Source organism: Notamacropus eugenii, chromosome 2 (genome assembly GCF_028372415.1).
Source record: "Notamacropus eugenii isolate mMacEug1 chromosome 2, mMacEug1.pri_v2, whole genome shotgun sequence".
Lineage (NCBI taxonomy): Eukaryota > Metazoa > Chordata > Mammalia > Diprotodontia > Macropodidae > Notamacropus > Notamacropus eugenii.
This window is the reverse complement of record NC_092873.1, coordinates 337118277-337675776: the sequence shown is the minus strand read 5'-3', so window position 1 is coordinate 337675776 and position 557500 is coordinate 337118277. Positions and strand designations below refer to the sequence as shown.

Sequence of the window (557500 nt, the reverse complement as noted above, 5' to 3'; positions counted from 1 at the left end):
CATCCTCTTCCTCCCTCCCCCTTTATTCTTTATTACAAGGAATGGCTTGCTGGTTGGCAGAAGAAAGGTGGATATATTTGGAAAAACAGTAAGTGAATGAATGAATGAACAAATAAATAGAATCATAATTCTAGCCCTAGGGTACCTCAGATGTCATCTAATCCAAACCCCTCATTTTATAGGCGAGGAAACTGAGGCTCAGAGGTCAAATCAACAAATATTTTTAAGTGCTTACTATGTACCAGGTATTGTACTTAGTGCTGAGAATCCAAAAAAGGGCAAAAAGTGGTTCTTCTAAATGGAGTTAAGTGGTTTGCCCACAGTCACACAAGTAGCAAAAGAGGATTTGAACCCAAATCTTCTGACTTCAGAATCAGTGCCCTTTCTTCTGTGCTGCACTAAAGATATTAATTGGTTTTTTTCTTAAATAAATTTTGCCATTTAGGGGGAATTGCTTACTATATTATAATTAACTAAAGTGAAAGATGTTGAGAAATAAAAAAAGGTATAAGGAACCGTTAACTTCCACACTAAGATGCTTCACTTCATATTTAAGTGTAGTAAGCAGCCCAGTGATTCAACTCACCTGTGCATGTCAGGAGCCGTCACCAGCTGATAGTGATGGGGGCAAATCAGGCCTTTGTCAAGATTCGACATGTGCCCAACTCAGATTTGACCTTGTTTGCACCATATTCGCTGCCATTGGAGTGAACTCACTTTGTTAGTCTGGCTTTGTTGACTTGGATTTTAACTTGGTTTTCACTGGAAAAAGTGAATGCATTTATCTGGGAGTAAGTTGTGCTTGAAAATATTCTGTTGTTTTTCAGAGGGTCAGGAAGCCATACCCAGAAGTTTGTAAAGCTATGTTTTACAGGGTTGTTGTGGAAAAAAATGTTTTGTCAATCTTCACTTTCTTTTAAATAATATAATTCATCTTTATGTAGCCCTTGAGCATTGACATAGCACTTTTTCCCTAGTACTCCCTATGAGTTAAGTAGTGCAAGCATTCTTACACCCATTTTACAAGTGAGCAAATTGAGGCCCTGAGAAGGGACGTGACTAATTTGCTCAGAATGATAGAAATAGTGTTTGAATCCAGATTTAAACCATGTGATCTGACTCCCCACTCAATGTTTTCTGACATGCCATCTCCTGGGTGAGCTACTGTTTTTTGTTATTGTTATAACTAAGCAGCATTCTGACTCCTAGACCAATCCTCTGTCTAATCTAGTTGCTTTCTACCATGCCATCCTCACCTTTAATTAGGAAGTACTACCCCTCTTTGACTCTGCTAAGAAATTAAACCTAAGCAGGGAAACAGTAGAAGCAGTCCAAAAACCACTGAAGAGCAGTGTCCAATGACATGGCACAGCTGTGCATGGCTGAGGAACCCTGGAATATGACCACAGTGGACTTATATCAATCCAGAATTGAGGGGAGTGGGAACCAGAGGAGATGCTTTTCTAAAGCTCGAACTGGAATTAGTATCCACAAGCAAAAAAGAAACTAAGAAAAGTATATACAGGTACACAGTATAAAAGGGACTCCTGACTCCCTCAGTCTTTGCGGTCACACTCATACTGATGACAGAAATGTCACCTCTGCTTATCAAGAACAGTAGTGTATGATGCTTCATGAGCAGACAGCAAGCTGACATGTATGGAAGGAGAGCTGAAAGTTGAATTTGGCTAATATAGGGCAGCTCTACAAATTCGTCGTCCACAAACAAAGCCTGGGCAATGGGGAGCAACTTCTTTTTGTGTCTTTGTGTTAATGCCTTTTTTAAAAAAAGATTTAAAGATGTGATTTGCTATAGAATATCATATCTATGAGATCCTGCTTTTAACCCTTCTGTTTTCATCAAGGATATCCTCAATTCATATGTAGATCACCCTCATAAAAATTTTGTAAAGAAAATGGTTAGTAGTTAACTGATGTACTCTTGAACACCTTTTCCCCCCAGGAATGATATCATCTGTGATTTTTTTCTAATTATTTCCAGATTTTCTAGTGATATATGTAGCTGTGGATCCCAGAACACCACAATCTGCAGAATCAAAATTGCAAGTCCCCCAGTAGGCAATAGATAAATATATAAAAACGGATTATAGCGTTTTGTCAATGAGACAATGAATATAAAAGATTTCACCTAGGAGAGACGGACTGGCCCTGCCCCAGACAGTCTTCATGCTGCATGCATATAAAAAGACATAGATTAGAGGAAGACTGAGAAACATGGCTGCAGGTACAGGTCTAGAGCATGGCAATGGGACAGGTCCTCAGACAGCACAGTTAATTCTAGACTCTGTAAGTCTCAGGCTCTCAGCCTTTTTATCAGTTATGCTGACCAAGAGCCAGAGCTTATGGGTGGGACCAGATCAAGTGGTAAGGGCAAGAAAGCAATCAACAAACATTTATTAAGCACTTGCTGTATGCTAGATACTATGCTAGGTGCTGGAGATGCAGATTTGCAAATGAAACTGTTCCTATCCTCAAGGAACTTCTGTTAAATGCATCTGCCTTGCAGTGTTCTAAGAATCAAATGAAAAATCTTTATGAAATTAATAAAGTGCTCATTGCAGCATCTGGCACATAGTGCGTGCTATATACGTATTTATTCCCTTTGCCATATTCTGTTAAGTGAAATAACATGTACATATATGTACAAATATGGCATGCAAAATAAATACAAGATAATTTGGAGAAGAAAGTACATTAGCAGCTGGGGGATGGATCAGGTAAGGCATCATGTAGAAAGTGGTGTTTGAGTTGAGTTTTGACAGTAACAAGGGATTCTAAGGCAAGGAAGTACAAAGTTGGATTCCAGGAACAGAATATGTTCATCCTTCATTGCCAAAGAAGACCATGCCATCAGAGAGAAATAATGACATGACTTGCACTTGGGGATTGATAGGATGAAAATTGTGCTCTGGTGTCTGTGGGATGTAGTGAGACCCACTGGAAGGTTTTTTTGAGGTGAGAGGCAATGAAGGCCATGTGAGTGGGGTGGGGGATGGGACATACGCGAGAGATGTGAAAATATAAATGCCAAGATTTGGTGCTGATTAGATGTGTAGGGTGAGGGAGGGTCAAAGATAACACTGAGGTTATGAACTTAGGTAACTGAAGAGAAAAGAGTGCCCTTAACAGAAAGAAGGAAGGTGAGAAGAAAGGCGGATTTGAAGGAAAAGGTCAATAAAAGCAGTACTTTTCCAAAGGATGAGCGGTGACCCGAGGCCATGGCAATCCACCTGGGGCTGTGGTCGCTCTCCTGCCTCTGGTGCAGTGAGACCTTTCCCCTGCCCCTTCTTGAGGCTTTTCTCCAGCCCAGCCTTTCCCATGAGGTCTGCATTGTAAACAGAAATTAAACAAGCTGAAACTTGGGTCAAGAGCTGAGGGAAAACAGAAACAGGACAGAATTAAAAACCTCTCTGACAGGCAAGAGTGAACAAGCTCCAGTGCATTTTGCCTTCCTCCAGCTTGTTTACCAATAGGCCTATGGCTCTTTGTCTGGTTTCTGTACTTTGTTGAGTTTGCAGTGTGTTTCTTGTCCTCTCTCTGCCAGGAAAGAAAGTCTCGCTTAAGAACATGGCAAAGTGGGTACGATTTTCCTTTTATTCCAGTGGGCAACCGAAGGAAGTCAGGAATTCCATCTGTAAGGCAGGTTCCTAGAGGGAATTGGTTCTCATAAAGACGGCTCAGGCAAGGAGGGCAGAAACCCATGGAATATGATAACTTCAGCTCCCTGGTCCCCTTTGGGGGCAAGCCCATTCAGGAGAACCACAGGGATTCAGGTTCCAACCTCATCCAAGAAAAATTGTTTCAGGAAACTGAACAAGTCGGGTGCCAGTAACTTAATCAGCAGGAAAACAAACATGACTGCATTAGGCTACTGAAGCCTGGGGAGCTGGGAGGCAGCTATAGATGTCTGTGGCCCTTTTTACCCCCTTTGCCTGCAGCAAGCACATGCAAATCAGGTTTTGTGGGAAAGTCAAGGAGGCTGGGCCACCACAGGTCACGAGAGGGAGTAAGGAGCCACTGAGGATTTTCTCATGAGGCCAAGTGGTGGGATTAGAGAATGTGCAGCCTATAATGGAGCCTTTGAGGTAGGGGGGAATGAAGCCAAACTTCTTACTTCTCACTGTAAGGTAACTCAGTGTTCATTCAGTTCTGTAGGCATTTTTAAGTGTTTACTGTGTGCAAGGCACTGTGCAAATCCCTCCCCCCCCCCCCGAAGCACCCCCACTTTAGGGACAGGAACCAGGAGCAAGCTCAGCCAAAGCAGTTCAGATAGATAGCTCTTACTGTTGCATCTTTACTTATTTGCTTCCTTATCGTATGTGGGACATACATGTGCTTAACGAACAGGACCCAACACTGTGATACCTCAACCATATACATTGTAACCACTCAGCGCCAAGACACTAGGATGCCTCTACCTTGTGCCTTCTACCGTCTCCCAATCTCCTCACCAAAATCACCCTTCTCATTACATGATCTTCTCATGCTGACTTCTCTCACCATAACCCTCAACTCTCTTTAACACATGATGCCCTATCAGCACCAAGGCCAGTCTTTAAGACCCACCATCCATCACCCTATACCAGTAATCTGCCCAGTTATAGAGCAGTGAGATCATGGGATCATTGATTCAGATCTGAAAGAGCCTAGAGAGGCAATAAAATCTACCACCAACCCATTCTACAGGTGAAGAAACTGAGGCACAGAGAGTTTAAGTGACCTGTGTAGCAAGAGTCACACAGCTAGTAAAACTCCAAGGAGGTGGAGTCTGGTCTTCCTGACTCCAAGTCCAGTGCCTTTATCCCATATGTCACATTGCCCCTTGGCACTTCCACTCATATAGAACTCCAATTACTGCCCTCCCCACTTTCCTACACAGAGAGGAAGCTCTCTATAGCTAAGAAGGGCAGCCCCTGTATATCTGTTGCTTCTTCACTCCAGTAATCCCCCGAACTCCAGTCTTCTTAATTTTGTTTATATTTTCCATGTGGGTAGTTCATTTTTACAAAGATTACAAAGAAACTAGTCACACACTCCATTTTCTTCAATAGAAAAGTTATCAAAGTACTTCAGTATTTCAGTTACCCACTTTTAATACTTTGAATATCCAAAGGTATTTAGGTTGGTTTTCAGTAATGATAATAAGTATCATAAATTGCCATGACTGAGAAAAACAATTTCATTGCCAGGTGGCTAACTTTCTGGCCATGATTCTCCATGATTAGCTAAGCTGGTCCTTAGAAAACATACGAGTACAGGACCATTCTCAAAGCCTTCGCAATATGATAGAACCTACCAGATCTCATGCCCCAGTGGCATGACCCTTAACAACATGGGTCATTTCTACTGCGCAATGAAACATCAGAGTAGTACTTTGTGCAGTAGGACTCTGATGTCCCTCTTATAATGAACATCAAGAAATAAAACAGGAAGCTGTATTTTTTGCAAAAGTATTCACTGCAAAAATGAAGGCGATCTAGGGCAGAACCCAGGTCAAGGAGGGACTCTCTACGGATAATGAGGTCTTCCTCAAAATGTTCCCATTTATAGATGATACTATATTGATTGTGTTGGGGCATTGTATAGCCTTTTGGAAACAATTTGTGATCACTTATAGGAGTTTGGCCTTGCAATGCATACAATAAAGACCAAGTAGATGAAGAATGTCTGTTGCCCAGATTTCAAATAATTTGGATGGACACCCTATGAAGCTTGTCTAACAATGTATATCTGGGACAGAGAGTACAGATGGGCAGTGAACTTGGCCTAGAATCAAAAGAAAGGAAGAGAGTAAACTGGATTCCTCTTGGAAAACTGCATAGCTCTTTTGCAGACCTCAGTGTCCCAGTAAAAGCAAGAACCCATCTTTTCAACACTAGTGCTTTACTATATAGCTGTATGTTAGAGACCAGTGGAATACTACTGCCTTCCAAGAAATAAAAATTAGTATCACACAGAGGACAATGTTAAGACACATGGTGAATATGAGCAGCCTGCATGAGAGAACTAATGAGGAACTCGAAAGAATGGGACTAAAGAATTAGATAACAGAATGGGAAGATGGACTGGTCAGAGAGAGAGAAAAAGGGACAACAGGAGCAGAGTGGCCCCTGGCACCCTCATGATGTCAGGCATAAGCAAGGAATGCCTCAGGCACATTGGGTGGACCCTCTGTTTGGAACTTTTGGAGGAACATGGACAAGCTTCTCACAGGATGACCAGCTTGGATGCTTTGAAATCTGCATCATTGGAAGGAACTCCCAAAGCAATGAGATTGCAGAGCCATCTGAATATCTGTACTACAGGCATACCTTGTTTTATTTTACTTTGCTTTATTGTGCCTTTTTTACAAATTGAAAGTCTGTGGCAATCCTGCATCCAGCAAATCTCTCAGTGCCATTTTTCTAAGATGTAATCATATTGTGTTTCTGTGTCACGTTTTGATAATTCTTGCAATATTTCAAAGTTTTTCAGTATTAGGATGCCTGTTATAGTGATCTATGGTCAGTGATTTTTTTGTTGTTACTGTTGTCATTATTTTGAGGTGTTACACCCATATAAGATGGTGAATTTGATCAATAAATGCTATGTGTATTCTGTCTGCTCCACAGACCAGTATTCCCCATCTCCCTCTTCTTGAACTTCTCTATTCCCTGACATACAACAATACTGAAATTAGGCCAATCAACAACCCCACAAGGGCCTTTAAGTGTGCGAGTGAAAGGAAGAGTCAATGGGCAAACTTCATTATGGTCTTACTTGAAGAACTTGCCCCAACCACCACAGCCTCCAGCCCAGCTCAGTTGTCCCTTCTCTGAACCATACAATTGGTAGCTTGTTAGTCTATCATCCTCTCCTGTGCCTCCAGAGGTCCTGCTCTCGGAAGCTACTGCCTCCTTTTCCACCTTCCTCCCTGTCTGTATCTGTGTCTATTTGGAGAGTGCCTCTGCTCCCTCAACTGTGCCTGCAGCTGTATCTAACTAACTCTTCAAGTGCTGGATGCAGAGTCTCTTTCTGGGCAAATGGCTAGATGCCGTAGCAGATGGATATTGCAAAGCCCCTCTGCAGGAGTCTCTCCCATAGGCTGTTCCTGGCCTGGACTAAATAGAACTGATGAACTCTTGAGCTGCTTAGCCAACTACCAAAGGGAATAGCTTTTCTTCTTTAGGCATGCTTGCTTCTTTGCTAGATACCATGGCTGATGGGGGAGAAAATGAGACAAAATCCCTTCTCCCTACTGAAGAGGTAAGAAGTTAGGTCCTTATCTGAATTCTGACTTTCTCTTCCACTGTCTCCAACTCTCAAACTTAATGGGCTAGCAAGGCTTAGTGATTTAAAACCCTCAAGGACAACTTTCAGCTTCACTAATGATATTGTCCCTTTCAATTCAATCGTAGAGATGTTCATATTCTTTAAGGGATCAGTGGGTGTATAATACCTTGTTAGCACATTAACACCAAATCATATGATGACATTATCATGAGCTAGGGTGGAGGTAACCAAATCTTCCCTCCTTACAGCTGGAAATGTTGTCGATTTCTCCTTAGCTGCAAAGTGGATAAATGCTCATTCCACTGTTCCTTTTTTCTTTTCTTTTTTTCTCTGATTAATAATAATTATGCTACCCCTAAGAAATACTGTATTAAGAGACCATCAGTTTTTCTTATTATAACTTGGTTATAAAAATTTGCTGCAGGCTTAAACTTGCACTCAGGGGGATATTTCAATAGAAAGGAGTCCCCCTGCCCCCTTCCTGAAGCATACAATCTGTAGGAACATTTACCAACATAAAGCAGGGGTTTTCATTGGTGCATGCTTTTGAGAGAATCTGCTGTTGGTGGAAACTCACAAACATTTTGAGAAAAACACTAGAAATAAACAGGAAAAAGATGGAGATGTAACAAAAAGGTTTTTGCAAACGTTCCCAGCTTTTGTGCCTGGTGAATCACCTGGAATGGCTGAACAGAGGTGTTCAGGACCCCAGGTGGTCATCTCATCCAGTCACCTGCCTTATAACTACTACCAAACATCTGGGGAATGAGTCCTCTTTCCAGCTCTTTTCTACTTGTGAAAAAAAATGATCCCAGTAAGATCTCCTTAAGGGGAGAGAAAGCATTCAGAGCTCCCAGCCCAGAGCAATGTGAGGGATTGGAAAAGAGATGGAAGGTATTTGCCCTCTGGGCAATGACAGTCTAATTGGAGAGACAGGAGGTGGGGGAGACTAGAGAATTATGAATCAGCAGCACACAAGCAAGTACAAATTAGTGGAGTTCCCAGTAAGGAAATAAATGCTGAGTGATCAGAGAGTATAAGGATTGTCTGGCTCTCTACTTCATCATTTTTTTTTTTCAAAAACATACATACTTTTTGTACATTCTAGTTTCAGGGGTTTTTTAATCTTTTAAATTATTTTTTGTTTTTGAATCAGATTTATTTCCAGACGTATCCTTCGCTTACTCATTGAGCCATCCAGCCCATATAAGAAAGATTAAAAAGAAAGGAAGAAAAAAAAAAACAGTTCAAGAGAACCAAGCCAGGGAGGCAAGTGGGTGAGGCTTCCTGGCCTGATTCCTACTCCTTCATCACACATTTGCTGTTCAGGATGTCAAGGACATGAAGGTTGTAGAGGAGCCCAGCGGTTCATTCTTATTCTCTCTCTCTGTCTCTCTCTTCCTCTCTCTCTCTGTCTCTCTCTTCCTCTCTCTCTCTCTCTCTCTTCCTCTCTCTCTCTCTCTCTCTCTCTCTCTCTCTCTCTTTCTGTCTCTCTCTCTCTCTCTCTCTCTCTCTCACACACACACATGCACACACACATACACACACCTCAGCAAAAGAAATCTGAAGAGAAACAGAACTAAAGAATCATAAAAAGAAAGCCAGAACTCAGTAGAGGATGGGAGGAAAATTCACAAAAGGAAAACCTTCACAAACTGTGGTAAATGTACCAAAAACTTCTAGCCCTGAAGAAGGAGCTACACTGATGGAAAATAAGTAAACAAAAGAATATACTGAATGTGATGAAAAAAATACTGTGTATCAAGAGAAATCCAAGAGGTAATCCAAGATACCCTTCCCATCTCTCCCCAAAACCCTGTATCTGCTGCAGCTACAAGCAGAACCTTAGCGGGAAAGCATAGTTTGGCCACAGGAACTACAAAAATGGCTGGAAGAAATTAAACAAGATTAAAAATTAAGTAAGAATTGACAGTGCTCTGGAAGGAAATTGGAGAGAGAATAAGTAACTTAGAATGAAATATGGAAAAAATTTACCCAAGAAATAAATTCTCTGAAAAACAAAAAAGAATGATCAGATTTCAAGGATGCCACTAGATAATAAGAACTATTAGTACAAAATGAAAAGATTTTTGAAAAAAAAGGAAAATATAAAGTATCTACTATTAAAAAAACAATTGACCTAAAAAACAGGTTATAGAGCAATAATCTAAGAATCTTTGGACTCCTTGAAAATAGTATCCAAACAGAAAAAAACCTAAATTCCATGTTTCTTGGAATCATTTTTTAAAAATACATTAGAACCAGAGGACAAAGTAAAAATAGAAAGAATTCACTGATCACCTTCTGAAAGAAACCTCCAAACTAAAACATCTAGGAATGTCATAGCCAAACTCCAGAGTTTCCAAGTCAAAGAAAAAATACTGCAAGCAGACATACAGAAAGATTTCAAGTATCAAAGGACCACAGTCAGAATCACACAATACTTAGCAGCAACTTATGTAAAGGAAAGAAAATTTCAATATATGATTCCAAAAGGTGAAAGATAAAAGACTTCCAACCAAAAATAACTTCCTCTACCAAGCATAATCCTTTAGGGGGAAAAATGAAACTTTTAACAAAAGACTTGCAATCATTTCTGATAAAAAAGCTAAAGCTGAGTAGAAACTTAAAAATACAAACATGGAGGCAAGAGAAACCTAGGAAGGTAAATACATGTAATCAATTGGAATGTACTGAAAGATGATGAAGTTCTTAATTATTTTATGGAAAGATGTGTCCCTCCAGAATCCAACTATCAAGGGTCATAGAGGAAATGAGCAGTAAATATTATTGGTGGAAAACTGAATTGGTCCAGTTATTCTGGAAGGCAGTTTGCAATTATGCTAAAAAAAAAAAAATGACTAAAATGTTTGGACATTTGAGCCAAAGATCTCACAAGGAACTGATGTGGCTTTGTTCTGTTTTGTTGGTTTTAAAAGAAAAAGAAAGGACAGGGAAAAGGAGTATGCTAGGGAGGAGATGAGAAAGAGGGAAGAATTTATTTCTCATAATTCAGGTATGTGAGAAGAATATGCAAACTTAAGGAATCACTGAAAGAGCAATTAGACAAAGGAGACTTGAATGCACATGAGTTTGATGTAAGGAAACTTTCAGCTCTTCAAGAATACAATTAGGACTGGAAAGAGGGAGAATTGGGACTTAAGAGGGGGAGGGAAGGTTGAAGAAAAGAATATTCACATGTAGAACAAAGAATCATAAGGAAGCCTAGCAGAGACCTACACCTAAAAAGAACTTCAAGAGGATTCTGCAAAGTAAGAAAAGAGCATCCAGTAACCTAGAGCTACAAATTAGACCTTTACTATATGTATATCCTACGAGGATGTGAAGACCTCTCCTGTTGGAATGGGAAGATGAGAATGATTTGTTCCAATGCTATGAAGGCAACTGAAGCAGACACAGTGGAGTGCTTAGCGTTTAGTCAGATATCGAAGATGCCAACATCATCCATTATATCCCAGGCCATCCTGATTTTTGTCTTGCCATTGGACTTCCATGACTCTGGAAGAGAGAGTGAGACCAATGACTTTGTGTAGCTCTGCCTCACTTAAATATGATTCAATCACAAGACAAGATATCACCCTGTGATGTCATTGGTCCTCTTTGAAAACAAAGGACAAAAAACAACAATCCTACATGTGTGACGCTTCCATTGTACTCTGAATTTGAACCCAGTATTCTGTGGTATCCATGTGTAGTTTTGGGAGAATGTGCTTTAGACTTTTATACTGATTGTTCTTACTATAGAACATTTGTCAATAAATATCATTTTTAAAAGCTCATTTAGTCTACCTGATAATGTGTAACATACCATGTAGGGGTTTATGACTGACAAAACTAGAATCCCCAGTCCCTTAGGGTGACCCCTAGAAATCTGAGGGGAAAAGTAGTTAGTCACTCTCTACCTAACTGAACCTGTTAGTCTAATTCTAACTGTAAGAGTGAGCCCAGAGGGTGGTGCTACAAATGTGATCCAATCACCTCTCCATAATACTGAAGATAAACCAGGGTGGGCATATCTTGGCAAAGGGATGATAGACTAGAAAGGCATTCACAGACATGGCCAGTGATTTATTTTGCTTAACTATGCTTATTATTATAATGGAGGGCTTTGGGGAAGGGTGGAGGGAGGAGGAGATGTGTAGGGAAGATTGGGGCAGCCATGATAGTTACATAAAAAAGGGAGGAAGAAAAAATAGGACCAATTAAAAAGTTATTAAATATACAGAAGAGAACAAAAGAAGGTTCAGCAGAGGATCAGATAAGCAATGAAGAAAATACATGTTGAATTTAGTATATACTTTTTAAAAAGCTGAGTAAAATTTCACTGTCATACAGAATCTTCTTTTACTATTCTTTATATAAAGAAATTTTCATGTCTGTTGACATTTGTCAGGTTCATAATAATATTTTTAAAACCTAACACATCATCCATGTCTGACAGTATATTCCACACCCATCTATCACCTACCTTTGCAAAGACTAGAGGGAGGTATATTTTTTTCAACTCTTCTCCTGAGCCAAGTACTTTTTTAGTTTTCCTGTTCTTTTCATTTACATCATTATAATCATTGTGTATATTATTTTCCTTGTTATAAATACCTCATTAACTGACACTGCATCAGTTCATCTAAATCCCCATGCTTCTCTGACATCTTCAAAGTAGTTGTTCCTTATATTTCATTACATTCATGTGCTAAAATTTGTTAGCTATTCCTTTATGGGTATTTACTTGTTTCCATTCTTTTACTGCCGTATGAAGTACTGTCGTGAATATTTTGATGTGCTTGAGACCATTCTGGTTTTGACCTCCTTGTATTATGTACGCCATCATCTTTCCACTCAAACCTTCTTTCCTCCCAAACTTCTCTCTCATTTCACCATCTTCCCAATCCCTGAGGCTTAAAAACCTAGGCATTACCCGTACTTCCTCATTCTTTCTCATTCCCCCCTACCCAATCTGTTGTCATGATCTGTCAATATTACCGTTGTAATATCTCCAGAATATGTCCCCTTCTGTCCTCTAACACTGCCATGATCTCATCACCTTATGCCTCAACTATTGCAAGAGCCTATCAATTGTTCTCACTACCAGAAGTTCCTCTCACTCCTTCTCATTCCCCACCCCACCCCCTCTCTGCTCCAGTCCATCCTTCCCTCACCTGTGAAAGTGACCACGTGTCACCTACCTGCTCCAGTGGCTCCTGGAACCTTCAGGATAAAATATAAAATCACCTGTTTGAGTTTTCATAGCCTGTCCTCTGCTTCCCATCCACGTTCTCTGTGATCCAGTAACATTGGCTAGTTGCTTGAACAAAATGCTCCATCTCCCAAATCAGCGGTTTTTCACTGGCTGTCCTAAATGCCTACAGTGCTCTCCCTCCTCGTCTCTGCCTCCTAAGCACACACACACACACACACACACACCCGCTATATTATATATAGTATATGCAGTATTATATATATAGACATACACATATGTACTATAATATAGACATGCGCACACAAAACTTTTTGTACATAGTTGTTTGCCTCTTGTCTCACCCACTAGATTTTGAGCTCCTTGAGAGCAAAGATTATCCTTGCTTTCTTTGTATTCCCAGTGCTTAGCACAATGCCTAGCACACAGTAGGTGCTTAATAAATTTATATCATCTAACTGCCTGACAGTGAGATCTTTGACTCCAAGTCTAAATGTTTTAGTCACTTTTTAGCATAATTACAAATTGTCTTCCAGAATGATTGAACCAGTTCACTCTTCCACCAACAGTATGTTATTGTATCTATCTTTCCATAGCCCCTCCAATATAGACTTTTTATTTTTTGTAATCTTAGCCAGTTTACATATTGTAAGGTGAAACCACAGAGTTGTTTTGATTTTTGTTTCTCTATTATTAGTAATTTGGAGTCATCTTTGATATGGTTGTTAATAGTTTGCTGTTCTTCTGAGAACTATTTGTTCATAATCTTCGACCACTTACCATTGGGGAATGATTCTTGGTCTTATCTGTTTGTTCTAATTGCCTCTGTATCTTGGATATTCGACCCTAATCGGAAATATTCAGTGCAAAGATTTCCTGCCCCCTCAATCAATAGCTCCCCTTATCCTCACTACACTGTTTTGCTAGTGCAAAATATCTTTCAGTTTCTTGTAATCAAACTGCTTTATCTTTTGTGATCAATTTTATCCCTTTGCCTAGTCAAAAGTAATAGTATTTCTGGCTTGGAAGGAGCCACAGAGATCATACCTGCTCATTCCTGGACAATAATCTTGTCTACAGTGTAATTGATAAAGGGTGACCCAACATCTTGTTAAAGACATCAAATGAGAGAGAACCCTCTGTTTTCCAAAGCAACTCATGCCAACAAGTGGTTTCTTATAACAAGCCTAAATTTACCTCTTTACAGCTTCCATCCTTTGTTCCTTGTTCTGCTTTCTGAATCTAAAAAAACCAAATCAAATCCCTCTTCCATGTTACAGTCCTTCAGATACTTGAAGATACTATCACATTCCCCCAGGTTTTCTGTCCTCTATTCTCAGTATCCTTACCTCTTTCAGCTGCTCCTGATGTGCTGTGATCTTGAGAGTCTTTGCCGTCCTGTTCACCCTCATCTTGACACTCCCCAGCTTATTCTTCAGCCCTTCCTAAATGGTGATATTAGAAGTGTGCACAGTACTCCATATATAGTCTGGTTGAGGCAGAGTACAACAGGACTATCCCTCCTTACTGCTTGATCCTTTTTGGATTCAGCCTAAGTTTACATTACTGCCTGGCTAGGAGGCACAGTAGATAACGGAATGGTGGGCCTTGGAGTCAGGAAGACTCATCTTCGTGAATTCAGCTCTGACCTCAGAAACTTACTATAGCTGGGTTACCTTGAGCAAATCATTTAACCCTGTTTGTCTCAGTTTCCTCATCTGTAAAATGAGCTGGAGACCACTCCAGTACGTCTGCCAAGAAAACTCCAAATGGGATCTGGGAGAGTAGGACACAACTGAATGACTGAACACAGCAGCAACAAAAAAGTTTACACCAGACTTCTTTATTGCTATAACACACTGTTGACTCATATGGAGCTTGCACCCCAGACTATTAAGGGACAAATTACTATCTGTCTAACTGTGATGTTCCCATCTTTTAGTTGTGCCATTTTTTAACCCAAGTATAAACATTTATCCCTCTTAAATTTCATCATATTAAATTCACCCCAACACTTGGACTTTTCAAGACCCCATTCTGAATTGTATTATTGTTTAAGTCCATATCTTTCCATCTGTTTCATAAGAACAAGATACTTATTTTAATTTGTTGCTAAAATCTCACTAAATTATTTCTAAAATAATACCTTCACCTACTAGTTTAGTAACCTAGTCAAAAAAGAAAATGAGATTAGTCTACAATGATCCATTCTTAGTGAAGCCAATCAGTTTCCCTTTCTACATGTTCACCAACCATCTCTCTAATGATCCATTTTAGAATATTCCCAGGAATCAAAGGCAAGCATATATTCCTTTGGTTGGAAGATTTTTCTCTCCCCTCTTGGAAATTAGGACATTTGCCCCTCCTCGGTCTTGGGCCACCTCTCCCATCTTCCACAGTTTTCATGAATTATTAACAATAGCTCTGCAATCACATCTACCTGCTTTTTCAGTACCAAAGGATGTAGTTCTGGGCCAGGTGACTTGAATTCCTCAAAAAGCAGCAAGATGCTCTCTTAATTTCTAAAATGTTTATATAATTCAAGTTTATATTATTTTCAGTTCTGAATTCTTGCCCTCTGTTATCCATTGAGAAAGCAAGAAAAACAAAACAAAATAAATTCCTGCTTTAACCATGTCAAAAAGAAAAGAAAAAATAAACTTCATTCTATACTTTGAGTACATCAGCTCTCTATCTGGAGGTAGATAATATGTTTCATTGTGAGTCTAGTTGGTTATTTTGTTAATGAAAGTTCCTAAGTCTTTCAGAATTGTTTTACAATATTGTTGCTATTGTAGGAGTTGTTCTCGTGGTTCTTGCTTCACTTTACGTCAGTTCATATAGTCTTCCAAGGTTTCTCTTGGACCTCCCCCTTCATCATTTCTTGCAATACAAAAGTGTTCCATCACATTCATAAACCATAATTTGTTCAAACGTTGTTCAACTGATGGACATGGTGCTCTCTTACTATGCTTGGCCATCAGCTCCCTGTTAGCAATTTCTGTCCTGCTATTTCTAGTGCAGAGATTATTCTCTCTGAGAAGAAACAAACTGAGAATTGGATGGCTCTGCTTTCTCTTGCTGTCAGTTATTTCTTCCACCGTCTTTCTTCTAAGAGAGCCTAATGCTGTCTTGTTTTTGTCCTTAGCTTCCCTCACCAGGCTCTGCTCATTCTGAACCTTACTGCTTTTGACACTCTTATTATAGGACCATGCCACATTACTATAGTCATTTTCATATATGACCTTACTTTCATGTTCTGTATGTTTCTTTTAAAAAATTGGAACTGGTTAATGAATTCTCCAAGCATCCTCATTAGTCACTTCAGAAAAAAGCCCATTTTTCCCTCCTTTTTGGGACCAGTATTCTCCACATCTTCAGAATTTCATTCTTAAGCATTTCCTTCCTGATCTTACCTGTAGAATTTAAGTCCTTGGAATATAAGTCCATCCCTCTTCTGAACCCTTTGATATCTACCCTCTTTTACAGGAAGTCTTTTCTAATCCCTCCTAATTTGTGTGCCTTTCTTCTCTTAATTATTTCCTATTTATCCTATATATAGCTTGTTTTGTATACATATTTGCATGTTGGCTCCCCCATTAGATTGTAAGCTCCTTGAGGGTGGGGACTATCTTTTGCCTTTTTTTTTTTTTTTTTTTTGTATTCCAGAACTTAGTATAGTGCTGGCACATAGTAGACACAATAAATGCATATCGCTTGATTGATTATTCACTTTACCCAGAACTACAGTGCACATGAGACTTTACTTTGCCTCCCCATCCCAAACTCTAGGAGGATGTGGTCTTTCCACCCCAATCTTTCCACCATTAATTGCTCTTCTTTGGCTCTAACTATTCTGCCAGTTCTGAATCCACTTAATTTTACAACTGTCTAGCCCACATCTCTCCATCTTCACTACAGGAATCACAATGAGGTGCTTAGCCAAATGTTTGGATAAAGTCTAGGTAACTTATATCTTCTGTAATCCCCTAATATGTCAGTTTAGTAACCCTGTCAGAATTAATCTGATAGGACCTTTTTTTTGTTAAAGCCATGCTTTTCCATATGTTTATGAACTATGTCTTCAACTACATATCCTAGAATTTTGCTGAGATTAGACATCAAACCCACTTTTCTGTTGTTTGCAGACTATATTCTCTTCTCTTTTTTGAAAATTAAGACATTTGCCTTTCTCCAGCTCTGCAGTACTTTTTCCAGTCTCCATCAAGACAGGGTCTTAGGATCACATCTATTCGTTCTTTCAGGATCCTAGGATGCTAGTCAGGTGGGCCCTGCAGGTGCTGCTTCCTTACTGCTTCTTTACAAAATATGTGATGCCTGAACACTTAGTGTGTGACAGCTGAAAGCCCCAAATGTAGCAATGTTCATGTCCAGATGGACCCAAAGAAGGGAAGTAAGATGCCAAATAGAGTCACAAAGCTGATTAAATCCAGAGCTGGAAGCTGATGCTGTGAAAGACACATTAGCACTAGATTCAAGTCCTAGCCCTTCACCTTAGTTAAATTATTTCTGAGGACTAATTGAGGATTTGCTGCAAAAAAAAAAAAAAAAATTGAATTTCCTTCTCTTTTCAGGACCTGTGGGAAATTGCCCAAAGATACCGTATATTTGTGAAGTCCTCAGCCCCTGTGTGAGATAGTATAACCTAATCTGTTTAACTGATTTTATTTCATTCATACCTGACTCATCTTAGTAGCTTTAAGAGCTTGTAGCATCAGGAATATCTGGATAGATCAGTTGGTGGATCTCTGTTTTACCTGGTTGTTATTTTTAACCTAGTTCTTTGAATGGTCATGTGGAGGCTTGCTTAAAGAATTGTCTCATTAAGAAAGATGGAGGGTAGTCTGAGCTAACGATTGAATTGGTATTCTGCTGGTCTATGAGCTATGTGACCTTGGACCAATCACTTAACTCCTCGATAACTTCTTCCAGTTGTCAAATGGGAAGAACCTTTTCTTCCTTGCCTTATAAGGATGGTGTTATAGAGTCATGGGAGAGTGCATCTAAACCAGTCCTCTGTTTGGCATTTGAAGGCTTTCACAGTCTGACTCCAAGCTCTCCTACCAGTCTGATTTCACCTCACTCCTCCTCACACCCTCAACATTCCAGCCTAATTAGTCTACTTGAGCTTCCCATGCACAACATTCCATCTCCTGGCTTAGTCCGGGCTATCCCCTAAGCCCAGAGCACACCTCCCCCCTTCATCTCTGCCCTTTGGAATCCTGGGCTTCTTGCGAGGCCCAACTGAGTAGCCACCTCCTACAAGAGGCCTTCCTTACCCCACCCTCCAGGTGGAGGACAACTTTCAGAAATCATTTTGTATTTATTTCTTGTATATCTTATGTTTCCTTATTTATGGGCTTTTCCTCTCTGTCTCTGCCCCCCCTCCATCCTCCCACATTAACAAATGCTGGTCAGATTTCCTCATTTTATACTTGTAACTGAGGCCCACAGAAATTAAATTAAATTAAATGCCCAAGATTGCATAGCTAGTTAATGGAGGAACTGGGATGTGGTGAACTGGAAAGGGTGCTGGAGGCAGAGGGCTTTGATCTCAGTCTGCTGGTTCTGCTCATGTGCCTGTCTCTGTGGCCTTGGGTAAGTCATTTCACCATCCTAGGCCTCAGTAGTCTTATCTGTAAGATGAGGGCATTGGGCTACATGCCTCTGTGGTTCCTTGCAGCTCTAAGTCTGTTATCCCATGACTAGAATCCAGGTTTCCAGGTTCCCAGTTTGGTGTCTTCACTACAACTAGCTATAGTGTCACACAAAATCCCTGGCACTTTAATTAGTTGTCAAAAGAGTTATTATCCTAATATGCAAATAAACCATTCCTCTGTCTTTTGACCCCTCATTGTGAATGTGGGTGAAGTGCTGAATAGGTCAGCAGGTAAGCCCAGTGCCACCAATTTGGAGAAGTTATCAAATAACCTAGGATTTTTTTTTTTTTGCTCAGATTGAAGTCATGTCAGGGAAGATGGTGTGTGCCTTTTTTCTTCTGTTTGTAAGTTCTGGTGTTGCAGAGAACGTTCCTCAGTTCCTGTTGGTGGTGGTGGTGATATTTTGTTGTTGTTCTGTGCATTCTGTCTGAGCTTCAACCATTACAGAGCTTTGGAGAATATTCTTAAGGTTGTTATCAGCCAAATATCTATCAGTCAGTAAACATTTATTTGGCACCTATTATGTGCCAGGCAATGTGCCAAATACTAGTAATGATAAAAGAAGCAAAGACAATCCCTGCCTTTAAGAGGTTCTCCATCTACGTACAAGCTATATAAAGGAAAAAGAGTAAAGGAAGTAAATAAGAGAGGGAAGCTGCTAGAATTTAGAAGGAATTGGAAAGGGCTTCCTATTAGAAGATGGGATTTTGGTTGGGACTTCAAGGAAGCCAAAGATGCCAGGGGCAGACATGAGAAAGGAGAATATTCCAAACATGGGGGACAGCTAGAGAAAATTCCCAGAGCACAGAGATGGAGTGTCTTGTTTATGGGACAGCAAAAAGGCCAGAGTCTTTAGATGGGAGAGTACTTATGTGGAGAGTGAGGTGTAAGAAGACTGGAAAGGTGGGAGGGTGTTAGGTTAAAAAGGGCTTTGAAGGCCAAACAAAGGATCTTTTACTTGATCTAAAGGTAGGTGATAGGAAACCATTGGAGTTTATTGAGTGTGTATGTGGTGGTGGGGTTGGGAGTAACATGGTTAGACTTGTGTTTTAGGTTGGGGAGAAACTTGGGGCAAGCTGATCCACCAGCAGGCTATTACAATAGTCCATGTGTGAGATGAGGAGGGCCTGCACTAGAGTGGTGGCAGTGTCCGAGGGAGCGTATTTGAGAGATGGTACAGAGATGAAGTCAACATTGACAGACCTTGGGAACATATTGGATATGAGGTGGGAGGAGGAGGCAGTAAGAACTAGTGAAGAGTCAAAGATAACACTTAGGCTGCAAGTCTGAGGGACAGGGAGAATGGTGATAACCCTCTTCAGTAACAGGGACAGCAAGAGGAAGAGACAGTTTTAGGGAGAAAGATAATTAGTTCAGTTTTGAATATGTTGAGTTTAAGATGTCAACTAGACATCTGATTCAAGATTCTGAAAGGCAGTTAGAGATATGAGATTGGAAATCAGCAGAGAGGATAGAACAGGATGTGTAGATTTGAGAATTATTAGTGTAGAGATGGCCACTAAATCTATGGGAACTGATGAGATCACCAAGTGAAGTAGTATGGAGAGAGAAGAGAAGGAGGCTCAAGGCAGCACCCTGACAGGTACCTACCATTAGAGGGCATGACCTGGAGGAGGATCCTGCAAAGGAAACAGAGAAAAAATGCTCAAATGGTTAGGAGGGAGAGCTAGGGGAGAGAGTGGTGTCCCAAAAACCTAAATAGAAAAGAGTATCCAGGTCTCCTGATCAATAGTGTCAGAAGCTGCAGAGAGAGGTCAAGGAGAATGAGGGTTCAGAAAAGACCATTGGATTTGGCAACTAAGAGATAACTTTGGAGAGATCAGTTTCAGTGGAATGATAAGGTTGAAAGCCAGATTGTAAGGGAGTGAGAGGAGAAAGTGAAGGCACCTATGTATAGCTTTTTTGAGAAGTTTATTTACCCAAAAGAAAAAAAGATTATTTACAAAGAGCAGAAGAGATGTAGGGCAGTACTTAAAGGGCTAGTTTAATAGAGCTTCCTGGCTAACAGTAGCCCTGTCTAGAGACCACTGGGTTCTCCATGGCTGTTGTTCTGTCCACACTCCTGATAAGTCAGCGTTGTATTTGAGGAAAAAAAGCTGACCCCCCATGCAGTAAGAGAAGAAGCTCCTGGTGTTTAGAGCAGCCCCTTCTGACAGCTCCTGCTATTAGTTTTAAGTCTTATTAGGAGTAGACCTCTCCCAGCCAGTCTTCGTCTCCCCTCATCTCCCTTTCTCATGTCAAAATTCCTGTTGTTGATCTTGCCCGAATTCTTAACACTTCTCAGTTCAGTTGTTTTCAGTCTGGAAATTCTTCAGCTGGAAAGAACATTGAGAAGTTATGTCATTCTTTCCACTGTGTCTAGGCCAAATGGAAACCAGCCCAACACCGGGAGAGGGCGCTTCATTCATGGGACAATAAAACATAGGGTCAGACTCAGAACTGGACCAGGCTTTAGACGTCATCTAGCCTAGCCCCCCATTTTACAAATGAGATATGAGGGTATTAAGCAGCTATTACTGTACTGAGAGAGCTTCTAGAGCACAGTAGATAGAGTACTAGACTTGTAGACAGGACCTGAATTCAAATCCTGCTTAGATATGTTCTAGCTGAGTGGCCCCAAGCAAGTCATTTAACCTCTCCTAACCTCAGTTTCCTAAGCTATAAAATGGTGATAATAAAAGTACCTACTTCACAGAATTGTTGTGATGATCAAATGAGGTCACATGTAAAGTGCTTTATAAATTGTAAAGCACTATGCAAATACTAGCTATCATTATTGTTAGTAGTAATCAGGATTCAAACCCAACTCCAAATCCTTTATACCATGCTGCCTCCTGAGGGGCTGGAATGTTGTTGAAGGCCAGTTCCTTGTTTCCCACTTTGGACTCCAGAGGACCCTTCTTTTCTCCTCTAATGGAGCGTAAGCCCCTTGAGGGCAAGGACTCTCATTTCAGCCTCATCCTCAACACCTAGCACAGTGCTTGGCACAGAGTAGGTGTTTAATAAATGCTTAATTGATTGAGGAGTGATTGAACATTGTCTAAGACGTTAGCAAGAGCTTTGGCTTCCAAGACACTCATCCACTGCCTCTCCCATAGACAGTGTATCATTTTTATGCTTATGTAATTCTTAACTTTCAACAAGGTCTTCCAATTTAATAGCACCTTCCTAGGCTCATAGATTTGGAGCAGAAAAGGGAACCCCACAGATCATCCATTCTAACCTCTCATTTTATGAAAGAAGACACTAAAGACATGAAGTGACTCAGCCATTTCCACCGCATCATATCATTCCAACCATAGCTAAAAACCATATCCTCTTGTCTTGCCCTTAGAGAAGGAAAATATACCTACTCACCTAAAGAATTGCTCCTCAGACATTTAAAGACTTTCAGACTTCATTTCTTAAGACTAAATCCTGATTCCTTTAATCTTCAAAGGGAGCAATGAAATTGAAGTTGGTGCCTCATGATGTCAGATAGAATTACCATCATCGTCATCATCATCATTTTGTTAATAATAATGGTTAGTATTTATACAACACTTTAAGATTTGCAAAGTGCTTTACCAATATTACCTTATTTGATCTTTCCAGCAACCCAGGGAGATAGAAACAGGTGCTGCTAATATCTCCATTTTACAGATGAGGAAACTGAGGCAAACAGAAGTTAAGTGACTTGCCCAGAGTCACACAGCACCTGAGACTAGATTTGAATTCAGGTTTTCCTGATTTTAGGCCTAGCATTCTAACCACTGCACCACATCTGGAAGAACTTGAGAGACTGGTTATCCAAAAGTTTTCAGGTATCTAGATATGCAGGCCATGTAACTAATATGTTCAGACATTTTCCTGAATTTTTGCCTGCCACAGAACCTCTCATTCCCCATAAATCTGAGACATTAGAGAAGGAAATTTGTTTTATAATTCTGAGACGTTAAAAAAAATTCTACCTTCTAGCTTTCTTAGTGCCAAACGGTAAGCAAGAAAGTTATGTGTAACTTTCCATAATGAGCACAGGAAGCAACAGATGAATACAGAAAGAAAGAAATGGAACAAAAATCTGTTGTTTTCCGATTTTCCTTACAGAGGCCAAAGTACTTAGCAGGTTCTTGGAACCCCAGGACTGGAAATAAGGATATTTTATGATGGCTACAGGAAATATATCTCCTGTCTTGCCCAACAATGCTTGTTTGCACATGATCAGTCAATCAATAGACGTTTATTGAGCACCTCCTATGTGCCAGATACTGTAAAAAGCGTTGCTGATACAAAAAGAAGCAAAACCTAATTCTGCCCTCAAGGAGCTTACAACCCAGCAGGGGAGACAACATGCAAGCAAATAGATACAAAGTGAGCTATGTAAATAGAACATATAATAGAAATATTTAAATATGAAATAATAAACAATAAATATGGAAATAATTAGCAGAGGGATAAATAGGAAATAATTAACAGAAGGAAGGCACTGGGATTAAGATGGGTTGGAGAAGGCTTCATGTAGAAGGTGGGATTTTAGTTGGAACTTAAAGGAAATCAGAGAGGTCAGTAATCAGAACATTCCAGTCATGGAGGACAATAGGAGAGAATGTCCAGTGCTGAGAGATGGAGTGCCTTGTTTGTGAAACAGCTAGGAGACCAGTGTCACAGGATTGAAAAGTATATGTTAGGGAGTAAGGTGTCAAGAAGACCAGGAAGGTAGCAAGCAGGGAGCTAGATTGTGAAGAATCTTGAATACCAAATGGAGCAGAAGTCACTAGAGTTTATTGAGTAGGAAGGTGACATGATCAGACTGCTTTAGGAAAATCACAGACTTCATGCCTCATTCCTTCAGTGCATAGGGCAGCCTAGTGATAGAGTCCTGATCTCTATATGGGCTCAGTGCCCAACTAAAATCACAGAACCATTTTCTACCAAAAGTTTCCCACTAGTTGAATTGTGGGCAAGGGAATCCATCAAACGCGGTTTCTGAAAATGAGATCCTGTGGGTTGGAAAATATGTAAAGAAACTCAAGTCTAGTAATTCAGGGATTTCCTCTGCCCATGCCATACCGATTAAGTAGCTGACTCATGTGAAGTGCAATAAGGTGGCGCTGATGAACAGAGAAGGCTTTTGTCCTGTAGGCACCGAACAGAAAACAGACACTGTGTTGGCAGCTCTTAGCGATCTCCATCCTGAAGCTGCTCCTTCCCCTTAGATCTTTTAGAACAACGTACATAGTCATCAGTTTGTGTCTTTGTTTTGGGGGCTTTTTTGAGTGTAAGGAGCCAACCATAGGAACCAGCATTTCCTTTAGTTCAGAGTTAAGTCTCTGCTGTCATGGGCACATTACTACAGTCAGGCATAATCGTAAAGAAGGTAAAATCTTGTTCTCTCCCTTTTTCCTCTCCCTTCAGGTTTTTGAAAGCTCCTTCCCTCAGGCATATAGAATCTCCTGTGCTCCTTCTAAATTGTTCTGTGAAGTTTGGCTTCAGTCAAAGGGCTGCCCTTGAGGACCTAGAGGGCCACATATGGCCTTAAGGCTGCAGATTCCCCAACCCTGGACCAGGGGGTCACAAAGAATCTCACATGACTGAACAACAACAACAAATCTTGGCCAAATCATATAATATCTTAAACCTTCAATCTCCTAATCTTTAAAATGAATATTCTGGAAATTCTCTTCCAGCTCTTTATGATTCTGTGATCCCTTTCTGGGTACACTAAATATCAATTCCTTTCACTAAATGTAGCACTTAGAGCTCAGAACGCAGTATTCCCAATGTGATCTGACTAGGGTAGTCAGTGCAACTCTGAGCTTCCTAGTCCTATATGCCATGCCTCTCTTACTGTAAACTGTGGGAGCATTAGCTTTTTTTTAAGGCTGTCTCAGCTAGCAAGATGCATAAGTAGGAAGGGCCAGGAGCAAGCATTTGTTAAATATTGACTGTGTGCCAGGCACTGTGTTAAGTGCTTTACAAATATTTTCTCATTTGATCCTCCCAATAACCCTACAAGGTAGGTACTTTTATGATTCCCATTTTACAGCTGTGAAAACCAAAATAGACAGAGGTGAGATGACTTGCTCAGGGTCACATAGCTAGTGTCTGAGGTCGAACTTGAACTCAGGACTTCCAGACTCCAGGCCCAGTATTCTGTACACTATGGCGCCACCTATCTGCTTCTCCAGGTTCTCACACAGGCAGGTCCCAGTATGTGTGCCCCATTGTTTTCTGTGGACATCATCTTGGTGGGAGGTGGAAGGGGTTATGGGAGCTATAGGTGTTACGGGATTAAAAAGGGCTAAAAATCACTTCCCTGATACTAATGTTCTATGGGTGATGATAGATCTCAAGAATGTCATGTGGAAGCAACAGGATCATAGGGTTCTTTCCTGAGCTCTCCGGGGGGAGACTGAATGGTAATAGCAAGGTTTTGTTCCAAAATGCATATGGACTTCTCTCCTCTTTATTTTTATTGAGAAGGTATACCAACTCTCTGCATGTGTGTGTGCATGTACAGATAGAGAAAGACCTATAAAAGAGCCTCAGCTTCTAACAAACCATTATCCTTGTTTATCTTATCAAGATAATACTAAACCAGGCTTACTTTGAACAAGGGATTTATTCTTTGTAGCTCAGGCATCTGTTGCAAGTCACCAAGACCATGCATAAATATACCCTGTAAGACAGAAAGCAGTGTGAAATGAGACATTGTCTCTGGAAAACACCGTTATTCTCATAAGCAATCTTGTGTGCCTCCTTCTGTCTAATAAATGGTCTTGCTACGGGGTTAGAGGCCTCTGGGCCTGGGCAGGAACTTGGGACAGTATGCTTTATTTCTTTTTTTTTTTCCTAGTGGCCTTCAGTTATTATTTGAGTACCTGTTCCATGCCAGACAGACAGTTTGCAAAGGAAAGTAAGACAGATCCCCTCTCCGTATAGAATGTGTAATCTAGTTGGGAAATCAAATCAGGCATTTACATGGATGTTTAAGTAACAATTCAAGAGTTGTCTAACAGTTCAAGAAAACCACAGAGATGTAAATAAGGATGTATGTAATAAACTGATAGAGTTATATAGATAATAATAATGTCTATAAAAATGGACATTTATATTGCACTTTAATATATGCAAAGCATCTTCTCACTGAAACCTCTAGGACTTGAGGGGAAGGAGAGATTATTTCATTTCAGAGGGCTCAGGGAAGGTTTAACAGAGGAGATGAGGTCCTAAGATATTGGAGCCTTGAAGGATTGTAGAGAACATCTAGTCTGGTCCCCCCATCTTAGAGCTTATCATCTAGAATGCCATGTTCTAGAGGTATTTGACTGCTAGGCTCAGGAGTGACCTTGTAGATAAACCCTAAAGGTTTTTTAGGTGAGGGAGTGATACATTACAAATTACTATACAGGGGCAGCCAAGGTAGCACAGTGAGGAGAAGACCAGTCCTGGAGTCAGGAGGACCTGAGTTCAACTCCGGCCTCAGGCACGTGAAATATTTGCTATGTGACCTCAGGCAAGTTACCTAACCCCAACTGCCTTGCCTTTCCCCCTCCAAAAAAAAAATTACTATGCAAATGAAAATGAGATGTGTGCAGTAGAGGAAGTCAAAAATAGAGGATTTAGTTAGATTGAAGCAGCATTTAGTAAGTGCTTACTGTGTACTTGGCATTGGACTAGGAATGGGAGAAGCAGAGTAACAAAAAAAAGAGAATGTCTCTAGCCCTCAAGGAGCTTATTCTGGACTTCTGATAAATGAGAGATGAGAGGTGGGGGAACTAGCTATATTCACTCTAAGCTCTGACCACTGAGTAGGGATCTCCCTTGCTTGTGAGCCAGGACGCCTTTTGTGGACTTCTATCCCCAAACTAAAAATAGAAACAAATGACCCATCTTTCTTGTGACCATGTAGCACCTTGTGGATCAGGGAAGCCAGATACTGAAGAAGGAAGGAGCTATTTCATGCTGGATTATAGGAACAATGACCTCAGCTCAGAACATAGAACCTAATCTCAATTGACTCTGTGAAGAGCTACCCACATTGAACATGGGACTAGCCAGAGAGTCTTCCACTGTAGAATGGGTCAGAGTTGTCGTGTTTATCCGTCGTTCTTGAAGAGGACCAGGACATTAGGGAGATGATGACATGACTTGCAGTTGACTTTGATTTGAGTGAGGGAGGGATGGAATGGGACAGAGTAAAAAATGCAGTCTGGGCGAGATGGACTAGGAGGGATTGTTTCAGCTTATCCCAGTCCTGGGCTCTGGATCTCCTCGTGGTTTTCCCAGAATTTTATAGTAATAAAATTGTTATTATTTAAAATGATTTAGCAGAAAAGGAATTTGTAATTCTAGACAGCTCTAGGAAAGTGTAAGTTGCCATGCCAGAGTCTTTAAGCCCATCTTCCCTCAGCTCACATGAACACAGCCCTTTCATGTTCACAGGGCACTTCACATACATGATCTCATTTGAATCTCGCAGTAGGCCTGTGAGGGAGCTGTTATTAGTAAAGTACATGTTACAGATGAGGAATCTCAGATAGAGAGAAGTGATTGACCTATACATGCACAGACCTATACATGAGAGTCAAAGGTGGGATTCCAACTCTGGTCTTCCTAACTCCAAGCCATATTCACTGTACCACACTGCTTCTGAGTATAGAGAAGCACTGAGAAATAACACGGCCATAGATTATCAGTGATGGCCTTCCTTTAGCATGTAAACTCCTTGAACGCAGGGGCTGTCTATCTTTTTGGCTTGTATTTGCATCCCTGGAGCTTAGCACAGTGTCTGGTATACAGTAGGCACTTAGCAAGTGCTTCTTGCCTTTATTTGACTTGATGGATCAGAGTTTAAAACCTAGAAATGTTGACTTCTGTTCCCTTGCTTGTTTTCACAAGTTCAAGTCATGCTTCCTAGGAGATTTTAGCACATCAGTGTGTATATCCCCTATTCTGTATTCACACTAACATTCTGGTTGGGCTTCCTGCCTCAGGTGTCTTCCCATCCCAGTCATTCCTCCACTCAGCTACCAAAGTGATTTTCCTAAAGCACAGATATGACCGTGTCATCCCTCACCTGCAACCACACACACACACACACACACACACACACACACACACACACACACACATACACACACACACATACTCTCTCTCTCTCTCTCTCTCTCTCTCTCTCTCCTCTCTGTTGACTCCCTATCACCTCCCATCTACATTAAATCCTGTTAGGCATTTCAAGCTCTTCACAGCCTGGTCCCTTTCTATCTTTCCAGTCTTTTGTATACATTGCTTCCCTTCAACATATTCTACAACCCAGTGACAATAACCTTCCTGCTGGTTTTCTTCAAAACTGGAAATGCCTTTCCCTAGCTCCATCCTTTTTTACTGACTGTGTCCTATGCCTGGAATGTTTTCCCTCTCTCATCTCCCATCTCCTGGCTCCCCTGGCTTTTTTTAAAGCTCAGCTCAAATCCTATCTTGTGGAGGTAATCCCCCCTCCCCCCATCTCTCCCCATCCCTAGTGCCTTCCCTCTGAGATAACCTTCCATTCACTCTGTATATTGTTGCATGAACAGAGTTATTTCTATGGTCTCCCTGTTAAGACTATGAGAACCTTGAAGTCAGAGCCTATGTTTTTGCCCTTTTTTGTAGCCCACTTCTTAGCACAGAGCCTGCCTGTAGTAGCCCTTAATAAAAGCTAATTGACTGACATCTCAGGAAGAAATAAAGTCACTTGGAGTTTTCTTTGCTGAGCCTTTCAATTAGGTGTTATAACCCCAGATAGCTTCCCAGAGATAAGTATGTGCTGATGGACAAGGAGGTGGGATATCCCTGGGGGACCACCCAAGAAATGGGTGGTTTATTGATGCTTTAATAAAATATTTTAATAACCTTTACAGGGCTTTTAAAAGCCTTCCAGCTTAAAACCCACCCAGCATCAATACAGCTGTATTGTTTAAGAGCACTTTCCAGACAGCTCTGCCAATCTGAACATTCGGTTTTGATTAAAGATGAAAGTAAGAGGGGGGGAAAGAGGAATTCCCAGCACCCAAGACAGGTTGGGCTTTGACAGGCTGTCCGGCCACTTGGAAGTCTTTCTGGCTGAAAGGAAGGAATGTTCTCCTGCCCGCAGCACTCTGTGCAGGTTCTAAATCTTGTTTTCCCTCTGCTCCCACTCTGTCTACCCTCCACCTCTCTCTCACCATCTGTCTTTGATTGTCCCTCTGCCTCTGTATCTCTGTCTCTCTTTCTGTCTCTCTCTCTCTCTTTCTCTCAGTCTGACCAAAAGAATTAGAGAATGGCACAGTTGCAAAGAGGAGGTGTTAAGCAGAGTGGGTCACTACCATATGATTTCATTCTCTTGATCTTAGAAAAGATTCGTGCTGGCTTGAGTTCTAAAATCATTCTGCCCAACCATAGCCATGTTTTCCCACAGCTTTTACAACGTTTGTCATTTTTCTTTTGTTATCTGTGCCAGTCTGAACCACAAAATCGCTTTAATTTACATTTCTCTAATTAGTAATGACTGCACAGGTTTTTCATAATTGTTGATAGCTTAGATTTCTTCCTTTGAAAATTACCTGTTCCTATCTTTTAAACATTGATCTACTGGGTAATGGCTGTAGTATCCTCACAATCTAGGAGAATGTGAGGATGTTGAGTGGACTCCCCTGTAGCAAATTGATAAGGATGAGAGTCCCACAGGATGGGTAAGCCTAAATGGGTCACAAGCTCTATTGCTGGAGAGAATACCCTTGTGGATGAGATCATAGATCCACTAGAGTATTAAGGGTATAAAATGAGGAGGTTAGACTAGATTGTACCTAGCTCTAATCCTCTCCCAAGTATAAGGGCCAAAGCCCAGGCAGGACACCATGTTTACTTTTGATTTCTATGACTGGCAGGCCCCCATGCATAAGATTAGGGATTTATCTTCCCATTTACGTTAATTGTCTATTATGGTGCAGATGAAGTTTTGAGTTGAGCCTACCTGGGACTCTTAGAGCCATTTTGCCTCCAAGCTGATACCCTTAATCTTATCTAACTCTGTGGGAAATATATGTCATTGGTTATGAGGTGACCAGTAGAGTGTAGCTCTGTCTCTCCTGCTTGAAAAATAACTCAAATTCACAAATTCTAGCCCATTTTTCATTAGGTTATTTATCATATGGTTGGTGCCTGCTAAGGTGCTGCCTAGTACTGGTCCTGTACAGGATTCTCCATCTCATAATTGTACAACTTATGCATAGCAAATTCTTGTTCAGTGTTTACTGTGTGTAGGAGACCAAGCCACTTTCTTGTTTGTTCCATAGTGGAACAATGAGCTTAGAATGAGGACTGTGTTCTAGCACTGACCCTGAATTTTCTGGAACCTTAGAAAAGGCACTGACCTTCTCTGGGCCTTAATTTCCTCAGGTGTAAACAAGGAACAGAAATATTGTCCTCATTCCCATTGACTTGATGAGTAAATAAGAATGATCATGAGGCAAAAGCACTTAGAACTCAAGAGGTCCAGAGAAAAAGCAGTTGTTTTCCTCCAAACAGCTGGGGCCTCTTGTGGCGTTTGCCTGGGAAAGAGTTAATCCTCAGCTCACTAGCTCTATGGACTTTCTCCCTATTCTGTTCACTCAGGAATGTTTACATTAACAACATTGTTTTCTGAGACAGATCTGTTAACTCCAACCTGTTAGTGTGCCAGCAGTGGAGTCACCTTTCCCAGTTCCCCTGATCCTCCTCCTCCCATAATTTCCCTTTTTCAGGAGTCCCAGGGAAAGCTAGCACAATGATCCTTTTGTCATGGTGATGGCAAAGGCATCCATGTTCATTCACCCTGTTTGGAAATTTTCAGTGCCAGTCTTTTATTGGAAAAACTAGATAGCAAATTTTTTCTGGATATCCATATGGAAATATATGAGAAAGGTCATGCAGTGAATCCATTGCCAGTGATATAGTCCAAGAAAACCAATGACAAATAAAATAAAATAAAGATCCCCTACATACCAAAGTATTCAAAACAGAACTTTTTGTAGGAGCAAAGAGCTGTACACAGAGTGAATGACTGAACCCATTGTGGTACATTAATATAATGGAACATTATTACGTACACTGGCAGATAATGATGCCATTGAAACCAGAATTCAGTCTGTCTCTGAAGTACAGCAAACACAAGGAAGTTAGAGAACCATGGGCAGCCTTGTAAGAACAGAGTAAAGGAGGCTGAGCCAGGGAAGCAGTAGTCACAGTGCCTTCAGTAATACCAATGCTGATAAATACTGAAAGACACCAGAAGTCAGAGTATACATAATCCCTGGCTTTTAGTTCCTAAGCAAAGAAGGGATGATGAAACATCCTCCCTCATCTCTGTAGATAGGTAACGGACCCCTTTGTTGTTCATTCGTTTCAGTCATGTCTGACTCTTCATGACCCCATTTGGGGTTTTCTTGGCAAAGATACTGGAGTTGTTTGCCATTTCCTTCCATGGCTTATTTTTACAGATGAGGAAACAGAAGCAAACAGAGTTAAGTGACTTGTCCAAGGTCACACAGCTAGTAAATATCTGAGATGAGATTTGAACTCAGGTCTTCCTTACTCCAGGTCCAACAACTTTATCTACTGTGCCACCTAACTGCCCCTTAGTAGACACTAGTTGTAGATTATTGTATATGTTGTCAGAAGCAGAGACTACATTGATTTATTTTGCTATAATAAGACATAGGGTTTTCTTTGTTATAAGAGAAGATTCTATGAGGGAAATTTTTATTATCAAATGTGATTATATATGTACAGAGTGTTTGTGATCTGTAAGGTGCTTTATAAATGCTTCCCATTTTTTATTTTTATTTTTAGGAAGTAATAGCCAGTGGTATCAAAAACAAAAAGAACTATCAAAACTCTTCCATTTTAAAGAAATTAGACAGCAAGAGTGAGTGGCTATGTGGTATAGCGAGACCTCAAGAGGCAGTGTGGGAGAAATGTAGGAGATGCTGGGTGGACAAAGAGTGGAGGTATCAAAAGTCTGACAGGGGAAATAAAAAGAGGTTAAAATTCAGCTTCACCTTCTTCACATTTGTACCTTCCAGTAGTAATGTGCCCAAAATGATAGAGAATTGACTGAACCAAAAGTAATCTTGGGCCCCAGGGCTTATTTCAGATCCTTCTATGCCCTCATAAAGGAGCCAGAGGGTGGGTAGGCATGGGAGGCCTTCTCTCACAGTGTTCAGAGGCTTTTAGGTGCCCTTTCAGGGGGTCATCCTCCTGGTAACAACCTGGGGATTGGGTGGGCCTGCTCTGTAGGGGCTGCTAGCTTATAAAACATAGCAGGGTCAAGGTTTCTAGTCTGAAAAGTTACATTGTACATACCAATTAATATGGTTTTCTTCTCCCTCCCTCTTTCCTCTCTCCTCTCTCTCCCTCTCTTCCTATTCTTTTTTTTTCCTGTTTAAATTTGGATCTAGAAAAATTGTTGGCTGCCTGGCCCACGAATAGTTTGGCCGTTATTCCATTCCATTTAACTATAATGAGACTTGGTTTTTCCCTTAGTTCCTTTAATTCAGGGATCTTGGGCCCATTCAATTCCCTCTTGATGCCTGCAAAAGCTGACTTTCAGATTCAGTTACAGACCATGTTTTAACAGATCCATATTTTCTAACTCAGGGAAGATTTTTAATTTCACACGTCCTCCTCTGAGGTATCCCCCATTTACCTCATCAAGGTACAAGGATGACCCCCGGATTCTTGAAGGCAGTGCCAGTGGAACAGAAGTTCTAGCAGGTTCTACTAAGCTGGAGAAGTTCCAGGTGTGACTGGTAGTCTTGTCCAAGAAGCAGCAGAGCTAAGTATAGATAGGCTCTGTCCACTGCACTGGAAGTGGACCCTGGAAAGCTGGCCAGAACTTTTTTTTTCAGCCTCAGCAATTCAAGAAGACTATTCACTAAAGCAGGAAGAGGCTGTATGAGGGTGAGAGAAGGGTGGTGTAGGATTCAGATAGTATGCACAAAAATAAAATCACATGTCTATAAAGCACTGGAGATGAATGAAAAACAATGCTGGACAGTTAGCTCAAGCTGTTCTACTTATGCTGCCTTACTATCACCTATGTGGGGTAATATGAGTCTTTGAATTTGAATCATGCTATCTCTAAACATGAAAGTCCCTTCAAGTCGTAATTGTATGTGTTGACTTGCCTCTCTCCCAGTTCAACTCACTCTCCAGACTTCTCTGACTCCTTATCAGCTGCAGTCTTGCCCCTCCTACCCCACCCAGATGCCTCCATCCTCTGGGACATGCTTTTCTGACTGCTCAGCCCAGACCATCAATCATGAGGGGCCCAACCATACTCACTTCACTTCCAGGTCAGTCTACCCTGTGTGAGTAGCCTTTGCCCACTCCCAGCTTTCCAGCTCCTCATTATGGGAGGTCTTCCCCTTGTAAGCTGCTTGAAGATAGGTACCACACATAGGAAGCATTTCATAAATGTTGTCATTCTATCTATATCTCTCCATTTATCTATCTCATTAGAGCCTACCTTCCACCAAATAAGAATAGTTAGCATTTACGCAGTATTTGAAAAATTGCAAATTGCTTTACATATTTGTTATATTTGATCCTCACAACAACCCTATGTGATAGATTATCTTATCGTGCTCATTTTATTGATAAAAAAATTGAAGCAGAGAGAAGTGACTTGCCCAGAATCACAAGACTAGTATTTGAGGCAGAATTCAAACTTAGGTCTTCCTAACTCCTGATTTCCATCACCAGGCTACCTCCCTGCCTTTCTTCAGTTTCATATCTACTTGCCTTTTTCTCCAGTAATCCTATACCCCACAACATCCCCCAAGCCTCTATTTCATTTCTTAAGAATTTGTACATATCCTAGGCACTGTGGAATACCCTTACCTAGACACTGTGAAGAATGTGGTAAACACCATGTTCCCGGGATGGATTGTAAACGTGACTTTCTTTGGTGGCAGAGGAATGGATCACATGATCTTTTAAAGTCCCTTTCAGCCTTCTGATACACTAACCTAAATCTTCTTTGCCTCCTTGTTAGCCCACCGATTATGGGATATGTACTGGTTACCAGCTTCTTTGTAGTTACCCTCCTAGGCTGAAACATGTGGGGTAATGATTACTTCTTTCTTAGTTCAATCAGAGCCAAGTACTTATGAAGTTAGGATCTCAAATTTCATTCTCAGATGCAGGCCACTCATCCTAGAAACAAGAAAAGTCTACCCCCCTGACCGGCTGCATCCCTATACCTGCCTGACCAGCTTACAAATTTATGTTGGTCATGGGGGAGGCTTGATAAGAGACCTTGAAGAGCTCAGTGGGAATCTCAAAGGCGATCACTCTGCCCAAGGAGGGTATTAGCTTTAATTTTAACTGCAAAGAACAACACAGCATCACCTTATTTGATGCCTTTGGACTGTTTGAACTGGTTGTTCTGATCCTTATCATTTAAATATCCAGAGATGGAGGAAAACTATCTTCTGCAGGAAAGAAGGAATGACTTAGGCTCCACTGTCTGTCAATGTTTTTCAGAAGTTTTAGGTTAAACATCAGTACCAATTTTTAAAAGAACCCTTTTCTGCCTGGTACCTCTTTGATTGCTTCACTAGCATTTCTTGAATTAGAAATTACTTGAGCTAAAATCAAAAGAGAGGGGAGAGGAAGGCATGCAATGAGACAACCATATGGCTCTGGGTTTTATTCTGGGTTAATATGAACCTTAGGAAGACTGAGGTCAAACTCTTTAAGTAAACAGACACATTTAATTTACAAGTCTGTATTAAGCACACATATCCTGAAAGCCAAAGAAAAAAGGCAGAAATGCCATCCCTGACACTTAGGTGCTTTCCAATATCATCCTGTATTCCAAGAAAAGCTCCTGATATGTATACAGTCCCATTTTCACTTCCTTCCTCTTTCTGATGTCCTAATGATTTGGCCAACAGAGGTAAACTCCATCATCAGTGAGGGAAGACTATACACCCCAGGAGAGAACACCTGTAATTTACAGCGTGAGGAATACTCTACTAAGGTAGCAATTAAATTGTGGGATGATGGTATTTTCAGTGAAATGATGCCCACTAAACATCCATTATGACTTCCTGAAATGGTAAAAACAAAACCCCAGAGACATAGCCTGAAGCTCTTCATGAGGTTGGGGTTGGCAAGGAAATGACAGCCCTTTGATCTGGTGGGCCTCAGAAATTTCTCCAGTGGTCTAAAATAGTTATTTAGCTTGTGGAGGGCAGGAATCTCTTCCCTCCTGAGCTGTCTTTGTCTATTTGCCTGAGTCAGTCAATAATCATTTATTAATCACCTACTATATGCCAGGCACTGTGATGAGCACTGGGGATACAAAGATAGACAAAAAAGAGTCCCTACTTATAAGGAACTCACAATTTGATGGGAGGAGACAACATGGAAACATCTATGAACAAACACATGGACGGGTTATAAATTGGAAATAATCAACAGAGGGAAGGCACTAAAATTAAGGGGCAATGAGAAGCTTCTTGTGGAAGGTAGGATTTTAGCTGGTCCTTGAAAGAAACCAGGAGAGCAAGGAGGTAGAAATGAGAAGGGAAAAAATTGCAGACCTGGGGGATAACCGGTGAAAATGTCCTGAGTTGGCAGGTGGAGCATCTTGTGAGACCAACTGTAAGGAAGCCAGTAGCACTGAATACATGGGGGAGAGGGAAGGGAGGGACCATGGGAGTAAGGGTGAATAAAGTAGAAGAAGACTGGAAAATAGGAAGGGGCCACATAACAAAGGGTTTTGACAACCAAAAAAAGTAATTTATATTTGATCCTGTAGGTGAAAGGAAACCACAGCAGTCTATATGTGAGGGCATGAGAACCTGTACCAGGGTAGAGGGAATGTCAGAGGAGATTGCCAGGGGGCGGGGCTTATACAAGAGACACTATAAAGTTTAAATTGACATGACATGGCAAGAGATTAGAGAGAGAGAGAGAGAGAGAGAGAGAGAGAGAGAGAGAGTGTCAAGGATAAAATCTAGGTTGTCAGCTTGGGTAACTGGGAGAATATTGGTGCCCCTTGGCAGTAATAGGGTAGTTGGGAAGGGGAGAGGCTTTGGGAGGAAACATGAGTTAAGTTTTGGACATGTTGACTCTAAAATGTCTATAGAACATACAGTTTCCAGATGTCCAGTAGACAGTAATTGCAAACCACAGGCCAGGAAAGAGATTAGAGCTGACTAAGTAAGTTTGAGAATCATCACCATAGAATTGATGGTTGAATCCATGGGAGTTGATAAGGGATTGTGCATCACTAGAGGAATTCCAAAGAGGTATCTTCTAGGTTTCCCCATTGCTCAGTAAGAAAAGTCTTCTGCCCTGGCTTGTTAACATTCAGATGCTCATTTATTGTGATGACTTAGCTCACAATACTCTATCTGCTTAGCTGGATTCTGTAGAACCTCCGGGCAGTAATCTGTGAACTTGCCCCATTGACTCTACCAGAAGTCAGTGCCCCTATGTGTTTGGTATACTTCTAGAGTTGTGAGCCTACAGACACGAGGCAGAGTGGGGGGAGGGAATATAGCAAAGGGAGTAAGAACCCAGATTCATCAGCAGTAGAGGGATCTTGAAGAGCTTATGTAGGGAAATTGTTTTTTTGACTGGTCTCAAGTTGTTAAACAGGTACTGAGAAATAACCATTCATCTCTCTGGAAAATGAGAATGGACACTGTTTCATGTGCATATTTAGTCTTGTGAGCTTGACTTTGAAACTTCCTTCTAAAAAACCTGGATGGCATCATTCCTGAGTCTTGAAGGACTCCTCTGTGCCTACACAGCTGTTGGTGTCAGAAGAAAATGTATGAATCACTTGTGTTGTATTCTATAGGACCTGGGTGGGACATCCCACTCAACAGACTCAGCAGATCTTGGAATTGCCAAGCCACTAAATAAACTGGGCAAGGATTAGGCCACTCCTGCTTCCTCCTTCAAGGAAAATGCAACCATTTTGTTACATAGGCTCCTATGGTTATAACACATCATCCCCTGGGAGAGCCCATCCTACCTCAGAAATGCCACAGGCCTTCACAGAACAGATTAGCTCTACCTGTAACTGTAATGGCTCCCACTGAAATTTTCCTATGTTTTACTCAGGGGATTAAACTTTTTCTGTTGTCATGGCCCTTTGTGGCAGCCTGGTAAAACCTATGGACTCTTTCTCAGAAGAACATAGTATTTTGAATGCATAAAATAAGTCAATTATATCAAAAATAGCTATTAAAATATTAGGAAAAACAGGTTCATAAACCCCAGGTTAAAGACTGCTGATATAATACAAGTGAGATCTCGTTCTTACTTGTTGCTGTATTCGTAAGGATTCATAGAATGTTAAGGCTAGAAGGAACCTGTAACCTCACTCCCTTGTATTTCTTCTGTTCAATAAACTGATCCCTAGAGGTGAACTGACCAAGGTCATACTTGTATAGCTGTAGATGGAGTTTTTAACTTCCATATCCCAAATAACAGTAACGATAGCTCACATTTCAGTACAGTTTTACTCTTTATAAAGTTTTGAGCCTGCAGGAACTCAGACTTGCTCATTTACCCATCTTGATTATTCAGTCAACTAAGCAACCAACTTACAAGCATTTATTAAGCTCCTACTGTGTTCTAGGCACTGTCCTAGCCACTGGGCGTACAAAGATAAATGAAACAATCTCTACTCATTGAAAGCTTACATCCTATTTAGGAAGATTATTAGTCAGCCTAAACAACATAGATCCAAGGTGATTTTGAAACAAGAGTAGCTGAGGTATCAGGAAAGGCTTCATTATAGAAGGTGGTGTTTAAGCTGATTTTTTGACAGAAACAGGAGAGACAAAGAAATTAAAATAAGGAAGGAGTGCATTTCAGGCATGGAGGTCAGCCAGTGTGAAGTCACGGAGATGGGGTGTCATGTGTGACGAACAGCAAGGAAGCTGATCCGAATGAACCACAGCGTGTAGGAGGGAAGAGTAATGTATAACAACGTTGGAAAGGGAGGTTGGGGCCAAGTTGTAAAGGGCTTTAAAAGCCAAACAGAGGCTGAAAAGCAGCCTTAGGCCTAAAGAAAATCAGACAGTAAGCCTAAAGGAAACCATGTAATTGGCAATACTCCAAGATGCCCTGAGGTTTTTCCAACATTAGGTCCTCATGAGAATGTGTTTCTAAGAAAAGTTTAAAGTGAGTCTTTGCAGCCAGATAAATTCCCATCTTTTTGAATTTAAGTAGTACTCTAAAGTTCTTCAGCCACCCCAGATCCTCTCAAAAGGCTACTAAAGACTTGACCATTTGATAATGAAAATCCATTCCTCAATATTCAGTACTAGAAGAAGACAGATCGTAGCCCACCATGAATGTATAGGGGAAGTATCCAATTTTATATTAGTCAATTCCTCGAATACCTCATGCTGTCAGAAGACTTCGTCCAAAAGGGGGTCCAGGTGTCTCTAGTGACTCAGTGGAAGCAGCAGCTGGAATACAGAATACACACACACACACACACACACACACACACACACACACACATTTAAAATTATTATCTCAAGCTAAGAAACTTGTCTTTGTGTTATTCAGATTGGGGGAGACTGAACTTTTACCCTGTGCATGAGCGTGACTCATAAATCAGTTATATAAATAACAGGCCAGATAAGAAGATAGCTTAAACCCATTTGAATAAACAGCTCCCTCTGCAATAGGAGCTCTTTGTGTGATAGGGGGTGAAGATACGAGCATGCCATAACAATTACAGTCAATCAGCTACAAACAATGGCACATTGGGGCCTCTTGACCAATGTTGACTTTGAAAAAAAAATTATGCTGAGAGGCAAGAAGCTCTCTATGACCTCATCTGGGGAGAGGTTCAAAACCAACTCCATGTCCCTGTCTTGCCTTCATATTCATTCTCTCTGTGTCCTTTTGTTGACTCTCTGAGACAGAGAGAGAGAGAGAAAATTTCTTTCCCTCTGGACTGGCTGTGCCAGTTCTCTGGGATGCTGTGTTCCCAGAGTTTGGACCGAGGAAGTTGCCAGAAGGAGGGGGAAACATAGAATGTTTTATATCTAAGGACCCTTAGAGATCACATAATCTAACTCCCTCCTTGTGGAAAGGTTGCTTGGCACCCACAATTCTCAGATTCCCCTTTGCTGAAGATCTTTCAGAAGAGAATAGATACCCAGGTGGGATTTAGAAAAGAAACCAGGAGCAACAAGGGCTAGAGGAGAGCAAAGGTTAATTTCAGGGGGTCCATGAACTTGGATGGGAAAAAAAAATCACATCATTATCTGTACTTAAATTTTGTTTCCTTCATATTCCTACACATTATATTTTGCATTTTTAAATATACTATTCTGAGAAGGGATCCGTAGACTTCACCAGATTATCAGTAGGGTCCATGACACAGAAAAAGGTTAAGAATCCTTGCGTTGGAGGATTACTGAAGACCTATTTCTTAACTCCTAGGATGATATGAAATCATTTAAAGGATGATGATTTCAGTCTGAGATATGAGAAGTGTACAGCTGAATTGTTCTCTTGCCCTTCTGTACCTCACTTGCTCACTCAATATTCTCCATTTCCCTCTTAGCAGTGCAAGGTGTAGTCACTAGAATTCATAAAGCATTTGTTAAATGCCTATGACAGATCTTGCCAGGTGAGCTTGTACATACATGAACGTATGCATATCTCCTCCAGGACTTGTACAGAGCACTTGAAGAGGGAGACATTTGCTGTTTTCAGCCACAAAAGCATCACATTGGGGACTGAAACGGGTGGCATGGACCTGTAGTGAAAGGATGACTGTATCCCTCAGAGTGCCTGGCTTCTACTCAGACAGTAATTTCACTGGGTCTGAGCCATTAAGGTGCACATGCCCTCCTCTCCATTCCAGTGCATCTCGCCTTTTCCATGGGGATTAGAGGAGAAAGGGGTTTGTAAGTGATGCTTCTAGAATGTTAAAAACAGGCTGCATTAACTTCTAAACCCTAAAGCCTTTAGCGATCCTAACACTTAGATACAGACACTCCTTGAATCCATCCAGCAGGCCTATACTCATGTATATGAATGATGGCCCATGCCAAACCTGGGGAGAGGGAGGGCCTTTGCTTGGGACCTTGGAGAAGAATTCCCTCTGGTCCTGTCTTGACCTGTATGTTTCCAGCACTACCACATTCCGTTTTCTCTGACCAGCCCAGAAAACTTTTTCCCATAGAAACAATGTTATATAGATGGCAGTTATATCCCCAGGCTAATCCACAAATGCCTGTTTTACTCACAGTGTAGTGAAAGTGTTTTATATGAATATTATGTACTTAAATGATGTATGGGTTAAATAGAACCAGGAAGCCTGGTGGAGAAAAAGGAGTACCCAACGTGAAGTCAGAAGGTTTGGGCTTAATGCAACTTGTTATGTGATCTTAAAGAGTATTTCCTCCCTCTGGGCCTCAATTTATTTATCTGTAAAGTAGGGGTAAAAGTATTTGTGCTATTAACTCTTCAATTATTGTGAGACAGGATTCGAACCCAAGTCTGCCCGTTTTGGGGTCCACTCTTCTAACTTCTAAGCTAACTGCCTACACAAAAGTAACTTTGCAGGAAAATCAGTTTTATTGTTGATCAAAATATTTCCCAGGCATGGTATTTCATGGTCTCTTCTGTGTTACCCATTAAAGAAATTTCATAGAATTTTAGACTTAGTATTTTTTATAATTAGATTCCATGGTTCAGCCTCTTCTCTTACCTGATGATCTAGCAGACTTCCTAACTTCAACTGATCTTTTTTTTTTTTCTAAGACCCTTGACAGAGCAGAACTCCTTCAAAGGTAGGGGGACATAAACATTAGCAGTCTTAGCTGGCAAAGCCAAGCCATGCCATTAGCTCTTTCTAATGGCCCAAGCCTCTGGGCCTTCTCCATCCAGATATTGTGGCACATTGGGCATATGCCCAACCTACACAGACTTGGGGTTTCTTGGATAGATAGATAGATAGATAGATAGATAGATAGATAGATAGATAGATAGATAGATAGATAGACAGACAGACAGACAGACAGACAGACAGACAGATGATATATATACATATATATGTGTTTTATATATATATACATATATATACTTTTTAAGGTTTGCAAGGTACTATTATCTCCATTTTACAGATGAAAAAACTGAGGCTGAAAGAGGTTCAATGACACAGCTAGTGTCTTGAGGTGGGATTTGAAATCAGAGAATAGGTTAACAGATTGTTTCACAATTTTTTGTAAATATATAAAATTATTTGTAATGACTTCAGCTCTTTCAGAACATCAGTCAAAATGTGCTAGGTACTGTGGTAAGTGCTTGGGGATAAAAAGAAAGGCAAAAACACTGTGCCCTGCTATCAAAGAGCCTATGTTCGAATAGGAGAGACATTAAACAATTTTGTACATACACAATGTGTACAGTGTAAATGGAAGGTAATCTCAGAGGGAAAGTAATATAGCAAAGGGCAGGTACAGGGGGGATCAGAAAAGACCTCTTGCACAAGGTGAGATTTGAACGTAGTCTTGAACGAAGCCAGTGAAGCCAGGAGAAGAAGGTGAGGAGGAGAGTATTCCAGGCATGGGGAAATGTAGAATCATGTTTTCATTGCACAGAAATGGACTTGAGACCTAGGTTAGAATCTTCCCTCAAACCCTTAACACCTATGAGACCCTGAGTTGTCACTTATCCTCTCTAAAACTCTGTTTCCCCATCTACAAAATGACTGTTTGTCTCTGGTTACAACAATGATCTAGGAGTGAAATAGCCCTAGACGATTTGTCTCTCTTTGCTATTTTAAGGGCTTGTAAAATTATTAATAATGACAACTATGGAAGTCTCTTTCACCTTCAGCATGGAGCCCTCCCAGTCAGAATAGAATCCTGACCATCCTGACAAAGGTCTCATATCCTGACCTATTTTTTGTTCTGTGTATCTCAGCTAGTCACTGGCACCCTCCATTGCCCTCCTTGTATACCAGAGGTGTCAAACTCATCTGAACTAGATCAAAATGTAACTAGGAAGTAGTTAACAAAATAAATAAAAATAGAATAATGTTTATTTTTGGTTTTCTAAGTCAATATGTGGCCCGCAGGGATCTGTTTCTATTTGAGTTTGGTATCACTGCAGTATACAACCAATAAACAGACATGAATCACAAAACAGTTATGATCAGTCATAAATTTTTTAATAGGAAGCAAAAAAGCAAGAAGTAAAAACATCCTAAAAATACCCCCCCAAAAAATCCTATAGTAGCAATCTCAGGTGCAGGCACTATGATAGGAATTATGAACCTTTACTGTCTTTATGTTGGTCCCCAAGAATGGCTGTCACCACTTCCATCAGAATTCTTTGTTCTTTGGAATAAAGGGTTGGTTGCTGGGTTGAGCTACTACATTTAGTCTCTAGTCTCAAAAATCATATCGAAAAATGACTGCCAGAGTTTTCTTCCTCCAGTCATCATCATGCTGCTGCCACTCCCAAACACCTGTCCTCTCATCTGCTTTCTCTTCTCTCTTCTATAGTCCCAAACTCTCCCAACAGAGCTGAATCAATCCCAGAGCAGAAATGAATACTACCTCTCCAGAACTACATTCCTAGAATTCCTTTTTTAAGTTTCATATACAATATTCATATTTTGTAACACAACCCAGGTCTCAGTGTTACATACTTCTGTTAAAGTTATGGAACTTAAACTTAAGACTTTGAAATTCTGTTTCTGTCTATCTATTTATCTAGCTAGCTAGCTATAGGGATGGATAGATAGATATCAGCTAAGATAAGAATGCAAGTTGGACAGAGTGCCTTTTCCTTTATGGCCTTATTCACAAAGACTCACTTCTTCTATACCTTAAAGGTCTGTGATTCCTTCACAGTGGGTACAGACTGAAATTCTCTGCATTTAAGTAGATGTGTGTTTCTTGAATTGTTGTGATGAAAAAAAAAAATTGATCATCTGGAGGCCAGCTTTCAGAGCAGAGGATTTAGAAAAGGAAGGGAGTTTAGAAACCATGTGAGGCCTCCCTTCAAGGAAGAGGAAACTGAAGTTCTAAAGACAGATCCTACAGGATTTCTTTTCCTAATTCTCAACTCAGATTTTTTTTGAGCTCTGCAGTAGGCCAGCATATGGGTGCCTGAGCTCTGTTTCAGTGTTTTCCAAGGAAAGGGGAAAGGGAGGTCTGGTAAGTGTCTCTGAATGATTCCAGGAAAACTATTTCCTCTCCCAAAAGATAGCTCCCTGTTAATAAGTAATTTCTACAATCAGTGAACCAAATTTACTGCATGCCCTTACTGTAGCCTTCTTATGAACACATCCTTGAATTCCTTCCAGTGAACACAGTTGGAGAATAATTAGGTCCTGTCTCTTTAGATATGACTGTGATCCTTCTTGGCCATTTGGGATCAGTGTCAGTAATGCCTGTGCCCTCTCTCCTCTGTCACCACTCAGAAAACTGTAGTCTCATTTCTTCCCCATCTTTCACACACTTCTCTCCCTCTTCTCCATTTGCATCTTTGGGAGGTCTGTCCACACACCCAAAGCCTGCCTTAGTCCACCTCTTCAGCCAATCTACTGTTTGCAAACAGGAGGGGAGGGGCCAAGGCCAGAGATTACAATGTATGATTGACTCCCTCCCACCAGGACAGCTGCAACGCCCTGGGAATGCCACCCAGGGCATTCTGTTGGAGCCAATTAAGACCCAGTTATAATGGCCAGGGAATTCTTTTCCTGTGCTGCCATTCACTTAATGGTCAAGAGAGAAAAGGACCACCAGAGATGTAACAGAAGCTTGACATTCATTTTAAAAGCAGGGAACCCTATTTTCCTCAAAAAGAAAAAGTAATTAAATCACATTAATATTTATAACTAGTGAGGGTCTCTTTTTGTATTAGGACCTGGCCTGGCTTTTCCCCAGCAGCATACTGTTAATAGATAATCAATCTACCTATATAGAATAATGATAATGAGCTGTGCTTTATATATAAAAGAGAGCAGTAGGGAAGCCCATCTATAGGACATGGCTTTGAGAGTTATTTTTCTATTAGTAAGGGTTTATTGAATTGAGCCATCTGCACCCGTACCAGTCCTCTGGCACCAGCGTTTGTCCCATGTTCACTCTGATTAGCAACATGACCGAGCTAATTGGTTTGTGTGGGAGCACCCATAATTTGGCCCTCTTTGTGCTGGAGGTTACTTGGATAGAAAGTGGGGCTCTTAGAAAGAGCTGGGTACGAATATCGCCTCTCTATCTTTTGCTACCTGTTTGACCCTAGGCATATTTATTCAGCCTCTCTGATCCTCAGTAATCATCATGAGATTGTAATTGCATTGACCTCATAGAAATATGTATGTAAATCCTCTGAGAATGTCAATAATTCAGCATAATTCATCTCCCCTGTATGAGGATCATTGGACAAGGATCTCGTACCTACATAAACAGCTAAGTTAAACAGATGCTGTGTTTCTTAGCACCTAAAAGAATCTTTAAATAAGACCTTAAAATTTAAATTTGTCATTTTGATCAAAAACTAACACAGAATTTTGGCAGAATTATCACATTATACTTGTTATATGTCCCTGTCTGAATTTTGCTGAATTTTTAAAATATGATTGCAGTCAGTGTATATGATCTTGTTCCACTGACTTCTCTTTGCATCACTTACTATGTCTTTAAGTTTTTCATATTTGTATGGTTTGGAGTTCTTTTATTTTGTTTTTGTTTTTGTTTTCATAGAATAATGGTATTCCATTAATGAGTACAGTTTTAGGACATTCAGTCACTTGAATATATACATTTTTTTCCCATTCTTTTTCCTTTTGTAAATAAAGTAGGGCTTCTTCCTGGTTGCCCAACCAAGTCTCCCCGTCCTTAAAAAAAAAACCCTTACTTGGTCTGGCCATTGCTATTAGCTATTATCCTCTATCTCTCCTCCCCTTCTCTGATAAACTCCTTGACAAAACAGTCTATACCATATGCCTCCACTTTCTCTCTCTTCCTACTCCCATCTAACCCCGGTGCAATCTCCAACCTCACCATTCCACTGAAACTACTCTCTCCAAACTTACCAGTGTCCTCTTAATTGCCAGCCACAGTGGCCTTTTCTCAATCTTCATCCTTTTTAACCCTCCCTGCAGCCACTGACACTGTCAGCCACCCTCTCCTGGTTCAGCTCAGCTCTCTAGGTATTTGTGTAAGCCCTGCCCAATTTTCTCAGTCTCCTTTGCTGGTTCTTCACCCGAAGGCTCTGTCCCAGACTTTTTCTTCTTCTTCTTTGTTATGTCCTTGGTGATTTCATCATCGCCAAGCCCTCCCTCACTCAAAAACAAAGTCAAGTGCAAGTCATGTCGTTGTTTCTCTGATGGCATGGTCTTCTTCGGCAGTGAAGGACGAACACACTCATCATCACCATATAGGTGATTGCTAGATCTATTTATCCAGCCCTAATCTGCCTGCTGCATTCCAGTCTCATGCCACCAACTGACTTTTGGACATCTCAAACAGGATGTCTCATGAGCATCTCGAACTGAGCATATGTTCAGAATAGAACTCATTCCCACCCATCCACCGTCACCCTTCCCCTCTTCCTGACATTCCTATTACTGTCAAGATTATTACCATTTTTCCCAGGCTTCTTGGACACTTTGGTGTTATCCTTGACTCCTTACTCAGATCTACCCCATAGATGTAATCTGTTGCCAAGTCTTCTCATTTTTAATTTCACAGCCATGTCCCTGTAAGTCCCCTTACTCACATGCCACATTGGTGCAGACCCCACATCGCCTCACACCTGATTATTGCAGTAGCTTCCTGGTGGCTCTCTCTGCCTCCAGTTTCTTCCTCATCCCAGTCTGCCTCATCCTTCACTCAGTTGGCAATGTAGTTTTCCTAAGGCCAGTCATGTCATCCCCTTACTGAATAAGCCCCAGTGACTTCTTTGGGGTATTTAAAGTCCTTCAACAGGTTTTGAACAACCTGTTCCTGTCCATTCATCTGATACTTCACTCCCGTCCTGTACTCCACAGTCCAGAGTGTAATTAGCTCAAACTGGCTGGCTAATTGTTAAATTTTCCATGTGAGCATTTACACCTTGGAAATTGGTAAATGCTTCAAATCAGACCTTGATTTGTTTTATTGATTGTCTAGATTTAGCAAAGTGAGATGCAAAATGTTAATAATACAGTTAAATTTAAAAGCGTATCCCACTCCAGGGCTGGTTATTAAATATTTCCCAGCGCACCCCTGTCTATGATCCAGCTACACCAGTCCACTTGCTGTTCCTCTAACTCTCCCTCTCCCCCCCACACTCTATCCTTCATGCATGCAGTGCTCCTCCACACCTCTGTCTCTTGCCTTCTCTGGCCTTCAAGGCTCACTTTTCAAATCCCACCTCCTGCAAGAGGTGTTTGCTGGTACCTCCCATTCCTACCCCTACTGAGATTACCTTCTGTTTATCCCGTATATATTTTGTGTATATGTATGTGTATATAATACGTATTATACATAAACTCTGCCCACTATACGTGTCTGCATATATAACATATTTATGTTGTCTATGTTCATTAGACTGAATTCCTTAAACTCAAAGACTTTTTGCCTTTTTTGTATCCCCAGCATTTAGCACAGTGCCTGGAACTATTAGGCACATAGTAAGTGCCTAATAAATACTTGTTGACTGACCAGAGATACTTTTGTATAGATAAGTCCCTTTAAAAATAATATTTTAAAGATGTAGCTTCACAGAATTCAATTCTGTAAAACAAGCATTTATTAAACACGTTCTAAGTATAGACGATTTGCTAGGAACTAGGGATTCAATGGCAAAAATAAAACAGTAACAACAGTAAATAGCTAGCATTTTTACAGGCTTTAAGGTTTACAAAGCACCTTACAAATATTCCTTCGTTTGATCCTCACCCTTGCCCTGGAGAGGGGAGAGGTCGGTACTATGATTATCCTCCATTTTACCAATGAGTAAAGTCTAGAGAATAAATTCAAGGAAATTTGAGGTGGAAAAGGTAATCACAGTAGGCTTGGTGGAGAATGTGGCATTCCAACTGATCCTTAAAAGAAAGTAAGGATTCTTTGGCAGAGCTGAGGACATAGTGCACTCCAGGCATAGAGGTGATGGCCTGAGTGAGTATGTTTAGACTGGAGAAGGCTTTGAGTTCAGGGAACAGCTGATTGGCCCATTTGGCTAGGACATACAGCAAACTTAAAAGAGCAATGGGGACTAAGGCTGGAGGGGAAGCTGCAAGTCTACAAGTATTAAATGCCCATCTTGTGCCAAGCACTATGCTGGGCTCTGGGAATACAAGTACAAAGAATAAACAATCTCTACTGGAAATGATTTGAAGGGCCCTTAGAGCTCAACTGGTCCAACCAAATCACTTTACCTCTGAGGAAATTGATGCCCCAGGAGATTAAATGGCTTGTCCATGGTTGCACAGGTCAGGGCCAAGATGTGAACCCAGGTTCTCTAATTACAGTAATAGTGTTCTCCCCAGTGTACCACACTGCCTCTGCTAGGCTGGAGGGACCTTAAATGTCAGCCTGAGGCATTTGTAGTTTATCCTTGAAGTAACAGGGAGCCATTGAAGGGAATGGCTTGGTCTTAGGTGGAAGCTTTCCAAGATTCTGAGAGAGTGTCATGGTTTGAAGTTGAGTGGCCAAGGTTTGGCAAGACTCTTATCTTGGACACATTCAGCAAACAGGAAAAATCCATCTGGGGAGAGGAGGAGGAGAAGGGGGAGGACCACTGGGGCAAAGAGTGGCATTAGGCACCTTCCCTTCCCCCTTCCAGAGAAGCCAGTGGTTTTTTAAGGCTTTACTCCAGACTTCCCCTTGCCATTTTAAGTCTTGCAACCTTTTGCAGGAGGTTCAGAAAAATACCTGGGAACTCACTGCGTTAGCCCCAGTCTACAGTGATGGTGTTGGGGAGGAGGAGGGAGAGGAAACCACCACCTCTTTCCTCTCTTTGCCAGTCTGTCAGCCTGTTCCCTTCACCTCAACTCTGTGAAGAGACACCTGCCTTGTAAACTCCAGCCCCCATGGGACAGGTTTCATTTGCATGCTAATCACCCTGCCTGTTTATTTTGGAAGGCCTCACTGCTTGTCAGACAAGCCCTTCTATACAATGAGGCACAACCTTCTGTTCCCAGCTGCTGTCAGGAAGAAGCCCATCAGATCCACCGGCAATAACCCAGTATTTCTCACCAGGGCTTTTCACCCTGGCTGTGATTCCTCTCATTCTGAAGGAAAGGGAAGATGGAGGGCCGGCTTTGAATTCTCTCCATATGCCCTGAGGACTAGTAGAAGTTATAGTTTTCTCTAACAGGGAGGGTGGGAAAAACAAAATCCCTATTCTGTACCTTTTGCATTGGTCACAAGCCAGTCAGAAAGAAATGTGACAGATTTCAGTCCTGTGCTATTGAGCTCTCATCTCATTCATGAGCCAAGCATTCAGCTTTCAGATCCCGCCCCAAAGAGCAGCCTGCTAGTGGAAAAGAAAGAAGTCTTTCAGCCCCTTTTACTTGGCCCGGAACAGCTACGCTATACAGCCGCTTTGGATTTTCCACTCTGGGTGCTCCTTTTATTGTGTTTCAGTGATGAGTTCATTTTTGATTTTCCAGATGTGCTTTCCTTGGACAACTTGAGTTTCAGGAAAGGCATTTTGGGGTTTGGGGCAGCTGCCATTAACATCTGGATTGTCCAGGATTCTGTTGTTGTATATGCACGCTGGCATCTGCTCACAGGTATATGCACACCTGTATTGTGAGTGCCCTACTTTATATGACGGATGGGTCAAGGCTAGAAACCAGGTTTATTTCCCCAACCTTGCCACTGACTAATGGACCCTCTGTGTAACCTCTGGCAAGTTCTTTGGGCCTCAGTACTCATATTATAAAATGGGAAATTCAAATCTACTCCTTCTAACACAGAGCAATCAATCCACAAGCATGAAATAAATGTGTATTATGTGCCAGGCACTGGGCACACAAAGACAAAAGCAAGAACATTCTCGACCCTCTGGGAGCTTATAGTCTAACCAGAGGAAACAATGCATGAATGAGTGATTAAGCACCTACTGTGTGCCATGCACTGTTTTAAGAATTGGGGAGATAAATAAAAGAGATGATGAGAGTCCTTGCCCTCAAGGAGCTTACATTTTTAATAGGATACATAACTATGCAAAAAGACATGTGCATATATGTGTATATGTTATAATATATTGATATATAACATATATGTGTGTATGTGTGTATTTGTGTAGGAGTGTGTGTATGATACAAGATAATTTTGAGAGGAACACACTGACAATTAAGGCCATCAGCAAGGGTATTCTGTAGAAGATGGAGCTTAAATTGAGCCTTGAAGAAAGTGAAGGATTCTCAGAGACAAGTGAGGAAGGGGTGCATTCCAAGCATGGGGCACACCAGTACAAAGACCTGGAGGTAGGAGGTATAAGGAACAAAAAGACAGTTTGGTTGAACTAAAGTGTACATGTACAGGTGTGATCAGTCAGTCATGGCAGTGGGCAAAGTGCTGGGCTTGGAGTAAGGAGATACCCACTGACCAGCCCAGGGTCCTGTGGCTAGCACATAACCCCTGTAATGTGAGAGGAGTGGATTCAGCAGCATCCCTTCCAGCTCTATGATCGTTGGGCCCATTTTTCAAGCACTTACCACGTGCCATGCTCTCAGTTAAGCCCTGGGATACAAAACCAAGAGTGAAACAGTCCCTGATTTAAGGAGCTTATCTTTAAATACACATGCAATAAAGATGGAGAGGGAGCTTAGGAGCTGTGAAGAGCCTTAAGTGCCAAACACAGGAGTTTCCATTTGATCTTGGAGATAATAGGGCCCCAAAGGCATTCATTGAGTAGGAGAGTGATAGGATCATATTTGTACTTTAGGAATGTCAATTTGGCAGCTGGGCCAAGGATGATCAATTGGATAATCCAGGCAAGAAGGGATGAGGGACTAAATCAAGGTAGTAGTTGTAGGAGAGGGGAGAAAGGAGAACTAAGAAAGAGCATGTCAACAAGCAAAAACCAGTCCCCAGGGAGCAGAAAGTGTCTAGGAGAAGAAGTCAGTCAGCACCGTCAAGTGCTGCGAAGGGTCCAGGAAGGATGAAGATTGCAGAAAGGGCATCAGATTTGGGGATTAAGAGGTGGCTGGTAACTTTGTTAAAAGCAGTTGAGGTTGAGTAACGAGGCCAGAAGTGAGACTGTAGAAGTTGGAGAGTGAGAGGAGACGAAGCTGAAAGCAAGCAAGCTTTTTCAAGTACTTTGGCAGAGAATGGTAGGGGGAATTATAGGATGAGGGTTTGCGTGAGTGATAGGGTCTAATGAAGGGTTTTTTTTTTAAGGATAAGGGAGACTAGGAGGCCTCTGTAGGCAGCAGGGAAAGAACCAGTAGACAAAGATTAAAGATGAGAGAGAAAGGGGATGACGGGCAGCGACAATCTGGTGGAGATGAGAGACCATGGGGTGAAGGGTCCATATAGAAGGTTTGGCCTTGGTGAGTCCCCTCTGGAGTAAAAGAAGCAAATGGAAAAACACCAAAGGGTTGTGAGATAAAGAGATGGGGCAAGAGGGAGCTCACAGGTGAATGGCCTCAGTTTTCTCAGTAGAGTATCTATTTGAAGCTACGAAAGTAGGTCTGAAGAGATGACCTGGGTTGTTTTAGGAAAGAAAAGTTTCGGAAGAGTCAGTGTTGGGGAATAGGGACAACAAAGGAGCTATTTGTCAGAGTATTTTAAACCCTTTCAAAGGAAGTGCTAAATTTATTGCTGATCATAATGTTTGGATGGGATGATGTTATTTTGTTGCCTTTTATCTGGAGAATTGAATATTTCTGCATCACCTTTTCACCCCTCTTGTCATTTTCCTCTTCTTTTCCCAGATGGAAATATAGTGGTTTCAAAAGTTCCATTTTAAAGATGCATAAACTGAGGCATTAATGGGCTAATACTGGGACCAAGATTAACCCAGAAGTGAAGAAAGCTTCTTCACTCTGTCAGGGATCTAAGGTTTCATGGTGAGGCCTCCAGGGTCCTAGATCACAATCTCTTTTTCTGTGACTTAGGAAATGGTCTTGGAAGTTTGCTGGGCTAGAAAAAAAACTCTGTCACTTTCCACTAATGAAAGCCTCTCCAAGTTCTGCTAGGCTGGCCCTCAGACAACAGGCATATGTAGTCTCTCACTAGGCTCATACTACCCAGGAGATGGTGCTCAGGGAAGAAATATAGATTATTATAGGTATTATGTTTCCTGGGTTGGAATCGCATTCTGCTGGTGGTGTTGTAGGGGCTGGGAAACCTAGAACACAGCAGACTCCAAAGAATTTTAAATGGATGTCACCCAATGGGGAAGGGAAGAAGCATTGAAGTGCTTATTATGTGCTGGGCACATTTGTGCTAAGTACTTTTACAAATATTTCATTTGAGCCTCACAGCAACCCTTCAGGGTAGATGCTGTTATTATCCCCATGTTACAGATGAGGAAACCAAAGCATATAGGAGAAGTTAAGTGACTTGTCCAGGGTCACCCAGCTAGTGTCTAAGGCCAGATTTGAATTCAAGTCTTCCTAACTCCAAGGCCAGCACTCTATCCACTTTGCCACTTAGCTTCTTTTACCAGGCAGTGGAGAAGTACGTGGTGGGTGTAAACAAGCTGCAGAATAGAACTGTAGTAAAAGATGTCAAAAAGGAAAGTATTTGATAAGAGCAGAGTAAGACCTCATTGCATGGCAAAGGGGAGCAATGACCAGCAGACAGCCCAAAGCTCCAATAGTATCTTCACAATGTCAGGAAAAGCAGGGAAGGCCACTTGTATGTTGGGTAAGTTCCCTTGTGGTGGATTTATTGATGGACTTAGACAAGAATGAGGCAGGATGGACAAACATGGATAGGGTGCAGCCTGCATCCACTGGAGAGAATTTCCAAATCAGCAAGCTAAGAAATGCATTTGAGTGTTGGAGTCCTAGCACATGCCTCTTCAAGAAACCCAGACTTCTCCAGAAGTACCACAAGTACCATGCCATGTCTGTTAAATAAACCAATAAACAAATGCACAGACATACAATATGGAAGACCACAGAATGTGAGTGTCTCATTGTCCATATCAATTATAACCCCAAAATGTTGGTCTTCTTTTCTTGCTAGGACTAGGAGGGAAGGATGTCTTTAAATAGTGTTTTCATTCTTTCTTACCTGAGTTTTTTCCCTTCTCTTCTCATCACTTCCCATTGATCCCCACCCCTGAGCAGTCTCATATCCCTTTATGCCTCTGGGAAGAAGCTAGACTTCTTCCTTGCTCCTGCATGAAGCTCTAAGGTGGCTGCTGGGTAGCACCATAGTGCACAGAGCCCTGGGGTTGGAGTCAGAAAGACCTGAGTTCAAATCAGGTTTCAGATACTTACTAGCTGGGTGACTCTGGGCAAATCACTTAAACTCTGTCAGCCTCAGTTTCCTCAACTGTAACAGGAGGATAATAACAACCCCCACCCTTCCCAGGATTGTTTTGAGGATCAAAAGAGAAAATAACTGCAAAGGGCTGAGCACACAGTGCATGACACATGTAAGGGCTACATAAATGTTAGCTACTGTGGTAGGTGTTATCATGTTTAAGCAAAAATGTAGCAGAAGTAGTAGATTTGGTGTCAGGAGGCCTGGGTTCAGCGCCTAGATCTGCCACTACCTGTGCAACCTTGAGCAAATGTTTTCATCTTTGTGGCTCACGATCTTCTCATCTATAAAATAGGGAGGGAGTGGAAGTAGACCAAGGATACTAAACATTTCTGTCTCCTGGACCCTCTAACAGTCTGGTGAAGCCCGTGGATCCCTTCTTGTAAGAATAAAGTTTGTTTACGTGGGCAATCATATAAAGCATTTCCATGTTAGTCATTTTGTACAAGAAGACTCAAAAGAAAAAGAATGAAAGAAAATGAAAAATAGCATGCGTCAGTCTATTCAAATAATATCAGTTCTTTTTCTGGAGGCAGATAGTGTGCTTCATCATGAGTCCTTTGGGATTGTCTTGGATTACCATATTGCTGAGAATAGCTAAGCCATTCACAGTTCATCCATTAACATTGCTGTTACTGTGCAGAGTGTTCTCCTGGTTCTGTTCACTTCCCTTTGCATCAGTTCATGTAAGTCTTTCCAGGTTTTTCTGAAATCATCATGTTCATCGTTTCCTGTAGCACAATAGTATTCCATTAGAATCATATACCACAGTTTGTTTAGCCATTCCCCAGTCGATATCCACTTCAGAATAATGTTTTTTAAATATGCAGGATTGCCAAAAATTCAACTATATTGAAATACAGGTATCTGAATTTTTGTAAATAGAAATTTACACATCCCCAGGTTAAGAACCTCTGCACTAGAAAAGTCCTTGGCAGCTCTAAATCTTACTGTCCTGTGGATGCAGCAAATGTGGACTTGGCTAGGTCCTCAGGGTCCAGCTTGGTGTTACTTACTTAAGGGGTCTTAAGCAATAGTGCAGAGGGTTCTCTGGAATCCATTTCTACCAGAGGCTCAGAAATACCTAAAAATAGCCTTGCCCTTACCGTGATTGGCCATTTTCCCTGGCAAATATCATTCCTGCAATGCCAGCCCTTGGCCAGATTTGGCTTTGGCACCCTCCCATGTTAGTCATCATTTGACTATTTCCCTTAATGCCCCTTCCCGCTACCTGAAGATATCTTTCCTAAGGCTCTTAATGCACAGATACCTTCTACTTATAACTCCCTACCCAGAAATGCCTGCAGCGATCACTGCTCCACTAGTTCCCATCAAAATTATTCCCTTCTGACCTGAGCCTTGCTTGCTGCCCCAGACACTCACCTGATTTGCATGGCAGTATTCGTGGCTAATAACTTGTCATCATAGACACTTAAAGCTAGAAGGGCCACTTATCCACAGCAAAGGCTGAATCAATGTTGTTGAATTGAAAACTGAATAAAAGATCCTTGAATTCCAGATGAGGAAACGAGATCAATGAGATGACTTGCCCAGTCAGTCAGCAACCAATTATTAAGCACCTCCTATATGTCTGGCACCATGTGAGGGGCTGGCATTCCAAGGACCATGACTTTGTTTGGTTGTTCATTTATTCAGTTATGTCTGACTCTTCGCGTCCTTGTGGACCACACCACACTGATGCTGTCTGTGGCGTTTTCTTGGTAAAGATACTGGAGTGGTTTGCCATTTCCTTCTTCAGTAGATTAAGGCAAACAGAGGTTAAGTCATTTGCCCAGGATCACAGGGCTAGTAAATTTCTGAGAACAGATTTGAACTCAGGTCTTCCTGATTCCAGGCCCAGCACTCCATCCACTGAGCCCCTGAGCTGCCTCATGATCTTTGTTTAGGAAATCTTAAATTTCCAAGGACTATTAATTCAGAGCCAGGAGGCATCATAGAGACCATGCAATCCAATCCCTTTATTTTACAGATGAGGAAATTGCAGCCCAGAGAAATCCAGTACCTTGCCCAAGGTCAGCCAGATAGTGCTGGGCAGAGAGGTGGGATGTGAGCTTGGGTCCTTGCACTCCAGATACATTGCTCTTTCCACTGGACTATTTCATGAATATGAATGGACCATTCAGGCTCACTCAGCCTGACCTGTCCACCATCATACATCTCTTAGCGTTACCATTTTTGTTCACAAAAGGTCTTTGGTAATTTGCCATCGCCTATTTATAGCCACAGGAAATCTTTTCCTTGCATTTAAGTCACCTACAATGTTGATTCTCCTGAGCTGACCAGGTTCTAGGCCCTGTACCTTCATTCAAGATGTCCCTAAAATCTCAATGAAGTACTATTAAAGAAAGCTATTAAAACAAACTCACACTGCATGAAGACTTTTGGGACACCCTGGATGAGGCCAACCCCCCACATAAGAGTGAGGAAAGAGGGAAGGTCAGGACCCAAATCTTTGATCCTTCTTTCTATCAAGATCTCCTGAGAAATATCCTTTGCAATTTGTTTCCAGTGAAGGGGGAGGGGATAGCAGTGGGGCCGATGCACATTCCTTATGACCTGACCTCCTGGGGATGCACCTGCTCTCCTCCAGGGAGGGTATTTGACCTTAAGGGAGTACATACAAGGTTTATCTCCTCTTTCAGTCTCAGTTGGCCTGAGGTGTGAGGGCTGAGAGGGAGAGGAGAGACAAAATCCTTTGCGTGCTAAACCAGCTCCATTGAACAGGTAGGGCGGGTGTCAGGCCCCTGCGGTTAGCACCAATCCTCTTCCCACCTGCAAGCTGATCAAACACCTCAACAGACAGCCCGAGTGGGAAGCCAGTGATGTCATCGAGAGGCTGAACAATCAGGCCTTTCATGGCAAGGCGATAACAATCAAAACAGTATGTAAGGGCCTGCCACGCAAGAATACACATGCACATTGTACATTGGAATTGAAAGCCGAGTGCAAAGGGACTTGTTAGTAATAACTTAGCTCTATTTTCAAAATCTGCTCGCCAGAGAATAGACCCTTCAGAACAGACTTTGGACTTAGAGGAAGCTTTCTGTTCTTGACCTTGAAAAAGCACAGAGGTGCCCATATCACCCTCCCCACTCCTTCTCTCCTCTCCTCTCCCCTCCCCTCCTCTGCCCTCCCCTCCTCTGTCCTCCCCTCCTCTGCCCTTCCCTTCCCTCCTCCCGTCCCCTCCCCTCCCCTCCTCTCCTCTCTTTTCCTCTTCTCTTCTTTCTCTCTCCCTCTCTCTCAGTCTCTGTCTGTCTCTCTCCCTCTCCTCCCCTCCCCTTTGTCCCCCCTCTCTCCCCCTCATTGATGCTGGGCCAAGAGATCTCGGAACCAACTCTTTGGCTGGAAAGGGGACACTGGTAATAATATAAATGAAATCCAACATCATTTTTAACAACCTGCCCTTATATTTTGACACTCTGGAGCCTCACGAAGCCTCATCGAAGGAACTGCAATTAAATGGTTTCTCCTATTGGTTGGGTCAGTGGATGGCTTTTTCCCAAGACCTTTTTCCCAGTCTCCTTCCTGGTTTTTTTTTGCCTAGCAGGGTCTGACAGCATCCATACTTATCAGCCTTAGGGTGCCATGAAAAGCCTGCCCTTTGGAATCCCTATCTCTCTTGCAGGTTCAGTTTAAGCACCTTTTCTCAGAGATCTTTCCCAATACCAACCCCACCCCCCAGTTACTAATGCCTCCCCTCATTATACAGTATTTATTTTGTATATCATATCATCATTTATGTGTATGTGTACATATTTCCCAACCCCAGAATGTAAACTCTTTGAGGACAGGAATTGTTTTAGGTTTGTCTGTTCCCCCAGTGCCCAGCACTTAATAAATGCTTGTTTAATTGAATTAAATTGAACTGCCTTGAACACATTTGATATTGGGGGCTGGAGACATCAGCGTTTTCTTTTCAAGGTGGTATGGCCCTGCTTGGGGGACAGGGACACCCATTGAACTTGAAGACTGTGGAAGGCCTCTTCCTACCAGAAGATTCCTCTGGACCTGACAGAGCAGTAACAAGAGAAAAGCTGGTTTCTGCTGGCATTTGTTGCTGGAAGAGGCGCAGGCTCCTTTTAGAGCCTTCACAAATGCCCAGGCCTCCCAAAAGCATTTCTCCTTGTTTGAGCAGCAAGGGTTCTCTCTTAAGTGAAGGATTTCGATCTAGAAATCCAAGAAATGAATTCTTTGGAAACCTCTTTGTACTACGCTCGGTCAGCACTCACCCCTGCCTCCCAAGGATGTGAACAAATGATAATCATTGAAATAAAATCCTAGACTTGGGGAAGAGCTCCTATGGGATTTAGCCTCTTTGGTTTTCTTAAAACAGCAGTCCACACATCTGGCTGTGAATCAGTGATAACTCTGTCTTTGATGTGCCCTGCCATCCACAGGGTGGGGCTGTCCAAGAGGCCATTAGGGTAGACAAAAGGCAATCAATTAACAAAGACTACACTACCCAGGATGTAGGGTCAGGGACATAATGAGCTCCATGGTAAGCAAACCAAATGAATCAAAGCAGGGTTACATATAAAATAAATAGCATTACAGAGGAAACAAGTTACATTGAAATATAGTTATTTTCGGGAGAAAGTTCACAGACCTCCCCTCCCACCAAGATTAAGAACCCCTTGACTAGCTAATCTCTTGGGTCCCATCCAATTCCAAATCCTTGGAAAATGATGAGGCAGTGACCCTAGAAATGAGACAAGCAGACCTCTTTCTTTTTATTTATTTTTTCCGATTACATGTAAAGATAGTTTTCAACATTCATTCCTGTATGATTTTGAGCTCCTAACTTTTGTCCCTCCTTTTGTCCCCTCCTTCCTCCCCAAGACAACAAGCAGTCCAATAGAGTCCATACCTGTTTAATCATATCAGTCATATTTCCACATTAGTCATGTTGTGAAAGAAGAATCAAAACAGAAAGTAGAAACCATAGGCAAGAAAAAAACAAAAAAAAAGGAAAATAGTGTGCTTTGATCTTGCAGACCGCTTCAAGTACAAAGAGAAAGAAATTCAGGCCCATGAATGTAGTTTTTTCCCTTTTGCAAGACCCTGTATTTTTGGGTTCATAGGATCTCCGAGAAGGAACAGACAAAATCATTTTACAGCAGGAAAAATCAGCACAGTCTAAAGTGGGTCTTAGTATAGAACAGGGGAAGGGAACCTTCTGCCTTGAGGCTACATGTGGCCTTCTAGGTCCTTGGGTGCAGCCTTTTGGCTGAGTTCCAGTGTTACAGAACAAATCTTTCCATTAAGGGGATTTGTTCTGTCAAGTTTGGATTCAGTCAAAGGGCCGCACTTGAGGACCTAGAGGGCCAGGTTTCCCATTCCTGGTATAGAACAAATGATAGGGAAAAGCCTGAACTCTGTCTGCCACTAAACTGCTGGAACCCAGATCTTCTTTACTTCAAAGTCAGTCCACTCTCTGTGACACCATAGTGCCTGTCAGTGTTGAGAAGCAAAACCATAGAGCCAGACCCCACAGTTCAGACCTGCTCACTCTGAGTCTGCCAGTTCCATACCTGGAACTGATTTGGGTAGCTGGTTCCCATGAATGGGAACCATTTTTCCTATCCTCTCTCCTTGGCACATCACAGCTTACTGACTCTGGCTTCTCTGTCTGTCAGCGCTTCGTTGCCAGTGGAGGCTCTCAGAGTCAATATTTGTGAGTAAACCTATGGCCTTCCCTCGGTCTCCCCCCTGAGTTCCAGTCACTGCTGCTGCCTGGTACTAAACAACCTGAATTATTCCTTTGTGTCCTTCTCCCAGACAGGGAGCAAATTGTCTATTGCTGTCCCTTGTCCCTTTAAGGAAAGAGAGCAACACCTCCCCACCTTCCCCTCCCTCCCTGCACCTCTGTCTCTTAGCTCCAGGGTCCTTGAACAAGGCTAGGCAGGAAATGAGCTGCCCAGGGGTACCTGAGGTCTGAAGGACCTTAGAGGGAAAGGGGTGATGGGGGACTGTACTGGAAAGGAACCGAGGTAGAAGGGTTCGTGCATAGGAGCTTCCAGAGTTAGCCAATCTGAAGTGCAAATTGGGGCTTTAAAAACTATCCACTTGATTTTCCATGTTCCGTTTCCATTTTCTGCATTGGTCATCCCTTACAGGCTTCTTTCTTCTGCCACCTAGAATGCCATGCTCTGCCCTCCCAAGCCCCCACCTCCCCAGGAAATCAGTGTTATATTATGTTCCTGGGAAATAGAAATTAATTTTTAATTGCTTACATAATTAGGAAGGTTAGTCTAATGGTATTGCCTTCCCTCCAATAAAAAAAGGAGGGGAAAGGCATACAGAACAAATAAGGAGTATGTCTGGGGTGATATGATTTGGGAGAGCATCTGTCTGTCCACATTCTTCACCTTCCCTCTCCCCCTGGCCCTTTTTGATGAGGGAACATAATTGGGCCTGGGTGGAAAGTAGCCAAAAGGAAGGGCCCAGGGTTTATCTAGCACACCCTTTGGTCAGGGGTGGAGGGGTCCTCTGGAGTACTTTCTTTCAGTTACTCCTGAGGGAATAAAAGGAAGGTGTATTTCCTCTGGGCCAAATCTAATGGCTCCACAGAGGTGAGAACTTGTTCCCAGACACCTAGCTCACCTCCCCTAGGATGCCCGTGCCCCCTGACACATTCTACTTGCCCAGAAGCTTCCAAAACAGCCAAAACCATTCTGCCTCCTGCCCTCCTGCACCCACCATTCTCTCTCCCCTCCTCCCATTTGTCCCCTTCTTTCCCTTCCCTGCTTCTCTCTCTCCTTCCTCCCCAGCTCTTTCTGTCCTGCTGGCCCCTTCCTGGCATTTCTCACAGGATCTCCTTGTTATTGCAAGCCAGGCCAGGGGGTGAAGGGTCATGGTGGGGCCTGGCTTGTCACTGGGGCCAGTGCTGGGGAGTGGGGTGGAGGAGAGGAGGGGGAGGTGGTGGTTTTTCTTAAAGAACCCCTTCATTCACGCTTGCCTCTGCCTCCCATTAATTTGTAGTGCTCCAGACTAGTAATAGTGTCTTTGTGCTGCTGCTTGGAGAGGAAAAAACAACACAGAGACAGCAGCTTCACTGTGTCCTAAAAGGGATGTTTTTTTCCCTTGCTTTTCAATACTGTTTTGGATTTTCATCCCTGTCCTTGTTGGGAAAAGCCTCCACTCCCTCCCACTGCCTCCCTTGGTGAAATAGCCAAGAAGGAGATAGCTCCCTGGCCCTGCTTGCTCTGGGATCCTGGCAAGTAGTACACACAGCTGAATTAAGAGCTGCCAGCAAGGGGAAGCAGCTGGAATGTAGGGAGGGCATTTGGAAGCCTAGGGTGGGCTGTGTACAGGCAAGCTAAGGCTAAAGCCCCAGTACCACCTGTTCATCCCTTCATTTGGCATTCTCCAGCCACCCTCCCTGGCAATCAGTTCCCCAACCTTTTTAAGCCCTGCTCAAGGCTTGTTACCCTGGCAGAGTTCTGACCACTCCTAGACTCTGCATCCCCTGTAACAACTCAAAATATTTTTTTTCTGTATCCATAATTGTAATAATAGCATAGTATTTATTTAGCACTATGAGGTTTATAACGTTCTTTTCACATGCTTATCTCATTTGATCCTCACAACAACTCTGGGAAATATGTAGTGCTATTCCATTTTATAGATGAGGAGACTGAGGCAGGCAGTAAGTGACTTGCCCAGGGTCACATAGCTAGTAAGTGAACTCAGATCTTCCTGACTATGGCCTGATGCTCTATCCACTGCTACCACTGTGCCACCCTAATGCCATATGGGTATGTTTTCCTTGTCTCTTCTGAAGTATATAGTGAGTAGGGGGAGAAGGAGAGGCAGAGGGGAAAAGATGATGAGGTAACTCTCTGTACCCTCATCAGTAACTCTGAATCATGCCCCAAATAAATCTGATGAAATGCACAGGACTTTAGGATATGGAAATGACATGGCCCTGCCAGCAAGTTACTCAGCCTCTAGTTAATATACAACAGATCCATATTTAGCAGGACAATGAAACATTCATTGGGCATAGCTAGGTGCTAGGACCTTATGTGAGGCCTTGGGAGTAAAGGTGAGATGGAAGGGGGAAGTGGTGGCAAAAAAGAAAAAGAGAGAACAGAGGAGAGGAATAGGAGAAACATGTGACTTTAGCCCCTGGGAAACTTAGTCTCATTGGGGACATAGGTAGAAAGCTCAGGAGCATTACACATGGCAGATGAAGCAGGGCAGAAGGGGTACAGCTTCAGCCCAGCCCCAGCACAAGGAAGGCAGGGCCCTTCACCTGGCACAGCAGCATTCAAAGGGAGTGCCACCTAGCTAGGCTTGAAAACGCACTGGCCTGGCTCAGGACAGGACAGAGTTACGTATAGAGTTTTGCCAGAGATAACAAGACCAGGGATGGAAGAATGGGGTTTCTATGCTGCTAGCTGGCCTGGTGACTCCTGGGCAGGCTGGGCAAAAGATACTCATAGAATCTGTCTTGTAGCTGTTTGTAGTCAGTTCAGGAGTCTCAGAGATAGATTCTTGAAATAAAAGGTTCCACCTCTGACAGGCTGTGTGACCTAGGGCAACCTCTCTGAGCCACAATTCCCTGTCAGTAAAGAATATTACCACTTTCCTGTGGCATAGTGGAGGGAGAATATGCAGAGCTCCTAGCTGAGAGGTTCTCCCTAATTATAAGGTTTTAGATATTTATTCCTTCTCTTTCATCTTCATCCTCATATCTTTCATCCCTACTTTTCTCCTGGTTCCTTCCACTTATGAAAGAAAAAGAAAGAAAGAGAAGGAAGGAGGGAGGAAAAGAAGGAAGGAAGGAGGCAAGGAAGGAAGGAGAAAAGAAACGAGGAGGAAGGAGGGAAGAAGGAAAGGAGAGAGGGAAGGAAGAAGGAAGGAAGGTCCCTTGACCTTGCCTCTCTCTTTAAGCTATTACAGTACATCTTTTTTTTTTTCTCTCACTGCTTTTATTTCCTGAACTCCATCCACAGTCTCACGAAATCTGGCTACCTTCCTCACCATTTACTAAAACTTCTCTCCCCAAAGTATCTCCAGTTACCTCTTAATTGCCAAATCCAATGCCTTTATTTTTTTATTTCCCAGTTCTTACCCTCCTGGGCGTTTCTCTGACACTGAACCACACCCTCCTCGTTGATAATCTCACTTCCCCTGGTTCACCTACCACCATTATCTGATCATTCCTTTTCCATCTCCACCTCCTGCATGATAAGTGTGGGTGTCCCCTAGGATATTTCCTTAACTCTTTTCTTTCTTTTTCTCTTTCCCTTGGCTATCTTCTCTACTTTTTTATCATATCTATGCAGCTGATTCTCAAATCTCTGTATGCAGCTCCATATTCTCCCTGAGGTCTACTGAACATCCTCACCCAGCTTTCCCTTTGGGCCTCCAAATTAAACATGTCCCAAACTGAACTCACTGGCATTTTCCCCCTAAACTCTGCCCCTCCCCACCACCTCAACTTCCATCTATTTATTGCTGATGCCATCTTCTTCCTAAGTCACCAAGGTTCAAAACTTCAGCGTCCTCTCTGACTCTGCCTTCTGGCTCGGCCCACTCCCACATCCCGTCAGTTGTCAACTCCATCCATTCTGCCTCTACAATTTTACTAATCCATCCCATTCTCTTCAGTCACCTGTTTTCCTCATCCACCTTCTCCCCATCCACTGACAATGGACTCATTCCCCATGTTATAGTATTCCAACCCCTTATTATTCTATCCATCCTAGCGATGCTGAACAACCCCCTTCCCCCCCGCCCCAGTCAACCACACTTATTTATAGTCTTGTCTCTTACATTTGTAAATTCCTTGAAGGTAGAGATTGGTTTTGCTTTTTATTTCCAGTGCTTAACATGGTGTTTGACACATGGTAAATTAATAAATGCTTGTTGATTGATTAGTTACTGCATTTATCAAATGGGTCAAATAAAATTTATTTTATACAAAATTATGAATAAATTTTCTTTTTTCTGCAATAACAACATGCGGATTTTTATGGCACACCAGGTAAAACCTATAGCACACTCATGTGCCGTGGCACATCTTTTGAGACTTGAACATGACCTAAAAAGACATCTAATCCTATCCACACCTGAGTAGGAATCTCTTTTACTACATGTCTGGCAGTCATTCATTCTCTAATTAAGAGCCTCCAACTGTAGAAAAAAGGAAGGGGAAGAAGCAATCCTTTCCATATTTAAGCAGCTTTTTTTCTAACAGTCAAAATTAATTCTTCTCCCTGTAATGTCGCCCATTGTTGCTAAGGACTGCCCTCTGGAACCAAGTAAAGTAGGTCTGAACCTTTCTTTACATGATAGAAGCATCAAATGTTTGAAGATGGCTATCAGGTCCTCTCAAAGTGTTCTTTGGACTGGTACAGTAAGAAGGAGGCACACAGAGAGAAAAGGATACTTGATTGGGAGTGAGAAGACCCAGGTTTGAGGCCTGGTTCTGCCAATTATGGCCTTGAGCATGAAGAGTTATTAATCTCTGAGGCTCCCTTAGTTCCTTCAAGTGGTCCTGGGCCATTTTTGTTCCCTGAAGGTACTCCAGAGTGTCCGTAGGCTTTCTAAAATATGACCCTTAGAATGAAACATAATATGCTTAGCACAGTGCCTGGCATACAGTCGGCACCTAATAAATGTTTATTGGTTGGTTGGTTGGTCTGACCAGGGCCTACTATAATGGAATGATCCCCTTCCTCATTCTGTACACTGAGCTTTTCTTAAAGTAGCTATTTTGTATATGAGAAAACAGTGCCAACCCTCCCTTACCTTTGTGACCACCACCAACATAGACAATATATAGCTTCACCTCTAACCAGGTAAGTTACACCTGAGAGGCACCATGTGGATTTTTTCCAGCAGTGTTTGTCTTCATAATCTATTCGAGGTGGTTCTTCCTGAGGATCATGGTCCCTAACCACAAGCATTATGTGTTTTCTTGACGTTTTAGGAATCTAGCTGTTGGAATTGGGATCCAGAATTTCCCTGAGGGCCTGGCTGTCAGCCTCCCGCTTCGTGGTGCTGGATTCTCAACGTGGAGAGCCTTCTGGTAATGTGCACTCCCAAAGGACAGGCACTATATCTGCCATGGAACTGGATCAAATCAGCAACCACTGATTTGGATCAGTATTCAGAATGTGAATAATCTAAGACCACCTTCTCATGTGGAATCGTGAACTTTCTTCTTCCTGTCTTCTGTTCTATACCTCCCACCCTGCCCCCATGTTCTACATCTCCTGCTGCTTGAGAGTAGGAAACAATAAACTTATCACTTTGCATGGGGAAGGTCCCCACTGTAGGGTTTCAAAGGGATATGCATTTCCCTTTAAAATGTGTCCCCTTTTCCCTCAGTAAACTGGATGAAGTGGCAGACTGGAGTAGAGTTGAATGCTGGATCCCCAACTGGAAGTTTAGGTCCCCCCACCTTACCTGTAAAGCATGTAAGGCATTTTAGGAATGTTTCCCTTACAGCTGGAGATTTAGTAGGTAGGTGCCCATAGGTAGCACATTATCCTTTCCCTATTAATTCTGTTTTGCTTCCAGAGCTTGTCTGTTACAGGTCTAGGGATGTGTGTATGTGTATGTGTGTTTCAATATATAATTCATTTGGTTTATAGCTTCCCCTGATTATAGAAACTTGCACTTGCCCAAGGGTGTGAGTTCAATGTTCCCCCAACCCTACGTGCATTTGGTACTTTAAAATGGAGTCAACTCCAACTCTAGCCCTAACCCTAACCCTAACCCTACCCTACTCTACTCCCTGCTCCTCCTCCTCCCCTCCTCCCTTAGCTTGCTGAAGCTAGAAAGTATCTCTTCTTCTTCTCCAGAGATCAGAACCTCTCCCCTAATCTCTACCTGTGCTAGCATTAATAACCAGACAAGGATATAGAAGCTATCAAAAAAAATTTTTAAGTAAAGGGAGTGTGTTGGGGAGTAAGGATAGCATGAAATGGCTGTGAGCAATGAGGGGAATGATTTATTAGGAAGAAGAAAGCTCATGCTACCAGCAGGTAACATGGATCTCAGCTGTCCTCCTGAGTTTATCCATTTCCCAAAGGGAGAAGAAATCTTCCACCAGCTTAATAGAGAGACAAACTCTGAGATAACCTGTCTTTGACAGACAAGTGAAGGGGAACTCAAAATTCCCTCTGGCTGCCCTATAGTCTGATCACATACACTCCTGGGAGGAGTAGGAAGATTCATTCTCCTGTCTATTCTTAGAACTCACCAGGACACAGAGAAGGGACAAGGGAAGTGAGCCAACAGAGGTTGGCTGTCCACATCCCTGTGCCTGCACTTTCTCCCTCATGGTCAGATTACCAGGAAGGCTGCTCTTTCCATCTTCCAACTGCTCTCTCCCCAAAGCCTCTAAGACAGTCCCAGAAAGCTACCTTTCAAAACCCATCACCAACTAGTAGATTCTGGGATAACATCTGCTTGACTCTTTAATCTCCATAGCAATTCCATCCAGGTGAGAAACCCATAAAAGTAGGGCTATACATGGATGATCAGAGTGAATGCCATATTCTAAGGACTAGATAGAATATTGAGAAATTTCCTGGCTTATCTCCTTGCTTCCACTTGCACCCAAATGGATTTATATCCTATATATGGAGTCTACTAGAAAGAAAAAAAAAAAAGGGTGCCATTCTGGTAACCTTCCTGTCAGGAATTTCTTATGTCTAAATTTACAACAACGTAGGCCTACATTATAAGATTTATATTGAAAGGGACCTTAGGGACCATCTAGTCCAACAACTTCATTTTACATATAAGGAAGCTGAGGACCAAAGATGGGTTGTTACTTGTCCAAGATCACACAGGTAGTGAGCAACATTTTCAAGGCCTATATTTGTATCACTAACACAATATTCACAGCGCTGACAGTGGCCATTAACATGCCAACAAAATTCTGAATCGTTTTTTTATTTTTATTTTTTTTTATTTTTATTTTTTTTTATTTATTTAACTTTTCAACATTCATTTCCACAAAATTTTGGGTTCCAAATTTTCTCCCCATTTGTCCCCTCCCCACACCCCAAAACGCCAAGCATTCTAATTGCCCCTATCACCAATCTGCCCTCTCTTCTAACATCCCTCTCTTCCTTTATCCCTATCTTCTCTTTTGTCCTGTAGGGCAAGATAGCTTTCTATACCCCATTACCTGTATTTCTATTTCCTAGTTGCAAGAACAATACTCAACAATTGTTCCTAAAACTTTGAGTTCCAACTTCTCCCCATCCCTCCCTCCCCCCATTCCCTTTGGGAAGGCAGGCAATTCAATATAGGCCATATCTGTGTAGTTTTGCAAATGATTTCCATAATAGTCATGTTATGTAAGACTAACTATAATGCCCTCCATCCTATCCTGCCCCCCATTGCTTCTGTTCTCTCTTTTGATCCTGTCCCTCCCCAAGAGTGTTGACTTCAAATTGCTCCCTCTTCCCACTGCCCTCCCTTCCATCATCCCCCCCACCCTGCTTATTCCCTTCTCCCCCACTTTCCTGTATTGTAAGATAGGTTTTCATACCACAATGAGTGTACATTTTATTCCTTCCTTTAGTGGAATGTGATGAGAGTAAGCTTCATGTTTTTTCTCTCACCTCCTCTCTTTTTCCCTCCACTGAAAAGTCTTTTGCTTCTTTTATGAGAGATAATTTGCCCCATTCCATTTCTTCCTTTCTCCTCCCAATATATTTCTCTCTCACCCCTTAATTTCTTTTTTTTAAGATATGATCCCATACTATTCAATTCACCCTGTGCTGTGTGTGTGTGTGTGTGTGTGTGTGTGTGTGTGTGTGTGTGTGTGTAATCCCACCAATTACCCAGATACTGAAAAAAGTTTCAAGAGTTACAAATATTGTTTTTCCATGTAGGAATGCAAACTGTTCAACTTTAGAAAGTCCCTTATGATTTCTCTTTCTTGTTTACTTTTTCATGCTTCTCTTGATTCTTGTGTCTGAAGGTCAAATTTTCTTTTCAGCTCTGGTCTTTTCATCAAGAATACTTGAAAGTCCTCTGTTTCATTGAAAGACCATTTTTTCCCCTGAAGTATTATACTCAATTTTGCTGGGTAGGTGATTCTTGGTTTTAGTCCTAGTTCCTTTGACCTCTGGAATATCATATTCCACATCCTTCAATCCCTTAATGTAGAAGCTGCTAGATCTTGTGTTATCCTGATTGTATTTCCACAATACTTGAATTGTTTCTTTCTAGCCACTTGCAATATTTTCTCCTTGACCAGGGAACTCTGGAATTTGGCCACAATGTTCCTAGGAGTTTCTCTTTTTGGATCTCTTTCAGGAGGTGATCGGTGGATTCCTTCAATATTTATTTTGCCCCCTGATTCTAGAATATCAGGGCAGTTTTCCTTGATAATTTCATGAAAGATGATGTCTAGGCTCTTTTTTTGATCATGGCTTTCAGGTAGTTCCATACTTTTTAAATTGTCTCTCTTGGATCTATTTGTTTGTTTTTCTTCAGCATTTTTTTGGGTCTCCTTTAACAAGGTGTTGACCCGCTTTTCGTGCTTTTCTTGCATCTCTCTCATTTCTCTTCCCAGTTTTTCCTCCACCTCTCTTACTTGATTTTCAAAATCCTTTTTGAGCTCTTCCATGGCCTGAGCCCATTGAATATTTATTTTGGATGTTTGGGATACAGAAGCCTGGACTTTTATGTCTTTCCCTGATGGTAAGCATTGTTCTTCCTCATCCAAAAGGATGGGAGGAGATATCTGTTCACCAAGAAATTAACCATCTATGGTCTTATTTTTTTTCCATTTTTTGGGCATTTTCCCAACCAGTTACTTGACTTTTGGGTCCTTTGTCAAGAGTAGGGTATACTCTGGGGACCTGTAAGATATCAGTTCCTCCAAGGTGGCACAATGAAGCATGTACTGGTCTTGGTGCAGGGAAGGATATTTGTGCCCAAAATCTTAACAGAGTTTCCTCTCCACAGGCACCTGACCTCCAGTTCCACCAAGCTAGCACTGGGGGGGTGGGATTCAGTCAAGCTGTGGGGGCAGGGCCACCATGCAGTGCGAGACAAAGACCAGCTCTCTCAGTGCCCCCAGGGGTTTTTACGATCCAGCAATGGTCTCGGGCTGCTGTAGGGGCTGCTGTAAGATCTGCTGCTGCCTGCCAGATGTGGCCTCTGCAGGCTGCTGCCTGAGGCCAGAGCTATGGGAAGGCCCTTCTCGCTTCCTGGCCAGCTGAAAAAACCCTGTCACTGACCTTTGGCACCTGTGGTTTGAGGGATCTGTGAACCCACTGCTGCTGCTGCTGCAACTGGAGATTCCACCCCTGAGAGCTGTTCACGAGCTGCGTCACACAGCCAAGGCTGGGCTGGGCTTCTCGCTCAGCTCCCAGTGCAACCAACGCTTCCCAGGGCCTTTCAGGTCACCCTGGGCTGGAAATCTCCTCCACTCTGTTGTTCTCCACTTCTGCTGCTCCAAAATTTGTTGAGAGTCCCTCTCTACAGGTATTTTATGGGCTGTGGGGGGAGAGCCTGCATTTTTTTGTCTTTCTACTCTGCCATCTTGGCTCTGCCCCCCACAATTCTGAATCGTGAAATACAAGACTCTCCACATAGAATATGGAACCAAAACATTTATTCAGACACCAGAAAGCCAAATCCCTCATAGTAGCATATTTGTATACAGTAACAATGCAGAGGGCAACACCAGCCCCCAGCCTTCCCCTTGCTAGGGCCCTTCCCACAAACCAGCTGCCTTAAACCAATCACAAACCAGCTCTCCCACTCATACTAGCCATCTGCCTTTCCTAGCTCTGACTGGTTTCTGACTAACTTCCTCTCAGTTCTGCCTCAGCTCTGCTTCCAGCTGCTCTATCCCTTCCGCAAGCTCCTCCCACCACAGACTCATGTGACTCAGGCAGATCTATCAATGGATGGGAATGATCTTCCCATTAAGAAGCAAAGTTACATTAATAATAAGCAAAAATGCCTTATCTGTACAATACTCCAGGGAAACAATACAAATTAATCTCTCATCTTCTAAATGAGAAGCACATTTTGCTTTGAAGACCGCTTCAAAGTCATGAAAGTGTTCTAGGCTTCAAAGTCAGGAAGACCTGGATGCGAATTCTGTCTCAGATACTTACCAATTGTATGAGCCTGGACAAGTCACTAAACTGCATGCTTCAGGCAACACCCAAGACCTTATCTATTAATTCACAGACTGGTGAAAGTCCTTCCCTCTGTGGGAGCTTCTCGTGCTGATGAAGTCACAAACTCAAAGATGATTCTTGTCTGTCTAGAGTAAGTCAGGTTCGTGATTATCCCAATAATCAGAGGTCTCATACCTGAAACTTGCAAAAAAACATTCACATTGTTCTCACTGAGCTTTATAAATCTAATGCTCATTGCCTACTCTCAACCTCACTCTTTGGAGAAGAGGGGGGTTGTTCCTGTTTTATGGATGGGAATAATCTGTAAAAGAGATAAAAATAAAGTGATTTGTACCTAGATGAATTTTCTTAAATTTGAGCTCTCTCTCTCTCGCTCTCTCTCTCTCTCCCTCTCTCTCTCTCTCTCTCTCTCTTTCTCTCTCCTTCCCCCTCTATCTCCTTTTTAAGTTCTTCTAAAACATCTTTTTGTGCTTGAGATTCATTGAAAAAGGAGTAGTTTTCTTAGCTCCATTATCTTTCTCTGAATCAGAACCCAGATCTTCAATAAACTCTACACTATATTTCCAGGATCAAATAGAAAATCCTTTGATGGGCATCTAAAGCCCTTCTCACCTGGCCATTTCCTGTCTTTCCAATCTTCTCCCATTTGCCTACCCTCTACACATCCTACAAACCAGCTACATGGAAACTTGCTGTGACTTGAACATGACAGTCAACAAGCTTTTATTAAGCACCTACCGTGTGCCAGGTACTGTGCTAAACACTCATCTTCCAACTTTGTACTTTTTCACTGGCTTAACTGGCATTCTAGGACCCAGAATATTTTCTTTCTTCACCTCCAACTCCTAGATTCCTTCAAAAGTCAGCTCAAATCTTACCTTCTGCGGCACTTAACACAGTACCTAGAATATGGTAGACATTTAATAAATGCTTTTTTTTTTAGAATTTCTTTTAAATTTAAGAGACAAAATAAAAAAAATTCTGTGTACACTACAGAACAGAAGATTCAATGTAGAGCAATAAATTTCCATTTCAAGAAAACCTATATAAATAAATATTCCACATTGTTTTCCAAGCTGTCTGGCTTTTCTTTGGTCCTTGTAGGTTTTCTTTTGTTCTCTGCTGTGCACTTTTTATTTTATTTTTTTCTTCCTTCCTCCTCAAGGAAGGTTACATTTAAGTATGTACACATACACACATAGACACATATATAGACACATATGCATATACATGGATATCTAAAAACATACATACATATATATGTAATACTGTACTATACTTATTTCTACTTGTCATCTGCTTCTCTGAAAGGTGGATAGCATCTTCTTTTCGTAAATTCAAGTCTTTCCATGTTTTTCTAAATCAACCAGCCCATCATTTCCCACTCCATAGCAATATTCTGATCCAATCTCATTCTATTTGAGAGATTATCTATGAAAGTTTTTCTCCCAATTTTCTATATTCCTTCTGTTCTTGGCTGCATAGGTTTTATTTATACTAGAAAATTTTAATTTGAAATAATCAAAATTATCCATTTTATACTTCAATAATATTCCCACCTTGTATTGTGTTTTAAGGTCTGATACTACTGAATCTACTTCTTTTACATATTTTTTTCCCTTGGTTTCTTTGAAGTTCCTGACATTTTGCTCTTTTAAACGAATTTTATTATTATTTTTTTCTAACTCAATAAGATTTTTTTTTTACTAATTTGATTGGAATGGCATTACTTAAATAGATTATGTAAAATTGTCATTTTTAAAAAATATATTGGCTTTACCTTCCCATGAATAATAAATATGATTTCAGTTATTTAGCTCTAACTGTATTTGTATCAGAAGTGTGTCTGTTTTGATAGGTATAATGTAAAAACATTATAGTTATTTTAATAGTCTAAAACAGTATTGAATAATATGACTGACACAGTGTAGCTTCTCTGTTTTTCTCTTTTGATTAAATCTTTTATAGCTTTAACTTTGAAATTATGATGACTATCCCTACTTTTTTCATATAATAATTTCTGTTCCTGACCTTTATTTTATATTTGTGTGTATCTCTCATTTTTACAGCACTTCCTGAGAGCACTGTATTGTCCAAGTCAGTTTTTTAATTTGCTATCAGTTTCCATTTATGGATAAATTTATCCTATTCACATCCAAAGCTGTAGTTACTTATGTATTTTCCTCCTTCCTACTTTTCCTTACTGTCCTCGCCCTGTTCCTATCTCTCCTCACGCCTCTGCTTCACTTCTACCTGCTACCTTGCCCTCCTGTTCCTTAACCTCCCCATCCCTCCCTTATCCTCTCCCCCTCCCCTTATTCTCTTACTTCTTTCTCAATTTAGAAGACTTATATACATACATACATACACACATTTACACACACATATACATATATACATATATATGTTGTTCCCCCTTTAACCTATTCCTGGTGAGAGTAAGGTTTGAGCACTGCCCCCCCCCCCCCAGCCTCTTCTGTATCAACGTTTCCTTTTTTGCCTCATTTGGATGAGATGATTACTCCTTTTTCTCTCTCCCTACACAGTCTTTTTTAAGAATCGCCTCATCATACTCAGCTCAGTTCAAGCCTTTCTTTCAAACTACTCAAATATAAATGAGTCATTAAAAAACTGATAATATTTTCATATAGAAGAAGTAAACAGTTTAATCTTCTTTAATCTTCTTGAGTCCCTTATAATTGGTCCTTAATATTTACTTTATATTTCTGGATGTTATATTCAAATTTTCCCTTAAGTTCTGCCATTTATATCATAAATACCTGAAAGTCTTTCAGTTAATAAATGTCCTTTATTTTCATTCAGGATTATACTTAACTTTTCTGGATAGGTTCCTTTGGTTGTCACCCCAGCTCTTTTGCTCTTTGAAATATAATATTCCAAGATTCCTGGTCCTTCAACGTAGTAGGTCTTGTGTAATCCTTATTGTAGCTCCATGATATCTAAATTAATTTTTTTCTTGTTGTTTCCAATATTTTCTCCTTAACCTGGTAGCTTTGAAACTTGCCTATGATATTCCCATAAGTTTTCCTCCTGGGATCTCTTTCAGATGGTAATCAGTGGATTTTTTCTATTTCTGCTTTGCCTTCTTATTCTAGAACTTCAGGGCAATTTTCTCTGATAATTTATTGCAGTATTGTATCGATTCCTTTTTTTATCATAATTTTCAGGCAGACCGCCTATTCTTATATTACTTCTCCTCGATCTGTTCCCCAGATCAGTTGTTTTTCTGATGAGATGTTTCTCATTCTCTTTTATTTTTTCATTCTTTTGATTTTGTCTTATTATTTCTTTGTGTCTTAGAACGTCATTCGCTTCCTTTTGCCCAATTCTGGTTTTCAAGGAGTTATTTTCTTCCTTAAGTTTTTGGTTCTCTGTTTCAGTTTGGTTAACTTTCTTTTCATAATTTTCTTGATTTTCTTGAATTGCTCTTTTTTTCCCTAATTTTTCCTCTTTCTCTCTTATTTGATTTTTAGAGTTCTTTTTAAGTTCTTCTAAAACATCTTTTTGTGCTTGAGACTTATTAAAAAAGGAGTAGTTTTCTTAGCTCCATCATCTTCCTCTGACTCAGAACTCGGATCTTCTCTATCCTCATAGTAGCTTTCTATGTTTGGATTCTTTCTCCTTTGCTTGCTCATTTTTATTTTTTTTATCTTGTTTTTAGAAGCTATTAGTGTGGCCAAGGTATGGGGAAATGATGCCCCTAGCCTCTGTCTTTCTTACTGTTATTTTCTGAGGTCTGTCCTGGGACTCAACCTTGAGCTCTCCTCTCCACTCGTAAGCCGTGGCTATGGCCCTCAGTCACATTGTCCTGCAAGTAATCATGGTCCAGTTGCTGTAAACTAACTACAGCTGTCATGTCTTCCCTGACACTGAAACCAGGAACTCTGTTGTCCTGCAGGTGTCCACAGACAGGAGGGTCCCTACCCCTCTGCTACTGTGCTCACCAGGGTGTGGTAGGTCTTATTCTCTGTAGGAGCAGCAGCCCAGCCTGGGTTGCATCTCGTCAGTATAGCTGTAATTGGCTTCCCTTGACTGGTGGAAGGTCGTTCAGTCTTCTTAACCATCAGAGAGAGCGCGCGCGCACTCTCTCTCTCTCTCTCTCTCTCTCTCTCTCTCTCTCTCTGTCTCTCTCTCTTCCTTTCTCTTCCTCTCTCTGTCTCTCCATGAGGTGAAAGTTTGCTGAGACCTTCTTCCACGGCTTGTTGTTTGTTGATTCCACTGAGTTGGCCTGGAGGTGTTTGCTCTTCTCTCTGGCCAAACTTTTGCAGTTAAGGTCAGGTCTTTCCTGGCGGCTTCTTGGGTTGTCTTAGGAGAACAACTGCTTTACCCTGACTTATTTCTGCTGCTCTCCTTTCCCTTTGAGGCAGTGTTCTATCTTTTTGTGCGGAAAAAATTTGGAAAGTAGAAAGTTTTCTGACCTGCTCTGCCATCTTCCTCTAATAAATGCTTATTGGCTAACTATAAGAGGTCTTTCCCAGTCCCCCACTCCCACCGCAGGTCTCTTCCCTCTGAGATTACCTTCCATTCATGTATATGACTGGCATCTTGAGTGCTTAATAAATACTTGTTGACTTGACTGGTGATATAGCTTACTAAGACCAGAGCCCAGGTCTCATGACCTTCCAGCTAAAGGCTTTTTTTTTTTTATGAGACCAAATTTGCCTTAGTTCTTTCCCCTCTTAAGGCTATCTTGACCTTTTAGGATACTCTTTTCTCCCAGGAACACCCGCAGGAGTGGGAAACTTGCAGCCTTGAGGCCACTTGTGGCTCTCTAGGTCCTCAAGTGTGGCCCTTTGACCGAATCCAAGCATCACAGAACAAATCCCCTTGATAAAAAGCCACATGTGGCCTCGAGGCTGCAGGTTCCCCATCCCTGATCAGTGGGCTTTAGGGGATAGTGATTTTAGGTAAAAAGGAAACAGCACCTGCATACGTAGTGTTTTTCCCAATACAATATAACCTCCCAAGGTCAAAGCTGTTTTCATTTCTTTCCTCATACCTAGCACAGTTCCTGGCACACAGTAGGCACTTAACTTGTTGAACTGAGTTGAAATGGGAGCACTGGAAATCATCCCTGAATATCAAAGCCATTATGAAAGGAGGAAGCGGCAGACTGTGGTCAACTTTCAGACCTTGAATTTTGGTGTTTTTCCCTCCCTCTAGTCTGGGCTCAAAGTCAAACCTACTTTTTCCTTAAGTGTAAAAGCCAAGGGTATGAACTCTCTGTAAACCATGGAACAGCGGGGTTGCTGGTCTGTGTTTCAGGAGTATGGAGGAGAAATTAGAGGTCAAAATCAGGGCAGGGAGAACTCTCTGGGAGTGTTCCCTCTACTAAAAATCAGCCGCATCTCAGTGCTTACTTTCTCTTATAGCCAGATAACCAAAATCTGCCACAGACCTGGGGAAAGGAAAAGATTATAGCCTCAACCTACTGCCTCCTTTACCCTCAGAAAAGCTTGAGAACTTGACCTGGGTCAGAGCAGCTCTCTCCCCTTTTACAGATGGGATGACTGAGGTCTAGAGAGGTAGTATGACTTGCCAGAGGCTGCACACAGCCAGGAAGCAGAAAACTAGGTCTTCTGACTCCTCTCTTGGGATTCTATCTGCAAATGGTGTCACCTTATCTCTGAGGCCCACGCTGTGGCATACATTACCAATGCCCTGGCAGTAACACCCTCCTAGATGTGTCCTGCACAGCACAAGGCAGAGGACATGTTATGACACCATTGGGTGATTCACAGGAATCTCTGCTCAACTTGAGATTGTCCCTTGTCCACACATAAAAAAGGAATTTGTGATCAGGGGAATTAGGGCACCCACTCAGATGCCATCCACCTTGTAGCAATGAAGAGTTCTCAGAAGGTCCTTGTAGGTTTTAACAAATTGGAAAGCCTTTATCTGCTGTCCGCAGACCAGCTCGCTGAGGGCAGAGAGACTCACCACTTTTAAATTGACCACCAGGGGATGAATTCTTTTGCCAGGATGAAAGACAACAATAATACCAGCTGGCATTTACATGGTGCTTTGAGGTTTGCCAAGCATTTTGTAAATATGATCTTATTTTAGCTTTATAGCAACTCTAGGATCTGGGTACTATCATTATCCTCATTTCATAGATGAGAGGCAGGCAGGGGTGAAGTGACTTGCCCAAAGTCACACAGTTGCAAAGTGTCTAAGGCCAGATTTGAACTTGGGTCTTCCTGACTCCAGGTCCAGGGTTCTGTGCGCTATGGTTCCTCTTACTGCGCGTGAGAAAGGCAGTGTTGGGTAGCAGAAAGAAGGTTGGCAGGGGACCAGGAAGACTTCCATGCCAGTCCACATATACTGGCTGTTTGAACATGGGAAGTCAGCATCCCAGGCAATTCTCTCATTCTGCTATCTGGCTCTGTGGAAGAAATTTCCACTGCAGAAGTTCTTCCACACTGATGAAATCACAGATCTATACCAAAAAGAACCAAAAGGGACTCGAGAAAACAAAGAGAAAAAATCGCTAACCAAGGGGAAACTGTAGAATGAAGAAAGAGCAGGGTGGGGACAAAAGGCAGAAATGGGAATTGTCTAACCTGTGTGACCTGGGAAAATTCACTTAACCTCTCTGGGCTTCCCTTTCCATATCTGTAAAAAAAAATCTGAAATCCCCTTCCAGCTCTAAATGTATGCCCCTATAAACTGGATACTCCCAATCAGGCTTTTATGAGGCCATTCTGAAATTAGAGTATGAGAGAAAGAAGGAACTTTCTTGGGTTGAAATGGAAAAAGTACTTAACAGACTGCCTTGCTGAGAAGCGAAATTTATTTTTTAGATTTTTAAAAAAAGTAACAGTTTTTTTTTCTGGTTGTTGTTAGCAACCATCAACACATGCAAATATTCAAATATGTCAAGAATTTTAAAAATGAATTCAAACATTAATTAAGCATTTATGATGTTTGAGGCTCTCTGCTCCACAATAGGGATCCAGATACAAAATCAAAAATATTTTGCTTAGATTTTATTATAAACAACTGTACCTGAACCTGTAAGCTTCCATTATTTACTTATTTAATGTTTATTTGTAGTTTTCAATATTCACTTTTATAAGATTTTGAGTTCTAAATTTTCCCCCTCTTTCCCCTCTTCCCTCCCCAAGACAGTATGCAATTGGATATAGGCTATACATGTACAGTCATATTAAATATATTTCCACATTAGTCATGTTGTGAAAGAAGAATCAGAACAAAAGGTAAAAATCATGAGAAAGAGAAAACAGCAGACAACAAAAAAAGTGAAAATATAGTCTGCTTCGATCTGCATTCAGACTCCATGGTGTTTTTCTGGATGTAGATAGCATTTTCCATCATGAGTCTTTTGGAATTGTCTTGGATCATTGCGTTCCTGAGAAGAGCCAAGTCTGACAAAGTCAGTTGCTGTTACAGTGTTCAGTGTTCTGATTCTGCTGACCAATATCCTTTTTAAAGAAAAGATTGTACTAAGTTAATATTTTTAATGATGTACTTATCAAAATGCCCCATCTGCCCCTTTCACCTCTCCAAACACTTTTGATGCCTATGGATTTTTGTGGCTTTTGCTGCAGTCATTATTTATGTAATTATATATAGCTTTCTGATTCTGTTGACTTTGAAAGGCCCCTGTTTCCTTATAATCTTTGTATTTGTCCAAGAATAATAATTTAACCCCAAGCATTTTAAAATTTTGTTTTTTATAACAAAGCAGCCATAGGGAATGAAGCAACTTGTCATAATGAAGTATTTTTAGGTTTCTTTGAGGAAGATGTAAAATAAAGCTGTCTTTGTAGAGGCTTTTTCCCCCTTTCCTTGAGAGTCCAAATCCTTGACTTGCTGTATTCAGAGTGTCCCTCCCAACTGAAGGCACTCTTAGGGACCTTCCTTGATGCACTGATCCTACACAGCCCTTCTGTGTTGGCCAATGGCAATGCAAAAATCTAGACACAAGTGGGGCTCTGAAGGGCCCCAATCTAGCCTGAGTAGCCTGGATCTTGTCTCTCTCTCCTCACAGGTTCGGCCAGTTGAGTGGCATGGTAGAGCCAGTGGCCGGGATCTTTGGGGCTTTCTCTGTGGTCCTAGCTGAGCCTATCCTTCCTTACGCTTTGGCCTTTGCAGCTGGTGCCATGGTCTATGTAGTCATTGATGACATCATTCCTGAAGCCCAGACCAGGTTTGGAAACTACCTTGTCCTCCATCCATTTCTTCTGGAACTTCCTATTTGTTTTCGTCTTCTGTATCTTCTTTACCCTGTCACACTCCTACACCAGCTTCAATCATGTGTGTGTTCTTGGGGGCCACTTGAGATGTAAAAGAAAGAGGAAAAGACACAGGCCTAGGGCTTAAGAAAAATCAAGCTATGAACCTAATGAGAGGCAGAGGGTGGGATGAAAAGAAATAGAATATACTCTCTCTTCTACTTAGTTACTTTCTGTTGGCAAATCATGGGGGAACTGGGCCTGGGGACACAGTAAGAGAAGTCAGAGCAGAAAGGGGGGTGAGATTAGCTTGAAGAAGCACGTTTAGAAATGAGAAAAAGGCCAGTGCTAATTTGAGGGGAGGTGGGATGACTACAAAAAGAGCAAACAAGTGCACACTACCTCATGCCTTTGGGAAGGAATCACTCCGTTGGAATGGTGGGAGATGGGGGAAAGGAAAAATTGCTTTTCAAATTCAAAACTTTCTGAAAATTGATCCTTTCCCTTCCCAGTGGTAATGGGAAACTAGCATCCTGGACCTCCATCCTGGGATTTGTGGTGATGATGTCACTGGATGTTGGCTTGGGCTAATGCCGAGGAATCTTCAGCCTTAAACGTGACTGAATGAAGAAGGAGGTGGCAGTTGACTTCAGTGGAACCAGGAACATAATTCTCCACAAGTGGATTTTTATTTTTACTTTTTTTAATTTGGGTTTTAAATCTTGTTCTCCCTCCCTTCTCTGATTCATCTTAGCATCCCATATAGCTAGTCATTAATCTGATTGCCTCTTAATTACAACATGATTCTTGTTATTTTTATTTTGAGGGGATGTTGATGTTGGAATTCTGGATTTTCATTCAGCTCTTCTTCCCTTAGTGGGGTTGGCAATGAGTGACCTCTCAGAAAGGCTACCATCAGTGGACTGCTCTTACATAAGATTCCTCTTTGCCTAAGGGTCTGCTCACATTTGTTGGACATGATCTCATCCCCATCCCCTTGGACTTGTACCTCTAGCAAGGATGAGACTCCCAAAGGTAACCCTCAGAAATGGGATACCCTGTGAACCAAGCAGTGAGCTCCTGGGCACCCCCCCACCAAGGACTCAAAAGAGGGAGGCCAGGTAGCCTTTCATCCCTTCCTTCTACATCTTCACCATCTTTGATCCTGGGGCCTTAAAGAGCTTTTATGCCACCCTCCAATGCTGAATTCAACCAGGAGCAGAACTGGAATATCACTTAGACAACTTGGCCTACTTCCTAAGGCCAAAACAAGAAGTTTTCTACTTTGGTACATACCCTTCCCCACCTTTTCTAAGGGCGGTGGGATTAGTGAAAGGGATAAACCCAAGGGAAAAGACACTGGGTATTCTGTCTTTTTAAAAAGCAAGAGGAGCTATAGAAGTTAAAGAAAATCAAACTGTGATCCTTTGGGGTCTACAGTGGAAGGGGCAGTACATTGCCTGATTTTCAACTTCTGCAGTTCCTGTTATTCTAAACAAAGAGAGTTGTGGTCTCAGCAGCTTATTTACCCATGCTGTTTGCCAGTTCCCTGTTCCACTACCACCTAACCCCCAACTTTTGAAGCTGACATAGACTGTTTCCATAATGAGGCCAAGGAGACATTAGAGACACAAATTCCTTATTTGACCAATGTCAGGGGCCTAGTACAGCCAGCTATGGCAGACCTTTTGGAATTTTGTTCTGTACTCCCTCCCTAATTCCTGCCATGCACACATATTAGATCAGCCCCAGGAGGTAATTTTGTAACCTGACCCCAAAGCCACTACACTGAATAAGCCAGCTTTGATGAGGATTGTTGCAGAAGGAAGAATTTTGGGGTTTTTTGTTTTGTTTTCAAGTTTCCAAAAACACATTAGACAGACTGTGCTCTTGAAATATCTCCGACCTGCAGAATGACTTGTTATAACAGGTCAGAAACCAGTCTTGTCCCTCACAGGTAAAGGTTTTCAGACAAAGAGTGATGGGACTTGCTGATTCACCCACAGCCAGAGGGTGGTAAAGGGAAGAAGGTTTGAGACATGACCTAGACTACTCTCTCTAGGACCTGTGGTTGTCCTTAGCCAAAGGAATGGGTTCCATAGATGACTTTGGATAGTCTCAGCTGAGAATCAGATCATCAGTTGGGTGCCCAGGCATCATATTGGCAGCTCCCACTTTGTAAGTTTACATGTGTGATGTTGACAGTTTCTGAATGTTCTCTCCACACCCCCACCACCTCCAACCTCACACCATGCCCCCTGACCAACCCCCAAGCCCAAGAGACTGCCCTGCTTTGTAAAAATGCAAGACTCCGAGGCTGACCCTCAACCTGGGCCCATTTCTGTGTTCCTAAACCAAAGGCCTCTTGGAGAGGGGAAGGGGATGTTGGGCCAAGATTCGTTTGTTTGGTGGATGGTGTTTTGTCTTTGTTTTGTTTTTTACTTTGTGTATAGCTCTTCAAAATGCAAAATGCTGTTTCCAATGGATATGACCTTGTACTTTCCAATGGATATGACCTTGTACTGTGATTGATTTCAATAAAGGGGGTATTAAGAGTTGAAACAGATGGTCTCTGCCACATTTTCAGGCCTTCTTCGTATGAATTTTCTTTTATCTTTTAACTCAGAGAATGTGGGACAAGCTAGTTAGAAGGAGCTCAAGTCTACTTGGGAAGACAGAAAAGGCACATAAATGAAACATGAGAACATATATATAATAACATAACATTTTGATAAGGCTCTGCCATTTATTACCTGTGTGGCCTTGGACAAGTCATTTCCCTTTTCTGGGCCTAAGTGTCCTTGTCTGTAAAATGAACCAAATGACCTCTAAGGTCCCTTGCAGCAGTAAACTATAAGGAAAAAAGTTATGAAGCCACATATGGACTAATTAAGCATGTAAGGGATATATAGGCAGAGCAACCAGAATTGGGTGAGGTCCATCAGAGAAAACTCCACAAAGGAAGCAAATTTCAAGCCAGATCCTGGAAGACACCTTTGTTTGGAGGACTTCAGGCAGACAGGATTATGTTATAGTCAGAATTCCTTTCAGATAGATGTTGAATCTAATGGCCAGCAAAGGCCCTCCCCACTTTAAAATTCTCTGAGACATGAGGAGTGTAGTGCTGGGCAAAAAAGGGTGAGGCAAAGGGTGTTTTAAGGTCTCAATCCCTGATGTCTTCAAGAGTAAGCACCCAGAGGGTGAGAATCATGACATGCTGGACAAAACACTGTGTCTAGTAGGCCCCATGGAAAATGATTATTGGTGGTGGGTGATGACACCAAGAACCCTGCTCACAAAATCATAGGACCAAGTCTTCATGTTGCCATCCTCCTCTACCCCCATGCCCACTTCCAGGTCACACACAGCTGTTTCTAGGACCTTCCCTTGACACTGTTATTGGATCCAGTTTAATTTTATTCTCTGAATAGTCCCAGTTTCCTCCAGTACTCTACAAACTCAGAGAAAAGAGCTAAACATGGTCCTCTTCATTTCTAACCCTTCCTCCTTAGTTCTTCCACCCTCAAGGCCTGAGACAGCTGAGGTCTGATGGCTTGACTGAAAAACCAACACCTCTAAGACAGTCACGGAAGCCAAGTTTCTTATCTCCGTGCCTCTCCCTGCACCTCTTCACCTTGAGGGAGCAGAGATTGTGAGTGAGGGTGATGGATGACCCTGTTCTGCTACCGAGCAGCAGGAGACTCCTGGGTACAAAGCCAAACCTGAAGTCTGGATATAGCCCAATGGAGCAGAATGGGCTCATGTCAAAGGACATAAAGCAAATCCCCATTCTGCTGCTTCTAACCTTTGGGCAAAGCAATGAACCTCCTTGAGTGTTTCCTCATATGTAAAATTAAGAAACTGGACCAGACAACCTCTCTAAAATTTCTTCCAACTTAAAAATCTATGAACCCAGGGGGCAGGAGGGGTAGAGGAAGCAGACACTTCTACACTAAATGATCTTGGCTGATGATCAATGTTCTCCATATGGTGGTTCACAAATGTTTATTGGATTTATTTTATTTTTTTTGCTGTGCTTATTATTTATTGACTTTTTAAGAGCTTTTGATTCCATGGAGCAAAATATAGTTTAAATTTTTAAATTTTTTTCTCAATTACATGTAAACAAAAATTTTTAACATTCACTTTTTTAAAATCTTGAGCTCCAAATTATTTCTCTCCTTCCCTTCCCTCTCCTCCCCCCTCCTTGAGAAAGGCAAGCAGTTTGCCATAGATGATACTTATGCAGTCATGCAAAGCATTTGTTGGATTTAAACTACCAGTCAGGCAGCTACTGAGTCCTTTCAGAAAATAGGAAGAGAATAAGCATTTATTAAGATCCTACTATGTGTCAGGCACTATACTAAGCACTTTACAAATATTACCTTATTCAATCCTCACAACAACCCCTTGAGGGTAGGTGTTATTGTTATTCCCATTTTACAGCTAAGGAAACTGAGGCAGACAGAAGTTAAGTGACTTGTCCTAGGTCACACAGCTAATAAGTGGCTCAGGCTGGATTTGAACTCAGGTCTTTGTCGTTCCAGGCCCAGCATTCTATCCACTGGGACACCTAGCTGCCTCATGGGGGAAGGGGAGGAGCTTTACATTTCTTTCCGGAAAGCCAAAGGAATTCCAAATTGCATAGAACATAGAACAAGAAAAGCCTGAGTCTGGGTTCAAGCTCCTGCTATGCTATAAATTCAAACAAGTAGCTTAATTTCTCTGAACCACAAATTTCTCTTCTTGGAAAACAAATTCTTCTTGGGATCAACGGATAATCTTGACAAGATGGGCAGCAAAGCTGAGAGGGTCCTAGGGTTTTGTTTGGGGTTGGTGTCGTTTTTCAGTATAAGCTCACCCAGGAGGTGTTCAGTAAGCCTTTACTCATTGGACTGAATTGACCTAAACTCAGTTTAATAAGACCCTTGTCTTATTACTTATTGTGATGCCTTGTTCCAACAGACATAGGCAGTAAATGAATGGTCTGCCGACAATTGTGACCTCACCCCCTACTTGACTGGGATAACTGAGGTCAACAGGCAGGACTCCTTAGCCTTCCTTTGCGTCTACAATGCTTTCTGTCTTTTCACCTTTTTTCTCTTCTCTCCTGTCTGAGAGAGAGGAAGCATCATTTCTGTTTCCGCAACTTCTTTACATCCTGTGTCTAAAGGGTGTCTCTCTCGCTAGTCTTTTTCCCTCTTCTTCTCCCTGCCTTAATCCATTTGCCACACCACTGGCAGACCAATGTTAGAAAAAAAAAAAAACCATCATGTCAGTGCTCAAAAACATTCAGTGGCTCCCCACTGCCTACAAAATAAAGGCCAAACAACCTTAGCCTAGCATTAGAGGTCACCTTTGGCTCCTACTCACTGTCCCACCTTTACTTCTCTCTGCCCACCCCCAAACCCTGTACTTTAGGCAAAACTGATCTACTTGCCAACTTTTGAACATACCTGTCACTTGGCTGCTGCTCTTCCTGCATGTGGTTCCCTTCAGCCAGAATCCCCTTGCCCAGATTTTCTGCCTATGAAAAAACTTGACCAATTATTGTTCAGAAACCAACTTAAATTCAGTTCTCAGTGCATGCCACCCAGAAGTGATTTCATACTCTGAACTTAGAGCCCTGATTTTCCTGTACTTCTGATATGGTACCTGTTACATAATTACCTGGCATTGTAATCATTTCTTTAAGTGTTTTAACTCACCTAGTAGATTTTTCTTTCTTCTTTATCTTCCTGGACCTGCTTTGCACCTAGCTGGTACCTTGCACTCCTAGCTATTTAATAAATTGTTTAAAGAACCTTGGAATGTGAGAATGAGATTTTTGGCTTTGTCTCAACAGTTTGGGAACACTTTGGCTAAGAGTCCTAAATCTCTAGTCCACAGGATTTGCCCTCACATTTTCTAGAAGGCTACTCTGTTGATCTAAATTCCTGTATTTGAAAAAGTGATCCAGAGAATTGATAATGTAAAGGTAACTTCAAGTTACATGTTTACATAATGGAGGCCTAGGCAGGAAAAGGTACAGCCTCTCCTGAGCTCCACTATGCATGTGTGTATGTATATGTGTGTATATGTGTGTGTGTGTTTGTTCTGTGAAGATATATATGTATATATGTGTGTACATATATATACACATATATGCACACATACATACATACACACATATATATACATATATATCTTCATAGAACAAATCCCCTTAATAAAAGGATTTGTTCTGTAAAACTTAGTCAAAAGGCTGCACTTGAAGACCTCAAGGCTGCAGGTTCCCCATCCCTGGTTTCTAGTTCACCTGTCTCCCCATTATAGAAAAGAAAGCTTGAGGGGCAGAGGGGTAAGTGACTTGCCAAGTTCACACAGGGAATCAGTGGCAGAGCTGGGATTTGAACCTAGACCCTTTGACTCTAAATTCAGCAATCAACTGTACCACAATCCCTTCTTATCTGAGTCCTGAGCTATAGAAACGTACATACATATATAAATACACATATTTTATGCACACATACATGCATATATTATATACATACAAAGTAGTCATGTCCAACTCTTCATGACCCTCTTGGCAGAGATTCTGGAATGGTTTGCCATTTTCTTCTCTAACTCATTTTACAATGGAGGAAACTGAAGCAAACAAGTGACTTACTCAGGTTCATACAACTAGGGATTGTCTAAGGCCACTTTTGAACTCAGGTCTTCCTGAGTCCTGGTCCAGTGCTCCAGTGCTGTTTCCACTAAGTCCTTCTCTCTGTCTCTGTTCCTTCATGTCTCCCCTCCCCCCTTACACACACACACCTGTACATATACACACATACATACATACATGCACACAGGGACATACCTCCTTTGGCCCCTACCCCACAGCAACTCTCCTAACCCAAAGGCAGGAGCTCTGGGCTAAAGGGGCATCCTGTACCCTAAGCCAGGACCCTCCAGGTGGTACATATTAGTTTTTTAATCCCCTTGGGTTTGACCTCCTCCCATATGGCTGTTTTATGGTGTGGTACAAGAATATTGCTGGAATAAACATCTTTGCCTCCCCTCAAAAGATATCTATATGTACACACATATATTATGTAAAATATGTTGTATATGCATATGAATGGCATCTATATAACACTCTAAAGTTTGCAGCATTCTCTATACACATCATCTCAGTTTATCCTCACAACAGCTTTGTGAGGTAGGCAATATAGCTATTTCTTCTTCCTTTTATAGAGGGATTAAGATTTGCCCCTAATTAAGTATGGTGTCAGGATTTCCTCCGAGATCTTTCTGATTCTCAAATCTAACACTGTATCCTTTCTACCAAGAGGAGTGTGTGTGTGTCTGTGTGTGTGTGAGAGAGAGAGAGAGAAACAGACAAACAGATTCATGGTACTTAATGTGTGTTTCAACAAGTCTTTATATATGTGCCTGTTTTTGTCCTGAAATAATGTCTGGGGAGAAGGGGAGAGTATCTGAAAATAGTTCATAAAGCTTCTTTTCATTTTGTACCGAGCAGCTAGCAGGCAGTAACTCTGCTCACCCCCACCTTCCTCATTTCCAACAGTATCCTACCCCACTTCTGTGACTGAAAGCCCTGGCAAAGAGCCAAGCTGATAGTTATTTGGGAAAGCAATGACTGCCAATTAAGAGTCACAGTCTTTCAGACTGACTACAATCTAAACATGTTCCATTGACAAGGGGGTGGGGGAGAAGGTACAGAACTGCCTGTTTATTTAGGGGGCAGAGGGAGGCAGGTGGCAAGGAAAGTCATTCTGTCTGTCATTATAGGATCAAACAGGAGGAAGGTGTCTTGGGTCAGGAGATGAGTGAAATACTGGCAGAATTGATGGGTGTGAAATGAATCGTTCAAGCCAAGCCAAGCACTTGTCAAAAATCCAGTCCTCATCCCTATCCTAATTTTCATCTAAGCAGCATAGAACATATCTCATTAGATAGAGATTCTTAACCTGAGGTCCGTGAATAGATTCCAGGAATTTGGATATGAAAAAAAACACTTCAATTTCACTAACCCTTTGCTTTCCTCTATAATCCTATGTATTTTATTTTTAAAATCATTTATCTGAAACCATTCTTAGGCTCCACCAGACTGTTAAAGGAGTGCAAAAAAAAAAAAGTTAAGAACCCCTAAGTTGGAAGGCACCTTTAGAGATCTCCAACCCACTTCACAGATCAGGAAACTGAAACCCAGAACCAAGGTCACACAACTAGCAAATGGCAGAATTGGGATGATAGATCATATAGAAGTAATTTGGTCTCCAGAGATAGCAATGGAGATGAATTCAGGTTCTCGCTTCAGCTACAAAAAGCTGTGTCTTTGACCAGTGGCTTAACCTCTTCTCAGTCATACTTTCATTGACCTCAGAAGTTAGGATTCACTGCCCTTTCCGGTCACACAGTGCTGTGTGAATACACAATGAAAGGCTTTAAAAAATAATCTATATGGCACCAAAAGCTCCCTTGGAGATTGATGCACCTTTCATGACAGGATCGTAAGCTGGACCATAGTTCATTGGACAATACAGTTAGAGCTGCTAATTAGAAGCCATCAATTCCACTACTCTTATTTTACAGATGTGGAAACTGAGGCATAGAGAGGTTAAATGACAGCCACTAGTGTCTGAGGCAGGATATGAATCCAGGTCTTCCAGGCTACAAGTACACTACTCCATCCACTACATTTTTAGTAAATAAATTATTATCTATGCATATAGGGCCCAGGGTCCTTCTGCTCTGATAGGTGCCTGGACATCTCTTCACCATCATAGATAGCTCTCCCACTTTTCCAGCTTCCCTGTATATGCTATCTTCTCCCATTAGAATGTAACCAAGAGTCTTGAGGACGATGACAGTCTGTCATGTTTGCCTTTTTTTTTAATGAACAAGCATTTACCATCTTTCCCAACCTTGAAAAAGGAAAACAAAACCCTTTAACAAATATATGTTAGGCAAAACAAATTCCTACACTGGCCGTGTCCCCAAATGTGTCCCATTCAAAGTCCTGAAAGCCTCCCATCTCCACGAGGAGGAGGGTGGTTGCTGTCTTCATCATGAATCCTCCGGGATCAAGGGTAGTCATCACATGGATCAGTCGGAGTTGGCTTGCTTGCTTGCATGACCAGCACTTAGCAGCACGCCTGGCATATAGTCGTAAGTCCTTTATCTATCCCTCTATGTAGAAGTTGGCGTGCAAGTTTCCGCCTAACGTCCTTTGATTATAAATCTAATACTTCCCAGAGTCTCACCGCTCCTCACCATATTTTTCTTGAAAGGATAGGGCAACCCACAGTCAGTGGGGAGAAGGGCCCGACAACCTCAGGTAGTGAGCTAGCAAGGGTAGCCAGAGGATGGCACGATCGATCGTTTTCTACTTCTTTAAAACTGGTCAAAAGAAATCCCTGTTGGACTGGCGGCCGGGGCAAAGGGGAAGGCAGGGGGGAGCCAGGAGCCTACCAGCCTGCTTGGTTTTGCTGGGCGTTCTCTCTCCCGGGGGCACCACTTTAGGGAGGTCCTCAGCCTTGGTTCCCTCTTCCCCACTGGGCTCTTCAGAATTCACTCCTTCTACCTCTTCCTCGCCTGCCCGTAGCGTTGCCCCCTGGCCCCACCGCTTTCCTCTCCATCCCCTTTGAGCTCGCTTTCAGGGTTGTCTGGTCTTGTTCATCAGAATGTAAACTTAAGGGCAAAGTCTATCTAGTTGGCTTGTATTTGTACCCCCAGTGCTTAGCACAGTCCTTGGCACATAACAGATGCTTAATAAATGCTTTTTCGTTTTCTCTCTCGCCATCTAGCTATCTGTAACGCTGCCCTCCACTTATTCCAGACCCGCGGGAGGCTCGCGGGCACCCAGGGACGATGGGGCCGGTGGGGGGGGGCAAGGGCACAACCCCGCCTGTCTCCATGGTGCCCTCGCCCAGACGGGCGGCGTGCCCAAGCTCCCGTCGGATCCCGGGCGGCCGCGCTGAGCTCCCAGCGGGGAGCCGGGAGTCCGAGTAGTCCAAGCTCCCGGCCCCGGGGCTGGAGGAGGCACGAGCTGCTGGGTGGGGACTAGGGCGAGGCGGTGCCCCCACCTCCGCCCCCCGGCAGGGATTGCGTGCGGCTCGGCTCGGCTGCCAGCGTTTACCTGCCAAGAGAAGGAGAGGGCGGGCAGCGAAGGTGCAGCCGACTCAGGTTGCGGTCGGCGGGCGGTGGGTGGAGACCCGCTGTCCTCGCCCGGGCTTTGCACGCAAAGGAACAATCCTCCTATTCTAGCACCCAGGGCAATAAAGCCAGGGAGGGAGATCTGGGGCCCCAGCCGTGGGAGCGCGCGTGCGCACCGGAACGCCGCTCAGCCCAGCCCTGCCACCTGAGTCACTGGAGCCCGCGGAGGGAACTCTCCCCCACCCTGCCCTGCCCTGCCCTGCCCTGCCCTTTCCATCCCATCCCAGCCCGCGGAGGAAATGAAACTCTGAAACAGAAGGGCGACTATTCTCCCCCCTGTTTATGCGTGCTTTGTTGTACCTGGCATCCGTGTGGCAACTTGGATGGCCCCAAACTCGCCTTCTCTAGGCAGGTGGGTGGCTCACTCTTCTTACTGGAGTCTCCTGAGGGCTCTCCCGCCTAGCAGTCCTCCTCCCTTGCCTTGGTCTGTCAGTCAGTCAGATGTCAAGAAGCATGTAGTAAGTGCCAGGCACCGTGCTAAGCGCTGGGGTTAAAAAGAAAGGCAAAATCCAGAACCCCAGCATCTTCACTCCAAGAGCTCGGTCTAACGGGAGAGACAGTATGCAAACAGCTATGTACAAACATAATGCATACAAGGGCAAATTGGAGATAAGGGAAAGCTTTAAGGGGGATTTGGAAAGGCTTCTCTTAGAAATGGGATTTTACCTGGGACTTGAAGGAACCCAAGAAGCACAGATAAGGATGGGGAGCGTTCCAGGCATGGGGAACAGCCCCTGAAAATGGCCAGAGTAGGGAGATGTGATCTACATGGAAACTAATACTCTAAACCCATTTCACCAGCACCTCTGTTACAGAACTCTCACCTGGGAATGGGAGGATTCAGAACTTTCTGAGCATCTGTTTCTTCAATAAGCAAATATTTAAGGGTCTGCTGCACAAAGGGTTATAATTTAGAGCTGGAGGGGACCAATGGGTCCAGCTGATTTAATTCAGTGAGTATTTAATAGCTGTTGTGGGCCAGGAACAGGGGTACAAAGACAGAAGACCTTCTCTCTCAGAGATTCTTACATTCTCTTGGGGAGACATAAAAACAGGTATACTAATGTGCACTTACATGATAATCTGAGGAGGAAGAGAACTTGTAACTACTGGGAGGCTAACTGCTGGGGCTCTAAGGAAACTAGGGATTCTAAAGGCGAAAGGTAAGGGGAGAACAAAGAGGACATAGAAAAAGGGATCAGTTGGAATGCCTAGTTCAGAGAACAGCAGGCAGTCCAGATCGTCTGGAATGGAGTGTTCCAGTGGGAGTGGTTAATAGAGTCTTAGATTAATAGATGAGTCTCCCAACTGTAAAGGGAATAAGGTGAAATTAATCTACATTCTTTTAGGGTTGGAGTGGTAAGTTTAAAAGCTGGGATGTGAGACTTCTGACTCTACTCTGCAATGAATATTGGGGAAAAAGACACAAAATATAGCTAATCAATCAATCGATGAATAAGTATTCATCGTAGGAACCTGCTATATGCCAAGCACTGTACAAAAAACAAAATGATACAGTCCTCAAGGAACCTACATCTTAAGCTTGGTCCGCACCCTTAATAATAATAATAATAATAAATACTTGTATAGTGATTTATATGCAGTCCAGATTAGTAGAGGGTCAAGAGTGGGTAGTGTAGGCTGCAAATATCAATAACTATAATCTATAACATTACATGAGAGCATCAGATAGATGCAAAAGACAAAATGCTACGTGGAATCTTGGGGAAAGGTTTAATCATAAAGACCCCAACAGGCTTTATAGAGTCATAGAATGTTAGGTCTTTGGAGGTCATCTGGTATAAACCCATACTTCTGTAGATAAAAAAAACTGAGGTACATAAAGGGGAAGTGAGGTATTTGCCAAATGTCACATGATTAATAAGTGACAGTGCAAGTACTTGGATTTAGGTCCTTCAATGGGTAAAATTTACAGATTTTATTTTTTGTAATTACCCAAAGTGTATATCAACCTTATTCTCGCCCAGAAATGACCAGAATAGGAGTTTTGACTATACTTGATCACACAATTTCAAATTCTGCTCTTCTTCTCCCTTTTGCTCCACCCACTAAAAATTGGTCTTTAACAGAGCAATGCAGAGCCTACTTCCAAGTTCCATTTGGCCACCCCTCCCCACCCCCCACCCCCACACAAGTACTATCCTGAAAGTGCTTCATCCCTATAAAGGATGGGAGTTGTGGTTGGGACTGCTTTATTTTTGTCTTTGTTCTTAGAAATTACTTCTGACTTCTTGGTTGATCTCTTGGGGCACCTTCTGTGTTAGAGTTTTTGGAAGCTTTATTGCTCCTCCTACAGCCCACCATTCTGTTTATCCTCAGTGATGATACACTATGTCCAAAGACTGGGAAACAGGTGAAAATGGCCTGTTGAACCTGAAGAGAAACTGGATTGCTTGGTCTTGGTATATGTAGAGAAAGACACTTCCTCTAGAGGAACACCAAGTCCTTTTCCCTTGGTCCCCCAGCTAAAGATCCCAAGGAATCAGAGGTGAATTCCTGTGAAATCTTGTCTGACGTAATTCCTAGTGCCAGGTACTTTATAAGCTGTGATATTAACAATTTAAATAGGTTTCTCCTTGGCCCCTCTCCATTTCACAGGGAGGGAGTGTGCATCTATCCTGTTTGAACTTGGTGAGGCCTGAGTTTCAGAGCTGGTTCTGGAGCATGGAGCCAAGCTAACATCTCTCATCTCAGGATGTGAAAGTTAAAGGCCTCCAGAAGATTCACTAGGTAATCAGGAAAGAGCAAAATATCTGGACCTGAACTGACAATCCAATCTGGCCAAGGAGTTGTATGGCATGTGTGACAGAACTGATATCTGCCCAGGTGCCCTCCAGGGGTGTAACTAAAAGCAGCTCAGGGCCAGGGATTGTTAAAATTTCAGTGAGAGCATTTATAAAACCTTCAAAATTGGCAAATGCTACAAATCAAGGCTTGATATATAGTTTTGTTGATTGTGTAGACTTAAGAAGGTGACAGAGAAAATATTAGTAATGCAAATTTAATTTGTGTGGCAGGCTTTTAACTTTTGTTAAATCTTTACCACCCACCCCTGGATCCCTCCCTCTCCTATGGGGATCATTTTTTCCTACAAGGAAACAAAGCTCTCTTGGGACCTGATTGGCCTCTGCCTTCCTTGATGCAAATTCTCGGTCACCTAGGGGCATTAAAAAGTCCCATTTACTTGTACCCCTCCAACTTGGTGGACTCTGAAGACCAATCAGATCATCATACCTTGCCCTGTTGAACAGACATATTTTCCTGTAAAGACAAGGGGGTGGCCCATCTATAGAAGCTAAGACCCAGAATAAGGAGATGTATTATCTGTTAAGAGTAAATACTCTACCAGGTGTGGGGAACCTGTGGTTTTGAGGCCACGTGTGGTCCTCTAGGTCCTCAAGTTCGACATTTTGATTGAATCCGCAGTTTGGATTCACAGTTAACTTGGACCCTGTCAAAAGGCTACACCCGAGGACCTAGAAGACCACCTGTGGCAGAGAAGCTGCAGGTTCCCCACCCCTGGGCTAAGTAAATCTGCTTTTGTTAACTGTTTGATGACTTAGAAGTGCCTCATTTTGTCCCAACATCAAACCTGAGCAGGATACCTATATCATACCTTCATCTAACACCATGTTACAGTTAGGGAGACCTAATTAACAACCTAGTTAGTTAATAGCCTAGTTAGAGAGGAAGCTGAGAATTAACATGTTGATCTAGCTTCTTGGGGAAAAGTGAAGACAGGTGGGAAAGTGGAATGAGTAAAGGACCTTCCCGCATTCAATGGTCTGAACCCTTTATTGTATCTCTCACCTAAATCAGGATCAGAAACTCATAGATTTGAAAATACTAATAACTAACGTTTGTGGAGTTATTTATAAACATCTCATTTAGGCTTCACAACAACCCTGTGAGATAGCTACTATAGGTGTATATCACTCTCACTGTTTTGTTACTCAGACTTGTCTAACTCTGCCCCGTGGACCATACCTGTTCAATGCTGTCCATGGTGGTGGGGAGGAGGTTGGCAAAGAGACTGGAGTGGTTCGTCATTTCCTTATTCAGTGGAATAAGGCAAACAGAGGTTAAGTGACTGTTCCAGGGTCACATAGCTTTTAAGTGTCTAAGGTCAAATTTGAACTGAGGGCTTTGTGACTCCAAGCCCAGCACTCTATAAGCTGCCTCTCATTTTATAGATATGGAAATTGAGACTTAGAATCTCTTCCTCAAGACACAAAGATAGTGTCAGATGTAGGACTGACTCCCAGTCTTTGTTACTCCCAAGTCCACCCAGCTATCTACACTACTATGTTACTGCCCAGGCAGGAAGAGATCTTAAAAATCATCTCAGCCAACGCCCTCATTTTACAAATGAATGAGCTGAGGCCCACCCAAAAGTCATACAAGTCATTAGTGACAAAAGCAGCATTGTATCACCAACGACCAAGTCCACTAGGGAGGAACAACTAACATGCTCAAGGATTGTGCTTAAATTTGTCCTTCCAAAAGTATTTGGAGGCATTGTAGCATAGTCAGGAGTGTGCTAGAGCCAGCTGGTATTAATGATCAGAGAATGATCTCTGTCAAATTACTTTATAATCTTATAGGCAAAGGAAACATCTTTTTGGAGGAGAGCCTGATGCTGAATTTTGCTCTGCCCAATCAAGTGTTCAACTCTATATGTTTCAAACTCCACCTCTGACAAGTAGCATTTCTGTGTAATAGAAATTTTCAAGCCCCAAATGATAATGTACTTGTTTTAATCAATATTTGAAAATATAGAATTCTAGTATCAGAAAAAAAAAGTGAAGGCAGCCTCTTTGAATAGAGAGTGACCTGCCTAATCAAGTGTGATATTTAAAAAGTTCAAGAGACATAGTTTCTGAGTAATTGATCATTTTATTAATAATGCTAGTATTTTATTAATAAAAGAGTTGGTGACACTCTCAAATGCCAAAGACCCACCATGGTGGTGGTGAGCTCACAGTTGATATATCGTTGGAAGAGTGAGTGTTCCTAAGGGTGGCAATAATCTCTGATTGGTTAACAATCAATGAGAAAGAATGAATATTATAATGAGAGGTGGCCCTATTGTAATGAGGGGCTGGAGAGATGTAACTTTGATTATATAATTTGCTTTGAAATTGACCTGCCTTGGGCAATCTAATTAAAGAACCTATCTTCACCCAAACCTGTGTGGAACACAATGGGTTTTTCCATCTTAGATTAAATTCCTTGTAAGGTTTGGTGGGATCTGACCAAGACTGAGGAGAAAGTCAATTCAGTCTCATTATAAGCAATGTCTGAGCTTTGAAATGAGGACTTTAGAGAAAGGGGAGAACTCTGGATCTTTGGTTATTAATAATAATATCTCTCACAAGAAATGTGTGTGAGTCCCACTCAACTGAGTCCAGGACCTCACATCTTCTTTGTTGTTCTGAGGCCCTCCCCACATTCCCCAATGAGCAGTAAGGGAAACATAGACAAAATGATGACCCAGATTCTCTCCCGTTTATTGAAATGGATCAGGTGCTGAAGATCTAACTGAGCTAATATTGTTTTCAGTCACTTCCCTCTTTTCCTTAGGCAATTTCCTAATTTTCCAGTTTATGAGGCCATACTGATTTAGGATGTATATGGTAGAAGAGAGGGGAATAAAAGTATCCTCTGGCTTAATGTTGACTGTTAGCAAAGGAGTTATGTTGACCGGATGTTGACAGGGTGACATTTTCTCTGTTCTTAAATTTAAACCACCTACAGATAAGGGCTTGATTTATTGTCATTATTTTCAATTGTCTAGACTTAAGAAAGTGTTAATAATGCAGATTTAACTTAAAAACCTATCCTGATTATTTTTCCCCCAAGAGCTTCTTGGTAAACATTTACCAACACACCTCTGCTAATAGTTTGCCATTTCCCTACCTAGAATTGGGGTTTTCAGAGTGTGTAATGGAAGTCTAATAAAGCTTATGGACCAATTCTCAGAAGAATGTTGGCTTTTGGCTTTTTTTATTATTTTCATAATTGAAGAAAATGCTAAATTTCAGTTACAGGTTAATGAAAATCATAATTCTATTTTATTTTTCCCATCCAAGTTCACAGGTCCCCTTGAAAGCTGCCCACAGATCCCAGGTGGAAAGCCTCTGGCCTGTGGGATCAGAGAATCATAAATTTATTACTGGAAGGAACCTTAGAGGTTATCTGTCTTGTCTGTTCACATTGATAACCATGCGGTCTCCCTCTCTGGAATGTAAGCTTTTTGTTTTTACTTTTTCTTTGTATCCCCAGCAACTTAGTGCAGTGCCTGGCACATCATGAATTGATTGATTGTTAATTGTTCATTGATTTGGGGGGGGGGCGGTTGGCTTATTTTTACAAGCAAAGTAGCTGAGGCACAGAGAGAGATTAAAGGACTTGCTTATAGTCACACAGACATTATAAAAGTAGCAGAACTCCGGTCCCCAGGGAAGTATATTTTGCCATCAGTCCTCTAGAGTTCATTGATCACTGCATGGATCAGAGTTCTGACATTTTTCAATGTCACTTCACAGTTAAAAAGACATTTTTCCATCTATTATTTCATAACACCCTCGTGATGATGTTGTGAGGTAAATGGGGCCAATATTACCAAATGAGATAAAGCATTTTACAAATCTTACAACACTATATACATGTTCATTTTTATTTTATCCCCATTTTATAGATGAGAAAACTAGGTTTTCTCACCAAGGTTAAGTGATTTGCCCCAAGGTCACATAGTCGATCTGCTATCTGTGTTTAATTCCCAATGAAAGATGGATTAATTCCAGTTCTTTCTGGTTATCTGTTTCTGTGGGTATGAGCATCCACTGCCCAACAAGGAGAAAAACTGAGTAAGAAAATTCATTTCTATTCATGTCAACAAAACCTATTAGCTTCAGGAAACTGTGTGAGGGATGGGTATACAAAATCATCATTCCCCTGCCCCCTTATTTTCTCCTGGAGGAATATAATGTAGATAATTGAGTAAAAAATAATTTAGGGAGAAGAATTAACAACTGGGGAGGTTGTTTAGGAAGTACGTCATGTAAGAGAGCAGAGCTCCCTGTGGGAGTGGGGAGGGAGGGGTTGCATAGCTGGAATTCATAATAATAATTCACATTTATATAGCAAGGGAAATCCCAGAAGTCCTTTGCCCTAGGCCTGGAACTTTTGCAAAGGACAAATAACAGTATGATGGGAAGAGGTGAGATTCCTGAAATGAGCTCATGGTACTTAACGCCATGTATAGCATGTCAGATGACAATTCTGATAAAATGGAAGATTCCTATCAACCTTGGTGGGAGGTGGCTCCAGCCTTAGCTTTGTGGTTTGGAAGAGTGTAACAAGGCCGACGGCTTCCTCAGAGACCACACCCTCCTTCACCCAAGGTTGCCTTCATTGTTCACACAGTCCTGTGTTCTGCTCCAATTCATTCATCCTTAATTCGAGTAGAGCTGGATGCCAGTTTTCTGGCCTCTAATCATTCACCTCATGGAAGGGGCATGTGCCTTCCTTTCCACTGTAGCATTATCTCTCTATTCTGCCTATCTCCAAAATGCTAGTCATCATCTTGTTTCATTTGGACTTTCTTGGCACTTATTAACGAAGACAGAGACATAGATTTTTAGGCATTGTAAAAAGCTTAGAAGAAAACTGTGAACCTGCCAAAAAGAAAGATCGAGACGACTTCCACATTTGAAGCTGACTGTGACATAGCTGACGTCTCAAATTGGTTACTCTTGACCCAAACAGCAGCAAGTAATCTAATGACACAAAGAAAAGATTAGCTTGGCTAAGTTTATGGATCTGTTGACTTCTATAAAGTATAATATCCCAACATCAAGCCTGAATGAACAGAATACCTGTATCAGACCTTTCCCTAACAGCATATTACAGTTAAGGGAACCTAGTTAGAGAGGAATCCAAGAACTAACATACTGATCCAGCTTCTCCCGGAGAGCTAAAGATGGGCAGGGAAGCAGACTGAGGAAGAGACCATCGCCCATTCAACAGGACAGAGATAGAGAATCAGAAAGATCTAGGTTCAGGTGTCACCTTTGACACCCAGCAAGAATGGTAATAATAATACTGTAATAAGAGTATGGGGCAACTAGATGGTACAGTAGATACAGTGCCAGGCCTAGAGTCAGAAAAAACTGAGTTCAAATCTGGCCTGAGACACTTCTTAGCTGTGTGACTCTGGGAAGGTCACTGAACCCTGTTTGTCTCTGTTTCCTCATCTGTAAAATGAGCTGCAGAAGGAAATGGCAAACCACCAGTTTGAAATGATCTTTGCCAAGAAAACCCCAAATGAGGTCACGAAGTGTCATATGCAGCTGAAGTGACTGAACAATAAAAGTGATACCTTTTTAATGGTCTTGCATTTTGAATGCAAAGCTTTTTCCATGAGGTATGTATAACAGTTAAAAGTGATCATAGGTGGTTTAATTTTGCCAGTTCAAACTTACCTTTCTTAAAATCTGACAGACTTTCTCAGAAATTTACTTCCAGCTCATTTGTTTGTTTGGTCATTTCAACTGTGTCTGACTCTTTGTAACCCCAGTTGAGGTTTTCTTGGCAAAGATACTGGAGTGGTTTGCCTTTTATTTCCTTCAATTCATTTTACAGATGAAGAAACTGAGGCAACCATGATTAAATGATTTGTGCAGGGTAACAAAGCTAGTATTTGAGGCCAGATTTGAACTCAGGAAGAGGAGTCTTCCCGACTAGAGGCCAGCACTGTATCCACTGTACCACATAGCTGCCCTGTCCCAAAAAACCTAGAAAAAAGAGAATATCAAGGAGGGGAAATGATCAACAATATCAAAGGCTGCATAGAGGTCAAGGAGAATGAGAATTGAGAAAAGACCATTTAATTTGCCAAGTAAGAAGTCATTAGTAATTTTTGTGATGTAGAAGCAGGTTTGTAATAGATTAAGAAGAGAGTGAGGGGAAAGTGGAAGCACCAGAGCTGGAAACCGAGCTGAACTCTCTCAAAATTCCCCTCCAAAAAACTTTAAAATAATGCCTTGAATCAAATTTTGGAGTGGCAGAGCCAATAAAAGGTCAGGGTGAGACATTTTTCAAGCCTAAGAAAACCTAGGAGGTCTGCAGAGGTCTATAACCCAGGGGTGGAGACCTGTCCAGTGCACACAGAAGCAACCGCAGCATCAGCAGCTTCAGAAACTCTAAGACCAGAGATAGTAAAGGTGTCAGACAACTTGTCAGAAAGAGACTACAGTGGACCCTTTACTGGCACTGGGTACAGCCAGTGCTGACCAGCAGCCCTATTGTCCATATGTACTTCTGAGTCACAGTTCCACAGCAGAGAACACTAGTGCTACCAGATGAAGGGGACCAGGGGTCTCTTCTGTAGATCAGTAGAGCAGTGACCACATCTCTCCTAGAATCATACCACCTTGGAAGCACCAAACTTAGAACTAACTTTGAAAACAGCAACACAAAAAAATCTGAAGTTTTGGACAGTGCCTCCCCACTCCAGGTGAGCAGAGTTCAACTTTAATATGAAGCTCAAATTCAAGAAATAGACTGGGAAAATGAACAAACAACAACAACCACAAAAACGACAATAAAAAGCTCCTATGGTGGCAGGGAAGACCAAGACATAAACTCAGAAGATAACAATGTGAAAACAGTTACAAGTAAAGCCTCAAAGAAAAATGCTAATTGGATTCAAACCCAACAAGAATTCTTGGAAGAGATGAAGACATAGATGAGTGGTAAAGGAAAAGCTGAGAAAAGAAATGAGAGTAACACAAGAAAAAATGTGAAAAAAGAATTAATGGCTTGGTAAAAAGAGGCAAAAAATATATAAAGAAGAAAATAGCATCTTAAAAAACAGAATTGGCCTAATGGTAAAAAAGGCACAAAAATCCACTGAAGAAAAAACTCTTTAAAACACAGAATTGGCCAAATGGAAAAAGAGGTATAAAATCTCAGCAAAGAAAATAATTACCTAAAAATTAGGATTGAGATATAGAAATCTATTTTGTCCTACAAGAAAAAAGGGAAGGGAGTAGTGTGATATAAGAGAGGTCAGACTGGGGGAAGAATGCATGACGTTTTGGGATGGGGAGAGGGGAGAGATGAGGAGAAAATTTGGAACTCCTAATTTTGTGGAAATGAATGGTGAAAACCAAAAATAAATAAACATTGAAAAGGGGAAAAAAAGAAAAAAATTAGGATTGTGCAAGTGGAAGCCAATGAATACATAAGATACTAAGAGACAATTTTTAAAAAGTCAAAAGAGTAAAAAAATAGAAGAGAATATGAACATCAAAAGAAGAACTGATTGGAATAGAGGAAAGATGATTTAAGAACTATTAGACTGTCTGAAAGTCATGTTCAAAGAAAGAACTCAGACATCATATTTCAAGAAATTATCAAGGAAAATTGTCCCAATGTCTTAAATTCAGAGGGTTAAGTAGAAATTGAAAAAATCCACCAATCACCTCCAGAAAGAGATCCCAAAATGAAAACTTCCTGGAATATTGTAGTCAAATTCCAAAGTTTCCAGGTAAAGAGAAAATACTTTAGTCATGAAGAAAGAAACACTTCAAATATTGTGGAGCCACAATTAGGATCACACAAGATTTAGAGGCTTCCACAATAAAAGAACAGAAAGTATGGAATATGATATTTGGGAAAGCAAAGGATCTAGAATTACAACCAAGAATAACTTACGTAACAAAACTGAATATAAGCCTTTAAGGGAAAAGACAGATATTTAATGAAATGGTAAAAACTCAGAGCCAAATAGAAAATTTGACCCACACTACACTACACTACCTATACTAGACTCAAGAGAAGCATAAAAAGGTAATCATGAAAGAGCAATCCATAAGGGATTCAAAAAAATTAAACTGTTTATATTCCTATATGGGGAGATGATACACATAGCTCCTAAGAACTTTATCATTATTAGGGCAATTAAAAGGCTTTTACATAGACAGAGGACATGACTCTGAGTCAATTATGTTGGAATGCTCTCCAGAGTAAATGAAGAGGTAAGAAAGGGTGATGCACTCAGAGAAGGGGAAATGGAGAAGCATAATGTGGAAAATTTTTTCACATAAAGAGGCACACAAGGAAGTGTAGAAGGGGAAATAGGGGTGTGGCAGACAATGCTTGAACCTCACTCTCATTGGAATTGGTTCACTTAGCTGTGTAACTTACCCAATAGGGAAACAGGAGAGGAAGGGAATAAGTGAAATGGAGGTGGGAGTTAGAGTTGTGGGGAGGGTGATAAAAAGGAGGGCAGATTAAGGGAGGAAGTAGTTAGAAGCAAAATAGACTTCTGAGGAGTGACAGGATAAAAGAGAAGGAAAAAAACAGAAGGAAATGGCGTGGAGGGAAATACATAGTAATCATAATTCTGAGTGTGAATGGGATGAACTCACTCATAAAACAGAATCAGAGAGCCAAATAGATTAGGAATCAAAATCCAATCATATGTTATTTTCAAGAGATGCACTTAAAACAGAAAGACCCACTTAAATACAGAAAACAGAAAGACACACACAGATTCTGCTGGATCAGAATCTAATAGGCTTCAGTAGAAGTAAAAAAGTCAGGGGTAGCAATCATGATCTCAGACAAAGCAAAAACAAAAATAGACTGAATTAAAGGGTATAATCATAACTAAAAAAGGAAGTAATCAAAATTACATTTTGCTAAAAGGTCCCATAGATCAAGGCTTCTTAAATTTTTGCCACTCCAGACCCCTTTGACACTTTTTAACTATGGGTTGCAACCTCATATGGAGTTTAAGAAGCACTGCAGGCCTAGACAATGAATTAATATCAAATATTAAATGAATTTGTAGCAAGTTTCTCTGATAAGTGCCTCATTTCTCATATACATACTGAGTATGGGACTGAGTCAAATTTATAAAAATAAAATCCATTCCCCAATTGATAAATGGTCCAAGGATGTATAAACAAGCAATTTTCAGAAGAAGAAATCAAAATTATCTATCATTTTATGAAAAAAATGTTCTAAATCACAATTGACTAGAGAAATGCATATTAAAACAAATCTGTAGTACCACCTCACACGTATCAGAAATGACAAATGGTGGAGGGAATGAGGGAAAAATAGGTACACTAATGAATTATTGACAGAGTATTGAACTGGTCCAACCATTCTGGAGAACAACTTAGAACTGAGGAGGGTTGGGGCGGGGGCGGGGGGGGGGGGGGCTGGATTCTAAGACATCCCCTCCTCAAAGACCAGAGTCCAGGGGCAGTTTATCTGGAATGAATTCAAGGACTCAAGTATTCTCAAAGTCAAGGTGGTGAAGATTTATTGGTATGTGGGAAAGAGTTCTTAGGGAACCTGCAATTTGAAAAGGGTACACGTAAAGTTTATATAGGATATTCTATAGAAAAACACCTGCCAAATATGCTAACTAGGTGATTTGGGGCAGAATTAGGGAGTGGTTAGTTCTTAAAGAAATATGCAATTTTAGTATTTACTGTTTAGGTATTTTACCCAGAATTCACCAGGAAATAGCCCAAGGTGGGGCTACATGGAAGTGTGGTTTTAGGCCTGAAATTTCACCAAATCAGCTAACAGGGCTGACTGAGAAATACCCAGGGTGCCCCCATCATTGTCTTGTTAGACAAGATAAATGCAAGGGAGTACACATATGTCTAAGTCTAGGATACATATGATTGGTAAATGAGTAATAAATATCTTTATGACCCAGTACACAGCCAGTTCAGCCAGTACACAGCTGATTCAAACTAATAAATTCTTTAGGTGCAGCTGGCTACTGTATCAGGAAAAGAGATAAAAGTTTTGCTGGGGCAGGCTGTCCTTGGGCTGGGGGGAAATTTCCAAGGACAGGCTAGGGAGAAATGTGATTTTTAGAGAGAAATGTGATTTTAGAATTGGGGTCCAAGGACCACAGCAGAACTATGCCCAAAGGGCTATAAAACTGCATACTCTTTGACCCACCATTACCACTACTAGATCTGTACCCCAAAAAGTTCAAAGAAAAAGGAAAAAAGTCCCATATGTACAAAAATATTTATAGCAGTTCTTTTTGTGGTAGCAAAGAATTGGAAATTGAGGCAATGCTCATCAACTGAGGAATGACTGAATAAATTGTGGCATATGATTGTGATATAAAAAATGACATTGGGGTGGTTTCAGAAAAACATGGCAAGACCTACCTGATCAGCTGTGAAAGACTTAGCTACTATACAGTGATCCAAGACAATTCCAAAGAAGTCATGATGAAAAAATGCTGTCCACCTCCAAAGAGAGAACTGATGAACTCAGTGCAAATCGAAATAGAATTTTCTTACTTTTTCTTGCTTTTAAAAAATGTAGCTAATATGGGAATGTCTTTACATGATTTCACATGCATAATATATAGACATATATTTACATATATATACATATGTATGTATATATATGTATATATATACATATATATGTTACTTACCTTCTCAATGGATGGGGGATGGGATGGGAAAGAAATTGGAATTCAGATTTGAAAAAGAAGATAATCTTAAAAATAAATAATAAATTTTTTAAGAGAAAGAAAACTAGAGGGGAAAAAATGGAGGTGTCTATTAGAGACAGCCTTTTCAAGAAATTTAGCCACAAAGGGCAGAAAAGATATGGGACAGCAGGGATAGAAGGATCTAGTGAGAGTTTTTTGAGGATGGGGAGACATAGGTATGTTTGGAGGAAGGAAGGAGCCAGTAGACAAATCAAGATTGAAAATAAGTGAAAGAGTAGGGGAGACAGAGGGGACAATCTATTGGAGGAGATGGGATGGGGTGGGATCACGAGCAGGTGGAGCGGTTAGCCTTGGTAAGGAGTAAAGCTACCTCATCCTGTGAGACAGGGGTGAAGGAAGATACAGTGAAATATGAATGATTTGAGATGGTGAAGAGGGGAGCTCACAGTAAATGGCATCAATTTTTTCTATAATATGAGCTAAGATTCTCAGCTTATAAGGGGAACCATGGGAGGTTTGAGGAGGGATAAAAAGATTTGGAAGAACTGCTGAGGAGAGTATGAGATGAGTTGATGAGGGTGGTACAATAGGATTGCCTAGCAGTAGTGAGAGCCCAACTGAGGTTGTGTAACATAAATTTATAGTGGACCCAGTCAGAGCAGTTGCATGATTTTCTCCACTTTTATTTTGCAGCATAGGTAGGTACAAAGGTGGTGAGAAGTGGGAGTGATCTAAGCCTGAGGTGTAATCATTGAAATGATAAGGGAGCTAGGGATTCAAGAAAGGAGGACAATGTAGAGTCAAATTGTTTCTCCAAGGGATCAAGATAGGGAAAAGAGAAGTGAGTAGTTAATGCAAGGCAGATAGCCTGGGAGAGAATTGAGGGGTCAAGGAATTAGAGGTCAAGGTGTAAATGAAGTGTAGAGCTTGAGAGGACGACCATCCTTCCAAACACTCAAGTTATGACTTCGGGGTCATCCTTGATTCTTTATTCTGAACCATGACTCATTTTGCACTCAGTTGTTAAATCAGATCATTTCTACATTGTTAGTCATAAGAACAAACCCCAAAACCTGAGTTTTAAAAAGAAATGTATTTGGTCATTTGGTAAAGGGAAGAGCCAGAAAAAGGTGTGGTTCCTTTCTGAGTCTCTGAGAAGTTCACATTATATAGGGTTCAGAGAAGAGTACCAGCACATGAACTGCATACAGCAGTTAAGCAATTTTGTAGAGAGGGCAGCTCCCAGCCTAGGTACTTTGAGATGTATATCAGTAAGCATAAACATTCAAATTTGGGGACCCCCAAAACAGAGCTGAACTCAGGAAGACCTGAGTTCAAATTTGACTTCAGACACTTACTGGCTCTGTGACCCTGGGCAAGTCACTTCACCCTATTTGCCTCAGTTTTCTCATCTGTAAAATGATCCAGAGAAGGAAATGGCAAACCACTCCAGGAACTTTGCCAAGAAAATCCCAAATGGGGCCACAAATTGTCCTGAAACAACTGAATAACACAACTGGACAACAACAATGAAAACACGAGTCTTGGGAGATAAATACATATATCATATTATATAAATATATAATTTTATATAAATTTTATATAAGCTTATATATAAATATATAAATAAATAAGACCTGGGTGGGAATTTAAACCTTCCCTGCAACTTTGGGCTTCCCAGCTTCCACAGAGTCTTTGAGGTCGGCTTCACCGTGGGGCCAGGGTTTGCTTTTGTTTTCTGTTTCCTTCCTTCCTTCCTTCCTTCCTTCCTTCCTTCCTTCCTTCCTTCCTTCCTTCCTTCCTTCCTTCCTTCCTTCTTTCTTTCCTTCCTTCCTTCTTTCCTTCCTTCCTTCCTTCCTTCCTTCCTTCCTTCCTTCCTTCCTTCCTTCCTTCCTTCCTTCCTTCCTTCCTTCCTTTCTTCCTTCCTTCCTTCCTCTCTCTCTCTCTCTCTTTCTTTCTTTCTTTCTTTCTTTCTTTCCTTCTTCTTTCTTTCTTTCTTTCTTTCTCTCTTTCTCTCTTTGTCTTTGTATCCCTAGAAACTAACACCATGCCCCATCTGTAGACATAGGGACTGGATTTAGGGTTTCACAGATGGGTAATCTCTCTTTTCAAGCAGGTTGGCACTTTCTTTGTGTTTTAGAGAGTTATCTAGACCTGTGGAGTCAAACTCAAAAAGAAAAGGGTCACTAAACCATACATAAGGATCCCTGCTGGTGCATATTGACTAAGAATTATCATTATTAATTAATATTAATTATTAGCAATTAATTAATATTAACATTATCTATGTTTTATTGTATGTTTATTTATCTTATTAAATATTTCCCAATGACAGTTTAATTTTGTTTGGTTGTGTTTGATACCTCTGACCTAGAGCACTGAGTGATGCTTGTTGATTAACTGATAGACTGATGCAGAACCATAGAGCACTTCAAATATGGAGTAACTTTTCTCAGAGCGCCTCAGGTGCTACAATTAATTATAGAGAGGGCCAATCAGCATAGGTATGCTGTATTGGCTGAGACCTATTGTCTTTTCCACTGGACTGCAGTGGGCCCCTAGACCTACTTCTAGCTTCTCTTGATGTTGCTTGTCCTTTGTTTCTAAAGAGGACCATAGTGTCAGGGAGGTGATGCTATGACTTGCAAGTGAATTGGCTTTAAGTGAGGCAGGAATTGTGCAAAGTCACCAGCCTCACTTTTTCCTCCAGAGTCATCTGGTTCCAATGGACAGATATAGATCAGGACAACTGGAGATGACTCCATGGCTATCCTATGACTACTTGGTCAGCAGAGATGACCCTTCCCTTACCCATCCTATGGCCATCAGTTACTCCTGACTTCAGGAGAGTCAAGATACAGGTCTATCAACCAATGAAATTTTACTCTGCCTCATCTGTACATCTGCGTATCAAGTGTAAGACCACTGGATTTGAAGTCAAAAAGCCTGTGTCTGACTCTCACTTCTGTTTTTTGCTAATTGTATGACCTCAGGCAAATCATTTTGCCTAAGACTCAGTGGTCTCACCTGTAAAATGGGGATTATGATGCTTATCCAGCCCAACACACCAGGATATTGTATGGATCAAGTGAGATAAAATACCTATTAGACACATTACATATTACATAAGTTGTCCCCAAAATTTTAGTCTTTAATGGCTTGAAACTGCACAAAGACTTTTGGGACACATGTGTAACTGTAAGCTGTTATTATTTTGCCTACTGGGACCTACCCTCCTCCACCAGCTCTGCCTCCCACCCCAAAGAATGGTCTAGAGGGAAAGTGATTATATGTGTATATGAACCCAAGCCATTACCAGTGTGACCCAAAGTTCCAGATAGGTAGGGATTAACACTATCTACTTAATATTTCTTTGTTTGGAAATTCTAGGGAATTTATATTAGTTGGAGTTTGTTAATATGATTTTTAAAAAGAAAATTTATTTAAAAGAAATTCTAAGAAATTTCATTTCACAGTTTATATTACAAACTCTTCTCTTGTTTTGGAGATGTAAAGCGTGGGCCCTAATTGCTAGCTATGTACACACACATACACACACACATATGCACACACCACATCTACTTGAAAATAGTTTCATCAGGAGTGGTTAATGGTTTTTTTTAATGCTCTTCTCTGGTCTTGTTTTAAGAAAGTAAGCATCAGTGTTTATAAGATGTCTTCTTTGACCCTGATTGGTTTCTCCTTCCAGAGAAACTGGTCCCCCCCATTTTCCCCTTTCAGCCCCTTCCCTCCAGTTGTGCTGACTGACACATTGCGTGTCAGAAAGAGCTGTTCACTGGAAGCCTAAGGCACTGCCTTCGAGCGTGGATGATAGCTAACATGGTGTTCATTCAGGGCCCTGACAGGCGCTGATGGATTTAGCTTCCTAGTCAAGCAGCTTTGGGAAGATACAATGGGGAGCATTGTTCAAGAGGGCAGGCCTAGGCCTGTTAACCCACTCATTTACCTGATGGTGGGAGACAGGTGTATCACACACACTCTGCATGCCAGAGCCAAACTGCAGCCTGGTGGTTAAGATCTCGCCTTTGTTCCCCTGGGCTAGGCCAACAGACACAGATGTGGGGGAGGGGGAGGAAGGTATCCAGAACATCATTCTCTCCTGGGAAATCTGCCCTAAACCTTTTTCTTGGTTTGCTCCTCTGAGGATTATACTTCAAAACCGAGTTTTGATATGGGGGTGGGGAGGGAGGGGGAAGGAAGAGAGCACAAGTTCTGGCTCTGTGTATTGTTTTATTAGTAATGAGGAGAGAACTGGGAGTCCTGGGCAGAAGGGGGGAGGAGGAGCCCAGTGTGAAATCTCTGATTCCCCACCATTGATTACTGTCACTTTTCTGGCTGTATACTTGCTGGCATATTTCATTCTCTCTGACATTTGAATAGTAGCAACTCTGTCTCCTGCCCAGGTTGATTCACCCTTCTTTATGGTAGTATGTTGAAAGGGAGATTCTTCCTTTAGGCTTTTCACCCAAATTAACGAGGCAAAACTCAGGACAAAGAATTAAGAGGAGTTTATAATAAGTACACCAAGGTAGCAACATGTTGACAGGCTGATCATTGAAGACAAGCCTCAGCTTCAAGGTGGGGCCAGCTTTTACTGGGAACTTTAAAGACAATTTGGATAGGTCCACCTCAGCAAAAGAGGTTGTGCCCTTGCATCTCAGTTCCTCCCCAAGGTAGCAAGGACGTGACAATTTGCAGGTAGGGGTACATATGTCATAGATGGGGTGCATGACAAAGAGCAGTTAGGGCAAAAAGTGGCAGACTCGGTGTTGTTTTCCCCAATAGCCTTCCCTAACGTTGATTGACAAGAGGGTCTAGGAACAATGGGTCACTGAGTCAATATAACTTTCTTTCTTTTTAAAAAATTTATTTTATTTTCAACTCACAGAACAAAACAAGCATTTCTGTAACATAGTACAATAAAAATTGTAATTGCACATGAATCTGCAAATCTACCATGGACAACTTGCTATTCTCTCCAATAACTAAACATTGGAGATAGCATCAAATTTGAGTCATTCAGATGACTTGGGCATTCTGTTTGGTTGTAATTGGTTGGTTGTTGTCCTTCCTTCTCGGACAGGACCAAAATGACATCACCATGATAAAATGAAGTTTCAGTGTGTCCAACTATGGCTGCTCAGAGCAATACAAGCTCGGAATGCTCTACCACAGGTTGGGCACAGATAGTCCGTGTGAATTCTGTGATCTTAAGCAAGACACTGAGCCTCAGTTTCCTCATTCTATATATATAACTTTTCCCTTACTCCACTCCTTCTGAAGGAGAGCGGAGCTATGGGAAGACCAAGTTAGAGAACTTGGATTGCCTCAGACGCTGTGGACCTTCCAGGTTCTTGTAACCCTGAGAGAAGAAATTTCTGCAAAGAAGCAGAGATAGTCAAGTGGGACAGAGAGAGAGAGGGTTGAGAAAACTATGGAACTCCGTTTTGGATAAACTAAGTGGGGAGCAGACTAATGGTTAGTGACCATCATTTTCCTGAAATATATGAGCAGAAGAGGATGGAGATTTGAGAGTAGAACGAGAGCCAAGAAGGGAACCAGACATGAGCTAGGCATTGACAGCCTGAGACTGGAACTGAGGAATTGAGAGCAGAGTAGGTAAAACATCAAATATGTGGTTGATGGGGTGTCCAAGTACAATCCACAGAACTTTTCTTCCCCCTCAATTCCTGGAGAAAGGAAGTCACCCTTTGTTTATCTGTCCAACTAGTTACTTCCTGAGTTGGGAAGACCTGAGTTCAAATGTGACCTCAGATATTTACTGGCAGTGTGACCAGTGAAGTCATATACCCTCAATCTGTGTCAGTTTGCTCAGCTACAAAAGAGGGATAATTATAGCACCTCCATGCCAGGGTTGTTGTGAGCATCAGATGAGATAATCTTTGTAAATCAATCAGCTCAGGGCCTGGCATATAGTAGGCACTTCTTTATTTCCCTCTTCTCTCCCTTCCTTCCTCCCTCTCTCCCTTCTTCCTTTATTCCCTTATTTCCTTCCTTCTTCCCTCCTTTTTTCCTCCCTTTCTTTCCCCCTTCCTTTCCTCCCACTACCAACAGTTAGGAGAAGTGGGGAAGGAAGCAAAATTATTTGTCTCCCTTCCCCTTCCCCCTTGGTTAAAGCTAATGCAGCTCACATGTGAAAGTTTTATTATGTCATTCATTCATTCATTTGCTTACTTATTTATTTTTTCTGTGTTACTGGTAGCTTCTTTTAAACTATGTAGCCATTTACCATGAGCTTGTCTGCCTCAGTGGAGTAGGATTGCCTCATAGCATTTTTGTCTTCCAGCTCAAGCAACATCTTTAACATGAAGGCTTTCCTGTTCACCTCAACTACCTCTCTACCTCCCTAATGACCATGTATTTGACTATTTTGCATTTCTTTGTACAAATTCTTTTTATGTTTGTTATTTTCCCCATTAGAAGGTAAGTTCTGGATGAGTAGGGATTATTTCATCCATTGTATCCCAGAGCCTAGCATAGTACCTGGCACAGTTTTTGTTTTTCAGTAGTTTCAGTCTTGTCCAACTCTTCATGATCCCATTTGGGATTTTCTTGGCAAAGATACTGGAGTAGGTTTGCCATTCCCTTCTCTGGCTCATTTTACAGATGCAGAAACTGAGGCAAACAGAAATAAGTGACTTGCCCAGAGTCACATAGCTAATAAGTGCCTGAGGCCAGATTTGAACTCAGCACCCTGGCATCCTATCCACTGTGCCACCTAGCTGCCTCCCAAAAATGATTAGGCAGGTTACTGTTGTTTGTCCTTTTTTCTCAAAAATGATTAGGCAGAGGTAAATAGTAGATAGTTAATAAATGTTTATTGAGCCAAACTCAACAGGGAAGAATAGATTTTCTCCCCTCAGTACAAGCTGGGGTGGTAGCAACCAAGTCAAAGAAAGAGAGACAGACAGGAAGACAGACAGAGAGACAGACAGGGAGAGAGACACACAGAGACAGACACACAGAGAGAGAGAGGAGAGAGAGAGAGAGAGAGAGAGAGAGAGAGAGAGAGAGAGAGAGAGAGAGAGAGAGAGAGAGAGAGAGAGAGAAAGAGAGATATTTTGCTATTTTAATAACATTTCATAGTGGATATATATTCAAATCATATCCTAAATTTCTTTTTGAATTCAGAGATCTATCAAGGAAATGAGTAGAGGACTGAAGTGAGGGGAGGGACCTAGCTAAGTTTGCTCCCCCATCTACTAGTTTTGCCTTTTGTCAAAGGAAGGACCCCTGAAACACAGGCTACAGGGTCTCTTTCTTGGAAAGACCACTCAGCCTCCACTCCACCCCAGGACAGCTAGATATACCAGAGGGATAACAAAACTGGCTTCCTATAATTCCAGTTGCATTTAATCAAGACCTTCTCTAAATGGATCCTAACACATGCCAACTATTGGATCCTAAAAGATATCAACTAATCTCATGAACAAGATTTGGGCTAAACAATCTAGTCACTTGAAAATTTGAATTTTGATAAATGATAGGAAGTGGAGCAGGGTAAGTGAAGGGAAAATGTAAAGTCATGATATGAAAGGAAAGACTCCTAAATGAGATAATGGAGGTAAAAGCCTTTGCAAACTTTAGAGCCTATAAAAATGTTAGTGACTATTATTATTGTCATCTAATTCAATTCCTTACCTCCAACCAGTACTTCACACTGAGATCTTCTGAAACAAGACTTTTTCCTCTTCTTTAATAAATGAAATGAATAAATACAAGTGGAATTGGGAGGAGAAAGGGAAATTAAAAGCCTCTTTAGTCATCTGTTCTAGCTGGAATGTGACCAAGCCATAACGATTGCTTCCTCCAGAGTAATAACTTCTAAAAGAAAGCTTCTACCAGAAATTTAAATGAAAAGAGATTATACATTTCTGTGCCTGGCTCTTCATCCTTTCCCATCTTCTTCTGGCTTCCTTACTTTAAAAATGCTTTTTGTGTATTATATAGATATTTCTGTTTCCTTCACTACCCCCCCCCCCCCCCCCCCATTGAATCTTCTTTTGTAACAAAGACAGTTAGGCAAAAGTGAAGGACAGCATAGTTGATGTTGCAAATCTCACTTCTAGAACCCCACCTATCTAGGAAAGAAGGAGGTATAGCTGATGACCTGTTCTTTAGGATTTAGATTTGTGTTTGCAATTAAACTGGGTCTGACTGCCTCTTCAAGGGGTTTCCCTTTATCTGACCCCATTTGGGGTTTTCTTGGCAAAGATACTGAAGTGGATTTGCCATTACAATAGTGTAACTACTGATTTATATTGTTCTACTAGTTCTTCTCTCTTTACCCTGCATCAGTTCATATAAATCTTCCCATGCATTAATGCATTGTTGGTGGAGTTGTGAACTGATTCAACCATTCTGGAGAACAATTTGGAGCTGTACCCAAAGGCAAGCAAATTTTGATCCAAGAATACCAGTACTAGGTCTGAATTTTTTTTAAAGGGGGAAAGGACCTATTTGAACAAAAATGTTTATAGCAGCTCTTTTTGTGGTGGCAAAGAATTAGAGACTGAGGGGATGCCCATCAATTGAGGAAGGCTGAACAAATTGTGGTATATGAATTTAATGGAACACTATTGTGCTCTAAGAAATGACTAACAGGCAGATTTCAGAAAAACCTGAAAAGACTTACATGAGATGCAAAGTGAAGTGAGCAGAACCTGAAGAACATTGTACACAGTAATAGCAATATTGAATGATGATCAACCATGAATGACTTAGCTATTCTCACCAATACATTAAGCCAATACAATTCCAAAGAATTCATGATGAAAAAGTTAGCCACATCCAGAAAAAGAACTGATGGAGTCTGAATACATGCTGAAGCATACTATTTTTCATTTTCTTATTTTTTCATAGTTTTTTTCTTTTGTTCTGTTTCTTCTTTCACAACAAGACTAATAGAAAAATGTATTTTATGTGATTGCACATACATAACCTATATCAAATTGCTAACCATCTTAGGGAGGAGGGAAGGGAGGGATGGAGGGAGAAAATTTGGAAATCAAAATTTTTTAAATGAGTGTTAAAATTGTCTTTACATGTAATTGGGAAAAAATAAAATATCATTTAAAAAAAATTTTTCCATGCTTCTCAAAAATTTTTAATAGTCTTGGTTTTTTTTGTTTTTTTTTTGCTAGGCAATAGTATTCCATTACATTCACATGCCACAGCTTGTTCAATCATTCACCCAAACTATAGGCACTCATTTTGTTTCTATTATTTTGCTACCACTAAAAGTGTTGTCATGAAAACACTGGTATATACTAACCTCATGGTCCCTTTTTTGTTCTTCTCCTCTTCCATCTAGCAGTAGAGCTGGAGTTGTTTAAGATGCTCAAGAATTGAGCCATAGAGTAGAAAATTAGAGGCAAGAGGCTCCTATACTTCATCAAGAGAAGTTTTTAGACCTAAAGACAGATTCTGGACAATTGGAAAGGAAGTTAGGTAGTTCCATCCCAATAGGTCTCTAAGATTTGGATAGACAGCCAACTAGTACCCTGGGATTTCAAGTTAGAAGGGCTCTTAGAGATCATCTAGTCCAAACCATACCATTTTATAATCAATCAATGATTTATTAAGTGCCTACTATGTGCCAGGCACTGTGCTAAGTGTTAGAAAGCAAAAAGGAAAAAACAAAACACTGAAGCCCAAAGAGAATAAATGACTTGTCCAAGGAGGGTCACAAATTTGGGATTTGAAGGCATCTCCTCTGATTTCAAGGTTGATGCCCTTTCCACAATACCAGCCAGGTTACCTGTTACTGGTCTTCCTGATTGTAGTAAGTTGTCCTGATCTATGTCTCACCCCTGGGCCCATATGACTCTGGAGGAGAAAATGAGGATGACCCTCCCTTTCTTAAATCCAATTCACTTGTTTGTCATGGCATCAACTCCCTGATGTCATGATGTTTGAGAATGAAGGACAACAGTCTCCCTTGTTTTCCATCTCTTGGTTATGAAAGGTACCTCTATTTTCTCTAATTTTCTTAAAATATTTTCTTTGATATGTGGGGCTCTCATACATTTTGAAATATAGCATTGCATTCTGGACCGTCTCCAGTCAGTGTGATGAGTATCTGGTCACCATATCGAGATGGCTCAGGAGGAGAAAGTCAAGTGCAAGTCATGTCATCATATCTCTGATGTCATGGTCTTCTTCAAAAAGAAAAGGATGAACACACACAAGATGATCTAAATGATCTCTCAAGTCTCAGTCCACCTCTAAAGTTCTCTGATTCTGCATGAACAAGAGTAATTTAGATTGGCTTGCAGATGGCTCAGGGTCTGATCTCTGATGAAGAGTTGACTTGACAGGTCTGTAGTACATCTGAAGATCCGATCCTGGGAAGCCTGAAGTCCCTTCTAATCCAACTCATTTTCTTGCTCGTCTATTTCTTCTGTCTCTATCACCTATGGAGATGAAAATTATTCTTGACTTTCTTTCCTTGAAAGCTATAAGACTCTCTGTTCTCCGGATGGAAACAGCCCCTATTCCACAGCTTAAACTCTGTCGGTTAAAGCTGAACCTGGAGATAGGACTGAGCATTGTTTGGTTGGTGTGGAGTGGTCATGGAGAGTTGGCACTGTGATGGTAGGGCTCCCAGTAAAACTGGCACCCTCATAAACATCTGTTGAAAGAGAGGGAACACACACCTTCAGTGGAAAAAGAAATACTCAAGACAAGAAAGGAAGAAATTAAGGGCTATCTCTTTAAGTTGGTAACAAGAACAATACCACCTCTCCCTGCCCACATTTCAAAGAAAACTGGAAGCTTAAGGGATCAGAGAGAGAGGAGTCCTCTCTCACAATCCAAATCCACTTCTCCCCCTCCCCTCTTTTCTTTTCTCCATCTCTCCCTGTCTCTTTCTCTCCCTCCCTCCCTCCCCCTCTCCCTTTTCTTCTCCCTCCCTTCCTTTCTCTTTCCTCTCTCTTTTTCCTTTCCCTGCCACTCTCAGCTCTGCAGGAACAAGTGCTGTTTTATTGCCAGTCATTCGAGAGCTTTACAAAGGAGACCTTTGTAAAGCTCTCTTCCAGATGTTGAGTGTTTAGAGAAAATGCAGAGCAGAAGGAACCTGCCTCTCCCATGCTCTATTATCAGAACAAAGAAGCCGAAGTGAGTGGGCAGGACTTTGCTAGTTCCACTCTAGGGTGTTGGGGTTCCCTGAAGGTTGCTTTGGAAAATCTTGGGTGTACACCAGTGGTGTCAAACTGAAATAGAAACTCTACAAACTACATATTGAGTTTGGAAATGACAAATTAACATTATCTATATTATATTGTATTTTTATTTAGTTTTGTTAAACATTTTCCAATTATATTTTAATCTATTTGGGATTACATTTGGGAATTTTGCTGACAATGCTGACCAGCAATGAATTCATCGCCTCTGGTATACCCTCAGTGAGATCAAAGGAAAAGGGAAAGGACCTACATATTTGAAAAATATAACAGCTCTTATTGTAGTAGTAAAAAACTGGAAACAAAAGACATTTTTACTGATAAGGATGTCCATTAACCAAGGAATGGTTGAGCAAATTATGGTGCATGGATGTAATGGAATATCACGGAGTTATTGTAAGAAATTACAAAATGGGTGGTGTCAGAGAAACCTGAGAAGACTTGTGAGAACTGATTCTGAATAATTAAGCAGAACTCAGAGAATGATTTCTGCAAGAACTTATATCACAAAGACAAACAACTTTAAAAGAACTTTAAAAGAACAATGCAATGATCCACCAGGTTTTCAGAGTACCTACCGCTGATGAAACATGCCACACATTTCCTAACAGAAAGGTGACGGATACAAGATGCCTAATGAAACACACATTTTTGGGTATGGCCAAAGGAGGAGTGTTTTACTTGATCATGTACATTTAGTACTACAAGTTTATTGGTTTGTTTATTTGTTTTCCGTGGGGTTGGGGGGGGAGAGAAAAATATTCATTGAAAACGTTTTTTTCTAAAAGGAAAGTGTTAGGTATACCATTTTTTCATCTACAAGTGTTTATTGGCAGTGCATCATGTGCCTAGCCCTGCATTTGATGTCACCTAGGTATGAGTTCAGATTCTAGCTGTGGAGTCTTGAGGAAATCAGACTCTCTTCAAGCTTCACTTTCCCCATCTATAAAACTGAGATAATAGTGTTTGCACCAATCAAGCCCTACTTGTGGCATGGAAATAAATTTGGCAGTAAGGCCTTAAACTCTAAGTTCTCTTTTTGTAGAGGTGGTTGGGATTAAGTGACTTGTCCAAGGTCACACAGCTAGTGTCTGATACCAGATTGGAACTCAGATCCTGCTGACTCCAGGGCCAGTGTTTTATGCAATGTGCACCTAGCTGCCCCTCTGGCTTAATTTCTTAAGCTTCAAGTGCTACATCTAGCACTTACTAGCTATATGATAGTGGGAAAATTGCTAGGTCAGTGGTCTCCAAAATCAGAGCTGTGGCCTTAGCCTGAGAGAGTCATGGTCTGACCTCAAGGGATCTCTGTGATCAACCAATCAGAAGTTCTGAATCACATCCAGACATCCACCCCCTCCTCCCATAGTCAATTGTGGGGGGTTGTCTACAACTCAACTGTGCCTACCTCTATCCCTCAATATCCTCCCATGTGAGTTTCCACCCACCCTCCACTTTTGTAGCAGAGATTCCCTCTGGAGACTTCGAATTACCTAACTGCTACTTGGGCATCCACAACAGCAAATGTGGAGGTGTCACCTGGAAAATTCCTTCCCTTCCCCCCCCACCTTCTCAGCATATCCACCCACTGTCCGTCAGACCCCTTCATTGCTGTAGCAGGCTTCTCCTAGAGACTGGGCTCTAACTCCAAAGTAGTCGATGTTCTGAAGTTACAGGTCTAACCGTGTTTACCCAGTAAACTCCAGGGGCTATTTGTGAATCTAAGATCAAATGTCATTTCATCTTTAACTCATCTTTTAAAGAGTTTTTTGTTTTACAATATACATAATTATTGGTATGGTAGTACATGTGCATTATATATAAATATACGTGTATTGGGAGTATGTGTTCAAAAGTTTGTTTTGTTTTGTTTTATTGATAGGGGTATGTAATCAAAAACATGTGAATGCTACCACCCTTTACAACCCTCTAAGAATATAATAGATAAATTGTTGGTTTGCATTAGTGGAGGGATTTTCCACACTGGGAATTTCAAAAAAAAAATGAAATGTCAGCTCCAGACCTTGACTCCCCATCCACCCCAACCCCCCTCCCCCAAAGGCTATTAAAAGTTGATGATACCCAGGTAGACTACGCAGATGTTAGTGGTACCAGAAGAGTCCTTGACTCCAAATATCTCCCTTGATAGCAATTCACTAGTGCCAGTTCCTTCCTTTGTGTTAACACTCCTGGGAAGAACACCAGATTTGGAGTAAACCAGCCTAGTTTCTAATCCCTGCTCTGATGCTTGTTAACCTTGGGAAAGTTACTACCCTCTCCGAGTTTCAGTTTCTTCATCTGTAAAATGAAAGGGTTAATCTTTCTTCTTAAAAAGGAGATCTCCAAAGGCCCTTCCACTTTTAACTCAATCCTAAAATCCTAGGTGAGTGAAGGGAGAGATTAGAGAGAGCTAGAATAGACAGAAAAAACTTTTGCTCATTGGTCCTGATGAGAAGGAGGATTTCATTCAGCAGTTCTGTGAATATACCTCTGGGCAAAGGAGAAGAACTTTTCAACATTGAGGATTTAGAGTGAGTGGGCCTCTCCCACTTCTTTGTAGCTAACTAGGTAGGGCATGGGGCAAGGCTTAGGCCCCAAAGCCACCCAACTGGTCTTTTCTCTTTATCTATGAGCCATCAGGGAGCCAAGACCTCTGCCTCCTGTGATTGATTGCTCTGTACCCAAGAGGAGTCTGCAGAGGAAGTTCAATAATTAATTTGCCCTAATTAAACTTGAGATTTCTGTCTCCAGCAGCAGATAAGCAAAGAGAGAGAGCTAACACAGGAGGGGAGATTTTGACAAACGGTTATATATTGCATACCAAGCTGATTTATGGTCATGATATGAAGTCTATTCATAGCTGATTGTGGCAATCACATTCAGGTATCTGGAAGATCTAGGAAGGAAGGCGTCCACTGGCATGAGAAGGGAAATTCCAGGGAGTCAGAATTTTTCCACAAAGCCTACTGGAAGACTAGTGGGAGTAACAGGCCAGTAGAAGAGGCATAGTAGAGGAGGTAGGTTTCCTACTGTTATGTCCTACCTAGGCATGGGAGGAAGGCAGCAGCTGGAATCTCTACAGTTTGATTGGCCAACATAAGAAGAAGGCTTGTCTGTTGGCTTTTAGAGATGCCAGTTTTGTAGTTTACAAAGAGAATTTTTAAAATAGTGAGAAGTAATGAACTGTGTTCCAGTTCCACAAAGAATGGCCAAAAGGAATTCCATTTATATATTTGCATAATGCTTTAAGGTTTGTATGGACTTTGGAAAGTGGGAAGTCTTCACATGCTTGGGGGAGACGTGGTACCTGAAACAAGATCTGTTGAGTGCTTAAAGCTTGGTCAGATGTTGAAGATGCCAAGGCCATCCACTGCATCCAGGGCCATCGGCAATCATCCTGACTTTTGTCTTGCCAGTAGACTTTGATGACTCTGGAAGAGACAATGAAGCTGAAGACCCTGCAACTCTGCCTCACTTAAATCCAGTTCACTACTGAGTAAGCACATTACCTCTTTAAAAACAAAGGAAAATAACAACAGCAAACATTTATAAAACCCTTAACAAATATTGTCTCATTTTATCCTCACAACAACTCTGGGAGACAGGTGCTATTATTACCTCCATTTTATAGTAAAGGAAACTGAGTCAGGGGTAAGTGACTTACTCAGGGTCACACAGCTGGTAAGCAACTTTACCTAATAATTCTGGAATTTGGCTAAAATATCCCTTGGTGTTTTCATTTTGGGATCTCTTTCAGGAGATAATTGGGGGATTCTTTTGATGACTCTTTTACTATTTGGTTCTAGGACCTCAGGACAGTTTTCCTTGATAATTTCTTGGACGATGATGTTGAGGTTCTTTGTTTGAACATGGCTTTCGGGTAGACCTTAAATGATCTCTCATGGATCTATTTTCCAGGTCAGTTGTTCTCCCAATGAGGTATTTTATATTTTCTTCTGTCTTTTCATTCTTTTGATTTTGTCTGACTGAATCTTGATGTCTTATTAGCTTCCACTTGCTCTATTCTAATTTTTAATAAATTGTTTTCTGCAGTTAGCTTTTGTACCTCCTTTTCCATTTGGTCAATTCTACTTTTTAAGGAGTTCTTTTCTTCAGTCAGTTTTTGTGGCTCCTTTTCCATTTGGCTAGTTCTACTTTTTAAGTAGTTTTTTTCTTCAGTGGACTTTTTTCCCATTTGGTCAATTGTATTTTTTAAGGAATTGTTTTCTGCTGTCAATTTTTGTCCTTTCTTTTCCAAGTTGTTGACTCTCTCCTTAATATCTCTCATTTCCTTATCCAATTTTTCTTCTACCTCTCTTATTTGACTTTTAAAACTCCTTCTTGAGCTCTTCCAAGAAGACTTTTTGAGCTTGAGATTAGTTCATATTCTCCTTTGGGATTTTGGGTGTAGGCATATTGGGAATACTGCCCTCTTCTGAATTTGTATATTGATCTTCCCTGCCCTCATAGAAACAAGCTATGGTCAGTGTCTGCTTCTGCTTTTTGCTCATGGTGTTTGCCTAATTTCTGACTTTTAGAGTTGGGCTCTCCTGCTGAAGTGCAGGGGGCACTGCTGTGTGCTGAGGCCTCAGGTGCTGGCAGCTAGAGGCTGTAGGAGTCAGGCAGCTTTCCTGGTGCTGAGCTGGGATCCTGGTGGTGGTGGCTGGCATGTACTAAGGCCATGTGGAGTTTTTCTGTGTTCCCCCGAGGCTGTGCTGAAGTTCACAGGGTGGGAAGGGTCTGGCCAATGGAGGACATCTGCTTACCTGGGGCTGCACTGAAGCATGGGGAGGTTTGGTGGTTCTCCAGTTTGGAGTCAGCCCAAGGCACTTGGGCATCCTGGTGTTGGAGTTTGCCTGCTCCACCACCCTGGGGCTCAGGATCTTCCACTGGTTTGCTGAGGTGGGGCTTGCCAGGATGTCTTCAAGTCTTAGACTGTGCTCCCCTTCCACTAGAGCAAGAGAGACTTTTCCCACTGATCATCCAAGCCCCCTGGGCTAATAGAATGTTCCTCTCCATTTTTCCACTTGCTTCGCTGTTCCAGAATTTTTCCTGGGATGACGTTTTCTAGGTTTTGAGAGGTCAGTAAGGGAGAGTCAGTGTGACTTACGACTTACTCTGCCATCTTGGCTCCGGGAAGCCTGCTAATTAAGCAATTGAGGTAGAATTTGAATTCTGCTTTCCTTGATTCCAGGTCTGATACTTTGTCCCCTGGGCCAGCTGGGAGATATAAACTCTGAACGGCGAAAAAGAGGAATTTAAGTTAGATTTGAGGAAGAACTTACTTCAAGAACAGGAAAGAAATTCATCAGTCCTAGACCCTGGAGCTGGTAGGGATCTTAGAGATTTTTTAATCTAGCCTCATTTTGTAGATTATAGAAAGAAGGAAGGAAGGAAACGAGCATGTATGAAGCACCTACTATGTGCCAGGCACTAAGCTTAGTGCTCTATAAATATCATCTCATTTGGTCCTCACAACAACCATGGAGGGTAAGTGCTGTTATTATCCCCATTCTCCAGTTGAGCAGACTGAGGCAGACAGAGATTAAGTAACTTGTCCAAGGTCACATAGCTAAAATCTACCAGATTGGAATTTGGGCCTTGTTGATTCTAGGCTAGGCTCTCTATCCACTAACTGCCTCTTTTTGTTGCTACTCAGTTGTTTTTTGGTCATGTCTGATTCTTTGTGACCCCATGTAGGGTTTTCTTGGCAAGGATACTAGGATGGTTTGCCATTTCCTTCTCCAGCTCATTTTTCAGATAAGGAAGCTAAGGCAAACAGGGCTAAGTGATTTTCCCAGAGTCACACAGCTAGTAAGTGTCTGGGGCTGGAGATGAGTCTTCCTGACTTTAAGTCTGACCCTCTATCTGTTGTGCCACTTAGCTGTCCTATCTGTCTCAAATAAGTGATATTTGTCTATAATGGCTTAAGACTGCACTAAGATTTTTGGGACACCCAAGGTACTTTCCATGTATTATTTCATCTGATCCTTACAACAACCCAGTGAAATTGCCACAGTTATATCATTATCTCCAGGTAGGCAAATTGATTTTTGGCCTCCTCCTCCATCAAAGATAGCCTGGAATATAGTCACAAGGTATTAAGTATGTATTAAACTAACTGATGTAATTAAAGGGACCAACTCTGCAAACTAAGCACATAAAGTAGCCATGCCCTCAGGGGGCTTTAAACTGTTTAATCCCAGAGAGCTGAAGACATTGCAGAGTACAACTGCCTAAATAGTAGAGGAAGAAAGGATAGGATTTCTCAGTCTTGGTCCAATCCCCTACCTCTCCTCCTATTAGCCAAGTAACTTTGAAGTGGATCTACTCAACCAGTAGGGAGGAGAGGTAAGGCTTGGGACGGGGTCTCTGAAGAAAGTTGCTGCTTTCTTCTTTGAGTGACTGCCTTTCTGTATTCAATGGAGAACCCCTGGCAGCAAAGAAGAGAGCCTGCTATAGACAGAAGCAGACCCTGAGAACCTAACTGAGCACCTTGACCAGCAGAGACATTAACACCCAAAGGCAGCTTCATAAAGAGTTGTGAGTTGCCTTTGCTGCATGTGTATCTGACACATGTGCAATGGTGTGTTGGCAAATGTTGAATGGCACTCTAAACAAAACACAGACAGCTATTGTGATGAAGAGAAGAACTCTTGAAGTCATTGAACATTTAACAAATGCCTTAACACTGTAAAAAATATGCCATAAGGATATAATGACACAACTTCTCTGAACCTTGTCACCATTTGGAAGTACACCTGTGTAACAGTAAGGACCCCAGCATACACAGGAGGGCCCGCTGTACATGTTCTTAGATCTGCTTTCTAAAAGGAAAGAAACTTTTGAGGGGTCAACAATTGACTTTAATCAAACACATGTATCATTCACTTTTCAAGGGAAAAAATCAACACCCTGAACTTCAGAGAAAATACAAACAGAAATTACAAAAAGAAAAACCAACAGATAGGGCTTCCAACTGTCTGACCATAGACAATATATATATATATAGATATATTATATATATCTATATATATAGATATATCTATATATAGATCTATATCTATAGATCGATCTATCTATCTATCTATCTATCTATCTATCTATCTATCTATCTATCTATCTCATTACCAAAGAGAGAAGCATCAACATCTGGGTTTTCAAAGCTAGAGGGCTTCTTAAAATGTCTATCCAGAGTCTCATCTGGCACACGAACCTTCTTCCAAACAATAAACTCCAAAGCAAAACTTCACCTCAGAGTATATATACTCTTTTCAGGGCTAGAGGGCAGGATGCTCATGACCTTGTGCATCATTAGAAATTAACAAAAGGTGTCTGAGGCCTTTTAATGAGAGGAGAAGATCTATAATTCTTCCCCCTCCTCCACATTAGCCTTACATCAACATTGTCATTTGGCAAGTAAGTTTTTAGGGTATGGCATTTTGTGGGGTCTTAGGTACCCATCAAGTCTGAGAGGAACAGATTCCACCTGAATAGGACTTTTTATGCTCCTAGATGACCAAGAAGAATGCATCTGAGAAGCTGAGGTCAATCAGGTCCTAGGCAGCACATCTCTATTACCAAAGATTTCTCTCATCACTTTCTTAAGTCTAGCCAATCAACAAAACCATAAATTAAGCAGTGATTTGTAGTGTCTGCCAATTCTGAGGTATAGATGCTCACAGTGAAAATTTAGCTTTCTCAATTAGAGCTGGCTCCTGGTACATCCAGGCACATATGTCTTACTAATGTTGTACTCTAGGTCTGAGTCCATTCATCTCAAGGATAATGTGTATAACTGTAGGAGAGTCTTCTCTAAGCTTATAGGGGGCATGTTTTGTAGGCAGGCCAGCAACAAGTATTTATTCTGTGCTTACTATGGGTTTGGCAAGGTTCTAAGACCTGGGGATATAGATACAAAGTACAAAGAAAGATAGTCCCTACCCTCAAGGAACTTACATTCTAATTGGGGGAAGACCACACATAAAAGGGAGCTAGAAATGAATGAGAATGATGGTGTACTTGGACCCCAGTCCTAACACCAGCCTAGACATTCCAGCCATGTGGGTGGTGAAGCCTTCAGAGTCAGACTATTTTTGGTTTACAATGACTGTTTCTATTATGCTGTTTTATTAAATACCTTGTGTAAGAACTAATTTTGTCTACTGTCTGATTGTAAATGGGAAGCACCCAATAGGGACTTATGGAACTATAGTTTTAGTAATGGGTACCCATAGAGCAGCCCCTCAGAACCTGTGGGGTAGACAGCCTCTGGAGATTACACTCATGAATTCAAAAACAAGTCTTAGAAAAATGTAACGTATGGTGCAAGCATAAGCTAATTTACCTTTTTGTATGCTCACTAGAACTGTACTAGGCTTATATTTCTCAAAGCTTATAAGCAGTACAAACAGTATCTTGTAAGGACAATCACCACCCTGATGTTTTAGACTTTCCAGGAGACTTCTTCTTAACCATGCTAGACAAGGTCTGCTCAGCCTGAGGCCATATGTCTCCCTCCATGTGGTCATCTGGCTATTCTCCAAAGTCTCCAAAATCTGTCAACCAACCAACCATTGAGTCAATACAGGCTTGCTCAAGTCTCAAGTTCAGGGAGCACAGGAGCTAACCCTAGTTCGATCCTTAGAATAGACTGATGGTAAAAGGCTCAGGTGGACTTTTTATACTTTTAGCTATAGGCATTCCTAAGTAGTTTAAAGCATCATTTGATTGGTGGGTTGTTTCAAAATTACTGATAAAGTTGTTTATAATATTTCTTAGTTGTGGTCTCTCTTAATGTTGTTGCTGATTGTCCATCATTCTTGAAGAGGACTATGATGTCAGGGAAGTGATGCCATGATGTGCGAGTAAATTGGGTTGTAGTGAGGGAGGGCTGTGCAAAGTCACCAGCCTCACTTTTTCCTCCACAGCTATCTGGGTCCAGTGGCCAGATGTGGATCAAGACAACTGGAGATGGCCCTGGATGCTTGGCCTTTTTAAACTAAGGCCTTTAACAGGTCTCAGTTTGATTGAGGCAACACTTATTCAGTGACTGAATGGCCTCTTTTACCTGGTGTAAATAAACAAACAAACAAACAAATCAATCAGTCTGGCAGGAAAAAGACCCTCAAGGTTTCTGGCCAAAACAGGAACAACTGCTATTTAGTTCACTCTGAGTCGATTAGGGCCCAAATAATGACCAAAGAGGGTTTGGCCTGGAACCTATTGTTGGCCAATCAATGATTTAACCAGAGTGATTTGGGTTTAAGGTATGCCCCTTAAGAAAAAAAATCTAGTCCACAAATCCCGAGATATCTTTTGAGGTTTCAGTGATCAAAATTTATATTCCTTTGGTCAGAGCACCTGCAGGTAAAGGCATGATACTCTCCCTATGTGGACAGAGGGAAGAGAAGAGAAGGGAAGGAAAGAAGGAAGGAAGGAAGGAAGGAAGGAAGGAAGGAAGGAAGGAAGGAAGGAAGGAAGGGAGGAAGGAAGGAAGGAAGGAAGGAAGGATGGAAGGAAGGAAAGAAGGAAGGAAGGAAGGAAGGAAGGAAGGAAGAGGAGGAAGGAAGGAAGGAAGGAAGGAAGGAAGGAAGGATGGAAGGAAGGAAGGAAGGAAGGATGGAAGGAAAGGGAGGATGGAAGGAAGGAAGGAAGGAAAGAAGGAAGGAAGGAAGGAAGGAAAGAAGGAAGGAAGGAAGGAAGGAAGGATGGAAGGAAGGAAGGAGGAAAGGAAGGAAGGAAGGAAGGATGGAAGGAAGGAAGGAAGGAAGGAAGGAAAGAAGGAAGGAAGGAAGGAAGGAAGGAAGGAAAGGAAGGAAGGGAGGGAGGGAGGGAGGAAAGAAGGAAGGAAGGAAGGAAGGAGGAAAGGAAGGAAGGAGGAAGATAGGAAGGAAGAGAAAGAAAGGAGCTGTATTGCCCAACTGGCCAGTTCCAGTTGGGTCCCCAGTGGGCAGATCTTGTTTCTACCCACAGAAGTTGTTGTCTGTCCTTCATTTTCAAAGAGGACCAAGAGATCATGGTCAGAGATGTGATGCCATGACACAAGGCAGGGCTGTGCAAAGTCACCAGCCTTATTCTCTTCTCCAGAGCCATCTAATCCAGCAACAAGATATAGCTGAAGATGACTGGGGATGGCCCTGAAGTCTACTTAATAGTGGCTCCACACAAGTCTATCCGTTGGTTAAGAATACACACATTTTGTTTACTACATGATATCACACAGGTGCTTATCTTAATATTGAAAAACAGTTTTTAGAAAACACACTCAAACCAGTTCAACCACAGAACAATGACTTAAAACAAAATGGAATTACTCATGTTAAGTTGAGAAACATATCCCCACTTATAAGCTTAACATATCTTATTAAGTTACTCAAACTTATTCTCCCTACAGAGTAGCTCAGAGGTGCTACCCAGTGGCACTATGCCCATTTTATCAATGAAGAAACTGAGATTTTTAAATTACTCCAACAGGGTCACATAACTAAGTGTCACATAAACTATGTGTCTGAGTCAAAATTTGAACTCAATTTCCCTGACTCAAAGTCTAGTTCTCTATTTAGTATGACACTGACTTTCAGATGAAATCAGATGTGATTTAGATACAGTCTTGTCTCTGGAGAATTCTGCAGAAGTTCTAATTCTCATATACATGATGTACCCACATAATTTATAGATGTATGTATTTATATGTATATATGTCTATGTGTATAAAACATTACTGAGAGGCAGATTTGTATAGTGGAATGAACACTAACCTAGAAGTCAAGAAATCTGGGTTTGAGTCATAACTTGGCCGTCTACTAGCTGTGTGGTCTTGTGCAAATCACATCTCTATTCCCAACCTCTGTTTCCCCTAAATGATTTCTAAGACCTCTCTCAGCATTTAGCATTCTCCTGGCTAGTACTAAAATACCTCACCAACAATCTGCTGAATTTGATTGCTTGTGATCACAACTTTGAACCCTTTATGGAATGGCTGACTCAGCCAGGACTTCACAATTCCACAAAATGTTGAAATGTCCTGAACCTAGCAGTCAGTCAGCATCCACACGGAAGAGAGACCCTTTGCATCTCTACCAGATTTTCAGTTGGCTGGTTAAATCTTCACTACACAGGTGGACAGCTATCACGTCAAGCCTCCTCTTGATTGCATGCCTTCTTGAAAGTTCTTTAAACCACTGGAAAGACTTCCTTAAACTTGGTGATGGAAATCAGGGCAAGCCTTGCTTTGCCCATTTTGATTCTGATTAGATTGAAGCCCAAAGAAGTGACTTGCCCAAGGTGACTCAGTAAGTCAACAATAAAGCCAGAAAGAGAACTCAGATTTCCGCACTTGATGAGGCAGGCAGAAACTCTACAGGAAGTAAGCAGGTACCCACATGTTCCTGGTGCCTAAAATCATGAGTTACTTTGGTAAATATTTCAGTAGACAAATTGTATAAGTTCAGATTGATTTTTATTAATGTGCTATACCTCCTCCTACTCCTGGGCTACTATTTTGTGGTGTTATAAGCCCAACAGTTGTGTAGAAGAGGTGCTATTATGCAGAGGTGAACAGGGGTAGTTATAGGGCTTCAATTTTCAAGTGGGTGACACCACTTTCTCTGGGGATAGTATGGATTAAATTATTATCTCTGTATTATATTATTGTCTCAGATCTGTTTATCCAGCCCTAACCTCTCTGCTAACCTCTGGTCTTATATCTCTTCATAAGGTGAGTGGTTTTTTCAGTCACCTCCGACTATTTGTGACCCTATTTGAGGTTTTCTTGGCAAGGATACTGGAGTGGTTGCCATTTCGTTCTCCAGCTTATTTTTTTTTTTGCAGATGAAGAAACTGAGGCAAATAGAGTTAAGTGATTTTCTCAGGGTCATGCAGCTAGTAAGTGGTTGAGGTGAATTTAAACTCTTAAATGAGAGTCTCCCTGACTCTAGGCCTGGCACTCTATCCACTGCTACATCTAGCTGCCCCCTTGCATCTCCAATACATCCAAAACTGAACTCATTATTCTTTTCCCCAAACTCTTCCTTCTTCCTAACTTCTCTGTATTGTGCAGGGCAGCACCAGTCTTCTAGTCCCCATGTGGCAACCTAGGTGTCATCCTCAATACCTCATCATCTCTTACCCCATCCAATCTGTTACCAAGGATTCTTTGGCCCATCTTTCAGCTGACAATAATTTTCCTAAAGCATAGATGTGATCATTCCACCCTTTTTACTCTATAAACTCGAGTGGCTTCATGATTAAAAATAAAATCTTCTATTTGGCATTCAAAGCCCCTTCATAACCTAGTCAGGTCCCCTCCCCAACATTTCTAGTCTTCTTACACCTTGCATCCCACCATCTACCCTTGAATCTGTGACATTTAAAAAGGTTCTAGAGAAATAGCTTCTGGGTAATTTAATCATTTTATTAATAAGACTAGCAGGTTATTAGCAAAAGGATGGTCATTTGGCGGTCTCTTCTAGACAAAGACAATTGCAGCATCAGGCTCACAGTACATATACTCTTTCCAAAGAGTAAATATTTCATTGAAGGGCTGCAAGTGACATCATGTCATCCTTAGACAGAAACTATCTGAGGATCCCCCCACCCCCTTCCAGCCTTGAGCTGTCTAGACAAAAGGATCTATCTCCATCCAAGTTTGAGCAGAGCCCAATGGGCTTCCCCACCTTAGATTAAATTCCTTGTCAGGTTGGGTAGCCTCTGACCAGCATCTGAGGAGAGTTGAGGCAATCTCATTATCAGCAATGTCCTTCAGAGAAACTGAAATTTCAGTACTTCAGAAGAAGAGGAGAGATCTGAATTTCCCCAAGATATTGGTTATGAATAATCATTTCTCTAAGATCTAGTGACACTGGCTTCCTTTCTGGTTCTCAAACATGGCTCTGAGCATTTTCATTGGCTATTCCCCATGCCTGAAGGACCTCCCTCCTCATTACTCCCTCTTGGCTTCCTTCAAGTACCAGTTAAAATCTCACCTTTCCCAATCCCTCTTAATTCTAGTACCTTTCCCTCCATGAATTATTTCCTATTTATCCTGTACATAGTTGTTCGCAAGTTGTCTCCCCCTGTGAGCTCCTAGCAAGGGCTGGTTTTGGCCTGTCTTTTCATCCCTGGCACTCTACACTGCGTGGCCTATAGCAGCCACCTAATAATGCTGCTCCTTTTCCCTAAGGTCTTGCTTCTCCGTTCTTTTTTTGTTTCACTAATCAATTAAGTCTAGACAATCAATAAAACAATAACCCAAGCCCTGATTCATAGCAAAATTCAAATTCTGAGGTATAAATGATCATACTGAAAATTTAACCATCAGTTCCCTGGCAGATTTGGCTCCAGCACACCCCTGGCCAGACAGCAGAAATATTTCTCTGTCCTTGAACCAAAAGGAGTTGACTTTTACTTCCCCCTTTTAATTATGTATGTGTGTGTGTGTGTGTGTGTGTGTGTGCATATACATATATACATACATATATATATATATATATATATATATATATATATATATATATAATCATATCTAACTCTATGATCCTGAATAAATCACTTAATTTCCGTGGGCCTCTGTTACCTCATCTGTAAATGAGGTTGTCCAAAGGTCCCTCCTAGCCCTATATCTATTGATCTCATATGATAGTGGAGCTGTAGATGCGCCTCGCCTCTTTCTATCATACCTAACAACTTTCTCTGTCTCTGTCTCTCTCTGTCTCTTTCTCCGTCTCTGTCTCTCTCCCTCTCCCCCTCCGTCTCTCTGTATTTATTTACCTATTTATTTATGGTCAGATATATTTGAACCCAGGCTTAGTTAGGGTCTATTAAGTTTGCTTCTTCCTGCCTAGGAAGCCAGCTAGTGAGTAACCATATCGTGCTAGCAGCAGCTGTCTCAGCCCAACCAAGGGAATCTCTTTGGGAGCTACATAAGGGAATGCTTGTTCTGCTTCTTCTCAATAAGTCCTTGTGCAGGAGGCAGAGTGGAGGGAGGGAGGAAGGGAGGAAGAGAGGCAGACACTAAATCATTAGACTCCTTGAAAAAAAAGATCTCTCTCCTCCCCCTGTCCCCTCCCAAATTCCCACTCTCTTTCCCATCATCATAAACTTTAGGTGTCTCGTTTTTTGAAGACAATGTTATGATTGTTCTGTGTTCCAGTAGTGTCCTCTCAAGCGAAATCTAGAGACCCCCTGAAGCTCACGTGTTCATGTTGAATGTACGAAAAAACATAGTGGTACCAAATATCTTTTTGTGTGGTGGTAATAAGTATTCCACCACATCCCCTCTTAGCTCACTTTATGATGCTTTGGACAGACACAGAAGGGTCTATCACTCCAGGGACCTGGAGGTCATAAAGTTCAGGCATATTACTTATAGAAAATTTTGTTTTTGTTCACCCTTCCTTTTTTGAAAAGGACCAGTGACATCATGGGATGATGTCTTGACTTGTGGGAGAATTGGATTTAAGTGAGTCAGAGTTGCACAAAGCTGTCAGTTTCATTCTCTCTTCCAAAGTCATAGAAAGCCAGAAGCAAGGCAGAAGTCAAGAAAACTGGCATAAATAGCTATCAGTGACTCAGAATGGAGTGGACAACTTTGGTGTCTTCAATGTCTGACCAAGCTCTAAGCACCCTACAGCTCCTCCTTCAGCCACCTGATGGCCATTGGAACAAATTGTTCTCATCTGCCCATTCTGCTGGGGGGATGTCTTCACATGCTTAGGGTACACATCCCCCTAACTCACCAATGAGTTTGAGCTCTGTTGGTTACCTTTAACCCAGTTTAGTCCATCTACTGAGATGGTTTTACCAAAGGATGTTCTTGGTGCCACAGGTGAGAGCATTTTAGAGGTAGCTAGAGGGAATAGCTGCTGCAAAGCTTAAGATGTGAGTTCCAATCTAGCCTGAGACACTTCCTAGCTGTGTGACTTTGAGCAAGTCCTTCAACCTCTGCTTCAATTTCTTCATCTGTGAAATAGGGATAATAATAGTACCTACCTCCCAGGGTTTTTGTGAGAATAAAAATGAGATAATATTTGTAAAGTGCTTTGCAAACTTTTAAGGACTATATAAACACTGGCTAGTATTATTATCTTCATAAAGCAGTTCAGAGACCAAATTCCGCTTATCTTTATCCACTTTTCAAATATGTCACTCTTCATGACAGCACTCTGTGTGTAGTCAGGAGAGCCAACCCCAAAACACTGCATAACCCAGTATACTGGGGAAAGATACCAAGGTATTTTCCTCTAAAGATTAATTACACAGATACCTTAATAAAACACAAAACTAAAATAGGCACTAATATGCCTCTTTTTTTTTTCATTCTCAGCTTCTTCCTATGTTAACCCCTTTGATCAGAGCAAAAGATGTTAATTGAGTGTCAGTGGAGCTTAGGAAAAGCTTCAAGATCAAAGTTGCCACTTGATCTGGTGAAAGGAAAGAGGGAATGAAGATGCCATGTACCCTGGAAAAAGAAATATGAAATTAAGCACAGTTCATGAATTTGTTCTTTCTTCTTTTTATCACTGTCAGAGGACCATAGATTTAGAACTGAGAGGGACCATCAAACCATAGACTTGGAACTGGGATGAACTGTGGAACCATTGATTCAGAGCTGGAAGGGACCATCAGACCATAGGTTTAGAGCTGGGAGAGACAATCAGACCATAGATTTAGAGCTGGGAGGGACCATCAGACCATAGATTTAGAGGTAGGAGGCCCATGGGACCTTAGATTTGGATATAGTAGGCACTGTAGAGGTGGTGATTTTATAGCTGAGAAATGTGAGACCTAGAGAGATAAATTGATTTGCCTAATGTTGGGTAAGTGACAAAGACAGGATTGGAATCCAAGTTCTCTGATTCCAAATTCAGTACTCTTTCCATTATATCACAGAGAGCTCTCAGGGCTCATCTACTTTATCATCCTCATTCTACAAATGAAGAGACTGAAGTTAGAAAGTGAGGTGACCTGTCCAAGGTCCCATAAGGAATAAGTTGCAGGGCTACCATTTGAAAACCAGATAACTTTACTCCAAATCTAACTCTTTTACTAAATAGCCTTTGATCTTTAGTCTGTAGTATCTATATGTGCCTCCCTGTTCTTTTTACTACTTTAGCATATTGGTTTGATATTGAAAAGTTCCAAAGACCTAACAATTTTTCTATAAGCAAAGACTTAAAAGATGGCACTCTCCTCCCTTCCCCACTCTTGTTGGGCCTATATTAGTCCCAGGCTAACATCTGCTCTTTTCAATGTGGCACATTTGGCTTTGGTGAGGTGGGAAAAGGTTTCCTGGAAAGATCAGTGCACCATTCATATCTGTCATTATGATTGAATTTACAATTTCCTTCTCTCAGAATTGACTCTCATTCCCTTGATGCACATTTTTATATTATTAGAAAAATAGCAGTTGTCAAAAATTGTCAGTAGTTTTGTAAGAGTTCTTTGATATAGCTGCTTTCCTAGGCTGGTCATACTAAAGAGGAGAAGTTGTTTGGACAAGCAGAAGAATTTGAGGTTTAACCAAATTCATTGGGATATCTTATATATCTTAGAGGGTTTCTAGCTGGAAATAGACAATAGTCTTCATCTCTCTCTTTCTCTCTCTCTCATCTCTCTCAATAAATATCTAGATCTAGATGTATATAGATATATGCACATGTACACATATATACATGTATTCATATACATAGAATATATCAGAATTTCATGGTTAAATAACAAAATGGAGGTTACATAGATGTTTTTTTTGTTCTGAACCTAATGGCTTATTTGTTTAAATACCATTATCAGTTTTTAGTATAGCACTAAAGTATTTTTTGTTTTTGTTTAAGGAACCATTAACTTCAGAAACAAAATAGAAAACAAAGCTTATCACTTTACCAGGCTCAGAATATACCATTTGATCATGCTGCCCATTATTAATAAAGGTGGAAAATAGTATTGACACAATTCAATCTATTAATTTTCTGATTATTGCTGGAGATCGGCTTGTGACTCGATTCAACAGTCAATTCAATTCAATTCAATTCAATTCAATTCAATTCAATTCAATTCAAGTAAGTATACTCTGTATATAGGAATTTGCCTATAAGTAAGAGAGAACAATAACATATACGTATGGATGCAGTTCAATTAACTTGTGTATGACCATAAATAAACATGTGAATGTATTTATATACTTAAGTAGAGATTTAATCACAGGCTCACATGACTTCAGGATTAGAAGGGGCTTGAGAGATCATCAGGTCCTAGCCACCCATTTTATAGATGAAGAAACTGAGGCCAAGAGAGGTTAATGACTTGCTCACTGTCACATAGACAATGAGTAGCATCCGCCAGGATTTTAACTCAAATCCTTGTAATGTTAATTATGTTAATGAGAGTTAAAGATCTTTCCTACCCATTAATGGGCCTGTCCATTAAGGGAAGCTTGATTAGGGGAGATTTGTTTTGTAGGAAGGCCCACACCTTTTGTTAATTTCTAAAGAGACACTGATTCTCAAGGGTTGTGATGCCCTCTGGCTCTGAAAAGACTATATATACTCTGAGATGGGGTTTTGTTTTGGGGCTTACTCATTAGAAGTGTTTGGCCAGATGAGACTCTGGATAGCCACGAAGGAGCCTCCCAGCTTTGAAAACCCACCTCTCGATGTTTCTCTCTATGGTAACTATGTATGTATGTAATGATCAGACAGTCTGTTGATTTGTGATGTATGTATTGCTTATGGTCAGACAATTGGAAGCCCTGTCTATTGGTCTTTATTTCTCTGTATTTTCTCTGAAGTTCAGGGTGCTGACTTTTCCCCTGAACTAAGTGAGTGATATATGTGCTTAATGCAAGTAGATTGTTGACCCCTCAAAAGTTGCTTTCCTTTTAGAAAAGCTGATCTAAGAACCTGTACAGCAGGCCTTCCTGTGTATTCTGGAGTCCTTGCTGTTACCTTTATCTGAGCATAGTTCTCATGTTCTTCCATCCCTCTGTACCAGAATCCCAATATAAAATGTAGTGTGCAAGGTTTTAAAAATTCTCGCATGTTTCTCATTTGCTTAAAAAAATACTCTATTAAAAATTTCTTCAACCCTGAGGATAGTTCACATGATTAATGAATATTAGTGATGCAGGAGGCATAAAGAGGCTCAAAATAGAAAATATTATATGAGTAAATGCTGTGGGTTATGATATTTTTGGGTTATACAAACTTACTCCAGCTCTTACTATACTTCATGCATTGTTTATTATTTGAGCCCTTTGATTTCTTTTCTTTCTGCCTCTTACTTGCCCATCAGCTGTTTCAATGAAGATGGGTCAAAGTTGCCCCTGCTTTGAACTCCTAGAGCACTTAATGACTGTACCTATTGGGGATTGACTATTATTCTATGCACATATTCTCTCTCACTAATTAGTTTATAAGCCACCTGAAGAAAGGGTCATAGAATCATAGGTTTAGAGACAGAAGATGTCTTTGAGGTAATTTAATCCAATGCTCTTAAACATTTATTGATCATAAGGAGTATGTGATCAACCAATAGCAAGGTGGGAAAATGGCTCACATCCCATCCTTCCTGTCATATCCTTACAACTACAGTCCCCTAATATTCCACTCCCATGATCTCCCTTGGATAGCGAAAGGCAGTTATAATCTAACAGACTGCAGATGCAAAGGTAAACATTCCCTGTTTTCCTTTGTCTACCCTAGCATTCCCATAATAAGACTCCCCAGATCAATTTATGGTGGCAGTAGTGGATGGAGCAACACCTCCTAGGACAGAGGCCTACATGTAAGAGTCTTCCTTCCCCCATTTTGCTTTTGGTGGGACTGAGTAAGTCACATAGTAAAACCACTGAAACTTTTAGAAAAGCGGAGTAACATGAACAGGTATGGATGGGCTCATGATTTGGAGCAATCTGTGTCTCACATCTCTTTACATTTTCTTCCCCCTCAAACCTACTCCTCCTATGAACTTCCCAGTGACTGTCAAGGACACTCCTCCTCTCCAGGGTTCTCCACTTCGGTCATCCTCAACACCTCACTCTACTCATCGCACACACCCAATTATTTGACAGATTTTATCATTTCTCTTTGCATAATGACTCTCTCTGTCTCATCCTCTATCCTCTCACAGCCATCACTTTATTTCAAGTCCTCATTACCTCTGACCTGGACTATGGCAATAACCAGCTTATGATAATTTTGCTCCTAACTAGCCTCTCTGTCTTACCTCTCCCTCTCTAATCCATCCTTCACTCTATGGCCAAACTGATTTTCCTTAAGTGCAGGTCTGACGGTATCACTCTCCTTTCTATTCAGGAAACTCCAGTGACTTTAGGATTAAATTTCCTTCTTACATTAAATTAAATCATCCTTTTTAATGCCCATTTTTATACAAATTTTATGATGTATATAATTGTTAATACACGATTATAATTTATAGACAAATGAACATGAATCTAATACTTGCATTGCAATTGCTGTTCTGAAGATGAAAGATTTAAGCAGATACTGTCCCAGAGTGCAGCAGCTGGGGAGAGGATGTGTTGAAAACTTGGCATTCTGGGACTGTACCTCTGGAGCCTTCAGAGAAAAAGAAGTTCAAAGGGTAGATGAACCCAACTTTTGGTTCTTCAAGCCTGTTGCTTGAAGATATGTGGGAAGAGGGAAGTAGTACACTTGATCGCTGAAACTCATTCCTCTCTCTGGGAGGAGAAGCAGAACAGAAAGTTACTCCATATGGAGGGCACAGCCTTACGAGAGGAACATTGACATTGTGCTGCTAATTACTCACCAGTTTCAGCAAACAGGAGAGCCTATAAGCAGAAGAATAATAAGAGTATGGATTGTATGCATGCATATATTTATATGTGTAGGTATGTATGCATGCATGCATTTACCCCAGACCTAGTAAAGATAAATTCTTTTTAAAAAGAACTTAACATTTAACATTTTAAAAAAATATTTTATTTTTTCCAAATTACATGTAAAATCAATTTTTAACATTCACTTGTTACCATTTTGAGTTCCAAACTGTCTCCAACCCTCCCTTCCCTCCCCTTTCATTGAGGAGACAAGCAATTTGATAAAGGTTATACATGTGCGGTCATGCAAAGCATATTTCCATGTCAGTCATGTGATAGAAAACACAGACAAAAATCCCCAAGAAAAATAAAATTAAAAAACCTGTATGCTTCAATCTGCGTTGAGATTCCATCTGTTCTTTCTCTAGAGGTGGATGGCATTTTTCATCACAGGCCCTTCAAAATTATCTTTGATGAACTGGAAATTGAGGCGATGCCCATCAACTGAGAAACGGCTGAACAAGTTGTGTGATTTATTAATGTAATGGAATATATTGTTCTATAAGAAATGATGAACAAGCAGATTTCAGAAAAAAACCTGTAAAGGCTTATATGAACTAATGCTGAGTGAAGTGAGCAAAACCGGGAGAACGTTGTACACAGTAACGACAACATTGTGCAACGATCAGTTATGATTGAACTAGCTCTTCTCAGCAATGCAGTGATCCAGTTCCAAAAGACTCATGCTGAAAAATGCTATCCACATTCAGAGAAAGAACTGTGGAGTCTGAATTCAGAAAGAAGCATACTATTTTCCCTTTTTTTGTTTTTTATTTCTCAGGATTTTTCCCTTTTATTCTGATTCTTCTTTCGCAACATGACTAATGTGGATATATGTAATATGATTGAACATGTATAATCTATATCAGATTACTTGCTATCTTGGGGAGGAGGGAAAGGAAGAGAGTGAGGAAGAAAAATTTGAAACTCAAAATCTTACATAAATGAATGTTGAAAACCATCTTTTCATATAATTGGAAAAATAAAATACTATTAAGTGCAAAAAAAGGAATAATCTTTGATGTAAAGATAAGTTCTCAGGGAGAAAGTAAGCCAAGTTAGGCAAAGAGGTGGCATGGTGGTTAGAGTACTGAACTTGAAGTCAGGAAGACTGGAGTTCAAATCCAGCCTTGGACATTTACTAGCTGTGTGACCCTGGACAAATCATTTAACCTCTGTTTGCCCTAGTTTCTTACTATGAAATGGGGATAATAGCACAACTACTTCCCAGGGTTATTATGAAGATAAAATGAAATAGTATTTACAAAGCACTATATTTAAAATATAGCACCTGGCATATAGTGAGCATAGTACATAAATGTTCATTCCCTTCTCTCTCCCTACCCCAGATGAATTATTTTTGGATGAAGAGTTTTCTCATATATTTATGGCACCAGGGGGACACACTGAAGTCTATATGGGAAAATGATTTTTTCTGTGTTCCTCACACATTGGAGCCTTCTCTTGTTGAAGTGTTACTTATGGTGGCCCCAGTGCAATAGTAAACAAGGACACCTCTCCCCCTCATTAAAGTGAACATTAATATTAATAATATTAATTGATATTAATAATTATTAATAATAACATTAATATAATATATAAAAATATAATATCTAAAATATATGATACATAATAATAAGATATATTAATAATAATATTAATTAATATTAATAGCTAGAAATCCACCAGAAGGGTCTGGGTTCAGTCTCATCCGTTACAGCTGAAATGAAATGAAGTAGCCTAATCCTTTTATGGGATTATAGAGAAGGAGGGTACTTAGGGATCCTCTAGTAGTCCAATCCTTTCATTTTACAGATAAGAAAACTCCAGTCTAGAGAGGCTAAGTGTTTTAATACTGCACAGGTATTAAATGACAGTGGTAGGATTTGAACTCAGGTCATGATTAGTCCAAATAATGAATACTATAAAATGGTAACATGTATTTGAATTCAGACTATTAGATGTAATATAAAATATGGTAATTGTTTCTAGCCCCATTGAAATATGCGGTGCTATTTTGAATAATTCAGCTACTTCGTAGAATTCATTATTCCCCCTAATCAGGACCTAGACCTACATGTATTGGAGCTACATGATCAAAAAAGTTTAGAGATTACTACTAATCTAATCAAACTCCCTCAATTTTACAGTCAAAGAAACTGAGACCCAAAGAGTTTACATGATTTGCCCAAAGTGGCAGGGTTGGTCTTTGAGCCCCACCCTCCGGCTCATGTCTAATGCCAACTTTTATGCCTAGTCTTGCACAGGGTCCAATGTGCAGTAAGTGTCAAATATTTGTTGATGCTAGTGAAGTTATTTTCCCAACCTTGATGCCTCCTAATTGGTCTCTTTAAGAGATAAGCTTGAGAGCAGGCAACCCTGCTCCCCTTACCCCCCAGGATCTATACATAAATATTTGTTGAATGACTAGAATCCATATTCTCTCCCTATACACTAGAGTTGTTTGTATTATTTGAAAATGAAAATGGAGAAGTATTTCTTCCCCTCTTTTTATAGAGGAAGTCATGTAGTGGAAAGAGCACTGGATTTAGTCATGAGGTCTGGGTTTGAATCTCAGCTCTGCTTCCTACCCATATAACCACAAACCTTAGCTCTGTAGAACTCAAGTTCCTCAACTGTAAAAATGGAGAGAGATTATATGTTCACTAAGGTCCATTCTAGCTCAGCATCCTCTGACACTGTGATTTATTACCTACTGGATCCTGACATGCAGGGCTGCTGAAAGGTGATCAGTACATTTTACTTTATAAGCACTTAGCATGTCTTCTCCACTCAGAAGACCAAGATTAGCACAAAAATCTACCTGTCTTTCACAGCTAGTTTTCATCATGAAGAAGTAATTGGCTGTCCCCAAGAGCATTTGCTGGACTTATTAATGTAAAAATTGTGTCTGATACTTAAACTCTGCCTCTGGTGAGTTTTAAGCTGCTGTGGATTCAGAGGCTACAGGGTTCTTGTTAGTATTATGTAATGGTAATTTAAGGTTAATAGTGGTGGGGAAAGAGTTAAAGATCTTTCCCGCCCATTAAGAGGTCTCAATACCTTTTGTTAATTTCTATTGAGGCACTGGGTCAGAGGATCATATCCTCTGGCTCTGAAAAGTGAATAAATACTCTGAGGTGAGGTTTTACTTTGGGACTTACTCTTTGGAAGTGTTTGTTTGGCTAGATGAATCCCTGGATAGCTGATAAGGGAACCCTCCTACCCCTCTTTGAAAACTTAGATGTCAGTGCTTCTCTCTGGTAACTATGTATGTAGGTATGGTCAGACAGTTGGATCTGTCTGTTGATCTGTAATGTATGTATTGCTTATGATCAGACAGTTGGAAGCCCTGTCAGTTGATCTTTGTTTCTCTGTTTGTATTTTCTCTGAAGTTCAAGGCGCTTACTTTTTCCCCTGAACTGAGTGAATGATATATGTGCTTGATTAAAGTAGATTGTTGGCCCCTCAAAAGTTGCTTTTCTTTTAGAAAAACCTGAACAATAGACTCTCCTGTGTATGTCTGGGTCCTTGCTCTTACATTTATCGAGGCATCCCACCGATGGCTAGGGTTTCTTTTAGTCTCTGTCCTTGTGTCTAGCAATGATTACCTTCAGAGATCATGCAATAGACAGCCCTTTGACACAACCTGACCCTAATACACTTTTTCACATTTAATCCATATATTATTCCCTTGTCCTCACAATCTAATGAGAGGGACATAATGCAAATAACTATACATCAATTATATTCAGGATATATTCAGGATAAATGGAGGTAATCTCAGAGGGATGGCACTTGTATTAAGGGGAACTGGGAAAGATTTCTTACAGGGGGTGGGATTTTAGTGGAGACTTTAAGGAAGACAGGAAACCTGGAGGCAGAGACAAGGAGGGGGTGGGGCAGCAAGAGAAAATACAGAGTCAGATGAAGTATCTTGTGAGGGTTTGCAAAGAGACTCGTGTCCCTGTTGTCACACAGTGTCACAGAGTGTGGAGGACAGTAAAATGTAAGAAGACCGGAAAGGTGGTACGGCGCCTAGTTGTTAAGGATTTGAAAAGCAAAACAAAAGATTTTGTATTTGATGCTGGGATTAATAGAGGGTCACTAGAGGGTATGTGTGCCGTGAAACCTGGGTCCCCCACCGCTGCACTACAGATTATTGAATAGGGGGATGACATGGTCTGTCCTGTTCTCTAGGAAGGATAACTGAAAGCTGAGAAGATGGATTGAATTGGGAAGAGACTTGAGACAGGGAGAACAACCAGCCACGAGTTGATGGGAGCCATCAGGGAGATGGCTTTGTCAGAGGAGATAAGGAGACATACATATACTAGAGATTTTACAAAGGCAAAATTGACAAGACTTGGCAACATCTTAGATACGAATTAGAGTAAGGAAGAAAGGATGATGCCTAGGTTGGGAGCCTAGGTGATTGGAAAGATGGTGGTGCCTTTGACAATAATGGGGAGATTTAGAACAGAGGAAAATTTGAAGGAAAAGCATAATGAGCTTAGTTGTGGACATGTCGAGTTTATGATATCTAAGGGATTTCCAGTTCAAGATGCCTAGAAGGCACTTGGAGATTCCAGTCAGGAGTGTAGCAGAGAGTTTATAAGTCTTCTGTGTTTTAAGCACTTCTTTTGTGGTGAAAAAAATAAATAGCTGTCTTATACCTCACTATTATGTACATGATTTCTAGCCTTAATCACTGAATAGGTGTTGCCTCAGACAAACTGAGACATGGGGAAGACCTTAATTTAAAAAGGCCAAGATCCTTCACTGGATCTAGGGAAATCTCCAGTCGTGCTGATCTATATTTTCCACTGGACCCCAGATGGCTCTGGAGAAGAGAATGAAGCTGGTGACTTTGCACACCTCTGTCTCACTTCAATCCAATTCACCTGCAAGTCAAAACATCACCTTCTTGATATCATTGGTTCTGTTTGAGAAGGAAGGACAAAACAGTAACAAACAACAATTTTGTACATTGAGTACCTAGAAATCAGTGTGATTGGACCAGTGGTTTTAGTGAATACCTCTGCCACTGACTCACCCTATGACCCTAGACATTCTGGCTCAAAATCCTTTGGTACTATGATTAGTTACTAGATTCAGAGAACCAACACTCTGGGGAGGCAAGAGGAAAGTGGTGAGCGATCAAGTAATTTCCCCTCTTTAGGTATTAATTTCCTCATCTATAAAATTAGGAGGTGGTTGGAAGATATTTAAAGATCCTTTCAACCTTTAAACAGCCTATGTTGATTTATTCTGTTTTATCTAGGGGATCATAGTCAGTTGGTCAGTCAGTAAACATTTTTTAAGGGCCTATTATGTGCCAGGCACTGTGTCAAGTGCTAGGGATACAAAGAAAGGTAAAAGACAGTCCCTGCCCTGGAGGAGTTTACAGTCTAATGAGGGAGACAATATGAAAATAAATGTGTACAAAGATCTCTATATAGGATAAAAAAGGAAATAACTCAGTAGAAGTAAGAGGGATTGGAAATGGCTTCCAGTTTGGAAGGGACTCAAGGAAGCCAGGGGGTAGAGAGGAGGAGGGAAAGCATTTCTATCCTAAGCACTCAATAAATGCTTTTCCTTTCATTCATTCATTCACTCAATCATTTCCTATGTTTTCATTCACCTTCACACATCCACCGAAATGCAATAATTTTGATGTGGAAGGAATACAAAGACTTAGAAAGCTGAAAGTCTTCTCCTGCAGGTGACATGTAAGACTGGAAAATGCTTCAGATAGGATTAAAAAAAATTAAATGTCACCTAAACCAGGGATTCTTAATCTTATTGCTTGATTGATTGATCCATTATAGACTCCTTTGGCTGTAGGGTGAAGCCTTTGGACCTCTTCTCAGAATAATGTTTTTAAATAATCGAGGGAAATGCTAAAGTTCAATTAGGAGTTAGTGAAAGTAAATCTGTATATTTTTCCCATCCAAGCTCACAGAATCACTGAAATGTATCCATGCATTACTTGAGGGGCCATATCTCAGATTAAGAAGTCTTGGCTCAGACCTACCCTTTCATTTGGCAGAGAAGGAAACTGGGACCCAGAGAAGTTACTTGCCCAGGGTGACAAAAATTGCACATGGAAGAGCCAGGATTCCAGCCTTGGTCATTGAAGTTGGAAAAGACATTAGGCTTTAGTGGAGAGAGGATCTGTCTTGCAGACAGAAAGACTTGGATTTAAATCCCACCTCTGAGTTAGTATTGCACGTGTAGAATCATACAGGGAGAAAAAGAACATAAGTATCTTTATGAATGGACCCTTCACTAGAGCAGTGGATAGAGCATGCATAGAGTCACTAGAAGGACCTAAAAGATCTGAGTTCAAATCCACCCTCAGACACCTACTAGCTGTGTGACCCTGGGAAAGTTACCTAATCCTGTTTGCCTCAGTTTCCTCATCTATAAAGTGAACCGGAGAAGGAAAAGGTAAATTACTCCAATATTTTTGCCAAGAAAACCCCAAATGTAGTCATGAGGTACTACTGGAAATGACTGAACAACAACAACCTCTTTATAAAGTCTTTTCCTCACTTGAGAGAAGAAACCAAATAGCTCACATTGTAAACTTCCCACAGCTATTTATTTACCCCACTAACCACTCAGAATTGTTGTAAAAAAGTTGGTATAGAGAAGTGCTCCAACTTCCTTCATTTCCATCACTAGGGAGAAAATAGTTTCACTCCTCCCATGATTAGGTATTGCTTGGTATTAACTGCACAGAATAGCTTAGGCAACTCTATGAGTTCTATTTGACCCCACCCACTTTAATTGGCATAGAGGTTGTTATAAGTACTTACACAGATATTAATTTTTGAAAGCTAATAATGTACTTTTGCTTGGTGGTCTGCTCCATGAACCTTGCCATGGAAACTGGTGTGCCCAATGGACTAGTTGGCAGTCCCTTTGCATGGCACTTATCTTAACTGCCAGTGTCAAGCTGACCTTTATATCCAAGAAGGGTAGGGGTATGGAGGGAAGCCTTAGACTTGGGTAGGTGATGCTAAAGTGCCTTTGGTTCCCTGATCTTAGATGTCATGGCACAACTCTTCTTTAGGGGTTGTACCCAAAGTGAGAAAGGTTATCATACTCTGCCCACCAAATAATGCAGGTGGAGTCATAGCATCATTCCCAGTGCCCCAATTTGGGTAAACAGTTGCATTTGCCCAGGTGGTCACTGTGGCTGGTTTCATCTCCCACTTAAATTTCAGCAGTTGATCTGTCCAATCCTGTATGGTAGTGTGGTGAGAGAAGCTCCTAACTAAGGCCTAATGGCACTCAGGTAGGCCTCCACCCAGAAAGCAAAATCTAATTGCACCTGACGGCCACTAGTCCTATGGTGTAGGAGACCATGGGATGGAAGCATAGATTCAGTCCTCCAAAACTGTCTCTTTCAGGAACTTCACTCTCTCTCTTGTTGACCCCTATCAGGAAACCTTCTTGAAGAAAATTCATCTTTCTGGGGCCAAGTATTTGCCACCCTTTATCTTAGATAACTAAAAAGGAACAAAGGGAAGTCCCCATCTTGATCTCTAACAAGTCTGGCTTTCCAAAACTGTGAAATCCCAAAGCTGGTAGAATCTCTAAGGCAGACAGAAGCTCTGAATTAGTCTCGTTGTATCATACCCTGCCCCCTTGTTCCAATGACTCCTCAGATTGTGTATTAAACCTCCTATAGCCTCCTAAATTCTTTGGAGGTGAAAGTGCACTCACTCCTTAACATCCTCCCCCTGCCTACACACATATCCCTGGGAAGGAAATCACTAAGAGATGGCAGTAAAATAAGCCCGATGTTCTTTTACCCCTGGGACAGATACCACGTTCTCATCTTCACTCCTGCTTCTGATCTCTTCTTTTATATCCCTGATCTCAATTTAATTCAACTTCTTTTCCAGTGAAGCTTCTAGGTCAGAGACAGTACTTTCTGCTTTCAGTTATATCCCCATCTCTATTAATATTGTGAGTTTCATTTGTGCTATTGCTAAATTCACGAGTTGCTCCTCTTTCTTCAGGGCATAATCCTTAAAAATCCAAGATTATATTCATAATTATTTCTAGTGGCTGAACACGCACGGACCAATTTCTTTCATTTTCCTTATAATGGTAATCCAATTTTTCTAGAATTGTTAACAAGAGCCAAGGATCCGTTGCCCTGGCATATCTTTACTCTCTGTGTCAACCTTCTTAATCACCCATTAGCCTAATCTTACCCTTACCCCATCTTCTACAAGCACACACACATTCCCTATGATGCAGTGACACTTTCCTCCTTGCTCTTCCTTGAACAAGACAGTCCATCTCTAGACTCTGGCTGTTCCCAAAACCTAAAATAATCTCCCTCTTCATGTCTGCTTCTTGGCTCCTCTAGTTTCCTTCAAGTCCCAGCTAAAATCCCATCTTCTATGAGGTCTTTCCTGGTCTCCCTTAATGCTGTTGCCTTCCCTTATCTTTCATTAATCCAGTACGTAGTTCTTTTCATGTTGTCTCTCCTATTGGACTGTGAGATTCTTGGGGGCAAGGACTGCATTTTGCCTTTTTTTGCACCCCCAGCTTAGCATAGTAACTGATATAGAGCAGGCACTTAATAAATGCTTGTTGACTGACTGGTCAGTGGTAGCCCTCTTTCTGTCCCACTGGGAGTATTGGCCATATGTGGTCAGAAATAAGGTGACCACAGGATCCCAGGCTCCTGTATTTGGCTCTTCAATCACTGGACTATGTTCTTTCTGTGTATCTTCTTCCTCCTGCTTTAACCACCAGGTCAACCATGAGGTCATTGGGATCCAATCCTGCTGGCTTTGCTAAATGTTCTAGGCCAGGCTTGACTCAGGCTCGTGTCCAGTGGTTTAGGCTTGCAGTTGAAATGAAACGAGACACTCAGAAATGCTCTAACATTTAATAAAAAAGATATTTACTTAGAAATACACGAAAAGGTATTTCAGTAAGGATAGAGCATTGATTCAGGTGGACTTGGCTCCCTTTGCCTTTGCATTTTCCACAGTGAAGCAACCACTGAGTGACATGATGGTGGGATGTCAGTCAGGTGTGAGGAGCCTGACTACTCTTGGTTTTTTAAAAAATTGTCTTTATTTTTTAAAAAAAATGTATTTATCTGTTTTTAGTTTTCAACATTCACTTTTATGAGATTTTGAGTTATACATTTTCCCTCCTAATCAAAATAGCATGCAATCTGGTATAGGCTATACATGTATGATCACACTGAACATATTTCCACATTACTCGTGTTGTGAAAGAAGAATCAGAACAAAAGGGAAAAACCATGAGAAAGAAAAGAAAAAGAAAAAATAGTAAGCTTCCATCAGCATTCAGGCTCCATAGTTCCTTCTCTGGATGTGGACAGCATTTTCCATCATGAGTCTTTTGGAGTTGTCTTGGATCATTGCATTGCTGAGAAGAGCTGCTGACTACTCTTGTATTGGTTTTTTTATGCCTTTGATGATTGAGAAATTTTTGTTGTTGTTCAGTTGTATCTGCCTCTTTGTGATCCCATTTGAGATTTTCTTAGCAAAGTTACTGAAGTAGTTTGCTATTTCTTCTCAACTCCTTTGACAGATGAGGAAACTGAGGCAAATAGTGTTAAGTCCAGGGTCATATAGCTATTAAGTGTCTGACATCAGATTTGATTAAGGGTCTTCCTGAATCCAGGTGGGTGCTCTATCCACTACACCAGCTACCTGCCCCTTTCAGTGGCTCTGTCAGTGGTTTCAACTTTAGTCCCCTGGATTAATTAAGCTTCAAGGATGGCTTTATTGCCTTTTTAGGGAAAAATAGCAACAAGTTCCAGCCTCACTCACATGTCAAGGACTTTCCAGTCTTAAAAGATCTTGTTCTTACCACATTCCCTCTTAGACCACAAACCTTGCTATTTGTGAGAAAATATCACAACCTACTTCTTGAGTACCTTCAAACCTAAGACAAGAATCAATAGGAATGAATGAATAAAGCATTTATTAAGCATTTACCACGTACAAAGAGCTGTTCTAAACATCACGGATACAAATAGAAAAATTAGACTGGAAGGGTTGGTCATCTGGCAGCTGCTGTCACAAATAGAAAAGTAAGACAGTCCTTGTTCTCAAGAAACTCTCCTTCCTGTGCTTAGCAGAGTGCTTAGCACACAGGAGGTGCTTAATAAATGCTTATTTATTGACTGACATTCTCATGGGGGAGACAACACACATGCAAGGTTTTAACTGGAAGTCAGATGGAGAGGTCCCGTGGTTCTTAGGGTGCAGGGGTGAAGCTGCTTGTAATGTTTCTTAGTGGCATTTTCACTGATAAAATCATCAGTTTCTGATGTGGAATCATTTTACAGTACCAGGGACTTTAGTGTACCTGCAGGAGAATGTGCCAGGCTTCATCTCCAAAGGGATTGCTTCCAGAGAAGATGGTTGAGGGGGCTGGGCTGGAACTCTTGGAGGGTCCTGGACTATCTCCATTGGGTTCTGAGAAGAAGCGATAGGCAATGTTTCTTTGGTGTGCCCCTATGCTTTAGCAAGGCTGACTTATCTGCCCTTTGAGTGGCAATTGTTTAACATTTGGTGGAGGTGACTGGCCCCTTCTCCACAAGAGTTAATCTCCAGATGATGGTTATAAGGGCTTGATTGGAAATAGGACTGGTCATCTGGTGGCTGGTGCCACTTCCAGGGCTATCAGGAGGGTAGGCCTTTTCTCCAAAATTATTTTTCCTCTTAATGATGACTGTGGGAGTTGGACTGGAAGCAGATTTTATGGTTTGACAGGGGACACCACCATTCCCAAGGTTCTTCAGAGTAATGGGTCAAGTTGCAGGCTAAGAAGTGAAGGTTTAAACTAAAAATAAGTAAATTAATTAATTATAAAAAAAAACCACATTATAATTCCATTACACAAGAAGTCTGTTTGAAGTATGGACACTCCAAATAAAATTTCACCAAGGCTTAAAAAAAAGTGGAGATTTGGTGTGATTGTTTACTACTACAGCCTACCTCACACTTACATAGGCTACATATGAGGGGGTCCTTTCCAAAACCCTGCTACACCCTTTAATGGGGGAACATTATGAGGTATAAACCAGCTGTTCAATAAAGATTTCTAACCTCTACCTGGGATCAAAGTTGAGTGAGTCCAGGCCCTACAGATTTTGACTTTCCAACTCAAACCTGACAAAAGTTTAATATTGTACAAAAATGTCCCTCCTTCCCTGTTATACAATAATATCTTTTGATAATTAAAGGAAATACCCAAATGCTTTAGAAGTTGATGTCATTATGCATCCCTGAATCTATACCAATGTGAATATAGAGATAGAAGAACATTCTTACAAACATCCTAGGAATAGAAGCTATCCCCATTGTAACTCATGAGATGAGCACATCAGTTTGGGTGTGGAATAAATCCTTCCCATGCCACAGGTTACACCTTTGTTTGTTTTCCTCTCTAAGTAACACTTAAGGATTTTGATAGTGTCCAAAAACAGGTCCCAGAAACTGAGAAAGCTACCTGGAAACTGACAGAGTATTTTTTATCCCCCAAGCATAAATGGCACAGGGTTGTTCCAAAGACTATTTCTATACCCTTTACCACATGCACCAAGACATGATACCCATGAGCCACCAAAGAACATTGAGAGAGTTTTGGTTTGCTCCAACATTGGGGCAACCAGATGGCAGTGGATAAAGCACCAGGCCTGGAGTCAGGAAGTCAGGAAGACCTGAGATCAAAGCCAGCCTCAGATACTAGATGTGTGACCCTGGAGAAGTGACAACTTCTATTTGCCTTAGTTTTTTCACATGTAAAATGAAGATAATAATAGAACTTAAAATTCCTTCCAAAATGGTTGGGAAGCTCAAATGAGTTAACAATGAGAAAGTGTTTAGCAAAGTGCTTGGCACTTTGACATTTTCATTCACCAAATTGACACAGATCAAAACTTAATCAGCTCCTGAGTCTGTGGGTGTGGGCCTTACACGGGGACGGGGAGGAATTTAGTTTTGTGCCATACTTCTAAACATCCCACAGATTAGAAAGAGTATATCCTCATAAGCAAAGAAAAGTTGATTTTAATAGGAGAGCAATGTTGTACTTATGCCCCCTCAGAATATTCCCAAATCCTCCATTTGGCCACCACGATTCACTGACTTTCCAGCTTTAGAATATTCTTATAAGTCTACCAATTTTGTAACTTCCTTTCCCAGTTAATTTTTTCTGTATTTTCAAAAGATTACAAATTGTTTGTACTCTACTTGGCTGAAGATTTTGACCATGTTTTGCTGGACTATATTTATTTGTTACAGGGTAGATGCAGTTTTGAAGAAGAGAATGGTTATGGGTAGTAATAGTGATAAAGATAGAAGAAAGTAACTTCACTGAATCATTAAAAATACACAAAAGAGAGTACAGGGAAATATAGAAGGGGGGAATAAACAGGATACTGTTGTGTTAAATCTAATACACAGTTAAACAATTGTCATAAAAGAGATTCACAATTGTATATGCAATTCTTGTTTTCTATTCTTTGCATATTGAAATGTTCATGTTTGTAAGTCCACAATAAAAAATATTTTGAAAATTTTTGAAATAAAATAAAATTGGTCATGGAATATCTTTAGTGTGCCTGTGATTAGGCTTTTTTGTGTGTGTAAGAAATAAAAATCCTTTGATTAGGCTAAATTACAGTGCCCTGAGTTAATTCTTCCATTGTTTTATCATCAGTCCTCTGTTTTCAAGATTACCCATTGCATTGATCTGAGTTTTGATGTTTTTTGGTATTATTTTCCTTCACATTATCAAGGTCTTTATTCTGTGTTTTTTTCCTCATAGTTCTGTTTACAATTCATATGAGTGTAATACTTGGCTTAAAGGGGCAATTATATGAGAGTCTTTCCTGATTGATGGACATTGATTATTTAATAACTCCTGTCTGGTTGAGGGTTGGGTGTTGGGGTTGGTGAGAACTGGAAAGAAGAGAAATCGGTGCTCTTCTGTCTTGTAGCTTTGAAAGAGATGTTCCATCCTAACCTCTCCTCATCTCCCTGAAGAGAGAGAAAGACTCTGGAGAGAGGACAGGATATAGAGGAACTGGCAGTTCCCATCATGTCCCTACCTCTAGCTTGCTATGGTAGAGACTTTGGGAAATTTCTCCTTGGATGAGATCTGAAATATGAGATTCTTTCTTCTGGTTGAGTTGAGTTATCTCACTGTCAGTGGAAGAGCTCATTCATTCTCTGTTGTCTGGCATGTATTCTCCCACGTATACCTTTCTGATTACTGTTTTGCTGTTGACTTGGATAAATGGGTTTATTTGCCATTTGCTTTATGTGTTCATTGTGTAACTAGCATGTGGTGGAGGAGAGTCAAGCCTTAAATATATAGCTCTGAGGTACTCCTTTCCAATTAAGGGATAGTGATCAAGAGTGTAACTTGGACCTAAAAATTATCTCCTCTAGACTAATAATATTTAAGGGAGCAGAGAGAGATAATTCTATCTAGGTACTATCTCTGTGAAGAAAGCAAAATGATCAACCTCTTGCTCCAATTTTTTACTTCCCCTCCTGTTAGGAATTTAAGTTTCCTTTAGCTATGGGGGAATGGTGAAGTCATGCTAGAGATATCTATTCTTGTCTTCCTGAAAGCCACATCTGGACAGCCCCATATGGACACATATAAGCTACATGGGCAAAAAACAAACCAGTGCCCATGCAACCCCCGTATATAATTCCTCCCAAATTTCTCTGAATTCTGTGCATTAGTCATTTCTTATTTCATAATAATGTTGCATTATATTCATAAGCCATAATTTTAAAAACTGTTTCCTAATTGATGGGAACTTTTGTTTCCAATTTTTTACTATTATAAGAACCATGATGAACATGTTTGTGTGTGTGTGTGTAATATATATAGTGTGTGTATGTGTGTATATATGTGTATATACATATATATACATATACATATATACATAATATATATTATATATACATATGCACACATACACACATACACATATACATACATAATATATATTATATATACACACATATATGTGTACATATACATATGTATGTATATATATGAACTTTTCCCCTCTTTAAGTAACATTTTCTTACTTTTCTGCTTCTAGGCTGGGGCCATAGTTACTTTATAAAGCATTGCTCTCCCCCTCTCCCTCTCTCTCTCTCCTTTTTCTTTACCCCTCCACCCACTCTTACCTTTAGAGTCTCTTATGAAGTGGGAGATAGAAATTTTGTCCTCTGTGAGGAGACAAAGTCTGGGTAGAGTCAGAGTCAATAACCATCTGTTAACACCTGCTATGCACCAGGCACTGGGAATACAAGTAAAGGCATAAAGCATTCTTTCCCCCAAGAAATTCATAATTGAATGGGGAATACAACACAAAAAAGAGCCTGAAAAGAGAGGAACAAGGGTACCCTGCACAGGGGGCCTGATGGAACCGTGCAGCCACGGTGGGAAATAATCTAAGGAGGTGTGAGTTACCAGTTGACTTCACCTTGCAAAGTTTCTGGAGATCGGGAAGTCCAGGAGTTTAGGTAGAAAATGGGTAGAAAACGGTGAAGAGAATTATCTGGGTGCCTCCCTTAAATGTCGGAGGCTCGGGAAGGAGCAGTCTTGGAAACGATGCCTTTGTCTGTAGCCAGTTCACTTCTCTACCCAGGCTAGGAAGTTAGGGATGTTGATGTTGAAGCACTTGTTCAATGCCTACCACTGGGCAATGGTGTGACTGAGCCAGAGGACAAAGATCTTGGATTATCCCCAAATAAAGAGAGAGTTCTCTGAGGGAGCTGCTGTCTTCAAGGACAAAGTAAGTGGGGGAAACAAATGGGTTGTTGGTTTTTGAGTTTTACAAAATAAAATAGAATCCAAGAGGGGGAAACATAATGATGAGGATGTGGAACCATCCAAGCTGAGAGAATAATAGTGAACTTAATTTTGACTCTTGAAGTAAGTTAGTTTGCTCTCTCCCGCCAAACTCTTGTTCTCCCCAAATGGCAGTCATGGGTTTAGCAGAACAAAAAGTGAAACAGATTGGAGAAGTTATACACATTATGTGAGATAATAGAATATACAAGCCTAAATGAACTCTTCTGCCTATGTGGGAGGAAAAATCTCAACTCTGCCAAGGATAGATCCATCTCACTGAAGAAGTACACTCTTAGAATTCTTGGGAGAAACAGCCCTGTGCTGTTTACATGGAAGGAGATGTGACTCCTGATTGACTGAGGGGATGTTGAATGTGACTTGAACTGATTGCAGAGAGAGTTTGAGACAGAACTGGTGAACTAAGTGGTTGAGACAGAGATGATGAATAAATAATGAACAGTTATATATATAACTATATATTATATTATATACAGTATATATTATATTTTATTGTATAATGTATTATATTATAATTATATATATCGTTATATATGTATAACGATATAAATTATGATTATATATTATAGCTAGTTATAATGAATAGTTAATTGGATCCCTTTGCGCCAGGGACATCTGCAGGAATGGTGCCTCATGTCCTTTGATTTCCTTGGCTTGGAAATCTAGAGACTGCTAAGGATTGATCTCTCCTGGGTGAGTTTTTTCTCATTCTCTTATTAAAATCTGATCTTGCTCCCATGTGAAAAGCTCATTTACTCATATATTCTTTGATGTGTTCTAACCTGTAGAGCTTCTATAAGTCTTGTCTGAGGTGTAGTTCAGGTAAATGGGTTTACATGATGTTCACTATTCATGGTGGTCTTTTGAATAACTAGAGATTGGTAAGAAGGGGCTAAGTGGACAGGTATAAGCTAAGGGCTACTATAACACCTTTAGAGTGAGATAGGAAGCCCCTCTCCTCTGAACCGCTTAGCCCCCCCAAAACTCCACATGCAGCCCCAACCAGAAAAAAATGTGATGGAAATGTTTAACAAAATAAGTAAAAATGCAATTGATAATGTTAATTGCAGTTTTCTAAGTCAATATATGCCTACAGTCTGATTCTATCTGTTTGAGACCACTGCCTTAGACTAAAAATATAGAGGACATGTATATACATTTGAATGTGGTCTCTTGATGAAGGTGAAAGAGGAGAGAATAAAAGTTGGCTTGAGGCTTAACATTAAAAACAACAACGATAAAATCTCAGCAACTGGTGCCATCACTTCCTGGCAAGTAGAAGGAGAAGAAATGGAAGAAGTGTCAGATTTTATATTCTTGGGCTCAAAGACCACTACAGATGGCGACTGCAGCCATGACATTAAAAGATACTTGCTCCTTGGAAGGAAAGCTATGGCAAATCTAAACAGCATACTAAAAAACAGTGATATCACCTTGCTAGAAAAGGTCTGTATGGTCAAAGCTATGGTTTTTCTAGTATCAATGCATGGCTGTGAGAATTAGATTATCATGAGCACCACAGAATCAATGCTTTTGAGTTATGGTTCTGGAGAAGGCCTTTGAATAGCAAGGAGGTCAAATCAGTCAATACTTAAAGAAATTAATTCAGGTTATTCACTGGAAGGTCAAACATTGAAGCAGAAGCTTAAATACTTTGACCACATAGTGAAAAGATAGAACTCAATGAAAAAGACCTTAATGTTGGGAAAGATTGAAGGCAAAAGGGAAAGGGGATGGCAGAGGATGAGATGGATAGAGAGGGTCATAGAAACAATGAACATGAACTTGGATAGACTTTAAGAGAGAGATAGTGGAGGGTAAAGGCATCTAATGTGCTATGATCCGTGGTGTCAAGCAGAGTTGGATTCAACTGTACAGCAGAAACAATGTAGGAATTTTATTTTCTTGAATATGCTTGTTGGTTATGAAAGTTGTCTTTTCCCTTTTTCTTTTTTGATTGTTCAATTGTAGGATGAGGAGGAAGGGAGAAAAAAAATAAATGCTTAATTGAAAAATTAATTAAATTTAAAATAATCAGACTCCTAGACTTGAGATTTTTGAGAGTTAGCAGATAAATATAATTCTGGTGGTGTCAGCATGGCCCTCTTATTCTCCACAAAGAAGGAAAGGTAGTTTTCTTGAAGATGGGGAGATCAGATCTATTTATTTCCCTTATGAGCTATGTCACTTGTGTTTAAGCTGTATCGTTATATGTGAGCCACACTTATGCATTCTATATTCCTAAGTACTCTAGAGAAGGTAAAACTCCTTGATAGCAGGAACTGTTTCCCCTTTGTCTTTGTATCTTCAGTGCCTACCACATATATGGACAAAGATAAAGTCTGAACTTGGGCTTTAATTGGTAAGGAAACTCCCTTTACCAACAAAGGCTGGCACCTTTTCTATAACTTACTGTCTTATAAAATTGATTGGAACATTAAAAGGTTAAGTAACTAGCCTGGGGTCACACAAGTGTTAGAAGCCAGTTCTTTCTGGCTTTAACGCTGGCACTCTCTATCCACTATGAGAGGCTGCCTGGTCCATTGTAGGTACTTAATGAATGCTTGTAGACCACATCTTTCTTAAGTTATTTCATTTTTCTTTTAATTCTTTGACTTTAGAGTAGACTTTAGCTCCCTGGTTTTGCCATTGTTTGTAAGGTTTGTTGCTTGTTGAATTTTGTAGTTTTGACTGGTTGATTATTGGATTTATAATTTGGACAGCCAATTTTTGTTTCCTTTTAAAGTATATTTGTATGCCCTTTCTCATTTTTTTATGCCCAAATTTTCACTTTGATTTTTGTTTTAATCTTATTTCTATTTTTAGGATTTTTTTGGCTGTTTTATTTGATTCTTCAGCCTTTCTGTGTAGTTGCCTCTGTTGTCCTGGCTCTGTTACACCCCTATGTTGCAACTGTATGTGGATGACTGTTATTTAATGATCTAGCTATTAGGGAGCACTAGCTTTTATTTCCTGGACTGTCTTTGTGTAAATGGAATTGTTGCTATTGCTGCTAATTTGCATATTACTCTACTGTTTCTTGTTGTCAGTTGCTTATAGTAAACACTATTTTGTTTACTTTGTTTACTAAAAGAATTTCATGACTGCTCATGTTTCCTTCAGTGGTTGATAGAATATTGTCATTATAGATCAATGTTTTGCATGTGAAATGTATCATGACTTAATGAATATTAATTTCCATAGGGGATACAGATATTTGGAGTAGAAATTGTGGATTCAGATTTGGATGAGGATTTTTATAAAAAAAAAGGCATTGAAGGATATTGTAAAAGAATTGGACGACTACAGCCTTGTGAATTCTAGTTTGAAGTTAGGAGAATCCCCTAAGGATATGAATGTATCTGTGAATTACCACACCCAAGTGACTATTCAAAACTCCCAGACAAAGTATAGATAGGGGCAATATCCTGGAAATTGACTTGCAACTCTCCCTCAGAAGTGGATGAGTGTTGTAAAAGAATTACAACATTAATGAGTTAAGATGATGACACAACAAGCTATCTAGGTACAGACTTGACTATAAATTTGAGTTCTCACCAACAACTCATTTGCGAGTGATATGTATCACTATGCCAGAAATGAAAGTTCTACTTGTGCCTAGATAGAAAATTAGTTCCCCTAAGTTAGAGAGAGGAGGGCCACTAGTGGAGAGAACCTAGGCTACACCCACTGCAGTAGAGAGGAATAGACCCGTGGGAAGAGACAAATCTAGGTCTTCTTTGGTGGGAAGAAATAGCTTGTATATATGTGACAAGTGAGGGCACAGAGAAGCCTTACCCATGACTAGCTCCCAGACTTGATCTCTAATAACAGATAGTAATAATAGACCCAAGATAGGACTTTCTCCTAAATGAAACTTTGCCCTGCTGAAGAAGACTGTAGAGGTTGGCATCTGACAGGGACAAGATGCTTTGTTTGATGGAAAGAATTTAGTTTTTGTCATCCTTGGTTCTTGAAGAGGACCAGGATCATGAAGGTGATATCTTGATTTGAGTGTGAATTGGATTTGAGTGTATTTGAATTGGGGATGCTTAAAAGATCTCCATTCATTGCTATCCCAATTCTTGAACTGAGTTGTTAGGCACCTTTTGAAATTCATAGGAAGAGGACTGGTCCCTAAAAAAAAATCAGACATGACTAGAATGACCCAAATAGTCAAAGGACTACAAGATTGGCTTGAGTTGGGAGTATCCCTATAGCTATAACAAAGAAACAATGTTACCCTGTTGTGAGTTGATTGTGTTTGTCCTTCATTGTCAAAGAAGACCATGCCATCAGAGAAATGATGACATGACTTGCACTTGACTTTGTTTTGAGTGAGGTTGCCAGCCTCACTTCTCCAGAGCCATCTCAATCCAGTGACCAGATATGCATCAGGATGTCTGGAGATGACCCAGGATGTACTGGGAGACCTTGGGCCCTTTAGGCAGACCACTTGAAAGCACTTGAACAAATGATAATGATCTGACAAGATGACCAGTCTCTCAAGTACAACACCCTCTCTATGCCCAGGAAATCTTCCCATCTATAGACTATGGAAATTAAGCAGAGGGATGGCCCTGCAAGTAGAGTCAACTGAAAAGACTCTCAAAATCAGAAGCAGAACAGACAAATGGAGAAAATCCTACCATTTGGAAAGCTAATAGGACAAGAGGACAAAGACCATATTACTCTGCCATATAAATACCACTATTAAGAGAAAACTAGAAAGGCAGATTTACTTTCAGTTAGGGAAGGTAGAAGATGGAGATGATAGTCATACCCAGGTATGACCAGTATGTGAGAAAAGCTTTTGTTGTACAAAAACTGAAGGTTACATGACCAGCTTCAGGAAAAGAAAGGGGAAGGGGGTTATCCTAGTCTCTGTAAGGATGAAGCATGACTTCATCAGAAACTCCTCAGTCTTCCCCCCCTGAACTCAAAAGACCTCATACAGAGTTGGTGGTAAGAATCAAGGATGCACTGCTGTCCTGGATATTAGGGCACAAGTAACCATCATATTTCGCTTATTTTAGGACATTTGAGAAAAATGTCTTATACCCTCTGTAAGTATTTGATTGTGAAGGAATGAGTGACCAAAAGTTGTCATACTTGGATATGTCAAGATGACCTTGAAATCTCTCCCAAAAGTTGCTGGCATCAATGGGGAAGTAGATACCTTGACTCTGGCATAGTAAGATTTTCTATCTATAAATCTAATATTGCCTCTGCTTGAAACTAATTCCAATCTGTTCAAGATATTAGCAAAATAGTATATACAAAATGCAGGGGCCCAATGACTGCATGCTTTGATCATCCATGCAGCATGAATATCACAAGAGCACTGGCTTTTCAACGTTCAAAATGAGTCCTGAAAAATTTAACTTTTGTGATTTTCTGATTCCAGACAAATGGAAGAAATGGTTGATGGAGAAAGTGAGCAAATGGGATATGGGATGTGTACAAGGAATAACCCATGGGATTCATCTCCAAAACATGCCAAATATGATCTAGGAAAATTTTTTTCTCTGTAACAGTGACCTCAGAGATCATCTCAAAGACAAACTGATTTTGACCATGAATCCACCTCCAGTGGTTGTAGAATGGAAAGATATACACGCATGTGGACTGGACTTTGAACAAAAGAACTGAAGTGGCCCAGGACACCATGCCAGGGGCTCAAAATGCTCTGGATTATTGTTAGGTAGCCAGTTGTTCCCCATATTGGACTTATGTAGTGTCTTCTACCAAATTCCTGGGTCAGCAGAACTCAAAGAAGAGAATATTTTTATCTGCTTAGCTGGATTTTAACTGTTTGAGCACAGACTTCAAGGCATCTTAAAAGCATTTTCAGTTTTCCAACAATTGATGGGCAAAATAGTTGGAAATGTGAACTACCTGCAAGTGTTGCTATACCTTGACATCTTTTTCTTTGGAAGACCTTAGAAGAGTATGAGGAGAGACTAATTAAAGTGCTGGATTAGTTAGAGGAAAATTATATGAAGCTTTCAATTGACAAATGCTAGTTTTGGAGAACCTGTGTCAAGTACCAGTATGTGAGTCACATAATGTTACAAGATATGACCATGTTCCATGAACTATTAAGATATAAGAACTTTATTAGAATTTGGCATTTATTGTTGGAAATTTGCTATTAGCTATGCTGTTATTATTAAACTGACCTCACTTGTGCATAAATTAAAGACACTCGAAAAGAAACATAAAATTGTCTTAAAACCCACAAAGCTCTTTGGAGACTGAGGATATGTGAATAAACTTTCAAAGATTTAGTCAATTGCCCTACACATGCAACAGTGTTAGGTCTATGTAGAACAAAATAAGCCTTTCATCTTAAACACAGATGCCAGATTGGAGGGTTGGGAACAGTCCTGTACCAAGAGAGTGATGGTCACCATAAATCAGTCACATTTGTCAGCAGAGGCTTGAATGACAGGGAAATAAATCATTCCATTATACAAGGTCAAATTCTTGCCTTTGAGGTAGGCTGTCATTGAGTTCAAAAGCTGTGTATGGAATGAAAATAATCCACTGATTCATATGTTTATCAATGTCAAGTAAGATACTGTTTTCCCCAGATGAGTTAGCACATATGGAGCCCTTTGCAAACCTTAAATCACTATATACATGGTGTTGTGGTGGTTGTTGCTGTTAGCATCACTAGCCCACTACAAATTTGGCATTCACTTCTAGGCAGGAAGACGGTTGTTCATTTTTGTTTTTGAAGAGGACCAATGATGCCTTACTTGCATGTAAATTGGATTTAAGTGAGTCAGAATTGCACAAAGTGATCCACTTCACCCTCTCTTTCAGAGTCATCTAAGAACAGTGGTAAGACAGAAGTCAGGATGATCAGCGATGGCCTGAGAAGCAGGGAATGGCCATGGCATCTTCAACGTCTGACCAAACTCTAAGCACTCCCCAGCACCTGCTTCAGCTGCCTTCATGGCTGTTGGAACAAATTGTTCTCATCTGCCCATTCTTCTGGAGGGAAGTCTTCACATGCTTTGGATAGACATCCCCCTAACTCACCAATGGGTTGAAGGTCTGTTGGTTACTTTCAACCTGGTTTAGCCCCTCTGCTGAGAAGGTTTACTGGGATGTGGCTGCTGTGCATGTTATAGCCTCTTGGAGTCACAGGTGAGAGCTGGGTGAGAGGTGGACACTAAAGGTAGATAAACAGCTCTAAAAAGGGCTCAGCAAGCCCTCATACCAAAGGTGCTAGTCCTCCCTGAAGACCTTATATACCCCAGTAAGACTAGCATGGATGCATATGTCTTTGTCACACAAGGCCACATGACCCAAAAAGCTGTGGTGATATGCGCCCCGCAAGGAACTGGGTTACAAAGCAAATGGCAGCAATGCTAAAAGTTGGGGACTTCTGTCAGACAGCATGCCTTCCTTGCCTTATTTGTCTGTAGATGACTTGTGATAAGAGTAGAAAGCAGATAAAAGGCAGGGAGAAGTGCTACAAGTCAAGAGTGGGACAATAATGCTGAAGTACTCATGTTCTAGTCTCTTGAGTGTACCTTGTGATTGACAATGACAGAGGTAGAAGCTGTACAATGGAGTGTTGACTAGTGACTGTTACTGTTCCATGTGTGGTACCAGGAATTAGGTATGTCCTTGTGCATTGTACTCCATGGCCATGAAAGCTCTACATGATGATTTTGGATGTATGGATCAAGAGAAGCCTCTGGAATTTGTAAGAAACAGATTTTATTAACCCAAGATGACTCTAAATGCCACCAAGAAGTATGACACCTGTATTTGTTGTATGCAACTCATGTTTCATATTTTGAGGATATTGTTCAGTTGTTCAGTCATGACTCTTCATGACTCTATGGACTACAGCACAGCAGGCTCTTCTGACCTCCACTATGTCCCAAAGTCTGTCCAAACTCATGTTCATTGCTTCTATGACACTATCTATCCAGTTCATCCTCTGCCATTCCCTTCTCTTTTTGCCTTCAATCTTTCCCAGAATCGGTCTATTCCAATGAGTCCTGCCTCATCATTGTTTGGCCAAAGTATTTAAGCTTCAGCTTTAGTGTCTGTCCTTCCAATGAATAATCTGAGTTATTTATTTAAGTATTGATTGATTTGATATTTTTGTTGCCCAATGACCTCTCAAAAGTCTTCTCCAGTGACACAAGTCAAAATGATGATTCCGGGCTGCTCCTTATAGTCCAACTCTGACAACCATTCATTACCAGTGAAAAAGCCACGGCTTTGACTATACAGACTTTTGCAGCAAGGTGATGTATCTGCTTTTTAGTATGCTTTCCAGACTGACCATAGCTTTCCTTCCAAGGCTGCAGTCACTGTCTGCAGTGATCTTTGGAGATAGGTACTAGTAAATTTTTAGGACTTGCTTTCACTAACTTCCTTTCTCTGGAAGGAGAAAGTAGCACTGTAAGTCATTTATTGGTGATGACTGACAACTTTACAAGGTATGCACAGGCATACGTATCAGGAACAAGAAAGATTCTATGGTTCCTAAAGTACTGTGGTAGAAGTATTTCTTAGTGTGAGGTCTTCCTGCTAGGAAATATTAGGACCAAAGGTTCTTAACTCTGTATCATAGACTCCTTTGGTAAAAGTCTATTGAAGCCTATGGACTCTTTCTCAGAATTATGTTTTTAAATAATTGAAGGAAATACTAAATTTCAGCTAGAGGTTAGTAGAAATAAAGATACAATTTTTTTCCCATACAAACACATGGACCCCCTTAAATTTATTGAGGGACTTCCCAACAATTCTATGGACCCTAAGTTTAGAATTCTTAATTCAGATCAAGGCTGAAAATTTGAGATCACACTGTTGAAGGAGATATTACCTTTGGCTGAGATTATGGAGATGAGAATTAAACCATTTTCAAGGCAACTCATAGACTGTGAGTTTCTACCACACATTGCTGAACATGAAGACACAGAGACCAGAACAGAAAATCTCAGCAGAGTCAACATGTGGGCTTCCTAGTCCATCAGGCATGATGCTACCTGTTTTATGCCTTACTTAGTGATGTTTGGGTTAGTGCCACACCTACCCATTCACTTGTGTTTCTGAGTCTCTGAGGATGGAGTACTGACGTTATCACAAGCTTGATCAAAGTCGTCTTGCTAATGCATGGTGCAGTCTGGACTTGAACCCATTTCTTTTGACTCTAGATCCACAGAATCCCACAACCGGAAGAGAACTCATCGGCCATCTTGTCAGGTCCATGCTGGAAAAAGAATTCTCATTACTACATTTCTAACAAATTGTGTATCTAGTTTTTGTTTTATTCATTTTATCCTTTCCATTATAACTACTTCTAATTCTGTTGAATGTGCATTCAAATAATTATATATATACATACGCATACACATTACACATGTATGTATGTATAATATATAATGTATAAATGCCACATACATACATATATGACAGCTACATGCACATATCATATATAGTATATATTATACATATATATGTATATGTATATATTATACACATATCTAATTATAAGGCAACTTGGTGACTTAATGGATAAAGTGCTGGACTTGAGAGTGAGGAAGACCTGAACTTGAATCCTGTCTCAGAAGCTTCTCTTCGTTTCCTCATCTGTAGAATGAGAATAATAATAGCATCTACCTTCTAGGGTTGCTGGGTGGCACAGTGGATAGAGCACTGAACTTGGAATCAGGAAGATTCATCTTCTTGAGTTCAAATCTGGCCTCAGACACTTGTTGGTTGGGTGACCTTGGACAAGTCACTTAACCTCAGTTTATCTTAATCCACTGGAGAAGGAAATAGCAAACCACTCTAGTGTCTTTGCCAAGAAAACTCCATGGACAATATGGTTGATGGAGTCATGAAGAGTTGGACATGACTGAACCAACTGATGAAGCTAGTTGGGGCAGTAGATAGACAGTTGAACCTGGAGTCAAGAAGACCTGAGGTCAAATCTGGCTTCAAAGATTCTGGGCAAATCACTTAAACTTTTTCTGCCTTAGTTTCTTCAACTGTAAAATGGCAATAATAATAGTACCTCCTAGGGTTGTTGTGAAGAAGAAATGAGATATTTTAAAAGTACTTAGCAAAGTGCCTGACACATAGTAGGTGTTTAAAAGTAAGTGCTAGTTCCCTTTCCCTCCCCCTACCTCACACTCAGGAATTAAAAATTAGTACCATACAGAGGACAATGGAAAGGCATATGATGGGTGAAAGTGGGCAATAACATAAAGATGGAGAGTAAATCTGGAGAGGGGGATAAAAAAGTCATCAAGGAAATATTTTAGGAAGAAAAAAGGGACTGATCACATGGTAAGGGTGAAGGATGACAGGTGAGCATCCAGAATGTTGCCCTTGGCTTTTCAAAGTCAGAAGAAATTAAGGAATGCCTCTAGCATGTTTGGTGAACCTTTGGATGGATACTTCTAGGAGGATATGGGCAGGCCTTACACTGGACAGGTAGTCATAGAAGGGTTGCATCTACTTCGTTGAAGGGAACTTCCAGATTGATGACATCACAGATCCACGTGAGTGATCAGTATGTACACGGTATCTAAAACTTTGATTTCTTCATTTGGCTTTTTTTTTGTCTAGGCATTTTCATATTTATTTACATGTAGTATTTTTACTTGCTATTTTTTTTGTGGTAATAGAATATTTATTCCTTCCCCCCGACCATAATCTGCCTAGTCATTCCCTAAAAGTTGGGCATTTAGGTTGTTTCTAGTTTTTCTTTTTGTATATATCATAGTTATAAATATATTTGTATAAGTCAGGTCAAGTCAGCAAGGATTTCTTAAGCACTCATAAGGGGCCCAGCACAGTGATAAATAAGGGGATACAAAGAAAGGCAACCCCCCCCCCAAAAAAACCCCCAGACCTCACCCTCAGGGAGTTTGTATTCTAATAGGGGAGATTTGCATGTAAATAACTCCATCCATACAAGATATATGTATATACTTACATGCATACATACATGCATATATATATACATATGTGTATATATATATATGATTAAAGGAGAGAAAGAGGAAAGGTACTAGCATTGAGGGGATCAGGAAAGGCTTCATTTAAGAAGGCAGGATTTTTAGCCCAGAACAAGTAGTTCTTTCTCTTCCTTGGCATGAAATAATGAAGAGGGAAATAAGCAGAACCAAGAGCAATATTGTTTGAAGAACAACTATGAGCAGCAGTTATTCGGAGTATTATAAGTACTCAGATCAACTCCAAAGGATCTATGAAGGAAGATGCTATCCACCTCCAGAGAAAGAACTAATAAATTGAAGTATGCATAGCATGGTTTTACATCTGTATTTATATCTATCTGTGTTAAATGGCAGCCTTCTCTAGTGTGGGTTGGGGAGGGAGGGAGTGAGGGGCACAGTTTGGAACTTAAAATGTAATAAAAATTAAATTGAATTTTAACATTATTTCCTTGGGATATATTTCTTGGAAGCTTTTTTTTTAATGCACTGGTTTTTCTTAGTGATGATGAAAATAAATTTTATTCAATAACTATGTATTAAATGTCTATTATGTATAAGATATTTCATTCAGAGGTGACGAGATAATAGGCTTCTTACCCTCACAGCCCAACAGGGGAAATGAGACATGTATGTAAATCGTTGTAATACAGATTTTAATATACAGACATTCAGGAAAGTTACAAAGAGCTGTGAGATATCCAGAGCTAGAGAGATTTCTGACCTTGATAGGAGTGTTAGGGAGGCTTCATGGGAGAAATACCATGAAACATGAAGAAATTGTAGGATTCTCACCAGAAGCATCTGGGTGTTGGGGGTGACAAATATACAGGAGTATGAGAATTAGGGAAATGTCTAGTTGCTCCTTCTGATAATAAAAAAGATTATGGTGTGAAACAGGGTTGAACAGGTGGAACACAGTCAGACTTTGGAAGCGCCTTGACCTCCGGGCTACCAGGGAACAGTAATTTAAACACTTAGGAATTCCATCTCGCATGGTTCAGATGTCTAAAACTTGGTTCTGTGGAATAGTCAGAAGACCTGGTTCTCATTTCTACCTCTGTCGCCACCTATGTGACCTTAGGCAAGTCACTGAGGACTCTGAGCCTCAGTTTCCTCCACATCAGGGAGTTAGATAGATATGACACAGATGAAATGACTTCAGGATAAATCTGCAATTGGCTATGATCCTTGGGAAAGAAACATCGGTCGAGGGGGTGGGGAGAGAAGCTGATTAGGGAAAAATATGGAGTAAGGCTTTCGGTCTGATAGCCAAGGCAGAACAGTGGGTCTGGTCTTGCAAATAAGATGCAGAGATAAGATGCTGCCCTATTTGATCCCAGAGAGGGCTAGGGTAGGGGAGACAAAACTACAACTCCCAGAAAACCATGCAAGCACCTTCCCTCCTCCCCACTCTCCAGCCTACTCGTCTCCGCCTATTTCCCGAAGCCTGCCTGCCAAGTGGTATGTAAGTTTAGTATGGCTCAGCGTACGGCACAGTGAGCAGGCTGCTGTCCGGACTGTTCAGCCCCGGATTGCCACTCAGGACTGTGAGTCTGTACGCTGAACAGCTGCTGCCTGGAGCTTTATCTGGGACCAAAGAGAGGAAGGTCCGCGGCTGTACTCAGCTTGCCCTCTGTCTTGGGCATTCTTGGCCATGGAAAACAATGGGAATGGGAATGCCGAAGGAATTCGGTTCCCAGCGCTCCCGTCTCCGCTACTGGTGAAGCCCTCAGCTTCTGTCTCCAGGCGGGTGATCAGTGGCGCCCGGTGGACATCGTCCGCGCCGCACCATCCGTCCCCGGAGCAGTGCCCTCTGAGCCCTGCCGGACGCACGAAAGAGACTCGCGCTGCCCGTGGGACCTTCTGCTTCTCAGAAAGAATGGCATGGCTCCATCACCCCCCTCCCCCGGGGGTGGAGGTGTGGAGAGGGTCTGGGACAGGGGTCCTCTCCCTCCCAGGCTCCCATCCTTCTAGGGTGTGGGGGGGATCCATAAAGTTTGGACCTGAGATGGAATGGGGGGCTTTCCCTTTCCCCACGTTGCACCCCACTCCGTTCCCTAGGGCGACTCTCCACTGTGGATTATTGGTACAATTCGACCGGACTAGGAATACCCGCCACCCTGGCTCCACCGGATTTACTCTTTGCTGATTCTTGACCCCCTTCGGCCTGTCGGACCCCTAACCTACGGGTAAGTTTTCTATGGAATTGGAGAGGATGTTTTGTTTTGTTTTTAAACTCCTGAGGTTGTCGAATAACTTTAAGCGACGTTTTGGAGTCTGGTTAGAATGAACTCCGTCTCGCTCTAGTATCTTCCTAGAAGTCATTCAGACTACCCCTGCCTTCGTGCAGAACCAATCTCTCCTCCCCTTCTCCCCAAGGGGTTGGTCTGAAATGCAGTCCAGGTGACAAATAAAGTAGTTTGGGAAACGAGTCCTGCAGGGGCTCTTTCCCCTACCTCTTCCACCCCCCTCCGTTTTCTATCTTCTCTCCACTGCCCTTTGCACAAGGAGGTGGCCTTTAGGCAGTGCTTGACCATGGGACAGCCAGCCGTCCTTAGCTTAGTGCTTCCTAGGAAGGAAGAAGCCTTCCCCTCTGCGGCAGTCACCTTCCTTACCCCCAGTCCCCTCCCCAGGACGCAGCCCCGAGGCGTCCCTATTGCGCCCCGGTCTCCCTTTTTTGTTGTTTCCCTGATTGCCACCTTCTCGGGTCCGTTACTTCGCCAGAGGTGCTGTATTCGTGGGCAAACAGCGCCAACCCACCGCTGAGACTCCCAGCTCTTGGCGCACTGGGTGGACGTTCTATGTGGTCTCAGTTCCCTCCTCTCCCATCCCTGGCTCCCCAGCTATACTTGAGTTTTACTATGGGTTTTGGGGTGTTGTTGCTAATGTGTCGGGGCGGGGGGTGAGGGGAAGTGGGGAGTAAGACGGCGTGCTGAGAGAGCCTCTAGATCCTGAGAAAGGGAGAGAACTTATTTGGTGCGTTTTGGGATGTATCTGGAGCTTCAAGTTGTGCCTCTTATCTTTTATTTAAATTTTTTTTCAATGATCAAGCATTTCTTTTTCTTCCTCTCCCCCCTCCCCCAATACCTTACCTTTTCAAAGTACTTATGTGGAAAGGAGTCAGGTGCTTTTTCAGACTCTATGGAGTTCTCTGTTTTCCTTTTACTGAAGTGACTACACTGAAAGTCAGGAAACTCAATAAAGAAAATAAATGCATTTATTAAGTGGATTGGAATGGCGTGGGACCTGTCGGAGCATTCCAGAATTTCCAGTATAGTACCTCTTTATTCTGGGCCCTTCCCTCTCCCCCTCCCCCACCTTTGGGGGGCAAAGGAAGGATTGTCAGAGAAATGGCCTCCTGATTTACAGGAATGGAGGTTAGGTGAAGAAGATCAAGTTCTTTTAAAGTCTAGGATCCAAGCTGTGTCTAAAGGTCTAAGATTTTCAGGGACAAATACCATGTGTATCTGTAATTTCCTTGTTTCCAACATTTGTCACTAAAAAAGAAAATGGATATGCTATTTTTTTTTTTTTGAAGTACAGATGGGCCAATCTTTCTGAACATCCCTGAGTTACCATGTTATCAAGATATCTAGGCACAGGCTTCTCTGGGGAAGGATTTCTACATTCACATAGATATTCCATGCCTGGGGTTAACGTTACCTTTTCTAGGTAATAAGTTTACATTGTTACAAATAATTTTTGGAGAGAATATCTTATCCCAAAGGGGTCACCTTAATGATGGGAATTTTAGGGTTCCTAGATTGAGGGGCTGATTGTATATATATATATATATATATATATATATATATATATATATATATATATATATGATATGGTACATCAATATCATATTATGTATATACCCTCAATGTCCTGGAAATCCTAAGGAAACTTCTTTTCGAAGTCTGGGCAAATCACTTTGCAAAATAGACTAGTTGATCTATCCAGTGGTGATGTTTGGTCATCCTGTGAATCATTTTGGCACACCAGCTTGCTCGTTTGAATTTGGGCTTCGGGGCTGGATTTTAAAATTTGTCAGATGGTAGATTGCAATTGACTTGGTCATACTGTCATGCGTTTTGCTAAGAGAAATGAGGAGTGTTTTCTGAGTTAGCTTCCCCACATTCTAAACTGCTTGCCCTTTCCTTCCGCCACTCTCCCTCCCCATATAAACAAAGCCTAATGGGGTCTTGAAAATGAATTACTGTGCAGATTTGATGTAAGGTGAAATAAATACATCAGTATTTTCTTTGGGAAGTTTTGAATTTCAGTTGAAATCAAATTATTACTGCACCAATCTGTTCTGATAAATCCACTGTGGAGCTGATGGATTACATCTGAAGTACGTGCATGGATGATGGTTGAGCAATGAAACCTGCCTTCCTCATCCACTTGTATGTGTAGCACAGAACAGGTGACTCATGAAAGAATGAGGAGCAGGTGGACGAGCAGTGCTAACTCTGCAAAACCCCAAAATACCTCATTTCCTTGTCATGTGATTTCTTGACTTTTTGTAGATTTAAAGGAACATATCTTTTCCCTAACTTGGGTTTGGGAACTCCCCCCCCCTCCCACTGCCACATTTCCCCCTCCCTGGTAGAGTACCTAAGGGTGGAGGGTTGGAGTATATTTCTAGGGTGATCTGGGGTGAAGACAGCAAGTTCCGATGGGATTCAGCGAGTTCTGAGTGACTAAGGAAGGACAGGGCTTGAGAGTGTCTTTGCATAAGACTACTCTTGTGTGAATTTGGGGGAAAACCATGAATGAGGCCCTTCTCTTGCCCCCTACAACAAAAAGACCACATTCGTCTAGACCTTCAACCAATAACACACAAGAAAATTAGGGCTGTCTGCTCTTTGAGTACAACTGTGTCTCTCAGGAGTCCAGTGTGGTTGCTTGCGTGCTGTTTGTTTGGGATAAGGAAGTTTGGAGGTTACTTAAATTTCAACAAAAGATGCTTTTGTGGCTCATTGTTGCTCTTTAGCCACTGGGCTATAGTCTCCCAGACATAATTCCTCTCCCCCCACCCCAACATCCTGTTAACTTATGACAATCCAGTTTCCCCTCCACCTCCTACTCTGACTTTGCACAGCAGCAGTACTTGCAAAATGAAGGATTACTTCTCTGTCTTGCTTGCGTTTCCCCCCTCTGGCTGAGATGTTTTCTATAACCAGCCAAGCACAGATGAAAGCATAACAGGAAGTGGGGGGGGGGGGACAGAAAGAGGGGGGAGGCTAAAGATGTTGTGACTAACAGCTTTGGTCCTTAAACACAGTCAATATTTTGTCTTTTCCTCTTTCCACCTGCTTTTCTACAGTATACTGTTTTTTGGGGGAACTTTCCATGCTCCAGAGACTGCAGTGGCTCTCAAGTAAATACCTGAGTCAAATTTAAAACTCCTGTTTAAGGGAGCTTTCAGCTCCAGCACACTAGCCTAATAACTATACCTCACATAGTTACTGACTGCTACCGAGCATTCCAATTTGCCTACCACATCCTTGCCTTCTTTAAAAACACTGCAGTTCATCTCTTCCAGGAAGCCTTCCTAGGCTCTTCCTAGCCCCTTAAGCATTTTTCACAAGCCATCTTTAATGTCTACTGATTGTTACCTTTTTTTAAGCTGGAAGGGACCATGAAACTATCTAAACCCATTCCCCCCTTTATTTTACAGATGGGGAAACTGAGATGTCCCAAAGGCAGGAAATGACTTGCCCAAGGCCACTGAGCTAATTAGTGGGGATCATTCTGCACCATTGCTTTTCCTTCCTTTTAGACTGCTCAGTCACTTGAGGACTGGAATCCCTTGTCTTAATTTTTGTATATATTCAACTTAACATTTATTGAACACCTACTATGTGCAAGGCACTGCTCTAGATGATAGGAAAAAATTTCCAGATCCTCTCAACTACAAGTTCTTCCCTCCCAAAAGATATTTCCTTCTCCAGTTAAGGCAAAGCAGAGGTTAAGTGACTTGCCCAGGGTCACACAGCTAGTTAGATTTGAATCCTTTTGGCTATTTATCTCACAATGGAGATGAAGCCTGGTCTACCATGCTGCACGCAGTGAATATTGAATCTGAGATACTGATTGCTTTGATGTCTCTGTGACACTAAATTAGATGCTTTATTTCTAAAGACAGTGCCTAAGCAAGAGGAAAGAAATGACTAGAACTCATCTTCAATGTGAGCAATTATGTTTTTCTTTACTGAATGCCCTAACCACTGATATAATGTTCAAAGTAAGGATAGTTCTAGCTTACTTTCTGTAATAGACTGATCCCAAAAAGTTGTAGGTAAAATCAATTTTGGCAAATCAAATTTTATTTTAAATAGATAGTAGGGGGTTGTTATTTAGAAGCAGGCTGAGCCTCTCTTTTAAATGGAAGAATCTTTTTGGAATGTGAATAAACATCCCTTTATTTATCTGTAGGTCCAGATTTCACCACTGTAGGGTTTTATTAAAGTAGAGGCACACTTGTATTTGCTTCTACCACAGAAGTGGTTGTATGTTAGTGAAGAAGAAGAAGAAGTAATTGCCCTGTTGGGTGATTCAGGAATAAATCAGCCTGTGAACCTTCCTTTCAGTTTATGTAAGACCCAGTGACCCATGGTGACTTTTAAGAGGCTTTTCATTAGGTCTAATTCTACTCATTCTTTCCAAACCCTTCCCAGACCCCCTTTCCCTGAAATGTGAGAGTGGGAAGTTTATTTCATGCTTCATCCCACCAATACAAGCAGGATGGCCTTTCTTCCTCCAGGAAGCAAGTGTGACAGAGACCTGTGGTAGATGGCATGTAGCAAAGCCAAGTTTCCCTTGCCAAGTTATACTGTGGGAGATGCCAGTGCATTGTTTTGGATGGCCAGTTGCAGATTATCCTTGACTAATCCACTGGACTGATCTCAGTTATGTCTCTAGTCTCCTGGAGCCCATCTTCTCCTTAATTCTTTGGAATTTCAATTTGCTGAGGCTTGAGGTGTCTGTTCTTGAGTTACAAATAAGTGAGTTAACTAAGGAAATAAAACAAATGAATTTTTTGGGTCAGGTCTTCTGCTGAGCCTGAGATAGAGAAAGGATGTGGGGCTCTAAAACTTGGATCTTCCTCTGTGTGTGTGTATATGTGTGTTTGTGTATTTGAAGTGGAGATGGTAAGTGATAGCTTTTGTCTTTCATTTCTATGACTGCATTTTTCTTCTGTATGCTCTTTCAAAGGGTCTTAAAGTGCTGGAAGAAATTAGATTAGACAATTATGTTACACCATATAACTCAAAATAGATGTGTCACCTAAATATTAAAGATTAAACCATAAAAAAATTAGAATCAGATTAGATAGGCACTTTTCACAGGTATGGATAAGAGATGAATTATTAACCAAAAAAGAGATAGAAGCCATTGCAAAAAATTAAACTGCATGAAATTGAAAAGCTTTTGTATGAACAAAACAATACAACGAGGATAAGAAAAGAATCTGTCAATTGGGGAACGAAATCTTTTCGCTAAAAGTCTTTGGTAAGGATCTTGTTTCTAAGATGTAGGGAACCAACACAAATATATAACACCAAAAGCCATTTCCTAGTCGATAAGTTGTTACAGTATATGAACAGTTAACAAAAGAACTGTGAATTATTAACAATAATAAGAAAGACTGATCCCAAAAAATACTAAGGGAAATTTCATTCAATCAAAATTCATTTATTAAGGGACTGCTACACGTCAGTGTCTGTGCTAGGCACTGGGGCTACAAAGACAAAATATTAAATAACCCCTTCTCTCAAGGGGCTTATATTCGTTGACAGGGAGATGATGACATGTATAATTACAGAATGAATACAAGACAAACACGAAATTGCTAAATGCAAGGTAGTTAGGGAGGGCAGTAGTTGTTGAAAGGACCAGAAAAGGCTCCATATAGAAAACGGTGCTTGAGTTGTGTTTTGAAGGAAGTGAGGGATTTTTTTGAAGTGGAGGTGAGGAGGGAGTTCTTTCTTGGCACTGGGGATAAAGATAGGAGATGGAGCAAGTGCCCTGTTTGGAAAATAAAGAGAAGACCAGCAAGTCAAAATAGCTGCGAGGTTTTACTTCACAACCAAAAGTTGGCAAAGATGACAAAATCTAACACTAGTCCATTTTGGAAGTCTTGTAGAAAGACAGACATGCCATTGTGGATGGAGCTATGATTTGGTCCAACCGTTCCAGAAATTTATTTGGAATTACACTAATAAAATGGCTAAAATGTCCATCTATTGCTCATAAATCACCAGGTATTTATTACATAGTTACTATGTGCCAGGAATTTTTCAAAGGGCTAGATTAAAAAAAAACAACCAAAATGGTTCCTACCCTCAAGGACCTTACATTCTAAGGAAGATGTGTATGTGAGTAGATATATTTATTGATACATATAGACTGGATGTAAGGTGACCTTAGAGGCGAAGGCACTAGCTGCTGGGAAGACTGAGAAAAGCATCCTTTTAGAGGTGGCCATCTTGAAGGAAGCCATATATATTCCAAGAGAAGAAGGAAGAGCATTCCAGGCATTGGAGAGAGTCAGTACTAAAGCACTAACACTGCAGATGCAGTATTCTGTGTAAAGAATCGCAAGAAGGTCAGGGGACCTTCTCTAGTTGCCCTGATTTATATCTGACCACTGGACCCAGATGGCTCTGGAGGAGAAAGAAAGTGAGGGTGGTGACTTTGCTCCCTCACTTAAATCTAATTCACTTGAAAGTCATGGCATCCTTCCTTCCAGAATGAAGGACAAACTGCAAGGAATCAATGTGGCTGAATTATAGAATATATAGAAAGGAGTAATATTTAAGATCATTTAAAATATGGGAACCTGTAAAGAGGTTGTAAAGAGGTTTAATTGCTAGAGGAGTTTATATTTGATCCTTGAGGAAATAGGGAGCAACCAGAGTTTAATGAGCATGGGGTTGACATGGTTAGACCTCTGCTTTAGGAAAATCACCTTGGTAGCTGTGAGGAGGGTGGTATAGGGAGGTATTTGAATGAAGGTCTTCAGTTAGGTTATTGCAATAGTCTAATGGCAGGGAAATGGGTGCCTGAACTTAGGGTGGTGGCAATGTGAGTAGGGAGAAAGAGACATATTTGACTCCAGAGCTAACTCAAGCCAGTTTACTGACTCAGGCTCAATGTTAGAATGCGATGAGACACCATAAAATGAAATTTTAAAATGACTTCACTATTTATAAAAGGATAAAAAGGTTTAAAAGAGTAGTTGAGAGCAAACACTTACTCCTCTCTGCTGTTGTATTCTTCAAAGCAACTGGCCATAGTCGCTGAGAAAGGTTCTGGCTTTTGACATATGACTTCTCTTAGGCTGAACTTGAGGCAACAAGGAGGTCCAACCAAGAATGATCCCAAGAATGCCTCCCCATCCCCTTTAAAGGAGACTGGTCCAGTTTACATAAAACAACTGCCACTTCTATCACGGAGAGGTGGAGAAGGAAATGAAAAGATATGACAATTGAATATTTATGTGGGGTGGGTGAGAATAAGGAGGGCTTGGTAACACAAAGTTGCACACTTAGATGAATGTGGAGGGGCCTGCAATGTGCCGGGCATTGAGCTAAGCTCTGCTTTACAAATCTTTTCTCAACGTAGCTATATGATCCCGAACACTTCTCTTAACCACTGTATGCCTCAGTTTTCTCTACAATGAAGCACTAGTATCTATCTCCTAAGGGTACCATGAGGATAAATGAGATTAAAACATCACTTTGCCAAGTATAAAGCAATACACAAATGTTAGCTATGAAATACCTAGCAGAAGTTTATGACAAGGTAAACCGTTCCACATATACCAGAATATTCAAAGTAGCATTTTGAAAATTACTTAATTACTTTAATAGCAAAGAATTGGAAACAAAGTAGGTACTCATTTCTTGAGGAAATGACTAAGTTGCCCTACATGGATGTAATGGAATATTATAATGCTGTGAAATTACGAATATATTTAATAGAGAAAAATCTGGAAAGACAGGGTCCCAGGCTCACAGGTCTGGAGCTAGAAAGAACCTCACAGACCATATAGTTCAACCCCTTCACTGAGATGAGACTGAGAAGAAAACACAGGTCCATCAAATTAAATGTCTTGTTCATCATCACACAGTGTATCTAATGAACTGATGCAAAGTGAAATAAGCAGAACCAGGAAAACAATATTCACAGTGATCACAGCCAAGTAAATGGAAACAACAGGGACAAAACTGTAGAAAGGGAATGCTGTGAAATGAGAATGACCAAGCTTGACCTTGAAAGAGGCACACGGGAAAGCCCTTCCCCTCATCCTTTGGAGGTGGGATGGGGATGACTGTGCTGGTGGAATATTCCACGTAAGGTGAGACTTTTCTGATATGCTGATTAGTTTTGTTGAACTATCTATCTATCTGTCTGTCTGTCTATCTATCTACCTACCTATTCCTTGTTTATTATGTTATCATATATTATCTTATTAATTAATTACATATCATATTATTATATATTATTATATTTTTCCTTTATTATAAGAGATGGCTTTGGGAGGGGAAGTGATGGAACATATTGGGAAATAAAGGTGATATAAAGATAAAAAATCATTAGTAAAGATTTATTTTAAGGAAGGATCTCAAACTGCTTTCCCCACAAAGGTCTGAGAGAAGAATTATCCCTATTGGGTCTGGCTTTTCAGCATGGAATCAAAGATGGTTGAGACCTCAGAGATAAAAAAAAGTGGGGGGGATATTTTCCTTTTTTAATTTCTGAGAAACCAAGGGGGTTTGACTTAAAAAGTAGACTTGGAGCAAGATGAGAAGGAGCAGATATGGATGTGGGTGGCATTTGATTCCTAAACTGCTATTTCAACTTTAACTCAAATTTAAAGTGTTATGACTATGTATGGGTAAAAGTTAACATTAATTTTAATTGAAATGTAAGTTTACTATTAATATATACTTTTCAAAGTGTGCATGCAATAAAATTTAAATACCCTCCTCCATTTAGATGATGATTCTTATTTAGTTGAGACACAGGAGAGTGAATTTGACTTGCCCAAAGGCACGTACCTGTATGACAGAGCTGATCTCCTGATTACTGAACTAGTGTTCTTTGTAGAAATCTCCTTTAAATTTTTGGGTATCCAAATATTGTCATATTTAAAGAGCTCTACAGAGTTGGCTATTTAAGGGATTATACTATTATTGTTGAAAGGGACCTCAGCGACTGTTTTCAACCATCTCATCTTAAAGATGAAGAAACCAAAGCTAAGTGATTTGTCTAAGGTCACACGCAGTGGATAGAGTGCTCACCCTGGAGTCAGGAAGACCTAAATTCAAATTAGGCCTCAGACACTAGCTGTGTGACCCTGGGCAAGTCACTTAACCCTGTTTGTCTCAGGTTCCTCATCTGAAAAAGTGAGTTGGAGAAGGAAATGGCAGACTGCTCTGGTGTCTTTGCCAAGAAAACCCCTAATGGAGTCACGAAAAATTGGATATGACTCATCTACGAAACAACATTGAAAGCAGCTACGGTCACATAGGTAGTAATGTGTCAGATGGGATCTCTGTGGTCCATGTTTTCAAGCCTACCAATTTATTTGTGATGCAAAGTAATGTTTTTATGTATAAGATTTGCTTCATCTGTGCAAGTAGGGAATACATCTGCTTTCTTTGCTCCCTTAAGTTCATCCTGTTTAAAGTGATTGTTAATGAATGCTCTTTGCGGTTACTGAAGGTGAAAAGTCAGACTGAAGGACTTCTGGCACTTTAAAAAGATTCCTTTGGAAGAGAGCTTAATTCATCAGGGCTGTGCTTTCAGGATAAATGCCTTGGCAGGAACCTGTGGCCCTAAATACCATGTATCAATATAAACCTGATTGAAAGCTTCTTGGTTTATGATCTGACATTCTCTGAAGCACTATTCCTTTTGGATGGAAAGTTTTTAAAGTGGGATTAGGCTTTTGTAGTAATTCCCATTATTAGCCCCAGGGGACAGATTGAGTTTATCCCTGGCAGCCTTTGTAGCTTCATGAACTTTTTTAATTTCCTCTGCCTTCCCCCAGTTTCTCTTCTCTTCCACCAATCCACCTCTCTGGGGCCCCTGTGGGGGCCTGGGAGCTAACTAGGAGTTTTGAGCAAAGTTTGTATATTTTAAACTTCTTTCCTGCCTTTGGGAGTGGCTGGCTCATCAAGGATTCTGGACAGATAAGCAGCAACATATTCTTGCATTTTTTCTTTATTACAGTCTCCCCCCCAGAATTAACATTGCCAATTAGCTAAATCCTCTGAGCCCTGGGACATGACAAAGGTGATGGGGACCCACTATTACATTTGATTTCTTTTCCCCTCCCCTCATTTTCACTGTTTCCTACTGTACCTACATCTCATGCTAAGAAACAGCCAGAGTTGAGGGGCTACTTTCTCGAAGTATACAATAATTGTCAAGTTAGCATGGGAAAATCCAGTGTTTGGATTTTTAATTAAGTTTCCAAACAAAAGTGAAATTGAGGTTAACCAGAAGACTTAAGGTCTTTTCTTTTCTTTCTCCAGATTTTGACAACTGGGCATGTGGGCCTTTTCCGGAATTTATTTCTTTCCCCTTTCCTTTGCAACTGTATTTCCACTGCTCTGTGTTTTTTTGGCCTTTTGGGTTTTGGGGTGTGTTTCCTTTCCTTGGGATTGGATTTAGTTCATCCATCGTTTCCAGAACTGGTCTCCTTGCACTTGCTCAAACATCTGCTTAGCATGCATCCTTCATATGTGGTTTTCCCAAGGGCTGTTTTGGTGAGGGGAAAAACTGTCATTTTGGGTGACTTGACTACCATTCTGGGACTTCGAGGTTTATGAATTTGGCAATAGTGAATGTGACTCCTGGGCCTGTAGAACAGGACCTTGCAGACTGTGTATTGGGACCCATCTCCACTCTCTTAAATCCTTGCAAGAGGTTAGAGACAATTCTATTCAGTAACTAAAGTGTCATAGTAGAGATTATTTAGAGTAGGATTATTAATGTTTTTTTTTGCATTAGGGATCCTTTTGGCAGGTTGGTGAACACTAACACCACTGCAGCTTGTTGCCTACAGAATTATAGGAAATGCTAAATTTCAGTTAGTGACTAGTGAAAATATTTTTCCATCCAAATTCATAGACCCTGGACCAGCCTCACTGGATCCCAAGAGAAGAACTCTTGTTTTAGGTGCAAAATTGACCCTGGGATGTATCATTTTGTGGTCAGGATTAGGGAATCTGGGATTCTAGTCCTTGGGTTTCTAAATGTAGCCTTTCTGTGGGTCTTCTACAGTAAGTCCAACATATTTGCACTGAATATTATTCTTTTCTGACATTCTCAAGCAACCAATAAACCTTTATTAAGGGCATACTATGTGCCAGACACTGTGATAAATAAGATAGTAAATCAAGAGCTGGAAGTGTCTTCAAAGGACATCTAATTTTAAGCTCTTCATTTTGCAGATGATGAGACTGAGGTGGTCTCATAAGTTCTGGTATTAGAACAAACACCCCCCCCCCCCCATTCCAAATCTAGTACCCTTCCCACTGCTGCATGGAAGTCAGTCTAATTTTTGGAATGTCATTCTCCCATATGAGATGTCCAAAGTTAAGGAAAATAATTCAATGTTATTATGGGTTAAATAAGTCAGTCATGGAGTAGAGCTCATTGGGGCAGTACAATTTGATCAAACCAGGGATTCTTAACTTTTTTTTTTTGATCTTATGGATCTCATTGGGCAATCTGTTGAAGTCTTTGGACCTCTTTTTAGAATAATGTTTTTAAAACTAGCAAAGTAAAACTACAGGATTACAATATTGAAATAGTCAGCAAAATATAAAAAACACACATACACAAATTCATGGACCCTAGTTCAGGAATGCCTGAATTAGACAATCCATTTATTGAATACTATATGCAAGGATGGGGCAGCTAAGTGTTGCTTCAGAAGAAGGCTGGACCTGAAGTGAAGAAGACTCATCTTCCTGAGTGCAAATGTGGCCTCAGACTCTTACTAGGTGTGTGACCCTGGGCAAGTCATTCAGCCTTGTTTGCCTTAGTTCCTCATCTGTAAAATTAGCTGGAGAAGAAAATGGCAAATCACCCTAGCTTCTTTGCCAAGAAAACCGCAAATGGGATGATGAAGAGTCAGATACAAATGAAATGACTGAACTTGTGCAAGGATAGTAGTTATCTTAAGGATACCTACTGAAAATATGCTGAGCCTAAAAAGGAACACAAAAAAGAAATGACATCTGCCCTCATGAAGGGCATTCTACAGGGAAATCCAACATATGCTTAGGTAATTATATGGTAATATTAAGTAAAGGTGGGAGAGATTTGCAAAGGCTTTGTGGAGAATGTGGTACCTGACTGAGTCGTGTAGGGAGAAAAAGACTCTGGGAAAAAGAGATGAACATTAGAACAGACAATAGTCCAATTTGACAGGAACCTCAAGTGGAAGCAACAAGAGGAAAAAGTTGGAAAGTTATTTTGGAATAATATTGTTGGGTTTGTATTTTATCATCAAAGCAATAGGGAGCTACAGAAAGCTTTTGATCAGTGGAGTGGGTGGTCAGATCTATGTCTTGGGGAGATTTTTTCTCCCTGTGGCTTTTGTGGTTGATGGATTAGGGAAGAATGACACTGAAAGAAAGGAGACTTAATCTTAAGGCTATGGCATTAATTTAGGCTTCAGGTGATGGGGCCTTGGAATTTGAGTGGAAAGGGAGAAGACGTGAGAACTGTTATGGTTGATATGTAATTGTAATATGTAATGCTTGATAAGTAACTGAATATGGGGAGTGAGGAAGAGTAGCGTCTTAGATAATTCTCAGGTTCCAAACCTGGGCATCTGAGAGGATGGTAATGGCTTTTATAGAAACTGGAAAGTTTGGAGGATGGGAAGCCTTAGAGGGAAAGATGATGAGTTTCATTTCGGGATGTCCCTTGCCCTATGAATGTAAAGGCTGAACCAATTCACCCTCCTGCTGATGGTACAGCAGTGTTTGTCTTCCCACAGTCCCATCAACAATTGCTATTTTCTTCTTTTCTCTTCTCAGCCTGGAACCCCATGGTTGTTTTAATTGGCATATTTTTATTATTAGTGATGTGGAACATTTTTTCATGTAGACATGGATAGCTTTCATTTCTTCGTTAAACAATTGGTTTTTTTGAAGGAGGGGAACCTCAACAACTCTGAACAGCACTCTAGTGAAATTTATTATGAACTCTCTTTCATGCATAAAGATGTTTTCAATCTCTTCAATTGAAAGGATAGGAAATAGGGGCCTCTCTGTGTCCTTAGAGAGGGATAGGAGTTGAAGAGTGTGTCCCATTCAAATGGACTTGATTGGATAATGGGCTTTTCATTTGCTTCTTTCATGGAATAAAAAATCACTTATTCATTTTAGAAGGACAAGATTAAGATTGTTTAAAGTTTTATTAAAGCACAGCTGGCCAAGTTAGAAGACGTTGCTTCTTTAAGAAGTGATTTCCAAAGATTAAAGTCTCTTTCTCTCTCCCTCTCTCCCTTCCTCCCTCCCTCTCCCTCTCTTCTCTCTCTCTCTCTCTCTCATATACACACATACACATACATACATATACACACACACTCTCTCTCCCTCACATATGTGCATACTTTTGTACCTAATTGTATGCACATATATCATATATACACACAGAGATCATTCAATAGGGGAAAATATATCTAGAATAGCTTATAATTTGTTGGGTCTAGACTTTTCCACAGTGTCTGGATTGAAGCGTCCTGTTATAAAGTTTAACTACTGAAGGGGAATGTAAATTTAAGGGTTACCTAACGGTCACATAGATTAGGTTGGTTTTAACAGCTGGACAACTTTTTCCTGGGCAAAGAAGTATATAATTTTTGGAATAGAGGAAAGAGCGTGGGTGCTTCAAGCCACTGGAAAGGAATAGTTTAAAAATAGAAGTAGCTAGATTGGTTCCTTCTCTTCCCCCTCAGCCCTGGCCTGAATTTTTATAGTCCCATATGGCTTGACACCGTCAGACTGCATCTTGTTCCCTGTGTATGGCTTTAAGGATGAAAAATTGGAACAAAATCTCCATCTTCTGGAAGTATGGTCCAATTCTGAATATTTCTTTCTCTAAACAAGACGCGTAGAGAGAGCCTGGGTGGTACTAGAAGGTAAAGGTCAAGGGACAGTTGGGTGGCACAGTGCATAGAGAAAGGTCCTGGAGTCAGGAGGACCTAAATTCAAATCCTGGTCTCAGACACTTAATAGCTGTGTGACCCTGGGCAAGGCACTTAACCCTGATTGCCTCCAAACCAAAAAAAAAAAAAAAGAAAGAAAGAAAGAAAGAAAGAAAGAAAGAAAAAAAGAGAAAGGCCCTGAGTTTGAATTTAATCTGTTGCTTACTACATGTATGACCTTGGACAAGTCACTTCAGCTCTGTAGTTTCCTCATTTACAAAAATAAGAGGATTGCACTAGATTGTCTGGAAGTTCCCATCTAACTCTAGATTCTGTGACTTAGTGTTTGGATTCCTCACACTGGGATACTCTGTTGAGTTTGTGAGCTGAAAAAACAAAAATGAATTAAGAAACAGAAGTGGGAACAGAAAAGAGTACGCTTGTGGCTTTTTATTCTGAAGCCTGAACTTGAAAGTGGGGGGTTCATACTTTGTATTTGTATCATCAGGGCTTAGCAGATGCCTATCACATAGAAAAGGTTTCATACTGCTTGTTGGTGGATTGATTGAGTGATGGTATCTCAGGCATCATTTAACCCTGAATGGTTAGCTCACTTCCTCAAAGACTCAGCTGCTATTTCAGCTCCTCTGTGAAAATTTTTTTGACTATCTCAAATGATACTTTTTGTCTCTGAATTCTTGTAGCACTAACAATGTGCCACCATACCGTAGTGGCCAATATGGGACTTGGAGTCAGGAAGGTTTGAGTTTGAATTCTGCCTCAGGTACTTAGTGGTTGTGTGACTTTGGATAAGTCATATAACCTCTCATCTTTTTTGTAAAATAAAGGAATTGGAACTAGTGACCTATAAAGCTTCTTCTAAATCTATGATCCTACTTTATATAACACTGCTTTGTCTCCTAGTTGTATTTGAGCAGCTGTTTTCCCAACTCAATTTAAGTTCGTTATGGGCAGGAACTGAGTAATCTTTTGTAGCTGTAGTACCTTGTGTGGTACTAAGCAAGAAAAAGATTATAGGTAGCTTAGCAGAGATTCTCACTCCCTAGAAAAGCAGCAGAAAGAAAGAAAGGAAAAAGAAACCGCCCATTTATTAAGTACGTATTATGTGCCAAGCACTGTACTAATTGTTGGGGATAGAAATAGAAAAAGCAAGACAGCCTGTTCTCTAGGTCTTAATACTCTCACTGATATAGGCAACGCACATAATAGAATTTGGGTTTGGGGCAGATTGAAATGCTCCAGTGGTCCTTAAGGTATCTCAGTAGATTAAATACCTGGTAGCCTTGAGGGTATAGTGGCAGGACAGACATGGTTAGTCTAATGCTCCTCTTTGCTGTTTAGTTGTTTGTGACTCTTTGTGACCCCAGTTGGGGGTTTCTTGGCAAAAATGTTGCAGTGGTGTGCCATTTCCTTCTCTAGCTTATTTTACAGATGAGGAAACCGAGGCAAACAGGGTTAAGTAACTTGCTGAGGGTCATACAGCTAGTAAGTGTCTGAGGCAGGGTTCAAACTCAGGAGAATGAGTCTTTCTGACTCCAGGCTTGGCACCCTTCACTGTGCCACCCAGCTGCCCCATGCTTCTCTACCTCTCTGGAAAAACACTTCATTATTGGTAACTCATACCTTATTCAAGTGGTGTGAGCAGAGGTCTCTATTTTCCTGACTTAACTTGAGGTTTCCCTGCCCAACCATGTTCTAACCCAGTGTGGGCAGTGTTTCTGGAAGAGAACAAGGGGTAATCACAAACTGCTGAAGTCCAGGTCCCATTCAGCTTCATCTTTGAGGGAGACCACACAGAGATGGTTGGTGAGTAGTATAGCTTTCCAGAACAAGTGGTATCCTATTGAGGAGGCAGTGTAACATAGTGGATTTGAAAGCTAGATTTGAAGTCAGAAGACCCAAGTTCAAATTTTTTCTTAGCTACTTAACTTGACTCTGGCCTTGGAGTCAGGAAGATCTGAGTTCAAATCTGGTCTTAGCCGGTTACTAACAGTGTGATTCTAGACAAGAGCCTTAACCACTATTTGCCTCAGTTTCCTCATCTGTAAAATGGGGTCTATGGCAATATCTACCTTGAAGGATTGTTTTGAGGATCAAATAATATAGATATTGTAAAGGACTTAGCACAGTGCCTGGCATATAGTAAGCACTATACAAATGTTCTTATACTATGATTACCTAACCTCTCTGGGCCTCTATCTTCTAATCTAGAGAGGTTAGACTAGAGGACACGAACAATCCTATTCTTCTATGATCGTTATTTCTCATTATTCTACTGTGAAATTATCCTTGTTATTTCAGGCTGCCTGCTTTGATCCTTCCAGGAGTGCACTTGCATAGGGAGAAAGACCCATTTTATCTTAAGAGTCATTGCAGGCCTTGCTCCTATTTTAACTCTCTTAATGTTCTCTGCATATTACTTAACTTATTATTATTATTTTGGGGGGGAAGGAGGCAATTGGGGTTAAGTGACTTGCCTGGGGTCATACAGCTAGTAAGTGTCTGAAGCTGGGTTTGAACTCAGGTCCTCTGACTCTAGGTCTGGTGCTCTGTCCATTACACTACCTACCTGCCTCTGGACTGAATTTTCTTTTTAAAGTATCTTATGATGACTTATTAGTAAAATTGGAGCTCATGGTAGGGACTTCTCCTGTGATGCTACTTCCAATATCATACCCAAGCAGATCAACCCTGAGAACAATCTTTCTTGCTGCTAGGTCAATGATGATTATTTGGAGAGGGTCTAGCCAGCTGTCTCCAATGTGGAAATGTTGCTCAAGCCAAGTCTGAAGAAGCAGGGACCTTTCAAAGACAATATTTGCCATTTCCTTGGTTGGAGATGGGATTCTTTCTATCTGCTTCTGGGTTAACATGGAGGATTTATGAGGCAACCCCAGGAACTTGAAAACAAATAGGAGTGTGTGGTCTCAATGGCAGTAGAATTTTGTTCTGTCGTCTTGGGGATGGAATGGTGTTTCTGATTTACTTGCTGTTAAATTGCTTTTGAGGCATAACGATGCTTAGTTACAGCTTCATTTCTGGGGGGTGGGGGCGGAGAGGTCCTGCCTTCCCTCTTCCATTCCACTTTTTTTTTAAAATGAAAAAAAAATCTAGGGGAAAAGAGGTCCTTTCTTCCCTCCCCCATCCCATCCCACCTCCCTTTTAAAAAGAAAAAAAAAGTTCCTTCCTCTTTTCAGCTTCTGTGTCTTTAAGAATTCACTTCTTTGTAACCTCAGGACAGAGACCCTTCTGTGAGAATGCATTGGAGGGCTCTCCTTGGTGACACCCCACCCCCCATATTAAAAGTCCATTGGAACAAGCTGCCCATTCTCCTCTGAAGAGGGTCCCTCTGTCTCAGGCCAAGCGACTCTTAGGGGAGCATTTATCCTTGGACACTCAGTGTGCAAAGAGTGCTGGGGTGTCAGATAAACTCACTCAGATGGTGGAGGGCGGGGAGAGGACAAAACCCCCTTTCTTTTCACCCCTGCAGGGAGACAAATAAAGACTTTGTGTTAGAAAGCAGGGGTCTAAGCAAACAGAGGGAGAGGTGCCTGTGTGTCCGTATGAATGTGTGTGTGTGTGTGTGTGTGTGTGTGTGTGTGTATGTAGGGAGGCATTAGGGCTTATTTCTTATCATTTTATATTGAAGGAAATTGTAGTAGAGAATCTCTTGCTCTCCATTTAGCCCACACATAGTAACTGATCTGAAATGACCCAGTCTCTTTTTCAAACAAAGCAATCTTTCCGTAGATTTGTTTCAACAGAAGAAAGAATACCTGTTTTTTTTTCCTCTTTTACTTTCTAAAAGTTAGGGGAAAAGTGATCAACTTGTTTAGATTGTTCTGGCTTGTTTTCTATTTGCTATATACCATATATACTATATACCTAGTCTTAGGGATTCAGAGAGGAGACAGACTTCTCTAAGATCTGAGAGTGGAGTAGCTATTTCTTAATCCCTATAGAGAAGAGGTGGCATGTATATATAGATAGAGGACTGGTCATGGCATTAGAAAGATGTTCAGATCCTCCTCTGACCAGTGTGTAAGAATGGGTCAAGCACAGTAGCTCAGTGCTCCAGACAAGTCTCTAAGATGATTTCTGATCAGTAGAGGGAGTTTCCTTCATTGGGAGGTCCTGACACCATTGGACCAAAAAAGTAGGATAGGATTTTAATTGTCTTTTTTAAAAAAACTGGGTCTCCCTCAGGCCGGACTTTCAAGGGCTCCTTACAGGTCATATGCCCCTGCTGATTGTGAGTGAAGATTGGGCCTGTTCCATTTAATACCTGGGCTGGTTCACTCTTTCTTAGGCAACCTGGTTCTCCATGCCACTGGGTCTCCATCCAGAGGATCACCGTATGTGAGTCAAATAATACAGACCCTCCATTGGCATCCAGAGGATATGCTGGAGCCAGCTTAAACCTGCCTGTGCTGCTTGTTAAATTTTCATGCTGAGCATTTACGCTCCTGAAATCGGCAAAGGCTGCAATTCAGGGCACCATTGATTGTCTAATCTAAAAAAGTCATGGAGAAATTGTTAATGATGCATAGTAAACATAAAATTATGTTGTACATACAATTTTTTGGGGGGCAATTGTTAAACATTTACCTGCACATTTTTGCAACTCAGCTTCTAGCTCAAGAACTCTACCAACCTCCCAGAGAGCTGGGATTACAAACAAGCACCACACCATGCCTTGCTAATTTGGTTTTACAACTCAGAAAATATCCTATGTGAGGGAAGATAATAATGTTAAAGTACTTCCTCTATATTGTCAGCTCTGAGCCATGTGAAAACTCTGTGAGGTATGCACACAGGTATTATTTTCACCCCCCCCTTTTTACAGTTTAGAAATCTTTGCTTCAGAGTTACAAAGTGACTTTCCCATGGTCACACAGCAAATGGTGTTGGAGACAGTATTTGAAACTAGGTCTTCCAGACTCCAAGTTTAACACTCTATCCGGTACAAGAGGCTGCCTCCTGATGATATTCAGCTTTGGAAGGTAAGAGATGTCCTCTTGATTGCCCCATTCCCTCTGTACAGGAAATGAAGATAGAGGAGTGCCTTGTAGAAACTGATGTTGTTGTCCCCTTACCATACAAAAAACTGGGTTTGAGTTTGATCCTCTTTTCCCCTCCCTTCTTCTTCTCTTTTCCCCCTCCATTCTTTAACCATGGGAAGACAAGTCTGAATGGAGGAGCTAGTATGGAAGCACTTCTCAATTAATTTTTATAGCTGAGTTCCTCGACCTTGTAAATATTTCGCAACTACTAAAAGGAACTGGAGTCAGGGCCTGGGATTCCACACTTGGGGAGGTTTTTGGTCTTCTTTTGAGCTTCCATTTATTTTCCTGGAGAGATGAACTTCTGGATGCACTCAGTTTTTTCTCTCAGAAATGGGAGTGAGTTTCATATCTTCTTAAGTGGATATTAGTAATATGTTATCCTGGGATGAATGGGAAGTAGCTCCAGAGAGGAGCAAAGGAGGACTGCACAATGTAAAACTGGTATTCGATCTGAGTTTAAAGTAAAAATAAAAGATTAGCATATTTTGTTATTAATTCATATTCATTTCCCAATGTATCCCTTACCATCTACCCTGAGATACATCTTTTATGACAAATATTGGAAAAAAAAGGTGCAAAACCCAGCTAGCCAACCAATACATTAGTTTCAAATCCAACAGCATATAGAGGGTTCCACACTGTATCCCCCACTTCAGCAAAAAATCACATTCATCTATGACTTTGTGCAGCTGTTTCCCAAATGATGAGCATCTACTTTGTTTCCAGTTCTTTGCATCAGCAAAAAGTACTGCTGTGATATTTTAATGTATATGATAAGATCTCTGGGTCAGATGGTTTGTGTAGTTTTTTGGGTTGTGTTCACTTTCATAGAATAATTCCAAATTGCTTTCCAGAATTGCTGGATCAATACACAACTCAACTGATAGTGTGTTGTTGTGTCTGTCAGTACAAACTCTCTGAAACTGACTTTTCATCTTTTCTCATTTTTGTCGTTTCTCTGATTTTGGTGAAATCTCATTTCTTTTTGTTTGTATTTTTCTTATTTGTAGGAATCTGGAAAATGTTCTTTTATTGCTATTGGGAGCACTAATTTCTTCTTTTGAAAATTGTTAATATACTTTTACTGATTTGTTGGGAATTTCTGTTATTCTTATATGTATATATATATACATACATGCAATATATAATATGCAATATGTACATGTAATCAATTTCTATATACATTAGAGATCTTGACCTTTATTAGAAAAACTTGTTGCAAAGATTTCACCCTATTTATTTTGTCTAATGCTTTCTAGATTGTGTAAACAATAGTTTGTGTAAAAGCTTCTCTATCTTATGTGATCAGAATTGTCTATGGTGATCATTCCTTGCTGTCGATTAGTCAAGAAGACTTTCTCCCTAGCCATAGCATGGAAGGTGTCTCCTTTCATTCTACTTTACTTATTCTCTAATTTATATCATCTTTTATGGATTTGTTTATTTGGAACTTATATGGTGTAGCATATTGATCTGTAACAAAATTTTTCCAGACTGTTTTCTAGTTTCCCTACAATTTTTGTCCTTCGTTTTCTTTACTTAGTGAGAACTCCCTGGTAGTTGGTGTACTTGGGTAGATTGAACACCATGCTACTATGTTTGAATACTTCTGAATCTTGTGTACTTGATCTATTGAGTAATTGCCTTGTAGTATAATTTAAGATCCAATACTACCAGACTCCTTCCTTCCCATATTTTTTCATTATTTCTCTTCAGATTTTTGATTTTTTAAAAATTTTCTTATTATTTTACCTAGGGCTATAAAGGAAGCCTTTGGCATTTGATAGGTATGGTGCTGGATCTAGAAATTGTGTGATACCCTCTAGTTCTTACAGGTGTTGGCACTTTTCTGATTTCTTGAAATGTATCCAAGTTTTTGGTTTCATTATGGTTTTCAGGATGTCTAGTGAGTCTAAACTGTCAGTCATTGACATGTTTTCCAGGTCAGTTGTTTCTGATGGTAGATACCCACACTACATGTTCTAACTTTTCATTCTATTGGCTTTTTTTCTAATATTTCTGGTTTTCTCATGGAATCAGTGAGTTCTATTTGTTCCCTTCTATTTTTCAGATGCTCTACTACTTTAATATGGTTTTTCATTTTCTATCTTAAGCTATTTATTCATCTAATTTAAAAAATCTTTTGATTCATTTGTACTATCCACATTTGTTCTTATGGACAATCCTTTTCTTTTTTTGAGACTGTATTTGTATTTGCTGTGAAGTTGCTTTCTTTTTTTAGGATACCTCTTGGGTTTTTAAAAATTATAGTATTCTTTTTTAGTGTTTTCAGAATTTCTTCTGTTTGTTCATATTTTTAGCCTTTTTCCCAGATTAGTGTTTTTCTCAGGATCAGGCTGTTTTTCCTCCTATATGCCTGGATAAGATGGGCAAGCCCTATTTGGACTTTTCTGTACTCTAGATGCTGTTAAATTGCAGCTGTGAATGAAGTAGCTGGGACTAAGCTCCTCCACTGCCACAATCCTTGGTTTCTGACTCAATTTCCTGTTAGCCAAATGTGAGTACTGGGTTTGGTCCCATCTCTTGTCTCTTTTTCCTTACATAATCTCCATTTGAGAATTGTTTCTTCTCACTGTTGTGGCTCTGATAGGTCCCAATCAAATGTGTCATATGTTATTCTGGTCTCAGGATTCTTGCAAAATCTCCTGTTATATTCACTTGTTCTTTGAGCTGTCCTATCTATTCACCATGGCTCCAAGTACTTGGAGGCATTCATTTCCTAGTCATTGTCTCCTTGCCAAGTAACCTCCTTGCTAAGTAATGTGCTATGTATGGACTGTCTTCCTGCTGCTGTTCTAATAGGCCAGTGCTTGTTCAACTCCATTTTGGGAAGCTCCTGTTAATTTTTACCTCCTCTGGCATGTTCCTTTTTTCCAAAGAAATTCTTCTGTAGACTTGGACTTCATTGAGGAGCTTAAGTTCTCCTTGTTCTTTCTCTTTTGTCTTCTGGTTCATTATCTCATCTAATGCACTTTTAGATTTTTGGTGGTGTATTCATGGCAGTTGGGTCCCTTTAGGATCTTTCACAAAAGCTTTCTTTTTTTTTTTTTAATGCTTGGTCTTTGATAATTAGGTTGCTTGTCCATTTTGAGTTTATTGTTGCATGTGATGGAAGATGCTGGTCTAAATTTAATTTCTTCCAGCCTGTTTTCTAGTTTTCTTAGCAGTTCTTGTCAAATAGGGAATTCTTGCCTATGTGATTTGTGTCCTCAGATTTATCAAATGCACATTACCTCAGAAGTAGGGGAATCCAAGTCCTCTGAATGTAGAACATGTACTCCTTTTTTTAAATTTCAGTTTTTAACATTCACTTTTATAAGATTTTGAGTTAAAATTTGTTTTTCCCTCCTTCCCTTCTCTTCCTCTCTCCCCAGGACAGTAAACAATCTGATATAGGCTATACAAGTACTATCATATTAAACATATTTCCACCTTAGTCACATTGTGAAAGAAGAATCAAAACAAAAAGGAAAAACCATGAGAAAGAAAAGAAAGAGAAAATAGTATGCTTCAATCTGCATTCGGACTCCATAGTTCATTCTCTGGATGTGGATATCATTTTCCATCATGAGTCTTGATATTGTCTTAGATCACTATATTGCTGAGATAAGCTCAGTCTGTCAAAGTTGGTCATCACACAATATTGCTGTTCCTGTGTATGATGTTCTTCTGGTTCTGCTTACTTCATTCAACATCAGTTCATGTAAGTCTTTCCAGGTTTTTCTGAAATCCACAGGTAAAGAAAGCATGGAGTCTGTGAAATTGTTTTAAAAATATTTTGATTCCTATTTAAAAATAATCATTTTTTTGTAATCCTATGTATGCTATTTTATGCATTTAAAAATATTATTCTGAGAAGGAGTTCACTGGCTTTTTTAGATTACCAGAAGGATCAAGTTGATAGAAATGAAATTGTAGAGACAAGAGGGAAGGTTGTTGTTGGTGAGATCATGTTACATGAGAACCACTTGGAAGACTTAGGGGGAACCATGATCTGTTTCTTCGAGTATTTAAAAGACCACCACTTGGACAACAGATTAATTTACTCTGCTTGGCTAGAGAGGGTCAAATTTAGGAAAATAAGTGGAAATTTGGCTTGGTATAAGAAAAAAATATTCCAGTTGAGAATCTTTGATTGTGAAGTATAAACATCTAGTAAGCATCATAGCCAGTCCAAAGGTCTTTCTCCTAATGCCATAAGCCCTCTCAAATTATATTCATTTGATTATTATATTCATATATTCAAATTATATCCATTATAATTCATTACTATGGTTGGGGGAGAAAATAGAAATACCAGGAGGATATTTTATATTCTGATAAATGTCTTGACAGGTTTGTACAATGTACTTGAAAGTCTGTTACCTTTTTACAAGTGGAGAAACATACTGATTTCTCTTGTTTAGTACGTGTTGTGGTCTGATAGCACCCAAATAATCTCAGTTGGACAAAACCTCCAAGGTTGTTCAGCCCAGCTGCACTTGAACAAGACTCCCATCCAAAACACATCCAAATGATGGTTGTTATCCAATCTTTGCTTAATTAAAGCCCCCAGGGGTGAGGAATCTTCAGCTTCTCAAGGTACCATCCCATTCCACTTTTGTACAGTTTTAATTGTTAGGAAGTTTCCTAGTTCCACCCTATGGGGACAAGCAGAATGAATCTATTTCCTTTCCCATTTGCTGTCCTTTTTTCAGTTGTGTTCAACTCCTTGTGATAACTTTTGGAGTTTTCTTGGCAAAGATACTGGAATGGTTTGCCATTTCCTTCTCCAGCTCATCTGATAGATGAAGAAACTGAGGCAAACAGGGTTAAAACAGTGACTTGCCCAGGGTCACCCAGCTAGGAAGTGTCTGAGGTAAGATTTGAGCTCAGGAAGATGAGTCTTCCTGACTTCAGGTGCTGTACTCTATCCACTGCATCACCTAGCTGCCCCTTTTCCATTTGACAGCTTTTCAAATACACGAGGACAGCTGTCATGTCCCAATGAGGGCTTCTCTTCTCCACTCTATTTATGATAGTTCAATCCCAGAGCCATCTTTCTATGGGCCAAATAGATTTCATTGGGGGTGGGAACCAACCAGTGGCTTAATCTCCTTTTTGCTGATTTCATAACTATTTGACTTCCCTTTACTTCATCCCTCCTTTCCTCCATCCCTTCTTTCCTTCCTTCCTAAAATCAAGGGCCATTGAACTACATGACCTCTGAATTCCCTTCTACATCTATGATTCTGTGATCTGGCTTCATTTCCTGCCTTAGACAGGATTACTAGTTTTGTGATCCTGGGCAAGTCACTTTAAGTAATTATCATCAGTTTCCTCATGTAAAAAATGACCTCATAAAATAATACCTGTAATATTCCATTTCACAGGGTTATTGTGAAAATCAGAGGAGAGGATGAACAGATGAAATGCCTTGTGCAAAGCACTTTGCAAACTTGAAACTTAATATAAATATCAGTTTGATGAAGATGATGATGATGACGATGATGATGGAGGAAGGAGATGGAAGAGGGTGGTTGAATGATTTAAATTGGAAACTATTCCTTTCGTTTCTTTCTACTGTCAGGGACTAAATCCTTGTTTGACAACATTTAGAACAGGGGCCCACTGAAAACAAGTAAGGCTTTTCTTTTCTCCTGTAGTAAGACTTCTGTTTTGTTGGCTTTTAGAGGTGGGACGGTCCTTAGGAGCAAGCACTCAGCCTGAGGGAGACTTTTAAGGAGAGGGGTACAGCTGGGCGGGTGGCAGAAAGGTGGTTTGTGTTGGGGTGGGGGGGGAGGGAGTTGTCATTTTATTAGGCCTATGAAAACAATACCTAGTTTGTCTCTAGGGTATGTATAATGGCGCCTGAGGAGATAAGCCGAGGTGGGGTCAGAAATGAAAGAAAATAGGCACAGGCCTGATGAAAATGTGGTGACCCCAGAGAGTCAGAGAAAAGCACCTTTGTTTGGGGGAGGTCAGAGAGAAGGCGAAAGGGATGACTCTGCTAATGAGAAAGCTGAGGGATTTTTGCCCAATGACCTGGGCTTTGGGGCAGGAAGAGGGGGCTTGAGGAAATACAATCGATTCATTATCCAAGGGATATGTTATCCAAATTCTTTGTAACCACTTTCTCCCCACTTTTAGCCTTGCTTTCATGCTCATTAGCATCTTCCTGTGAATTGGCCTTGGAGAATAAGTGCCTCATATTTTGTGGCTTGAGTGTTAAAATGAATGGGCTGTAAAATGGGAGTTGGAGTGGAAGTGACTGATATATGTCTTCTCTCTTATTCTGATGACTGTGGATAATCCAGATGAGCAGGCTGCATGGTAGGCCCCTAACCCCCCAACTACCACAGCACAGCCCAGTGATGGATGCCATTTAAAGATGTCTGATGATTTATACTCTTAGTGGTTATATCAATACCAGCAGGCTTGAGGGTGGGTCTGGTATTGCAATACCTAAAATTGCAAGATATAAGACCTGAGGACCCCTTTCACCTCAGGAAAGGGAGGGTTACTTTTTGCAGGCCTTTTGACTTCCTAGCTTTTTTCCACTTTCCTACTTGAGAATGCAAGAAACTCTTTTCCAGTCCCAGTTCAGATTCTGAAGGAACTGTGTTCAAGAATCTTATTTTTTAATGTCATTAGAAAAGGAATATTTTACGTGTTTCGGAATCTTGTTTTTTTTTTTTTTAATATTGCTAGAAAAGGAATATTTCACATGCAGACTCTTTGAATCCTTCATATAAAAAGTATTCCCCTCTCTCCCAAACTTCACATCTAATTACCTTTCTCCCAATAACCTGCATCTAATTATTTCATTTAAATTTTTTTCTAACATGTTTATTTTAGTAATTAATTTTACAAGCTTTATTATTGTTCCCTCCCACTTCCTCTTAATTGAATAATTAAAAAAAATAAACCCTTGTAACAAGTATTCATAGTAAGCAAAACAGATCCCACTCTGGCCATGTCAAAAGATGTATATCTCATTCTGTATTTTAAGCACATTACCTCTCTGGCACCCATTTTAAAAAGCAATTTAATAGAAGTTTTAACCATTTTTCTATTCAAGGGATTTTGTGTCCAAGTGACCCAAAAATCTCACTCATGGGATCAGGAAGCTGCTGTATCTTTTGTAAAGTTCTGTTTAATTTGTTCCTGTCCCCATATATCTTGTTCTGAAGAATAGGCTTCATCATCTAAGGCCATGCTTGTGAATAGAGGGCCTAGACACATACAATGGTATTTAATTATGACAGCCATGCCACCCAGGGGGAGAAGTCTGGTTTTTAGGTATGTTTGTGCTTAGCTCTGCCTAACCACTGGAGACTGATGTCATAAAAACAGTCTCCCACATTGACCAATAAAGCATCTCTTGGGCGCACCCCTGTGGCACTACTAGAATCCTGGGTTGAATAGACTTGATCTGAGTGTGGACATTTCTGTCTAAAGGATGGGGAGTAGACCTTTGATTTCATCAGGACAGGGAGTTCCCAGGTGAAGAAATCCTGCAGGTTGACACCTTCTCTGGCACTTATGGAGTTGCCTAGAACAGCAAGAGGTTAAATGATTTGACAAAACTAACAAACTTGTTCATGTCAGAGTCAAATCTTGAACTCGGGTCTTGTTGGCTCTAACACTGACTCTGCTTTTTGTAACTCTGAAGTAAACATCCCCTTCCTTCCTTCCTTCCTTCCTTCCTTCCTTCCTTCCTTCCTTCCTTCCTTCCTTCCTTCCTTCCTTCCTTCCTTCCTTCCTTCCTTCCTGCCTTCCTGCCTGCCTTCCTGCCTGCCTTCCTGCCTGCCTTCCTGCCTGCCTTCCTGCCTGCCTTCTTTCCTTCCTTTCCTCCTTTTTTCCTTTTCTGAGCATAAGTAGTTTTCAAGTATGTTCTGACCCAGGCCAAGATGGAGAGTTATCTATGTGTGTAGGTTGTTTGTTAAATGGCCTTTTATTTAGCTGAGTTGTTAGCAGCAGTCATCTTTGGTTGGAGGGCAATACCAGGGTGTCAGTCCCTACCATAACTCTTGAATCATTGGAAAGAATGTAAAAACCAGATTTATCTCCCTGGATGACATGGCTGTCATAATTAAATACCATTATATGTCTCTAGCCCCTCTAGTGACAGGCATGCCCTTAGATCCTTCAGAACAAGATATACAGGGACAGAAATAAATTAAACATAACTTTCCAGAATGTTTATTTCCCGTCAGCCTCCATGCCCAATGCAGAAGGTATGGAGATAGGGGTGGATCTCTCCTATTTCCTGAGATCTGCAGGGCAGGTCACTCATTCCATCCTCAGCCCTCCTATGCTTTTTTAGACCTTTGGCTCAACATTCTTACTTTGCATTTTCAGCTGTGCACTGTTGATTCTGGTGACTAGCCAGTCAGCCTCTCCTGCTGGCTCTCGCCCGCAGACTGATGTGATGTGATTTTTTTTGGTCCTCCCCTCATTTTTCATCTCTTATTATGACTCTGGAGGTTTGTTTCCTACATCAAGCTTGTGAAGACAGCTCACTTAGCTAAGTCAAACACCAAGGGGACCTGTTTGTTTCCCCTGAGGAAATTGCCCATCTCTCTCTTTTAACTGTATAGGAGCCAGATCCACCTCAGGAAGCTTCTCAGCTGTCTGTAAAGGGAATCCCAGAACAGTTGAGGGATCCTGAATGGGGTTTACACTGGGGTGGGACTGGGAACTTAGACTGAATGATGCTCAGATGTGGTTTTTTGTTTGTTTGTTTTTGGTGGGAGGGAGGATGGATTGATAGAAAGAAAGAGAAAAGCAGAGGTACAAGGCTGGTCTTATCCTTTCAACAGGACATGGTTATTCTTGCTTCACTGACTACTCATATACTTTCTCCCAACATCTTCCTTTTCTGCCTAGCCAAATCCTACCGTCTTTCCTATTGCTGGCTCAGTTCTGCTTCTTCCATAAAACTTTGCCTGAACATTACTCTCCTCACTGCTCTTCTCCTTTTAACTCCATAAGCGCTTTATACAATTATTTAGTCCCTTTTAATAGGCTGCTCTGCATCCTTCTTGAACTGTTTTTCTCTGAATTTTTCTTGTCTTTCCAAAGCTTTTTCAGGGGAGTGACAATATCTTCTGCTACTTTTGTTATGCTAGACACATAGCAGATGGTCAAAACACATGTGGTGCATTCAAAGATGTGTCCTGGGAAAGGTCCTATTCTCTGGTACAGGAATACGAAGAGCAGTATGTTGGGGAAGGAGGAGAGTATGATTTTGTTTTTGTTTTGTAAGTAAGAGTTGGTCATCTAGGTATAGTGGGTCAGCATTATGGCTGTAATCCATGCTATCATGGACACCGTGGCAGGTGGATTGCTTGAGCTCTGGAGTTCTGAGGTGTTTTAGGTTAAGCAGATTGAGTGTGTACACTAAGTCTAGCACCAGTATAGTGACCCCTCCCTCCCCAGGTGGCATGGGGCACCAGGCTATCTAAACCTGGAGGCAAACAGCCCTGTAAATCAGTCAGCATTGTGATTAGTTCGAGTGGCCATTGTACTTTTGTGTAGGGTGAGATAGGAAGACCCAGTCTTGTAAAAAAAGCAATCACAAAACGTACAAAACTGGGCTTGGTGGTCTACACCTGCTACAAGGGAGAGAGTTCTGACCTGCAATAGGGCTCAAGCCAATTGAGTGTCCTCACCAAGTCTGGCATCAATATGATTACGATGAACCCTTGAGGGAAGGGAACCAGGTTGCCTAAGGAGGGGATAAATTAGTTCAGGTTGGAAACAAAGTAGAACAAATCTTCTGCGTTGAACGGGAGTGAGATCAGTTTGTTCATGAGTCTGAGTGGATGCTGTACTTCTAAATCCCCCCACCCAGTTCCCCTTTTTGGCAATGGTGAGCTGTATGCTCTGGAAGAGCTCTGGGATTCAGCCCTCTCTAGTGTGAAGGTACATGACTTAATACTATTTGACCGAGAAGAAGTTAAAGGGAAACTGAGTTGAGCAGGGTGGATGCTGGTTCAGCTCCTGAATTGTCCTGTGATTCTTCTCCACCCTCTTCTGGGCTCATTTATTATTCACCTGGTCATATCACTTTACATCAACCAACTTCCTCATTTGGGACTTAATTAAGCCATAATGGTAGGTGGGGAATGGTTGTTTCCTGACAATTAGAGAGGGAATGGAGGTTTGGAAAGTCTTGTCACCCTTATTACTAACCTTTTATTAGGAAATGCCTGACTCTTTGGTCTTTCCTTTCTCCCTAACCAAGAACAGCCACATGGTTCTACTGAGGTGACAGCTGTGTTCATTATCCTGGGCAGTCTCTATTGGGCCATTCCTATTACCTTCCTCTGACCAGCTTTCAAGTTTATATCACATAAAGCAGTTAAATGTGCTCTTTCTAAACAGAGTCTTAGAATTTTAGTGCTGAAAGGGACCTCAAGAGATCACTTAGTCCAAACCTCCCTCATTTTCCAGGTTACCTTCCCGAGATCTCTCTCCAGCTGAAAGTGGCCTGTCTCTTCTCAAACTTTCCTAGAGCACTTTGGATATCTTCTTTGACTGATAAACCCTCTGACAAATTTTATACTTATCTGTATTCATATTTTTTTCTTCCCTCCCCCCCCCAGGGGTTCCCCCTTTACTTCTTAAAAGGTAAGGTATACCTTTTTTGGTCTTAGTATCTCCAGTCCTTTTTACACAGCAGATAGTTAATTGTTGAATAAAGAAAGAGAAGCTAAGAGATAAAGTCACTGGCCTGTCATACAGCTTTAAGTGATAGTTGGGGGCAGCTAAGTGACTCAATGGGTAGAGAACAGGATCTGGAGTCAGTAAGACTTGAGTTCAAATGTGGCTTCAGACACTTATTAACTGTGTGACCTTGGATAAGTCACTTAATTTGTTTGGCTGAGCTTCCTCATCTTTAAAAGGAACCGGAGAAGGAAATGGCGAACCACTCTAGTATCTTTGCCAAGAAAACCCCAAATGGGAGTCACAAAAAGTCAGACACAACTGAAATGACTGAACAACAACAAAGCAATTGCTGAGACGAACCCAATTTTTCTTATTTCAGATTCAGTGTTCTATCTACCACTGATGCGGTTTGGGGTGCTGGGAACCCCAAGATGTCAGGGTACAGGACAAAAATCTGCCTGGGAAGAATTCAAGCACTCAAACCTTCTTTCAGTCAAAGTAGCAAGGTTTATTGTAACACCAATAAGAGAAGACCAATAGAACCAGTTCACAATTCCTAGTGAATCTGCAGGTTGATGAGGATGGGACTGACCCATATATATATATATATAAAGAAGAAGCCAGTGAAAAGATCTTGATAGGATTAAGGAGTGGTAAATAGTGGGGGGTGGGGGGGACAAGAGCTATAATAAAAGGAAGGTTAAGTAAGCTAATTAGGTGATCTAGATGGGTTGGATCTACCAAATTACCTTAGCTGGAGGTCAGTGATCTGGGCTTCTGAAATGGGAAAATTCAGGGTCTGGATCCCATCACCACTATCTAGTTTTGTGAAGAAGGAAAGGTCTTATATCTACTAATCAACACATTTTAAAAGTGCTTATGTGAAAGATACTCTAAGACAAGGGTTCTTAATGCCTTGGTTCCCTTTGTCAGTCTGGTGAAATCTGTAGATCCCTTCACAGAAAAAGAATGTTTTCAGATGCATAAAATAAATACACAGGATTAAAAAGGAAAGAAATTTTATTGAAATTTTTTATTTAGAAAAAAAAACAAACAGATTCATAGATCTCAGATTAATTCTAGAAATATATGATAATAAATTCTTCTTGATTCTGTTCTGAATAGTGTGGGTCAGTGCTAAAAAGGTAAAATTCTTGGATTACACTTAGGAGGAGAAACTTAATTCTTTGAGATTCTGGACTTGGCTCGTTGGAAGTTTGAGGCACTGTCACGTGCTTTAGACGAGGAACTGGTTCCTTTCTTTGTCTCTACCTCTTTTCCAATGTTGTGCATATGAGTGACCCACTTGCAACCTTTCCTCTTTAGAATTGTTCGAAGATCACTTGCTATAACTTTGTGTCTGCCCTTCCTGTTGGCAGTATGTCTCCTCAGTGACATAACTAGCTCAAGGCAAGTGAAGCTTTGCCTCAGGATGCAGACACAGTTGGGAGTGAGAAGATGCTTCCTCTCCATGATAAGAATGAGTCGCATTCCCAGTGCCTTGCTCTTGGTTCTTCAGCACTCCATGGACTGCTTTTCTCAGGATTCCCTTGCCATTGTCCTTCTATTCTGGGACTTGTCTTTCCTCTGAATCTGGGGAAGGAGGAAGATTAACTTTTTCAAGGGTAGGTTGCCTCCACTTTCATGGTCAGGCTGTCCTTTGCATCAACACTACACCTTTCCTCAACGATGTTTTTGTCCCAAGTGAAAGAATTCTTAGTTTTGACTGTCCCAATGACTATCTTGCCACCTTCCCATTCAGGAAGTTTGTTATTATGCCAAAGCAAGAACTGGATAGAACAGAGTAGTAGCCTGCACTGGGATTTCTTCCAGTGGTGGAAAGAATGACTCCTTTTCTCAGGCTTAAGAGGTCGGAGTGCTAAGAATACACCCCTTAAAACAGAAAAGCTGCTTTGTCTTTATCTTTGCCTCCCTGGCTACCTTAAGTGCCATGGGATTCAAGAACCTTTTTGACTTAAGAGTTCATGAGTGGAGTTGGACAAAATAAGTATGGATGTGTATGGGGGCAGGGGAGGAGTGCTGATGCTTGAATGCCTGCCCACACTTTCATTCTCGGATTGCTTTTAGGAATAAATATGTCATAAAATGGAAGTTGAGGTTGTGAGGGAGAGCTTGACAGAAGGGTGGAGTGGGGCTCAGAAGGGATATAAATAATATCCTCTGTAGGAAGATGTTTTGGACTCTCTTATTTAGAAGCTGCAACCCCTTGCTTATGTGAGTTTTACAAATTCCTGGTGAATCTGTGAGGAGGAGGAATGTGTGGCACATGGTCCTTGCCTTGTTTGTTCTAAAACTAGGTGTTTCCAGATGAGGAACAGGAAGTGGATTTTAATTGGTCTATGGGAAATAGCATTCATTTGGGTTTCTAAGATTTTTTCCTTTTATCCACTCTTATTACCTCTATTTTCTACATTCCACTCCCCATTCCCCTACCTTGAACCCTCTAGACATTTCAAATACACTTTCAACGTTAAGTACAGAATTTCATTGTTACTCCTCTGTCCCGAAGGCATTATTAAATGAAGCCCAGGTGGGTAAGCAGTCTTTGGTTTTTTCCTCCACTCTATACCTTTTCCTAATCTCCAAACCCTGAGACAGTACATAAACACTCCCTCCTTTAAAAAAAAATTGGGATATTTGCCTATTTCCATTTTTGTAACAGTTTTCTCATTTTCCATGATGCCTTCGAGATTTACTTATCACACCTGAAAGATCTTTTGGTGTTATCTAAAGTTAGGACTAGGTCATCTCTGAGATCCTTTCCAGTTTGAAAATCCCCAATTCTGGAACATGGCTGTTAAAGTAAATCATCATAATATTTTAAATCATTTTGTTTGAAGGTAGATGATGATTTACACCATTGGCACTTCAAATGGAGCTTCATACCTTAAATTGTTTTTTTGAAAGGGTAAGCACTAGGTGGTAAAGGAAAATTGGAAGAAAATACTTTTCTGACCCCTCACTTTCAGTTTATGGGCACCATCTTTCCCAACTCCTCATTTCAGAAGGTTGCCTCTGCTTCCCTCCTCATTCTTACCTGAGCACCTTTGAATTGTCTATCTAAAAAATAGCACTAGGGGAGTGAACTTTGCATTAGATACTTGATTTTTTATGCCACTTCAGTTCATTTTTTAATGGATGGTTTATGTGAATGGTTTATTAATGATTAAGTAGTTTTGCTGGAGTGGTTAGATTCTAACATGCTGTCTCCTCTGCTTCTGAAGAACTTACAATAGATATTTATAGTATTTGTATCCCCAACACTTAGCACAATGTTTGGCACATAGTAGGCACTTAATACATTTTTATTGACTATTGCGTTTTTAATAAAAACTCTAAAATTATCTCACAGTTGTTAGCTCAGTCTCCAACCTAGGAAAAAAATAACTTTAATTACAATAGACTGAGGTTCAAACCTCTGCCCTTTTTAAGTCTGTGCACTATAAGCTATTCACTGGTCTTCCTCCCTAAAGCCCTTCTGTATAAAATTAAGAAGAATAGAGCTCAAATAGCAGTTATGCTTGGTCATAGTTTTATATCAATAATAAGGAATTAAGAACAATTTAAGGAAATAGAGAAGTTGGAAGTAGTTTTTTTCAACCATATATATATGTATATATGTATGTATGTATACGTCATCTCAGGAGTATGCACAGGTAGAGGAAGGGGAGAGACCTCTAGCTGGATTACCACTCTACCATTTGTCTCCATCTAAAGTCCCCCATTGAAATATCTCTGTCTTCCACCACCTTCAGACTACAGCTTGACACAGCATTGCCACATTTCGAGCAACATTTGAAACTCAAAATCAATCTTGTCCAGGCTCCTTGCCTTAGCACCTTCCCCCAGTCATGGTGTTCAGTCTCTCGATCACTATTCAAGGGGTTCTATGTGGACCAAGAACTCCATCTTCCTTCAGGCACTTCTTTGTGTCCCCAAAGCACTTAAAAGTATGCAGAGATGGGACTGGACACACTCCCTTGATTACATTGGTTTCAAAGACCTGTTAACTTTGCTTTTATATGTAAATTATTGGTCTTGATTTATCTCCAATTTTATTTAAGCCTGCTATCCTCTTCATGAATGATTGTTGATAAAAAATTAGAAATACAAATAACTGGAGTAGAGGTTTCTGCTTTTGGCTCCACATATATTATCAATCAGCTTTTCCCTGGAGTGGAATGGGGGAGAAGTGAGAAGAAAGCTCATCGGACCTTCTGAGGTACCAGACTAGACCCTCCTAATGAGAAGGTGGCAAACTATTAAGAATCAGGAAATGGGACAATTACTTTCCCCCAGAACTTGAAGGTATTTCATTGCAAAGACAATTGCTGACTGTGACCTGTAATGGTGACTTTTTTTTTGTCTTTGAGTTTTGTGTTAAGAGAACATAAGTGACAGTATGGCATGTGACTTTCCAAGAGGCCTTTCCCAATTCTTCGGTTTTTTAACTCCCCCCACTCACTTGTGCATTTTAGGGTATATATCCTTTATTTACTTATCTGTGGACTTACATCCATAGTAGAATACAAGTGTACTGATGGCAGTATTCCTTTTATTTTTGTACTGATGTTCGATACCTAGCATACGGCTGGCAGCCTGATTGGCACTTCCTAAGTACTTATTGATGGCTATCTCCCCACCCTCCAGGTTTTCTCCAGACAAGTAAATCTCCTATATCTGTTTTTCTCCCCTTTTCTGGAGTGAGATCTTATGGGAAACACAGCTTTTAGCTTCCTGCCACTTCTTTGCTGTAACATCAGTTGAAAAAAATAGGGTCATAATCAAGACCCAGAGATAATTAGAATTTCTGGAGGGTGCCCGGCTCTATGCTCTTTTTACTCTTCTACACCCCTGGGCGCTGGGGATGGAGATAGAGGAGAGTGCTACTCACTCTAGGTCTAGGAAAGTCTAGAGGGGCAGAAGGGGATGGTGGACAGAAAGCTGCTTCCTTGAGCCAGGGGCACCCGGGGTTCAAGTTTGCTGGAACCAGCTGTTATGGGATGCTCTGAGTCCATTGTGAAATTTTCGGTGTCATCATTTACACTCCAGGAAGTGGTAAACTTGATAAATCAAGGCTTGATTTATTGTTTTGTTGATTGTCTAGGTTTAAGAAAGTGTGAGAGAAAATGTTAGTAATATAGGGAAAGCTAGGTGGCACAGCAGATGGAGTACACCACCCTCCCCTTCACCCCCTCCACCTCTGTCAGGAGGACCTGAGTTCAAATCCAATCTCAGATACTTACTAGCTGTGTGACTGACATTGGATAATTGCCACCCCCCCCCCCCAAAGTAACATAGGTTAAACTTTAAAAGTATGTATATTATTTTTCTTTCCAGAAGACTGATTTGTTAAACTTTAACCAGCACATTCCTGGTTTAAGTCGTATCTCTGAGACCTAGTGCAAGTCACTCTTGGTGCTCCGTTAACATCATCATCATCAATAATGATAATAATGATAACTAATATTTATGTGGCGCCACTCTGTGTCAGGCACTGTGTTACATGATTTACAGATGTCTCATTTGATCCTAAAACAACCCCGGTAGGTAGATTCTATTGTTATCCCCATTTTATAGATGAGAAAAGTGAGGCAAATAGAGGTTAAATGATTTGACCAAGGTCATATAGTTATTAAGTATCTAAGACTGAATTTGAACTCAGGCCTTCCTAGCTCTCTCCACTGGACCAAGAAAAGAAGATGCTGACTCGCATTACAAGGAGACATACATTATAAGAGGAAGTTTACTCTATATCGCTAAAACCACAGGTCGGGTTCCCATTCCAAAGGGGAGGCTTCTCCAAGGGATCACTGGATAATAATTCCTGGAATCTCAATGTGCCTTCTTTCAGTAAATAGTTGTTGGGCATTTGTGGTGCAAAGAACTGTGCTGGAAAGAATGGAGACTCTTAACTCTCACCTTTCCTTGTGATTTCCTTAATCTGTGTTCTACTTTTTAATTGTGGTTAGGATCTCCTGCCACCCTAGTGGGTCTAGAGGATCTTGACTAAATAAAAAAAAGTAGGATAAGAAAATTAGGGTTGTTTAGGGGCAAAGTAAGTGTTTTAGTCTTGGTAGGTCACTCTGGATCCTCCAAAGGTAAAGCTCCATCTCCATTGTTATGTATGACCCATGTCTCTTCTGCTGTTTACTAGCATAGATAATTGAGATGTCAGATTGCACAAGTATTGGACCACCCGTTGATGTAGAAAACAGCGTGTCTTGGGCTAAAGATACAAAAATTAAAACAAGATTCTTATTATCAAAGAGCTTAAAATATAATCAGGTGACACAGCATGTATACATGATAAGTATTAATCAGGATACAATGACACATAGTGGCAAAGGAAAGCTGTAGATAATGTTATAAGAAAGTTGGAGGAGGGAGAGATTGTTTCTTCTAAAGGGTTCAGGGAAAGCTTCATGGAGGATGTCAATGGAACCTGGGTTGAGCTTTGGAGGAAAAGAATTTTTTTCAGGCTGTGATAAGAGAGTATGTTTCATGTATGGGAATGGACTAGAATTAAGGAGGAAACGAATTTTTTTCAGGCTGAGATAAAGGAGTATGTTTCATGTAGGAGAATGGACTGTAATTAAGGAGAAGTGAGAGAAAATAGGATGAGATTGGGCAATAGTCAGTTTGGATGGATTGTAGACTACGTGAAAGGGAATAACATGAGAAGCAAGTGTGGAAAGGTAGATTGGAACTAGATGATGAATGGCCCTTACATGCCATATTAAAGAATGGGGGTAGCTAGGTGGTGAAGTGGAAAGAGTGCCGCCTGAAGGCAGGGAACTCATTTGTCTGAGTTCAAATCTATCTTCAGATACTTACTAGGTGTGTGACCCTGGGCAAATCACTTACTCATGTTTGCCTCCGTTCCTCATCTGTAAAATGAGCCAGAGAAGGAAAGATAAACTGCTGTAATATCTTTGCCAAGAGAACCCCCGTGTGGGTCATGAAGAGTCTGACATGACTGAACAACAACAAAATTTTATCATCCAGGTAGTAGGAAGCCAATAAAGGTTGTTGATCTTGGGTGTAACATGATCAAATCCATACCTTAGGGATAATTGAATTGACTATATTATTAATAATATTGACTTATCCCTGCTCCTTCCTCAATTTATTTTAAAGATCACTCTATTCAGGAAAATAAGAAGATGGGGAAATTAAGCTATTTTTGGTTGCCATGGGAATTAGCTTCTCCTTTTCCCCCTCCATAGACTATGTATGGGGGTGTTACAGCACATACCCATTCCTTTGGATCTGTTATTTAGTAGGATTTGTGACTTGGAATCACAGGTCAGCACTCCAGAGAAGCAGCTCCAAAGGATCGCTATTTCTTAACCTACTCCACGGTTGTCTCATTCTTCAGTTCCCTTGCCCCACTCCTCTAGTGTTTACAAGACTATTTCATAAGGATACTGTACCTTGAAGGGAGAGTGCATTGCCCTAGGCATCAATTTTTGTTGTTCTTTGCTCATTTCATTCATGTCTGACTCTGTGACTCCATCTGGGGTTTTCTTGACAAAAATACTGCAGTAGTTTTCCATTTCCTTCTCCAGCTCATTTTTACAGATGAGGAAACTGAGGCAAACAAGGTGAACTGAATTGCCTAGGTTTACACAGCTAGTAAGTGTCTGAAGCCAGATTTGAACTTAGGTCTTCTTGCCTCCAGGTCCCTTGCTCTATCCTTTGAGCTACCTAGTTGGCCACTAGGCATTAAAACCTATCCTGAATTTTTCAAAGTCTTCAGGGCACTGAACCCCTGCTGAGGGTTCAGGATCTCCTGATTTTTCCATTCCCCTGCCCACCAGTTTGTACTTGTGGAGAGCAAAGTCTGTATCTTTCTCTGCCATACACCTAGTAGGTGCTTAATGAATGCTGTTGAATTGCTTTAAAGCATGTGTTTAGATGAGCACAGGATCATCAGCATTTGCTTTCAAAAGGACTGTCTGTTATTATTGTGAGGCTAAGGACGCCATAGGCATATATACCAGGAGCAATCTTTCTTACTTATACATAGAATGTTAGCTGGAAGACTGCTATGGTCCAAATCATTCATTTTATTGGGGAGGAAACTGAAGCCTAAAGAGGGAAAATTGAGCAAGGTTTTCCAATCCAGTAAGTGTAGTAGCAAGAGCTAGAACACAGGTCTTACTCCACATAGTCACACTCATTAACCAATCAACAAGTATTTATTAAATACCTACTATGTGCCAAGCATAAGAGTATATCTCTTAGTAGGGGCAGCTATATGGTACAGTGGATAGAATGCTGGGCCCAGAGTTAGGAAGACTTGAGTTCAGATCTGGCCTCAGACACTTACTGGCATAACCCTGTTTGCCTTAATCTCGTGGAAATGATGAACCGCTCCTGTATTTTTGCTTAGAATACCCCATGAACAGAGGTCTACAGAGTCACAAAGAATTGGACAGGCTTGAACGACTAAACAGCAAATGTTCCAGGCATTGTACTGATTTTTGAGGATACAGAAACAATGCCTATTGTCAAGGAGTAACAAGCCAGTTCATTCAATAAATGCTTGAGCCCCTGCAGTGTTATAGACCCTGTGAAATTAAAAAGAGGAATAAAATGATCTAATCTCTATTGGTACATCAACAGCTAGAAATGAGCTGGCAAGTCAGTGAACCTCTGTTTTCTCATCTGGGCACAATGAAAACCTCTACTTCTCAGGGTTGTTGTGAGGATAGAATGAGACAATTTTGTGAAACACTTTGTAAACCTTAAAGTGCTACAGAAATGATGCTGTCAGCTTCACCATCACCATCACCATCACCATCACCATCACCATCACCATCACCATCACCATTATATCCATTACTTGATCTTATAGCACTTTATACTATTATATAATACCAATTAAAATATAATATACATATTCATCTATGTACATTGTCCCATCACATACTAATAGATTGTAATTTCCTTGAGGACAGGCATTATGTTTCTTTGTTTCTCCCCTCCTGTCCACTATGGTACAATGCACACAAGTGCTTAATATAAAAGTTGTTCCAAAAGTCTTAGTTCAGTTTTAAGCTTTAATAATTTCAGAATTATAAATACTACAAAACTACAAAAATATTTGAGAAATTATGTACATTTCAAAATATTCATATATTTCTCATGACAAGTCAGTTTAACTACCATTTCTTTCTACGTATCATTCTAGTTGATTTTTGAAATTTGTCAAAACTTTAACCAGCTGCAGCCCAGTAACTGAAAGGATTGCATTTGTAATTCTAGCCTTAAGATTAAATGTAACTGGGAAATATTTAACAAAATAAAAAAACAATAAACTGTAGATAATGTGAATTTGTGGTTTTCTAGGTCAATATGTAGCCCACAGAAGTCTTTATATAGACTCTAGTGACTCCCCCTTTCCTATCTGAGTTATTTAGATCACTGATCTAAATAATGAGGTTTTGATATGCACACAAGTTTTGATGTGAACCTGAAAGGAAAAGTCTAATGGAGCTATGTTACCTATTCTAGGTGGCCAAGTTAGGAATATCAATCCATTGGTCTGAGAAAATGTCATCTAGAAATGCCCCCCCCCCCCCCCATAATGATAGGGTGCTTAGTCTTGTTAAAAATTAAAGTTTTTATTAGTCAAATTTTACAAAAACAAATAAATGTAAAATGAATTTAAATGGCTAGATTTTAGAAGGATTTTTTGCTGTTTGTAGAATTTCTGTTTCTGAAGTTATTAGAGCTTAAAACATCACTAAGACTTCAGGGACATCCTATACTTCTGAATGAATACCCTAGCTTCAAGGGATCTATTCAGGGGAGTCTTCATGGAGGTTGTGGCATTTTAAATGGGCCTTGAAGGATGGATACAAGTAGAAAGCAGAGGAAAAGGATTATTTTATTTTCATGGGAATAAGAAGAAGCTTCAGAATCATTGTGCTCTACATGAATTGTTGACATAGTATGTTTTTTTAAACTTCCAGTATCTATAGGAAGAATGATTATGACAAAACGATGTATAAAAAATGGGTGATAAAGCCTGAGAATAAGCCTGCATGCCATTGAAAGGAGAGCCTTGTCTGGAGTTGTTGCTACATGTGGATAAATACCTTCCTAAAAAAACTTCCCACTAGACTTGAGTTCAGGGAATGATTTAGGGTATTTACAGGACCGGATAGTTCTCTTGTAGGGAGGGTCACAGATCTCATGTTGGAAGGGATCTCAGAAGAGGACATCGTGGCCCAAAAAGGGGGGCCTCATTCTTGCCCCTTGCCAGATTGCTGGTCACAGGATTGTAAACTCATAGATCCAGAGTCAGAAGGACCTTTAAAAGCAATCAGATCAGAACACCTAATTTCACAGATGAGAAAACCAAACCATAGAAAGGTCAGGTGCCTCGTCCAGGTTTCCTTTTGCTTAGTCATTTTTCAGTAGTGTCCGACTCTTGGTGACTCCCTTTTGGAGTTTTCTTGGCAAAGGTACTGGAATGGTTTGCCATTACCTTTTGCAATTTATTTTACAAATGGAGAAACTGAGGCAAGCAGGATTAAGTTTGCCCAGGTTTACAGACCAAGTAAGTGCTTGGTGGCAGGATTTGAACTCAGGTCTTCCTGACTTTAAGTCAAGTCTGTTCATTACATTACTTAGTTACCTGCTTCTGATCTCTCCTAGAGCTCCTTACTACTTGTGTAAATTTGGGAAGCTCTGTTTAACCTCTCTGGGCCTCAATTTCTATCTGTAAAATAAGGTTGAATGAGTAGATGAGGTCCCTTGAAACTTTTTATCCTATAAAGAGACATAGTACCAAGTATAGGCTACAACAGTTGCTCTATGAGAAAATGAAATACTCCACATTTCCACAACCTTGTTCCTGTTATTGGGGAGCTTTGTAGTCCAGTTGGAGTGTGAGGCCTGTACCCTTACCAGGTCACATTGAAGAAATGCAAATGAGAGTATATGGGTTCAGCTGTGGAAATAATGTGCTAGACTGCGGGGGTAAGGAACCTGAGGTCTCGAGGCCATATGTAGCCCTCTAGAGCCTCAAGTGTGGCCTTTTGTCAGAACCCAAATTTCATTCAATCAAAGGGCTGCACTTGAGGACCTACTGGGTCACATGTGGCCTCAAGGTCTCAGGTTCCCCAACCCTGTGCTAGAAGGATAAAGGGCTTAGAGATCTCATCTTTTACCTTTCCCCCAAATCCATCCCTCTTCAGTTCTTTCTCATTTCTGTGAGAAATCCTCACTATCTTTCTAATTTCCCAGATTCTCAACCTCCTCCTTATCCCTGACATCTCACTCAACTGCATTTTTAAAGTTACTAGAGATCTCCTAATTGCCATCTCAAGATTCCATCCTGCTCAGCCTCCCCAAAGCATTTGACACTGTTTATAACTGGCTCCTGAATACTTACTCTATCCTCTCTGAATACTTTCTGTGTCCTCTCTGGGTTGCTGAAAGAATTACGTGTGTCACCTTTAAACCTCGAATATCTTCACAATTCATGGAAACAGCATTTTTATAACCTGTTTAAAAATCTTTCATATGAAAAATTTCAGTAGATTTTAAACCCTTTTGATAAAAATATAAAAAATGCATCACTTCCCAATTAGTTTGCAAAAACAAATGAAATTGATTAGTTGAATTTCAACAAAACTCACTGTTATATAGAGTTGAAAAACCAATCATATGATTTAGTATAAGGACAAGCCAATGATGCACTTTTTGTCTGTGTGAGGCATATTTCAGCTACAATAAATGTAAAATTAAATGTTGAAACACTTAAATCAAAATGAAATCTTCTAATCTCTTCATCACAAAGTATTAAACCAAGATTTTAAAAAATAATGAAGCATATATATTCAATCACATTAAGGTCTTAAAACATTAGTACTGATGATAACATTTTAGGGAGAGCCAAAAGGCTTTTCAGACTATTAAATAAAATGCTTAAAAACATTTCATTTGAACTCATCCCTTAAAGTTTTTTTGCATATATTTTTTAAAAAAATATTTTATTTCATTAAATATTTCCCAGTTGCATTAATACTTTTTAAGCATTCATTTTTTAAAATGTTGAGTTCCAAGTTTTCTCCCTTCTTCCTGCCCCTCCTTCACATCTTGAGACAGAAATGTGCTATTGATTATCATGCAAAACATCTTTCCATATTAGTCATGTTCATAAGAAAATATATAAAAAAACCCTAATAAAAATAAGGTGAAAAAACTAACATTCACTTTTTTTGGATGAATGTCACGTTGTTGGTTCACATGGAGTTTACAAACTGCTAAAACTTTATTTCCTCCCCGAAGGAGTGGTTTTCTAGCCACATCTTCTGTCTCTCAGTAGCTAGCTATGAGACCTTCCCCGGTTTAAATCTGACTTTTTGTGTCTTTGAAATATGTTAGTTGATCCCAAAGATCCCTTAGAATTCTGACCTTCCATACTTGATCATGTTTTTCAATAGTAACATTATACTTTCCAACATTTTATATTCTAAAGTCTTCAAGCTCTGGCCCTCTATGGTCTATTTTCTGACATTCTGTATTCTTTCATCAATGAGAGCTAGCAACTGATGTTTAAATAATATACTCGGGTTGTTTCGCTTGATGTATGTTTTAGAATGTAGACTTAGAATATACACTAATAATTATTTGTACAGTAATACCTGTACGTGATTTAAAATAAGTAAATGTACATATGGTGCTCTATTTTTTTTTCTGAGAGGGATACACAATTAAAAAAGTTTTAGAGACCATTACTCTAGCAAACTACATCTGCATTCTTTATAATTCCTGGTGGACACGTCTGCTTTCTCAACTTAATTAGTTGGGATACATCTCCCTCTTGTGTTCAGCTAGCATTACTGTAAGGTTTTAGTTAAAAAAATTCATTGAGTTAGGTTTCCTTCCATGTCAAGTAATACCCCTGTGTAACTCAAAGGACATGGGTTGGTATTTCTGCCTAGCGTGAAGAATGACCTGAGCTCTTGTTCCATTAGAATACTGTTTCTCCTTAACCTGCTTTTTACAGTCTCAGAATATGAAAATTGATAGGAACATCAGTGTTCTTATACTTCAACCCATACATGACAAGCCTCCGGGAGTCCCACCTCTGCTTGGAGACCTCTCGGGAATTCTGTTACCCCCTAGAGATCTGAGGAGTGATTTAGGTTCATCTTCCTAGGAGAGAACACAAAATATCCTAGAGTTCCCCTTTTCCCTACAGTCTCATCTTTTTACCCCTGTGCCAGAGAACTTTTTTCCTCCTTATACAGGGGAAATAAATAGCAGAGAAGGCAGCATTTGATAACCTCTGAAAAGGAGAGCAGGCACATTCATAAGATGCCAGGACACTGGGCAATTTCCAGGGCCCAGAGCTGTTCTCTTTTCACTCCAACGAATTGTTGACAACTTTGGAGAGCAATTTCAGTTGATTTATGAAATGGGAAGCCAGATGACAAAGGGGTGAGGGATGAGCAAGAGGAAAAGTGGAGGCAATAAGTGTAGACAGATTTTTTTCTGGGCAATTAGAAGAGAGATAGAGGAGTAGGGGAGGAGACAGTAGTTACGAAAGAGAGAGAGAATGACTTGAGTGGACAGTCTGTTGGAGAAGATGGGAAGGAATGGGAACAGAGTCACGTGGTAGAAGAGTTGGTCTTGACCAGATGAATAACCTCTTCATCTTAGGTAAGAGGAAAGGAAGAGAGCCTGGAGCATGATTCCAAAGGATTTTGAGAAAAAAGGAGGAGAGAAGAGAGACCTCAAGTTCAGTGACCTCAATTTTCTTGCAAAGTAAGAGGTGAAGTCCTTTGCAGAGAGGGTGGGGAAAAGGGGAACTGTGGGAGGCTTGAGGACACAAGTGCAGAAGCGGTGGTTTAGATGAACTTTTATTCAGCAGCATATGATTAGGAATAGAGGAGACAGAAGATGGGATTTGGCAAGGGATGAGCAGTGATAGAGGGATATTTTAATCAATTAATGAGCATTTATTAAATTCCTGGAATTAGGATGGATTCGAGAAGACTTTCTGTAGAGCGTGGGATTTTAGGTGAGACTTAAAGGAAGCCAGGGAGATCAGTAGTTGGAGTAGATGAAGGAGGGCTTGCTTTCCAGGCATGGGGAACAGCCAGAGAGAATACCCAAAGTTGAGAGATGGAATGTCTTATTCAAGAATCAGAAACAGTAGAAGAAAGTTCAGGGTTGTAGGGTCAAGATTGTGTGTAGGGTCAAGGAGGGAAGTTAGATCAGGAGAAAAATAACCTGAGAAAGTAATGAGGGGTGGAGAGATTGGAGGGTAAAGAATATGCTAGAAGAGGGGAGACATGAAGAGATGTCAATGACAGGACGCTGTGGTCAGATAAAGGAATACCAGAGTTTTTTGATTCAGGAAGTTGAACACTTGTGGCTAATAATGAGATACAGGGTATTAACATTCCAATGTGTCACTGATTGGGGTGAAAGGAAAAGTCATGGGATTTGAGGAGCCTGAGGGATCTGGAAGGTTAGAGTATTTGAGGGATTATCCACTAAAATGTTAAAGGCTACTAATAAAAGAGTAGGAATTAAGGAAGAGAGGAAGACAGTGAGCCAGGTCCTGAACTCCTTGGGAAAGGAGGGAGAGTGACTTGGGAACCTTTAGAAAGTAGTGTGATATGTATAGAGTGAAAATTTAAAAAAGCAAACTTCAAAGGAGAAGAGAGTGCTGAGTGATTGATCAGTCTAAGGGAGAGTCTGAAAGTGGCAGTGGGGATCAAGATGTATTCTGACTCTTTCTCCAGGACCAGTGTGTTGGGTACGAGAAAAGGGGCAAGCCAGTGTTAGAAGGGATGGCCAAGGATGTAGTGTCATCTGGGGAAAGTCAAGACGGCATGAGTGCATATGGACAGAAGGGATAGGGGGAAAAGTCCAAGATGAAAAGAAGTTCCTTCATTAGGGAACAGGAATTCCAGAGGTAACAGTAGAAAGGATGAACTGAGTTTGAATGGGATACGGGTGAGGAAAGGTTGAGAACACTGGAGATGAGAGAATGAGAGGTGACAGGGATAATTTACTTAGATGTAAGGGATGATTAAACAGTACAAGGATATGGAAAAAATCAGGTAGTGGGGTTTGCCTGCCACAGTGGTAGAAGTTGGTGGCAGATGAAATGGAAAACAAAGTGCAAGTAAAAATAAGCCCCAAGGTCCTGTTCAGGTCCTAACTGTATTAAACGAGTTTATGTATATATTACAGTGTATATAAGGCAAGGAATCACTTTTGGTGGAATTAGCAGAGAGAACATAGAAGAGCCACCCTATGGCCCACTGCTTGAATCAGCTAGCTGAGCTGGTGGGAGCTTGCAGGGTAACTAGTGTGTTGGAGGACCTTGTTGCTCCAGGAATAAGAGTTCAAATCCTATGAATACCAAGATTCCTACTCTTATGCTTGGGTCCTTTTTCATCACTTCTTCTATTTGGGTTTTTTTTTTTTTATGATAGCAATTTAACAGTCTTCTCTACCTTCTGGCTCCCTTCAACATTCAGCTCAAATCTGACCTTCTGTAAGAATCCTGTCTCAGAAACCTGTTCTAGGCTCTCCCCATCCCTGCTACTGCTAGTGCCCTCCCTCTGGAATGACTTCTATTTACGCTATCCGTATTTTAGGTATGTTTCATGTGCATAGTTATTTGCATGTTGTCCTCCCCTTAGAAATGTGCATGGTCTGGGATTGTGTTTTATCCTTCATTGTATGCCCAGCCTTTTATCATAGTACCTGGCACATAATAAACGTTTAATAAATGTTTGATTCATTTATAGGGTAGACCAGTCCCTCACAATGGGCCTGTGGCCTAGGAAAAGTGTAGGGTTGCCACAGTGCACGCTCTTCTGTTTGTCACGTGACCCGTGGCAACCAACCATTGTCAGTCTGTCTCTAGTCTAACTTATCTGTGGCCTGAAGACATTTAACGTTGTGCAGGTCTGAGGAAGATCATCCAAGTTGCTAGCACTCAGAAATTCTGCATAAAAACTAAAATTTCTCAACAGTATCAGTTGGGTGCCACAATTTTTGTTAAGCATTGGCTATTTCCAATGATTTTTGAATTGTTTATCTGTTGTCTCAGAATGGCCTCTATTCCCTTTCCATAAGAACTCCTTCCCTTACCTGCTGTCCCAGGCCCCACAGTGATTTTCCGGGGATTTTCACTCTGTGACTTTCATCTCAAGAGACGTGTTCGCTGGGCTGTGACGTTCCATGTGTGTCAGGCTATGGGTTCAGCTTTCCACCTCCCACAAGACGAAGCACAGCGACTTGTACGCAGTAAACATTTAATAAACGTTGAATTGAATTGAAATGAAATGCTCAGGTAATTTTGTTTTATGTTTTAACTGTTTGTACTCAAGAGCCAAATAGCCTAGCTTGTGATGTGTACTTTTAAACCAAACTTAGCCCTAGAGTAAGTTAATGACTTCTGCTGCTTTCCTTTCTTCTGAGGTGAATACTTCAGAATTTCAATGGATTGGTGATCTCACTGATGTGGGTAATCAAACCATCCACGCCTGCTTATCTCAGCCACATCTTTCTATACTTCATGGATTAGGAGGGGGAGGGGAGATGGCAAATCTACTTATGGTGGTGGGGGCTGTTTATTTTCTAGATAAGAGTACATCAGAGGAGAAAACCTCTCCTTTTCCTCTCCCAGCCCTCCTTCCTACCCTCCTTTCTCCCTTCCTTGCCTCTCCCTTTCTTTCTTCCCCCCTTCCTTTTCCTTCCTTCCTTCCTTCCTTCCTTCCTTCCTTCCTTCCTTCCTTCCTTCCTTCCTTCCTTCCTTCCTTCCTCCCTCCCTCCCTCCCTCCCTCCCTCCCTCCCTTCCTTCCTTCCTTCCTTCCTTCCTTCCTTCCTTCCTTCCTTCCTTCCTTCCTTCCTTCCTTCCTTCCTTCCTTCCTTCCTTCCTTCCTTCCTTCCTCTATGTAGGCCCATGAGTTCCAGGAGCTCTCTATACCAACGAAGTTACAGGTTCATTCCTGGCTCTTATTCCCTATGCAAGTATTAAGGGGAAAAAAGGTATTTCACTTTACCTTTCTGAAATCTTTCTTTTATTGAATCAGTCAGTAAGCATTTATTAAGTTCCTGTTCCATACCAGGCATCGTGCTAGGTGCTGGAGATATAAATACAAAGTGAGATGATCTCTTCCTGCATTGAGATTGCATTCTTCCTGAGGAGGTGCTAGGGAACCCGGGATGTTAACAGATAGGGAAATACAGAATGACAAGGTGAGCAGGGGTAAGGTATCAGCTGGGAAATAGCACCAGAAATGAGTCCTGAAAGGGGCTAGGGCAGGGTTTTTAACCATTTTTCTTTTATCATGGACCTCGTTGACACAAGTTGGGTAAAGCTCATGGACCCCTTCCGGGAGTCATGTTTTTAAAAGTATGAAAAAAGAATAAAATAAAAAATTCAAAATATAAAAGAGAATCATGATGTCATGACTTGCAAGTGAATTGGATTTAAGCGAGGCAGGGCTGTGCAAAATCATCAACCTCACTGTCTCCTCCAGAAGCATTGGAGTCCAGTGGCAAGACATAAGTCAAGATGGATGGTGATGACCCAGATGCAGTGGGGAGACCTTGGTCTTTTTAAGGTCTCTTTTCCATGTCTCAGTTTGTCTGAGGCAACACCCATTCAGTAATTAGAGGCTAGGTGAAAATTGAGGCAAAAGATGGTCTAGTTTGTTTTCACAAAAGAATCAATCCAGGAGGGGAAGACCTTCAGCCTTGAAATGGAGACTTGAGTTGGATTGTAAATGCCAAACAGAAGAGTTTGTCTTTTATCTTAGAGTCTAGAGTCTAGATGCTGAAGCTTCTTTAGCTGGGGCGGGACATAGTCAAACCAGCATTTTTATTTTAGGGCTATCAAATTGGCAGCTTTGTGATTGACTTGTAAAATTAAGAACCTATTGCAATAGTTCAGGAAAGAGTTAATGAAGGCCTGAGTTAGGGGTATAAGTAGGGAGAAGGAAAGAGAGAGAGATGGAAGGGATGTCAAGGAGGTGAAGTATAAGACTTGACAAGCAATTAAATATGGAGGATGGAGAAGAGAATTTAAGATGTCTTGTAGTCTTACACACCCTGAGAGTGGTATGAATGGATTGTGTGGATTTGGAACTGCCTGAATAATTAGAGCCAACTGTGCTGTAAGAAATGGTGAGCTCAATGAGCTTAGAAAAATATGGATAGAATTGCACAAAATAATGCAGAGTGAAATGAGCCAAATTAAGAGAAAGTTGTATATAGTAACAGCACCTATTGTTTTAAGAACAACTTTGAACGTATAAGTCATTTTGACTATTATTAATACCCAGATTAACTACAAAAGATACATGAAGGAAAATGCTGTCTGCATCCAGAGAAAGAACTGATAAATAGGAGTATGTATAGAATGATTTTACATATATGTACATATTTATGCCTAATGGTAACCATCTCTAGAGCGTGGTTGGGGGGATGGAAGAAGAAAAGGGGGAGAAAAGAAAAAGAAATATACATAATAGCTTTATTATATATTTAAAAGGGATAGTGAGTTGTATATAATAGATTGGCAGTTTCATGTGCAGTCTTTTTTTATTATACTTTTATTTATTATATTATTTATTTAATTATATTATGGAAATACTTCTTTATTCCATAAGTTAAAAATAAAATAAATAATTTTTTTAAAAGAGAGAAAAACCCAATAATTTATAGGTTGATTTCAATTGGGAGGAGGTCTTTAGTGGCATACTTCAGAGATTTGTGCTTGGCATGGTGGTACTCCTCATTTTTTTAAGTGACTTAAAGATTTAGGTGGAATGTTTGTCAAGTATACATATTGGAGAGCTGTGACAAGCTGTGAAAAAGATTTAGGGATGCTGGTAAATTGCAAACTCCCATAAGAATCAACAGAGTAGTGTGACAGTCATGCTCCCCCGCCCCAGCCTCCATCTAATCCTGGTAATTTGATTTTGGGCTTCATTAATAGAAGTATATTGTGCAGGATGGGGAAGGTGATATAATTCCACTGTACTCTACCCTGCTCTGACCAAATCTAGAATTAGGTGTCCATTTCTAATTCTTGGGAGTATGTCCAGAGGAGGACAACCATCATGATGAAAGGATAGAACCATATAATATGGATCATTTTAAAGGATTAAGCATATTTAGCCTGGAGAAGAGGGAAGGGAAGGGGAACCAAACAATCATTTATTAAGTACTAATTATTTGCCAGACCATGTGCAAAGTACTTTGCAAATATTATCTCATTTGATCTGCACAACAATTCTTGGAGGTGGGTCTTTGATTCCCAATTTACAGTTGAGAAAACTGAGTCACACAGGTTAAATGAGTTGCCTAGAGTCACACTGGTAAATATCTGAGGATGGATTTGAACTCAGGTCATCCTGACTCCAGGCTCAGTGTTCTCTTTATTCATTGTGCCTCCCAGCTGCCAGATTTATGGGGACACATGCTACCTTGCTAGAAGAATTTTAAAAGGTTGTTATAGAAAATGTATTGGATTTTTATTCAACAAGCATTTATCGAGCAATTACTAGCCCCTGAAAATTGTAATACTTGTCAGTGTACTAATATAAATTCTATATATTAACTACTAGAACAATTTAAGGAGAAATTTTCTGAGAAACTGTACATAAGGATCCTTGTAGACTTCATATTGATCATATATTAACATTATCTATAGTCTGTTGTATTTTCACTTTGTTAAATGTTTTCCAGTTACATTTTAATATGATTTCTATAGCCCTTGGAGCTTTGCAGGAGTCAAGGCTGCATATTCGATACTTCTGATCTATTGATGCCATTGATGTGGTCTCTGTTGGGGAGGAGAAAGTGAGTTCACAGTCCTCCATCACTCAAATCAAAGTCAACTGCAAGTCTTATCATCATCTTGATGCCATGGTCAAACACATTACTGTTGCTGCAGTTACTGTGCTAATCTCTGCTGCCATCTACTGGACGTTAACTCTTCAGGGCCTTCCATCTACTGGGTTCTATTTTCAGCATTTAAGGCAGGAGTTCTTCCCCATTTTTGTAGTGTCATAGTCTCCTTTGGAAATCTAGTGAAGCCTTTCTCAGAATAATGGTTTCAAATGAGTAAAATAAAAAAAAAATTAGGATTACACAATCAACCATTTGTACTGAAATATAGTGTAACAAGTGGATCTAATAAGTATTTCAAAACGGTGATGGGCATAAAGGATATTTTGAGGTAATTTGCAGCAACTATAACGTGGTACATCCAGGGAAGAAGGGAATAAGCATTTATATAGTGCCCACTATGTACATGCCAGACGCCATGTTAAATACTTTACAAATAATATCTTCTTTGATTCTTGCAACAATTCCTGAAGGTAGGGGCCATCATTCTGTTGTTCAGTCATGTCCCCACATGGGGTTTTCCCGGCAAAGATACTGGGATGGTTTGCCATTTCCTTCCAGCGAATTAAGGCAAACAGAGATTAAGTGACTTGCTTAGGGTCACACAGTCAGCGAGTGTCTGAGACTGGATTTGAACTCAGGTCTTCCTGACTCCAGGCACAGTGTTCTATCCACTGAGCTGCTTAGCTCCCTCCAAGGGTCATTTTATAGTGGCTCAAGGTCACAGAGCCTAGAAGGGTCTGAGGTTATATTTGTACTCAGTCTTCTTGACTTCAGGCCTAGTATTATATACTGCACAACTGTCTTTATCCCATAACAGTGATAGGGGCTTCCTGGACCTGTGATTTCATTAATAGAAGGACTCCCAAGTGAGAAACTCTGTATACCAACGCAGGTCAACACCTTCTCTGTAACTTATAGTCTTAGAGAGATGAATAGGGATTGGTTAATATGACAGAAAAGGAAAATGATAAATGTTGGGGAGGATGTGGGAAAATTGCGACATCAATGTACTCTTGATGGAGTTCTGAACTGATCCAACTATTCTGGAGAACAATTTGAAACTATTCCCAAAGGACTATAAAACTGTGACCACCTTGTGATCCAACAATACCACTACTAGGTTTATGTCCCAAAGAGATTTAGAAAAGAGGGAAAGGGCTTATTGATACAAAATTATTTATAGCAGCTTTTTTTGTGGTATCAAAGAATTGGAAATTGAGGGAATGCCCATCAATGGAGGAATACCTGAACAAGTTGTGGTATATACTTATAATGGAATATTATCGTGCTATACGAAATGATGAGCAGGATAATTTCAGAAAAATCTGGAAAGACACTAATGCAAAGTGAAGGGAGAACATTGTATACTGTACAAGCAACATTGTACAATGATCAACTATGAATGACTTAGCTATTCTCAGCAATACAATGATCTAAAACAATTCCAAATTTTCATGATGAAAAATGCTATCCGCCTCTAGAGAAAGAATTGATGGAGTCTGAATGCAGGCTGAAGCATACTATCCTTCACCTTCTTTAATTTTTATGTTTTATCATCTGTATTTTCTTTCACAACATGACTGATAGGGAAATATATTTTGCATGAATATACATATATAATCGATATAAAATTGCTTACCATCTCAGGGAGGGAGAAGGGGAGGGAGGGAGAGAATTTGGAACTCAAAATTTTAAAAAAAAGAATGTCAGAAATTATTTTTACATGCAATTACATGTAGCAAAAAATTATTTAAAAAAAGAGATGTCTAGGGTGATGAGTAGTTAAGAGACCTGTCCAGGGTTACTGCTAGAATGTGTCAAAGGTAGAACTCAAACCCACATTTGGATTTCAAAGTCAAGTCTATCAATGCTAAATATCTTATATTTCTCCAGTTATTTGGAGGTTCTTTCGTCAATGTCTTACCTTTAAGCGCTTAAAACAGCACCTGGCACATAGGAAGCACTTAATAAATGTTTGTTGATTGATTGGGTTCTCATAGTTGCTCATGTTACAGGCCCTTTTCTCCTAGCTTACACAATCTGTTGAGCTCTTCCTTTATTTAATCCTCATTGACCTGGCATTTCATTACCCAGAAGAGATTAGTGTTACTTGATAACTTAGAGTTTTCACCACGTACTCTCTTGCAGATAATTTATATAAATGTGGAAGAAGGCCAGTTCCAGCATGCCTTACTGGGGCATGCTATCTAGTGGCCCTGAAGTTAATAACACTTCAGGTCTGACAGGCTGTGGTCATTTAGATTTGCCTCTTCTCCCTGCTTCCTCTCCAGAAAAGTAGTTTTCAAATTTTATGGGTATTGGACCTTTTAAGTGGGATGAGAAATTTGGGCTACCTACTCCACATATGTGTATTGACAATTCAGCCCCCTGCCCCCATTTCATACAGTTAATAGGAGGGGAAGTTTTTGCTTTTGGTAAGATATCAAATGAGATGATATTTGCATTAGTATATGAAGCTATAATATCATGGGGAGACTGGCTCTCTGAAGCTTTTCTTTGAGTCCTCAAAATGTAACTTTTTGGATGCTAACATTGGGTTCTTATTTAATATACTGGATAGCTAGGTGACACAGTGAATTGAATGCCTTGCTTGGAGTCAGGAAGACTCGTTGTCCTGAGTTCAAGTTGGCCTCAGACACTTAATAGCTGTGTGATCCTGGGCAAGTCACTTAATTCTGCTCAGTTTTCTCATCTGTGAGAAAGGAAATGGCAAACCACTTCAATATCTTTGCCAAGAAAATCCCAAGTGGGGTCACAAAGAGCTGGACATGACTGAAATGATTGAACAGTGACACAAATTTAATAAACTTCTAGGCTCTAGGGTATCAAGGTATAGGAGGCAGAAAGAGCACAGAATTTGTAGTTAGATGACCTGAGTTTGAGTCTTAGTACCAGTGGGTGTCTTTGGACAATTCACTCCATCTCTCCAGACCTCAGTTCCCCATGCATAAAGTGAAGAAGTCAGACTCCATGGTTGTTAAGTTTTATTCCAAGCTCTAAATCTATGAGCCATGATTTTTATCAGTGTAGGACTTTTTCCACCAACAAATAGCTATTGCTATGTGGCCTTAGTAGTCTTTGTGAGTTCCCATGGCCCACCTTGTCACCTGCTGCTCAGCCTTTTGGTACTGAGCTCCCTTAAATATAGCTGTGCTGGTCTTCCTACAATGGAGTATGGGTGGTCTGTCAATGAGCCTATACTAAAAGTCTTGGTGGGTAGCGACCTACCAGAGTTTGCATTAACATTCAAGAACCCAGGGTCATCTCCCTACTATGTGGTCTTGGAAAAAAACAAACAAATATTGGTTTTCTTGGCCTAGCAGCTTCTTTTTAACTCCTTTCCTTCCTTTCTCCTTCCTTTCTTTCTTCCTTCCTTCCTTCCTTCCTTCCTTCCTTCCTTCCTTCCTTCCTTCCTTCCTTCCTTCCTTTTCTTTCTGGTACTATCACTCTCTTCTGGACACCATCCTCTCATTCTCCCACATTTACCTACAAAATTCTGGTCTAACTAAATGGTATCTTTCTGTGTGTGACAATTAAGGTAGGAGACCAGTGAGATATCCCTGAGCAAGACCCCATCTTTCCCTATAAAATACTTGGCCCTCCTCCCCATTCTTGATCCACCCTGTTCTGTGGAACAATCTATGTGAATGTACACACACAAAACTGGAGGGGTGGTGAGGTCCTGGCATATACTAAATGCTAGATCTGGAGAGAATCTTTTGCTGAGTCATCAGTTCTGTTTTTCTTTCCGTGTTCATCTCCCTGGGGCCTAGATTTCCTCTTACCCCCCTACCCTCAAGTCTGAGCCACAGATCCCTCTTACCATCCCAGGGATCTAGCTGTATCATTGTCTTTTCTGCAATTGTGATCTGGATACAGTATCCCTGTCCCCATCTTTATGAGTATCTCAATTTAAGTTTCTTCCTTTGTGTGAGTTAAAGCATGTCAAATAAGATCAATTATCAAGCCTACTACTGACCTTGTAACAGAGATGGTGAAGAACTCAGGATGCAGAATGAGGCGTATTTTTGGGACATGGCCAATGTGGAGACTTTGCTTTGTTTGTGCGTATTCATTGCAAGGGTTTTTTTTCCCCTCACTCTTTAATGGAGGAGGAGGAAGATTGGTGGGAGGGTTAAAAAACTAAATGTTTGCTAACTGAAAATATTGAAAAGTTTAATAAAACATATGGGATAAGAGTCTATTGCTTTTAGCATTCACTGGTTGACTTCCTTCTTCAGCGGAAATCTCTTAAGTTCACAAAAGGCAGCTGTAACAGATTGAGGTATCTGAGGACAACCTTAATGTTTATTTTATTATCATATTATTAATAATTCATGCGGGGAATGTTAGCACAGACATTGTCATGTTATAGATAGATTGGGGAGACTGGCTTGTAGGTCATATAGAGGACATATTTTCCTAGATCACACCTGGAGAATCACTATTTTAAATTGAGTAGTCATCCCCATTGCTGGGCTCAAGTGAGTGGGGGACCGTGCCCATTCCATTTTGCACCACAGGACACTTCTGCTCTGGCCCTACTACCCAGTCTGTATTGGATTCACTCCTGGGCAAGGCTGGATGTTAAGGAGAAGAAATAGACTCCCATTTCTTATACATTATTCCCTACCCCACCCCATCCCAAGACCCTCAGGGATGATTTACTTAAAGGTTAGTATTTGGCTCATGTTTAAGGTTTCTGAAAAAAGGAAGGAGTAGAAAGGTACTCTCTATACAATTTGAAGCAGGTATAGGATAGCTATTTATTTCCTATACCCAAAAGAAATGCTAATCTCACAGAATGCATTGATAAGACTGAAGCAAACAATAGCTTATTATTACAGTTGCAGTCTGCCCAGAAACATTGAAAGTAGAAGCAGTTTTGGGGGCTGCTGGAAGCCAGTCCACATTTCAGCTCATTTCTCAGCTTTTGCCTTCATGGTAATTGTGTTCTTATAAGCTGGTCCTGAGACTAAGTTCGTCTTCCTACCACTGGTCCTTTTATTCAAGAAACAACGGAGGAATTGTCTAGGATTCCTTCTCCTCACATCACCTCCTCCTGTAGACTCAGTATTCCCAAATCTCTCCAAGTCACAAAGGGCCCTTTCAGGCCTGGTCATATCTCTTTTAACATTGAAATTTATTCAACCAAGATTAGGAAACAATAGATCCAAAAGTGGCCTCCCAAATCTAAGAATCTCCACTGACTTTTGTACCTAGTTAGCCATATATCCTTTCTAGAATTATTTCACATTCCCCTACATCCTGTGCTCTAGGTCACATCCAAAGTGGCATATTTACTGCTGAACTCAGCATTTCATCTCTTGCCTCCAAGATTTTGCACAAGATGTCCTGTATCCCTGAATTATACTTTTAAAATTGAATTGGTCATAGAGCAAATCCTCAGGGTGATGCTAGTTTATTTAGGGGAAGTTTTCTAGATCTGGGAATGAGGTCTGAAGCTCAGAATGTAGATTTTTTTCTTCTATATAATGTGTGTGTGTGTGTGTGTGTGTGTATGTGTGTGTGTGTGTAAGAGAGAGAGAGAGAGAGAGAGAGAGAGAGAGAGAGAGAGAGAGAGAGAGAGAGAGAGAGAGAGAGAGAGAGAGAGAGAGAGAGAAAGAAGAAAAGAGAAGAGAAGAGAAGAGGGGAGAGGAGGGGAGGAGAGGAGAGGTCAGAATCAAAGATGAGGTCATAGGATCACAGATAGCAACAACTAGCATTTGTATAAAGGTTTGCAAAGTATGCCATATATATTATCTTTTATCCTTATAGCAACCCTTGGTGGTAGGTGCTATTATTATCCCTATTTTACAAATGAGGAAACTGAGGCAGACAGCAGTGACTTGTCCAGAGTCACACAGCTTAGTGTGGATTTGAACTCTCATTTCCCTGACTCTGGGTCCAGGGCTCTAATAATCACTGCACCCCTCTAGTTACTTAAAGCTAGAAGGATTAGAGGTCTCCCATAAGGATCTACCTCATAGATTTTTTTTTTAAATTAAAAATTTTTTTTTGTTAATTTATTTGTTTTTAGTAATCCCTTCCATATGTTTTAAATTTTCTCCCCCTCCTGCCTCCTTCCCCTATCGCATGTAATTTTATATGGGTTCTACACGTACATTCTTATTAAACACATTTTCACATTAGTCATGTTGCATAGAAGAATTAAAATGAATGAGACAAACCATGAGAAAACCAAACCAAACCAAAACATAATAAAAGAGAAAATAGTCTGCTTCATTCTGTGTTCTGATTCTACAGTTCTTTCTCCAGATGTGGATGGCATTTTGCATCAAGAGCCCTTTGGAAATGTTTTAGGTTCTTGCATTACTGAGAAGGGCTAAGTCTATCAGAAACAGTTGTTGCACACCATGACTGTTACTGTGTATAATGTTCTCCTGGTTCTGCTCATTTCACTCAGTATCAGTTCATACAAGTCTTTCCAGGTTTTTCTGAAGTCTGCCTGTTTACCTCATAGATCTTGTAGGGAAATAATCTCAATGGCTAAGTCAATTTCCCTCTGCTGTTTTGTAGCAAGAAATTATACTCACAGAATTTTAGAAATGGAAGGGAGCATAGAGATATTTATTCATAGGAATACAGAGTTTGGGGTCATTCACACATCCTGGCTATGTGACCTTGGACAAGTCATTCTGAATGCTCTAGGCAACTTTTCAATATTATAAATCGCAAAGAAATGCATTGAGAGAGGGAGTTCCTTTATTTTCTTTCCTAGGAGGTCCCTATACTCATGATATCACAGGTCCTGTTCCTGATAATGATAATGATGATGATGATAAATAATTTTTCAGTGAGTCTGCATCCCAGTAGAAGAAAAACTTACATCTCAGTACTTTTGTTTAGTTATTAAAAGCAATTATTTTATTTATTCACTTGTACTCTAGTCCTGTGACATAGATTCTTACACGAGAACCATTTTTGTTTGAATTGCAAAGAATGTAAGATGAGAATATTACTACTACTACTACTTATTTCTACTACTATTACTATTACTACTTCTACTACTACTATTACTATTACTACTTCTACTACTACTACTACTGCTACTACTACTACTACTACTACTACTACTACTACTACTACTACTACTACTACTACTACTACTACCACTACTACTACTAAAAACATGAATCCTGGAAGCCCTAAAAACTAATGTAGGCTTTTGTTGTTCATTTATGTCTGACTCTTCATAACCCCATTTGGGTTTTCTTGGCAAAGATACTATGGTTTGCCATTTCCTTCTCCAGCTCATTTTACAGATGAGGAAACTGAGGTAAAGAGGTTTAAGTGACTTGTCCAGGATCACCCAGCTAGTAAGTGTTTGAGGTCGGATTTGAAGTCAGGTTTTCTTGACTCCAGGTCTAGTGTTCTATCCACTGTGCCACCTTAGACTGCATTAAAGGAGGCAGAATGACTTTAAATCTGTGGTCTTATAATCCCTAGGACTAGGGAGGTGATATTTGGATTCTACTTTTGTTTTAGTCAGACCACATCTGAAATACCATATTCATTTTAGTGTTGCTAAACTGGAAAGCAACCATATGAGGGTAGCCAAGGTGAGAACTGTCCAAATGCAGAATTAAGAGGAGACTATAGCTCTTTATACAAAGACTAGATGACCCCTCCTCCCTGCCCCCTTGTTGGGTGGCGCTGTGACTAGAGTGCTAGACTTGGAATCAGGAAGACCTGAGTTCAAACCCTGCCCCAGACATTTACTACCTGTGTGACCCTGGGCAAGTCATTTAACTTCTGCTTCTGTTTCCTCCTCTGTAAAATGGGAATAAATAGTGCCATCTACCTTTCAGGGTTGCTGTGAAGACAAAGGAGATAATATTTGTAAAGGACTATATAAATGCTAGTTATTATTAGTTATTGCTATGTAGCAGATACAATTCTCATTCAGGTCTGAGTTTGACTAGAAGCCCCCCACCCCCTTCCATCTCTATCATTCTGTGTAAAGGAGGGAGGAGAAAATGGTTTCCAAGGGTCTGTATAAACCACGGAGAAGGCATGGGACCTGCCTTATGCTGGGGCCTCTACATGGCTCTTCTTTTGCAGATTCTACCTCTGATGTTTCTGTCAGAGACCTCCTTTCTTTCCATCTCACCCAACAATGGCCTTTTTTATTCCTCAGTGTCCTCAACAGACCGTATTCCTTATTGGTTGTATGGACCAAGGTCCCCAGGGCCTGTGATTTCCTTAGAAATCTTAGGTTCTTACTATCAGACCAAAGTTTCTCGTGGGGCTTTCCACAGGTTAACATATCTCATGGTCCTCTGCCCAAGGCTTGCCTTCTGGATACAGCTGGGTGCATTTGTTCTCTCTCCCAGAATGATTTCCTCTCTTTAGAAACTCCCGCTCTCCTTGGAGCCTTCTCTGATCAGACCAGTGTGAAGATCCTTCACACATTCCTTCCTTCCCTCAGGGCTGGCTGTGTTGAGCTGTCCACAGGGTTACGTGTGGGTATGTGTATGGTCATATACATTCTAATTTGTTTTTGTTCTCTATTACCTGTTAGACTGAAACTCCTTCGTTACAAAAAAAGAGTGCATTTCTTTTTCCTTAGAATTTCCTTTCAGGGGCTAGACAAGATCCCGTATACAGAGCTGCTCAATCTATAGCGTGAATTAACTGACCCATACATGTATGTAACCTAGCAATGGTAATATCCGGTATTTTATATGCTGCTTTAGGATTTGCATAGTGTTTTGCATGTAATAATAATATTATAAATATATTATATATAAATAAATTGTAAATATAATAAAATGATAATAATAGCTAGTTTTTCTCTAGTGAATATCATGTGCCAGGCACTTGTGCTGAGCATTTTATAAATATTATCTCATTTTGTCCTCAAAGCAAACCTGGGAGGTGGCTCTTATTATTGCCCTTGTTTTGCAGTTGAGGAAACTGAGGCAAACAGCTTAAATGACTTGCCCAGGATCATACAGCTAGTAGGTGTCCAAGGCTAGATTTGAACTCAGGTCTTTCTGACTATGCCCACTGCTCTATTCCCTGCAACACATATGTTCATAGCTCATTTTATCCTCACAACAACTCTATGAGGTAGGTGCTATTATTATTCCTATTTTACAAGTGAGGAAACTGAGGCCCTCTGAGAATAATTGAGTTGTCCGTGGTCACAGAGCTCCTAAGGCTTTTCCTTTCTCCGGGACCACCACTACACCATGCTGACTGCTGTGTCTAGATGTGTGTAGAATTTCAGGCTCCTACAGAGCTGTGACCTCCCGCCTCCTGGGTCAGGGTACAATCAGTAAAGGGATTTTACACACAAATAATGTGGTGTCAAGGTACTTTGTGTGCCCTGACTGAGGTTTAAAAATTGTATGCCCATGTGTGACTGTTTCCTGGAGCCTCTGAATCGTTTCTCTAATGCATGAGATTTGGGTATTTATTCTGTGGTATGTTGTGGGCTTTCTGGACAAAGAATAGATGTGGTTATAAGGAGAAACACTGAACAGTCCTTTGCTGCCTCCTCTCTCTTTGTGTTGCCTTTGCTTTATGAGTAAGAGGCATTTAACTGGGCTCTGACCCTTTTTTGGGGTTTGGTGGGATTCTCCTAAGGGGACCATCACAAATACTCTTCAGTTCCCAGATAGCTCTGGTACAAACCACTTTAGTCTCTGCTGTGGTTGGCTCTGTGTCCTCTGAGGCTCTGACTGCCCTCACTCCTGGTTGGATTGGATTTACTCTTCCAAAGTATGTGTCGCGTAGTCCTGGGGAGTGGAGCCTCTTTTAGAGGTTAGTAACCAAGCCGCAGATGTCTGCGGGCAGGAAACTGTTGTTGGTGGTGGAGTCTCTGTAAGACTTTCTCTTGGGCGGCTGGATTCTAGTCTGGACCTTGGTTGTATAGGGGTGCATTAGTCAATGTCATGACTCTAGGGAGGTAGCCATGGCATTAGGTGTATTTGGCATTTGGAGGGAGGACATGGTGGTCCACATTCTGCTCCTTGACAGCTGAGCACTGAACATATAGCTCAACCCTGGCTATGTGTTCTTGGGGAAGATTTCATTTTTCTGAACCTTGGTTTCCTCATCTGTTAAAAGGGCTTTATCAATTTTAAACTACTAAAGAGATGTGAATTGTTTGCTTTGCTTTGGGGACTGTATTTCTTTCTTTGCAGGAGCCGTCCTCTCTAACCAGGGACAGCGGTGAAAGTTGTGAGGTTAGCGGAAAACCCTTTCTTCTAGCCATAAGCCACAATATGGGACTCTCAGTCAGTCCTTCCACGAGGCGATTCCGTAATGCCATATTTATAATGGCCACTTGATGGCACTGTCGCTCCATAGGATTGACGGCGCCTGGTCGGGAGGGGAGTCGGGGTGCGGGGTGTGTTTCTTTCCAGCTGCTTGGGTAGTCCGGCAGTAGTCACTCCTCTAACTGCAGGCGCCGGCTGCTGCTGTGCCGGCATCCGCCCGTTCCTGTGCTCTGCATGGGGGGCACAGTCCCTGGCGTGCCAGGTTTTGCCCTGGGAGTACAATGCTGCTCAGTGCCCCCAAGTCCAATGATGCGATCTCTCCATTAGCCCACCTTTAGTACAAGCAACTTACGGTTTTAAGAATTATTTTCTCTCCATGACTTGCCATTCAAAATACAGATTCCTTCCTCAATTTCCTTCCCTTCCCTTCCCTTCCCTTCCCTTCCCTTCCCTTCCCTTCCCTTCCCTTCCCTTCTTTTCCTTTCCTTTTTTCCTTCTTTCTTTCTTTCCTTCTTTCTTTCTTTCTTTCTTTCTTTCTTTCTTTCTTTCTTTCTTTCTTTCTTTCTTTCTTTCTTTCTTTCTCCCTCCCTTCCTTCCTTCCTTCCTTCCTTCCTTCCTTCCTTCCTTCCTTCCTTCCTTCCTTCCTTCCTTCCTGTCTCTATTTCTCCCTCTTCTCCTTTCTCCTTCTCTCTTTCCCATTCTCTGTCTCTCTCCTCTTTTTCTTTCTCTTTCTTTGTCTCTCAGTCTCTCTCTGTCTCTATCTCCTATTCTCTCCCTCCCTCACACCCTCTGTCTCTGTTCCTCCCCCCTTTTCCCTTCTTCTCTCATTCACTGTTTTCTTTTTTCTCCTTCCTTCCTTCCTCCCTTCCTTCCTTCCTTCCTCCTTTCCTTCCTTTTTCATTGTCCCTCTGTCTCTGTCTCCTCCCTCCCCTTCCCTACTTCTTTCCTTCTTTTCCCTTCCTTTTTTGGTCAGTTTCTTCATTTTTCCTCTCTTAACCAGCAGCTTCTAGGACCAGTTTAGTGTGGGCAAACAACTCTATTTCATTAACCCATTTCTGTATTTGGAATGAGGGGTCTGGGGGACATGGGAGAGCGAACAGGCTTTTAGCTCATACCTTCCTTCTCTTTTGAGGCCTGTGATGTTACTTCTTGTGAAGTAGATTTGACCAGTGCCTTGAGATGGAGACCCCTTTGGAATATGATGGGAAGCAGTTGTTGAGTGAATCTGATTATAAAGTTTACCAAGCTTGAAGCAGTGGGATAAAGAACATTTAAAGGGAAGGTTTTTAATAATCTTTGGTGAAAGATTAAACAATTCCCATTCCCTGATGAGACTTTCAGAGATGGAAGTGATCTGAACTGGGTCTTGGGCAGAGCAATCAGGGTAAGCTTTAAAAAAAAAAGAGATTTGGAAAGAGGCAGATTTGATGCTCCAAATCTGAGGGTAGCGGTGAGGCTGGGTTGAATACTAGATTGGGTATCTCTGATCATTTTGGGAGACTATGGTAACTACTGAGTTGCGTTTGCTGATTAGTTCCATTTTCCATGGAAAAAAAATCAAGGCAGGCTCTTCAGTCCTTCAGGAGGCAAACGGCAGTAAGTCTGTCCAAACCCCAGCGTTGTAGCTTTAGGGCCACACAAGCATGTCAGCCTCACAATTTCCAACCGGCAAAGCTTCATGGAGGCTCCCAGCTTTCTCTAACTGGTTCAGATTCTTTCTGAATTCGAGGGAGTGTCTCAGGTTCATTCAAGCTGAGCACTGTTTTCCTGGAGGAGCCCAGAACAGAATGCCAAAGGTCAATTTTGTAGGTTAGGCAGATTCTCCAGAGTCTAGTATTACAGGCTGGGAATAGGGGGAAAACTCAGATTGTTATTTGCTCCATCCTGAAGTCCCATAGAGCAACAGTCTTGTTCTCCTTAACAGCAGCTCTTGCTGAAGGGTGTAGACAGCTATGTGATAGCATAGGAAGCATATGGAGTTAGAAGACCAAATTCTGTGCCTCAGTTTCCTTACTCATAAAATAAAATAGGGATAATTCTTGCCCTACCCACCTGGCAGGATTATTAGGAAGAAAGCACTTTGTAAATGCAAAGGCTTATACATGTGAGGGTGTTATTATCTCTAAAGGGACTGAATTTCCTTTAATAAGGACCTGGGGGTGAACTTGGTGAATCTTGGGTTCAAGCCTGGGGCAGAGTCTGAGCAGGGAGTGTACAGAGTGAGTGAGTTTGACCCGAAGGGCAATCGTTTCCATGCTTTGTTTAAGACCATTCGCTGTCCTGTGTAGCTCTGATACTGAGCTGTGTCCAGTGTGTTGGGGGTTGGGGGAGGTTAGAGCTCCATGTGGCTTTGAAAGGAAAAGGAGGCTTCTGGAGGGCATCATCTCTAAAATGAGAGACTAATAAGATGGAAATAACAGAAGTCTGGTACTTTAAGTAGAATTGAAATTGTTGAATGAAATTATTGAGCAAATGATCTTTGGAGTAAAAAAATTATATCAGAATATAAGAGCTGATGTTTATATGACAATTTACAAACTGCTGTAACTGATGTATATTTGGGAAATAGCCTCAAATATCCTGAAGAAAGATAGAATTGGTTAATATAAATCCCACTCCCCACCTTATTCCCTACTCCTAGTGAGTCTTGTTAATTGTCCTTGGCAAATCATGTGGGTACTGATGAGTAACTCGCTCTGTTTATATAGACAACAGAACTTGATAAGTCACTTCTTGGGCCCAGGAACTAATTAGCCTAGCCCAGGCTAAAGGATAAGCTGTTTAGATTCTAAGAGGTTGAGAATCATGAAGCAATGCTCAATCAATAAACATTTATTAAGCACTAACTGTGTGCCAGACAAGAAAAGGCAAAAAAAAAAAAAACCCAACAAAAAAAAACCCCAAACCCAAAACATAGTCCTTGTTATTAGGGAGTTCTCATTCCATGATAGGGACAAAGTGCAAAAAATTGTACACGTGATATATACAGGGTAAATGGAGGGTGATTTTAGAGAGGAGGCACTAGCCGGTATGGGGCAGTGAGGAAAGGCCTCCTGCTGAAGGTAGTCAACTGAGTCTCAGTGGAGGCCAGAGAGGCCAGTAGGCAAAGGAGGGAATGCATTCCAAAATGCCCAGTCAGGAGATGAAGTTTCTTGTGTGAGGAATAGCATGGAAGTTTGTGTCACTGGATCACAGGTTACATGGGAGTGAGTTAGGTATAAAAAAGTCTGGAAAGGTAGGAAGGGGGCAGGTTGTGAAGAACTTGAAATGGCAAACCAAGTATTTTCTATTTCACAAGATTATTAGAAGCCAATAGAGTTTATTGAAGGGTGTGTGTGTGTGTGTGTGTGTGTGTGTGTGTGTGTGTGTGTGTGTGTGTGTGATAGACCTGTGCTTTACGCAACCTTGCCAGTTGTGTGGACTGGAGTGCAAGAGACTTGAAGCAGAGAGACCAACTGGAAGGCTTTTGAAATAGTCCTGACTTGGGGGCCTGTACCAGGGCGGGTAGAGAGAAGAAGATGTATATAAGGGATATTGTGAAAATGAAAATAACAAGGTTTGACCAGAGATTTGCTTTGTGGGAGGTAGGAATGAAGATGAGTGAGGAGTTGAGGATGCCACCAAGGCAGGGGTGGGGAACCTGGGGCCTTGAGGACACATGTGATCCTCTAGGTCCTCAAGTGTGACCCTTTTACTGAATGGGACAGATGGGATCTGTTCTGTGAAGTTTGGATTCAGTCAAAGGGCCACATGTGAGGACCTAGAGAGCCACATATAGTCTTGAGTCCTCAGGCTTTCCATCCCTGCACCAAAGTGACCAGGAGGGTAGTGGTCTACTTGGCAGTAAAAATAAATTTGAGAAGGGAGAACTGGAGGAGAAAGACAATGCGTTATCTTTAGGACTTGCTGAGTTTGAGATCCCTATAGGAATCCAGTTTGAGATGTTCAAAAGGCAATTGGTGATGTGATACTTGAGCTCAGAAGAGAGACTGGAATTGGATATATAGATCTGGGAATCATATGTACAGAGATGATGATTAGGTTCATCAGTGCTAAGGAGATCACCTAGGGGTATAGTATAATGGGAGAAGAAAAGGAGGGTCAGTAGAGGACATGGGGGGACATCCATGGTTGGGGTGTGGGAAGATGAAGGTCAAGTGAAGGAGACTGAGGAATAATCAGATAGAGGAGTAATCAGGAGAGAGAGAGAGATCAATGTCATGAAAACTAGAGAGGAGAGGATCTAGGAGAAGAGGGTGATGGACAGGTTGCAGACAGGATAAAGCAGTACTGCTGCCACTCTTAAAAATGGTGGAAGAACACTCCCAGTGCCTTGTTATGTTTTCTTAAGTACTTAATGAGGGATTTAAAATGGGGGAAAATGACTTATGAGCCAAGCTAAGGCTTATTCACCAAAGGAACGCTCATCTATATTGGTAATGGGAATTTGGCCACATAGGCCTGAGGGCTTTGCCCATGCCAAGGCTGAGTCCAGTAGGAGACTCATTGGAGCTTTCTTGGTTTGCATTCTGCTCCTCATTCCCTTCATGCCCTTGAGGAGAACTCTTGGTTTGTTATTTAAATGACTTCAGCTGGGTACTGGCAACAACTTTACCCCAAATAAACAGGTTATTCCCACCATTGAGTCACCACTAATGCATACCCTAGAGTATGATGATAATAATAGTAGCTAACATCTGGAAGGTGCTTTAAGATTTACAAAGTGCTTCGCATGTATTATGCACTTCCTAATGAAATGTTTTTGTGACCTACAAGGAATTTGCCTTATTTTTCTGCCTGGTCAATGTTTTTTGTTCATGTGTCAGTCTGATGTGGACATTATCTATGTCAGGATTCAGTAACAAATATTTTCTTTTTCAGATAGTAATCTCCTAGGTGACAGGTGATACATCTGTATAACTACCCAGGACCTAATATATCAAATAAGTTTACATGGCTCCATACTTATGTAGATTATAACTACAGGCTCAGTGATCAAAAAGGCTCCTTTCTGAGTTTTGCAGAAATGTTCAGTCTCCCTTAGCCTTATTGACTTAAAATTGGGTCTAGCCTTAGCATAGTGATTTAACATTTATATGTATATATATATATTAATATATAAATAGCATATATACATTTTATACATACATAAATATATATTTATATATAAACATTTATATAAACAATATTTATCTAGTTTCTTTCTTTTGGCAACCTTCAGTTCTTCCTAAGGTAATGTTGATAGCAGATGAAGTGTACCTAGGACGATTGTGGGTGTCCCACAAGAGCATGTGGGAGTGTGTTGATAGAAATTGACATAATAAAAGGTTATATCTGACAGTGAAGGTGAATATAGTCATTCCTCTCTAGGGAGCAAGGAAACCGACGGACAGCCCACATCCTTTACTGCTATACTTGTCGGGGTGAAGCCTCCTTGTGGTGAATTTATGGGAGGAAAAGGGGAAGAGTTGTGTAGTATGGGCAGATATAGATGGGTCATGACTTGCCTCATTGGAGGAAATGAGCACATCAGTGAGATCACATGTAAAACTAATTATAATAATGTTAATAACTAGAATTTATATAGTGCCTTAAGCTTTACATTTCAACTCATTCTGATGCTCAGAACAATCTTGTGGAGTAGGTGCTCTTATTTTTCAGGTGAGCCTGTAGAGGAGAGCAGATATTGAAACTTGTTCCATTGGAAAGCAATTTGGAATTAGGCAAGGAGAGGGACTGTAATGTCTATTACCCTTTGACCCAGAGATTCCACTCTTAGAAACAGCCGTACCTTTCGAGACACAGATTCCAGCTATGAAAACACAGTGGTCTGGGACCATTTAGTGTAGTGACTAACAGCTAACATCTATATGGTGCTTTTAGATTTACAAAGTGCTTTACATGCATTAATTACCTCATTTGATTGGCATACCTCCTCTGCTGCTGAGGACATCATTCTAATACAAAAATACATATTCATTGATGTTCACATTGATGATGCCGAATCACTAGTTTAAAATGATGTCCAGCATTTAGTCATATCTTTATTTACAAAAGAGAATATGTTCAAATAATATGTTATTCTCTAAGGCTTGACACCTGAATCATCTTGGACTTTTTTTCTCTTTTGAATCCCATATGCATCCCTAAGTCTAGTTTACCCTAATTCTTTTGATTCTCATCTCCCACAGCCTCTAAAAAATTACCACATGATCAGAAGGAGTAGACCTATTGTGACTTTTTTTAAAGTTCCTTTAGAAAAATCCCTCCCCTGCTTTCTGAAGCATGGCATCATCAAAGAGGAGGTCTGACTGAGGTAATACTAATATAGATAAGTTCCCTTTAAGGTAGAATTGGTTAATTAGTCAACAAGTCTAAATGACTGACTTTCAGATCCTTCCAGGTTTTGATGGGAGGGAACAGAACAGGAAGGTATTGGGTGTCTGAAGTAGAATGATTTCTGCCACTGGGTTGGGAGCTGGTGCAGGAAGAGGAAACGGAATGAAAGGCAAACTTTAAAGACTCCACAACTTTGCCTAGGGTGGACCCTGTTTACTTTCAACTGGGCAGGACAGATAAAAGCTGCACACTTAGTTATTTGGATGTGTGTTATACAGATGAAATCACAGTCACCTGTGCTTCATGTGATTTATGAAGGTTATTAGGCTTTTTGTTTTGTTTTGTTTCTTTTTGAACATGCTTGATGAAATAATGAAATTCATTTCCAGAGGATTCATTAATTGAAATATCACTATATTCCATTTAATAAAGCAGGGAAGTATAAAATACACTTACAAATAGAAATATATTTAAAAATAGAGATAAATGGAAAGTGGAAAGTGGGAAAGTATTGCTCAAAGAAATAAGTTTTAGTTACACAGAAAATTTGCCATATCCCAAGTGGCATTGTCTGAGGATGCCTTCTATGAAGTAGTTGCACAGTAACTCCTTGTTGAACCAATGAATCCATGTTAGATATTAGGGGTTGCCATATATAATGTATTTCATTGATGGTGACCCATTCATGTTCCCAGAGACCCAAAGTAAGTTTTAAAATCCAGACTTGACTCAGGGATAATAGTAGATTCTGTTGATGATGGGGGAAGAGCTGTAAGTCTTGGAATATTTTAGTCTCTGTAGAATTGAAAACGATTATCACCTAGAGGAAAATGGAAAACCTCTTGATGTGTCTGAATAAGCTACAGCATATAATAATCAGAGAATTACACAGGAGAACCTGATTAAAGGTATCTAAGAAATGTATGAGCAAGAGCAAGGGGTAACTGACAGGCAGTCCATGACCTCCAAAGGTATCCTTGTAGTATCCGAAAAAGCCTTTAGTATGGTGGTTGGAGTTTCCTGTGGCGAAATCACAGGAAGAAAGGGATAAGAGTTGTATAGGATGGGCGGCTCTGTTACATCTGGTAAGGAATACAACATCTTTTAAATCACAGATACATCTGAGTATATATTGAAAATAGTAACTCTGAACAGCAATTGGAATTTTGCAAAGAGAGTGACAAAAATGTCCATGCCTTTTGACCCAGAGATTCTGTTGCTAGGCATAATACCTCAAAGAGGTTGTTGTCAGTCCTTCATTCTGGAAGATGGCCAATGACATCATGAAATGTCTTCATTTGTGTATGAACTGGGTTTAAGGGAGGCAGAACTTGTTAAAGTCGTGGCCTCATTTTCTTGTCCAAGTCATCAGAATCCAGTGGCAGGACAAAAGTTACAATGACTGGCTATGGCCCAGGCTGCAATGGGTGACCTTGGCCTTTCTAAATTAAGGACCAAGGAAAGACCAAGGAGGTTAATGACGAAAAAGAAAGGCTCTATATAGACCAAAATATTTAGGACAACACTCCTTGTGGTTGGAAAGGAAACAAAACACATTGCCTGGGGATTGGCTAAACAAGTCATGATTCTTGAATGTAATGTAATATTAGTTGCTTTAAGAAATAGTAATGAATATAGAGGAACATGGAAATATATGAGACCTGAGAGAATGAAGTAAGCAGAACCAGGATAATAGTAGATGCAATGTAATGGGAATAGAAAGAACACCATTAAGAGAATAATAGAAAATAAATGCTGTGTAATTATAATGACTATGTTTGGTCCTGAAGAAGAGATAAGAAAAAAAGTTCCCTGGTGTCTTTGCAGAGGTGAGGGACCAGGGGTGTGAAACACTGCATATAATGTCAGACTTTTTCCATATGTTGGTTAGTTTTACTGAACTTTTCCCCCTTCCTCTTGTTTTCTTTATTATAAGGAATGGCTCCCTGGGAAGGGTCAGAGGAAGGGGTGAAAATGGGGAGTGCAGGTGATGTAAAACCAAAAAAGATCAATAAAAATTTATTTAAAAAAATGGTATCATGTCTATGTTGGCATGTACTGTTAGGATAGGGTTGAGGAATTAACCTGTCTTAGATCAAAAGAATCTGTCTCTTTGGGCTTGGCTGTAAAAATGTGGATGCTAGGAAAATTGGAAACACACTTGGTACACAAGGAAACTAATAGGCATTGTAAACCTCCTTAATCCAGACACCAGGAGATCAAAGTGTAATAATTTGGAACAAGCTGTGCTGAAATTGATTTGAACATTTTTTTAGTACTTCAACGATATGTGATTTTGTTGAACTGTTACTCCCTCTCCTCTAATACAGATAGCCACTCCTTGGTGCCTTGGTAGATGGTGTCTTGTGGCTAAGGTGCAACTAACCTGGGAATCTCTTTAATATAGTGAGGATGGTCCTAGTCCTGTGTGTTTCATATGCTAAGATGCCTATCTGAGCCCATTTTTAAAGTCATATTGATTCTTTTTTGCATCATATTAATTTTCTCTTGTGATTTCTAATAGTAATAATAATAGTCAAGTGAAGAAGCTTTAAGTGCCTACTGTGTGCCAAGCATTTTGCTAGGTGCTTTTTTTTGTGTGTTTGTCCTTTGTTGCCAAAGAAGACCATGCCATCAGAGAAATGATGACATGACTTTCGCTTGACTTTGTTTTGAGTGAGGGAGGGCTGTGCGAGGTCACCAGCCTCGCTTCTCCTCCAGAGCCATCTGAATCCAGTGACCTGATATTCATCAGGATGACTGGGAGATGACCCAGGATGCGCTGGGAGATCTTTTGGACCCTCCTGGCTTCAGAGTGATTATCAATAGAAACTGTTGCTGTTTCCCTTCCAGCCTGATGTCTTCATTTTTCTTTGCCTCATTAAAGGGGCTACCCCCTGGCTACTTCTTAAACAGGACTATTCAATGAATGGGCATTACCTCACCCTAAGTGAGAACCTGAATAGATCTTGGCCCCACTGCTAGGGCCTAGGAACAGGCAAAAACAGCCCCTGCTCCCAAGGAACTCATGGTCTAATAAGGAAGACAGCATATGTATGTATGTGGATGTGTGTGTGTGTGTGTGTGTGTGTGTGTGTACTGACAAACTATATAAAAGAAATTGCAGATGACAACAGAAGGATGTCACTAGCATTAATAGCATGGTGATCATAACTAGCATTTATATAATGTTTTATGGTTTGCAAAACGTTTTATGTAGATAAGCTAATTTGAGATAGAGGCTAGCTACATTCTCATTTTACAGACGAGGAAACGGAGGCTGTAATGTTAAACAAAGTGCCTTGCCCAAGGTCACACAGTAAGTTGAGTGTCTAAGCCAGAATATGGACTCACGTCTAACTGACTCCAAGTTCAGCACTCTATCCACTGTATCGTTTAGCTTGCTTCACCTTCTGCACATTGATCCTTTCCTTAAAACATAGAAAACCAGTCAAGCAAATTCATTGGTCTGAGAGTGTAGGTAGCATTCCACAACTCTCTTCTGTATTCTCTGAGAGGAGGGAAATATGTGTCTCTTCATCTGTTCTCCTGGATCAGAATTGGTCTTTGCAATTAATTTATTATACTCTAAGCCTTTCCAGCTTAGCGAGACTTGCCAAGGATTGTGTACTGTGGGTACAGCCTTCAAGAACCTAGGGTCATCTGCATGCCTGCTCGAGGCATCAGGTGAAGACCAGGGGGATTGCTCTTCCCTAATTTCTGAAGGGCAACAATAAACAGAATTTTAAGGGGAAGGGTTAACCTACTTCAAGGAAAGAAGCATTTTAACCATTTTAAAAAACCACCTTTGTGTAGGACCTATCTTGAAGTTAAACTCATGAACACATGATCCATTGATCTTATCCCATGGTGTAGTGGATTGACTTCAACAGGAGTCAGCACCCTAAAGCCCTAGGTTTCTCTTTTTCCACCACTTATTAAAACTTGTTGCTCAGGACAACTCATTTAATTTTTGTGAGAATTGTTTTCCTTGAATGTGAAATGGGGAAAAGTATAGTTAGCAGTTTTCAAATAAACATGGTTCTTGTAATCAAAGTGCTTTCAAGACTGTTAAGCATTTTGTAAAAGTGAGCTAGACAATAATTATGAATCCATTTATCAAAATATGTTATTTTAGATAAATAGCTAAATAACAGCTGTTATTTGGGTCCACTTTTTGTTTTGTCTGTGGGCTTTGGTTTCCTCACCTTCAAAATGAGTCAGGCTAGACCACCACTAAGGTCCCTTTCAGCTCTTTGATCCTGTGAGCTTATATTTTTGAAAGTAGTACAATGATATATTCAAAAATAATCAATAGTCAGTCAATAAATGTTTGTCAAGAACCTGCTATGTGACAGATGCTGTGCTTCCTAAACTCCAGGGATACAAAGAAGGTGAAATAGAGTCCCTGATCTCAAGGAGCTCACTGTCTATTGGAGGAGACAACATGCCAACAACTATGCATACTTACCCCTTCCTCGTCATGACTTTTTCCATCAGTATATTTAAGGTTGGTGTAAGAAATTAAATGGGGATTTTTGGGGAGTTTTCTGGAAGCTGCAGAGGACATGTGAAGGCCAGTAGACTACATAGAGTCTATGACCAAATACTTAACCGAAATTTTACAATAAGGTACTGTAAATACTCCATAAAAGAAAAATTTCAGACTTCTCTGGTACAGAAGAGAGGACCAAAAAATTTTATGTGGATTTTCCAGCTTGCGGGAGGTGCTGCACCCCCATTATGTGGAAGGGATAATTGTACAAACAAACCATATCCAGGGTAGACTAGAGCATTAAGGGGTATCAAGAAGAACTTTCTCTAGGAGATGGGATTTTGTCTGGGACTTGAAGGAAGCCAAGAAAGTCAGGAGATAGAGATGGAGAGGGAGAGAATTTTGGACATGGGAGTGGCCTATAATTATGACCACTCTTCCCTTATCTACGCACTCAATGTTATTACAAATTAGTGTATTAATTAATGCCAGGTGACTTAATAGAGGTGAGTCTCTTTAGCTGGTTTTCACAGCACTGTTTGGGCCATCATATCTCCCTCTTTCTCCGCTTGGCTCCAGAAAAGATAATCACCCCATTTATCTAGTATTTTCATAAGTGATTTCACTTGATAACAGAGTAGTCCAAGATGAGAAAACTGCCTCTACTAGTGCAGATTGACACTTATTTTGTTGATTTTTATTTGTGGAGAGTTACCTCAAATGCTGAAAGACTTGTAACCAGTTCTTATAATTGAGATGATATAGATCTCATTCTATGTCATGGAAAACAGGCTCAAGAGAAGTCAAATAACTTGGACTCACATCTAATAAGTATCAGAGGCAGGATTTGAACCCATGTCTTCCAGGTTGTAAGCTGATGATAGAGCCCCTTGCTTGGAGTCAGGAAGAGAATTCTGTTACTGTTTGGTTGGGTTGTACTTTTTTTGATCCCATTTGGGGTTTTCTTGGTAAAGATATTGGAATGTCTTGCCGTCCTTCTCTAGCTTATATTTCAGATGACCAGAGAGCAAATCTGGCCTTAGACACTTACTAGCTCTGTGATCCTGGGCAAGTCACTTAACCCTGTTTGCCTCAGTTTCTTTATCCGCAAAATGAGCTGAAGAAGGAAATGGCAAACCACTCCGGTATCTTTGCCAAGAAGGGTCATGAAGAGTCAGACTCAATTGGAAGACTCAGACATAACTGAAATAACCGAACAGCTTCCAGATTGCAAGTTCCATTCCTTATCCATTACATTACAGTTGCCTCCACCCAAAAGAAATACTTAGATTGCTGGAGATTCTTAACCCCTAGGGTCCTGGAAGCAACTGCAATCAGCCCTAGGTGATTTGTCGCTGAGATTATGGTTTTGTGATGACTTTCAGTTCCCTAAGAAGCAGGACCTCCACTGTCCTAGACACTTCATTGCTCTAATGATGTGTCTCAGAAGAGACCAGTGCAAACATGATTTTTTTCATGTGGCAGTAGATCTGGGATGGAATTGCACATATGTGCAAAGTATGCTAAGTTTGTCTTGTTATGCAGAGCTGCATATGACATTTTTTTTGAAAGAGAGCACATTTGTGAAATGTATAGTGTTAGTTTCTTAAAGCATAATCAATTTCTTCTCAATATATGTAATTTCCTATTATGCAGAAAAATATTAAAATTATCTCTTAGCTTGGAGACCAGTTCTCTATTATATCATGGTGCTTTGTCGTTTATTCACATTTGGATAATTTGTTAAATGCCCATAGCGTGCCAAGTACCCACATTGCTACATAAGGTTTAGTCTTGGCCTGGGAGAAGCTCAGTTTAAAAGAGAAATGAGAGATTAGGGAAAATGGTAACAACAAATCATGTGGGAGTCCAGTGACTGGCTGTATTGTAGCTCCTGCAAGACTTGCTTTTTTTTTTCAGCTTGTTTTGTATTTTTAAGCTATCAGGGATGTGCATGGCATGTTGGAGGAGTGTGTGAGGATGGAGGTGATGTCATGTCCTCAGTCCCCTACCTGTTTTTTTCTCAGAGGCCAAACCCTTTTCATCTGTTTTAAAGAACTCTTCACAGATAACAAAACATAAAGAGAGGTAGCTAAATGTTTCTAAAGTCGTGCAATGTTAGAGCTGAAAAGGACCTTAGAGGTCATCTAATCTAACTTCTTCATGATACAGGTGAGGAAACTGAGGCCCAAAGAAGGAAAATGACTTCCCTAGACTCATAGAGCTGGATCTAAAACCCAGTTCTCCAGAACCCAACACTGGTGCTTTTATATGGCATCATGATGACCTAGCCAATCTTTGGCAGAACTGTAAAGAGACCTTGAAAAATGATCTCATATTTCCATGGCTATGTCTTAGCTGAAATAAATGGGATCATCTATTGAACTGGATTAATTTGATCATTATGAGATTCACTATATAACTTGTCCTTTTAGAGGTAACAGGGACCCACTGCAGTTTATTAAGCTGGGGATGAAGGGCAGAGTGACGCAATTATTGTGCCTTAGAAAAATCACTTTTGCAGTGTATTAAAGCTTGGATTAAAGTGGGAAAATGTTTAAGTTAGGAAGACCAATTAAAAGGTTATTGTAATACCCACGTGAAAGGTGATAAGGAATTAAATATGGTGGCTGTTGTTTGAGTAAAGAGCATGATATGTATACACAAGATACTGTCAAGATAGAAATGAGATATAGTAATTGGCTGGATATACAGGGGTACTACTGAGAAACTGAAGATAACACTGAGGTTGCAAATCTGGATAACTAGAAGGATGGGGGTCCCCTGAATAATAATAGGAAAATTTGGAGGGGAGAGAGTTGAATTTAGTAGGATCATAGATTTAAAATTGGAAGTGACCTTGGGTTTTTGGGGAAAGGCAATTAGTTCTGTTTTGGATGTGTTAAGTTTGAGATGCTTATGGGACCTCTATTCAGAAATGTTCAACAGACAGTTTGGTGATATGGCTCTGTCCTTCAAGAGAGGTATGAGGCTCAATATATAGATTAAGAAATCATAAATATAGAGATAACAACTAAATCCATGGAAGTTGATGCGATCACCAAATGAGAACATAGAGAGAGAAAAAGGGACAAAGCCATAATGGGGGTCAACTAGTTGAAGATTCAGCAAGGAGACAGAGGAGGAATCAGATGGAAGAACCAAAAGAGAACCCAGAGAGAGGAGATGGTGATCAACGGTGTCAAAGGCTGTGTGTGTAGAGGGCAAGAAAGATGAGGACTGAGGGAAGGTCTTTTGTTGTTATTCAGTCATTTCAATCATGTCTGACTCTTCATGACCCCATTTGGGGTTTTCTTGGCAAAGATACTGGAGTTGTTAGCCATTTCCTTCTCCAGCTCATTTTACAGATGAGGAAACTGAGGCAAACAGAGGTGGCAAATAAGACCTCCCTGGTAAATTTAGAGAGGACAGTTTCAATATGAATAATGAAATTGGGAAGCCATATTGCACAGTGTTAGAAAAGAGTAAGAGGAGAGAAAGTTGGCAGCACCTAGTAGAGATGACTTTTTCAAAGAGTTTAGCTGAGAAAGGGAGGAGAGCTATAGAATGATGGTTGGAAGAAAGGGTTTTTTTTTAAAGGATGGGACATAGGGAGTTTATAGGGTAGTAGCAGGAATGTGCCAGTAAGACAGGAAGAGATTGAAGATTAAAGAGAATGGGGATGATTCTGTGGGAGGAATCTGTTGTGTGTCTCATAGCAATTATGTACATAGTTGATGCACAAGAATATCTGTTTTAATTTCAATAGAATTTAGCACCCTGGTTTTCTGTAGGAATGACTTAGAGAAGAATGAAATTGTGGAGAGGGAGGGGGAGACAACAGTCTGCCCTTTTGTGATACTCAACCTTTTCCCCTTAACCACTCCCAATGCTTGAGTGACATGAAAAACATAATAAAATTCCCATTAAGACTGATGAGGAAAACATCCCTTCTTCCACTGCTCTCCCTCTTCCCTTGTCCCTCTACTTTCCCAGAATCTGCCTGGATAAATTGCAAGAGGCTTTTAAAGCACTCCCTCTCTCAAGGTAGGGGGAAGGACAAGCCCTGGTGTCCCAGGGCATTCTGAGCTTGCTCTGTGAACAATCCTGGTGAGCAGGTTTTCCTGGGCAAAGCTGGGTACACTCTATCGGACAGCCAATCACATTGGAAACCTTATACCTTATGTCTAGCAACAAGTCAAGAACAGGCCTGACAGGTTCAGCGCTCTAGTCTGCTTCCAAGGCTTCCTTCTTACTTTTTCTTGTTAGAATCTCTAAGCCCTAACCTTACCTCATACTTCCCTCCAAAAAATAAAAATAAGAAATCCCACTCCAAGATAATCTCCATGTACTACCATTCTTCACTGACAGCAGTAGAATGTAACCATTCTGGTTGTTACTCTGTTTTCTCTTGGAGGACGGAAAAGATACTGGAGGACTTTTTAAAAATTAATTTTTATTTTCATTCTGAAAAAAATTAAATGGACATTTACATGTATGTTGAAGAGTAGAAAGAGGACTGTACCTAAAGATACTCGTTAAGTAAAATTTGATTTTTTAAATAAGAACATAATAAGATCAGAGCATCATTTTAGAAGTTGTCCTGCTTGTTTGCTTTTCTTTCTGGCCTGCTTTTCATTTTCTCTACATTAAAAAATGATTTTTATTTTCTCTACATTAAAAAATGATTCCTTTCCTCTCCTCTCTTGCCTGTTAGAAGACTTACAGAGTTCCATGGTGTTTCTCGTAGAATCTACCAATTTAGCTGGAATAAGGTAGTGTTTTGTTGTGTAAAATGGGAATATTAATGACATTTAAAACTCATCAGGTTTATGAGATGCAAAACATTTTGGAAACTTGAAAGCAAGGATTCTCAACCTTTTCGGTGTTGTGGACCCCTTCAGCAGTCTGGGGAATCCTATGGATCTCTCTTCAGAATGTTTTTAAATGTTTAAAATAAAATGCATAGGATTACAATGGAAACCAATTACATTGAAATGAGGTTATCAAAATTTTCTTAAAAAAAAATTAGTTCATAGATCCCAGGCAAAGTTCTCCTACTTTAAAGCACCGTGTGAACATGAGTTATTACTGCTCTCACCACTTTAGACTTTTTGTCTTGTTCAGTAAAATAGTCCTAGACAGAAATCATTCTTGGATAAGTAATTTTTTAACACTTAATGGTTATCTGATTATTGTGTAGGTAGACAAATGACTATTTTTTTTGTAACTGGACAGATGTATTAAGTTTTTTTTTTTTCTGTACGCTCACTTAAGACAACTCCACTACCATGTAATTTTGGTTTTTCTCTGTTAGGTCTCTATATTTTAAAAACTTTTCGTTCCATGTAATTTTGAGATTGAGTATTCAGTATCATGACATCTATTAAAATGATTGTTAAATTTTTATGGCCCAGTGTTATGTGGGCAATAATTTTGTGATACTGCAGCTGGGTAGGTAGAACTGTGGACCTGGAATGAGGAAGACTAGAGTTCAGGTGTGCCCTGTGTGACCCTGGGCAAGTCCCTTAACTTCTGTTTGCCTCAGTTTTCTCATTTTTAAATAGCACTTATGTCTCAGGGCAGTTGTGAAGCAAATGAGACAGTATTTGTGAAGTGCAGCACAGTGACTGACTCATATTACTATACAAATATTTGCTACTACTAATTAGTAGGACTTTGTTGAATTATTAAGGATATTTTGAGGTCTGGAGATTGGTCATGTATTATTTCATAAAGGACAGCAAGCTTCTGTTGTATAATTCTAGTCACCTGATCATGTCCCTCTTGGTATTCAGTAGGAACTAAATTTTAGCAACTCACAGTGATTTGTTTCAGTTTCTGAAAATTCCTTGTACAATCTGTTGTTTACTAATTCAGTCACATCTGATTCTTCGTGACCCCATGGACCATAGTGTCCATGAGATTTTCTTGGCAGAGATATTGGAGTAATTCACCATTTCCTTCTCAGTGAATTAAGGCAAACAGAGGTTCAATGACTTGCCCAGGGTCACATAGATAGTGACTGCACAATCTCTATTGATGTTAAATCTAGATTCCCCCAGGATGTCCTGGGAGATTTGGCTGTGGTTTGAATGTCTTTCACACAGACTCCCAGGCTGTTGACCTTTCTCCCTGATTCACGGTGGATTTCATGAATACAAATTCTTGGTCTCTTCTATGACTTAACTGATCTTTTGGGGAGGGAGACAGGCAAGAAATTTACTTAATTGATGAGTGAATATAAAAACAGGCAGCTTGTCTTATTTTTTCTTGGCAATTGGGACTAAATGACTCATCCCGGGTCGCACAGCTAGTAAATATCCAGGGCCAGATTGAAATCAGGTCCTCTTGACTTCAGAGCTGGTGCTCTATCCACTGTGCCACCTAGCTACCCTGTAGTTTGTTCTATTGAACTGGGAATTATAAAAAATTGATTCAATCTTTCTATAATTTTTAGTGGCAGTTGTCATTATCAGTATCATAACTACTGATGTCTTGTGTGTGATAGAGACATTTCTGATGAAGAAGATGGAGAATTGGCCTGAAGGCCAAATTTAAGCTCTCTGCTTCTGAGGCATGCTTGTCTATGTGACCCTGGGCAAGTCACAACCTCTTAGCACTCTAGGTAACTCTCTAAGATAATAAATTGGAGAAAATCTGACCCTCTGAATTGGGAAAGGGCATTTCCCTATCTGGAAGTGCCTTCTACCAGTGAAGTCACATGTGTAGTCCTTATCCCTACCTCTGTTATCTTGCTGGTAAGAGACTTGGAGTGAGGGAGATTTGGCTAGAGGAAGAAGGTCCCAAAGCATTTTCTCTACTAATCAAGGGTGAGGAGAAGGGACCTAGTAGCAATTTTGTAGCCTGAGGTACAGTCGAACCCTGTTGTGAGTCTTGGGTCAAGGACTCATGGTAACTAACATCTGTGTTAGCTTTCATTCTGCATCAATTTCTACATAGTGATGTGATTTGACTCTGTGGCATAATAAGGCACTTTATGCAGGGTTTTACTGTATTTTAAAAATTTGAAGTTGGTTTTAATAGTGCCTTTTCATACAGCACCGTTGGTCTGTCTGGAAGGAATAGGGAGGTGTGAGTGTATGTGTGTGTGTGTGTGTGTGTGTGTGTGTGTGTGTGTGTGTGTGTGTGTGTGTGTGTGTCTGCATGCACATGGTGCATGTGTATGTGTCCCCAAATTCCTCCCAGGGAAGGAGGCGATGGCTACTTTAGCCTTGGGTGTTTTTAAAATGTGTGTACACCGTTCTTATCAGAATGAAGATGGTGGGGAGCATTATGGGGAAGGGATGTCTGCATTGTTCTTTTTCTGGAGCAGCCCTGCCTGCCCTTCTCCTCTGTCACCCAGACCTACATTAAGAGAGTCTGTCCCAGTGAGACAGTCATGCTTCTCTAGTCTGGGGGTGGGCTGGGTAGGATTTTGTACTCCAAACAATGGATGCTCAGGCAGTATGGGTTATTTGTGACCTTGATCTTCTTCTGGCTTTGAATCGACTGGAACTGGTCCTCCCTTCTCAAGGATGTTTTTATTGTATACCTCCATCAGCAGGAAAGCCTTCAAACTTGTTCTTGAAATTTATAAACAGGAATTGACCATCTTCTTCTCCCATGTGATATTACTCGATCTCCTTTCTTTGTCTCAGGCTGTTGCCTTTCCTGGAATGTACTCCCTGTTCTCAACCTTTTATTTATTTCAAAAGTGTTTAAGTGTCCCTCCCTACAGATTTAGAGCAGAAAGGACTCTTAAAGGCCATTAACTCTAACCTCTCTATTTTACAATTGGGGAAACTGAGGCAAGCAGCAGTTAAATGACTTGGCTTGGGTCACATAACTAATAAGTGTCTGAGACTGAATTTGAACTCAAGTCTTCCTGACTCTAGAATTGCTATTCAGTCATTTCAGTTGTGTCCGACTCTTTGTGACTTCATTTGGAATTTTCTTGGCAAAGGTACTGGAGTGGTTTTCCATTTCCTTCTCCAGCTCATTTTACAGATGAGGAGACTAAGGCAAACAGGCAGAGTCACACAACTGGTGAGCGCCTGAGGCCAGATTTGAACTTAAAAGATGAATCTTCTTGCCTCTAGGCCTAGCACTCTATCTACTGCACTACCTCGCTGCTTTAGATTTTTTAAAAGGTATTGTTGTACATATTGTCTTTCTAGTAGACTGTAAACTCCTTACTAAGGGAGACAGATTCCTATTTGTCTTTGAAACTCCAGTGCCTAGCATAAAGTAGTCCTCATTAAGTGATTGTTGATGGACTGACTGATAGATAGCCTGATGTTTCTGATTAATGCTGAACTTGATATTCCTCATATACAGGTACTGTCTGATAGCAAGCCAGTACTTTAGGATAAGTGGTTATGGAATATTAATTCATTAAATCCCCAAGGATACCATTTAGTGCAATACCACTTTATTAGCAGATTTCAGAAACTGACATGTTGATTATGTCTTTCATAAACTCTCTTCACCAAGTTATGTAACTGCCCAATCCAAGAGTGGAGAACCTGTGGCCTTGAAACCACATGTGGCTCTCTAGGTCTTCCAGTGTGGTCGTTTGGCCACATGTGGCTTCAAGGTTGCAGGTTCCCCACTCCTGGCCTAATCTCTATTATATTTACCTTTATTCACTTTTTAAAGTATGTTTTTAAAAGGAGTTTTCTCCTTTGTTATATCATTTCCAAATGTGGACTATTTTTGCCCAATCTGTGGTTGAGCCTTCTAGGCTTGTATTGGTTTGATTAGCTACAGTCAGACATACTGTATCTTGACCTTAACATAGTGGTGCCATTTTGATCTCCTTGGAGAATGAAGAAAAACAAACAACTAATCATTTCCAAACATTAGCTTTGGATATTATTTGAAATTTGGTGTCTTTTTGCTACCTTATGTTTATGATAATATCCCTTTAAAAAAGGAGCCTGATGGAGTGCAGTTGTAGAATCATAAACTTTAGAAATGGAAAGGACCTAAGAGACGGTCCTAGGACCCCAAGACCCAGAGGTGAGATGACTTGCCCAAGGTAATACAGCTATTAAGTAGCAGTATTTGGGCATGAAACCAAGTCCTTGACTCATGCAATAAACATTTGTTAAGCACTTACTGTGTGCCACACACTCTGCTTGGTGCTAGGGATACGATGACAAAAATGAAAGCACTTGCCCTCAAGGAGATTAAATTCTATCAGTTTGGATAGAATATGTAAAATGCAGTGTTTTGTATTACATGCAAATGATACAAGGTAATTTTAAAAATTAGTTTATTTATTTTTAGTTTTCAACATTCACTTCCAGAAGTTTTAAATTTTCTCTTTCTCCCTTTTCCCTCCCTCACCAAGATGGCATGCAATCTGATATGGGCTCTACACATACATTCCTATTAAACACATTTTCACATTAGTCCTGTTGCATAGAAGAACTACAAGGAATGGAAGAAACCATGAGAAAGAGAAACAAAACAAAGCAAAAAAGATAATAGTCTGTTTCTCTTTACATTCAGACTCTGGATGTGTATGGCATTTTCTATCATGAGTCCTTTGGAATTGTTTTAGATCCTTGCATTGCTGAGAAGGGCTAAGTCTATCAAAATCAGTCATTGAACACTGTGGCTGTTAATGTACAATGTTCTCCTGGTTCTGCTCCTTTCACTCAGCATCAGTTCATATAAGTCTTTCCAGGTTTTTCTTAAGTTCCCCTGTTCATCACTCCTTATAGCACAATAGTATTCCATTACATTCATATACCTCACCTTGTTCAGCCATTCACCAGTTGATAGGTATCCTCTCAATTTTTAGTTCTTGGCCACCATAAAAAGAGCTGCTATAAATATTTTTGTACATTGGTTCCTTTCCCCATTTTTTGATCTCTTTGGGATACAGCCCTAGAAGGAGTATTGCTGGGTCAAAGGATGTATGCACATTTTTATGGTCTACAAAGTGATTTTTGGAGGGAAGACTCCAGCAGCTAGGGGAATGCAAAATGTAGAAGATGATTCTTGAGATGAACTTGAAAGGAAACTCCAAAGTCAGTGCTCTTTCCAGTATGTCACACTCAATGTTGACTTGTTGAATTTAAAGAACTAGAATTTTGGAGATGGAAATTAATTGTGAGCAATTAGAGTATTTATTTTTCCATATGACTTTACCATTGGTTATGCAAAAGGCAGTCACAAGCAGGTGCTTAATAAGTGCTTGTAGGGATGAGTTGAATTGAATTTATGTATAAATTAAATTCGCACTAAGCAGATCCTATGGGTGATGCCAAAGTGCTTACTTAATTGAGGAGTTTCCCAAAGCCCATTTCCCCATTTAGTTCAGAACAAAGACAGATAGCAGGTTACAGAGTGTTCTTCATTCCCTCTCCCCATCCTTTTGAAAGAATCATTGGTCTGGCCTCAGATCCTTCTCATTAGATCAGTCTTGTCACTTTAGATCTACCTCCTTTGTCATGGAAAAAAATTTTTTTTCCCCCCATTGCTTGGGTGACTTAAAGCAGCCGTTGGGCAACATTATGGCAGGTTTTGTTCTTACCTCATGCCTTCCCAGATAATCCTGGCTGGCATGGTTCACATACATGTCTATGTGGGTTGAACAGGAGAGGATTTGAAATTGGCAGAGGAGCCCAGAGTGGGAGGGTGGGCAGGGAAGATAATGTATTCGAGGATAATCAAATTGGAGAAGCAACAAATGTATTTTGGGGATAGTTATTTTTCAAGTATCAAAGCTAATGTAGAAGTTTTCTTGGAAATTTCAGTCCTTTGCAAGATAACAGAAGTAAAAAATAAAATAAAATTGATCTTACCTTGTCCTTTTTGGGACTGGTAGACTTTCATTCCAACAGAACTAATCATTTATAACAACAGGGAATAGTGTAGTGGAAAAAGTACAAGATTTGGAGTTAGAAGACAATGGTTCAAAACCCTAGTTCTATTACCTATTACTTGGACAATCATGGACAATTTTTTAAATCTTTCTGCACTTCAGTTTTTTTGTCATTAAAATGAAGGGCTTGGAAGGGGTTGGATTTCTAAGGTTCCTTCCAGTTCTCATCCAATGATCCTCTGATTCTTTTTGAGAGTAAATGGGCATTTATTTTTTAAATGAAAATTTCCTACTTGTTATTATAAACTTGACAGATATCAATAAACACGAATATCTTCCTATACAAAGAACAAAAAGTGAGAGGGTGCATATGAAACTATAAGTCTCCACCATGTGTAGATTTTTTGGTGTATTTCGTATTTAACCCGATAGCTTCCATATTGTTCTTTTTGTCTGTGTCTCCTTTAGAACTTATTTCTGGCTCTCTTCTGTTTATTTTTAACGATTCATTGACAATCTTTCTTCCTTTCTTTGACTTTTTAAGTCTCTTTGTCACAACTCTTCTACTCCCCCATGACTCGCCCTCCAAAACGCCTTCCCTTGTGGTGAACCGCATCTGCACGTTGGCTGCATCTGAATGTTCTGCACCAACAGGTCGTTGTTGTTCAGTTGTTTGTGGGTGCTCAGCTGTGCGCTCTTTGTGACCCTGTGAACCATAGCTGTTCATGGAGTTTTCTTGGCAAAGATACTGGGAGTGGTTTATTTCTTTTCTCTGTTAGATTAAGACAAACAGAGGTTAAGTGACTTGCCTGGGATCATATAACTGGTAAGTGTCTGAGACTGGATTTGAACTCAGTTCTTCCTGACTCCAGGTCCAGAGCTCTATCAACTGAGCTATCTAGCTGCCTCCTAGACAGAGATTAAGTGACTTACCCAAGATCACACAGTTAGTTATATTGGAGACTGGATTTGAACTCAGGTCTTCCTGACTCTAGGCCCAGTGCTCCATCCAGTGAGCCAAGGAGTTGCCTTCTCCTAGTCCATAACCTCTCTTCACAGAGGTGGAAAGCAGGATTCTTCATCAGCTTTCTGGATCATTCCTGTAGATTCATCATTGTAGATGAAAGTTCCCAAGTCTTTCCCAGTTATATATTTTCCCTTGTAATTTTGTGATCATTGTATGAATGTTCCAGTTCTGCTCGCTCCCATATCTGCTCATGTATGTCATCCCAAGTTTCTCTGAGTCACTCCCATTTTGTCATCTCTTATGGGCAATAATATCCCATTACGTTCTTGTACCCTACTTTGTTTAGCCATTCCCAGTTGTTGGGCACCTTCTTAGTTTTCAATTCTTTGCCACACATGCCCTTTACCCCGAATGCTGATTATTCTTGGTATATGGATCTTTTCTTTGATCACTTTTGAGTAAAAGTCTAGTAGCATTGTTTCTGGATAAAAGGGCATGTGTAGTCTAGAGACTTTTTTTGTTAGAGTTCTGAATTGCTTTGCAGAATGGCGGCACCATCACTGCATTAGTGTGCCTCTTGTCCTGTATTCCTTCCATCATTTGTAATTTTTTTCTATCATCTTTGCTATTCCTTTGGATATGGGGTAGGGGAAACCCAGAGTACTTTTAATTTGCGTTTTTCTTGCTAATAGAAATTTGGAGTGTTTTTTCATATGGCTGTTGATGAGTTGTCAAATCTTTTGAGAACTGTCTGTTCATATTTTTTGACTGCTTTTCTATTGGGCAATGATTGTTTTTCTTATATAATTTGCATTATTTTCTATATATCCAAAATACTTGACCTTTTATTCAGAAAACTTATTGAAAGCTTTTTCCCAATGACCTTTATCAGAAAAATGTCCTCATTTACTATTTTTCTTCTAACACTAAATGCAGTGATTTTGTTTTTTGCAAAACAATTCCATTTTCTGTAATCAAAATTGTCCATTTTCTGTAATCAAAATTGTCCATTTAACTTCTTTGGTCATCTCTTTCCCTTGTTTGGCTAAGAATTCTTATATCCTTTCAAGGTCCATTAATATTTTTATGATATGACCCTTTTGTATCCAGGTCATGTATCAGTTTGGTGCTTAATGTGGTATATGGTACGAAATGTTGGTCTGAACCTAATTTCTGCCATACTACTTTCCATGTTTGCTAGCAGTTTTTGTAAAATACATTACATTCGGTAGTTGGAGTTCTGAGTCTCTCAAAAACTATGCTGTTGTGCTTAATTGCTCCTGGGTCTTGTTTACCTAATTTTTCCACTGATCAATTTTTCTATTTTTTAAACCAGTAGCAAATAGTTTTGGTGATTACTGCTTTGAAGTATATTTTGAGATCTCGTACCTCTACTAGGGCATTGCTTTCCTTTGAGATTCTTGATCTTTTATTTTTTTTCCTCTAGATGAGTTTTGTTAACATTTTCCCTAGTTCCATTAAATAACTCTTTTGAGTTTTGGTAGGTTTGGCACCCAATCTGCAAATTAATCTAAGTAGCATTGTCATTTTTATTATGTTAGTATACATACTCAGAGCAATCAATATCTCTTTAGTTTTTTAGGTCTGCCTTTATTTCTGCAAAGTGTTTTATAGAGTGTCTTAGTAGCTAGCTACCAGGTGTTTTATATATTCTGCTGTTATTTTGAATAGATTTTATTTTTCTATTTTTTCTTGCTGATGATTTTCATGTGCATGCTACTTTACTGTAGTTATTGTTCCATTTAATTTTTACTTGACTGTCTAGGGTTTCTAAGTACATCCTTATATCACCTGTGAAAAGAAATAATTTTGTTTCATAACGGTATATATACATTCTATCAATATTTTTGTTGTCTTGTAATAAGTATTGTATCTAGAATCATATTAAATGATAGTAGTGATTATGGATGGCCTTTCTTTATCCCTGATCTTATTGGAAAGGCCTATGATATTTCTACATTACAGATGATACTTATTTTATTTTTTTAAAATTAATTTATTTAACTTTTAACATTCATTTTCACAAAATTTTGGGTTCCAAATTTTCTCCCCATTTGTCCCCTCCCCCCACCCCAGAACACCGAGCATTGTAATTGCCCCTATCACCAATCTGCCCTCTCTTCCATCATCCCTCCCTTCCGTTGTCCCCATCTTCTCTTTTGTCCTGTAGGGCCAGGTAACTTTCTATACCCCACTGCCTGTATTTCTTATTTCCTAGTTGTATGCAAGAACAGTACTTGACAGTTGATCCTAAAACTTTGAGTTCCAACTTCTCTTCATCCCTCCCTCCTCACCCATTCCCTTTGGAAGGCAAGCAATTCAATATAGGCCATATCTGTGTAGTTTTGCAAATGACTTCCATAATAGTCGTGTAAGACTAACTGTATTTCCCTCCATCCTATCCTGCCCCCCATTGCTTCTATTCTCTCTTTGGATCCTGTCCCTCCCCAAGTGTTGACTTCAAATTGCTCCCTCCTCCCATTGCCTTCCCTTCCAGATGATACTTATTTTAGACAAATGTATGTCATATTAAGGAAAGTTCAATTTATTTCTGTGCTTTTCAGTAGGTTTAACAGAAATCCATATATTTTGTTAAAAGTTCTATCTGCTTCTATTAATACAATGGATACATTTGGGCAGCTAGGTGGCACAGTAGACAGAGTGCTGGGTCTGAAGTCAGGAAGACTTATATTGCTGAGTTCAAATCTGGCCTCACAGTTATGTGACCCTGAGCAAGTCACTTAACCCTGTTTGCCTCAGTTTCCTCATTTGTAAAATGAACTGGAGAAAGAAATGGCAAATCACTTCTATATCTCTTCCAAGAAAACCCCAAATGGGATCACAAAGAGTCAGCTATGACTTAAAAATAACTAAACAACATTAAAAACAAAATTGATGTAATTATGTGATTTTTATTGTTTTTTTTTTTTGTGTTTAAAATAGTTTCATTTTTTCCCCCAATGTTGATTCAATTCTACATTCCTGGTATACGTCCAACCTGGATATAGTGTATAAACTTTTACAGTGGTTGTGTTATAGCCTAGTTGGTAATATTTTGTTTAATATTTTTGCATTGATATTCTTTAGAAATATTTCATTTGTACGTTTTTTCTCTCCTTTGTCTATGCCCTATTTAGGTCATATTTGTTTCATAAAAGGAGTTTGGTAGGATCTTTTCTTTTTAGGGAGATGTTACTTATCATATTAAAGAATAGTCCATTTATTTCTGTTTTTAACCTTGTCAGAGTATATAATCTTTTAAATATGTTGTTGTAATCTCTATGTTAATATTTAAAAATATTTTTACAATGATATTCATTAGAGATAGAGGTCTATAGTTTTATTTCTCTGCTTTATCTCTCCACATAGAAGGAGAGAGGTAGGATTCCTTTCCTTCCTATTTTTTGCAAATAATTCAAGTAATATTGAGATTAATTGTTCTTTAAATGTTTGATAGAATTCATTTGTAAATCCATCTGGCCCTAGGTTTTTTCTTCCCTTTAGGAGTTTCTTTATGCCTTGTTCAATATTTTTTCCTAAGTTCATGTTATTAAAATTTACTGTTTCTTGGTTGTCAGTCTGGGCATTTAGTATTTTAAAAAATATCCATTCATTTAAAAAAAAGTTTTGTTAATCTGTTTTGTTTTTACATTACAAAGTGTTACAAATTACCCCCACTTTGTGAAAACTCTCTTGCAAGACAGTACAATAATTGGATATTAAAGAGGTGCACTAATGTCCCCAGCTGCCATCTTCTTGATCTAACAATTGAAACTATTTGATTAACTTTTCCTTCAGGCGATTAGATGTTAATCCATGTGGTACATAGGTAGATAGATAGATAGATAGACAGACAGATAGATAGATAGTGTTGATGTTTTTTCATGACTTATGGCACCTTTAAGTCGTATATAGCTTCCCACCTATTTCTTCTGACTATTTCAATTTTTTACCACTGCCTTATCTGAGATTGATTGTTTAACATGCTTTTGGGATTTACTTGAAACATAATAAATTCTGCTTCAGCCCCTTCATTTGAACTTGATCTGAATCTTTATGCTTCAAATGTGTTTCTTATAGATAAGACATGCTGTATTCTGCTTTCCAATACATTTACCAATTATTCCGCTGTCATGTATTGATGAATTTATTGTATTCATGCTTATTATTATGATTTTTAAAAACTCTTCCTTACAAAGAAGGATGGAGTGGAGAAAGAGAAGGAATCTGATTAACACTAGTAATCTATAATTGAGGTGGGTTATTTCTACCCCTTTGCTTTTCCTCTCTTCAACAAGTCCAGCCCTTGATCTCTGATTCATATATTTTCTTTCCTCCTTTTAATTAACCCAATTTGACTAAACTACTCCAAAGTTGAAGTTTGCTTTGCTTGTGTGTATTTTCTCTCCACCTTTACTTTCTCTTTAACCCTCCCCCCTTTACTTTTTCTTCACCAATTTCACTATTGTGTCTAATGTCTTTCTGCGCCAAAATTTGTGTGTATTTAGTTCTCCTTTATCTTGTTCAGATAAGTTAAGAGTGAGATGCCTGCTCTCCGCAACCATTTTCTCTGTTTGCATATTCTTCTCCCACACCGCATATGTAGAAAATAATAATAAAATTCCTCATTTCTTCTCTAGTGTATTCCTTTCTACTCGCTTCCTTTACTCTCTTAAAACCAATAAAACTGAATGAAATCATGCCAGCATCCTGTGTTTTATTTAACTCTCTTTTTGATCCTAAACAATGTTAGATCTGAAGGTACACTTGTCTTTTCTCCCCCTGTTAGAATGTAAGCACTTCACCGTTGTTTAGTTCCTTTATATCCCTCAAATATATTTACTTTTATGGATTTCTCTTGACTCTTGTGTTTGCCTTTCTTCTACTCTGCTTTGGTCCTTTTTATTAAGGATGCTTGAAAAGTTCTCTGTTCTATTAAAAGTCCATTTCCGGCCTGTAGGACTATACTTGGTTTTTTAGGGATATTGATTGTTGCCAGTAAGCCTTTACATCTGGCCTTTTGGAATATTGCATTTAAAAATTTTCTCTTCTTTCCAGTAGTTGATAACATCCTCTCTGATACTATGATTCCTTCGTACTTTAAGTCTTTTCTAATTGCTTGAAGTGTTTTTTTTCTTTTACTCAGAAACTCTCTTTGTTTATCATGTTTCTGGAAGTCTTCAGTTTGGAGTTTCTTTTCGGAAGTGATTGGTAAATTTTTTTTTTTTTTTTGCATTTTTTCTTTGCCCTTTAGTTCTAGTAGGCTCAGGTAGCTTTTTTTGAAAAAATGATTTCTTGATATATGATGTCTAAGTTTTTGTTTGTTTGTTATTTTCAACGAGTCCAGTGGTTCATAAATGATCTAGGCTCAATTTGTTTTCTGGTTTAATTGTTTTCAAAAGATAATACCTTAGGTACTTTTCTGTTTTTTTTTTAAAAGCTTTTTACTTTATTATAATTTTTTTATTGTCTTGTGGAGTCATTGAGTTCTGTTTGCTCAATTTTTGAGGGAGGCTGTTTATAGGATAATGTTTTCTACTTTCTGTTTAAGCTATTTGTTCACTTTTAAGATTCCTAGTTTCATTTTAAAAATCCCTTGCTTCATTTTTCCCGTCTACTCTTATAGTCTCTGTGGCCAACTCATTTTTTCTCGTCTCTTAGTTGTTCTGAGGTTGATCACTTCTGTTAAGTTTACCTGTTGGGTTTCTCTTAACTCGTATCATTGTTTCATTTTATTTGGGCTCTTGTTTTCGCATATTTTCCACTTCAGTTCTTAGATTGGCATTTTCTGCTCTGGTCACCCTTTCCAGAATTCTTGGATGTTTGGGCAAGCCTTGCTTGACCCTGTCTCCTCTGTAGTCTGAATGTTACTATCACTGCCAATCTGGATGGGATTGGCTCCACCCTATGCTTCATTTACTGGCTTCTCTCATTCTTCTGGTGGTCCACTGTGAGTTCTGGTCTTCTCCAGTCTTTTTAATGTACTCTCTCCTCTCCCCCCTCTCCGCAGAAGGGGAAGCTCCTTGGCCAGTCTTTTATTTTCTTGAATGATCCTCAATTGTGAATTTGTTCTCCTTGTGGTCATGACAGGCCCTGTCAGGATGTTAGAGGTCAATCTAGTCCCAGGTTTCCTTCTTAGCCCCCTTTTAAATATAAGTAAACTGAATTAATATTTGCTATGAAATTTGAGAATTGAATACCCAAATTACAAAATAGATGTTGGTTCTTGGGTGCTGGATTGACTCTTTCTCCTACTGTGGCTGCCAGTGCTCTGAGGAATGCATATCTGTGTCCTGGCTCCCTGGACAATGATCTTTTAGGATCCTCTCTTTCCTTGAGTCTCTTCTTATGGGACATTGCTTGGAATTTGACTTCAAGTCCACTTGTGATCCTTCTTTACCAAATTTTGGCTGGCTTCAGGTTCATTTGCTGGAGCCTCATTTTAAGAAATGCTGAGCTGTACTTTCACTAGTTGTTTTCACACTCTGCCTCAGCTCTAGCTATATGCCATCAGCCTTTGGTGTTTCTACTTTTCAGAAGGAGACATTTTCTTGCTCCCTTGACTCCAAAGAAAATCCTAGGCTAAATCTTAGGATAATTTTGAAAAAGAATTAAGTGGGGTTAAACACCTGGGGAAGTGATGACCACTTTTAGGAGTTAGAATACCTCTTATAATTTGACCTGCTTATATACAACTCATGCTTTCTGACTTCCAAATACAATTAAATTGACTTTGTATTTATTATTGAGTTTTGGAATTAAATGTGCAAAGGATACTAGATTCATTTACAAACCTCTGTAGAAAAATTGGGCTTCCCAAAATGGTGTATGTGCATGTGCGTGTGCGTGTGTGTGTGCATGTATGTGTGTGTGTGTGTGTGTGTGTGTGTGTGTGTGTGTGTACAGAGTATAGTCTCTCACTCTCTGAATAACAAGTGCATATGTATGACTAAGCCTCTCTGGGTGTGTGTATGTGTGTGTGTGTGTGTGTGTGTGTATGTATACGTAAATGTGCAGAATTATAAATAAAAACCACAAATGAATGTCTTACCCTGAAACATGAAGTTTACTCTTTCTATTTTGCATGGCAAATGAGGCATGTGGAGTTGCTAAGAATACCAAAGCCTGGGAGGAGGAGTAGCTACTGGAAAGGGCTGGCAGCGAGTGCCCTAAATTTCTTGACTCCAGGTTGCCTTGTGGTCAGGGCAGGGGCCAGGCTTTCAGGACTGCAGGATTCTATTCCCGGGTTTGATGAATCTTAACGCTGGGCTTCTGCTTCATCTGCTAGGATCATGGCATAATTTGAGATTAGAGGAACTACAGACATTGTACATACAACAGTGCTTCCCACATGCGGTCATTGTGGCATATTGCTTGTTTAAAAGTGTGCTACAGGACCCCAGAGGGAAGTTAGGCAAAGGTGGCATGGGGTAAAGAACAGATAGAAAATTTGGAGCATAGTTTGCTCCTCTACCAAGCCAGTTTTGAGTACTGTGTGCAGATCCCTTCTAGGAGATGCTTAAGGGAATGCAAAAGAAGTCCTGATCTTAAGATTATGGTAGAGACCACATACAAAATTAATATGAATAAACACTAGAATTGGGGATAAAATATATACCAATAATAGCTCATTTATACAGTGCTGTAAGATTTATAAAATATCTTCCTTATCACAACCCAGCGAGATAGGACACATGTTTTATCATCCCCATTTTCTAGATGAGGAGTCTGAAGATCAAAGGAATGAAATGAACTGCTTAGAGTCACAGCTAGGAAGTATTCAAATCTGACTTTGAACATAGGGGTTTTGACTCTTAAGATCAGTGCTTTCCCTCCATTCTACGTAAGTGTTAAAAGGATGGTGAATTTAGAAATAGTCTTGGTGGAGCTGAAGTTGTTTGGGGAAATTGCCTTTGAAGAGAGGAATTTTAAGTTTAGTTTTCAAGGAGTTAATACATCTGGCTTGGTGGACAAGAAAAAATAAAACTAGGTTGAACTCCTAAGTAGGGGATAGCAAGAATAAAGGTATGAAAATTTTTGTAAGGATCAGTCAGTGTTGTTTAGTTGTTTCAGTTGTGGCTTATTCTTTGTGACCCCATTTGGGGTTTTCTTGGCAAAGGAAAGTGGAGTGGTTTACCATTTTCTTCTCTAGCTTGTTTTATCAGATGAGGAAGCTGAGGCAAACAGGGTTAGTGACTTGACCATGGTCACACAGCTAATAAATGTTTGATATGAACTCAGTCTTCCTGACTCCAAGCCCTGCACTCTATCTGCTGTCACCATCAGTCAATAGGTCAGCAAATAGATTCTTAATTTGGATGGGTAAGGCTGTATTATAGAGTATTTAAAAGGAGAGGAAGCCAGATGATAGAGGATTTTGGATGCTAGGCAGAAGGGTATTATTTTGTTATAATAAATAATAAAATATTTCTATGGGTAACCTAAGAGGGAGAATTTGCTAGTTAAAATGGTGCTTAGGGTGGTCTCTTTTTTTTTTTTTAAACCAACCAAAACTTTTATTTATACATTAATGTTGAGGGCTGGACTAGAGCTTAAGAAAAAAAAGAAAAAGGAAAACAATTTATAATAGAGTCCCGTACGGAAGAGAGAAGAGGAAGAAGACAGATTATGAGGAAGGGAAAAAGATAGATGCGCACACACACACACACACACACACACACACACACACACACACAAGATGAAGGAAGGTGGGTTGGGCAGCCAGGGTCAGGGCTCTTGACTAGTCACCTGCTTCATGTAGGTTTCCAGCAGGTACTTTTTAAAGGCTGTGAGGTTTGTCCAAAGTTCAACAGCATGCGTGTTCAATAGGCTGTCAATGTTGGGTTCTCCCAGCAGGCTCTGGATAGATAGCAGGATGGTCCTGACATCATACAGAGCTGACCACTTGTCTTTGAGGATGTCCAAACAGATATTGCCTTGGGTGTCCACATTAGGATGGTAACAAGGTGTGACAAATTTCACCGTGGGAGCATTGTATGGGTAGCTGCTGGGGAATAACAGGGAGAGCTTGTACCTTAGGTCTTCATACACTGTCCCAGCTGCCCCATGGATGGTCCCAATCCACTTGAAGAGACTGTCTGACTCTGGGAAGGCAGAAATTCCTTTGTCTCCAGACATCATTAGGGTCATCAATTCCTGCTGTAACCTCTTGCCCATGGACCCACGGGCTGTGCTTGTCCCAGGCTTGGCCCCCTTATGGGTGGCGGCAGCCGTGCTGTTGGCAGCTGGGTCATGATTTTGAGAGGTCATGGGGGACCAGAGATGAAGAAAGAGAAAACTCCGGGGCGGCAACTGCCTAGGTTGGCCTTTTCTCTCAGCAGCATACATAACAGAGGGAACTAGTGAAAAGCTGGAGGCAGCTTGGACTTTTATTGTGTAATTCAGTTGTGAGATGTTGGGAAGAACTAGGAAAATGACATTCAGAATGAATATATTAATGAGGATCTGAGATTAATTGCTGAGGAAAACTGATAGGACTTGGTAATGGTATGGATCAGGGTTAAAACAGAAGTAACTATGCTGTTATGAATTTGTGAGTCCAAGAGGGTGGTGGCATGATGTGTGGTATAGAACAAAAGCATACCTTTTGCCTTTATTATGTGTTTTTCATAAATTTGACGGATATGTATCTACCTCACATAACCTGTAGATACCCCATTGTCTAATGCAGACTTCTGTACGCAATCACTTACCAACATGAACTGATTGAATTTTAGAAAAACATCTGGCAAAATCTCTTGTGATCATCTTGTGGAAGACATAGATAAATGTGGGCTGGATGATAGGTATAGTTAGTTGAATTTGCACCTTGTTGAAAAGCTGTACCCAAAGGGCATTCACTAATACATAGTTTAGTGTCAAACTGGAGATGTCTCAAGTGGAATTCTTTTGGGATCTGACTTTGACTGTTTCTTCTTTAACATTTCAATTGATAAGTTGGACTTGGATCATTGTTGTTCGTCCTTCTTTCTCGAAGAGGACCGATGAAATCATGAGAGTGATGTCTTGACTTGCCTGAATTGGATATAAGTGAGGCAGAGCTATACAAAGTCATCAGCCTCAGTTTCTCCTCCAGAGTCATTGAAGTCTAGTGGCAAGACAAAGGTTAAGATGACTGGTGATGGCCTGGGATGCAGTGAGTGACCTTGGCCTTTCTAAATTAAAGTCATTTCTACGTCTCAGTTTGTCTGAGGCCACACTCATTCGGTGACCAAGGGCTAGGTGACATAGAAGTCACTGAGCAGATATACAGATGACAAAGAACCTGGAAGAATATCTAAAATCATAGATTCCTAAAAGTGGGTAGAACCAAAGAATCACTTTGGTTGCATGAGTTAGAAAATGAAAGAAATATGTCTTGATAGCAGTAGTGCAATTTTTTTGGGGGGAAAACCCCTCAAACTGTAGAGAGATGAATGTCAGTCAAGAGTGTGATCAGCCAAACTATTACAAATGAATATAAATTATGGAGAGGCAAATTTTAGCTCCATGCATGGAAGAACCTTTTCACAGAGTGTGTAGGGAGCAGTGTGCATAGGAGGTCATGTGGTATATTTGGAGTCAGGAAGACCAAGTCTGAATTCCTTCTCAGCAACTAATAGGCTGTATGATCCTGAGCAAGCTGTGTGACCCTGGGGTGTGTAACCCCTTGCCTTGCCTTTCGGCCTCAGTTTCCTCCTCTCTAAAATTGGGAAAATGATTGCAAGTACCTCATAAGATTATTGGTAAGTATTAGATGAGATGATATTTGTAAATTGTTTTGCGAACCTTAAAGTATCATACAAAGTCGGCACTGGAAATATTTAAGGGGAGAATTTATGCCAAGGTGTTATGGTGTTGTAGAAAGGATTCTGTAGGAGTGGGAAGTAGGATGAGATTTCCTCTAAAGTTTCTTCTAACTCTTAAGCTCCTAGGAAATGGAGAAGATGAGTTCAGTTTTTAGTATGAAGTAGTGGTTGGGTATCCACATAGACTTGTATGCTAATTTGGGATATGTGAAAAAAAGGATTCATGGTTTAGGTTTAAGACTCCTTCACATAGCTATGTACAGAATATATGTAGAGTAGGTAGAAGGTAACCTTACAGAGATAGGCACTAGCAACTGGGGAGATCAGGAAGGGCTTCCTTCAGAAAGTGATATTTGAATGGAGTCTTGAAGAAAACTAGGATTCCAAGAGTCAGAAGTGAGGGGCCTTGCATTCTAGGCATGGGATACGCTTGTTACAAAGGCATGGAGACAAGAGATTGACTGTCATGTGTGGGTAACACTGAATAGGCTAGTATGGCTGAAACTTGAGTGTGTTGAATAAAGACGGAAAAGATAGGAAGGGATAAGATTGTCAAGAAATTTAAATGATAAAGGAGTGTATAGTTGATTCTAGAGGATATAGGGCTCCACTTGGGTTTATCAAATGGTTAGACATGGTTACAGTTATACTTTTGGAAAATTACTTTGACAGTTGTATGGAAGAAGGTTTGGAGTGGGGAGATGATTGAGATACGGAGAATGAAGAGGGGTCTATTGCAGTGGTCCAGGGGAGAGATGATAAGGGCCTGCACTAGGGCAATGGATGTGCGAACAGAAAGGATGATGTATATGTGAGAGATTTTGTAGAGACAAAAAGAACACTATTTTGTAACTGATTTGATCTGTAGGGTGAATGAGAATGAGGAGTTAGAGATGACACTGAGCTTGGGAACTTGAATGACTGGAGGGATTATGGTGCACTTGCCAGTGACGGGCAATATTGGAAGGTGTTTGGGGTAGGGAGAATGTCATGAGTTCTGTTTTGGTTATATTGAGTTTTAGATGCCTTTGGGACATCCAAAAGTGTAATGGCCTTTCTTGAGAAGTGGTTTCTCTTCCTTGGAAGTCTTAAGGCAGAGTTGGATGATTACTTTGTGCTGGGTATGATATACGAATGCTCTCTTTTGTATACACACATACACACATACACACATATATGGGTTGGACAAGATAATTGCCAATTTCCCCTCTAACCACCATATTCTGTTATTCTGGTGGAGGGAAGGAAGGAGGGAGAGGATCTGGACCTGAAAACAAATTGAAGTCAAATAATGAAATAGTATTAGAAAAATATGTATCATGGTTTAGTAAATCTAGTCAGCATTGAGCTTCTGTTTGAATCTAAGTGTCTTTTTCAGCTATGACAGCCATTAAAACTGAGTCTTAAAACAAATGGAATATAAAATGAGACTTTCAGATGTCTTTATCACAAAATGTTATACCAAGATTTTCAAAAATAATAAAACATATTCATTCACATTGTTTTCATTAAAAATATTATTAATAATGATAATGGTTTCTTAATGAAAACAAAGAAGATGTGGCACCTTTAATAAAATAAAAACTATTTAAAATACTATGTATTTCCTCTTTATTTTATTCTTTTAAAATTTCCATTCTGGTTTTTTTGATACCATATGCAATATATTAGTATGGTAGCAAATGAACATAATTTTTATGCTCATACACACACTTATATGTTGTTGTTGAGTCATTTCAGTCATGTTTAACTTTTTGTGATTCCATTTGGAGTTTTCTTGGCAAAAATACTGGAGTGGTTTGTCATTTCCTTTTCTAGTTCATTTTACAGAAGAGAAACTGAAGCGAGCAGGGTTAAGTGACTTGCCCAGGGTCACACAGCTAATAGGTATCTGAGGCCAGATGTGAACTCATGAGGATGAGTCTTCCTGATTCTAAACCCAGTGCTCTATCTGCCTTGCTACCTAGCTGATAAATGTATGTATAAATACACACACACACAGAGAGAGAGAGAGAGAGAGAGAGAGAGAGAGAGAGAGAGAGAGAGAGAGAGGTTTTTTCATATATCATATATCATTCCCCACCCTCCCTCTTCCCAACAAAAAAAAAAACAACTTGGAGAATACTGACCCAAAAAACTGATCAGAGTAAATTGGAACATTGTCAAATGTAGCTAGTTTCAACCTTTTTTCCTACAAAGACACTCCACTATCCCAAAATATTTTGCCTGAGTTCCACAACAAGTGTAAACAACTGATTTGAGTTTCACCTGCTCTGTTCCAGTCTTTTCCCCATTGGTGGAAGTTGAAGGGGAGGTGTAATTTCTAGGTGAATCCTCAAATGGAACCATTTGGCCCTCTAGCAGTGGATACTTGCCGTAGTTGTGGTGGTGCTGAATATCCCAAACAGGAAAATTGAAATAAATCCCCAAAACTGAATGGCCACTTCACATGCCTGAGACAATGGAGAAAGCCACCATGTCACCTTGCAGTGATGTTTCTAGGTTTGGCTCCAGTTAAGAATGTAGGTTGGTGGACTCCGGGACATTCTTGCAGAGATATTTAGACACCTTTTTAAGAGAGCTTTTTATTCATTCGTAGACTTTTATCTGGCAGGTTTTCCATCCTGAGGGTTTTCCTTTTTACTTATCTGACAAACCATAAATTTTATTTCCTCTAAGGGCAAAAACAACCTTCAAGCACATTTATGGCTCCAGTTTTAAGGGCTGGCTGCTCCTTCTATCCTGTATCTCAAGTAAAACATGTTTTTCTTTTTCTTGGAATCAACTTTGTAGAGAAGGTATATAGAGGCCTGAATTCCCTTGGAGAGAAACCTCTGCATTCCTGGCCAGGAGTGAGGATGCCAAGGAAACCGCCATTCCTTGAACTGAGCAGTCATCTCCCATTTCTGGCTTGTGACAGGATCATTACCTAGTACTAGCTTAGAGTGACTGGTTCAAGGGCATGGGGACTGCAAGTGGCCAACCCAGGATCTCAATATGGGTCCCCATTTTCCAAATCCTGTCTCCTTTTCACTGCACCAGGGTAACACTATTCTATCAGATCTTCCTTGGAGGAATATATCATCACACCAACACAATGCTCCACAGGGATAGCAATTCACATGAGACGTAATGTGGCACTTTAACAAAATAAAGTTTGCTCTGCAATCACAATCTAGCAAACTAAAGTCTTGAATAACTGACTGTGGTTGGGCTGAGAATCAGCACTATTGGGTTGAATGATGTCTCAAAAGAGAGAATTTAAATCCCCATAGGGAATTTAAAGGGAAAGAGAGACAAATAAGACCCATTTTCACAGTGGATCATCTGGTTATAAGATCAGAACTCAGAGGAAGAGATTATCAGTTAATAGGATATCGATCTCAGTGTATTCTTTTCTTCCAAGTCAGGGAAATAGAGGAAAATTGAGACTTTGAGTAGGCACAACACTGGGGTGGAAATCCAGTGCTCAGACTGGAAATCTGGGCTGCAGGCCCTGTAACACTTGGGCTTGTGAGCTAGCTGTGTGACCTTGGGCAGAGTGCTTCATAACTCTTTTAGTCTCTTTTTCCTATTCTGTAAAAATGGGGTGTTTGTAGATAATCTCTGGAGTACATTCTGGGTCTTTGACTCCATGAAAAGTCCCCACGTAGAAACTGGCTGTATGCCCCAGAAAAGACTCATGAGTGATGGTCCCAGCTCTCAAGAATACAGCAGTGGGTCTAACGGGGAAAGGGGGAGTCTTTGGAATTAGTCTTTGGGGCCAGTTTCAGGGGAGTATTTAATTCATGGCTGGTCAGGCTTCTAAAATATTTCTGGATAACACTTACTTCATTGCATGTATTAATAAAAAAGAAAAAAAAAGAAAAGGAAGAAAAAACTACTTAGTGGATTCATGGTAATCAGAGTTGACAGATGTCACTCAGAATTTTATTTTTAAAGCCACAGTGATTTTCCAAATAACTTAAAAATATACAACCCAACCTCAAAATAGTGTCTAGCAAAAGAGTCCAGGGATCATGGTAGGATATGAAGTAAGAGAATTGGCTCCCCTCATGGGCTAGGTCACTGACTTAGAAGTATTTTTTTTCTAAAGTATTCTCTGAGAAGTACAGGAAAATAAAGCTGTATCGAATTGCTTGAGTGGCCTTTGAGTCCTCATGGAATTATGGGGCTTGGGTGATGTCTTTCACCATGGAACCTCTGTTAGTGTGGCATTCATCTCAGGGGCCCCAGAAAGACCCTCCACTCTGGGTAGAAATTTAGAACAGTCTCTTCAATAGGAAGAGTTAATCAAGACTGCCTCAGGATTTTTTATTTTGAAGTTTGGTAAAAGGAGCACAGGTGTAATTTTGTGAATGTGTGGCGGTGGGGAGGGATCCTAGTGTTTTTTTTAAACTTTATAAATTTTTATAATATCATATATAAAATATATACTCTAATGTTTATAAATTTTTTTATAATAAACCTTATAATAAAAACATGTTTATCTAGCACATTGAATTTTAAACAGGATTAACATGCAGGATCTTGTTTGATTCTTAAAACGTCTCTATGAAGTGAGGATTTTTTTTATTAGAGGAAACTGAGACTCCTAGAGATCAAGTGACAGTTAAGAGTCTGATAGAGTTAGGAAGTATCTGAGGTGTGATTTGGACCCGGGTCTTTGATTTCATTTCTGATGCTGTATTCTTTATGCCTCAGTATCTTCCTGAACATTCTACCTTATGTATAGTTACTGCTGAAAGAATCACAGAAATAGCTTGTTGGAAGTGGTGTGTGCTTGAGCCAGCTCAAGAGCCGGTTGTTACATTTTCAGTGTGAGCACTTACACCTTGAAAGTGGGCAAATACTACAATTCAGGGCTTGAGATATTGCTTTGTTGATTGACTAGGTTTAAGAAGGTGATGGAAAAAATGTTAATACTTTAGATTACATTTAGTATATTTTGGATACTTTTTTTGGAGACCTGGTTGTTAAATAGTTAGCAACACATCCTTTTATATAGGTGAATGGATTTCATCCTCATAATCTGGGTCAGGCCAAGGAAACTGGAGTTTATACAGATGAGGTTAAAATGGTAAGAGTGATGTAGAGTTTCTTCAAACTTAATTTACATGAGTTCCCTTCACACACTATATTTCCAGCCAAACTGGCCATTTTTTGTTATTTCTTCTAGATGAAATTCTAATTTCCATCTCTATGTCTTTGCTTAAGACATTCTCCCATGAGGAGAATAAGCTCTGTTTTGGAACCCCTTGTTTCATTAAAAACTCAGTTCAAGGGTTGCTTCCTCCAAGAAGCCCTTCCTGATTGTGGTCCCCCCAGCTGCTAATCCTGCCTCCTGGAAATGACCATTTATTCACTTTATTTGTATTAGGCATGTATTTATTTTGCATTTTTCCTATGTGTGCATTCTGTCTCTTTAATGAAATGTAAACTCCTTGAGGGCAGGGTCTTTTGCTTTTTTTAACTTTTGTACTCCCCAGTTCATGGTAGTTGCTTGTTGATTAATTGAGGGGAGCACTGAGGCAGCCCTGAACACTTGAACACACTCCACAAGATGACACTCACCAGATCTGGAATTTGTCCTGTGGCCACACAACTGGATCAATTTCAGTCCATTGATAGAGATAATGAGGAGTGATGGAAAGGGCTCAAATTCTGGAATCAGATATCATAACTGATATCTGACACTTGACCTGTACTATGGGTATAGTGACCTTGGGCAAGTCACTTCTCCCTGGGCTTCTATTTCCTCTAATATAAAATGAAGAGTTGGACCAAATGACTTCTGGCATCCCTTCCTTCTTTCTAGCTACAGAGGCCTCTAGGTGGCTCTGTTGATAGAAGATCCATGTTCAAATCCTGCCTCAGACACAAACTGTGTGATCCTAGGCTAGGCACTTATTGTCTTTCAACCTCACTTTCCTCAACTGCAAAACGAGGATAATGATAACACCTACCTCACAGGGCTTTGCAAACATACTAGCTATTACCTCCCTCCTTGGGCTATTGTGAGAATAAAGTGAGATTTGAAAACTTAAAAGAATTATATAAATGTTAGTTATTGTAATTATTATTACTGTTATCCATGATCCTAAGAGCAGCCAGTCAGTAACCCTGGGATCCAAGCAATATAAATTTCTTTATTATCAGGAATAATAGGTCTGGATCATGCCCCGGGAGGTAGGGTAAGGTCTCAAGGTCACCAGGCAGTGGTGGTTTCTGTAACGGACTCCAGTTTGGGGGGACAAGACCCTGGGTATGGATGGTGGAGGCAAGCCCCTGCAGAAATACTTTCCTGCAAATTCCTGTGGAGTTAAGTTATCAGGAGACAGTCTCTATGGAACTATCTTGAGAGGCATCTTGAGGTGGTTTCTGGGCTGATGCTGGAGTGGGCTGACCTGCCAGCATCTGCCTGTGCTGGTTATTTGATTTTCCCTGACTAGATCCTTGTTTTTGTACAAGGATAGCTTTTGAGGATATCTCACTGGGGTTTAATATGTGCTGCATGGAGAGCTAGCCTGGTTAAATAAACACCGATGGAATATTACCTGTCTGTTAACCTGTCAGAATTGTTTTATAGCTCTCTTTAATCTTTTCCCCCACAGAATTTCCCCTGCAGTTTTCTGCCTCTTCTCGTTCCTTTCCTCTCTTGCCTCTTTCCGACCTACAAAGGTTCCTGCTCTCCCCCTGAGTCATTAAGCCTTGTCAGAGTTCGGTCGCTTAAGGGCTGCCTTGTTTGTCCGGTTCAGACAAATCGCTGTTGACTCTGTAGAGCAGACCAAGGACACTGGCATTCCGAAACTCTAGAAAGTGACTCAGAGAAGGGGGTGGAGAAAACAGTTGATTAAAGGGACTCCCAGCAGTAGCTGCTCACAAACACAGGGCTAAGAACTCCCTTGGCTGTGCAAAGAAAATTGGGGGATTGTATTTTGAGAGAGTTGGAAGAGTCTTCGGAGATCATCTGCCCCAACCCTTTCTTTTTACAGATGAATACTACAAGACTCAGAAAAGTCAAGGGAGTGGCCCACAGAGTCATAATTAGCATTTACAGCATCTGTACAAGCAGTGTGAAAGGCACTCTCAAGTCAGCTTTTTGAGACAAATTTATTTGTGGGAGTTAGAAACAAACCTTAAAGACCTTGCAGGGGTGGGGAACCTGAGACCTCAAGGCCCCATGTGGCCATCTAGGTCTTTGGGTGTGTCCTTTTGACTGAGTCCAGGTTTTACATGAAAGATTTGTTCTGTGAAGTTCAGGTTCAATCAAAGGGTTGCACTTGAGGACCTAGAGGGCCTCACGTGGCCTTGAGGTTGCAGGTTCCCCAACCTTGGTATAGAACAAACAGTAGGGAAAAGCCAGAGTCTCTGTCTGGGCATACAAGGCCCTATAGGGGAGAAATTCTTGTCCATTATCCCCTTTAGGGGGTGATAGGGACCTTTAGACATGGGTGAGCACAGCCAAGGGAGGAGGCAGGGTGGGATGGGGCTTTGGAAGAGTTTGCCTTGGGTACTACAGTGGGGTGGATTTAAGGGGTGAGGTAGAGCTGGAATGTATTGTATCTTTATCCTCATTCATCTTGTTAACTAGGTGCTACACCCAGGTGTTTGGACCTGACCAGGGAGTACAAGCATTCTCAGGGCCTTACAGATTTTGGTACCCTGAGGAAAAGCTCTGGTCACCTTGCTTTAGTTAGAGGCACTTAGAGTATTTAAGTCTTCAAGCTCATTTTTCCATGTTAGTTTAGAAATACTACATGGCTTTTTAATGTGGCTGTGTAGTTTTAACTTCCCCTCCAAAGCTTGGATCTCTTGAATCTTATAACTCTTAGGAAAACTTTTTACTTTTTACCTTCTAGCTATCCACATGCAAGTAAGTATTAGTGCAATTTTCAGTGAATCTTACTTCACTGGATGAGCCCAAGAGTTTTTTGGAAATCTGCTGGATACTTAGGATGGAGCTGATCTATTACTGGGGTTAAGTGGTCTAGCTTGGGTTTTTCAAGGAGTTTTTTAGCAATTATCAAAATGTTAATAACATAAAAAAAACCCCAACTATCAAATTTACAGTTTCCAGGTTAAGCTCTGCTTTAGGAGATTATTTCCTCTTCAGATTCCATTTCTCAGGGTTTTTCCACATGTGGGGATGAGGTTGAACTGGCATTGTTTTCAGGCAACAAGGAGACAACAGGTCAGGCAAATCAGAACCTTATCTTTATCTGAGTCAGGAAATTAATTATCCCACGTATACACTAGCACTTTTTAACGACTGCACATTTTTCTGAGTTCTGTGCTCTAGGTTTCTTTCTGTTTGCTTGGTTTGTGTTGCCAGATTTTTGGTTTTGATCTCAGAGTTTTGTTTTTTTAGGTAAATTCAGTAGAGGAAGTAAGCCCATGCTGGCCATGGGATTATCCTTAGACGAAATGGGTGGGTTGTTTAACTTGGCAGTCTATATAATGTTTGTGTTTTTTATTTGCTTTTAGGTGGCAGTATTTGCTTTATTTTTTCCTGATGTGCTTTTTAAATAAAAATTTTTTGATCTTTTGTTTTTCTATCACCTTTATTTTCCAATACATCCCCCTCCCCACTCAGAGATATTCCTATAATAAAGAATACAAAAGAAAGAGAAAAAAGCAGTTAGGCAAGACAAGCCAAAGCATCCATCAAGTCCAACGGTTTATACTGGCTTCCTCATCAGATTGAGTACTAAAATTATGAATATGAAGCCTTCATTTTGATTATTCTCATTGTTCATTCCATGCACATTATTGTTGTAGCTGTGCATATTTTTTCTCTGGTTCTGCTTACTTCACTTTGCATCAGTTCACATAACTTTTCACCTGTTCTTACAGTCTTAATATTCATAATTTCTTATGGCAAAATAATATTCCATTATATTCCATACACCATAGTGAGTTTATCCTTTTCCCAGCTGATGGTGGATACTTTGTGTCCCATTTTATTCTGTCACAAGAAATACTGCTAAATATTTTAGTGTATATACCTTTCTTTCTATCTTTGATGTCTTTAAGGATATATGCCAACCAATGGGATCTCTCTGGGTACATTTTAGTTACTTCCCCAACATAATTCTAAATTGCTTTTCACAATGGTTGGACCAAAATCATAACTCTACCAACAGTATTTTAGTGTATCTGACTTTATATAACATTTCCCACATTGTCTGTTATACCTTTATTTTCTCATCTTTGCCAATTTGTTGGCTGTGAGGTAAAACCTCAGAGTTCTTTCTATTTGTACTTTTATGCAAATAAAAATTTATTATTAATTAGTAATAAGAGCTTTAATAGCAAATTATCATCAGACCTTATTTGGAGTATTGTGTTCAGTTCTAAATAGCTTAAGAAGGACATTGCCAAACTGAAAAGTGTCCAGAGGATGGCAGCCAGGATGGTGGAGGGCAATTAGTCCTTGTCTTATGCAGATTAGTTGAAGGAACTAAGGGTATTAATTTGGAGAAATGAGTACACAGTGAGAAGAGCTTCAACTATGTATGTATGAATGTAATGTGTAGGAGATATTAGACTTTTTTTGTATAGCCCCAGAGGATAGAACTCAGACAAATACATGGAAGTCACAAAGAGACCAATTTAGGCTTGATTTCTGGGGGGGAAAAATAAACTCTTCCTACTAATTAGAGCTACATTAAAGTGGAAATAGATGCTTTGAGAGGAAATGGGTCTCTCCTCATTGGGAATCTTTAAGTAGAGGCTGGACAACCATTGGTTGAGTATATTATAATGAGAATTCCTTTCATGTAGGAGGAGTTGGACCAAATGTCCTCTGATGTCCCTTCCAGCTGTCAAATTCTGCGACTTATTGGTATCCTTGCAATGTCAAAAGAACTGGGGGAAGGCCCGCAGTCCATTGTGCTGGATTTATGGGAATATACATACAAGAGCTGCATGGGATAAAAGGCACAGATGGATTGCAATCTTCATTTTCAATGGGTGTACCCACATAGATCCACTGAACTATTCCACAAAGGTTTTCATAGGGAGCTTTTCCAAATTTGGCTAAGAAGCTAATTTGGTTGATTGTGAGATTAATCCCATGATGTAGATCTGAAGAAGACAGATGGGAGATTAATACAAAGTAGTGGGGGATGACATCACTATACTTACGGGAAAGTCAGTTAAGGTAGTCCTGTCCACAAATCAACCAGCATTTATTAAGCACCTACTATATGCCAGGCACTGAAATAAATGCTGGAGATACAAAGAAAGGCAAAAAACTCCATTTCTTGCTATCAAGTATTGCACAATCTGATGTCAGTCAGTCAGTAAGCATTTGTTAAGCAGCTACTATGTGTCTAATGTGGGAGACATCATGAACAAAGACTTTTTTTTTAGAGTAGATAAAATTAAATTTCATGCGTTAAGTATTTTGAAGTTTGTCATATAGAAGATGTTGACTTAGTGACTCTCCATCTACAGAAGTAGAAGTGATAGACTTTTATCTCAGTCAGAAAAAAAGCCATATGTTTATAGGATCACAGAACCATACAAGGAGAAAAACTAGGAGGACAATACCCATTAGTTGAGGAATGTCTAAACAAACTGTGATACAGGAATATAATGAAATATTGCTGTGCTATTAGAAATGACATATGAAATGAACACAGAGAAGCCAAATGAAGACAGAGAAGAATTACATGATCTGATGAGGAGTGAAGTAAGCCCAGTCAAGAAAACAATATACACTTTGGCAAAATAATGAAAGAACGATTGTCACAAAAAAATGAGAAGGGAAAGTTGGCAAATTACAAAGAGCATGCAAGACTCTAGAGAAGTGAAGTGAGACATTCTCATCCTATTCCTTTGCAGATGTCAGAGGTCCTTGGGGATGGAAGACTTTTTCAACATACAGATCATTTTTACTGATTTTTTTCTCTTCCTCTTTTTTTTCTTTTAAAAATAATATTTTGTATGGAATTTTTTTTGGGAGGGACAGATACTGGGAGAAATTTTGGTGATTTAAAAAAATACAAAAGATAGCAATAAAATATATTTGAAAAAGGAGGATCTTAAAAATCTTCCCATTCAATCTCCCTCATTTTGTAGAGGTTGAAACAAGATTCAGGGAAGGAAGGTAATTTACCCAAGATAAGAATACCAGTGAGTGGTAGAGCCAGGTTGCTGTTTAGTCATGTCCAACTCTCTATGACCTCATTTTGTTTTTTTTTGTGACAAAGGCTCTGGACTAGTTTGCCATTTTTTTTCCTCCAGATCATTTTACAGATGAGGAACTGAGGCAAATAGACTTGCCCAGGGTCACCTAGCTAGTAAGTTTCTAAGGTGGGATTTGAACTCATGAAGAGGAGTCTTCTTGATTCTAGGCCTAGAGCTCTATCAGTTTTGCCACTGAGGGCAGAGCCAGGAGGCAAACTGAAATTTTCCGATTCCTATTCAAATACCACACCAGGCATATACACATAAATAATTTCCATACTAAACCTTGGATTAAGTTCTTACCTGGAAGTTCTTTAAAAAAAATAAAGGGAAATAAAACTCTGAGAAAGGTTAATTGTAGACTTTCCTACCGGCAGGGGAATGGCCAAAATGAATTTTAGTGAGTATTGAGAAATATATCTTGCATTGGTTGTATGCATATTTGTCAATACCAGTTTAACTTTCATTCCTTTTAAGTTCCTGGTAGTCCCTCATCAGGTTAAGGGAACCCCAGCATCTGTCGACGTGTATCAGTGCGAGAAACTGCATAGAAGGTGAAAGGGTTGAATGCCTTTTATTTGTTTTTCACATACTCTTCAGTTATTTTAGGACTTTTCTGAGTGCATTCCAGTTTCCAAAGCCCATCTAAAAGATTATCTTTTTTTCAAGAAACTGAAACCAGTTCCCCAACACCCACAGGTCCCATGCCCATGACCACAATGTGAAAGTCAAGAAGAAGGAAGGAAGCTTTAAGAGTTTAATTCCCACTGCTTTTGTCTTCTGTCTATGTTGAAGGCTTGGGTTCCTACCTTGGCTTAGAGACAGTGAGTTCAGCTTGTCTGGAACCTGGGTAAATCATCATTAATCCACCACAGCATTGGCAGCCGCTTATCAAGGAGTCTTAGCCTGGAATAACCGGACTAGCTAGTTACTAGCTAAGAACCCTTAATGCGGTTAGAATGAGTGGGCTGAGAAGAGGCAGGGAAACAAGAGAGTCAGGTTAGGAGAAGGTGGCATGATAGAAAGTACCCTGATTTCAGAATCAGAATTTTGGTTCCAATTCTAGCTCTGCGTCCTATTTCACATTGTAGTCATGGGCATAGGATCTATGGGTGCTAGGGAACCAGTTTAAGTTTCTTGAAGGTGGGAAAATAGCTTATTATCTGTGTAACCTTGAGCAAGTCTCTGGGCCTCAGTTTCCCCATCTGCAAAATGAGTAATTCTGAGATGCTCAGTCAAAGCCTGACCTAAAAAAAATAGTATTCTCTTTTTAAAGAAGACAGTCATGCATATTCCAGGCTATATGACCAGCAAGATGGTATGTTAGTTACTAGGCTGCTAGTGGAGTTTTGGTTCTTGGGTCAGGAAGTCCTGAGTTCAAAAATGATCTTCGATATTTACGCAGACATTAGTTGTATGATCCTGGACAATTCACATAACCTCTGAATGTCTCAGTTTCCTTAACTGTAAAATGGGGATAATAATAGCACCTGCCTCCCAGGGTTATTGTAAGGATTAGATGACATAATATTTATAAAAAGCTTATTAGTACAGTACCTGGAACATAATAGATGCTTAGTAAATACTTGCTCCCTTCCTTCTTTTCTCTGGACCCTGTTAACCTTCTAAAAAAGAACTATATTTCAGAGGTAGAGTGATTACAACTCAGTGCACAGGATCAAGAAGAGAGAATCCCAATAAAATGACAAAATCCTTATGAATTAACACTAAACAACTCAAATCCATAAATCAATATAGGAAGAATAATCAAAAAACAGACCTGAATAGGTCAAGGGATTCATAGAAACAATAAAGATAACGGTAGTAACAAGACAGAATACTGACATTTCTAGGATGTGGTTAAAGCAGACCTCAGGGGAAAAAAATATATTTCTAAGAAAAGACATTGACAAAATCTAAAAAGAGAGGATTAGTGAACTGTATATATGCAGTTTAAAAATTAGAAAACTATCAAATAACCTCAAAATAAATGGAGGAGAGGAAATTTTGAAAACTTAGAGGAGAGCTAGATAAATTGGTAACCAGAAAGACTATAGGATTTATGAACTGAACTAAAAACTGTTTTTTTAAAAAAAGACTAAAAAAAGTGATAGCTCTTTTGGCGACATTTAAAAAGGAGGAAAATCAAATGAACAAAAACAAAAAAATGAACAAGACAAAGACACAATGGAGAAAAATAAAAAAGGATTATTATAATTTAATGTGTACCAACAAAACTGAAAAATCAAGAGAAATATATGATTATTCTTCAGAAGTTAGAATATCACAATTAAGAGAAAAGCAAGTAGAGGTCCTAAACAATCAAATTTCAGTTCAGAAAAACTAAATAACCTGCAAAAGGAACTTCCAAAGAAAAATATCCCAGGTCCAGATATATTTACAAAATCCAACAAATTATCAAAGGATAGTTAATGTCAGCATTACACAAATTATTCTCAAAATCTGAGAAAATTGAGAAAGAAGACAACTCTACTGAACTCCTCTTATGGCACAAATATTGTTTTAATATCTAAACCAGGGAAGGCTAAATAAAGTAAATAAAAAGATTTATAGATCATTATCATCAATGAATATTGATTCAAAAACTTTAAATAAAATTCTTAGACAAAAGAGATTATAACAGTTTATCTAATAAGTTACTTACTATGATCAAGTTGAATTTATACAAGGATGCAAGAATAGTTTAAGAAAATAATTGACATAATTGTATTAAATTATTTTAAATCCCAGATCACATGTTTATATCAATATATGCAGAAAGAGCCTTTGGTAAAATAAAACACTTGTGCTAAAAACCCTGTAAAGCACAGGCATAAAAAATTATCTTTTAATGTGATAAAAAGTATATTTAAAACCAAAAGCTAACATTATATGTAGTAGGAAAACTCTAGGTGCTTTCTAAATAAGTATGAGTAAAACAAGGATGTTACCTTGTCCTTGCTACAATCTGACATAATTCTAGAAATGTTAGCAATATCAGTAAGACAAGAGAAAGAAATGCTACCTTTATTTGCTGGAGATATGATGATTTATTTAGAAAATCCAAAGGGAATTAGCAAAGAACTAATTGAAACAATAATTTCAATAAAGTATCCAAATACAAAAATAAACCCACAAAAAAACCTAATAGCATTTCTGTATAACAGTAGCAGAATTCGTAAGGAAATATAGAAGGAGAAATCCCACTCAAAATAACTACAAAATTAAGAAAATATTCAGGAGTCAATCTACTATAATATGTCCCTTTCCAATATTCCCTAGTCTCATTTTTTAAGAAAGTAATTTATTGTAGCACTTTATTTCTCTTGACCTTTGTTTTTTTCCTCTATAAAACGATTCGATTAGATGATCTCAAAGGTCTCTAGCAGCTTTAGCATTCAAGAATTCTAGGCTACTTTTCTTACAGGTTTGGCTGCTAGGTTTTACCTACCAAAACCCCCAAACCTAGCAACAATAAAGCAGCCCAAGGGATGGCTCTTTTTATACCCCCTTCTCTCTCCCTTTTCTCTTTCAATCAGTATTTCCATTAATACCATGCTAGAATCTCAACTAGGTGCCAGTAAAAAGATAATCTGATTAAACTAATCAAAGCTAAGGTGCAAAATGACCTATACTCTCTCCCTTCCCCACCCCCTAACTTCTGATTTTTTTTTTAATACAAGGGAAATAAACCAGAAGGACATTCTACTATAAGAAGAAGCCATTCTCTGATAAAATATTAGTAAGTTTCTTCTGCTACCATGCTAGGAAGGGGCAGACCCTTCCACTCAACCTTAAGGAGAGCTAGGGTCTAGATGTGGGTATAACTGTTTTTGTGTGCCTTGGGGGAAGAGATGAATCCTGAGAGAGATATAAGCACCCATTGATGGAGAGTAGAGAGACCCAACTTTCTGGTCCTTAGCCTCTCTCAGCCTCAGTTTCCACAAATGGAAAATGGGGATAATAATGGCACCCAACACACAGGGTTATTGTGAGTAACAAATGAGAAAGTACAAGTTTTGTTTCTTTTTTGGGTTAACTTCAAAGTGCTACATAAATGCTATGATTGCCATTGTTATCAATATTTTTACTATTATTATCCTTTTGGATCACAGATAAGAAATCTGTAGATGAACCTCAGAGCAGTGAAGGTACTTTGTAATCATAAAATGCTATAAAATAAAAATCAGTTGTGCATATTGTCACTATCACTGCCATTTTGGCTGAGGAACCAGCTGCCTCCTCCCCTACACTCATTATGCCTGGAAATAATGAGTTTTATTACTTACCAGAACTATTTACCAATAAAATGATAATCATTCATATCATTCACATCACTGTCAGATTAATTTTGTTGTATATATTACTCGATTACAGCACTGAACGGTCAGTGTCTGCTCAGTGTTCAAAGGGTTTGTTGCTTGAGATGGCAGTTTTTACAAAGGGAATACTTCATGTGGTCCTGGGTTTTGGTTGAGCATTCCAGGTACCGTCTCTGAAGTTCAGTCATTAATACTTGGAATCATTCTTTCCTCCAGTAATGGTGAGGCTTTTTATTTAATTATTTATTTTTATATAAGGATTATTATTTAAGCTTTTATGAATTAACCAAGATGGTGGATGCCAAGTGAGCAATTTAGCTCACATTGATTTATTTCTTATAGCAGGGTTGGAAATAGAGAGCTTTGGTGTCTCTAGAGCTTTTACTTTATAGGCTCTCCATATTCCCTGGTCCTCTTTATGCCCTGTCATTATGATGATGCGTCCCCAGTGAGTGAGATAGGCTTCTCTCTTCCAGGAAGCCTGACAAGTTCTCTTCTAATTTGGTTTTATACATTATTTCTCAGGTGAATTCCACATGCAGATGTCCAGCATCTCTTGCTTATTTCTCTTCCCTTCTTCCCCTTCAGTCCTCACCACATCGTGAGCCCTCTGTGGGGATACTGCTGTACCCCCGTAACTTATTACTTCCTATTAGTTTTCTTTTTTAGGTAACTATCCTGTGGTTTATGGACTCAAATCATAAGTGAACAGAGTTCTGCTAGCTCTTTTGCAGAACCACAAAGGCTCTGAGGTGATGATAAACCTATGATTAGAGACATTTTTACTTGGCCCACAGGGCTCGGTCTCCCCCAGACATTATATGTCACATGGGCTGCTGTGAAAAGATTGCAAATATGGGGATGAATAAAATATTTCAGTCTGCAGCCCTTCCTTTGACCAAATGTCTTAACTCGTTATTGTTCCTAACCAGCTAGCTATAGAATTAGCTGCTCCCTACTGCCAAAACAAAGCCATATTTATTGGCATAAATGATTTATTTGTCTCTTTGGCAAGTTGTTCAGGGTTTTAATTAACCCTTTAGGGTTTGCAGAGAAGGGCATCACTTTCTGGGTAATTTCATTATGTTATCACTCCTACAATGGCAATTCAAAAAAATAAGTCAAGAGCCCTTTCCACAAATAGGTTTTTTTTCTTCTGATTTGCTGGTTGTCTGGGAAGGACAGTATGGTGCTTAGGTAAAGAACTGTAACTAGGATAGGACAATTGGAACTTTTCCCAGGGAAACCAGTTTAGGGAACTGACAGTACTTGTCTTTCATCTGAGTCTAAGTAACGGAGGCTAGAATTTAGTTAGCAAGAATATTAAATTAATTACTAATGACAATTAGTTAAAATAAGAAGTTACCAGATTCAGTGATTCAATTCAGGACACATTTTTTAAGTGTCTGCTGTATGCCAGGTACTGTGCTATGCAATGAGGTTATAAATAAGAAAAAGGAAAGGTAGCTCCTCCCTTCCAAAAGCTTACAGTCTAAATGAGGGAAACACAAAAGTAAACTGGAAAGGGCAGGGCATGACGGGGTACCCATCGTGTTCCCTGTTGTCCAAACCAAGCTAAACTGCTGGTGGAAAGTGAAGAGTTAGCCAGTTTCTCAAATCTTTGAGATCGATTTCTCACTCCCATTATCCCTTGCTCTTTCTGTCACTGCTTTCCGTGATCTCATGCATGTGTCCTAAAATTTTGGCCTCCACCCTACAGGGAAGTTCACATGTGCCCTCCACCCACTGAAGAAAGGAAGAAGGATTTATTAAGCACCTGCTATGTCCCAGGCATCACACTAAGCATTCTATTATCTCATTTAATACTCACAACAATAACAACTGTGACATTTTTGTGATATTTTTATCCCCATTTTACAGTTAAAGAAACTGAAGTAGACAGAGGTCAAGGGTCACATGATTATTAAGTGATTGAGATTGGACTTGAACTCAGGCCCAGGCCTTTATCCCCTGCACCAACTAGCTACCTCAACTCATACAACTTCACCTATTAGTGGCTTGTGATAGCTGTCCTGGAAGCACCAGTTCTTAGTTATGTGCCAGTGGCAGCACACATAGAGAACACTTGGATCCCTCTAACTGAGCGTCATGGAAAGAGAATTGGAGTCATGATTGGCCTAATAAGTTCTGTAACTTTCTGGTTGTGTAGGCTTCACCTCTCTCAATCTCTTCTTTCTCATCTATTGCTTTTTCTCCCCCCATCCCCCTGTTTCTCTTTCTTTCTCCTCCCCCATCTCTCCTGTCTGTCCTTATCTGTCTACTTATCTCTCTATCACCTCTTTCTCCCAATCACCTCTCTCATCTCTCTCTATAACTACCTATTTATCACCTCTCTCTCCTTACCAATCTCGATCACCTCTACCTCTGTCTCTCTTACTTTCTATCTACTTATTTTTCTATCATCTCTTTTTCTAAATTTTATGTCATCTCTATCCTACTTATCTATCCACCTCTCAATTTATCTTTCTATAACCTACCTGTCTATACACCTATCATTTCTATCTTTCTTGTCTTGTCTATCATCTCTCTTTGTATCTATCTAGCTGTCAATCATCTTTATTTTGCTCTACTTATCTGTCTACCTATATTTACTAATTCATCTATCTATATCTCTATCTACCTATCATCTTATCTATCACACCTCTCCTTGAATCTACCTAGCTTTCAATCATCTTTCTTTCCTTTGATCTATCTTACCTATCTATCTTTTCATCTACTCATTTATATCTATCTCTCTATCTCCATCTATCTATCTATCATCTATCTATCTATCTATCTATCTATCTATCTATCTATCTATCTATCTATCTATCTATCTATCTATCTACCTCTATCTATCTGTCGTTCCTGTCTGATGAAGGAATTGGACAAAATGTTCTCTGAGGTCCTATTCTAGATGTCTAAGTCCTATGGAGTGCTTCTGCTATCATTGTAAATATTAATGTCCTACCTTGAATTAATGGAAAACATTTAAAAATGCTTTTAGCCAAGACTGCAGGGACCTTACCTCAGTATGACCCTTTCCCTGGCTTCTCTTAGAGTCATTTTATACCTGTCGGTGGTTCTGAAATTTCCTTTTCTTTTTCCCTTCCCCCCCAATTCCCTTTCTTCCAAATCATTTCACCTTTAAAAGAAACGTGTGTATGTGTGTGTGCCTGTGTGTCTGTGAGATATTTTGTCCTTCCTGCTTGAATCTGTTCAAAGCTTCAGGGAAGCTCAATAGAGAGGTGAAAAGGAAATTAAAGTCAGTGGGGTTACTTCCACACCCCAAATGTAACTGAGTTGCCAGTTCAGAACCCAAGCACATTTCTCCATGATCTAGATACAGAGAGGAGAAATTGCGGATGGAGGGAGGGTGGGAAGGGAGGGAATTTCTCAAATTGAAGAAAACGGAAATTTGACTTCTGACTAGGTAGGTAGTAAAATTATTTGATTTAGCTGGGGAGAAAATTTTAGAAGTTAATTAGCTCTTTCATGTAGTGGTTTTTATCTCATAAGGCAGCAGTTTCCAAAGTCGTGGTGGTGGCCTTACCTCATAGAGTATGTGACCGATCAGTTAGAAGGTGAGAAGACAAGTTTGCATCCCAGCCTTCCATAGGTCTTACATAGAAGTGATAAGCTATAGCCCCTACCTGGACACAGGTGCCATTGGGAATCCCTGCCCACTTTTCAATTTTGGGTGGGATAGAGTAACTTACACAGGATGGATAGGCAGTATGGTATGGATGGATTTTGATCTACAATACGATTTTCATTACATTGTTATACCTCCCTCCCGCCCTCTCACCTCTTTTCCATATTTTCCTATTACAGTTGAGATCTTTCCACTTTCTTTCCAGTGACAGGTTTGAATCTGTAGGCTCGTCCTTACCTTCCCCCATTGCTCCTCCCCTTCGACCCCTGTATAGGGATAATATTAAGCACCTACCTGAAAGGGTTGTTACCAGGATCAAATGAGCTAACATATGTACAGTGCTTTGCAGCCTTTAAAGCATTGTATAAATATTTCTATAATAATTATCATTTTGTTAAATCTTGGGATTTTTACCTGCCCAACATTTCTTGCATATGTCTTCTTCTTGCATTGTCACTATGTGACTTCATACTCTCTTTCCCCCTCACCTGGATGGTTACAATAGCCTGCTACTTGGTCCCCTTGCCTCCTGTCTCTCACCTCTCCAGTTTATTTTCTGCATATCTGACAAACTGATTTTCTGACAAAGATCTGGCTTTTTCATTTCCTACTCAGTAAACTCCAGTGGCATATCATCTGGGTGCACAGAATAGCCTAGGTGCAGGAAGGGGAGGATTGAGAAGTTACAGAAACAAGTTTGAAGAAATGTCCTTGGTCTAGTTTTTCCAGAGGTTCCAGCAGTAGGGGTGATTGGAAACTGCTAGGATACATGTGGGATTTTCTTAGGGGGCAGCTGTAGAAAATGCTGGTCAGAGCAGCACAGGGGCTCTAGGCTTTTTGCAAACTTTGACTGGAGGTACCTATCAGTTGGGGGATAGCTGAACAAATTAAAATAGATAAATGTGATGGAATATGATGGTGCTGTAAGAAATGATAAAGGAGAAAGTTTCAGAGAAATCTAGTAAATTGTGCATGAATTGATGCAGAGTGTACTGAGCAAAACCAAGAGAACAATTTTCTTAGAATAACGTTTGTAAAGACAAACTACTTTGCAAAACTGAACAACTCTAATCAGTGAAATGACCGTCAAACACAGCTCCAGAGGGCGGGTAAAACATGCTACCTAGTGCCTGACTGTTAGGTGATGGACTCGGACTGCAGTGGTTTTTGGACATGGCGATGTGGGAATTTATTTGCTTTTTTATACGTATATGTTTCAAAGGTTTTGTTTTTCTTTTTCAATAGAGAGACATAGGGAAAGAGGAGGAGGTAGGAGGGAAAAAAGATGAATTTTCATTAATTGAAAAAAAAGAAATGAAATTAAATGAGGGGTTTAGACTAAATGGTTTGTAAGGTCCCCTCTAGCTCTAATATTCTATGACTCAGTGAAATCTGGAGAAGAGCGGTCACCATCCCAAAAAAACATGAGTGGCCTAAGGGCCTGAATTAGCTTTGATGAGCATCCAGGCTTTTTCAGATGCTTGTTTGATGTTGACTAAAAATGTACTGCTGTACCTTGAAAAAATGAAAAAGAAGTCATCTTCCAAAGTATTTCCCTACTTCCCCCCACCCCTAACAATAAAATAAATATTTTTCAAAGTCATTTTTTTTTTTTTGACTGGGAAAAAACTGGAGTTAAGAAGTGCTTGGCTTGTGGGGTGGGGTCATCAAGTCATTCAAAAGTATTTTTCAGAAAATGTTGTTTATATAATTCAGGTTTCTTCCATTCTCTCCTAAATTATTTGGAATTTATCCTCTTTTATTCCACACTTCTTTAACTTTTCCCCCCAACTCTGTATGTGTGCAAAGAAATATAATCCATTTGTTTCTGATTCATTTACACTTAACTAATCAAAATGTTATTTAACAAGAGTTATTTTATGTCTAAGAGGTGAATAATCCAGCAGGACAGGAAATTGCATTTTGACCAGGGTAAATGAACCCAGACCCCAGAAAGCCTGACTCTGGTTTATAACTCAGACCAAGAAGTGAATCTCTACATCAGGTGGCTTCTGGATTCAATCCTAACAATCACAAGACCCTTCCCTTTGTATTTCTTCCCTGACTTAACTCTGCTTTTATCCTTTTACCAAAAAAACACAGACACACAGACACACACACAATACAAAAACCAGAGAAAAGAAAAAAAAAGCAATCATTTCTGAAAGCTGTTATCTTGATAGTTTTCCTCCAGTACCATCTAAATGAAGCATTTTGGGATGTTACCTCTTTTTCTTAAGACTATCTCTATATCACAAAGAAAAGTAAACTTTTGTTGTTAGTTCAGTTGTGTCTGATTCTTTATAATTCCTTTTGGGGTTTTCTTGGCAAAGATACGGGAGTGCTATTCCATCTCCAATTCATTTTACAGATGAAGAAACTGAGGCAAACTGGGTTGAGTGATTTTGCCCAGGGTCACACTGCCAATAAGATTCTGAGGCTGGATTTGAACTCAGGTTCTCCTTATTCCAGGCCCCAGGTTCTATTCACTGCACCATCTAGTTAGTTGTCCGCAAAAGTGGGCTTACATTTCAGTAAGAGAGACTGAGAGGTTGGAACTAAGAGGAAAAAAAGTCCTGGAGGACCATATCAGCACTGGTTAGGCCACTTATCTAGGGTGGCGTACATCGACAGCTCAATCAACTAGTTAACAATGTGTTTGTGAGGTGGATGGAATCACAGAGCGTTAGAGGCAGAAGGTATCTTTGAGGTGATGTAATCCACAGCCGTTAAACAAGTAGCCCACAACAATATTCCCAAGTGCAGTTCGATTCAAATTAAAATAAAATTGGGAAATATTTAACCAAATAAATAAAAATGAAACAAAAAATAGATAATGTTAATACATGGTTTTCTAACGTGCCATCATCAGGGATCCTTATATATGGATTTAGTTAGTGGCTTCCATTTCTATTTAACGCCACGGATCTAGTCTACCTCCCTCATTTAAAAGAAGAGGAAATTGGATCCCAGAGAGGGCAAGTTATTTGTCCGAAGTCACACATCTAGTAAGTGGTAAAATTAGGACTTTCATCAAGGTCTTAACTATCAGGAAAGTGCTATTTTCTTTAAAAAACAAAGCAAAATGCACAGCATTTTATAGACATCTTTTGTTTTTTATATTCTCTAAATGTCCCCCCTTATCTCTTTGTTTCCTTCCCTCTTCCAGAGTGTTATCTCATAGAAGAAAGGATTTTTTAAAAGGGGAAAAAGAAAGTCACCAAAATTGATCAGCACATCAAAAAAAAAAATCTGACAATCTCTCCAGTATTCTTCACCTGTGGATTCCCCACTTCTGCAAAGGAGTGAGGGATGGTGTCCCCTCATGTCTGCTTTGGAGCAGTGCTTGTTCTTTGTAATTTTGTAACCTACATTTTCAGTAGTTTTTGTCATGATCGTTTTCCCCATTTGCGTTGTTATAGCTATCGTGCATATTCTTTTCTTGTCTTTGCTTACTTCATCCTTCATCGATTCATGTCTTTCCACACTTTTCAGCAGTCATCGTATTTGTTGTCCCTTATAGCATAGAAATATAATTCCATTTGTGTACCACAATTTGTTTAACTATTCCCCAATCAATGGGCATCTACTTCTTTGCTATGACAAAAAGTGCTGTTATAAAGGTTTGAGTGTTTACGGAACCTTTGGCAAGGGATCTTTTCATAGAAGTGTTCAGTTTGAAGGTGTTAAGCAAAAGAAAATGCTTCAGTCCTCTTGTCTGCCTACCAAAGGCCTAATTTTAAAAAAATTCCTCTTCCTTAGATGCATTGGAGGGGCTGACTTGCATTCATACAGGTATACAGAGTTGCCTGTTGTATATGTGTGAGTGTGTGCGCATGTGTACGTACGTGTGTGTGTACATGTGTGCACACACGTACAGGTAATGTTACTTGTCTGTCTCACCTTCCTTATTTCCTCTTGTAAAGGGGCTAATACTTGTCACACAGAACAGGCCCCTATAACTTTTAGAGAATGTTGCAGATTCTTTGAAGATACAAGGTCCATAAATGAGGAGATGAATAGAAATATGGTAGACAAGTATCATCTCCTCAACAGAAGTGTAAAAAATAATAACATTTCATGTTTCTACAGTACTTAAAGGTTTACAGATAATTTTGTTCCCAGCAGCCCTTTAAAGGAACTGTAGTATTATCCATCCAATTTTAAAGTCAGGAAACAGACTCAGGAGAATAATTTGGTAACTAAGCAAGTGTTGGAAACCATGTCTGCTCACCTCCAAGTACATCCCTACACCACAATGACTTACGTCAGAGCAGGTACGGTTCCTCAGACAGTGATGGACACATTGTAGACACTCATCATATCCCTGGTCAATAGAGAGGTGGTGTGCCGTATATCAGTAAGAGCATACAACCGTGAGCCAAGGTGCTCAAGTACTGGTTCTGCTGCTGAATGAGGAATGGGAAGTCAGGTATTTAGCTGGTCTGTATCGAAGAGTCTTTATCTACAAAATGGGGTGATTGGACAACATGGTGGAAAAGGAAAATGTGAGAATGTTTAATAGCTCTAATATTGATCTTATATATGTATATGATATTATATACAATATACATACATATACATGCATATGTACACATACACACATATGCAATATGAATACATATACATGTATGTATATGTATGGCTGGGGCACGTAGGTGGTGCAATGGATAGAGTATGTGCCTTGGAATCAGGAGGACTCAAGGTCAAATCTGGCCTCAGACACCTACAAGCTATGTGATCCTGGATAAGTCACTAAACAGTTTGCCTCAGTTTTCTCATCTGTAAAATGGACTGGAAAAGGAAATGGCAAACCACTCCAGTGTCTTTGCTAGGAAAACCTCAAGTGGGGCCATGAAGAGTTTATACATGCACTCATATATATGCACACATATATTTTATATATACATATATGAGTGTATATATAGGTATATTACATATATGAATGTATGTACATACACATATGATTTCTTTTAAATGTTAAGTATTTAAATACATTAAAATTGAAGTATTATTAGACAGTGAAACCAGTCAATGCTCGGGAATTTCTTAAATGTCTGCATTGGGTACTCTACTAGGTGTCTGTATCTGTGTCTTAAGTATCTTCATCAGGTACTGTACCAGACTTTGGAAACACAAGGAAATAAAATGGAATGCTCCCCACCCTTAAGGAGAAGTAGCTTAGCGTATAGAGCATTGGACCAACAATCAGAAAGATCTGAGTTCAAATCCAGTCTTATATACTTACAGGCTGTATGACTCTGAGCAAGTCACTTAATTCTGTTTGCCTCAGTTTCTTCATTTGTAAAATGAGCTGGAGAAGAAAATGGAAAATCCCTCCAGTATCTCTACCAAGAATACAGGGTCATGAAGAGTCAGACACAGCAGAAAAATGACCTAACAAAAACAACACAGATGAGGAAACAGTTTCAGAGAAGTTAAGAGACTTAGTCAGGGTCACACAGCTAAGTAAGCTAAATAAATGGCAGAGGTGGAATTTTTGAACTATATTACAATGCCAAATCTAATTCACTATACCATGCTTTCTTGCATTATGGTTCCTTTTAGTCATAATCTTCTGCAATGCATCCTTTGAGAGGATGACAGTGATTTTGGGGGCCCGAAGTTTTTCTTTTTTTCCTTCCTAGCTTTTCCCTTAGAATGGAGTCTTTTCTCCCCTTAGCAAAGAATGATGATGTTCCTTTAGGAAATTCCAGCAGGACGCTGGGTAGGGTCAATAAAAATCCCTGTTACTGCATTTTACAGCAAATCAAAATCCATATTCCCGAGTATAATAGAGAGGAGGGAGAATGCATGTGGGCGTGAAGCAGAGAAGTCAGCCATGAACTGGCTCTTTCCTACTGTGCGCACCTTGCCTGTCCATTTTCTCATTACTTCTGTTGGCTCGACAGATGAAATCAGACGTCAAGTCAGGCTTCTCCTCTGCTTGCTCATCAGACCTTGCTAAGCCAGCCTTGGCTTCTGTTTTGTGTTGGGCATCCTCAGCTTACCACTGATCTTAGTCTTGACAGCTGGGCCTGATGTCAGAGGCAGAATGCCGCCGGGTATTCCCCCCACCCCCATCCCTCTACCCTGCCCCCTCCCTTTTGGATCCCAAATGCATTGGCCAGACTATGGGAAAGACAACTCAATTGTTTCAACTTGCTGTGGAAGCCAATTTTAATCTGGAAATGACTAACATACACACAGCCTGTACCCACCAATTCTGCCCCCCCTCTTAATCTCAAACAACTACTGCAATCAAGTTGCACCCTTTACTGTAAATATGCTTTGAATTAGAATTTGTTGAATTTGAAAGGGGGATAATGGCTTCTATTTTTTCTATAGAAAGGACTGAGAGTAGATAGTCTCTGTGCTGTTTGCACATGAGAATCCAGCCACTCTGCTTGATTAACTCCCAGCATCTAATGAGACTGTCTGTGAGTCTATCTTTCTCTCCTCTACTTCCCCTACCCCCCACCTCCAGGTCTCTTTTTCCAGCACTAGCTCTGAGAACAGCTTTTCCTCTGTTCCCTGGGCCTCCCCAGGCTCTGAATGCAGTAGCTATAATCCCTCAGTGTTCAGCATTGGGTATATCATGTAACTCCCCTTGCCTTCATTCCTATGCAGGACAGGTAGGCCTGGAGAGAGTGGCTGGAGGGGCCAGCAGGCTCTAACAAGCCGCCAGGCAGGCTCCACTGACGCCTCAGTACCAGTGGAAAATTTTAAAAGAGAGAGAGGGATTATTTTGTTTCAACATATTTGAAAGCGGGATCTGTGGCCAGTTTGGGCTTTTTTTTTCTTCACCCTTATTGACACAGTCTGTTCGGAGACTCACCAGGGGCTGTTTGGATTGGGTGTTTGTTTCGGAGCCTGGCCAAGTATTTTAGGGCTGCACTTTGGCGCTGCCATCTTGGCAGCACTCAGAGGCCTGGCGGGTCATAAGACTTCGTGGGGGCCTCCTCTCTCTTTCCTTATCCTCCTTTCACCTCCATTTTCCATCCATGCCACTTGTCCTCCCTGGGTCCTGATAAACTCAGGCCAATGTGTAAGATAGTCAGTGGGAGAGAGGCTTCCCCTCTGTTCTAGGCTCCATTTCCAGAATGTTAGTTTTCTGAACCAAGGGAAAGGATTATCATTTGAAGAAGAAAAAAATTGGGACAGGTTCCCCCACTGTCACCCCTCCTCCTTCCCAAAGGGCAACGGAGCATGTGCCTAGAGGCCTATGGTTAAGCTATTTCTTTGGCATTTGGTTAGGGAGGAGGGAACCCTAGTGGCTTGAGCCCCGGAAAAATTTGCCTAGTGGAATAAGGAGATATGCAAATCAAACAACTCTGAGGTTTCCTTTCACACCCTAGAGATCTCCAAAGATGACAAAAGGTAAAAATGGTAAATGCTGGAGGAAAGATATCTTTTTTATACATAGTTCTTTTTCATATTGTCTCTCCTGTTAGACTGCGAGCTCCTTGAGGGTAGGGACTGCCTATTGCCTTTCTTTTTACCTCCAGCATTTAGCACAGTGCCAGGAGCACAGTAGGTGCTTAATAAATACTTGTTTATTCACTGATACTAACCTAATAGTGATAATACTATGAACTGGTCAAGTTGTTTTGGAAAACAATTTGGCATTACTTGAGAAAAGTGACTAGACTGTCCATCCCCTTTGACCCATTGATCCTTCTTGATTATATTTCAAATGGTGGTTGGAAAAAAAAAAGCAAAGCAAAGCCCAAGATATTTCAGAATATACAGAGCAGTACTTTCAGAAACAAAATTTATCAATTGGAGAATGGCTGAGGAACCTGCAGTCTGTGATTGTAAAGGAATATTATTGTGTCATAAAATGATCACTTGAAAGCCTTTAGAGACCCAAGGGAAGGTTTGGCAAACTGGTAAAAAGGGAAATAAGCAGTCCTAAAATAATAATATACACAAGGCCTCAATAATATCTATGAAAAGATCAATAAAATCAAGTCAAACACTGAAACTCTGAGTGCTTAAAAAAAACCAGAAATGGTCTTAGAGAAGAAAATAAAACATATCCCTTCTCCTACCAGAGATGAGGAAGTATAGTAATTACGATATTGTTATCAATAATAGCTAGCATATAGTGATTTAAGGTTTTCAGAGCCAACAAATGTTATATCATTTTATCCTTATAGCAGCCTTGGTAGGTAAGTGCTATTGTTATCCCCATTTTATAGATGTGGAAACTGAGGTAGATAACAGTTTTGTGTCTAGTGTCACATAGCTAATACATAAGAGTATCTAATATAACAGCCAGATGAGAGCAGACTACATTATCAGATGTGATCACTTTGTTTTCATTTTTTTCTCTTTTTTAAAATGGATTAGTCAGTTTCTTAAGAGATAGAGAAGGGGGAATGTGGTATATGTAGAAATTATTGTGATGTCAAAAAAAATCAATAAATCTTAATTCCTCTCCTTTTTCTTTTGACTTGGTGGTCTCATATTTTGGGAAACAGATACCTAGAATTAGTTTTCACTATTCCATGCCCACGGATAGCATTCCTCATTGGCCCTCCCTATGATTTTAGGTGCTACAGAAGTGACCTAATTGGCCATGGATAGTTCCTCTTATTAAACCAAAAAGATTTGCTTTGACTTACCTATTTAGCACTCTTTAGGTCTTTCCTCTCAAATGCTCATGAACAATACTTTATCAGCTAATACACTCTTTTCCCCTACCTACTGAGACTCAATAGACCATAGAGCCCTACAAAGAAATAGAAAACCTCAGTGTGAAGGGTCACTTAATGAGACACCCTAATAATATAGTCATAACTAGACCCACTTAGTATGTTCTAGGTATAAGACCGACTCTATCCTTTTTTTAAAACTTCCTTTTCAGTTATCAAGAATTTTTTTCTCCCTCTCACCTTGCCTGAACCAATTGGAAAAAAAGGAAAAGAAAAACAAAACTCTTGTAATAACTATGCTAGTCAAATAAAACAAATTCCCACATTGGCCATGTTCAAAAATATATGACTCATTTTGCATATCAGATCTGTCATCTAACTCTGTGTTGGGTAATGAGTAGCATTCTTCATCATTAGTCCTCTGGAGTTGTGTTTAGTCACTGCATTGATCAGTATTGTTAAGTCTGTGAAAGTTGTTGGGTGTTTTTTCTTTCTCTCATTTTCTTTTTTATTTTATAATATTTTAATCGTATAAAGTTGTTCTTCAGCTTCTTCTCATTTTGCTCTGCATCAGTTCATACGAATCTTTCCTGAGTTTTCTGAAATCATCTCTTTCATCATTACTAACTGCACAGTAATATTCTGTTATAGTCATATACAATAATTTGGATACCCCTTTAGCTTCTGGTTTTTTGCCAGCACAAAAGAGCTGCTTATATGTATTTTAATATATGAATCATTTTCTGTTTTCTTTCATCTTTTTGGCAGTATAAACCTCATAGTGATGTGCAGTTTAGTGACTTTTTTGGGTTCCAAATTTGTTTTCAGAATGGTTGGGCCAATTCACAACTCCACTAACAGCGTATTAGTGTTCTTGTTTTCTCAAAGCCCCTCCAACATTTGGACTGATTCTATTACCAAATCTGTCAACTTGAATTGACATATTGTCCCTTTGGAAACTTAGTCTGTAGAACCAGGACTGTCTGAGAATGGGTTTTCTTTGGATAGGAAAAATAAATCTTGTTTGAGGTTGTCCAAAGAGGTAATATTGCTCAACCATGGAGATTCTTCTCTTTCCTCAAAAACAAAGATCAAGTTGAGGCACAGTGAGGGGAAGTAACTCTCCTCCCCTTGCCCCATGCCCAGTCAACTTTCTCCTTAGTAAAATGAGAAGATGGGACAAAATTGTTCCATAGGGTCCTTCTCATATCTTGATTCTATGACCCTCTGATTATGTCTTACAAAGGTGAATATAGTTTAATGATGGTCTTCATATGAATCAAAGATTTCCTAACATTAAAGGTTATTAACATCTAAAATGAGTTTTTAAGGAAAAGAAATAACATGGGATGTGCTTATCTGGATGTCTTTATAGAAAGGACAGGTTCTCATCCATCTGAAATTGCTTCATTGTAACAAGTCAAGAAGCAATACTTTGTAAATGGTAATGTTTTAGGCACTTTGATTTAAAATACACATGTGTATCTGACCACCAACTGACTATGAAGACAGTTATGGATGAATAGATTATTAGCATGGCCCAAGGAGGCAACATGTGCTAAACTCATCACATTATGGAGGGTTTTTTTTTTTTTTGGTCAAAGTACCTTGTGAAAGCCCATCATCTATGTTTCCAGCCTTCACATCTCATTCACTCTTCAGTTCTTTATCTTTGTTTACTGTACGTTTCTGCTTGTTCCTCTTCGAGAATGAAAGACAAACACAACAACAAAAATTTCTGCTTGAATGTCTTGTCATTACTTCGAATTCAACACATCTGAAACCAGACTCATCTTCTTCCCCTTCTGATTCTCCTTCCTAGCATTCCTATTTCCATTAATGAAATCATTTTTCCTCATTTACTGGGTTTGAAGTCATGGAGTCAGCTTCGACCTTTCTCTGCCCACCTCCTGTATCCTCTCAGTCAGTCAGTAAACATGAGACTGGGCTCACAGATTCATTCAGATAGTCCTTGTCTTCAAGGAACTTAGATTCTAATGATGAAAGAGAATAAGTAAAAGGAATTGGAAAAGTGGAGTGTGTAGAGTATTCAGGTAGAGAAATGGTGTGACAATGGCCAAGAAGTGGTATGGAGGCCATGTTTCTATTTTTATTTCTTTTTAAAATTATTATTAATAATAATAGCTTAACTATACGGTGCTTACTTTACGGGGGGCATTGTGCTAAGGGCTTTGCAATTATTGATCCTCTCAACAGTCTTTGGAGGTGGGTGATGTTATTATCTCCATTTTATAAATGAGAAGACTCAAGCCAATAGAAATTAAGTGACTTTCCAAGGGTCAAATAGTTGCTAAGTGTTTGAGGCCAGATTTGAACTCAGTTCCTGATTCCAAGTCTCTATTCACCGTGCCACCTAGTGGGATTATCACTGTTACTAGTTCTCTCCATTTTCACTTTTCCCTTTTCCCCCTACTCTGGCAAGTTTTTCATATAGCAAGTAAATTAAACTGCATAAGTATGCATTCGGCATGTCTGGAAACGTATGCCTCTTTCTATCTCTCTAATCTATCATTTCTTTCTCAAGATGTGGAAAGAATGCTGCGACATACATCCTTTTGGGTTTTTGGTCATAGTCTTAGAGCTAGAATAGACCCTAAAAGTCATCAAGATCGACCCTTTCATTTTCTTATGAGAAAACTGAGGGTCAAAGAGGTTGTCACTTGTTTAGGGTCACATAGTAAGTATCTGAGGTATGATTTGGACCTAGATGTTCTCTAGCACTCTGTTTAATACACCACACTACTTACTGATCCTTGCATTGATCAAAGCTCTGAAATCTTTCAAAGTTGTTTTTATTTAGTACTATAGTCATGATATAGAAATTATTCTCCTGTTTTGTTCACATCTATTAATACTGCTTTCTTTAAAATTCATTCCTTTTGTCACTCCTTATGGTACAATAATATTCTATTGCATCCATATAACATAATTTGTTTAGTCATTCCTTAATTGATGGACAGTGAGATGGTGCAGTGGATAAAGTGCTGGGCCTGGAATTAGGAGGACCTGAGTTCAAATCTGTCCTCCTCAGACATTACCAACTACGCAATCATGAACAAGTCACTTAACTCTGTTTGCCTCAGTTTCCTCATTTATAAAATGTGCTGGAGAGAGAAATAGCAAACCACTCCAGTGTCTTTGCCAAGAAAATCCCAAATGAGGTCATGAAGATTTTGATACCAATGACTAAACAATGACAAAGATAACAATTGATGATCACTCCCCCATATCGCAGGATTTTGCTCTTAAGGGGAAAGGAGCTCTTTATCTTACATTGACCAGCCTCGTTCCTTATCACCAAATGTTGGTTACATGAAAGACTATCAGAAATAGTGAATAGCAAGTGAACTCATTTATTCAAGTAAAACTACAGACAAATTGGAGAAGTTCTACTGATGAGAATAACTCTAAGAATACAAAAAAGAGAATGAACTCTTTATCTGGGAGTGAGTGAAATCTCAACTTGAACCTTGCAAGGGGATCTGATCTTACCCGAGAAGGTCCATTCTAAACAGAGAAATATAATAATAATAAAATAGAGAGGCAAGTAAGTTGGAATCCAGGGCTATGTCAAGGAACTGCCTTCTCTTATGTGTCTGCAGTTTATCTCTTCAATATTCTTAAAGAGTCTTTTGAATCAGTTTTCTCCCAAGCAGTTCTGGCATCAACCTGTTCTATTATGCAGGTACACAGTATTGCACTTGATATACTCTGCCAATTAGGAGCCACACCTGCCTCCACATATACAGCAGCAGGCAAAATATCCCAATTTTAGTTCCAAGCCCAGTTCCATCTGCATGGACAGTATCATTCAGAGGGCACTAGATTTTACAGAGCAGACACCTGAATCTGAATGCTCCTTCTCCATCATAGCTGCAGGGTCCCGGGCCAAGTCACTTGTTTTCTGGAAGCTTCAGTTTCTGTCCCCCTCTTTTTTTCAAGAATGGTGATAATATTTGCATTACTTTAGGAAACTAAAAGGGGAATAAAACAGGAGAGGCTAAAAGAAAATTAATTCTTCCTGTCGTAGCTGATACTGAAATAGATTGAGGTGAGTAGGCTTGGAAGGTGGTTCAGAATGGATTTTCAACTGATTTTCTAGGGTACAGCAGCAGAAGAGAGACAGTGAAGTTGGGAGGGGTTATCTCTGGTAAATGGCAGAATGCTGAGTTGAAATGAGGGAAGAAATTTAAATTTATGGACTCAGTTTCTCCCTTTCTCCATTTGGGCAAAATTGAAAGATAAACCTCGTGATCCTCCCTATCTAATAATTACTTTGATTATTCCTATTACCAGTTAGCAAAGAAAGCTGTGGTGCTGGGGACAGGGATTGGGGGTACCACTATCCAACAACAGAACTAATTTAGGATCATAGATTTAGTAGCTTCAGAGCACAACTCTATCATTTTATAGATGAGGAAACTGAGACACGGAGCAGTTAAGTGATTTGCTTAAAGCCACACATCTAGGAAGTGTCTGAGTCAAGACTTGAACCCAAATCTGACTCCAAACCTAGTTCCCTATCCATGAGACCATGTTGCCTCTCGTAGAAAGGCTCATTATTATCATCAGCAAAAATGAGAGATTATGAAATATGAGCCAAATGTTCTTAAATTTGGCTAAAACATCTGGAAAACCTTTAGTGAGGAGGAGCCCATCATCTCCTGAAGCACCCTGCTTGACTTTTGGATAGCTCTGATTCTTGAAAGATTTCCCTATATTCAGCTGAAATTTGCCTCTGCATCTTCTGCACATTGCTTCTTGTTCCATCCTTTAGAGCTAAACAGAAGCTAAGGTAACCCCTCTTTAACATGGAAGTCCTTCAAATACTTCCTGACAACTGTTAATCATGTCAATTGTGTTTTCTTCTCTGTGTTCAACAACCCTAGTTGTTTCAACTCATCCTCATAGATCTTGAGGTCATTCCCCACTGGGGTGTTCAGGTCAATGTTTAATGATTGGTTCTCCAAGCAAAAAAAATATATATAGGGCACACTTTTAAGTTTAAACTGTATTATTAAAATTTTCTCCATTATGTTCCTAATTTTAGACAACAAATAAAGGAATAAATCATGCCCTGATTTTTGTAGCATTTGCTGATTTCCGAGATGTAAATGCTCATGCTAAAAATTTACCAATCAATTCTCTGGAGTCCATTTGAGCTGGTTCTAGCACATGACTGCCCTATACCTTCTAACTTAGTAGTGTCTTTCCCATAGTGTGACACTCACAACTGAATAAAGCACTCTAGATATGGTATGACCAGGGCAGAATAGAGTAGGACTATGACCCCCCTATCATTTTCTTTTCTATGTCTCCATATAGCCTTGGATTACAGGTTTTTTGGCTTTTATAGCACGTCATTGACTCCTAGCTTCTAAGAAATCTAATACCCCCATATCTTTTTCAAAATGCATTCTAGCTACACCTTCTTCATCTTGCACTTATGAAGTGGACTTTTTGGATCCCAGATACAAGCCCTGAAATTTAATGGAGATAACTATGCTCTCATTAGGTTTGGCCCAGAGTGTTGGATCTTGACCTGGTAATCAGTTTGTCAGCTATTCTTTCTAGCATTGTGTTACCTGCCAACTTTATACACATATCATCTGTGCCATTGTCCAAGTCATTGATAAAAATGTTGACTATCACACAGCCAGTGGCAGATTTCTGGTGCTTTCTAATTATAGATCTTTTTCCAAGTTGACATTAACCCTTAATATGACTGCCCTTTGAGCCTGAACTAGTTCTTAATCTGCCTACCCGTCCCATTGTCTAGCTCATATTTCTCCATCTTATTCACAAAAATAGCATGAGAGACTTTGTCAAATGCTTTGCCAAACTCAGGTAAGCTATGATTCCAATAGTCCTCTGATCTGCTAGTCTAGTAATTCTGTCAAAATAGGGAATGAAGTTAGCCTAGCAGGATCTGCTTTTGTGGCAACTATGCTAGCTTTCAGTTATCACCACTTTCCCAACCATTCTTTTAGGAATAAATTTTAGCCAGGCATGGCTAAATGGCTAACAGTCCATACTAATGGGAGGCTGAGGCTGGTAAATTGCTTGAGCCTGGAAGTTCTGAGGTACTGGGGACCACTGGACTGTCCAAGGAGGGGCAAACTGACCCAGGTCAGATGGAGCAGGCCAAAATTCATTAGTCCTGTGCTGATCATTAGCGGTATCATGACCAATGAGTGGACCCTGAACTTCCGGCCTACCCTGAGATAGAGAGGCCCACTCTCAAAACAATCAGGTCAAAAAAAAATTAGAATTTTGCCAGAGTTCTAACTCAGACTCGCTGACCTAGAGTTTGCAGATGGCTTTCTTCTCCCTTTACTGAAAACCAGGACAACATTTGCCCTTCTCCACTCTTGTGGCACTTTTCCCATTCTCCACATTTTTTAAAAGATCACTAACAATGGCTCAGCATTCAGCTGTGCCAGCACTTTCAATACCCTGGGAGGTAGTTCAACAGGACCTGGTGAGCTGAACTCATCTAAGACAGCCAGGTACTCTTTCTTTATCTCCCTGCTTGTCTTAGGTTTTAACTCCCTAGTAGCTGCCTGTATTCTTTCCTTTCCAATCCAAAGATCATTCATTCTCCTTGACAGAGACAACAACAGCAAAAAAGAAAAATTATTCCACTTTTTTTGCCCCTTGCTATCATCCTGATCTCCTCTGAACAATAGCCCCATCTCCCAACATAGCTAGATCTAGAATATATGCATCTATTCTTTTGGTTGTCTGTAGCAGTCTCATTTCATCCCGAGCTTTCGTGCTTGACATGATGCTTACAGGACACATTGGAATTCCGTCTCCATTACTTGCTTCTCTTAGATTCTATGTCTTTTGAAAGTCTTTGTACATTTCATTTTGACTTGATACTGCTCCCCAAAATACCCAGTCCCTCTTTGTCTGATGCAAAATACAATTTCCCTCAAAACAATTTAGCAAGACTTCCTAATAGAATGATTTTGACTGATAGTACATGTCACTTTCTACTTTTTGTCATTTCCCAGTTGTAAACAGAAAGACAGGATGTGGGCTTTCACTTGAATAATTTAGTGTCAGCAATGTCCTTTGTCTTCATCCTGAGTTTTTGGTTGTCTTTGAATTTACATTGGAATAGTCATTTGTGTTTATTGTGATTTTGGCTCTTCTAGCTACTCTTGCAGCACCATTCAGGTCTTCACATTTTTAAAGAAAATTCTTCACATTCATTGTTTCTTATGGTGCAAAATTATGCCACTCTATTCATAAATTGTGGAACATAAATTTAATTTAATGTTATTGAACTATAAGGTATGTGTCTTTTAAAAATCTTCTAGTCAGTAATTGATTGAATGTTCATGTCATTATCTTTAGACAGTCCCTCTTTCCTCCATGGAATTGTTTCTCTTTGTGTCTTGAAAATATCATTTGTGAGAGTTTCTCTTCTGAGCTGACTTTCTTTGCCATAAGATCCTACCTATCCTTTCTTTCAATCCTTTGAAATTAATTATCCCCAAATCTCAAGCAGTTGTCCCCTTAGATTATATTGGTCTGTCCTCTGTTGCAAACAATAAGATGGAATCGTTTTATTCCCATCCTGTCCTACCAAGTTCTCATAATTTCCTTTCAATCATATTAATCTTTTCTTTGATTTTCAGAAATTCTATTCTGGTATCTAATGGAGGATTTTTAATTCGTTATCTTGTATTCAGTTGCACGCTCAATTCATTGATCTGCTCTTTCTCCTTTTTTTATTGATATAAACATGTAGACATATAAATTTTGCCCTAAGTACTGTTTTGGCTACATCCCACAAATTTTATGTCATCTCATTGTTGTCATTATCTTTAAGGAAATTATTGGTTGATTTTAAGATTTGTTCTTTGAACAAATTCTTTTGGGTTAGATTGTTTAGTTTCCAATAAACTTTTAACTTATGCTTCCAGAGCCTTTTATTGAATGTAATTTTCTTTACATTGTGGTTTGAAGAGAGTGCATTTAATATTTCTGCTTTTCTGCATATATTTATGCCCTAATACATCATCATTTTTTATGAAGGTGTCATGTACAACTGAGAAAAAAAGATATATTCCTTTCTATTCTCTTTTAATTTTCTTCAGGGGTCTATCATATCTAACTTTTCTAAAATTCTCTTTATCTACTTCACTTCTTTCTTTATTGTACAGTGAGATTCATCTAGTTTAAGGGGGAAGAAAATTAAAGTTCCTCCACTAATATTGTTTTACCGTCATAACTCATAACTCATTTAACCTTTTTTTCAAGAATTTGGATGCCCTGTCATTTGATGTATACATATTTAGTACTGATATCACTCCATCGTTTATGGTACCTTTAAGCAAAATGTAGTTTCCATGATTATATCTTTTAATTAGATGAAATTTGGCTATTGCTTTGTCTGAAATCAAGATGGGTACCCTTGTCTTTATAGCATAATAGAATCTGCTCCAGTCCCATTTTAACTCTGTATGTCTTTCTGTTTTGTGTGCATCATTTGTTTTTGTGAATAGCACTATGTTGGATTCTGTTTTGTAATCCATTCTGCTATCCTCTTTTACTTTATGAGTGAGTTCATCTCATTCACATTCACAATTATGATTACTAGGTGTTTCCTTGCACCCTATTTTCTTGTTTACCCTTCTATTTCTATTTTTTACCCTGAACCTTCTCAAAAATCTGTTTTGTACTGATCATGGCCTTCCTTGATCCACTCTCCCTTTTATTATAGCTACCCCCTTTCTTTTATCCCCTTCCCCTTCTACTTTACTGTTGGGTAAGATAGATTTCTATACTCAACTGTTGTGTGTATACATATATATGTATATGTGTGTGTATACATATACACATGTATAGATATGTGTGCACATTCACACACACAATTCTCCTGAGAGTGAGGTTCAAGCGTTGCCTGCCTCCCCCATTTTCTCTTTCACTGTAAAAGTTTTTCTTTGATTACCTCTTTTATGTGAGATAATATCCCCCATTCTTCTTTACCTTTCCCTTTTCTCCCAGTGCATTCCTTTTTCTCACCACTTCATTTTATTTGAGACCATCCCAACTTAATTGACTTACATGCACCCTCTGTCTATGTAGTCTCCTTCTAACTGCCCAAGAAATGATATAGTTCTTAGGATTTACATGTACCATCTTCCCATATAGGACTGTAGACTGTTTAATCCTATTAAATCCCTTATGATTTCTCTTTCATATTTACCTTTTTATCCTTCTCTTGAGTTTTGTGTTTGAATGTCAGATTTCTATTTAGCTCTGGTTTTCTCATTAGGAATGCTTCAAAGTCCTCTATTTCATTAAATGTCCATTTTTCCCTCTGAAGATTTATAATCAGTTTTGCTAGGTGGATGATTCTTGATAGTAACCCCAGCTTTTTTGCCTTCTAGAATATCATATTCCAAGGCTTCTGCTCCTTTAAAATGAAATCTGTGTGATTCTGACTGGCTCCCTTATATTTGATTGGTTTCTTTCCAACTACTTGCAATATTTTGGCCTTGACCTGGGAGCTCTGGAATTTGGCTATAATATTCCTGTCATTAGAGAAAATCAAGAATTGCTTCACTGTTCTTGTTTGCAGAGAGAGAGAGACAGAGAGAGAGAGAGAGAGAGAGAGAGAGAGAGAGAGAGAGAGAGAGAGAGACAGACAGACAGACAGACAGACAGACAGACAGAAAGATAAAGACAGGGAGAAACTACATGTCATGTCTACATGCCAGTCAGTCTTGTGATATGTTTCCCATTTTCAAACATGACCAGTGAGATGATTTATTTTGCTAGGCTGTGTTTATTTGTTACAAGGGGCTCTACAAATGGGAGGACAAAGAATCATTGGGAAGAGATAGCTATATATAAAAAGATAAAATCAATAAAACATTTTAAAAAGGGGAATAAAACTAAGCTTGCCACCATGCTTTTCCATCTGATTCTTGCATTTCCTTACATGGATAACTTTTTAATATTCCAAGCTACCCTTCTTATTCCCCTTTACGTATCTCATTCCTTTTGAATAAAGTATGTCCTTTCAGAGCCATATTCTAGTCATGGGTCATAATCCATCAAATTTTGATATTACTTATGAGATCAAATTTGTCTCTGGGTATTTGGATTTCTAGTGCATGTTGGCTGTGGATTTACTCCTGGGTCCTTTCTTTAGGCAAACTGATTGAACTTGTTGGGGTAAAAAATGGAGTGGCAGTAGAATCAAACCTGTGAGTAACCCCTGGATTCTAGGATAGAGAGAACCATCTTTTTTTTTTTTAAATCTACTCTCTTCTGAAGCCCTTATTTTCAAATGGTTACAGAGATAAAAACACCATGACCATATGGTTTTCAATTTCTTGCCCAAGAAATCCCTAGCAATGCCTTCTAGATTCCTTCTGGCAGTATAACTTATTCTCATGTGAATCACCAGAAAGGAAGGGATCAGAGCCATCAGGTTTAACAGGTGTGGGGAGATTTTCTGCAACATCCTGTATATATGCCCTAGGAAGACAGTAGACCTTTCTATTGTTAATGTCAAGTTGACAAATAGCTGCCTCTGTACAACCGGACAAGGGTTCCAGTGACCACTGTTTATCACTTTATCCTCTGACCCCTACTGGATACTCTCTCCTCTGATAATATCTGTGGATCCATATCATTTTTCCTTGGAAGACAAAAACCAGCTATTTTGCTTCTTTATCAGAGAATCTACCTTCTCCTTCTTTGCAAAGATCTATTGCTTAGCTTCAAGAATTCATTGGTCTTCATTCTTGTCTTTTTCTTGGGTCAATTTCTTTTTCTCACCAACCTCCCACCACAGGTGATCAGAATTCTACGTACCACAGCTAGATGGCACAGTGGATAGACCTTCTGTGCCTGGGGTCAAAAAGACCTGAGTTCAAAATATGACTCAGAAACTTACTAGCTGTTTGAACATGGGTAAGTGACAAGTTGCTTAACCTCTATGCGCCTTGGTTTCCTTAAATGTGAAACAGGGATAATAATACCACTTACCTCCCAGAGTTGTTGGGAGGATCAAATAAGACAGTATTTGTAAAACGCTTAATGTAGTGCCTGGCACACAGTTTCCTTTCTCTTTCTTTAGATTCCTTTTCATCTTTGTGTTTTACAATAAAGCCCATGTTCTATTTTTTAAAAATTTATACTTCATTTTTCTTGAAAACTTGGAAAGTAGGATAGCATTCTTTTAATATTTTTATTCATTCATTTAGAAAGGAGACTAGAATTCAGTCCAGTAGATAGAGTGTTGGATTTGGGAGTCAGGAAGACCTGAGTCCAAATCCATCTTTAGATACTTATTAGCTATGTGGCCCTGGGAGAGTCATTTAACCTTTGTCTGATGCAATTTCATAATGATGACGTATTGCAATGTTATATAATGTAATGTAAGGATCATCTTATGATAAAGATAATAATAGCACCTACCTCCCAGGGTTGTTGTGAGGATCAAAAGAGTAAAATTTGTAAAGTAAATGAGTAATGAGTAAAATTTGCAAAGTGCTTATTAGATGCTATTTTTCTCATTATTGTTATTACTATTATACATAACTTGGCTGATGGAGAAAGGCAAATATAATGCATTCTATGAAGGTCACTCCAAAATTAACTCTTCATATTTGTTAGAAGCAGGGTCCTTAGTCTTTTGCCATTTCTACAAGTAACTCTTGTGAGAAGCTCTCTTTTTATGTGTATAGAGCCAATTCAGTATACATTGAGATTATATGTGTATACTATGTGTATATATGTATATCTAATATGTTTGTGTAATATAAGCAGCTCTTTTTAGAGATGGGAGTCTCATTTTAATCCCTTATTTTTCCCAATCTCTTGTACATTTTAATAATTTGAACTATCTCACGTGTTCAATTGAAAACAGCCAGAGTCAGAGTCTGACTTTAAAAAGTGAGAGGGAATAAGATTGGCAAACATGACAGAACAAGAAAATGATAAATGCTGGAGAGGATGTGGGAGAGTTGGAACACTAATTCATTGTTGGTGGAGCTGTGAGCGCATCCAACCATTCTGGAGAGCAATTTGGAACTATGCCCAAAGGGCTACAAAAATGTGCATACCCTTTGACCCAGCAATATCGCTACTAGGACTATATCCCCAAGAGATCATAAAAATGGGAAAGGGTCCCACATGTACAAAAATATTTATAGCAGCACTCTATGTAGTTGCCAAAAACTGGAAGTCAAGGGGATGTCCATCAATTGGGGAATGGCTGAATAAATTATGGTATATGAATGTAATGGAGTACTATTGTGCCATAAGAAATGATGAACAAGAAGACTTCAGAGAGGCCTGGAAGGACTTATATGACCTGATGCTGAGTGAAAGGAGCAGAACCAGGAGAACTTTATGCACAGCAACAACCACAGTGTGTGAGAGCTTTTTCTGGTAGACTTAGATTTTTGTAATAACACAAGAACTTCTGAAAAAAAAAAAATCCCAATGGTGGACCTCAAGGCAAAATGCCTTCCACACTCAGAGAGAGAAATATGGAAGTCACTCACATAATGTAGCAGATCATGTTTGTGTATGTGTATCTGTTTGTGTGTCATGTTCTGATTTGTTATACGGATTCTTTCATTTATCTTAGTCTGACTACATAGCATGACTATAGTGAAAATATACTCAATAGGAAAGTATATGTAGAATCTATACAGAATTGTATGCAGTCGTGGGGAGGGAGGGAGGTAGTGGGGGGTGGGTGGGGAGGGATAAAATCGCAATTGTATGGCAGTGATTGTTAAACATTAAAAAAATAAAAAAATTAAAAAAAAAAAATAAAAAGTGAGAGGGAGATGACCTCCTTGGAGTAGGTTGGGTATGTCCCCAGGGAATGGAGCTTGTTAACTCTGAGTCCATCCCCTAAGTTCACCTACAGAAAACTCCAAGAAAGTTGTAGGTAAAAATATATATATTTGTGAAGGTATACAGGAGAGTGGAAAGAGACTGAGGTAGACATCAAAAGACCTGGGTTGGACCCCCTGGTCTGCTGTTTACTCATTTGGTGACTGGTCAGTTCATTTATTCTGGCAGAGCCTCAGTTTCCTTATTTGTAAAATGGGGGTAATAATACCTGCCCTTTCCTACCGGCACAGTTGTTGTGGGTACCCACTACTATGATAATAGAGATAAAACGGCAAGGTGCCTATGCCAACATAAGTTGTATTTGTTCTAGGTCATAGATCAGAAGTTCCAGGGTCTCTGACTACTGCTCCTCCCCTCCATTCCTGAGGAAAGTGTAAACAGGGCGGGTTACCCCATAGTTCCCTGGCATATTTCCCGTTGGCCCCTTGGGCAGACCAATTCTGCCAATAGGCCATCTCTCTCAGATGGTTAATGTCTAACTACTGTTGTTCACTTTAGGTAGAAAGGGTTGTCAGAGGCATGGCTGTAATGTTCCTGGACTTTCCCAGGCCACAGGGGCCAAACGGACCTTGAGTGATGAAAATCTTATTAGGCATTGGAGAGGCCAAGAGGAATGTTTTTAACTTTTCCAATTTTTAAACCTGTGTTTAAAAGGGTGACATTCAAACCAGCAGGATATAAAAGATCTGGGATGAATAGAGGTGGGGGAAGGAAGATTTGTGGGTATCAGATGTACCACCTCCAAACCTCTATAAGATTCTAAGCAGTTCCTTTTTTTCATAGTGCTTAGTTTGGTAAACGGAAGCTTTTCTGTGTACCCAGTAACTGTGCAGACAGACACTCTTCCCCTGTACATGTAGTGACCTGCTTTTTCACTGACAAGGGTGTGGTCTTGAATGTGCAAATAAGAATTGTTGATGTAGAAGTGAGAGCCTGAGTAGAAGTCTGGAACTGGATTTCAGTTCTATGATAATGTATGACTTTAGGAAAGTCACTGGTCTGCAAAGTGAGAGGGCTGGTCTGTATGACCACAAAACTCCCCTCCATATCTGAAACATTCTGCAATAGCTTAGTGTCTTTGAGATGAACTCCATTCAGCTGACCCACAGTGACGTCTGAGCATTTCCCCATTTTTTTTATGGAAAGTCTGGGCCGAGAAGGCAGCTAGCTGCTAATTTCAGAAGTCAATGCAAAACTGGGTTGAGCAGGCCATCCCAGGTTGTAGAAAAACCCCTTGTCATTTCTCCATACCAAGAGCTCAATGGGCAAAGGCCAATTTTGGAGATGAGGCTGATATGCTCAGAGGCCAAGGGACATATTAAGCAGCTAAGGAACTTGTTGGGTTATATTTCTTGGAGCCAGAAGGAAATGTATAGAGCTTTGCATTGTTGTGGTTGATGGAAAGAAAGGGAGGAAGGAAGGAAAGAAAGAAGGAAGGAAAGAAAGAAGGAAGGGAAGGGGAGAAAGAAAAAAGGAAGGAAGAAAAGAATGAAGGAGAAAAGGAGGGAAGAAGGAACGTAGGAAGGAAAGAAAGAAGAAAGGAAAGAGGGGAGGTTCTCTTTGTTGCATACATGCTAATGAAGCTACCATTTAGTGAACAGAGAGGTCTCCCTTTTCCTAATAGCAAACCAAGAAGGAACTAGTTTGCATTATATTTGCACTACCATATTTTAATGTCCAAAGTCAAAAGACTAGTCTTATCTCTCCTTCCCTCCCCTCCCCTCTCTCCACCTTTATCTTTCTTCCTGGTAACTTTTCTGCTCTGACACCTGGTGGTAAGGTAGATCTAGACTACCGGGGAGAAATTCTTCGTTGGGCTGTTCCCCCAGGGACCCAGTCTGGGTGCTGGAACTGGAGACAAGGCCCTGGGTTAGAGGACTAAACGAAGGAAGCCAACAGATCGCTGACCATTCCTTTCAGCAGAGGCCCTGTGGTTATGGGCGAAGGATAAACAGGATGGAAGGCAGGGTGCTTGGGGGACGTAGCACATTCCTCATTTCTGCTTAGGCCTCCTTCCTCCTTTTTTTTCCCTCTCTCCTTTGCTCTCTGGGAGGTGGTGGAGGGAGGGAGGAACCTTTGAGACTCAGGGACAAGTGTCTAGAAGAGGAAGAAGGTGTAGCTGGAAGAAAAGGCTTTGCTAGAGTCATTTACACTTGAGCTGAGCTCAGTGGGGAGAGTTCTGCAACTGTAAGAGGTTAAAACTTGCCCCTGTGTTTACTTTTGTTGGCGGCCACCCTGCATAATAATCTGTCAACACGTCAGGTGCGGATTTATTTGTGCATTAAAAATTGCCTAGAGCAGGCGGATGTAGACGTTCTGCAGCATGCTGGAAAATGTGCCTCCAGCACAAAAAAAAGCCTCTCCAAATAGTTCACCCTTTTAATAAGTGCATTTAATTAAAGTCGTATAACTCTTTTTTTTTATTATATTAAAAAAAAAGCCCCTTAGCCTGCTGAGGCTGAAAGTAAACTTTCCAACACAAAGATGAAGTATACTCCCCGCCCAGTCCCCCCATCTTAAAATGGAAAACTCATCAGCATGTTTCTTTCCCCTCACTGGTTATCATATGCTTATTTGTAAGTTGGCTTTGGGGGAAAGGATGTGGGGGTAATAACTTGACAGCTGGACCCCAATCATATGGTGTGGGGGCAGTTGCTACTCATGGTTTCTCAGCGAGGGTACCAGGTTGGATGGGCACATCCTGTGGGTGCCTCTCTTTAGACCTATGTATGTGTCATATTGGATTTGTGACCAAGGGAGGGTTGAAGCATCAGCTTTCTAGGAATGAGGATCAGGATAGAAGTAAGGATCGATCTGTCTTTCAGGGCATTGTATTCTGAATTAAGAATCATTGTAGCTACTTCGAACAAGGCAATAGAAGAGGATTTAACATAGGAAAGCATAAAACATGACCTTCCCGCCCTCAAGGAGTGTGGTTGAAGATGTGAGACAAAAGATGACCCATCTATAAATAAGATGAGGCAGAGTAAAGTGCTGAAGTGGAGAGAGTGTTAAACTTGGGGACTTGGGAGTCAGAAACTGTTTGTCCTTCGTTTTCAAAATAGATTATGACATCAGAGAAATGATGACATGATTTGCACTTGACTTTGTTTTGAGCGAGGGAGGGCTGTGCAGGTCACCAGCCTCACTTTCTCCTCCTGAGCCATCTGGATCCAGTGACCAGATATTCATCAGGATGACTGGAGATGACCCAGGATTCAATGGGAGACCTTGATCTATTCAAGTACTCACTTAGAGTGAGGTTAGGCCATTCAGTGAATAAGCCTCTCTAAGAAGTAATGAGGGAATGGCCCCTTTAATGAGCAAAAGAAAAAAATTAGTAAATCCAAATCCTTAGCTCTGTGACCCTGGACAAGCCACTCTGTCAGCTTTCCTTTCCTCATCTTTAAAATGGTGATAATCATAGCACCTATTTCTCTGGGTTGTTGTGAGAATCAAATGAGATAGTGTCTAACGTGCTTATTCTTATTAATAGTATGATCACTTATATTCTCAAAATTCTTGGATTTGAGGCTCATACTATAGAAGCAATAAATGCAACTCTTCAAACTTTTTTTTCTTTGGTAATTCTGAAAGTCTTTGAATGGGTCAAGATTTTTGTTTTGACTCCAGTGTGGTGACAGGAGGATTTTGGTAGAGGAACTTTGCATTTGCCAATGGATTAGGAAATCTGTCAGTGAGAAAGTGGTGGTCTCAGCTCTGAACAAGCTGTGTGTGATGAGCCACAGTTGGCATGCCCTGGTTAGGGAGGGAGGGCCCAAGATGAGTGTGTGTGTGTGTGTGTGTGTGTGTGTGTGTGTATGCACACGTGTGCCTGTGTGCCGATGGGGAGGGGATTGAAGGGTTGTGCTTGGGAATGGGGAACCCCACAGCACACTAGCCATGCTGATTTGGAGCCTGCTAATTAGGGGACCCCAGGGAACAATGCATAAGGTACCATAGTTGTCAAGAGAGATGCTGTGGAAAAGCCTCATAAGGGAGCTGTGTGGCCCAGGGAGTAGCCTCAAGGGCTCAGATGTGGAACCTCTGGGATCCAAGACCAGATATTCCTGGCAACTTTTTAAGGTGAGTAAGGATGGTTTTAAAAAATGCCCCAAATTTGTCCCATGTTGGTTTCTTGGCTGTGGAGACATTCCATGCCTCGAGTTGTGGAATGGATGGTATCTGGCCTCTTAGAAAAGCACTATGGCCCCAAGAATTCTAGGTATGGAATTTTGGGGGTTTAAGGAGATCCAGCCCACTTCTCATTAGCATACTGGTCTTCATTGTTCCTCTGGGAATGCCCATTAGCTTTTTATGGCAGGGAGAAGTAGAAGTGGAGGGCGGGGGAGTAGAATTGGTTGTCCAGGGCCACCCAGCAAGAGCTAGGAGACCAGGCAGTCTTTCAGGCTGTCATCTTGCTGGCCTCTTGATTAGTTGAAGAAATAGGGCTATTGCGAATTGTGTTTTCTGTTCATAAAGTGCAGCTTCCTCAGTTTCCATTGACCTGCAACCTTTTTGAAATTGAGATAACTCGCATTGTTGTTTAATTTTTTTCTGTTCCCTGCCACACCTGCCACTGGAGAAAAGAGGGGAAAGGAATTGTGTGACATATATTTTTTTAAAAATTAAAGTAAATTAAGGTATTTAGAGTATTTCACGATGCCCTTTCAGGTCATTGTATTCTGAATTAAGAATCATTATTCCGTAGGAAGAAAATGTAGGGAAGCTTAAAACATGGCTTTCTTACCCTCAAGGAGTCTAGCTGAGGACATGAGACAAAAGATAAAGTGCCAAAAAAGTGATAAATCCTATATGTATTCTTGTTAATGCCACCATTAAATATTATTGTATTTGTAATCAGTGACTCCATTTTGAGGGTGAGCTTCTTACTTATTTGACAATGTACCCTATGACATTGAAGAAAGAGGATAATTGCAAACCAGTCAGTAAGTACCATGATTTGCGTGCCTACCTACACTAGGTACTGTGGGAGTAGGGATTATTTTTGGTTGTTTTTATCTGAATCTATAAAACCAGGCAGGGTAACCTTTTATATAATAGGCACTTAGTAAATACTTGGTGGATTGGATTAGGAGGAGGTATAATACAAAATAAATAGAAGGTATAGACTTAGTTCTGGGCCTAGAGGTAGTATGGTATAATCGGAAGACAACTTTATAAGGAATCAGGAGACCTGGATTCTACACTCAGCTTTGTCATTAACTTTGTGTCTTTAGGCAGATCATTGGCCCTCTTTGTGCCTCATATCAGATATTCGAGTTGAGCTGGGCATTGAAGGATGGATAGGATTTAGGTAATGCGTATGAAGTGAGGAAGGCATCCAAGGACCAGGGAAGGCTATGAACAAAGATGCTGAGGAAGGAATCTGCAGCCTATAATCGGGGGAAAATGAGTAATAGTTTGGTCTTCCCAGAGCTCAGATTTCTTGTAGGAAGAAGTATAGGGGATAAATTTGAAAGGGGAACTTCAGGCCTTATTATAGAGAGCCATGAATGATAGGCAGGAGGAACTTGGATTGTATCTTAGGCAGGATCATGTGTAGTGGGAGTGACATGGTCAAAGCAGCATTTTAGGAAAATTAATGTAGCAGTAGTATGCAGGAGACAGCTAGATGGCTTGGTGGATAGAACACTGGGGCTGGAATTAAGAAGACCTGAGTTAAAAATCTGTTGAGATACTTACTAACTGTGTGACCTTGGGCAAGTCACTTAGCTTCTGTTTGCCTTAATCCACTGGAGAAAGAATTGGCAAGCCACTCCAGTATCTTTGCCAAGAAAACCCTAATTGGGATCCCAAAGAGTCAGACATGATTGAAATGACTGAACAAGAGGAAGGACTGAGGGTGGGATGCATCAGACTCAGGGAGCTTGATTATGAAAGCTGAGAGAATGATTATGTTGGAGTATTTTAGAGCTAAAAAGACTTTCAAGATTATATGGCAAAACATGCCCATTCTTCAGATGAGCAAACTGAACATTACAAGGGAGAAATGTTTTACTCAAGAATACACCGTTAGTAAAAGGCAGAACCAAGGATTGAATCCAGATTTCCTGACTTCCAGTTCTTTTCACCACACTAAGCTAACATTCATCATGGCACTTTTGACAGAAAATAGTAATCTTAAAGGAGAAGTAGTTGAATGTGTGGCAAACATTGTGAATTTAAGGTGATGGGGAAACATTCAAGTAGGGGAGTGTATACTGTGAGATTACTGAGCCTGTCAGTCGGAGGGTAGATTATTAGAACAAAAGAAAACTCCCTATTGGCTTGCACAAGGGAAGAGTTGTCCATTTATTGGAAATGATGGTCTGGAACACAGGAATACATATTTAGATGTGGATGTCTGCATAGTTGTGATAGTGGAATTTGTGGAAATGGAAAGAATCTCCAAAAAGAAAGGATGGAGAGAGAAGAGAAAGGTTATAGAGGAGATTCATGAATGAGGTAAGGGATTCAGCATGGATTTATGAGTGCTGGATCTGGAGTCCATGGAGAGGGCTTCCAATCTCAGTTCTGTTATTTACTAAGTGTGTTGTCTTCAGAATTACCAATAAGCTCATAATTGCCAAGTCTAATGACCTTTTCTCAGTCCTTATTTTTCTTGTTCTCTCTGTAGCCTTTGACACTGTCCATCACCCTTTCTTGATATTCTTTTCTTTAGATTTTCATGATTCTGTTCATTCTTGGTTCGCTTCCTGTCTATCTGATCTCTCCTCAGTCTCCTTTGCTGCATCTTTTTCCAAGTCATGCCCATTAACAGTGGGTGCCTCCCCTTTCCTTGGGACTTTGTCCTGGACCTTCTTCTCTTCTCCCTCCATATTTTTTCATGTAGTGATCTCTCCAGGAACATGAATTAAAATATAGTCTCTACCTAGTTGGTTCTTAGATACACTTGTCTAGCCTTGATATCTCTCCTGATCTTTAGTCATGCACCTGTAATTGCCCATTGGACACCTCAAGCTTCATGTCCTATAGACATATTAAGCTCAACATGTCCAAAACTGAATGCAGTATCTTTCCCCCAAATTCTCTCCCATTCCTGACTTCCATATTTCTATACTGGGTACACCAACCTTCCAGTCACCCAAATTTAGAATGTAGGTATCATTCCTAACTCTTCATTCTCTTTCACATCCCACATGCAATCAATTTCCAAATCCTGTCATTTCTACCTTTTACTGCTGGAACTATTGCATATATAGGCTGCTGGTTGGTTTCCCTGTCTCAAGTCCTTCTTCATTTGAGTCCAACTTGTACTCAGCTATCAAATTGACTATTTGAACAAATTGTCCCTCTTATTCAATAAACTCCAGTGGCTCTTTGTTACCTCCAGGATCAAAAATAAAATCCCGTTTGGTTTACAATGTCCTATGTAATCTGACCCCTGTCTACTTTTCCAGTCTTCTTATACTTCACCCCTACAATCCCCCTCCTCTCTGCAAATACAATGTAGTGTCCTGCAATTCAGTACCGCTAAGTCTCCCTACTGTTTTTTGGCATATAACTCCATCTCTCTAATCTGAGCATTTTCACTAATTGTCCCCCATACCTGGAACTCTCTCCCTCCTCATCCTTTGCTCCTGGCTCTGCTGGCTTCCTTCGAATCTCACCTAAAGTCCTACCTTCTGCAAAAAGTTTTTCTTGATCTCCTTTAGTGTTAGTGCTTTCTCTCTTGAGAGAGAACTACATCAGGAGTCAGGAGACCAGAATTCTACTCTCAGCTCTGCCATTAACTTTGTTTCTTTAGGCGGAACATTGACCTTCTTTGGGTCTCACATCAGATATCAGAAGTGAGCTTTATTTCCACTTTATCCTGCATGTATCTTGTTTGTACATATCCCTTTTCATGTCGTCTTCCATATTAGACTTTAGTTCCTTGAAAACACAGTTCCTCTTTTGCTTTTGTTATATTCCCAGCACTAAGCACAGTGCCTGGTAGTGCTTTATGTGATTTTACAGAAGTAACAGCCCTTCTGGGCTTTTGTTTCCTCATCTGTATGGAAGCTTCCCCATCTAAATCTAAATAAGAGATCATATTGTATTTACATTAAAAAAGATAACAACAGTCTGGTTTCTCCCTTCCATAATTCTTGAAGTCCATAGAGTCAAGAACAAATTGAGCTGCATGAGTAGTGCAAAGTATGGAATTTTAAGGGGCTTTCCATCAGTAGTTCATTGGGATCAGTCTGTAACTTAGCCTAAGTCTTGCCAAATCTTGCTCTTTCCAGTTTTGTGCCATGAAATTGGAAACCAACCTAATCCAAAGCAAGATGATAGTGGGATGTGTGATAGGAGAGTAGAGAGTAACTTAACTCAGTTTGGGCCACAACCTGAATATTCCTGGCTTGCACCATCAAGGGTGGTGGGGTGAGTGTAGTGTGTTTGGATGACTGAGTGGCAGTCATCTAGGGCTTTCCTAACATGTTGCTGCTTTCTTGGGAAAGGGATCTGATTTTACCAAGGTGGGGTGGGGCAATGTTGAAGGGTATGTGTGTGACAGAGAGTGTGTGCCAGCACTGGAGACTGTGTATGCACTGTTGAGTTAGTGGAAGGAAGGAAGAAATTCCTTAGAATCCTTGTAAATCACTTGCACACATGTTTTATGACAATGGGAATTGTGGAAGCATTCTCTTGGGAAAGCAGACCTCAAAACTGCTGAACTCAGAGCTGTGGAACTCCAGACATCTGTTTGGTGGTAGCTGTGGGCAATTGTGTTGTATGCATTTAAATGGGGATAAGCTGACCTCTTCTGTTTCTCGGACCCTTTCTCTGCAATCCATCTCTCTCTTGTGATCTTTGAAATGGGCTATACTACTGAGAGGGACTAGAACTCTGGATCTCTGAATAGTCTCTTGATGTTCATGTTTTCTATCAGGTAAATAGTATACTTTTATTGAGAGGAAGGAGTAGAGAGGTATAAGATGAGCATTGGGATTTGGGAATTCCCTAAAGAGATTATGGGATCAAAAGTGTGAATACCCTTGTCCTATCTAAATCTTTAGAATAAGCCAAGGATGGCAAACATCCTTCAATCTTGTGAAGCTTAGCCATGCCACCCAATGACACCTTCTAGAAAGAAAGAAAAGAAGTACTTAGTGGCAAAACCATGCCTTGTCTTCTGATACCTGAAGATGAAGCCAGTGAAGAATTCATATAAGCAAAGCATTGGTCTGTTTTGTTAGGGATGTTGTCCTTTTTTCATCCATCAGCCAAGAGTTTTAATCATTGTGGCTGCCATCTCCTCTGGCTGTTGTTGCACCTGCCAAACCTGCCCAACCCCCCACTAATACTTTCTTCTCATGACTTACATTTTGTGATTGAGTCAGAGGAGGGAGGGGAGGGAAGAATAGATTACAAAGCAGTCCCTGAGATATTATACATTTCTATTTGATCTGGTTACCATGGATGTGTTGAAAGAGTGTTGATTTCAGGTAGACATCAAGTACCTCTTCATCCTGATGGCAGACCACATCAGGGTGAACTCTGCCTAGCAAGTAATTCTTCTCTAGGTACATTTTTGCTTTATATCTTTTCATCTCAGGAGATAGAATTGCACTTTAAAGACAGCTGTTGCAGCTGTGCCAGTGCAATTTTGAGTGGTGAGTTTACATCCTTCTATTAAAATATCTCAAAGGAAAGCAAAACTAGGTTTTTCAAGGGGTTTTCATGGGACTGAAGGGATTTAGTAAATAATTTTTTAGCTCTAAAATTCTGGCTTTATTTGTGAAAGTAAGAGTGGCTCAAGTGTTCATTTGAGATCACTGAGATTGATCTTTGACTCTTCATATGACCACTCCTGCAAAATCAAAGAAAACTTTCAACTCATTTTGATTCCCTTTCTCATCCTCCACTAAGCAGTTCCTTGGTGTAATAGCATATTTGAAACTCCCAGGAAGAAGTTTAGGGGAAGAACCTAGTTTGATTCCACTTATTATTAGAAATCAGCTTTTAGGAGCCAATAAAAATGGCACGTGCCATTCTGGAGGTGACTGAGTCTCATTATCAGATCACTTTCTCAGTAGGAGGAACTGAAGACTTTTTGCCCACCTCTTCATTAATATGTCCACACCCTTAGGTACAGCACCTTTTCCAAAGGCTTTTTAAGCATTGAATGTTCTTCAGGTGGCAGCTTTGGTTTATGAGAGAAAGCCATTGGCCATAAATATTAATTATTTGTTAGCAATAATTCATAAAGTGATTGTTAACTACCCAGAAATTGTGTCTTGAATTTTTCATTCATCACAATATTAATATACTGGTAGAAAAGTGCTGCTTCAGAAAGACTAAAGAGAAGAGAGTCCTTGTCGAATATTCCATGTTGGAAGTAAGAGTTGGGCAGCTGAGTATTCGTACTGCCAGAAGTCTTCATCTCTTGCTTTATGAAGAGTAATGAGCATCCAGTTAAAATTCTCAATGAGTCTCAATTTCTGTGTTTTATAGAGAATCTCTGGAGTTAGTGAACTTATTGATCAAAATGAACTGTGCTAAATGGTAGAAATAGTAAACACACAAAAAGGAAATGGTCTCTGTCCTGAGGGAAACTTACACTTTATAAGAGTGTACAGAAACAAATGTAAGGTATTTTGTGTGTATGTGTATGTGTGTGTCTGAATCTGAGTTTCTTCATGGAAGCCAGGATGTATAATAGCAAACCAACCTACCTCCCACCCCTCCCCCCTTAAGAAGCAACTCCAAACAATCCTTATATCACAAGTGAGAAAGAAGAGAGAGGCAAAGGGGCCAGTCTCTCTCCTTGTCCACTGAGTCATTAACTCTTTTGGCTCCAAAGCCAATAAGGGACCATGCCATCATTTCTAGGTGCAAACTCTGTAGCCCAAACAGGCCCCAGCATTCCCACATGATTGACTGGAACTGAGAATGGCGGCTCTGAGCATGATCTGTAGGATGACCCCTACAAGTTAATTATGCCACCACTTTATGAAATTAGTGCATTGAATTAGATTTTCTCTAAGGTCCCTGATAAACCCTCGATCAGCAGTAGAGCTATTTTCTATGAAAGAAATTCCCATTCATTCTGAAAACCTATTCTGATTGATTTTCTGCTTCTAAAGATTTTCCTGAGAAAGATGGTGAGAGTATGGAGTTGGGATGTAATTTCTGAGAATTAAGATTGTAGAGACTGTTGATACTAGAGAAGGAGCCTAATAGAGTAGAAAAAGCACCGCCTTTGGTATCAGGAGACCTGGATTCAAATCCTAACACTAGCACTTTACAGAATGTATGAGGATGTCACTTAACATTTCTGAATCTCTGTTGTAAAATAGAGATAGTAATACTTGTACTGCCCACCCCACTAAACTGATCTTTGTAATTATGTCATTGTTGTTAGCAGATATACCCAGGAATGGAAATAGAAGACTTGGGCTGAGCATCTCTGTGTGAAGAGGAGGCAGAATGAATAGCCTTGGCTACATGTGATGAAAATGATTTTCTGCATTGTACACAACAGGTTTGAGAATTTATTTGATTTGAATTTTGTGGTATCTATCTCTTAGGCAGTATTGAATGCTGGTTGAATCTTTCTCTATATACAATGAAGTTGTTTTTTTTAAAAATAGGAATGGTTTTTAATTCAGTTTCCTTAAGGAAGCATTTATTAATCACCTGTTCCATGCCAGGCATAGTGCTAGGCACTGAGGATATAGTGATTAAAAAATGGAGCGGTCTACGTCCTGGAGGATTTTATATTCTGCTGGTAGTATATATGTGCTCAGATGATTAACTGTAAAATGTACAAAAAAATAAAAAGTAATTTGGGAAATAACATCTGTGTGTGTGTGTGTGTGTGTGTGTGTGTGTGTGTGTGTGTGTGTAAATGCCTCTTCTTAGAATTCCTGCTGGAACTAATCCTTAAAGTGAAGTTGTGGGGTTCCAACAAATGGAGGGGAGAAGGGCAAGTATATCAGGCATAAAGGGTAGCTTATGCAAAAGCATGGCATCCAGAGATGGAAAACTATATGCAGGAAATATCCAAGTTGCTCATTTGATTAGAAGGTAGAGTGTGAGAAAAGATCTTATATAACCAGCCCAGAAAGATAGACTGGAGCCAGATTACAAAAGGGCTTTAAATGCTCGATGGAGAAGCTGATATTTTATCCTGGAGGGAAGAGGGAGCCAGTATAGCTTCTTGAGCTTTGGTGGCAGGGGTGGATGGGTGGGTGGGGGAAAAGCATTTATATCTAGATGATGAAATTTCCTTATAGTTTTCAATCTTCTAATTTGTTTTTTGTTTTTTTTGGTTAGTTTTAACTTGGAGCAGGATTCAGCTTAAGTTAGCTTCGTTTTGCCCTTTTGAGTGCTAGTCCTGGAGTCAGGAAGACCTGAGTTCAAATGGGATTTCAGATGCTTGACTCCAGGTCCAGAACTTTATCCATTGTGCAAGCTAGCTGTTTTATTAAAAAAAATCAAAGCATTTTAAAAAGAAAATGTAGGGTATTTAGTGTCATGAACAACTGACCTGGAAAACCAATCACTGTACTTTCTGTAAACCATTACCAAAAAAGCAACTTGCATATCATATTTTAAGAAATCATAAAATAAATCTTCCTAGACCTATTACAACTAGAGGGCAAGAGAAATAAAAACACTTTACCAGTCGCCTCCTGAAACCTTAGCTGAAAACATCCTGGAATTTCATAGCCCAAATCCAGAGCTTTTAAGTCAAAGAAAAACTAAAACAAGCAGTCAGAAAGAAACAATTCAACTACCAAGAAACCACAGTCAGGATCAGCTAAGACTTAGTGGCAATTCATACAACAGAGAGGAAATATTGGAATTCAGATAAAGAATTACCACCAAATATTATTTACGTGCACAACATGGAGAATCCTGCAGAATAAAAACTGGATCATTAATAGAATAGAGAAATTTTTAATATTCCTAATATAAAGACTAAAGTTGAGTACAAATTTTGAAATGTGAACATTGTTGTCAAGAGAAACCTAGAAAGCTAAATATGTTTGAGCAATTGGAAAGAGCTAAATGATGATGGAAGGCTTATGTTCTAACAGGAGAAGACAAGCCTCACTTGAGAATCTCACTATCTTTAAAGGATATAAAGGGAGTTAAAAAAGAGAAATAGAGGTTGGATGTGATTTTCTTGGTTTAAAAAAAAGAAAGGAAAAACAAGGGGAAAGGAATGTGCTAGAAGAGAAATGAGGAAAAGGAGTAAGATTTGCTATTTCTCATAATTGAGATATGGAAGAAAGGAATGATGGGGGATGGCATCTCATGAACTTTAGTCTTATTTGAAATAGACAAATGACAGCTGGATATACATACACAGAGATAATATGGAATAGAAGTACATTAGACTCAACAGAACAGGAAAAGGGACTTAGGAGAAAGAGGTTTGAGAGTTGCATAGAGAAAACTCACAAACAAAATAAATATCAATCTTAGCAAATAGCTTGCAAGGACAAATTGCAAAAGGAAGATGAACCAGACATTGAAGTCTGAACTTGGTGAAGAGGGACAGAGAAGTAGGAAAAGACCACCTCAATTATGGTTTATTAGTATTGATCAAGTTACTTTTCTTTACCCAATTCTTTTTTGTAAAGAAGGAGAGAGTAGGAGGAAAAGAGTATAAACGGATATGACTGAGAGAAATATATAATTGACAATCATAGCTATGAACATAAATGGTATAAGCTTACTCATAAAATGGAAGAAGGTAGCAGAAAGGATCCACAAGCTAAATCCAACAAAATATTGTGTGTAAGACATAAAGTTGAAACAAAAATATTCAAACAGTTTTAATGAGCAGTTAATGTAGAATTTATTATGCTTCAAACAAATTAAAGAATTCAGAGAGGGAAATCATGACTTAAGACAACAATGAAAGTAAATATGATTAAGAGAAAATATGTTTTGCTTAATGGCACTGTAGTTAATGAAATAATATCAATACTTTGTGTACACATCTGCATCTGTTTTTATGTGTTATGTAAAATTAGAGACCAGTATACAATATTGATCTAATAATGTTTGGGAGGACTAACCCTTCCCATTCTTAGGGGAAGAAGAGGAGTAGGAGAAGCCTTGAGATAGGTGATGATGTAAGAAAGTACAAGAGAGGATATGGATGCATGATGGAGAGTAGGCTACTTCCATGACTCCAAGTTCAAAGGAAGAGAATTCAAGATGTTAAGACAAAGACTTTTGTTATCTGTATGGAAGGCATGTGGAATAGAGATGGTGGTTGTACCCTTTCCTATTCCTGAAAAAAATAAATAAAACTGGTAATACTGTCCTTTCTAATCCCTTTTTCTACTTCAACTTTTTCACTGTCTTAGGAGAATGCTGATTTTGCTTCCCCAACCCTTGTTTCTTTTAAGTGTTTGTTTTGCTTTCTGTTTCAGAAGAAACTGGAATCTCTAATATAGTTTTCCTTGTTTTGGATATGTGTATCTAGGGAATTAAATTCTGCTGACATGGAGGCTATGGACAGTCAAGAAAGAATGAGAACGAGAATGTTTCTGGGACTTTCCCCAAGTATGGACTCAAGAGAACAAATTTTATCTATCATCTATCTATCATCTATCTAACTGGCTATCTATCTGTCTATCTGTCTGTCTGTCTGTCTGTCTATCTATCTATCATCTATCTATCTACCTATCTATGTATCTATCATTCATCTGTCTATTATCTATCTATCTATCTATCTATCTATCTATCTATCTATCTATCTATCTATCTATCTATCTATCTATCTATCTATCTATCTATCTATCCATCCATCCATCCATCCATCCATCCATCCATCCATCCATCCATCCATCCATCCATCCATCTATCTATCTATCTATCTATCTATCTATCTATCTATCATCTATCATTTATCCATCCATCCATCCATCATCCATTTAGTTTCCTAAATACAGAGAATAATGTGAATCTGGACTTTCCTGTACTTAGAATGAATCCAGCAGCTTGGTGGAGGTTGCATTTGGTATTCAAGGTACCACTTAAGGTTATTTTACCTTTTCCCATTGTCTCATCTTATTCTTTTAGTATGATCAAGAGTTTTGACTAAAGTAAAAAGTCATGGCCCTAAAGGAGGAGGCAAGAATAAAGGGTGCCAACTACCAAGGGTGGGAGATAGTCAAGAGGGAATAAGTAGTCTCAGCCAAACAACTTCTACCTCACACCATACCAGAATCATATCCAGCCACTACTAGAAATGCTATGAGTGGCATAACATCTAAGTACTTAAAAGAAAAATGAACTGCGTCGTAGTGAGAAATAGTCAACAAAACTATAATAATTGGTGACCTCAAATATATTCCTCTCAGATCTAGACAAATCTAAGAGAAAATATAAACCTGAAAGAAGTTAGAACTAGAATAGAATCATAGAAGGATTTAAATCTAAATGGAGATGAAAACATATTATCCTAAAGAGTTGGTAGATCAAAAACAAATTATTGAAATGACCAACAATTTAAAAGAAAATATCAACAATAAGAATATGTACAAAAATTTTAGGGATACAGCCCAGTGCATTGCTCTGGGAATACTTTATATTGATAAGCACTTATCAACAAAATGAAAAGAATGCACCAATATTTGGGCATGCAACTAAAAAAAAAATCTAAAAACAACAAATAAAATAACTTTAAGTGGGTACAAAAATAGTAATTCTGAAAAATCAAAGAAGGGATTAGTAAAATTGAATGCACAAAACCCTGAAAAATAAAACTAGGAGTTAATTATTAAAAAAAAAAAACCAACCAATAGGGCAGATGAGCCATTACCTAGTCTGATTTCAAAAGAGAGGAATACTAGGTTACTAAAATGTAAAAAATGAAAAATGAGAAATTGCAACAAATAAAGAGAAAATAAAGGATATTACAAACTATTTTGCTCAATTTCAATATGAATATTTATGAACACATAAAATTCTCAGATTAACAGAACAACAAGTAGAGGACTTAAATAACTCAGTTTTAGGGACAGGGGGAGGTGCTTAACAAGCCATAAATCAACTTCCCAAGGAAAAAAAAATCTAAAGACAAGATAAATTTAAATTGAATTGTATCAAATATTCAAAGAACAATTAATTCAATGTCACTTTTTTTAAAAAATGGGAATAAAGAAGATCCTACTAAATTCCTTCTGTGATACAAATTTGGTCTTTAAAAATTTAATATTTGCTTTTAACATCACCTACCTTTATTACTGTATTTCTTACTCCTCTCACAGAGCTATCCCCTATATGAAAGAATTACACAAAGAAGAAGAAGGAAAAGTAGAGTAAAATGGGTCAACATGTGGAAAATGATCCGGTATTATATACAACATTACATTCCCATGGTCCCTTATTTTTACAAAGAGTTGGGGGAAGGGTGTCTTCATATCTCTTGAGGCCAAGTTTGAGCATGATAATTTCAAAGAAATCAGTTTTGATTGTTTTGTCCTTTCTCTTCCTTCACCCTCATTTATATGGTGCAGTCATCTTCTTTGTTGTTTTTCTGGTTCTGTTTAATTCACTTTGCATCAGATCATGTAAGTCTTTTCTAGCCTTCTCTGTATTGATCATATTGAACATTTCTTTTTAAAAATAGATTTTTTGAATATATTTTGGTTTTTGCATCATTCAGATTTTCCTTTTTCCCCTCCTCACCCTCCTGATGTCATCTCTTACAACAAAAAAAATTTTTAAAAAAGGAATGAGAGAAAAGTGAGTAGAACAAATTAATATACTGACAAAAAATTGACATTATGTGCAGTGTTATGTACCTGTGAACCCCTGCCACTGCAAAGGAATAGGAATAGATGACTTCAGTCTAAGTTTGCTCTTTGCAATTTTGCAACTAACATTTATTGTTATCCTTTGCATTTGCTTTGTTGTAATCATTGTGTATTTTGTCTTCTTGGCTCTGTTTACTTCACTTTACCGTAGTTCATGTAAGTCTTTCCATGCTTCTCTATGTTTATCGTATTCATCATTTTCTTATGGTACAGTAATATTTCATTGCATTTATATACCATTGTTTGTTTAGCTATCTCCCAGTTGATAGATACTACAAAATAGTGATAATACAAATATTTTGGTTCTTTTTGTCATGGACCTCTTTAGGAGTATATGCATAGCAGAGGAATCTCTGGGTCACAGGGTGTGGGTATTTTAGTCTCCCTTAGTACAGTTCCAAATTATTTTTCAAAATGGTTGGACCAGTTCACAACTTCACTAACAATCCAATAAGCCCTCCAACATTTACTATTCCCATCTTTAGTCATCTTTCCAATTTTCTGGATGTGTAGTTTTTTAGGTAGTAACCTAAGTAACAATCTTAGTGTTGTTTTGATTTGTGTTTCCTTTTCATATGATTCATATGGAACTTTTTTCATGTGGTTTGTGAATAGTTTGCAGTTTCTTTTGAGAATTGTTTGTTCATATTCTTTTATACTTTTCTGTTGGGGAATGACGTTTGTTTTTACATATTTTTAGTTGTCTGTGTCTTGGATATCAGACCTTTATTGGAGGTATTTGAGAAAAGATTTTTCTCCCAGCTAACTATTTCCCTGATCCTGGTTACATTATTTTTATGTAAAAGCTTTTCAATTTCATGTAATTGAAATTATTTATTTTATCCTTTATAAGAATCACTATCTCTTTACTATCTGGTTGTAAAAAGTATATATGATCAGTTTTTCTTCTACATTTTTCATGGTATGATCAGGTTATGTTTTTAATTTTGAATTCATAACCAAAAAACCTTAAACATTGTAAAGTTGGCTATAAATTTCTGCCTTCCCTCCCCAACCCCAGATAGATAAACATATCCAGGTCTTTCCATCCTTTTGGATTCTATTTACTCAAGACTCCACCTCCAGCTGTTGCTCCAGGTGTTGTTAGACACTTGATAATTAGTGGAGCTAATTTATTTAATCATGTTTGCACTATTCTCTTCACCCCATTGTTGTTCTTGCCCAGCTCCTTTAGGTGTTCCTGGCTCTGCTCCTGTGTGATTTTGCCCAGGGCAGGGGGTGAGGGGGTGCAGGAGTGAGGGAATACTCCTTGATGCCAGAGGTGTTCTTCCATATTAGAACAATAGCTCTGCCTCAAAGGCTTGGCTGCCTCCACATCCAGTGTTCTGGCATTGGTCACTGAAGTGTTTTTAATTTTCTGCAGCTTGTTGATAAGTGAGATTTTTGGATGAGAGATGTCCTCCAAAGATGGGCAGTTAGAATACCTTCTCTTCAACATCCTTTGTTTCTTTCTGTATCTGCCCTGATTTTTTGACGTGAAAATGTAGGCCAAGGACCATGATCAATTGGGAAGTATAGTGCCTTTTCACAGTTAGATTTAGTTATAAGTTTTAAAAGGTAGAAGTTGGGAAAATAATCAACAATTCAATTCAATAAATATCTATGAAGTGCCACTATGTGTCACACACTGTAGTGAGTCCTGAGAATACAAAAAGAGGCAAAAGACAATCCTCAAGGGGATTATAATCTAATGGGAGTGACAACATACAAACAAACATATACAAAAAAAGCTATGTACAAGATAAGTAGAAAATAAATAAAAGAGGTAAATCATTGGAATTAAGAGATGTTAACGAAGACTTCCTGTAAAAGGGACAATTGTAGCTGAGACTTAAAGGAGGCCAAGGAAGTCATGGAGTGGAGGAGGAAGAGCATTCCGAGCATGGGGGACAGTAAGAGAAAATGCCCAGATGAGAGATGGGTCTTGTATGTGGAACGAACAGGAGGCCACTGTTACTGGATTGAAGACTACATGTTGGGGAGCAAGATGTAAAAAGACTGGAAAAGTAGGAGGGGGCTAGGTTATGAAGGGCCTTGAATGCCAAATTGAACATTTTATATTTGTTTCTGGAGGCAATAAGAAGCCACTGAGGTTATTGAGGAGATGGGGGTGGACATGATTGGTCAGATCTGTTTTAGGAAAATCATTTTGTGTGTTCATCCTTCATTGCCAAAGAAGACCATGCCATCAGAGAAATAAAGACGTGACTTGCACTTGACTTTGTTTTGAGTGAAGGAAGGCTGTGCAGGTCACCAACCTCACTTCTCCTCCAGAGCCATCTGAATCCAGTGACCAGATATTCATCAAGATGAGTGGAGATGACCCAGGATGAGATCATTGGGGTTAAGTGACTTGCCCAAGGTCACACAGCTAGTGAGGTGACATTTGAACTCAGGTCCTCCTGACTCCTGCTCTGGTGCTCTATCCACTGTACCACCTGGCTGCCCTAAGAAAATCACTTTAGTGGCTGAGTGGAGGATCGATTGGAGTGGGGAAAGCATTGAGGCATGCAAAATAAAAGCCTTCTGGTAGAGGGCACAGCAAGTGACAAGACTGAAACCTCTTGAAAGAAGAAAAAAGACCAGTATATCCACTTTTATGTTGAATGTGAAAACTGAGAGTCACCTCCTGCTTAGATGGAGACAATCCAAAATGGCAGCCAAGACCTGATTGGACAACACTTTCTAGCTTTTGTGTTGGCAGGATCCTTCTGGGCCAACTGACTCCACTGTACTCATTAAAGGGCAAAGTCTGGAGAGAAAATCTTGGCCTCCTGGCCAAGTGTCACATTATGCAAGCATATGGGACTATGTGGAAGGAGATGTGGCCCTGTCACTGGCACTTCCCATCTCTGGATATTTATTTTCTTATTCCTATAAAAGAGAGAGTTAAATTACATGATGTTTGAAAATTCCTTCTGCCTCCATTATGCAAAGATTTTGTGATTTTATCTGGGTTCCCAATATCACCCCATACAGTGCCTTGCAAATAGAAGGTCTTCAAAAAGTGCTTATTGCATGAAGATTCAGATCTCTTTAAAAAGTACGTTTTGCTGCCTCTAATGGTTTGTCCCTCTGTGTATATATGTTGGGGAAGAGGGGAACTTGTAAGGCGTATTGGACTAGAGATGATAAATCATGATGATTTAGGGAGATATTCACCATAGAACAGGGGAAATAAATGGAGTTAGGGGCTCCTGTGGGAAAAGTTTTCTTTAATTATGGGAAAATACAAGCAAAGGGAAGAGTATCTGTTTACTATTTTGACAACAGCCTTTCACAGCACTGCCTCCACCATACCACCCCCAAATGGAGCCCATTCACATGAATTCATGAATTCATTTATTGCCTCCCCATGTACTTCACCCACCCTCCCCTCCAGCTTACTGTTCTTTTTTGTTTCAAACAAATGAGCACACAAAAAAAGGATCTGCATTCCTTTGGATAATCTTATTCAAACATGGAAAGGCTGTGCTTTCTCAATTAATCAGGCCTTCCCCCTTGCTTTCTCAGGATCTCAATCAGAGATCTTGGCTGGGCTCCAGCCTCTGGGCCAGTTGTTGGGGCCAGTGTGACACCTGCCCAGGTAAATAACTAACTGTATAGTATATTAAATTTAAAAAAGCTTTTGCATAAAAAACTGATGTAGTTAAAATTAAAGGGAATTTCCTTGATACAGGCCTAATACTCAAGATAAATAAAAAACAGATTAAAAAATTTTAAGAACAAGAGCCATTCACCAGCAGACAAATGGTCAAATGAAATGAATAGGCAGTTTTTAAGGGAAGAAATCTAAGCAATCAACAGTGTGAAAAAAATATTTCAAATGATGAATAATTAGAGAGATGCAAATTAAAGCAACTTTGAAGTTGCAGTTCACAGCCAAGTCTCGCAAAGTTGATGAAAAAGGAAAATGACAAATATTGGAGGGGCTGAAGGAAAAAAAGACACACAGATGCATTCGCTGTTGGTGGAGCTGTGTATTATTCTAGCCATTCTGGAAAGCAATTTGGAACCATGACCAAACAGTCCCTAAATTGTGCGTACCCTTTGACCAGTGATGCCACTATTATGTTCATACCCCAAAGAGATCAAAGAAAGAGGAAAAGGACCCATCTGTACAAAAAATATTTATAGAAACTCTTCTGTAGTGGCAAAGACCTGGAAACTAAGAGAGTACCCATCAAATGGGAAATGCCTGAACAAATTATGTAATGTGAATCAAATGGAATGATACTGTTCCATAAGAAATGATAAAAGGGATAGTTGCAGAGAAACTATGGCTCATATGAACTGATGCAGAGTGAAGTGGACACATCCAGGAAAACAATTTATATGATTAAAAACAGTATTCTAAAGAAAAAAAAAACTTTGAAAGACTTAAGAACTCTGACCAATACAAAGATCAACCATGATTCCAAAGGACCCAGTGGTGATGAAGCATACTACCTACCTTCTGACAGAAGGGTGATGGATTCAAGATGCAGAATGAGACATATTGTTTTTAGGGGTGCAACGTGGCAGTTTGTTTTGTTAGTTGATGAATTTTCATAATTTATGAAAATTTTATTTTTAATGGAGGTTGATAGGAGGGAAAAAGGAGCTAGGGATAAAGTACTCTCCCTTCTTCCAAAAGAAAAAGAAGGAAAAAAGGGTCATTAAAAAAGCATATGCACACATATTTAATGTGCAGACTAGAGCAAAAGGAAGGAAAGAATTACAGACCATCAGGACAGACAGGTTTGAAAGTCACATATTGAATTTATCATAGAGATTCAGAATTTTATGTGCAATATTCTTTTTTGTTCTATAATCCTAGTACAACCCAAGTTTTGCAGAGGGACAGCCCTGCATTGCATGCTCCCATCAATGCTGATGGATTTAAGGGCTCTAGTCCAATATTTAAAAGTCTCTCCACCAGCCTTAAGCTCTCCTCTTCTCTTCCTTTCCTCATGTCTCCAAAATCTTTTAAACAAACTGAAGTGTCTTATGCAGGTAGAATGTCAAAACTCAGCATTCTTTCAGCCACTCAGGAGTCACCTATATAGCACAATTGCCCCATGCTTGGGTAAAAGCAGAAGTATATGTATATAGAAATGTCCATTTTATTGGATGTTTAAGTTGAAAATAAAAAAAAATAATGAAGCTATGTATGTCCAGAAAAATGTCCCTTTCTTTCCTCTGATGATGAACAAGAAAAATAAGGATATTATTTTCTAGGAGAGGTAAAAGTTCATATTTGGTTAAGGAAAAGGGAGAGATGATAGAAAAGGAAGGATGAAAAGAAACAATTTCAATTTAAATAAGACAGGAGGAATGTGTAGTTGTTGAAGTTACCACAGACTTTTCTGAGGTCTTTATTTTCAATTATTTTTCATTTTCAAATAGTACACTTTAAGATGGGAGGAGTCTGTGGTGATAGAGGCCACCATATACTTTTTTGAGGTCTTTATGTTCAGATATTTTGCATTTTCTAAGGTTTTTATTTTTTAAGTAGCTTTGTTTAGTGGAAGAAGCACTTTATTTGGAGTCATAAGATGTTAGGTTTGAATTCTGGTTCTGCCACTTAGTAACTTTGTGACCTTGGGTGGGTGACAATCTCTCTGGGCTTACGTTTCCTACTTGTAAAATGAGTAAATTGGCCTTGTTGACATCTGAGGCCCTTTCCAGCTCAGAATCTGTGATCTTTCAGTTCAGTCACTCAATAAGCATTTATTAAGCACTTACTATGTGCCAGACATTGTGCTAGACATAGTGGATACAAAGAATGCCCCTCCCCAGTCTCTGCTTTTAATGATCTCACAGTTTGATGAGGGAGATAACATACAAACAACTATGTACCAAAAAAAGGAACTATATACAGGATAAACAGGTAAGAGAAATTCTGTGTGCACCTCAGCTGTGTAGAACTTCAGGTGACAGGCTGTTCGTTATTACCCCACCCTTTTTGTCCCGAGGATTCTAAAATTCCATATGAGGCCAGTTTGACTTTATGGATAGGCAGAGGGGGCAGCTTTCTTGTAAGATGGGATTTCTGTGGGATGCGCTTTGATGGGGCATGTATGAGGTAGGGTCATTGTGGCACCTCCCTCCACACACTCCTCTAGTGTTTAAACATTTTCTTGGGCAAAATTTATGTGGGGCTTAATTCTTCACATTTGTCAAGTCTATTTCTTATTTATATTTGTGTTAGACATTGTGTGGAGCATCAAAGGAAACAATCTTTTACTTGCTACAATAATTAGAACTGAGGATAACAGTAACCTTTCCAGTTTAAAGAAGTTCCCCTGTGTCATGTTACATGGACAGTTGTCTCATTTTAGGATGAGCTGGAAGGATTTCTGAACACAGGCTATTGCAGACTTACTCTAGAAGATCCCTACACCTTAGAGAGATGGATTTCTCAGAAGTTCTCATCCCATTCCAAGAAGGCACAGTCAGCTCACTAGATCCTCCTAGCCAGCTCCACTGACATGCCAAGGACTACAGAGGGAGGTTGTGAGGAGAAGTTTGAAGTACAAGGACTGGAAGCCTTTGAAAGTCCTGGAGAAGACAGAAGATTTTTCCCCCTGCCTAGTTCCTGAGGAATGCTTCTTTTTTCCTTTCCTTTTTCTATCTAATATTTTCATCCCTGGCAGCAGACAGAACACCAGCCTGAAGGGGCTATTTGGAGGCTGGGGAATTTTGCAGTGTGTTTATGACTGTTAGACCTGATCAGTGTCATGCCATACTTTATAGGCCCATGTTTTTCCTTTGCCCACTCCTTCCTCCTTAAGGGAGGAGGTCTGCGCCAAAATGGTGCAAAGGCAACTTGGAGCTGGAACTATGTTGAGGGGAAATTTCTCTTGTTGCCAACAACAAAGAAAAATACCACTGAGGCTGGTTGAGCAGCAGTACCTGTCCTCAGTACAGGGTGTGCCCTCATTGTTCTTTAGCTCTTATCACTGCTAGTACAGTATATCAAGAAATTTTCTTGCCTTGGAAGTTCTACTGAAAGTAGTTATGTATTGTTTATTTCCCCCTTCATTTTAAAGATTACCTATTTATTTTTTATACTTAATATGCCTTCCTCTACTTACTTCACCCCCTTTGCACCCCAAGACTTTCCTCGGCACCCTTCTAACCAATTAAAGGAGCTTGTGAACAAGGCCAAGGGCTGGGTAAGTACAGTTACCAGAAGCTATGTGCAGATGAGTCTTTCATCTCAGACCAATGATTGAATTGAATTGAATTCTTATCGCTTCTGCTTAAGACTAGGCTTTTCTTTCAAGCAATCGTGGGAAACTTGCTTGGTTCTGTACCATAGCTTTCTGCCTTCTCTCTTTTTTTTTTTAAAAACAAAGTCTTGACTTAGAATTTTGACTTGTGAAATCTGCAGTTATGAAAACAGAAGACTACCCTTTTAACTTATTCTTACATGTCAGCTTGTGCTGAAGGGGAAACTATTTGATGTCCCATTAATGATTTTTATTTGCTTTCTTTTCACGTCTTAGTCTTGCTAGTTAAATATTTGGTCAAATAGCCTAAGCATGAAATTAAATAGGGATCAAAACTGGCAATGCAGGTTCAGTCTGGTGCAGAGCTGATGATCTGAATGTTCCAACAATCCCCTACTTTTGGCCAGCCTTTTGTTCCATGCCTTAATCACTCAGTCTAATCCTCCAATAGTCTCTCATAACTTTTTGCTTATTACCCCAGTCATCATGCCTCTTCTTCATGTAGCGAGGCAAGATGGTGTCTCGCTCCTTGTGGGCATACCTATTTCAGTGTCACTGGCACCTAGGAAATCTGGGTAGACTGTTCTAGGTCAAATGAAAAAAATAACAGGAACCAAGGGATTTCTGGGTAGTTTGCCTGACCAGCAGGCAGGATTCTGGCTCTACTCAACCTTTCCAATGTCTATGTCTCTGTGAGTATGTTAAATGAAGGGTAACATTTCTCCCCAGGACCAGAAATTTTCCAGTCCCTTGCAAAATCAGCTGAGATGTACTTGAAATCTTCATCATTAGCATCAAAATATACATCATCACTTAGCAGGGAAAATTATCCCATCATTCCAGATAATCAGCTCATGGCAGTGTTTTCAACAAGCATACATCAATAGGACATGTTATAGACATAATACATAATAATGCAAAGCATCACTCAGTAGGTTTTTTCAATAGCTAATTATCAAAATTACATGTAGGACTTATTGTATAGTCATTTCATCATTGCAAATTAATATCTACAGAAAACAAGCAAATAAGCATAATGAGCAAAACAATGGAAAACTACTAATAATTTTATCAATAGTTAATACGTAGCATTTCCATAGTGCTTTAAGCATTGCTAAACTTTTAAAAATTCTCCTTCATTTGGTTCTCACAGTAATCCTGGGAGATAGGTGATATTATTAACATTCACATTTTCAAGTGCAGAAACTAAGGAAGACAAAAGCTAAGTGATGGGAAACCCAGGGTTACACATCAAGTATGTGTCTGAGGCCAGATTTTATCTTAGACCTTCTTAACTCTAATTCATTGTGTTACTACCTACCAGTAGCTCTATGAAAGAACAAATGTTGGTGTATATGTAAGCAAGCAAATGACAGCACAAAACAAAAAGATATAACCGCCATTCAGTCAAAAACACTAGTAATAGGAAAATAAACATAAGCAGCAAAATAATAAAGAAAAACATTATATACAGCATGTAATTAGCATGTACATCAGCATATACAATATGCTGTTATATTAAAGCCATGCATTACAAGAATGACCCTAGTATTGCTGTTTGGCTACATATGTAGGCATTTCTCCAGTTTTACCTGTAACCTCATAGGTCAGCCTATCCACAGGTCACCTGGACCTAGCTGTCTTGTGACCTATTGACATTTCTGGTCCTATACCTAAGTGGTAGATGACATAAAATTCTGTATTCCTGTATCATAACTTGTTGGGGACCCAGACTGACTTATTAGTATTTTTATGTTTCATATCTTTGTAAATAAAAGTATAGGCAGAAGAATTATTTCCTCCTTAAGGGAGGAGGTCTGCACCAAAATGGTGCAAAGGCAACTCGGAGCTGGAACTATGTTGAGGGAAAAACTCCGGGTTCAATCCTCTCCACTGGTCAAAGTCTAAGACAAGCTTTTTAGGTTACAATGTCTTTTTCATTTTCTTGCTTCAGCTCTTCAGAATCTAACTCTCTATGGACAATCAGTGATTGTATTAAATTGCATTTACAGCATCCCCTTCTCAGAGGTTCTTCTCTAAACAGACACTGCCACTACTCTAGTGGAGGACCTCCTCACTTCATGCCTCAATTACTACAATAGCAAGCTGATGGGTCTTCCTGCCTCTTAAGTCTCTCCCTACTCCAACCTATCCTGTATTCAGCCACTAAAGTGATTTTCCTAAAGTGCAGATTTGATCATGTCACCATCCTCCTCTATGAACTCTCAGGAATCCTATTGCCTCCAGGATTAAATATCAAATGCTCTATTTGGCATTGAAAGACTTTTATAGCCTAGCCCCCTCCTATCTTTTCAGTCTTCTTATACGTCATTTTCCAGCATGTGCTCTATGATCTAGTGACACTGGCTGTGACTGTTCCACATTTTCTCTGACTGTCCCATATGCTCAGAATGCTCTTTCTGCTCCACTTTGACTACCGATCTTCAAGGCTTCCTTTAAGTTCCAACTAAATCCCATCTTCTTGATTGATTAAATTTGTTTAGTGTCTCAAGAACTTTTTTGGGAGTAGCTCTCCATCAGTCTGATAACTGGTGGATCTGTTGAACACTGGGGTTTCTCACTGTAACTCAGGTTCTTGGCAGTGAACGTGGGCATCATATCTTTGTGTCAGTGAGATCTTTTCTAGCCGGAAGTTGGTATCAAATGAGATACCATGTGTAGCGCCTCACAAATATTAAAGCATTATATAAATGCTATTTTTGTTTGATATTTTTTCCTATTGGAGGTAAAAACAATTTTTGACATTTGCTATTTAAAATTTTGAGTTCCAAATTTTCTACCTTCCTGCCCCCTCATGGAACAGGCAAGCAATTTTATATGGTTCATACATGTGCAGTCATGTAAAACGTATTTCCATGTTAGTCATGTTGTAAAAGAAAACAGACTAAAAAGAAGAAAAATAAATAAAAGTTTTAAAAAGTATGCTTCTATCTGCATTCAGACTCCATCAGTTCTTTCTCTAGAAGTGGAGAGCATTTTCCATCATGAGTCCTTTGTAATTGCCTTGGATCATTGTATTGCTAGGAAGAGCTAAGTCATTCACAGTTGTTCATCATACAATATTGCAGTTACTGTGTACAATGTTCTGGATCTGCCCACTTTACTTTGCATCAGGTCATCTAAGTCTTTCCGGGATTTGAATGCTATCACTGTTGCTATTCTTAACATTGTCATTATTATTCTCTATCTCAGCCAAGAGGTTCATTGATTGGAAGTTTTTGCAGTCTCCATTTTCTAAGACTACCAGAGTTCAAATGAGCTGTTGCTCTCACCCAAACATCAGCAAGTATGATGCAAACTTGATTCTGTAAAACCTGTGGCGTCAATTTCTTGTAATACATTCGGATTAGAAATTCTACATGGTGATTCTGCTGAGATTTTTCTTCATGTCTCAGTGTTCCTAAAAGGCATATTTGAAATGTTTAAGCTGTGGGTCTTCCTCAGCATGGTAAGGTATACTCTTAGATTTTTTTTGACATGCTTTCCAGTTCTAGTATTTCTTTAAGTAACTTATTCTTAAAATCTCTGCCTTGGTCAGAAGAAATCCTTACAAGAGAAATGCTTCTAAGAAACTTTAATCACTTCTGACCATGGAGGTTCTAAGTCCAAAGATTATAGGGAATGCCATCGCAGTTAGAGTCATAATGTAATGGCAAACACAGTTTTATTAAAGTGATAGAAAAGATAACAGGGGCCTCAATAACCCCTCCGAAGTGTTTACTGTACAGAATGAGGGGATCAGGTAGACCAGAGAAACACTTTTGATATAAAATTGAATTGTTTCTTTGGGGACTAGCTCAGTCATTGGATCAGTAATTGGGTGTCACCCAAACATTTAGCACTTGGTTATTACACAACATATAAGGACAAATAAGGAAATTCCGGTGGCTGGGTTCAGATAGAGGTCACTACATGTCTGAAAATGAGAGAGACCTTTTGTTCAACCTGTCTTTGTGTAAATAAACTCTTCTGCAAAATTCCTTGTCAGCTATAGCAACTGCGGAAGCTTTTCAGGTTTCTTGTTGGGTATTCCTGTACATACCTGGTGAAATGGTCAGTCCCCATGAAGTTATCTATGACTTATTCTTGTTATCTCTTTCCCAAGATAAAGAGCCAATGCAGTCAAATTATAAAGGTACTTATTTGATAGTGTTTTTCTGAGAAAACCTCATGCATAGGTGTCTTATTTCTTTGCAACATATCTTACCATCTTTTGCCAATGTAATCCATTTCTTGCTCTCTTCTGGTTTCTCCCTTGACCCATCTGTCTGAAGTTATTATGTTGTGCTTTTATGGTACCAGCTGATTCCTGGTACTGTGCATGTGGTCAATTACAGTTTGGTACAGCATTTGATGGCCCATTTCCACCTTCTTCCATTGTCTTACCAGTGAGGTGCTTTCTAGCAAATGGAATTCAGGTGTTTTAGCAACTGCTTAGGAAGGTCAGTTGGTGTAGTAGCCTACCGGCAACTTATCTATTTGGAAGTTCTGGAAATTTCAGGGATGCCTCTCAAGTGGGAAACGGCCGAACAAATTGTGATATATGATTGTGATGGAATACTACTGTGCTATAAGAAATGATGAACTTAATGATCTTAGAAAAACATGGGAAGACTTGCATGAAATAATGAAGAGTGAAATAAGCAGAACTAAATAACAGCATGCAGTATACAGTAATAGCATTATCGTTTTAAGAATGACTTTGAGTGAATAAGCTATTTTGACTATCGTAAAAGCCCAAATTAACTGCAAAGGACACATGAAGGGAGATACTGTCTGCATACAGAGAAAGAACCGATAAATAGAAGTGTGTATATAATAATCTTACTTTTTGTAGTATGTTTGTGTACTTATTAATTTTTTAAAAAATTAATAATTTTATGCACTTATTTGTGTTTAATGGTAGCCATCTCTAGGGTGGGGGTGGTAGGAAGAAAGAAAGGAAAAAAAGAAATTTACTTGAAAATTTATATATTTGAAAGGAATAACAAGTCGGACATAACAGATTTGCAGTTTCATGTGCAATCGTCTTTTGTATTGTGCTGTGTTAGGGAAATGCTTGTTTTATTCCATAAATTAAAAATAGAATAAATTTAAAAAAGAAAAGAAAGTTTTCAACTTGTATCCAACTTCCTTGGTGTCACATATAACCTTCACTTCTGTCAATGTAACTAGCGTTTCAGTATCACACAATATTCAAGCCAGAACATCTGCATCCATATCAGTCTTTCCTACCTGGTAGTACATGCTTGACTGGCACTGCTCCCCGTTTCTGGCAAGTAGTATCTAACTTGGCACTAGTCAGAAGATAGGTCTGTGGGTTGTTTTCAGTTTATGCTTGGAATTTTGCTCCATCCGTAGTCTTTGAACTTTTTCACATCAAAATCAGTGACTCCAGCTGGTGTGTATAAGTATGTGTTGGTTAATGCAGTTAGTTCTGGTGACCATCACTCACTTGGTATCAAGTTACTCCTGATCACTCCAGGGTGGCATCTGTATTCAGGATATAGCCCACAGGGCAACAAGGTGCATGTACGAGGCTATAGTTTTAAAAGCAATCTGAACATTCTTGCCCTTCTGTTTCTGTGTCTCTTCAATCAAATATTCAAGAGTGAGGTCATCACTGGATCAACATTGGTAGCGTAGTTCTTAGCAACTTTATGATGGCAAGTCCTAGAAAGATCCTTAGATTCTGAAGGTTCTGTGGATGTGGCCATTTCAGGAGCACTTCTCTCTCCTCATATCATTGTTTATATCATTTTAATATACTATTTGACCCACTCACTTTAACAATCAAATCAATAGGCATTTATTTTTAGCACCTATAATATGCCAGTATAAGGGAGAACTTGTCATTTGAAAGTTTCAGACCATCTTCCTCTAGGTGATCTAACACTCGTCAGTCTTTCCTCATGTTCTTCTCCTATCTTTCTAAAGATAGTGGTGTTGTCTAGATACACTAATACTTCTGAGTAATTCATGTCACTGACTAATTTGTATATCAGCCATAGCGTTCAGAAAACCAATAAGGCTAAATCAACACTAGACATGTAAAATTATACCACAACAACAGTGTGAGGCAAAGCTACAAACAGTCAGTACTTGGCAAATAAACAATGTGGCAAGTATGAGAATGAGTGAATCACCAGTTAAAATGCAAGAATCATAGGAAAGCATTGATCGTATCCATACTCATATACCAGCAATTAGGCCCAATAAAATCCCAAGTCCAGAAATAAAATCCCAAGAAATAAAATAATATCCCAAGAAATAAAAATTAATTGCACATGTTCATTATCTGACCAGCACTTCCTTAATGTAATAATTAACATAATTGAAACAGGTACTTTACCTTTATAACAACTGTTTTATGAATGCAGCATATCAGTTCTAAGAGAAGAGTCCAACTCTATGAGAGATCCAAATAAAAACGAAACACACTAAAAACAGAAAACTGAAATTATTTCTTGGAAAAAATTTAGGACTGGAAAAATTTCTGATGAGTAAACACAAACGTTTTACATATATGTGTGTGTTTATGTATGCACACATAGACACATACATATACATATCTCTCTCTACGTATACATAAATATATATATATTTCATTTGAAAAATGAAAGATGAAAGGAAAATTCTTCCAAAAATATTTCAATAAAACTGAACTAAAATTCTGTTCAAACTGGAGAACGAAAGAAAAGACAGAATAAAGTAAAAAGTGAGAAAGTCTCAGTGGCCTCAGTAATACCAGGGCTGAGTTGAACAACCCACTACCAATTTAAAAAAAAACAACTGGGAAATAGTTCCTATTATATATGTATATCTATCTCACCACCAGGGGGAGTTTGTGAGTAAGGCCAGTGGATCTCTAGCTCCAGGTACTGGCCATCACACTCTAGCCACATTCTAGCTCCAGGTACTAGCACCTAGACTGAAGAGTTTTCAGTTAAGAACAATGGTACCTGCACAAAATCCTTACCTTGAACTATTTTTTTTCCTTCAAGTTTATTTGCAGGAAATTTGCTAAGCTCCACAATGTGACTTTCTGGCTCATGTTTCTCACCCTCCCTACCACCAAAGGAAAAGAAAATGTCTAATATTTGAGTAAGGATTTGTGAAATTTGCATTCTCTCTCTGGTAAGCTTATCCCAAACACCGAGCTTGCTCTGAGGGAAAAATAGTCTCCTGCTCCTTCACTCTACCCACCACCCTACCATCAGTCTTGCTCCTGGCAATTTAATAACCACAGCAAACAGCTCAGTTTTGTTGGCCAACAAGATTTTTGCAAATAACCAGTTAAATAACCTAAGTATCAAATTAAATGGAAGAAATAAAAATTTTTAGTGCTGTCTAAAACAGTTAGGATGAGGTGGTAACAAAACAGGATGCAGGGTAATTGACTGGCAAATAGTAAAACTTGGGTTCTCCTTGGACAGTGGAAGGAAAGGACCATTGTCTGAACCTTCCAACTAGTGCCTGGGTTAATAGTATAAGTTCAACCTGTTTTCAGAGCTCATGATCTCAGTGACTCTAATGACCCCTCCTTGCTCCTATCATTTTGTTCCATACTTGAATGACCAGACCTGCCCCTTTAAGCAGTGCCAAAATGGACTTTCTATCTATGCCTGGCCATTTTTTCTAGGTAAGATGACATTCTACTGCTCAGCTCTGTTGGAGCTCCTTAGCTGAATGTCATAAGCACCTAGGAACTTGAGGTGGTCTGGTCTAGGTCAAGTGCAAAGCTATAGGGATCCTGGGAACTCTGGCTAATCCAATTGACCAGAAAGCAGCTCCCTGGCTCCCCCAAAAGGCTTCCATGTCTTTGTCTTTAGGAATACACCAGAACCCCTACTTATACCTTTCCTAGACCTGGATTGTTTTCAAAACTCTTAAGCTCTCTCCCCTGGGGAGAAGCATCCCTGACCTTCAGTTGAAGAATTATAAGTGGCTTAGGGTAAGTGACCCAGAGGACCTTTCTCTAATAATTTCTGCTATTTGCCCCAGGAATAAGGACAAGAACTAGAGAAGACAGGAATTGGATTAGGGCAAGACAGGTCAAGATCTGGGAGTAATTACAGTTGTCATCTAATTGCAAATACTATTTCTCTGTACTCCTAAAGGTGCTCAGGAGCGCAGCTTTGAGAGTGGCACATTATAAATCATTTGTCTCTGGTTTGTGGGTTGAATCCACCCATTCCCCCCCACTACTACCACCACAGTAGGCCACATTGAGAATTTGGACTAAAAAGACTTTATTATTCAGCTAGGGAAGCCTCTCTCCCTAATAAAACTGAGGTGAGTGCTTAGCAAAACACGGACCTGCCAGTCCATACGCTTTGGGCTGAGGGGAGCTTCCTTTCCAGTTGACTCCAGCTTGTTCACCTTTACTTTTTCTCTCTAACCATTTTGTTGGGCCTGGGGTATTTTGCCATCATAAACCACCAATTAAAAGCCCTTTGGAGGAGGGGAAGGGTGGAGGTGAGGGAGTCAATAAGCAAACAGGAGGAGGAGGAGGAGGAAGAGATTAGAATGAAGGAAAGGCATGAAGTCCTATCAAAGAAAAATAAATTTTACAGAAGGGAAGCAAGGGGGCCCCTCCTCCTATATCTGTAAATCATCATGTTTTATGGTTGTGATACAAGCAAAAGGTAGGAGATAGGCCGTCCTTAATGGCTGGTGTCATTTACCTTCCTTATGGTTGTCTAAAGTTTCACATACCCCATCAAAGAGCAGCTTGGAGATGGGGACCTCTGTAGTTTCTTTTATTGTTTTTTTTTCTTGTTAACATCATTATGATAGTTTTAAAGACCTACTGTGAACTTTATTTAGTTTTTTGGTTTTTTTTTTGTAGAGGGGGAAGGTAAGGAAGTCAGGGTTAGGTAACTTGCCCAAGGTCACACAGCTGGTAGGTGTCAAGTGTCTGAGGCTGGATTTGAACTCAGGTCCTCCTGACTGCAGGATCCATGCTCTGTTCCCTGCACCACCCAGCTGTCCCTGTTCAGAAGTTCTTGAAAAGGTTTTGAGGGGGAAAAATGCTAGTTAGAGTATTTGGGACATCTGAGTTCTGATCTTTGCTGCATAGCCTTGGATAAATCATTTTAATTCAGCAAACCTTTATTAGGCCCTTGTGGGGTATAAGGCATCAGATCTGCATTAGAGCATGGTCCAAGTGTGCTAACATACCTGGCACACCCATGAATATAAAGATGTACTAGAGTTCAGTCCTGGCCCTTAAGAAGCTTACAGACAGAGTTCTTCTATAACTTCTTTCAAGACTTCATGAAGGGTAGCTAGGTGGTGTAGTGGATAGAGTTACCTGCCCTGGAATCAGGAAGACCTGAGGTCAAATCCAGTCTCAGGGACCTGTGTGTCCCTGGGCAAGTCATGTAACCCTGTTGCCTCCCCCCACTAAAAACAGAATAGTTCATCTACCATAGTCTACATTATGCCTTTTTCTTATCTTTACTCCCAACCCCAGTCTCCAGAAGAACCTTCCCTCATTCCTTGAAAATACTTTTTATCTACTCTTATGTGCAAAGCATTTCCCTAGCAGAACGGGGGCTCCTTGAAGGGAGGAATGATCTTTACTTTTGTTTGTATTTGTGTCCCCAGTACTCAGTACAATGCTTGGCACATAGTAAGTGCTTCATAAGGGCTTATTGCCTGCCTGTTATTTTATTTATAGCAGTACCTGGCTCGTTTGTTCTTCAGTTGTTTCAGTCATATCCGACTCTTCATGAGTCATAGGCACCTAGGAACTTCAGGTGGTCTATTCTAGGTCAAGTGCAAAGCTATAGGAATCCTGGGAATTCTGGCTTTTCTTTTGGGGTTTTCTTGGCAAAGATACTGGAGTGATTTGCCGTTTCCTTCTCCAGCTCCTTTTACAGATAAGGAAAGTGAGGCAAATAGAGTTAAGTGACTTACCCAAGGCCATATACCTAGTGAGGGTCTGAGGCCATATTTGAACTCAGAAAGATGGTCTTCCTGATTCCAGGCTCAACACTTAGCTGCCCCAACTTGGAATACTGAGTTTCTAATAAATAAAAGGTCTATATAGAATAGGACCAGGAATTTCTCTGTAAGCATTGAAGCAACATTGGAAATATAGTTGGGAATTCAGTGTGATGAAGGAGTGGAGTCAGAGGATCTTGCTCTGTTACTAACTATGTGATCTTTGGTAAGTCATTAGGTAAGCCTCATTTTAAAATCATGGTGGGATTAGATTTGTTTAGTTCTGTCAGTTGTGTTGACTCTTCGTGACCCCATTTGGGATTTTCTGGGCAAAGATTCTGTATTGGCTTGCCATTTTCTTCTCCAGCTCATTTTGCCGATGAGGAAACTGAGGCAAACAGGGTCAAGTGACTTGTCCAGGGTCACACAGCTAATAAATGTCTAAGGCTGGATTTTTGAGATTTCACTCTAAATTTCTTCCTGGCTCCTTGACTGTGTATTCATGAGAGCAGATGTGCTTACGGTACTCCATTTATGAAATTCATTCTGAACATGATGTTTTAGAGGGAGAGGGTCAGCAGCCAAAATGACACTGGCTCTTTTACTAACTTGTGCAGTTCACTTCACCTTATTGGCCCTCAGGTTTCTTATCTGAAAAATGAGGTTGAATTAGATGTCTTTCAAAGTTTCCTCCAGTTCTGACATTCTGTCATTTTAGAATTTCTTCTCACTTTCCCTCCTCTTCCCAGTTTGATCTTTTGCCACACAAAATCCTGAATGGAGAAGGTAGAGGAGAGTTGCCTTAAAAACTTTATTTTCTTTTTGGTCAAACGGACTGCAATTCTTTAAACAAATTGCCCCTGGCTTTTCTTCTCATCTCCCGAAAAGGTGACTTTCTTTAGTTCCTTGATCTGAGCGATGGAGCGAGGAGGGTGGAGTTCAGCAGTTGTGGTTGAAGGCTGAGGTTTTTATATGTTTCACCGAAGAGAACAGAATGCATGGTTCACTTCTAATGATAGGGCCCTTGCAGGTAGGAGCATGCTCGGGCCCTTCAGCGTGCAGACGTGTGGTTAGCCAAACGATGTTCCTGGAATTCCCAAACCGGATATGAAATTGCTAGCAGGATATAGAAAATGAGGACCGAAAGTGCCCAAAGTGCTTCACATAAGGAAAAGCTCTCTCCTGTTTGGTTGTTGGATTGGGCCTGGAATTGCTCTAAAGTCCTGCAGACTGTCAGGACTCTTCGGAAGTCTGTAGCCTTAGGAAAGCCTTGTGTGCATCTTGAAGTGGGACCTGCTGCTTCTGCAGACAGCTTTTTCTCACTTTAATCTGTTTACACCCAGAGTCTAAGACTTTTTTCCATGGCTGTATCGTGTCTGTAATTCAGTCAAATGCTTTGTGGTATTCCAGGCTAGATATGACAATGGTGCATTTGGCTTAAATGGAAAAAAACCCAATCCCCAAAACAGGCAGTGTGTGTAAAGGAACTTAACCCAGATTGGTTGTATCTATTCGCTGCTGGTTGGATTTGAGGGGAAATTTGTATTGGGGGTGGAGGGGATGGAGAAGGAAGGTAGTGAATGCTCAAGATATATATGTGAGAAGTTACGTAGAATAGGCCAGTGAGAATTCAACTGAGCAGTCTTCCCGAATAAGGGGAGAAGGGGGAGAGGTGGGTCCATGAGCCGTGCTGGGATATAGGCAGCAGAAAAGCTAACCTGCTAAATAAAAGAAAAAGAAAAAAGTTCTGATTTTTATCCAAACTGCTTCTTCTACACACAACCACTTCAGACCACATGCTACCTATACCCATTCATGACTTCATTCCCCCCTCTTTTTTGACATCACTATTTTTTAAAATTAACAAGCATTTATTTTCTTTCTTTCCCTACTCCCCTTTCCATTAAAGCAAAAATAAAGTAACAAATATGCATAGTTACAAAAACCTAATTCCTTTTTTGTCCATAAAAAAAGCATGTCTCATTCTGCATCTTGAATGTCTCGCCTCTCTGGCGGGGGTGGGTAGCATGCTTTCTCATTGGTCCTCTGGAATTATGATTAGTCTTATCATTGATCAGGGTTCTTAAGCCTTTCAAAGTTATTTGTCTTTACAATTTTGTTGTTCTGTGTTTTCCTGATTATCAAACATATATTCCCGGGTTTCTCAGGTGCCTTATCTGCTTCCTCATCCCTTAAAGAAACATATATTCCTATAGGTCCTGTTCTTCAGGCTCATTCCTCTCTCCTCCCTTCCCCTTTGTCTCTGTCTCTCTCTTCCTTCCTTTCTCCTCTCTCCCTTGCCTTCTTTCTCTCCCTTTCCCACTCTCCTTCCCTCTGTCTCTTTCTCTTACTTGTTCCTCCTACCTCTCTCCTCTCTCTCTCCTTCTACACACACACACACACACACACACACACACACACACACACACACACACACACACACACACACACACACACACACACTTACCCCTTTTCTCCATTCCTACTGAAACCATCCCACTTCTAGACCCTCTCTCTCTCTATCTACCTTAAACTCTGGCTTTCCATAATTCCATTTAGGCTTATTTCATGTTCCTCTTCTTCATCTAGCTTGTATTCCATACTAGTTAAGATTACTTTCTATTCCAGGGGTGGGGAACCTGCAGCCTTGAGGTCACATGTGACCCTCTAGATCCTCCACTGCAGCCCCTCGACTGAATCTGAACTTCACAGAAAAACCCCCTTAATAAAGGATTTGTTCTGTAAAACTTAGACTCAGTCAAAAGGCCACACCCAAGGACCTAGAAGACCACATGTTCCCCACCCCTGCTCTATTCCTTCTCTTTCTTGTCTTAATATTTTTGTTTATTCCACGCTTTGTGTTTGAAATAGACTTGTTCCACACACTCTCAACTTCATCTGTTGAAATCTTTCCTTTCTTTCAAGGTCCAGTGGAGATGCCACTTCCTTCATAAAACTTTTCTTCCTTGTCCCTCCACTTCCTCAAGCTTTTCATAGCCCTGTGCCTAGGCCTACTGTTTGTACCGATCTCACTTTGGCTTATGTTTACGTCACACTGACGAGGTCCTGTGCTATGTATATCTTTTTTGTTGTTCAGTTACTCAATTGTGTCTGACTCTTTATGGGGTTTTCTCGGCAAAGAACCTAGAGTGGTTTGCCATTTCCTTCTCCAGTTCATTTTATAGATGAGGAAGCTGAGGCAAACAGGGTTAAGTGACTTGACCAGGGTCACATGGCTAGGAAGTGTCTGAGGCCCGATTTGAGTTAAGGAAGATGAGTCTTCCCACCTCCTGAATAATATGTCATACTATGAGGGAGGAGAGAGAAAGGTAGGAACATGTCTAAATACAGCACCCTTTGCCTCTCCTTTCTTCTAGCTTTTTTCTGTTTTTCCTTTATTCCTTCCCCTAGGGATGGAGCAGAGAGATGGATAGGAAAGGTCATAGTATCATAGATCTAGGGTGGGAAGGGCTGGATGACTCAATAGTCATCCAATCAAACCTCTTCACTTTGCAGATGAGGAATCTGAGACCCAGACAAGTGAAATGATTTATCTAACATCACGTAGGCAGTGTGTGTGTGTGTGTGTGTGTGTGTGTGTGTGTTCATCCTTTATTGCTGAAGAAGACCATGCCATCAGATCATGATGACATGATGTGCACTTGACCTTGTTTTGAGTGAGGGAGGGCTGACATAGGCAGTAAACACCAGAGATGGGTATTGTACCCAAGTCCTGTGACTCAACCATCTCAGACATGCAAATCATACCACTCTGATGACAGAAAGTGAAAGGGAATTAAGAATCCTCTTGATGAGGGTGAAAGAGGAGAGTGCAAAAACTGGCTTGAAACTTAACATTTAAAAAAAATTAAAATCATGGCAACTTGGTCCCATCACTTCCTGACAAATAGAGGGAGAAGAAATAGAAGTAGTATCAGATTTTATATTCTTGGGCTCAGAGATCATTGAAGATGACAATCACAGTCAAGAAATTAAAAGATACTTACTCCTCAGAAGGAAAACCAAGGCAGATCTGGACAGCATCCTAAAAAACACAGATATCACCTTGCTAATATATAATTCATACATATGTCCATATAATCAAAGCTATGGTTTTACCAGTAGCAATGTATGTTTCTGAGAGTTGGACTATAAGGAAAGCTGGGCACCACAGAACTGACATTTTTGACTTGTGGTGCTAGAGAAGACTTTTGAGAGTCTCTTGGACAGCAGCTGGAGATCAAATCAGTAAATACTTAAAGAAATTAATTCAGACTATTTACCAGAATGCCAAATACTGAAGCTTTAGCTTAAATACTTTGGTCACATAATGAGAAGGTGGAACTCACTGGAAAAGACCCTAACGTTGGGAAAGATTGATGGCCAAAGAGAAAGGGGACAGCAGAGGATGAGATGGAGAGACGTTCTCATGAAAACAACAAATATGAACTTGGATGGACTTCAAGGGATAGTGGAAGACAGAAGGGTCTGGATGTGCTGTGGTCCATGGGATCACAAAGAGTTGGACATGACTGAATGACTGAACAGAGCCAGGAGACATTGAGGTCAATTGGAAAAGCTAAATTGTGCTACCTGAATTGGGAAACAGCAGGGTAAAGAAAGTAAAGCTTGTAAGCTCAGCCTTCAATATTTTAGTTGTTCTCATATATTAGTGGGACCTGGAGGAGAAGAATAATTGAAATAGCCAAGAAGTCCAATACCTAGATCACTCTGAGCAGGTATGGCTGACTTGTATTTGGTAGAAAGGGAAAGGAAAATATAGACAGGGTCCTCTTTTGTGACATGGACTTTTTTGACAGTCTGGTGAAGCCCATGAACCTTTTCTCAGAATCATTTAAAAATAAATAAAATATGTGGGAATGCAGAGGAAAACAAATATGTTGAAATATAATTATCAAAAATATTAGAAAAACACAATTTATAGATCACAGGCTAAGAATTTCTGATAATAGTGTTACCAAAACAATGGGGCCAGTAAGGATTGAATACTGGCAGGACTTAGAAATAGGGACCAGAAGGAAGTCTGAGTAATTAAGTGAAGCCATGAGTCCATGAGATGGTTCCAGCAGAGAGATCAGTGTGTTGATCACCCCAGAATCTATGAGAATGATGACCACAGGCATTGCCTTTCATATTTCAAGATCACTGTAGCCTTTGTTCCTAAGAGAGCTATCCTTTCCAAGGTTCAACACTTCAGCTTCAGAGTGTCTGGAATGGCATGTTTCTAGGGGATGACACCTGGCTTCTCGAATTGGGTAGAATTTGGGAAGAGGGTGCTTCCAAAGAAGACCCGTGGACTCTAAATCTTCTTGGTTCTATTGTATTTGAGAGGGGTGCTTAGGAACATCTCAACTCTGAGCCCTATCATTACTTGCAAGCTTTAAGTAGATTGATGGCATTAGAAGCTTTGGGACTTTGTATTTATAGATGTAGGAAAATAGTCCTTTATTTATAAACTGTCCTCTCTCAAATGATTTCCAGAGAAACCGTTTATTCATTTACCCTTAATCTACAGATCATATTCCTATAGTCCTTTCAAAACTCTTTTTTAAAAATCAGTGCCTCTAGGAAGCCTTCCCAGATTAAAACTTTGGATCACTTTGCACACTGTCTATACCTCATTAGTTTTCATTTGAAATGTATGATAGCTGCCGTCACATAGTAGGTTTAGAAATACAACACCAGCTTCCTAGAGGGGGATTATTTTTCCCTTGGCAATATCCCTGCAATTCTGAGAGCTGTTATGAGATAAATGAATGGTGGTATCTGCAAGTGGATATATAGACTCAGAGGATAGGTTTTCCTCAAGCATGGAGAACTAAAAAGAGCAGAAATATCACAAAGGCCCGGTCTTTTATGCTGGTAAGAACATAAGATTTAGAACTGGGAAGGACCCTCAGGGACTATCCATCAAATCAGTTAATTAGCTATCAAATCAGTTCAACAAACGTTCATTAAACACCTTTGATATACAAGGTATGGTGCTCAGTTTTGGAAATATAAAGAGGAAACAGGGTCCCTGCTCTCAAAGAACTTAAATTTCTTTGGAAACAAAGCTGTCTGACATTCATCTAGTGCTTTTAAGATTTGTGAAGCTTTTCATACATTTCATCCTCATTGCACAGAGGAGGAAATCATGGTTCAGAGTAGTTAAGTGAGGTGTAGGAAGTTACAGAGATAGGATTAATTGTGGAATCTCAGATTTGGAAGGAACCTCAAAATTTATCCAATCCAGACTCTATTTGGGGCAGCTAGGTTGCTCAGTGGATAGAGTGCTGGTCCTGGAGCCAAGAAGACTCATCTTCCTGAGTTCAAATCTGGCCTCAGATACTTACTAGTATGTGACCTTGAACAAATTACTTAAGCCTGTTTGCCTCAGTTTCCTCATCTATAAAATGAGCTGGAGAAGGAAATGACAAGCCACCCCAGCATCTCTTCCAAGAAAACCCCAAATGAGTTCACAAAGAGTTGGGCATGACTGAAAAACGACTAACCAACAGCAAACTGGATATAGTAATTGAGACCAGAGTTTGCTGGTGTTTAAGAACCAGCTTTCTGGGGGGAAAATGTATGCATGACACACCTCTAAGTTTAATCTACATTATTAGTATTTTCTTTGTTACTTTCTTAAGGCTGATCAGCCCACAAAACAATAGATCAAGTTCTGATTTGTGGCATTTGCAGATTTCTGAGACAGAAATGCTCACACTGAAAATTTAGCGATTGACTCTAGCACACCCCTGCCTAGGAGCCAGGCAGAGTATGAGAGATCTACATCATCTCCCTCATGCTGGATACGATACTTACACATATACAGGCTATCATGCTTTTGTATTTTTTGGTTGCTATGTCACCTTGCAGATTTATTGAGATTATGGTTCACTAGAGCTCCCTCTTGGCGGAGTTGGCATTCAAACCCAAGTTCTCTGATTCCAGATTCAGATTTATACTGTTATTTCAGTAAAGATATAAATTGTTTTTGATGTTTTTTAAAGTGTGGACAGTCTTAGATAGCTGAAGGTTGCACAATCACTGAGTGGGAAAGACAGGACTGAAGGCCAGACCTTTTGAGTTTCAGTTCCACCACTCTTGTTTCAGTAACTGGTTGCCACCTCATTCCATGTGACTTGGAAGTATCCCTATTTGGGGGATTTCTTTTGGTTCGTGTCTTTTATTCAATGTGTTCACGAACATGCCCTGTAGGTTTTTTTTTTTGAAAAATTAAGATTATAGTAATCATCAGTTTTTAGTAGTTATCTTTTCAGGTTCTAAGATAACTTTTTTGAGTTCTTTCACTTTCTGTTTATTGATTGATCACCCAGGAATTACTCTTAGAGGCACCTGTCACAGTTTGTAAGAATTTAGGTAATTAAAACTGACAACAAAATCTTTCATTTTCATTATTTCTAAGAGGCAACTATGGGCATCTAGATAATGCAGTAGGTCTGGGCCTAATGAATAGTGCCAGGTCTGGAGCCAGGAAGAGTCATCTTCCTGAGTTTGTCTGGCCTCAGACACTTACTGTCTCTGTGATCTTGAGCAAGTCACTTAACCCCGTTTGCCTCAGTTCCACATCTATCAAATGAGCTGGAGAAGGAAATGGCAAACCACTCTAGAATCTTCACCAAGAAAACTCCAAACGGGGTCATGAAGAACTGGACGTGACTGAAAAACGACTAAACCACATCAAAAGACAGTCAGGTGGTGCAGCAGATAGAGTACTGGGTCTGGAGTCTAGAATATCTGATTTCAAATCTAACCTCAGATACTTAGTATAATTGTGTCACCCTGGGCAAGTCATCTAACCTCTGCCTCAGTTTCCCTACAAAATGGAGGCAATAATAACATCTATCTCCCAGGGTTGTTATGAGGCTCAAATGAGGTATCTGTAAAACTTTTAGCACAGTGTACTAGTAGACAACTTGTACATAGTAGGCAATTGACAAATCCTTTTCTTCCTTCCTCCTTCCCTCTCTTCCTCCTTCCCTCCCTTCCTTCCTTCCTTCCTTCCTTCCTTCCTTCCTTCCTTCCTTCCTTCCTTCCTTCCTTCCTTCCTTCCTTCCTTCCTTCCTTCCTTCCTCTTTATCAAACCTCTTATCAAAGCTGTTTATAACATTATAGTTCCTTACATTATAGGAGGTTTTCAATGAACCACTACTGATTAAACAAAAACATTTATTAAGCACCTACAGTATGCAACATATTTGAGTGCTTGAGATATGAATAGGAAAGGGGAAAAACGTTCCCTGAATTGAGGAGCTTCCATTCTACTCATAACAGTAAAGATTTGATTTAATTAATGAGCCAGTATCAACAGAGGGATGTAACTTTCTCACGATGTTTCTGTCATTCTTCTCCTTAATTGCTCTTAATGACTCTGCACCTCTCTTCTATTTCCAGCAGAACCCTATCATATAACAAAAATGTGTAGTCAAAAAAAATCCCCAATATTTGGACCATTTCTGAGAATGTGTGTCTTATTCCCCACCTATAGTCTACTACCTTTTTGTTGAGAAGTGAGAGATATATTTCTGAATTAGTCTTCTGAAGTCAAGATTGACCCCTGCATTGATTAAGCGTTCTGGTGCCTTTCAGTATTATTTCCCTTACATTATTGTGGTCGTTTTGTAGCTCATTTCCCTGCTTCTTCTTACTTTGCTCCACATCAGTAATTCAAGGTTTTCTGGGTTTCTCTGAGTTCTTTCTTCTTTGGTTCTGTAATATTCCATTTCACTCTTCGGTCACAATTTGTTTGGTCATTCATCAATTGATGGGGACCCACTTTGTGTCTAATTTTTTTCGCTACCACAAAAAGTGTTGTGATGAGTACTTTGGTATATGTGAGACCATTCTCTCTGTCTTCAGCCTCCTTGTAGTACATTCCTAGTAGTTAGATTGATGACTATGTACAGCATAGTATCTTTTCCAGTATAATTTTATATTATTTTCTAGAATGATTGTAACAGCTCATAGCTCATAATTAGTTTCCCCCCACATGTTTAGAGGGGCTTTGAAGAGAGATGTGGCTAAAATTCAGACACGAATCTAAAGCCAGAGGTCTTGATGATATACAAGTGAGCCTCTTCTATCTGAATAATTAAGAGTGATCCATGTTTCTGAAATACTTTCCCTTTCCCTGACTAAGCAACCAACCTCTCTTTCAGCAACTGTGGAGTTACACCTGAAAATGAACATGGACTTCACTTTCACTCATCTGTGGGGATGAGTTCTGCAAATGATTTAGGGATTCTGTATTGACCAAGTAGACAGTAACATGGCTTTTGGGCAGAGGCTGCCTTTCAGTCACAGCTCAGCTGTGTTTCAGTTTATTTTATCCCGTGCAGGATATGGAACAATGGTCACATTTCTTATTTCTTGGCTGCTGCTTTCTGGCACGCTTGACGGGATTAAGGACTGAATGCAGGTGGGTTTCCTTCCCCTCCCCTCCCTGTCACCTGGACATTACCATGGCGATAATCCTCCCTGAAACAAAAATAAAGAGGAGAACCGGTTGGACAGAAAGTGTGGCTGAGAAATCTTCGAAGGAGGCAGAGAGGTGAGGGAATAAGAGTCAGAGAAGCAACAGAAGGGAGGGCCCTGGAGAGAGGGAAATGGTCAAGGTGAGGGGTAAGGTGTAGGGTGGGTACCTCCATGACTTTGAAGTCTGAGCAGATGAAATTTTAGGAAAGAACCTTAGTCTCTAAAAATGCCTGTTCATTCAGGGATTGGATAGGTTCTTGGTTTTTGTTTTTTTTTTTGATTTTGGCAATCAAAAATCCTGTCTAGCTTTTTTTCTGCTCTTGGATCCATAGTCCATATGCATGGAGGACAGAGTGATTTTATTGGTTAGTGAACTCCCTGAAAAAAGAAATTTCTCCTGCTAATGCACATCCATACCCTCTTTACAAGATATAGTTTTAGACAATTACTTAGAGCATTGAGAGGTTCAATCATTTGTCCAGGGTCACAGAGCCCATAAATTTAAGAGGCAGGACCTGAACCCACATCTTCCTGATTCTGAGGCCAACTCTCAGTTTCTCCTTCAGTAGAAATGAGCTGGTGATTCACTGGGGTTTGGGGGGGTGGGGATTATAATTTATATGGGCTTTGGAATACCTTTGGGTCATCAGCTTCTAGAGAACTTCTGACAATTTGGAAAGATTTCACTGGGTCAGCAGGCAGAAATCCAGCTCAGAGCTTAGTAGGGCAAAATCAACAATGACTGAGGTCAGGCTGGGGAGGAGGATGTAGTTAAGTGTGCTCCAAAGACAAAATTAGAATCAAACAGGGACACAGTTAGAAATGGCTTTCCATGGCCACTGGTGAGGTTTAGAAGAGAAACAAGGTAAGATGTCTTAGGACTTCAGAATAATTCTAAGGAGGCTGAGAAAGCCTGAAGATAAATACATGAGTTTTGATTGGGAGCTCATCTCATCAGTGGGCAGGTTGTGGGCATCTGGGATGCATTACTGAGGAACATTTTGGAATCTGCTCCTAGAGATGTTTAAGAAAATCTCAGACAAACTGTCTCTCTGGAATTGTTTTGTGTGCAGGGCTGCCTAGAGGGAGGGGCATGGCCCTGTTGACCTCCCAAATCCTCTTCCAGCCCCCAGAATCCTCTAGACTCTTAAGTCGTCAGATGGCATATACTCATTGGGCAGACGCAGATATTAGCAGGAAACTGAAATCAGATGACAGAGAAGTTATTTTCTTCAGAATAGTAAATCTTCACCCTCCCCTCTCTCTAAGCAACCACCATAACCACGTCTCTGATCACAGCTGCTCGTTCACGCTCACATGCAGCTGCATTATATGGTCTTTATATATGTATCCTTCCACACACCATGGAGATCATGAGAAGACCCCACACATTCGTCCAATTCTTAGTTATCCACGTGTGCATCATCTACTCTGTGATTTATCCATGGGTACCATTTTTAAGCATAGGCTGCTATTCCTTCAGACCCTTTTTTGTCTTACCACTTATCAGGAAAGTAGGCTTGTTTTAACATCTGCCTAAGCAAGGGATATTCAGGAACCCTGACTTACTCTGGGTTCATTTTCAGAAGTTTTCTCTGACTTTCCTGATGTGGCTCTTCTCCCTGACTCCGCCAGCTTCTGGCCCATTTACTCTGAGTTCAGGATGGCTTCTGGCCATTTTTTTATGCAGTTCTGGAATGAATGGAAAAGCTTACATGTGTTTCTGGAGTTCTTTTCAGATATTTGTTGGGATTTCTGTGAAGAGCTGGGCATCCTTCCCTCTGATCTTTCTCATTGCTATCCTAACTGGGAGTTGATAGGTGTATTTTTTTAGAAAGGAGATTTACATTAAAAAAATCATAGGGTTAGAGATCTAAAGCTAGAAGAAACCTCAAAGGTCACCTAGCTCACCTCCCTCATTTTACAAATGAGGAAACTGAGACTCGAATGGTTAAGTGATTTGTCCAAGATTATGCAGGAAGTAAATATCAAAATTGGAATTTGAACCCAGGTCCTCTGACTCCACAGCCAGGATTCTTTGAGTGTGATTAGGGGTAAAGAGGGGGAAAATTATGTTTACTGACTTAGAGAATCATAAAACTTCAGAGCTGGAAGGAAAATTAGTGACCATGTTGGCCAGAGATTCCCAAACTTATTTGACCTACCTCCCCCTTTTCAAAACACAAAACAAAACAACACCTCAAAGTCCCCCTGGAAATCTACTTTTTAAAAACCCTTTAATGGTTTGTTTTTTTTTTAAATTGTGTCATTTAAAAAAATGTAAAATTAAAAAAATGCATCTTAAATTTAATAATTCATTATAAATTTGTGGGCTTTTTCCAGCATTGAAATTTTGATGACACAGTATTGTGTCATGTAATCATATAGTATGGTATTGTAAACAAGTCATTACATATGCATATTGCTACTAATGATGCATCCTGGACTCCCTAACAGTTTGCAACATACATCCTACAACACTTGCTGTTAAGACCTGTCAGCAGACTTGACCACTGATTGGTTATAACTTGCTTTTTGCGTGTTTATTTGGAAAATAATGTCATCACTATGACATTAACTATTACACAACAAATTAAATGTGTGCAAACAGTTTTTCAAAATTTTCTTCTCTTCTTTCTTTATGCTTTCACTGCCCCCCCCATTTTTATTGAATGCCCCCTAATTGCATCTGAAACTACTACCACACCCCTGGATCATTCCAGCACCCTCCCGGGGGCAGTATCACTCATTTTGAGAACCTTTAGATTAACCCAATCCATTCCTTTCTTCCCCAAACTCTGATATATCCTCCAAAGTATATTGAGTTTTTCTGCCCTCCTTTTCCATATCTCTTGCCCCTTTCCCCCTTCTATATGTCAAAATTCTGTCGATCCTTCAAGGCCAATGATCCTTGGCCCAATCCTAGGATCAAGCACCACCGTTTTTCACGTCAGCATCCCCTCTCAGAACAGCTCCTACAGATCTCTTCCTCTTGTCAAGTCAAACACTTGTTTGTCACACTTATAGGCTAATATTATTTGTGTCACTTAATTTTTCACATGCATATATTTTCTCCCTCCAAATAGACTGTAGCTATTTTGAAAGCATTTTTAAATGTCAAACAAACTCTAAGAACCAAAGATTTACACAAGAAAATATTGCTCTTATGGCATTCCCCCAACAACTGTGAAACTTCTTGAAGGAAAGGACCATGATGTATGTGTCATCCAGCTTGGTATCTGGCTCTTAATAAGTACACAAAAATTACTGGTTGGTTGATAGGTTCATAAAAAATGCTTAATAAATATTAACATTCAATTGGTAGATTAGAATTAGAATTGGTAGATACAGTTGAGTATTTGCTTTGGGACAAATGACTGTGGTCTTATGTGTTTAAAATCCCTCACTGGTTTGCAATACTTTCACAATCACTGAACTTAATGTTAGGAAAAATGTGGAACAAAGGCAGCTCTTGAATTTCTCTCTTTTTACCACCTCCTGCCAGTATGGTGGTTGTATGACGGTGGTAGGGGATGAGGAGGTAGTTGTTCCTCTTGTGGTATAGTAACCAAACCCTTCTTGCACTTTCCCTGGCCCCTTCAAACCAAAGAAAAATGCTCAAAGTTCTTGATATGCCAAAGGGGGCATTTGGGGGACCAAGTCCTGTGTCAGTCTTTGCAGAGAATTTCTCTAGATAGAGTGAGTTGACATCAGTGTACATACATAGGCTCTGTTTTGCGCTGAAATTGGCTTGATTTGGAATCTTAACTTTCTACAAACCAGAAAGTTTTGAAGTTTTGTTTCCTTGTCATCTTGGGAGGGAAAGGAAAGCCAAAAGGAAAAGAAACAAGAAACAAGATGAAAGATGAAGATGAAGCGAAAATACCCACCATAAATTTTTAGAGTTTGACTTCACTTTGATTGGATAGCAATGACTAAACTATGTTGCTGAAGAAACTTTGAATGCTGGTAGACAGATAAAGCTTGGGAACATCAAAGGAAGCAAAACATAAAGCCATTTTCTTTGTAAATTTAAGCATTTGATTATCAAGCAGCTACAAAAGCAGCTTTTCAGTTTTTTGATAACATGGCTTTGTTGCGTTTGATTTCTAAGCTGTCAAGTATTGATTGCAAGTCATTGAAGTATTAGACCCACAGAAATGAGCTTTAATCTATAACGTTGCAACAAAGGATTAAGTAGAAAGGGTCCTGAGCTGTGAGTCAGGACGTTTGAATTTTATTCCCAGTTGGAACAGTAAACTTGGTCAAGTTATTTTTTCTTGTGACTTGATTTCTTTACCTATATAATGATAGGACTGAACAAAATGCCTCTGAGGGCCTCTTAAATTTGTTTCTGTGATTCTAATTTTAAAATGGTCCTGCTTATATTTACCAATATAGCCATCTCACCTCTCTCCCATTTCCAGTTATTTTACCAAGCAAAGATGAGCAGTGGTTCCAACCAAGCTTATAAATCTTCAGTTGATGAAATGAAATGACTTCCTTCCAGAAAAGGTTTGGGGAGAAATGGCAATGATTTCTTTAAAACACCTAATTATGACTTCTAAAAAGAATGATGCTTCACTTCCAGGGGATCTGTGATCTGGCCAAAATGGATATTCCCTTTAATGATACAGATTGTATCTCATCTTTGGTTACTCATTCTTTATGACTTTTGTTTATATCCCTTGCATTAATTTGAATCACAAGAGGGGGATTGAGTGGTGGTGGGACTCAGATTCTTTGAGTTTCATTGAGATTGTGTGGATATCAAAGGAACACGACCTCTGTCAATCTCTCTCCCTCTTTCTGTCTGATTTTACATCACTTCTGCATATTTCATCACTTGCAATGAAATTATTATAAGTCCTGTAAGTCAATCTGAAGTCTTGATTAAACTCATGTTGTATGTTGAGCCCACTAGAGCTATGGACATTAGATACAGAGAAAATGGTGACCTTCCTTTTTCTTTGTCCTCATGGAATATACCTTGAGAGAGTGAGGTGGAGAAATAGAACACATATCAGAAATAAAACATCAAGTAATTTTAGTATACTCAGTAGACTCCAACAAGACTTGATCCTCTGTCTACATGACACTCTAGGAGTTGACCATTAGCATTAGATGGGAACCTTTTTTTCCCCTTTATTCCCAGGTAGTTATAATAATTAGCCACTCATAGGTACCAAAGGCTTTTCATGTCCAGAGCGCTTTATGATTATGAGATAATCACCCCAACTCCCTAGTGATGTAAGACAGTTCCATGTTTTATAGGAGAGTGACACCATGCAGAAAAGGGCATGTGAGTCACTCTCTAGCATACTGTGGTGGCAGGGCTCAGATGAGCTTTTAAGGCTGCCCATTTCCTAGCTTGTACTTAGCCTAGGCCTCATATTAGCATCCTGGGAAACTCTCTGGTTTTTGAGTCAGATCTCAAATTTCAGGTGGGCCCACGTTGAGAATGGTAGTTCTTTCCCCTTTGTCTCTACAGATTGCTCCTGCATGGTCAGTCTAAAGGCTTTTTATATGGCAGGTAAATCCCAAGGACCCAGGAGTTTACTTTAAGAAAATATTTCCCTTGTGGACCCCATTTTCCAAGATGGTGGCTGGAGTAGAGAGAAAGCAAAGCTTCTTTCATAGATTCTGTTTGAAGGTTTCTGTGGTTGGAAGAGGGCTCGGCCATAAGAGCTGAGGGTATTTGGCTGGAATCCCTTGCCTCCTTCTACCAGGACCACCAGTGAGGCCCAGAGCCACTGCCCAGCTAGGCGGCTGCAGCCTCAGCAGTGTTTCCTTTGAGTCTATCCCAAACACTTCTGAACCTGGCTGGGAGAGGAGCCAAAGTTGGGGTATAGAGAGATAGTTGGATGGGTTTGGGAGGTACAAGCAACCTGGGTGAAAACAGCCACTTTATGATATCTTCCAAGGAGGAGAGAGACATTGAGGGATGCAAGGGAAATTTTGGCTTGGCTAGAAATCATTGACTCCCTTCGAGGTCCCTGAGTTCAAGGGGAGAGATGTTCCATTGGAGACCTGTGGGTGTCCTGTGGCATTAAGAATTTTAAATACTGTGTACCGCAGGCCTGAATAAATCAAGGCAGAAAATGTACCTAAAGTGGCAGCTTGGGGAGTGGTAGTAACTGTTTGTGTTTGTATTTATGTTACTGATGCCACCAGGTATGAGATGAACAACAGCCTTTCTGTTGTACGGAGACACTCTTGTGGCTTGGAATAAGGAATGGAGAGTTTTATGTTGTGTTAAAATTTGACTGTGGGATGGTGCATGCTCATAATAATAACTCAAAATTTATATAGCTCTTTGAGGTTTACAAAACTATTTCCTCCCAACAACCTTTGGGGTAGGTGGTGCCAGGATTATTTACACTTTATGGATGAGGAAACTGAGGCTGAGAGAAATGCCATGACCCATCCATGGTCACACACCTAATATATATCAGAATCCCAATTCTAACTCAGTTCTCCCAATCCCCAGTTCAGCACCCTTTTCATTATACCTGACCACCTCTCCTGACATGATAGTGTGTTTGCCAAGTAGTTTTTTACCTTAGTGTTATCTTACTTAACCCTCACAGGACCTTTATAAAGTGAGGGGCAAGGCTCAGAATTGCTAGTATATTATTGATAAAATATGAGCATTTAGAAAAACTAAGTGACTCACTCAACGTAACTTAGAAAGGCAAATGCTGAAGGGATTTGCTTCTCGACCAGGATGTTTTCTCTGTTTTCTTAGAGGCTCTTGGGAATAAAGGTGACAGTGACAAAACAAGGCAAGGAGGAATCAGGGAAGGGAGGGAAGATCCACTTCAAAAATCCCAAACTCAGAGTGTCACATACAGCATTCGACAACCCAGTGTCCTGTCTCCAAGGGCTTCTGTTCTGCTCAAAAAATTTATAAGTTACAGTCTTAGAGAAGCAGATAATTTATTTTTTCTGAAAGATTAAATCTGATTTTTTTGGGTCCAGCGACTCACTGAAAGGTCTCTGCTATCGCAGGGTGTTCTCTACTGTTCAGTTTAGTTTTCCTTTAAAAGCTACAGACTACCTCCATTATAGAATGCCATTCTCCTACAATTCAATATTTTCATTGGGCTTCATTTTTTGCCATAGTTAGCAACTAAATACATGTTAAGTCTGAATTTCCTATTAATCTTTATGGATAGTGGGGATGGAAGAGTTGTAAGAAATAAAAGATTCCCTGATTAACAAACACTACCCACTCATCTTTCTTGTAGTGAAGGACAAAGGGCTTAGAAATGCATCTTTGTTATTTTGTGTGCCTTCCCATCCATCTATTAATCTGTCCTCACTTCTGTCTTTGGGCAAATTCTCCTCCCAAAGAACTATGTTCTCCCATATCTCTCTCATTTAGCTGCTTCTCTACCATGTTTTAGAAACTTATCAAGTCCCACTGCCTCCAAGAAGACCTTCCTAAGTAAACCAATTATTCTGTCAATTAGTGAGAATTAATCAATGGCTGTTCCAAACACTGCTAGGGCAGAAGGATAGAAAGACAGAACTGAAACAGATCCTACCTATCCAAGGAACTGAGGAGCCCTCATTTTTCTCTGGAAAGACATTTGTGTGATTGATTGGTTTCTTCCCATCCTGTCTTTAGTTACAGTAGGAAAAGGGTAGATAACAGAAATGAAAAAAGTTTTTCAGGACGTAAAGGAAGAAATATATCTACTTCGTTACCTTTTTATGAATAGAATGAAGTTCTTTAGTCAAACCTGATGGAATTGGGGGCAGCTATTGGCTCATCTAAGCATCAGCAACACCCCTGATGTCCCTTTAGGAAGGAAAACATTTACTCTAGGAATCGGTAGAGGCAGAAAATGGAGCTGAAGAGTGTGGACCCTGGAAGTTGAGAAGAGAATTGGGTTAGGAAGTCCTAGCTCTTGAAAGGGAATAACTCCCAACTCAGGAAAATCATGGCATCTTACCATGTATAGCAAGTACTTACCAGCAGGAGAAATAATACCCATCCATCAATGAAAGACACAGGAATTTTTTGAGTTGAGAATTAGCCCTGGCCATTGGGAGCAGAATTGAAGAAAGGACTGGGAGTCTGGCTGAGTAACCTGCCCTAGCAGAGAATATCTTGAGGATATCACAAAAAGATAAAGGAGATTGGATTTTATGGCTTATGAGTTGCCTAGGCTGCATGTTTTTCCTTAATTTCTTCAATAAATGCAACTAATTGAGTCACCTGGCTTTCTATTAAAGGGAAACACTAGTGGGGGCTTCTGAGCTATAGTTTTAGGAGTATAGACCCACAGAGTATCTTGAACCTCAAATTTTAGAAGCTTAATCTTATCCTTTCTTAAGCCAACCTTGTCTATAAATTATTCACCCAAACTTATATGCACATTCGTTGGCTTATAAGGAACCTCTTGCTTAGAACAATCTCATTATTTGTCTAATATTTACTCTTTCTTTGAGGTCTCACTGAGGTCCCCTTTCTTCCATGAAGCCTTTGCAGACTGATATTCTTTCTTTGATGTTCTGTCTCCTCTGAACACCTATAGCAGTTATTTCTTGTACTCTGGCACTCAGCATAGGCTTACTTTATATTAGAATTTACTTATTTTTGCAGCTCTATCTTGCCACACCAACTCATTTGTAAGTGCTTTTCAGGAAGGAAGAGTGCTCTTTCTGTCCCTAGGACCTATTACTTTGCCTAGTAGCTTCACAGTGAATGTTTTTTGTTCAATAAATTCATATTCAGTAAGAGCCTGTTATGGATGACAGTGGGGCGTATCTGATAATTTAAGTGGTTCTGATTTGTGTCCACTGGAATGGTACCTCTGGTAAGGCAAGAACAGAATCTTTTCTTTGTCCTCTCAGAATGGCCTTCTCTAGTGAAGAACGCAGCAGTTGCTCAAGCATGATTTGTTGGCTGTTCTCTGTAACATCCTTAATCCAGGGATCCAAAGCAGGTCTCCAAAAAAGTAATTTTATAGTTGAAAACACTTGAGTCAATTTTTAGCCAATGTATCCATCAACTTATACCAGATCACTTAAGCCAGTCAGTAACTGAATTCATATTCTATTAGATCTTTCATCGTGTCTCCATAAAAATTGTCCTGTTTTTCATATTAGGCAGGAAGGTTATGGCCAATATTTAATTTTTATCCCATAAAGGGATAAAAATTCTTCCCTATTAGACTATGAACTTCTAGAGATGAAGGACTGGGTTGTTTTTTTTTTTTTCCTTTCTTCACCACCCTAGCCCTTAACACATCACCTGGCACATAGTAGGTATTTAATAAATTGACATAATGACTAACAAACAGGAAGCCCAGGGTAAGGTGAAATTTCATGACCTTCTTTAGCTGTATAATTTTGTGTTTTTATGATTTTTCTCAGAATGAGAACTTTTATGACCCTTTGGCTTCTAGAGAGGCAAGGTGGTATGATGGAGATAATGTGGACTTGAAATCAGGCTGACTTGGCTTTGAATCCCACATCTGATGTCTACTAGCTGTGTGACTGAAGACAACTTACTTCTCTGAGCTCCAGTTTCCTCATCTGAAAAGTAGAGATAAGAATACCATAGTACTTACCACAGAGGGCTTATGGGGTTCAAATAAGAGAATCTAAATAAAGCACTTTGCTAAATTCTTTGCTAGTTATGATTCTTAGCATCAAATAATAATAATCATAAAACAACTAGGTCCTGATTAGTGGGCATAATGAATCCCGTGAAGTGATTGCCTCATTCACATCTGCCCTACGTATTTCCATTGGGCTGAATCCAATGACCATATTTTCACATTGTTATAACTTTGAATAATATGAATTTGAATGATGTGACTACTTTATGAGATTCATTATTTGTATTAATGAAGGCCCAGCTGTATTGAGATTTGGTGGTGATAATGACAAAAATAAGAAAGTCATAATGATGATGACGATGATGACGGCCTAAGCAGGTACTATAACTGTATACCATAGAACATTGGATGTCAATGAAGGACACCATTCTTTATTTAAAAGGGCTCAGACAGCAGTGGCGAGAATAATGAATACTCTACTTAACTGGGATTTTGAGAGGATGAGTTACTTGCTTATGGTCACACAGCTATCATGTGTAAAAACAGGACTTGTACATAGGTCTTTCTGGCTACAAGACCAGTGAGTCTTCCATTCATGCTGCCTATTGCATGTATTATTGATTATTAGTAATAATAATAGCTAATGGAATGTATTACCATTGACCACAAAACACATGAACCTATCTTTCCTAAGGACCAAGAGAGCAGGATAGTTAATCAGATGTGAATTTCTTGCACATAATTACCTAACAGGTTTGGGAATGAAATCATTATCCCCTTCTCACGTAAAGAAAAATGATAGAAATCCCTGTTGTTCTCTGGCCACACAAATGACCCACCTGTCATTTTTCCCTCCTGCCTCACTGTTTGCATGGGGAACATCTTCATTATGTGCAGTTGGTCACGACTTCACAAATATTTCCACTGAATTGTTACCAAGAAAACTTTCGCCATATGAATTTTTGTTTTATTACTTTGCTTTGCTAAAGCAAACAGACACCAAAAAAAGAGCTGTGGTATTCCACTTCAGGCAAGCACCATGTCCAGAGTACTCTCTTATTTTTTTTTATTTTTATTTTCTTAAAAAAATCCCAAGAAATGCCAAGTTATAAGAGTGTATTTTTCAGGCTTTTACATGAAATTATATTCTATTCCATTTTAGAGATGGGCAAACTAGTATTTTTGTTTTTAAAATCCTTCAGGCCCAAACAGACTTTTAAACCATGTTTTAAATAAAATTAAATCTATTTCGAGACAATATTATAGGCTGATGATTTACTCTAGCTCAGACTTGGTTTTTTGCTTGCTTTTCTGGGCATTTCCCAACCTGCCCTCCCATACTGTTGCCTCCACCCCAGAGGAATAAGCAGTGTGTTTAGTGAGAGAGGGACTAAGTTTGAATTCTGTCTCTCTTACTTCCTATCTGTATAGCCTAGGCTAGTCTCTTAAACATTATGAGGCTAGATCTCCTCATCTGCAAAATGGGGGGTGGGAGGTTGGGAAGATGGAGGGAGTTAGACTAGAATGAAGTCATTAGATCAGGAATTCTTAACCTGAGATCCACAGGTCTCCTAGGGGGTCTTTGGAAAGATTTCAGGAGATTTGTGAGCTTTGTTGTTATTATTATTTTAATATTTGAATATCATGTGTCCCAAAAGACTTAGTGCCCTTTGAAGCCATTAAAGCTTAATTGGTTTTCTTTGTAATTCCATGTATTTTATTTGATACATTTAAAAATATTCTTTTGAGGAATCTAGAAAACCCATCAGATTGTCAGGGGTCTATGATACAAAAAAAATAATTTAAGAATCTCTGGACTGAATTATCTTCCTGGTCTCATCCAGCTCTTAATCTATGATGCTAAGAATTTTATGAACTCTCTCAGATCCTTTCCAGTTCCGTCCTCCAGTTTATGACCTTATGAGATCCTTTTCACTTCTGAAATTCTATGGGAAAAAAATAAGATATCTGATTTGAGCTCTGTTCTCAAATAATATTCTGGGATATAGTATACTTGAGTTGAACCAACTCTAAAAGTGTCAGTGTCTGTGATTACAGTAGTCAAATCATGTGTGTGTGTGTGTGTGTGTGTGTGTGTGTGTGGATAGTTTTTCTCAGAATTGACAGTCAAATCAATTCTCTATTGTATCTTGTTGGGGGAACTATGTGACCTTAAAGGGAAGCCAGATTTCTCCCCTGAACCTCTGTATCTTTACTTAGCAAGACTAAACTTAATAAATACATTAAGCACCCAAGAATTATGGCTGTGGAAAATGGACAGTTCTCAATAGGACAGCAACTGAAGACAGTCAAGACAGTGATGGGACCTGAAATGACATTGATATAGGGGTCATGCAGGTGAGGAAGCTCTATCTAGCAATATAGATTTGCACCTTCTGGGCAACTTTAATTCATGCCTAGAATAAAGGTCAAACAGCCCATTTGACTTAACATTGTAGCCAGAATCAGATTAAAATATACTTAGGAAATATTTAACAAAATCAATTGAAATACAGGAGGACAGAGATAATGTTAATAAGTAGTTTTCTAAGTCAATATATGGTCCTACAGGGATCCCTATGTACAGTTTAGGGACCCTGTTTCTGTTTGAGTTTGACCCAACTGTCCTGGAGCACTGAGTAGGTAAATGATTTACCCAGGGTCTCACAGCTAGAATGTGGAGGGTGGGGATTTGAACCCAGAGCATCCTAGCCTTGCCTTCTAGCTGTCTGTCTGCTATGTCTTGATGTATATTGAATATATTGAACACCATGTATATTTTCTCTTAGAACCAATCAACCTGGTGAGTCTTGGGGATGGGGAACTTATTTTAAATGTGCAACTTGATCTATCTTTCTAATTGCCACCGTGGCAACTGAACCATCAGGAAAATCATCTCTTGGTGTCTCCCAGCAAAGGGTAAATGACTCTCCTCTCAGTTCATTTTTTCTGCAGACTCAGCCTCATGGAACACAAACCTGAAATGCAGTTTCTCTTGCCCTGTGTTTACTTTTATTCCAGCCACATCTGGGAGCCAAAATTCATAAATTTATTGCCAACCTGACAACAGTTTACTGAATTTGTAAGTCAGGGGAAGGAGAGGGGGAAAAATGGCGATCTCTTGGCTCCCCATGTGTAAAACGGATGGAGGGATGGATGTCCAGACTATAAACCCCAACACTGTTTATTAACATCTGTGGCCTGTGTGCAGACAGTGAAGGCATGAGCTGGGTTCTGTTTGTCTTGGAGATTTAAGGCAGAAAGTTCCACAATGTACTCTTCATATATACACAGTACAACATCTTTTTTAACCCACCAGAGACGAGGTAAAAGAAACAAGAACCATTCAGATGTGGAGGACGATGGATGCGATATGGGGAGAACCTCCATGGGCAAGGGGCCGTGTTTACCATTGGGGCAATGAAGTGGGTGGGCTGAGTGTCATGACGTACTTTGGCTTTTAAAGTAGTCATAAACCAGTCTATGAAACAGGTCTGGCATTTTCTTTGCCTTTCACAAATGGGGTTTTGGTATGATTTAAAAAAAAAAAGAGAGAAACCCTCTCCTCTAAGTTGCAGTGAATGCTATCCATAAATGCAAACTAGTCATAGTTAAGATAGGACTCCTCCCGAGGGTATTCAGGTATTTCTGTGGTGGCTTTGGAGGTAATTCGTGTTGTTAGAGACTGGAGGAAAAGAGTTCAGCAGGATCCTGAGCCCTTAGGAGTCCTGTTCAGTGGCCTAGATTCATATAGTTGTACTTAGTGCCATTTGGGGAATACTATCCTACCCTAAATATGATAGATCCCAATGTGGTAAACTGGTATTGACACCCTCATAGGTATTTGATACTGTAGGGGCAACCTTACAGTGGAAGCACATTGAAGTTTAGAGAAGGGTTTGTAGAAGAAATGCTGCTAGCTTTGGCCCAAAGGCAAGGGTTCTGAACTTTTTGTGTGTCATGGACCTATCCCTTTGGAAGTCCAGTGAAGTCTATGGGACCCTTTTCAGGGTAATGTTTTTAAATGCATACAATGCATAGGATTACCAAGGAAACCAATTATATTGAAATAGTTATCAAAATGTTTTTTAAAATTCATGGACCTTAGATTAAGACCCCTGGCTTAAGGTATGGAAGGGCTGGAAACATTTGACTAGAGGAAAAGTGGCAAGTGACATCCTTTCTGAAGTTGGTTTGGGCTCTCACCATACCTCACGTCTGAGGTTCATGCACTGAAAAAAAGGGCAGTTTTTGTGGTCAGAGCCTAGGGCTTGGACGAAACACTTGGATGGAAGGGAGAATGTTTCTGTGAAAGGCATGACCTGCTGAGAAGGAGAAAAATCCTTGTCTGTGGGGAGTCGGGCTGCAAGGCAAGGTCCCTCTTGCCTGGAGAACAGTGATCGACTGTTGGAAAGTTTGGCTTGACCCACTGCCCAGGTGTGCTTGCCCCACAGTCAGGTGCTGTGAGCATATGAAAAGAGGCATGTGGGTTCCTTTGCCTGGCTTCCTACATTCCATCTACTGGTACCAGAACTTCTCTTGTGAGTCTCAGGATTTGCTGTTAACTTTGTGCCTCCTGGAAAGCTCTGAGGGATGTGTATGCCTGGCACATGGTAGATACTAAATAAATGTTTATTGAACTGAATTGAATTGAATTGCTGCTCAGTTTTCTTTCACAAGTCAAGGAAGCTGGTAAGGTCTAGAGAGGCGTGGGAGGATGTAAAGGGTTCCATCTTCTGCCTGATTCATCATTCTCCATCTCTTGGTTTTCCCATGTGCCATTTGAACTGAAAACCAAGATGTGTCTTTGATTGGGGCAACATTTTATCCATTTAGCTTATTTAGCCTGGGGCTAGCCATCCCACCAACTGCAAACCAGCTGCCACCCACAGAGCCTAAAGCCAACCTAAATGAGGTAGCAGGGTACCCTCCCAGGAGATGGCATGTGATAGGCAAGAGAGACTGACCCCACCACCTTGACCCCCAACTCCCCTCAGGACCCTGAATCTGAGAGCCTTGGGAGTAACAATTCTTCTATCATAGTATTCCCCAGTGACCATCCTAGGCAGCATCCCTTGTGGAGATGTAGTCTGGTAGCTGTTTCTGCTATGAACAAGGGACTGAAGATCAATAAAAGGAAATTCTTGCTACCAAAGTCCTTGGCACTACTACGGGTTCAGTATTAGAAACTGATTAATTATCAATGTCATTAGAAGTGACATAAAGGACGAAAACTACCATCTGCTTTGATGCAGTATCCTAAGGACCATGGTATATTTTCTATCCAACTTGAAACTGAAGTTTTTTATATATATTCTTTATAAGCTGAACTCCATGAGAACAGGAAGAGTCTTTTTCTATTTGTAGCCTTAGGGTTTAGCATAGTGCTTTGCACATAGCAAATATTTCATTCATTCAGTTGCAGGAGTTGATCATGAGATCAAACCAATTGTACCTGAATGGACTGGTACTCCTTGGTGGGAGCAGGGATGAAGAGTGGAGAGTTAAATATATCTGAGAACCTGTAGGGCAGCTGGGTGGTACAATGGGTAGAACTCTGTACCTACATACAGGAAGACTTGAATTTAAATCACGTCTTTGACGCGTACTAGTTCTATGACCTTGGGTAAATCACTTAACCCACAATTTTCTCGTCTGTAAATTGGAGATAATAATAACTCCTATCTCCTAAAGTTGTTGTGGGGATCAAGTGAGATAATAATTGGAAAATGTTTAGCACATGCTTGGCACATTGTAAGGGCTACATAAGTGTTAGTCATTATTATTGTGGAGCAGTTATGTGATACAATAGATGCAGTGCCAGGCCTGGAGTCAGAAAGATTCATCTTCTGGAGTTCAAATCTGGCCTCAGACACTTACTAGCTGTGGGACCCTGGGCAAGTCACTTAACCCTGCTTGCCTCAGTTTTGTCATCTGTAAAATGAGCTGGAGAAAGAAATGGTAAACCACTACAGTATCTTGGCTAAGAAAATGGGATCACAAATAGTCAAATACGACAAAAATAACTGAAAATCAAATTATTATTTATACTATGTGGCCTCTACAGAGAGGTAATAATTGAAGTAAGATAATTTTATCTTTATCTATCTCACTACTGATCAACAAATTAAAATAAAAATAATTTTACATGTGATTTGGAGAGGCAACATTGTACAATGAAAGAGGCTGCTGGATTTGGGTTTTGAGTATCTGGTCACTCCTTCTCTGACCTTGGACAATTTCCACAATCTCCCTTGAGTTTCTATTTCCTTATCTGTAAAATAAACGGATTGGGCTATATGACTTCTGAGATTACTTCCAGTTTTATAGTTATGATCTGAAGTATGTTTGATTTTACAATCCTGGATTTCCCTAGAAGTACTTTCTCATACTACCTCTAAGTTGATAATTAGCCCTTTACACTTGAAGAATGACGCAGGGAGATAGTGTACTGGCTTATCTCTGACACATACAAGCTGACTATGGCAGGTCCCTTTACACCTCCTTGTTCCAGGAAATTTTTTAAGCCTACAAGTTAGAGAGAAATCAGTGATGCCTTGGTGGAATCAGTTTCCCAAACTAGTAGTTCAGAAATTTTCTCCACCAATGGAAATCATGGATCTAGACCAAAAAAAATAAAATAAAATTATGGTTCATGAACTAGCTAGTTATTCTAATAATCTTGGGCTTTTAGAGCTAGAAGGTATCTAGTCCAACCCTCTTGTTTTATGGGTAGGGAAACTGAGGCCCAAGAGAGGAAGTGATCTGCTTAATAGTGTGCAAATGCCAAGAAGCAGGATTGGGATAAAGCAACAGACCTGTAGATTCCTGGTCTAATGTCCTGTTCCCCTGCCCCTCTCCTTAACCCCACACTTCTGTTTCCTCCCTTCTTGCGGACACTTGTTGCATCTATATTTGTCTTTTTAAAGCTGTTACAACAGCCTAGGGAGGTGGGGTGGTGGGATGGGATGGAACTCGACTCATGATTTCATTGGTATTAGCAATTCCCTCTCTTTGCCAAAGCAGATCAGCTACTCTGAAATTTAGAGTCTTAGTGTTCCCTTGGGGACACTGAGAGATTAAGTGATTTGCCCAGGGCATGTGTCAGAGGCTAGACCAGAATGTAGATCTTCCTGACTTTGAAGGGTTGTTGTACTATGCTGGCCTCCAAACTAGTTAGTGGTAAAGATGAAGCTATCTGTGTTTCCAGCTAAAAAAGATTCTAAAAGAAGAAAAAAGTATCATTTAAATTTATTTTAAAATATGCTCTTATTTCATTACATATTTCCCAATTATGCTTAAAATAATATTTAATATTTATTTTAAAATATTTAGAATTCCAAATTCTCTCCTTCCTTCTTGCCCCTCCTCCACCCTTTGAGAAGTCAAATAATATATTGATTATAATGTGAAGTTGAGCGAAACATATTTCCGTATTAAACAGGTTGCAAAAGAAAACACAAGATGTCATGTTATAATGGAAAGAGGAACATTGTCAGGAAACCCACATTCAGGTCTTGACACTGGACAGATCATTTACTCTCTCTGACCCTCATTTTCCCCATTTGTAAAATGGGAAATAACACTTGCTGCAAGACTGTTGTGAAGAAAAGATTTTGTAAAATGCTAAATGCTATATAAATGTGATATTTCTTATTAAAATTACTTTCAAAAGTAATGGGATTTTAAAATTAGCCATAGACTTCTAAATCTTTCTACCCAACTACATTTTTAAGAACTGTGTTATAAAAAGAATATTTCTGATAATAGTCTGTCATGTATTTACTAAGCACTTAACTGTATTCTAGGCACGTAGTATACATGCCACCTTCTCTCTTTTGCTACCACCTGGTGAAAACCTCTATTATCTCTTGCTTGAAGTAGCTTGCTACTTGATCTGTATTGTCTCAAGTCTCACACCACTCTTTTACATCTATTCCTAAGTCATAGGTCTGGCCCCATCAACTCCCTTAATTCAATAAATTATTAACTAATTTAATTAATTAACAAGTTGAATAAATCCAGTGGTTCACTTTTACCTCCAGGATCAGGAATATTATCCTCTGTTTGTCATTTTAAACCTTTAATAATCTGGTCCCTTCCTACCTTTTCAATCTTCTTGTACTATATTCCCTTCTATCTATCTATGGTCCAGTAGTAGCAGTAGCTATCTTGTTCAAAGCTCCATGTCCTGACTCTGCCTTTTCCCTTGATGTTCTGCATGCCTGAAATGAACTGCCTCCTCATATCCATCTTCTGGTTTCCCTGGTTTTCTTCAAGCCCAAATCTTGCCTTCTGTGGAAGGGCCTTCACAGGGTCTGTGCTTCCCCTCTCCTGCTACTATTGAAACACCACCCCCTTCCCCTGAGAATGCCTCCCATTTACACTATTTTGTGTATGTTTTCTCCTTTATTAGATTGTGAGCTCCTTGAGGGTAGGGACTGTGTTGTTTTTCTTTGTTTCCCCAGCTCTTAGTATAATGCCTAGCTTATAATAGTTACTTAATAAATGCTTGCTGACTTAACTACCAGCTTCTGAATCTTAAACTTTATTGTTTGGCTTGATTTCTGGTGGGATTGGGTGTTGTGTTATCAGCATCTTAGGTAAGATAAACAGAAGGAGAAGGAGGAGAAGGAGAGCAGGAGAAAGAGAAAGAGAAGAAGAGAGGAAGATGAAAAGAAAGAGAAGAAGCAATTATTAAGTGTTTACTATGTGCCAGGTGGCAGCTAGGTGGCTCAGTGGATAGAGTGCCAAACCTGGAGTCAGGAAGACTCATCTTCCTGGGTTCAAATCTGACCTCAGATTCTTAGTGCCTGTGTGACCCTGGGTGAGTCACTTAGCCCTGTTTACCTCAGTTTCCTCATCTTTCAAATGGGCTGCAGAAGGAAATGGCAAACCACTCCAGTATCTTTGCCAGGGAAACCCCAAATGGGGTCACAAAGAGTCAGACATGACTGAATAACAACATTTGTCAGGCATTGTGCAATCAAATACAAGCAAAAAAGAAAGACGGTCCCTACTCTCAAGGAACTTCTAATAGGGGAAGACAGTACAAAAAAGGGAGCTAAAAAGGGGAAGTTGAGGGAGAAAAATGCCTTGCAGGAATATTATGGTAAAATCCAAAGAGTCAGGAGCAGAGCTGGACGAGCAGTGAAGGATGGCTAGCCCAGAGCCTTGCCTCCAAATCGAATTTCCAGAAGAAATACTCCAGTAGGAGGATGGAGCTGCAAGGGTGAAGGTAAGGTATCTTTCAGGATGACAAGGCAAGAGAATAAAGGACAGATCTTGGAGAGAAGTGAATATGGAGGAGTATATAACCAAAACAATTCTCTTGATTCTGCCTTGTTAAAGCCTAAAAGGACTGAGTAAAATTTTGCCCTTTATTTTTTACATTAATTTTGTTGTTTCTGTTTATTATAAAAATGAAAAATAAGAATAGCAAATTCATGGTTTCTACAGTATTTTATCATCTTTGAAATAGTTTCCTCATGATAGTCCCAACAGATAGCAAGTAAATATTTTATGCTCACTTTATAGATGAAGAAACTGAGGGTCAAAACAAGTGAGTTGTCCACAAGTCAAGGAATTTAAGCTTCACATTTTAGGCTTCAGATTCCAAATCTAGAGCTCTCTGTAGACAGCTGGAACAGGGCCCCCATGATGGGCTAATGGTGGGAAGTTTGGATCTGGTCTGTTTTAGCTATTGAAAACATACTGTGATTAATGCCAGCCAGAATGCCTTGGGCTTCACAAAAGGAAACACTAGAACGAGGTACAGCTACCGACTTCACTACCTGGGTCATTTAATCTCTCTTTCCCATCTGTAAAATGAAGAGGGTAGAGTAGGGATGATCCACTCAAAATCTTATTTTCCTTGTGAATAATTTGACCTGAGACAGAATTGTAAGCCCCTTGAGGGCAGGAGCTCTTTCAAAATGGTGCTTAATAAATGCCTGTTGTTGATGTTATCTTTCTATCCCCAGCACCTAGCTGACACCTAGTAGGTTTTTAATTAATAAACATTTATTGATTGATTAATTGATTGGTGGGGCCAGTGGTGGCAAACTTTGAAGGTTTACTTCTTTGTTGGGTTAAAGCTTTTATTCTCCTTCCTGAATGAGTTGTAAGTGTTAGCACATTATTATATTTTAGAGTAAGAGCTATAAATAGGGATTAGTATCCCTATTCTTATGAGCTCCTTGAAGGCAGGGAGTATGCTTATATTTGTCCCTCTGTATAGTTCTAATGGAGCATCTTATGCTTGGTTAGGGTGGAAAATAAAAACCCAAACTAAAACCAACAGCTTTTCAGAAGGTACTTCTCATTTTTCTTTCCCTCTCCTGTTTTTCCTCAGCTCACTTTCACCTACCTCTTTAGCTTTGAAGCTCTAGTCAGGGGTTGAGACTTCCCCCTTCCTTCCCCTCCCTCTCCAGGCCCCTTCAGGTAATGAGTCTGAGCCCAGAAGCAAGGAATGCAATGACTAACTCTATCATCATCTTATCTTCGGCTCTATTTAAATAACTGATTCTAAAAATGAAACTTCCAGTGTGGCCCAGAAACCAGTAGTGGCACATGGTTGGCGGAGCCAGGATTAGATTACATTGTGCTTTTCTGCGTTCTGAGAAGTGCTTTTTAGCATCCAGCTCTGTCTGTCTATCTCTGAACCAGGGGAACCAGGTTGGGCAACTTCCCTATTAGCTTCTTGGTTGAAGCACATTGGGAATTCATCCATTTTTAAAGCCAGTTAAACGCATGAAAAGAGAGCTTCCCCCCACCCCATTTTGTTCTAATTAAAAAAAAAATCTACCTATCTTTTTCATCTATACAAAAAGAATTAACTTTCTTTATAGGGCTTTATGAAAAACCCAACCAGAAAAAACTATTGTCCTCATAAATCTCCCTCTAGTGAAATTGCAATAATGGTGTGTTAGGTGAACGAAATGCCTTTCTTCTGAAACTTCTGATCACTTTTTCTTTGATTTAATTGGTCTCTACAAAAGCCTTGGGAAGCAGGAAGGGAGTATGGATTATTATCCCCATTTTGCAGAGTGGAAAAAAGAAAGCAGGAATGTTTAGCTTGGAGAGAAAGACAGAGGACATAATAGCTGTCTTTAGACATTTGAAAGCCTGTTAGAAGGAAGGAGTCAAGTCAACAAACTTTTATGAAGCACTTACTATATGCCAGATATTGTGCTTAAGCACCAGAATTCAAGCAGGAGCAAAAAGCTTAACATTCGAATAGGGGAGAGGCATTGTTAGGTGTTAAATATAACACGTAAAAGGAAACTGAAATGGAGTAGGGGGAGAGGTACTTGGATGGGGGCATATTGGAGAAAGAAGCCCAGAGTGTTAGGAGTGGAACCCAAAGCAGAATGGAGTGATCATGGCTGTTATGAGGATCTTAAAATAGAGGTTCCAGAAGGAAATGACCAAGCAGAAAAAGGGGCCACAGGAGTGGAGGATCTTCTAGGATGAAGTGTGTGTGTTCATCCTTTGTTGCCAAGAACACCATGCCATCAGAGAAACAATGACATGACTTGCACTTGACTTTGTTTTGAGTGAAGGAGGGATGTCTAGGATGAGGGTATTGGAGAAGGGTATTAAAGGAAGCTTCTAGGGTGAGAATGCTTCTAGAGCATGGCATTGAAGGAAACATCCAAACTGAGAAAGCTTCTGGAGCAAGGTGGAGAAAGAAGACTGGAGAGTCAGGAGTAGGAGAGGAGATGGAGGGTGGGATGGGAGAAGGCAGAGAAGAATGGAGGACAGATTAAACTAGTTCTCTTTCATCCCAGAGTGCAGAACCAGGAGCACTGGGGTTGGTTTGGGGATTGGAAATCAACAGAGGGATCAACAAATTTAAGCTTGTGGCAAGGAAACACTTTTGACCAATAGCCTTGACTTTGAGCAGCTAAGTGGTACAGTAGATAGAGTGCCAGACCTGGAGTTAGGAGGATCTGGGTTCAAATCTGGCCTCAGACACTTTCTGAGACCTTGGCAAATCACTAAAACCTGTTTGCCTCAGTTTCCTCATGTGTAAAATGAGCTGGAGAAGGAAATGGCTAACCATCCCAGTATCTCTGCCAAGAAAACCCCAAATGGGGTCAAAAAGAGACAGACACAACTGAAAAATTACTGACCTACAATAACATAGTGACTTTGCTGTTACTGGAGATCTTCAGGCAGTGGCCGGTTGACCATTTGTTTAGGGATATTGTGGAGAGGAATCCTGTTCAGATACAGGTTGGACTAGATAGTCTCTGAAGTCCATTCCAGCTCTGGAATTCTGTCATTCTGGTTACTGGATTCCCATTAATGTTTTCTGTCCTGAACGAATGGTCTGTTTTTATTTTAATCCTTTTGTGTATACCTGGTCTCATTCTACACAACTGACTTTGAATGGAGGGCTATACTTGGCTGGTTTGTTACCACAGGGATGTTCATGCGCGTCATGATTGGTTTTCCCTTCAAGGAATTCCTTACCTTAGAGTAGTGGTCTCCAAACATTTTGATCACACACTCTTCTCTGCAAAATTTTTTGAACACTCACCCCCAATGTGTGTGTGTGTGTGTGTGTATGTGTGTGTGTGGACTTGAGTTCACGTCTGTAGTCTCAGACACTTACTAGCTATGTGATTCTGGGCAAGTCACTTAACCCTGTTTACCTCAGTTCCTCATCTGTAAAATGAGCTAGAGAAGGAAATGCAAACCAAGAAAACCCCAAATGGGGTCATCAAGAGTTGAACACAGATGAAACAACTCAACAAGAAATACATACACATACGTTGGAGGTGCATGTTCATACACACACATACATACATATATATTTCTGTGTATTTTTGTGTGTATATATATCCCCTGTTTATAAATTCTGCATATGTACTATTATATTCATAATTATGCATATTGCAAAGGTCAAAAATAGAAATTAAAAGGGGAATAAAGATAAAACAATATTAATTGCCAGAATCAATAGGGAGCCAGTGGAGTTTATTGAGTAGGGGAGTCACCCAAGCTTAAGAAAATCACTAGATTATAGATTGGAGAGGGGAGTGACTCTATAGAAGCCAGGAGACCAATTAGGAGGTGACTACAATAGGCTAGGTGAAACGCAGTGGTGAGGTCTGTGACCGTGTGAGTGAAGAGAAAGGGACTGATGTGAGAGATGCAGAAGGGATATAAATGGCAAAATTAGGCAACTGACTGGACATGTGAGGTGAGGGAGAGTTAACAGTGTCAAGGCTGTGAATATAAATGACTAGAAGAATGGGGATGCCTCTGACAGTAATAGAGAGGCTTGGCAGAAGGGTGGGTTTTTTGGGAAAAGATAGCGTGGTGAGCTCTATGATGAAAACATTCAGTCAGCTAGCATTTATGAAGTGCCTAGTGTATGCCAGGCACTGGGATAAGGCTGATGAAGATCACAGTCCTCCTATACCTGCTCATCCTGAGTGATTTACTCTTCTACTCACTAAAATGAAAAGGAGGAAAGCAGGGCTCTGTCACCACCCTCCAAAGGGATGTTTGCCTCAGCTAGAAAATCAACTGGATGAGTGGGAGGTGAGTAGGGAATAGAAGGGAGTGGAAGGGAACAGAGGAAATTTTCCCAGTGACATCTGAGCACCCATTTCTGTGGGTGCTGAAGTAGCAGTTAGGTTAAACCTGTCAGTGGAGATTGTTCAGTTCAGGATTAGAGTGTGATGAGACACTCACTGACCATCTTTTATTGTATCTAGTTGTTTCAGTCATGTTTGTGGTCCTATCTGGAGTTTTCTTGGAAAAGATACCAGATTGTTTTTCCATTTTCTTCTCCAGTTCATTTTACAGATGAGGAAACCGAAGCAAATAGGGTTAAGTGACTTGCCCAAGGCCACACAGCTAATAAGTGTCTGAGGTCAGATTCCAACTTACCAGGATAAGCATTCATTGCACCACTTAGCTGCCGCACTTGGCCAATTTATGTTTAATAAAAAGGACGTTTACTTTCAGTAGTATAGAAAGGTTCCTGTAGATCCAGCTGCCACTGTCTCCATACTGAAGTGTATACTGACTGGCATAGTTGTGGCATGCCCTTCAACTCCCAAGGGCTCAGACTCCTCCTAGGTGGGTCTCTTTATGACTTAGGCTACCAGGAAGCTGTGTCAATGAAGCCTTAGTCTCCCATAACAATCAAATCCTGTAGAATTCTTCCCTGTCTTTAGGGAGAAAGTAGCTCAGAGTATGTGGCAGGGCCTCAATCAGTTGTTACTCCTACCATGACATAGCTAACATGGAGACAAGTTTGTCTTGGCAAGAAAGGCTGCCTCTTTATTAGAGGATGGAATAAAAGTGACCTTGAGATACTGCGTAGTAATCTTTAGAACCAAGAGAATATGGCAGCTGCATCTATATTTGAGCCAAACAGAAAGTCAAATCAAGGGCATCTAAGTGGTGCAGTGTATATAGTGCCTAACCTGGAATCAGCAGCACTCAAGTTCAAATCCTGCTAACCTCCTTCAGCTTCTGGAGATAATAATAACATCCACCATCCAGAGTTGTTAGGAAGACCAAATGAGATGACCTATGTAAAATGCTTTGAAAACCTCAGAACTCTGTTAAACGCTAGCTATTATTATATAATGAGTCATTATTATTATATAATGAGTCAATGGTATCCAAACTGTCTCTCCTCCATCATGTTTTAATGAAAGGTAGGCTGGGATGCATGAGGAAGAGGGTGTGGAGGGGGATGGCTGTTCTTGGCGCTGCAGCTTCTGGTGCTGCCACTTCTGGTACCGTCTCTTAATGCTTCAGTGGAAGCACAAGTTGGGGACCCTAAGGGGATATGGGACTTCTCTGGGACTATTCCCCTTCCCTCCTATTACTGTGAATTACCCAGACTGAAAAGGTGAGAACCTCCTCCATCCCAGACCCAGCAGCGTGTGTTTCTTCAGCCAAAGAGAGAAGCTATTAAAATGTAATCCACCAATCAATAAATCAGGGCACCTGAGGAATGAACTAGGTGACCACACTAGGTATTTTTTTTCTCCCTTCTCGATTAAAACAAAATTGTAATATGTCAACCTGTCACTCCTTTGGCAAGTCGGCAGGGTGGAAAGATGATTACCCTAATGGCTTTTTTAAAGAGAGAATTTGCCTAGCCAAGCACTTTTTAATTAATGTCATAATTTAACATTAAGAGCTGCCTAGAGCTCTGTGAGCCAGGTTGGATGATGGAGATTTCTCCCTTTTTACAAAACACTATTTATCTCTGGTGGGTTGAACATTTTGGGTTGGCTGACAAACTAGTCTTTGATTCCTTTTAGGAATCTAGTTTATGAAGGTTAGAGAAAATAATGAGGATTCTTTAAAGTAATGCTGGATTTATATAGTGTCAAACACTTTTATTTTGGCAAAAGTATAGTTGTCACCCCTAGGGCCCCACAAAAGAAGTCCCTTCCCCTTCCCAAGGTGCATGGCTGTGACCTTTCTGGGGCAGTTGTGTAGGGGAAGACTTATGAAAAATGTTTCTTGTAGGCAGTGTTCTAATGGAAAGATTTTTGAATCCAACCTTTACTTTCTTTCCTGTACTCTGCGATTCAACTTCACAGGCCTACCTATTATTCCTCACTCAGGACACCCCATCTTCCATCTCTGTGCCTTTTTAGTGGCTGCCTACCCACCCCCCTCACCCCCAGGGCCTGGAATACTTTCCCCTCTTAACCTCCTCTTCTTTCTGTCTGTCAAAACTCCATCCCAATCCCATTTTTTGTAAGAAATATTTCCCAATTGTTCTGAGATTGCTTGCTATCTAATACTCTGCATATATCTAGCACAGTAATAGAATGTGGGATTGGAGTCAAGAGGATTTGAATTCAATTTCAGATTCAGAAAATTCCCATCTTGGTCTGTTTCTTCATCTGTAAAATGAAGGGATTGGATTCTATCCCCCAAGGTCCCTTCTTGCTCTGAATCTGTGATCCTCTGATCTTGTGTGCACCTAGAGGGACTATTTCCTAGCATATAGTAAATGATTGAATGCTTTTTGAGTCATTGAAAGACTGAGGAGGCAGAAGAGCCAAGTTTAAGTCTTGACTCCCAAACTTGCTAGCTTTGTGTCTATGGGCAAGTCATTTCACTTTCTTGAGTCTTAATGTCCTTGTCTGAATGTTTTACCTCTCTGGAGGTAATTCCCAACTCACACATGCAGGTTGAGTTCCCTGGGATCATCTTCAAAGTACTTTATGGGCCTTCACATCAGAAACTGTAGTTATTGCTTGGTTTATTTCCCTCTTTTAATAATCAATTCTTTAACATAGCTCAAAGAAAAAAAAACAGCATAGCATGAAAAGTAGTAACAAAATATACCACCACCTCCCCCTCCCCCGAGGGATTTTGTTATCATTCAGTCATTTTCAGTTGTGTCCGACTCTTTGTGACCTTATTTGGGGTTTTCTTGACAAAAATCCTAGAGTGGTTTGCTATTTGTATCTCCAGCTCATTTCGCAGATGAGGAAATTGAGGCAAACAGGGTTAAGTGACTTGCCCAGGATCATGAAGCTAGTAAGTATCTGAGGCTGGATTTGAACTCAGGAAGATGAATCTTTTTGCCTCCAGGCCCAGCGCTCTGTCTACTGTGCCACCTAGCTGCCTGTTTACAGGGACATACACGGCCAAGTTAACCCACATCTGTGGCACATAAGACCCTCCTTTTTTGGTCATTGTGTCCTTGTGTTTCTCCTCAGGGTTCAGTGTCTCCACACAGCATGTCACACCATTGAATTCCATGGGCCTGTTCTCCTTCAGAGCCTGTTCTTACCATGTGGTTGGACTCTCTGGGCTGGTTTTCTGCTGGTGTGATGTTTCCTACTACGTGAGTTGCTTCTCTGAAAGATGTTACTATAGATAGTAGGGAGTCAGAGAGGAAAAGGTAAAGAATGTTGTCTTCTCAAGAGATTGGTTTTTCTTCCATAGCTAGTTTTCTCCTTGCCTATCCTGATGGAGAATGATTTTTAGATTGTCTCTTTTCTAGGAGCTTGGTCTCACTTTTTAAAGGCTACCAGAGGTGGGATGATCCAATGGCTAGGCACCCTGTAATTTCATCAAATTGACTGAATAATTCTTTCATATCTCCTAAAGTAATACACTTCCTTTATATTGTTTTTCTAAGTCTGAAAGGGGTGAATTCTTAGAAAATAAGAATGTGCCACTCCTAGTTTTCTACTCTTCACTGCCTGCAAATAGGTTATTCAAGGTTGAAAAGACTATAGTTGGGGAGACTTGTTAAGAGGCTGGAAAAATAACTCAGATATGAGGTAATGAAGGCCCAGATTAATTTATGACTGTTGAAATGGGTACCTGAGTATCACTATGGAAGGACTGCTAGGGTTTAATCATTGGCTATGTTTTGAGGAAAGAGGGAAGAGTTAAAGAATGATTTCTAGACTTTTGAGTCTGAGTACATGACTTGGGGAAACATTATAGCAATCAAAATAAAGAAATAGAAGATGGGGGCAGGAGATGATGAATTTGGTTTTAGGCATGCCGAACTTGATGAAATGGCAGGACTCCCACGTGGACACCCAGCTGGCGGCTAGAGACATGAAACTCACAGTGGGAAGGTCATGGCTAGAGATGGTTGATATATTAGTCATCAGTTTATAGGCTACTGATAAAATCTTGAAAGTGGACAAGATTGCAGAGGAAGAGAACTCAGAATAAAAAGAGCAAGGGACCATGAACTGATCATTTGGGTTATATGGAGGGTAAGTGAGGAGTTAGTGAAGAAAGCCAAAAGAGACAGACCTGGTCTTTCATTCAGGAGTCCTTGAGAAAATCTGGTATCACACACAACTTGCAATACAATTTCAGGGAATTCTGGTTTTCAGATTCAAATATTATTTTATTTTTAAATTTGTCTTGATATCTTTTATATTTAACTTTACCTTATTATCCTGATATGCCTCTTCTTCTCCATCCCAGAAAGTTATCCCTTATTACAAAGCATTAAGAAGGAAAAAAAGCTTAAGAAAACTAACAAACACATCAACCAAATACAGTGTCACATAGAAGGTTCTGCACCATAAATGTCAAACACAAAGGGCTGAGGCAGAGGTCAAATTAAAATATAATTAACTGGGAAGTATTTACCAAAATAAATAAAAATATAATAGAAAGTAGATAATGTTCACATATGGTTTTCGAAGTCAATAAATGACCTGCAGGGCTCCTTTTGTACAGTTTGTTATCATTCTACTGTTCCAGTCATTGGGGTTTTCTTAGCAAAGACATTGGAGTGATTTACCATTTCCTTCTCCAGCTTATTTTACGGATGAGGAAACTGAGGCAAATAGGGTTAAGTGACTTTACCAGGGTCACACAGTCAGTAAGTGTCTGAGGCCTGATTTGAATTCAGAGAGATGAGTTCTCCTGAGTCCAAACCTGGAACTCTATCCACTGTACCTCCTAGCTGCCAATGTATTGTTTAATGGCTCCATTTTTATTTGAGTTTGATACTGCTGTTCTATGCTCATCTTCCTCTTATTTCTGCAAAGAAAAGTGAGAGATCCTTCAATTTTCTCATCCAGAAAGTGAAGGGGTTGGGCTAGCTCAATAATTCTTCACTTTTCTTGTGCCATGGTTCCCTTTGGCAGTCTGGCAAAGTCAATGGAATCCCTAGGAGAATGGTTCCAAATGCATTAAATAAAATAGATAGGATTAAAAAACCCCCAATTATATTGAAATTCAATATCAATATACTTTTTAAAAAGTTCATGGACCCCAGGCTAAGAATTCTGGACTAGATGACCTTTAAGGACCCTTCCAATCCAATTTTTACCTGAGACAGGATGTATGATCTTTGAAAGCAGGATCTTTTTCATAGTAGGTGCTTAACAAGTAAATGCTTATTACAAATAACTAAATATACTAATAAATAAATGCTTAATAAATGCCAATAAATGAATAACCAAATAAATGGGTTCATCATATGAACCCATAACATGAACCTCATAATATGAGGTTCGTAGTTCTTAGCACATAGTAGGTGCTTAGTAAATTCTGGTACATTGATTGATGGCCTGTTGTGTACCTTAGTCTGCCTATGATGTTAACATACAGCTGCTTCTGTATGGACTCATGCCTTTATTCCTCCAACTGAATGTACTCTAAATATTATATTTTATGCTCTGAGCTATGAAGAAGGATTACTATCTTTATTTGTATGAACTCTTAATATAGGCAAGAAGGATGCCTATATTAGCCTATAGTGTAATGGGTAGAGTACTGGGCTTTGAATCAGGAAGACCTGAGTTTAAGTCTGGCCCCAGACACTTACTAGCTGTGTGACCCTGGGCAAGTCATTTAATCCCATTTGCCTCAGTTTCTTCACTTATAAAATGAGCTGGAGAAGAAAATGGCAAACCACTCCAGAATCTTTCCTTTGTGATTCTGTGTGTGTGTGTGTGTGTGTGTGTGTGTGTGACAGAGACAGAGAGAGAGAGAGAGAGAGAGAGAGAGAGAGAGAGAGAGAGAGAGAGAGAGAGAGAGAGAGAGAATTGCTCTCAGCTAGCGACAGAGCTTTCCAAAGGATAAAGTTCTAACTTACTTTTCCTCCTCCTGTTCTCTGGTTCATTTTTGCCCACTTCTTCAACCTTATAACCATTCAATTTCTTCAAGGAAGAGACTATGGTCTTCTTTGGGGCCAAGGTTGGCCATTATAATTTTAACAGTATTCAGTTTTGATTTTCTTGTTTTTCTTTTCATTTACATTGTTGAAGTAATTGGTGTTTTTATTATTTTCCTGGTTCTATTTATTTCAGTTTGCATCAGTTCATATGTCTGCCTATGCTTTCCTGTATTCTTCAGTGATCATTTCTTCCAGTACCATAACTGTTACATTATATCCACACACCACACACAATTTGTTTAGTCATTCTCTAGTTAGTGGATGTCTACTTTGTTTTCAGGTCTTTGTTACTTCAAAAAGAGCTACTATAAATGTATTGGTGTATGTGGGAACTTTCTATTAATCTTTGTTCTTGGGATATATGCCTCACAGTGGTTTCTTTGGGTCAAAAGGTACCCCCATTGTAGTGACATTGTAGTCAATTTCTTAGCATAATTCCAAGTTATTTTCCATAATGATGACCCAGTTCACCATTTCATAAGTGAATTCATGTGCCTATCTTTCTATAAGCAGGCCAACAGTGACTATTTCTGAATTTTTTCATCTTTGTCAATTTCTTGGATATGAGGTGAAACCACAAAATTGTTTTGATTTTCATTTCTTTTATTAGTCATTTGGGGCATTCTTTCACAAGGTTGTTAATAGTTTATTTCTTTTGACACCCGTTCTTATCTTTTGACCATTTATCCATTGTAGAATGACTTTGAGTTATTTTGCTACATATATACATTTGTGGTAGATTCCAACACCCCCCTCTCTTAATCAGAAATATTTCATGCAACAATTATTCCCCTACTCCATTGCTTCCTTTCTTAGCCTCGCAACTTTTGATTTTGTTCATGCAAAAGCTTCCTACACCCATTTTAAAGTTCACCTGGGGAGTTAGGTTGCTTACTTCTGGCACATAGCCTGCAGGATATATTAGTGAAGTGTGCCCTGTTGCCTTCAGCCTCAGGTTATATAACCAATGTGGGGAAATGCATCCAGTCAGTCCTGAACTGAAAGGAGAATAACCCCCAAGCCTGCGATATAGCGCTACAAGTATTTAGAGAATGTCATAAAGCAGGTCTGTTCAATCCTGTGGTCTGCAGGCTTTTAGTTGGGGTTGTGGTATGTGGTCAAGTTCATAGTTAAAGGTTTTTGACTGTAGCTTCCAGAACAAAGTACGACACTCCTCTTGGGGAAAGCTACATTTGGCAGCTTTGGAGATCACTTAGAGGGCAGGTGTAATCTTAGCATTTCATTTCCTCCATGTACTTTACCCCCAACAAAATAGATAGCATCCTCCCCACACTTCATAGTGAGGCTGGATTCATTTTGTGGTGTTCATCAAGAAGATGGCAAAAAGGGCCTTGTTTCCTGAGATCACATGCCCTTATGCCACAGAGCAATAGTATATCTCTGCCAGTTCTCCATTAACTCAGATGCTATGAGGACATAGACTCATATCATTTAAGAACTAGAAAGGAATCTTAGAACTCATCTAATTTTATAGCTGAAAAATTGAAGGTTGTGGCTTGCCCAGTGATACATAGGTAGTAGCTCAGCCTGGATTTGAACACAGGTCTTCAAAAATTTGGATTCAGTCCTCTTTTCACTACATATCCTGTCTCCCTATTACATTTTCCCAAGCTTCCTAAGGTTTCTGAGTGGATCTTGCTGATTTTATGGAATATAGGCTGACAGAATGGTAGATGGATAGACAGAAAAAAACATGTATTTATTATGTGCCAGATATTGTGCTGGGCAGCTAAATGACACACTGGATAGAGTGCTAGGCCTGGACTCAGGAAGACTTATCTTTGTAAGTTCAAATCTGGCCCCCAAAACTTACTAGTTATATGGTCCTAGGCAAGTTACTGTACCCTGTTTGCCTCAGTTTCCTCATCTGTAAAATGAGCTGGAGGAGGAAATGCAAACCACTCCATTATCTTTGCCAAGAAAACTCCAAATGGAGTCATGAAGGACTGAAAACAACTGAACAAGATATTGTGCTAAGAACAGACTGCAGAGTGAGCCAGGAGGGAAGTGAGCAGCATGGCTGGAACTTTTGATTATATGATGGTTTCATGGGAGAAATATCTAGGGATTCTTTTTAGCAGGTTGAAATAGCAAGCACCTTGAGTTAGCTCTGTTCTAAAGGAATGCTCAGAATGACAGTAGTACTCACTTCTTAAAACCATCCTCCTCATCCTCTCTGTCCCTATAGTGCAAACTGAACCAAGATAACTTTCCCTGCCTTCTTAAAGGGCCCATTCATCACACATCTGTGTTGGGACTGGGTCTGGAACTTGTAGAGAAAGTTCTGTAAAAATCTCTAATAAGGATGAACCGGCTGGACTGTTTTCAAAACATTTATAGAGTCTTAGGAGTTAATATCAAAGAGTTTTAGAGATAGAGAGGATTTCAGAGATCATTTAAAACAACACCCTTATTTTACAGGTGAAGAAATTAAGGTCCAGAGAGGATCGATTAATTGGCTGTCTAAGGTCCTATAGAAGATTAGTGGCAGAGCTGGACCTGAAATCTAGGTCTTTGGTTCTTGTCCCTTTGTTTCTGAGATAGTTTTAAATGAGTTGACAGAGACATCTCTGTTAGATGGATCACTTGAACTCACTGTGCCCCAGGCGCAAAAATGCCCCCAATGCTTATATTTACCCAAGTCAAAGAGAGTCACATCTGGGCTGTTTTTCTTAATTTATTATTCTTATTTATTAGCTTCCCAACAATCTGCCCGTCCATATATACCTTTTCATTTAAAAAAATGAAGCAAAATTGTTAATAGAGTGGTTGCAATTGATAGTGAACAATATTCTCCATGTATTACAGTTTACAGTTTGTTAATAGAAAAGAAGGATGAATGTTTTAATATCTTGGAACCAGCACAGTCCATTATATTTGATTTGAGTTTTGTCTAAGCATTGAGGGCTTTCATATTGCCCTACGTATGTAATTCTAGGTCCCTGAAGAACCTGTACCATATGCCCTATCTCCTTTACAGTAAATGACACAAATTACATCAGCTACACAGTTGAACACTAGATTTTTTTAGTTCCCTTGGATTAATTGTTCTCCATGAAATTTCTCCTCTAATGTCTTACCATGATTTTGGTAGGTAATGGAGTTGATCCTGGCTTCTTGAAGATTATACCCAAGAAATGCAAACACTGTAGATCCTACCAAGGTGAAAGGCTTGCAGTACAGGCTTGGCAACTGACTGTATGTCTGTGGTCCAAAGACCAGCTTGTACAGAAAGTACAGAGAAACTTACAGGAAAGTTGACCAATAAGATGACCAGGTTTGTTTGTTTGTTTGTTTTTTGGCCATAGTAGTATGTATAGAGATATTACAGTAGAAGTAGAGATAGATATAGATATCTGTATATAGAGATAAATACAGATATTTGTAAATATCTATACATTTATCGCTATATCTATCTCTATCTATAGAGGTATCTGTCTGTGCCTATCTGTTTATCTATCTATCTATCTATCTATCTATCTATCTATCTATCTATCTATCTATCCATCTATCTATCTATCATCTATCTCAAGACCCTAAGGCAGAGAAAGGTTGGGGTCCACATTAGTGGAAGGAATATCTACTCCAGTAAAATCTCAGATTATTTTTGGATAATTCAAAAGTAATTATGTACTATTTGCCTTTCTCTTCTGATACTTTTTGCCCTTGAGTAAAAAATAAATCCTCTCAAATCAAAACAATACAAATGACATATAAACAAATTTATTCTTCTTCTAAAGAAATGTACTGAAGTGAGCATGTTCTCCCATCTATTATAAAATTATGGAAAAGTGGGGCAGCTAGGTGGCGGAGTGGATAGAGTGCTGGGCCCAGAGTCAGGAAGACTTAAGTTCAAATGTGGCCTCAGACACTTACCAGCTGTGTGACCCTGGGCAAGTCACTTCACCCTGTTTGCCTCAATTTTCTCTTCTGTAAAATGAGGTGGGGAAGTAAAGAAGATACTCCAGTATCTTTGTCAAAAAAAGCCCACATGGGGTCATAGAGAGTTGGACATGACTGAAAAATGACTAAACAAACAAAAAAAAGACTACCTGGGCAGGATATATGAGACCATGACTTAAACTGAATAGAATGAGAACCTTGTCTTTTGCAATCTGGTTCCCAAATGAATCACTGCTTTTGTTACTCTTTGGATTTTACCAAATACTGAGTAGTTATATAGCTCCTTTGGTATATTGGTACAGCACCAAATATTAAATAGGTATATATAATTTGTGGTCAGGAAAGGAAGGGAATAAGCATTTGTACAGGATCTACTAGGATCACCTATTAGTGCCTAGGAGCTGGAAAGGACCTAGGTGATTGAACTGAAATTTGGTTAAAATGACCTGTCCAAGGTCACACAGCTGATTAGTAGAAGAACCAGAGTTCTTTAAAAATTATTGATATTTTTGGTTTTACGTCATTTTCATTTTCAAACTTTTAATTCCCTCCCTCCCTTTCCTATAAAGAGACCCCATCTTTTGTGTCAAATAATAAAAAGGAAAAGGAGGGGAAAACAGTTCAACAAAAATAACCAGTGGGCCAGCAGAGTCTGACAGAATATGCAATATTGCACATCCATAGTCCCACACCTCCTCAAAGAAGGGAGGAGATTCATTTTCTTATCCTTTGTGGGACTAGCTTGGTCATTTTAATTACAACGTTCAGTTTTGTTTTTCTTTTCTTTTGTCATGATTGTATATCTTATTTGCCTGGTTCTGCTTACTTTATTTACATCAATTCACAAAAGCTTTAGGATTATGGAATCTCAGAGGCTATCAAGTCCAACTCCCTTGTTTTACAGGTAAAGAAACTGAGACATTAGAGACGTTAAGTGACTTGCTCTGGGCCACACTGCTAGTCTGAGGCAGGATTTGAATGCAGCTCTTCATTAGCTCTATTCACTACTCCATACCCTATATTCCAACTGCCTTCTACTGCTCTCAATTCCTCACTTTCATCATTCTATTCATTCATTCATCCATCCATCCATCCATCCATCCATCCATCCATCCATCCATCCATCCATCCATCCATCCGTCTATCTGTCTATCTGTCTGCCTATCTATCTATCTATCTATCTATCTATCTATCTATCTATCTATCTATCTATCTATCTATCTATCTATCTATCTACATTTTATTTATTTCATCTATCCAGCAGTGGATAGAATTCTAGACCTGGAATCAGGAAGACCTGAGTTCCAAGAAGACCTCAGACTTACCAATTGTGTGACCTTGAGCAAGTCACTTCACTTCTGTTTGCCTCAGTTTCCTTATCTGTAAAATGAGGGTAATAATAGTACCTACCTCCCAGGGTCATTGTGAAGGTTAAGTGGTATAATAATTGTAAAGCACCTAACACATAGTAAGCACTATATAAATGTTAGTTGTTGTCAGTGTTGTTACTGTTTCTCAATAGCATAGTAACATTCCACTACATAAGAGTAAGGATTCTTAATTCAGATATCCTAATTCTGGAAATGAACCTCTTTTCACATCATTATTTATAACATATCCTTATCTATAAGATAGATAGATATAAGATAAGTATCTTTGTCTACAATAGGTTTGTGTAAAACTTTTAAATAAAAATTTGAATTAATCCATTTGATCTTCTGTGATCCTCTTTGTTTCTTATTTGATGTTTTTTCATCTACAATTATGAAAACTGTTTCCTTTCTTGCTCCTCTAGCTTTTGGTGATATGACCTTTTTTTTAATGTTTATTTATTTTTAGTTTTCAACATTCATTTCCACAAGATTTTGAGTTACAAATTTTCTCCCTATCTCTCCCCCCCACCCCAAAACACCATACATTCTGATTACCCCTTCCCCTAATCTGCCCTCGCATCTATGACACCCCTGCCTTCCCTTCTCCCAATCTTCTCTCGTCTTGTAGGGCAAGATAAATTTCTATACCCCATTATCTGTATTTCTTATTTCCCAGTTGCATGCAAAAACAATTCTCAATATTTGTTCCTAAAATTTTGAGTTCCAACTTCTCTCCCTTCCTCCCTCCCTACCCATCCCCACTGAGAAGGCAAGCAGTTCAATATAGGTTATACATGTGTAATTATGGAAAAGACTTCCTTAAAAGTCATGTTGTGAAAGATTAACTATATTTCTCTCCATCCAATCCTGCCCCCCCATTTATTCTATTCTCTCTTTTGACTGTGTCCCTCCCCAAAAGTGTTTACTTCTAATTACCCCCTCCTCCCATTTGCCCTATCATCCCCCCACACTCCTCACTTATCCCCTTCCACCATACTTTCCTGTGGTGTAGGATAGATTTTCATATCAAATTGAATGTACATGTTATTCCTTCCTTAAGCCAAATGTGATGAGAGTAAGCTTCACTTTTTCCCTCTCACTTCCCCCCTTTTCCCTTCCATTGAGAAAGCTTTTTTCTAGCCTCATTTATGAGAGATAATTTGCCGCATTCCATTTCTCCCTTTCTCCTCCCAATATATTCCTCTCTCACCCCTTAATTTTATTTTTTCAAATATCATCCATATCATCTCTTCCTATTCAACTCACCCTGTGCTCTCTGTCTGTAATCCCTCCAACTACCCAAATATGGAGAAAAGTTTTAAGAGTTACAAATATTACCCTTCCATGTAGGAATGTAAACAGCTCAACTTTAGAAACTTTAGAAAGTCCCTTATGATTTCTCTTTCCTATTTATCATTTCATGCTTCTCTTGATTCTTGTGTTTGAAAGTAAAATTTTCTATTTAACTCTAGTCTTTTCATCAAGAATGCTTGAAAGTCCTTTATTTCATTGAATGACCATTTTCTCCCTGAAGTATTATACTCAGTTTTGCTGGGTAGGTGGTTCTTGGTTTTAATCCTAGTTCCTTTGACTTCTGGAATATCATATTCCAAGTCCTGTGATCCCTTAATGTAAAAGCTGCCAGATCTTGTGTTATCCTGATTGTATTTCCAGAATACTCAAATTGTTTCTTTCTAGCTGCTTGCAATATTTTCTCCTTGACCTGGGAACTCTGGAATTTGGCTACAATATTCCTAGGAGTTTCTCTTTTTTGATTTCTTTCAGGAGGGGATCGATGGATTCTTTCAATATTTATTTTGCCCTCTGGTTCTAGAATATCATTCTAAGCTCTTTTTTTCATCATGGCTTTCAGGTAGTCCCATAATTTTTAAATTGTCTCTCCTGGGTCTGTTTTCCAGATCTGTTTTTTTTTCCAATGAGATATTTCACATTATCTTCCATTTCTTCATTCTTTTGGTTTTGTTTTGTAATTTCTTGGTTTCTCATAAAGTCATTAGTTTCCATCTACTCCATTCTAATTTTTAAAGAACTATTTTCTTCAGTGAACTTTTGAACCTCCTTTTCATTTGGCTAATTTTGCTTTTTAAAGCATTCTTCTCCTCACTGACTTTTTGGACCTTTTTTGCCAATTGAGTTAGTCTATTTTTAAAGATGTTATTTTCTTCAGCATTTCCTTTAGCAAGCTGTTGACTTACTTTTCATGATTTTCTTGCATTGAGCTCATTTCTCTTTCCAATTTTCCTCCCCTTCTCTTACTTGATTTTCAACATCATTTTTAAGCTCTTCCATGACCTGAGACCATTACACATTTATTTTGGAGGTTTTGGATGCAGAAGCCTTGACTTTTATGTCTTCCTCTGATGGTAAGCATTTTTCTTCCTCATCTGAGAGAATGAAAGAACATACCTGTTCACCAAGAAAGTAACCTTCTATCATCTTATTTTCTCCCCTTTTTTTGGGCATTTTCCCAGCCAGTTACTTGAATTTTGAGTCCTTTGTCAAGAGGGGGGTATACTCTGGAGACCTGTAAGTTCTCAGTTCCTCGAAGGTGGCACAATCAAGGGAGAGGAGTTTACTCCTCTCTTGGCCTGTGCTCTGGTCTGAGAGCTACCAAAGTTTTTCTGCCCAGGATCTGCAAGTAGAATTTCCTTTCCAGAGCCTCCACCAGCTCCACCATGTCAGCCAGCACTCTTTCTCACCCCAGGGCCGCCACTCAGGACTGAGACCCAGATAAGTAGCTCAACTCCCCCAGGGGCTTTAGGCCAAGGGCTCCAAAAATGGATGCTGCTGCCACCACTGCCACTGCAGCCGCTGCCTGGGGCCAGGGCCAGGGGAGGACCTTGCTCCCTTCTCACCCAGATGAAAAAGGTTTCTCACTGACCTCTGAAGCTGTCTTTGGCATTTGTGGGTTGAGGAATCTGAGAACCTCTGCTGCTGCTGGGGATTCTGGCCCTGAGGCCTGTTCTGGTCCTGTTCCTGCTGGTGCCATGCCACCAAGGGTGGGCTGGGCTCCAGGGACTGTGCTTCGCTCCACACCCTGTATGATAGACCTTTCCTCTCAGCCTTCCAGGCTACCTCGGGTTGGAAATCTCTTTCACTCTGTCATTTTGTGGCTTCTGCTGCTCTAGAATTTGTTTAGAGTCATTTTTACAGGTGTTTTCTGGGCTGTGGGGGAAGAGCAAGAGTATGTGCATCTTTCTACTCCACCATCTTGGCTCCACCCCTGATATGACCTTTCATAGCTAGATAATATAGTCATTTGGAACTTTTTATGGTATATGGTATGAGACATCAGGATTCATCTCTTTTCTACCATACTGCTTTCCAGTTTTTCCAGGAGTTTTGTTGTATAGTGAGTCCTTATTCTAGTAGCTGAAGTTCTTGGGTTTACTGAACACTCTCCTAATACATTTGATTGTTTATGGGTCTTTCATGCTTTATTTGTTCATGGTTTGACCTTCCTTTTTTCTTTTAACCAGTATCAAATAATTTTAATGCTTTGTAGAATAATGTAAAATCTGGTAGGTCCTTCCTTCAAAGTGTTCTTCATTATTTCCCTTGAGATTCTTGGTCTTTTGTTTTTCCAGATGATTTTCGTTATTATTTGTTCTAGTTCTATAAAATATTTTTTGGTAATTTGAATCATATATTAATTTAGGTAGTAAGATAATTTTTATTTTATTGGCACTAACTATAAACAATTAATATCTCTCTGATTAGTTGAATCTGTTTTTATTTCTGTAAAGAATGTTTTGTGGTCATATGGTAAATGGACTTCCAGATATTACATACATATCGTATAGTTATTTTGAAATTTATTTTTCTACATCTTCTTGCCAGGTTTTATTTTCAGCATTCATAAAGGCTGCTGATTCCTTGTGGTAGCAATTCTTAGGTGATCCAGCTTTTTAATGAGCTAAGTAGATGGGCAATGACATGCTGTTAACAAATATATTCTCTTGGAAGAATTCTTGAAGATGAAAAAAGGAAGGGAAGTTCATGTGTATATGTATGTAGAGAAATGTATATTTGTGTTTCTCTTTGAGTAAACATTACATTATTATACCAAAGCAATTAGGAGGGTAAATTGCCATCTGGGAATGCCAGTGGTTTTTTGTTTATCTTGTATCAGGTAAGTGTCTCCTGTTGAGTATATGGAACTTGGAATGATCCATTTTTTGTTTGTTTGCCTTATGGCATATGCCTTCCTTTATTTGCTACTTCATTTAGTTGCCTATTTAGTTGTATGTTGAGTAGGATGGGGAGTAAGATAGTAGATCCCTCTATTGCCATATGCCCCTCTACAGGCCAAACCAAGGTATAATGGAGGAGAGAGGCCCCTTCTACCCTGTCTCAACAGAAAGCCCTAATCCTGACCCTGGGGCATGTCCCAATAAAACTTCAGGTTAATTTTACTTGCTGTTCCAACCCTGGAATTCATTGTGAGAATTAGACTGTTCAGCTGGACTAATTTGCCAGATCAGATTGTGTAATTATCTTTTATAGGGCTGGGTGTGATGTATGTTGGGCCTTTTTGCTCCAGGGGCTCAGACAGACAGACAGAAAGATAGAAAGAACAAAGGTGAGGTAGAAGAGGGAAGGGAGAAAGAGAGAGAGAGAGAGAGAGAGAGAGAGAGAGAGAGAGAGAGAGAGAGAGAGAGAGAGAGAGAGAGAGAGAAAGGGAGAGAGAGAGAGAAAGAAAGAATGAATATGTTTGATCTTTAGTACTCCTCCCCCTCCTCATGTAATTGTAGTGAATGAAGATGCTTTCTTGGGTACTTCCTAATCAGAACCAGACCCAAAGCACCAAGAGCCCTGTTTAATTTGCTCAGGGAGAAGGCTTGTTACAGTGCTGGGAGTGGAAAGCTAAAGGAAAGGTGTGCCTAGCTTCATGACATGATATGGATGAAGACTCAAGTGAGGCATTGTCCCAGAAGACAATTTTAGAAGTTCTATGGAAGTTGTCCAGTGGTTTGGTATTACAGTGACTTGGGGAGAACTCTGATGGAAATTGACCCACCCTACTTCTGAGCCTATTAAAAAGAGGTCTTAGAAAAGGACTCCCTTTCAATGTCTATAGTTCATCAGAGGTAGGGGTTTCCCTTATGGAATAGGTTAGAGACTCTTACGCTTGATATGCATCTTTTCCCCTTCTGTCCCTGCCATTCTCCATAGGCTCCACTAAGTTTTGTGCTTTGTTGATTCCTGAGGGGTGGGAACCTTGGGAAATGTCTGTGAATATATTTGTCTTCTGGCCTTTACCCAGGAGACCATTTCCTACCCTTTTCAGAGAGCAAATCCATCTTGGCCAAAGTTTGGCGTTTCTTTTTTTCTTGGTTTTGTTTTGTTTTTGTTTTTATTTTGTATTTGAGTCGTGAACCACCAGGTGGTGTCTGATTCACAATTCTTTATGAGATATTGAGGGGGGACGTCTTGAAGGGTGGAGGGTGTGTGTGTTCGTGTGTGTGTGTGTGTGTGTGTGTGTGTGTGTGTTTTGAAGGGTGGGGGTTTTTGTTGTTGTCGTTAAAGGCCTTGGGGAGCTGAATTTGGTTTTTCTAGGTCACTGGGATCCCTCAGAGGTCTAGCATCTGGTGTACTATAGTGGGGCAAGTGGCCAACAGCAGTCACCATGGCTGTCTCTGACTTCTGATGCTGGGAGAACAGGGGTAGACTTCGCCAGGGTGGTCTTAGCAGAGCTTATACGGTGAAGAGTCCAGGGCTGAGGCAGTCAGAGTCTTCAGGCAAGACTGGCAAAAATGGAGGCCAGAGGCCTGTGGGGGCCAAGCTCTCTCACCCTCCCTGGGAAGGATTATATCTTTTGGTTTGTGTACAAGAAAGAAGAGAAGAGTCTGAGGGCATCTGATCACTTTAGGAATAACCTTAACCCCTTAGAGACCCATTATCACCCTAGAGCCATAGAGGTAACCTGGTATAGTAGAAATAGCATGGAATCCAGTAAGAAAATCTGATTGATTATCTTGGTTCTGCCACAGATTAGCTGGCTAACATTGGGTAAGTTACCACCTCTCTGGGTTATATTACAATTTTTATATATTTTCTTTGATATTTTAATCGGGTTCAACTTGCTGTTGGGAGTTTTGAGGGTCAAATTTGGTTCTGTGGCCTAGAGCACTAAGGAGATAAATTAAGCAAAATAAATAACCATGGTTGCACACTCTGCAAATTGACAAAGATGACACAAAATGGAAATAGTCAACCCTGGATGCTGTTTGGAAGATAGACACACTAATATGCTGTTTGTGGAGCTGAAAACGGGACTAAATCATTCTGGAAGATGATTAGAATTATTTGAGAAAAATCACTACACCGTTCATCCTTTTAACTTAGAGATTCAAAGACAGAGGTAAATGCTGCATACATACCCCAAAAAAGTAATAGGAGAGAGTTTTGTAGTTGTAAAAAACTGGAACCAAAATGGCTGTCCATTGGTAGTTGGATGGATAAGCAAATTATGGTATGTAAGTGTCATGAAGAATTCTATCGCCGTAAGAAGTGATGAATATGAGCAGTTCAGAGAAACATTGGAAGACTTATGTGAACTAGTGCATAGCGAAGTAAGCAGAATTAGGAGGGCAATAAATATAATAGGTAAATAAATCATGAAAGGAATGCTAAAATGAAGCTTCATGTTAAGTAATTATAATGACCAGTCTTGATCTTGGAGAAGAGATGAGAGGAGGGAACATATCTCTCTCCTTTCAGTAGAAAGGTAGCAGACTAAGGGAATAGCATATCGCATACATTATCTGACTGAATTGGTTGATTTTAATCAACTTTATTTCTTTGTTCCAAGGAAGGGCTTCATGGATGGTGAGTGAGAGTACAATGTGTCTGGAAATACAGAGATGTAAAATCAAAAAACATCAATAAAATATTACTAAACAAATGTAATAACATTTTCTTCAATAGCATTCTGCACCTTAGATTTTTAAACTATATGGATAGGGAACTGGTTTGGCTAGGGAGTTCTTGACATCCTGTCTAGTCTTGTGAAGGCTGCCTAACCAAATATGCATCTTCAGGTAGTAATACCAAATCTGAGCTTGAGGTGTGATGTTCCTTCTGATGAAGGAATGGTTTTGCATTGGCAGGAAGGTAGGGCAAGAAGAATTTACAGGTTAAGTGAAAATAAATAGGATGTGACATCTGAAGGTAGGATGGAGAGGACTTTAATTCTTGATATATAACTGGCAGTGATATTTTTAAGTCCTATTGGTTCTTGTTACACAGTGTTTCTCTCCATTCCCATAACCATTAAGCTGCCATTTCTTTGTCAAGGTGGACCATTTTTTCCAAGTTTTGATTTGGAGATGAATTTTGTTTTTTGTTATTTAGTGTCTTTGCATAATTTTCATGTCTTCTCCTTATTTTTCCAGTTGAACTCAGAAGATTGTGGCAGATGTGCCAGACATGATGCTTTAATCCAAAAGATGAAGAGTATTGCCCTTGTACAACAGTGATTTTTACGCAAGAGAATAAGGTATGCTATACACTTTATGGTTGGTATCTTTTAAGGCCCTGGTGACTTCATTTGAACCTCTTCCCTCACTATTCCTACCCTTGACCTCAGATAAAATGAATGTCAGGGTGTCTTGCTGTTGGGCAGTAAAGAGCATTTCTGGAAATAGACCATTTTTTTTAAAGCGTTGATGATTCATTTGGGCCATCTTGCTTTCTATGCCTCTCTGAACCATCTCCTAATACAAGTTTTGGGTTACTGAGAATTTGGAGTTGCCATTTAGAACCATGTAGAACTTTGATCAGGTATTTTCAATCATCTAGAATACCTCTTTAGATGAAGGAGATTCCATCTGATACCTTCAAAGGAATATTCAAGTCAAAAGGAATATTCTAGTCCTGCCCATACCTGAACAGAAATCCTGTAAAAAACATTCCTAACAAATGTTCTAATCTCTCCATTTCAGATGACCTTCTACCTGCATATATATATGTGTATATATATATATATATATATATATATATATATATATACACATATATATGTATATATATATATACATATATTTACATTTGCTTAGCTATTTATATGCTGTCTTCCTCATTAGAATCTCCCTCTTGAGGGGCAAGGACTGGGTGTATGTGTGGCACACAAGTAAGAACTTGTTGACTGACTGGCTGCATGTGTTGTGATGGGAAATTCATTACTTCTTAAAGCAAGCAGTTCAATTTTTCTTCGTCTTCTCAAGAAATTGTCTATTTTCCTCTATGTTGATCAAGAATAGATCTCTTTGCAGATTTCCCCTTGCATAAAGGAAGAGTTTTTCTGTGAGATCAAAGAGGATCTCTAGGCATTCTTGAGTTACATTAAGTTAAGTTTGGTCCTCATAAAATAAAGTTTGGGCAGAGAGGAGTGAGATGTCTGATTGCAGGGACTGGATTTACCAGTGGTAAGTAAATATACATCAATACTTAGTCTACAGCAGTTGTCCTGTAGCTCTAGGTCAGAATTGTGGGTTTTATTCCCACATCTTTAACAGTATCATTTCTTATTTAATTCAAAGCCCAGAACCTGGGTAGATTTGGTATAAATAACACAGACTTGTCCATTTTCACTACTTGCTTCATTCCTTCTTGCAAAAGGATATTTTTTTCATTGCCCTAATTCATTACTGAATCTTTCCAATTCTTTGTCTCCAATATTTATCAACTTTATCCCATCTTCCCTGGGCCCACTGCCACTTTCTTAGTTCCCCCTAGCATACTGCAGCAGTCTTTCTGAATTTCCAGGCCCTCTTCCTTCACCAGAACTTAATCAATTCTACACAAGACTACCAGGAAGACCTTCCTCAAATTCAATTTTCATCATGTCAACCTGTTGGTTAAGAACCCAGTCTGACTCTTCCTAATCCCACTTCTTGGCAGATACTCGAATAGTTCACAGATTCCTTCTACAATTCATTTTTACAGATAAGGAAACTGAAGTACCTATTGTCTGATGATCTAAATGCTCCATCTGGCCTTTGGAAGTCTCCATTAATAAAATCTCAAGCTTATTGGCTAGGTATCCAACTTGCTCTGCTTAGAACACTCTCACCAGGCTTCTTTCACCATTCATGGCCTCAGAACTTTCATGGAACAATTCAAAGCTCCTTTCTCCAAGAAGACCTTATCTAGCTAATTGCTGGTTAATAGGCAAGACCTCAGCAGTGTGTGACTGTATTCAGTTAATTTATACACACACACTCATATCTATCCATATCTATATATGTGGCATTTTATAAATAGGCTCTTCAGTAATTCCATACATGCATGCTCTTTTTTTATCTTTCCAACTTCCTTCTAGAGGACCTTGTCTTTTGTTTCTTCTGTTTCTTTTCCTCACCCCCACCACATAGCATTAAGTACAGAATTTTGTACCCAATGGTTGTTTCCTGGATGGTGCTGATGAACTGTCTGTGGGATGAGTCAAGAGGGGAAAATGTCTCTTAGAGATCTTCTTTCTGGGATTTGTTGATTATCTAGAGTTACCTGGGTAAGGCGAATTGGGGGAGGAAAGGACAGAGAAGTTAATGAATGATTCCAGGGGGATTTCCAAATAAGTCACGGCTCTTGCTTTCTTGATGACAGCCACCCCTCCACCCCCACCTCCACCATATTTATATCCATCTACCACCTTCATTGCACATAAAGGGGCATCTGTAATGAAAGTAATAATTACAATAACTTGCATTTACGTAGAGTTTTGTAATTTACAAAACATTTTATATGCAAATTTTCTTGTTTGAGCCCTACAACAACCCAGAGAAGTAGATAATATTGCTGGTCTTATAAATCCCCACTTTTAGGTAGAGAAACTGAGGAACATGGAGGTTAAATGACTTGCCCATGGCCATACAGCTATGAAGTGGCAGAGATAGGAATTGAGACAGAATTTGAACCCTGATTCTTAGATCCTGAACCCAGCCTTCTTTTGTACTCTGCCATAGTTTAGGTGTTTAAACCATGAGGCCATGAGGGTAAGACACAGTAGAAGAAGGGAGACTATCCAAGGAGCACTGATGTCTCATCTGCTCAAAATCCTTTAAATCAGAATGGAATGGAGTTGGATGTTATTACTAGTGGTTAGGAGCAGTCTGCTGGCATGTGCTGGTTGGTTGGAATCAATGATGTCATTTCCTGATGATTAAACCCTGGGAGGTTTGGCTTCCCAGACAAGGGCCTCCACCCATGGTAACCTGGCCTCATAACCCAAAACAGGTGTCACTAAATTCCCTAAGCCTGAGTGCTGCTAGTGAAATTAAGCAACATCTGCGAATGGCTGAAGGCATAGAAAGAAAAGAAGGGGTAAGGGAGAGGCAGAAAGAAATAATGATAACAATAATGATAGCTAACTTTTATATAATGTTTACTATGTGCCAGGCACTGTAGTAAGCACTTTGTAAGCATTATCTCATTTGACCTTCACAAAAATCTTGGGAGGTAGGTGATATTGTAATTCCCATTTTACAGATGAGGAAACTGAGGTAAATCAGTGAAGTGACTTGCCCAGTGTCACACTTGCCCAGTGAGCACCTGAGACTGAATTTGAACTCAAGTCTTTCTGACTTCAGGGCCAGCACTGTATCCATTGAAACATCTAGAGAAAAGGGAAGTACCTGTTGGGAGAAGTGGTAGAGCAATGTTAGTCTCTTTTTGTTGTCTGCATCTGTGTCATCTTTGTGTCTTCATTGTCATGAAGAATGGCCACTCTGAAAATTTCCCTCCCTTATTGTTGCTGTGGATCAATCCTTTTTCAGTCATGTCTGACTCTTCATGACCCCATTTGGAGTTTTCTTGGCAGAGATATTGGTGGTTGCCATTTCCTTCTCCAGCTCATTTTACAGATGAGGAAACTGAGGCAAGCAGGTGAAGTGATTTACCCAGGGTCACCCAGCTAGTAGGGGCAGCTTGGTGGTGCAGTAGATAAAGCACCAGTGCAGGAGTCAGGAGGACCTGAGTTCAAATCTCACCTCAGACACTTGACACTCACTAGCTGTGTGACCTTGGGCAAGTCACTTAACCCCCCCAGTTGCCTCATCCTGGGTCATCCTAATGATTATCTAGTCACTGGATTCAGATGGCTCTGGAGGAGAAGTGAGGCTGGTGACGTGCACAGCCCTCCCTCACTCAAAACAAAGTCAAGTGCAAGTCATATCATCATTTCTCTGATGGTATGGTGTTCTTCGGCAATGAAGGACGAACACACACAGCTAGTAAGTACTTGTCTGAGGCCAGATCTGAATTCAGGAAGAGGAATCTTCCTGACTCCAGGCTTGGTACTCTATCCACTGTGCCATCTAGATGCCCCCTCCCTTATGAAACTCAACAACTCTTCCATAACTTAAAGACTTAGAATGTTGTCTAGGATACAGAAGTTAAGTGATAAAAGCATAGTCATTCAGCTAATATATATGAGAGGTGGAACATGAGCCCAAATCTTCTTGACCCCAAGACTGGCCTACCTCTCTACCACTGTCTCTCAAAGGGAGATATATGACCAGTGAATTGTTACAGTGGCCTTCTTATGCCACAGAATTGTCAAAAATGGAACTGCTAATGGTTGCTGCCTTAGTCAGGTGATGGATGTCTTCCTCCTTTGGTCCTTGAATAGAATCTCCCAACCTTTCCCATCCCCATTCTTCTCCACTTGACCCATGTTCTCCTGCTCCTCAAGTAGAAACTGAAGATTTTGGTTCATTCTTTGTGGAATTGAAAAACTGGAGAAACTCATGAAATAATTTTCTTCTTACCCTTTGGTGTCCTTTGGCTAAGCATAGAACAGAGTGAGAAAGGGCTTAGGATTTAGTCTTAAGATCCCAAAAGTTTTCTGAGTCAGTATCTGTGTCTTTTCAACTCATTGACTCCTAAGCCAAGTCAGAGTGGTTCTCTGTAGAGAGCCAATAGTCTGCCGAGTTGGTTTCTTGAGAAATGTCCCTTGATAATAGTGGTTATCTTGAAAACCACATACCTCTAAGGGGATCACATCTAGTGCATTTGTTTCATGGAATTTTCTGCCCCCCTAATCCCAGAGATGCTAAACCAGACAGAGTCTCCCAGTTGTAGTGACTCAGTAACACCAGGAGTTTTCTTGGTGCATCTCCACCTGTAGTGATGCTAGGAGAATGTGGTAGTACTCTTGGAAAAGCTGATGAAAGGAAGGGAGGATTTGAAATGAAAAGCTCATTTTCAGAATCTTCCTTCTGAGGTCATGATTTTTTTTCTGAGTGGATTCTCTAAGTTCCTCAAATAGTTTTTCTCCTAGAATGTTTTCCTGATCATCTTGTACTTAATATAAATATTCTACTCATAGGACCCAGGCTTTTAGAGATGGGTGGCAAGGGAGCTCACACTTATCAACATTTCAGGACACTTTAAATATTTTTTTAATAATAATAGTTAATATTTATATACCTTGTTCAGTTGGTTCAGTTGTGTTTGACTCTTTGTGACCCATTTTTTTTTATTTGGCAAAAATACTGGAATGTTTTACTATTTTCTTCTGTAGCTCAATTTACGGATGAAGAAACTTAGGCACACAGGGTTAAGTGACTTGGCCAAGGTCACATAGCTAGTAAGTGTCTGAGATTTGAACTCAGGAAGATGAGTCTTCCTGATTCTCGGCCCACCACTCTACCTACTGTGCCACTAGCTTCCCACAAAACACTTATGTACTTTTATCTTACTTGAACCTCATAGTAACCCTGACAGGTAGGTAGGTACTATGGGTATTACAGGCCATGTTTTACAGATGAGGAAACTGAGGCACAGGGAGATAAAGGCACTTGCTCAGAGTCACATTGAGCCCAATTCTTGACTTTGAGCTCAACGCTCTGCCTTATTGCTTGTAACTAGCATGATTACCTTGCATTTATGTAAGTGCTTTTGCTTAGCACTGAATAGTCTTATATTTGGTTCAAAATTTCAGCCATAGAAGGTATATACTTGGGGTGAGAAGGATGGGTCTAGAAAGTAGTTCACTCAAAAAAGACCTAGGAGTTCTTGGGAATCTTGTGTCCCATTCAAGTCAGCCATGAGTTACCATATTAAAAGTCTGTGATCTTAGATAGTGTGAGTAAAAAATGAAGTTCAGAATGTGAGGCAGGTGGTAGTATCTACTACCAGTCTACAAGTATCTTGTCTATCCAAGGGTGGCAAGGTGGCACCATAGTGCATAGAGTCCTGGCTTGGGATCAGGAAGATTAATCTTCCTGAGTTCAAATCTGACCTCAGACGCTTACTAGCTGTGTGACCCTGGGCAAGTCACTTCACCCTGTTTGCCTCCATTTCCTTATTTGTAAAAATGAGCTGTAGAAGGAATTTGTGAACCACTTGAGTATCTCTACCTAGAAAACCCCAAATAGGGTTAAGAAGAGTTGGACTTGACTGAAAATGACTGAACTGTAACAACACAATCACATACAGTTCTGGGTACCACATTTTAAGGACATTGACAAACTGGAGCGTATCCAGAAGGAAGCAGCCAGAATGGTGGGGATACTTGCAGTCATGGCATACAAAGATTCTTGGGAGGGAATACAGATGTTTAACTTAAAGCAGACTTAGAATGTGAAAGCCACCTTCAAGCATCTGAAGAGGGATTAAACTTGTTGTTTTGCCCGGTTCTAGAGGGAAGTATTAGGACCAATGGGAAGAAGTTAAAATGAAATGGATTGTTGTGTGATAGAAGGGAAGCTGTATTAGTGGGTAGAACATTGGACTTGGAGTCAAGATGACCTGCATTCATATCCTGCCTCAAATACTTACTGGTTTGCATGACCTTGGGTAAGTTATTCAACCTCTCCTACTCTTAGTTTCTTCTTCTGTCAAATGGGTATAGTAATAGAACCTGCCTTCCTGGCTTGTTGTGAGGATTACATGAAAGAAAATGTATAAAACTATTTGTGGATCTTAATGCACAATTTAAATGCTATTATTTAAAGAGGAATAGATTACCTCAGGAGACTGAGTTTTCTGTCACTGGAGCTCTTCAAGCAAAGCTCGTTTTGGGTTAAGCCTTTTGGGGAAATTTAAATGAGATTCATGATTTGTGTCAAGCTTAGATTTAATGATTTCTTTTAACTCTTCAACGTCTATGATTAATAATATCAATAACGTCCATAGCTTTAGAATACCTCTGTGAGAAAAGTAGGAGTTATGATGCCCACCTTATAGACAGAGAAGCTGAGGTCTCTCTCAGATCACACAGTGACTCATTGGTGAAGCTGGCACTCAAACTGGTATCCAGAGCCTCCATGGTCAATAGAAGGGATGTAGGGGTGGGTGGGTGGGAAGGGGAACTGTTGGGAGAAAGAAGAACAGAATGTTGGTTCTGAGTGGTGGCAGGGATGACCTCATTGTCAGAGTGACTGACCCTGAGGACAAGAAGACTGAACATTCACTCTCTGTGCCCAAATGTGAGTCACCTTAGTACATGTCATTTTGGTACCTTCTCCCCCCACTCCTACCCACCTCATCCCAGGATATCATGGCCTGACCTAATGACTCATTTGTTCTCCAGGTGCCAGGCCCTGGGGAATGGGGATTCTTTCTCTGCTTGTGGCCTCTCTTTCCCCTTTGTGATAAACCTGCGGCTTAGCTGAACTGTTTCTGTAGCTGATGTATATAAGACGCACGTGCAGAGGAGGACAGTTCAGAGACCTGGTCTTGGCAAGAGGTGTTTAAAAGTTAAGATTGAAAAGTCTGGGGGTCTCCATTTGTGGGGTGCACCTTCAGGCCTCTACTCGAACAGAATGAGGTACCTTCTGATAAATGATAGATGGAAACTGGGGTGGGTAGGAGAGGATAAAGCTTACTGAAAGAGGAATTGGTGTGGCTAAGCCAGTGGAGTTCACCCCAAAACGCGAATGGCTGGCTAATGATTGGCTTTTCTGACACACTTAGCTGTCCTTTAACCTCCCATGTCATTTTTCTTGCTTTGTTTTCATCTTTTCATGAAAAAGCCTGTGCCATTTGCCTATCTCATCATTTACTTCACCAATCATTAGTAATAGTAATAGTTAATTAATAATACGATGAATAATAATAATTTACATAACACCTACTATGTGTCAGACACTATGCTATGGGCTTTACAAATATTACCTGTTAGAATAATTACATATTACACATATTTGATTCTCATAACAACCCTATTATCCTCATTTCATGGATGAGGAAACTGAGGTAGACAGAGGTCAATTGACTTGCCCAGGGTCACACAGCTCATAAATGTCTGAGGTCAGATTTCGACTCAGGTCTTCTTGATTCCAGGCTCACAGCTCTATCCCCTGTGCCAATCAGCTGCCCCATCCCTCACTGCTCTGTTCACTAGACTGATACAATCTGTTTATTGTCAACTTTAGAAATCAGATAACAAGGGAACTTTCTGATTTTAAAAAAAACCCCAGAAAATCCTCAACCTTTTTTTTTAAATAGAGGCTACATGTAGGTGGGAGAAGTCCAGATATGTCCAAAGTGTCCATGTGTCTGGCCTTCTTAGTTGATATGACCTCTATCCAAGCATCTATGAAAAGGAGAGAGGTTCAGGAAGGTTTTTGCTTTCTGAATTCTGTTATACATTCAGCCCCTTTGCCGTGGCCGAGTACATTCACCTTCAGCTTCTCTCCAGCTGAGACTGCCTTCAGATCAGATCTTTCAGAGGGTCCCATTGCAATATAGTAACTTAGATCCAAGGAGAGCATCTTTTCAGATCCCCAGGTTTGAGGAGGAGGGAAGGAACATGCTTAGAAATTGAAACAGAAGGCATTTAGAAGCTATACCAATCAGCAGGAATGGGTGAGTTCCTCTGGAGTCTGGTGTGCTAGATCTCAAACACTGCTTAAGAATCTTTCTATCTATCTATCTATCTATCTATCTATCTATCATCTATCTATCTATCTATCTATCTATCTATCTATCTATCTATCTGTCTGTCTGTCTGTCTGTCTGTCTGTCTGTCTGTCTGTCTGTCTATCTATCTATCTATCTATCTGTCTATCTGTCTATCTCTATCTGTCTGCTACCTACCTATCTAATTTTTTTTTAATGTAGGAACTCAGCATAGCTGCCAACATTAGGGATATGCAGGGGCTATATGTCTTTGAGATAGTGGAGTTCCACCTAGTGTACTCTGTCCAGTGAGGACCTCTTCCTGCATGGAGCCCACAGGGCCTGTGAAGCATGTGGGTCTATCAGTCATTGATGCAAATGTCATTGTGCCAAGGTATGTAGTGTCTGTGTGAAAGGGTCAGCCCCTGGTGACTCAGCCTGCTGGGAGCTCATAAAATGGAAATGACTCACCTCCAGTATTGAACAACAACTCCTAAGGCTAAGCCGCCAGCACCTGTCTGGGCCGTGGTTAGTTATTAACATGTTGCCAGGAAAAGTGTCATGGGAACAGAAGCCTGCCTTGCTCACTATGTGCACCCTGTCTTTGCAGTGCTTTGAGACAGTCGCTTCCCATTCCTTAACACCCTCACTCTACCATATGCTACAATTTCAGATGCCTCTGGGCCTGCCAGGTGTTCAGTCAGCATAGTATCCTTGGGATGATGAAAATGGTAGGAAAGATGAGGAGGAAAGAAAAGAGATGGATTAGGTCAAATTGAACCATGGTCATTCTCTTCTTACCTGGAAATATGTGCATCAGAGATGAGTGTCAAAGGATCCAACCTCACAATCTGAGTACCTGGGTCCTAAACCTCTCTGTGGTTGGAGTGAGAGCTTGGATGGAGGGGAGAAGCTGGGCTACATCCTAGCCTTCTGTCATATCTTGCCCTGGAGCTCTATCCCGTGTCCTGCCCTACCCTGTAGGGGCCACCTCCGGAGTTCAGACTCCCATGGCCCTGTCAGCCCTTTGCCAGGGATGCCAATTAATGCTGACAGGTGTTGTAGGCCGCCCATTCCAGGGGCATAAGGAGGAGCTCCACCAACTCATTTCACACAGGGAGTTGTCTGGCATGAGGGCCATATACTCATGCCCCATTGACCTTATGCGTTCAAGAGCAAAAGAGTTCCTTGGTGGCCTGCTGTGCCACCAGAACCAGAACCAGAACCACATGGTCACAAAGTGTGGCTGCTTTTTTTTTTTGTTGGATGGTAAAGTGTATTGTTAGGGTGGAATTACTCTTTTTAAAGTTCTTTGGAGGTCAGGCATAGTATATAGGGATTTAAATCCTCACCCTGTCCTCACCTCTCTCCTGCCATTTCCCCTCCCCCCCCATCCACTAATACTTTTTAGAAAAGTATTCCCAGCAAGTTTTCCTAGGCACATGCCCTACAGCACTCTGGGGAAGGCCCAGATTGAATCTTACATAATCAGGGTCTGCAGAAAATCAGACTTCACCACCACTCTCAGTTCCTTCTCCCTCCAAAATGTCAGCTCCCTATCTGTCTCTCCTTTACCAAACTGTTTTATAGGAATGACAGAGAAGGTCAGCAGTTGGCACAAAGGCAATGGAGCACTCCTGGAGTTGGAGTTGGAGTGGGAGTTTGGATGGAGGGAAAAAGTTGAGCTGGATTCCACATTCTGTCATATATACCCTGGAGCTCTAGCCCAGTGTTCTGCCCTACAGTCCCCCTGCTTCTACAACAGTCCCCCCTACAGTGTCTAAGAAGGATAGTGAGAATGTGGAAGGGGCAGAGATTTATTTACCACTCACTTACTATTCATCTTCCTTAAGTCTTGGTGGCTAGAATGGGAGAGACTGCAGGGAACACCCAGAAACTAGCATGGGGCTAAATGGGCCATACGCTCCTTCCTAAGATGACTGCCCAAACCATATTATGAGTATTCTCCTACACTTAGAATAATATAATAACCTTTATTTTATGCACACCAACACATACATATATCTCACTTTGAGGTTCACATAAAGCCTTTCTCACAATAATCTTACGGAAATGTAGCATCCATTCTCATCTTTCAAATAAGAAAACAGAGAGATTAATTGATTTTTCTAAGCCAGTGTGTATCAAAGCCAAGACTCAGACCTAGGCTTTCAGGCTCCAGTACTAGTAAGTTCTCTTTTTCCTGTGCTATATTACTTTCCCAAATCCCAGAACCATGGGATAGTCAAATTGGGCATTATTTAAGAGGTCATCTAGTCCAATCCTTTTATTTTACAAATGAGCAAAGTAAGACTAAGAGAGGGGAAGTAACATTGTCCAAGATCAAACAGGTCTTGGCAGGATCAAAGACTGGAAGATATAGTTCCTGTTCCCTGTACTGTGGTACAGGGCAGCTAAGTGGCACAGTGGATAGAGCACTGGGCCTAAAGTCAGGATGATTTGAGTCCAAATCCAGCTTCAAACAATTACTAGCTGTGTGACCCTGGGGAAGTCACATAACTTGTTTGCCTCAGTTTCCTCATCTGTTAAAATGAAGTGGAGAAGGAAATGGCAAACCATTCCAGTATCTTTGCCAAGAAAACCCCAAATGGGGCCATAAAGAGTTGAATATACCTGAAATGATTGAACCACAAGTAGTCTGGTGCTAATTCCATTGATAATCAAGGCAGCCATCCTTTGGGGGTAGCTTTGACTGACCCTTACATCTCCTGTTTAGAACCCATAATTTTGAGAGGCTAACTCTAAAAGTTGCATTCTTTTCTGTGTTCTTTACCTTTATTAATTATCTAAAAAAGAACCAAATAGAGTCCACTTCACTACAAGAAACATTGGGGATGATGGGATGTAGTGGAAAGAACCCTAGCCTGGAAGAACCAAGGAGACCATGGTTCCAGTCCTATCTCGCCTACTTTCTCATATAATGACCTTGAACAAGTTCCTTCATCTCTCTGACAGTGATTTGCTGTAGCCAGCTTGTACCCAAGCTGATCATTAAATTTTCAGCCTTATATCCTGGAAGTCGGCAAATGCTATAAAACAGGCCTTATTTATTGTTCTGTCTATGAGTTGTCAACTTATGGCCTGGATTACCTTTGGGCAACTGGACTAGACTTGAGAAAGTAATGGAGGAAATATTGATTATGCAGATTAAAACTTAAAAAGTATATCCTACATATATCTCCATTCCCCTAGTCAGTTGTTAAAGATCTGCCAGCACAACTCTGTCTCTGTACTACCTATCTCATTTGGTCCCTATGATGAAAATGCTCTGTAAATTGTAAGACTATACAAATATAAGTTGCAAGTAACATTATTATTACACAGAGGTACTCAATAAGCAATAAGTTGTGTCTATATGGAGTGCTTTAAGATTTTACAAACTGCCTTCCTCATAATAATAGGTTCACAGGGAAAATATTGTCCCTATTTCATAGAGGAGGAAACTGTGGCTCACAGAAGTGAGGGGATTTTCCCAATGTCACACCGCTAATTAGTATTAGAGGCAGGATTCCAACCTAGAATTCTGAGTGGGCCAAATTCCTGTGCTTTTTTTTCTGGACCTCATAGCCCAAATAAATGAATTCCCACTGTGTTTTGCTGTCCCTTTGGCAAAGTATATACAACCTTATGGAGCATCATATATTAGCCTTAGGAATTTTGAGATGCAATAGACCAGCTCATGAAATTAACCGGTATTTCTTAAGTGCTTGATGTGTGCCCAACATTGTGCTTGTGGTTGCCAGAGACTAAAATAGCAATTACAATAATAAAAGAATATATACTTTGCTTTCAGGGTGCTTCTTGGGAAGACCATCAAAGAGTCAGGAAATAAAAGGGCACAGATTTTGCTTTAGTACCTTGTGTACAAAAGATATTTAATAAGTATTTCCTTAATTGAATCATTGAAGGCATACCTGTGTCCTAGATCATAAGGTCATGAACGTAGGCCTGGGAGGAATGTTGGACATCATCTAATTTAATCATTTTATGTTATAGATGAAGAAACTGAGACCCCTAGAAGTTAGATAACTTGCCCTAGGTCACATGGACAGTATCTGAAACTGAATTTGAACCCACCTCACATGTGGAAAGTACATGTCTTCTATAGGAAGCTGATCTTTATGGACTAGAATAGTGAGGAAAGAGCCTATGGGGAAAGTAAGGCCTTGAAAAACAGAATGAGATTAAAGTTGATGGAGAGAGGAAGAGGCCAGGGGCATTCAAGATGTGGGGGAGAAACATGAGTAAAAACCTGGTGACAGAAATTGTGTGTGTGTGTGTGTGTGTGTGTGTGTGTGTGTGTGTATTAAAGACAAGCCTGACTGGTTTTGTTTGAGGAGCTAGTGAGAGATGAGGTTGCATTGGAAAGGTTGAACCAGCTGCCTTTAAATGCCAAGGTGAGGAGTCTACTGTGAAAAGCACTTCATGCTAGGCTGTCAGAAATTCCCATCATTGTTTGAGAAGGCCCTTATGCCTGGAGTTAAGAGTTTATTCATTATATTATGGAGACATGGGTCTTGAAAATATTCAGAACCTTTACTCAGTATAGGGGCATAATAATACTTTGTAATTTCCCCACCCCAAATACACTAAGTAGATATATGTGTGGAATAGATATGTATATGTTTTTGTATGTATGTATGTATGTGTGTATGCACGCACCAGGTCTGGAATCAGGAAGACCTGAGTTCAAATCTGTCCCTAGACACTACCTTTGTGATCCTGGTCACCTCACTTAACCCCTATTTGCCTTAGCTCCTCATCTTTAAAATGGGGACACAGTGGTGAAGGAAATGATGATCCACTCTAGTATCTTTGCCAAGAAAACCTCATGGACAAGTTTGTGGGGTCATGAAGAGTTGGATGTGACTGAATGGCTAGACAACAAATATATGTGTATTTGTGTGTGCATGTCTATATATATATACATATATATATAATATGTACATATATACATATAAATACACACATATACACATGCATATACATACATACATATACACTCTCATACATTTCATACATTCATAGAGATAGAGGGTTTTTCCCTCATTGTCCCTTTAAGTTTCACCTTGTCTACTTTCTTCCTGCCTCATAGGAGTCAAGTCAGAAGACCCAGGTTTGAATATTGCCCCTTACTAGTTGTATGACCTTGGGCAAGTCACTTCCCCTTCTTTAGCCCTCATTTCCCCCTAATCTCCAAAATGCTAAGAGGTTGAATAGATGATCTCTAAGGTTCCTTTTGACTCTAAATCCTATAATCCTATGAAATCCCTATTACAGGAGTCATTTAAAGGTGGCCTCTAAGGGGCCCTGGAACTAATGAGATAATTTTCACTAGGAGGAGGGGAGGGGAGGGGAGAGGAAGATAGCCTTTCTTTCCCTCATTTCTTTCTTCCCCTCCCCCAGCAGCACCCAGGCTTCTCCTTCAGTTCTGGCTTCACTGTCCACCCCTCCATTGTTGTTGAAGTCTCCCATTGTGAATCGAGTCCAGGCATGTTCAGGAAGTTGTCCTGCTGCAGCCTGTGCCACGTGATGTGACTGAAGGGCTGGGCTTCTGTGGCTGCTGCCCAGAAGGATCTGTTCTCTGCCTCTGTCCTCCCCCTCTTCCCAGGGTTCTACTGTCTCCCCCGCCCCCAGTAGGCAAGGCAAGGTGACTGAATGTGGAGTGCCTGCTGGCACTAGGAGGATGGAGGGTCAAGACTGCAAGCTTGGTCTGGGTTTTCTCTCACCGTCACTTTTTTTTTGAGAGTGGAGAAAGAGAGAGAGAGAGACAGAGACAGAGAGACAGAGACAGAGAAGGAAGGAGAGAGAGAAGAGGGGGAAAGAGAGAGGAGGGAGGGAGAGAAAAGGAGGGAGAGAGAGACAGAGAGAGAGGGAGAATGAATGTGTGTGTGCTGGGTGATTTCTTTTCCTTTTGTTGCTGCACTGCCCACGCAGCTGGTCAAGGCTGTCCACAAACATGAAAATCCAGTTTGGGATCTTTAATTAGAAAAGTGTGAAGTAACCCAAAGTTCAGTGTGTTTTGAAGTTCAGATCAAACTCCCGGAAGCACATCTGGGTGGGGGGAGTCTAGGAGTGAGGAGGGGTGTGTATGTGCTGGGGGGGGCATGGTGAGGGGGTAGAGAATGTGTGTCAGGTTCTAAAGGAGCCTTCCTGATGCAGGCATTATGTTGTCTTTCTCATTTTCCTGCTCCTTTCCAGGATGCCCTCTCTGCATTCCTGGAGGACTGCTGGGGGGCGGAGCCCCCTGGGTCATACCCTCCCCACTCCAAGTCAGGGTCCCTACCACCCAGAGGGAGCTGTTTATGGCTCTCTCTTGGTGGGGGCTGTTGGGAACCACATGGTTTATTTTTTCCTCTCCTTCCTGCTCTCCCCAAGGGAGGCCATATGGTGGAGTGTTCGGAGCACAGGGCTAGGAGCCAGAGGAGCTCAGGGCTCTGGGGACAGAGCTGGGGCCCTGATGCACTGTGTGTGTGGCCTGCTCCAGGAGCTCCCTGCCTGACCTCCCAGTGCCTCAAAGAGCCCAGCTGCAGCCATGGGTAACAGCTTGGCTCCATTGTGACTGGGGAAGGTGCCGGAGCTGGAGGGTTGGTGTTCTGTGCACACTGGAGCTCTTGCTGGCAGGGCTCAAACCAGCCAGGCATTTTTCCAGGTGGATTTAGCCTAACCTGATTGCTAAGGCTGAAGTTACTATAGTGCCACACATATCTAAACTCTCTCACCCCCCAAAAAAGCCAGGGATACATAGCTGGGAGCTGGAGTGGCTTGAGGAAGAAAGGTATACGAGGAGGGTGAAGTTATAGAGTGGGATTTGGGGAACAAAATACAAGGGAAAAAAAGAAACAGATTTGTGGGGCCTACGATTAGGAGCTAGAAGATGCCTATGGTTTTCTCCATTAAATAGAATCAAAGATTAATTATAACATGGCATATAAATCAGCATCAGGTATTTTAGGATCAGGAGCCTGGGTGCTCTTCGTGCCCAGATAGTGGCATTGGCTAGCATGCTGTGTGGCAGATGGTCAGGGACCTCTCCCAACTTTATTACCTCCACCCTCCTATAGAGTGAGAATGAGAAGTCAGACTTCCTGAGTTGAGGGAGTGGGTGAGGGCACACACAGAAAAGAAAGGGCTAACTCAAATCACAGGGATATGGCCTTGCTATCAACACAAAAGCAACAACAACCAAACCTAATCTCCCTAAACAGTAGGGACTAGTTCTATGCAGTTGCCCACCTTTTGTGTGTGGTTTATATCCAGAAAATGACCTTGGGATTCACCCAACTATGAAGAATTGTAACCCGGATTCCCTCCTCATCTCTGACAATAGCAAAGCAGCCTTTTTGAGCTAGTTGGGACTTTTGAGATCATTGAGCCAAATCCCCTAATTTTGCAGGTGAAGAGGTGGAGGTTGGGAGAAGCTACTCTAAGTGAGGAATAACATTTTGAACCAGTTACAATTCCAGCCTTCTTTCCAAGTTAATGCTAAACCTGCCGTTGTGGAGTATACTGAAACATTTCCCAGTCTCCCTCCTTCTCATGCTGCACACAGAGTCAATCATTTGTGGTCCCTAGTACACATCCCAAACCTCTCCACCTCTGGGTCTTTGCTCATACTGTCCATATGTCTAGAATACAACCCTTCTCCCATCTCAGGGAGAGAGGAGGAGTAGGGGCGATTTCCACCTCAAGTCAGTAAGTCTTGATGAAATGCCTGCAGCATGCCCCTCAAACTGAACAACCCCTGCTCTCAAGGACCTTATCCTTTATTGAAGGGGAATAAGTTCAAAGGACTTGAAGATGCTGCTCATTCTTCAGGGCCCAGGTCAAACATATTCGGTGAAGTCTTTCTTGATTTCATCTCTCCTCTTTCCATCCTATCCTGTTCAGAGTCAGAGAAGATTAGCCTTTCCTTTGACTTCACACAGCTAGCTTTTTTTTTCTTTTAAAGCATTTCCTATGGTAAGCACCATGGTGGATAAAGCCCTGGATTGGAAGTAAGGAAAGCTGAAGTTAAAATCTGGCTTTTGATACTTACTAGTTGTGTGACCCTGGGTGGGTCATTTTACTTCTGTCTTTCTCAGTTTCCTTAACTGTAAAATGGGAATAATAATAGTATTTATCTCCCAGGGATGTGGTGAAGATCAAATGAGATAATATTTGTAAAGTACTTGGCACAGTGCTTGGCACACAATAAGTAGTTAGTAAAAGTTTATTTCCTTCCTTATAATATTCTGTTCCATCCTATGGTTATTATCTGTATTGCATGTATGTGTTTGTACACACATACACACACACACACACATCCACATCCCCTTTCCTGAATTACATATTTTGTGAGGACAGGCTTCATTATTTTTCTTTTTCCCAGTACTACGCTTCACTAAATACCTAAGTAATAGACTTTCGATACGTGGTTGTTAAATGAATGTCAACTGTGAAGCAGTCGGTCAGTTTCAAATGGATCCTGTAGCAGTACATTAGAGCAAAGGTTCCTTACTCTGTCCTTTTGTCATGTCTGACTCTTTGTGACTCTTTTATTTTGGGAAAGGGGTGGGGTTCTTGGCAGTGATGGTAGAGTGGCTTGCCATTCCTTCTCCAGCTCATTTTACAAATGAGGAAACTGAGGCTAACAGGGTTAAATGACTTACCCAGGGTCACACAGCTAGCACATGTCTGAGCCTGGATTTGAACTCAGGAAGATGAATCTTCCTGACTTCAGACCTGGCTTTCTATTCACTGTGCCACCTCGCAGCCCTACTTGGTCTACACGGGGATGAAACCTACATCCTTGGCCTCTTTAGCATAGTGCTGCACTGTCCATGTAAGATTGTCCTTAAAATTATTGTTAACTTATTTGTAGATTTTAAGCTCCTCAAGAACAGGAACTGTTTTTTTCTTTTCCTGTGTGTTCCCATTACTTTCACATGGCCAAGTACTTAGTAGGTGCCTAATAATTGTTGCATTGTAACTGCTTTTTTTCTCATATGTACTAATGAAATATTCTAGTTGATGGTATAAATTCATACATTTCATATGCCTGTAGGGCAGAGGTTCTTAACCTGAGGTCTATGAACTTGTTTCTGAAAATATTTTGATAAATATATTCCAGTATAGTTGGTTTTCTTTGTGATCCTATGTGGTTTATTCTTTTTAAAACATTCTGAGAAGTCTACAGACTTTACCAGATTGCCAAAGGGGATCCATGATACCCTCTCCCCCCGAAGTTTAAGAATGCTTGTTTTGGGGGCCATATCATGTGGCTCAGTGTCTTTGGGCTAGCTAGACAGTTCCTGGGAGTAATTTTCTACTGCCTCTCCTTGTTACAGGGTCGAGGTAGAAGAAATAGTATTGCGTTTAGCCACCTGGCTTGCCTCTTCCTGGATACGGGGCTTGATGTAGGGCAGAAGGAAGTTTGGGACTAGATTATCTGTAGAGTTCATCATTCTGAACAAGCGTCTGGGGATAAATATGGGAATCTGGGTGGCTTGGCTCGGAAGTGCCTTTGATCTACCTATTGTTAATGCTTTTCCGTTGAATGCCAGCAGAAGCAACCCCACCCTGGGCTAGAGAGATAACAGGCTGGGGCTTTCGCAAACGCAAACGGGCCCCTTGATAGTGCCGGTTTTATTGAGCTCTGATCGGGGCCCAATAGGATCTGGAGGCACCCCGGAAACATCAAACAGAGGAGAAGGCGTTGCCTTGTGCAAAGAATCCTGAGTCCTGTGTGTGTGGACCTGTGTGTGCACAGGCCTATCTATTGGCACCTTACTCCATTGTGTTCAAGTCTATAGAGCAGAGATGCTTAGGTCTTAGAAATGACTTTGAAAAGTTATCTAGTCTAATCTTGCTACCTCCAGGTGAGCCCATACCAAAATCATCTTAGGGAAGGTTTTGATACTTTTAATAAGGAGAGGCATTTGGTGTGCACATGCATATATGTCTGTGAAAATATAGCACAACATAATCCAACAGAAGATATGATATGATACAATGTGGTATGATATGATATGAGAAGGAGCCTGGTAATAGAGGAATGACCTCAGAATTATGGAGACCTGGGTGACTTTAATCCTAGTTCTGTGGCCCTAAGCAGGACCCTTAAAATTTCAGCTCCCTGAGGCAGCTCTTGGAGAAATACATTAGAGAACAGATGTGAGTCTGCAGTGGTAAAGGAGTGTCTGGTAAGGCGCTTATGAAATCAACGGTCCAGTAAAAGAATATTAATAAAATAATGAGAATAATATGAATAAATGTATTTATGAAGCACCTACCATGTGACATATTATGTTAGATATTCCCTTCCTCACAGAGCTTACATTCTAGCGGGGAGACAACACACACATGCATGCATACACACATACACCCATACATGTATACACACATACATACATACACACATAACACATAGAAACTAGATACAAAATAGTCTTGGAGAAGAAGATACAAGCAGCTAAGGGAACCAAGGGCAACCTTGTTCAGAGAGGTAACATAAGCTGAATCATGAGCTTCTTGAAAGAAACCAGGGATTCTAAGATTCAAAGATAAAGAGGAAAAGCATTCCAGGAATGGGGTACAGCCAGTGCAAAGACCCACAGATGGGAAATAGTATCTTGGGTGAAAAGCATCAAGGAGGGGTGTTTGGACCACAGTGTGTCTGGAGAAGAATAATGTTAGAAGATGAGAAAAATAGGAAAGGGCCAGGTTGTGAAAGTACTTTAAATGCCAAGCATAGAAGTTTATATTTGATCTTAGAGGTAATAGTAGGATGCTACTGGAGAATGTTATGAGGTAGTCGGGTCTGTTCTTTAGGAAAATCACCTCTATAAATGATGGATCGGTGTGGAGAGAGGAGAGAATCAGTGAGACCATTTAGGAGGCTATAGCAGTTGTCCAGCACAAGGTAACAAAGACCAGAACTAAGGTGGTAGCCATGTGACTGGAGAGAAAGGAATGTATGTGAGAGGTGTTGTGGGTAGAAACAACAGATTATGGCAATTGATTAGCTATGTGGAGTGAGTGAGGCTGAGGAGTCAAGGGTGACAATGTGGTTGTAAGCCTGGATGACTGAAAAGATGGTAGTGCCTGTGCCTTTGACACGAATAGGAAAAATTCATGTTCCCAAAGGGCTGTAAAGATGCATGACCTCCACCCCAACAATATCACTACTGGGTCTGTATCCCAAAGAGATTAATAAAAGAAAAAGGGAAAGGACCTATTTGTATAAAAATATTTATAGCAGTTCTTTGTGGTGGCAAAGAATTGGAAATTGAGGGGATGTACATCAACCAGGAACAGGAAAGTTCAGAAGAGGGATGGATTGGGAGGAAAAGAGAATAAGTTGTTTTGGACATAATGAGCTTGATTTTTCTGTATGCCCTGGAACATCCGTTTGAAATGTATAGTAGGTTTGTGAGTCTGGAAATCTTGAGAGAGACTGGAGAGGCTTGAGAATCATCTGCATAGATATTAGAATTAAAAACATGGAAGTTGACGAGGTCACTAAGCAAACAAGTACAGAAAGAAAAGAGAAGGGACTAGGTCAGAGCCTTCCGGTACACTCCCACGTAGTAGGTGTGATAAATGGTCAGATGTAGGAAGGAGAACCCAGAGAGAGCTGTGTCCTGTAACCCAGAGAGCAGAGGCTGGTAAGGAAGAGAGGTCAGCAATATCCAGTGTTGCAGGGAGAGCAAAAACGGTGAGAATTGAGGAAAGGTCATAATGTTTGGCAATTAAGTGATTCCATCGGTAACTTTGAAGAGAATCTTTCAGAGTAATGAGGTCAGTAAGGCAATAACCATTTATTTATCCAGAGCTTCCTAACTACTGGGGGTTGAACAAAAGGCAAAAATGTGATCTCATATTCAGTTAAGGATCTTATCTTCTATTGAGGGAGGCAACCTTCTCTCTCTCTCTCTCTTTCTCTCTCTCTCTCTCTCTCTCTGTCTCTCAAAACACACACACACACACGCACACACACATGCACACATGCTTACATTCATGAGTGTGTATGAGTGTGTGTGTGTGTGTAGGAGGCATCTAGATTGCTCAGTGAATGGAGAGCTGAGCCTGGAGTCAGGAAGACCTGAGTTCAAATTCAGCCTCAGACACTTGCTAGCTGTGTGACTTTGGGCAAATCTCTGTTTGCTTGAAGCCATTGGAGAAGGAAATGGCAAACCACTCCGGTATCTTTGCCAAGAAAACCCAAGGACAGTGTTGGTGTGCTAGGGTCCATGGGGTCATGAATAATTGGATACAACTGAGCAACAACACACACACACACACACACACACACAAGATATATACAATTTCCATGGAAGGTAATCTTAGGGACAAAGCAGTCACATTGAAGGTGGAACTTGGGTAGGATTTGAGCTGAGTATTGAAGGAGGTCGAAGAAGCCAAGAAATCAAATTTCGAAGGATAAAAAGAAAATTAGAGGAGAAGTGGAGATAAGCAAAGATAGCTTTTTTCAAGCAGAGAAAGAGAAGAAGGATATAGGATTATATAGCCCATGGTGCTCAGAGTAGGATCAGGACAGGATATAGCACACGCACACACACACATACTCATGAATGCAAGCATGTGTGCACGATGATATATATGTATATAAATACATATGTGCACATATGTGTAAATGTGTATACATACATGTGCATTCACATATATGTGTAGATAAAGAGGTAGATATTGATATGAACTGTTGGGTTTCCCAGTAGCTTAGAGGACAGCTAGAAGTGATGAGCAAACCTTTCAGAGAAGTGTTTGGTCCAGGAATTAGTACGTTCAGTTCAGTTTGACACTTCTACAGTGCTTGCCTTGTGCCAGGTATTACCCCTTATACACAGGCAGGAGAAGGCATGGGAGAGAGTGATAGGGGGTCATCTGCGAGATCCAGATACAGGGATCTAGGAAAATTTGAAGAGGCATTGTGGATTGAGGTGGGAAGAATCTGGGTAGGCTTCATAGGAGAAGTACCCGATGAGAAGGAGTCTATTATACATTCAGATTTTTCTTGGAAGCACCAGAACCTGCTGAACAGGAACGAGAGGAAACTGAAAGCTGCTGTGTGGGCCATGGGGAAGAGGACCTACCTGCTCACTAGGGTTTGTTGGGGGAGGGGGATGATGGTCAGACATGTGTTTGCAGTGAAAGGGTTAGTGAGATAAATGAATAGGGGATGAGTCTGGGAGAGTGTTGTCTTTCCCCTCACCCTCCCCTGCCGTTCCTCTTGCCTCCCAGTATTTCATCTAGACAGGAGAGCAGGCAGGATGCTGTGTGCTGTGTATTGGCCTCGAGAGACAGGAGCAGGGTAACACCACAACACAAACAGAACATCTGGAAGTTTTTTAAGGTTTCTTTTTTTAACACATTTGCAAAAGTCAGGACATTTGCACACAAGGTTTACTGGTTGGAGAGAGCCCAGGGGTTTTAGTCAAGTAGGAGGGATTTGGGGGTGTGTGGTGGGGACAGAGGAAAAGTTCAATGCCAGAGGCGAAAATAATTTAAGTCTTCTAACAAACTTGTTTGCAGAAAGGAAACTGTCAAAAGTGAATCATGGCAGAAACACGGAACAGCTTCAGTGATAGCTGGGAGCAAGACCCTCCTAAGTTCTTTTCCTCTTAGTCTCACTGGCACTGAACAACAACTGGTTCTCTTCTCTTTTTATCTTTGAAATCAGCTGCTCTGAAAAGAATCCGAAAGAACAGAAGGCCAAATTCTCTGAGAGAGGATGGGATGCTCTTGGCATACACCCTACCCTCTTTCTGCCTTTAGGCTGCTGGGAACCCAGGAGCAGCGACTTGGAAGGCATTGGGCTCTGACCACATTGCTTAAAGACACATCCCCTTTCCCTCAAGCCAGGACTGGGGATGAGATGGCAGTATAGAGAGGTGGGTAAGGGGAACGGGTTAACTCCTGGGGGGAAAAGAGTCCTGGCTAGGCTCAGCTCTAGTCTAGTCCACCCAAGACTATCAGATCACCTTGTGCTTCCTTTTCCTTCCCCCTCCTTCGTGTGTCATCCCAGGTTTGATGACTTTGGCCAAGGGAAGCAGGAAAAAACTTGGCCCAGCGTTGCAGCACCACATGCTGGAGATGGAAGAGGAAAGGGAGAAAAAGGCAAGCTCAGCAGGGAATTCACTGGGACCCCAAAGCATTCTCTGAAAAGAGGACAGGACTTCATGCTGTCCATATCTTCCTCTCTGATGGTGGCTATCTTTTTTTTTTAAAGAGCCCCAGACTTGAGCTTTCTCTTTCCTTCCCTTCCTTCTCCATCTGTTTAGTCATGAAATCCTAGCTTGTGCCTATTTTCATGGCTTTATTAAATATATGTGAAATCTTACCCAGCCCAGTAGAGCTTTATGGTAGGAAACAAGACCCATTTTCTGTTGTCAAAAGGCTTACTTGATTGGGAAGAGAGTCCCATCTCTCCCTTACCACTGGCCAAAATCCTTGCTTTATCCAGACTGTTCTTTGCATGGGATGAGCTTATCTTTACGTCTCCTTGGTATCTAGCTCATCATGAACTACTTGTACACAAAGGAACTGAGGCAATGAATTGAACTGAGGCATATTCATAGTAATAACTTTAAGAAACTGCTTAGCCTGCCCCGTTTTTAATGGAAAAGTCAGGGACTCTACCTCTTCTAGATTCAATTGTCTTGTCACTCTGACTTAGGACTTAGGGAGTTCCTTCTCTGTGCTTATCTAAATCTCTCTTGCTCCAATTTAAGTCTAACCCTTTGTAAGGCAATCCTAGTAGCTGTGCCCTTGCATTAATCAGGAGCAGGGTTGACCTAAAGCCTCTGCCCTCTTGTGCCTTGGATCAACACCTGTGGGTCTGGGGTTACTCATACAGTACAAAGAGCCAGTAGCCCTTGCTTTAGGATTAGAATCTCTAACCCCACTCAGTAAAGTTTCTCTTGTTGACACATGAGTTTCCTCAGTTCAGAACCCTGTTTGCTTAAGCCTCTTCTATCTCCCTGCTCCTCCCTGGTTTACCTGGCCAGCCTGGGCTTGACTTGCCTAGACTGATTTCCTACCTGCCTGGCTCTCCCCGCTCTTAGCTGAAACCCTGGTCCTGGCCTACTCCATCATTCCTTGCCAACCTAATGTGATTGTTCTTTATGTTTTCTTCTGATTTGTGGGGAAATGGGAGAGTCCTTTATCTTCAGGATATATCTTAGTTTTACCAAAGATTTTTCAGTAGTTACTGGGCCCTCACTATGGCAGGGCTTTTACGTCTCCATAACTGATTCTTTTAAATCAACATAACTACTGTAGAAAACTTTTTCTTCCCTCCTCAAGCCTCCCACAGTACACTCTACACCCATTTTTTTTGGCAGAGGACCTTAGCTCATTCTTTATGAAGAAAACTGAGGATCTTGGCCACAGGACTCCTGTTCCCCCATTTTTTTCTTATTTTGCACTCTCTTGACTCTATCTCATACTGTTTCCTCCTACATGCTAGTCTCTAATGAAGAGGTAGCCCTCCTCCTTGCCAAGGTCAGCACCTTTACATGTACCTTTGGTCCCATCCCCACCTGTCTTCTCTAGTACATTGCCCTGATTGCTATCCCCCTTCTCTCTAATCTTTGGTCTTTCTTTATTTACTGGTTCTTTCCTTTCTGCCTACAAATATATATGTCTCCCTATTCTTAAAAATCTTCGTTATATCCTATCATTCCTGCTAGTGATTATATCCTTCTTCCCTTTCTCCGCCAACTCCTTGAGAAATTGATTTGGCACTCAGTGCATACTTTCTTGACTTTTACTTTCTTCTTTCTGAAATTTTACTTCCAGCCTCAACAAAGTTAAAACTACTTTTTCCAAAGGCATTGGAGATAGTCTGATAGCTTGTTTTCAGTCTTCCTCCTTCTTAACCTCTCTGTAGCATTTGACCCTGTTGACTCTCCTCTCTTCCTAGGTACTCTTGCCCCTGAATTTTCAAGACTGCTCTTTCTCTTTGTTTCCCTACCTCTCTGACTCCTCCTTCTCAGTTTACTTTGCTGGATCATCACCCACACTAATTGTGGGAGTAACCCAAGGCTCTGTCCTGTGCCATCTTCTCTTGCTACCCTTTCTTACTTGATGAACATCAGCATCTTTATGGGTCTAAGACTGACTCAGGCTGGTTCAGTGGTTCAGGATTGGAGTTGGAACAAATTGAGACACTTGAAGATTATCTAATACTTAATAAAGAAGTTTACTTAACAGTATCATGAAAAGGATATTAAACAAAGATATTATGGATTCAAGTAGATGTGGCCCCCATCATCTCCATCCAGAAGTATGTCTGGTCAGAAGGATGTGTTGACTTTCATGGTATGGGGGCATTCATCAAGTCATAGGGGCATCAATTCTTTATGGGATGATTATTTTATACCCCCATGAAACTGGGAAGTCCGTCATTATGTTGAGATAGTCCCTTGGACCAATCAAGTCTCAGGGACAGCTTCTTTGCTGTTTAGGGGGAAAACCAAAAAAACTAGCTCATTCTTTGTGGGAGGGATTCTAGTAGATGTTGCTCCCATATCCTATCATTTTGCAGGGTACTAATGGTCTTACAGATCTTCTACCACTTTAATGGTTTTAAGGCCATTTTTTTAACAACCATAACCTTGGAAATTTGAGAAATCTGGTCCAGATAGCACTGGAGAAAGGGCTTAGTGCAAGTAAAAGAAAAACAAAAAAAAGAAAGAAAGTTTAAAAGAAATTCATGTAATGTTCCTTTGGAGTGACTGCATATAGAAGAAAAGGAAGACCAGAAATCCCAGGCTTTGCCTTCTCCATTCAGAAGGACAGAGTTCTGGATCTTAATGATCTGGCCCATTTGATGGGTGATGCAAAATCTTTACAACTCATGGTGAGGCTCCCAATGTAAAGTGATGACAATGAAGAGCCCCATCAAGACCATTAGGGCCAAGGTACACTTTTGGCATAGTCACTTATTCTTACCATGTATGAGGATCATCTTTAGTAGGGTAAAGAGCATTTTTATGTAGACCCTCTTTTATGAAGCCTGTTTTGGTACTATAGTCACCATCATGGTAGCACCATCCATTCAGTGTTCACTAGCCCATCAGCCAGGATCTCCTCCTTCCCTTGGAGCCTATGGCAGTGGGGGAGAGGGGAGAATAATCTCAAATATTTGTCCTTCAGCGCAGCTCACTGGGAGGACTTGCCAGGAAGTTCATGAATGAAAAAGCATTTGTTGTGGTTATTCATTCATTTTCAGTTACATCTGAATCTTTGTGACTCAATTTGTGGTTTTCTTGGCAATGATTCCAGAGTGGTTTACCATTTCCTTCTCCAGCTCATTTTACAGATGAGGACACTGAGGCAAACAGGGTTAAATGACTTACCCAGGGTCACATAGCTAGTAAGTGTCTCTGGCCAGGCTTGAACCCATGAAGATGAGCCTTCCTGACTGTAGCCCTCACACTTTTATTTACTGTGTCACCTAGCTGCTCTGAAATAGCATAATAACCATGTGCAAAGCACAACAGCAACTATTGGAGATTTCAATAGAAAAATAAAATATTTCCTTCTCTCAAGAAGCTTACATTCAGATAGAAGAGATTTCAAATGCAGTTCCAATGGAGAGGCTTAGTGGTCTTTAGGACACAACAGCAAAGCAGATAACAATGCATCTTTGAAAACGTCATATCCTTTTCTGACTTGGAACCATTTGACAATGCCAAGGATATTGATGGCTTGCTCTTTTTGAGAATGGGTATGGAGATCAGGTTAAGTAGGACCGGTGTTCTGTTTGGGGGTAGGGAGACAGCTATTCCTAGGGCTCTTGTGGCTTACCTGTCTATTGGTAGAAGTTAGGTGGAGGTTGTTTTTTGGTGGTGATGGGCATAGTCTCTCCCCCCTCAAGGATTTCTCCCTTCATTGATGGTTTCTGGGAACCATATTAGAAGCAAGGTCATTAGTCTGAACTCTTAGGCTTAGGGTTCTGGTCTGCCTTCACCAGGGTTTGAGGGGAGGTAGTAGTCATGGTTTGACTCAACTGGCACATGCCTCCTCTCAGACTGCCTTGCTGCTTTAGCTGGACTAGCCTGCCTGCCCCATCTAGGTATTGCTGTGACTAGATGGATGGCATTGAAGTCAAGTTGTGCATGCCTCTCTTACAGTAGGTGGACCAAGAAGAACATTAACCTTCAGAATTCAAGTCCCCAGAGATAAGAGCTCGTTAGGCTAGTGGAATAGAGAGAACTGGGCTAGGACTGATATCCCAGGAATGATAGCCACTATTGTCTGCTCTACTAGCATCTGCACTCCCACTGGTGCTAACCAGTGTTTTGTCAAATTTTAGTAGCTTATTTTGGACCACATATTGAATCATCTGAGTTCTTCCTATCAATCATATTGCCTCAAACTTGACTAAGTGGGCTGGACCCTGGTTTTTCTTAGGGTTGGTGTCCTATTCTTGACCATCATTTTTGTCTTGTCCAGTCAACATGATATTATCTAACGGTGGCTATCAGTGTCCACAGGAAATGAGATCAATCCCAGGTCTGACTACTAGACTCTGTGTGTGTGTGTATGTGTGTATGAGAGAGAGAGAGAGACAGGGAGAGAGGGAGAGAGGGAGAAATGGAGAGAGAAAGAGAGAGAGGGAGAGAGAAAGAGAGAGAGAGAGAGAGAGACAGACAGACACACACACACAGACAGAGAGAAAATACTTGAGACTAGTCTCAGTTACAGGAATAGAGAAAAAGGCATTAGTGAGGTTAGCAACTTTAAAACATTTTTCCTGAGCCTGGGATATTTGGTTCATCAAATTGATGAAGTTAAGAAAATGCCTTAGCATGATGACTGCTTGATCTACCTCCTATATAGTCCATAATAAGGTACTAGGTGCCATCTTCCTTCCTTACCAGGCACATAGCGTTACTGTAAGGAGAGATGGTATAGCAAGTACTCTAGCCTTTTTCTTCTCCATTGCTTGGGAAGAGAGACCTTTTACCCCACCTGTGATCAAGTTTTAACTACACAAGATGACTCAGGCAGGTCCAAGAGTTTCCATTTGGCCCAACTCACAGTAACTAGCATAGAAGTTGCAGTAAGTTCCTGTAGAAGTATAGACTCCCAAGAATTCATGATATTTCTTCTCTCTGTCCTCCACAACTCCCCCCACCCTTGCCCAATGGAAACCTACAGACCCATTGGTGATCTCTTACTCTATTAACCTGGTTGCTGTATCTAGTAGCCCCTTGCATCTAAGAAGGGTGGGGTGATACCTTGAGTTCAGGTGAGTCTGAAAGGCCTTTACTGCCCCCAGTACTAGACTGGTGATCAATTGTCTCCTTATCAAGTCCAAGTTTTAGTAATCATATTCAAAGCTCCTTAGAGGAGAGGGTATTATCACCCTTCACTCTATATCTATATCTATCTATGTCTATGTCTTATCTATATCTTTAATAAAAATATCTGTATAAATACATACAATCTATATCTATGTTATATGTATGCATGTATACACATATGTATACATATATACATAGAAATGTATAGACATGCACATACATATATACACATACATATATACACATACATATACGTACACACACACACACAATCCATTAGAATTTAAACTCCTTGAGGTCAGGAAAGTTTTTTTTTTAATATTTCGGTTTTTTGTTTACTGTATCCCCAGCACATAGTACATTAGTGGCACATACTAAGTGCTTAATAAATGTTTGTTGATTGATTTATCTATCTCACTCACTTTTTCTGTCTTTCCTGGACTATTCAAAATAAATAATGCCGACATATTTTGCTTCTGGCAGAGGCATTTCATATGAACTAGGAGATATGGTCTAATGGACAGGGCAATGGTTTGGTGGGTTTATCCTATAAACTCCCTGAGGGCCGTATAAACCGGAAGTATAAAAATAATCTAGCAGAGCTGGCTGGAGGTAAGATCCTGACATGGAGGAGGCTTCCTATCCAGGGAAGTGACTCAGGCAGGCTAGGGAATGATGCACAACCAAGAAAAGTCACAACAGATGCTAAAGTTCCATGGCAAGCACTATTATGGCCTCTGGACTGTGTGTTTGTAGGCAATCAATCTGCGTTTTAGGTATATTTTGATCCCCTATACCTGAGCTTTTGCCTTCCTGTATGTCATCTAACAGAGGTGTGTCTGTCAAATAAATGAACTTCCTTGCAAGGGTTTGGTGGGGTAGGGAATGGCAGAGGTGGGTGTTGTTACAATTATAAACTCATCAGATTGCCTTGTAGCTTTTTACTCACTTATCTGTGTTTGTCTCCTGCTTTCTACCCTCTTATCTGGATTTGTCTCCCATACTGGAACAAGAGAAGGTGCAATCTTGTATGTTCATTCTTGATCTTATTTTGCAGACTTCTCACAGTCTTTTTCTCTGTGCTTATCATCTTGCCAAGTCCGTGAAGTTGCTGAGCAACACGAAGGAAGTCCTGGTGTTATTCACTGGCTTGGTGCTGATTAAAGTGCTGGCCATGTGCATCTCCCTGGGAAAATAAAATCTTCTTGTGGAGTTCCCTGATGCAGCTCTGAAGGTTGTCATAGGGGAGGTGGAAGGAAATGATTGAAGAGGACTTAGTTTTCTTTTTGCATGTTTAAATCTAGGGGAAAAGGAGGGTCCTGGATGAGTGGCTGAAGCCAGAATTCTCGAGTCTTTTCTTTACCATTCATTGTTATAGCTGGCTATAGCTCTGATGGCTTTCTCTTGGTACCTTGCACATAGTAGTCACAGTGAGGTTTGAACTTGACTGAAAGTTCCTGTTGTCTGTAGAATGGGCCTCTATGTCTGTTATGTAGGAAGTATGTGTGGACTTGAAGGTAACACATTCAGATTTGTAGATAGAAGAATTCTAAAGCCCTGGTCGGTTTCATAGCTTTTTAATCTCAGTTTATCATGTTATACAGCAAAGAGCTTTCTCTTGCTCTATCCTCCCTCCCTTCTTTGTCTTTCTTAAGACCTTGTACTATGACTTTCATTTGAATATTTGACACCTGTAACTCAGAGATCATTGGCACTTTTTTTGTCCAAGGTTTATTCTGTGTCCATCAAAGATCCTCCATTCACACTGGGAACCACTGACCCTCTTGGAGCTATAGAGGAATTGAGAGAAACCAGGTCGGTTCTCACAATGCTCTCTCAGGGTCTGGTTCTGGTCCCTACTTCAAAGGTCATGGTATAGTTACTTTTCCCAGATTGTTAGTCACCCCATCCCACTAGCGAAGAGGAAGAGTGGATCATATTGATTGTCCTTGTGTTGCAGTTGTCCAGCTGGAATCCTGTGATGGGGAGTTCTGGTCAAGTAGTCATTTTACGATGAACTAGGTCCCAAAAGCTTTTCTCATTTTACCCAGAGAATCAGATTTCTTTCTCCACTTCTCTTATATCCTGCTCTCTCACTCTAAATCATGTTGTGGATAAGCCCCTATATGTTACTGGGGCATTCAAGTGGTTAAATAGTGTATTCAAGGATGCTAATCGCTTTATGTATGCATCTTTTTTATCATGTGTCATATTTTCCTTGCCATAAGAATGGAGGGAGGCAAAAAATATTTGGTACTGCTATCCTGTTTTCTCTGACCTTCGGTGTCTTCCAGACTCCACATCAATTCCCAATTAGAAGTAAATAGTGCTGAAGTAATAGCAAAAGTAAACTGAAAATAAAAATTCAGATTAGAGATCAGAGCATCTTTGATCCCTATCCCCTGAAAAAAATCTACCTCACTCTGCTTCTTTCTCACCTATAGAAAAGAATAATCTGACCCGTTCTTCCATTTCTCTTTGTTTTTGAAGCTGGGTCTCCCTATCTCATGCAGGCTAGGAGTAAACTAACCATCTGTAGTGAAGTTTTGACTGGCTCTGGTTCAGACATGGGCCTCCTTAGACAACCCAGTGGCCCCTGCCTTGTGGGGGCTCAATATATTGGTGGCTTGGTGCTTAGGCCATGGCAACTCAGAACTCCTGAACTCAAGTGATCCACCAGCCTCAGCATCCCCAAAAGCAAGGGATGACAGTCTTGTATTACCATGTCTGGCTTGTATCCTCATCTTAAAAGTAGTGGTGAAGATAGGATGTTCAATGATGATGGTAACTTTCTTTTAGGATATGTTAACTTTCTGAGTTCAAATCTGGCCTCAGACAGTTACTAACTGTGTGACCCTGGGCAAGTCACTTAACCCTGTTTGCCTCAGTTTCCTCATCTGTCAAATGAGCTGGAGAAGGAAATGACAACCACTCTAGTATCTGCCAAGAAAACCCCAAATGGGCTCAGGAAAAGTCAGACATGACTGAAAACAACTGAACAACAATAACAATCCTCTATGATTTATAACTATATGGAGAGAAAAATGTAGTAGGGATTTTATTATTTTCTGGCCTCCTTTAAGTCCCAACTAAAATCCTGTCTTCTACATGAAACTTTTCCTAATCCCTTTTAATTCTAGTGACTCTTCTCTCTTAAATATTCCCTGTTTATCCTATAGATAACTTATCTGAATATATTTGTTTGCTTGATCTGTCCCCCCGTTAGACTGTGAGCTTTTTGAGGGAGGGCACTGTCTTTTGCCTTGTATCCTCCAAACTCGTATACTGCTTGACACATAGTAGGCCCTTAATAAATATTGATTGACTGAATGGTGGAGGATTCTTAATAATGAGACAGTGTAGAGAGAGGTTCTTCATAGATAGTTCAACAACATCCCTCCACCCACCAAGAATTAAAATAAAGTGCTTAAAGCCCCTAGAGTTTATTTATCATACCATATATTCTGTTCAAGATCCAGCACATTAGAGGATTTAAGGAAGTACAATTGGAGTGGCAGAAACCAGAGATTAGTTCTTACTTTCTTTCTTCCACAGGCCCTGGGAAGAAGAAGTGGCAGATGGAGACCTGGGATAGAATGTCCAAGTTGGCTCTGCTTTCCCTTGCCTCTACCACCTCCACCATTCTCTGCACCAAGATTTTTATCACTGTAGAAGCAGAACCCCTGGGCCCCAACAGATGGACGTCACTGGGGCCTGATCACCTCTTAACAATGAACATTCTTGGATTTGGATTGAAAATCATTTGTAGCATGATCTTTGGGGAAGGAAAATATCACATACCAAGGGTCAATAAATCAATAAAATTTATTAAGTACCTACTGTGTGCTACTCACTGTGTGAGTGTTGGGTCTGAATTGGATGCTGATAGAGTTATACCCTAAATAGCAAGATCTTGATGGTGATGAACAGCCAGGAAATACTGTTGTGTCTTTCTGTCCTTGGTGCTTTTAAATAAAAGGCATTGGGCAACCTGGACCTGGAGATTTTACCTTCCCAGGAACTAGAGGGCTCTCCCCACTCTACCTTCTCCTCAATGCCCCCTCCCCCAGGTCTTGGCTTTTTACTGTGCCTTTGGACTCTGATTTTTTTTTGTTTGCTCCGTTATCTTCAAGCCGGATACAGGGGTGAATAGTTAACAACTCTCAGGTCAAATGGGAGCTTAATTTTTCCTGCTCTTTCTCAAGGGCCCCGTGTTTACCCATTGCCATGGGAGCAGCCATGGAATTGATTTCCTGTCCCCTCCTGGTATTTTGCAGGCCTTGGCCCCCTAAGCTCTAGAGTGATGGTTTATGACCTAATATTGCAGGCCTACTAGTTACTTACTTTAGAGTTTCTGACATTTGGCTGGTAGGAGGGAAAGTTCCTTGGGAGCCAGGGCATCTACTGAAATATAGTGTTCCTCCCAAGTCCCCCCATCTAGATTGCTTCTTTGGATGATAGCCTTGGAGGGGAAAAAGCTATGACTTCTTGTTAATGGAAGCTGTCTTCTGTTCACATTATCCCGGGACTCATCTTTTGGAAAGTCAGCTGGAGAGACCCTTGTCTCTGGCAATAATTTCTACCTAAGATATTCTTTTATAGAGCTGGTGATCCACCAGGATTGGTGGCTATTTGTGATTGAGAACCCCAACATGTGCTTACAATGAGGCTTAACTTCCCCTTATCTCTGACAACAGAAAAGAGAATTGGGTCACAAAAAACACAATTAGCTTTTGTGCCTCATCTTTCTCATCCCTGTATCCTGGGACCTGTCATCCGTTGCTGAAACTGATTTCCTGGACATTTTTTATGGTTCAATCTCAGGTGGAAACATGGAATCAAAGATGTATGGATTTTCTTACATTCAAAATGAAAGGCCTGCTTAATTGTTTAAGAAATTATTTATTTAAGATATTTAATTTAATTTAATATTTAAGAAATATTCTACTACTTTACTCAACGTGTATAGCCTTGTAGGCTTTTTCTGAGGCAAAGTTAGAGCTCTTCCTGAGAGCCTTAGATTTGCCAGGAAATAATTAATGATCAATTGGTCTATAAGCATTTATTAGATGATTAATGCTTAGTTAGTTAATTAGTGCTTAATTAGACGCAGTCAGGTGTCTCAGTGGATATGAGTTCCAGTATAGGCTCAGACGTTCACTAGCTATGTGATACTGGGCAAGTCACTCAATTGCTGTCTGATCCAGTTTCCTCATCTGTAAAATAGAGGTAGTAACAACACCTGCTTCCTAAGGTTCGTGAGGATCAAATGACATAACATCTGTAAAGTGCTTTGCAAACCTTGAAGTGCTATATGAATGGTAGTTATCATTATTTTTGTTATTTGTTGTTCAGTCTTCCAGTCATGCTTGACTCTTCATGACCCCATTTAGGATTTTCTTGGCAAAGATACTGGAGTGGTTTGCCATTTCCTTCTCCAGCTCATTGTACAGATGAGGAAACTGAGGCAAATGGGATTAAGTGACTTTTCTAGGGTCACACAGCTGTTAAGTGTCTGAGGCGAGATTTGAATTCAGGTCTTGCCGACTCCAGGCCCAGCTATCAATCCACTGAACCATCTAACTGCACCATTTTTTGTCATGAACACTGTCTAAAATTGTCATTTTTCTGGCTAGTAAGTCAAAGGCCAGTTTTGCTCGGGGTCTTATCTAGGTGACTTGCCAAGGATTCATCCTCCATTTCTCCAACTAGAAATAATGGCCCAAATAATTTATAGGGAGGGAACACAGTTCTTAGGAGCAACCTTTCTTATTTTGCAGAAGTAACTAGGTACAGGGAATGAATTACGTGGTGGGGTAGAAAGCTGTATGTAAACATCAGCCAATTCTTTCTTTATCACTGAGGAAGGAAGAATCCAAACACTTCATGTACTAAATACTTAAGAGTATCTCCCTTCCTCAAGAGTATCTTACCTTCCTGTTACATTTACTATTGCAATGACTGAAGTCCTAGTCTAATGTGGTAAGAGTCTGGAAAAGAATCCTCTCTTAAAAGATGCAGTCATTTCAAAGGAACTCTTCTGCCCACCAAAGGTCCAGAGCAGGCCTTCAACTCTTCATAGAGTGCTTTTATTGGTACAAAAGGCCTAAGTCTCTTTCACTTTTTCAACTCCTTTCTTCATTTTCAGTAAGCCAGAAGAAAGAGCATCAAGAGTGGTATTGGATAATAGGATCTGATTACAAGTTTTGTAGGCTCTGAGTACATTTGTCTAAATGAATTGGAGGAACCCAGGATACTAGGGAAGAGTGCCCAAGTTGTCAGATGCCCCAGGGAGCCAGTTTCCTGATGGGATCTTGGGCCAAACCACTCTTCCTTCATCATTCATCACCCCCCAAATTACCACCATAATTAAGCCCTTTCTCCTGGCTCCATGTAGCATGAGGCATAACACCAAAAGGATTGAGAGTCAGGAAACTTCTAGGCTTCAGTTTTCTTATCTCTGAAAAGAGGATATTATGATGTCCAGCTCTGGCATCTTTGAGCTAAATATATACATGATTCTTGCTCTCTTAGGAGCCCATAAACTAAAAAGAACTTTGAATGTCAATATTTTACAGTTCAAAGTATAATATGAAGTATGGGTTTAATTCATGTACTGAGGATACTTTAATTTTTCATCATTCATTATGGGTCTTGTTTCAAACCAAATTCACACCAAAAACATTTACCAAAGCCATTATTTGTAGGATTTTTTTCCATGCCATCAAATTTTGACCTTTATGGGTATTCTATGGAAAACTGCTGTGGGCATGTCTGGGGCTATGCTGACATGTGATTGAAGACCTTCAACAAAGGTATGAAACTGAAGGTAGCAACTTCCCCTATCCAAAGACAGTGAACACAGCTTTAAAGGCAGCCTTGAAAATAATCACTAGCTCAGAGCAATGCCCATTAATGCTGGTTTAGCTCTATGGCCTGTCACAGTCCTGGTAGGGGAACAGAAAGAATAAAACCTGACACTTCTTTAGCAAGGTGTTCTAATTGATGGAAATGAGTTTAATGGAAAGAGTAATAGTCAAGATATCCCAAGATTCTGTATGTCTCTTCCCCTCCAAATGTGAGCGTGACTATTAAATACTCTGTAAGAGCCCTTCCTGCTCTAACATTGATTTGGTGATTACAAACAACAATAAACAGTATGATTTTGGGCCCCAGATGACCTACCTGAAATCTTGCTTTCCCACATCCTCTGGTTGGATGTGTTGAAAATATGATTGCCTTAGGAGCTAAGCCCTGAAACCCAGTGAAAGCCAGCAGTAAGATGCACAGTCCAACACAAAAAGCTTGAAACAGAGAAGGACCAGAGCCCAAATCTCATATAAAAACACCAAGTCACAAAAAAAGCAGAGAAAATGAGGAAAAAAAAGAGGTTGGCTATGAAAAGTTACTATGGTGATAGGGAGTATCAAGGCATAAACTTAGAAGAGGGAAGTAATGTCAAAATGGGTACATGTGAAACCTCAAAGAAAAAATGTAATTTGGTCTCAGGCTCAAGAATAATTCCTAGAAGAGCTTAAAAAGGATTTAAAAAAGGAAATTATAGAAGTAGAAGAAAAATCTGGAGAAGAAATAAGAGTAATGCAAGAGAATGATAAAAAAGAGTGAATACCATGTGAAAAGATAAACAAAAAATTTACCAAGATAAATAACTCCTTAAAAAATAAAATTGGCCAAATGGAAAAGCAAATGCAAAAGCTCACTGAAGAAAATAATTCTTTAAAAATTAGAATTGAATAAGTGGAAACTAATGACTTTATAAGACATCAAGATATAATAAAACAAAATTTGAAAAGTAAAAAAAAAATAGAAGAAAATGTTAAATTTCTCATTGGAGAATCAACTGCCCTAGAAAATAGATCCAGTAGAGATAAGAATTATTGGACTACCAGAAAGTCACGATTAAAATAAAAACCTAGATAACATCTTTCAGGAAATTATCAAAGAAAACTGCCATGATGTACTAGAACCAGAGGGCAAAATAGAAAGAATCCACTGATCACCGTCTGAAAGAGATCCCAAAATGAAAATTCCTAGCAACATCATAGTCAAATTCCAGAGCTTACAGGTCAAGGAGAAAATATTGCAAGCAGCCAAAGAGCAACACCACTGCTAGGTCTATATCTTAAAGACATACTCGCAAAAGGTGAAAGGACCTACTTGTACAAAAATATTTATAGAAGCTCTTTTTGTGGTGCCAAAGAATTGGAAATTAAAGAAATGTCTATCGTTTGGGGAATGGTTAAACAAGCTTTGGTATATGATTATAATGGAATAATATTGTGCTATAAGAAATGACAAGCAGGATGATTTCAGAAAAACTTGGAAAGCCGTACATGAACTGATGCATAGTGAAGTGAACAGAACCAGGAGAACGATGTACACAATAACTGTGTATGACTTAGCAATTCTCACCAGTACAATGATCCAAGACAATCCCCAAGGACTAATGATGAAGCATACTATCTGCCTTCAGAGAAAGAACTGTTATTGATTGAATATGAACTGAAGTATGCTATTTTTCACTTTCATTTTTTTCTTTTATTTGAGTCTTGTACAAGATGACTAATATGGTAATGTTTTACATAATTGCAGAAAGAGATCCATATCCCTGGGGGAAAATATGATTGCCTTCCTTGGGAATTTCATCACCAAAGATGACTTCAAAATTATTTGTTCTGGATGTTGGTTGTGTAGAGCAAAGGGTTTGTTGAGGGAGAAGGCAAATAGACACACAGGTTGATGACAAGAGGGTGTGGAAAGAAGATTACTATTTACCTGGGTAACCAGGAAAAAATCTGCCTGCAGTTTTGGCCAATAAATAAAAACTGGAAGTCCAGCATGGCTAAAACCTCATGGGGATTTATTAGTTTGCTTAACAAAAGGCAAACATGAAGGTTTAAGGTATCCAGTCCTGGATATGCCTTTTTGGCTTTTGTGTGCTGTCTGGCGCCAATCAAAGTGTACTCTGGGGTTATCAAGTTCTGCTGAAGGATTTCTTGAAATATTGTTTTCTTCTTCCCTTTCCCTTCCTTTCAGCTCTCCCATTTGCTCCTTTTTGACGTTTGTAGCAGAGGCTACATCAACTTTACATTATCAACTAGGCTACCTATATTCAGGGCCTGGGCTTGTTTTAGGAATGTTATTGCCTAGGTTATTGGCTCAGGTGACACCTGGATGGGACTGTCCTACCTGAACTGAGTTACACTGAGATACCTACTGACTGAGAAGGGGATGGTGATATGTCTTCAAAGATAACTGAAGACATTGAAAGACCTCCACATCTCATTCCTAAGGTAAATTGTAACCTGGTATGAAATTGTACACATAAGACAGTGGGGCTATGGGTATAGGAAAGACATTAGGTACTAACTTGTAATGATTAAAAAAGAAAACATAATTGGTATGTGTGAGGAAAATGTTTCTTAGAGGAAGAGGCATGATGAGTATTGATGAGAAATTTGTTCGTTGTGTTTCCTGGAAATGGAGCTGTCTTCTACAAGTCATAAGGTTCTTCCCTTTAGACAAGGGGTTCCTAACTTTTTGGTGTATCCTGGACACTACTGGGAGTCTAATGGTGTCCACAGCTCCCTTGTCAGAAAAATGTTTTTAAATGCACAAAATAAAATATACAGAATTATAAAGAAACAAATTACATTGAAACAGTTATCAAAATGGTTTTTTTTTTAAATTCAAGGAACTCAGATTAAGAACCTTAGACTAACCTAAATTCATAGAATCTCAAAGGTCATCTAATCCAACTACTACATGAATAAGGATCCTTTCTACAACATACTTGACAAATAGATCATAGTGTTAGAGAACTAGAGCTGAAAAGGACCCGAGACTATCTGGTATAATCTCTTCATTTTACAGATGGGGAAACAGAAAAATTGAGTGACCTGCTCCTCACATGAGGAGTCATCATCAGGAAGAGGAAAAAGCCTTTGCTAAGTAACTTCAGTAAGGCACAACCTTTTATAGTCCAAGGAAGCCCTCTTAGATAGCTCTCAGAGTTATAGGGTGTTTTTTCCAGGCATTGAACCTAAATTTGCTTCCTTGCAACTTCTACCTGTCATTACTGCTGCTGCTGTCCTTTTCTTCCTCTTTTTTCTTCCTCTCTTCCCTTCCTCCCTCCCTCTCTCTTTTCATCCCTCCTTCCCTCTCTTCTTCCCTCACTGTGTCTGTTTCTCTCTCTCTCTCTCTTTCCCTCCCTCTCCCTCCTTTCCCTCTCTCTGTCTGCCTGTCTCTTCCCTTTTCTCTTCCTTCTTTCCCTCTTCCTCTCTCCCTAACTCTGCCTGACTCTCCCTCTTTTTCTTCTCCTTTTTCCTCCTCCCTGTCTTCCTCTGTCTTTCTCCCCCTTTCTCTCCTCTCCATCTTTTTGTATCCCTGTCTCTTAAAAAAGGATATTTGTTTCAAAAATATAAGAAAAAGTACAAACAGTTACCCCCAACATTTCAGAAAAACTCTCCGATACACCATGGTCCCTGAAGAAAGTAGGCTCAGTTTTAATAAAGTTTCCACAGTGCATTGCTTTGACTAAGTTCACACCCAGATGTACATCTATCTCCTTCATACTGGATGAATCTCTGATACTGTTGAACAGCGTCTGGAAGTTTGCTCTTGGGAGCTTCAAAGCTGTACTGACTGATGGTAAACCCCAGCATGCACTAAACCCACACAGTTATAGCCTCTAATCCCCTTCACCTAAAATGAAAGAACAAATGCCGAGGCAATGCACTGAGGACTCTGTTCATTGGTAGTATGTTGACCTCAGATCGGGGGTATGCTAGAGCCAGCTCATACCAGCTTGAGAGCCAACTGTTAAATTTTCTGTGTGAGCATGTATGCCTTGGAAATCAGCAAACACCTCAAATCAGGGTTTGATTTATTATTTTATTGACTGCATAGACGTAATAAGACTAATAAGTGATGGAGAAAACATCAATCAGTAGGTTAAACTTAAAAGTGTTCTGTGTGTACATTTTTTTCTGGAGTGCTAATTGTTAAATATTTGCCAGCACAGTCCTGCCTCAGATGCGGAAGGATGGAGCCTCTCCTTTACAGCACTGTTTCTCACTAGAATGCCACCAGACCAGAAGTCAAATCGAGTCCCCGTTGTTCTACCCTCTGGGATTAAGTAGCACAGGACTAATCCCACTTCCAAAGGACAACCCTTCAGATACCGGAGGCTGGTTATCTTGTATGATTTCAAATCCCTTAACATTGTTCCAAATTCAGATTGATAATATGATTTCAAATCCCTTAACATCTTTCTCAGAGGCCTATCACATAGATCCTTAGCTTTCAGTCTTTATCTCAGAATCCATGTCCATTTGACTGCTTCTTCCTAGACATTTATGACCTCCCCGAGATTGCTTCTTTCTCTGTAGTTTCATTTAAACAGAAGTCATATCCAAAGTTGAATTACATAATTGAGGAAATCCCATTGAAAGACTCCTGTGCCTACACTTGATTAGATTTAAGCACAATTGATGTTGTTGCTTTATCTTTGCTTCGGTATTCTCTCTAAAAGAAACCCACAATTGAATGCTTGGTCTTGGACCCTTCCTGCCTTGGTGAAGCCTGCACGTGTTTTTGGTGATTTGCTTTCAGTTAGAAGAAAAAATTGCTTAACAATGGATGTATTTCATTTTTTATTCACAGGATCACAGAATCTGAAAGCTGGAAAGAACCTCAGAAGCCATCTTGTCCAACTCATACACAAAAAGGAACCCCTACAATAACATATAATAAGTGGTCATCCAGCCTGTACTTGAAGTCTTCTACCATCTCTCAAGGCAAACCATCCCACTTTTAGATAGCCCTGATTATTAGAAAAATTTTCCTAAAATCATTACTTTTTGTCTACTTCTACCCATTGCTGTTGGTTTCGTTCTCTGGGTCCAAACACAATAAGTACAGACGTTGTCCCCTGGGGCCCTGGGCTTTGATCGTTGAGTTTTCACCACCATGTCACATCTTGGACATTTCCAAATGGCTTTCTTCTCCCCACCCCCTACTTTTTAGCTCTCCCCGTGTTGTCTTCTCCTATTAGAAAGCAAGCTCCTTGAAGGCAAGGAGCTCATCTGGCTGTTGTTGCTGTTTCTCTTGGTTTTTACTCCTACCATTTAGCATAATGCCAGGCACTTAGTAAGCACTTCATAAATACTTTTCATTTATCTACTCTTTAATTCCTTCATTCATATCAAATCCCTCTTGAAGAACTATCATGTCTCCCCTGAATTTTCTCTTCTCCAGATTAAACTTTCCTTTTTCTTTCAACCTATCTTAGTACAATATAGACCTTACCTCTTACGACTGCCCTTCTCTGGACACGTTCTAGGTTATCAGTGACCATTATAAACCATGGTGCCCAGAACTGAACCCAGTGTTCCAGATCTACTGAATTTTCTGAAAGTAGACTGCCTCCTAACCATCACTGGAATCTTATCTCATTGGATGCATTTGGGGGATAGGGATAGTATGGCCTCAGCAAGAGACTATTGTAAGTAAATCACCATCCCTTGTCCACTCCACCATAATTCTTCCCTCTTCATTCCATTCTGTTATCACACCTATGATGGCCCCCGTATATTTCCTTGGATTGTTTATTTTGATTTGAGTCATTTCATTATTTCTCCTCTTTTAAGAGATTGCCCTCTTTTCCATATCTGTAGGGGGCAGCTAGGTGATGCAATAGATAGAGTTTCAGACCTGGAGTCCACAAGACTCATCTTTCTGAGTTGAAATCTAGCCTCAGACACTTACTAGCTGTGTGACTGTGGGTACTTACACTTAACCCTGTTTGTCTCAGTTCCTCATGTGTAAAATGATCTGGATAAAGAAATGATAAACCACTTCAGTATCTCTGACAAGAAAACCACAAAATGGGACACAAAGAGTTGAACATGACTGAAAACAACTGTGCAACAACCATGTCAAGAAAAATCCTGTTCTCTCTCCAACTTCCATTCTACTACAAAACTAAAGGAGATGGTATAAGGGAAACAGCACTGGATTTGGAGTCAGTGAATCTACATTTTAACCCAGGTTCTGATTCTTCTCAGCTACTCCCAGTGCTTAGTATAGTGCTTGGTACATAGAAGTCAATAAATATTTGTTGACAGAATGACTATGGCCAACATACTTCCCTTCACTGGTCTTCTAGCTCTGTCTCTACTACTACCATTAGTTAGCTTACTACCTGGCACTGTGTGGGTATTAAACACATAGTAAGTGCTTAATAAATGTTTGTTGACTGACTGACAATACATGTTCGCCTCTGGTCTTCACTTTCCTCCTCTTCAAAACGAGGGAATTGTACTAGGTGCAGGGCCCATAGTAACTTTGGCAATCTCATTCCCCCTTTACTTGCCACACCTTTCTCTCTGTTGTGATCCCACTTTTAGGACTTAATACTTAAGACTCATCATGTCCTTGGTTATCTATAACTGGCATCTAGACCCCGAACAGGGAGAGAGGAGACTGGGCAAGTGTGAAGAAGGAAGGAAAGGAAATGAGACACCATGAGCAAGATGGTCTCAAATCCAAACTAGAGGGTAGATAAAAAGGGATTGTGTCTGTGCAGATTTCCTCCGACTCTTTAGGACGATTCCCCCATATGAACTTTTGTGTATGCAGAAAGTCTCTGAGCTCAGGTTTCTCTGACCCCAGCAAGCAGCTTATTGTAAAGACAGTTCATCAGGAGGGAGAAATATCTATTTCAGCATTTTTATTTTTGCTTTGAGCCAGACTCTAGGGCAAAGAAAACAAGAGCTCCTACTCCTCTCCTTCAGAAACATGTGTCACTGGAGAAGAAATGTTTAAAGGACTACTCTTCCAATAGCAGTTATCCTCATGGGTAAATGTCTTATGTTAGTAGTGACCACTGGGTCATTGTTGCTTGTTTTTCTAAACCTACCCATCTGATGCCCTCACTGTCCCTTGTCACCTTATTTCCCTTTCTTTTGTTTCAGTTTGGCCAAGGGCCTTAGTAAATTTCCTTTTCTTTTTTTCTAATCTCTTTTCCTCCTAGGTTCTCTTGCTCATGCCTAGTTTAATTAATTTATACACTTGAAGGGAGTCCATGAAGTGCTGGGTTGTATCTCAACAACATGCAAATACACTCCTCGTTTTCTTCCCCCTCCTGCAATGAGCACACACATATATACACTCAAAAAGTATTGTTGACCTAATGACTGACTAAATGGCCATGGGCAATACACTTCTTTTCACTGGTCTTTTAACCCTGACTCCGCTACTCCCAGCATTTAGCACAGTCCCTCGCAGTGTCTGGGTATTAAGCACATAGTAGGTACCTAATAAATGCTTGTTGACTGACTGCCAACGTACTTGCCTGTAACAGCAAGGACTCCAGCACACACAGGAGGGCCTGCTGTACAGGTTCTTAGATCTGCTTTTCTGAAAGGAAAGCAACACTCTACTTTAATCAAGCACATACATCATTCACTTAGTTCAGGGGAAAAAGTCAGCACCTTGAACTTCAGGGAAAATACAGAGAAATAAAGACCAAGAGAGAGGGCTTCCAGCTGTCTGACCAAAAGCAATATCACAAATCAACAGACAGATCCAACTGTCTGACCATTACATACATAGATAGTTAACAGAGAGAAGCACCAACATCTGGGTTTTCAAAGCTGGGGGCTCCTTAATGGCTATCCAGAGTCTCATCTGGCCAGACAAACACTTCCAGTGAGTAGGCCCCCAAACCTCACCTTACCTCAGAGTATATAATGCTTTTCAGAGCTGGAGGGCATCACAACCCTTGAGAACCAGTGCCTCATTAGAAATTAACAAAAGGTGTGGTCCTTCCCACAAAACAAATCTCCCCTAATCAAGTTTCCCTTAATGGGCAGGCCCATCAATGGGTGGGGAAGATTCTTTAAGTCTCATTAACATAATTAACATTACATTCCCTCACCTTATGTACAAAGCACTGAGTTATGCCCTGGGGGAACAACAAACCCAAATAAGTTATAGTCCTGCCTTTAAGGGGCAAAATTTCAAACAGAAACATACGCAAATGTCTTTGGAGCCTAGAACATTCTCCCTCCTCACCTCAACCTCTTAGAATCTCTTGGTACCTTAAGGCCTCAGCTGAAACACCACCTCCTTCAGGAAGCTTTCCCCAAGTTTCCCTAATTATTAATTACTAAAGCTTCCTTTCTAAGGTTACCTTCCATGTACTTTGTATGTATCGATTTATTTATATGGTCTTCTCCCATTAGAATGTAAGCTCCTGTCTTCCTCTTAATATCCTCAACTCTTTGCAAGGTGCCTGGCACATGGTAAAAACTTAATAAATGCATATTGTTTGATTGAAATACTTGTAAAAAAATAGTGATTTTTTTAATGAGTACACTAAAAAAGATGACATACTATGTGAGGTCTATGAAGAAAATATAATTTGGGGGGTATGGTAGTGGGGATGAATCAAAAAAGTCTTTCTTGCATTTGAATTTAGTCTTGAAGGGTGAGTAGGATTTTAGTAAGCATAGATTATAAGGAAGGTCATGAGAAAAGGCAGGGAAATCTGGGAGCTTGGGATATATTTGGGAGATAGGCCAATTTGGTTGAAATATAAAGAATGGTTGAGGGTAGAAAGAGGAAAGAATAAAACTAGAAAGGTAGTATTGTGGAGGAGCTTAGAAAAGATTTTATAATAGGCCAGAAAAGAGCCGCTGTAGAGTTTTTAGCAAAGTGGCATATTGAGATTTCTGCATGAGGAATATTAATCTAGCAGCAGTGTAAAGGGAGATGGAGGAGAGGCAATAAGGTAGAGAACTGACATTGAGAAAATGAAAATATGTAGAAATTATTTAACTTCATGTTCTTTAAAATTTGATAGAAACCTGTAGATTAAGCTGAAGATAATATTTGGATTCTTTGCTTGCTGGAATTTGGGCTAGGAGAGAGCATTCTCCTATTTAGGGATGGCCAGTGTCCTGGGGCTGTGGGTAAATCCAGGAATTCATGGCACTCGGCCCTGTGTTCTAGGATGGAGTGTATAAGAGAGACTTCTCTCTGGACAGACCTAGGAGGTAGACAGTATTCACTCTTCCATTCTCATAGGATCTGGATGGAAAAAGATTTACCTAAAGCATTTTAAAAGCACATATATATATATATATATATATACACACATACACACACATACATACACACACACACACACACACATGCATATACATACATGCATATATGTTTGTGTGTATGTATACATACATGTATATCTTTGTGTGTATACACAATCCAACATATGTACACTCATATATAAATATACATGAAAATATGTGGAAATATACATATACACACAAATATATATAATACATTTATACGTACACAAAAAACTTTATAGTCGATGAATTTTCTGTTCCTAGTCTCTTTAACTCAAAGATTCCTCCCTGTCTACATTAAATTTTGGTTGAGTATTTGCCCACACCTCTCCTTTACTCCCCAGACCCTTCATCTCTCCTTGGTGCCATCCCTGAATGTCAGAGCTGGAAAGGACTTTCTTAGAGAGGTATTCCCACTTGCACTAGATTGCCAAGCATTCAAACTCTGCCGCAGAGAATGCAGCTCTGATGGACTGGCCACTTTCTTCGAATGCAAAACATATGCTTGTCAAAAAGACCATTTTATGGAGAACTCACACAGGGCAAGAGCTAACATGGTGGTCAGAAGAAGCAATACAAGGACACTCTCAAGGTCTCTCTTAAGAACTTTGGAATTGATCGTGTGATGTGGGAGAATCTCTGGCACAGGACTGCACAACATGGTGTACCCTCTGTGAGCAAAGCAAAACTGAAGAAGTTCAAAAGAAAGATGAGATGTGCAAATTTAGAAAATCCCCCCAAATGTTCACATGGACTATTTGTGTCTGAGCTTATATTGGTCTGATCAGCCACAGTCAGACACTCTCTAACTTGACTCTAGCCTAGTGATATCATTTTGGTCCACTTCACCAACCAAGGACAAGGGCCATTCCCAGAGTCCACTCCCATTTTAACAACAGGGAGACTGAGACCCAGAGAAGGAAGTGACTTGTTCAGGACTGCTCATATTCAACTGTTGAAAATTCTCATGTTAAATTTTTCTTCATACATGAAGTACCTCCACAATATCCTGTAAACTCCTTGAGAGTATCATTTTATCTTTTTATCCCCCACGATACTTACGTAGTATCTTGCTCATAACAATAGTAGCCATTTTAGAAACATTTGTTAAAATATACTCTTTGTACTGTGTATTTACTTTCCTTTGGGTATAGGAATTTCCCCCTTCTCCTAGGTGTGGATATGGTTTCCTACCTGTCCAAACACCCTCCCTTGCCCAGCTTCTCTTGTGACTAATGGCCCAGATTGTAAAGATAGAGAAAGAGGGTGTAGCTAGTGGCCATGGTAAAGAGTCACACGTGGAGATCATGCCTTTGATGTCTGCCTCATCATCCCAGTATTATACAGTTGCGCAGATGCCTTTTTATTGCTCCAATCCTTGGAATTCTTTGATAGATCAAGCCCTCTTCCTTTGTCTTGGATCTGACAAAGAGGACAGGGAAATCAGTAAGACCAGAATGGAAGAGATTGTCCTACTATCAATATGGACGCGATTGATAAATATTTGTCTCATTGAAATGACCACTATGAATCCTGTCTCATAGTGTTGGAGGGACCCTATGCTCTCAAAGGTAATGACAGCAGTGTAATGACAGTAATAATAACTAACATACCTATAATGGCAAATCACTCTAGTACCTTTGCTAAGAAAACCCCAGACAGGGTCGCGAAGGGTTGGATGCCAATGATTGAACATGGAAAGCATGTCTATAGCACTTTGTGCTTTGCTCACTTGACATGATATCCTATTTGATCCTTACAACAACCCTATAAGTTTGGTACTATTATTACCCCCATTTTATAGATGAAGACGTGGAGGCTGAGAGAGGTGATTCAACTTGTTCAGTGTTTGAGATGGGAAGCAAACTCATGTCTTCCAGACTCTAGGTCCATTTCTTTATCTGTTGCATCATGTAGCTGCCTAAACAAGCCTGGTCACTATTGCAAGGTTTTGAGTATTGTACCAGAAACAGACCATACTTGCTTTCTAAGGACCAGTGTAGTTAAGTGCAGAGAGACTCCTCACCTGTAGGCTGAGCCTTAGTTTATTAATTATTTGGCCACAGAAATCCATGAAACAAAGAGAAAATGCAGGATCCCTGGTATCTGTGTATCCTCCTTCCATTTGTGAAGTAATGGTAACAGAGTCAGAAAAAGCAACAGAATATACCAACAATCCCAGTTTTTAGATCATCTGTAAGCATGAACTCAATACCCAGTACCATGAAAGTGAGATTCTTTTCTGATGACCAAAACGTTGACATACAACTAAATGAACTGAATCAATACTGACATTTTTTCTATAAATGAAGTCTGAAGCTAAGAGGAAGTTACAGCTACGTAGTAAAAGGGCTTTTGGGTCTCTTGGAAGAGACAAATAAAGGAATTAATCTTACTGAGCTTTCAAAGGCAATAAAAAGCATCATCACTGGGGACGCATTGTCATCTCCCATTGCAGATCTCATGATGAGCATAAGCCAACAGACCACAGTGAAGATAAGTTGCAGCCTGTACGCCAAAATTGGCTGCAGAGGATGAGGGAGTGGAGAACTGCTTTGAATTTGAAGATAAAACATATAATTTATTAGGTGGTAATTTTAATGCAGAGGTAGACTTTGGAGAAAATAGTGAAAAGAATATTGGCAGATGAGATGAAGTTTTAAAAGAATAAGTCAAAGCTTTGCAGACTGCATAGAAACCTCATACCTATACATCATGAATACTTGCTTCAAGGAAGAATTAAGAGTCAATGGGAGCCCCGTACAATTCTCTGATGATATACTTTTTGTTGTTACTTAATCATTTCAGTGATGTCTGACTTTTCATGACCCTATTTGCATTTTTCTTGGCAAAGATACTGGAGGGGTTTGCCATTTCCTTTTCCAGCTTATTTTATAGATGAGAAAACTAAGGCAAATAGGGATAAGTGACTTGTCCAGGGTCACACAGTTATTAAGTGTCTGAGGCCAGATTTGAACTCAGGTCTTCCTGATTCCAGGCCTGAAACTCTGTGCTACCTTGCTGCTTTGGAATTCCTCATTGGTTAGATGCTGGTGCTGGGTCACACTTAGTATGGGTTTTTCTGTTACTCTCTGTGTGATATTATCTTTGGTTCTTTGGAGGCAGCGGTGTTCTAGGGTTTGTTGCCATACAGAAATACTAGTAAAATATATTGAGAAGATGGTTGTATTCTGTTGTGGGAAGTTTGAGGACAGTAAAAAAGCTTCATAGCTTTATGAAAGCAATCTATCCCATTTTAAACTGGGCCCACATCATTGATCATCTGTAATGTTTGTCCCAGATATACATATTGTTGGGTAAGCTCTATAGTGTGTCCATTCAGATGCATGTTGAAATCTGGACAATCGCCATTCTTTATCCATTTGGTCTTTCCTATATGGACAGACAGGACAAACTCCTTTCAGAAATTACAGACCTCCTCTGAGAAACTCTTCAATGTCTTGGTGCACCCAACAACATAGTGTTACCCTTAAGTAGGAGAATCTGGGAGACTGTACCACCCACAGGGATACCCTCACCATAGACTCTCTGCCAAATCTTTTCCATCAATCCGGTGAATACTTTTTGTCAAGCATACATTTCCCTGTTTTGTGTCTTTCATGGTGTTATTATTAGAGGGTCATTAAGTAAGGTTATTTCCATTGTTACATATTGCAAAATAAATCTCAAATGATGTGCAAAAAGAATTCAAAGGAGATGTCAGGCAGAATTTTACATAGAAGGTGGCACTTGAACTGAGTCTTGAAGGGATTCCAAGAGGTGAAGAAAAAGTATAATTCAAGAATGAAGGACAACCAATGCAAAGGCATAGAGAAAGGAGATGGACCATAGTATGTCTGATTAGGAGTATCATGTGTAGAACAATATGGCTGGATCACAGAGTGAGTGTAGAAAGAAGACTTCAGGAGGGGGCCATATTGTGAAGAGATTTAAATGCCAATTGACTAAGAGAAAATGGTGGATTTGTCCTCTGTATGAGACCCTGGATTCCCTAGGGAAGGGAAGACTTCAGCCTGGCTGCTTCTCAATTCTTAGTTCCGCTTTATTTAGAAATACTGCACTCCATTTTTTTTTTTGGAAAGTACATTTCTCAGGAGACAAGTATCATCAGGCTAACCCAGGAAGCAGGGTCTGACCTGCATTTCTAAATGAGCCTTCATGCCTCAGTGTGGGGAGTGGGTATTCGAATGAGGGTGAACAAGGCAGAAAAAAAAAAAAAAGAAGGAAGGCTAGTTGAGTGCAGGAGAAACAACAAGAGACACTTTATAGAATTTAATTTTTCTCAGTTGTGGACTTAATCATGAACAAAAACAAATACTTTAATATATATAGAAGAAGAAAGACAATTGTGGAAGAAACTCTGAATTTTTGCTACGTACTATGTTTTTGAAAAAAGTATATATTACATATGCATATATTTGGTGGGTAGAAAAAAAATTGTCCCATGTATGTTCCCTGCTGCCCTTTTGTTGTTTTCTTATATGTATTAAAAATGTTTTATTGATGCACTTTTTCCTTACTTATCCTCTAACCTATTACTACCCCATTCCTGAATAATAGCTCTTTTTTCTCACATACCCACACACACGTGTACATATATAAACCATGTATTAAGTATGTGCACACACTGTATACTAACCAATATATACATACCAATAGTTCAAGTAACATATATGCATAAAATACGTGATAAATGTATACACATATATGTGTGTATATATACGTATATATATATATACATACATATAATCCAATGCTAAGTAACTCATATTCCTTGCATTCGTTCCAGAAAAACATTTTCATTAAAAAAAAATCCAGGTGTAGCCAAAATTCCATCATAAAGGGCTAGATTCATACCCTAGCAGATGGTGGGGAATGTTTCCTGTTTCCTTGTGTGTGCTCCTCATGTCATGATGTAGCTCTCTACTTGGACCGTGGAAAGCCAATAGTATAGTCATTAGCTTCTTTCCTTAGCACTGGCATTAAAAGAGGATCTCTGGAAACTTAGGGGATGCCCATCAATTGGGGAATGACTGAACAAGTTGTGGTATAGGAATATAATGGAAGACTACTGTGCTTTAAGAAATGATGAGCAGGAGAAGTTCTGAAAAACCTGGAAAGACTTACATGAACTGATGCTGGGTGAAGTGAGCAGAACCAGGAGAACACTATACACTGTAACAGTAACACTGTATGATGACCAACTTTGATAGACGTAGCCCTTCTCAGCAATGCAAGGATCTAAGACAACTCCAAAGGATTCATGATGGAAAATGCTGTCCACATCTGGAAAAAGAACTGTGGAGTCTGAATGCAGATTGAAGTATACTATTTCTCTCTTTCTTTTTCTTTGTTTCTTCTTTCATATGGTTTCTCCCATTGGTTCTAATTCTTCTTTATAATATGACAAATGTGAAAATAGGTTTAATATGAATGTATATGTATAGCTTATGTCAGATTGCATGCCGTCTTGGAGAGTGGGGAGGAGAGGAAGGTGAAGAACATTTAGAACTCAAAATCTTACAGAAGTGAATGTTGAAAATTAAAAATAAATTAATTTTAAAAAGAGAATCCCATTGCATTACAAGGAGAAGTGGCATGCCCATTTTGCTTCTGTGACCTTGATAACTGTCTAAAAAAAGTGAAAAGGGAAGCAATATAGTAGAAAGGAAAGAGCAATAGAGAACTTGAATTTGGATTCTGATTCTGCTGCATATTAGCTATGTGACTTTGGATAAGTTACAAAGTCTCTCTGGGCCTCAATTACTTTGTCTATAAAGTGAAGGCGCTAGACTAGATAAATTCTAAGTTGCCTTCCAGCTCTTATGACATCTTCAAAAAACAAAAGTCAGGACTTGGAGGTCTTTTCTTTTTTTAAAAAAAGCAATATTTAATTTTTTCCAACTATATATAAAGACAATTTTTAACATTCATTAAAAAATAACCCCAAACTTTTGAGTTCCAAATTTTCTCCTGGTGAAGTCTTTTCTAGGGAGAATTTTAAGTAGTTAATGGACCTAGAAAAACCTCATAGATTCTTTTGTTGAAGGAACATTTTACTTTGTTGAAATAAAAGGAATATATTATGGTTCACTGAATCTGGAGATAGATGACCTAAATTCAAATCCTGGCCCTGCTGCTAACTATCTGCCTCCTGGGGACCTTAGCTTCCCTCATCTGAAAAATGAAAGCGTTGAGCTAGATTAACCATTCCCAAGCTGTGGTATGAGGACACCCGGGGTTCTGTAAGACCCTTTCAGGGAGTCCATGAGGTCAAAACTATTTTTATAGCACTACTGAGATGTTTTAATTTCTTTTATAGCTGTATTCCACATAAACAAAATCTCTTTAGGGGGAGATCTTCAATAATTTTTAAGAGTGTAAATGGGTCCTGAGAACAAAAAGTTTGACAACTTTTGAGTTAGATGATTTTTAAGATGTTTTCTGGCTCTAAATCCCCAGGATGATTCTTTTTTGTTTGTAGCATATGGAAGAAAAAATGTGACTGTCTTAGAAGTAGGTTAGGTTGGTCTAAAATGGAGTTTACTTTCTAACCCACTTCTGCAAATTGGCCAGACAATCTATCCCAGGGATCAACAAACCACTGTGTGGGCCGAATCTGGCCCATATTGCCCAAGAATTAAGAATGTTTTGTATATTTTAAAATAAAGCTTTATAGTATTTAAAATATTTTAAAAAATCATAACTTTTGGGGGCCACACAAAAACAGTTGGCTAGATTTGACTCTTGGGCTATGGTTTGCCAGTTCCTCATCTAGACCATGTTACTTCTCCAAGGAAGGCAACATGGTATAGTCCTGGATAGAGAACTTGGCTTTAAGTCTGGAAGACCTGTGCTTAATTCCTGCCTCTAACACATACTGGCTTTGGAAGCTTGGGCAATTCTCTCATTCTCACAGTGCTCTAGACAGTCTATGATGATAAATGATAGGGGTGTTGGCTTGCATTGGTTTTTGCATTGAGTTTCCTTACCTGGGGATTCCCTATATTGGTGAAATCATTGGCCCAGTTCCTATTCCCCTATGAAATTTTCTTCTACTTTAGTTTTATCCCTAGAAATATAGCCCATTCTTGGCCACAGCAACACATTTGAGAATGAGATTCAGATCTGTGATTTCAGCCATGTAGGACATTAATACCTTCTTTGCTGCCACCCCTTCCCCAACTCACTTGCAACTTATAGTACTAGAGAATTACCTGGGTGTACCAAGAGGTTAAGTGACTTATCCAGGTCTCTATATGGTAGAAGTAGGACTTGAACCCAAGTCAGTCAATCATCAAATATTTATTAAGCACTTACTATATGCCAGATGCTATACTAAGCACTGGAGATACTAAGGAAGGCAAAACATGGTGCCTGCTCTCAAGGAACTCAGTCTAATGGGGCAGACAACATGCTCATAACTATGTACAAGCAGGATATAAATGTGAGAGAATGGAGGTAATCAAAGGAGGTAAGTTACTACCATTAAGGGGAATCAGGAAAAGGTTGCTTATTGTAGAAGGTGGGGATTTTGGTTGAGTCTTTAAAGAAGTCAGGAGGTAAAGATGAAGAAGGAGAGAATTCCAGGCATTGGGGGCAGCCAGCTCTAATATCATGATGTGGCAGTTTATCTAGAAAACACCAGAGAATCAGTAGAGATTTGTGAAAAGAACTTCAGTAAAGTAACAGACTACAAAATATCTCTGCCCCTCCTCGAAAAAAACCCAACAGCATTTCTTTATAGCAATTACAAAGTCTAGGAGGAAATAATAAAATAGGGAAATTCCATTCAAAATAATGACAAAATGAATAAAGTATCTGACAATCAATCTACCAAAGCTTGCTAAGTGCCTGTGTAGATACAATTAGAAAATACTCCTAAAAAAAGAGGATAGCTTGAATAATTGCAAAAATATTCATTGCCATAGTTTGGCCAAATCAATATAATCAAAATGAAAATACCATTGAAGTACTTTACATATGCCAATTAAACTACAAAGGGGATACTTTTCAGAGCTTATAATGACAACATTCATTTGGAAGGACAAAAGGTCTGTAATATCAAGGGCAACGATGAGAAAAAGTAGGAATGAAGGTGAAGCAATACTTGACATTCATCTGTATTACAAAGCACTAAATATCAAACCTATTTGGTACTGGTTGAAAAAATAGAAAAGTTGAACAAATAGATAATTAAGGACTAGATAAGGAAAAAGTAGAAATTGTTGTTTCTGTGTTCATCCTTCGTTGCTGAAGAAGACCGTGCCATCAGAGAAATGACATGACTTGCACTTGGCTTTGTTTTGTGCAAAGTCACCAGCCTCACTTCTCCTCCAGAGCCATCTGAATCCAGTGACCTGATATTTCTCAGGATAACTGGAGATGACCCAGGATGCCCTGGGAGACCTTGGCCCCTTTGGGCCAAGTTCTATGCAGATACTCACTTAGGGTGAGGTAAGGAAACTCAGTAACCAAATGTTCATTAAACCCCTAAACATAAATTACCTAGGAAAGAACTCCTTTTTTTTTCTGGACAAAACTGCAAGGAAAGCTATAAAGCAATTTGGCAGAAATTACGTTTTGACTAACAGCTTATACCCCATATTCCACAATAAACTTAAAACAAATACCTTGCCTGAATATTAGTGATCACATCATAAAAAATTAGAAGCGAGCAGTATCAGACTCCTTTCACAGGTATGGCTAAGGGTTAAATTATGAACCAAACAAACAGTAGGTGCAATTTCAAAAGGTAAAATAGGAAAATTCAATTTCATGGAGTTAAAAAGCTTTTCTATGACCAAAATTAATTCAACAATGTTAAAAAGTGAAGACAGGGAAAGCCTTTACATTAAGTCTCTCTGAAAAAGTTTTGATTGCCAAGATCCATATGCAGCTTGCAGAAATACTTAACACCAAATCTATTTCCTAATGGATGTCACCAAAAACATATGGATAAACAACTCTCAAAAGAAGGCTCACAAACTATTAACAACTATATGAAATTACTAATAACCAGAGAAGCACAAATCAAAACAACTCTGAGAATTTACTTTATGCCTCATACCTCATATTCATCAAACTAGCAAAGATGAAAAAAAATTGGGTATAGTCTATGTTGGGGGTGTTGCAGAAAGATAGGCACACTAATGCCAACATTGAAGGAGCTTTGACATTTATGTAAAACAACTTGGGATTATGCTAAGAAACTGACTAAAATGTCCATACCCTTTGACCCAAAGATTACACTGCTAGTCATATATCTCCAAGTAGGTCCTTTGCAAAAAGAAAGGGCGCATATATATCAAATACTTACAGCAGCACTTTTTTGTAGTTGCAAAGAACTGGAAACAGTACATGGCTATCGACTGGGTAATAGCTAAGCAAGTTGCAGTATGTGAATTTAATGGAATATTGGAATTGTGGAATGCTGTGTGAAATGATGAATATGATGAATACAAAGAATCATGAGAAGACGTAATGAAGTGAGCGAATCAGGAAAACAAAACACACAATAACTACGGCAATGAAAATGGAAACAGTAACAACAAAAGTGACTATATTGAATTTGTGACGGCTAAGCTTGGCCCCAAAGAAAAGATAAGGTGCCTCCCTCCCTTCTTCCCATATATGGGGGATAACAGATTTTTTAAAAAAAAAATGTCAATTAGTGTTGCTTAACTGTTTCCCCACTCTTTTTAATTTGTTATAAGGGATAGCTCTCTACAAAGAGAAGGGCGAGGGCTACCTAGGGAAACGTAAAAACAAAAGATAACAATACAATTATTTTGAAAAGTTATAGGTCTAGAACTAGATAACTTTTCAGTTCCTTCTAGATCTAAGATTTAGAGTTTAAAAAGAGTGAGCTATTTCTCTCTCACAGAGAGACAGAACCACATGGTTGCAGTATATGTGGAGAGGGGTGCTAAAGAAGTATAGAAGTACACAAAGAGACAGCAAAACAGAAGTTTTATCTGACTCTCATTGTAACTTGGAGGATTACTTGTATCTACTGATTAGCTAATATTTATGTAGTCTTTGAAATCTTGCCAAGATCTATTTGGTTATTCAGTCATTTCTTCAGTTATGCTTAACTCTTCATGACCTCATTTGGGATTTGCTTGGCAGAGACACTAGAGCGGTTTGCCATTTCCTTCACCATCTCATTTTATAGACAAGGAAACTGAGGCAAATAGGGTTAAGTGACTTGCCCAAGGTCACACGGTAAGTGTCTGAGTCCAGATTTGTATTCACAAAGGGGAGTTGTTGTCCTAAGATTACATTTAGATAGTCTTTAAATTCTTCCCCAACATTTCATATAAAATATCTGCTTCACACGACAACTTTGAGAGGTTAAGTGCTATTACTGCCTCCATTTTATAGATGAATAAGCTAAGGTTAAGGGATTTCCTTAAGGCCACATAGCTAATGAATGTCTGAGGTGGGATTTGAAATTAGGTCTTCCTGAATCTCAAGTCCAGAACTCTGTCCACTATGCCACCTCACTGTCTCAAGTATGTTAGGTTCTAAGGGTGAAATTTGTTAGATAGTGTAGTGGATAGCAGGCAGGTCTTGGTGTTGAGGACTTTGACTCCAGACTTACTTCTGATGTTACCAGCTGATTGACCCTACACAAACATAACCTGGGATTCAGTCCTGGTGTCTTTGCACAACACTATCCTCATTGGTAGAGAGCATGTGGGGCAGGGTTGGCAAGAACTTGGGAAAGAACAGAGAGTTTTCTGGATTTAGGAGAAGACCCTGATAGTTCTGTCTATTCAGCCAATTGAAAAAAGATTCCTCCCAACCACAAGGCTAGCCAACCAGAACCCACTACAAAATGTTCACATATGTTTCAGTCTCTCCAAAGCACTTCTCTTACATGTCATTCCGATTCCCTGGGAAGCAGTTCTGAAGCCTCCTCTGCAAAGAGCAATTGCATGTGCCAGATACCCATTATACAAGTTACTTAATGCCCGTACCCCTAGGAAACTCTTAGTGACTATAAACTACAGATGAGTTGATGTTATATTTTTTGAGTGGAGTTCTCCATGTTGATAAAATTACAGGTTAAGAAAAAACAAAAAGAGTGAGATATAAAGCTAGATGGGGTCATAGTGATCCAGAGTCTAAGGATTTGTAGCTTTTTTTGCACCTTGGATATCTCTGGCTGACTGGTAAAGCTTATGGACTCCTCAGAAAGAAGTTTTTAAGTTTCTCTGATAAAACACACAGGTTTCCAAAGGAAACCAATTAGATTGAAACATTATCTATCTATCTATCTATCTATCTATCTATCTATCTATCTATCTATCTATCTATCTATCTGTCTGTCTGTCTGTCTGCCTCTCTATAGTCTATATAGGGAATCTATCCATTCATCCATTCATCCATATCTATCTATCTATCTACAATCTATCCAGGAAATCTAACTATCCATCCATCCATCCATCTGTCCATCTGTCCATCTGCCTGTCTGTCCACAAACTAGTTTCATGGAGCCCCTGCAATCTGGTCTTGTGGACCCCACATTAAGAATCTCTGATGGTCCAATAAATGAAGAAGTTGAGGTCCACAGATGATAAGTAAAAACCAATGTCACAAAGATGGTAAGAACTGGAGCGACTTTACAAATCCAGGTCCTCCCACTTCAAGCCTGGCCCTGTGTCCACTGACCTTAAAGGCTCCTCTTTTTTCATTACTGTGACAGCGTTGTACCAAACTTTCATCTTAGTCTCTCCCTCCTCCTCTCCACCTTTTCCTGGAACATTTTATTTACAAAGGGGAAAAAAATCTGTTAATTTTCTAAATACATTTCCCCTTTCTATCTTATCAGGACTCAAGTTCAGTGACCTTTTGATCGCTCATTTCCATTAAAGGTGTTTAAATTTGGAGTTTATGTTTATTTTTGAAACTTGCTCTCCTTTTGTCTCCTCTCTTCATACCCTGGAGAGATTTTTTTTAAGGACCAGTCTTCTCACAGTGTAACTGCATCTGTCATTTTCCCTGCTCTTTTTTATAACTCACTTGAGACTTCCTTTCAACTTCTAGCCCTCTCCTCACCTTTAGCCTCTTTCCTCTAACCTGGAGGTGAGTGGGGAGGAGATGGTAGTCTGTGAATTTCTGAGTTTTTAAAATAAAATTTGATAATTGCATTTCAATATCATTAGTTTCCTTTGTAATCCTATAGATTTTATTTTATGCATTTAAAAACATGATTCTGAGAAGTCCATAGGCTTCACCAGGCTGCCAAAGGGAACCATGGCACAAAAAAAGTTAAGAACCCTTGCTTTAAGATGTTTGGTCCTGCAAAAGTCCTACGAAAAAGTACAATCCATTGACAAGCGTGCCTACTACGTGCCAAACATTTTTCCCATTTCAACTGAGAAAGGGAAATGTAATTGAATAACTTCAGCAGTTATGTACATGTCATCAGTGGCTGGAACAGGATTGAAACTCTGAGTTCCCTCCTGTTTTTCCTCCTGCCCATTTTCCCATTCCTCCCAAAAGAGGCCTACTCTCAAGGCTGTGTTTACATATTCCTGAGTCACAGTGGGACTGTATTCCTGCACCTCCCCTCCCACTCACCCAGCTGGCACTTAGCCCCTACCTTTGAGTCAGCACATACTTAAAAGTGCTTTCCATTCAGCAAGGGAGAGCTCAGAAGAAATCCTTGTGGCAATTTTGAAAGCCTTCAGTCCTGGGGTTCTACCTCCCCACCATGCTGTGTATAAGGCTGTCTCTACCCTATTGCTTAGGTCACTGTGCCTATACCCCTCTGCATTTCCATGAACTTGTTCACAGGTCAGCTGGCAGCCTTGCAAATAAGCACTGGCCCATGGTTAGTTAATGCTTCATGTTAGGTGAGTGGCAGTAGATGCCCAAGTTTGTTCTCTCTTCATCTTTTCCCCCCTTCTCCTTCGTTGAGTCAGAGGGGTGAGTTTCCTTTCCTTTTTTTCTTTAACCTTGGGACATTTGTTTTTGCAAGGCTGGGTGGTTTTCCCAAGGGTGGTGTCTTCTTTCAGGGTTTGGGGACCAAGAAAAACAGTTGTTCAAAGTGAGAGGATGGGAAACAAGGATCCCTATATGGCACAAACATGGATGGATACCTGACTTTGGGTAATGTACATTGTCTAGTACATCTCTGGATCACTATCTTCAGCTGTAAAATGAGTTAATTGTTGCTCATTTGTTGAGCACTTGAAGATTCTAGATGAAAGAGGTCTGGAATAGCTAATCATTAGGCAGATTTGAGGAAAGAATGGTTTTAAATTATCTAGTAATTACCTGGGATTACCTTAATTAAGCCACAACTAATTATTAAGGGTAATAAATGTTGTAGGGAAATAACTCTCAATAAAAGCATTCTCAGATTTTCAGTAAGCATCCAAGCATTTAAGGGGAAAGCAAGGACTATTTTCCCTGGAATTCTTGTTGCAGTCTAGTCTCAAGAGAGGGAGAGAAAGACAGAGACAGAGAGACAGAGAGGAAAGGAGACAGACAGAGGGAAAGAGAGGGACACGGGGAGATAAACGGGGAGAGACAGAGAGAGAGAAAGAGAGATAGAGGAGAGACAGAGAGGAGAGAGAGAAAGAGGAGAGAGATATCTTTGGAGAGATTAGATGCTTTATTAACTGGGCTACAGTTCTCCTGCAAATATATATATATTTGAAGTGCCTAAACTGAACTGAGTGCTGCTCAGATCCAGACTGTCTTTTTGTGTAAGGTTGACCTAGTCCAATTTGAAAAGTTTATAGATTGGGTTTTGTCTTGTGGAACTTCATTGTCTTTCCCACCTAGTCTTTTCTTCTTGGGGCATCAGTGATATTAGATGAGGAGAAAGAGTAAATGAAGAAGAGAAAGGCCTAAAAAGGAAGAACCAGAGTTGCAAAAAAAAACCCAAAAAACAAACCAGTACTCTCTGAGCAACAGAATTCTCAAATTGGGGAACACTAACAGGTTTTCCTTTTATGGGGGAAAATCATTGGACTATAAGCCGTTATAACCTTGGTCAAGTCATTTCCCTGGGCCTTAGTTTCTTTAGTTGTCAAATAATGAGGTTGGGCTATCCTTAAAGTCCTTTCCAGTTCAGACATTCCGTGGTTCTATGCCACAATAATTGAAGTCTGTGGCCCCAAAGATCTCAACTTGACCACACCAAGTTGAGAAGGGCAGACCCTTTCTGGTTTTCAGTGGCATTGGTAGGAATGGAGATGGGGTTGGGAAGATTTAGAGAGAGCCATAGATAGAGTGCTGACCTTGGAATCAGGAAGACCTGAGTTCAAATACAGCCTCAGACACTTACTAGCTGTGGGACTTTCGGAAAGTCACTTACCCTTATTTGCCTCAGTTTCCTCATCTGTAAAAGGAACTATTCCAAATGGGTCACAAAGAGTTCTGACTTTTTGTAAGCACTGAACAATGATGACAACAGCAAAGTAATTACTACCAGATGAGACTATTGGGAGAAAGCTAGAACAATTCTAATTACTTAGGCTAAAATGGTTTGCTTTTGCATTGTTGCTTTTGAAGGAAGGTGGAAAAATGGGACATCATTAGAAAGCTTAGTCCATAGAGCATTGGATTTGGAATCAGGAAGACTTATGTTCTAATCCTACTTTAGATACTTATCTGGGCAAGTCCCTTAGGCTTTCTCAGTCTTGTTTTCCTCATCTATAAAATGAGCCTAATGACAGCACCTACCTCATAGGGTTGTTGTGAGGATCAAATGAGATAATAGATGGAAAACATTTTGGAAATTTTAAAGCTGTGTTTATGTGTCGGTTATAGTGGAGGAGGTAGAAAGGTTGAGAGAAAAGTTAAAAGTAGGTGTACTCCAATGAATCCATGATCTCATTCATATGTGTGCTCCTCCAGCTGTGAAGATGGCAACCCAGGGCATAGGCTTTATAATACTGTGCCATTTTGTACAGGTACTCCTGTGAGGAACAGAAGACAATTAGATGGCACAGTGAATAGATAGAGTGCTAGACTGGGAGTCAGGACCTGAGTTCAGTCTGACTTCAGAGACTTAGTGTGTAACCTTGGACAAGTCACTCTACCTCAGTTTTCTCAACTGTAAAATGGGGATAATAAAAGCACCTACCTTGTTGTGAGGGTCAAATGAGACAAGTACTTTGGAAATTTAAAATCATTCTATATATCGTAGCTGTTATCATGAATAATTATTAATGTTAATATTTTAATAATAATGGACAATATTTATATAGCACTTCAAGGTTTGCAAAGTGCTTTACATATGTTCATTATACACATATATTATTTAAAAAGTCCTCCACAGAGGATCTACCTAACTCACTGGGGAGATTCTCAACTCCTTGATGTCTCCTGGTATAGCTCTCCATTTGCCTCTCAGTTATTCTTCACTCTCACTCCATGGGCAGACCACTGTCTTTCCCAGTCACTGGATCGTGGCCTCATAGATTGAGAGCTTGAAAGAACATTAGATGTCATCTAGTCAAAACCCTTTGTTTTACAGAAGAGAAATCTGAGACCAAGAGAGGGGAGGTGCTTTGCCCGAGATCACCTACATAGCAAGCAGAAAAGCCAAGATTTTAATCCAGGTCCTCATTCCAAAGTAATTTTCTGGCTGATATCCATTATTACTCAACATTGATTGACTTTTAGGTTAGCCACCATTTTGATTCTTTGAAGACTGCTATTTCCCATAATTCACTATCATACCACATCACTGAAAGAATGTTTATTTTTGCATTGGGGAACAGCCTGGCATCACTGAAAGCTCTCTGTACAATTTCCCAAGGGCATTCCAGCTTGCTTCTTTCCTGTTCAATTCCCAACTTGGCTTATTCTCCATAGATAGCCATCATTTAAGATATATAGATATATTGAAGATATCTATCTGCCCCAAGATTTGCCCAGGGTTAAAAACCAGGACACATTGATGAACTAATTTAATGGATAGCCCATTGCCACAAGACAGTCTGGGCAATAGTTGTTCTTTATCCATTTCCTCTTTCCTGTATGGATTGTTAGGCCAGAGCATTTTTGAGAGGCTATGGATCTCACTGAGGAGGGTCTATAGTATCTTGTTTAGTCTGGAGAAGAGACATCTGCTGTGGGGGGTGGAACAATGTCAGCATAACTATCTTCAAGTATTTAAGGGGGTCATTTTATGGAAGAATTAAAATTTTTCTGTCTGTCCCCAGAAAGCAAAATCAGTAGCAATTGGTAAAAGTGATAAAGAAGTAGATTTAAGCTTGATAACAGAACTCACCCCGCCATTGCCCAAAACACTTTCCAACAATTAGAGCTTTGGAACTGCATTGCAGTTGGAACAGCATTCTTAAGAGGTGGTGTATTTCACCTCATTGGAGTTCTTCCAACAAAATATGGATGACCACTTGCTCACCATGTTATATTAAGAATTCTTTTAGTTTTGAATTGGACTTGATGACAGCCAAAGTCTCTTCTAACTCTAGAATTCTATGATTCTGAAGCTAGGTACTATAAACACAAACTCATCTTTCAAACAATTTCATCAGGAAATAGATTTGTCTTTTTTAAAGGTACTAATAATGGTGCAGGGATGGTGATGGTGTTGGGCAACTGGCGTCCGCGTTACCAAAAACAACAAGAAATGGAATTAGTATCGTAAGAAGGATCTGAATTTTTGCATGATAAAAACCAACAATCCCCCAAATTCTCAGAAATATTATTTTCAAAGGAGATTGTGGTACCTCTTCCACTAAAGAGATTAAAGAATAAGAGTCGTTCTGGAACAGTTGAAGTTAAGTTAAGTTTATCCTGATCTAGGACTGGGAGACGGTTTTGATCACCTGTCTTTCCTAACATCACAGGATCTGGGACTGGAAGGAATCTTTAGCAATCATCCATTCTAACCCCTTCATTTTAGAGATGAGGAAAAAGGGAGAGGAAATAACTTGCTGAAAAAGAAGCAGCAGGATTTGAACTCTAATCCTCTCAACTCCAAATTAAATGTGCTTTCCACCTTGCAGATGGTACATCTCAGCAGTGAAGTGGTGCAGTGGATGCTGGACCTGGAGTCAAGAACTTGTTGTTCATTTGTTTCAGTCTTATCTGACTCTTTGTGACCCCATCTGGGGTTTTTTTTTGGGCAAAGATATTGGAGTAGTTTGCTATTTTCTTCTCCAGCTCATTTAACAGATTGAGAAACTAAGGCAGACAGGGTTAAGTGACTTGGCCAGGATCACCCAGCTAGTAAGTGTCTGAGGCCAGATTTGAACTCAGTTCTTTCTGACTCTAGACCATGCACTTTATCCACTGTGCCATCTAGCTTCACCTGACTCAGGTCAGGAAGACCTGAATTCAAATCCAGTCTCAGATACTCATTTGCTTTGTGACTCTGGGTAAGTCACTCTGTCTTTGTTTATCTCAGTTTTCTCAACTTTAAAATGGGGATCCTAATAGCACCCACCTCCCAGGGTTGTTTTGAGGATCAAAATAGATATTTGTAAAGTGCTTCATATAGTCCCTGGCATACAGTATATGTATGCTCATCCTTCGTTGCCAAAGAAGACCATGCCATCAGAGAAATAATGACATGACTTTCACTTGACTTTGTTTTGAGTGAGGGAGGGCTGTGCAGGTCACCAGCCTCACTTCTCCTCCAGAGCCATCTGAATCCAGTGACCAGATATTCGTCAGAATGACTGGAGATGACCCAGGATGAAGCAATTGGGGTTAAGTTGCCCAAGGTCACACAGCTAGTAAGTGTCAAGTGTCTGAAGTGAGATTTGAACTCGGGTCCTCCTGACTCCTGCTCTGGTGCTCTATCCACTGCACCACCTAGCTGCCCCTCTGGCATACAGTAGGTGTTTAATAAATGCTTGTTACCTTCCCTATGCCTTCTTGGCCTGGATGATTCCCATCCACATCTTTTTCCATCAGTGAAAAGTCTTTCATGGTGGGTCCATCTAATGGAATGGGGCCTTCTCTTAGTCCCCCTGACATTGTATAAATACTAATATAGTATATCAATTGTCTATTGATCATTCTTTGCTCTCATCATATGAACAGCCTACTTTTTTCCCTCCAGAAATATGTCCCTCTGATGACATACTCTACTATGTTCTTCTTGCATAATGGAAACAGTCAATCAATCAATCAATCAATCAATCAATTAAGCACCTACTATGTGCCAGATACCATGTTAAGCACTGGAGATATAAAAAGAGGCAAAAGACAATCCCTATCCTCAAGAAGCTTATAATCCAATGGGGGAGACAATATACGAACAAACATATACAAAACAAGCTATATACAGGATAAATAGGCAATAATAAATAGAGGAAAGACACTGGAATTAAGAGGAGAGGGAGAAAGCTTCCTGTAGAAGGTGGGATTTTAGTTGGGACTTAAAGAAAGCTGTGAAGATCAGTAGTCAGTGTTCCAGGCAGAGAAAATGTCTGGAACCTAGAGATGGAGCATCTTCTACTTGGAACAGTCAGAAGGCCTATGTCACTGGATGGAAGAGCACGTTAGGAAGTAAGGTATTAAGACTTGAAGGGTCCGAAGGGACTAGGCTATGAAAGGCTTTGAAGGCCAAACAGCATTTTATATTTGAGTGTGGAGGCTGGAGGTGGTGACATGATCAGACCTGCCCCACTATGTGACCTTGAGCAAGTGACTTGACCTCTCTGGGATTCATTTTCTCCTCTATAAAACAAGGTTAAGTTGGGTGAGCTTGAAGGTCCCTTCTAGCTTTGAAATTCTAGTATTCTCTGACTGCGATATTCTTACCTAGTGCCATGAGCTGGCTGGGGTTAGGGCCTGTGAGATAGAGGGGCCAAAGCAGGCAGGCTTAGATAGGAAGGGATCTTGGTCCTTTGTCACCTCAGGAGTGGCATTACCACTTGCCCATTTTCATCTAGACCTCGGAATGACTTCACTGCCAAGGTTCCCTCAACCCTCTGCACTTTCTTTATGTCAGCATCAATCTTATCCTTTAGATGTTTTTCTTAATAACTGCATGTCTTTGCTTCCCATGGAGTGGGGTTGGGGAGACAGGCTGCTTGCCAGTCTTCTATCCCAGACACAGCGAGAGACCTGGATGGGAAAACCATACCCCAGCTGTGCTGAGTTTAGGCAGAAGAGACTTCTGTCTCAAGGTCTATCAACTCAGAAACACAATTGTCCAACTAGGAAGAGGGATGGGAGTGGTGGGGAAGAAATGCCAGCCAAAACATCTAGATCCCACTGGTTCGTGGCCTGCCTGCCATAGAGAGGGGTCTGGAAATATTCGCTACAGCACTAAGGGGGCCGAGGAGAAAGGGAGCAAAAGAAGCAACCTCAAGAAATTTCTGCATTTCCTGTTTAGTTTCTGTCCTAGGGTCCTTGTGATACACTATCAAGGGTTATGTATACATATATACTTTTAATGTTCTCTCCTGACTCTTTCCCAGTCTTCCTCTTTTTTTGCTTGTTAGCATAGGGCTCTCTGAACATTTTTGTCTTTCCATTCAAGTGGTGGCTCATTGGAACCTGCCTACAGCTGGGCAGCTGGGTGGTGCAATGGATAGAGCTCTGGGTCTGGAATCAGTGAGAAATGAGTTCAAATTACTAGCTGTGTGACTCTGGGCAAATCATTTTACCTTTGTCTCCCTGTATTTCTTCCATTGAAGAAAAATGTGAATATTATTATCCTCAGATCTTCAGATGAAAATGATACAATTACCTACTTCCTAGGGTTGTTCCAAAGTTCAAATGAGATATTTATAAAGTGCCTAGCTCAGTGTTACGGCACATATTAAGGTGATTAATAAATGCTTGTCTCCTTCCCTATAGGCCAATGGGATCCCGACCCAGCATCCTGTGGGTACCCAGCATCCTGTTGGCCCCTTCCAAAAAGCAGGGAGAGAAATGAGTGCTCATGGGACAATTTTCCTGCTGCAGACACCAGCAGTATCTGTGACACTCCTGTACCAGGTCCCATCTTTCCTTCAAGCCCCCAAAAGGGTGATGGGCTGCCCTTTCTCTCAGTCCAACTGCACTCATAGTTGGACGGTCCTCTGTTCCTTCATCCCTTCAAATAAATTTGCCCTAGATGAAGTTAGGGCTTGAGGAAAAGGAAAAGGTTCAGAAAGTTGGAGGGAGCTAGTGGGAGAGAAAAGGGAGGTAACTCCAGCTCTCTCATTCTGAAACAAAAATAAGGCAGTTCAGCTCCTTTAAGGATCTTTCCCAAAATGTTGGAAATGTGCCTAGGGATTAAAACTTGCAGCAGGAGATACTGGGCTCCCTGTTCCCCCTACCCGGACTTGCCCAGCCTAACCCTGCCTCCTCCCTTTCTGCTCGGGTCTGTGCACACAGAACTGGCTAAGAAGGGAAGCTGCCTCACTGGCTGCCTAGCCTCTCAAACCTAAAAACCCTGTAGATACTGCATCTTTCCCCTCTCCGCAGCCCATGCTTTAGGGTGTGAATGGAGAAGTGTCACCTCAGCCCACATAATTTAATGAAATTTGCAGACTCCCCACCCTAAGGAGAGAAAATGCACAGCTGGAGACACATCCTGTCTCCCCCTCCTTCAAGGTGAGGTGATGGTGGAGGCAGGCCCAGTAACAGGGGAGGATATTGAAAGGTGGTGAAAAGAGAGAGCTTTCTTTTCTCCTTGTTTGAGGGATCAAAGTCCTGGCAGAAAATGATGAGGACAGCTTGCTGGCTAAGCCCCTTTAGTCCAGATTCCTCCATCCCTCCTCCCACCCCTCCTTCTCATCTTCTGGCCCCATCTGGCTTCCCTGGGTAAGGAAGCAGGGATTCCAGTGGGTCCTGTGCCAGAGGCTTAAGCCATGTATCCAAAGGGTGATTCTTTTGGTGTCAAGGGAGCATACATCCCTCAGACATACCAGACTCCCTCCTTAAATGCGCTCTGTAGATGATATACCCGACCGGCCCAAGTCTTAGTTCTAAGGACAGTACAATGTACACAGATGCTCAGATACCATTCCTTTTATTTCTTTAAATTTCTATAAAATCTTCCATCCAAATAACAATAATCTTGTATGGCTGAGGTCCAGCTTTGCCTAGAATCAGGCAGCTGAACCAAGTAATGCCTACAAGGATACTTGCAACTTTAGGATGCTTTGAACCGAAGTCCTGCCCTCAGAGGACTCCCTCCTTCTGCACTGCATCCGCCTCCCCAAGTCCTTTTAGAAGAGACAGCATCTAGGTGTTCAGGTCACTGCCATTTATGCCATTTCAGGGACAGAAATCAGGCCACTCCTTTCTGAGGTGTGGCCTGGGGATGCTTTTCAGGCATCCTGGAGAAAGGGGGGGGGAGAATTATGGATTCCCTCAAACGTCAGTATCTTGGGGGCAGAGCTCTGTTTGCCTTGAACTACTCACAACTTCCCTCCCAGCTCTCCCCACCCCCGCCCACCTCCTGGGGTTCCAGGATCTTATTTGTCAAAATGTATTATGGGAAGGAAGATATGTGGTGGTGCTGTTTCTATTCTGATCTCAAATTTCCCCCCACAACTTGATGCTTCAGTGTTACAGTTCAGAACTGAACTCACCCCTCTGAGAGCTAAGGAAAAGGGAGGAGAAAAATTGCCAGTTACTGTAATGGGGAATACACACTGTCCTTAGTGCACGTCCAGCTGTAGCTCACTGTACCATGTGCAGACATACCTCATTTCCCACAGCAGTGTCTTAACATCCGTACAGAAACCGAATTTTTCTTAATCAGTCTTATCTTTTCATGGACTTAAGTAAGGGTACCAGGAGTGAAAATAATGAGGGCATAACCTCACTGGAGAAGTCTGAGGGGGATGTGGGCTTTGTTCTAGAAATCTGACCTTTAGAAAGGGCAAAGCTGACAAGGGGCATCCAGCCTCAGCAGCTCCAGTGTCCCCACATTTCTCAGCCCTTAGCCTGGGTAAGGTTTTTTTGTGTAGAGGTTCACGTTTGCTTTTATCTCAGGTGTGACTTTAGCTTTGAACACTATAGCTCCCCTGATAGGGAACCCCTGACCCTTCCTGTGAATCTCAGCTCTGAATGAAAGGAAATAGTGTCTGTTCTGTAAAATCTGAAAGAAAAAAAACTAGGAGTAATAGGGAGTCACTGAAGCTTTTTGATCAGGGAAGTGATGTGATCAGAACTGTGATTTAGACAAACCAATATGGCAGCTGTGTGGTAGATGGATGTGCAGGAGTGGGAAACCTGTGGCCTTGGGGCCACAGGTGGCCTTCTAGGTCCTCAAGTGAAGCCTTCTGACTGAATCCAAACTTCACAGAACAAGTTTGGATTCAGTCAAAGGTCTGCACTTGAGGATCTAGAGGGCCACATGTGGCTTTGAGGATATAGGTTCCCTATTCCTGGATTAGTCTTGCATTAAAATTCGTCTATGTCCTCCTCCTTCTCAAATATAAATAAAGTGAACCTTTTTTCTTTTGGAGAGCTGATATGTCTTTTGTGATGTGACTAATCATTCTCTATTTCTCTTTTTGGAAAATTCTTGTTTTGCACAAATTAGATCAGGTTTTTTTTTTCTATTAAGGCACACCTACACATACATATCCCACCACTCCTAGGCCAAAGATGAACGCTTCGGACAACAGGATGACTGTCAGCAGTCTGAGGACTGAAAGTGATGACCGTTCACAAACTTTCCCAAATCTCTTTGCCAGCCGTTAGGTGTGGCCTGGGTAGAAGACTTTCATAAGAAGCATATCCAGGCATTACACTTGTCTTCCTACTCTCAAAGAACTTTATATTGGGAACAGCTGGCCACCATCCCGTCTACGAAGACCATCCTCTCTATAAACGCTTGCTTCACAGTCTGGCTCACATCCTAACTGGCTGACAGAGATACACTTTCTTTGACATTAACCAGGCAGCAGTGAGGCTTTCCACCTAGTGCCTGTCATTGGGAATTTTCAAAGGCAAGCTTCTGCTACATTAATCTGTTAATCCCCATAAGGGTGACGGCAACTTGAGATGATCCCCACTTTACAGCTGATGAAACTGAGGATGAAAAAAAGATGGAGATCCTCTGGTGTTTCCAAATTGACCCCTCCCCTCCCTAATCCCCAAATCATCCTCTGCCTCTGCTTTCCCCAGTCTCTTCCTAACAAGGCTCTCACCTGCTCAGCTCTGCCAGGGCCCTGGAAGGAGATACATCATTAGAACTGGAGGGCTAATTATTGTTTTCTTTGTCTCAGCTAGGCCAAGCTGGGATCCCTGTTCTTTTGGGGCTCTAATCCTCTGTTGGTACCTAGAGAAATCCCTGGCAGTAATCCCGTCAAGGTCATTACCATGGGCTTGCTTCCAAAGAACATCCCTCTCTTTTCCATAGCCTCTCTTAGCTTCAACATCTTGGTTCTTTCTGTCTTAGACTGAACTGATGTTGTCTGGCGAAGCTAATGGTTGTGCCATCTTGGCACAGTCTGATTTGCAGAGTTTGACATATATGAGCAATAGTATTCAGAGTACTCCTGAGATGATCTCCAGGGTCACTTCTTTAATAATTTGTTGAAAATGCTCCCATCTCTCAAGAAGGCTAACATGAAAGGAGACTATAATCGGACTTTTCTACAAGGCATTGGGGCATTTGCCCAGCATTTTGGGGGGAAATGGTTAGAGGATGGGAAGGTAGCAGCCATGGCCTGTGGTTTTAGAATTTACAACCCAAGAATTAACTTTAGAGAGGTCGTCCCATCCTGGGGGTGGAGGGGGCCCAAGGCTCCATATTCTTTCTCCCCTTTGCCTCACCATATAGCAGAGCAGTGTTCCCTGGCACTGCCCCCTCCTCTCTCCCCACCCAACCCTCCATGCTCCCTTTGAAATAATCATAGGGTAGGCCCTGTCTGGCTACGTTGCCATGCCAACTCCTCTAATTTCTTTTAATCCCAATGTTCCTTTCTAAGGAGACCTCCCCCAGCCCCCTCCCCCCTCCTCCCTGTAATGTGTTTTAATTGTAATAACTACTGGGTTTTAAGGAGGTAATGACCATGTGTGGGGAGCCGAAGTTGGCCATGCTCCATCCCCTGAACTGTCCCATCAATGGCGCCAGGCAGCTCTATGCCTCCCAGCAGGAGTCTTGGAGATGCTGAGGGGCTGGGCCTGACCAAGCAGGGCATGGAGAGGGGGTCAGTGGACTCTGTGCTAATGAACAGAAGCCAGGGAGGAGAGACCATGGCCCCTGAAATGTTTGTGTCCTGAGGACATTTTAGAGTGTGCTTCCCCTTGTCCCTCCCCCCCAATTCTGCTACCACCTAATCTTCCCCAATTCTACCCCCATACCCCAATATGCCTTTAAGGGAACCCATGGGTCATTAACCTTGTGCTTGCCCTAGCTAACTAGACTGCCTCAAGGATCGTGGTTAACTCTTCACCTGCTGGTGCTTAGAAGGGGATGTTTCTATGTGCCTGAGCCATATGCAACTTTAAACGAAGTAAAGTTTGGGGTCTGGAATTATTTTCCAAGCCTGGGATAAGGGCTTGGTGTCAGAACATGAGATATGGAATAGTTCCAGGTGACCTTGGGCAAATCACTTAAGTTTTCTGGGTCTTAATTTTCACCTTTGTAAAATGTGGGAGTAACTACATGGCCTCTGAGGCCGTTTCTAACTTTAGACATATGCTTTTATAACTCTATGGGATTCCTCTTCAGGCATTTTGCATAAAGGAAGCAAACAAACATTTATTAAGTGTCTACTGTGTGCCACACACTGGGCTAAATGCTTTACAAATATCTCATGTGGTTCTCACAACAATCTTTGAGGTAGGGGCTATTATTATACTCAATTTACAGATGAGGAAACTGAGGCAAGCAGAAGCTAAGAGACGATACCCAGGGTTACAATGCTTGTGTCTGAGGCCAGATTTAAACTCAGGTCTTCCTGATTCCAGGTCCAGTGTTCTATCTACTCACCATCTCAGGCAGACTTGGGCCCCTTCCTCATCAAGGAGTCTCAGTTCTGCACCCAGGCAGACAGTGTTCAGTCTTGGTCTAGCCTCTTTAGAGCAGGGTCAGGTTCCTTTCCCAGATGTCTCTGGCTATTTATAACCTCCTCAATCCCACCCAGATCCCTGAGGAAAACACAGAGGTTAGACTCTGGTCTAGGGTTTCTCCAAAAGGCATTGTAGATTAGAACTATTCTCTTTCACAGAAAAGAAATGCTCACAACACAGTAATACATAATAATTTTTATTATGTATTACTGTATTATGTATTTATTAAACTCTCTTGATAGGTCAATACTTACAACACTGAAACCTGAAACATTTTACAGGATAGTAGTATGAGCATGTTGTCTTTGTCTTAGCTGTGTCCTCTCTGAGCAGGTCTCTCAAGGTCCATGTCTTCTGCCAAGTCAGACCATGACTTGGGCTTATCCTCTTGTCTATGGTTGTTTTTTTTTTTTTTGAGAAAGGGTGGAGATTTTACAAAGAATATTTACTTCCAAAGATTCCAAAGATCCCAACATGTAGGAAGCATGATCTCCCTTCTTTCCTATACCACCTCAGTCTCTGGGGGAAATGGGAATAGATTCAAAGTTTAGTTTGGTTCCCATAGAGCATGGTCCCAGTTCCAAGTTTAAAAACCTTTCTTGGGCTCAAGTCCCAGGTACTATGGCTTCTTAGGGCTTCCATACTGGACTGACACAACCCTGCCTGGTTTCAAGGTCTCTGTGGCTCTCCCAGTCCCTTAGGGATCATCTCTGGCACCTGAAACAGACGACAAACCATACAGAGTAGAAACACAGCAGAAAGGATTTTCCTTTCCCCTTCATTGGCTCAGTTCATGGTACTGTACTGGGCACAACAGATAAGAGTACCTGAAAAAAACACAGCTAAAAGATGACAAAGAGAAACAACAGCTCAGGCTTGCCACTTTTAAAGCTAGAGAGAATCAATCCAGGGAGGCTGCCCAGGAGGGGATTCACCAGGCTCCATGTTGGGCAAAGTGGGCATGCTCAAAATATGCCGCAGAGTAGCCTGGATTATAGGCAGTAACTCCTCCAGCTGCCAGTTAGCTCTAAAGGACTTAGAAGTTCTCCAATTCTCAAACACATAAGGTGGCCTCTAACATTGGGAATGTCTATCTCAGGATCATTCTTTGGTCACTTCTGATCAGGGAAAGAAAGCCAAGCAGAAGAGGCAGATAGAGGTCAGAGGCCCAAGTTCAGCCTCCTTTAGATGACATATGTTCCCACTGCAGTAATTGAATAACTGCCATAGATCCTGCTTCCTGCTCCTTTACTAACCCCACCCCCATGCCTAGGAAGTCCAAGACAGAGTAGAGTTCCTCTTTTTAAAGGTCTATGAACACTATTGATTTTGCTGAATTAGTGGCCAGTTCTCTTGAAGACTGCTCTCCTTTCCTTCTGCCATCATGGGGACCAAGGGATTGCTGCAGTATCATCCCAAAGTCCTTCTGCATTGAGCACGTGTCCCCAGAGGTGGGCAGGGAACCCAATAGCATATGCTCTAACCAGAGAGGTTTGGGGGAGGGACATTGATTGCCACCATTACAACTAAAATGCATGTTATTACATGATAAGTACATAAAAGAAATGAAGAACCAAGTTTTATGTGAATTCTAAGCCAAACCCCAATGAGCTGTTTCTGTACCTATGCTGAGTGGTGTTGGTGGGGAGATGGTAGGTTCCCCTGGGGTGCTGTTTACAGGGGATAAAGAATCCCCTGGGGAGAGTCTGCTACTCTTATCTGCTGCTGTCATGGAGGAGGGGTGGGTATGGGAGGAATTAGGCCCAGGATGGTGCTCTCATCAACCTCTAAATTTCCCACCCTGGGGCAAAATCTTGGAAGGCACTGGCCTAGTTATGGCTCTGGGTCTGAGAGATGTCATGAAGAGTGGGGCATGGGTCACATTAACTCACCATTCAAATCACAATCTTCCCTCTTCAATCTTATGGTCATCTTATGGTAACAAAGACAAAAACCAGAAGTGCCCAAACTCAGGGTAAAGTAGAATATGAGTCACACAGATAGTAGGCTAGATAAATCTACCTAGTGCCAGGCCAGGAGATAGTGTCCTGGATTTCAAATCACTGCTGTTTTCAGCCCTATTGGAAACAAGTTTATAGCACTGATACTTCCAGGGCATATCATCAATTTTAATAATAATAATAGCAAGCATTTATATACAACTTACTATGTGCCAGTCACTTTGCTAAGCACATTACAAATATCTCACTTGTTCCTCACAACAACGCTGGGAGGTAACTGCTATAAACATCTCCATTTTACAGTTGAGGAAACAGAGGCAACAGAGGTCAAGTGATTTACTAGGGTCCCAAACTCAGGTCAAGATTGGAACTCAGTTTTTCCTGACTCCAGATCCAGTGCTTTATTTACTTCATCCCTTAGCTGGAAGGGACTTCAGAGGCCTTTTGGTTTAATACAGAAGAATTTCCTCCTGTAACGTAACTGACAAGTATTTGTTCATAGTAGACCTCTGAGGAATGGGAATCCAAGTATTTGTTCATTGTAGATCTCCGAGGAGTGGGAATCTACTACCATATACCTGGATCATTCCCATTTCTGGGTCATTCCCAACCTACCTACAGGCAAAAAGAGATGGAAAGTAGAAGAAAGGCAATCATCTACCAGGTTTTCTCTGAGGTATTCTAGAATGTTAGCAACCTGCTTGGATCAAAACAAACCTCTGATCTGGATATCCTAAGTCTGAGAGTGGAGTTGTATCATCTGAGACCCACATTTGATGTTTTCCTATTGTGAGGGTTGACTCTGGGAAAGTGTGGGCTAGATATACTAGAGAATGAGAGTGCTGGATGTGCTGACTAGAACGATATCTAGGATGCCCTCTTACCAAAAGAAAAACGTGGCTATTATTTTAAAGAGGGACATTAAAAAAAAGTTTGGTTCTAGATCATCTACACTTCCCATTTTAGCCCTTCCACTACCTCTTCTGGAAAGTCATCTCATAACAAAGGATTTTTAGAAGGAAAAATGTAGCAAAGTTAACCAGCACCTTTAAAAATAGGCTAACATTATCTTCACTATTTCATGTCCATTGTTTCTCCTTTTCTGTAAAGAAGTAGGGAAGGTGACTTCTCATGTCTCTTCTTCAGGCTAAGCTTAGTCAACAATAATTTCACAGCCTTCAATTTTGATTGTTATGGTATTTTGCATTTATATTGTTGAAGGGACAGTCTGTGTTATTTTTCTGGTTTTCGACTTATCTCACTTTGCATCAGTTCATACATGTCTCCCCATGCCTTTTTTGTATTCCTCAAATAGGCATAATTTGTTACAGCACAGAAAGATAATATTCCATTAAAGTTCCAATATCACAATTTGTTTAGACATTCCTCAGTTAATAGACATCAATTTGTTTCCAACTCTATATTATAATAAAAGTGCTTTTATAAATAATTTGGTATGTAAGGGTTCTCTCCCTCCCTCATTCTCTCTCTCTCTCTCTCTCTCTCTCTCTCTCTCTGTCTTTCAGTCATTCCTTGAGGTCTATGTCTATGGGACAAAGTTTACAGGCATTTTAGCCACTTTATTTGCCCCAACCCCTTTCCAAAATGGATAGAACAATTCACAGCTTCACCAGCAGCACATTAATGCCCACAAACCTCCCAAGAACATTGACTTTTCCCACCTTTTGTCTTCTTTGCCAATTTGCTAGGTGTGAGATGAAGTTTCAGGGTTGTTTTGATTTACTTTTTTCCTATTAGTAATTCATAATTTTCATTTGATTTTTTTCATATAGTTTAAGGATTTTCTCATCTAGTTTACCATTCTTCTTTGGAGAACTGTTTGTTCATGTTCTTTGGTCAGGAAGTGGCCATTATAATTATACCTGAAGTATGTAAATCTTAAAAGTTCATTTGTATGTAGTATGATAGGCCCCTCTCAAAACTCATGTTCCATCTTGATCAAGATTGGTTGACCATACCCTCAGAAGAACCTTGGTCTTTAGGACCATTCATTCCTGTTAGTCTTGAAACAGTACAGAGAAGCTCTTGGAAGAGGATATCATCTTAGCCTCAGGACAACAAGAAATTTTGCTATGGAGCTAGCTGGGAGGTGAGCATATAATTCTTGCATATAAGATGGTTATTCTTCAGGAAGCTGGTGGGAATGGAGGCAGAGCAGAGAGGACGCAAGGAGGGAGGAATAGTTATGATGAGTCCCCACAGAACCAAAGCATTTTTAGAAGGAAAAATTTAAAACCATTAGTAGAGTTATTTCTTATTTAGAATAATGTTTCATGGAATAATAAAATGTTGAGTTGGAAAAGACCTTAAATATTAAAGTTGCTTACACAATGTAAGCCTCCCTAGACAAGTGGTAATCCAGTGTTTGCTTGAATGTTTCTAATAACAGGGAACTCACTACTTTTTGCCCACAGTCTGTTTCATTGTTGAATGGTCCTAATAATTTGGAAGTTCTTTCTTATATTGGGCTGAAATATGCCTTTATATTAATTTTACCTACTGTGGAACCATACTGAAAAAAAAAATTGCTCCCTTGTCCATATAAAAATACTTCAGATATTTGAGAAAAGTCATCATTTTCCCTCTAAGTCTTCTTTTCTCCAGGGCAGGGGTTCTTAACCATTTCTTTCTGTCATGAAAACTGGTGATCTGGTGAAGTCTATGGATTTGTTTGCAGAATAATGTTCTTAAATGTGTAAAAGAAAATATGAAGGATTACAAAGGAAAGCAATTTATATTGAAATAAACATTCACATGTGTACATACACATGTATTTACGCACGTACGTATGTATGCATGCATAATACATATTGTATAATACACATGTGCTATAAGTATATATAAGCACATATGTAAGTATGTTTGTGTGCATACATGTACATTTATATACATGGGCACACACACATATATGCATGTATATATTGTGTATGTATGCATGTATGTGTGGATATATGCATATGTGTATATGTGTGTAAGTGCATATATATGTTTGTCCATGCTTATATACATGCATGAATGGATGATGCACTTAACACTCATGTACATTATTTAGGCATATATACATATACACATGCGCGTGCACATATGTACATGCATGCACACACATATACATGCATATACATATATGCTTAAAGTTCATAAATTCCTGCTGTAAGACCAAACAACTCTCATTTTGTTGTGCTTATTCCTGGATGGGCTGACTTTTCAGGCTGCTCCCCACCCTGGTTACCCACCCTCCCCTGGATGCTCTACTTTGCCAATTTCCCTCTTAACATGTGGAATATGATACTTTCTCTCTCCTGGGCAACATCTGGGTTTTGAGATGATGAAGATCTGAAGAGACAAGGTGACCACAGGCTATAGCGACTAGAGCCTAATGCCCAATTCTCCAGGGAAACCCAATTACATAGGCACTCTAATTTGTCTCAGCCAGTTTTCCACTGTAAGACTTTGCAGCCCCATTGATTTAATTCATGCCTTTTTGTAACAGAGTCTAGAACCATTTGGGGAGTGAGGAGGAAGAAACTGAAGCAAAATCTGACTGTTTGAAATGCGTGTCATTCATAACTGGATAGAAATGTTCAAACTCATTCCTACTTTCACCAAAGTCCTCTTACACCAACGCCTTCTCATCCATATGGTGAAATATTTTAGATGTGTGCTTTGGAGTCCAACGGTGAAGTATGTCTAAAATTGTGTATGTGTGTGTGTGTGTGTGTGTGTGTGTGTGTGTGTGTGTGTATGTTTTCTTCTAATTTAATGTGCCAGACAAGTCTTTCTATAATTAAAACCAGAAACAAGGACTAGACTTAGAGATTTGAAGGCTGTAAAATTCTAGAACAGGTTTATGTAAAGCAATTAAAAAGGAGGTTAAAAATTGTTTAAAAATTAAACACTAATTACTACCCCCCCCCCCCCCCCCCAGCCCCCTTTCTGTTAAGCGGTTCTGGCTATGGCGCTCTGAGAAAGATATAAAAAGTGAAGCCTTGCGCTTTGTTGCTGTAAATCAGGTTGTGTAAATGCTTCTCTGCATTTTGCAGTCAAGCCCATCTGCTGTCAATTAACCTAAATCACGTCTTTTCAATTAAACTGACTTAGAGGCTGGATCATGAAGTCTGGTAGCAAAACAGGGAGGGGAGTTGTGGAGGGTGGGAGAAAGGTGAAGTCTGATTGCAGGCTGCGAAGTGGAAATATCTTTTAAAAGGTGTGATGCCATTTTAGTGTTTTCCATATAAAATGGGGTATTATTCTCTGCCCTATTGGGAGCAGTGAAGGATGAAAACCAAGTCAGGGAGGTGGGTCTCGTGAGCTGGAGGTAAATGAATTCCTGCTAGTTGCAGTTAGGAGGTGAGGGCCATATTGTGCTGTCCGCTGCCTGGGCAGTGTCAACAGACCCTCCCTCTAGGACGGGTTTATTGTGCTCTGGGAAGGGTGAGACCAGCAGAGATGGGCTTTGGCTGTAGCATGAGGGGCTGAAGGGAAGCACAAGAAAGAATTTCCTTGTCAGGAGGCAGCTACCTAGGTAGGGGATAGAGTACTGGACCTGGACTCAGAGGGAGACCTACACTTAAATTCTGCCTTGGATATTTACTACCTGTATGACCCGGGGCAAGTAATTTAATCTCTGTCTGCCTCATTTTCCTCCACTGTGTAACAGAAATAATAAGAGCACCTACCTCACAGGGTTGTTTAAGGATCAAATGAAATACTCTTTGTAAAGTGCTGAGCCCAGTGTCTGACACATAGTAGGCACTTAAATGGTTATTCCCTTCCCCGTCTCTTCAGAATGGTGGCTTAAGCTGCAAAGCAGTTATTAATGTCCCCTTAATAAGGGGATAATAAGGGGACATTACATAATGGAAAGCACAGAACTCAGCTTTCAGAGACTTGGGTTCTAGTTCCAGTTCGGTTATATGAGAAGTTATTTTCCATCTTTGAGTCTCAGTCTTTCCTTTTGTAAGATCAGGGGATCAGTGTAGGAATTTTTAACTTGGGTTCACAGAACTTTTAAATATATTTTATACTTAATAAATTTATAAATATATGTAATATTTTATTTATTTATAAAGATGTTTAATATATTTTATATTTGATATATTTTGACAACTGTATTTCAACATAATTGGTTTCTTTTGCAATCCTGTGTATTTTATGCATTTTAACATGATTTTGAGGAGTTCATAGGCTTTACAGGATTGTCAGAGGAGTCCAGGCCCCACCAAAGATGGTTCAGAACCCCTGGACCAGATGATCTCTGGGTTTCTTCCAGCCCTAAGACACTATGACCTTCAGTTTCAGAATCTCCCATGGTAGGGGGCAAAGGCAAAGAAATATTCTTTATAGGAGTCTCAGGTCTCTGTATGACTCTGGTGAGAGTCCAAGGAGATTGATAAATATGGAGACCTCTTAGAGATTGTCCTTCAATCTACTCTTCAATCCTTTACTCTTTTGAGAGGTTTTCATTTGTGTATATTTATGTTTTGTTGGGTTTTATTGTGGAAGATTAACAAATCATTGAGTCTCTAAGCCAAATCTGGGCTTATCTAGTTCAACCTGAACCTGAACAAGTGCTCCTAAACTTACCTGGAAGGTGATGTTTTGCTTTCCATTAGTGAGAGCTATCATGTTTTCCATGCATATTTTTTGTTCTCTAAACAATCCTAGTTGCTCCATTTGGTCTTCATATGACATGATCTTGGGGTTCTTTACCATCCTGGTCTCTCGCCCCTTTGGTGTATTACAGCTTAGCATTGTCCTTCCAAAATATGGTACCCAGAACTGAGCACAATAAGATGAAAGGCTCATAAAATCCATAGAGACCATGCAGTCTAGGAATTCTTAATCTTCTTGAGTATATCATGGATTCCTTTGGTGAGCTAACTCCAAGTTATTCTATGTATGTATCTTATTTGTACATAGTCCTTTTTGTGTTCTCTTCTCATTATGAGCTTTAAGAGCACATCCTATTCCTCTTTTTTCCTGGTCAATTAGCACAATGCCTGACATATAGTGAGCACTTAATAAATTCAGGTTGATGACTTGGTAAAGTCTATGGACCTTTCTCATAATCATGCCTTTAAATGCATAAAAATGCATTGGATTACAAGGAAGATATAAGGATAAAGATGTGACTTTTTCCCATCCAACAACATCTCCCTGGTTAAGAATCATTCTTCTGGTTCACACATCAGTTCACAACCCAAGAGATTAAGCTCAGAGAGAAAGCCAGGCCTAGAACATACACCTTTTGATTTCCGACCCAGTTTTCTTTCAACTACCCCATGTTAGTGCAAAAATTCTTTCCTATTAAGCTCTTAGCGGTGCCTCCTGGAGAAGAGGAAGACCGCTGCTCTACCATCAAAGTGCCCCAATTGTTGGTGGGAAAAAATTGATATCTGGCTTACTTTTCTGCTTAGTATTTACCTGTGATTTGCTTGCTCATATTTCTCGTTACTTGGAGTCTTCTAGCCTCAGCCTGCTTCTACCAATGCACATCAGGTGAGGTTCCACCCAAATAAGGAGACTTATTTAAATTTGGATGATGGTTTGGGATCCTCTTCTATGGAGAAAAAAAAATTAGTCTTCAACTAGGACTGAGAAAATTCTCATCCTTATAACTAAGGTGGGGATGTGTGGATTGTTGATTAGTGAGGTTTTTTAAAAGTGCTGTTTCTCTTCCTTTATTTCTGCAATAATCTCTTTGAGCAATTAATAGTTTATTTGAAAATCTCAATCTCACTTGGGACTTAAAATTAAAAACTCTTTCGAGGGAGGGCCTTTCAGAGTGGTATATAAAAGCTCAAATTTATATAGTTTTACAGAGGATTTTCCTCATAACAGCACTGTCATAGGTAGTGGAAGAAGTATCACTTCAGTTTAGAGATGAGAAAACTGAAGTGTAGAAATACTGCCATTTGCCCAAAGTTGTAACACTTGTATGGCAGAGACAGGACTCAGATTCAGATCCTGCTGATATTATGAAGTTTTTTTCACTGTTCTGTGTTTTGTCATCCTTCAAACTTAGGTATGTGGGTAACAAGCATTTACGAAGCAATTACTATGCAGAGGTACTGAACCAAATACAAAAAAAAAGATAGTCCCAGTCCACAAAGAGTTTACATTCTATTCTGGAAGGCAACACACAAAAGGGAGATGAAAAGCAGGTATTGGATGGGAAGAGGATGAAATTACCTGTGTAGGGGGAATCACATTGAAGTCTGGAAAGTCTGAAGTGTAGACAGGAGAGGAATGAAGGTTGACCAGTTTAGGGTCATCTCCAAACTGGAGTCCCCAGGGGGAATGCAAGAGTGTGGCATTAACTCTAGAGAGTCAGTGAGGATCCCCTCTCTGTCCCATCAAGAGAACTGGCTGACATATATGGCCAGAGTCACAACAGCTACCAGACTTCTCTATATGGCCATCTGATTACATGAGGCCCTGTATCTCCTTTTCCCCATTTTGGCCCAATCCAAACCTACTAGCTAAGGTCAAATACTGTAGAGCAAGACTGTGGTTCAAGCTTGGGAGTGGAATGAAATGTGACACAAAGACCACCTAACAATGAACAGAAATGAAGTTTACTTAAGAATAATACTGGAAGGATATTCATTAAGGGTACAGTACTGACTCAGGTAGGGACAGTCTCCCATATATACATACAGAAATATCTAGTCAGAAGAACATGTAGAGTCATTCAATGATGGGTCATCTATCAAGTCTGATCTGCACTGTTCCTCCTGTATTGGACTTTTTATCCCTTAGGCAACTAGAAAACTGTGTCAATGGCTCCATTTCTAGTTTCTCAACATTTCAAATTTTAGACATGGCTTCGTTGCCTTTCAGGGGAAAACTAACTCAGATTAAATGCCAGGGATTTTAATAGACATTATTCTTACCACACTGACCAAAACCCCCGAATAAGTGGAAACTCTGGACCTAATGTCCAGGGAGTCAGGTAACTGTTTCTTTTCCCCTCCCTTACCTCTAAAAGTATAAACAGAATAGGTTGCTTCCCCTGAAAAGGCTGAAATATATTCTACATGAACTTCTTGGAGATATATTTTATTAAGGAATGGGGAAGACACTTCTCTCATTCTAGCTCCCCCCTTTTACCTTTCCATCCTTCTTATACCTTATTTTCCCTCTTATTTCCCCATTACTTTGTGGTCCAGTGACAGTAGCTCCCTTGATGTTCCTCACACAAGACATTCTATCTCTCAACAGCAAATTCTCATGCGTCTCACGTGCCTGGAATTCTCTCTCTCCTCATCTCTGCTTCCTTTCACTTCTTTCAAGCTGAAATCTCATCATCTATAAGAAGCTTTTCCCCATCTCCCTTAGTGCTAGTACCTTCCCTCTCTTGATTATCTCTAATATATCTTATATATTAATTGTTTGTACATAGTAAATTTTATATTGTCTCCTCCACTAGACAGTGAGCTCCTTGGGATCAGTGATTAGGGTTGGGTTTTTTATTTTTGTTTTTGTTTTTTTTGTTTTTCTTTGTATTCCCAGTGCCTGGTACATAGTTAGCACTTAATAAATGCTTATTGACTAACTGCTGAATGACTGTTTTGTAGTAGAGCATCCAGTTACCTTAAGGATTTCATTCAGCTCATGTTCAAGTCCCATGGGTGTAGGTCTGGGGAAAGTCGAGGATGAGAAGCATACTAATCTGGTTTGACTCCTGACACGCAAGTTCCCAGTTTATGCCAATATCTCCCTGCTCTGAGGTTTGTTAATTTGATAGAGGCCTTCAAAACCACTCTCAATCTAGTGCAAAAGAATTGAAAAATAGAGGTTGGGGGAGACAAGGGTGGTGCTCAGAAGTCATCATCCCTCCTAGCTACCTTCGGATTAGGAGTAGTGAGGAAGAAGGAAAAGGGCAGGAGTCAGAATGTGAATAGAAGGTAGGGTAGGGGAAGTGGAATTGAAGTAACAGATGCAACAGTTCGTACTATAAGAGTACTGTGGACACCAGAAGACTGCCTTCCCATCCACTGCTTTTTCTAAGAAAAGAAAACAAGCGTGAGAGAGAGTACTATGAGTTTTCCATGGCAGACTAAAAGTCTGTACTTTAGGCCAGATGTGATTTCTCTATGATGCTCCATAATCGATGCACAGTCCCCAATTCCTGAACTCAGAATGGGATCCATTGTATCCATCAAGCCTTGAATAGCAGAGTCAGTACTAAAGCCACAGAGATATTGACTTTCTGAAGGTCAGACAGGTAGTAAGTGGTAGGTCTCTCTGACTCAACGTCTAGTGCATATTCTATTATATAGGAGCTAAACAACTAAGATGTGCCTGCATTTTCCTTTGGATGAACGTGACCTGAGACAGACTGACATGTTCCAAGTCTTCCAGTGAGTCAGGGATGTAACTGGTAAATGGGAGGCACCAACTCCCCACTTTTTGCAGACACATTCTTTGTGAACATTGCAGTTATAATGCAACTGTGGAGAGATTCTCTGAGACTGGAATAACATCACTTGTTTGGAGGCTTGCTCTGTTCCTTGTCCTCAGGGCTTATAGCCAAGCTGATCTGGCATTTCCCTCTCTCTTTCATTCACATTCTTGTAACACAGCCTAGAGCCTAGCCCTGTGATGGTGAACAACTCCCTGATACCATGGCCAAAGCAGTAGCCTCCTAGTATGACTCCATAGGGACTCCACTTTCTGTGGTTAAGAAGCTTCCCATGGGGGAGACCTGCCATCTAAAGTTTACTAGTCCTTCCAAAATCCCACCTTTGACCTCAGGAGTGGCTTCAAAGCATCTTCTGACTTTCAGAATTGTTTCTTTCTCTGTATTTATATCCCCGGTGCCTGGTACATAGTAAGCACTTATTAAATGCTTGTTGAGTAATTAAGAGACAGCCATTGCAGTGTTATAGTTAAGGCTAGGATTTTCCAAGATGAATTCCAGCCAGTGTTGCTTTCAGGTTGGGCTAGCAGAAATGGATGTTCAGAAATATGGTTAAAAGGGCAGAGATTGTGACAAGCCTTTGGCTTACATTATTGGTCATTCTTGTCCATTAGGTTTACATGAGATAGAAAGAATTAGGAGGACTTAGCTGATCTCCCAAAATGGTTGCTGTGGGATTCATGGGTGAAAGTTAGAGGCAGATGCGGTCAATGTAAGGAAATATGTTCTTTCTCTTCAAATCACCCCGTATTCGCTTGTCGTCATGTATCCCGTATTTCAGCAGAAGAATGTAAATTTATTGAGGGAAGGGGTTGTTCTGTTTTGTCTTTGTATCTCTAGCTTATTAGAAGTTTAACAAATGTATGTTGAATTTAATGATACATGTAAAAGTTCTCCGAAAAAGTCTGACATCAAGGGATTATCAGCATTAATTATTTCACTGCTAATTAAAGCTCAGGTCACTCCAGCACATCTGTTTTGACTCCCTTAAGAACCTTCTCTTCATCAGCAGTTACTGGTAGTTCCTCTGAGTCAGGGCATCTCAGAATTTGGAAGTTGGAAGGGACCCCAGAGGCCATATAAGCTAGTCCCTATCTGATAAAGGAAATCCATCTACAGCATGTCTTCCTTTGCATAAACCCCCTCCAAGTGAGAGGGAGCCTGCTACCAGCCCATTTCCATTTCGAGTGACTCCTATTGTTAGGAAGGTCTACCATAAATCCAACCTCAACTTCTCTCTTTGCTTCACGAAGGCCATGTCATATCTGTCTAATCAGCAATATAAATGCCTAGGGTACCTGACCATTAGGTGAAACTTCTATTAAACATGGTTCTGGTGAGTGAATGAAAAAGAATTTTAATTCTTATTTTGTGCTGGATACTGTTAAGTGGTAGGGACGCTAATACTAAAAGAAAGACAGTCCTTGTTCTCAAGTAGCTTATACATAAGTAATTGGTGGAGAGGGAGGGTCTTTCTTTAATTTAAAATATTTATTTTCAATTAACAAGTATTTTTTGCTTTTCCTTCCTACCATTCACCACTAAAAATACCCCAAAAAACAAAAAAGAAAAAAAACAAGCACCCTTCTCCCTCAAACCTACATAAGCAGCAGCAAGAACAAAAAAATAATCCTTGTAACGAATATGGATAGTTCGGTAAAATAAATTCCTGCATTGTCCGTGTCCAAAAATGCATGTCTCATTCTGCATCTTGAGTCTATTACCTCGATGTCAAGAGGTGGATAGCATGCTTTATCATCATTCCTTTGGAATTGTAATTGGCCTTAAGTCTTTCAAAATTGTTTGTCTTTACAATATTGTCGTTGTTATAAAAATTGTTCTTCTCTTTTTGAAATTCATTCTGCTTCAATTAATACAAGTCTGTGGACCCCGTGTTAAGAATTCCTAATCTAGAGTATCTGGTTTAAACCAAAGTGATGAAATTTAACATACATAAATGTAAAGTCCTGTATATAAGTTTAAAAAAATGAATTGTATTGATACAGGATAGAGAAACACGGCTTGGCACCAGTTTGGATGAAAACAATCTGAGGATTTTAGTTGACTACAAATTTAATAGAAACCAGCAAGGAATATAATATAGTTGTTTTTCAAAAAGCCAACACAATTTTGGTTGGGCTACATAATAGATATATAGTTTCCAGAGCATGGGAATTGAGTCTCATACTAATCTATACTGATCAGATCACCATGCTTAATTCTTGTACCTCATTTTAATAACATCGGCATTTATAAGGTAAGCAGAAATGAGAAAGGATCTTTAAACCATGTCAAAGTAAGACATATGAAGAAATTGGGAATGTTTGGCCTGAAGAAGAGAAAATGCAAGAGAAAGAGAATGGCTATTATCCAGAATTTGAAGGGCTACTGGCTCGAGTGCCCCCTTAAGACATAACAAGATCCCCTTGCTCTCAGTTGAGAGTGTCAGAAATTTATCACTATCACCATCATCATCACCACTGTCATCAGTATCCTCATGAACAGCAACAGCTAGCATTTATTGAGCACCTACAATATGCCAGTCACTCTGCTAAATCTTAGAAACATAATGAGAGGCAAAGAACAATCTTTGCCCTCAAGGAGCTCACATCCAAATAGAGGGAAAAGCACTCAAACTATGTACATACAAGACAAATACAGTGTAAAACAGAGGTAATCTCAAAGGGAAGTCACTGGCAGGGAGGTGAGGGAGGAAAATAGGAAATGCTGAGAGTAAGATTTAAACTAAGTCCTAAAGGAAGCCATGAGATGGAGTTGAGGAGGAATGGCACCCTAGGCATGGACAGTGGAAAGGTATGGTTTGTGTGCGAGGAATAGTGAGGTCTTTAGAGTTGCTGGATCATAAGGAGTATGGAGGGGGGTAAGGTATAAGATTGGAGAAGGGGCCAGGTTGTAAGGGCCAAAAATAAGAGTTAATTGAATGGAAGGGGGAGGAGAAAGTGATATTGTGAGACCCACACTTGAGGAAGATCAGATTTGATAGCTGAGTGGAGGATAGACTGATGTGGAGGAAGACCTGGGTCAGGAAGTCCAACCAAGGGGCTCTTGCAATAGTTCAGGCTTGAGGTGATGAGGGCCTACCCTAAGGTGGTAGCTGTGTGAGTGGAGAGATGGGTATGCACATGAGAGATGTTATGAAGGTAGAAGTGATAAGACATTGGACAGGTAGGGTGAGTGTGAGAGAGGAGTTGAGGATGATCAACATTGTGAACCTTGGATATCTTGGAAGATGGATGTCTTCTTCAGTAATAGGGAAACTGGGAAGAGGGAAGGACTTGTATATATTTTGTTTTTACTTATTTTTACTCAGTTTCCCCTCAAAAACGTTCAAGTTCATTAAAGGTAGGGATTATTTGCTTTTTTACCTTTGTATTGCTAGTACCTACTGATGCCTGGAACATAGTAGGTGCTTATGGAATTTATCAAGCATCTTAGGAAGAAATGATGCTTTCAAATTGTGGTGCTGGAAAATATTTTTGAGAGTCTTTTGGAGAGCAAGGAGATCAAATTAGTCAATAATTAAAGCAATTAATTCAGGCTATTCCTTGGAAGGTTAAATACTGAAGCTGGAATACTTTGGCCATATAATGAGAAGATGGGACACATTGGAAAAGACCCTGATATTGGGAAATATTGAAGACAAAAAGAAAAGGGGTTGGCAGATGAGATGGATAGTGTCATAGAAACAATGTACATGAACTTGGACAGATTTTGAGAGGTAGTGGAGTGTAGAAGGGCCTGGGATGCTATGGTCCAGGGGTCACACAGAATCAGACAAAACAAATACTTGTTTTATTTTGTTCCAGGGAGTAGATCTAAATACGTTGGGTAATTACAAAGGAGGCAGACTTTTGTAGACCTTTGTAGCAGTTAGAGCTGTCCAATACTGGAATGGGCTATCTTGTATGGTAGTGAATTGTATATAACTGGAGTATGCAAGCGGAGATTGGATGGATCACTCATCAGGGATGTTATAGAAGGGATTACTGAATAGTAATGGAGGCTGGACTAGTTGATCTCAATGGCCTCTTATAACTCTGAGCTTCTATGATTATTCCACATATTTTTAGGACAAGGTTCCTCAGGGTACCCTCTAGCCCCAAGGAGAGGCCCCATTTCCCTTCAAGAACAATGATGTTGTCCCACCCTTATTTGATTTCCCAGTATGTAATTAAATGTAGACTTGCAACACTATGTAATCATCAGGGTGGGTGGGTGGAGGGGGGGGATAGGCAGGAGATTTGAGGAGGGAGAAGCCCAGGCATTTACAGATCTCACTTAATAATTCAGGGCTGGCTAGAGTCAGAGTGAGGTATTTTACACTCTGGGAAGGCAGATAATGAATCATTCTTCTAGAATGAGAGAACTTTTTATTTTTTTCCCCAATAAAATCATTAAACTGGGATTTCTGGAGGCCTGACACTTTGCGGCCCTCGTGGAATTGAGCCGGAGTGTGGGTGACAGGAAGAATTATGCTGTGATTAAGGAGGAGGGTCTGTGATAGGAACAGGGACAGGAAGAAGAAATCTAACTTTGCAGATAGACACATAGACATGCAGACACAAGATGAGACTTATGAAGGAAGGTTAGGTCTCTGAATTTAGGCAGGAGAGAAGGGGAAAGGAAGGGGGAGTATGCTGAATTCTCATCACCCCAGCTGACATATGGTTTCCCAGTGGCTGTTCCCCAGGGCTGTGGCAGGTTGTATGCTTTGAACATATGTTTGGTATTATCGCTGTTTTTATAATAATAACTGTGGTCTTGGAGGGGGAAAATACTTAATTAAAATGCAGCACCCTGCAACATTTTTCATTGTTATCGAAGAAACCTAGGGCTGGGAAGGATCTCCAGAGGTCATTGACTCCTTCCCCCTGCATCTAACCCAGGCCAGGAAGGTGGCCTTCTAGCTTTTCCTTGAAGGTTTCCAATAAGGGAGAGTCTGTCACTCATTTCTGTGGTCAATAGCCCTGACTCTGAGAAAGTCGTTCTTGATACCAAACCTACAAAAAGAAGAAAAATGTGTAATATTTAGGAATTTGGAGTTGCAGATGACTGACTGGTTGATTGGGATTCAATTGGTTGACCTGAATTTTGTCATAATTATCACACTATTCTGCACGCTTATTTTGACAGAACCATGATTTTATCCATGTAGGTATTTCTTTCACTCTTCTAAGCAGCCATCCCTCCTGCCTCCTCCTCATTCTGTGAGATTCTGGTCTATGTCTTTGCATGAATTGTCCTTACAGTATCCATCCAATGTTCTGGAGAGTCTTTCCCTGGTTCTTTTTAATATTTGGGGGGTGGGTACTGATGTATTATTTAGGCCAGGAGTGGGGAACCTGTGGCCTCGAGGCCATATGTGGTCCTGTAGGTTCTCAAGTGTGGCCCTTTGACTGAATCCAACTTCAAAGGGCCACACCTGAGGATCTAGAACACCACATGTCAAAGGGCTGTACTTGAGGATGTAGAGGGCCACATGTGGCCTTGAGGCTGCAGGTTTCCCACCCCTGATTTAGGTTATTTTATCTGGATTGTTTCTTTTATTTGGAGAAAATTGCTGGCTAATAACAATAAGATTGATAATAATAATAACTGACATACATTTAAGGTTTAAAAGTGCTTTCCATCTGTCATCTCATTGGATTTTGATCTTACAAAAACCTTGTGAAGTGCTATGGTTATTATTATCTCCACTCTTAAAGTAAATAAATTGAGGTTGAAGAGTTTCAATTATTTGTCCAAGGTCACACAGTATCTGAGGCATGATTTGAACCCAGGTCTTTTAGATGAGTTAAGTTTAGGACTCTGCACCCTAAATTTAGGACTACAAGTCTGAAATGATCATATCTTATAGCCTAAGAGTCAGACTTTTGATTCAGAATAAGCTTATCTTGGATCAGAGGGGCATTCCAAACTGCACACAGTCCCAACTTTACATCGTTTCCAGCCATCTTTGGCTAATCTTCACTTTCCCTTTTCTTTGCGTAAGACTTAGACATAAAAAAAATATCCTAGAATTAAGAGCTAGGAAGTATTTTAGGAATCCTCTAGTTTAATGTACTCATTTTATATGTGACCATTGGCCCTGAGAGGGGTGGTGGTGGTGGGAAGAGGGTGATGAGGGGTCCTGAATCCAGATTTGCACAGAAACTGGGTTCAATATGAGGGTGGCCTGAACCCAAAGAGAGGGAGCCAGGCTCTTCTCATCTCTCTGCTTCATTATGCTCCTATATTTATAGAACAAAAGTTAGGTTTGGCTTAAATCTGGGATTTCACCAAAATGGATTAATAAGAGTCCCTTCTAGAAGTGACACTCAATAGATATCAGATATAGGATTTTGTTGTTGTTTATCCTTTGTTTTTAAAGAATACTAGTGCTATTATAGGGCAATATCTTGACTTGTGCATGAATAGGATTTAAGTGAGGAAGAGCTGCATGAAGATGGCAGTCTCACTCTCTCTTCCAGAGTCACTGAAGGCCGGTGGCAGCACGAAAGTTAAGACTACTGGTTATGGCCCAGAATGCAGTGGATGACCTTGGCATCTTCCATGTCTGACCAAGTTCTAAGCAGTCTACAACACCTGCTTTAGCCACCTTCATGGCCATTGGAACAAATTGTTCTTATCCACCCATTCTACCAGACGAAGTCTTGTATGGAGTGTTCAGGGAGAACTAGCACCTCCGTTATGAAGGGCTTGCCAAAACCTTCTCAGGGTCAGGGCTACTCATCCACCTTTGGAGTTCACCTTTCACCCAACTCTCACCTGTGGCTCCAGGAAGCTGTTTTATTCTGGTAAAACCATCTCAAGCAGATGGGCTAAACGGGGTTGAGGGTAATTGAAAGGCCTCAAACCTTAGGTATAAGATAAACTACTTATTTTCTGTTTATTCAGTTGTTTCAATACTATCCGACTCTTTGTGTCTCCATTTGAGGTTTTCTTGGCAGAGATACTGGAATGGTTTGCCATTCCCCTCTCCAGCTCATTTTACAGATGAAAAAAACAGACAAACAGGGTTAAGTGACTTTTAGGGTTACACAGCTAGCAAGTGTCTGAGGCCAGATCTGAACTCAGGAAGATGAGTCTTTCTAACTCTAGGCCTGGCACTCTATCGACTGTACCATCTAGGTGCCCCAACTATTTGTTTTCTGTATTTACCCTACCACAAAAGAAATGCTTACTCTCAAATGTGAATTAGAAAATACTTAAAACATAAAATAATAACCTGTTACATCTATTACACTATCCCAGAGGTAAAGACAACTGAGGGAATACTGAAAAGCTAGTTTACATTTTTCTTGGATCTCTAGTATCCTGGTATCTAGTAGCCTGGTCTGGATAAGGTCTGGATATTCTGTCCAACCCAGTGTTGCTTTGTGATACTTCCAGGCTCAGGATGGTTCTGTTGTTAATTTTGATGAAGAAGGACGTTCTCCAAGAAGTGGTGTAATCATTAAAATCTCCTCCTGCCAGACCAACTTAGAAACCCCCAAATTCCCAAACTCATGAATTATCACTAAGGCTGGAAGTGTTTCTCTTCCAGCATCACTGTTCATTATGGATCCATGCTCAGGAAAGAAATGCAAAGGCAGAGAAAGGCAGCTGGTAGACTCAAGATCATGTAGGCAAACACAAGTTCTTACTTCCACGTACTTGTAGCTACCTTTGCTTCTGGGGAAGATCTCTCCACCTGCTGAAAGAGTTTGCAGAATTTCAGAGTGAGAATATCAAAAAGGGGGGGGGGTGGTTGTGGTGGGACTTTTCATTACTCATGAAACCTACTGGAGATAAGGTTCCACCTATCTCTTGCCAGTCACCTTCAGAGCAAACCTCCTTATGTGCAACAAGGAACCTACTAGGAGATACTGTATCATATATGCCCTTCAGCAAGGAGTCAGTACACAAATCCCACAGAAAGGGGTCAGAGTATGAGCATCTCTCTGTGAGAAGTGTAGCAGAGAGCTCCACTTATGGGGAATTTAATGAGGAATCTATCCCAGTAACTTGTAAATATTACCCCTTTGTCCTGCTTTCTTTATACACAAGCCTTACTTCATTTAATTATGAAGTTCTTGTCCATTCTCCCCATAGGCTTTATGAGTATTTGTGGAAGAGGGTGCTCCATACTTGTGAGTGTGTGTGTTTGTAACTGGTTTTCTTTGCTGACGAGCTAATTATATGTTTCTGAGCACACCTGTGGGGGCTCATGATTAACTAGAAACCCGGCCTTTCAGGGTTATACCCTAAAACCCTGGTCAGTGACCCTTTAGAAACTTAGCCTACCAATTCAGGTGGGAGTTGGGAAAGTAGATCCAGAGAAAGTACCACATAAATAAATACCATGTGTGTACATCTATATGCATACATATATAAATATATGTAATATATATTGTATATATTTCTTACTCTTTCTGAGAAATGCATACAGTATGTAAATACAAGACTAAGAGGTAACCAGGGCTGTAACACATTGTATGCTTTGAACATGTCTGGTATCATTACTGTTTTTATAGGTGAACAGAGTTGAATTGAGATCTTAAAAGTCTGGATGACTTGAGGTCAAGGTCTGCTTCTGACATGTAACTGGTTCTGTGACTCTGGGCAAGTAACTTAACTTCTAAGTGCTCTAGACCAAAGATTTTCAAAGCATGGCCCAGGGATGTCTAGGGCTGATGAGATCAAAACTATTTTCATAAAAATAATAGTATAAATAGTATAATATATAATATTAAATAATAATAAATAATTATTATTTATTTATAATTTATTTTATTTATAATTATAAGAAATAATAATAAAATAAAACAAGATATTTTAATTTCTGATATGGTAAACATCAATAGATATAACCTACATATAGGGGGGCTATATCTGTTGGTGGGTTAGGTGGTACTAGATTTTTTTAAAGATTAAAGAAAATCAAAACCAAAAGTTTGAGAGTTGATGGTCTAGACAATTCCCTAGGATTATATGTTGTCATTGGTACAGGGAGTTTCCCAGTCTAAGAATTCCCCATACCAATGAAATCATGGGTGTTGTCCCTACCTTTGTATGAAATGCAAAGTAATTGGAGGGGGGTATAGGAGGAGGGAATAGCAACTTGGGGGAGGGATCAAGAAAGGCCTCTTATAGGACATAGCCCTCAGACTGAGCTACAAAGGAAACAAGGAATTGTAAGAGGCAGAAATGGGTGCATTCCAGGCATGGAGGCAGTAGATGGAATGTCAAGCCTGAGGAACAGCAAGTAATAGGAATTTAACAAATGCTTATTGAATTAAATTGAATTGTATAGTTAGAACACAGCAGAGATAATATTAGACTTCAAGTCCTCTGATAGCAAACTCAGAGTTTTTCCCACTATATTATGTTACCTCTTCTGACCTTGATAAATCTTTTGGTTTGGGACATTTATCTCATAACTATCTCATGGCAACATACAAACAAACCAGTTTTATGGGATCCTTCCAGCCAGCTAGAGATGGCATGGGAATAGAAGAGAAGGCCTCTGGGATCCCCAAGGACAAGGAAAATGTAGCTATCATGTGGGCAAATGCCATGTACCAGGGGAGACATGGGTGCCAGTCGAACCAGAATAGTTATCTGACCTGGCAGAGCCCAGCACCTTGTGTGGCCAAATATCCAGTGGGTGTAATGTTCCCACAGAACTAAGGAGAAGGTATGAGGTCATCCCTCCCCACAGTTGATTTCCTCCTGTCCCAGCTGCTTCCTCCTTTGGTGACTGTGGGCTGAAAGGTAATGGGGCTTGTCACCTGGGCTTCAATCCTGTTCCTGAACATGTCTGAGCCCTTAATTTTGAAAGAACATGTACAAATTTGCATATCACTTGATATATAATGTAGATCATATGCAAATACTTTCAGACTCCCTCAGAGGGCAATGGGGCATGTAGGCCTCGGGGCCTACAGAGGAACCTGTACTGTTTGTGCTTTCTGGGAAAGGGAAGGAACTTGAATGGCTAGGCCTCCTTGGGAAAGTGGTACTGCTCTGAATTCATCTCCTCTACTTCTGTTGCTGGTGCTACCTTGCCACTAGTCTCTCACGTTAAGCTTCCTTGACTTGAAGAACCAAGTCATTGGGTCCCATATAGCGGTAGTAAAGCCGTGTGCCATTGGGCCTAATGTGAGTTAACAACTCCAAGCATTTTTTGGACTGATTTTTAAATTGATAACAAACACAAAGATATAAACCAATTTTTACTTTACTTTTAAAAGTGTGAGAACCAATACTCTTTTGGTCTGAACATCATGAGTTGCCAGGACCTTTCATAGCTAGCACCTATATGTCTTTTGTCATTCTGTACTTCAAGTCATGACATTCTAGACATTTAGAACTGATCAAGACTTTAGAAATCATTGTGGCTGCCACCCTCCTCCCCACTCACCTTTTTATTTTAAACAGATGAGGAAATGGAAGCACTGAGAATTTATGTTAATGGTTTGCTAGCTAGAAGAACTGAAAGGATCTTAACCCTGATTCCTAGACTGGGATTATGTCTACTATGCAATATTTTAAGTAAAAACAGTCCTTTTTCTCTCACCAGGTACCTTCTATACAACAGACAAACTACCTCAGTTATGGTGGACGGTGGGAAGCTGTTGGCATTGTTCATCCTTTGCTCTTGAAGAGGACCAGTGGCATCACGAGGGTGATGTCTTGACTTGTGCATGAGTTAGATTCAAGCGAGGCAGAGCTGGAGAGTGGGATGACCTACTGGGCAGAGACTTGCTTACTATCAGCTTTAAGTCAGTCCTCCAAACCACTTTCTCTCATTCCCCCTAGTCAGTGTCTTATAGATCTGTGCCCTAAGCCAAATATAGTTTCTCTTACTTTAACAAATAGGCATATAATCACAACCGCAACATTCTAGTCATTAGTCTTGAGAATTCATGGGGGATGAGGATATTCTCTGAAAAAATGATAAAATGAAAATTAGGTGGGCATATCCCGTTAGAAGGGGAGCTAGAAGCACCCAGATCATCCCAAAGTTACCAGGTTATCTCAGATGCTTGGGAACCCAATTGAGTTTCTTTCCTTGGCAAAGGAGTGTATTGCAATGACTCAATCAGCAGCAATGCCTGATATTGCTGGGGGACGTCTTTCATAAGGTGCAGTGCCTAACTCACTGGGAAGCAATGTTTCCTTATACAGTCCTGATTTGGCCTCTAGATCTTTCCCTCAGCTGTTTGGCTGTCTTCCATTTCTTCTTGCTGCTGGTGCTTATCCAATAAAATGGTGGCTTTCATAAATGAGACAAATAGATAATGCCATCTTTGCCTTTTAAGTCAGATCCTGATATGTTGAACCCCAAAGTCTTCAGGGTGCCTGGGGTGGGGGTGAAGATACAAAAGCTTCATTTTATTATCATGGCTGCAGCTGCTTCATAGACATAAAACTGGCTTTTGTGTCTTTCTGATACCAGATAGATCCATAGTTTTTTTTAGGTACATCAATCCAAGTACTGTTGAACTGTTAACTTAGGAAGTTGAAGGGGGCAGACTGGTGAATTAGGGATGGAGGAAAGGAAGAGACCTTTGTGCCAAGAAGAGAGTGGGGGAATGATAAAATGACTGATTGTATATAAGCTCACTTTCCTATTTCAAGTTATAAGGAAATCCACAAAAAAATATGATTTATACCATGGTAGAGATATAACTAGGCTAGGATAAAAGGATTTTTCCCCCCTCTCAGGCACAGACATATGAGGTTGGGGAAGGTGCCATGCTTCACTATGGCAATTCAGAGACTACTATCCCATGCCTCACAATTCTATCTATATGCTCTTGGGGGAATTCAGGGGAGAGAGAACAGTAGCACAGAGTCATGGACCACTGGAGAATAGAGAGGGGACAAGCATCTCCTTCTCCAACCATATTTGCCCCTGTGATTGGGCTGTTCCTTAGGGGGTCAGCCTACATTGCGGTGTTGCTGCTTTAGCCTCACCTCTCACCCTCACCTAGCTCAAGTGAGTTTGCTCTCGGTGGCAGGATTCTCAGTTCTGGTTTGATGTCCTGGACTCTCTGGAATGTGAGCACTCTTTAAAATATGGTTCATCAAATGATTATTATTTGCAGTCATTATCCCAAGGTTTGAGGTTGAACATCTTAATCATAGGAGATGGAATTCTTGGACAAAAGGCAGAACTGGTTGCATGGATGAACCCAGAGTGGTCATTAATGGTTCTTTGTCTTCTTGGAATGAGTTTGCCAGTGTAGCTTCACCAAACGGGAGCTGGAGCTGTCCTTTGAGTAGAATGATGGAAGATAAGTTGCCTTCAAACAGGCCTAAGGTATTCCCTTTTCTTTAAAAAACAATAAAGCAACTCTTCATTAAATTCTACCAGTTTCTTAAACTACCATCCTCTATTTCTCCTCCTCTTCACCAAACTCCATTTGTTGTCTCCCGTTCTCCAAACTGTTGTCTCCCAAGTTACCACGGATCTCCTGAATGTCAAATTTGATGGTCTTTCTCAGCCCACATCTTTCTCGATCCATATGTTACATTTGACACTGTCGACCACCCTCTTCTGGATACACTCTCCTCTCTGGGTCTTTGTGACGTTAGTCTCCTTTAGTTCCTGCTTGTCTGACAGATCCTGCTCGTCTTCCTTTTCTGGCTCATCGTCCATGTTACACACCCTAACTGTGGGTATACCCCAAGGCTCTCACCTGGGCCCTTTTCTCTCTTTACACACTCTCTCTGTGACCTCATCAGCTCCCTTGCGTTTAATTATCATCTCTATAGAAATGACTCAGAGATCTATAAATAAATTTCTAGTCTCTCTCCTGAGCTTCAGCCCTGACTCACCAATTACCTATTAGACATCTATCTCCAAGATATCCTGGACACCTCTCAAACTCATTATGTCCAAACCAGAACTCATGATTTTTTCCCCAAATCTACTCCTCTTCCTAACTTCGCTATTTGTCTTGAGGGCACCAACATCCTCCCAGTCACCCAGATTTATGGCCTCAGCGTTATCCTGGACTCCTCCTTCATTCTTCCTTCCTCCACAGATCCAACCAGAAGCCAAATTTCATTTTTATCTCCAAGATATCTCTCCAATCTGATATTTTCTCTCTCTTCATACAGCCACCACTTTAATTCACACCTTCATCACCTCTTGGCTGAATTATTGCAATGGTCTTCTAATAGTTCTTCTTGCCTCTTGTCCATCTCCATTTCAATCCATCCAAATCTCACCTTAAGTGCAGATCTCCCCTGTGCTCAATGTTCCATGACTCCCTTTACATCTGGGAACAAATATGAACTCCTCTATTTATCATTTAAAACCCTTCCTACGTTGGCTTCAACTTTCTTACCTCAATGTATATTACTTCTCTGTGGTCCAACCATACTAGACTTCATTCTGTTCCTCATGCTTCTCACTTCATCTCCTATCTATGTGCATTTGCACTGCCCCACCCCCCCCATACCCAGAATGTACTTCTTTCCCAATTCCACTTTCCAGAATCCCTTGGTTCTTTCTTTTTTTCTTTTAATGTTTTTCTTTGCTTCTTTCAAGAAGCACCATCTTTACGAAACCTTTCCTAATTTCCCCATACTCTAGAATCTGTCTTTCCCAGCTATTTTGTATTTAGTTACCCTTGTATTTGTTTGGTGTTTTTTGTGTCTATTCTCATATATGTGCATATCCTTTTCCCTGTTAGACAGAGATAGCAAGGTGACACAGGAGATAGAGCCCTGGACCTGGAGTCAGGAACTATGACTTCTAATCTGGCCTCTGTCACTTAGCTGTGCAATCCTCGGCAAGTCACTTAACCACTGTCTGGCTCAGTTTCCTCATCCCAGGGGTTAAGCTAACTGAAGCTAAGCATACTTTGGGAGCTGTTGACTGAACGAACTGTCTCCTCATTGGAACAACCCTGTCCAAGTAATTTATTGGCTTTGATTTCCCAGGAATACTCTATAGAGGAATGATGCAGGCAATCCATATCTTTCACCAATGATCATTCTGAGTCAGGACATCTCCTTTGCTATCTAGAAGGTCTGATTCCTTATTCTTGAACTTGAAAGTGGAGTTACTCATGAGTTACTTGTCTCTTTGCCATGGGTTTCTACACAACCTACCTTATCAAATGCTCTGGATGCTGCTATAGGCTAGGAAGATCATTAGTCAATAAATAAATATTATGTGTCAGGTACCTTGCTAAGTGCTGGGGATACAGAGAAAGGTAAAAGACAGTCAGTCTCTGCCCTGACTCCAGGCCCAGGGCTCTACCCAGTGTGTCATCTTGCTACCTCTCTCTACCAGGGGAAAGGACATGCACATATATGAGTATAGACAGAAAAAAAACACCAAACAAATGCAAGGCCAATTTACAGTCTAATGTGGAAAGGTAACACACAAACAGAAACTGGGAGACTGTGTTGGTGACAAGCAAGGGGCCTGACTTCCAGGCAGGATGGAGGACGGAAGAGGGCAGCTGATTCTCAGTTAATCCTTAGGTGTTCCCAGTGTCCATTAGCAAGCTGCCATAAGGATGCTGACATTATGTAGAAAGGTGACCCTCAAATGCTTCCATACAAAGGTCAATACCTTGCAATATCAAATTAATTGGGGAAATCATAAAATTGATGATAATAGTAATAGAATTTATATTGAGTTTTATGGTTTGCAAGCATCTGACTTATACTGTCTCATTTGATCTTCCATTTCATTGGCTTTTTCATAAGACCAGTTCTTAGCTTTATTTATTAATTAGTTCTATAATTTTCTTAATTTCAATTTTATTAATCCCTCCTTTGATTTTTGTTTCATTTGATCTTTACAAGGCAGGTGCCATTTTGCAGATGAGAAAACTGAGACAAAGAGATTTGTGCAGGGCAACACAACTAGTAAGTGTTTATGGCAGGATTTGAACTGGTGTTTCTGATTCCAAATCTAACCCTGTCTCTAGTGTCAGTGGTGTCAAACTCAAATAGAAATGGTGCCACTAAACCATATATAAGAATTTCTGCAGGCATATATTGACCTAGAAAACCACATATTAACATTATGTTTGTTTGCATCTTTATTTGTTTTGTTAAATATTTTAATCGGGTTCAGTGGTACTTTGGACTGTGTATTTGATACCTCTGTATTATACTACCCAACCACCTCAATCAGGGGACTTCCCAACTTCCTCACCCCATTTTTATAGGTGAAAGAGATTTCTAACTATGTGAAAGTAGGTTAAAAGCAACATCCTTAGATTTGTCTTGCTACTTCCCCATTTGTCTGAGGTGGATATCGATTAGTAGTGAGTGAAGGAGAAACAATGCAGATTTTAGATCCTCTAGGGGTGGCAGGCTGGCAAAACATTTGTGAATTGTGGGCTGGTTTTGCAAGGCTACCCTATATCTCCTGTGCTAAGTAAATGAGAGTCTTTCTGTAGGATCTTTACAAAACAAGAGTCTTAGGTGCAGCTAATCTTGTCTGAGTATTTTAGAACTGGCTTTCTCTCTACCCTGGGTCAATTTAAGAGTGCCATATTTGAGTACCAATAATATTGAGGAAAGACCAAGGAAACTATGGTTTTTTTTAAAAAAAACTATTGACATCTTTTGGTTTTACATTTCTGAATATCAGCAAGTCAGTCAGTCAATCACCAAATGTTTATTAAACACCTACTGTGTGCAAAGTGTCAGGCTGAGTACTGAGGATATAATGAAAGGCAACTCCCCAGTGAGTCATTCCATATAATAAAGAACAAAACCAACTATTCAGTAAAACTAACCAACTAACCACATGAGCCAACTCTAATAGTGTCCCTAATGTTTCATGCCCTTATTTTCCCACCTCTGCAAAGAAGAGCAAGAGTTGCATTTTCTCACTTTTTCTCCAGGTTGTTATCATCACATAGTATTCAGCTCATTTTCTGTTGTTGTTCTTTCAATTTATACTGTGATAGCCATTGTACCTATTGTTTTCCTTGGTTCTACCCATTTTATTCTGCATCAGTTAATATGAATCTTCTCATGCTTCTCCAAATTCTTCATATTTATTGCTTCTTATGGCCCAATAACATTACATTACATTCATATGCCACAATTTTTTCCCTCAATTAATGGACATCTACTTTGTTTCCTGTATATATGTACACACATGTACAATATAAGTTTGTTTAGCAGTGGGATCACTAAGTCAAAGGGTATGAACATTTTAATCACTTTTAAAGAAAAGCTAATTCCAAATGGCTTTTTAGAATGGTTGGAACAACCCATAGCACTACCAACAATCTTTTAAACATTGTTGTATATCATGGCAGTAGAAGATGCTGGTTGACTTACAATGTCTTGGACGAAAATTTCACCTCAGAAAACTTCAGTGCCAAAGTGAGGGGGTCATTGAGCATTATAGCAGATTCTGGGTCATGCTTTCAGAAGGTTGCAATACTTATTTCATAGACATCCAGAGCTAGAAGGGACTTCTGTGGCTATCTAGGCAGTTAGATAGTTCAATGGATAGAACATTAGGCTTCAAGTCAGGAAGACCTGAGTTTGAATCTGGCCTCATTAGCTGTGAGACCTTGGGCAAATCACCTGACACTTTAGTCTTCTCGACAATAAAATGGTCAATAATAATGATAATAGCCCCTACCTCACAACATTGTTGTAAGAATCAAATAAGATCATATTTGTAAGCACTTGGAACATAGTAGATACTATAGAAATGTGAGTTATTTATTATTATTTGTTTCCAACCTTCCACCCCATTCAGGAATCTCATTTCTCTCTATCTGCTTCCCAGACTAGGGACCAGCTAGAATTGAAACGTGGGGAAGGACATTTTTGCCCGACTTTCTTTTTGTTCTGAAATTCTTTCTTCATTTTTAGTGAAAAACCACCCCTTTTCTTCCCTCTCTCTACCCCTCAGCGCCGTTCCCAAATAAATGGGGCATAGGTCTCGTTTATAGGATCATTGGTTTCAGAGCAAAAGTAACAACAATATTAATAATCTTAGTTTAGCAAACATTTATAGAGTGCTTTAAGGTTTGCAAAACACTATACGTGGATTATCTTGTTTCATCGGTGCAGATGCCTCATTATTGTTCTCACCTTTTTTGGACTAGCCCTGGGATTTCTTTGGGTTTCTTTGGCTTACAGTATCTGGCACATAGTAAGCACTTAATAAATGTTTGTGGGATGACTAACTGGTAGAGGGAACTCTCCCTCTGCCAATGCAGGTTGGTACTTGTTCTGCAACTATTATAATAGTCTTGGAGAACTGCCTGAAACACTGAGATGTTAAATGATTTGCTCATAGCCAGAATGCATCATAGGCAGGAGTTGAACTCAGCTCTCCAAGCTTAATAGGAATGGATCTTAGAGGTCTTTTAGTCAAACCTTCTCATTTTCCAGATGAGGAAACTGAAGTTGAGAGAGGGTAAGTGATTTGTCTGGGGTCATACAATTAGTGTTAGAGGCATGGTTAAAAGGAAGATCCTCCTGACTCGAAGTCCAGCTAGAGGATGAGGTTCAGAGACAGAAGGTAACTTGTCCGTGACTGATAAGCAGCAGTCAGAAATCAAACCCCAATCCCTAGCTCAGCATTCTTACCATGATAATCACTTAAAAAAACCAAACATCAAAAATACAAAATGTATTTTCTCTTTCAGGGAGGATGCCACTGTAGTCTGAACCGCTGGAAATGGACAAGATGACCCAGAGTCAAGGGGCTTTGCCATATTGCCAGCAGGGGACAGTGGTCCCAAAGGGCCGAATCTATGAGATGAAACTAGTAAGCCACCCTGGGCCTCTACCCCTCAGGGCTTTCTGACTGATGCTTAGTTATAGTACGCACCTCCCAGTCCTGTGAACATTCTAATCCACATGAACCAAGGTATGCATTTCTTCTCCCTCCCGTTCCCAGCCAGAAGGGCTATATTTGGAGGCAGGGATAGCCTACCTGGCTTGTCGCTGGTCCCACCCGGCCAGCAGGACAGAGCTTCTATTTCACTGGTAATTAATACCATCCCTGTGACAAGTCAGTTTCACAGTGTTGCAATCTCTGTCATCTGTACCAAAGCCTAAATCAACAAGTTGGCCGCCTCTGACTCCTCCTTCCTTTACCAAGTCATTAGCTCCAGGATGCTACCCAGATGCCACCACTGGATCAGCCACTGACATTCCCCACTGCTGATTCCCTGGTGTCATTTTCTCTGGACAGTTGTGTAAAGTGAGCCCTGGGAAGGTTGAAAGGCAGGTTGGAGGAGGAAGAAAGGTAGGAGGAGGCTGCTCATTTCTTTTCATTCAGGCCAAATACAATAATACACCCCTAGTGGTGGGAGATAATGGAAAAACCATCTCAATGAGAAACCCTCCTCCATTTGAAAATGGAATCTTCAACTATATGTGACTAGAGGGTAAGGAGGAGGAGCTGTAGAAACCGTCACAGGAACAAGTCTCAAAGATTTCAGTGTACCTGGGTTCATATCTTATCTTTTTTCCTTATTACCCTTGTGACCTTGGGCAAATCCTTTTCTCTCTCTCTCTGGGCCTCAGTTTTGTCATCTGTAAAATGAGAGCATTGGTCTAGATGTATGCTAAGGGGGCTAAGGAGAAGTTTAGATTAGAGACTGGAAGGAATCTTACAAGTTTTTCAGTTGAATCTTATACAGATGAAAAAACAAAGAAGTTACAGAGAATTAAATGACATATCCAAGGATAAACAGCAAAACTGGAATTTAAACTCATTTCTTCTAAATCCCAATTCCAATCCAGAGCCCTAATGTGGGCAAAAAAACCAACCCCAAAACAAAAACAAAAAACCGAGCAAACCAACACTTTTGCTAGCTGGCTGGTTGTCTTTACCTTATCTGCAAGGTTGCTGTCCACCCATTATTAGGAAGTAGGAAGTAGGAATCTGTCACATGTTTGTGCCTTGACCAGATGGTAAAGCCCCCAAAGCTGCCTTTCTTTTTCTGGTGAGGAGGGAGAAAGCTGGCGGGTTTGGTTTATTTGTCAGGGCTTTGTTTTCCTAAAAGGATAATGGCAGCTAATTTCAATGTACAACTTGTAGAATTCCTGCCCAGTAAAGAACCAGAGGGCAGGGAATTCTGCTCTAGTCAGACCTGAGGAGAGGAGAGACAATTTGTGTGTGCAGTGTGGAGTCCACTCTGACCCCCCGTGTTCAAACTACGTGATTGAGAACATGTGAAGGCAGTGATTGAACTGTGGCTGACCCTGGCGGAGCAAGGAGGCTAATTAAAGCTCCTCTTCCCCACACTTCAGTCACAAACCCCTCCTGCCCTTCCTCCTGATGGTGTGGCTGATAAGGAATGATTGAATTTATGAAAAGCGATGAAGATGTTTGGATAAACTGTAGTACCAAGGCGAGCCTGCCTGACGAGTTTGGGCCTGAAGAAAGTCAGGGGAGTCAGAAGAAGCTTAGATAGGGTGGCAGGAAAGGTATGGAAGAATGAAAAGGGGGGGAAAAATCGTTGAACGTGACACACTGCAGGTGTAGCCCCAGGATTGCACACCTTGGCAATTCATGTTGAAATGATGTGTGCAGATAATTGGCCCTGCTAGGGGATGGCATAGCTTCTTCCAAGCCACCTGGCAGCTGGAAAATCCCAGACCTTGCTTTCTCTGTGTGTGTGAGAGAGGGATAAGTGTTCATTCGTTTATTCATTAGTGCTCCTGCTCTCTCTGGAGCATGGGACAGAGGGCCCCAAGGGGCCAACTGGTGATCAACACTGGAGGGGGGGTGTCTGCTAGGGAATCTACCTCCCACAGGCAAGAGGCCTGTGGTTTGATGGAAGAATGTTATGGAGTAGAAACAAGGTTCAAATCACTGCCTCCAAGGTCTGTCACTTACAAACCATATGACCTCAGGCAAATCATTTTCCCTCTCTTGACCTCAGTTTCCTCTCTTGTAAAATGAGGGTGCTGGACAAGATGGTTTCCAGAGGTCTTTTGCAGCTGGAACAGCCCATTAATTTAAGTTATTCCACCAAGGGGGTGCTGGTAGATATTTTAACAGCTGGTTCTCCAGAAGAAAAAAAAGTGTACACACCAACTACTTTTAAATTTTTTCTGTATTATTAGCATTTTCTTCACCACTTTTTTAAGTCTAGACAGTCAATAAGACAATAAATCGCATAGAGGTTTGTAGCATTTGCAGGCTTCTGAGATGTCAATGCTCATCAGCTGACTCCAGTGCCCCTCTTACTTCCTTGCCTGGTGACATGATGGTCAGAATATCCTAACTCAGCCAGTCATGTTGACGCATGCATCATTTGATTTGTCTTTGGTTGACTCCATCTCAGTTGAGTCAGTATCAGCAATATATGTAGCTCCTTTAGTCCATAAACTCCCCCGCTCCCAACTTCTATCTTCTTTCTTACTTCCATAATGCCTCTACATCTGACTAAACTTTCTTCCCCCCAAAAGTCCAACTCATGGCCCACCATCTTCTCCATGTTGTACAGATACGTAGCTCCCTCCTTCACCTGATTGTCAGGACTTCTCTCCTTGACTCATTCGACTGCCATCTGCATGAAGGAGACTGCTGCTCCAATGGAGCTTCATGCATTATGCTTGGGATTCACATTTGCTTAATGGAGTTTTGCCTGCTAACCCTACATCCCCCTGGTTGGTGATGGGCTGTCCCTAGAAGTAGGCAGGATTGTCAGGGTGAGACAATGCTATATCTCATGTGGCATTGATTGAATTCTGTCTTAATCCTTCCCCTCCCTCTCCCTGCTCCAACCCAGGGAAGGAGTTTGAGTTCCCTATCTCAGAGCCCTCTAGGGCTCTCTGAACAAGAATAGGTTACTTCATTTCCTTAATCTGAGCTAGTCTCTAAGAGGCCAGGCCACCAGGTAGTGTTCATCACAGGGGTTCTTAACTTTTCTGTGTGTGTCATGTACCCTCTTTGGCAATCTGTGAAAGCCTATGGACCCCTTCTTAGAGCAGTATTTTAAAATCATTGAAAGACATGCAACATTTCAGTTAGAGGCTAGTGAAAATAAACATGTAAGTTTTTTCCCATCTAAATTCAAGACCTTCCCCTTGCAACCCCACCCCCGCCCCAATCTCTCTATAACCACTTTCAGGACAACACTATATATCCTTTCCCTGGAATCAGTCGAAATCAATAAGCATTTTTAAAATGCCTATGCCACACTCTGGGCAAGTACCTGTCTGATCTGAAGTTTTAAAAAGTGGTTTTTTAACATAAAAAAAGTAGACTTAGTGCTGTACCAACCTGTTGTAAAGCTCTAGTGGCTCCAAAATAATCTATGCTAATTATCACAGTCTTCTGGACACAGATTTCTTTGGAGAGTTCTACTCTGGTAAAAAACTGGAATGCAATCCCTTTGGTGGAAGGAACCATATTGTTTTCTGCTGATGACCCCCGGTTGCCTAAGCACAGTGGCTTATACATAGTAGGTCTTACTATTACTTGTATTGCAAGATAGGGGGCAGGGGGTGGGGGGAATGTTTTTAGGATCTTAACTGAGACCATCTGGAAAAAAAAAATGATTCAATGATTTCTCCAGTCTGGGTCGGTCTGCTCTGGTATGGAACTGAGTAATAAGAAGGAACAGTACCCGGAGAAAGCTGCGTGCACTTTGATATTTGATAAATACCGATGCTCTGCCAATTATGTATCAAATAAGATGAACAAATCAGCCCCTTGTTATTTTTGAGTCAACAGCTTGGATGACACTCCATGTAATAGGTTTGCCTGTGCTGCCCATGAGTCATTTCATTAGCATCAGTTAAATGGCTGGCTGTTGGCTTGTTCGTTGGATGCTCATGGTGCTCCATCTACTCTGCGAGTATAGAGGGCTGGTGCCTCAGTAGCCTCTCAGGGATGATTTTCCACTTCTCCAGTATGGTGTAATGGAAAGAATATTGGATGGGAAATAGAATCTTATAGATTTAGAATTGGAAAGGGACTCTGCAGATCCTTTTCATTTCGGAGATAGGGAAGCTGAAATCTAGGGAAGTTAGGTGACTTGTCCAAGGAATTTACTTAGGTTTTTTAATAATTTCAAATCCAGTGACTTCCCCCTTCCTTTGTCCTCCCCTCCCATCCTATTTGTACCATTCTGCCTCTAGATGAAAACCATGGGTTCATATCCCAGCTCTGCCTTTTTAGAGCTGTGTGATCATGGACTTCTCTAAGATTATTTCCTTAATCTATAAAATGGGGACAATAATATTCGAACTGTGAACCTCACAGGGTTGTTGTGGTAAGGGTACATCCTAAACAATAATGCAGCTTTACAAGTATGAGCTTTTTTAAAAAAATGGTTTGGGGAAAGGTGGAAGGGAGCAATTCTGCAGGAGTGAGGATGGGCATGCATGCTTCGGTGAAAAATGACTTAGCCATCCCAGCTCCAATTCTGCTGGTCTCTGTGTGAGCCAGCTTCAGCTGGAGCCGTACAACAGTGGCCTTGCTCTGCCCAGGGCTGTGCCAGGAGGGCCCCAGGGAAACAGCAATGAGCCTCCTGCAGCAAGCTGCTCACTCTCCTTCAGGGACCATCTCCATAGAAAGTGCAGTGAGGGGTGTGTGTGTGTGTGTATGGTGTGTGTATGGTGTGTGTATGTGTGTGTGTATGTGTGTGTGTGTGTATGTGTGTGTGTATGTGTGTGTGTATGGTGTGTGTGTGTGTGGTGTGTGTATGTGTGTGTGTATGTGTGTATGTATGGTGTGTGTGTGTGTGTGTGTGTGTGTGTGTGTGTGTGTATGGTGTGTGTATGTGTGAAATGTGACCCTTGGAGAACTCGAGAGAATAATAAGGCAAGCCCCTGGCTCTTTTCTGCCATCCCCAAGGAGAGAGACCTGACTTGGCCTGCAGTCTCCTTCCCACTGACAATGCAGTTGCGGCTGGGTTTTCCTCTTGCCAGGAGGGGAATGCCCACTGGTGATTTATTTTGACATTTATAGAAAGCATACAGGTTCTCTCATTCATAAAATGGGAGAACAGGATGTTTTCTGCACTAGCTGAGCTCTGGAGCAGCTCTAAGGAGCAGTTCTCAGTGGCGCTGATTGTAATCATTTCCGGACATGTCCTAATTTGCCCACAGGGGAGGGATGGTTGGGGGCGGGGAGGAGAGGGGGTGGGATGGCGCACGGGAATGATAACCAAATGGAAAGAGAGTGCAAACCTTCCTTGCAGCAGGAGTCAAGTGCTTCTGTTCAGAGGGACGTGCGCTTGCCTCCCCCTCCTCAGCACAAAGCCCTCCGCCCCCTGCTCCATCCCTTCACCCTGGCCTAGCGTGGTCTAGTGTCCACCATTCCCTGAATGGCAAGCTGGCAGGAAGCTCTCTTGGACAGCTTGGCATGACTGGACAGCAGAAAGACTGGGTAGGGGGAAGGGAGGGAAAGAAGAGAAAGGAAAGAAGCCACCTTGGAGCTCCACTTGGCATCCCCAGGTGAATCAAGCCAGGGCTAGTCCCACAGCGCAAGAAGCTTAGGTCAGAGGGGCAAGGGTCCCACCAGGCCCTAGTGCCAGTTCTCTCCTGAGCCCAGGCAGGGACAAACCTGGGGGTTCCTGGAGAGGAGTCCCTCTCCCCACACATCCTTCTGTGGTTAATGACTAGATGGCAGTGGATCCTTGAACTTGACATAGCAGGGCTGATGATTCAACTGTTCCTCTTACTGCCCTTGTGAAAGGGCCCCAGGCAGGGATAAAGAGTTGCAAACTCCTCCTTCTCTGAGCTCAGGGGGGTGATCTTGGGATCTTGAGAGCCTTGGATCATAGATTTAAAGCTGCAAGGGACCTCACACATCACCCTCCTTCTCATTTTAGAGATGAGGAAACAGAAAAGGGCAATGATGTGCTTGTGGTCACTTAGGAACGGAATCAGGATTAGAACCCAGGTTCTCTGATGCCAGATCCAATGTACTTTTCCGTAGTACCATGCTCTGTCTCTGCCTGTTTGTCTCTAAGAGTCCTTGCTCTGAGGGAAAAACTCACAGTTGTAGTCAAGTGTGGGAAGAGCCTAACCCTGAGCTACTGACAGAGGGTAGGTGAAAGTAGAGTGGGAGACCTGGCTCATGACTGTCATTGACTGGCATGTCACTTCCTTTCTCTGATCTCATTTTAAGACAATCTTTAAGGCCCCATTCCACTTTGAAAAGCCTATAACCTTGCCAAAGCATAAACAGTAGGATCACGAGATTATAGATTTAGAACTGGAAGGGACCTGGGAAACTGGCTTTGAGGAGGCAAGGGGTGGTTTACTTTCAGTAAAAAGCATATCCCTAATAATACTCACAGTTCCTTGGTTCTTTAGTGAGGAAGAAAGGTGTACTGCTATTTTGTAAAGAGGACTTCAGCACGTGTGCAGTATGGAGGGAGGGCTCATAAGATTGTAGAGCTGAAGTGGACTTTAGGGGTTGCTTATTCTAACCTTTTTACTTTATATCTAACACACATGCAAGTGCTTCTGGGTCTTAGGATCTGGGGTGCTGTATGCTCTTTCTTTTCATTAAGGGGCTCCCTCTGCTCTGGACCCATACATGTCCTACTTCAAGCCTAGGTAGCCTGACTTCTAAAGAAGGGTCAAGTTCTTTTCCTTGAACTTTTAACTTGTTGTAACCTTTCTCTGTCTCCTCCCCCTCCTCCCCCCACTCAATTCTTGGAACCTGCCAGGAATGGAAGCTAGGTGGTAAGGTGGCTAGAGGACTGGAGTCTGCAGTCAGGAAGACCTGAGTTCAAATCAGATCTCAGACACTTACTAGCTATGTGGTCTGGGGCAAGTTACAACCTCTGTTTACCTCAGTTTTCTCAACTGTAAAATGAGGATAATAACATCGAATGAGATATTTGTAAAAGTGGTTAACACCGTGCTTGCCACATAATAGGTGCTGTATAAATGCTTATTCCCTTCCTGACCCCACCCCTACCCCAGCTTTATATAAAACTAAAGTTTGACTCAAGTGTAGACTCTTTGCAAAAAGAGAAGAGTGGAAAAATATTCCATGTACAATGCAGATCAGGTGTAAGGCAGCTCTTTTTTCTTGTTACACAAAAGAAACATTTAATACATACAAGAACCTCAAGTATGCATTTATAAAACCCCCTAAAGTAACATAACTGTTCTTATATTCTCCTAGGAGGCTGAGACTTAAACATGAGAGCATGAAGTAGTTTGCAGGACTGATGAACTAGTATTTTACGTTTCTGCATAGTGTAAACAATTCCCTCTAGGTCTATGTTTCTCAGGTAAACTCAATCTGCGATTGATCTAATTCCCCTATCAGTGATCACCTTCAATATAGAAACTTCCCCCACTGCCAGGTAGGTCCAGCAGAGCCATCCCAGAACCTCTGAACCTCCAAGGCCAGACAAGTCCATCTAGGGTTTGCTGTTCAGTAACCTATGATCATGAAATAAACACAAAGCAGAAAAAGTAGCCAAAGGCCTAAGGCCCCGGGTCTACTCACCTAGCTAAGCCCCTGTTCCAGCCGCCATGTTTGCAGCTCCCATGTTGTTTCAAAGAAGGTCTATTAAGGGAGAGTTACTTGCCATAGGATATAGAGACAAAAAGGGAAGAGATTGAATCAGAAATTGTTTTTCCTTTCTAAACTGATGTATCTTTTCCTCTGTCACCATCATGGGGCTAAGGGACTGAATGGTGAATTGCTTTATCATCCCAGTCATGAGCCAGCACATGTGATCAGCTAGATGTAGGCAGGACAGCGCTGTGTATACACTTTAATCCCTGTTACAGGTAAGAAAAAGTTGATTCAGAGAGGTTAGTTTACTTGCTCAAGATGTCACATTATTGGTGTCACTCCTCACTCTCATCCTAATATCCAATCTGTTGCTGATTCCTGCTGATTCTGCCTTTGCAACACCTCTCATCTACGTTTCTCCTTCTCTCCTCAGACATTGCCACCACCCTCGAACGGGCTCTTCTCACTTTTCTCTTGGACGATTGCAATTACCTTCTGGTTGGTTTCCCCACTTCAAGTCTCCCTCCCCTCCAGTCAGGCTTCTTGGGGATCAAATATGAAGCCCTCTGTTTGACTTTTAAAGTTCGTGGTAGCCTGGCCCCTTCCTGCTTTCCTGGTCTTCTACTCAGTTCGCTCGCTGGTGAGAGAACTTGGTGATCCAGTGACATTGACCTCCTTACCCTGAATCTCTGGATTCTGGGCATTGTCACTGTTTAACCTGTACCTGGAATGTTCTTCCTCATCTCCACCTTCTGGCTTCAAGTATTAGCTGAAATCCCCCTGTCTGCAAGTAGATTTTCCCGATCCCCTTTAAAGTTGCTTTCTTTTCTCTACATTACCTGTATTTACTCTTTATATGTCTTGTTTGTATAGTTGTTTACATGTTATAGCCCCCATTAAAATGTGAGTTCCTCAAAGGAAAGAACTGTTTTTGCCTTTTCTCTGTATCTGGCACATAGTGCCTGGCACATAGTAGTGCTTAATAAGTGCCTGACTTGTTGCAGAACATTCTAAGATTTTTTTCCCCAGTAAGATTACTTATTTTAGTTCTTACAATCACACCTGCAAGTTCTTTTGTTACCCTGGAATTTATTTTGTCTAATCTGGGGATAGGAATTTTAAAAGGGCAGTGTTATAGCCTGTAGAAACCTTGGGGTGTGTGTGTGTGTGTGTGTGTGTGTGTGTGTGTGTGTGTGTGTGTGTGTGTGTGTGTGTGTGTGTGTGTGTGTGTGTGTGTGTGTGTATGGTTTCTTTTTTCCCTTGACTTTGTCTTTCTCTGTCCACAGGATACCTATTCCTTAGTCATTTCCCCCTGTTCTGCCCAGTATGAATTCCCTTTTGACCTTCTTCTCCTCTGGACCCACTAACCCCCATATCTGGAAATTTCTATAATTAGAACATTCCAGGCTAGAAATTTCCATTTTCCTAGTTGATTGGCAGCTTCCTGCCCATGACTTTAGATGTGGTAAACCAGTCAGAACTGCCTGAGTGATTTTTCCCCCTCCCTAAATAAAGTCTTGTACAATTATCATTCAGGAGCAGACCTGAACAGAATTGCTTGTGTTTCCCTCAAGCAGATAGTTATATTGTGAGAGGATAGAGCACTAGGCCTGGAACCAGGAAGATTTGTTATTGTTTAGTTGTTTTCATTCATGTCTGAGTCTTCATGACTCCATTTGGGGTTTTCTTGGCAAAGATCCTACAGTGGTTTGTCATTTCCTTCTCCAGCTCATTTTACAGATGAGGAAACTGAGAAAAACAGGGTTAAGTGACTTGCCCAGGGTCATACAGCTAGTAAAGGTCTGAATCCAGATTTGAACTCAGAAAGTGAGTCCCACCACTCTATCCACTGCATCACCCAAAAGACCTGGAGTGCAAATTCAATCTCAGAAATTTACTAGCTGTGTGACCCTGGGTGAGTCATTTAGCCTCTGTCTTCCTCAGTTTCCTCAACTATAAAATGGGATTAATTAATAATAAAACCTACCTTCAGAATTATTGTGAGGATCAACTGAGATCATTGTAAAGTGCTTACTTAGCACAGTGCTTGGTACCTTAATAAATGTTTTTTCCCTTTTCCTATCATGATTAACTAGTATAGACACAAGCACCAATGGATTATTAGAAACTAAGGCCTTAACCACCAATGTGGCATGTAGGGGCATTGTTCCACCTTAGTGACCCCTGTAGTCCAGCTGGAGTTGTTATCCTTTCTTATCCAGGCCCAGTTCTGGGGTTGGTGTGGCAAAGAGGGAGACTTTAAGTAGAAGTCTGGGGATCAGGCAGTGTCTGGTGCCACTTCAGAAGCTTTGTCTACCTTGTGGCCTCAGACAGTTGCCCTGGCCTCATTTTATGTTGAATGAGTAGAACTTTTCTCTGAGCATGAACAGTTTGTTGCTAACTTGAGTCAATACACAGTTGGCAACAGTGGAGCAGAAAAGGAGTGGGCAGCTTTCAGAGATTTGGTATACAGCATTGCATTTGTTCATCTGGGTCAGAATATTCACAAACACCAAGACTGGTTTGATGAAAATGATGGGGAAATTCAGAAGTTGCTAAATGAAAAAACGAGAAGCCCACAGGATTTACCAGCAGGATGATTCATCCACCTCTAAAAAGGCAACATTTAATTCCATCAAAAGGAAAGTACAAGCAAAGCTCAGAGAGATGCAGGATTCCTGGCTCAGTAAGAAGGCAGATGAAATTCAGTTTTATGCTGATAGTAACAATTCAAAGTGCTTTTATGATTCCCTGAAAGATATTTATGAACCAAAAACCCATGGTGTATCATAACTACTCAGTGCTGATGGAGCCACATTGATTAGTGTCAAGGACATGATCCTAAAGAGATGGGCTGAACACTTCCACAGTGTTCTCAACAGACCATCATCAATCAATGCTGAGGCCATTGACTGTTTACCTCAAGTTGAAGTCAATCCCTCCTTAGCTGAGCTTCCAACTGAAGAAGAGGATTTGAGGACCATTAGGCTCCTTTCATGTGCCAAAGCACCTGGTGCTGATTCTATTCTAGCTGAGATTTACAAGGTAGGGGGACCATCACTCATACAAAAACTGACTGAAATTTTCCAGGCTATATGGCAAGAGGAGGTTATCCCCCAAGAGTTCAAGGATGCCTCTATTGTCCATCTCTATAAAGGTAAAGGGAATAGGTTGTCCTGTGAAAATCACAGGGGGATCTCTTAGTCATTGTTCTTCAGTTTCATGATGGCATGTTTGCCTGGGTTCTGGATAATGGACAATACTCTTATGCCTTCCCAGTCACCAATGAAGTGAAACAGGGTTGTGTGCTTGTTCCCATGCTTTTTAGCATGATGTTTTCAGCCATGTTGACAAATGCTTTCAACAAGGATGAAAACAGCATCAAGGTCAACTACTGTACTGATGGTAAGTTCTTCAATTTGAAAAGGCTACAAGCCAAGATCAAAGTGGAGGGAGTGTTGGTGCATGATTTTCTGTTTGCAGATGATTGTGCACTCAATGCAGCCTCTGAAGCTGAGATGCAACAAAGTATGGATCAATTTTCTGCTGCCTGTGCTAATTTTGGCCTAATAATTAACCTGAAAAATCACAGGTGCTCCATCAACCACCACCACACCATCCATATGTGGAACCATCAATTACAACAAATGGAGAAGTTATGAATGCTGTGGATAAGTTCACTTACCTTGGTAGTATACTACTTTCCAGAGATGTATACATTGACAATGAGGTTGATGCATGCATTGCCAGTGCTAGCTCAGTGTTTGGGAGGCTCTGAAGAAAAGTTTGGGAGAGAAGACTGACTACCAAACTGAAGGTCTACAGAGCCCTTGTGCTGACCTCAATGTTGTATGCCTGTGAAACATGGACAGTCTACCAGCACCAATGACAGGAAACTGAATCATTTCCATTTGAACTGTCTTAGGAGGATTCTGAGGATCATCTGGCAGGATAAGGTACCAGACACTGAAGTCCTTGCTCGAGATGAACTGCTAAGTATTCAAAATATGCTTCAGAGAACACAGCTCCAACGGACTGGCCATGTTGTTCAAATGCAAAATGTATGCTTGCCAAAAAGACTACTTTATGGAGAACTCACATGGGGCAGGCAATCACATGGTGGCCAGAAGAAACGATACAAGGACACTCTCAAAGTCTCTCTCAAGAACTTTGGATTTCACTGTGCAATCTGGGAGACACTGGCACAGGACCACTCAGTATGACTTGCCCACATAGGAAAAGGTGCTGTGCTCTTTGAGCAAAGCAGAATTGAGATAGCACAAAGTAAATGCAGGATGCACAAATTTGGGATATCCACCCCAAATATTCACACAGACTCTCTGTGCTCAATCTGTGGTAGAGCATTCTGAGCTCATATTGGTCTGATCAGCCACAATCGGACACACTGAAATTTCACTTTACAATGGTGATGTCATTTTGGTCCTCTTCAAAGATAAAGGACAACAATCAACCTATACATACACGTATACGTATACACACATATATAGATATCTATATATCTCTATCTCTATCTATGTAATTATTTCATCACTTTCAGGAGGAAGCTCATGAATAGAATATGTGTTGGGTTCAGCTAACTCAAATTTTCAATTTTAGAATCTTATAGATTGGGAACAAAATTAAGATAGTTTGAATCCCTACACTTTGGTCAGACCCTCCTTCATCCAGTAGCCTGAAGGAATAAGAATAGGATGCCTTCTCTGTCAAATGGTGAAATTTCTTTCTTCTTCTCATCTTCTTTAGGGGTTTCCTGATTATCACCCTTTTTGCAAGGTTCACATAACCCAAGCCAATTCAGCAAACATTTACTAAACATCTAATATGTGCACCACATTTTGCTGTGTGCTAAGGCTATCCACAAAGACAACAGTGAAGTGTTCCAAGTCTTCAAGATGCTTGAAAGGGAAATGTCATATAAACTGATAGATACGTTGTGATCTGTCGCAGGCTGGAGAGAGTACTAATCCCTGGGGATCAGAAAAGGCTTCTTTTTGAAGATGACACATGAGCCAAGCCTTGAAGCTAGGTAGAAATTCTAGGAGGAAACCCTGGCCCCATCATGGACTTACTAAGGAGTTGTACTCACATGGAATGAGCCTGGCAATCCTGTCTCTCCTTTGTGAAGATCAGAGGAGATGGGGCATTCAGGGAGGTCAGAAGACTGGATTGGGTAGTTGGGTAACCAGAACTGGCCTGAGGGATTGATCCACAATACCCATTGCCATGGGCTAAGTGTATATGGGTGAGGTACTAGCTCTGGGACTGGAGATTTTTAAAATATGGGGCATACTCTCAAAGGCTTATTGGGAAACACTTTAATAAACAGTAGATACATATAAATCCAGATAAAAATCCAGATTTAGAATAATGCTAATTATTGGTGGAGACTTTTTTCCAGGGAGCTCAGGTAGGGGTTTACAGTGAGGCAAATATTTCCATTTTCAAGGGAGAAACACTGAGGCTCCATGGGATACCCAATGGTTTCTGCTGTTCTCTCTGTAATACTGAACCAGTCCCAAGGGCTTCTTTTTTGGGGTGCAGTCCTTTTTTATGTAGTATCAGCTGACCCCTGTGTATGCTGTCTATCTCTTTAGCTCCAGTGACTGACTTGGTAAGTAAGGAAGCTGATCTCCATTCTCTGCTATGCTTGTGGATCTCCCCTCAGGTCATCCTGTGTCTATTACTGCTTTCTCTGGAAATTTTGGGTGGACAACCACCCCAGTCCCTTTATTTTTCTGGGAATTGCTGGAAGTAGGCCTGGGAACAGAAGGCAACTGCCTTTATTTGCTCATGGATTTAGCAACAGCCCTTTGCCTCATTCTGTTTGATTGATGGGGGATTCCCAAGGAAACGGTCCCCTTCTCAATGAGAACTGCTTAAGTAGGGCAATATTGTGGGAGCTCAGGCCTGGTCTGAAATACACAGTAGGGTATGCTGTTGGGCTCTAACTGAGGCAGTCTTCAGCCTTCAGAGGGAAAGCCAGCAGAGGTACTATGCTTATGGGTGTCTACACACGTGTTTATCACAAAGCCTGGTGAATAGACCCCAGGCATGCAGACCCAGCTCTGCCAGTGACTATTCGGCCTAAGCCCACTTTTTCTCTTAAGTTTCAATTTTGTTTGCCTATAAAACAGGGCTGCTGAAAGTTGTTGCAATTATTATCTCCACTAGGAGTTTTAAAAAAGGGACACTTTGAGCAGCACATCTCCAAACTGCCATACAAATGTGAGTTATTATCAAAGGTGCGCTGGATAAACATTTAGCAGCCAGCTCTTTGGGGGGGGGAATGTACTCATGATGCACTTTAAATTTTAATTTAAATTTAACATTTTCCCCATCATTTTCTTAATGCCAGATAATCAACAAAATATAAATCAAACCTAGATTGATAGCATTTGCCAGTTTCTGAGATGTAAATTTTTACCTTGGAAAATTGACAGTTGGCCCTAATGATCCTGTACAAGCTGGGTCCAGTGCCCCATGGATGATGATGATGATGATGATATGCAGTTGTGGTATAGTAAGAAGGATACTGTATTTGGAGAGATTATTTAGCCCAATCCTCTCATTTTTTGAATGAATAAACTGAGGCTCAGAGATGCACAGCTATTTGCTTAAGGTCACCTACCTGGTAAGTGAGACAGCTAGGTGGTGCAGTGGATGTAGCACTGGGCTTGGAGCCAGGAAGATCTGAGTTCCTAGCCTCAGTCTTGATAGCTGTGTGACCTTGGGCAAGTCACTTAACCTCAATTTCCCCAATTGCAATCTGAGGATAATAGCACCTGCCTTCCAGGGTTGTTGTGAAGATCAAATGTGATAATAATGGTAAAATGTTTAGCACAGTGCCTGACATATATTAGGCTCTATATAAATGCTAACTATTACTTCTCATCTTCCTCTTTCTACTACTACTATTATATTAAGTACTAAGCTGGGATTCAAACACTTGCCCTGACTCCACTGTGAATCTCTTTTTTTTAAAAAAAATTCTTTCTGTTTTAAGTTTTCTTTTTCATTATGAGTTCAACAAAGTGACAAATAAAAACTTTTCAATAAACCAAGAAGAACAGAAAACATTGTATAAGAAATTGTAGACTTTTTAACGTAATTTGCTTTTGGTGATTGATTGAATGGGAGAACCTATGTTCATGCTTCCCCTCCCTCTTCCCAACCCAACCCAAAACAAGTCTTGCATGTCTCTGTCTCCCTCTACCCTCTTCCATGTATTTTTAAAAATGTTCCATTAACTTTATTTTTTTTAAAAGTATTACTCTCACCAGTGGTGTTCTGATAAACATTTAACAACTGATGTTCTGGGGAAAAAAGCATAGATAGTACACTTTCAAATTTCATCCGTATTATTAACATCTCTTCATCACTTTAAGTCCAAACAATCAACAAAATCATAAATTAAACCCTGATTTATAGTACTTGCCAATTTCCAAAGTGTAAATGGTCACAATGAAAACTGAACTATCTGCTCATGAGAGCTGATATGAACTGGGTCTAGCACACTCCTGACTCTCATTAACTACCAACTACTGCCTACAAATAGAAGTCTTTCCTTCTAACAAGGAAGTATAGTGAGACAAAAAAAAAAAAAATGAACAGAGACACTGTGTCTAAAAATAAATGTGTAATTCTTTACCTCTAGCCTGTCACCTTTTTAATAAGAGGTGGGAAGCATGCTTCATTATCATTGATCTTCTGGAATTGTCACAGAATACAATATTTCATTCATTAAAACCCTTAGGTCTTTCACAATTGTTTTCCTTTACATTATTGTAGTTGTATAAGTCAGTGGTGTCATATTCAGATAGAAACAGGAGAGCCACTAAACCACAGATCAGGATCCCTGTAGGTCCTTAGAAAACCACATAGTATCATCATCTATGTTTTATTGTGTTTTTATTTATTTTGTTAAATATTTCTCAATTTATTGTGGCCCCCGGGTTTGACACCTCTGGTATAAATCATTCACATGATTCTGCTCAATCCAATCTGATCAGTTCATCCAAGTCTTTCCAGGTATATCTGAATTGAAAGGTCTTTCCACAAGACTAACTTGCAACCCGGGTTCAAATCCTGTCTCTGTAACCTTGGGCAAGCCATTTTATCTCTCAGTACCTTTGTTTCTTCACACTGTAATAATGCTTTCTTAATCTACCTCTCTAGCTTGTTGAAATACTCATGTAAGGTAATATATAGAAAATACATTGTAAAGAATGAAATATTATATAGATGTCAGCTTAATTGTTTATTATTAACTTTTTTTAGTTATTACTAACTAATTATTTAGTTATTACTAACTAATTTTTTTATTACTAATTGATCTGGTTGGTAGCAAGGAGATGGATTTGGTACTATTTGACTTGGAAGTCACAGACTTACTTGCACAAATGCTTAGCACAGTGCCTGACCCATAGGAGGTGCTTAATAAAGATTTATTTATTGATTCACTGACTATGGTTCCCTTATTCTGATTCAAAGAAAGGGCGCTTATCCTCAAATAGCTAAAAGCTGCAAATGTCTAAGTCTAAGAAAGGAATCATTTAATGCCTTCTGGTAAGCCATGTAAGAGGGTATGCTGTCCTGTTAGTCTATACATGAAAGAAGCTATTTATCCATAGGAGTTTTGCCCCAAAGAATCACTTCGAATGAAAGAGTCAAAATTGGCATGTGCACTGCAGAGGTATCTCTCTGGAGCCTCTGAAGCACCTGTCGGAGGTTTAAATTAAGTTGGATTGTCTGTTCTTTGACAATATAGACAATTTCCCAATGACATCAGAAACATACAAAGTGACTTTCCAGTCTCCTTCCTTACCTCTCTCTTAACCTTCCCAGGTCCCTGCTGTTATGGATGCTCAGTAGAGCACCTGGATAGGTAGTATCAACTCCTTTCTTCTAAGGAGTAGCCAGCAAGGGGACAGTGACTATTGAAATCAGGTTTTAGGAGAGTGGAATTAGTCATTTTTATAAGCTGGATCAATCCAGCTTTCCACAGCAAGGGCAGGGGACAGATCACAGTTATGCAGGCTGGACCTCTAGGTTGTGCCAGATAATAGAAAAAACAGATATGGCAAAAACAAACAAACAAAAACAATAAAAAACAAAAACCAAACCCCACCATATGGTCAAAACTTTGAGTTTGGGATGAGACCATCCCTAAAGGACAGAATGGGGTAACCTGAGCTTTTGGATTCTTTGAAGGAAAGAAAGGAATAAGTATCTCTAAACTAGGCTCTGTGCAACCAGTTAGGATAATGGATAGAAATGGATTGTTCAGTCAGGAAAGACCCGTGTTCAAATCCTACTCCAGGTACTTAGCAGCAGTTTTGTGACTGGGGCAGGGTGTGCAAGTCATCTAATTTCTTTTTTCCTTATATATAAGATAAAATATTGGAATTCATGATCCTTCTGAGGTCTCTTTTAACTCTAAATCTGTGAACTTTAGAACTCTGAATGTTTAAACTAAGGGAGCACCCAGAACACTTGGGTTTCAGTCCAAGTATTGCTCAACTTATTACCTGTATAATTAGGGAAGTCATGACACTTCTTTGTGCCTCAGTTTTTCACCTGCAAATCCTATGGTGAATTAGCCTTCTGATCAGAAGAAGGAATTTAGCATCTTGGAATGGACACAGGATGAGATTCTAGTCCTGGCTAGACCACTAACTAGTTCCAAGAAGACTTTTCTTTTCTGGGTCTCATTTTCCCCATCTGAAAAGTAAGGAGTGAGAGGAAAGGCACTGCAAGGTCCCCTTCGGCTCTGACATTCTGTTCAGTCACGATTTGCCTAGCCTGTTTTGAGGAAGCCTGGGTGGCTGTTTGCAAAACTGTGGCACATCCCAGCCCCAAAGGAAAACATTTGCTTTCTTCAGAACAGGGTACATATGCAATCCTTTCCTCCTCCTCCATAACAGTTACCTCGAAGTCTCTCCAAGGAGCCCCTGTTGCCTCCCTAATGTACTGCTTGTTTGTTTCTCATGGGAGCCTGGCACCAAACTCTGATGGCTGCCATTGTTTTCAAGGCTGACCCAGCCTCCTTCTCCCCCTCCTTCTCCCTCCTTCCCTCCCTCCCTCTGCCCCAAATCTGCTTTAGTTAGTTCACTGCCCTACTAGGCCAGCCAGATTTGCCCAAACCTGTCTTCTCCATAAGAACACAAGGGATCATTTCCTTCCAGCTCTGTGACCACTGAACTCTTATTAGATCTGAACGACATAAATCTATTCCTCTGCTTCTCTGGCTCTGGGAGTGTGTGTGTGTATGTGTATGTGTGTGTGTGTATGTGTATGTGTGTGTGTGTGTGTGTGTGTGTGTGTGTGTGTGTGTGTGTATCACATTCTCAGGCTGGACTAGGGGTCCCTGAGCTTCCGACTTTTCATTCACAAGTTGCTGGTTGGTGTTTCCCTTCCAAGGGCTGCAAAATAAATCTTTTCCCCCACTCTTTTCCCACCCCCTCCCCTACCCTCCCCCCTAACCCCACCAAAAGAGAAATCATTGTGTTGTAAAAAGGGAGAGCCAGAGCTGATGACATCTTTATGGGGTTGCCTCTGGTGAAGACTGTAGTGTCTGCTTGGTGTGTTCAGGGGGACCCTCTCTCTCTCTCTCTTTCTCATTCTCTCTCTCTTTCTCATTCTCTCTCTCTTTCTCATTCTCTCTCTCTCTTTCTCATTCTCTCTCTCTCTCTCTGCTATACAAGTTCAATTCACCACGTCTAGAATTCTCAGTGGGGTTACCTAGGCTAAACGAGGGTGGGGGTGGGGGAGATGACATCACATCCTTAAGAGCTGATTGGCCAGTTTCCTTCTACAGGCATGATATCATCTCTGTGGCTCCCCCTCCCCCTCCCCCATTTTCAAGCCTTTCCTGGCCCAGCTCACTCTCTTCCCCACCCACCCACCCCAGGATACTCCGTTGTCTTGGAGACAAGTTTTCAACCTCGTTGTCTGAAGGAATAGTAATTCATTATATGTCTGACATGGGGGTGAAGGGTGCAGGGAGGTGGGGAGGGAGGGTGGGGAGGGAAGGTTATGGGCAACAATAATGACCCAAAATATGTTTCATGCATGAGACACTGTCAGAAATAGAAGCCAGGGGAGGGTGATTCCAAACAATGCTGATGAAATTTTAAAATAAAAACTGGAAAATGAGTACTTTGAAAGATGAGCATTGGGGCAAAAATTCTCTTAAAGCAACCACCCCCCTGTTCAAGAAAGCTCATTAAGATTTTGGAGAGAAAATCATGAGAAGGGCTGTGGTTATTCTGTTGTTTAGGAGGAGAAAGAATATTCCTTTTTTCTCTTCCCCCTTAGAGTTGTCTAACTTTAGACAAATCACCCCGCTCTTCCCTGCTCATCTCTCCACGAGCTGCTTCTAGCGAGCAAAGATCTCCCTAAAAGGATTATCTCATTCCTTCAAAAAAGGATGTCACCTGCTAAAGAGAAAGTACATCTATGTGCTTCCATCTTTGGCTGTCTCAGCCTGACTAGGCCTCTCAAGCAAATGTAGAGACTTAAAGCAGGAGTTCTTAATCAAGGGTTCACGGACCCCCCAAAGGGTTGTGTGGATGTATGTCAGAGGGTGTGAGAGCTTGGGTGGAAAAAATGACATCTTTATTTCAGTTTTTAAAGGTAAAACCACCTTATTGATTGCAGTTAGTAGAGTGCAATAAATATTGATCCCCAAAAGGAACCTCATTATTTATCACAGGTTGTTCCTGGGTGTCCTTTGTAATCCTATATATTTTATTTTTTGCTTTTCAACATATTCTTCTGGGAAAGGATCTATGGGCTTCCCCAGACTGCCCAAGGGATACGTGATGCTACAGTGTTTAAGAACATAATCCTTTAGAACATTCAGACCCCACACTGAAATTCTGAGGAAACTTTCTTCTTGTTGAGTCTGACTTATCTGGTTTGATTATATTGATCATATTTATAATTATATATATTATTTAATATATAATTATATTTATATTATATATAATTTGTATTATATATAATTTATATTTGTCAATTTTACCATGTGATTAATTTCTCTTAGTCTCTCCCTCTCTAAATATATAACTCTTCTTCAGTCCACTCACCCTTCTGACCGTGCAGAGCCTGTTTGTATGTGCAAACATTTATTAGATTCACATACTTGTCAATATTTATCCTCTTTTTAATACGTAGAAAATCCTCTGGATTCAGAGTTTCAAATATTCCACATGTGCAAAGAACTTTCCTGGCTCCTGGAATCTATCCAGGTTGACTTTCTGTCTCTGTTGGCTACTACTGCCCCACAAAGAGCCCTGAGCTTAGGGTCTGGCCTCCTTGTTAAAAGGGAGATTGGCAGGTGTTTAAGACATATTAGCACCTAATTGAGGCTTTCTTCCAGATGTCACTGAAATGCTTGAGAGGACATTAAAGAAAGGAAAGCTATGTGATTTGTCTTGTCAGGGGGCTTACTAGGACCTATCCCTCAATGACTGACACTGATCCTCCATCATTTTCTGTCCTGGATTTTCCATCCTTGATTGGAAGCTGAAACATATTTTTTAAAAAAACCCTGGCCATCATATAGGTCAAGAGGCTATACAATGTAACAAACGTATACCTTCTGTGTGTACCATGTCAGGTCTTGGGAAAAGCGCAAAATATAAATTATATCTTCCCTCTTTGCTCTCCTCTACCCCCCTTCCCCTCAAAAGTTTAGTAGGGACATAAGACCCCAGTATAGCTAAGATATGCAACGTTACTTGGTTGGTGCATTAGAGAGTTGGAAAGAGAGTGCTTTGAGAGTTCTGAGTAGGGAGCTTGCTACTGACCTGGAAAATAATCATAAAAGACTTCCTTAAAGTAGGTGACAGGCTATTTATTCTGAGGAATGGGTTTTGTAAACCTTAAAGTGTTCTTTTTATTTTGAAGAAGTCAAGGTTAAGTGACTTGCCCAGGGACATACAGCTAGTAAGTATCTGACTTTAGATTTGAACTCAGTTTCTTCTGACTTTAGGGTTAGCACTCTATGTGTTGCACCACCTAGCTGCCCCAAAGTATTATAGAACTATCACCATGTTTCAAATTACCCTTCAGAAATTGATCCTCCCAGCACCCTGGCTCACAACCTAGGGGTTATCCTTGACTCCTCAGATTGTCTCATCCCCCATATACAATGTTGCCAAATCCTGTCTATTCTGCTTTGAAATATCTCTTGTATTTTCCTTCCTCTCGTTCCTGACAATGCCATCACTTTACTATAGGCTCTCATTACCCCATGCCTGGGCTATGGCAACAGCCTACTGGTTGTTCTTCCTGACTAAAATTTCACCTTACTGCACTCCAATCTCCACTCAGAGGTCAAGGTGAACTTCTTAAAGCACAGGGCTGTTACTTCCTATTCAGTAAAATGCTGTGGCTCCCTGCTACCTCTAGGATCAAATATTAAGTTCTCTGTTTGGTTTTTAAAACTTTTTGTATCCTGCCCCCTTTCTACCTTTCCAAGTTTCTCCTGCCTTCTTCTCTCCAAGTATTCTGTGATCTCCTGACTCTGACATACTTCCTGTGCTTTGCACACAAAGTTCCATCTCCAGACATTTCATTTTCATTGTCTGTGTTCCATGCCTGGAATGCTCTTTCTCCTCATTTCCATCTCCTGCCTTCCTTCCGGTCCCAACTAAAATCCTGTGTTCTACAAGCAGCTTTTTCTTATCCTCTGTAAATACTTATGCTTTCCCTTAGCAATTGTCCCCATTTTATCTTGTAAATATCTTGTTTGTACACGATTGTTTGTATGTTGTCTTCAAACAACACTTGGTGTTGTTTTATTTGGGGGGGGGGGCGGGCAGGGATCTTCCTAGTGTTTAAAATAGTGGCTAGAACACAGTAGGTACTTAAAAATGCTTGTTGAATTGACTTCTCTTTGCATAGACATTCTCTTGACGATCTCATCAGTTTTTGTTGGTTCAGTTTGAATTAGAATTCTTTTGCAGGTGATTCCCATATCTGTATGTTAGCTGACTTCTTCCTCAGAACTCTAGTCACTTTCCACCTGAATATACTATTCACACCTCAAGCTCAACAGGTCCAAACTAGAACAATATCTTCTTTCCCCTATTCCTAGTCATTCTTCCTCTACATTTCCCCTATTTCTGTTGAAGGCACTAATATTCTTTGTTTCCAAATTTCACCGTTGTTGAGCCATCACTCAATTTTCTATGACCTTCACCCCTATATCTAATCAGATGCTAAATCTCACTTCTATATCGTTTCACATCTGGTCTCTTCTCTCACCGCTCTAGGTCAGCCTCTTCTTATCAACTCTTGTCTGGACTATTGAAACAGCCTGCTAATGACTCTCCTGGCTTCTAGTTAGTCATCTCCTTTTTTTCATTGTTTATTCAATTTATTTCTAAGCCACATGATCTTTGAAAAATGACTGCTGAAAAGTAGGACATGTGACAAACGTTCTATTAGCCTTTACTCCCATTCTCAAAGAATGACGTTTCACATATATTTAGTAAATTCTCACATTTCAGGATCATTCCAAATGAAAACTAGTTTTTGCTCCCAAATTCTGTGGCTAGACTAAAACATATCGTAACTTTTTAAAAAAATTGTCTTTTGGATAGATTTACTTCAAGGTTCTGACTATATATTATTTTTAAGGAATTATCCCCCTTCTCCAAACCTCCCCCACACTACTTTGAAAGTAATCTTTTGAGGATAGGCATGAAGATGTTACTCCCCTACTCACAAGTATTCAGTGGTTCTCTAATGCCTCTGGGGAAAACAAACAAACAAAAAACGAAAATGTAAAATGAAATCAAAAGCCCTTCCTCAGTTTGGCATTTAAACCTCCCACAGTCTGGGTCCATTTGACCTTGATTGACTGATCTCAAACTAGTCTCCTTCATGTGGTATAGCTGAAAGAGCCAACTAGTTGTTCCCTGAACTGGGCATTCCATCTTCCATATCTATGCCTTCTGACAGACTATCTGTCCTCCACAGATAGAAACCTCTTCACCTTTCTTTGCCTCTTAGACTTCATAGCTTCCTTGAAGGCTGAGCTTGGGTACCATTCCATCGGTGAAACTTCCTTACTTCCCTCTCCTCCCGCAGGTGTTGGTATGCTCCCCCTCCTTGTATTATTTCTTACTTACTTACTTACTTGCATTCATTTCCCCAGCTGACTATAAGCTTCTTGGGGGAAGAATGACTATGTACATACTAGCATAGTCCTAGTACCTTGTAAATGGTTGTTTCTTGTTCAATTGTGTCTGACTCATCATGACCCCATTTAGAGTTTTCTTGGCAAAGATGCTGGCATGTTTTTGCCATTTCCTTCCCCAACTCGTTTTACAAATGAGGAAGTTGAGGCAAACAGGATTAAGTCATCCTGAGGCCAGATTTGAACTCAGGAAGAGGGACTCCAAGCCCAGAACTCATATCTATTGAACCAGAAGTACTAGAGGGGTTTGCCATTTCCTTCTTCAGCTCATTTTACAGATGAGGAAATAGAGGCAAATATTGTTAAATGATTTGCCTAGGCTCACACAGCTAGTAAACATCTAAGGCTGGATTTGAACTTAAGTCTTCCTGACTCCAGACCTAATGCTCTCTCTCTCTATATATATTCCTATAAATAGTAGGCACTTAATAAATGTTTTGGAAATTGAATTGCCTGTATCAGGAGCGTGCCTGGCTCATGCTCCAGAAATAACTGTTCTGAGCATTTGCACCTTGGAAATTGGCAAACATGACAAATCAGAGCTTCATTTATTATTTTATTGAATATATAGACTTAAGAAAGTGATGGAGAAAATACTAATACTGAAGATTAACTTAAAAGGGTTTTGTGTATAAATTTTTTCAGAAGGCTAGTTGTTAAGATCTTCACCAATATACCCCTGCCATTAATACTTTCCTTTCTCCTTTATCCAAATTCATTCTCTCCTGCAAGGCCCAGATCAAATCCTACCTTCTCAAGGAAGCCTTCCCTGACTAGATCAGCCCTCACTGATTTGCTTCTCTTTGAACTACAGTATTTAAAGTCTCTACTGAAGTCTTGAATTATTTCTTCTAAGTGTGACAGTCTTCTCACCTTATTTAAATCATAAACTTCTTTTGGGGTAGCCTCTGTGACTATTTAGCAGTGTTGACCTTGGACAAGCACTTAGTCTCCTGGAGCCTCAATTTCCTCATCTGTAAAAATGAGGGAGATAAGCTAAATGATCTCTAAGGTCCCTTTCAGGTCCAAATCCTATTGACCTATTAAACCCTATTTGTACACTTGTGTACAAAAAGTGTACACAAGTGTACAAAAAGTACTGGTTGATTAAGATATTAAGAAGAAACTGCTCCCTTTCTTAGTGACCCATTCTGGTGTGATAAACTCTTCCTCGTGGGAGTTCTTTCAGTCCTAATCTCCACACCAGTTGCTGCAAATAAAGTCAGTTTTCTCTCTCTTGTTGGGGAAAAGTCAGTCATGATCTTCTATTTACTCTTCTTTCCGTATTTGAAGACTGATTATATCTTTTCCCAGGTAAATAATTATTATCATCATCATACTAGCTAGCATTTACATAGCACTTTAGTATTTGCAAAGCACTTTACAAATATTTTCTCGTTTGATCCTTATAAGAAGCCTGGGAGGCAGGTGCTGTTATATCCCCATTTTACAGATGAAGAAACTGTGCTTAAGCAGACAGTGCTTAAGTGACTTGCTCAGGTTCATAGAGCTAGTAGGTGGTTGAGTCTAGATTTGAATGTAGGTCTTCCTGATTCCAGGTCCAGCCCTCCATCCCATGCACCACCTATCTGTCTTCAGATAGTTTCATTTTTTTCTTGTCTACATAAACTTTACTTTCCTCATTTTTATCCCTTGATCTTTTGCCCATTGCTGCTTGTAGCAGCTTTCCTACTTACCATTTGCAAGGTTTTCTTTTTGGTCTTTCTGCTAAAACAACTTTGGTGGATTACAGATTTGAGGGGATCTGGACCTGTCTTTACCATACGAATGATTTTGCAAGTCCCGGAGAATCAGCATGAAGGCTGAAGTCTATGGGATCGTAGATTCTTTCATCTTAGGACTGGCAAGGTTGTTGGGTCCATGGCGGGCTGGGCTTAGGCCTGACTGTATAAGATTGTAGAGTTATATCCTTTTCAATTGTCTCACGGTGAAGGAGACTGCTTCAGTCTCCCCTCAATATGGGACAGGGACAGAGTGGGGACGTTCAGAATTACCCTTAGCTGGAGCTAGCATTTTTCATTGCTGACCTAATGAGAGAGCATGACTAAAGGTCCATTAGGCAGAATGTTTGTGTGAACAGTAATAGAAAAGTTCTAAACTTCCTGAAACGGAAGATAATTTATCTAAATAACTTCCTGTCTCCCTGAGGCCAAGCAGCAGCAGAACAGATATTTGACAGGGAAATTTTTCTGCATGTTGGGTGAGCTCAGTTCCAACCCATTTGGAAGAATGAGCAGAGCTGGTTGAAGGGGAGACACCTGTACAAGGCAGCCTAGCAGCCCCATTAGCTCCATGTCTGCAGAGAGTTTGCAGGGAATTTCATTCTCTCTAGGAGTTTAGGGATAAACAGGGGTGGCAGGGGAGTGAGAAATGTCAACAGAAGGGCAGGTTGTAACTTTCCAGGCTAAGGTAAGAAGACCTTATGAAAGCTGGAGCTCTGATTAGTGCCTGGAGCAATCCTGGCTTGCTTTCTTAGAAAATGAAGTTTGACATCTTAGCAGGAAATGGGAAAGAATAGACTGTTTCAGGCGCTTCTGTTACACTCTTCCAGCCCTTAGGGGTAAAGGTTTAGACAGGCATCCTTGGGGGATGGGGATGGATTGCTTTTAAAAAGCACACTTTGGGAGCTCATCCTAAAATGGAAATTGCTACCTTATGCCAATGGACAGATCACAGACAGAATCCAAAAATAACCTCTTCCTGTGATCTAGTTTGGACAGGGCAGGACTTCCCTAGAGGTCAATGGGCCAGAGCTTGGGAGTGGGGCCTGGGATGGGGAGCCTGCTCCCTTTGGACTTTTCTAGGGTTGAATGGGCAGAGCAAAAGTCATCTGAGCTCCTGGACATCTTGCCAGAAGGCTTGCCTTCCTGGGGACTTGTTCAGCCTGCTTTGAGATCAGTTACACTGGGGAAATCCTAGTTATGAGAATGAAGGCTTCATCCCTTGGTCCCCCAGCACTTACACAAATTTATTTTTTTCTGTTCTCTAATTTAAAGCTACCCTAGAGTCTCACTATCACTATTCTTGGACTTTAGAATGAGAGATTATAGCTGTGTGACCCTAGGCAAGTTGCTTAACCCTGTTTGCCTCAGTTTCCTCATTTGTAAAATGAGCTGGAGAAAGAAATGGCAAACCACTCCAGTATCTTTGCCAATCACAATTATAAAGAGGCTACTGGAGAACCAGGAGTCAGGAGACTTGGGTTCTAGTAGCTGTTAATAGTTAGCCATGGTGGATAGGACTAGACCTGCCATACAACTGATACAGGGAATTCCCAGATGAGGAAATTCTGCCAGTACAAGTTGGCACCTTTTTTTATAATTTATAATCTCCTGAATGTCAAACTTGTAGCCTGCAGGCCATATAGACTCATAACACTCCAAGCAGATTAAAATGTAGTTGGGAAATAATTAACAAAATCAATAAAAACACAATAAAATGACAATGCATTTTAAAACTAAATCATATACAGCTTGAGGAAATCCTTATATGTGAATTAGTGTCTCCCAAATTGAAAAATTACATGACTTACCTAGGAGCATATAGCCAGAGCATGTCAGAGATGGAACTTGAACCCAGGTCTTTCTGGCTCTGAATCTAGCTCTCTATTGACCATACCCATGGTGTCCAACTCAGATAGAAACAAATGCCCACAGGCTACATATTGACTTAGAAAACCACAAGTTAACATTATTTATGTTGTATTTTTATTTATTTTATCAAGCATTTTCCAATTCCATTTTAACCTGGTTACAGGCCACTTAGTTTTGCCCTAACACCTTCGCATGATTTTAGCAAAATCCCTTTCCTCTCTTTGGCCTTGTCTATTTATAAAATGAGGGAGTTGGATAAGATGATCTCAGAGGTTCTTTCCAGTTCTAATATTCTACTAAGAAAGGTCTTAGATGGGGTCTAACGTAGACTTTATACTATAGATATGTGTATGTATATATGTGTGTGTATACATACATATTATATACTCACACATGCATATTTGTGTATGTGTGAATTTTGTATTATATTGTATTGGGTAGCTTTATAGTGATGTTTCAATTTCTGCCTCTGTCCATGTTGGTTTCTATCTTTTCCTCTCCCCACCTCTTTCCTTATACCTTCTGTATATGCTGTTTCCATGCCTGCCACGAATTAAGTTTAGAAGAGCACTTCTGCTCTTTTATCCTCAATGACTTTGCTTCATTTGTTGAGTCATTTCAGTAGTGTCTGACTCTGAGACCCCATCAGGGTTTTTCTTGGAAAAGATACTGAAGTGGTTTGCTATTTCCTTCTCAGTTCATTTTATAATTGAAGAAACTGAAGGGAAAGGGGGTTAAATTACTTGTCCAGGGTCATATAGTAAGTCTCTGAGGGTAGGTTGAATTCCAGGTCCAGCTCTCTATCCACTTTGCTAGCTAGCTGCCCTGACTTAGCTCCAAGGAAGGAGTAATTATCCTGGGGGGCATTCAGCCTGCTTGGCAGTATGGTCTATACTTTTGTGTGGCACCAAAGAGCAGGTCAAGAAGAGAGAGCTAGATGCAGACACTGACAGAGACAGACAGAAGCAGAGAAAAAGGGACAGAAACAGACAGTGATAGACAAAGACAGAGATAGAGACAGAAGAGACAGATAGAAGTAGAGAGACAAACAGTGACACAGTGATAGAGACAGACAGAGAGACAGTGACAGAGAGAGAGAGAGAGAAGCAGAGAGACAGAGAGCTAGAGACAGAAAGACAGACACAGAGAGACAGACACCCAGATAGGCACAATCAGTCCAACTGAGGCAGAGAGAGAGACAGAGGGATAAAGAGACAGAGAGATCACAGTGAAAACATCTTCCATGCTCCACCCCTCTTCAAATAAGTAAGATGTCATATATGAGGGGCTAAGCAGGCCATAGATAGAGCAGTGAGAAAAAAAAGGCATTGAGTTAGAGCCCTCATGTTTTTCCCACTTTCACTAAGCAACGGTGTCCTGAAATCCTTAGACTTAAGTGTAGAACTCTGTTTTCTAGGGGGAAAAAATTGAAAAGGAGAATATTTGGCGGAAACGGGCTTGGGATTAGTAGGGTTTTTTCTTTTTCTTTTTTTTTTTTTTTTAAGGCTGTTTTGTTTTTGTTCTGGGTTGCTCAAGGTAATGACCTAGCACTCAGCCCCCTTTGCCAAGAAACTCTTTCCCTGCCTAATTAGCCTGAGGTATTGTAGACTAGTGTGGAGAGGCAAGAGTGGGGGGAGACAGAGGGCTGCTATGAGGCTGAGGGGTGAGGGGTGAGAGAAAGCAGGGCTGGGCAGGACAAATGAGAAACTGAGATTAGGAAGGTGGGGGAGGATGGGAACAAGGGCTGGTTATTAGATGCTGGGGTCTTTAAAAAATCCCTCTGTAATTAATTTTCTCCTGAATTAATGAGAAGGCTCTTGGATGGAGTGGAGAGGGAGGAATTCGTTGCCCCTGGGATACTTTTCTGGGTGTCTTAGGAAATGGTGGTAGCATGGTAGACAAGTCTGAATGAAAACTCAGCTTGGGTTTTCAGAGAGATTCTTCTGCCTGCCCCTTGAGAATGCCTTAAGCTAGGCATTAGAAAGCAAAGGAGGCTTTCTTTTGTCTTAGGCTCTGTAATAGAATATAATAGACCTCCATAGAAACCGAGAGACAGAGACGTAAAGACAGAGACAGACAGAGACAGAGACTGAGACACAGAGACAGAGATAGACAGAGACAGAGAGAAAAGGAGAGAAAGGAGGGGAGGGAGAGGGAGGGAGAAAGAGAGCATCTGTGTATATATAAATGCATCATTTTTTAAAATAATAGTTAACATGTATATAGAGTTTTAAAGCACATGTAGCGTTTGCAAAGCACTTTAAAAATGTTATCTCAATTTATTCTCACAATGATGCTGGGAAGTGGTTGATAATATTATCCCTGTCTTACAGATGAGGAAAATTTCTCGAACATTTCTGCTTTAATTAGGAATGAACAAACATTTGGTAAAGAAAACCACTTTTCCTCACCTTTATTCCAACCCTGAAATGAAGGGCAAAGGATGTAGGGAGACTGCATAATGTGATCGAAAACTCATTGTCCTGGAAGTCAGGATACCTCGTTCTAGAACTGGTTCTTCTACTATTTGTGTGACTGTTAAAAAGTCTTATTATCTTCTTGCCTTTGTTTTCTCCTCCGTAAAATGAGAAGGTTAGACAAGCTATTTTCTCAGGTGTCTTATAGCTGCAACATTTGGTGCCTTCATAATCACCGATGATGATACCTTTTTGATCCAAAATAGGAACAAGGGAAGGTCCCTTTGTCCTCTTCTTGGTGCCATTTTACAGTCAACTGAGCCTGCATCCTTTCTGAATGAGACAGTCCTACAAAAGAGAGACTGAATCCTAATAAGGAAAGTCAGCGGAGGGCTTCTCTATTTATCAGCCAATAAATCTATGTCAGTGTCCTGAAAATGAAAGAGAATTGGGCCAGATGATTCATGAGTAGCCTGTTACTGGAAGTACCCAAATAATGGTTTAGCAAACTTGTATTAAGGATGTTGCCAACCCTATCAGTTTGTAAGTAATCATGTATCATACAGGAGGTCATACTTGGGCTGCCTTTCAGATCCTTTCCTATCTTTGGATTGTATTGTTCTAGAATCTTTCTTTGACAGGGTTTCTTAATCTGGAGTCTGTGAATAAGCTTTTTTTTTTTTTAAAACAAAAAGTATAACTATATTTCAATATAATTGGTTTCATCTTAAATTCTATGTATTTTATGTTATGGATTTAAGAATATTACTCTGAGAAGGGTTTCACTGGACTGCCAAAGGGATCAGTTATTCAGAAAATGTATCAAATATGTCATATCACATAAAATAATCAAAATATCAAGTCCTATTCTCTTGAGGCTTCTTTTAGCTCTAGAATTCAATGCCACTGAAAGTAAGAGTTACTGATAGTTTAATGAAAAAGGCAGGATATGAGGCTATGTAGTCATGGTTACATTTTTTCATATTAATTGAATTTCTCATTTAGTTTAATTTCTTTTTACTGTTGGTTTATGTAAATATGTTGTTGGTGTTCATCCTTACTTATGGAAGAGAATCATGAGATGATTTCTTGACTTGCATGTGAATTGGATTTAAGTGAGGAAGAGTTGCACAAAGTCATTAGCCTCACTCTCTCTTCCAGAGTCATTGAAGTCTAGTGGCAGGACAAAAGTCGAGATGACTGGCAATTGCCTGGGATGCAGTGGATGACCAGTCTCTAAGTATGTTAGATGCATGTTTCAGCTGCTTTCATGACAGTTGGAACAAATTGTTCTCATTCACCCATTCCACTGGGGGAAGTCTTCACATGCTTGGGGTAGATATCTCCCTAACTCACTTCCTCAACCCCAACCTACTTTAGCTCATTTGCTGAGACAGTTTTACTAGGGTGTGGCTGCTGTACATACTACAGCTTCTTGAAGCCACAGGTGAGAATTGGGGGACAAGTGAGGAGGACACTAAAGGTGGATGAGCAGCCTTGAAAAGGAACTATGTACAATTCAGTTAATGGCATTTTGATGAATCTACCCAGCCTCCTACTGACAAGGAGGGTGATTGTGGCTCTGAAAGGAGAAACTTTAAACCTAAATTCTATTTCGATAAAAAACACTTTAAATTTATTAATTATCATGACTTTATCTTTCAGAGACTAGTTTGTTAAGGCACAGATGTGTATTTTCTGCCAAGGTTTTGTGAGTCGCTCCTTGGGTAGAATGTTTTAGAACATTGAATGAATGGCTGGTATAGCATTGGGTTACATTGGATCTCAATGAGCAAAACAGATACAATTCTCAACCCATCAGTTCATAATAAGAGAGGTGTTTTGGAGAATATGCAGTTAGATAAAGGATTTGCTAAGTCTTTATTAACTGCCATACACTAGGAATACAAATACATGCAAAAAGGAAGACAATCCTACCTTCAAGGAGTTGTTAATATTCTGACATAGGGAAGATAATGCATAAAAAGGAGTTAAAAAAGCAGTAGGTTGGGTGGTGAGTCCAAAGAATCATAGGAGTCAGGTTAGGAATGAGCATGGATGAATGGTCCAATTGTTACTGTACAGTCAATTCAGCCATGTTCAACTCTTCGTTACCTCATTTGAGGCATAGATGCTGGGGTAGTTCTTCATTTCCTTTTCCAACTCATTTTACAGATGAGGAAACTAAGGTAAACTGGGTTAAGTGACTTGCCCATGGTCACATTTTTAGTAAGTGTCTGATGCTGGATTTTAACTCAAGAAAGATGAATCTTCCTGACTCCAGGCCCAGTGATTTATCTACTGTGCTACCTGGCTGACCTGGCATGTTCTCAAATGGAGATTGCAGACAGAAACTCACAAGTGGGAGGGGAGGTCAAAAGAATTAGAAGTATCTCCATGATGAAAAGGTGGTTGGATTAGAGGTGGAAAAGTCTGAAGTGGCAGGAGTAGATCCAGATTTGGACTTCGGTTAAGACATGGATTGTCAAGGAAATTTCTTGCTTAATGTAAATATGTACATTTATCAAAAATGACATAGGTTTCCTGTTAAGATAGTAGTGTGAAAGGCTGTAGAAAAGCCCCAGCTTTCTTACGTATGCACTAGCAAAGATCTGAAAAGAGTAGTAGATTGAAGAGACATCCAGAATTCGAAAGATAAATAACAGTAAATTCCTTCATCTAATCTAAGACTATACAACAGGAAGCCTAGAATACTCTGATGGGAAAGATCCTGGCAGGGTTGGAAACAAAGCATTCTGATTTGGGATGTTCAGAAGGTCTTGAAAACTTCAGTGGTCCAGGGGAGTCTGAAACCTCCCAGTTTTCTGAGCATCGAGGCCCCAGGGGAGGCAGAAACCAGAGGCAGGAGCCCAGGAAGTCAAGGTCAGGACCACAAAACTGCATTTAATGTGGGAGAGGGTGTGCATCCTGACCCTGCCACAAAATTGCCTATCAGGAACTGAACATGGAGATATAAAGAATCAGAAGGAGATACTGAACATTTTGAAGAAAAATTATGGATAATGAAACACCCAAGAGATAAGACCAGAAGAATATCTCCACAGTAATTATAAGAAGACCCTCAGAGGAAAATAAAAAGTGGTTTATCCATAAAGACTACAAGATTACCTGGAAGAAACAAAGCAAGATAGTTTAAAAAAAATAAAAAAAAACCAATGAAATGAGAGCTTGGGTAGAAAGATCTGAAAGAAGAATTAATAGCTTAGAATTAAAGGTGGAAAACCTTATCAAAGTAGTAAGTCAGAATGGAGCAAATGACTCCAAGAGACAACAAGAAATAGTAAGAAAAAATTAAAAGTTTAAAACAAAATAGAAGATAATGAAATGTACTTATTATCAAAAATAGCTGATATGGAAAGTATTTTGAGAAGAAATAATTTACGAATGATTGAACTCCCTGAAAAGCATTACCAAACAAAAACCCTAGACACCATATTTTAAGAAATCATTAAAAAAATACTGCCCACATTGGCAAGAAGGAGAGGGCAAATTTGAAACAGAAAACAGACAAAAACATTGATTTCCTCCTGAAAGAAACCACAAAGTAAAAACTTCCAGGAAAGTCCCAGACAACAAGAAATAAAAACTGGATCTGCAAGTAGATACTGGCTGTACCACTTACCATTTATTTGTGTGACCTTGGACAAATCACTTAATTTCCTGGCCCTTAGTTTCCTCATCTGTGAAATAAACAGTTCCCATAGGCTCTAAGGGCCCTTCCTAAATCTATGATTCATTTATCTCTGGGGGAGTCTGACAACAGGCACTCCTTTCTCTTCAGCCAAGAAAGAACAAGAGGCAAGGAAAGCATTAACAACTTTAGAATCCCAGTTTGGCCTACCCTCCTAGGGCTTTTTTCATAAATCAAGGGCTTTCCTCCCCACCCCCGCTACCCTTCCCAGAGGTTGAAGCAAACCTGTAGTTAATCCTCTTGCTCCTCCCTCCCTTTGGAAAAAAAGTGGACAAAGGAGGAGGGTGAGCTGATAAGCCTAGGAATCTAAACGTTTTATTCTATTGTAATTATCAGCCCGAATATAGAACAGGGTCGGGGTGAGGGAGAGGAGGAGACCCAGATGGGCAACCAGCTCTGCTGTATCCGCCACCCCACTCCCCTGCCACCATCAATCCCAACATTTATGGATTCCTTCATCCACATTTGGTTTCAAAGGGGAAAGAAGGGAGAGTTGCCTGGAAAGAGATGGGGACAGATTGAAGAGGAGTCCCTTTGTGAAATGGGGTTAGAAAATGCAGCTAGAAAGGCAGTTAGGTAAGTGTTGGAGTTGGAGTCAGGAAGACCTGAGTTCAAATCCTTCCTCAGACACTAACTAGCTGTGTGACCCTGAAGAAGTCACTTAGCCATCATCTGCCTTGGTTTCTTCAATATATAAAATGGGGAATTGCTTGAAAGGAGATGGGGAAAGATAAATGGGGATATGGATATCCTTTGGAGGAAGGAGTAATAGAATGCAGTTAGTGAAGAATGCAAGTGCCAAGCAGATTGATTTCAAATAAGACTATCTATCTATCTATCTATCTATCTATCTATCTATCTATCTATCTATCTATCATCTATCTATCTGTCTCTTATTTCTCCATCTTTATAAACATACACATATGTATGTGTGTGTATATATATCTGTGTACTACGCATGTATATGTGTTATATATGCATATATATGTGTACGTATATGTATATATATATATATATATATACATATAAAAGGATTAGAGTCAGCAACCTCAGCTCATCTACTTTCCCTTTTGGCGTGGTGGTCACCTAATCCTTTAGAGTCATCTAATCTAGCTTATCTTTGTTGGAAAGGAATGGGGAAGAAACAAACATTTATCAAATGCCTACTATGTGCTAAGCACTTTATAAATATGACCTAATCTGATCCTCAAAACAATCTTAGGAAGTGGGTGCTATTATTATCTCCATTTTACAGTTGAGGAAATTGAGTCAGATAGAGGTTAGGAGATGTGCCTAGGGTCACAAGCTGGTAAGTGTCCAAGAAAGGATTTGAACTCAGGTCTTCTGGATTCCAGGCCCAGTACTCTATCTGCTGTGCTGCCTAGCAGTATTGGTATGGAAGGAGTAAGGGAGAAGCAGCAGATTTCAGGTGAGAAGATTTTTATTTGAATCAAGATTCTCCTCTGCTGTTTACTCTCTGTATGATCTTGGACATTTTTATCTTTTGAGATCATCTGTAAATAAAAGGATAGACTAGACATGGGATTCTTAGCCTGGAGATCTATGCATAGATTCAAGAAGTCCATGAACTTGGGTGGGAAAAAAAGTGAAATCTTTATTTTTATGAGCATCTAGTTGGAATTCAGCATTTTCTTTAATTATGAATTTTTTAAAAAACAAACAATTCCAACACTATTCATAGACTTCACCAGACTGCCAAGATGGGAGGCAGGCATGACACATTTAAATCTAAGAACGCCTTGATTAGATCATTTCTAGGGTACCTTCCAACTCTAAATAAAAGTGAACTATGTTATTATTTTTAGATTATATAAAGAACAAAGAACCTTGGAGACTGCTTTAGTGAAGAGCAAAGAGATCTTCCTCTTTTCAAAGGGCTGTCACCTACTAGAGAGGGACGAAGAAGTCTACTTTTTTATTGAGGTCATGGCAAGATGCAGAGGTTTAAACTGAATATTTTAGGGATCAATAATTTCATCAGTATGGGTACTTCCTTCACTGACACAGAGTGTAAGCCCTCTCAACTTCAGTAATAACTTATTTTGAGGATCTATGACTAAAAAGATTCATCTGGTGATGAAAGAAGGAATTTTTTCAAGTTTCTCTTTACTGGTCTTCACAAAACATCCCTGACCAATATTTGAAGCTTTTCTTGTGTAGTAGGAAGTGCCAGAGGTTGTGATTTGCCAAAATAGCCTTCAAGACATATGACAAAGTCTTTTTTGACATTCTTATGAACAGGATAGAGAGATGTGTCTAGAATTCAGGGGTGGGGAACCTGCAGCCTCCAGGCCACATGTGGTCCTCTAGGTACTCAGGTATGACCCTTTGACTGAGATGCAGTCAAAGGGCTGCATTGAGGACCTAGAGGGCCACATGTGACCTCAAGGTCACAGGTTTTCCACCCCTGGACCCTAGATAATAGAACACTTTTTTCCCTGTTGGACATTTATTCAATGAGCATCATCCTCACATCCCTGAAATGAAATTAATCTGTTATAGATTGGTATCAACCACCTCCCTAAGCATGTGAAGACCTTCTACAGAAGGGCCTTAATGGACAATATTAGCTTCATGAAGATATGGATTGTGGTTTACTCTTCTCTTGTATTCTCTTACACATTTCTTAACACAGTTTTGGGCTCACATTAATAACTCTGCAAACATTTGTTGAATAGAATGGAAAGGGAACCATATCTATGTAGAGGAGATGTTTGGTCTAGTTAAAGTGCTTTCTGGCTTGACTCCTTTCAACTCTTTTAAATGGTCCATTGAAGGCAATGGGAATGCATGTGGTATGGAACATATGGCATATTCTTGGCCATAAACAGGGATAACTGTTCTTGTCTGTTATTCAGGATATGGATTATTGTTCCCAAAGTGGATTGGGGGTGACTTTACAGGGAATCACAGAAACACAGGGAGTCACAAAATGTCAGAGATGGAAAGTGGAGCCATATAATCTAATCCACACAAGAAAAACAGTTCCCTCTTCAATATACTCCGCAAGTGGTTACCTGTCCTCTGCTTGGAGACCTCCATTACCTCCTAAGGAGGCCCATGCCATTTTGGGACTATTTTAATGGTAAGATGTTTTTTCCTCTGCAGTAAGCCTAAATCCATTTCTTTACAAATTCCAGTCATTGCTTCTGGTCCTTACCTCAGGGGCCTAGCAGTGTAAGTCAAATATTTGAAGAGCTATAAAGAGGAAATGGAATTAGACCTATATTGCTTCCACAGTCCCTGCCAAGTTTTCTCTTCTCCAGGTTAAAGAGCTCCACTTGCCCTCAATGGTTCTCATATGGCATGATGCGTCATCTTCTTGGTTAAGTTCCTCTGTATGCTCTATAGCTTATCAATAGTTTCCTTAAAATGTGGTACCTGAATACAACTCTTACCTCCCTAGTCCTGGACATGATGCCTCTCTTACTAATTCTCAGATTGTGCTACATTTCTTGGGTTCCATATCAGACTGTAGGACTCATATTGAACATGCAGTCCACCACGTTCACTAGGTCTTATTTCAGATGAGCTAGTGTCTGCTAAGTCTTCATCATATTGTATTAAATAGCTGTTTTTTTGAACTCATGTATGAGACTGTACATTTATTCCTATTAAATTTCATCTTACTCGTTTTGGCCCAATGTCAGCTCATTTGGCACTAGGCAGAGACCTCACATTTAGAGTTCCAACAGTTATGTTAATGTATATAGAACTGCTTAAGAACTGTGTGCTTGTTAATATCGCCCCACCTCCAGTCCCTTGTCTGACGCTCTGCCACCATCCACAGAAGAGAAAGGGGGCCACACAGGACTGAGGGACATTTTCTATTTTTATTGGTTTCATGAGTTGCCATTGCCAAAGAATTCGTCCTCAAGTGTCTGGTCTGCATATACCTAGGATGATTAGCTAGCTCCATAGCCTGACATTGTACCAGAATAGGGCTTTTTTGAAGATGAACTAGATATTAGAGACCAAAATTCAGAATACGGTAAATAAGCCGAAAAATGTTTCGGAGCTATCAGGGACATAACTATAGAACATGCCACTGGAGAACTGAGGAGAAAACGGAAGCATTTATTAAGAATTTACTGTGACAAATACAAGTCACTCTCCAATTGATAAATGGTCAAAGGATATGAACAGACAGTTTTCAGAGGAAGAAATTAAAGCTATCTGTAGTCATATGAAAAAATGCTCTAAATCACTATGGATTAGAGAGATGCAAAGCAAAACAACTCTGAGGTACCACATCACCTATCAGATTGGCTAACATGACAACACAGGAAGATGATAAATGCTGGAGAACATATGGGAAAATTGGAACACTAATTCATTGTTGGTGGAGCTATGAGCTGATGCAACCATTCTGGAGAGCAATTTGGTACTATGCCCAAAGGGCTACAGAAATGTGCATACCCTTTGACCCAGTAATATCGCTTCTGGGACTGTATCCCAAAGAGATCATAAAAATGGGAAAGGGTCCCACATGTACAAAAAACTGGAAATCAAGGGGATGCCCATCAACTGGGGAATGGCTGAACAAGTCGTGGTATATGAATGTAATGGAATGCTATTGAGATATGAGAAATGCTGAACAGGAAGACTTCAGAGAGGTCTGGAAGGACTTATATGAACTGATGCTGAGTGAAAGGAGCAGAACCAGGAGTACTTTGCACACAGCAGAAACCACGGTGTGTGAAGACTTTTTCTGGTAGACTTAGTCCTTCATAGCAATGCAAGGACCTAAAAAATTCCTAATGGACTTTTGAGGCCAAACGCCTTCCACATCCAGAAAAAGAGCTATGGGATTGGATCACAGAATGAAGCACACCATTTTTTCTTGTATTATGTTTTGCTTTGTTTTATGGTTTCTCCCATTCATTTTAATTCTTCTATTCAACATGACTATGGTGAAATTGTATTTAATAGAAATGTATGTGTAGAACCTATAAAAGATTGCAAGCTGTCTTGGGAAGGGAGTGGGGAGGGAGCGGAGAAGGAAGGGGAGGGAGGGAAAGAATCTAAGATATATGGAAGTGATTATAGGACACTGAAAACAAATAAAATAATTATTAAAAAATAAAATAATGATAAATATATAAAAAGGAATTTACTGTGTACCAGGCATTATGCTAAACACTTTACAAATATTATTTCATTGGATTTTCACAATAACCCTGGGAGGTAAGTGCTATTATAATCCTCATTGTTGAGTTGAGGTTAGTAATCCTCAATGTACAGATAGAGGGTTCAATCCCAGCACTCCATGAAATATTATGGTATGATGGCACCATCATACCTGTGTCACCTGATTGACTCTAAGAAGCTGCCTGATGAGTTAATGTTATTTTTGCATAACAGTCAGTGCACTAGTTGATTTTCACCATTGGTCACAGAATACCAAAATCTTATTCTTTTATCACAATGTCTTTCCTAAAATAAGGTGTTGAGAATTCTTGAGATAAGGTTTGGACCAGAGCAGAATGCAAAGACATTAACATCTCCTTGGGCATGGACTCAATCTTTCATAATGCCTAGTTCCCCTTCCTAAATATAGGTGACTAGGAGGTATAGTGGATAGGATGCTGGACCTGGAGTCAAGAAGATACAAGTGTGAATGGGACCTCAGACACTTCCTAGCTGTGTGACCCTGGGCAAGTCACAACTGCTGTCTGTCTCATTTTCCTCAGTTGTAAAATGGATATTAATAGCACCTACCTCCCAGTGTTGTTATGAGTACAAAATGAGTTATAAAGCACCTTGCAAACCTTAAAACATTATATTAATACTAGGTATTTTTATTAGTGTATACTGAAAGTATTCCTTTATTAATACATTGTAAAATGTTGTAAGGAATGGAACATTAGGTCACAGCTGAAAGATTCTGGTTTCCCCCTTTTATAAAAGTTGGGTCCACATTTTCCAGTCTCAGTTGTGGCCTTTCCCCCAAGCATTATATTTTTTTTCCTTCTTTCCCTTTAAGAAATGTTTCATTGAAAACTTAACATTGAACACTGGTACCAAATAAGCTTTGCATCACAGGGACTATTTGTGGGAGGAAAATTTGAAAGACTGTCTGGGCCAAATTTTTGTTTTGTTTTCTTTTTTTTCCTTTTCGGATGTGTAATTCTTTGATAGCTTGTCTTATTTCTTCTTCCTCCTACAACATGTCTATTAACTTCCTGTTGTGTCAGCTTGGACACTTTGATCTCCATGATTTTGAAAACTCATTGACAGTGGTTCAGCAGTCAGATCTTGTCACCATACTCTGGGATGTCATTTATCTGAGCCCTATTCCTTTAGCTCATTGAAAACAGGTGAATTCTCTTAGGTTTCTTCACCTATTTTATGCCTCAAATCCCTTTTTAATTACTTTTGGCTTTTCCTTCTCAGTTTGAAGTTCTTTTTCCTTGGTAATTAAAACAGAAGCAAAATAAGCAACATTTTTCTTTTCCTCTATTGTTTGTTATTTATGTGTTCCATTTTCTTGAAGTACCTGTCTCATTTGCTTTTAAAAAATAAATCTGGATATCTTCTATTTATATATCTCTTACATTTCCCAATGTTTATTTTCTTCCTCCCTTTCCAGACAGACAATCATTCCTTATAACAAAGAATAAAGGAGAGAGGGGGGAAAAAGTTCAGGAAAACTAATCAACACATTGAAAAAACCTGACACCTACCGTGTTCCAAAGACGTACTTTCCTACCTCTGCAAATCAAGACCATTCAACATGAACTCTCTTTTCTCCCATTCTCTTCATCTCAAAATCCCTTGACATCAATTTCCACCCTATCTTCTTTTTCCTTAGTCCCTAAAAAAGGGACTTTTTAGGGGACTTCTTATTTTTATTTATTTTTTTATTTAGGGGTTCTTATTTTTATTTATTTTTTTGTGGCATAAATCTCTCTGGTAGTCTGATGAAGCCTATGGATCCCTTCTGAAATGAATGTTTTTAAATAACTGAAGGAAATGCTAAATTTCAGTTAGAGGTTAGTGAAAATAAAGTTGTGATTTTTTTAAGTTCATGGAACTCCTTCAGAAGAATGGTGGTAAAAGGTTGGAGAAGAAAGCTTATTCTTTGTAAAACCATCTGATACATCTCTGAAAGCAACATGCTAGGTAGGTAGACAGTACTGTGGATGGAGTGCTAGACCTGGATCAGGAAAACCTGATTTGAAATCCTGCCTCACTTACGAATGCAGATTGAAGCATATTTTTTGAACTGTCTTTATGAATAAATTGATATATAGATATTAGTATATAAAATACTATATAATATATAATAAGATATATAGATTCTAATAATGACTAGTATTTACACAAATATATGATTATTTTTGGTGTGTTCTCTTTTGCAACATGGCTAATATGGAGGTGTTTTGCACTATTACACATAGTATAATCTTTCTATAGAATATATTCTACAGTTTGTCAGGGGTGGGGAATCTGTGTCCTCAAGAGGACATTTGGCCCTCTACATCCTCAAGTGTGGCCCATTGACCAAATCCAGAATTCACACAGCAAAGTTTAGATTCAGTCAATGGGCTGCACTTGAGGACTTAAAGGGCCACATATGACCTTGAGGCTACAGGTTCCTCTTCACCCCTGGATAATCTATTTATAGTATAATCTATATCAAATTGCTTGCCTTCTCAAGGAGAGGAGAGGGAGGGTGGAAAAGAGAATTTAGAACTCAAAAAATTTAAAAACGAATGTTAAAATTTTTTTTACATGTAATTAAGGAAACTAAACTAAACTAAATAAGTAAAGCCTCCTTCAGACACAATCATTTTATTAATAATTAAATAATAATAATAAAATTAATAATAAACAATTAATTATTTTATTCTTATCAAGTTACTTAATCTCCCTCAGCCTCAGTTTCCTCATTTGTAAAATGGGGATCAGCATCTACCTCATGGGACAGATATAAAGATACTTTGCAAACCTTAAAGTGGTATATAAATGCTAGCATTTATTTTTATTTTTGTAACTCTCTCCTCTATAATAACCTAGAAAAGCTCTCTGCCACAAATGTCCACAAGTGTTCCTTCCTGAAGTCTTCTCATTACTTTCAAAAGACTATTTACATCAATTTAATAGAGTTCACTTTCGCTTCGATCTAACAAATATTTTCAGAGCACTCATTATGTGCGTTATACAGTACTGACAATTGAGAGTCTTACAAGAGAGGGGTAAAGTATGTTCCTTGCCTTCAAGGAGCATATGATGTACATAGGTGTTTTTCTGTAACGATAACATAATATACTACAGTACAATATTTTTTGTAATGCGACGTCATTGATTTAAGGAATTGTAGATTCTGTGAATTTTCTATAACTTACAGTCACAGAGAATTGTTCAGGGCTCTGCAAAGACAAGTCATTAACCCATGACCACATGACTAGTGTGATCCAAACGCAGTACTCCAACCCATGTCTTCCTGATTCCAAACTGTTCCTGTACACATGATGCCATACTGTCTCTCAGAATATGATATGGTATGATAATGGCATGAAATTTCATGTGGTATGATGGTATAATACAGTATCTATGTACCAATAGAGTTGTTATCTCATTAATATTCAATCCATTTCAATTCAGAGGATAGGAAAATCGCAACTGGGGAGAAAAATGAGGGCTGTATATGTATATTTGTGTCATCTGTATGACAGCCATAACTGAACCTTTGGGAGCTGATGAGGTCACTGGAAGAGTATGGAGAGAGAAAAGCAGAGCTGTGGCAAAACCCAAGGGAAAACCCCAACTTGATGGATGAAGAGATAGATGATTGTTCAGTAAAGGAATCCAAAGGGTTAAGAGAAGAACCAAGAGAGAGAAGGGTCATGTAAACCAAGGAAGAAGAGGGTATCCAGGAGAAAGGAATGGTTCATAGTGTCAAAATTAAGGCCAAGAAGGATGAGAACTGAAAAAGGGTCTTTGAATTTAGTAGTTAAGAGATTATTGGTAACTGGAGAGAACAGTTTCAGTGAAATGGTGGAGTGGGAAGCCAGAATACAAGAGCTGGAGAAGTGAGTGGGAAGGGAGGAAATTGAGGCAGTGAGTGTAGAGAGAATAAATAGAAGAGGGGGTGGTGGTTTCTTAAGGAAGAGAGACACCTGGATAGGTTTATAGGCAAAAGGAAGGAACCATTGGATAAGGAGTGAAGGATGAGAGAGAAGGAAAGGGGGAGAAAAAGAGGGAAAGAGAGAGAGAGAGAGAGAGAGAGAGAGAGAGAGAGAGAGAGAGAGAGAGAGAGAGAGAGAGAGAGAGAGAGAGAGGAAAGAAGAAGAAGGAGAAGGAGGAGAAGAAGAAGAAGCAGGAGGAGTAGGAGGAGGAGAAAGGGGCAAGGGAGAATGACTTAAAGGGGCCAGCCCCCAGGAAGAGATGGCATAGCTATTGTGTCCAATGGTTAAAATCACACCTCATCTATGTCTTATCCCATTTGCTTCTTCTCTATCTTTTTTAGTCATTCCTCCATAGCGAATTCATTCAACATGCTGGATGTTTTCCTCAATGTCTTACCTTGTAGGGGTACCAGTGGAGAATTCTGCTTGCCCTTTTATTATTCCATGCTTCTGCCACATAGTAGGCCCATCTTCTTTTCTGATCACACATTGCCTCAATCACATTCCCTATGCATGTAGAACCTTATTGAAAATATATTGGAGCTGTCTTGCATGCATTAGATATCTCTCTATTGCCTTCTGTGCCATCTGTGCCTGTGATTCCTTAATGCTATATAAATCTCACCTTTTCATAGAGTTTTAAGGTTTGTAAAAACATTTCCCTTGTAACCATTTGATGATTATATCTTACAAGAGAAGAAACTGAAATTTTGAGAGGACAATAGATTTTCTTACATTACATTGCATTTGAAGCAGGATTTTAATCTAGTTATCCTGCCTGCAAGACCAGCAGCTGTAAAATGCCTTAACTCACTGGTAGATGGGTGAGATACTTTAGAAGTTGCCAGATGAGTAAGGCAAGACTTCATAAAGTAAACAAATGTCCCTCAAAACAAAGGTGGAGTTGGGTTGGGTTGGGAATGGAGACCCACAGAAAGGGTGTCTCCTTTACAGTGAACCATTGAAACCACTATAAAAAACCAAACATCCCAGGTAGTGGGTGCTCTGCCAACTTCTCTAGTATACATCCTCCTTGTTTCCCTGCTGAACTGGATAAGTGAATTGGAATTTGGTGACAATGACAGGCACTTGGTGGGTGCTCCTATCTACCCATATAAATCCTGCAGTATGCAGATGACTCCTGGAAACTTTGCTTTTTATGTAACCTAAAGGCCAACAATGCTTGGCGTAATCTTCTCAGGGCAAATGAGAGCAGATCATCTATTGAAGAATAACATAATTGTGATATATGAATGTAATGGAATATTATACTCCATAAGAAGTGAATATGACGAATACAAAGAAGTATATTAGACCTATATGAACTCATGCAAAGTTGAAGAAGAACCAGGAAAATAATACGCAAAATAGATATAACAAAATCAATCAATCAACTAATCAAAAACATTTACTAAATATTTATTGTGTTCAAGGTATTATCCTAAGTGCTAGGAACAGTAACCACAAAATAATGGAAGTTCAGTGCTACAAAACTGTAATAATTGAGTTTAAGCTCAGGAAAGAGATACAGGAACTCACCTGCCCAAATTCTTTGCTGAGATGGGGACCATAGGCGTGTGAAACAATATATTTAATGCTATGTTGGTTAGTTTCAATAAATTTTGTTTCCTTCTCTTTTTCTTTATTATTTTAAATTATTATATATATTATAAATATATTATATATTATTATAAATAAATATAAATAATATTGTAAATAAATATAAGGGATGGTTCTTGGGAGGATATAGGAGGAAGACGAATACAGTGGAAAATATAGATGACATAAAAACAAAAGAATTTTAAAAAGAAAATGAAGACAGAAATTTTCCTTCTCAAACAGACTGGAGAGTGAGGGGACAAAGGGCTACAATTACTTTCTCTGTTTTTTATTGTGTTGTCTAGAATTCATGAAAAATCTCATCTCTACTAGTCAATTTCTCTTTTATAGGCAGCTAGGAGATAATGGATAGTTTGGAGTCAGGAAGACCCACATTCAAATTTTGCCTCAGCTGTTAGCTATGCGACTCATGGCAAGACACTTGACCCTTTTCTATGCTTCAGCATCCTCATCTGTAAAATGAGAGGATTGGATAAGATACTTTCTAAGCTCCCTTTCTGCTCTACACTTATGATCCTAGGATCCACTGATGGATATGTCACTATTTCTTTTTGCTGTGTGCCCGTGGATGTCCCGCAGTCTCTTATTGATGGTTGCTGCAAAACAGTATTTTAAATAAAGTGGAGATGAGCTCAGCCCTGAAGCGTGAGCACTCTTGATTCTTCTTCAGTCTGTTGCTTGTTTTACCCACTTTTGTCACTTCTTTCGAGATGAGCTCACTGAGGTCCCAGGCTTACTGGGTAGGACACATTTCCTTTTTTTTATGGTGTTCTGGGATCTAGAAAGAGAAAGAGGGCAGTGAGCAAGGCAGCACGCATAAGGGTAAAGCTACAAGATCTGATGAGCTGCAGGAAATTGGCCTCCCCAGGAAGAGTACCTCAAACCTAAAATAGTTACCCCTGTCTTTGTGTTGGGTTGGGGAATCAGGGACACCTGACCTCCTGTCCTAGTTTTATGAGCATGTTGTAGGACCTTCCTAAGATAACTCAATAAATCTCTTTGTTGGTGTTCCACTTTATCAAAAGGTGTGAATCACACCTGCTCTATCCCTGCTTATTGGACTATGGTAAGGGTGAAAGAAAGATAAATCAGTGTAATATATTTTCATTATTTTTGTTATAGAAAGGATTACTGAGGATTTTTCAAGAAGAAAAAGAAATGATGGTGAAAAAGGACATCAGTTTTCCCACTTCAGGTTTGCTTAAGTTTGAAAAAAAAAGTCTTAACTCATGAGATGTTTTTATGTCATCTTCAATGTTTTCTACTAATGTGCTATTGTACAAATTAGTATGAGGATATCCTGAATACAACACACTGAGTAGAAATGAACCGAAGAGACTTCTGTTCAAGGTGGTTCATCCAATCCTGAAGGTAAGGGCTGCATGCAGTCATACTGCTGTCATATAACCTTACCAAGACTGTGAATCCCAGTGAATGAATGAATGAAAAATCATTTATTAAGTGCTTGCTGTATGCCAAGTACCATGCTAATCTTTGGGTATACAAGTACAAAAACAAAGTTCCTGCCCCTAGGACTTTTGAATGGAGAAAACAATTCTCATAGGGGAGTGACAGCCAGGAGAAGATTTTTGGTTAGAAAGTTGTAGGGACAGTGAGTGGGATGTAGGAGAGTAGACTGACACACCCCATCCAGGAATTTGGCAGAGTTGATTTGATCATGGTTCATGATTCTAGTGAGTTGCAAACAAAACATCCATGAATTTAATGAATCATTTTTGAGCCCTCTGGAAAGAATTCTTGTACCTAGCAGAATACCTTGTTCATAGTAGGTGTTTAAGGAATTTTGCATTGGACTGAACTAAATATTTTTTGGGATGGAATATAGCTGATGTTTTACAGAATTGTAAAAGAGAAGAAATGTGTCAATGATATCCTGACCTATATTTTCTCTTTATTCAAATATCAAGATTAAGGATTCTGAGTTGAAAGAGACTTCAGAGATCAATCTCTTCCTAACCCTCTCATTCTACTTATGAAAAAAACTGAGGCCCAGAGACATCAAGTGATTTGCCCAATGCCATACAAGTAGTATCAGAGATGAGATTTAAATTTGTCCTCTGACTCCAGAACATGTAGTCTTTCCACTACACCATTAACTTTCCATTGTACATTTTGAATCATAAGTCAGCCCACAGGCATCTAAAATTCAATGTGTCAAGAACAGAACTTGTGATCTTTTCTCCTTTCTTCCTAACTTTTCTATTTCTGTTGAAGGCACCATCATATTTTTGAGTCATCTTTGATTCTCCCTTTCTCTCATTCATTATATGCAATCAACTACTGAGTCTTCTTGAGACTATCATCATATCTTGCACATATATCCCCAATTTTACCACTCACACAGCCAAGACTGTAGTTTAGATACTAATCTGGATTTATCTAGATAATTATATGAACCTCTTATCTGGACTATTGTAGTTAACTCCTAATTGGCCTGTCTAATCTCTCCCCTTTCCAATTCATCCTCCACATAGGAGCCAAATTACTATTCCCTGAACACCATGTCAGTTGACTGTGTCTATCTCCTGTTCTGTGCCCCTACTCCGTTCCCAGATACTTAGAGATGTCTTGATGCTCCATTTGTTTTATAAATGAATTTATATAAATGTGTTAAGGCGTGACTACCTCCTTGCAGAAAACATTTCTCCTGGAGAGAGCAATTAAATTCTGATGGTAGAATTTCAGATACTACAATTTCTTTGTTGGGACAAGAGCCAGAACATCTCCCCAAATCAAACCATAAAGACAACCATCTGCTCCCAAAGCATGATAGAAACACCATTTCTTAGACCTCCTTCCTAAGGCTATGAAAGTTAGCTTCCTTAGGAGGTTTTGATACTGTCTTCAAAACTTGATCAGTTAAAGGGAACTGGCTAATAATGTAGCTTCTCTGGTCACTTGAGTACAAAAAGCTATGAGGAGTTCTCCATGAGGGGAAAGAGTTCATTCTGAGGCTTCTGCAACACTAGGAAACTGTCATCAGCTGAATCAATATGGTGTCCTAACTGAATAACGTTGTTGAAGATCCTTTGTCTGCTGTGGATAAGTAAACCTCCTTTTGTTAATTGTTAGAGGGACTACAGCTATCTCATTTTGTTCCAATATCAAACCTAAGCTATTGGAAGACTGGCCTAAGTTAGGTCTAGTCCAAAACATAAGGGTACTCCATAGGCAATTATTTAAGGGGTTGGGAGAAGTGAGAATGGATGGAAATCTGAAAGATAGTAGTATGATAGGCAGGGTAATATAGTATAAGGAGTCTTGGCTTTGGAGTCAGAAAATATGGGTTCAAATCTTGCCTCTGATGATTGACTACTTCTTAACCCTTGGGCAAGTTACTTAACATTTTTCTGCCTAAGATTTCTAATTAGGGTTCTGGACTAGATGGTCTTTCCCATGATACTATGATTCTATGTCTATTGGCCTAATTCCACTTAAAGAAATGCTCTAACTCTTGACTCTAAAACACTAGCTCCCATTTTAGCAAATTTCATATTCATTCATTCCCATGAATGATAGATTGGCTGCTTTTCACCCTTATGTTTGCCTCCATTATTATGGAACTGCTTTGGTTTCTGCTTCTGTTACTTTCTTCCTTTTTACTTTATACCTCTGGACAATGGGTTTGTGGTGTTAGGCTGGACCAGCTGGGAGACATGAGGGGCTAGTTCCTATCCAGTTCAGTTACTCATGGTTTAAAAACCCATCTGCAACTGGTAAATTCACCATGTACATTATGCTAATTAATTCTCCCTCAGTGGCTTGCTCCTAGACAGAATCTATACAACCAGCATACATATCTTGATTTGAGAACACAAGAGAGTACATTACAGAATTTCTTCTTACAATATTCAAGTGAGCTCTGACCTACCTACAGCTATGCCAATAACAAAAAATGCTGCCATTATTCAGAGTCAAAGCAGAAATGCCAAAGTCACTATCATAAAAAGAAATGAAATTAAACAATTGAAGAGGAGTGGAGTTCTAGACATTCAAATTAGGTAAAATGGTCTAGAATGTAAGTCCAACTCAAGGTAATCACAGAAGACTAGGAAATGTAGGTTCCTGTACAAGTCTAATTCTATTGGGCAAAGGAGTCAAGGTTACTTATTGACTTGGGATGCAAGGAGGAGGCATAGCTCAAGTTCACATGACTCAAAGACTGATGGGAATGATATGGGTTCATCTCAGATTACCAAGAGGAAGGGGAAATATGAATCCCAAATATGAGTTCCTCCATGGATATTTGGAGGATAAGATCATGGATCTGGTTCTACCTTGTCAGGAAGTTGCAGTAGGCAAGGCCATGGGTCATCTCTCTATATTCTCACTCTCTTTATTAGTTTCCATGAGTTGAATCATCTCTATGACCAATAGAAATTGAAAATGTTTTTCCACATATGTAAAACTCTTCCTTATCCTACCATAAACCAGCAAACCGAGATTATGCCAGTGATCAATGGTCTGATGGAAATTTGACTAAGATTTACTGTTCTCTCAACATCCAGTCTACACTTCTCTTTTGAAGAATGTATGGGCATGAGAAGTTGTTTAAAAAACAAATAAACAAATATGCTTTGTCGATATGCTCTTGCCATTGTACAAGATGTTGCAGAATAATCATAATTTAATAAGTGTGTTAAATCCTGTTATATCAACTTAAGACTGTTAAACAATCCTTTAATAACATGATGTAGTTCTTTATGTATTATGCCTTGTCTGGTCCTAAATTAATTCTGTTTAACCCCTTTATTATATATATTTTTTTCTAGTATTAAATCTCACCTTATACCCATTAAACATTTTCCTTCCCTTCCCCCATGGAAAAAGAGGGAAAAAAATGACTTGTTTTTCTTTGAGACTTTGCTACCTTTATCTTCTAAGTTGTGTAACTTTCATTTATGAGCAAATAAAAAGTGAATTTAAAGCAAAAAAAGTTACCTCTTTGCTGATGTTTGTTGGTGTTGTTCATCCTTGGTTCTTGAAGGGGACCATGACATCAGGAAGGTGATGTCATGACTTGCAAGTGAATTAGATTTAAGTGAGACAGTGCTGTGCAAAGTCACCAGCCTCACTATCTCTTCCAGAGCCATCTGGGTCCAGTGGCAATGTATAGATCAGGATGATTAGAGATGGCCCCCTACGCCAATGACGTTTTTTTTCCCCTTAACATCAGTTTTGTATTACCAAGTGTTTATTGGCCGCCATCTGAAGCTGGATGAAGCTGGATATCTGGGACACATCTCAAACTCAACAAGTCTGAGATAGAGCTCATTATCTCTCCCCTAAAATCCACCCCTCTGCCAAACTTCCCCTCTTTCTATCCAAAAACACTATTTTTTATTTTCCAAAATATCTTCTCCTCAATTACATGCAAAGACAATTTTAACATTCTTTTTTAAAAATTGAGTTCCAAATTTTCTCCCTCCCTTCCTCACCTCCCCCCCTCCCTGAGCAATTTGATATAGCTTATACATGTACAATCATGCAAAGCATTTTCCATATTTTTCATGTTGTAAAAGACTTGGTTTGGTTGTTGTCCTTCATTCTCGAAGAGGATCAAAATGACATCACCACGATAAAGTGAAGTTTCAGTGTGTCTGACTGTGACTGCTTAGACCAATATGAGCTCGGAATCCTCTGCCATAGATTGGGCACAGATAGTCCGTGTGAACATTTGGGGTGGTTACTCCAATTTTGTGCATCCTACATTTCCTTTGTTCTGTCTCAATTGTGTTTTGGCTCATAGAGCACAGCACCCCTTTCTGATGTGGGCACGCCATGATGAGCAATCCTGTGCCAGTTTCTCTATTGTCCAAATACAAATTTTGAGAAAGACCTTGAGAGTGTCCTTGTATCACTTCTTCTGACCACCATGTGATCACCTGCCCCTTGTGAGTTCTCCATAAAATAGTCTTTTTGGCAAGCATATATTTTGCATTTGAACAATGCACCCAGCCCATTGGAGTTGCACTCTCTAAAGCATAGTTTGAATGCTTGGCAGTTCAGCTTGAGCAAGGACTTCAATGTCTGGTACTTGTCCTGCCAGGTGATCCTCAGAATCTGCCTAAGACAGTTCAAATGGAAGTGATTCAGTTTCCTGGCATGGCGCTGGTAGACTGTCCATGTCATGAGACCAGATTTAACTAACTGAGAGGGTTATGGCAATAAAGACATGAAACCAAGTGTGATCAAGCAGGGATCTATGGGAGTCCAAATGATGAAGCTTCTGGTCATTCAGCTGGATGTGGAAAACAATATGGGTTCAATCCTAGTCAGGTAGATTTCAGGGAAAAGAAAGGGGTTCAGTTCAGCTCAATTAGGGGGAGGCTTATTACACTCTAATTTTTTACTTTATAGTCAGTGAGCACCAGTAAGAACCAGAGATATGCTAGTAAATGTTTAACAATTGGCTCTCTCTCTCTCAAATATATAAATATAAATATTTATAATATGAATAAAATATATTTATATAAAATATATAAATATATAATATAAAAATGAAAATGAATATATACACACACTTCTAAGCTTCATCTGCATTATTTACATTTTCTCTATCACTTTCTTAAGTCTAAACAATCACTTCTCCTCCAGAACCATCTGAATCCAGTGACCAGATATTCATCAGTATGACTGGAGATGACCCAGGATGAGAAAACTGGGGTTAAGTGACTTGCCCAAGGTCACACAGCTGGTGAGTGCCAAGTGTCTGAGGGGAGATTTGAACTCAGGTCCTCCTGACTCCAGCACTGGTGCTCTATCCACTGTACCACCTAGCTGCACCTTCTAAACAATCAACAAAACAATAAATCTACCCCAAATTTGTAGTATTTGCAGCTTTCTGAGGTATAAGAACTCACACTGAAAATTTAACAGTGATCTTTCTGGAACAAGTTTGAGCTGGCTCCAGCACACTCCTGGTAGGCTTCTTTGATCATAGGATCATAGTTTGAGATCTGAGAAGGCCAAAGAAGTCATTTAGTCCAACTCTTTTATTTTATTGATAAGAAATCCCAGGCCCAGAGAGGTTAAGCAATTAGCTCCAGGTCACATGGTAAGTGGGGATTTGAATCCAGATCCTGTGACTCCAGATCTTGGTTACTTTCCATTGCACCATTTTGGCTAGTGTCAATTTAGAAAATATATGCTGTACTATGGGGAAACATGCATTTCAGCCATTCCCATGCTCCAAACAAGAATATTTCAAAACCATCCTGGAATCATATAATCTCTTAAAAAAAAAATCTCTCAACAAGATTTTGAAACCTTCTGAAATAATATTAGGGTATCTGATACCCTCCCCCTTTGCCAACAAAGGGTCATGCTGAGTTCTAACCTGAATCCCTTTTAATTCAGTCCCAGCCTCAGCGGAAATGGAGGCTTGCTGCTCATACCCTGTGATAACCTCGGAGCTGCTGGGCTAAGTGAAGAAACTGCATGCTGGACAGCATGTTAGTATCTTACCTAACTATTTCTGCTCTACCTGTGCTAGAGAACCTGTTTCTAAACAGCTATTTCTTTTAGTATATAAAGCTACCTTTGGCTGATGAGAAATCTAATCTAATGCTTTTGAAAAGTCAAAATAAAATAGGGAACTATTAGTTTGCCTTTCTGACCTTGGACCACCTACCAAGAACCAATTCTCCTCTCTCTCTCTCTCTCTCTCTCTCTCTCTCTCTCTCTCTCTCTCTCTCTCTCTCTCTCTCTCTCTCTCTCTCTCTCTCTCTCTCTCTCTCCCTCTCCCTCCCATCTCTCTCTGTATCTCTGTCTCTCTCTCTATGTCTGTCTCTCTGTCTCTCCCTCTCTCCCTCTCCCTTCAATCTCTCCCTCCTATCACCCCCTCTCCTTCCCATTTCTCTCTCTGTCTCTGTCTGTCTCTGTCTCTGTCTCTCTGTCTCTGTCTTTCTCTATCTCTGTCTCTGCCTCTGTCTCTCCCCCTCCCTCCCTCCCTCCCTCCCTCTCTCTCTCTCTCTCTCTCTCTCTCTCTCTCTCTCTCTCTCTCTCTCTCTCTCTCTCTCTCCTCTCTCTCTCTCTCTCTCTCTCTCTCTAGTACAGCAATAAACCTCAGGTGTGTGCTGCCTTCCAAGTTGTCATTCCCAGTGACGCATCAGGCGAATTGCCTTTTCCTTTCTTCCTCTCCCACTTTCCGTGGGGGGGATGATTAGGGTAATGAAAGCCCTCTGAGGTCTCTCCCTCCTCTCCCCAAGTCCTCCTCTTCCCCACTGAATAGGAGCTTTGTCCTTGTAAAGAACCACCATGAAATCTATCCGACCCAGGCAATTGTTGTCTGCTGGCTCCTGCACTGTTTGGATTCTGACTCTGTTAGAGATCTTGTAATTTAAACTTCAACCTGCTTATTAGAAATTTGAGATAATAGTTTAATAATATTTAAAAGAGTAGGGAAAAAAGACGGTTACTCTTCTTTTCTTCCTCCTTCTTCTATTCCTTTCTCCATATCCTCTCAGGCTCCTTGGGTACCCCAAATTGTGATTGGAATTTATTCTTTTTTAAAATAGTGAGACAAATGGTTTATTTGTGACTGCTAGGCTAGCTTCAAATCTTGGCTCTTCCACAACATCAAGTTGAAGGTGGCTTGGTCAGGTAATCTGAGGGTAGAGAGAAGCCTAGGTACCCCTTTCATTGATCACCTGGAAAGACTAGGAGCTAGCTCTGCATATTTCCTTCCCTTTCCTTTCCTTTATACTCCCACCAGTGGGCTAATGCTTTGATCAGTTGGTCCTCTTGGTCAACATCCCCTGAGATCCTGACTTGCTCCTCTTCTACCTACCCCAAATATTGGTCTCCTTCACTATGGGATTTGTTGGTAGTGTGATTTTGCCTGTCTTTGTTTCCAGGTTACAACAATGATTAGTTTGAGTATAATGGGCATTTTTGATAATTGAGTCTATTTTCTGGATTCAGAAAACCTGACCTGACAAAGAGATACCTCCGTTGTAATAGAATGAGCCTAGGTCTGGAAGCTGGGAGAATCTAGATTGTAATCAAAGCTCTGTCAATAAGTAACTGAGTGTCTTGGGCAAGTCAGTTTCATTTTTTGGTCTTCTGTTTTCTCATATCTAAAAAAAAGTCAGGGGGAGGATTTGGACCAGCTGAGTTCTAGGGGTCCTTCCCAGTCTATAATTCTAATTCTATTTTGATGTAGTTCCAGAGCTGCGGGCAATTTCTGTGTCAGTGCCCTGCTCCCCACCCAGTGCTGTTGAGAACTCTAACTGAGCCTGGGCAAAGAGGATGTTTCTTGAGGTGCTGAAATTTACAGGGGTCTGAAAACTTGGTATCAGGGAGTGCTTCCTTCCTCGGTGGCCATATCTTCCTAATTTCTGGTCCATCACACCCCACCTTCCCAGCAAGACATTAATGAGCCCTTTACCAGTGTAGAAACGTTGGAATGCTGGGTGTGTTTTTTCCTCAAAAGGTCTGAACCCCAGATGAACACTTCTGACCTCCTTTTCTTCAGGGGCAATATTCATTGTTTTGGCTGCTCATAAGCACATTCTCCTTGGTCTCCTCTCTGTATTCCTTTCTCTTTCTCCCATGTCATTCTTCTCATGGTTGACTCTCTAAGAGACAGAACTGTCGGCTCATTCCAAGCGATGCCATCAAGCTGAGTTTTCCATTTGAGCCTCCAAGGCTGCTCCCAGAGAACTCAAATGTTTGAACGTGTATAGTACTGTCCTTGAGGCTGGATTAAAAACTGCCCCTCACCACCCTCACCCCTGACATCCATAGGTTAGAGCTAAAAAGCTTCCCTTGAAGGGAAGAAGCTGATTGGACATAAAAGAAAGCCAAGGTAAGCAAGAACTATTTAAGGGAAGCATGTTGGTCCCTCATGATGCTTTTCTTTTTAATGAATGGGCACATGACATCCCCCCCTCCCCCCAACCCAGCTGATCAATGGTATTCTGTTCCCGTGATCTGCTTCTTCTGCTTATTAGCACACTTCACCGAACAAATGTGGCTTGTCCCTTTTGCGGGGCCAAGGCCAAGCTTTTTGTCTGGCTTTATGGAAACACCTGGGGGTGGGAGATGGGGACGGTGAGAGGGCAAAAGGAGCAAAGGGAAGAAATTCAATCCATACCTAGTCCCTGGAATGAGTGGTGGACCAGAGAATGGAAATCATACTCTCATAAATACTTGCAGATATAATAATGAGTTTACAGAAAGGACATGGTAGTAATGGTAGTGGTAGTGTGATGGGGATTAGATTGCATAATCATAGGGGTGGGGAGGTAATGAGGTTCTTGAGGTCAGGGATTATTTTTTGCCTTTTTTTGTATCCTCTGCATTTAGCACAGTGCCTGACCCGTCCTAAGCATTTAATACATGTTTATTGGCTGACTAACTGACTGAAGGTTTAACTCCTCCCCAAGCTCTGGGACTAGGAATCTGGGATCTGCCCTTTAGACAGGGAAAATATCAGGAGCCTTGGATTCATTAAGAGGTAGCATGGTGCAGTAGAGCTGGAATCCGGAAGAGCTGGCCTGAAATCCTGCCTCAGAAGCTTGCCAAACTTCGTGACTCTAGAGAAGTTATTTAACCTTTCTATGCCTCATTTTCCTCATCTGTAAAATGAGGGGTTTGGACTCAAATAACTCTATGATCCTATGATCTATAATTGGGCAGTTCAGCATTAAGTATGGCATATAGAGCTGGAAGTGACCTTAATAATGTAATCCAGTCATGTACCAGGAAGCCCTAGGCCTAGCCACTATTGGAAGCTTGCTATCTGCTCTGCCATTCTCCAACCTGTCCCCACCAGGAACAACCACCCTCTCTGGACCTAGACCTTCAGAGAGCAAACCTCTCCACTGAGAGGAGAGTTAATCCACTAAGCTTTGGGACTTTGCCCTGGGGCAGCCAAAGCAAGGCTAATCATCTGTTGATTGGTGGGGGAGTGAATAAAAACTCCCTATTTTGTTGGACCCAGAACATCCTTCTACAAACTATTCAGCAGGACATTAAGGGCTACCCATTGCAGCATCTTGCATTTGCTATGTTGCCACAAGTGGACGTCTCCCCCTTCACTTTGTGTTTTCTTTTCCTCCCTTGTCATACATGCAAACTTTTAACCTCTTGTTCTCCACACGATAATCAAATCGATACTACTAATGGAAATATTTACTTATGGAAAAGATCTGATGATCGACTGCTCTGGTTCCATTCACAAATCATGTGACTCCTCAGACCCAAACTCCTTTCCCTGGCCCCTAATCCCCTCTGTGTTGTAACCCTGTAGCAGAAAGTAAACTCCTTAAAACCAGCAGAACAATTTGTACAATAACAACATTGTACAGACTATCTTTGAAAGACTTAAGGACTCTGATCAACACAGTGACTTGTCCAAAACAACTCATCCCAAACTCTCCCTTCTTTCTCACTTCCCTATTACAGTCACGGATACCACCAACCTCACAGTCACTGAGGCAAATGGGGTGTCAGTCTTGATTTCTCTCCCTCTATCTGTCTCTCTGTCTCTCTCATCCAGTCTGTTGCCAAGACTTGTCAATTTCATCTTTGTTATCATCTCTCACGTATGCCCCCTTCTCTCCTCTGATATCACTAGCACCCTGGTGCAGGCTGCTATCACCTCACACCTATACTATTGCTGGTCTGCTGGCCAAAATTCTCTCTTCACTCTAGTCTATCAGCAGTCAAAGTGACCTTCCTAAGTGTAGGTCTGACCATATTATACCCCTCCTCAATAAACTCCAGTAGCTAACTTCCTTCACCTCCAGCATCAAATATAATATCCTTTGTTTGGTATTCAAAGCCTTTCATAACCTGGGCCTCTCCTACCTTTCCAGTCTTTTTCTAGCTTACAATCTCTCTGTCTTCTACATATTTTACAATCCAGTGACACTGGCCTCTTTGTTGCTCCTTGAATGGGACACTCCATCTCTTGACTAGGCATTTTCATTGACTGTCCACCATGTGCGAAATGTTCTTCCTCTTCCTCTCCACTTGTATTCCCTGGATTCCTTTAAACCCCAGCTAAAAATATCTCACCTTCTACAAGAAGCTTTTCCTCATTCTAGTACCTCCCCTCTGTTGATTATTTCCAATTTATCATTTATCTATCTATGTATCTATGTATCTGTGTATCTATCTATCTGTCTGTCTGTCTGTCTGTATGCATGCATATACATATATGTATATACAGGCACACACTGTCAATTCTACTTTAACGCCTACTTTAAAATCATGAATTTGTTCCAGTATTGATATATGAGAAGACAATTTAAGCATAAAGCAATTTTCCATTTGCTTATGTAAATTTTTGACTAGAGAAAAAGAGCAAGAATACAGAAAATCTCACCTAGCTGAACCCAGCCTTGTAGGAATATACAACACACACACACACACACACACACACACACACACACACACACACACACACACACACACACACACACACACACCCTTCTAACACTTCTATAAGCAAACTTCAGTTTCTCCCCCCCACCCCGGGTAAAATACCATAGTTATTGTATATCAGATGCAGTAGAAGGGCTGACCTGCATCCATGAACTCCACCCTCCCCTTCTGCTGCCACCGCAGTGCCTGGCCCCTTTGTCTCTGAGTTGTCTACTAAGGTTACCCCCTCCACCCAAAGCCATTGACTTTACTGAGCTCTGTGGGAACCAGGGCTTGGACTGAGCAGCGATTAGGAGACCTCAGACTCCACCGCGAGCTATTGTAGTAGTTACGCACATTGTAACCATTTACCATGTTTAAAATTCGCTACTGTTTGTATTAGGTTGCTGTCTTTTTTACTTGTCACTGATGAAGTTTTTGAACGTTACATACTAACCCCACTTTCCCTGTGGTTTTTATTGTGAGATTTTGGGTAAAGTAGTGATTTTTAGGAATGCACATGTTGCATTATACCAGAGCTAGCTAACTAACTACATATACATGTGTATGTGCACACACATAGAACATATTTACATACATATAAGTGAATGTATATATACACATATGTGGAAATGAATATATGTATATATGTATGTGTTCAGTCCCAGTCCCTATACATGCATATATGCATTTGTGTATATATGTATATATGTACGGACGTATGTGTGTATATACTTTCCTAACTGCTCTGCCATTCTCCAACCCTGTCCTCACCAACAACAGCCACCTCCAGACCTACACCTTCAGAGAGTTTTACATATTGTCTCCCCATTAGATTGTCAGTTCCTTGAGAAGAGGCTTTTCTTTGTATCCCAAAACTTAGCACAGTACCTGATGCAGTGTTGTTTGTCCTTCATTTTGAAGAGGACCCAATGACTAATTATGGGGTGAGGTCTTCACTTATGGATGAATTGGATTTAAGTGAGTCAGAGTTGCATAAAGTAATCAGCCTTACTCTTCCAGAGTCTTCAAAGAAGCCAAGACAAAAGTTGGGATGGCTGGACCTGTCTGCCTCCGTTTTCTCAACTGTGAAATGGGTATAATAATAGCCCTTCCCTCACAGGATTGTTATGAGGATCAAATGAGATATTTGTAACGTATCTAACACAGGGTCTGGCACATAGTAGATACTACATAAATGCTTATCCCTTCCCCCTTTCCTCCCAAATCATGACTATTGAATTATCAAGGAAAGCTTACATCAGCATGTTCAATATCATCTACTTAAGAAAGTAGTAAAATATCAAATTTGTTTTTAAAAAATTACTGTATAATAAACTCAGAGCTGAAGGGACAATAAATAGCATTTAGACCACCCCTTTCATCTCCCTGATGAGAATGAAGGCCTGGAAGGGTTGAGGGATTTGTCCAAGTGCTAAAGTTCATTGGCTGCACAGCCAGGAGTGAGGTCAAAGCTTCTTGCCTGGTAGTCTGGTGTGCTTTTGACCATAACCTACTACTTCACAATGACTCAAGGAAACTTTCCAGTGAAGTGAAACAGTCTTTCTATGGGACCTCTCATCCCTGAAGTCAGATGAATGAGGCATTACTGTACCGAAAGGAATTAATGATCTGCTAAATGGATGATGAATGGTAATATCCTTTTAAAAACAAGTACCCTAGGAACTGAGGAAAAGGAGAGATCAGTGTGGACTTTAGTCTTTGGAAGTTTTATAAAGGAGGTTGATCATAAAGTAGGTCATAAAGGATGGGGAAGATATAGATCAGAAAGTGAAAGGGAGAAGGAAGGACATCCCAACTAAGAGAAATGTATTATCCTTGAGGTTGTAGCCTATTTCATTTTGTCCTTGTACTCCATAAGAAGCACCTATGTCTTGCCCTGCTCCCTCCCTTTTTTGGAGGATGGTCTGGATTTGTGATTTCATTAGTTTAAGATATTCCCTCCACTGATGCAAATCGGTCACTTGTTATAGGATTGTAGATTTAGAGCTGGAAGGGGCTTTTGAGATGAAGTCCAGCCCATCAGTTTTACAGGAGAGGAAACTGAGGCTTAAAGGGTTTAAGTGACTTGCCTAGGGTCATATAGCTAGTAAATATCTGAGTCATGATTTGAACCCGTCTTATTACTTCAAAGACCAGTATTCTTTCCACAACAGCATATTCTAGATTGCAGAGAATGTGTTGCTCTGTATCGATAGAGGGAATTTTCTCATTGATGGGTTCTCTATCTCAATGAAATCACAGGTTCAGTCCCTGTTCCTATGACTATCCCCATTCCTATTTTTATCCCCATCCCCATCCTTATCCTATGTAACTTACTGTCTTAGAGAGCTTCTTGTATCTCTTATGTGACCAAGGACACACAACTAGTATGTATCAGTGATTTGAACTAAAGTCTTCTGACTTCAAGATCAGCTCAACATCCCGCTATGTCACACTGCTATACCTACCTCTTATGTTGTTAAATTGAGGGTCTTCCCCTCACAGACTGATTCTGGGCAAACTAGGCCATCTTTTGCCTCAATTCTTACCTAGCCTTTAATCACTGAATGGGTATTGTCTCAGACTAACTGAGGTCAAGTTCTCCCACTGCATTCAGGGCCATTGCTTGTCATCCTGACCTATGTCTTGCAACTGGACTCTGATGTCTCTGGAGGAGAGAGTGAGGCTGATGACTTTGCACAGCTCAACATCACTTAAATCCAGTTCATTTGTAAGTCAAGACATCACTTTCTGGATATTATCGGTCCTCTTCAAGAATGAAGGACAAACAATTACTTGAGCATGGTGTTGCGAGGGCACAGTGGGAAACTTACCTGACTGGAGTGGAGAGTACTTTCTGGAGAGTAGTAGGACGCTAAATCGATAAACAAGATGGGGCCAGACTCTGGAGGTCCTTGGAAGCCAGGCAGAGGAGTTTGGGCCATCAAAGGCCCATAAGCAGAGGAATTGTTGTTGTGTTCATCCTTCATTGCTGAAGAAGACCATGCCATCAGATAAATGATGACATGACTTGCACTTGACTTTGTTTTGCTGAAAAGGGGCCAACATCTCCCATTGCATCCTGGGCCATCTCTGGTCATCCTGAAGCAGAGGAGTGGCATGATAATGACAGCAGAATAGATTAATCTTGCATGGATGTGTAGGATGGGATAGGTGGGAGAAAGACCAAAGACAATAGAGACTAATTAGTAGCTATTATAGTAACCCAGGCATATGGTAACAAAAGACTAGCTATGGTTGGTGGTAGTGGGCATAGAGAGGAAAGGGCATCTCCAAAAGATTCTTCTAAGAAAGAAACAGAAATCTATGTGATGGACTGGATATAGGGAAAATTGACATAGAAAGCAAAGTCAGACATGATTCTTAGGTTTCCAGACTTGAAATGTCTTTTGATTGACTACTTAGAATTCTCTAATTTGTTAGGAAGAGTTCAGCGCTGATGGATGTGAGAGACCCTGAAGAACAAGGAGACCAGCTATTAGGTGTTCGTGAGAAAGTAGAAAGAAATTCCTAATGCAGCTCTTGTCAGAAGTGCATAGGGGAACTTCAGAAAATTTCTTCAATGACTGTAAAATGTCTTTATTTGTTAGAACCTTGAGGAATGAGGAGCCTACATATTTCATACAAATTGTGTTCTTTGCTCTAATATATTTTATACAAAATCTTAAGTGAAAGATTGAACAGGCTGTTATGGAGGAATATGGGAGTTAGGTGAGGGAAGGAGAATGAGTGGGAGGGACTGCTCTTTGTCAGCGAATCTTGACAGAGAATGATTGGAAAGGAAAACTCCATAAAATAGTTAAGTGTCCACTTGGACCCATCTGTCTGGGAAGCCTAGCACTTTTCCATGTCTTATGGAAAATGTTCTCAGACTGCTATTCCCCCAGTAGTGAGAGCACAGCCCCTAGGGGCTTAGGGAGGGAGGAAGAAAACTTTTAATATACACTAAATACACACTGTGTAGGTATCATTGGTGAGAAAACCGTAAAACCAGAGCCTGAATCACTTTTCTTGAGTGTCAGAGGCAGCCCCCACCCACTATGATTGCTATCTCCTGCCTCTTTCAGGTCTGAGAGCATTCCCTGTAATTTCTTTTGCTCTTTGAAAAGCCTTAAAGGTGGGAATGTCCGTGGTGGTAGTGGAAAATCTCATTGGAGGAGAAAACACTGCCCTCTTTAACCGTGCTGAATTGGTCTCTCCTCCATCCTCCTCCCTCCATTCATGTTGGGAAAGCTACCTGGGCATAAAAGGCTCTTAGAAAAAGTATTGTTACTTGCCACATGAGGGTAGAACATTAGACAGAGGGTGTTGGCTGCATCTCTAACTCTTAAGGATAATGCTTAGGAATTAGGCTCTCAAAGTTTTAGATCAAAAGCTCATAAGATTCAGAACTTGTGAGTAGTCTAGTCCCATCCATTCATTTAAAGATGAGGAAACTGAGTCTGAGAGGGATGAAGGGAATTGTCCAATAACCCAAAGCAAACCAGAGGGTCATGGGGGTCATAGATTTAAAGCTGGAGAGGACCTTAGAGGTCATCTAATCCAATTCCTTCACTACAGATGAGGAAATGAGGCTCAGGGAGGCAATGTGATTTTCTAAAAGTCACACAGGTGGCAATCAGGATTTGAACTCAGGTCTATCTCCCATCAGTTGTGATATGTTATTCCAGAAAGGAGACTTTTTTGTGGCCAAAGATGTTCCAAATTGCACAGAGTATTTAAAAGTGCCATTAACCTTCACAGAACTGAGTTGTAATACACAGTAGAAGGCAGATGTTAGAGAAGTTTTCCTATTTAAAAAAAACCACATTAAAATTGTTACCCATGCAGTGATAGTGGGTTTTGTGTGAAGTGCCAGTAGTTTTGCATTCAGTGTTATATGTCAGAAATTGAAAAAAAATCACATTTGCTTATAGGTAGGCTCTGTACATAAATTCCTTCCCCTCACTCCTACCCCTGGTTTTATAAATTACCTCTACTCTTATCATTTCCTGCTCTGGATGCCTGCTATATGACATCATGTGGTTTCTGTTGCCCTACTGTAATGCACTTACTACGTACAGCTGTTATCTCATGCAAATAATTTAGGAAAAAATAAGCTAGTGGGAGGCACTGACATAGTGGCTAGTTTCTTTGACTGTTTCCTGGATTATGTGTGCACAGTCAGTTAATAGTTAGATTAAAAGAGAAAGTCAAGGAGGAGATATCAGATTTTACGTCTGAAATGTTTCCACCGAACTTCTAAGTGGCAATGGTCCCTATTGTCTCTGCTCAATTATAGTAAATTATGTGCTGAACATGAAGTGTTTACCTCTTGAAGACTTTCTGCATTGGATTTTAATCCCAATCCCTGCCCATTCCAATTTCCCCAACTCTACCCCCACCCTGTCCTTATGTCTTCCCATTACTAAATTTATGTGTTCCAATAAATAGAATCTCTTGTTAGTTAGTTTGTTTAGTTCATTATTTTTGTCAGTTCTTTTCCTTCTTTCTCTCCAGAACAATTGGATTAAATCTCTTCTAAGACCCAAACAAAATAAAAACACACATAAAAAAGAAAAACTCCCCAAACAAGCAACACCTTCTATAAATGGAATAGACTAAATCTCAGCCATAAGAGAAATTTCCATGTTCTGCTGCTGTGGAATATTAGGGAGGGGAGGAGAAGGGATAGTTTGAGAGATACAGAGGGCTATGAAAGACCACTACATACAAAACTAGTTGACATTCATATTTAATGACTTTCCTTAATTCATAATTATTGCAATTACTATTTTTTCCATCTGTAGATAGATGATTTTAAAAGTGTGATTTTTTTTTTTATTCCATGGAGCTAGAGTATGAAATTTGCTTCCACTTTTTTTTGAAAAAAAGGTAGACAGTGGGGATAAATATGAGTTGACATAGATAAATTTGCTTTATGGGAAACATTTCAGCAACTTGTTATAGCCCACCAGACGGTCCTGGTGAGACAGGCAAGCTGAGTTGTCAGTGTACCTCTTAACCTGGGCAGGGGAAGAACTTCATCTTTCAACCCTCCTTAGGGGTATGACTTGCTTTTCCTAACAACTTGTTCCCCACTCACTTCATGGGGGAGACACTTTTGTTTTAAGCTATCTGGGCTAACATGGTTACTCATGACACACTGGTTTCTTTAACTACCTTTGGGGTTCATGTTTTTCCTTTTTTTAAAAAATAAGCCAGTTCATATTTCAGGGGAATTTGACCCTGAAAATTATTCTCTTTCTCTTTCTAATGCTCTTATTTCAGTTAAATAAGTAGCTCAAACCCCCAGGCAGTTGGTACTGGCAAAATCCAAATTGGGTTCATAAAACCTAAATAATTTAAATCTACTTCCCTTCTGGTTTGTTCTCTTTTCTTTCCCAATCTCACAGCTCACATTCAAGTAAGCAGAATTGGCAGAGATTCAAAGATCTATCTGGCTTTTAATATAGTATCACATGCATACCAAGAAAACTTAATACAACACTAATTGAGATAACAGTTCTAAAGGGGCCAGCTGCTCCTCTCAGCAAGGGGGTGGTGGTGGTGTCTAGTAGAGAAGAAACAGCATGGCTGATTTCTATTTCATTCTACCCTCCATGGAAAGAATGAATGGAGGCATGGTGCAGGTAAGGGGGACCAATGAGAAATGGATTCCTATGCCCAAATGGAGGAGGTGAGAGATCCCCCAAAGTCTCCATAATAAATAATGATAAAACCCATTTCAATAAAAAACACATGTCTATATTTCCAATGGATGCTGGAAGGGTCTGGAATGTCTGTCTCAGTTCTTAGGCCTCTTTTCTAATGCCCTTGTCATTGGGAAACGGTCAGCCAGTTGGCACACACTTCAACCCACGATGGAAAAGCCCAGCATGGGCATCCTGATAGGAAAGTTTTGCTGATTCCAGTCTTTTTCTTTCTCTACTACTCTAAAGGTCAAGTCCCTGGTTCTTTTCTTGCATAAGGGCAGATATTTTGTCAAGTTCCTCAAACCCAATGTGAACTCAGAAACTGGTCCAGACTAGCTGCTCAAGTTTTCTGAATTCCAGCTCCAGTATTTCCACTGGTCTCTAGGAAAGGCATTACACTGAGATACAGCATATAGGATACCTCTCTAGGACCATGAGATAGACAGACATGCTCTCAGGAACTTAATATCAATACATAAGCAGGACTCAGATCCTGTCCTTTTACCCCACTCGTTTATCAGTTCAGAAAAGTTTTTGTCTTGAACTTACTTAAGGATATGATCATCACAAAAAAGGTCAAATAAATCCATATAATGTCATGTTACTGAGAAGAATTTCAAGGGCTCTGATTAGAAGAAACGGTAGAGTATAATAAGAAAGTCACTTGGATTTGGAGTAAGTAGTGGGTTCAAATGCTACTTGTGTGACCTAGGATCTGTCACTTAACTTTTCTGTACTTTAGTTTCTTCATCTCTTAAATCAGGGAGTTGAATTAAATCAAAAACATCTTAGACTCATACCTGTTGGCTGCAAGCAGCCTTCACATCTCCTTAATGGGACCTGAACCAGATTAAAATGTAATTGGGAAGTGTTTAACAACAATAAAATCAGTAAAAATACAATACAACGTAGATAGTGTTAATTTGTGATTTTCTTAGTCAATATGTGACAGCAGGAATCCATTTCTATTTGAGTTGGACAAGAGTGAACTAGATAAACTTTGATGTCTCTTCTAGCTCTAAATGTATGGTAATATGTTTTTGTCAATTTTATTTTCTCCCCTCCTCATTGATCCAAGTGAAATACTACAGGTAAATTGACTGACTATTTAAAAAAAAGGGTATTTTCCTGGGAATCTTATTCTGTTACTGAAACTAAATGATGTTTTGAATTTCTATAGGGATTTGAAAAGTCCTATATTTTGCCTAAAGATACTTTGAATTTGAGGGAAAAAACAAAACAAAACAGAGACTAGCATGTGGGAAAAGATAACAATCAGAGTTCATATTTTTGTAAGATGTGTGTGTATGTTGCCCATGTATGTTATGTATATGTACATGTGGCTTTATCTAAGTGGGGTCATTATTTTCCCCTCTCTAAGGGAGATTCTGATGGGGCGTAAGAAAAAGGACCTCTATGCTAACTGTTCCTCTCTTCAGAGAGGGAGGTGGACTAGAATTATATCTATCTATCTCCTTAAATATTGCTAGTTTCAGGGAATTATTTTTCTTAGGTTCAACAAGTGGTTTTTCTGATTGCTATTCTCTTAAAAAATGAATGGTTATCCTAGGCTAATATCTGAAGGTTTAATCCCTTATCACTAAATACTAGTTATACAAAAGACCATAACTCATAGTGAATAGAGAGTTTATCGAAACTGAGAGCAAACAGATCCATTTATCCACACTGAGAGCAAATAGATATCAGGGAAATTACACAAGTTAGAATATACCAGACAATACACACAGTGAATGAGTTTTCCCATTGGCAATGAGATAGCTCAGCTCAACCAACTTTACTGTACTCAAGGGTATCTTCTCCAAAGTCTCTAGAGAAGCAAGTGAAATGTTGAGGATCCAGCCTTCCCCTTCCAAAGTCTGTTCTCTCTTCTGGGTCTCTCTCTGAAGAGTCTCTAGAATTATATGTGTTCTGTCTTGAATCAGGAAGGAAGAAGAATGCCTCCTGTCCAAAGCTCTCATGTTGACAATGCCCCCTTATGCAGGCATGCAGAATCAAGTCATCATTTACTATACCAATGGGGAAAGTCTTATGCAAATGCCCTAAGCAAGAACATGGGTTATGTTCCCATATCATTTTACATTTTGCAAAGTGATTTACATCACATAATCTTCACAACATCACTGCTATTATAGCAGGTAAGTACTCTTACTATTACTGTTTTACAGATGAAAGAACTGGAGCCCACACAAGTGAAAATGACTTCATGGTGCCTCACAGTAAGTGAGCTAGGAGTTGAACCCAGGCCTTCCTAACTCGAAGTTCAACACTGTATACAGTGTGCCAAATGTTGCACATTTATCATGAACCAAATCTATTTCAAATATTGATTCCTTGATGGGACTTTGGAAGAAGGATGAGCAAAGTTAAGAAGTGTATATTTCCTTTTGATAAATAAATCATCTCTCTGACTTCAGGGGAAGTATGGGGGCAGAAATAGGTAAGGGGAAAAGTGAAATTTCTTCTTTAAGTGAATTTAAGAAGCCATTTCTTTCATTTTTGGAGGCAATCAGGTTAAGTGACTTGCCCAGGGTCACACAGCTAGTAAGTGTCTGAGGCCAGATTTGACCTTGGGTCCTCCTGACTCCGGGACTGGTCTTCTATTCACTGCACCATCTAGCTGTCCCAAGATGCCATTTCAATGCCCCATCTCAGGAGACAATGTGGACAGTTTGGCATGCAAGGAGACAGGACTTTATTTCCAAATCCATCCCCATTGCAATTCCCATCAGGACTGAAGTTGGAAATAGCTTCATCTATTTTAGTTTGTCTCTCTCTCCAAATGAATAGTGATCAACTAAAAAGAAATTAGTATTTTGATCCTGATGGGATGTTTATGTTAACTTGCGCCATTCACTGGCCTAGTATACAGACCATTGATAAGTAATGAATGAATGAAAAAATCACTCATGTGAGATCTGCAAAGCATACCCAGCTTCTATCCCATAGCAGCTTATATTCTGACAGTCTGCTGACATTCATTATGTACCGTGTTTAGGATTTACAGGCAAGAAAGATGGCAAGGCTTTGTGGTCTTCTGTAATACCAGAAGGGCTGTAGTGACTCCCAATTTATTCAAGTAGTGTGAATAGCTCTACAGAAATGGGTGCTGGATGTAGCTGCAGGGGCCTAGCCTACCACCATGGGACACTTGCAGTTGACCTGAGGAAGTGAAATTCTGGATTCTCTCCATCAGGGATGAGATGGGGAAATAATTATCCATCAAGCAGGAAAGGAAGTATAAGGGGGTAGTGGTAAAAAGATTAGGAGAGAAAGGTCCCCATTGGTGTGCTCTGTACTCCAGGGTCTGGGAGCTCTGGGTGGGAGAGAGGGAAGAGAAGAGAGAAAGAAAATGGGAAAGGACAGAGGAAAGGCACTCTTATGGATGGCTCTTCTTTCCCAGCTATCCCATAAAGTCTGCGTGACCAGGATCAGGGGAAAGTGAAAAGGAAGGTGGAAGGATGCCTCTGTGAGTAGCTGTTTCTGCCTGACTACCCTTGTGGAATCTGGGCAGCCTAGGTCAAGGGTGGGATACAGACACTTTGCTAGTGGCTGCTCCCTTACCACTGCCTCAGGGGATACAGTTCAGCCAGGTCAGTGTGTGTTGTGATGGTAGCAGAGCCCCCAGAGTACCATGAAGTGACTGCTGTGGAAGGGCTTGGAAGGGGAGAGCAAGATGGAATCTGCTAGTTTCCTACTTTCCTAGTTCTTACTCTTTAATTCAGTTGTTTCTGTGCTGCTGAGTACCTGCTTCTTTTGTCAGTTCCCTCTAAATTTTGGCACTCTGGGTAAAAACCTATCAGGCCTGCCCTAGTTATGTCTTCTGTTAGAGGTACGGCAGTGATTTGGCAAATAGGACCTCACCTATAATGAATTTTTTGAGACATAACTGCAGACACACTGTTTGCCAACAGGAACAGTAATGATTGGAGACAGAGGACCTAGCTTCAAATCCTGCCTCTGCCATCTTAGCAGTTTTTTAACCTTAGGCAAATCCCAGCTTTCTTAGACCTCAGTTTCTTTATCTCTAAAATGCTGGATTTGCCTTGGATGTTCTCTGAGGTGTCTTCTAGATACAAATCTGTGGGCTAGACCACAAAAAGTAGAGATTGGAGGCAGCTAGTATAACATGGTCAGAGGCAAAGAATGAATTCAGTGACCTGGATTTCATACAGAAGTATTGTTGCCCTCCCCCCGCCCTCCAGATAGCAACCTTAGTTCTTGACTAATCTTGGCAGGTATAAATGTATTTGAGTGTCAAGAAAGGAGGTTACCAGGAGCTGCCTGGACGCAGGGATGGAGGGGAGGCATTAGATCTAGTTAGGAGGAGGAGCATTTCAGTTTGGCCAATGTCATTCACACATTGATAAATTAATTTAAAAATACGCACACACACACAGATAGAGGGACAGACAGACAGAGAGAGAGACACAGAAGGAGAAATCTCATTGTCTTTCATTTGGAGAGGGAAGGCTGAAGTCTCTAGAAATAGTTATTTCTGACATGTCAACCCCAACTGAGAAACAGCACTCACATTACTTTCAGATCTGAAGGACATCTTGAACTGAAGGATGGCTTTCTGGATTTGATTTCTCATCAGTGGGAGCTATGCATTGGGACCCCAGGATTTAATTTCTTCCAAGCTCAGGGCCAAAAGGAAAATTATTTGTGAGGGCTTCATGAATTCTGGAATAAAGCAGTCCTCAGAGTTGAGCTGATGGTGTTTTTGTGTGACATGCTAATTACTCCTAACCTAGCCAGGTTAGGGTTTCTCTCCAAAACATCCAGCGCTGTTCATTCTGGGAATTCTTGTTCCTGTGAAGCAAGGGAACACTTAGAATGCAACACAGTTTCAAAGTCAAAGAAAGAAATGTGGAAGGAGCAAAATGTGCCCTGGGTTTTGGCAAACAAAAAATATTTGGAGAATAGGATTGGGGAGGGGAGTAGGGGCAGGGAAATGAAGCTGGACCATGTTGCCAACTCTGTAGCCATACTAGGTTTTCCCAACCTTTATCTGGAATCCAGAAGGCAGAGAGCCAGTTTCCTGCCTAATCAACTCAAACCACCTAGCTCTTGCCCTCCCCCTTTCCACCCCTACCCACACAGGCAGCAGCATGAATGCCATGAATTTGGCGAATAGCTGGCTGCTTTTGTCCTCTTCCTTCCTTTTGTGCTGTCTCTGTCTCTTGGTCTCTGTCCCACCCCCTTGCCCTCTCTCCCTCCCTCTTTTCCATCTTTCTGTCTCTTGCTTAGATTTGGTTGTCTACTCACCCAGCCTGGGATGATCTCATTAGACACAGGCATTTTAACGAGGAGAAGCAAGGGAGGGATGAGAGAGAGAGTGGAGTAGTGGTCTCCCTGCCTGGTTGGTGCAGCTCTATAGATCTAACCCAAAGCTGATGCAGGTTTAGTGTGTTACTATTACTTTGTTCTGATCCCTATTCCACAGGCTTGGTCTTCTCATAAAGCCAAGAGCTACACCTTGGTGGTAGGCATTTTTGATTTATCATGTTTAAGCAGGATAGAGACTTTAATTCTCCCCATCTCCCTTCACTCCTGTCTTTTAGGGCCTCTCGGAACTGTTGGGTGGTGGTGCTTCTGAGACCACTTCCACATTCCCCAATGGCCTTGGCCTGTGCTTGGGTTTTTCTTAATTAAATTTGAAAGCGACTTGGATAAGAGGGCTTTTCTGAGCTTGGTGGGCATGGGGCCAAGGGTCTAAGCAACTGCCACAGACTAGCACTACCACCCACAGGCCTGATCCCCATGACATGTGCACAGATTATGAAGAAAGCCCTCTGCAATAAGGCTGTTAACTCCTTAGCGCTCATGTTGTGCTCGAATACAACGACAGAGCCAGTTGAGAGAGATGGGCTTCCCTTATTGAACTGACAAACTTGAGGATTATCTGAGGGAATTATAGAGGTGAGATGTGAGATGCCCTAAATATTTTGATGTGACACTCAGAGGTCTACATGCATTGAGGCAGAGCCCTGACTCCTTGGAAATCTGGTCGCTCCCATTTTATCAGCATCTCTCATTCGATCATTTAAATAAATGGCTTGTCTATAGCTGAATGTATTTTCGTATTTACAAAGAGACTGGGTTTTGTTGAGAGGGATGTTGGAATTGCTCTGGGGTATTTTATGTTGTGCAGTCATTTTTCAGTCATGTCTGACTTGTTGTGACCCCATTTGGAGTTTTCTTCACAAAGACGCTGGAGTGGTTTGCCATTTCCTTCCCTAGCTCAATTTATAGATGAGAAAATGGAAGCAGACAGGATTAGGTGACTTGGACAGGGTCACGTAGCTAGTTAGTGGTTGAGAAGCAAATAAAACGGGAGATGTCATTCTATTGAGCTCCTTCTGAGTATATGATGCTCCTATATTAAAGAACTTTTAAAAAGTAATTAAAACAAAGATACATGAGAGAACTAGGAGACATGGTGGAATGGAAGGAGCACTAGAATGACCTTCATTCTGGTCCTAGCTCTGCTGCTGGCTAAACAGTGTGACTTTAAGTCACTTTGCCCTTTATCCTTGGACTGTTTCCTTCTTTGTAAATTGAAGTGATGGACCTCTTATGTCCATCCTGTCTTTACCATACTGTGCAATTCTCCCTCACTCAAAACAAAGTACAAGTCATGTCATTATTTCTCTGATGGCATGGTCTTCTTCAGCAATGAAGGACAAACACACATCACACTGTAGCCCTAGAATTCTTGACATTTGCAAAGCAGCATATGATGTTGCGATGATGATGATGATGTGTGAATGTGTGTAGCTGTCAATGGGTTTAAAGACTAACCCAGTAGCAAAGTATAAATAGCATTGAAATGGGGCAGGATAGGAAGGAGAAAAAGAGAGGAAAAGAGACCAGCCAGGAGATAAATGGGACTAATAAGAAGCTTTGTGTTCTTCTCTTTTCAGTCACCAGAATCTCACTAGCAGAAGGAAAGATATGACATTTCACTTTTTGCTGATGGAGAATCCCATATAACCTCATAGAGTTGAAAGGCGTGCAACCAGAGCAAAAATCCCTTTTCCGACATAACTAAAAGTGATTATTCTTCCTTCTCTTGAGTGTGACAGGAAACCCATTCCTGTCTGAGGTAGCCACTTCTGGACAGTTATAATTATGAGGAAGTTTTTTCTTACATTGAATGAAAAATCTGTTTCTTTATAATTTCTCCCCACTTCTCTTGGTCCTGCCCTCTGGGGCCAAGCAGAGTAAGTCCAATCCTTTCCCCACATAAAAGCCCTTCAAATATTTGAAGACTACTCTCATTCCCTACTCCCTCTCCAATATGATTCTCTTTAGGCTAAAATTATTTATCATGATGAAAAATAGTCAATAATGGAACATGTTGGAACCAGCCTAAAGCAGACTCAGGGAGGAGGATCATTTCTTCTACTTCCTTCCTTCCCTGTTGAGCACTCTGAGGTTTTGTTGCCAGTCTCATCTGTTAGGAAGAGGGATGAACTGTTAAGTAAATGATATATTAATGTTCATTGAATTGTTATGTCATCTCTGGAATATTTTCATTTTATTTTAGAATTTTGTGGATATCCTTTTTTATTGTGTTACCTTCCCCCCCTCAATCTATTTCTCCATCATCTCTCTCCCAGAAAGCCATTCCTTATAAAAAAGAGAAGAAAGTTCATAAAGCTAAGCAACACATCAAGAAAACCCAGCATTATCTTATAGTATGCTCTAGTACCCTACCTTTGCAAAGAACGGAGGTAGGTGCACTCTTATACTACCTATTTAAGAGAAGCTCAGTCATTGGAATCTCACAGAATTCCATTTTCATTGTTTTCTTGCTGTTATTTCCTTTTATGTTAGTATAGTCATTGTGTAGATTGCTTGCGTGGTCCTTCTACATTACATTCACTTAATTCATAAAAGTCTTCCCATGCTTATTTGCATGTTTTTATCTTAATGACTTAATAATGCTCCTCCATTACATCCAGGTCTCACAATTTGTTAAGCCATTCTCCAACTGATGGGCATGTATTTTATTTCCTGTTCTTTGATACTTCAGAAAATACCACCTAAAATATGTTGTTACGCAAGGAGCTTTTTTTCTTTCTTTCTGTCTTTGACATCCTTGGGTCATCCATACTTAGCAGCAAGATCTTTGGATAGAAGGGTATCTATCTATCTATCTATCTATCTATCTATCTATCTATCTATCTATCTATCTGTCTGTCTGTCTGTCTGTCTGTCTGTCTGTCTGTCTGTCTGTCTGTCTCTCTGTCTCTCTGTCTGTCTGTCTGTCTATCTCACTTTTATAGCTACTTCATTAATGACTCCATAAAAGAAAAAAAAGCTTTTAGTAACCAAGAATTGTGAGCTTACTCTTTGGCTCCATGGCTTTCCAAGACTGAACCCACTTTCTTGAGGAAACTTGCATGTATAAAATAAGACTGGGGCACTACTTCAGAGGGATATTTTATACTATTTTTTAGAACCACATTAGTAAATACTAACTTGGTGTTTACTGGCCTGCTCTGCTGTGCTTCTCTCTCCTGTCCTCTCCTGCCCCTCCTGTCCTGCCCTCTCCTGTCCTTTCCCCTCCTGACCTTAAGCCTTAAATTTACTGTACTCTGAAGCCCATAGACTAGGTCCTGGCCCAAACTCCCCTTAAGATCTGTTTCCTGGACCCCTCTTGGCTAAAGAGTGATTATCAATGGCAACTGTTTCCCTTCCAGTTTAATTTAGTTATTTTTCTTTTACTCATTAAAGGGGCCGCTCCCTGACTATTAAGTGAGTACCTGAATAGGCCCAAGGCCAAGGAAGCCAAGGTCTCTTATTTCATCCTGGGCCATCTCCAGTCATCCTGATGAATATGTGGTCACTGGATCCAGATGGCTCAGGAGAAGAAAGTGAGGTTGGTGCCCTTGCACAGCCCTCCCTCACTCAAAACAAAGTCAAATGCAAGTCATGTCATCATTTCTCTGATGTCATGGTCCTCTTCAAAAATGAAGGACAAACACCACAACAACTTTTTCTAAAAACTAGTTAATTAAATCTGACTTGTTGATCATCAATGGAGAGCATACTGGATGATGAACAATAGCACAAAAAACCCCTATAATTCCTCAGGGTTACCCCTAGAACTATGAGGGGAAGTGTAGTAAGCTCCCTTCTGGTGAACCAACCTGCCAGTGTTAATGAGAATTGGGGAAGAAATACTGGAGGGTGTATTATAGTGATTTAACCTTCCACTGCTGCTTCTTGATTTACAAGATGATACTGCCCAGAATCATCCACTATTCTTCTTTTGGAAGATTTTTTAAATGACTTTCTATTCTCACCAAGGACTGCCTTTGGCAGTCATCTCTTTCTGTTTGGCAAGTAAGTCAGATGTTTGATGATTAAAAGACTCTTTGAACTCTTTCAGTCTCCTTTTTACAGCAATGAATTTATATTAGTTCAGCTTCTGGAGTGACCTACTTGTCAGGCATAGCATTGTTAAGTCTCCATTTAGGTCTATATCTTTTACTTGTGCTACCTGTTTTAATTATTATTTTGTGTTAATTTAATTTAATTTAATTTAATAAAGTTAATTTAATTATTAATTTGTGTTAAGATCTATAGGAGATGTGTTTAGTATTTTTTTTTTACTTTTATTTGTCATTTTCCTGAGAACTACAACTTTGTGTATTTTTAAAATACCACATTGTGCTGAGAAATATATTATATATAATATAGACATAGATCTATTTTTTAAAAAATTCTTATTGAGAAGACATCATCAGTTATTTAGCTCTAAATTTTCCAGCAGTTTTTTTTTAGTTCTATATTTTCCTGTTAGATCTGTCAAGTTCTGAGAGAGCAAATGAAATGTATGTTACTATTATTGTGTTACTATATATATGTGTGTATATAATATGTGCATATTTATTTATGTGTGTGTATATATATGATGTTACTATATATAATGTTGCTATACATACATATTTTTAGTAACACAAATACTTTATTTGTAACTCAGTTTTCTGTTTCTTTACAAAATTAGATGCTCTGCCATTTGGTGAATCTGTTTATCAATGGCATTGATACTGGTTCATTGTCTATAGTTCCTTTAAGCATAGTAGTTTCCTTGTCTGTCTCTATACTATAAACTTTTATTTTTGCTTTGTCTGAAACTCCTAATTTTTGGAATTAACTTAATGCATGGAACATTATGTTCTAGTCTTTCATTTTGATTTTGAATGTGACTTCCCTTTCTTTAGATGTATTACTTGTATAAAATAGATTGTTGGATTTTGTTTTCTTATCTATTCTATTACTCTTTTGTTTCATTGGATTATTTAATCCAGTTACATTTAAATTTATTAGACGTGTTTTTCTTCATTTGTTTCTTTAGTCTTTTTTTAAAATGCCATTTTCCCTGCGTCAGTATTTTGTTCCTGCAATTAGTTTTGCTTTTTCTACTTAAATGCTAATCTATTCACATAGGTTCTTTCCTCACTACCCACTCCCATTCACCTATCCTTTTATAAATGCTTATATTTTAATTGAATTATTACTTTATTTTTATTTTAAAAGTTATTTAATTATCTATATCTCTGCTTTATTCTTTCTCTTACTCAGTTGTGATCAATTTAAGATCTTATGTGTTTTCCTCCTCTTTAGTCTCTCACTTTTTATTAGCGTTTTTATTGTGTGCTTTTCTGTACTTTTTTTCTTCATTATTTCTCTTTTCTTTTAGTCTGTTCTAAACTTTATTATCTGGTATGTGAGCTAAACACTTATTTGTAGGTTTTATATTCTCTCTATTTCATTTATGGAGTTAAAGTTTAAGTACCAGGTTTGAGCTCCCTAGTCTATTCAGTTTCTGGGTTATTTCCTTTGTTGATCATCACTCTCTTTTTCTTGCTCTCTCTCTTTCTCTGTCTCTCTCTCTTTCTCTGTCTCTCTCTCTCTCTTTCTCTCCCCCTCCCTCCCTCTTCTGCATGTCCTTCTTAGATATATCAGTTCAGATTGGATATAGTAGTGAATGCCTGTAATCCCTGTTACTGGGGAGGTTGAAGCTTGCACATTTGGCTAGGAATTTCTGAACTCCAGTGGGCTCATCTGATTAGGTGTCTGTACTGAAGGTGTCTGTACTGAACTCACGAGTCCCTGGAAGCAAGCACCCTCCAGTTGCCTAAAAAGGGGCAAATCAACTCAAGCTGAAAATGTAAGTCAAAGCTCCCATGCCAATGAAAGTGGGACTGGACCCATGAGTAGCCTCTGAACTTCCAATCTGGGTGACAGACTTCGTCTTAAAAGAAAAAGGAAATACTAGGAAGAGAGCAATGTTGGTGGGAATAGTACCATATAGAATAAATTGTTTTGTGTTCTAAATCATATAGTCAAAGCCTAGCCCCTACAGTCATCATGATCAATCTCTTTCCCAAAACCTATGACATCTGATTTTTGGCTCCTGTGTTTCTGTCCTCCCATTATAAGTGTCAGATGCCCCCAGGAATTCCCATATACCTTTTCTGGGGAGTGATGTGATGTTCCTGGAGGCATAGCATTTTGTTAGAAAAGGTGGTCTTCCAATACACAAACTCACTCAATTAAACCTACTGTGATGTCCTTATTTTCCACCTAAGGCACATACTATCTCTATGGGCTCAACTCTCTTCAGTGGGACCCCCCTTATTTGCTGGGGTGATCCTTCCTTTCAGTTCTCCATTCTAAGTATCTTCTTTCTGATACATTTTACATTCTCATACAGAGTATAGGAATTATGATTTCTTCACTGCTCACTCATGGGCTTGGATGGGATCCATCACTTGGTACTTTCTGTCCTCTCCCTACTTGTGTAACTTCATTTCCCATAAAATGCATTAATTCACTTGTAGGGAGTCAGAGGATTTATGCTACTTCAATTTAACTTTTTTAAATATGGTCCTCCTGATTCTTCAAGTTCTGTCAAAACTCTTATCCCTTTGTTTCACTTTTTAAGTCCTTTGATAGTCTCCGTTTATTTTTTCTTTTATCCCAAAAGTTTTTCTTTTTTTCCTCTTTTTTGTGTTTCTTTCATTTTCTCCCTCCACTTCATCATTTTTATATTTAATATCTCTTTTTCTTTCTTTAGAGAGATTCTCTAACACAGATTCAAGTTTTCCTACTTTGCTAATTATATTTTAGAATTCTTCCTTGAAAGCTATAATTTATGGCCTTTATTCATTTTTAATTTCTTCTTTTTTCATTTTGTTTTTTCTTTATAAAGTTAATTTTCTTTTCCCCCCACTTCATCGTATTTTTACCAATTACATAGTGTGCAACATTCATTTTTAAAAAATTTTGAGCTCCAAATGTCTCCCTGCCTCCCTTCTCCCCTCCCCAAGAGAGCAAGCAATCTGATAAAATCATATTAAACATATTTCCACATTAGTCTTGTCATGGAAGAAGAATCAGAACAAAAGGAAAAACCACCAGGAAGAAAAAACAAAAAGCAGTGAAAATAGTGTGCTTCTATCTGCATTCAGATTCCATAGTTCTTTCTCTAGATATGGATATCATTTTGCTTCATGAGTCTTTTGGGATTGCCTTGGATCATTGTACTGCTGAGAAAAGCTAAGTCTACCATAGCTGATAATCATATAATGTGGCTGTTGTTGTGTACAATGATCTCCTGGTTCTGCTTACTTCACTCAGCATCAGTTCATGTAAGTCTCTCCAGGTTTTTCTGAAATCCACCTACACATGATCTCTTACAGCACAATAGTATTCCATTGCATTATATACTACAATTTGTTTAACCACTCTCTAATTTATAGGTATTCCATCAATTTCCAGTTTTTGACCATCACAAAAAGAGCTGCTTTAAATATTTTTGTACATGTGAATCCTTTCTCCCTTTTTTAAGACCTCTTTGGGATACAGAGCTAGTAGTGGTATTGCTGGACCAAAGGGTATGTACAATTTTATTGCCCTTTAGGCATAGTTTCAAATTGCTCTCCAGAATGATTGGATTAGTTCACAACTCTACCAACAATGCATTGGTGTTCTAATTTTCCCACAACTTCTCCAACATTTATCATTTTCCTTGGGCAATCTGATAGGTGTAAGGTAGAACCTCAGAGTTGTTTTAGTCTGCATTTCTCTGATCAGTAGTGATTTAGAGCCTTTGACTATAGATAGCTTTGCCTAATTTCTTCTTTGATGCATTTTAATTTTCTAAAAATTATTTTGGATTTTTTGTTATTTTCATGATCTTTGGAGAGACCATAGGATTGTATCTTTCATCAGGCACTATTAGTTAACTTTCATTCATAGTATAATATCTTCTTAGGGAGCTTTGTATTCTCTTTGTGGTTTTACTCATTTTTATGTTTTTAGTATTCTGTCTGTTGATTTACTTGCTCGTGAACTTGGATTGTATTAAGGTTTTTTTCCTTGTTATCTTTTTTATTTTAACTTAAAAAATCCTTCCCATTATTTACTTTATGGTCTCTTCTCTTTTAATGGTGAGCTGGATACTGTGAGGCTGGAATGCAAGACTGCTCCTGTCTTTTTCAGTTGACAGATATAGGTTTCATTAACCTGGGTCCCTTCCTTGAGTAACCCCTGCAAGGACAGGACTAGTCACAAGTGCATTTCAGTCCCTTTTTCTGTGTGCATGTATTTAGTTTCTAAATAGATCCTTGATTTGGAAAGTTTAAGAAATCCTATTAACTTGCAACTACAGTGACCTGACTAACATGTTGATTTTGTTTTGTATCTCATGTCAATATTTTATGAGGTACTCTTCTTTTGCTCACCTGCTATTATTTAATGACTTGTCAGTTTGTTCCATATATATGTTTGCCACCATTAGTCTTTGACAGATATGCCACATTTCTTTCTTAGATTATAAAGTTTGAGGGGGCAAGGTTCTTTCTGGTGCCATTTTTCTTTACATAGCACACAAGAGAGTACCCAGTGGACCAAGTCACATTACAACAATACTGTTTCAGCAGAATTTTACCTTTCTGAAGGCAAGAACTATATCTTTTTTGGTCACCATATCTCCAGTGCCCAGTACAGCATCTTATATATAGTGGGTACTTAATAAATGTTTATTGAATTGAATTAAGCTTAAATTTCCATGCAGCAAAATATATTATAACCAATATACATTGGACTAACATTGACAAGCTCATTAAAATTGGATTTGACCTTGTTTCTAGATGTGTTGTTATTTGGTTCTATTATACTAGATGAAGGAAAGGATATTTTAGAAATTTAGACACTATTCTGGAACCATATTGTCATTAGAAGGCGATTCTGAAGTCACAACTCTGATGAGACTGACAGACTCTATGAATGATCAGCTTTGCCCTGATCATATACAAAGCAACCCAAATACAGGAAGGTATTAGTGGTAGAAATTTGACATTGTTAAGATTTGCTGAGAAGACTCTTTCCATGAGCTGACATCAAATAATTGCTTTATGTACATGTGTGTATTTGAGTGTATATGTGTGTGTGAGTGTATATATGTGTGTGAGTGTGTGTGAGAGCGAATATTTATGTGTGTATATGTGTGTTTGGTGTATGTGTGTGTGTGTATGAGAGAGAGAGAGAGAGAGAGAGAGAGAGAGAGAGAGAGAGAGAGAGAGAGAGAGAGAGAGAGAGGAGAGGGAGAGGGAGAGGGAGAGGGAGAGGGAGAGGGAGAGAGAGAGAGAGAGAGAGAGAGAGAGAGAGAGAGAGTGTGTGTGTATGTGTGTGTGGTGATGGTAGGGTGTTTATTGGGGGGAGGAGGGTAGGTTCTTGATAGGCATCAGATGAGGATTCTAGTTTTTGTTTCCATGAAATTGGCCCTAAGTGATCTATCCAAGGATTTCAGTTCCATCAGAAGTTGGAAACTGCTGATACTTTAGTCTACTGATGTAGCAATGGGCCCAACAGAGAACAGGCATAATGAACTCAGTGGAGTAATCCATCTAGCCAAGAAACCTCTCTCAGGGAAAAGTAGCAAGGAGTTCATTATGAGAGGGTGTCAGGGTCCTTGGAGGGTTGAATATGTGAATTTTGCATCTATATATGAAGGGCGGTGTGTGGGCCCCTCCTTTGTAAACTCTGTGCTCTCTTTCTCTTCCCATTGATGATGTGTATATTTGTGGGAGAATGCAACCCAAGTTTATGGCAGGGCATGTTCCATTGCAAACCACTTTACCATGCTATCCTATAAATGCCTTTGCTTTGAGCTAATTGTGTCTTGTAGCCAATTACTGAAAGGTAAACACATTGGTGGGAACCTGTGAGCAATGGTTTCAGGAGCGTGGATTCACAAAATTCCTTGAACCTGGGATAGTTGTCCTCTGATCTCTAAGTGGGAGTTAGGAGGAGTAAAGAGGGAGTACTGACAAGCTGTGATTTCCTTCCCTTAAGAGTAATCCAGTCTTTGGGTCATTGACTTTCTTCATCTAGAACTTCTTTTCCCTCCCTCCTGCTTCTGACTCAGACCTTTCATCACACCTCAGGAAAGTTCTTGTCACCCAGGGGTGTGCTGGAGTCAGAGCTGATTATTAAGTTTTTTCAGTGTGAGCATTCACACTTCAGAAATCAACAGTCACTACAAATCAGGACTTGATTTATTGCCTTGTTGATGGTCTAGACTTAAGAAAGTGGTAATAATGCAGATTAAATTTAAAAACTATGTGCAAACATTTTCTTTCTCCCAAAACCCTCGCCTTCCCCCAAGATTCTGGTTGTTAAACATTGACCAAGACACCCTTGCTCTCATCTTTTTTTTCTATATGAATAGGAGAATTTGACAGATCAAGAATACTCACAGGTTTTAGCTACAACTTGATTCAGAGTTGGGAACAATCTTTGAAGGATCTCAGGAGCTCCCTTCTCTGCTTCCCTCAATCCATTAATCAACAAGTACTTATTAAGTGCCTATTGTGGGGGCAATTAGGTGGCACAGTAGATAGAGTGCTCTGTCTCTATCTGCTGATAGGCTCAGAAAGGCTCCTTTTCTTGAGTTCAAATCTGGCCTCAGACACACCTATATGAGCCTAGGTAAGTCTCTTCACACTGTTTGCCTCAGTTTCCTCATCTATAAAATGAGCTAGAGAAGGAAATGGTAAAGGACCCCAATATCTTTGCCCAAGAAAGCCCCAGATGGGGCCAAAAAAGTTGGACATCATTGAAATGACTGTACAACAATGTATCAGGCTAGTTTCTGAGGATAAAAAGACAAGAAAGAAATAGTCATTACCCCGAAATAATTTGCATTGTCTTAGATGAAGACAACATGCACATGCAACATGAACGAATATTAGTAAATTAAAATATATGCAAAATAAATGGAAGGTAACTGGGTAGTGGGCACTAACAACTGGAAACAAGATCCTTCTAGATCCAGCTCTAGTTTTATGTAGAAAGTGCTGCTTTAACTAAGATTTGAAGGAAATAAAGAGATTCTAAGAAGTGGAGCTGGAGAGAGAGTATATTCTAGGTGAGAGAATCAGGCAGTGTAAAGGCATGGAGGTGGGAAATAGCATTTTGTTTTTTTTGTGAAGACCAGAAATAAGCCCAATCTGGATGGAACATAGTTTGGCGAGTAGGAGAGAATAGCTACCATGTGGTAGGGACTGTGTTGAGTACTTTATGAGTTCCAAGAATACAAATTTTCACCCCTCCCAAATCCCTGTGAAGTAGATGCTTTTATCCCTACTCTACAGTTGAGGAAACTGAGGCAGGCAGAGGTTATATGATTTGCTTAGATTGCTTCTTGAGGCCGAGTTTGAATTCCTGACTCTAGACCCACTGTTCTATACACTACCCTACCTAGCAATGTTTAACAAGGTTGGAAAAGTAGGCTGAAGCCAAGTTGCTAAAGGGCTTTAAAATTTCAAATTGGATCCTACAGATGATAGGGAACCACTAGAGTTTATTGAGTAGGGGTGTGACATGGTGAGATCTTCACTTTAGGAAAGTCTTTTAGCAGCTCTGTGGAAGATGGTTAGGAATGGAGAGAGTCTAGAGGCAGACTGGCTGATTAGAAGACTATTGAGAGGTGAACTAGGCTAGTTGCCTTGTTAGTATTGAAAAGCAGTCAATGCTTGTCTGTCCTGGAACCTTGAATGGATGCACATGTCTCCTCTCCATCAGGGAACTTCCACCCTTGTTTTGTTAGGCTTTTCTTTTTTTTTCAATAGTATTCTTGTTTCTTCCCCCCCCCCCCTTTATATGCTTTCATTTGGAATTCTGAAGGAAGCTTGAGATAATTTGGTTTTCCAGAAATGAAGAATTCCAAGTTTCTCCCTGTGGATACAAAGCAGTAAAGGGGACGATAAGAGTGGGTACTTGAGTTAAGGTCATTGAGGCCATTTGTTTTTCCCTGAGACTTTTCTTGTCCTTAGAATAAGCAGGCCCCTGGCTTGCTTATTCAACTAAAGATCTTGTCACTGAGTTTTGAGAGGAATGCTAGCCCCTGCCCTGCTTTTTCAGTTCATCCCTATAATTATACCTTGGCTCTAAGGAGCTTAACAGTTGTTATTTTGGCAAGGCAGTCATTGCCAAGGAGATAAGGAAAGCACCACATAACCCACAACAACCTAAGTTTTAGAAAACAAAGTGTTTTTTATTGGATTTGAGGAGAGGCATGGTAGATACGTAGGCAGAAAGGGAACTTAAGAGGTATGTATAGTAGAACTCATAGATTCTCAGTGAAAAGGAGGGGAGAAATGTGGATGGGAAAAGAGAGAGAGAAGAGGGAATAGGAAAGAGAAGGAAGGGATACAGGGAGAGAAAAGAGGGAAGAAGAGAGAGAAGTTGTGAGATATGCACAGATAAATCTGCATGCTTTAAGGGGGCAGGGGAGGTAGGAGAAAAGAGAAGGAGAGAGCAAAGGAAGGGAAGGAAAGAGAAGGGAAAAGCAAAAGAGAAAGGGAGAAATAGAAGTGGAAAAAAGAGGGAAGGAAAAAGAGAGAGGGGAAGGAGAAAGAGAAAGCAGGGAGGAGAGAGGAAGACAGAAGGAGGAGAGAGGGAGAGAGAGAGGGAGAGAGAGAGGGGGAAAGAGAAAGAGAGAGAGAGGGAGAGAGAGAGAGAGAGAGAGAGAGAGAGAGAGAGAGAGAGAGAGAGAGAGAGAGAGAGAGAGAGAGAGAGACTTTAGTGGTATCAACAGACAAACCCACACAGTTTTCAAGAGAAG

The 557500-nt window shown here is 40.2% G+C and overlaps 1 protein-coding gene, 2 long non-coding RNA genes and 1 pseudogene across 18 annotated transcripts in view; 3 read left to right on the top strand and 1 right to left on the bottom strand.

The window, feature by feature from the left end:
* Positions 1–78642, top strand: part of SLC39A11 (solute carrier family 39 member 11) — a 515419-nt gene extending 436777 nt beyond the window's left edge. For all 9 annotated transcript variants that reach the window (XM_072645551.1, XM_072645556.1, XM_072645548.1 and 6 more), the window contains 3 exons: positions 62665–62763; positions 75897–76055; positions 76593–78642. In XM_072645551.1, coding sequence (XP_072501652.1) covers positions 62665–62763; positions 75897–76055; positions 76593–76671 — 337 coding nt within the window. In that variant the 3' untranslated portion in view covers positions 76672–78642. The remainder of the gene's footprint in view (positions 1–62664; positions 62764–75896; positions 76056–76592) is intronic.
* Positions 78643–158279: 79637 nt separating this feature from the next.
* On the top strand, positions 158280–419728 carry LOC140528074 (uncharacterized). Of its 8 annotated transcripts, none has more exons than XR_011975063.1 (9): positions 158280–159008; positions 304565–304681; positions 378648–378751; positions 409992–415750; positions 416331–416417; positions 417481–417657; positions 418122–418255; positions 418801–418962; positions 419272–419728. It is a non-coding gene; the product is annotated as an uncharacterized lncRNA (long non-coding RNA). The 8 variants fall into 8 exon arrangements; XR_011975060.1 differs by lacking the exon at positions 417481–417657 and adding an exon at positions 384898–385053; XR_011975061.1 differs by lacking the exon at positions 417481–417657 and adding an exon at positions 202468–202572.
* On the bottom strand, positions 250172–250895 carry LOC140528073 (ubiquitin-conjugating enzyme E2 C pseudogene; annotated as a pseudogene).
* LOC140528075 (uncharacterized) lies at positions 393256–409984 on the top strand. The gene is made up of 3 exons (XR_011975067.1): positions 393256–398818; positions 400802–401012; positions 401147–409984. It is a non-coding gene; the product is annotated as an uncharacterized lncRNA (long non-coding RNA).
* Positions 419729–557500: the final 137772 nt, after the last annotated feature.